Source organism: Ranitomeya imitator, chromosome 5 (assembly GCF_032444005.1).
Source record: "Ranitomeya imitator isolate aRanImi1 chromosome 5, aRanImi1.pri, whole genome shotgun sequence".
NCBI classification, from domain to species: Eukaryota; Metazoa; Chordata; class Amphibia; order Anura; family Dendrobatidae; genus Ranitomeya; species Ranitomeya imitator.
In genome coordinates this window covers 330486831-331063546 of record NC_091286.1, presented here as the reverse complement: position 1 = coordinate 331063546, position 576716 = coordinate 330486831, and the positions used below count along the sequence as shown (strand labels likewise).

The following is a 576716-nucleotide window of genomic DNA, read 5'->3' as shown; positions in this document are numbered from 1 at the left end:
ACCGATTTGCCCAAATTGGCAGACAATATGCATACTTGTAAATTAATGTATATTTGTTTGTGCAAGCAATATCCCTTTAGTGTAAAAAAATCCCAACATTTCAGATATATAGCCACTCCGAGCAATACTTCAAGATCATACCAGAGACACAGGTATGTCTGCTGGCTGCAACCTCAATCCCATCACCCAACTTTCCTGATCTTCCTCACCCTGCTATTCCTGGTATGTCCGCTGGCTGCTATTACTGTTTTTTTTTCCCCTGCATGTTTTCTCATTTTAATTCCTTGATGCCAATACACACAGTTGGCGTTATCTTTCCATTTGGATCTATTTCCCCTTGCATTTTCCCTTCTGACTTCTAATTATTCCCCTTCTGAGTCTGTGACCAGTCTCCCTGCTGCTCCTCCCTCCTGATCACACCTGGCACTTAACTTGTTATAGATTCCGAGACACAGGTCTGTCTAGATTGTGGTCTGTCTCTAGAAGGATAACAGAAGAAATATTCCAGAAATGAGCCAGAAGTGAACAGAAGGTACCACTAACCAGTTAATAAGTGTACTAAACTTCTTCCTCTTCCTCCACACTTACTCATCAATGATCATACTGACATATGCTCTAACACAGTGTTCCCTGTTATGACCTGGTGGTTAGGACAACAATGGACCTGATGGTTAAGAGCACCCGGAAAGACCTGATAGCTACAAAAACACAGGACAAGCTCTGGGAAGTGGAAACTCTGCTGACCGCAATCCCTAATCCTATCACACACACTAGAAAAAGCCGTGGATTGCTCCTAACGCTCCCTATGCAACTCGTCACAGCCTCAGAACTAGCTAGCCCTAAGAAAGGAAAATAAAGCCTACCTTGCCTCAGAGAAATTCCCCAAAGGAAAAAGGCAGCCCCCCACATATATTGACTGTGAGTAAAGATGAAATCACAAACACAGAGATGAAATAGATTTAGCAATGAGAGGCCCGACTTACTGAACAGACAGAGGATAGGAAAGGTAACTTTGCGGTCAGCACAAAAACCTACAAAAAGCCACGCAGAGAGTGCAGGGAAAAAACGATCCAGGAGCAAACTAGACCAATAGTACAACATTGACAGCTGGCATGGGGCAAGATCTAAGTGGAGTTAAATAGAGCAGCCCACTAACGAATTAGCCTCGTCACCTGTGGAAGGAAACTCAGAAACACCCACAGCCACCAGAGGAAGTCCATGGACAGAACCAGACGAAGTACCATTCATGACCACAGGAGGGAGCTCGACAACAGAATTCACAACAGTACCCCATCCTTGAGGAGGGGTTACCGAACCCTCACCAGAGCCCCCAGGCCAACCAGGATGAGCCAAATGAAAGGCATGAACCAGATCGGCCGCATGAACATCAGAGGCAAAAACCCAGGAATTATCCTCCTGACCATAACCCTTCCACTTGACCAGGTACTGGAGTTTCCGTCTCGAAATGCGAGAATCCAAAATCTTCTCCACCACATACTCCAACTCCCCCTCAACCAACACCGGGGCAGGAGGATCAACGGATGGAACCACAGGCGCCACGTATCTCCGCAATAACGACCTATGGAACACATTATAGATGGCAAAAGAAGCTGGAAGGGCCAAACGAAATGACACAGGATTGATAACCTCAGAAATCTTATACGGACCAATGAAATGAGGCTTAAACTTAGGAGAGGAAACCTTCATAGGAACATAACGAGATGACAACCAAACTAAATCCCCAACACGAAGTCGGGGACCACACAGCGTCGGCGGTTAGCGAAACGCTGAGCCTTCTCCTGGGACAATGTCAAATTGTCCACCACATGAGTCCAAATCCGCTGCAACCTATCCACCACAGTATCCACACCAGGACAGTCCGAAGACTCAACCTGCCCTGAAGAGAAACGAGGATGGAAACCAGAATTGCAGAAAAACGGCGAAACCAAAGTAGCCGAGCTGGCCCGATTATTAAAGGCGAACTCAGCCAATGGCAAAAAGGACACCTAATCATCCTGATCAGCAGAAACAAAGCATCTCAGATATGTTTCCAAAGTCTGATTAGTTCGTTCGGTTTGGCCATTTGTCTGAGGATGGAAAGCCGAGGAAAAAGACAAATCAATGCCCATCCTAGCACAGAAGGATCGCCAAAACCTCTAAACAAACTGGGAACCTCTGTTCGAAACGATGTTCTCCGGAATACCATGTAAACGAACCACATGCTGGAAAAACAATGGCACCAAATCAGAGGAGGAAGGCAATTTAGACAAGGGTACCAAATGGACCATCTTAGAAAAGCGATCACAAACCACCCAAATGACCGACATCTTTTGAGAGACGGGGAGATCCGAAATAAAATCCATAGAAATATGCGTCCAGGGCCTCTTCAGGACCGGCAAGGGCAAAAGCAACCCACTGGCACGAGAACAGCAGGGCTTAGCCCGAGCACAAGTCCCACAGGACTGGACAAAAGAACGCACATCCCGTGACAAAGACGGCCACCAAAAGGATCTAGCCACCAAATCTCTGGTACCAAAGATTCCAGGATGCCCAGCCAACACCGAACAATGAACCTCAGAGATAACTCTATTAGTCCATTTATCAGGGACAAACAGTTTCTCCGCTGGGCAACGGTCAGGTCTATCAGCCTGAAATTTTTGCAGCACCCGCCGCAAATCAGGGGAGATGGCAGACAAAATTACCCCCTCTTTGAGAATACCCGCCGGCTCAGAAACACCCGGAGAGTCAGGCACAAAACTCCTTGACAGGGCATCAGCCTTCACATTCTTAGAGCCCGGAAGGTACGAAACCACAAAATCAAAACGGGACAAAAATAACGACCATCGAGCCTGTCTCGGATTCAACCGTTTGGCAGACTCAAGATAAGTCAAATTCTTGTGATCTGTCAAGACCACCACGCGATGCTTGGCTCCTTCAAGCCAATGACGCCACTCCTCGAATGCCCACTTCATGGCCAACAACTCTCGATTACCAACATCATAATTGCGCTCAGCAGGCGAAAACTTTCTAGAAAAGAAAGCACATGGCTTCATCACCGAGCCATCAGAACTTCTTTGCGACAAAACAGCTCCTGCTCCAATCTCAGAAGCATCAACCTCAACCTGAAACGGGAGCGAAACATCTGGCTGGCACAACACAGGGGCAGAAGAAAAACGACGCTTCAATTCCTGAAAAGCTTCCACAGCCGCAGAAGGCCAATTGACCACATCAGCACCCTTCTTGGTCAAATCAGTCAACGGTTTAGCAACACTAGAAAAATTAGCGATGAAGCGACGATAAAAATTAGCAAAGCCCAGGAACTTTTGCAGGCTCTTCACAGATGTCGGCTGAGTCCAATCGTAAATGGCCTGGACTTTAACAGGGTCCATCTCGATAGTAGAAGGGGAAAAAATGAACCCCAAAAATGAAACCTTCTGAACTCCAAAAAGACACTTTGACCCCTTCACAAACAAGGAATTCGCACGAAGGACCTGGAACACCATTCTGACCTGCTTCACATGAGACTCCCAATCATCCGAAAATACTAAAATATCATCCAAATACACAATCAGGAATTTATCCAGGTACTCTCGGAAGATGTCATGCATAAAGGACTGAAATACTGATGGAGCATTGGAAAGCCCGAATGGCATAACCAGGTACTCAAAATGGCCCTCGGGCGTATTAAATGCTGTTTTCCATTCATCGCCCCGTTTAATACGCACAAGATTATACGCCCCTCGAAGATCTATCTTGGTGAACCAACTAGCCCCTTTAATACGAGCAAACAAATCAGACAGCAACGGCAAAGGATACTGAAATTTGACTGTAATTTTATTAAGAAGGCGGTAATCAATTCAAGGTCTCAAAGAACCATCCTTCTTGGCCACAAAAAATAACCCTGCTCCCAACGGTGATGACGACGGGCGAATATGGCCTTTCTCCAAGGATTTCTTTATATAACTCCGCATAGCGGCGTATTCTGGCACAGATAAATTGAACAATCGGCCCTTAGGAAACTTACTACCAGGAATCAAATTAATTGCACAATCGCAATCCCTATGAGGAGGTAGGGCACTGGCTTTGGGCTCATCAAATACATCCCGATAATCCGACAAAAACTCTGGAACTTCAGAAGGAGTGGAAGACGAAATTGACAAAAATGGAACATCACCATGTACCCCCTGACAACCCCAGCTGGACACAGACATAGATTTCCAGTCCAATACCGGATTATGAACCTGTAGCCATGGTAACCCCAAAACGACCACATCATGCAGATTATGCAACACCAAAAAGCGGATATCCTCCTGATGTGCAGGAGCCATGCACATGGTTAATTGGGTCCAGTACTGAGGCTTATTCTTGGCCAAAGGCGTAGCATCAATTCCTCTCAATGGAATAGGATACTGCAAGGGCTCCAAGAAAAAACCACAGCGCCTAGCATACTCCAAGTCCATCAAATTCAGGGCAGCGCCTGAATCCACAAATGCCATAACAGAATAGGATGACAAAGAGCAAATCAGAGTAACGGACAATAGAAATTTAGACTGTACCGTACCAATGGTGGCAGACCTAGCGAACCGCATTTGCGCTTAGGACAATCGGAGATAGCATGAGTGGAATCACCACAGTAAAAACACAGCCCATTCCGACGTCTGTGTTCTTGCCGTTCAGCTCTGGTCAAAGTCCTATCACATTGCATAGGCTCAGGCCCATGCTCAGATAGTACCGCCAAATGGTGCACAGCTTTACGCTCACGCAAGCGTCGATCGATCTGAATGGCCAAAGACATAGACTCATTCAGACCAGCAGGCATGGGAAATCCCACCATGACATCCTTAAGGGCTTCAGAGAGACCCTTTCTGGAGATTGCTGCCAGGGCACATTCATTCCACTGAGTGAGCACAGACCACTTTCTAAACTTCTGACAATATATCTCCGCTTCATCCTGACCCTGACACAGAGCCAGCAAGATTTTCTCTGCCTGATCCACTGAATTAGGTTCGTCATAAAGCAATCCAAGCGCCAGGAAAAACGCATCAACATCTCGCAATGCCGGATCTCCCGGCGCAAGGGAAAATGCCCGGTCTTGAGGGTCACCACGTAACAAAGAAATAATGATCCTTACTTGTTGAACAGGATCACCTGAGGAGCGAGGTTTCAAGGCAAGAAACAATTTACAATTATTTTTGAAATTCAAGAACTTAGATCTATCACCAAAAAAACAAATCAGGAATTGGAATCCTAGGCTCTGACATCGGATTCTGAACCACAAAATCTTGAATGTTTTGTACCCTTGTAGTGAGATTATCCATCCAAGAGGACAGACCTTGAATGTCCATGTCTACACCTGTGTCCTGAACCACCCAAAGGTCTAGGGGAAAAGAGAGACAAAACACAGTGCAAAGAAAAAAAAATGGTCTCAGAACTTCTCTTATCCCTCTATTGAGATGCATTATTACTTTGGGCCAGCTGTACTGTTATGACCTGGTGGTTAGGACAACAATGGACCTGATGGTTAAGAGCACCCGGAAAGACCTGATAGCTACAAAAACACAGGACAAGCTCTGGGAAGTGGAAACTCTGCTGACCGCAATCCCTAATCCTATCACACACAGTAGAAATAGCCGTGGATTGCTCCTAACGCTCCCTATGCAACTCGTCACAGCCTCAGAACTAGCTAGCCCTAAGAAAGGAAAATAAAGCCTACCTTGCCTCAGAGAAATTCCCCAAAGGAAAAAGGCAGCCCCCCACATATATTGACTGTGAGTAAAGATGAAATCACAAACACAGAGATGAAATAGATTTAGCAAAGAGAGGCCCGACTTACTGAACAGACAGAGGATAGGAAAGGTAACTTTGCGGTCAGCACAAAAACCTACAAAAAGCCACACAGAGAGTGCAGGGAAAAAAAACCTTCCGCACCGACTCACGGTGCGGAGGCGCCCCTCTGCGTCCCAGAGCTTCCAGCAAGCAAGGCAATATTCACAATAGCAAGCTGGACAGAAAAAATAGCAAACAAGAAAATAGCAAGAGGAACTTAGCTTCTGCTGGAGTAAAAAGGTAACCAAAACGATCCAGGAGCAAACTAGACCAATAGTACAACATTGATAGCTGGCATGGGGCAAGATCTAAGTGGAGTTAAATAGAGCAGCCCACTAACGAATTAGCCTCGTCACCTGTGGAAGGAAACTCAGAAACACCCACAGCCACCAGAGGAAGTCCATGGACAGAACCAGCCGAAGTACCATTCATGACCACAGGAGAGAGCTCAACAACAAAATTCACAACAGTTCCCCAACTCTGGTCCTCAAGAGCCACCAACGGTTCATGTTTTCAGGATTTCCGTAGTATTGCACAGTTGATAATTGCATCACCTGGACAGGCAAGAATTCAATCACCTGTGCAATACTAAGGAAATCCTGAAAACATGACCTGTTGGTGGCTCTTCAGGACCGGAGTTGGGGAACACTGCTAACAGTTTTTGCTCTATTAATCCTCAGTCTCCTTTACTATTCCCAAACCCCAGCACCCTCTAACCAAGTAATAACCTCTCCTTCCCCCACCTGACCTCTGCTGACCTGCTTCTCAACCTCAGATCTCTCCTAATAAAACACAAAACAAGCCGCCCACTCTCCTCCCACTGTTGTGAATTCTGTGGCTGAGTTCACTTCTGTGGTCACAAGTGGTATTGCAGTCTCTGGGCTTCCTCCCTCAGGTGTTTTGGTGAGCTCGTTGGCTGCCTTGCTATTTAGCTCCACCTGAGTCTGTCTTCCTTGCTCCTTGTCAATGTTCCAGTGTTGGATCTGAGCTACTGCATCTTTCCTTGGGCCTGCTGCTCTGCTAGATAAGTGCTTCTAGTTTGTTTTCTGTTTTTTTCTGTCCAGCTTGCTATTATCTTTTGCTGGAAGCTCTGAGAAGCAAAGGGGTGCACCGCTGTGCTGTTAGTTCGGCACGGTGGGTCTTTTTGCCCCTTTGCGTGGTTTTCGTTTTAGGGTTTTTTGTAGACTGCATAGTTCTCTTTGCTATCCTCGCTCTGTCTAGAATATCGGGCCTCACTTTGCTGAATCTATTTCATTCCTACGTTTGTCTTTTCATCTTGCTAACAGTCATTATATGTGGGGGCTGCCTATTCCTTTGGGGTATTTCTCTGAGGTAAGTCAGGCTTGTATTTCTATCTTCAGGCTAGTCAGCTCCTCAGGCAGTGCCGAGTTGCATAGGTAGTGATAGGCGCAATCCACTGCTGCTTATAGTTGTGTGAGGATAGATCAGGTACTGCAGTCTACAGAGATTCCACGTCTCAGAGCTCGTCCTATTGTTTTTGGTTATTGCCAGATCTCTGTATGTGCGCTGATTACTGCACGCTGTGTTGCCTGATTGCCAGCCATAACAGTACAAGGAGCCACACCAATGATTCCCAATAGAGGGAAAAAAGAAATCCTGACATCATTTTTTTTTCTTAGCCCTGTCTTCAGTCTTTTTTTTCCCCTAGACATTAGAGTGCTTCAGGACACAGCTGTGGACATGGATATTCAGGCTCTGTGCTCCTCAATGGATAATCTCGTTGTAAATGTACAAAAGATTCAAGATACTATTGATCAGAAATCGATGCTAGAACCAAGAATTCCGATTCCTGATTTGTTTTTTGGTGACAGAACTAAGTTCCTGAGCTTCAGAAATAATTGTAAGCTATTTTTGGCCTTGAAACCTCATTCTTCTGGTAATCCTATTCAACAGGTTTTGATTATTATTTCTTTTTTGCGCGGCGACCCACAGGACTGGGCGTTTTCTCTTGCACCAGGAGATTCTGCATTGAGTAATGTTGATGCATTTTTCCAGGCGCTGGGATTGCTTTACGATGAGCCTAATTCAGTGGATCAGGCTGAGAAAAATCTGCTGGCTTTATGCCAGGATCAGGATGATGTAGAAGTATATTGTCAGAAATTTAGGAAGTGGTCAGTACTCACTCTGTGGAATGAATCTGCACTAGCGGCTTTGTTCAGAAAGGGTCTCTCTGAAGCTCTTAAGGATGTAATGGTGGGATTTCCTATGCCTGCTGGTTTGAATGAGTCTATGTCCTTGGCCATTCAGATCGGTCGTCGCTTGCGCGAGCGTAAATCTGTGCACCATCTGGCGGTATTGTCTGAGAGTAAACCTGAGCCTATGCAGTGCGACAGGACTATGACTAAAGTAGAACGGCAAGAACACAGACGTCTGAACAGACTGTGTTTCTATTGTGGTGATTCTACTCATGCTATTTCTAATTGTCCTAAACGCACTAGGCGGTTCGATAGCTCTGCCGTTATTGGTACTGTACAGTCCAAATTCCTTTTGTCCATTACCTTAATGTGCTCTTTGTCATCGTATTCTGTCATGGCGTTTGTGGATTCAGGCGCTGCCCTGAATCTGATGGATTTGGATTATGCTAAACGTTGTGGATTTTTCTTGGAGCCTTTGCGGTGTCCTATTCCGTTGAGAGGAATTGATGCTACACCTTTGGCCAAGAATAAGCCTCAGTACTGGGCCCAGTTGACCATGTGCATGGCTCCTGCACATCAGGAAGTTATTCGCTTTCTGGTACTGCATAATTTGCATGATGTGGTCTTTTGGGGTTGCCATGGCTACAAACCCATAATCCAGTATTGGATTGGAACTCTATGTCGGTAACCAGCTGGGGTTGTCAGGGAGTACATGGTGATGTTCCATTTTTGTCTATTTCGTCATCCATTCCTTCTGACATCCCAGAGTTCTTGTCGGACTTTCAGGATGTATTTGAAGAGTCCAAGTCTGATGCCCTACCTCCGCATAGGAATTGTGATTGTGCTATCGATTTGATTCCTGGTAGTAAATTCCCTAAGGGTCGTTTATTTAATTTGTCCGTACCTGAACACACCGCTATGCGCAGTTATGTGAAGGAGTCCCTGGAGAAGGGACATATTCGCCAATCGTCGTCACCATTGGGAGCAGGGTTCTTTTTTGTAGCCAAGAAGGATGGTTCGCTAAGACCGTGTATTGATTACCGCCTTCTTAATAAGATCACTGTTAAGTTTCAGTATCCCTTGCCATTGATTTCTGACTTGTTTGCTCGGATTAAGGGGGCTAGTTGGTTTACTAAGATTGATCTTCGTGGTGCGTATAATCTGGTGAGAATCAGGCAGGGAGATGAATGGAAAACGGCATTTAATACGCCCGAGGGTCATTTTGAGTATCTGGTGATGCCGTTCGGACTTGCCAATGCTCCATCTGTTTTTCAGTCTTTTATGCATGACATTTTCCGTGAGTATCTGGATAAATTCTTGATTGTTTACTTGGATGACATTTTGATCTTCTCAGATGATTGGGAGTCTCATGTGAAGCAAGTCAGAATGGTTTTCCAGGTACTGCGTGCTAATTCCTTGTTCGTGAAGGGATCAAAGTGTCTCTTCGGTGTGCAGAAAGTTTCATTTTTGGGGTTCATCTTTTCCCCTTCTACTATCGAGATGGATCCGGTTAAGGTTCAGGCCATCCAGGATTGGACTCAGCCGACATCTCTAAAAAGTCTGCAGAAATTCCTGGGCTTTGCTAATTTTTATCGTCGCTTCATCTGTAATTTTTCTAGCATTGCCAGACCATTGACCGATTTGACCAAGAAGGGTGCTGATTTGGTTAATTGGTCTTCTGCTGCCGTGGAAGCTTTTCAGGAGTTGAAGCGTCGTTTTTGCTGTGCCCCTGTGTTGTGTCAACCTGATGTTTCTCTTCCGTTCCAGGTCGAGGTTGATGCTTCTGAGATTGGTGCAGGGGCGGTTTTGTCACAGAGAGGTTCTGGTTGCTCAGTGTTCAAACCATGTGCTTTCTTTTCCAGGAAATTTTCTGCTGCTGAGCGTAATTATGATGTGGGCAACCGAGAGTTGCTGGCCATGAAGTGGGCATTCGAGGAGTGGCGTCATTGGCTTGAGGGTGCTAAGCATCGCGTGGTGGTTTTGACTGATCATAAGAACCTTACTTATCTTGAGTCTGCCAAGCGCTTGAATCCTAGACAGGCCCGTTGGTCGTTATTTTTTGCTCGTTTTGATTTTGTGATTTCATACCTTCCGGGCTCTAAAAATGTGAAGGCGGATGCTCTGTCTAGGAGTTTTGTGCCCGACTCTCCGGGGTTATCTGAGCCGGCGAGTATCCTCAAGGAAGGAGTCATTGTGTCTGCCATCTCCCCTGATTTGCGGAGAGTGTTGCAGAAATTTCAGGCTAATAAACCTGATCGTTGTCCGGCCGAGAAACTGTTCGTCCCTGATAGGTGGACTAGTAAAGTTATCTCTGAACTTCATTGTTCGGTGCTGGCCGGTCATCCAGGAATCTTTGGTACCAGGGAGTTGGTTGCTAGATCCTTCTGGTGGCCATCTCTGTCCCGGGATGTGCGTGCTTTTGTGCAGTCCTGTGGAATTTGTGCTAGGGCTAAGCCCTGCTGTTCACGTGCCAGTGGGTTGCTTTTGCCCTTGCCGGTCCCGAAGAGGCCTTGGACACATATTTCGATGGATTTCATTTCTGACCTTCCCGTTTCTCAAAAAATGTCGGTCATTTGGGTGGTCTGTGATCGCTTTTCTAAAATGGTCCATCTGGTGCCCTTGGTTAAATTGCCTTCCTCCTCTGATTTGGTGCCTTTGTTCTTCCAGCATGTGGTTCGTTTACATGGCATTCCTGAGAATATTGTTTCTGACAGAGGTTCCCAGTTTGTCTCGAGGTTCTGGCGAGCCTTTTGTGGTAGGATGGGCATTGACCTATCTTTCTCCTCGGCCTTCCATCCTCAGACTAATTGCCAGACCGAACGAACCAATCAGACCTTGGAAACATATCTGAGATGTTTTGTTTCCGCTGACCAGGATGATTGGGTGTCATTTTTGCCGTTGGCTGAGTTCGCCCTTAATAATCGGGCCAGCTCGGCTACCTTGGTCTCTCCATTTTTCTGCAATTCTGGGTTCCATCCTCGTTTCTCTTCAGGACAGGTTGAGTCTTCGGACTGTCCTGGTGTGGATTCTGTGGTGGACAGGTTGCAGCAGATCTGGACTCAGGTAGTGGACAATTTGACCTTGTCCCAGGAGAAGGCTCAGCTTTTCGCTAATCGCAGACGCCGTGTGGGACCCCGACTTCGTGTTGGGGATCTGGTTTGGTTATCTTCTCGTCATATTCCTATGAAGGTTTCCTCTCCTAAATTTAAACCTCGTTTTATTGGTCCGTATAGGATTTCTGAGATTCTCAATCCGGTGTCTTTTCGTCTGATCCTCCCAGACTCCTTTTCCATACATAATGTATTCCATAGGTCGTTGTTGAGGAGATACGTGGCACCTATGGTTCCATCTGTGGAGCCTCCTGCCCCTGTTTTGGTGGAGGGGGAATTGGAGTATATTGTGGAGAAGATTTTGGATTCTCGTGTCTCTAGACGGAAACTCCAGTATCTGGTCAAATGGAAGGGTTATGCTCAGGAAGATAATTCCTGGGTTTTTGCCTCTGATGTCCATGCCCCAGATCTTGTTCGTGCCTTTCATGTGGCTCATCCTGGTCGGCCTGGGGGTTCTGGTGAGGGTTCGGTGACCCCTCCTCAAGGGGGGGGGGTACTGTTGTGAATTCTGTGGCTGAGTTCACTTCTGTGGTCACAAGTGGTATTGCAGTCTCTGGGCTTCCTCCCTCAGGTGTTTTGGTGAGCTCGTTGGCTGCCTTGCTATTTAGCTCCACCTGAGTCTGTCTTCCTTGCTCCTTGTCAATGTTCCAGTGTTGGATCTGAGCTACTGCATCTTTCCTTGGGCCTGCTGCTCTGCTAGATAAGTGCTTCTAGTTTGTTTTCTGTTTTTTCTGTCCAGCTTGCTATTATCTTTTGCTGGAAGCTCTGAGAAGCAAAGGGGTGCACCGCCGTGCTGTTAGTTCGGCACGGTGGGTCTTTTTGCCCCTTTGCATGGTTTTCGTTTTAGGGTTTTTTGTAGACTGCATAGTTCTCTTTGCTATCCTCGCTCTGTCTAGAATATCGGGCCTCACTTTGCTGAATCTATTTCATTCCTACGTTTGTCTTTTCATCTTGCTAACAGTCATTATATGTGGGGGGCTGCCTATTCCTTTGGGGTATTTCTCTGAGGTAAGTCAGGCTTGTATTTCTATCTTCAGGCTAGTCAGCTCCTCAGGCAGTGCCGAGTTGCATAGGTAGTGATAGGCGCAATCCACTGCTGCTTATAGTTGTGTGAGGATAGATCAGGTACTGCAGTCTACAGAGATTCCACGTCTCAGAGCTCGTCCTATTGTTTTTGGTTATTGCCAGATCTCTGTATGTGCGCTGATTACTGCACGCTGTGTTGCCTGATTGCCAGCCATAACATCCCACCTGCTCTGCCTCTCTCTGCTTCTCACTGCTGGCGACATATCTCCCAATCCTGGACCCCCACAGCTCATACCTCCCATTACCTCCTATCGCTCCCAACATAATATAAACTCCCGAAAATCTTGCCCACCTCAAATCCGTGCCCTTGACACACACCACCCTGCTCCCTCTCTGGATCACTATGAAATACCCACTCCATCTGCAATAAACACATGATTCACAACCTCTCTACCTCTCCTAATCTTTCCTTTCTGGGCATCACCAAAAAATGGCTGACACCCTCTGACACAGCTTCCTCTGCTGCACTTTGTTACGACGGCCTCCACTTCACTCACACTCCTCGTCCTGACAACAAACATGGTGGAGGAGTGGGCCTTCTTTCTTCCAACTGTACCTTTAATCCAATCCCACCTCTACCCTGCCTTATCCTCCCCTCTTTTGAAGTTCACTCTGTCTGCATCTACTCCCCTTACAACCTCCAATATACCGACCTCCGGGCCCGACCACTGCCTTTATTGACCAATCCCCCACCTGGCTCCTTCACTTTCTGTCTGCTGACATTCCCACCATCATTATGGATGACTTCAACATCCCCATTGACACTCACCAGTCAGCAGCCTCCAAACTCATGTCCCTTACTTCATCTTTTGGACTTACTCAGTGGTCCTCCTCAGCCACCCACACAGACGGAAATACATTAGACCTGGTCTTCACCCATCTCTGCTCCCTATCTAACTTCACAACCTCCCCTTTCCCTCTATCTGACCACTATCTACTCACTTTCACATCCCTGTCCTCCTCCCCTGTCACCCATGTCCAGCAACATGCTCACCACCCGCAGAAACCTCACAAATGTTGACACCCACACGCTCTCTGAACCTATCCTACCACTGGCATCCATATCCTCACTACACGACACAGATACTGCCACTAGTTTCTACAATGCCACTCTTGCATCAGCCATCGACTCGGTCACCCCTGTTATGCACAGCAGAGTGCGACGAATCAATAGACAACCCTGGCACAATAACATCAGTAAAAAACTTTGGCAAGTATCCAGAATTGCAGAAAGGTGTTGGAAGAAAACACATTCGCAAGATAATTTCACTGCACTCAAACAAGCAACACTTGCATTCAAATCAGCTCTCACCTCTGCTAATCAGGCCTATTTTACATCCCTCATATTTTCTTTATCCCACAACCCCAAACAGTTGTTCAACACTTTTAACTCCCTCCTCCACCCACCACTGCCCCCTCTGAGTTCCCTAATTTCTGCCAAGGACTTTGCCACGCACTTATAAATAAGATAGACCAAACAAGGCAAGTCTTTGTTGACAAACCACCACAACCCCTTTGTATACAAGACCAATGCCCTAACCCCATAACTTCCCTCTCTAAAATCAATGAAGGAGAGCTTGCTCATCTTCTCTCCAAATCACACCTCACCACTTGCGCACTTGATCCCATCCCACCTCCTCCCCAAACACACCACCACACTAATCCCATACCTAACCCATCTCTTCAACCTATCACTAACTTCTGGTACCTTCACCTCTGCTTTCAAACATGCCACAATCACACCTATCCTTAAAAAGCCATCCCTTTACCCGAACCCCATGTCCAACTATCGCCCCATATCTTTTTTCCCATTTGCTTCCAAACTCCTTGAGCAGCACATCCACTCTGAACTTTCCTCTCACTTTGCATCTCTCTCTTCGACAACCTACAATCTGGCTTCTGTGCCCACCATTCCACTGAGACTGCCCTGACCAAAATTACGACCTACTTACAGCCAAAGCAAACAGACAATTCTCTATACTCCTCCTTCTAAACTCTCCTCTGCCTTCGATACAGTTGACCACTGCCTCCTACTACAGATCCTCTCTTCCTTTGGTGTCAAAGACCTTGCCCTATCTTGGATTTCCTCATACCTTACCAAATGCACATTTAGCATTTCCCAGCGTATACAGTTTAAACTACTAACACTGACCTACAAATGTAAGCCCGCAAGGGCAAGGTCCTCTTCCCTCTGTACCAGTCTGTCATTGTTAGTTTTGTTTACTGTAAGTGATATTTGTATTTTGATGTAACCCCTTCTCATGTACAGCACCATGGAATTAATGGTGCTATATAAATAATAATAATAATAAATATGTGGAGCGCTTATTCAAATTTTGGTATGAGTTAATGTTCATATTTAAATGTGTAGATGTTCACTTAACTGTTAAACTGTATATATGTTCACTTATATATGCCCCCAAGTAATTGTTTAATATGACTTCATGCATTTCCGTAGAGATTAGTTAATCTTTTAAAATTAGAATTTGATTTGGAGGGAATTAGATTTGATTTCTGGGGAATAAATTTGCATGAATGTCAATACTGGAAAACTTATGATTACTCTGAAAATACACCTGGGGGAGAAGGGAGAAAGAAAGAGCCCTGAGACCATTACAGTTTAAACTCTGCAGGAGAGAGGACCCTGTTGACCATAAGAGTTTATACTGTACAGGAGATAGATAAAGAACACCGCTGACCAAATGAGCTTAAAGAGAGTGTCCACTACTAAGGGTAAAGGTACCGTCACATTTAGCGACGCTCCAGCGATATAGACAATGATCCGGCCTAAACTAGATCGCTGGAGCGTCGCTGTTAGGTCGCTGTAGAGATGTCAAACACAGCAACTCCAGAACGATGCAGGAGCGATCCAGTGACGTACTTATCGTTCTCGCTGGTTGTTAGCTCTGTGAAAAAACATTGCAGGCATCGTTGCTTTTGCTGTCAAACATGAGGATACACGCCGACCTGACGACCAAATAAAGTTCCGGACTTTCAGCTACGACCAGCGATGTCACAGCACGATCCAGATCGCTGCTGCGTGTCAAACACAACGAGATCGCTATCCAGGACGCTGCAACGTCACAGATCGCTGTCGTTCTTGTTGTAAATTGCTCAGTGTGAAGGTACCTTAAGTCATCAATGTCTGATCTGTCAGGGTCTGACACTGAGCACCCATCAATCAGCTGCTCTCAGTCTTCCGGGCCGCCTGCCAGAAATGCTCAATTGCGGATCTGCTCCATCTTCTAATAGTGGCTGTGACCGGGTATTGCACATCTGCCTCCTATTCGAATCTTTTCAAACCTCTTTAAACTCTACTCTACAGGAGAGAGGACAATGCTGATCATAAGATCTGACAATCTACACGAGAGAGCGAGCAACATGACTTGCTTACCATTAGAGCTTACACTCTAAAGGCAAGAAAAATAAAGGCCTCTACTGACCATAAGAGCTTACATTGTACAAGAAAGAGTTACCCAGTGATTCTGTAGATTGAAAACAAATCTACCCTACACAAACGGTGCTGGGAACTGCAGATCTGTGATTTCCCAGGTAATGACCACCACTGTGTATGATATTCCTCTGGTGTAGATACCTTCTAATCCATCAGAATATTGCTGATATTTTCTTTTTTATAAGTCTAAGTTTTTCCTGTGAAGAATTATGTGGCCACACAGCTTTCTGACAGCTGTTCTCTAAATAGCACATGGTGCAGGGAAGCATAAAATCGGACATGCCCGATTGATTACTTTCTATTGACATGACCATTATAAGAACTACACAACAATGCAATATCTCATTCTCTAGCTAAATTATATAAGAAACTTTGCCTTAGGTTAGGCATAAACAACTTCAGTTTTTTATTTATTTTTTAAGAAGACTGGTGATACAAAAATATGCAAAAAAAATAGAAGTTGAAACAAAGCCTCAGGATGGGGGTAACAGCTCACTGCACCAACAATTCATGCTCGCCACAGGCGCTTTTCAGAGACAACATAATCAATTGTTGTTTTTATACTCTGGTTTATCAATATGTAGTTTCTCAGAATTATGCCCTGTTGACTCCCAGCTATATTTAACACAAGAGCCCTCATTTACCAGTGAAAGCAACAACCAACACAGAGGATGTGCCAGTGATGTGCGGCCATATCTCTATATATTAGGTAAGTCTGATACGATAGAGCAAAAACAAGGCTAACAAGTCAAGAAAGACGACCAAAAAGGCCCATATAGATATAAAAGTGAAAATTCTTTATTTATAAATAGTAACAAGGACAAACAGCTATCAGGATGGGAGATAGCATGCAATACAAGTAACCAAAATAACAATGAGGAAGGATAACATCCGAAACGTGCATTGGGGTGTGTGCGCATATCCCAGGAACCCCTACATTAGTGCCATTTGTAATAAGGTATAGTTACCATTGTGCATGCTGTTTATTCCTTATTTATTTCTGACATGTGCGGTTGCTCTAAACTTTTAGAGTGCCATTTACTCCGTAAAATGAGATGTAGATTCATTTAGGCACCTTCTCCTACACCGTCAAGGTTTGACGGGGAGGCTAATATGTATTGATCATCTTGTGTGAGGTGGTTCTGGCATGTGCGCACACCATTCGTTTTTTACCATTGTTATTTACCATTATTATTTTGGTTACTTGTATTGCATGCTATCTCCCATCCTGATAGCTGTTTGTCTTTGTTACTATTTATAAATAAAGAATTTTCACTTTTATATCTATATGGGCTTTTTTGGTCGTCTTGCTTGGCTTGTTAGCCTTGTTTTTGCTCTAGTGTTTGGTTAGCGACCAGTCCACACTGTGTAGTCCTTCTTATGCAGCTGGCTATCTGTTATGGTTGATAGTTGAAACTTTTTACTACCTATATGCTTGTATGTTGCCATGCTGACTGTCTTTGCAAGTATTTTCTTTTGTTAAGTCTGATGTAAATTGAATTGTCTACATCCATGTCACGGAGGATAATGACAGGACTTGTAAAATAGCTTAGATCATGGTAAACTAATACTGCACAATTTCAATTTTGCTCTATTAATTCTGTTAATTTACAGTATATATATATATATATATATATATATATATATATATATATATATATATATACATTGTTTTTTGCTTTTATAAAATAAATGCTTTCATGATCCTTTGACCCCCTAGTCAGAACAACCACCAATGCCTTATCTATGGATCTAGAAGCATTTCTTAAATACAAACATATAGAATCTCAAACTTTTTGTTGGTAATTTATTGGTTAATAGATTCATGTAATTAATGACAATTATCTTGCCTATTTTGAACATTTTGGAAACTATCACAGGTCTTAAACACTGTGTAACAGCATTAGATGTTATTGAAATCTAGTAATTATTACATTTGGTTAAATAGTTGTGTTCAATAAATAAACCTTAGACTATGTATACCCTCCACATATATGCTTGTTAACTAGATAATATGATAATATTTCTCCCATAGGTCAGTCTAATACCCTATACTATTTAGGAAGTGAAATTTTGCAAGTGCAAGTCATTTACACCAGCTACTGAGTAGCATTGTTATGTAGGGAACAGAGTTGTCAATGAGTACTCATCAAGGGTGATAGAGGTTAATACTTCATTGAGTATCCCTGACAAATTCTTGTTGTAGATACTGAAGGCTTCCTAAGATAACATGAAAACATTTTCCTAATTACAACACAAATATTCCAACATCAGATCACTAACAGCCATTTACATTAGTTCTGTGCTGTTGGTGCTGATCAGATCATCAATTAATAGAAAAATGCAATTGAGTGCTGAAATAACTATTAAATCAATAAATTAATTAAAAAGTAAATTACTCAATAGCAATTGTATTATTTTTAGCATGATCACATTTAAGCCCGATACATATTGATATCTAGCTTATAAAGCCGGCCATAAACATCAGCTATTTCCCTCGACTCCACCATAAACATGCAAGTGTACAAGCTCAGGTCAGACAGTAAAGTTTATAAGTGCACAATTGGACTTATGTCATTGTGAAGAGATAGATGGAAGGATAATGGGATAATCAGAAAATATGTTTTTTTTTTTTTTAAATGTTTGATGACCTTTAAAAAAGAACATTCTCAACAAATGAAATGCAATTTTGTTATTATAGGCATGTGAGTGTGAAAATGGGTGACTGGAACTTGCTAGGAAGCATACTTGAAGAAGTTCACATTCATTCAACTATAATTGGGAAAATATGGCTCACTATCCTCTTCATATTTCGGATGTTGGTGCTTGGAGTGGCAGCTGAAGACGTTTGGGATGATGAACAGGAGGAATTTATATGTAACACAGAACAACCAGGTTGCAGGAATGTTTGTTATGACCAAGCATTCCCTATCTCACTTATTCGCTACTGGGTATTACAAATAATCTTTGTGTCTTCTCCATCCCTTGTGTACATGGGACATGCACTTTACAGACTGAGAGCTCTGGAAAAAGAGAGGCAAAGAAAAAAAGCACAGCTCAGGGCAGAGATGGAAGCATTGGAAATCGTTATTGATGAACACAGGAGACTTGAGAAAGAGCTAAGAAAGCTAGAGGAGCAAAAGAAAGTCAACAAGGCCCCCCTTAGAGGATCACTATTACGTACATATGTGCTGCATATCCTAACTAGATCAGTTTTGGAAGTTGGCTTTATGATGGGCCAGTATTTTTTGTATGGATTTGACCTTAACCCTTTGTATAAATGTTACCGTTCTCCTTGTCCAAATGTAGTAGACTGCTTTGTTTCAAGACCAACAGAGAAGACTATATTTATGGTCTTTATGCACAGTATAGCTGCTGTGTCACTGTTTCTGAATATTTTGGAAATCTTTCATTTAGGTATAAAGAAGATCAGAAAAGGACTTTATGGGAAACACATTTCCAATGTGACAGAGGATGAAATAAGCATTTGTAAGTCTAAGAAGAGCTCAGTGCAGCAGGTTTGCATGCTAAGTAATTCTTCACCAAACAAGATTATTCCTGTGTCCTCAAGTGGCTACAAATTGATACCTGACCAGCAATTGGACACAGTTGGATTGCCAGCCTACCTTCCACCAGCACCTGGATTTAAAGATGTACACATGATTTGTGACCAAAATCAGTTTAGTAAAGTTATGGCTACAGAAAAACACAAAAGAAGTGTCGACCAACTTAACACAGATCAACATAGTGGACAGTCTCGTTATGTAGAGCGCCAGAGGACTGGTAATCACATTGACCAACACCATGGACAAGTTCTCAACAAGACTTCCCTTGATCATCAGACAGGAGAGCATAGAGAAGAAGCCCACATTTCTTCCGTACAGAAGAGGAATCTCTCATCTAGCAGTGAGGATTCAAACAGGAAATCTCAACGTAACAGTTGTCTCGGGTCCAAGAGCTGCCTTAAAAGCCATCAATCTTTGGATCAAACAAGGCATAGTGCAGTGCATCCACTCAAATCATGCCTTCATTCAAGTCATATAGAGATTCCAACAGCATTGCGCAAATATAGCAGAGTCAGTAGCTGCAAAGACTTTGCTGAAGATCGAAGTGACTCTCCAGATAGTGGACAACGCAAAGTGAGCTCCACCTCCAGAGGGTTCTCAGAGGGCAGACTGGCCAGTGACCCAGATAGCTCTGATTCAAGAAATGGTTCAGGATCTGAGTCAAGAAGACGAGAGGAAAGCTCCAGCATTACACCACCTCCCCCATCCGGGCGCAGAATGTCAATGGCAAGTAGAGGCCGACTGTCAAAGTCTTCTCCTCTTTACAGGCTATTGGTGTAGTCTTTGGTCCACCATTGTACTATTCTGTAGGTAAATTCCCACCATTTGCTATAAATTCTTGGAATTACTGTAGATCAGAAGAAGATTATCTGGTGGTAAGAAGCAACTGTGTGAGTTTCTCTCAGGCATAATTACTTATATAGTGTACTTGAGAGTATTCAGCTGTGCTCTGCTTTACGGCCGGCCGGCGCTGACACAGTGCAGGGAAGCTGACGCCGGGGGACGCGACAGACACCGGAATGTAAGTATGTAGTGTTGTTTTTTTTTTTTACATTTACAATGGTAACCAGGGTAAATATTGGGTTACTAAGCGCGGCCCTGCGCTTAGTAACCCGATGTTTACCCTGGTTACAAGTGAACACATCGCTGGATCGGCGTCACACACGCCTATTCAGCGATGTCAGCAGGTGATCCAGTGACGAAATAAAGTTCCAGACTTTCAGCTCTGACCAGCGATGTCACAGCAGGACCCTGATCGCTGCTGCGTGTCAAACACAACGATATCGCTATCCAGGACGCTGCAACGTCACGGATCACTATCGTTATCGTTCTAAAGTTGCTCAGTGTGAAGGTACCTTAAGACATAATTTCAGTTGTTTCACACTTTTTTGTTAAGTATATAATTCCACATGTGTTAATTCATAGTTTTGATGCCTTCAGTATGAATGTACAATTTTCATAGTCATGAAAATACAGAAAAATCTTTAAATGAGAAGGTGTGTCCAAACTTTTGGTCTGTACTGTATATATATATATATATATATATATATATATATATATATATATGTAAACAGTTAGGAATAGTTTCTGCTGGTTCCAACGCAGTCATACTTGCAGTCATGTGACAACTAGAGTATCAAATATGTCGGTAAATAGAACATTGCAAGACATGGCTGACACTCTAGTTGGCACATCACAGTGCCAATGAACATCCTTGTGGTTATGTGATAACTACTGGAACCGGCAGAGCCAAACCATGTATATATTATCTTAAATTATATGTCTGGTATCTGTATCATTTGGTATCTGCTTTAATCATTGTCTATGGAGCTGATGGAAATAGCCAAGCGCAGCGCTTCAGCTCTATGGATCATGAATAGAGCAGAGAACAAGAATGCATAACTCTGCTCTATTCAGGACAAGACTGCAGACCCTTGACAGAGACAGCAGCCAGTGAGCGCTCTCATTAGTCTGGTGGGGAAAGCGTTCATTGGCAAGCGCCCTTTCTCCCTACATGACATGGCCTCTTATTAATAATAATTATAATAATAATAATTTTTATTTATATAGCGCCAACATATTCCGCAGCACTTTACAATTAAGCGGGGACATGTACAGACAATAAATTCAGTACAAGTTAAGACAATTTAAACAGTGACATTAGGGGTGAGGTACCTGCTCGCAAGCTTACAATCTACAAGGAAATGGGGGGACACAATAGGTGAAAAGTGCTTGTTATTTCAGGTCTGGCAATTATAATAAATAGGGATTTTCATATAAAGCTGCATGATCCGGTCATCAGCCCGTGTGTTTAAGTGCAATAGTCAAGTATCAAGTGCAGTTATCATGTGCATGAAGGGTGTGGAGACAGATGAATAGTAGGGTGCAGATTCACATGCAGATAATATTTGGAAGGAGGGAACAGGACAAAGTTAGTTTACTGAGTAGTTGATGTGGTATACTTGTTTGAAGAGATGGGTTTTTAAAGTGCGCTTGAATAGGTCGGGGCTAGGTATCAGTCTGATCGTCTTGGGAAGTGCATTCCAGAGAGCTGGCGCAGCACGAGAGAAGTCTTGGAGATGGAGGTGCAAGGTTCGGATTACGGGGGATGTTAGTCTTAGGTCATTTGTAGAAAGGAGGGCACATGTAGGGCGATAGACAGAGATGAGAGAGGAGATAAAAGGCGGTGCAGAACTGTGGAGAGCTTTGTGGGTGAGAGAGATGAGTTTATACTGTACCCTGTAGCAAATGGGTAGCCAGTGTAATGACTGGCACAAGATGGAGGCATCGGTGAAGCGGCTGGACAGAAATATGACCCTGGCTGCCGCATCCAAGATGGATTGGAGAGGAGAAAGTTTGCAAAGAGGGAGACCGATCAGAAGAGAGTTGCAGTAGTCCAGACGAGAATGAATAAGAGCGACAGTAAGAGTCTTAGCAGTTTCAAAGGTGAGAAAAGGTCAGATTCTGGAGATGTTTTTAAGATGCAGGTGACAGGAGCGAGTGAGTGATTGGATATAGAGAGTAAAGGAAAGTTTGGTGTCGAATATGACCCCAAGACAGCGGGCATGCTGCTTGGGAGTTATGGTTGAACCCTCCAGGGTAATTTCGATGTTGGGTAGAGTGAGGTTAGTAGAAGAAAGAAACACAAGTAGTTCAGTTTTGGAGAGATTTAGTTTCAGATAGAGGGAGGACATGTTGTTAGAGATAGCAAACAGACAATCCTTGGTATTTTGAATTAGGGTAGGGGAGATGTCGGGGGAAGCAGTGTATAATTGGGTGTCATCAGCATAGAGATGATACTGGAACCCAAATCTGCTGATTGTTTGTCCAATAGGCGCCGTGTAAAGAGAGAAGAGGAGGGGGCCTAGGACTGAGCCTTGCGGAACTCCGATAGTAAGGGGACGAGGAAAGGAAGAGGAGCCGGCAAAAGATACAGTGAAGGAGTGGTCAGAGAGGTAGGAGGAGAACCAGGAGGGGGCTGTGTCCTTGAGGCCTATGGAGCGGAGCATAGTGAGAAGGAGCTGGTGATCCACTGTATCAAATGCGGCAGATAGATCCAGGAGAATCAGCAGAGAGCAATGACCTTTGGATTTAGCTGTTATTAGATCATTAGAGACTTTAGTGAGGGCAGTTCCAGTGGAGTGTAAAGAGCGGAAACCAGATTGTAAGGGGTCAAGAAGAGAGTTGTCTGAGAGATAGCGGATTAGACAGGAGTGGACCAAGCGTTCCAGGAGTTTAGAGATGAAGGAAAGGTTAGAGACAGGCCTGTAGTTAGCCGTGCAGTTCTGGTCCAGGGATGGCTTTTTAAGTAAAGGGGTAAAGATGGCATGTTTAAATGAGGAGTGAAAGATGCCTGAGGAAAGAGAGAGGTTAAATATTTTAGTCAGGTGAGTGGTGACCACTGGTGAGAGAGACTGCAGGAGAGGTGAAGGAATAGGGTCACTATTGCAGGTTGTAGGCCAAGCAGAAGTGAGGAGCTTGTAAACTTCTTCTGAAACAGGCTCAAAGATGTCTAGTGAGCTTGAGGTGCGGCAGGGAAGGGGATTCAGGCACTGAGGAGATTGGGCTGAGATATCCTGATGGATGTGGTTGATTTTTTCTAGGAAATAAGTGGCCAGATCTTCAGCACTGAGATTGGAGATGGGGGCCTGTACTTTAGGTTTCAGGAGGGAGTTTAAGGTTTCGAAAATTCATTTTGGGTTGTTGGATAGTGAGGTGATGAGGGTGGTGAAGTAGGATTGTTTGGCCAGGTTTTGAGCATGAACTTATAGTGGATGAAGTCTTCTGCTAAGAGAGATTTTCTCCACTGCCGCTCTGCACACCTTGAGCAACGCTGAAGAAAGCGTGTTTGCATAGTGTGCCAGGGCTGCCGTTGTCTGTGTCGGGTCTTTCTGCATGTAGAAGGTGCTGCTTCATCCAGGGCATTCTTCAGTGTAATACTGAAGTGTGACAATGCTAAGTCTGGACAGGGGAGGGAGGAGATGGGGGCTAAAGATGTGTGGAGGTTGTCCATAAGCTGCTGGGTATTAATGGTACGTGTATTCCAATAAGTGTGGTAAGTGGGGGTGTCCTGGGTGAGGAGACAATTCTTGACAGAGAATGAAAGAAGGTTGTGGCCCGAGAGCGGGAGAGTGGAGATGGTAAAGTTGTGCAGCAATCCGGGACGGGAGAAAACCAGGTCCAGACTATTCCCGTCCTCATGCGTAGGAGAATTAGTAAACTGTGAGAGGTTGAATGAAGAAGGTAGAGAGAGAAGATGAGAGGCAGATTGGGAGATGGGATCATTGATGGGGTTGTTAAAGTCTCCCTTTTTCAATTCCTGCACTCTGCGCACCACCCTCTCCCCGACTCTGGGTACCAGAATGATTATGGGTGATGTCATAGGGACCCGATTCTGCGTGACACGTCTCACTCCTGCCCGTAATCTTTACTGAGTGGCGCCATAGCTGCTGTGTGATCTGCTGCTATGTGCAGTATGCCCCTGACCGCAAGGGCCCCCCTCCACCTCCAGGCTGTGGTGCAGTTGTAACGGTCGCACTGGCGGTATGTCCACTAGTAATTACAGATGATTATCACAAAGAAAAATAGATTCCATTTTCTTTCCACTGATATTCATAATTACTATACTGCTCAACATGTATAGTAAGAAAAACAGTTGTTTTTTGTCCAGTAAAAAACAAAATCATTTTTTCAAATACAAAAATAGCAAATTATGTTTCTCTTTTATATCCATTATATTCATTTTTTTCATACTGTGAACTCAGACAGTTGATGAAATCAATATCTTTCATTATCTAATTTTTCGTTGGGGACAAGCAATAATTAAAGTTTAGATGTCATCCTAATTTTGACCCAAAAACTTCTATACTCTATACTGTTTAAATTAAAAATGGTTTTTATTCAGGTAGTGGCCACATAGGTATTTTAAATATAAGTGGACAGTTTTTATATTAAAGTTTGATCTTATTCAGATATTAATTTTTCATGTACTGGTATGTGTTCTCTCCATGATCATCACTGATAGAACATAACTTGTACCCATTAAAAACTATGGAGCTGTCGATTTTTTTGTGGACGTGTTTCTGCAAAATATTGATGGAAACATGTCCGCTTTTTGATCTGTGTGACGGATCCAAACTACCCAAAAGTCTATGGGTCTGTGAAAATCATGGACAGCACATGGAATGAGTAAGAGAAAAGTTTTCATTTTTTTAAATCTATTCTTCAATATATGAAAATCACTGATGAAAAACACATTTTTTTCTCCAGTTTCTCCAAGCTCAGCCAAAATGGGTGTCACTGGGGCGTGACAGAGGCACGATGCTACAGCTCATCCAATTCATGATGAGCTGTGGCATTTCTTGTGAAAGATATTTTACTCCAGAAAGGGACTGGACACGCATGTCGCTTGTCAGATGCTGTTGATTCATGAAGAGGCGTGTATCTCTTCATGAATTAGGAGCATCTGACTACACCATGTCCCTTCATCAAGACCGGTAAGAAAATTCCAGTTTTGATGAATCAGGGCAATAGGTTTTCATTAATTATATCTCGGCTATCATTTTTGAAAAGTGATTGCAGGACTTGTAAGCATATTCATTGTCACTTATGAATTATAAATTTCTAAACTGATGCTAAGCTGTCATTTTGTTCAAAGGGTTTTCCAGGAAATAATAATTATTGATTTAATACCTTAAAATGCAAAAAAAAAACAATACAAAATTATAATAGTTGTAAAAACAGTAATATCAGCACTGCCACCTTGATGTATGCAGTAACCAAATTACTTCTTGACTTGTGTGGGCTGCAGACACATACTCAGCTTCTGTAGATGACAAGGCTACAGACACATCTTTTCTGCTAGACCAAGAAATTGAACTTTCCCCAAGCTTGAACAAATAGCTTACCAATTTATGATCACTTAAATGGGTTTTCCCATGAAAAAGTTAATTTTAATCAATAGATCTTTGAATAATAATGATTTTCACATTTTGATGTGTTTAAATTAAATGTTCCTGTGCTGAGTTAATTTTATAAAAATTAATAATAATAATAATAATAATAATTATTATTATTTATTTAAAAACCTGATCATCTGTATAGTACCTGTATGAACAGGGCTCAATAATAATAATAATAATTTATTTAAAAACCTGATCATCTGTATAGTACCTGTATGAACAGGGCTCAGAGAGAAAATATCCACGTTGAACATGCGAGATGGAACAGCTACAATGCTTTATATAATGGTTTTATAATTGTTCTCTTGTTTCTACAAGACTGAGGAGTTCACCACTCCTCTGTGGGTCATTTGCATTGTAGCTGTTCCATCTCGCATGTTCAACGTGGATATTTTCTCTCTGAGCCCTGTTCACACAGGTACTATACAGATGATCAGGTTTTTAAATACATCAGATAGGGATTATATACATTAGACAGGACTGCTCTATTATGGGTATACCTTGGCAATTGGTGGAGCAGCTTAACATACTTTTTTTGTAAAAAAACCTATTAACTAAATACCCTGCATTTTTTCATTTTTTGACTAGCACTTGCTTATTTACTGTGACTTTTTTACAACAGAGTATTTTTTTACCTCTCTGTGCGCTTTTGTGTTTTCAAGTTCTTTGGTGGTGTGAACAGGTTTCTACAGACTTGTTCGCTATGCAGGTGGCCCATGTGTTTTTGGTTGTGTAATGGCTATGTCTGACCATGCAGGGAACATGGTCTCATCACACCACATCTTTTGGCCAGGATGGGAGAAAAAAAATTGTACAGACATTACAGCAGGGGATCGCAAATGATTCTTTGTTTGAAGTAAAACATTGTTTAAAAACAGGCAGTGAAAAAAGAACCAGCTGTTCTCATGCTGTTCTATCTATATATTCTTTTGCTTCCAGCTACCTGCCCAGGAACTGTGGTAGGTTCAGACCATGTCCTCCCTTCACGGTCAGACACAGCCATTGCACAGCAGACAGCAGGGGCACATTTATAAGATTATCTCAGCAAAGGGACATTTTATTTAAACACATCCAATTGTGGAACTTATTATTATTCAAAGATCTATTGATTAAAATGAACTTTTGCTTATGGGAAAACACTTTTATTTCACCAGTCCAGTCTGCATCCACATAGCCTGTGAGTTTTTGATCTTCTGTAGCAGATATCCTTAAATTTATATCTTGAGTCTCTTTCAAATATCAAAGAACTCTTACGTTATGTTCACATTTGCGTTGTTGGGCGCAGCGTCGTCGACAGATACCGACGCATGCGTCATGCGCCCCTATCTTTAACATGGGGGGCGCTTGGACATGCGCCGGTATGCGTTGTAATGCGTTTTAGGACGCATGCATCATTTTGACGCACCAGACAGGGCGTGGACGACGCTACTTGTAGCGTTTTCCCTGCACCAAAATTCCTGAACTTTACTATTTTATGACAACGCATGCGTCATAATACGCTGCGTTGTGTATTGTATATGCGTTGTGGATTGCGTCGAAGACGCTGCGCCCAACAACGCAAATGTGAACGTAGCATTAACGCATTCCACTCTATCTGCAGAGAATTCCAATTGTTACTGCAATATCCGGTAGAGGTATAGTTGCTATGTATAGAAGTGCCCCAACTGCCTATCTGGATTTCTCATTGCTAGGGAACAGATAATATTCTCATTCCAACTTTAAGTAGTGTGGTTCCATTGTGGTTGATATGCTGTACCTTTGGTTTCTGACATTCTAAACTGATTCAGAATTGAGTTGATTTTTGCACTTTGGGTTCGAAGAAAACTTCCATTTTCTTCTCTTTGGACCTGGATTCATAGAAAACATGTCTCATTTCCAAGGTCTTTAGTTTCAAAAAGCTGATTCAGGATTTTAGTCATCGTTGCAATTTCTGTTTCCTCTTGATGAACCATAATCAGATCTTCCACATATAAGAGAATATACATCCACTTTCCGTCTGTAAATTTTGTGTATAAACACGGATCTTCTTGATCTATTTTAAATCATTCTTCCAATAAGACTTTGCTCATTTTAGTGTTACATGCTCTTGCTGATTCTCTTCACCATCTTTGATCTAACCCTCAGGTTGAGTCATATACAAGTCCTCTTCAATGTCACCATTTCAAAGGCAGTTTAGATGTCTGAAAAACATCTTTTGTACAGCAGCTATAGCCATTAGAGTTTTGAATGTGGTCTGCTTAGAAATTGGAGAAAACGTGGAATCATAACCGTTACCATATTTCTGAGAATATTCTGTTGAAACTAATCTGCTTTAAATCTCTGAATCTTGCCTTCAGAGTCATACTTGTTCTTAAAAATAAATTTTTCATCTGATTGCTTTACCTTGTGGTAGTTTGGTGAGTTTCCAAGTTTGAAGTTGACAAAGATCTTCATTTCCTCACTAGTATCATTTATCTATTTCAGTTTTTCACGGACAGGTAGTTGTTGCATCTCGTCCTATGACTGTGGCTCTGCCTAAGGTAGTGCTTTCTTGTGCTGTCCATGTTTAGAAGTATATACTCTTTCCTTGCATTTAGCTGGTACAACTCATCTTTGATTTTTTTCTCCTGCTAGTGCATGGCCTTCTTTTGAGATGATACAGCTGTCATCTTTAAATATAACTTTATTTCCCTATCTTGTGTTTCATAATAGATTGCTTTAAAGACTAGGGACATAAAGCTTGTCCTTTACTGGAATCTTTCTGCTTTGTGTTGGGGAGACATGACAATTAATGTAACTATATCCTTTTCCCTCTGAATTCATATACTGACTAGTGATGAGTGAGTGTACTCGTTGCTTGGGTTTTCCCGAGCACGCTCGGGTGACCTCTGAGTATTTATAACTGCTCAGAGATTTAGTTTTCACCGCAGCAGCTGAATGATTTACAGCTACTAGCCTGCATGATTACATGTGGGGATTCCCTAGCACCCAGGCAACCCCCACATGTACTTAGGCTGGCTACTAGCTGTAAATCATTCAGCTGCCGCGATGAAAACTAAATCTCTGAGCAGTCATAAATACTCGGAGGTCACCCGAACGTGCTCGGGAAAACCCGAGCAATGAGCACACTCACTCATCACTAATACTGACCATTAGCCAAGATCACTTTCTCTAACTTACTTTGGTAAAGGTTAAAGAAGAAGCTTCTGTCATTAGTCATATGACTTGTTGCCCCAGAGTCTATACACCTTGCATGTTTTGATGTACTTGCATTAACAGTAAACAGAGCTTTAATACTTGAAGTCTCATATTCTTTAATAATGGCACTTTTAACCCTTTGATGATTATTTTGCTTTTTCAGCTGATTCGTTCTAGCTTTCTACACTCTGCAGTCAGCCTTTAGGTGCCCTGATTTCTTGCAGACAAAACACTCACATTTTTTCCTTCAAATGACTTTTATTTTTGAGTAGATCTTGGGGTTTTATAGCAGATTCTGCTTTGGCTAACCAATTGCTGTTTACATTTTCTGTCTTTCACTTATACTCATCTACAAGCTTCCCTCTGACATTCTCCAATGTAAGGGGTATATGGGGTATCTAGATAGAGGTAGCACCTCTGGTGGAGTGCTTGCCGTGTCCTCTTTGGACAGCTCTTCCATCTTTGGTCCTCATCTGATGCTCAACTCTCACCTGTACCTCCAAGTAGCTGCTAGCATGCGGCGGTGGCTACACCCCGGAACACCGCCTCGGCAGGCGGGCCAAACCAGGTGAGGGTAGCTGTTGGGTTTCTTTGAGACCTACAGTGATTTTCAAGGGTTTGCCTACCCTTGCATGTGGAGACTGGATATGGCAGACTGTGCGGAAGAAACCAAGGTTCAACGGACAGACAAACGATTTCCAGCACAGTGTTGTGGTGCACTGAGAGGGCGCAGCGAGGCACATATAGGACACTGCTGGCCATCTGGGGCTCGATAGGTACGGGCGAGAGAGTGAGGTTGACGACTGCGCAACTCCTCCTCACTTTAATACAAGTCAAGCGCAAGTCATGACTTCAACCACAAAAAGTCCTGTGGCGATGGGAGAGTGGCAAAGCAGCAGGTGTGGAGTCACTGGAAGCTGTAGTCACGAACCTGCACACAGGCGGCCCAGGCCATATGGTCGCTCTCTACTGGACCGAAGCAGCAGTGGAGTTCGGCAGCCTCCAGGGTGTCTGAGCAGTCCTGTTCAGGATCACTCTGCTCACCTCAATCGAGGAAGGGGCTAGAAAAGGTGCCTCAAACATAGTCTGCTTCATTTCACCTGGCCAGCCTACCGCAGCTGGCGGGTTTCCCATACAGCGGTCGACACACAATAAAGAAAAAGAAAATGATGGTACTCAACCTTAGCACATGGAATGTGAGAACTCTGCTGGATAATACCAAGGCAGACAGACCAGAGAGAAGAACGGCATTGGTTGCTCGGGAGCTAGCTCGTTACAAGGTTGATATAGCAGCTCTCAGCGAAACACGCCTGGCAGACAAGGGTCAATTGACAGAGCATAGTGGTGGATATACATTCTTCTGGAGTGGTCGAGGCAGCACTGAAAAACGAGAAGCAGGCGTGGGATTTGCTATCAAAACTCATCTTGCTCGTAAACTTACCTGGCTTCCGGAGGGCATCAACGACCGTCTGATGACATTTCAGCTCCCACTTACAAACAAGAAACGCGCGACTCTGATCAGTGCCTATGCTCCCACGATGACTAATCCGGATGACATTAAAGATAAGTTCTATGATGAACTTGACACACTTATTTCAGCAATCCCACAGGCAAATAAGCTCATTATACTTGGAGACTTTAATGCCAGAGTGGGAACAGACCATCAAAACTGGGAAGGGGCCATTGGGAGACACGGCACTGGCAAGTGTAACAGTAATGGCCTGCTGCTCCTCAAGATGTGTGCCACACATGACCTTGTTATCACCAACACTTTATTCCGCTTACCCACCCGCAAGAAGACATCATGGATGCACCCACGCTCGAGGCATTGGCATCTCATTGATTACATCATTGCCAGGAAAAGGGATGAGATAGACTTTAGAGTGACGAAGGCCATGTGTGGTGCAGACTGCTGGACTGACCATCGCCTCATTGTATCTAAGTGCAGGCTCCGCATCCTGCCTGCGAGGAGACCCCAAGGGCAGAAAACGACAAAGAGGCTGAATATCTATAAGCTGCAAAATAAAAGAATTGCAAGGGAATTTGCCAATGACCTTGATGGCAGACTGTTAAATATACTACAGGCAGAGGAGATTGGCGTTGAGGAACAGTGGACAATTCTGAGAGATGCTGTTTATAATACTGCTCTGTAGCATCTTGGATCAGCAACCAGAAATAATCAAGACTGGTTCGATGAAAACGACGAGGAAATAAAGACACTCCTAGAAGAGAAACATCAGCGGTATAAGGTGTACCAAAATGACCCCACGTCGTTAGCTAAGAAAGGTGACTTTACCAACATAAAAAGAAAGGTACAAATCAAGCTACGCGAGATGCAGGATATCTGGTTTTGCAAGAAGGCCGACGAAATTCAGGGCTATGCAGATACCCATGACCAGAAATGCTTCTACGATGCGCTCAAAGCTGTATATGGACCCCAGTCATCAAGCTCTTCATCTCTGCTTAACGCAGATGGAACTAAGCTGCTGACAGAAAGGAAACAAATTCTGGAACGGTGGGCTGAGCACTTTAATAATATTCTTAATCGCCCTGCCAATATCAATGATGAGGCTATTGCTCGCCTGCCCCAGGTAGAAATCAACAAGGAGCTTGATGTTCTTCCAAGTGGAGATGAAGTCAGGAAAGCAGTAAAACAACTTTCTTGTGGAAAAGCACCCGGAAATGATGCTATACCTGCTGAGGTATATAAATCTGGCGGCCCTGTTCTGATGCAAACGGTGACCAAACTATTCCAATATATGTGGACAAAGGAACAGGTTCCACAACAGATGAAAGATGCCAGCATAATCCACATATACAAGAGGAAAGGTAATCGCCAATCTTGTGACAACCATCGAGGCATCTCCCTTCTGTCCACTGCAGGCAAGATATTGGCTCGTGTCTTGCTCAACCGCCTTTTATATCACCTTGAGCAAGGACTATTACCCGAAAGCCAGTGTGGTTTCCGTGCTAAACGTGGAACAGTAGATATGGTCTTTTCAGCACGTCAACTTCAGGAAAAGTGCCAGGAGCAACACCGTGACCTTTATGTAACTTTTGTTGATTTGACCAAGGCTTTTGACACAGTCAGTAGAGATGGCCTGTGGAAGATCATGGCAAAATTTGGCTGCCCGAGCAAGTTCATCTCAGTCATCCGGCAGTTCCATGATGGCATGATGGTGAAGGTTCTGAACGATGGAGACGTATCTGAGGCTTTGCCAGTAACAAATGGCCTTAAACAAGGCTGTGTGCTGGCTCCAACCCTGTTCAGTATGCTGTTCTCTGCAATGTTAAGTGATGCCTTTAACAACTGTGAAGATGGAATCCAGGTTAGGTACAGGACTGATGGCAAGCTATTCAACCCAAAACGCCTGAAGGCGGTTACAAAAGTGCATGAGACTGTTATCCGTGAATTACTATTTGCTGATGACTGTGCACTTAACGCTAGCACGGAACAGCAGATGCAGCATGAAATGGACAGTTTTTCGCAAGCCTGCGACAGTTTTGGTCTCGAGATCAACATTAGAAAAACCGAAGTTATGTATCAACCGGCTCCAGGAAAACTGTACAAGGAGCCACGTATCACGGTGAAGGAGCAAAACCTCAAAGCAGTCGATAACTTCACCTACTTAGGCAGTACACTTTCCCGTGAAGTAACCATAGACGCTGAGGTTAACAACAGAATCGCCAAAGCCAGTGCCGCCTTCGGGAGACTGCGTAAGAACGTCTCGGAACGAAGGGGACTCAGCCTTACCACCAAGCTGAAGGTCTACTGCGCGGTGGTCCTCACCACACTTCTCTATGCTAGCGAGACCTGGACAGTGTACAGCCAGCATGCTAAACAGCTTAATCATTTCCACATGAGTTGCCTCCGCAGACTCCTCCACATCAGGTGGCAAGACAATGTCCCAGACACGGCAATTCTGGAACAAACTGGGCTCTGCAGCATTTACACTCTCCTGCTGAAAGTCCAAGCCAGGTGGGCTGGACATGTGGTCCGAATACCGGACAGCCGACTACCGAAACAACTGCTGTACGGTGAACTGTGCCAAGGAAAGCGAGCAGTTGGGGGCAGAAGAAGCGCTATAAAGACTGCCTTAAGGTGTCTCTCAAAAACCTGGAAGTCAACACCAATGAATGGGAAGAGCTTGCCCTGGATCATCCAGGTTGGCGGGGCAGGATCACCTCAGGAGCACGTGCAGCTGAAGATAGGAAAATCTGTGACGCAAAAAGAAAGCGTGCTGTACGCAAGGCACAAGCAGAATCTGGTGTACTGAGCACATCTACTTTCGCATGTCAAGTATGTGGGCGAACCTTCAGGGCCCGGATTGGACTCATCAGCCACCTCCAGACCCATAACTATTAATTCTCTTCTAACCCTGAAGTCATGGTCATCTTCGAAACGAAGGACGAACATCACATTTTCTGTCTTTCACTTATACTCATCTACAAGCTTCCCTCTGACATTCTCCAATGTAAGCTCATAATCTGGGCATGCATCTAGTGCCATTACAAGTCAGTGTGTCATAGTTTTTTGGTAGACAACTTAGTAGTAGTGAAGCAACACTGAAATCCTTTAGATCTTCCCCAATTCCCCAAGTGCCTTCCACAGGCACTCTACAATTTCTAGAGTATTTTTAATGTAATCCTGCATATCTTGGCCCTTTTTAGCTAATACTGATACTGCTTTCTCATTAAATAGAGTTTATTACTGAGATGTATTCTTTCATGCGCTTTCTGCAGCTGTTCCCACATTTTTTTTTGCAGTTTCACGTTTACATACATGCACAATTTGATCCACATCTATACTTAGGGAGATAGTTCTTTCTGCTTTTTGATCCTTTTCTACCCAGTCCTCTGGTAGTGGGTCAGGTCTAGACTTCTGTGCGTATTTCCATGTACTTTTATCAGTGGCATCTTTACCTTGACTTTCCAGGATTAGTAGTTCTGGTTAGTCAGATTTGACACTGTGGACTTCAGAGTTGCTGCTAGTGTCCATTTTTGCTTCTTCTTCTTAGTACACTATTCTCTCTCCTCTATGCTGTTCTCTGGGTCTGTGGATTTCTGGGTCTCTGGGCACATAACCTGTTGGCAGCAGATTAATCTCTTTACTGTCCAGCCATTCAACAGTGAATATATATTTATTCAGGAACAAAGATAACCGCTAACAACTGGTATTTCTTATAACTTAGGATCTTGGCATCTTGTATGTCAGCTTGCAAAGTGAAAGTAAAACTATGCTCCAGCTACACACACACACGGAATGAACAGTAATTTCCTATTTTTTTTTCTCTTTTTTAACAATGTATTTTTGGCAATATAACACTATTTGGTAAATTGCTCAAACCTAATTTGAGATCAAATGTACTAATACGTTCAATGTATGTGAGCAATTCCAAACACATGGTACAGAAATATGTCAGCATTAAGCATAAGCCGTGCTCATTGAACACACTGTGTAATTAGGACAGGTGCATCTCACAAAATTAGGATAACATCAAAATGTTAATTTAGTTAAATTCTTCAATACAAAAAGTGAAACTCATATATTATACCTTATTATACCATATACCTTAACCCCTATGGGGTATTGTCAAGAAGATGGGAGACACCAGACCCAACAATGCAGACAAGCTGAAGGCTGCTATCAAAGCAACCTGGGCTTCCATAACACCTCAGCCACAGGCTGATTGCCTCCATGCCACACCGCATTAATGCAGTAATTGATGCCAAAGGAGCCCCAACCAAGTATGGAGTGCATTTACTGAACATACATTTCAGTAGGCCAACATTTTGGATTTTAAAATGATTTTTTCAAGCTGGTGTTATAAAGTATTCAAATTTATTGAGATAATGACTTTTATGTTTTCATTGGCTGTAAGGCTGGTTTCACACTTGCGTTTTTAAACGCATGCGTTTGGAAAAAACGCATGGTGAAAAAACGCATGTAAACGCATGCACAAAAAAACGCATGCGTTTTTATATTAAAAAACCAGAAAACACACTGATATGCCACCCTCCACCATAAAGGTGATAAAGGGGATCCTAACCCTAATCCTAATCCTAAAGGGATCCTAACCCTAACCCTAAAGGGATCCTAACCCTAACCCTAAAGGGATCTTAACCTAAACCCTAACCCTAAAGGGATCCTGACCCTAACCCTAACGGGATCCTAACCCTAACCCTAACCCTACCCCTAACCCTAATCCCTTTATGGTTAGGGTTAGGGTTAGGATCCCTTTAGGGTTAGGGTTAGGGGTAGGGTTAGGATCCCTGTAGGGTTAGGGTTAGGATCCCTTTAGGGTTAGGGTTAGGATCCCTTTAGGGTTAGGGTTAGGATCCCTTTAGGGTTTAGTGTTAGGGTTAGGGTTAGGATACCTTTAGGGTTAGGGTTAGGATCCCTTTAGGGTTAGGGTTAGGGGTAGGGTTAGGATCCCTGTAGGGTTAGGGTTAGGATCCCTTTAGGGTTAGGGTTAGGATCCCCTTTATCACCTTTATGGTGGAGGGTGGCATATCAGTGTGTTTTCTGGTTTTTTAATATAAAAACGCATGCATTTTTAATGCAAACAAACGCATGCACAAAAAAACGCATGCGTTTCCATTGACTCCAATGTATTTTTTGGCCCAAAAAAAACGCATGAAAACGCATGCGTTTTTATGTGTCCAAAAAACGCCCCTCAAAAATACTACAAGTTGCATTTTTGAAAATGAACGCATGCAGTAAAAAAACGCATGCGTTCAAAAACGCATGCAAACGCATGCACAGAAAAACGCATGCGTTTTCAATGTTAAATATAGGGAAAAAAACGCATGGGTTTTTTTGTGCAAAAAACGCTGCAGACAAAAACGCAAGTGTGAAACCACCATAAGGCATAATAATCAGCATTAACATAAATAAACACTTGAAATAGATCACTCTGTTTGTAATGACTATCTAATATATGAGTTTCACTTTTTGTATTGAAGAACTGAAATAAATTAACTTTTTGATGACATTCTAACTTTGTGAGATAAGTAGAAGAATGGTGTGCACTCAGGTCAGGGACAATGAGGTGCTGGTAAACTGACCGTATGGTCAAGTCAATAACAGAAAAAAAATTACCGCACACTCGATACTGGTCAAATGCAAAAAAGGTCTATGCCAATGTTTATTCAACACAAAATTAGTAATTGCCACATTTGGAAAAAGATAGACAATGAACCCGACGTTTCGACCCTCCCGGGTCTTATTCATGGGGTTACTGGAAGAACAGAGAAAATGTATAAAAACAGTGTATCATATATACAGGAGAAACGGCATAGTTACATATATATATATATATAAAAATAACATCACCAATGGAAAAAAAGGGGGGAAAAAAACAAAAGAAAATGTACAAAGCAACACACAATTGACACAAACAATCAACACAAAAAAATCACGACAGTCATATAATCAGGAACGGCGAAGCACAATAGTCACTAGAAACTCCTGGTGATAGACTATACGAAAATTACCTCTAGTCTTTTGATATCTACGCATGTAGGTGGCAGTGGTAGAGGAAGAGCAAGCGATCCCTTAAACTTAGGGTATGACCTGTCACAGTGACAAGATGGCAATATTAATATATATACCAAGACAAAGTGTATATAAAGGACCCATAAGTGGTCCACCGTAGAAGAATGGGTACCCGATAGGTGGATCCCTAGTAGTGTATGTGGGACTGAGGTGGTAAGTATATGAGAAGTAAAGGGCCTAAGAATCCTACTATAAAGGACCACACTGATAGTATAAGAAAGTAATTAGATGGCACACTGGTAGATAGTAATAAATATAAATAAGTACATGTACGTATATGGGAATTAGGTCCCATGGAGACACTGGGGAGATATGATGCTGTGTAGAGGTAAGATACTAAGTGGCGTAGTGTAGGTACGGAAGCATATATATATGAATATAGGATATGTCTACCATAGTGGTGCCGGGGTAATACAATGTAATGTGGAGATCTAGATAGGGCAGCCCGTATAAATAAAAGGTGATCCTGAACCCAAAAGAACCCACATAAGTATGTAGGTACAAAGAAGATATATACCTGATAGTGGGGTCAGTGGGGGCTGCTGTCCCAAGTAGAAGGAGGCCTAATATAAGGAAGGGCCGCCTTGTAGCCAGTGGGCCTGCAATTAAAGTAGAGAAAGAAGAATGATAGCTTGGTAGCTGTGATCTGAAACGGACCGGCAGGGCAGGGGGAGGTGGTGCCGAAAAAGTACCTGAGAGTCGTCCTGTGTGGGCTCCTATATGCAGTCAGCGGCGCATCCCGCGCCTTGCTGTATGTTCCAAGCTGGAGGCTAGAGGAATGTGGGTAGGGGAGGAAAACAGCGCCCTGAAGTAGCGCCGGACCGGAAGTACCGGACCGGAAGTGACGCGTAGGGGACCTGCGCATGCGCATACGGCTGTTCGTGCAAGTGTGGGCAAAGAGCTGCCCAGGAGTGGGAGTATATTGGCGCTAGTAAGAGCGCTGGGAGGGAAACACAGGGGAAAAGGCAGTGAACCCTACCATAACTGGCTGGCCGATACCAGCCAGGTGAAGTGTATATAGACCCACTGGAATGGAGTGTGATGTAAATAGGGTTGAATGCTGTGTGCGTGTTAAAGTGAGAAGGATGTAAGAACAACCTATAGGATATAGTCAGGAGTATGTAAGTGGTATAGGGGTGAGGGCGGTATTAAAATTAGGACCAGTATGACTCAGAATGATGGGTGAATGCTATGGAAATGAGAAATGAACTAGAATGAAATATGCATTAGACAGGCAAAAAGGAAAACCATGGGGAAACAGTGAAAATAAAGGGTAAAAAAATAAAGAAAAAAAAATGAAATAAATAAAAGTGATAAGGTAAAGTAGATGATGATAAAAAATGAAAAGATAAATGGATAAAATTGACGAAAAAAAGGAAATAAAACCATGAAAAAAATGAAAAAAAATGAAAAAAATGAAGAAAATGTATGGAAAAAAATAGAAAAAATGTAATAAATTGAAAAAAAATAAAAGAATGAAAAAAATGAAAAGGATGAAAAAAATGAAAAAATGGAGGGTAACCTATGGATGGTAAAATGAAAAACTCACCTAGTGAGAGGAGGACTCAACGTGTCTGGAAGGTAAAAGAATATAAAGGTTAGTAAGGCCTTATAGTAGCCAATCGATATCTCTGTTGAGACCCTTGGGGCTTAGGGTCTCCAATTTGTGGATCCAGAATGCCTCCCTCATTTTGAGTTGTCTAATGTGGTTCCCCCCTCTCCTGGGTCTAGGGACGTGTTCGATGACTTGATATTTAAGCTGCGCCACCGTGTGCCTGTGCTTGATAAAGTGCTCCGGGATGGGTAGCCACGTTTTACCACAACGAATAGTAGACTTGTGGCTTGATATGCGATCTTTCACGTGCTGGGTAGTCTCCCCTACGTATAAAAGGCCACACGGGCATTTTATTACGTAGATCACGAAGTTGGAATTGCATGTGTGGCAGCCACGGATCGGATATGTTTTACCCGTCCTAGGGTGTGTTGCACTGTCCGATTTGATCACATTCGAACAGGAAGCGCAATTGAGACACGGAAATGTCCCTGAGCGATGTGGGGCCAATGTGGTTTGGTTTGTAGTAGGGCGTTGACTACCTATGTCTGCCCGAACCAATTTGTCCCTAATGTTGGGGGCTCTCCTATTGCACATGAGAGGCGGTGCAGAAAAGCTCGTAATGTTAGGGTAGGCCTTCCTTAGGAGGGGCCAATGTTTGTTGATCACTCCCTCAACTTTAGGCATAAAGGGATGAAATGTGTGGACAAATGGGACCCTGTTTTAATTGGAGTTGCGCAAGGTTGTGGATGGTGGTTGAAGGACCCGTGTTCTCTCTCGGTCCAGTAGGCGTTGTGGGTATTGTCTCTCTCGAAATTTTTGGGACATGTCCTCTAGGCGTGTCGGAAGTATATCTCAAAATGAGGGAGGCATTCTGGATCCACAAATTGGAGACCCTAAGCCCCAAGGGTCTCAACAGAGATATCGATTGGCTACTATAAGACCTTACTAACCTTTATATTCTTTTGCCTTCCAGACACGTTGAGTCCTCCTCTCACTAGGTGAGTTTTTCATTTTACCATCCATAGGTTACCCTCCATTTTTTTTCATCCTTTTCATTTTTTTCATTCTTTTATTTTTTTCAATTTATTACATTTTTTCTATTTTTTTCCATACATTTTCTTCATTTTTTTCATTTTTTTCATGGTTTTATTTCCTTTTTTTCGTCAATTTTATCCATTTATCTTTTCATTTTTTATCATCATCTACTTTACCTTATCACTTTTATTTATTTCATTTTTTTTTTCTTTATTTTTTTACCCTTTATTTTCACTGTTTCCCCATGGTTTTCCTTTTTGCCTGTCTAATGCATATTTCATTCTAGTTCATTTCTCATTTCCATAGCATTCACCCATCATTCTGAGTCATACTGGTCCTAATTTTAATACCACCCTCACCCCTATACCACTTACATACTCCTGACTATATCCTATAGGTTGTTCTTACATCCTTCTCACTTTAACACGCACACAGCATTCAACCCTATTTACATCACACTCCATTCCAGTGGGTCTATATACACTTCACCTGGCTGGTATCGGCCAGCCAGTTATGGTAGGGTTCACTGCCTTTTCCCCTGTGTTTCCCTCCCAGCGCTCTTACTAGCGCCAATATACTCCCACTCCTGGGCAGCTCTTTGCCCACACTTGCACGAATAGCCGTATGCGCATGTGCAGGTCCCCTATGCGTCACTTCCGGTCCGGTACTTCCGGTCCGGCGCTACTTCAGGGCGCTGTTTTCCTCCCCTACCCACATTCCTCTAGCCTCCAGCTTGGAACATACAGCAAGGCGCGGGATGCGCCGCTGACTGCATATAGGAGCCCACACAGGACGACTCTCAGGTACTTTTTCGGCACCACCTCCCCCTGCCCTGCCGGTCCGTTTCAGATCACAGCTACCAAGCTACCATTCTTCTTTCTCTACTTTAATTGCAGGCCCACTGGCTACAAGGCGGCCCTTCCTATATTAGGCCTCCTTCTACTTGGGACAGCAGCCCCCACTGACCCCACTATCAGGTATATATCTTCTTTGCACCTACATACTTATGTGGGTTCTTTTGGGTTCAGGATCACCTTTTATTTATACGGGCTGCCCTATCTAGATCTCCACATTACATTGTATTACCCCGGCACCACTATGGTAGACATATCCTATATTCATATATATATGCTTCCATACCTACACTACGCCACTTAGTATCATACCTCTACACAGCATCATATCTCCATGGGACCTAATTCCCATACACGTACGTGTACTTATTTATATTTATTACTATCTACCAGTGTGCCATCTAATTACTTTCTTATACTATCAGTGTGGTCCTTTATAGTAGGATTCTTAGGCCCGTTACTTCTCATATACAGTTAGGGCCAGAAATATTTGGACAGTGACACAAGTTTTGTTATTTTAGCTGTTTACAAAAACATGTTCAGAAATACAATTATATATATAATATGGGCTGAAAGTGCACACTCCCAGCTGCAATATGATAGTTTCCACATCCAAATCGGAGAAAGGGTTTAGGAATCATAGCTCTGTAATGCATATCGTCCTCTTTTTCAAGGGACCAAAAGTAATTGGACAATGGACTCTAAGGGCTGCAATTAACTCTGAAGGCGTCTCCCTCGTTAACCTGTAATCAATGAAGTAGTTAAAAGGTCAGGGGTGGATTCCAGGTGTGTGGTTTTGCATTTGGAAGCTGTTGCTGTGAGCAGACAACATGCGGTCAAAGGAACTCTCAATTGAGGTGAAGCAGAACATCCTGAGGCTGAAAAAAAAGAAAAAATCCATCAGAGAGATAGCAGACATGCTTGGAGTAGCAAAATCAACAGTTGGGTACATTCTGAGAAAAAAGGAATTGACTGGTGAGCTTGGGAACTCAAAAAGGCCTGGGCGTCCACGGATGACAACAGTGGTGGATGATCGCCGCATACTTAATTTGGTGAAGAAGAACCCGTTCACAACATCAACTGAAGTCCAGAACACTCTCAGTGAAGTAGGTGTATCTGTCTCTAAGTCAACAGTAAAGAGAAGACTCCATGACAGTAAATACAAAGGGTTCACATCTAGATGCAAACCATTCATCAATACCAAAAATAGACAGGCCAGAGTTAAATTTGCAGAAAAACACCTCAAGAAGCCAGCTCAGTTCTGGAAAAGTATTCTATGGACAGATGAGACAAAGATCAACCTGTACCAGAATGATGGGAAGAAAAAAGTTTGGAGAAGAAAGGGAACGGCACATGATCCAAGGCACACCACATCCTCTGTAAAACATGGTGGAGGCAACGTGATGGCATGGGCATGCATGGCTTTCAATGGCACTGGGTCACTTGTGTTTATTGATGACATAAGAGCAGACAAGAGTAGCCGGATGAATTCTGAAGTGTACCGGGATATACTTTCAGCCCAGATTCAGCCAAATGCTGCAAAGTTGATTGGACGGCGCTTCATAGTACAGATGGACAATGACCCCAAGCATACAGCCAAAGCTACCCAGGAGTTCATGAGTGCCAAAAAGTGGCACATTCTGCAATGGCCAAGTCAATCTCCAGATCTAAACCCAATTGAGCATGCATTTCACTTGCTCAAATCCAGACTTAAGACGGAAAGACCCACAAACAAGCAAGACCTGAAGGCTGCGGCTGTAAAGGCCTGGCAAAGCATTAAGAAGGAGGAAACCCAGCGTTTGGTGATGTCCATGGGTTCCAGACTTAAGGCAGTGATTGCCTCCAAAGGATTTGCAACAAAATATTGAAAATAAAAATATTTTGTTTGGGTTATGTTTATTTGTCCAATTACTTTTGACCTCCTAAAATGTGGAGTGTTTGTAAAGAAATGTGTACAATTCCTACATTTTCTATCAGATATTTTTGTTCAACCCTTCAAATTAAACGTTACAATCTGCACTTGAATTCTGTTGTAGAGGTTTCATTTCAAATCCAATGTGGTGGCATGCAGAGCCCAACTCGCGAAAATTGTGTCACTGTCCAAATATTTCTGGCCCTAACTGTACTTACCACCTCAGTCCCACATACACTACTAGGGATCCACTTATCGGGTACCCATTTTTCTACGGTGGACCACTTATGGGTCCTTTATATACACTTTGTCTCGGTATATATATTAATATTGCCAGCTTGTCACTGTGACAGGTCATACCCTAAGTTTAAGGGATCGCTTGCTCTTCCTCTACCACTGCCACCTACATGCGTAGATATCAAAAGACTAGAGGTAATTTTCGTATAGTCTATCACCAGGAGTTTCTAGTGACTATTGTGCTTCGCCGTTCCTGATTATATGACTGTCGTGATTTTTTTGTGTTGATTGTTTGTGTCAATTGTGTGTTGCTTTGTACATTTTCCTTTGTTTTTTTCCCCCCTTTTTTTCCATTGGTGATGTTATTTTTATATATATATATATATATATATATATATATATATATATGTATATATATATATATATATATATATATATATATATATATGTAACTATGCTGTTTCTCCTGTATATATGAAATACTGTTTTTTATACATTTTCTCTGTTCTTCCAGTAACCCCATGAATAAGACCCGGGAGGGTCGAAACGTCGGGTTCATTGTCTATCTTTTTCCAAATGTGGCAATTACTAATTTTGTGTTGAATAAACATTGGCATAGACCTTTTTTGCATTTAACTTTGTGAGATGCACTTGTAAATAGTAGTTGATGCAATTTATATAAATTGGAAATCTGGTTTAAGGATATAAACATTTTCAAAGTCTGAATATTGTTAATTTTCTAAAGTTTTCCTCAAACTTCAAGTAATTTTGTCAATGAATGTGAAAATATCTTTCTAAATTTACCACTATCATAAAGTACAATGTGTCGCAAAATGAAAACAAAAAGCAATCTCATAATCACTAGGATGCAACATTCCATAGTTATTATCACATTATGTAATGAATGTCAGTTTTGAAAAAATAGCTTGTCACTAAGGGGTTAATGTTTATTGTGGCAATTTTTTTCAGTAGGAGTCATAACATTTTTATTTCACTGTGAATTAATACATTTCAAATCTTACCTTCTTTTCTGTATTTCTTTCAGAGCATGCTTCTGGAGCTTTCCTCTATCATGAAAAAATAGTGCCTAATGTGGAAGACACTGACTTTGCACAACAGATGCCAGCAGAAAGTGTTGTTTAAGGAGCCATCGTCTATCTTAGCCGGTGAACTGCAACTCTTTGGCTCCATCATTGTTTAAACCAAGAGAAATGGGGTTTACACCAGTAAAGCATCAGCAATATGCATCACCCTTCATGAGTGACAAAAAGGAATTCAGTTATATTTTGGGAATTCTTAACTTATTCTTAAGCTAATATGTCATAAAGGAGGCTGCTAATCATAAGCGAATCTTAAGAGAATGGGAAACGTACATTTTTTTGGTCAGAAAGCAATGAAAAATAAATAAATCTGCCTCAAAGCTACACAGATTTTGTTTTGCAACTTTATAAAAAAATAAATCAGAGTTAAATTGCATTAAGTTGTATGTTTTCTTTTAACTTAACTGGTAGTAGGATATACCGTATATACTCGAGTATAAGCCGACCCGAGTATGAGCCGACCCCCCTAATTGTGCCACAAAAAACTGGTAAAACTTATTGACTCGAGTATAAGCCTAGGGTGGAAAATGCAGCAGCTACCGGTTAATGTCAAAAATAAAAATAGATACCAATAAAAGTAAAATTAATTGAGACATCAGTAGGTTAATTGTTTTTGAATATCCATATTGAATCAGGAGCCCCATATAATGCTCCATACAGTTCATGATGGGCCCCATAAGATGCTCCATATTAAAATATACCCCATATAATGCTGCACAAAGGTTAATAATGGTCCCATAAGATGCTACATAGAAACATTTGCCCCATACAATGCTGCATAAAGGTTGATGGCCCCATAAGATGCTCCACACATTATGGCCCCATAAGATGCTCCACACATTATGGCCCCATAAGATGCTCCACACATTATGGCCCCATGAGATGCTCCACACATTATGGCCCCATGAGATGCTCCACACATTATGGCCCCATAAGATGCTCCACACATTATGGCCCCATGAGATGCTCCACACATTATGGCCCCATACATTGTGGCCCCATGAGATGCTCCACACATTAGGGGCCCCATGAGATGCTCCACACATTATGCCCCATACATTGTGGTCCCATAAGATGCTCCACACATTAGGGGCCCCATGAGATGTTCCACACATTATGCCCCATACGATGCTCCATACATTGTGGCCCCATGAGATGCTCCACACATTAGGGGCCCCATGAGATGCTCCACACATTATGCCCCATAAGATGCTCCTCATATATGCCCCATGAGATGCTCCTCATATATGCCCCATAAGATGCTCCATACATTTGCCCCATTGGCTGTTGCTGCGATTAAAATAAAAAATCACATACCTCTCTTCGCTCAGTCCCCCGGCGCTTGCGATAGTCACTTTCATCGTTCCATTGCTGCGCGCTGCTCTGTCTTCCATCCTCGGCACTGACTGTTCAGGCAGAGGGCGGCTCGCACACTAATCGCGTCATCGCGCCCTCTGACCTGAACAGTCACAGCCAGAGGACGGAAGACAGAGCAGCGCGCAGCGAGGGAACGTGGAAGGTGACTATCGCGCAATGCTCCCCCTCCCGATATACTCACCTGCTCCCGGCACGGTCCCTGGCAGCGTCTCACTGTCAAATGGTCTCCGGGAGCATCTTCCTGTGTTCAGCGGTCTCGTGGTACCGCTCATTAGAGTAATGAATATGCGTGCATATTCATTACTTTAATGAGCGGTACCACGTGACCGCTGAACACAGGAAGCGCTGCCCGGAGACCATGGGACATGCAGGGACAGTGCCAGGAGCAGGTAAGTATATCACAGCCACCGCTCCCCCTCACCCGCCGACCCCACACCGACACTGACTCGAGTATAAGCCGAGATGGTCACTTTCAGCCCAAAAAGAGGGCTGAAGATCTCGGCTAATACTCGAGTATATACGCCATATATACTCGAGTATAAGCCGACCCGAGTATAAGCCGACCCCCCTAATTTTGCCACAAATACTGGGAAAACTTAATGACTCGAGTATAAGCCTAGGTAAATGCAGCAGCTACTGGTAAATGTCAAAAGTAAAAATAGATACCAATAAAAGTAAACTTAATTGAGACATCAGTAGGTTAAGTGATTTTGAATGTCCATATTGAATCAGGAGCCCCATATAATGCTCCATACAGTTCATGATGGGCCCCATAAGATGCTCCATATTAAAATATACCCCATATAATGCTGCACAAAGGTTAATAATGGCCCCATAAGATGCTACATAGAAACATTTTCCCCATACAATGCTGCATAAAGGTTGATGGCCCCATAAGATGCTCCACACATTATGGCCCCATAAGATGCTCCACACATTATGGCCCCATGAGATGCTCCATACATTATGGCCCCATGAGTTGCTCCACACATTATGGCACCATAAGATGCTCCACACATTATTGCCCCATGAGATGCTCCACACATTATGGCCCCATACATTGTGGCCCCATGAGATGCTCCACACATTAGGGGCCCCATGAGATGCTCCACACATTATGCCCCATACATTGTGGCCCCATAAGATGTTCCACACATTAGGGGCCCCATGAGATGCTCCACACATTATGCCCCATACGATGCTCCATACATTGTGGCCCCATGAGATGCTCCACACATTAGGGGCCCCATGAGATACTCCACACATTATGCCCCATAAGATGCTCCTCATATATGCCCCATAAGATGCTCCTCATATATGCCCCATAAGATGCTCCATACATTTGCCCCATTTGCTGTTGCTGCGATTAAAATAAAAAAATCACATACTTACCTCTCTTCGCTCAGTCCCCTAGCGCTTGCGATAGTCACCTTCTTCGTTCCATCGCTGCGCGCTGCTCTGTCTTCCATCCTCGGCACTGACCAGGCGGCGCGCACACTAATCGCGTCATCGCGCCCTCTGACCTGAACAGTCACAGCCAGAGGACGGAAGACAGAGCAGCGCGGGAACGTGGAAGGTGACTATTGCGCAATGCTCCCCCTCCCCTGATATACTCACCTGCTCTCGGCGCGGTCCCTGGCAGCGTGCATATTCATTACTTTAATGAGCGGTACCACGTGACCGCTGAACACAGGAAGCGCTGCCCGGAGACCATTGGACATGCAGGGACAGTGCCAAGAGCAGGTAAGTATATCACAGCTGCCGCTCCCCCTCACCCGCCGACCCCACACCAACACTGACTCAAGTATAAGCCGAGATGGTCACTTTCAGCCCAAAAAGTGGGCTGAAAATCTCGGCTTATACTCGAGTATATACGCCGTATATACTCGAGTATAAGCCGACCGGAGTATAAGCCGACCCCCCTAATTTTGCCACAAAAAACTGGGAAAACTTAATGACTCGAGTATAAGCCTAGGGTGGGAAATGCAGCAGCTACTGGTAAATGTCAAAAGTAAAAATAGACACCAATAAAAGTAAACTTAATTGAGACATCAGTAGGTTAAGTGTTTTTGAATATCCATATTGAATCAGGAGCCCCATATAATGCTCCATAAAGTTTATGATGGCCCCATAAGATGCTCCATATTAAAATATGGCCCATATAATCCTGCATAAAGGTTAATAATGGCCCCATAAGATGCTCCATAGACATATTTGCCCAATATAGTGCATGCTGCACAAATGCTGATTATGGCCCCATAAGATGCTCCATAAAGATATTTGCCCCATATAGTGCTGCACAAACGTTGATTATGGCCCCTTACAGACACTTGCCCCATATAGTGTTGCACAAACGTTATGGCCCCATACAGACACTTGCCCCATATAGTGCTGCACAAACGTTATGGCCCCATATAGTGCTGCACAAATGTTATGGCCCCATATAGTGCTGCACAAACGTTATGGCCCCATATAGTGCTGCACAAACGTTATGGCCCCATATAGTGCTGCACAAACGTTATGGCCCCATACAGTGCTGCACAAACGTTATGGCCCCATACAGTGCTGCACAAACGTTATGGCCCCATGTAGTGCTGCACAAACGTTATGGCCACATATAGTGCTGCACAAACCTTATGGCCCCATACAGTGCTGCACAAACGTTATGGCCCCATATAGTGCTGCACAAATGTTATGGCCCAATATAGTGCTGCACAAACGTTATGGCCCCATATAGTGCTGCAGAAACGTTATGGCCCCATATAGTGCTGCACAAGCGTTATGGCCCCATACCGTGCTGCACAAATGTTATGGCCCCTTATAGTGCTGCACAAACGTTTTGGCCCCATATAGTGCTGCACAAATGTTATGACCCCATATAGTGCTGCACAAACATTATGGCCCCATAGATGCTCCATACTGACACTTGCCCCATTTGCTGTGATAAAAAAAATCACATACTCACCTCTCCATCGCTCAGGCCCCCGGGACTTTCAATATTCACGTGCTCCTCGTTCCGGCGCCGCTCCATCTTCAGCACTGGCGTTCAGGCTGAGGGCGCGCACTAACCACGTCACCACGCCCTCTGACCTGAGCGCTACTGCTGAAGATGGAGCAGCACTGAAACGAGGAGCAGGTGAGTATCACGCAGCGCAGCGCTCCCCGTTATACTTACCTGCTCCTGGAGCTGTGTAGTCCCTGCTTCCCCGGCGCTGCAGCTTCTTTCTGTAGTGAGCGGTTACCGTTACCACTCATTACAGTAATGAATATGCGGCTCCACCTCTATGGGAGGTGGAGCCGCATATTCATTATTGTAATGAGCGGTACCATGTGACCGCTCAGTACAGGAGGAAGCTGCCGGCGCCGGGGCGCCGGGAAGCCAGGGACCTGCAGGGACTGCGCCAGGAGTAGGTAAGTATAATTAGACAGCCCCTGCTCCCCCTCCCCTGCCGACCCCTGGGTATGACTCGAGTATAAGCCGAGAGGGGGACTTTCAGCCCAAAAGAGTGGGCTGAAAATCTCGGCTTATACTCGAGTATTGACAATCGTTTTCTTGTCCACAAAACAGGAGTGAGCATGGGTGCTAAATTCTCTCCCATGTTAACTAATTTGGTAATGGCAAGATGGGAGGAAATTTTTCTTTATAATGATGATAACCCACATAAAAGTCATATCGTCTGGTTTGGTAGATTCATAGACGACCTACTGTTTGTTTGGAAAGGTACACAATCACAAGCAGAAAATGTTGTGGATTATATTAATAACAATAATTTTAATCTTAAATTCACTTATTAGTATGATTGTAGTGCAATAAACTTTTTGGATTTAATATTAACAGCGAACACTAGATGTAGCAAAGTGTGTATTGTTCCGTATTGAAAACCGACTGCTAGTAGCAGTATATTAGCAGCTAGCTCTTGCCATCCACCGCACATCAAACGTAACATACCGTATGGTGAGCTAATAAGAATTAAACTGAATTGTTCAGACTTGGTCAGGTTTGAATCAGAAAAAGAAAAGGTACGCAATAGACTATCTAATAGAGGATATCCTGATTGGACATTAAGTAAAGCGAAGGCACGTATTATATAAAGAGAGAAACAATCCAGATAACAATGCTTCATGTATTACATTTACAACTGATTATAGTCCTCAATGTAAAGACATAGTGGACATAATAAAGAAATATTTACCCATATTAAATCAAGATAGTAAACTAAAAAATATGATTTCCAACAATATTCGGTACACAGCAAGGAAAGCACCCACATTAGGATCCATTCTATCACCCAGCCTATTTAAAAGACAAAACAACACTAAAAACAAAGGTAAAAAAATGGCTAAATTTAATGGTTTTTTTTTTTATGTGGAGCACAACGCTGTCTGGTATGTGGGTTTGTTAACCCCTTAATCCCATAAGACGTACTATCCCGTCCAGGTGACCTGGGACTTAATTCCCAGTGACGGGATAGTACGTCATATGCGATCGGCCGCGCTCACGGGGGGAGCGCGGCCGATCGCGGCCGGGTGTCAGCTGCCTATCGCAGCTGACATCCGGCACTATGTGCCAGGAGCGGTCACTGACCGCTCCCGGCACATTAACCCCCGGCACACCGCGATCAAAGATGATCGCGGTGTGCCGGCGGTGCAGGGAAGCATCGCGCAGGGAGAGGGCTCCCTGCGGGCTTCCCTGAGACGATCGGTACACGGTGATGTGCTCACCGTGTACCGAACGTCTTCTCCCTGCAGTCCCCGGATCCAAAATGGCCACCGGGCTGCATCCGGGTCCTGCAGGGAGCACTTCCGGGTCAGGATCAGGCTGCAGCTGCAGCTCTAATCCTGCCCGGCTGTATGTCAGATCACCGATCTGATAGAGTGCTGTGCACACTGTCAGATCGGTGATCTGTCATGTCCCCCCCTGGGACAAAGTGAAAAAGTAAAAAAAAAAAATTTCCACACGTGTAAAAAAAAAATAAAAAAAAAAAAAATTCCTAAATAAAGAAGAAAAAAATAAATATTATTCCCATAAATACATAGTAACATAGTAACATAGTTAGTAAGGCCGAAAAAAGACATTTGTCCATCCAGTTCAGCCTATATTCCATCATAATAAATACCCAGATCTACGTCCTTCTACAGAACCTAATAATTGTATGATACAATATTGTTCTGCTCCAGGAAGACATCCAGGCCTCTCTTGAACCCCTCGACTGAGTTCGCCATCACCACCTCCTCAGGCAAGCAATTCCAGATTCTCACTGCCCTAACAGTAAAGAATCCTCTTCTATGTTGGTGGAAAAACCTTCTCTCCTCCAGACGCAAAGAATGCCCCCTTGTGCCCGTCACCTTCCTTGGTATAAACAGATCCTCAGCGAGATATTTGTATTGTCCCCTTATATACTTATACATGGTTATTAGATCGCCCCTCAGTCGTCTTTTTTCTAGACTAAATAATCCTAATTTCGCTAATCTATCTGGGTATTGTAGTTCTCCCATCCCCTTTATTAATTTTGTTGCCCTCCTTTGTACTCTCTCTAGTTCCATTATATCCTTCCTGAGCACCGGTGCCCAAAACTGGACACAGTACTCCATGTGCGGTCTAACTAGGGATTTGTACAGAGGCAGTATAATGCTCTCATCATGTGTATCCAGACCTCTTTTAATGCACCCCATGATCCTGTTTGCCTTGGCAGCTGCTGCCTGGCACTGGCTGCTCCAGGTAAGTTTATCATTAACTAGGATCCCCAAGTCCTTCTCCCTGTCAGATTTACCCAGTGGTTTCCCGTTCAGTGTGTAATGGTGATATTGATTCCCTCTTCCCATGTGTATAACCTTACATTTATCATTGTTAAACCTCATCCTAAATACATTTCTTTATCTAAAAAAAACCCCAAAAAACAATAAAAGTACACATATTTAGTATCGCCGCGTCCGTAACGACCCGACCTATAAAACTGGCCCACTAGTTAACCCCTTCATTGAAAAACGTAAGAAAAAAAAAAAAAAACGAGCCAAAAAACAACGCTTTATTATCATAATGCTGAACAAAAAGTGGAATAACACGCGATCAAAAATACGGATATAAATATCCATGGTATCTCTGAAAACGTCATCTTGTCCCGCAAAAAACGAGCTGCCATATAGGATCATAACCAAAAAAATAAAAAAGTTATAGTCCTCAGAATAAAGCGATGCCAAAATAATTATTTTTTCTATAAAATAGCTTTTATCGTATAAAAGCGCCAAAACATAAAAAAAAAGATATAAATGAGGTATCGCTGTAATCGTACTGACCCGAAGAATAAAACTGCTTCATCAATTTTACCAAACGCGGAACGGTATAAACGCCTCCCCCAAAAGAAATTCATGAATAGCTGGTTTTTGGTCATTCTGCCTCACAAAAAATTGGAATAAAAAGCGATCAAAAACTGTCACGTGTCCGAAAATGTAACCGATAAAAACGTCAACTCGTCCCGCAAAAAACAAGACCTCACATGACTCTGTGGACCAAAATATGGAAAAATTATAGGTCTCAAAATGTGGAGATGCAAAAACTTTTTTGCAATAAAAAGCGTCTTTTAGTGTGTGACGGCTGCCAGTCGTAAAAATTCGATATAAAAAACGCTATAAAAGTAAATCAAACCCCCCTTCATCACCCCCTTAGTTAGGCTAGGTTCACACTGCGTTAATGGGTTAACGCTAACGGACAGCGTTGCACGGCGAAAATGTCACAATTAACGCTATGCAACAGGTCCGTTAGCACACCCATTGACAGCAATGTGATTTTCGGGTGTAGCGCATCGCTAGAGCGTGCCATTTTCGGCTCGCGCTAGCAAGGTGCCGTTCTTTTGTGGCGCGCCTCGGACGCTGCTTGCAGCGTCCGCGGCGCGCCCGAGGTCCGATCCCCGATCTTCCAGAGCGGGGATGTTAACGCGACCACTAAACACGACACCTAAAAAGACATTGCGTTAGCGCAATCCGCTAGCGCTAAATGGATTTCCCTAACGCAATGTGAACCTAGCCTTAGGGAAAAATAATAAAATTTAAAAAAATGTATTTATTTCCATTTTCCCATTAGGGTTAGGGCTAGGGTTAGGGTTAGGGTTAGAGCTAGGGTTAGGGTTTGGATTACATTTACGGTTGGGATTAGGGTTGGGATTAGAATTAGGGGTGTGTCAGGGTTAGGTGTGTGGTTAAGGTTACAGTTGGGATTAGGGTTAGGGGTGTGTCTGGGTTAGAGGTGTGGTTAGGGTTACAGTTGGGATTAGGGTTAGGGGTGCGTTTGGATTAGGGTTTCATTTATAATTGGGGGGTTTCCTCTGTTTAGGCACATCAGGGGCTCTCCAAACGCGACATGGCGTCCGATCTCAATTCCAGCCAATTCTGCATTGAAAAAGTAAAACAGTGCTCCTTCACTTCCGAGCTCTCCCGTGCGCCCAAACAGGGGTTTACCCCAACATATGGGGTATCATCGTACTCGAGACAAATTGGACAACAACTTTTTGGGTCCAAGTTCTCTTGTTATCCTTGGGAAAATAAAAATTTGGGGGGCTAAAAATCATTTTTGTGGGAAAAAAAAGGATTTTTTATTTTCACGGCTCTGCGTTGTAAACTGTAGTGAAACACTTGGGGGTTCAAAGTTTTCACAACACATCTAGATAAGTTCCGTGGGAGGTCTAGTTTCCAATATGAGGTCACTTGTGGGGGGTTTGTACTGTTTGGGTACATCAGGGGCTCTGCAAATGCAACGTGACTCCTGCAGACCAATCCATCTAAGTCTGCATTCCAAATGGCGCTCCTTCCCTTCCGAGCTCTGCCATGCGCCCAAACAGTGGTTCCCCCCCACATATTGGGTATCAGCGTACTCAGGACAAATTGGACAACAACTTTTGGGGTCCAATTTATTCTGTTACCCTTGTGAAAATACAAAACTGGGGGCTAAAAAATAATTTTTGCGAAAAAAAAAAAATTATTTTAACAGCTCTGCGTTATAAACTGTAGTGAAACACTTGGAGGTTCAAAGCTCTCAAAACACATCTAGATAAGTTCCTTAGGGGGTCTACTTTCCAAAATGGTGTCACTTGTGGGGATTTCAATGTTTAGGCACATCAGGGGCTCTCCAAACGCAACATGGCATCTCATCTCAATTCCAGTCAATTTTGCATTGAAAAGTAAAATGGCGCTCCTTCCCTTCCGAGCTCTGCCATACGCCCAAACAATGGTTTACACCCATATATGGGGTATCAGCGTACTCAGGACAAATTGGACAACAATTGTTGAGGTCCAATTTCTTCTCTTACTCTTGGGAAAATAAAAAATTGGGGGCGAAAAGATCATTTTTGTGAAAAAATATGATTTTTTATTTTTTCGGCTCTGCATTATAAACTTCTGTGAAGCAATTGGTGGGTCAAAGTGGTCACCACACATCTAGATAAGTTCCTTAGGGTGTCTACTTTCCAAAATGGTGTCACTTGTGGGGGGTTTTAATGTTTAGGCACATGAGGGGCTCTCCAAACGCAACATGGCGTCCCATCTTAATTCCTGTCAATTTTGCTTTGAAAAGTCAAATGGCGCTCCTTTCCTTCCGAGCTCTGCCATGCGCCCAAACAGTGGTTTACCCCCACATATGGGCTATCAGCGTACTCAGTACAGATTGTACAACAATGTTTGGCATCCATTTTATCCTGTTACCCTTGGTAAAATAAAACAAATTGGAGCTGAAATAAATTTTGTGTGAAAAAAGGTTAAATATTCATTTTTATTTAAACATTCCAAAAATTCCTGTGAAACCCCTGAAGGGTTAATAAACTTCTTGAATGTGGTTTTGAGCACCTTGAGGGGTGCAGTTTTTAGAATGGTGTCACACTTGGGTATTTTCTATCATATAGACCCCTCAAAATGACTTCAAATGAGATGTGGTCCCTAAAAAAAAATGGTGTTGTAAAAATGAGAAATTGCTGGTCAACTTTTAATCCTTATAACTCCCTAACAAAAAAAAATTTTGGTTCCAAAATTGTGCTGATGTAAAGTAGACATGTGGGAAATGTTACTTATTAAGTATTTTGCGTGACATATCTCTGTGATTTAAGGGCATAAAAATTTAAAGTTGGAAAATTGCGAAATTTTCTAAATTTTCGCCAAATTTCCGTTTTTTTCACAAATAAACGCAAGTTATATCGAATAAATGTTACCACTAAAATGAAGAACAATATGTCACGAGAAAACAATGTCAGAATCGCCAAGATCCTTTGAAGCGTTCCAGAGTTATAACCTCATAAAGGGACAGTGGTCAGAATTGTAAAAATTGGCCCGGTCATTAACGTGCAAACCACCCTCGGGGCTTAAGGGGTTAATAAAACAAACTCATTTCAGTCATATCAAAATCACAAACATTTTGACATCAGAGACTTCATAAATTGCAATGACACATCTGTCATGTATCTGATAGAATGCACTGTATGCAAGCTGCAGTATGTAGGGTGCACTACATGTACATTGAACAGCAGGATACGCAGGCAGGCACCTGTCAGACGCGAGCAATTCATCAGCACTTTCATCTTCTTCAGTATCCAAACACTTTGCTAGCGTGCACAGGGGTGATACAGCTACATTTTCTTTCTGTGCTATAGAAAAAGTCTATAAACCACCAAAGGGTGGGAATCATAGAAGAAAATTGTTAAATAGAGAATCGTTTTGGATTTTCACTTTAAACTCAAGACAAGACCTAATATTACAATATTAGTAAAAAACTTTTGGGACATGTCTTATTATTTTTTGTAATCATATTTTGCAGTTTTTAATTTTAAGGTATAAATATTATTTTTGCTTTTTATATGTTTTTTTGTTTTCCTTCCTTTTTTGTATGGTTTAAATCTTGTAATACCTAATGTTGCAGCTATTTGCTGGTGTTGTTTGAGAAAAAATAAAATCTGTTTAGTTCCAGTTCAGACATGCCATGATTAAGACTTCGGTCGAAACGCATCGGAATAACGCTGCTATACTTTGAAATTTTGTGTGACATGCTGTGAAATATTCATGTTTCATATTTTGGAGTGGTGTACCATATTTTTAATGAAGAAATAAATAGAGACTGGTTTTAACTTCAATCCTGCTGGATTCAACCTACTTTTTTCGGCCGAACCAATGGGCTCAAATTAATTCTACTCAATATTAATATCAGTAAAATATAATTATTGCTTTATTGATAATTATGTTAATAATATTAATTGTATCCCTTCATATTGAGCAGAATTAAGTATGCTGACACCTCCTATATATCCTTTGAACCCGAGTACAGCCCCTTCTGCATATCGCATGAGCCCCCCACAGCCCCTTATATTCTGAATGAGACCCAGACAGCCTCCTCCATATGCGGCATGGGCCTTACACAGCCCCCTATATACGGCAAGAGCTCCACAGAACCTCCCCATATACAGTGTCAGCATCACACAGCATTCTTATATACTGTATGAGCCCCACACAGCCTCCCTATATATGGCATGAGCCCCACACAGCCTCCCCATATACAGAATCTCCCCATGTACGGCATGAGCCCCACACAGCCTCCCTATATACAGAATCTCCCCATGTACGGTATGAGCCCCACACAGCCTCACTCCATATGTGGCATGAGTCCAACACAGCGTCCTTCATATGCGGCATGAGCCCAACACAGCCTCCCCCATATGCAGCATAAGCCCCACAGCCTCCCCATATTCAGTATGAGTCTCACACAGCCTCCCCATATACTGCATGAGCTCCATATAGCCTCCCTATATACAGAATCTCCCCATGTACGGCATGAGCCCCACTCAGCCTCACTCCATATGCGGCATGAGCCCCACATAGCTTCCCCATATGCGGTATGAGTCCCACAAAGCCACCCATATGCAGCAGTAGCCCCACACAGCCTCCCCACATATAGCAGGAGCCCCACACAGCCTGCCTATACATAGCATGAGCCACAGACAGCCTCGCCATATACAGCATGAACCCCACACAGCCTCCTCATATAATGCATGAGCCCCACACAGCCTCCCTATATACTGCAAGAGCCCCACACAGTCTCCCTATATACTGCAAGAGCCCCACACAGCCTCCCTATATACAGCAAGAGCCCCACACAGCCTCCCTATATACTGCATGAGCCCCACACTGCCTCCCCATATACAGCATGAGACCCCAATAGCCTCCCCATATACTGCATGAGGCCCCAACAGCCACCCCATATAATGTATGAGGCTCCCACAGCCTCTTGATATACTGCATGAGGCCCCCATAGTCTCCCCATATACTGCATGAGGCCCCCATAGCCGTGTTATATACAGAATGAGCCCCACACAGCCTCCCCATATACAGCATAAGCCCCAGACAGCCTCTCCATATAAAGCATGAGCCCCACTCAGCCTCCTCATATAATGCATGAGCCCCACACAGTCTCCCTATATACTGCATGAGCCCCACACTGCATCCCCATATACAGAATGAGACCCCAATAGCCTCCCCATATTCTGCATGAGGCCCCACAGCTACCCCATATACTGTATGAGGCCCCCCACAGCCTCTCCATATACTGCATGAGGCTCTCATAGCCTCCCGATATACTGCATGGGGCCCCCATAGTCTCCCCATATACTACATGAGGCCCCCATAGCCTTCTTATATACAGCATAAGCACCACACAGCCTCCCCATATACAGCATGAGCCCCACACAGCCTCCCAATATACAGCATGAACCACACACAGCCTCTCTATATTCTGCATGAGCCCCACACAGCCTCCCCATAGGCAGCATGAGCCCCACAGAGCCTTCCCATATATTGCATAAGTACCACACAGCCTCCCTATATACAGTATGAGTCCCACACAGCCTCACGATATACTGCATAAGCCCTACACAGCCTCCCTATATACAGCATGATCCCACACAGCCTCACTATATACTGCATGGGCCCCACACAGCCTCACTATATACTGCATGAGCCCCACACAGCCTCCCTATATACTGCATGAGCCCCACACAGCCTCACTATATACAGCATGAGTCCCACACAGCCTCCCTATATACTGCATGAGTCCCACACAGCCTCCCTATATACTGCATGAGTCTGACACAGTGTCCCCATATACTCCATCAGCCTCACAGCCTCCCCCATATAATCCATATATGCTGCATAAGCCCACACAGCCTCTCCCTTATACTGCATGAGCCCCACACAGCCTCCCTATATACAGCATGAGGCCCATGTCCTGGATGAGGCCCCCATAGCCTCACCATGTTCTGGATGAGGCCCCCATCACCTCCCCATGGGCAGCATGACACCCCCAAAGCCTTCCCATATACTGCATGATGCTCCCATAATCTCTCCATATACTGTATGAGGCCCCCATAGCCTCCCCATGAGCAGCATGACACCCCCATAGCCTCCTCATGTGCAGCATGCCACCACCATAGCCACCCCATGTGCAGCATCCCACCCCCATAGCCACCCCATGTGCAGCATGATGCCCCATGGCCTCCCCATGTGCAGCCTGTCACCCCATAGCCTCCCCATGTGTAGAATGTCACCTTCATAGTGCAGCACAACATCCCCATAGCCTTCCCATGTGCAGCATGACACCGCCATAGCCTCACCATGTACTGCATGAGGCCCCATAGACTTCCCATGTGCAGCATATCACCCCATAGCATCCCCATATAAAGCATGACACCCACATAATCTACCCATGTGCAGCACGACATCCACATAGCCTCCCTATGTGCAGCACGACACCCCATAGCCTCCCCATGTGCAGCATATCACCATAGCATCCCCATGTGCAGCATGTCACCCCCATAGCCTTCCCATGTGCAGCATGACACACCCGTAGCCTTCCCATGTGCAGCATGACACACCCATAGCCTCCCCATGTGCAGCATGGCACACCCATAGCCTTCCCATGTGCAGCATGACACACCCATAGCCTCCCCATGTGCAGCATGACACCCCCATAGCCTCCCCATGTGCAGCATGACACACCTGTAGCCTTGCCATGTGCAGCATGACACACCCATAACCTCCCCATGTGCAGCATGACACACCCGTAGCCTTGCCATGTGCAGCATGTCTGTTGTGAATTCTGTAGTCAGGCTCCCTCCTATGGTCATGAGTGGTACTTCGGCTGGTTCTGTCTATGAGCTTCCTCTGGTGGATGTGAGTGGGGCTGCGGCTTCTGAGTTTCCTTCCTCAGGTGACGAGGTTAAGTCGTTAGGTGCTGCTCTATTTAACTCCACCTAGTTCTTTGTTCCTGGCCTCCAGTCAATGTTCCAGTATTGGTCTAGCTTTCTCCTGGATCGTTCTTGTGGCCTGTCTGCCCTGCATAAGCTAAGTTTTGCTTGTGTTACTTTTGTTTGCTATATTTTCTGTCCAGCTTGCTATATTGGTTTTTCTTGCTTGCTGGAAGCTCTGAGACGCAGAGGGAGTACCTCCGTACCGTTAGTCGGTGCGGAGGGTCTTTTTGCCCCCTCTGCGTGGTTGTTTGTAGGTTTTTGTGCTGACCGCAAAGCTATCTTTCCTATCCTCAGTCTATTCAGTAAGTCGGGCCTCACTTTGCTAAAATCTATTTCATCTCTGTGTTTGTATTTTCATCTTAACTCACAGTCATTATATGTGGGGGGCTGCCTTTTCCTTTGGGAAATTTCTCTGAGGCAAGGTAGGCTTATTTTTCTGTCTTCAGGGCTAGCTAGTTTCTCAGGCTGTGCCGAGTTGCATAGGGAGCGTTAGGCGCAATCCACGGCTACCTCTAGTGTGGTATGATAGGATTAGGGATTGCGGTCAGCAGAGTTCCCATGTCTCAGAGCTCATCCTATGTTAGTAACTATCAGGTCACTTTGTGTGCTCTTAACCACTAGGTCCATTGTGGTTCTGAATCACCTGTTCATAACAGTACTGGAGGCCCAAAGTACTAATGCTTCTCAATAGAGGGAAAAGAGAAGTTCTGAGACCATTTTTTTTTCTCTGTACTGTGTTTTGTCTTTCTTTTCCCCTAGACATTTGGGTGGTTCAGGACACAGGTGTAGTGATGGACATTAAAGATCTGTCTTCTTGTGTGGATCATCTCACTGTAAGAGTACAAAATATTCAAGACTTTGTGGTTCAGAATTCTATGTTAGTACCAAGAATTCCTATTCCTGATTTGTTTTCTGGAGATAGAGCTAAGTTTCTGAGCTTTAAGAATAATTGTAAACTGTTTCTGGCTTTGAAACCCTGCTCCTCTGGTGACCCAGTTCAACAAGTTAAGATCATTATTTCTTTTTTACGTGGCGACCCTCAAGACTGGGCATTTTCCCTTGCGCCAGGAGATCCTGCATTATGTAATATTGATGCGTTTTTTCTGGCGCTCGGATTGCTGTATGATGAACCTAATTCAGTGGATCAGGCAGAGAAAAATTTGCTGGCTCTGTGTCAGGGTCAGGATGAGGTAGAGATATATTGTCAGAAGTTTAGGAAGTGGTCTGTGCTCACTCAATGGAATGAATGTGCGCTGGCAGCAATTTTCAGAAAAGGTCTCTCTGAAGCCCTTAAGGATGTCATGGTGGGATTTCCTATGCCTGCTGGTCTGAATGAGTCTATGTATTTGGCCATTCAGATCGGTCGACGCTTGCGTGAGCGTAAAACTGTGCACCATTTGGCGGTATTATCTGAGCATGGACCTGAGCCTATGCAGTGCGATAGGACTTTGACCAGAGCTGAACGGCAAGAACACAGACGTCAGAATGGGCTGTGTTTTTACTGTGGTGATTCCACTCATGCTATCTCCGATTGTCCTAAGCGCACTAAGCGGTTCGCTAGGTCTGCCACCATTGGTACGGTACAGTCGAAATTTCTTTTGTCCGTTACTTTGATCTGCTCTTTGTCATCCTATTCTGTCATGGCATTTGTGGATTCAGGCGCTGCCCTGAATTTGATGGACTTGGAGTATGCTAGGCGCTGTGGGTTTTTCTTGGAGCCCTTGCAGTATCCTATTCCATTGAGAGAAATTGATGCTACGCCTTTGGCCAAGAATAAGCCTCAGTACTGGACCCAGCTGACCATGTGCATGGCTCCTGCGCATCAGGAGGATATTCGCTTTTTGGTGTTGCATAATTTGCATGATGTGGTCGTGTTGGGGTTGCCATGGCTACAAGTCCATAACCCAGTATTGGATTGGAAATCAATGTCTGTGTCCAGCTGGGGTTGTCAGGGGGTACATGGTGATGTTCCATTTCTGTCTATTTCATCATCCACCCCTTTTGAGGTCCCAGAGTTCTTGTCGGATTACCGGGATGTATTTGATGAGCCCAAGTCCAGTGCCCTACCTCCGCATAGGGATTGTGATTGTGCTATCGATCTGATTCCTGGTAGTAAGTTTCCTAAAGGTCGACTGTTTAATTTGTCTGTGCCTGAGCACGCCGCTATGCGGAGTTACGTAAAGGAATCATTGGAGAAGGATCTTATTCGCCCGTCGTCGTCGCCATTGGGAGCAGGGTTCTTTTTTGTGGCCAAGAAGGATGGTTCGCTGAGACCTTGTATTGATTACCGCCTTCTAAATAAAATCACGGTCAAATTTCAGTACCCCTTGCCGCTGCTGTCTGATTTGTTTGCTCGGATTAAGGGGGCTAGTTGGTTCACCAAGATAGATCTTCATGGTGCGTATAATCTTGTGCGTATTAAACAGGGCGATGAATGGAAAACAGCATTTAATACGCCCGAGGGCCATTTTGAGTACCTGGTTATGCCATTCGGGCTTTCTAATGCTCCATCAGTGTTTCAGTCCTTTATGCATGACATCTTCCGAGAGTACCTGGATAAATTTCTGATTGTATACTTGGATGATATTTTGGTCTTCTCGGATGATTGGGAGTCTCATGTGAAGCAGGTCAGAACGGTGTTCCAGGTCCTGCGTGCGAATTCTTTATTTGTGAAGGGGTCAAAGTGTCTCTTTGGTGTTCAGAAGGTTTCATTTTTGGGTTTCATTTTTTCTCCTTCTACTATCGAGATGGACCCTGTTAAAGTTCAGGCCATTTATGATTGGACTCAGCCGACATCTCTGAAGAGTCTGCAAAAGTTCCTGGGCTTTGCTAATTTTTATCGTCGCTTCATCAATAATTTTTCTAGTATTGCTAAACCGTTGACTGATTTAACCAAGAAGGGTGCTGATGTGGTCAATTGGTCTTCTGCTGCTGTGGAAGCTTTTCAAGAGTTGAAGCGTCGTTTTTCTTCTGCCCCTGTGTTGTGCCAACCAGATGTTTCGCTCCCGTTCCAGGTCGAGGTTGATGCTTCTGAGATTGGAGCAGGGGCTGTTTTGTCGCAAAGAAGTTCTGATGGCTCGGTGATGAAACCATGCGCCTTCTTTTCCAGGAAGTTTTCGCCTGCTGAGCGTAATTATGATGATGGCAATCGAGAGTTGCTGGCCATGAAGTGGGCATTCGAGGAGTGGCGTCATTGGCTTGAGGGAGCTAAGCATCGCGTGGTGGTCTTGACTGATCACAAGAACTTGACTTATCTCGAGTCTGCCAAATGGTTGAATCCTAGACAGGCTCGTTGGTCGCTGTTTTTCTCCCATTTTGACTTTGTGGTTTCGTACCTTCCGGACTCTAAAAATGTGAAGGCGGATGCCCTGTCTAGGAGTTTTGTGCCCGACTCTCCGGGTTTGTCTGAGCCGGCGGGTATTCTCAAAGAGGGGGTAATTTTGTCTGCCATCTCCCCTGATTTGCGGCGGATGCTGCAAAAATTTCAGGCTAATAGACCTGACCGTTGCCCAGCGGAGAAACTGTTTGTCCCTGATAAATGGACGAGTAGAGTTATCTCTGAGGTTCATTGTTCGGTGTTGGCTGGTCATCCTGGAATCTTTGGTACCAGAGATTTGGTGGCTAGATCCTTTTGGTGGCCGTCTCTGTCACGGGATGTGCGTTCGTTTGTGCAGTCCTGTGGGATTTGTGCTCGGGCTAAGCCCTGCTGTTCTCGTGCCAGTGGGTTGCTTTTGCCCTTGCCAGTCCCGAAGAGGCCATGGACACATATCTCTATGGATTTTATTTCGGATCTCCCAGTCTCTCAAAAAATGTCAGTCATTTGGGTTGTTTGTGATCGCTTCTCTAAGATGGTCCATTTGGTACCCTTGTCTAAATTGCCTTCCTCCTCTGATTTGGTGCCATTGTTCTTCCAGCATGTGGTTCGTTTACATGGCATTCCGGAGAACATCGTTTTTGACAGAGGTTCCCAGTTTGTTTCGAGGTTTTGGTGAGCCTTTTGTGCTAGGATGGGCATTGATTTGTCTTTTTCCTCGGCTTTCCATCCTCAGACAAATGGCCAGACTGAACGAACCAATCAGACCTTGGAAACATATCTGAGATGTTTTGTTTCTGCCGATCAGGATGATTGGGTGTCCTTTTTGCCTTTGGCTGAGTTCGCCCTTAATAATCGGGCCAGCTCGGCTACTTTGGTTTCGCCGTTTTTCTGCAATTCTGGTTTCCATCCTCGTTTCTCTTCAGGGCAAGTTGAGTCTTCTGACTGTCCTGGTGTGGATACTGTGGTGGATAGGTTGCAGCAGATTTGGACTCATGTGGTGGACAATTTGACATTGTCTCAGGAGAAGGCTCAACGTTTCGCTAACCGCAGGCGCTGTGTGGGTCCCCGACTTCGTGTTGGGGATTTGGTTTGGTTGTCATCTCGTTATATTCCTATGAAAGTTTCCTCTCCTAAGTTTAAACCTCGTTTCATTGGTCCGTATAGGATATCTGAGGTTCTTAATCCTGTCTTTTCGTTTGACCCTTCCAGCTTCTTTTTCCATCCATAACGTATTCCATAGGTCATTGTTGCGGAGATACGTGGCACCTGTGGTTCCATCTGTTGATCCTCCTGCCCCGGTTTTGGTTGAGGGGGAGTTGGAGTATATAGTGGAGAAGATTTTGGATTCTCGTATTTCGAGACGGAAACTCCAGTACCTGGTTAAGTGGAAGGGTTATGGTCAGGAAGATAATTCCTGGGTCTTTACCTCTGATGTTCATGCTGCCGATCTGGTTCGTGCCTTTCAGTTGGCTCATCCTGGTCGGCCTGGGGGCTCTGGTGAGGGTTCGGTGACCCCTCCTCAAGGGGGGGGTACTGTTGTGAATTCTGTAGTCAGGCTCCCTCCTGTGGTCATGAGTGGTACTTCAGCTGGTTCTGTCTATGAGCTTCCTCTGGTGGATGTGAGTGGGGCTGCGGCTTCTGAGTTTCCTTCCTCAGGTGACGAGGTTAATTCGTTAGGTGCTGCTCTATTTAACTCCACCTAGTTCTTTGTTCCTGGCCTCCAGTCAATGTTCCAGTATTGGTCTTGCCTTCTCCTGGATCGTTCTTGTGGCCTGTCTGCCCTGCATAAGCTAAGTTTTGCTTGTGTTACTTTTGTTTGCTATATTTTCTGTCCAGCTTGCTATATTGGTTTTTCTTGCTTGCTGGAAGCTCTGAGACGCAGAGGGAGTACCTCCGTACCGTTAGTCGGTGCGGAGGGTCTTTTTGCCCCCTCTGTGTGGTTGTTTGTAGGTTTTTGTGCTGACCGCAAAGCTATCTTTCCTATCCTCGGTCTATTAAGTAAGTCGGGCCTCACTTTGCTAAAATCTATTTCATCTCTGTGTTTGTATTTTCATCTTAACTCACAGTCATTATATGTGGGGGGCTGCCTTTTCCTTTGGGAAATTTCTCTGAGGCAAGGTAGGCTTATTTTTCTGTCTTCAGGGTTAGCTAGTTTCTCAGGCTGTGCCGAGTTGCATAGGGAGCGTTAGGCGCAATCCACGGCTACCTCTAGTGTGGTATGATAGGATTAGGGATTGCGGTCAGCAGAGTTCCCATGTCTCAGAGCTCGTCCTATGTTAGTAACTATCAGGTCCCTTTGTGTGCTCTTAACCACTAGGTCTATTGTGGTTCTGAATCACCTGTTCATAACACATGTCACCTCCATAGCCTTCCCATGTGCAGCATGACATACCCATAGCCTCCCCAGGTGCAGCATGACACACCCGTAGCCTTGCCATGTGCAGCCTGACACCCCCATAGCCTTCCCATGTGCAGCATGACACACCCATAGCCTCCCCAGGTGCAGCATGACACACCCGTAGCCTTGCCATGTGCAGCATGACACCCCCATAGCCTCACCATGTGCAGCATGACACACCCATAGCCTCCCCATGTGCAGCATGACACCCCCATAGTCTCACCATGTGCAGCATGACACACCCATAGCCTCCCCATGTGCAGCATGACACCCTAATAGCCTTGCCATGTGCAGCATGACAACCCCATAGCCTCACCATGTGCAGCATGACACCCCCATAGCCTCCCCATACCCACCCAAACACATGAAAAATAACACCACATGCTCACCGTTCCCCGACGCTCTGCTTCTGTTCCTGTCTCCGGTGCACTGACTCTCCGCAGTACACAGCTGATGCAATGAAATGATACATACAGTAGACAGAGTGAGGCAGTAGGAGTCAATGACGATTTACGGGGGCTGGGATACGTAAGGAAAGTAGGGAGGTGAGTAGGAGTAATAAATGTGCTAATAGTATTAAATGTCTGCTGGCAAATGCAAAAAGTCTGACACAGAATATGACGTGATGTACAGAAAACTGGCTGGATGAAAGCCATGACTGGGTGAAAAAAAGGGTTACACTGCATTTAGAAAGGACAGGAAAGACAGAAAAGGTGGAGGGGTGTGTATTTTCATTAACCCCTTCATGACCCAGCCTATTTTGACCTTAATGACCTGGCCATTTTTTGCAATTCTGACCAGTGTCCCTTTATGAGGTAATAACTCAGGAACGCTTCAACGAATCTTAGCGATTCTGAGAATGTTTTTTCGTGACATATTGGGCTTCCTGATAGTGGTAAATTTAGGTCAATAATTTTTGTGTTTACTTGTGAAAAAATGGAAATTTTGCTAAAATTTTTAAAATTTCGCGATTTTCAAATTTTGAATTTTTATTCTGTTAAACGAGAGTTATGTGACACAAAATAGATAATAAATAACATTACCCACATATCTACTTTACATCAGCACAATTTTGGAACAAAATTTTTTTTGCTAGGAAGTTATAAGGGTTAAAATTTGACCAGCGATTTCTCATTTTTACAGCGATACATATATGCTAGCCACCTTAGGGAGAGACCCAAGTTGGGCTAAAGCCCGAAACACGTGTCCACAGGTAGGAATTGGTTGGCTGTGTAAATTTAGAAACTAACCTGCAGCATTGCACGCTTGGCGGTTCCAAGCGCTGTGGATTAGACTGGGGTGGAAAGAGATGATTTGCATAGCTCCGCCTACTGCAAAGGATTCTGGGTAAACCTGCTATTCTTTGTATTATGCTGCTTGCAAGTACTTTCCGTTTCAGGAAAGCATCCACTATCATTTTTACAGCAAAATTTACAAAACCATTTTTTTTAAGGACCACCTCACATTTGAAGTCAGTTTGAGGGCTCTATATGGCTGAAAATACCCAAAGTGACACCATTCTAAAAACTGCACCCCTCAAGGTTCTCAAACCACATTCAAAAAGTTTATTAACCCTTCAGGTGCTTCACAGCAGCAGAAGCAACATGGAAGGAAAAAATGAACATTTAACTTTTTAGTCACAAAAATGATCTTTTAGCAACATTTTTTTTATTTTCCCAAGGGTAAAAAGAGAAACTGGACCCCAAAAGTCATTGTATAATTTGTCCTGAGTACGCCAATACCCCATATGTGGGGGGGAAGCACTGTTTGGGCGCATGACAGGGCTCGGAAGGGAAGGAGCGCCACTTGACTTTTTCAATGAAAAATTGGCTCCAATCTTTAGCGGATACCATGTCGCGTTTGGAGAGCACCTGGGTGCCTAAACATTGGAGCTCCCACACAAGTGACTCCATTTTGGAAACTAGACCTCCCCAAGGAACTTATCGAGATGCAAAGTGAGCACTTTGAACCCCCAGGTGCTTCACAAATTGATCCGTAAAAATGAAAAAGTACTTTTTTTTTCACAAAAAATTTCTTTAGCCTCAATTTGTTCATTTCCACATGGGCAACAGGATAAAATGGATCCTAAAATGTGTTGGGCAATTTCTCCTGAGTACACCGATACCTCATATGTGGTCACAAACCACTGTTTGTGCACACGGCAAGACTCGGAAGGGAAGGAGCGCCATTTGACTTTTGAATGAAAAATTTGCTCCAATTGTTAATGGACACCATGTCGCGTTTGGAGAGCCCCTGTGTGCCTAAACATTGGAGCTCCCCCACATGTGACCCTATTTTGGAAACTAGACCTCCCATGAAACTAATCTAGATGTGCGGTGACCACTTTAAACCCCCAAGTGCTTCACAGAAGTTTATAACGCAGAGCCGTGAAAATAAAAAATAATTTTTCTTTCATCAAAAATTATTTTTTAGCCCACAATTTTTTATTTTCACAAGAGTAACAGGAGAAATTGGACCCCAAAAGTTGTTCTCCAGTTTGCCCTGAGTATGCTGATACCCCACAACCCTAACCCCAACACACCGTAACCCTAATCCCAACCGTAATCCTAACCCTAATCCCAACCCTAACCACAACCCTAACCCCAACACACCCCTAACCCTAACCATAACACTAACCACAAGCCTAATCTTAACCCTATTTCCAACCCTGGCCCTAATTCTAACACTAACTCTAATTCCAACCCTAAGGCTATGTGTGCCCACGTTGCGGATTCATGTAAGATTTTTCCGCACCATTTTTGAAAAATCCGCAGGTAAAAGGCACTGCGTTTTACCTGCGGATTTCCAGTGTTTTTTGTGCGGATTTCACCTGCGGATTCCTATTGAGGAACAGGTGTAAAATGCTGCGGAATCCGCACAAAGAATTGACATGCTGCGGAAAATACAACGCAGCATTTCTGCGTGGTACTTTCCGCACCATGGGCACAGCGGATTTGGTTCTGCATAGGTTTACATGGAACTGTAAACCTGATGGAAAACTGCTACGAATCCGCAGCGGCCAATCCGCTGTGGATCCGCAGCCAAATCCGCACCGTGTGCACATAATTCTAAGGGTATGTGCACACGCTGCGGATCCACAGCGTTTTTGCAGCTGCAGGTCTGCAGCAGTTTCCCATGAGTTTACAGTTCAATGTAAACCTATGGGAAACAAAAAACGCTGCGTACATGCTGCGGAAAAAACTGCGCGGAAACACAGCGGTTTACATTTCACTTCTTTCTGAGGATTCTGCAGCAGTTTTACAACTGCTCCAATAGAAAACTGCAGTTGTAAAACCGGTAATTCCGCAGCGGTTTTGCACGGCGGATTTATCAAATCCGCTGTGGAAAAATCCGCAGAGGACCAGAATATGTGTGCACATAGCCTTACCCTAACCCTAGTTCTAACCCTAACCCTAGTTCTAACCCTAGCCCTAACCCTAGTTCTAACCCTACACCTAGTGGAAAAAAAAAAAATATTTTCATTATTTTATTATTGTCCCTACCTATGGGGGTGATAAAGGGGGGGGTCATTTACTATTTTTTTTATTTTGATCACTGTGATAGGTTTTATCCCAGTGATCAAAATGTACCTGGAACGAATCTGCCGGCTGGCAGATTCGGCGGGCGCATTGCGCCCGCCATTTTGGAAGATGGCGGCGCTCATGGAGAAGACGGACGGACACCGGGAGGCTCGGTAAGTATGAGGGGGTGGGGGGGAGCACAGGGAGTGGATCGGAGCATGGGGGTGGTGGATCGGAGCACAGGGGAGGTGGATCAGAGCACGGGTGGAGGTGGATCGGAGCACGGGGGGATGGATCGGAGTACAGGGGGGTGGAACGGAGCACAGGGGGTTTGGATCGGAGCATGGAGGGTGTATCGGAGCACAGGGGGGTGGATCGGAGCACAGGGGTTGGATAGGAGCACGGGGGTGGGATCGGAGCACAGGGGGTGGATCGGAGCACGGGGGGTTGGATTGGAGCACGGGGGGTTGGATTGGAGCACGGGGGGTTGGATCAGAGCACAGGGGGTGGATCGGAGCACGGGGTGGGATCGGAGCACGGGGAGAGCGGACAGGAGGACGGGGGGAGCAGACCACAGAACGGAGGACTGGGGAGATCGGTGGCGGTGGGGGGGTGTTGCACTTTTAACAGCCAATCAGAGCGATCGTAGCCACGTGGGGTCAAAGCCACTCCCCCTGGGCTAACGTACCACTCCCCCTGCTCCTGCAGATCGGGTGAAATTGGAGTTAACACTTTCACCCAATCTGCAGGGACGCGATCATTCTGTGACACAGCATATGCGTCACAGGTGGGATTGGCACCGACTTTCATGACCCATACGCTGTCACAGGTCGGGAAGGGGTTAAATCAAACTTAAGACCTTTGCCAAATGATGATATTGGGGGAACTGCGACCTTGTAGAGTCACTATGGGTAAATGTACATAGGGATGGCAATGATGGAAAGCTGATAATTGAAGTTTGCTACATGCGTGCTAATATAGCTGAACAGGTAGAGGAGGAAATGCTGCCTGCAGCAAATTAAAAAGGCAGCAAATAACAATAGGATCGTTATTATGGGGGATTTTTACTATCCAGACATTCAGTGGGACATAGAATCTTCTAGTTGTGCTAAAAGCTGTAAGTTCTTATCCACAAGACAGGACAATTACCTCTCTCAGTTGGTAGTTTAACCAACCAGGGGAGATAATCTGCTGTATCTGGTTCTGTCAAGTAGACCAGATACAATTTCAAATCTACAGATCAGGGAGCATTTGGGAAGAAGTAATCATAACATGGTAAGTTTCAATGTAATATTCAGCCAAACATTTCAAATGGAAATACCAAAACCTTGTACTTTAGGAAAGCCGATTGCAACAAATTAAGGGAAGAGCTTAATCATGTAGACTGGGACCATTTCATGGTGTCATGATAACATCGTAACCGCTCCTAGTATTCACTTGGTATGTCACTCAGCTTTCCACACAGACTTCTTGCCTCTGCTCCTAGTATTCATTTGGTATGTCACTCAGCTTTCCACACAGACTTCTTACCTCTGCTCCTAGTATTCATTTGGTAAGTCACTCAGCTTTCCACACAGAATTCTTACCTCTGCTCCTAGTATTCACTTGGTACGTAACTAAGCTTTCCACACAGACTACTTACTGTACCTCTGCTTCTAGTATTCACTTGGTACATCACTTAGCTTTCCACACAGACTTCTTACCTCTGCTCCTAGTATTCACTTGGTATGTCACTCAGCTTTCCACACAGACTTCTTACCTTTGCTCCTAGTATTCACTTGGTACGTCACTCAGCTTTCCACACAGACTTCTTACCTCTGCTCCTAATATTCATTTGGTACGTCTGTCAACCAACCCCAGCTTTACCCAAGTGTTATTTATGACCTTGTTTACTTTGGCTTGATCAGATGCATCTGGTCCACTCTTAATTCTCTGACCAAGAGGAGAAAGACCACTATTCTCTGCTTCACACCTGAATGCACTTTGTAGCACAAATATTGCATAGAACAAGTCTGCCAAGACTTTAGTCTGCAGTGTGTATCCTATAAGTGTGAAGATCAGAATTAATTCCAGAATTGAACCAGAAGGGAACTGAAGGTAACTGGCTACAGTCACTGTAAACAATGTTTCTGTTTGTTTTCACTCTCACCCCTATAATCCTTCACTTTCTATTAACCCCCCTAATCCCTACATCAAGTAATTAACTGTTCATCTCTTCTCCAATCCTCCCCATCCATCTCACCTTCTCCTCAGAACTGTTCCTCAACATGCAATCCTCTGTCTCCAAACATAGACATCCCCCTCATGCTCTTTCCTGCTCCCACCTGCTAACACTTTCTCTGCTCCTCCTCACTGCCAGTGATATTGCTCCAAATCCTGGTCCTCCTCACTACATTCCCACAGTCATTTCTATCTGCCATCCACGCTCTATCAGAAATTTCTGTAACCTCTCTAACCTTATACCCATTTGCCCAGCCCCACTTCCCCAGTCCACTAGCAGGAGCTCTATGGAATGCTCGCTCTGTCTGCAACAAACTTTCATACATCCATGATCTTTTAATTACTAACAAACTTTCCTTCCTCGCCATCACTGAAACCTGGTTCACCCCCTATGACACAGCCTTTCCTGCTGCACTCTCGTATGGTGGATTTCACCTTTCCCACACACCCCGCCCCAGCAGCAAGCATGGTGGAGGAGTTGGTTTTCTCCTGTCAGATAACTGCTCCTTCACCCCAATCCCACTGCCACCCTCTGTTACCCTTCCTTCCTTTGAGGTGCACTCTGTGCGCATCTACTCCCCCTCCACCCTCCAACTGGCTGTAATTTACCATCCCCAGGGCCAGCCACCACCTTCTTTGACCACTTCACCACCTGGCTACTTCATTTCCTCTCCGCTGACATCTCCACTTTCGTCTTGCACGACTTAAACATCCCCATTGACTCTTCCCTCTCAGCTGCCACTAAGCATCTATCTCTCACTTCCTCCTTTGGCCTCATTCAATGGTCTTCTGCAGCCACTCACAAAGATGGCCACACACTGGACCTCATCTTCACCCGCCACTGCTCCCTATCCAACCTCTCCAGCTCACCTCTTCCTCATTCTGACCACAACCTTCTTACATTCTCTTCCCTCTCCTCTCCAGGTCTACAATCCCCACTCCACAAACTCGCACACCCTCACAGGAATCTTAAAAACCTCAATCTAGACTCACTGTCTGAATCCCTTCTCCCTCTAACAGACATAAGTTCCTTACACAATGCGGATGCCGCTGCCACTCTATATAATACCACAATAGCTGCAGCTCTGGAATCATTTGCCCCTCTCACACATACCAAAGCTCACAAAATCAATAGGCAGCCCTGGCACAACAGCCTGACCAAAGAACTGTGACAGGCTTCTAGGGCTACTGAGAGATGGAAAAGATCCCACTCCAACAAGGACTTCATCGCATTCAGACAGCCCCTCACTACTTTCAAGGCCACACTTGCCACAGCTAAACAAACCTACTTCTCATCTCATATCCTCCCTGTCTCGCAACCCTAAACAGCTATTCAACACCTTCAATTCTCTCCACCGTCCCCCAGCACCTCCTCCGGCTTCACTCATCTCAGCCGAATACTTTGCCTCATTTTTCAAGCAGAAGGTTAATAACATCAGAGACAGTTTTGGTCGAGAACCCCTAAAGCCCTTCCTCCTAACTGCATAGCCCTTCACCTCCAAATCCAACTTCTCCACCATTACAGAAGATCAACTCTCCACTCTACTCTCAAGATCACATCTCACCATCTGTGCACTTGACCCAATCCCATCCCACTTCATCCAAAACCTCACCACAGTCTTCATCCCAACCCTAACCCATCTCTTCAACCTATCACTAACAACTGGTGTTTTCCCCTCAAGCTTTAAACATGCCTCAATCACACCTTTCCTCAAAAAGCCCTGTCTTCACCCATCCTCTGTATCTAGCTATCGTCCCATATCACTTCTCCCCTATGCCTCAAAACTACTGGAACAACATGTCCATCTTGAACTGTCCACCCGCCTCTCTTCCTGCTCCCTCTTTGACAGCCTGCAAATCTAGCTTCCGGCCACACCACTCCACTGAAACTGCCCTAAGGTCCCCAATGACCTATTAACTGCCACGGCAAAGCAACACTACTCTGTCCTCCTCCTCCTGGACCTGTCCTTGTCCTTTGACACAGTGGACCATTCCCTATTACTACAGACCCTCTCATCTCTTGGCATCACAGACTTGGCACTATCTTGGATTGTGTCATACCTAACAGACCGGACATTCAGCGTCTCCCACTCGCACACCACCTCATCATCGCGCCCCCTATCTGTCGAAGTCCCTCAAGGTTCAGTCCTAGGACCTCTGCTCTTCTCTATCTACACCTTCGGCCTCGGTCAGCTCATAGAATCTCATAGCATTCAGTATCACCTCTATGCTGATGACACACACATCTACATCTCTGGACCAGATATCACCACCGTACTAACCAGAATCCCACAATGTGTCAGCTCTTTCATCCTTCTTCTCCGCTAGATTTCTAAAACTTAATATGGACAAAACAGAACCCATCATCTTTCCCCCATCTCAGTCAATCTCCCAACGGACCTATCCATTAAAGTAAACGGCTGTCCACTCTCCCCAGTCCCAGAAGCTCGCTGCCTCGGGGTTATCCTTGACACTGATCTCTTTTTCAAACCACATATACAAGCTCTTTTCAATTCCTGCTGACTTCAACTCAAAAATATATTACGGATCCGTACATTACTCAACCAAGAATCTGCAAAAACCCTAGTCCATGCCCTCATCATCTCCCGCCTTGACTACTGCAACCTCCTGCTCTGTGGCCTCCACTCTAACACTCTTGAACCCCTCCAATCTATTCTAAACTCTGCTGCCCGACTAATCCACTTTTCCCCCCGCTATTCACAGACCTCTCCCCTTTGTCAATCCCTGCACTGGCTCCTCATTACCCAAAGACTCCAGTTCAAAACCCTAACCATGGCATACAAAGCCATCCACAGCCTGTCTTCACCATACATCTGTGACCTCATCTCCCGGTACTTACCTGCACGCAACCTCTGATCCTCATAAGATCTTCTTCTCTACTCCCCTCTTATCTCCTCTTCCTACAAATTGCATACAAGATTTGTCCCGCGTATCCCTCCTACTCTGGAACTCTCTACCACAACATATTAGACTCTCGCCTACCATCAGAACCTTCAAAAAGAACCTGAAGACCCACCTCTTTCGACAAGCCTACAAACTGAAGTAACCATTGCTTGACCAAGCCACTGCAGTACCAGCTCTACCCTCGCCTATTGTATCCTCACACAACTCTTGTAGATTGTGAGTCCTCACGGGCAGGATCCTCTTTCCTCCTATACCATTGTGACTTGTATTGTACTGTACTTGTTTTTATTATGTATACCTCTCCTCACATGTAAAGCACCATGGAATAAATGGCGCTATAAGAATAAACAATAATAATACCGAACATAAATGGGGCATGTTTAAGGATATACTACTAAAATCCTGTAGAAAACATATACCCTTTGCTCATAAAATGTCCAGGAATAAAGAGAAACCATTATGGACAAATAAGACAGTTCAAAGTTTAATAAGACAAAAACAAAGGGCATTCAAAATCTTGAAGGCTGAGAATACAGAAATAGCATTTCAGGAGTATGAAGATCTCAATAAGAAATGTAAAAAATAAATCAAGCTATCAAAGTAAGCTACTGAAATACAAATTGCCAGTGATATTAAAATAATTAAAATAAATTTCCCCCAAAATTATAAATACATCAATGCCAAAAAGAAAAAAAACAGATGGTATGGGCCCCTTAAAATATGACAATAACAAGATAATTACAGAGGACAAAAAAAGGTCGAGATATTAACCAGGTACTTTTCACTTCTTCATAGTCAACAGTGGGGTACTGCAAGGATCTGTACTAAGACTGATTCTTTTTAACCTCTTTATTAATGACCTAGTGGATGGGATTGAAGTAAACTGTCAGTCTTTGCTGGCGACTTCAAACTATGTCGGATATGCCTGAATGGACAAACACTTGGCATATGAGATTTAATGTTGATAAATGTAGAGAAATGCACCTAGGGCAGAATAATCCTATTGCTGCATATACATTAAATGGGACCATACTCAGGGCTACAGAACAGGAGAAGTACTTGGGTATTCTGGTCACAAGTAAGCTGAGCAGTAATACTCAATGTCAAGCAGCAGCCGCAAAAGCAATCAAGATATTAGTGTGTATAATAGAGAGAAAATTCTGTGATCCCAACATATTGTTAAACCTTTATAAATCACTGGTGAGGCCACAGCAAAAATATAGGATTCAGTTTTGGGCTCCACATTTTAAAAAGGCGATTCAGAAGTTAAAGTCAGCTCAAAGGCGTCAACTACATTATTGCAAGGGATGGGAGGTCTCTCATATGAGGAGAGGTTGGAAAAGTTGAGCTTGTTTGGCTTAGAAAAAAAGACGCCTCAGAGGAGATTATTATTTTTATAGCACCATTAACTCCATGGTGCTGTACATGAGAAAGGGGTTACGAACAGAGTTATAGATATCGTTTACAGTAAAAAAAAATTACAATGACAGACTGGTACAGAGGGGAGAGGAGATCTCATTTACATGTATAAATATTTGTGGTCAATACAAAGGACTGGCACACGACTTATTCCATCCTAACACCATACTAAGGACCAGGGGGCACTCATTAAAGGTGAAAGAAAGGTGATTACGGCAGCTATATAGGAAAGGGTTCTTTACAGTTAGAGCAGTTAGACTGTGGAATGCCCTACCACAAGGGATAGTAATGGCAGATACTAGAACAGCTTTTAAAAAAGACTGGATGATTTCCCATTACAAATAATATTGTGGGTTATAGTTAATTTAGTGACATCGTGAAGCAGGAGGAGCATACAGAGCATACTTTGGAATTGACAACTGGTGCATAAACAATTGATTTGAGAATAGCCCAACCCCTCAAATGAACGACACTGATGATGTCCCATTTTAGAGCGGTGATCGTAGCCATGGGGATTCACTGCAGCCTTAGCCATCTGATGACATTCTGTTTGAGAAACACCAGTGCATGCTGGGTGATTCAAATGGAATATCATCAGCAGTGGAAAAAAAAAATCACAGTAAGTTAAAGCAAACAGGGAAAGATGGGGAATTTTAATTGATGTAAATAAAAGTGGTTAGTTTTTAAAGCAACACTACAGTCTTTTTTTTTATTTCACCTCTGGAGTGGTATCACTAATCTACGTCCTTTGACCATAGTAATATACTTACCAGCCACTGTCTTCTTGTATTCTTGGCATAGTTCCAGTTGTCTTCTGCAGGCTGTGACCTCAGTGATCAGGTGATCACTTCAGTGCTTGCTGGAGGTCACTTCTCAAAACAAGTCTATGATATTCATAACGTGGGTCTCATAGACTTACATTAAGCACGTCTGACCATTACCCTCTGACTTTCGGTCAGTCAGTCAGAAGCTGCAGTCACAAGTTGGCAGAACGGGTCCAGAGCGGTGCCGGGAAAAACAGAGGATGGTGGCTGGTAAGTACAGTTGCGGCCAAAAGTATTGACACCCCTGCAATTCTGTCAGATAATACTGTTTCTTCCTGAAAATGATTGCAAACACAAATTCTTTGTTATTATTATCTTCATTTAATTTGTCTTAAATGAAAAAACAAAAAGAATTGTCCTAAAGCCAAATTGGATATAATTCCACACCAAACATAAAAAAGTATTGGCACTGTTCGAAAAATCATGTGATGCTTCTCTAATTTGTGTAATTAACAGCACCTGTAACTTACCTGTGGCACCTAACAGGTGTTGGCAATAACTAAATCACACTTGCAGCCAGTTGACATGGATTAAAGTTGACTCAACCTCTGTCCTGTGTCCTTGTGTGTACCACATTGAGCATGGAGAAAAGAAAGAAGACCAAAGAACTGTCTGAGAACTTGAGAAACCAAATTGTGAGGAAGCATGAGCAATCTCAAGGCTACAAGTCCATCTCCAAAGACCTGAATGTTCTTGTGTCTACCGTGCACAGTGTCATCAAGAAGTTTAAAGCCCATGGCACTGTGGCTAACCTCCCTAGATGTGGACAGAAAAGAAAAATTGACAAGAGATTTCAACGCAAGATTGTGCGGATGTTGCATAAAGAACCTCGACTAACATCCAAACAAGTTCAAGCTGCCCTGCAGTCCGAGGGTACAACAGTGTCAACCCATACTATCTGTCGGTGTCTGAATGAAAAGGGACTATATGGTAGGAGACCCAGGAAGACCCCACTTCTTGCCCCGAGACATAAAAAAGCCAGGCTGGAGTTTGCCAAAACTTACCTGAAAAAGCCTAAAACGTTTTGGAAGAATGTTCTCTGGTCAGATGAGACAAAAGTAGAGCTTTTTGGGCAAAGGCATCAACATTGAGTTTACAGGAGAAAAAAGAGGCATTCAAAGAAAAGAACACGGTCCCTATAGTCAAACATGGCGGAGGTTCCCTGATGTTTTGGGGTTGCTTTGCTGCCTCTGGCACTGGACTGCTTGACTGTGTGCATGGCATTATGAAGTCTGAAGACTACCAACAAATTTTGCAGCATAATGTAGGGCCCAGTGTGAGAAAGCTGGGTCACCCTCAGAGGTCATGGGTCTTCCAGCAGGACAATGACCCAAAACACACTTCAAAAAGCACTAGAAAATGGTTTGAGAGAAAGCACTGGAGACTTCCAAGGTGGCCAGCAATGAGTCCAGACCTGAATCCCATAGAACACCTGTGGATAGATCTAATAATGGCAGTTTGGAGAAGGCACCCTTCAAATATCAGGGACCTGGAGCAGTTTTCCAAAGAATGGTCTAAAATTCCAGCAGAGCATTGTAAGAAACTCATTGATGGTTACCGGAAGCGGTTGGTCGCAGTTATTTTGGCTAAAGGTTGTGCAACCAAGTATTAGGCTGAGGGTGCCAATACTTTTGTCTGTCCCATTTTTGGAGTTTTGTGTGAAATGATCAATGTTTTGTTTTTTTGTTTCATTCTCTTTTGTGTTTTTTCATTTAAGACAAGTTAAATGAAGATAATAATACCAAAGAATTTGTAATTGCAATCATTTTCAGGAAGAAACTGAGTATTATCTGACAGAATTGCAGGGGTGTCAATACTTTTGGCCACAACTGTATATTACTATTGGCAAGGAACATAGATAAGTGATACCACTCCAGTGGGTAAATAAAAAAAGCTGGAGTGGTGCTTTGAAATTAAAAAGTTGGACTATTTGACTATTAGTTTCAAAGAACTCATTTAATTGTAGGACAAATTCTACTTGCCAAATGGTTTGTCCAAATCTCAAAGGGGTTGTCCGGGGCATAGTTATTTGATGACCTATTTACAGCATAGGTTATCAATAGCAGATTTGGGGGGTCTGACATCAGGCACCCACCCACGCCCATTAGCTGTTTCAGTACGAGTTTTATTCAAAAGAACAGAAGCTGTGTTTCAGTACCTGGAAATGGCCAGCAGTGGGTGCTACGCTTGGAATGGAGCTGTACTTAGCAGCTAGATTCAAAGTGTTTATATCCGTCAGCTACTGCTGTAAAAGGCAGCTGATCGATGGGGGTGCCGGACCTTCCCTGATCTGCTATTGATGACATCCTGTGTCAGGACAACCCCTGTTGTACCCCTTATCTCTGTTGCCTAATATGTCTTTGTATTACATTATTTTATACCTGTGCCAAGTTTCAGTAATGCTATGACTTCCTGGGTGTCATCTGCATATAACAGCATGCATAAAATTGTGGATATCAACATGCATTGGGCTCAAGACTACAAAAAATACAGCATTATTGGTTCTCCAAAACTGGTGATAAATCTGTCACTAGGGCATAATGTCTACAATCTGCAGTAATAACCCTCAGATTCTAATTTTTACCAGTTTCCCTTCTTTCAGTCATAAAACTTCAGTATTCAGAACGAAATTAATTGTTGTCAACATCATTTCATTGGATCTTGACTTAAAAATTGACTGTTAGTATTAGATCTGCTCCTATACTGGATGTGCCAACAATTATGGTGAATTTTTTTGTGTTCATAAAATAATGACATTAAATAATGACATTAAATGAAATTCCATATATTTTTGCTGCTATTTTTTATGTAACAGGATCTATAATCCAAAAACTACTTAATATTGTGAATAACACTTTGTCTATATTGTATTTCTATCCCGCCAAAGTACTTGTTTTTAATTTTTAATATGTACTCACTTTCATGTGTTTTCTTTTGCTCAGCAATTATGTTAATTATTGTATCGGTGTGTTCACCGGATCTAGTAGAAAAATGCAAGACAAGGTACACATTGGATATCATGACTCAGGTCATGTGCACACGTTCAGTATTTTTCGTGTTTTTCGCGTTTTTTCGCTATAAAAACACGAAAAAAAGCGTACATATGCCTCCTATTATTTACAGTGTATTCCGCATTTCTAGTGCAAATGTTGCATTTTTTTTCCCCGAAAAAAATCACATTGCGGGAAAAAAAGCAACATGTTCATTATATTTGCGGAATTGCGGGGATTCCGCACACCTAGGAATGCATTGATCTGCTTACTTTCCGCATGGGGCTGTGCATACCATGCGGGAAGTAAGCAGATTATGTGCGGTTGGTACCCAGGGTGGAGGAGAGGAGATTCTCCTCCACGGACTGGGCACCATATAATTGGTAAAAAAAAAAGAATTAAAATAAAAAAGTGATATACTCACCTTCGATAATAATAATAATAATCTTTATTTTTATATATAGCGCTAACATATTCCGCAGCGCTTTACACACATTATCATTGCTGTCCCCATTGGGGCTCACAATCTAAATTCCCTGTCAGTATGTCTTTGGAGTGTGGGAGGAAACCGGAGTGCCCAGAGGAAACCCACGCAAACACGGAGAGAACATACAAACTCTTTGCAGATGTTGTCCTTAGTGGGGCTTGAACCCAGGACTCCAGCGCTGCAAGGCTGCAGTGCTAACCACTGAGCCACCGTGCTGCCCCGGAGTCTTCCCGCCTCTCATCGGTGCATGCTGCCGCTTCCGTTCCTATAGATGGTGTGTGTGAAGGACCTGCGATGACGTCGCCGTCTTGTGATTGGTCGCGTGACCGCTCATGTGACCGCTCACGTGACCGCGACGTCGAAGGTCCTGCACACACACACCATCTATAGAAACGGACGCCGTTGAGGAGATCGGCTGTTTGCAGGTGAGTATAACCATTTTTTAAATTATTTTTAAACATTCTATCTTTTACTATTGATGCTGCATAGGCAGCATCTATAGTAAAAAGTTGGTCACACTTGTCAAACACTATGTTTGACAAGTGTGAGCAACCTGTCAGTCAGTTTTCCAAGCGATGCTACAGATCGCTTGGAAAACTTTAGCATTCTGCAAGCTAATTTCGCTTGCAAAATGCTAAAAAAAACGGGGAAAAAACAGGAAAAAAATGCAAAAAAAAAATGCGGATTTCTTGCAGAAAATTTCCGGTTTTCTTCAGGAAATTTCTGCAAGAAATCCTGACGTGTGCACATACCCTAAGGGTGCTTGGTCATCAGAAACGCGTTGATATCCCATTTTATTCTCTGTAATTGTAAATTGTTTTTATCCTCCACTGAACACATTTTCCAAGTGAATAAAGAAAAGGTTTTTTTCACAATCTCGTTGAGCTGGATTCCTCATCATTTTCTTTATTCAGATTTCTAACCTTGTATTATAAAGAAAAGGTTTTTTTTTCTTGGATCAAGTCTGGCCGAGCGACATTATAAGTAATCCAGCTACATTGCCTACTTCTAGTTAGGTGATATACTACACTTTTTTCCAAACTAAGTGAACCCCATAATAGTGACTGGGGTGCTTTTTCCTGCGTTTTGTATTAGTTATGCACTTTTTCTGATGTTTTTTTGCTGTAGTTTCTTGCAGGCCTTTTTATGTTCCTATATAGAAACAAGAGAATAGAATTTTGGATGCTAGTAAGTACTTCGTCTTACATGTGCAACACTTCTATAGTGTTTTATAAAGGCATATTTATTAATAGTTTGCATGGCTAATATTTCTGGGGTGTTTCGGTACATTAGTGCAGCTCGATGCTGGGACATCTACCTGTGCTCCCACTTCACCACTGGCTCTGTATTATGTGATATCAGGCCATAATGGATCTATTAATAATTTATATGTTCAGTGTGATAACTTAGTAAACTATAATTGTGAGATTGTAAAATATCAGCTAAAGCTTTTGTGGATCTCAGGTCTGATTTTCTGCCCTAATTGGAATATTCTTAGTAGACCACCAATTGTGGGAGGTGATAGGGGATTTTGGTTTTCTTAACTCTTTCCCAGCATGGACTCTATAAGAACGCTGAAATTTGGGAGTGTATGGAGTTGACTCAAGGCTAAGCATACAGCCAGAATCTGCCTATAACAGCCGGGTGAAGACCACCTCAATCCCCAGCTTTTAACCTGTTAAATGCCGCTGTCAATCTTTCCACGGGGTGCTAATGGGTTGCTTTGACACATGGAGGTTTGCTGAAGACCTCCATGCCTGCCATGATGGCTTACCCTTGAAACCAAGACTCTGGCAAGACTTCAAATGATTTTTACTATATTTTGCAATAACCAAGTATTGCTGCATATAACACAAGCGATCAAATAATCAAAAGTTATATCTATGCAAGTGGATTGCATGTTAAATAATCGGGAATGGGAACCCACCTGCTGCACCTCAGCTCTCTTCCTTCAATTGGAGGGTCGTGGTTCTATTTTCTATTCATGGATAGAATGGACAGCTCACACGTCACATTTCAAATTCATTTTAGCCACTTTTTGCTCATATGAATGACACTAAAGTATATGATGGCTTAGGAGAATGACCTGGATGATTTCACGGATCCAGATTGAGATGGGGAATGTACCGGCAGGGACATCTAAATACTTCTAATATGAACATATAGTAATTAAAGACTTTTTGGCTGGTATCTACTCACAGAGCTAAGAGGACTTGCATAGCCAAGATGTTAATGGTTGTACGGAACTGAAATTTTGATGACCGATCTGTAGTTTAGGTCATCATTATCAGATCATTCGGTGTCTGATTCCAGGTACGCCCATCGATCAAAGGTTACCTGCTCCATTTGTTGCCTAACAATACATTACTTAGTGCCCACTATCTGGATACTACACCATATCTCCTATGTAAGTGAATAGGAGATAAGGACTCCTGATATGTTGGTCAAGCACCTAATAATTAATAATAAAGTTTATAATAACGTAACACATTATAGGAGACATGCTATTCGTGGTCTTGTAGTGAATTTTTTCCAACTCAATGTCATGTTTTGCTGATTGTAAATCAACCTCTTAGTGACAGAGCCACATTTTTTAAATCTGACAAGTGTCACTTTATATGGTAATAACTCTGGAATGCTTCAATAAATCCCAGTGATTTTGAGACTGTTTTTTTCGTGACATATTATACTTTATGATAATGGTAAATTTAGGCCAATATGTTTAGTGTTTATTTATAAAAAATATCAGAAATTTGAGAAAAATGTTAAAAAATTAGCAATTTTCCAACTTTGAATGATTATCCCTTTAATCCAGATAGTTGTATCACGGCAAAACATTAATAAATAACATTTACCTCATGTCTGCTTTACATCAGCACCATTTGTAAAGTGTTCTTTTATTTTGTTAGCATTTTAGGAGGTTTAAAAAAGTAGCAGCAATTTTTCACTTTTTCAAGGAAATGTCCAAAATTTATTTTTTTAGAGACTTATCTAGGTTTTAAGTGCCTTTAGGAGTCCCATATATTGGGAAACCCTGCAAAGTGATACCATTTTAAAACCAGCACCCCCTGACATATTAAAAACTGCTGTCAGGTAGTTTATTAACCCTTCAGGTGGTTTTCAGGAATTAATACAAAGTGGCGTGACAGAAATGAAAATGTGTATTTTTACCAATAAAATGCTGCTAACTTCTGAACAGGTTACAACAGCCGTCAGACTCTAAGGCCGCTATTTGGTTGTGAATTGCCATAGCAAACATCAGGACCACACAATCATGATCTCTGGGTGCTGATGAGGTTAACCATTTATAAGATGAAGTCACTATTGACATGAGCATCTAAGGGGTTAAACAGATTTGGACGGTGCAAATACTGAGCGTGGCTGATGTAGCAAGTTGTCAGCTATAGTGTACAACCGGCAGCTGCTGGATTGCCACCTGTATGGGGATGCTATTGTCTTATATCGAAGGTCAGTTAAAAGACGTATTGGCTGTCATTAAGAGGTTAAAAACACCTCATCTTTTCATTTGGCGCATCTTGGTGTTATGTCAGATGTCATTTCAGTTTATTTGTAGGTATAACACATGACAACAAGAATAGAAAAAAAAAGATTTTAATACATAATGATATGTCTTTATTTCATCAACAGAGATGGTGTCTAGACCAAAAAATGAGTTAACACTAGCAGTAAAATGAAATTTGCACAATACTGTATTTACACATTTTAATTCATTAGTTTATAGCATTGCATTTTATTTCAAAAAGGTAAAAACTTTTAGTAACATATAACAAGCGTAAACAGCTCATTTTTACAAGAAAACCACAAGGAAAACCACAGTTACCTAGAAAAAAAAAAATAATAGAGACGCTTAAGAACTAGTACAATAAAATGCTGCATTGAATTAAGTTACATCGCATAGAATCTGTGTAAAAAGTATGTAGAAAAACACCTGATGTAACCTGTTACAGTCATTGACCAGTTATGAGAGGTACGGAGGATTTTACAGGTAGATGTGTGTGAAAACTGTCCATTCTGTTTGACCTGGGGCGCAGGGAAGAAGGGGAGGTAGAGGCCTCCACTTGCATACACTGAGAAAAACCCTGTTTGATTATGGAGTTTGAAGCTTGTAAGGCAAAATAATGATAGGTGCCACTTGTTTCCTACTAGTTCTACAACCGCTACAACATTTTAAAATTCTGCTAGCAGAAGGTAGGGGTGTTGCTTTGGTCAGTTAAGTCAGAGTCACAATTCTAGGCCTCAACAGAGCAGGAGTGAGAAGAACAAATGAAAGACCAAGCAGCCTGTTCTAAAAGAAATAACCCAAATTTTAAGATGCTTCATGCAGCCAGAAATATCACTAATATTTCAAAGAAAAATGTTACACTGCAGGATTAGAGCTCTAAATTTGCACCTTCATAGAAGTGAATGAGTACAGCCTAGCTTTATAATAAATTGACATTACAGTTGTGAGGATCATAGTCAGCAACATAACAATACCTAGAGTCAATATGCATTTAAGTGTCTAGCTTTATTATACATACAAATGAAAACTTTGATTTCTCTTGGTACCTTGGAGTAACCCTTAAACTTATGAATTGCCAAAGCATCCGTCTCATCTTGGCTGTAGACATAGAACAATAAATTGGTTAGGCCTAAACCTAGTCATGGGAAGGACCATCCTCCCTGTGTCACGCCATCTCATGCTGGGATAATAAAAACCCTCCACCCAATACGTTACAGGTTTAACGTTCTCAATTTTCATTAAAACTTAATTCAACAGGGAAATTCATACAGAAGAACAGTGTCACTTTCAGTCTCAATGAGTTCACAACTGTTTTGTGTTACATACAACCAAAAAAACCCACTTATTCACAATTGCCCAAAAAACCATTGGGCATCAGTTAGGAAGTTAGGAACACCACAAATTAATCACGCTACTGGTACTGGAAAAGTAGCTGTTGGAATCTGGGTGACTGCCATGGGCAAAATCAGAATGGAGGGTCTAAGTAGAGGCTAACCACCCAAGCATGTCAGTCATAATTCCCAGTCTTAGTTACGGTACCATGTATTGAGTGCCCCAGGCACGAGGAATTGTTGTACAGCTCATGAAGTATTATCTATTTCCTACTGTTATGCCAGAATTGAATCAGTTTACAGCAGGGCGAACACAGGCAGAATAGGACCCCTCTGCAAGAACAATATATGGGCCCTTTGCAGTCTAATAGCTTATCATAATGCACATTTCCACCTGCGTTGGAGGTGGAGCCTTTTACCTTATGGGCCCCTTTGAGACTGTGCAGGTTGCACCAATAGTGTGTCTGCCACTGTCGTACAGATAGCTGTACAGAAATGGCAGATATGGCACCCAACATGATTCTAGACACTAAAGTGTCATAATGGAGGTCAACAAATATCTGTCCATGTATTCACAATGATCGCATTTGCCTTTGTGGTTGCGTACACAAGCAAACAATAGCAGAAATACAAGAACCCCATGACACTGTCTAATAATACTACACAAGAAGAGCTAAACATAAGCAGATCGGCATGAAAAGTATCAGTAATTTGCTTACTGCATCATTCTGAAACCATTTAACCTGCAAAGCACTGAAGGGTCTTGCAATAATACATTGTTTTACACTCAAAATGAATTGGTCTCCAAATTCTGAACAGCTAAAAAAAATGGACAGCATGAAATGTTTTTTCAAATGTTTTGCAAGAATAAAAATAATTTCATTCCGCATATTATGTTTTCATAAATCCTCTATTTATAAGCATGTATACTTCCTATGTACACCTATGACAGTGGGTCAATATATACGGTTATACAGCAACCTAGAGGTTGCCAAAGTCATTAAATATTACTGTATTTCTCTGTTATAAATACGTTACTTTACTGCACATATGTATATGGTAAGCAAATCATATCGCACAGCGTTATTTACAAGAAGCAGATGAATGCAGCTACAGTATATCGTTCACAGACACGCACTAAATAAACATCAGGCTTTGATGTGTAATATATCTCAGGGAAAATTTAAGTATTTGGCTTAAATTACTGCATATGGAAAATGAATGGAAATTTTATATTAAGTGAATTCGAGTAAAACATGCAAAATAATTCAGGGTTCTGAAATCGCTCACAAAACAACACAATCATTTTGGTTAAGTGCATTAGTCACCTACATACAGGGAGTATAGTCTTATGCTACAGTCAGAGTCAGTACAATGGGAGGAGGAACTAGTGATGTCACTGATTTCGGATTTCAGAGATCTCTACTGAACGAATTTGCTGGATTCTTCAACGCACAACATAGTTATGTTCTGTGCACTGATGATGCATGCAATTTACCCAAAGTAGGTGGGGGGATCATAATAGATTATAAACGATCTCTGATGCTCAGGATAACCTTTTCATGAAGCCCCATGAGCCCCCTCTCCCCACACATCCAGAGAAAGATTCATGAACATTCGATTTGTTGATGGTATCAAGCTCGAATCTCATGCAAGTATTAATAAATCTAAATGGTTAAAACCTCGATTAAGTCTAAATGATCTGCCATTTCTATTTGAAGAGCCTAATAAACAGTGCAATAATATGAATGGACTGGATCATTATAACCATACATTTAATTTATTCAGCTATTCTCTGTAGATCTTACCAGGGGTGTAACAATCACAGTTGCAGACAATGCGACCCTGACCAGTCCCATGCTGGGTGGGGGAGCCCGCCGACGCCAATGTATTGTGGTGCAGAGACCTGCTTGTTCTCTACAAGTCGATGGTCAAACAGAGCCCGACATCAACTTGCTAGTAGTGAGAGGCACATGGCAGTAACGTCACGTGCTTACCCATGATGGTACCCAGAGTTCAGCAGTCAGCTCCGGAAGAGGACATTGCGTGACATGGGAGTTGAGGAAGGTGAATAGAATTGTTTATTTCTTTTTAATATATGCTGGAGAAGAATGGAAAGGGCCCAGGATATTATACTAAAATAGGGTCATAATACCAGATGGGGCATTATACAAGGATGGGGACATTGTACCTGGGTGGAGGTATTATACCAGGACTGGGGTATTATACCAGGATGGGGACATTATATCAGAATGTGGGACATTATACCAGGATGGGAGCATTATACTAAGATGATGAACATTATACCAGGATGGTACATATAAACTATATGGACAAACTGAAGACTTGCAGTTTGCTATCAAAAGTTTTACCATGACTTCTTTCTCAGTGTACAGATTGCATCTTTTACTGCATTACTTTCTACCCTCTAAACTAATGTTTTTTTTGGGAAGAAGAGAGTTAATTACATACCAATTGAGGGCTATCTAGCTCAAGTATAGTAAAAGCTGCCTGTTTGCTTTTAATTTTATCATTTCCAAAATGGCTAGCTTAGAGGTATTGGTAACCTACCATCTCACTAAATACCCTGCAAATGCCAGTGTCATCTTCTGAAACCTTTCATTATGTGACTAGGTAGGACTGAAATCAAAGCTATGTCCCACCATTTAGAATACAGTCTAATAGAACTTTGTGCATATAATCAGCTAGTGTACACCTGGGTGTCAAAGAGTTGCTAAGAGAGAAGGGGGATCTAAAAGAGCACTAAACATTTTGCTAAAATGTGCAGTATGTGGGTACAGTTACTGCAGTGGAGTAGGTGGGACCTACACAGTGTTTAATTCTAAGGGATTTAGAAGACCCTGAAATACTAAAAAAGAATGATAAGCAAATAGGTAGATGTCTGTTAAACAGCCCAACACATTGATCCTCTGCTCACCGTTTTTAGAGTTTTCTGCTTTACAGAAACTGATAATTTTATAAATATAGAAAGTGAACTCAAAATATACAATGGTTTACATTTTGATCTTCCAGTATTTTGGGAGATATCTTTGAATAAGGGCAACTTTTTGACATTGCAAGTGCTTTATAATATCATTTTAAATAGATGTATTCTCTAACCAATCAATAAATATAGTTAAAGTGCTTACGGTTTAAGCATAGCCACTCCAAAATGACTTTGATAAGAGTAAGCTAATGGCATAAAATATATGTACTCAAGGTAAACTTAATTAGTCTTTTCTTTTAGCTTCTGCATAGAAAATATGAATTCAGTTTTCTCAGTTCAGTCTATTTATTTCAGGATATATTTTAATTACCGTAGTTTACACTTCTTTATAGATAAATCAATCAAAACACATGTATTTTCTGCAATTCATCCAAGGACAGAATGATTACTACATTTTGTCACCTTCTAGGGTGACTAGCTTAGATGAAAATCAACAAGATTTTTCTTAGTCATTAGGAAGTGATCAAACTGCCCAAATTTTATAGGAAGTGATCTAACTGCCCAAATTTTAACTTTAACGAAATGTCTTGTTTCTATCATTATAAGCAATAGTTTAAATCTCTAGTTGCAAAAATTGCATGTGAAAATGCACTGCATGTGCAATTTTCTATTTCTTATTTTCAATTCTTTTCCATTTAAGATGTTTCACAACAACAGTATATATAAGCATTGAGTATTTCAACACCATCACTACTATTTAAGATAAGGATAGTTTGTAGTTTGTCTAGATAGATATCTTTCAGCACAAATCAATTGGCTTTAATACATTTTCTATATTTTTTCTGTGGGTGACTGTTAATTTGCAAATCAGACTTTTTACAAAACTTTCAACCGAAGCAATTTTAGCTTAAAAACCTTTATAAGACAAAAGTAAATTAGGTATATAGCATATTTGTAGTTAGTAAGAGTGTTTTACCCATCATAATGTTTGATAAACTATCAATAGTATAGGTAAAGGGTCTCATCTCTTTAATCCAAAATAGGTGGATTAAAATGATGTACTGAACGGTTTATGATCGCAGGAATATATTAATCATAGAGAGGAAACCCACATTGCTTTTGTGAAATCTCATCTATACTTCCCATAGTCACGTAAATATATACACAATAATATACAGTTTACCATAAGCATTCATCCAAACCCAAGCAAAAATGTTAAATAATTCCTCTTTGTATCAAATTGTGAAAGTGGAAACAAAAGGTGTTTACACTGAGGATAATATATAACTGGAAAAAGCAAAGCACACAACTAACAAAAGTATAATAATTGTAATGCCCAACAAAATGCTAAAACCCTGGTAAAAAAACAAACAAAACTACAGGCTATGCAAGGTCAGGACCTTTTCTCTACCGTACACATTTGGCATGTATAAATGTACTTTATACTGGACATGAAAAAATGGTGAATAGTATTTCATGTAAAATGAGTGCTTTCTGTAAGCTTCATATTTCACTGCACAGCAACATATTAATATTATCTGCTAGCTACGTTAACACTGGTTAACAAATGGCCATGCTGCATTTTTCATATATTTATTTTATACTCCCAATAAATATATTAAAGGGCTTGTATGATCCAAATCGATAAATCTGCAGCCAATCTGTGTGACTGCAGACTTATGAACCCCCCAGGGCACGCACTGTGCACTGCTGGGATTCACTGGTTTCTGAGCTGGAACTGGAGGGTATACATGTGTTATATATATATACTCCTGTCCAGTGTGCATACACTTATACAGGTCGCGCCCTTTACTCAGCCACAACTTCTAGACAGTAGCATCGCTAGATGGGATGCGGCCTTGCTCAATACAAGTGTATGGAGCAAGGCCATGCCCAATATATGGGCACTGGCCAGGAGTATGTATAACTCGTACATACCCTGCAGTCTCGGCTCAGAAACCTGCAAATTCCAGCAGCGCGCATGCTGTGTGCTGGGGGGGATTCATAAGTCTGCAGTCACACAGTGTGACTCCAGACTCATAGATTTTGACAAAAAAAAAACCTTTAATGCTTTAAAATGTACACATTTAAATGCGTTGTCCCAACTAGGAAATGTATTACCTAGTTTCGGCAGTCTCATAGACAATGGATTGAGCTGCTACTCCATTCTAATGCATGTTTTGTGCACCATTTCTTCATGCCTCCTGCTTACTAGACACCAAGACCAAGAAAAGAAGTCATCTGGAAATGACATACAGAACTACTACATACAGCAGAGTATAATAAAGCAGGAGTATTAAATATCAAAATGAATCACACATTCTGCAAAGAGGTCTTATTCAGTTTGAACTATGTGGAAACAACTTACTCTATTAAATGCCCATAGCCTTTAAAGGGTTTAACCAGGACTATTTTATAATACTCCTATGGGCCTAAATTGTAGGCAGGCTGCTAACTACCTGCCTGTTGTGCACGGCACCGATTTCTACTAGCTCAGATCGATCATGGACTATTCCTGCAGCTTCCGGTGACATCACATTGACACAGCAGCTGCTTCTCTTCTGGTACGCTTTGTCAACAGGGCTTGTCTGCTGATGCTATGCTGACTGACAGCTGTGGCATTGCAGCAAAGCTGTGGGGTGTTAGCAGTCATGCCCCATTGATAGAGCAGCCAGGAAGAGGAAAAGCTGCTCTATTGACATGAAGAAGCAGAATCGCTGGCAGGAGCGCTCTGTGATCGCGCTGAGCTGGGGTATCGGGCGAGAACAGGCAGTTATTAACTGCTTGAAGAAAGGGGAGTTTACTCCCTGAAACATCACACATGTGTGCAGGCGTCTTGTTCCTCCTTGCAGAGTCTCAGCATGTAGGAATTTCTCCAGCAATGTCTATTTAAGGTAACAGTATGCACAAGTAAACTACTTTTTGTATATATTCTTTCTGGTCTGTATTTTTTGCACTATATCAGATAAAAATGTTTCTTTTGAAGAAAGGAAAGATAAATGTCTTTGTACCATGTTAGCCAGTAGATAGAAAAATATTTAGAATGAGGACTCCCTGAGGACTCTCAATTCTAAATATTTTTATTTTGAAGAAAACATTTATATCGTATTTTAATTTATGGGTAGTTAACAACTACCTGTCTGTCAGTTCTTAGTCCCATGAGAAATAAAATAGTCCCGGATAACGCCTTTGACCTTGATTTAGCGTTTTGTTAGCAGCAGGACACTGTTACCTGATACAAGGAGATGTTAATGTTTGTACTGGTAAAATGTGAATTTGGTAACATCTAAATAGGTTGTTCTCCCTACTCCTCGATGAATCGCTTGAGGCCCTACAGTACAAGCTGATAGTGCATCTAAATGGGCCTCTATTACTCCACACTTGAATGGTGCATAACCTTTAAAGAGGCTTAACTGAGACAATTTTTTTTTTACTATGGGAACTAACAGGCAGGTAGTTGCTAACTGCCTGCCTGTTCTGCCAAGCGCTGATCTCTCTTGGTTTCCAGTGATGTTACCTCAACAGAGCAGTTGCTTCTTTCCGGCTCTGCTCTACTGATGGGGCTTGACTGCGAATTCATGCTGACAGCCAGCTCCCCACTGCCTAATTGTGGGGAGCCAGTTGACAATCAGCATGATGTTAGCAGTCATGCCTCGTTGACAGAGCAGCCAGGAAAAAGAAGAGCTGCTCTATTGACGTGAAACAACAGAATCGCTAGTAGGAGCAGTGCACGACTGATCCTAGATGGAGCCGGGTAGAACAGGCAGGTAGTTAGCAATTACCAGCCTATTACTGCTTAGGCCCATAGTAAAAATATAAAATAGTTCCGGATAACCACTTTAATAAATCTAATATGGCTTATGTTTATATCATTATCATATCTGACGGTATAATGTACTATATATTAAGTAGAATTGTATAACTGTATATAAGCAAGTAAACTGGTAAACAGTTATAAACAGAGTTTAGCTTAATAAATTTACTTTAACTAAATTCTGACGTCAGTAGATTTAACTGAAATCTAGTTTTTTCTTTCCAAACTGCCCGTTCAGAAAACTCATTAGACATTTAAGATCCATCCAATATAGATGTGCATTGTTCACGTGTTCTCTTATCAAGCAATACTTATTACAAGTTAAATTAATAATAGCTTCAGTTGAGCTCCTATCTACTGCTAGCTACATACAATAGAAAAGTAGGTCTAACTAATGTACTGGCAATAAGTCGTTCTGCATGAGGATTCATTTGCACTCATTTAAATTAAGCGGAAGAAAACATCTTTCTGATCGTAGTTTACTATCGGAGTACATGATACTTTGATAGCTTGATGTTCCTGAGATGAACACCATCTTATCTTTCATGCTTATGTTTTGGGGAGCTCTAAAAGTAGAGATTCCACATAAATCTCAACTTAATACACAGTCAAGGTGAAAAAGAAGCAGCACATACAGTATATAAGATTGGCAGCTAGGCCCCCAGGGATGATGTAAAGGATAGCATCTGCTACTCTGTTATATCAATTGCTATGCTAGTATATAAACTAGCATATACCATTGCTAGCCTTTACAACACAAGTGAAATAGAGTATAGAATCTTATGTGATGTTTGCATGGAAAAGTGAAAGAAGACATGAGCTTCTAACAAAAATAAAATAGCTTTTTAGAAAAAAAAATCGTATATAAAAATGAAAATTGTGAAATGATTGTTCCGAGATACCAATTTAAAAACGAAAATTGTACAATCAGAAATGTACTGTTTATCAAATAAAAGGTAATTTGACAGGTCCCTTTTATGTTCCATTACATTGTATATGATGATTACTGGTCTCTAGTAAGTTCTTATATGTTTGACACAAGGGTAGAGATCATTTAAAAATGAACTAGTAGTATTAGTCCAGCTGGTCATAGTTTCAACAATTAGTCCTAAGATCCTCTATTCAAGCCTTCCTTTAAGTGACTGACATCCTCCATACATATCCTCATCATGGTAGGACTGCTAGAAATCTTGCTCATGTGCCGACCTCTGGGGATTGTATGGAGGATGTCAATCATGTCCAGGGAGGATCCATGGCAGATCTAGTCTGGGGGAAGTGACACACTACCGGACTACTCCTACCTCATTTGCATGTAGTGAGCAGCAGAATAAAAGTTAATTTTTTAAAGATAGCAATGCTTGTGTGAAACATGAAAGACCTTAGTAGAAGTCTATGAGTTTGGTATAGTTAGACAAGTTCTTTTTAAGATAACTACTTGCAATCAAATACAGAGTAGAGAGAAGTCACTGCAGGAAATATGGCAAAGTAAATGAGAACAAGTGCCTGCAGTATCCAGGGTAGGATAGATTAGGATCATGTAGAACAATAATACATGGCCTAAAAATGTTAGCAACAGAGAATGTGAACCTAATGAAGTGAACACAAAGAATGACAAGTTTCATATTAATAAATATAAAAGAACATAAAGTAAAAACACTGCTAAGCTTAATGTAGTATGCAGGCATTTGCTCTTTAGCCACACCACTTAATCTTCAGTCAAGTGTTAGTTACGGTGCAGAAAATCGCATAACCGTTGTACAAGTACAATATATAAACATTATGTGTACTAAAACCCCAATAAATTATATACAAAAATAAATAAAAAAAATTACCTATAACAGGATTCAATCTGTTGCCAGAGTCAGATATTGGCACCACCGCAATAAATTGTTAGGGTATCTTAACAGGCATAACATTTCCATTTTTGTAGCCTCTTGATACTTGTCAATATTTTAGAAAGTAGATCATATAAATGAACTTTCAGGGGTAAATTAAAATACTGGTATACTAATACACATATACACAATTCCAAAGGCAAGATAGTGTACACCACAAATACTACACAATGAGTGAGGATTACACATCGTAATCTAGAATACATAAAAAAACACTTTTTTTATTTGTTTTTACTATATCACATGTGGGATTTTCCATGTGTTGTCCTATTTCTGTAAAGTAAACTTGCTTTGCTTGCCCTAAAATTTACTTTTTTTTGTTAATTAAAGAAAACTACAAATTTAGAGATTTAGTATCCACCAGGTCTCCAGCACAAGTATTGGAAACTTGTGATGTAATACAAAAAATTAAATTTTAAGAAATATTTTCGCTTGTTAACTTTTTATCATTTAATTGACACAAGCTATAGAATTTCTACCACTATCAGTGAAGAGTCATAAGTTAGAAATTATAACATGATGACCCAACCAGAGAAACAGAAGTTTTCTCTATTACCTTTTCTTGGATTGTGTTAAGTTATACAATTCAATAAGGCTGAATAGTAAATATATACTAATTAATTATCGTTCTGCTTTCTGTTGTACCTAAGCTAGAGTCTGAAAAGGATTATATTACAACATTACAATAATTACCATGTTCAACTGCCCAAACCCATTCAGGAAAGGAAGAGCTCCCAACAAAAAGCACAAATAAAACTTTAAATAGTTCCTTAAAGGGAATCTGATAGCAGGTTTTGCTATGCAATCTGAAGATAGCAGGAGATAGGGGCTGAAACAAAAAAGTTCAGTGATATGTCATTTACTAAACTGTGTGCTATTGTTTACTTTCACTGAGGGTTTTATCACTAGGAGATTATGATTGCCAGGTCTGATATGCACCTGACTCCTAGTCTGACTCCACCCTCTCCTGTGATAAACAGTTCACTTGTCAATAGACAATGTACACAGAGAGCCTGGTGTGGGCGGGGTTAGCTTTCTCAGCTCTGCTTCATGTTTCATCTATGAACTCTGATAGTTTACTGGGGGCAGCAGTTGTTAAACTAAGTGATACATCATTGGAATCAGAATCCCTTTTCCTACATCAGGCTGCTCTCAGGTGACGTACCAAAAACCTGCTGACAGATTCCCTTTAACTACAGAAAGATGTTTTGGCCAGTATCTGGAACATTACTATTTTTGATGTATAATGGCTGATGGCAATACACATTTAAATGACAAGGCATGGCTGCATAATGAATGTTCACTTTTTAACTATGTTATCTAGAAATGAAAATACTACAACATTAGATTTTGGGTTTAGAAAGTCCATCAGTCCTCACATAGTTGGAATAGGCTATGGGGAAAATGCATGTTATATATGTGGTATGCTTCAATGTGGAGCACAGCTGAAATCATGCATTGGATTAATACGACATGCTCCCTCTAAACTTACTTTGGTATTATAATTACAGAACTCAATGCCATCAATACGTCAATGAACAGTGTAAAGGGATGTACAAGAGGGGACAACACGCTAACCTACGCATCGGTTTCTTCATAGTCTTTCTTCAGCATAGAAAAGTGAGACTTTACTTGTATGGCTTTAGGCCATCTGATAATACTTCATGGTTTGTGCTAAATATAACACTATCAGATAACTGTGGAAGAAATATTTGGAGAAGTAGTTATAATTCTCATTAATGCAGAGATTTCCAAATATAAGTATGTTAAATATTAATATTAATACAGTATAATCTACAGATAAACATTATTTCATTAACCATTACCCCAATCATTCTCATGTGGTGGAAGCAATTCTGACCGTCTCGATACTTAACATTCTAGAATGGGGCACAGATGGCTGGATAAAAGGCGTTCTTTGACACCTGACAGTATTTGGGGAGAATCTGGAGAACAAAGTCACTACTTATTCAAGCAAAAAACCGCAACTGTGTATTTCGATATACTCAATAGCAATTTCGTTGTCATTTTATGTTACAGGCAAAGCAGGGAAATGAGACAATACACGTTGCCAAGCTTAAAAAACTGACAGACTGCTGCAGCACGTATGTGCATTACATGGTCAATATTTCAATATACATCTGAGCTGCTTTGCGTCACATTTGCATAGCAACAAGTCAAACAAACAGTTAATTCCGCCGTTTTTATGTTTTCGATATCTAAATACCAGCAACAGAGCAAATCCTCATGAGATCCAACATAGGAGTTGTTTGTGGCCGTGTCATTAAGGAAAACACCCAGGGAAACCAGGATCAGATTCTGTCTAAAAACAGAATATAAAACTAATTTTGAAAAAAAAAGTAAGATGTGTTAAAAAAACATGTTCTAGAATTCCTGCATTTGTTAATATGAGGTATGTGATTTTCATTGGTTTGATGGACTGCAAACGCCCTTCAGCATTCTTACTTTTTCATATATTTAACCTACAGAAATCCAGAGATGGCATCAAATCCAAGTTGATTCTTCAGAACAGTTTTAAAGTACCCGGGCCTAGGGAAAATTTGAATAGAAATTTTACACTATATGGAAAATGCAATATTTGGCAAGAAAATGTTCCTAAAATCCTAATATCCTGAGTATTTTCTTTCTTTTTTTTTGTTTTCTTTGTTATACAAACAATGCATATGTAGTCATGTTAAATTTACACACAACAGCAAAACTCAGTGCATGTGGCAAGGAGAAACTCAGTAAGAAAAAAATCGTACAAAAGTACGGCTTGATTGAAATGGAGACTGGCGCCGTGTTGCGCTAAAAGCTCATGTGTAATAATAATAATAATAACAAAAATTCCAATACAGCGGTTTATAAATAATTAAAAACTAAATGATAGTGTCAGACTGAAAAATAAAATATAAGAAGCAGTCTGTGACATCAATGACACAAAAAGGAATGTAGGATATTGTATGAACAGAAATGAAGAGTTGACTTCCAGTTTTAGGTTGTGGACATCGAGGGATGCGTGGACTTTTTGCATATGGACATAGAACTTATATACAGTTCACCTATAAAATCTTGATTAGCGGTCTTTAATGAAAACAAATGAACATTCTGAAGAAATTCCTGAGATAGGTTTTGTGACTGAGTCACTGAGAATATAAGCTGCTGTCGGGTCTTCATGAGTATTAAATCCATCCCTGTTAAGATCTGAAATTAGAATACATTAACAAATATTATAGAACACAAGGAGGACAGTGCAGCCACTGTCTTGTCCCTTGCCTGAGCAAGGTATAGCACCATCGTGAAAGGATCTCCAACTTTCAGAGAGGAGGAAAATACTTATAAAACAGTATTGCTGCTAAGACTGCTGTAGTGTGCACCAATAATGTTTTCTGGAGGCAGTGGCAGCCAAAGGCTGACGGGCGACTTCTGGTTGACCATATGGTTGTAACATCACTAGGAGAAATCTTTCCTTGGTTGTTCATCCGTTGTACATTTCTCGGTCATCTCCTGACAGAAGTCTACTGTCACTGTTTGGCTGTTCTGTTCCAAACACGTCTCCCTCTCTGAGTAAGTACCAAGCTCAGATCCCTCCACACTTCTTGCTATACAATTCTCTGGTATACTGTTAGAAACTGAGTGGCCTCCAAGCTGTACTTGACCTTGCTCATTGCAGCACTGCATGTTTTCTCCAACGTCCTGGGACGTGATAAGTTTTTGCTCTATTCTTGCTGGTAAAGGGTTGAATGCAGCAGCTGTGGGTAGATCCATAGGCCTCAAAACAGGGCAGTACCTGTGTAGAGCTTGGATCTGCTCTGGACTCTGAATATCTCTACATACTTCTTGGGATAGGCAAGAGAAGTTGTCTAGTAGCTCTCCCATGCAGGCCTTTAGCTGGTTCCTTTCAGTTAACAGCTTTTCTTTTTCACATACCTAATGGAAAAAAGAAAGTTAATTTATTGCAAAGCTTTGTCTTAACCCAACTTTAGGCTAAATTTACACATCTTTTTGTTACTACCCGAGAGAAACAAACCCATCATCCTTATTGCGTCAGCTTTTTTCTCATACCTTTTTTTTCACTGAAGTAAGTAGACTGACCTTTTTATTTATTGACTCTTAGCAAAGTACCAGTTAAAACAGGATGAAACTCAGTTGGAACTATGAAGCTGCAAAGCATTAGTTTCACTGATGTCTCACATATCCCCATAGACTTTAATGGCTGTATCTGATCCACAAAATGGATGAGAATAGGACATGCTCAGAGTCTGATGACCGCATACATTGACCAATTGTTAAAACTGACTTATATGATACTCTATGAGTCAGTGCAATGTACGTGAAAACACAGCACTAGAACGTGTCATGTGGATGTATGACTGTAGCCTGAGATTTCAACGTATAATATTTTAAGCCACGCATAAATCAATATACATAGTATATTTGATACATTTTCTATAAATCTTGGTCTTGAAAATATTCTCCTTTCTTTAGACACTGAAAACCAATCATAAGATTTTCATTTTCTAACAATTCAATTAAAGTTCCATCAAGTTCCATGTTCTTATATAGTAACAGTTCACTGTCCATAAAGGTGTTTGAGCTGTGACTGCAGCTCAGTTATAAATAAATGAATGGGACTAAACAGAAGTCTTGCCATCAGGGGTGTAAAGATCGGGGTCTCAGAGGTTACAGGTGAGGGGCCTGCTGTACCCAGTGCAAACTTCAACTGGATGTGTGTCCTCGGGTCCATGCGTTGTAATACACACTGCTGGCCAATGAAAGGCCAGCAGATGACGTTGGCATGTACATGAATGAGCGTGCATAGGAGTGACATCAAGCACTCCCATCACTTGCATGCTGAAGTCATGTGCTGGCTTCAGAAGTGAACACTGTGCTGCGGAGGAGTGGCGGGTGGTGAGAACAATTTTCATGCATTAAAAAACAGCGGTAGAACGGGGGACGTATACCAGGATGGGACGAGATCTGAATCTGAGCATGCGCCGCCCCCAGCGGACATTTTCCCGGAGGCCACCGCATCGCAGGAATGTGGCACAAAGAGGAGCAGCCGCCGCCGCTCCCCACCACAGAGACCCCACGCTGCAGCTACAATGAGGTAATGGGGGATACTCCACTCACACTTTCCTGTGAGACACCCCCTCTTCATGATCGGGACCACTCCCCCCCACCCACCATATACACATTGGTGTCTGCACCCGGCGTACAAGACGACACCCGGCGTATAAGACGACCCCTGACTTTTAAGAAGATTTTCAGGGGTTAAAAAGTCTTATACGCCGGAAAATACGGTAACTTATTAACTCTTAATTGGGAGGAATACATAGAAAACTACAATTCTGTCACTTTTCTGGATTTTAAAATTTATGCTATTTGCAGTGCTGTACAAATAAAGTGTTAAACTTATTCTGTGCGTGAGTAAGAACAACAGCTTAATTTATGTTTCACAATTTTCCGTTAGTTGAGCTTATTCTTTGCATGACAAGCTGCAGTTTTCACTGGTACCATTAAGTGGTATATGCAGCTTTTTGATCACTTTTTATTACACTTTTAATTGAGGCAAAATCAACCAAAAAAGTTTAATTCTGAATTTATTTTTTAAATTGACATGTTATCTTTATTGATTGGGTGTTGTGAATTCCGCTCTTGGGCTCCCTCCGGTGGTTGTAAGTGGCACTTTTGTGAGTTCTGCTCTTGGGCTCCCTCTGGTGGTTTCTAGTGGTATGGCTGCTCCTTGGAGTTAGCTGTCTTCAGCTGCCTCCACTTATCTTCTCTTCTGCTCGGCTATTTAGGTCTGGCTCTGTCTTCTGCCAGTGCCACTTGTAAATGGTTTCTGGTTGGATTCACATCTCTTTGGAGTTCCCTGTGACCAGTTCAGCTAAGCTAAGTTTTTGCTTGCTCTTTTCTGTCCATAGATTGTGGACTTATCCATTCTGTGCTTTCTATGTTTGTCCAGCTTATCAGTGTGAATTTATTCTGTCTTGCTGGAAGCTCTGGGAGGCAGATTTGCCCTCCACACCTTTAGTCAGGTATGGAGTTTTTTTTGTGTAAACTCTGCGTGGATTTTTGTAGTGTTTTATACTGACCGCACAGTATTCCATCCTGTCCTATCTATTTAGCTAGACTGGCCTCCTGTGCTCATCCTGGTTTCATTCTGTGTATGTCTTTTCCCTCTCCACTCACAGTCATTATTTGTGGGGGCTAATCTATCCTTTGAGGATTTTCTCTGAGGCAAGATAGTTTTCCTGCTTCTTTCTTTAGGGGTAGTTAGCTCTTAGGCTGTGACGAGATGCCTAGGGAGAGTTAGGAGCATTCCACGGCTACTTCTAGTGTTGTGTTGAGCTTAGGGACTGCGGTCAGTACAGTTACCACGTCCTTCAGAGCTCGTTCCATGTTGCTCCTAGACCACCGTATCATAACAGTGGGTTGATATGCTTATGACTCACCAAAAATTTATAAAAAGGTTTCTATGTTTTGCTACTATTACAACAAAATGACTTTTTAAACAGAATAACTTTTTTGTTCACCATATTCTAAAACTCATAACTTTTTTCATTTTTCTATAGATGATGTTGTGTGAGGATTTGTTTTTTGTGTGATAAACTGTACTTTTTGCTGTTACTATTTTTCGAATTATATAACTTTATGATCACTATTTCTTTCAATTTTTTGGTAGAAGGCCTGGAAAAAAAATCTGAAATAGCTTTTTAATTTTTTAGATCTCATCATGAAGTATAATTTAAATGTAACTTTATTACATTATTGTTTTTAATTTTTTACTACTTTTCCTGGGTTTAGATACATACTGCTGGATCATACTTGTAAGGCGGGGTCACACTTGCGAGTGCAATGCGAGAAACTCGCACGAGTCTCTCGCATGAATATCTGGCACTGCCTCCAGCACTCGTGACCGAAGTGTGCGGCTGCATGTATTTCTATGCAGCTGAATTCTCCATTCCCGAGAGCCGGCGACAATGCCGGGTATTGATGCGAGAGACTCGTGTGAGTTTCTTGCACTGCACTCCCAAGTCTGACCCTGGCCTTATAGTGCATCTACTTGGGTTTTTTCAATTCCTTCTTAGAATGGGAATTTCTTACTATGTTTAACCCCTTCCTGTCCTCGAACGTACTATACGGTGAGCCCGCATCAAAGCCGGGACATGTCAGCAGCTGCTTTGTACAGCTGACATGGGCCGCAATAGCGGCGGGTGGAATCGCGATCCTTCCGCCGCTATTAACTAGTTAAATGCCACTGTCAAACTCTGACAGCGGCACTTAACTAGCGCTTCAGGCCATCGGGCATCGCTGACCCCAGTCATGTGATTAGGGGTCAGCGATGTGTCGGCATGACAACTAGAGGTCTACTGAAGACCTCTATGGTTGTTGATGCCGGATAGCTGTGAGAGCCACCCTGTGGTTGGCGCTCATAGCAATGCAGCAATTCTGCTACAGAGCAGCGATCTGAGCATCGCTCCTATGTAGCAGAGCCGATCAGGCTATGCCAGCTTCTAGCCTCCCATGGAGGCTATTGAAGCATGGCAAAAGTAAAAAAAAATGTTTTAAAAAACACCTCACCTCATTCAAAATAAAACAATAAAAAAAAAATCAAATATACACATATTTGGTATCACCGCATTCAGAATTGCCCGATCCGATCTATCAATAAAAAAGGATTAACTTGATCGCTAAACTGCGTAGCGAGAAAAAAATTCAAAACGCCAGAATTATGTTTTTTTGGTCGTCGCGACATTGCATTAAAATTCAATAACGAGCGATCAAAAGAACGCATCTGCACAAAATGGTATTATTAAAAACATCAGCTCGGTAAGCAAAAAATAAGCCCTCACCTAACCCCAGATCATGAAAAATGGAGACGCTATGGGTATCGGAAAATTGCACAATTCCTTTTTTTTTTTTAGCAAAGATTGGAATTTTTTTTACCACTTAGATAAAAAAGAACCTAGACATGTTTGGTGTCTATGAACTCGTAATGACCTGGATAATGGCAGGTCAGTTTTAGCATTTAGTGAACCTAGCAAAAAAGCCAAACAAAAAACAAGTGTGGAATTGCACTTTTTTTTGCAATTTCACCGCACGTGGAAATTTTTTCCCGTTTTCTAGTACACGACATGCTAAAACCAATGTTGTCGCTCAAAAGTACAACTCGTCCCGCAAAAAATAAGCCCTCACATGGCGATATTGACGGAAAAATAAAAAAGTTACGGCTCTGGAAAGAAGGGGAGCGAAAAACGAAAATGCAAAAATGAAAAAATCTGAGGTCATTAAGGGGTTAATGCTATCTGCTTTTTTGGCAATAAATATAGTGCTTAGTTATGAGTGAACTGTGCTCGGATAAGGTCTTATCCGAGCATGCTCAGGTGCTAACCGAGTGTTTTTGGAGTGCTTGAAACGTATGTTCGAGACCCTGCTCCCGCAGGTCTTGCGGCTGTTAGACATCCACGATACATGCATGGATTGCTTGTTTGTTAGGCAATCTCTGCATGTGTTGAGGATGTCGAACAGTCGTGAGACATGCAGCAGCGGGTACTTGAACATATTTTTTGAACACGCTGAAGACACTCGGTTAGCACCTGAGCATGTTCGGATAACACCTTAACCGAGCATATTCACTCATCACTAGTGCCGATAAGTCTATTTTATCCAGCAAAGTGCACCCGATCAATAAATCACACTAAATTATTAACTTGTCACAAAATCAGTAAACAGAAAAAAAGTCTGAAACAGTAATTCTGCCCAAATGTGTCCAGATCCATTCCTGCTATTGTGCTTGACTAGCCCCCCCAAAAAATCAGGGTGCTGGAAGTGTTACAGCCTATATCTTAAAAATAATATGCAGTTCACTATACGTGTATTCATATCAATATGTAAATTCATGGTCCGATCTTATTTTACAAGAATGGTATGGAGTGCTCACCAGCTTATGTATTTCACATTCTAAATTCTGTATACAGTCGAGTTTCCTCTTGCGACAGCGCTGTGCAGCTATTCTGTTCTTGCTTCGCCGCCGAACGTCATGAATGAATTCCAACTGTTCTGAGGTCAGCTTGTGCATTTTTATCATCATCTGGAAATCATTGCGTGGAAGATCTGTGATTTGATCAATTGGAAATGGCAGCTTAACCTAAAATACAGAAAAAGAAGAGTGACTAGGAAACTTCTAGAACAAAATAACTTGGATTTCACACTTCACTTACCGTAAACATTTAGTTGTGTTTTTCAAAGCAAGCTAAGAAGGTACATAGACTAGATGAGGTTATAATACCCAATCTAACTATAACATAGATCTACAGAAAAAAAAATTCACTTACAACAACTCATTTGGATAAGTCTTAGGGAAGTACACAGAAATCCTAGGCTAGGCATGAACCTTAAGTAATGTAGAACTTTTCTATTAAAGTCTATAGTTATTATGCAACATATCCTTATACATAGTTTCCATTCACTCTGCAGTCAAAGTTAAATGGTAAAACATTGGCTGTCTGTAGCTACTAGCAAGATAAGTTTAAAGGGACTCTGTCACCTGAATTTGGAGGGAACAATTTTCAGCCATAGAGGCGGGGTTTTCTGGTGTTTGATTCACCCTTTCCTTACCCGCTGGCTGCATGCTGGCCGCAATATTGGATTGAAGTTCATTCTCTGTCCTCCGTAGTACATGCCTGCACAAGGCAATCTTGCCTATGTAGATATACAACCAATACTGAACTCAAAGAAAGGTGTACAAATCTGTTTGCACTGAGCTCATGCCAGCATCTGTAATGACCACCAACCCCCACAGCAAATGTGCTGTCTGAACCAATGAAAAGTATGTAAGAGTATAGAAAGAGAAGCAACACTTTCCTGAAGACTTTATAGTTATGATATGTGTTATATTGCTGAATTTTCCATTTGTTACTATGTGATGCAATTACCGATTTCAATATGTGATTAATGCCCCTCTATGCACTTGTGTAGGGAAAGAGAAAGTACCAGTGTAGATGCAGCATGAGTTAAGCCAGCCCTACAGTGGGGAGGAGTTTTGGGGAGTAGGAAGACAGCTACTTCCTGGTTAGAGTGAATCACTAGTTAGTAGTGAAGGGAAGACGATAGAACTGGCTGCACACTGTGTGTGAGTGCAAGGAAGAGATTTTCTGAGGTATGAAGCACTAACTGTACGAGATAAAATGGCAGGCTGGATATTAATATGGTCAGAACATCATGGATCCTGGGAAGTGGAACAGAGAAGGAAGTCGAGCTCAGCTGCAGTGCGTATGGCCAGGAGCCCAAAGAGGTATACCTCTGGGTAACCCTGAGACAGTACAGGCGAAATTGGGCTAAGGAAGAAATGTGTAGGCCGGACCTGAGTCTTTGTAAAGAAATATTGGACTTGACAGGCCTGGCTTTGGGTAGCGCATGGAAGTGGTCAGTGACGGGCAGAGAGAAAGAATGGAGTAATCAAGTCAATCATGCTGTGTTGCTGAGGTGGTATTTATAATGATGTGCTGTCACATTAAAACAATATGTTTTGAACCTTTGTGTAAAACAGAAGATGTGAACCACAAGCTTTGTTCCTGCCACCTACTGTATATACGTTACACCGGTTCAAACAGTAAAGTTCACTTTATTCTTAGAAAATGGCCTAAATCCTTCCCTACTTGGCCTAAATCCTTCCCTATTAATGCATTAAATCTGGGGTTCATGTGTCTTTTGAGGGTATGTGGCCTGAGTGGGAAACATCAGCTGCAAATTACATCACACACACCCCGAGGAACCCAGAACCAATGTCACTGCTGCCAAGGGTGGTAACAGAACATCCCCACCTGTGCAACCCTTACAAGTACACCAGTGGCCTTCACAGATATTATGTCAAATTATAGCGGCCATTAGTGGATCGTGTCACTGAAAATAGCTACACTGTGCAGTTTCACTGACTGCAGCAATGTTTTTATTGATACCATTTTAGGGAAAATACAATGTTTTGATCACTCCTTATTGTATTTTTTTCTGCTGTTGCAGAAAGCTGCAATTCTGGCATCTTGATTGTTTTTCTTGTTCCACCATTTACCTATTGCATTAATTAATTTGATATTTTGATAGATCAGACTTTTACAAATGTAGAGATATTGCATATGCGTTTTTCTATTTATTAATTGTTAATTGGAGAAAAGGTGGTGATTCAATCTTTTATAATTTTTTTCAGATATTTTTAAATATTTTTTAAAATCTTATTGCATTAGATCACGGAAACCTATTGAATTGTGGGTGTGCTGATGGGCAGTTAGTACAGCACGTACTTCTATCTGTGCTGTTTGTATACATATGAGCGTATTATGCGTTCTGTGTATAGGTACTGTATATGCTCTGTGTATAGTACATACAGTGGGGAAAATTAATATTTGATACACTGCCTGTTTTGCTAGCGAGAGACCGAATCAAATAAAAAATCCAGAAAATCAGATTGTATAATTGTTACATAACTAATTGCAATTTATTGCATTAAATAAGTGTTTGATAAAAACAGAACTTAATATTTGGTACAGAAACCTTTGTTTGCAATTACAATTGTCAGACAGTTCCTGTAGTTTTTGACCAAGGTTGCACACACAGCAGTAGGGATTTTGGCCCACTCTTCGGCCGGCTTCATATTCGCGTTTCCCTGATCTGTGGCGGGCTGCGGACTTCCTCCGTGAAGCCCCACCCTTGGCCGCACCTCCGCCGCTAGCTCTGCCTACTTCTGGATGCGGCCCGCATGCGGCCTGCGTACCTATATTTAACATTAGGTACGCAGGTCGTGCGGCTGTATGCGGATGGTGCCGCATGCGTCGTTTTGACGATGCGGCGACCAGCGTAGACGCAGCCTGTAGCATTTTTTTTTCTGCATCGTCAAAACGACGCATGCAGCTAGTGTGAAACTAGCCTTCCATACAGATCTTCTCCAGATCTTTCAGGTTTCGAGGCCGTCACTGAGCAACATTGAGTTTCAGCTCCCTCTAAAGATTTTCTATTGGGTTTAGGTTTGGAGAATGGCTAGGCCACTCAAGGACCTTGAAATGCTTCTTAAGGAACCACTCTTTGGTTGCCCTGGTAGTGTGTTTTGGGTCATTGTCATGCTGGAAGACTCAGCCAAGACCCATTTTCAATGCTCTTACAGAGGGAAAGAGGTGGTTGGCCAAAATCTTGTGATACATGACTCCATCCATCCTCCCTTCAATACGGTGCAGTCATCCTGTCCCCTTTGCAGAAAAGCACCCCCAAAGTATGATGCTTCCCCCACCGTGCTTCATGGTTGGGACGGTGTTCTTGGGGTTGCACTCATCCCTCTTCCTACAAACTCGGCGAGTGGAGTTGATACTAAAAAAATCCTATTTTGGTCTCATCTGACCACATGACCTCCTCCTATGTCTTCCCTGGATTATCCAGATGGTGATTGGCAAATGTCAAATGGCCCTGGACATGTTCTAGGATCAGCAGGGGGACCTTGTGTGTCCTGCAGGATTTTAATCCATGGCAGAATCGTGTGTTACTAATGGTAATGTTTGAAACTGTGGTCCCAGATCTCTTAACCCCTTAACCCCCAAGGGTGGTTTGCATGTTAATAACCGGGCCAATTTTTACAATTCTGATCACTGTCACTTTATGAGATTATATCTCTGGAACTCTTCAACGGATCCCGGTGATTCTGACACGGTTTTCTCATGACATATTGTACTTAATGTTAGTGGTAAAATTTCCTCGACATTACTTGCATTTATTTGTGAAAAAAATGGAAATTTGGAGAAAATTTTGAAAATTTTGCAATTTTCCAACTTTGAATTTTCATGTCCTTAAATCACAGAGATATGTCACATAAAATACTTAATAACTAACATTTCCCACATGTCTATTTTACATCAGCACAATTTTGGAACCAAATTTTTTTTTGGTTAGGGAGTTATAAGGGTTAAAAGTTGACCAGCAATTTCTCATTTTTACAACACTTTTTTTAGGGACCACATCACATTTGAAGTCAATTTGAGGGGTCTATATGATAGAAAATGCCCAAGTGTGACACCATTCTAAAAACTGCACCCCTCAAGGTGCTTAACCCTTGTCAGGCTGCATAATTTTACAACCTTAACAGGCTGCATAGGTACAATTGTACCTTCACATATACCTCCACTGTGGGAAGACTTTACTTGGTTTCAGAAACTAAAGTTCATTCAGCTACAAATGTTATGCTGATATCTATTGTTCAGTGTTGTTACTGGTCACTTATGTTGCTGTCAATTAAGTTAATTCAAACTGGGAGTGGCTTCTACTTGTCTTCCTGCCTCCCTCCTCTCATTAGCCATTTTGCTGTTCATCTCATTGCTGTGAGCACACATTTCTAGGCTTGTGAAGTCTTCAATTTCTTGGAAACGAAGGTAGGAAAGTCTCACAGCATCTAACAGCCAGTTATACCTTTATTCTCATTATGTGGGGACAGAACAGTCAAATTGTCTTTCAGCCTGGACTTGGCTTACATATATTTTGTATGAAACTTATCACTATAGGTATAATTTTTATACGAAAAATGGATAATAATTAGTATCTACATATTGTTTTACGATGTTTTATTTATATTCAGCACAAAATACGAAGCCAAAATTCATCTAGCAAGTCATCATGAGTGATAGTAATGCTGGATCTAGTTTCCGCCATAATCCAAGAAAACGTGTTTGCAGGTTAGTATAATTTTGTGAAAAGCTAATAATGTAGTATTTCGGAAAATTATTTATTTTACATTTTTTCATATTTACAGATTTACGTCTGACGAAATAATGCGAATGCTAGAAGAATCTGATTCTGAGCATGAGGATGAACCATATGTTCCATCTGATGATGAAAACTATGTACCACAAGTGGATGTTACTGAAGAAGATTCAGACATTGAACAAGAAATGGTCATAGAGCATGAAAATGAATACGAATCAGACGAAAGTGTTGAGGATGATTCTGTGCCTCAAAGTGCAGGCGACATTTGGACTGCTAAGGATGAAACTCAATGGTGCAGTAATCCACTGCCAAATGCACAAACAAAATCTCGTAATGTCCTACGACAAAGAGGTGGCCCTGCAGCAATCAGCAACCTATATACAGCAAAAGAGCTATTCAAGTCCATCATGACTCCCGAGATGTGTGACATCATATTACGGGAAACGAATCGAAAGGCCAAGAGAGTTTGTGATGCTTACAACAACGAACTGGTACAACGTTTTCCTGATTCTTCCAAACGGCCACCACAAAAAACATTCAAGCAATTTACTGAAACTGAACTTCATGCATTTTTGGGCATACTGATTGCTGCTGGTGTGCACAGAGCCAACAAAGAGAATCTGGAGGAAATGTGGAATGTTGCTGCTCTGCCTCTTATACGTGCAGCCATGTCTCGTGACCGCTTCAAGATGATACTCAGATTTATCAGGTTTGACAACGAAAATACACGTGCAGAACGTGTGCAAACAGATAAAGCTGCACCAATACGGGACATCTGGACAATGCTGAACAGTAATCTGGAGAGAGCCTACAAGCCATATCATTGTATCACCGTCGACGAGCAATTATTTCCATTTAGAGGTCATACTAAATTTACCCAGTATATACCTTCAAAACCAGCTAAATATGGCATAAAGATTTTCTGGGCTTGTGACTCATCAAATGCCTACCCTTTACAAGGTCAGCTCTACACTGGGAAACCAACTGATGGTCCTCGACAAGTAAACATTGGAGAACGAACAGTATTGGACCTAGTGAGCTCGTATAAAGGCTCTGGAAGAAATGTCACCACCGATAACTTCTTTACAACCATGGAACTAGCTAAGGTATTGAACTCCTGGAACATGACACTAGTTGGTACAGTGAGAAAAAACAAAAGGTTCCTACCTAACAACATGCAGCCTGCCAAAGAAAGGCCTGTATACTCGACAAATTTTGCCTACAATCATGATGCAACAGTCTGTTCATATGTACCAAAGAAGAACAAATCAGTCGTGCTTCTATCATCTATGCACATGACGGGAGAAGTTGAAGAGACACTAGCAGCCAAGCCAGAGATAATAAAATACTACAACATAACAAAAGGTGGCGTTGATGTTATGGATAAAATGTTGGGAGAGTACACTGTGAAACGACGAACATCACGTTGGACTTTGGCATTTTTCTACAATATGATTGATGTCAGTGGGTTAGCATCCTACATCATCTACAGAGAACACAATCCAAGCTTCAGGGCAAAGGATCAACGAAGAAAGTTCCTGAAAGATCTCGCAAATCAGCTGTGTATGATTGCAATTGAAGATCGTAGTACAAACAAAATGATAATGAGAAACCATTTTCTTCGAGGTGCAGTAGAAATGGTGCTTGGACGATGCATTGTGGTAGCATCGCAGCCAGCAGCTGGCCCCAAAATACCTCATGGTAGTCGTGGACCCTCCCCTGTTGTTGGTAGTTGCTATGTCTGCAGAGACCTGAGGCGAAAACAACGCAAGACTAGAAAGTCTTGTGTGGTTTGTGTGAAACCCATTTGCGATGAACACTCTGTAGCAAAGCCAACATGCATTACTTGCAAAGAAAATCAATAAAAAAAAGTTTCTTACATTTTCTTTTATAATGTAAATGAACAGGTTTTTACTTGTTTATAATAGTTAAATAGCATTATCATTAAAAAAAAATTTATGCTTTTTCCCTTGCATTATCTTCATTCAAAATATATGAGGTACATTTGTACCTATGCAGCTTGTTATGGATGCAAAAAGATCTCGACCCCTTATCTCGGAAGCGGGTGGAGATATTTTATTGAAATTTGGCCAATATATTCTGGACCAAAAATGTAGAGATGTCACGAAATTTCAGCCCTCTACGTCTTTTCAAAAAAAAGTTATTGCAATTTTAAAACGGAATAGTTACAATTGTACCTATTCAGCCGGATAAGGGTTAATACCACATTCAAGAAGTTTATTAACCCTTCAGGTGTTTCACAGGAATTTTTGGAATGTTTAAAAAAAAAAAAAAATGAACGGACGCAAACGCCAGTGTGAAACCGGCCTTAGACATCCTTCTGTACCTATCATTGTTGGTCAGCATGTGTGAAGAGACCAATATACAAACACTGAACGACTGCAATATCATCGAGCTCGCATTTAACCGCCTAAAATCAGCTAGTGAAAATGTAACCTAGATATTTCTGTGTGATGGTGGTAGCATTTGGGGACTTTTAACTTTTTTCCAAGGGCCCCACTTTGTTTAAAACAAGCCTTTGTGCTGGATTAGGATTGTATGCATTTACAGATCTAGCAGCATAGGTCTGGTTCTTCCATATAGACAGTAAAGGCATTTCAGACTGCTGTAAAGTGGTTGGTCAAGAAATTGTGACCACCTGTCAGTTATATAAAATACATAAGCCATACCGTGTAACACATAACAGAACATTATATGCATGCCTGTGTTTCTGTCTTGCTGTGCAGGAGTTAAAAACAGGTAAAAATCGAAGTGAATTGCGGGGGAAGAGACTGACACCTGTCAAAGACGACTAATTACATTGTAATGTTAAAAGAAAAGTTCTGTCTCAAGAATAAAGTTGGGCAGAATACATTACATTCAAATTAATACATGTTTAGAAATTCTTCTATTTTCCAAGTTCTGACCATGGTAATCATCTTAAGGGCTCACACAAGCGTATACCACAGCGGAGTGTCATGTGATAAAACATTGCATAGCACTCGGACCAGTGTTATTCTATGGGGCAGCTCAAATCTGCAATTACTTCTCCAGTCAATTTGGCATACGAGAACAAAGGCAGCATGCACACTCATTCTCACAAGTCTATGGGTGCGTGTGAAATAATAGACTGCACTCGAATGTCATCCGAGTGCAGGACGATTACTACAGACGTTGGCAATGGAGGGAATGTAGATATTACTTTCTCCGTTTCCTCCACATCTGTGCTGCCATTCTCTCATGGGAGAGTATCTGAGCACAGAGTACTGGCACTCAGATCAATCGCTGGCAGAGTAACTCTTCCTAATTATCAGTTTTGTAATATCCTTCTACTACCTTCCCTGCCCCTGTAAGTTCATCTCTGTGTGGTTCACATAGTCCTCTGTGTGATGCAGCATTCACTACTTCTGATCTGAGGACCGGAATCAGACGAACTGAGTAGCGCACATCATTGATGGGGAGGGGCTACGCCTCAGTGAGTGACAGAAGTCTCAGCAGGCATGCTCAGATCAGCCTTCACTCTCGTCTGCCTGGATCCTGCAGATGCTTTGGACTGCTGTCCCTTCAAAGCATCAGCTAAGTCAGTCCGCACTACACATGACCGAGGTCAGATCAGCCTTCACTCTCCTCTGCCTGGATCCTGCAGATGCTTTGGACTGCTGTCCCTTCAGAGCATCAGCTAAGTCAGTCCGCACTACACATGACCGAGCTCAGATCAGCCTTCACTCTCCTCTGCCTGGATCCTGCAGATGCTTTGGACTGCTGTCCCTTCAAAGCATCAGCTAAGTCAGTCCGCACTACACATGACCGAGCTCAGATCAGCCTTCACTCTCCTCTGCCTGGATCCTGCAGATGCTTTGGAGTGCTGTCCCTTCAAAGCATCAGCTAAGTCAGTCCGCACTACACATGACCGAGCTCAGATCAGCCTTCACTCTCCTCTGCCTGGATCCTGCAGATGCTTTGGACTGCTGTCCCTTCAAAGCATCAGCTAAGTCAGTCCGCACTACACATGACCGAGCTCAGATCAGCCTTCACTCTCCTCTGCCTGGATCCTGCAGATGCTCTGGGACTGCTGTCCCTTCAAAGCATCAGCTAAGTCAGTCCGCACTACACATGACCGAGCTCAGATCAGCCTTCACTCTCCTCTGCCTGGATCCTGCAGATGCTTTGGACTGCTGTCCCTTCAAAGCATCAGCTAAGTCAGTCCGCACTACACATGACCGAGCTCAGATCAGCCTTCACTCTCCTCTGCCTGGATCCTGCAGATGCTTTGGAATGCTGTCCCTTCAAAGCATCAGCTAAGTCAGTCCGCACTACACATGACCGAGCTCAGATCAACCTTCACTCTCCTCTGCCTGGATCCTGCAGATGCTTTGGAGTGCTGTCCCTTCAAAGCATCAGCTAAGTCAGTCCGCACTACACGTGACCGAGCTCAGATCAGCCTTCACTCTCCTCTGCCTGGATCCTGCAGATGCTTTGGACTGCTGCCCCTTCAAAGCATCAGCTAAGTCAGTCCGCACTACACATGACCGAGCTCAGATCAGCCTTCACTCTCCTCTGCCTGGATCCTGCAGATGCTTTGGAGTGCTGTCCCTTCAAAGCATCAGCTAAGTCAGTCCGCACTACACATGACCGAGCTCAGATCAGCCTTCACTCTCCTCTGCCTGGATCCTGCAGATGCTTTGGAGTGCTGTCCCTTCAGAGCATCAGCTAAGTCAGTCCGCACTACACATGACCGAGCTCAGATCAGCCTTCACTCTCGTCTGCCTGGATCCTGCAGATGCTTTGGACTGCTGTCCCTTCAAAGCATCAGCTAAGTCAGTCCGCACTACACATGACCGAGCTCAGATCAGCCTTCACTCTCGTCTGCCTGGATCCTGCAGATGCTTTGGACTGCTGTCCCTTCAGAGCATCAGCTAAGTCAGTCCGCACTACACATGACCGAGCTCAGATCAGCCTTCACTCTCGTCTGCCTGGATCCTGCAGATGCTTTGGACTGCTGTCCCTTCAAAGCATCAGCTAAGTCAGTCCGCACTACACATGACCGAGCTCAGATCAGCCTTCACTCTCCTCTGCCTGGATCCTGCAGATGCTTTGGACTGCTGTCCCTTCAGAGCATCAGCTAAGTCAGTCCGCACTACACATGACCGAGCTCAGATCAGCCTTCACTCTCCTCTGCCTGGATTCTGCAGATGCTTTGGACTGCTGTCCCTTCAAAGCATCAGCTAAGTCAGTCCGCACTACACATGACCGAGCTCAGATCAGCCTTCACTCTCGTCTGCCTGGATCCTGCAGATGCTTTGGAATGCTGTCCCTTCAAAGCATCAGCTAAGTCAGTCCGCACTACACATGACCGAGCTCAGATCAGCCTTCACTCTCCTCGGCCTGGATCCTGCAGATGCTTTGGAGTGCTGTCCCTTCAAAGCATCAGCTAAGTCAGTCCGCACTACACATGACCGAGCTCAGATCAGCCTTCACTCTCCTCTGCCTGGATCCTGCAGATGCTTTGGAATGCTGTCCCTTCAAAGCATCAGCTAAGTCAGTCCGCACTACATATGACCGAGCTCAGATCAGCCTTCACTCTCCTCTGCCTGGATCCTGCAGATGCTTTGGAGTGCTGTCCCTTCAAAGCATCAGCTAAGTCAGTCCGCACTACACATGACCGAGCTCAGATCAGCCTTCACTCTCGTCTGCCTGGATCCTGCAGATGCTTTGGACTGCTGTCCCTTCAAAGCATCAGCTAAGTCAGTCCGCACTACACATGACCGAGCTCAGATCAGCCTTCACTCTCCTCTGCCTGGATCCTGCAGATGCTCTGGGACTGCTGTCCCTTCAAAGCATCAGCTAAGTCAGTCCGCACTACACATGACCGAGCTCAGATCAGCCTTCACTCTCCTCGGCCTGGATCCTGCAGATGCTTTGGAGTGCTGTCCCTTCAAAGCATCAGCTAAGTCAGTCCGCACTACACATGACCGAGCTCAGATCAGCCTTCACTCTCCTCTGCCTGGATCCTGCAGATGCTTTGGAGTGCTGTCCCTTCAAAGCATCAGCTAAGTCAGTCCGCACTACACATGACCGAGCTCAGATCAGCCTTCACTCTCCTCTGCCTGGATCCTGCAGATGCTCTGGGACTGCTGTCTCTTCAAAGCATCAGCTAAGTCAGTCCGCACTACACATGACCGAGCTCAGATCAGCCTTCACTCTCCTCTGCCTGGATCCTGCAGATGCTTTGGAGTGCTGTCCCTTCAGAGCATCAGCTAAGTCAGTCCGCACTACACATGACCGAGCTCAGATCAGCCTTCACTCTCCTCTGCCTGGATCCTGCAGATGCTTTGGAATGCTGTCCCTTCAAAGCATCAGCTAAGTCAGTCCGCACTACATATGACCGAGCTCAGATCAGCCTTCACTCTCCTCTGCCTGGATCCTGCAGATGCTTTGGAGTGCTGTCCCTTCAAAGCATCAGCTAAGTCAGTCCGCACTACACATGACCGAGCTCAGATCAGCCTTCACTCTCGTCTGCCTGGATCCTGCAGATGCTTTGGACTGCTGTCCCTTCAAAGCATCAGCTAAGTCAGTCCGCACTACACATGACCGAGCTCAGATCAGCCTTCACTCTCCTCTGCCTGGATCCTGCAGATGCTCTGGGACTGCTGTCCCTTCAAAGCATCAGCTAAGTCAGTCCGCACTACACATGACCGAGCTCAGATCAGCCTTCACTCTCGTCTGCCTGGATCCTGCAGATGCTTTGGACTGCTGTCCCTTCAAAGCATCAGCTAAGTCAGTCCGCACTACACATGACCGAGCTCAGATCAGCCTTCACTCTCCTCTGCCTGGATCCTGCAGATGCTTTGGAATGCTGTCCCTTCAGAGCATCAGCTAAGTCAGTCTGCACTACACATGACCGAGCTCAGATCAGCCTTCACTCTCCTCTGCCTGGATCCTGCAGATGCTTTGGACTGCTGTCCCTTCAAAGCATCAGCTAAGTCAGTCCGCACTACACATGACCGAGCTCAGATCAGCCTTCACTCTCCTCTGCCTGGATCCTGCAGATGCTTTGGACTGCTGTCCCTTCAGAGCATCAGCTAAGTCAGTCTGCACTACACATGACCGAGCTCAGATCAGCCTTCACTCTCCTCTGCCTGGATTCTGCAGATGCTTTGGACTGCTGTCCCTTCAAAGCATCAGCTAAGTCAGTCCGCACTACACATGACCGAGCTCAGATCAGCCTTCACTCTCCTCTGCCTGGATCCTGCAGATGCTTTGGAATGCTGTCCCTTCAAAGCATCAGCTAAGTCAGTCCGCACTACACATGACCGAGCTCAGATCAGCCTTCACTCTCCTCTGCCTGGATCCTGCAGATGCTTTGGAATGCTGTCCCTTCAAAGCATCAGCTAAGTCAGTCCGCACTACACATGACCGAGCTCAGATCAGCCTTCACTCTCCTCTGCCTGGATCCTGCAGATGCTCTGGGACTGCTGTCCCTTCAAAGCATCAGCTAAGTCAGTCCGCACTACACATGACCGAGCTCAGATCAGCCTTCACTCTCCTCTGCCTGGATCCTGCAGATGCTTTGGAGTGCTGTCCCTTCAGAGCATCAGCTAAGTCAGTCCGCACTACACATGACCGAGCTCAGATCAGCCTTCACTCTCCTCTGCCTGGATCCTGCAGATGCTTTGGAATGCTGTCCCTTCAAAGCATCAGCTAAGTCAGTCCGCACTACACATGACCGAGCTCAGATCAGCCTTCACTCTCCTCTGCCTGGATCCTGCAGATGCTTTGGAGTGCTGTCCCTTCAAAGCATCTGCTAAGTCAGTCCGCACTACACATGACCGAGCTCAGATCAGCCTTCACTCTCGTCTGCCTGGATCCTGAAGATGCTTTGGAGTGCTGTCCCTTCAAAGCATCTGCTAAGTCAGTCCGCACTACACATGACCGAGCTCAGATCAGCCTTCACTCTCCTCTGCCTGGATCCTGCAGATGCTTTGGAGTGCTGTCCCTTCAAAGCATCAGCTAAGTCAGTCCGCACTACACATGACCGAGCTCAGATCAGCCTTCACTCTCCTCTGCCTGGATCCTGCAGATGCTTTGGAATGCTGTCCCTTCAAAGCATCAGCTAAGTCAGTCCGCACTACACATGACCGAGCTCAGATCAGCCTTCACTCTCCTCTGCCTGGATCCTGCAGATGCTTTGGACTGCTGTCCCTTCAAAGCATCAGCTAAGTCAGTCCGCACTACACATGACCGAGCTCAGATCAGCCTTCACTCTCGTCTGCCTGGATCCTGAAGATGCTTTGGAGTGCTGTCCCTTCAAAGCATCTGCTAAGTCAGTCCGCACTACACATGACCGAGCTCAGATCAGCCTTCACTCTCCTCTGCCTGGATCCTGAAGATGCTTTGGAATGCTGTCCCTTCAAAGCATCTGCTTTATAAATGTAGATGTAGCTTGGGGATGCATTCGTGCAGGGGTGCATTCGTGCACTGTTATTCGTGTATTTTTTATTCAAAGTACTTTTTTTTCTAAGTACTCGGCAGTTATAACATGGCAGTTAGACAGGGCAGGAGACAGGTAAGAAAAACTAAATCTAATCCATATTCACTTGAAACAGCACAAATACTCACCATATTTATTTGTATAATCTATATTCTGGCTGCTGCATTCACTCACATTCACCGCCCTTGCATTAACTCTCTACACTCCATCCATATCGGCCCCTCTGTCCTTGCCTCTCCTATGTATAGCACTCATGCTCTATTCACATTGCTTAACAGCACAGATCCATTCAGTCCCAACATCCAACACAAGAGACGCTCTCACAAATCACTTAACCATCTGCTCACTCTTTCGATCCTCCTTCTCCTAGTCGCTGGAGACATATCTCCAAACCCCGGCCCCCCATGTTATAGCCAGTCAAACCTCCCAATTGCTACACCCAGAAACCCCTCTAACCTTATTAATATTCCCTGCATGCCTGCTGTCTCTTTCAATTGTGCCCTTTGGAATTCTCGCTCTGTGTGTAATAAACTCTCCTTCATTCATGACTTCTTCCTTTCTAATTCTCTTAATCTCCTGGCTCTTACTGAAACCTGGATCCAGCAGTCAGACACCACCGCTGCTGCTGCTCTTTCATATGGTGGACTACACTTTTCTCATACCCCAAGATCAGACAACAGAGCAGGTGGAGGCGTTGGTCTGCTCCTTTCACCCAAATGTACTTTCCAAGTTATCCCCCAAGTACCCTCACTTGTCTTCCCTTCCTTTGAGGTCCATGTGGTCAGACTCTACGTCCCCTTCTCCATGCGAGTGGCGGTGGTGTATCGTCCTCCCGGCCCCTCTCATCAGTTCCTGGATCACTTTGCCACCTGGCTTCCACACTTTCTCTCCTGTGACACCCCCACCCTTATCATGGGTGATTTCAACATCCCCATTGCCTCTCCCCTCTCCCCATCTGCTTCTCACCTTTTATCTCTATCCTCCTCTTTTGGCCTCTCGCAGCATACTAACTCTCCAACACATGAAGATGGAAACTCCCTTGACTTGGTCTTCTCCCGCCTTTGCTCAGTGGATGACTTCACAAACTCCCCTCTCCCGCTCTCTGACCACAACCTTCTTTCATTCTCTATCAAGAACTGCCATCCCGCTCAGGTCACCCCCACTTTCCACACCTATAGAAACATACAGGCCATTAACACCCAGAGACTTATGATGAACTTGCAGTCCTCATTGGCCCCTATTTCCTCCATCTCATGTCCTGATTCTGCATTGAAGCATTACAATGAAACCCTGCAAAGTGCTCTGGATGAAGCTGCTCCTCCTATACATAAAACAACTCGGCACAGACGGCAACAACCGTGGCACACGCTGCAAACACGTTTCCTGCAGCGGTGCTCCAGGTGCGCAGAACGTCTGTGGAGAAAATCTAATCTACCCGAAGATTTCATCCATTATAAGTTCATGCTAAAGACATACAATTCTGCCCTTCACCTCTCCAAACAAACCTACTTCAACACCCTCATCACCTCCCTGTCCAATAACCCTAAACGTCTCTTTGACACGTTCCAGTCCCTACTCAACCCAAGAGAGCAGGCCCCAACCACGGATCTCCGTGCTGACGATCTGGCCAATTACTTCAAAGAAAAAATTGACCACATTCGACAGGAAATCATCTCCCAATCTCTTCATACCATGCACTGTCCTCCCTCCCCCACTGCATCTAGTTCACTCTCTGACTTTGAAGCAGTTACAGAAGAAGAAGTAAGCAGGCTCCTTGCATCTTCGCGCCCGACCACTTGCACCAGTGACCCCATTCCGTCACATCTCCTCCAGTCCCTTTCCCCGGCTATCACCTCTCACCTAACAAAAATATTCAACCTTTCCCTCACTTCCGGTATTTTTCCCTCCTCATTTAAGCATGCCATCATACATCCATTACTTAAAAAACCATCCCTCGATCAAAACTGTGCCGCTAATTATAGACCTGTCTCTAATCTTCCCTTCATCTCTAAACTCCTCGAACGCCTGGTCCACTCCCGTCTTACCCGCTATCTCTCAGATAACTCTCTTCTCGACCCTCTTCAATCTGGCTTCCGCTCTTTACACTCTACTGAAACTGCCCTCATTAAAGTCTCTAATGACCTACTAACAGCTAAATCTAATGGTCACTACTCCATGCTAATTCTCTTGGATCTCTCTGCAGCATTTGACACTGTGGATCATCAGCTCCTCCTCACTATGCTCCGCTCCATCGGCCTCAAGGACACCGTTCTCTCCTGGTTCTCCTCCTATCTCTCTGACCGATCCTTCACTGTATGTTTTGCTGGTTCCTCCTCCTCTCACCTTCCCCTTACTGTTGGGGTTCCTCAAGGATCAGTCCTAGGCCCCCTACTCTTCTCGTTGTATACTGCCCCTATTGGACAAACAATCAGTAGATTTGGTTTCCAGTACCATCTCTATGCTGACGACACCCAATTATACACTTCTGCTCCCGATATCACACCGACCTTTTTAGAAAACACCAGTGATTGTCTTAACGCTGTCTCTAACATCATGTCCTCCCTCTATCTGAAACTAAACCTGTCAAAAACTGAACTCCTCGTGTTCTCTCCCTCTACTAACCTACCTTTGCCTGACATTGCCATCTCCGTGTGCGGTTCCACCATTACTCCAAAGCAACATGCCCGCTGCCTTGGGGTCATCCTTGATTCTGACCTTTCATTCACCCCCTACATCCGATCACTGGCTCGCTCTTCTTACCTGCATCTCAAAAACATTTTTAGAATTCGCCCTTTTCTTAATTTCGACTCTGCAAAAACTCTGACTGTTTCACTTATTCATTCTCGTCTGGACTATTGTAACTCTCTACTAATCGGTCTCCCTCTTGCAAAACTCTCCCCGCTCCAATCTGTCCTGAATGCTGCAGCCAGGATCATATTCCTCACCAACCGTTACACCAATGCCTCTACCCTGTGCCAGTCATTACACTGGCTACCCATCCACTCCAGAATCCAGTACAAAACTACTACCCTCATCCACAAAGCACTCCATGGCTCAGCACCACCCTACATCTCCTCCCTGGTATCAGTCTACCACCCTACCCGTGCCCTCCGCTCCGCTAATGACCTCAGGTTAGCATCCTCAATAATCAGAACCTCCCACTCCCGTCTCCAAGACTTTACACGTGCTGCGCCGATTCTTTGGAATGCACTACCTAGGTTAATACGATTAATCCCCAATCCCCACAGTTTTAAGCGTGCCCTAAAAACTCATTTGTTCAGACTGGCCTACCGCCTCAATGCATTAACCTAACGATCCCTGTGTGGCCTATTTATAATAAAAAAAAAAAAAAAAAAAAAGGTTCCTCGCATCATGTTCTCATACACTTTATGCAGTATTAGCCCTCTGTGTCTGTACTGCTACATACTTAGGCAGGTAACTGGTTCATGCAGCTTTACATGAACACCTGAGCCTTACACTATAGCTGGTCCGAATAACTAAAGCAATTGTTACCATCCACCTCTCGTGTCTCCCCTTTTCCCCATAGTTTGTAAGCTTGCGAGCAGGGCCCTCACTCCTCCTGGTATCTGTTTTGAACTGTATTTCTGTTATGCTGTAATGTTTACTGTCTGTACAAGTCCCCTCTATAATTTGTAAAGCGCTGCGGAATATGTTGGCGCTATATAAATAAAATTATTATTATTATTATTATCTGCTAAGTCAGTCCGCACTACACATGACCGAGCTCAGATCAGCCTTCACTCTCCTCTGCCTGGATCCTGCAGATGCTTTGGAGTGCTGTCCCTTCAGAGCATCAGCTAAGTCAGTCCGCACTACACATGACCGAGCTCAGATCAGCCTTCACTCTCCTCTGCCTGGATCCTGCAGATGCTTTGGACTGCTGTCCCTTCAAAGCATCAGCTAAGTCAATCCGCACTACACATGACCGAGCTTAGATCAGCCTTCACTCTCCTCTGCCTGGATCCTGCAGATGCTCTGGAGTGCTGTCCCTTCAAAGCATCAGCTAAGTCAGTCCGCACTACACATGACCGAGCTCAGATCAGCCTTCACTCTCCTCTCTGCCTGGATCCTGCTGAAGCTTTGACATTTTTCCACTGATTTCAATGAGGAAACCACAATATGAACCATAATTACCAATGCTACTCAGGTTTTTATTGTTGGGCCACAATTCTGTTTTTACAAAGAAACTCTTGTATGAACCACTTTTGCTATAGCTTATGTGTATGTTCCTAATTTGCTGTAGTGCAGTAATAGTATAGCTTTCCACCACACCTTTACTGTTCTGTGTGAACGTGACCTAAAAACTCACACTCGTTAATAATGAAAGGGAGCATCCAGGGAAAATGTGCAGCAGCATACAGTAACATGATCTAAACTAATCCCATTCACATGCTGGGAAACTTTTACACTTAGATATTGTCTGACAATATGGATTTTTCACTTCGCAGATTTGTTGCAGATTTTTCCCATTAAGTGAAATTAAATTTGTGTGGACTTTGCAATGGAGTACCTGTGGCTTGGCAGCCAAATGTACTGGTGTAATAGGCATGGTGGTATAGTAGTACTCAACTTTTACCACTAGAGGGCAGCAACTGCAAACATTAGAAAAATTGAAGGACTGATTTGAATTAGGATCAGGCAGAAGGAGTGAAACTTTGTCTATAACTTCCCTAACCTGAGTTTGCAGAAAAACAAAGCCTCCTCATTTACTTTAGATAGTTATCGGATGGCAGATATCACTCTTGACTTTTATACACAGGAATAACTTGCTGAGAGAGCACTCCTGTGTTCTCTATGAGAGTTGCTGCCGGACAACCCTTAGAGAACAAAAGGATCGGCAGTCCGATATCGGAAATGCTCAACGCCTCTGCTCTCTGACCTCATCTATCAAGGGACAGTCAGGAAACCCCTAAACATTAGAGACAGTTGCTGAACTCGTCAATATCAGAAGTTTTGTCCAATTTAAGTCTAATGTGTAAGGGGGCTTTAATAAAATAGTCCAATATAGGTAAATAACATGTTTTTTCTTTAGGCAAAGCATTATAGCTCTGCTATGCTTTCCAAAACATACAATATACACCTATAAACACTGGTGAAAACCAAAAACAAAATAATTCAATTAATTCATATAACATCATATGCACAGAATGCATATTCAGACTGGAGTGCAATTTAATGGGAGGTGATGACTTTACACGATAATAAGATGAAAGAGTTTTGTCTAACCCGTATAAAGGATAATGCCTGTAAAGGTTATTTGAGGATAGGCTTTATGGACAACGCGCACAAAGATAGGGTGATAACCTAGTGGGAGACGTGGAGAAATGAGAGGTTTTATCTCACCTGGTTTGTGAAAGGCACAACTCCTGAGCAAACGTGTAGTGTAAGGGTACCGTCACACAGTGCAATTTTGATCGCTACGACGGCACGATTCGTGACGTTCGAGCGATATAGTTACGATATCGCAGTGTCTGACACGCTCCTGCGATCAGGGACCCCGCTGAGAATCGTACGTCGTAGCAGATCGTTTGAAACTTTCTTTCGTCGTCTAGTGTCCCGCTGTGGCGGCATGATTGCATGGTGTAACATATATCGTATACGATGTGCGCATAGTAACCAACGGCTTCTACATCGCACATACGTCATGAAATTATCGCTCCAGCGTCGTAGATTGCAAAGTGTGACAGCAGTCTACGACGCTGGAGCGATATTGTTACGACGCTGGAGCGTCACGGATCGTACCGTCGTAGCGATGAAAATTGCACTGTGTGACGGTACCCTAAAGGTTGCCCCATGGCTGGGGGTTGAGATCCTCCAGGGGATTTAGACCAGAAGGGACAATTCATGTTGTAGGGTTGTGCTGAAGGAAAGTCTTTGGCGGACAGTAGATTAAAAGGTTTTTATTACCGCAACACATTTCAACACCGTACTGGTCCTTTTTTTTTTTTCACTTGAGAAAGATGCCGGTACAATGGTAAAACACGTCCTGGTAATAAATAAAAACTTTTGATCTAGCAGGAACACTCCTGTCAGCGATTCTGTGGCTTTTTCAGTTGACGTTACCTTAACAGAGCAGTTACTTTTCTTTCGCTCTGCTCTGTACACTGGCGCGACTGATGATGTCATGCTGACTGACAGCTGGCTCCATGCTGTCTAACTGCAGAAAGCCGGCTGTCAATCAGCATGACGTTGGCATTCATGCCCAGTTGACAAAGCAGACCCGAAGAGGAAGAACTGCTCTGCTGATGTGAAGCAGCAGAACCGCTGGGGGGAGTGGCCTGTGATCGTCCTGAGCGACTGTGTGCAGAACAGGTAGGTAGTTAGAAACTGGCTCCCTGTCAATTAACCTTGTGAGAAAATAATAAAATCAGCCTGGATTATTCTTTTAAACCAAGTTCATTCTTCAGTTGGTGCTGCTCCACTGATTCTGGGACAGTTTTTCTTTTTCTTATGTGCCCTTGCGTTCCAAAGTTATGTCCCTGATAATAATTAGGTAAATTTGTCCTTCAACCAAAGGGGCGTAGATGATGCTGGCCAAACAAAACACCGCTGAGTCCATTGAAAAAGTTCTTTGATATACGCCCAGTTGGTTAAAGGGAAAACTTGCACCTTTTGTTACTGGGAAAATAACAATAGAATCGTATGGCACACACAAAATCTGTTCCAGAATCATTGTAGCAGCATAAATTGAAATATATACCCAGCTTAAATTAAAAAAATCAAATGAAATGTCCTGTTTAGTGTGACGTGTCCTCTGTATTCATGAGGACAGCACTCCCCTCTCACTGGGGAACGATGCCTGACCGATAAGTACACCGATACCAAGCAACCTGTCAATCACCGTGAGTTCAGTGCTCCTCTACAGTTGCATTCAATAAGTAGCAATCTTACCCTCTCTTTTACATTTGTGTACCTGCCATATAATTACATCTCTTGCCTCTTGAGTAATATCTAAAAAACGCCCATACGAGGTGCGGTATATTGTTTTATTTGTGGCATCCTCAAATATTGAAAAGATGAAAATATAATTAGTGTAAGCATATAGCAATGTGAAAACTCATGGGAAAAGGACATTCTTTGGGAAAATGATGGGTTAATTACAATATTTCGTATAGACCGAAAGTACATTAGAAATGCAGTGAACAATTGCTATTTCATCTTTTCACTTGCCTGGAGCCTTCTGCCATGATGATTATACCAAGCCTATATTGCAGATTGACCTGGATCCCATCCTGTCTTGTAAGGTGAAAGAATATAAGAAAGCACATTTTTCCAAGAAAATTGTGTTGTTTTTTTATTGTTCCTTTCTTACCTACTTTTATTAACCTTAAAATTATACCACGTGGATTGCCACTTTGGAGTTTGCAGTGTGTGCTTAAAGAAGACCTTTCACTGGATTTTTTTCGTAGGCTTAACAGAGTTGTTTCGTTCTATTTTTTTATTCTGTGCCTCTCTGCTCGAAAGTCAAGTCTTCAGTAATAAAGAGAGTCCAATATGCACATTCTCCCTTCAAGCAGTTGGTCATATACCATGGAACTTCTCTCTGGGTGTTTACTTTTTCACCTCTACCATTCTGGCCAAACAAAACATGTTTGAGTCACAAAGGGGAAAAGCAAATGCCCACAGAGAGGTTCACAGCTGCAGCTTGGCTTAGTATGTTCTTGTGAGAATTCCAGTTTTCATGCCCCTTCCCACTTTTGGAGTGCCAGAGCACAGGAGTGCAGCAGCCTTGGAGAGTAAGAGCACAAAAGTGAAGCAGCACTAGCAAGCTAGAGCACAAGCAACCAGCAGTGGTGGAGAGCTACATAACAGCAAAAAAGCAACACAGTGCATCACCTGTAACAGAGTCAAGTTTTAATGCTCTCCTGTGCTTCTGCTCTTCAGCACTGCTGCTCTCTTGTGCTCTTACTTTCCACCATTGCTGCTCTCTTGTGCCCATACTCTCCACCACTGCTGCTCTCCTATGCTCTAGTGCTCCAATAGTAGGAATTGGCACAGTGACTGTGGAGTTCTCAGGGTGGTCACGTAAAACAAATCTCGTCTCATGAGAACATGCTGAGCAAGGATATAGCAGTGATTTTCTGTGTGAGTTTGTTTTTTCCGCTCTATAAAGTGGCTATGTTTTGATTGGCCAGCTCTTTTATAGAGGAGAAAAAGCAAACTCCCACAGAGAAATTTATTGACTGACATACACCCAGTTGTATCAAGCGAAACTTTGCAAATTGGGATCTTCTTACCATTGGAGGGCATAACTTTGGAACAGAAGGGCAGAAAAAAAAAATTCCAGGATCAGCAGAGCCCACAAATTGAAGAAGGCACTTAGTTTAAATTAAAAAAAAATGATGCAGCCCTTATATTTAGCTTTTCAGGACAAGTGGTTTATCCCACTTGGAGATATATTTATACATAAGTATCATCACTCCATAGAATATATGATGTTTAAAAAACGTTTTCAAGTATGTTATAGTGCAAGAACTTTTATGTGGAGAATACACCATTCACATGAAAGCTGTATAGATGTACTGACATTTAGGAGAATAACTCAGCCTAGACACAGCAATTTTACCTTATAAATACTGCGGTATACAGTTGGACGTGGCTCCATAGACTATCATCAGATAAATATTTGGAAACAGGCGATGGAGTAGTGCTGGCAATGGCATCTTGTGCATATAAAATATCACAGGATAGATTTTGGCCTCAGGAGTACTGTGTAAAGTCTACTCTGTGTTCCATTTCACACAACCTGCAGCAGACTTTGGACCTTTGTAACGTGGGATATCAGCTCCATCAGACACCCAAATAAACAATGTGCATTGCACTTTAAACAGCTAAACGTAGGTTTGATGATGTGGACACCCAGTGCATACATAGATAGCAACTGGCTTCCTTTTTTAGCCATAACCTTAACCTTTTAGTTATCCTGCCAACAGATCTGTACGAGAGCTTGTTTATTAGGCTGGAGGACGAGTTGCATTGGCACCATTTTGGGGTATTATATATTTTTTTAAGAACTTTAACCAACACTTCCGCTTTTCTTTTGTTTGCATTCTTGATTTATATCATTTACTGTACATCGTAAATACTGTGTTACTTTAATTCTATGGATCGTTTCAATCATGACAATGCCAAACATGTATAGTTTTCACATTGCGTGGAAACAAATAGTTTTTATGTTGTCATATTGAAAGAGCCATAACATTTGCATGTTACTATTAATATAGCTGTATATTTTCTTGTTTTTTTGAGAAATGAGTTAATTTTTATCAGAATTATTTTGGGAACATATCTGTTATTGAGTTTTTTGAGGGGGAAGGTGAAGGGGAAAGAAAGGCAATTCACCTGTATGTTTTTTTATTAGTGTTTGATGCCGTTAAAATGTGGCCATAATATAAATATATGCTTTGGTATGTCCTTATACGCACATAGCCATGGCAGGACTGATGTATTTTGTCTTTTTTCTACAGCATCTATGGGATTATATGGGCAGGTTCAGAACCACCTAATAATAACCAAAACATTAAGGCTACTTTCCCACAATGAGCTTTTTATGCGGATTTTGTGGTGTCAAAAACGCAGCGTCTTACAGTTCTAGCAATATGGATGGGATTTATAGCAATCTCCTGCCCACACTGCTTCTTTTTAATGCAGCGTAAACTGACCAGCGGTGTGTGTCTCAAATCTGTAACTTGTCAATTTCTCTGGCTGGTACACTGAGTTTTCTGTTCGGAAATTCCCCATAGACTTGCATTAGGTGCGGAAATTTCATAGGTAAAAAACGCACATGCATTTTAAGTGCGTTTCAGTGGCGGAAAGCTTCAAAAACACATGCAATACAAACCTAAGTATATCACTAAAATTTTGTCAAAGCCAAATACCAGGAGGTATCAAAAACAAAGGCGCTTTATATAAAGCAACAGAAACCAATAAGAGACCAAAAACTGCAGCATAAAAAACGAGAGGTAAACGCATGTTAAAAAAACACACACAAAAACGCAATGAAAAAACGCAAGTAACCTAATTTAAATAATAGTTGCAGAAATGGTGCAGAAATTCTGCAACATCAAAAACGCACCAAAAGCTCATTATGGGAAAGCAGCCTAAATGTCCAAGACTGGATTTTTCTCTGATCCTGGCTGTGTGATGGAGGTCTGTTTTAATAATAATAATAATAATAATAATAATCTTTATTTTTATATAGCGCTAACATATTCCGCAGCGCTTTACAGTTTGCACACATTATCATCACTGTCCCCGATGGGGCTCACAATCTAGAATCCCTATCAGTATGTCTTTGGAATGTGGGAGGAAACCGGAGTGCCCGGAGGAAACCCACGCAAACACGGAGAGAACATACAAACTCTTTGCAGATGTTGTCCTGAGTGGGATTAGAACCCAGGACCCCAGCGCTGCAAGGCTGCTGTGCTAACCACTGCGCCACCGTGCTGCCCGTTTTAAGAACAAGAGAAGCTTGCCTTAGAGCAGAGTCACAAAGTCAAGCCCCAAAACTCCTTCACTGCAGTTACCGACTGAGGCCTTGCTCTATTTGCCATCAAAAGATAACGAAAGACTGTTAAGGGGTTAAAATTTGAATTCAATATAGCAATATTCAGTCATCTTTTCAGACTCCGCCTTAGGCTACTTTCACACATCAGGTTTTTTGCATCAGGCACAATCTGGCGAATTTAAAAAAAAAACGATCGTTTTTTTTTCCGCTGGATCCATTTTTTCCCATATAGTTACATTAGCACTGGATTGTGCCTGATGTCCCAAGGTTTCATCCGTTTTTTGCCGGATCCGTCCAAAATTTATTTTCCGGCGGACGGAGAAAACGTCCAGAGTAACTATTTTCAGTCCGGTGGAAAACCGAACAGCGACTGAACCGGTCAAAAAAGCATGAAACGCAAGAAGAAATTGCCGAATCCAGCCAACAGATCCAGTCTTTGTACAGAAATCATGCATTTTCCATTCTGAACGGATCCAGTTTTTGTACAGAAATCATGCATTTTCCATTGTGAAAAAAATCTCTCTCCAAATTGTATGCCCGATAAACAACGGATCCAGCCCAAAAAAAAGAAAACCGAACCAGCTAATCATGATCCGCTAATCTAATGTCTTGTGATTTAAAAGTGAAAAATGCTATTATCCTGCAGATAAGGGGTTAATAGTGTTCTGAACCTGCTCGGCACAGGCCCTCAGACCTGCCAATGTCGGGAGGAAATTAATTTTATTCCTTTCAACAGCGTTCGGATATCAGTCACGGGGGTGGCGCCAGCCTGGGTCTTGTCACCCCTCTGTATAAGCAGCTCAGGACTAGAGTCCGCTGTCAGTGCCGTGGCAGTGGCTACAGCTGTCGCTATCACTATACAGAGCCACCCCCATGACTAAAACTCGAACACTAGCGGGAGGAATAAAGTTCATTTCCTCTTGGCAGTGGGGTCTAAATACGGGTATCGGGTAGGTTCAGAACGCTATTAACCAAATAGCTGCAGGTTGAGCGTGTTTTTTCACGTGACAGGTTCCCTTTAAAGTACCAACGCAAACATACAATCTATAAACAAACAACCATGAAATTATTCATTGCATCACTTGACAGCAGCTTGGATTGCATTGTGTAATGTGCTTTTAATGCAAAAGTTTTTAGGAAATACAGTATATAGCTTTTTCTTATGTTCACCCCAAGAAAATAATGTATTTTTTTTAAAGGAAAGCACATGTTCTGAGCTCATGTGGCTGAGGCTCAGAAATGGTAGACTAGACTTTAATTTAATGGCCCATAAAAAAGACAGTATTTGGCCCATGTCTAACAAACCAAATAATTAATTGTGAACAGTTGCACTTCCCAGTCTGTTCACTTCAGTTTTGGCTTGTTTTTTTCTTATGTGGGGGCAGCAAAAGCTGCTATTCTTTTGGCTGCCAGAGCGTATTGTGTCTGAACACTGAGCGTAAAGACAAAAATATTACTTTAAGTACAAGTAGCCAATAGTCAATCATCAGAAACACGTATAATAGATTTGTAGAAGGGAGTTTTAACCTTAAGATTGAATTTTAAGTGTTGGCTTGTTGATAAACGCCTTCGAAAAATATGTTGTTACTTCCCTCTGTGCTTATAAGGAAAGTGAGCTGTTAAAGTGATTTTATGCAATAAAATTTCACACAAACTTATGGCACATATACCTATCTGCGAAGAAGAAACTATAAGGGTACAACCCTATTCAGATGGGCCATGGTGCAGACAAAAAACCTAATGGTCATTAACAAAAAATAAATCAATTTTCAACAATCAATTTAAATAACATAGCAACTAGCATTCCCACGTGGTTTTCGGACACATTACAGCTGTGCTGTGTGTCTGTGCCCTAGGAATAAAACAAATGAGGCTAACAAAAGTGCATCTGCAACTATTGAGCTAATTAGAACCAAGTCTATTCTTTGTATGATACAAACTACCTTTAAAGGCATCAACTGACAAGAGCAGCACAATACTGCACTATATTCTTTCATACAGTTGTAAGAAAACATATAGTTCAACCACTTTCTGTGTTTCTTACCTCGTGGCCTCTGTCTTGCACTGGACATGACTCACTATCTGCTTCTGAAAATGATCCAGATTCGTCACTTGAGTTTGTTCCATAAGACTGCTCACACTTTATCTGTGGCCGTACTTGATTATAGATAGAGTCAGCCATTGAACAAGCTTCTTGATGATCAGTGGATGGAAATCGTGGGCCTTGTGAACAGGGAGATGATGAAAATTCAAGAAGAGGAAGGCTACAAGGAGATCCACCACTTCCATCTTCTGCATATGAATATGAGGAGCATGAGCTGGATGTCCTTGTTCTAGTTTCCAAAGGTGGAGAACGAGGGCACACTTTAATTGGCACAGGACAACTAGTGTTTGGCCGCAGCCTTCCTGGTAATGGATCGGTTATAAGCCCACTATGGGAGAAGGTGTGCGAGCTAGGTAGAGATTGGCTAGCTCCTGCCCAAAGACCCTTTGGCACATGCTCAGAAAACTCTTTGTCCAAACAGCTGACACCAGAATATGATTGCACCGGGGTGCTTATTTGGTCACAAGCACTTGAAGAGAATATGACACTTCTCCTGTCCAATTCCATTTCATGCTTAGAGGCAAGGTCTGAACCTGACCCCCGAAGAGGCGAAGCCATGAGGAAGTTAGAGGAATCTTCATGAGGTTCACAGGACAGTTCATAATTCCCAGTGAAAGGGTTGTATTCAGTTTTATGGTCACCCTGAGTTGCTCCCTTTTCCACAGGGCATGAAGGACTTCTGACAAAGCGTTGTTGGGAAGTACCAGGCAAGTCAGGAAATTCCCCCCCTTTCGTTCTACTGAAAAAAGTTCTTAGATTGGAAGGAGATGACACACTTTTGGGGGTGTCAATGCTCACAGGGCTTGGCTGTTTCCTGACCATCTCAACATCTCCTTCTTTATCCCTGATGTCATTTTCATCCCCAGACAAGCAAAGTGTAACGCTCTCTTCATCATTATCATCATCCCGAGGCTCACTTTTTATCTGGTTTAAAGGAAGTCCTGATTTTAGGCCGATTTCAGAGTTATGTTCATTGAATGTGCTTGTAAAACCTGAGGTACTGTGTGATGTATTGTAGACATTCTTAGTACAAGCCAACTGGTATTTTTTATATCGTGGGTAGCGGATTATAGGATCCTTGTCTAAACTTTCTTTGTTTTCCCTTTGCATATTGGAATTGGCCAACATAACTTCATTTATATCAGCAGCTTTCTCACCTGAACCAAAGTTAAAAGGCTCGTGGTGCATTCTTTCCTTAGGGCAAGATATTTTTGAGGTTTCAGATTCCATGGTTTCCTCTTCACAATCAAAAGTCTCATTGTGTACACTCTGGCATGAGGTGTCTTTCTTACACAGAAACAAGCCATCCTCATTGTTTAGAAGCTGTGACTGAAGGAAGCGGAAGCAGGAGTCCTCCAGGTTATGCATACGTAGGAATTCAGCACATTGGATGACCTCTTGGATGTTTTCTCTGCTCAGTAATAGCTTAGCAGTGTAGGCAAACTGCAACAATGGACCAAATCCTCTAGCAGTGACCTGCAAAAAAAGAAAAAGAAGGGAAATTGCCAACATTACTATCAGCACAGCAATTGTCCAGAGTCCCTCAAGTGTAGTGAGAACTTGACAGCTACAATGTCAATATATAAACACAGTAAAGTAGCAGTTAATCTCCCATCAGGTCAGCAGTGACTCCACATTTAATAATTAATTCCACTTGCTTCTACACATCATGCCATGGCTGAAAAAGAAAGCTAGACTGGAACACAGGCAGGAAAACTTCAAACAGCATCCCTGATGAGTGATAAAAATGTGCTAGCTCAACACAAGCAACCACATCTGCCTCTACTGGTGAATGAGGAATCCCATTTTGCTAGGACTTCATGGCTAGAATCCTATCATTCTACATGTTTAGACAGAAAAAGACAAATTGCATTTTTTAGTCAAGATGACTGCTGGGTCTTTACATCTGGCAACTGGCTGACTATATCAGTATGTCTCAGAAGAAACAGTATAAAAAGTATGGAATTTCTTCTAAATGTAAAATAAATAAAAATAGGTTACATCAGCAATTTTACATTGTCATTTCTAAAAAGTATAAATTGGTAAAAGAAAAATAATACCATCTGGAACAAAACAAAAAATGAACTATATTTCTTAAACTCTCCTTCTAAACCATAATTCTAATAAAGGTTTCTTAATTTTTTAATGTGATGGTAAATACTTTTATGTTCAAAAATCACAATTTGCAAGTGATGCCCAGAATGGCTTACCATTGGTTGGTTATTGGCTGGTTAGCTAATAAAAGTATAATTTATATAATACTCTTCTCTTTTTTTTTTTTACATAAAAGTACTTGGTAACATCCGCTTCTAAACCAATCTAGTATTACAAGGATCCACTACAAAAGGAGCAAAAAACGGATGCAAAATAGGTATTATCCTTTATGATTAAGAGATGAGCAAACATACTCGAAACCCCACCTCGCATTGCCTACGAGTCACAGTAATGCTGTAGCCATCTTGGTAGTGGCATTACTGTGATTGACCGTGTGACATCATTAGGTGATGTCACTGACGCCACTGCACAGCTCTGTGATAGTTGTTATTGGAGGGAGAGACTGTTTGTTCAGGCGTGTGCATGCATAGTTTCACCAGGATCCTCTAATGTTGATTCTGGTGCTGAAGCTGAACCATCATGCTAAGGCTAAGTTCACACTGCGTTAGTGCAGTCCGTTCAACACATCCGTTAAACGGACTGCACTAACGCAAGTGCCAACGTTTGCACAGCGCCAGCACAGATGGAGCATCTGCTAGCTCCATCTGCGCTAGCAGTGCGCTAGCAGTGACAAACCCGTAAACGCTGCAGCCCGCGTCTCGGGTCCGTCACTCAATGACGGCACATCGCTAGCGCTCGCCCATTGTGGGCTTCTCTGTAGTCATGGATTGTTAGTTTACTGTGTATAGGCACCTTATAATAATAATAATAATTTTTCTTTATATAGCGCCAACATATTCCGCAGCACTTTACAAATTAAAACAAAACCTTGGGGTTTTTCCCATGAATTATGAACATTTTAATTAATAGATCTTAAAATAAGTCCCACAACTGATCGTGCTAAAAAAATGTTCCTGTGCTGCGATAATCTCATGAATGTGCCCTTGCTGGCTGTGTACTGTGTAATGGCTGTGTCTGACCGTACCACATCTCCTGGGCAGGGGAGGAAGGAAAAGAGTATACAGACAGGGCAGCAGCTGCTGATTTTTTTAGGTAAAACATTAGACTGTCTTTTTATTTTATCTGTAACCCTCGTGCCCAAACAACAAGGGGTGCTCCAGAGACACCTCTAGTAAAAATAGATCTGCTAAATATTGAACAGAAATTGATGCAAAATGGAGACCAGTGTGTGCCTCCAATTTTTGCTTCATTTGTAAAAAATGTATTTTTAAACCTGAACTTTTACAAATGGATGACATCGAGACACGTGAAGTTATCTGTTATGGCTGGCAATCAGGCAACACAGCGTGCAGTAATCAGCGCACATACAGAGATCTGGCAATAACCCAAAACAATAGGACGAGCTCTGAGACGTGGAATCTCTGTAGACTGCAGTACCTGATCTATCCTCACACAACTGGAAGCAGCAGTGGATTGCGCCTATCAACTACCTATGCAACTCGGCACTGCCTGAGGAGCTGACTAGCCTGAAGATAGAAATACAAGCCTGACTTACCTCAGAGAAATACCCCAAAGGAATAGGCAGCCCCCACATATAATGACTGTTAGCAAGATGAAAAGACAAACGTAGGAATGAAATAGATTCAGCAAAGTGAGGCCCGATATTCTAGACAGAGCGAGGATAGCAAAGAGAACTATGCAGTCTACAAAAAACCCTAAAACGAAAACCACGCAAAGGGGCAAAAAGACCCACCGTGCCGAACTAACAGCACGGCGGTGCACCCCTTTGCTTCTCAGAGCTTCCAGCAAAAGATAAAAACAAGCTGGACAGAAAAAACAGAAAACAAACTAGAAGCACTTATCTAGCAGAGCAGCAGGCCCAAGGAAAGATGCAGTAGCTCAGATCCAACACTGGAACATTGACAAGGAGCAAGGAAGACAGACTCAGGTGGAGCTAAATAGCAAGGCAGCCAACGAGCTCACCAAAACACCTGAGGGAGGAAGCCCAGAGACTGCAATACCACTTGTGACCACAGAAGTGAACTCAGCCACAGAATTCACAACAGTTATCCTAACCTAGGTGCTGAGATTGGCCATTTTTTGTGTGTTCATTTCACAAGAGAGTGGGAATAAGCTGAAGATAGACACTACCCATGGGTGTATAAAGCGTAGAGCTGCCCCCAACACTTTAGATTGTTGGCTGCTGCCTACCATATTAACACTTTAGTGTGCTTAGTGGCAGGCTAAAATTATACATTCAGATTTGCTACCTCTTCAACCCAAATCAAAGAAAAATAAACTTCCTTATATGAAAAGAACTGAACTGTTAAATCGCCCTACATGATAATCACAATTCTTTGAATAAGCAGTGTTCTGCAGGACGACACCTAATTACTCTTCCTGACAGGTATGAGGAGGGATTTTCCTGTCCTAGCACATATACACAATAAACAGTCCTGTAAGTGATTCATAACATTCCGTAGTAGAGCGATTTCAGCAGAGAACATGGCTGAGAGCTATAGAAAAAGAACAAAAGCCGCATTCATTAACTCCTGGATGTGGTGCTCCAAGTTTCTTTAATGGACTACACAGCATTTCACCACCTGGTTACTTAGTAAGAGCATACATACAATACATCACTCTACATCCCTGCTTTGGCTACAACGTGGAACTTCACAACGGTCACTCAAGACTCTTGGCGTGATACCAACATTAATCTTATTGCACCGCTGCAAGCATTCAATAGCAACGTTCACATGTATAGTGTGGCGCACAAAGACTTCTACCCTAGTGACCCATTCCCACAAAGTGTGACATCTATGAGGCAACACTGCATGTCCCACAACAGCGGCAGGAACGGCCATGCAGACACATAACTCTACAGTGACTTTTGGACTTCGTGCTAATCTGTATCATTCATTCAGAAATATACACAGCAAAAAGATAACAAACTGATGTCAGGAGGCCAAAAGTCAAATGGAGTCACAAAGTGTCTACAGTTATGTGTTACCTGCACATAAATAGTGTCACACTAGGATAAAGCATTTAAAGGGAAGCTATCATTTCCAAAAAATAATATTTACCTGTAGATATAGGTTTAATCTGCAGTTAAATAGCATTAAAATGCTGTCTAGCCGTCTTATTGAAAGCGCGGCTAAAGGGTTGAATGAATGGTTATCTTCCCAGCAGCCACTGGCTTTCAGTCATAGAGGTGTGCAGAGAGCGACTAGTGTCTGTGCTCACTATACTGTAAACGGCGGCTGTAATAATCTCCCGGCACAATGATTGACAGCTGTATGTGCACAAATATGTTGTCAATGTATGCAAGAGGCAAACCGAGCAGAAACAGTGGACTTTGATTCTCTGCCACTGCACCTAGTGGCGGTTATTGTCTGCAGTGCTTCTCTCACATTGATAGCGCTACAGCCAATCACTGAGCTCAGCAGCTCTGGGCAGACAGTGCCATGAATTTGGGCAGAGCTTAGTTATCGCCTGCAGCACTATCAACGTGATGTTAGTGCTGCAGACACTAAAAGACACCAGGAGCAGTGACAGAGACTCAGTGATGGAAACAAAGAGGGCAAGTAAAGCACAGTGAGTTTTTTAAAACAAGCGGCAGCTAAAGGAGAGGTGATTTTTGAAACTGGAAATCCCCTTTAAAGACCATATCTAAGTTAAAACGTTACTCTTGAAAGTTGTCATCTCCATCTGTGAAGTGAAAACGTAGGCTATGTTACAAAGGGACTGGCCTCTGGGAATATTGCAGGTGTGAATGGCTCCCAAGGTACAAAGTACGTAATGTCAGTGCAAGTAGTCCAACAGATAGGTGAGGTATTCTGCAGTAGAAAATGGCCTACCTTAGACCTACAGCAGCATATGGGTTAGGGCAGCAATCTTAACGCTTTACCCCCAAGGGTGATTTGCACACTAATGACCAGGCCAATTTTTACAATTCTGACCACTGTCCCTTTATGAGGTTATAACTCAGGAACGCTTCAACGGATCCCGCTCATTCTGACATTGTTTTCTCGTGTCATATCATACTTCATAATAGTGGTAAAATTTCTTTGGTATTACCTGCGTTTATTTGTGAAAAAAATGGAAATTTGGCGAAAATTTTGAAAATTTTGCAATTTTCCAAATTTGAATTTTTATGCAATTAAATCACAGAGATATGTCACACAAAATACTTAATAAGTAACATTTCCCACATGTCTACTTTACATCAGCACAATTTTGGAGACAAATTTTTTTTGTTGTTAGGGAGTTATCAGGGTTAAAATTTGACCAGCAATTTCTCATTTTTACAACACCCTTTTTTTAGGGACCACATCACATTTGAAGTCATTTTGAGGGGTCTATATGATAGAAAATAACCAAGTGTGACACCATTCTAAAAACTGCACCCCTCAAGGTGCTCAAAACCACATTCAAGAAGTTTATTAACCCTTCAGGTGTTTCAGAGGAATTTTTGGAAAGTTTAAAAAAATGAAAATTTAACTTTTTTCACAAAAAATTTACTTCAGCTCCAATTTGTTTTATTTTATCAAGGGTAACAGGAGAAATTGGACCCCAAAAGTTGTTATACAATTTGTCCTGAGTACGCCGATACCCCATATGTGGGGGTAAACCACTGTTTGGGCGCATGGCAGAGCTCGGAAGGGAAGGAGCGGCATTTTTTCAATGCAAAATTGACTGGAATTGAGATGGGACGCCATGTTGCATTTGGAAAGCCCCTGATGTGCCTAAACATTGAAACCCCCCATTAGTGACATCATTTTGGAAACTAGACTCCCTAGGGAACTTATCTAGATGTGTGGTGAGCACTTTGACCCACCAAGTGCTTCACAGAAGTTTATAATACAGAGCTGTAAAAATAAAAAATCATATTTTTTCACAAAAATGATATTTTCGCCCCCAATTTTTTTATTTTCCCAAGGGTAAGAGAAGAAATTGGACCCCAAAAGCTGGTGTGCAATTTGTTCTGAGTACGCTGATACCCCATATGTGGGGGTAAACCACTGTTTGGGCGCATGGCAGAGCTTGGAAGGGAAGGAGCGCCGTTGCTTTTGTAGAGCCCCTAATGTGCCTAAACAGTGGAAACCCCCAATTCTAACTGAGCCCCTAACCTAAACACACCTCTAACCCTAATCCCAACCACACCCCTAACCCCAACCACACCCCTAACCCCTACACATCCCTAACCCTAATCTCAACCCTAACCACACCCCTAACCCTAATCCCAACCACACCCCTAACCCTGACACACCCCTAACCCTAATCCCAACCCTAGCCCCAACCCCAACCCTAAAACTAATGGGAAAATGGAAATAAATACATTTTTAAAATTTTTTTAGTTTTCCCTAACGAAGGGGGTGATGAAAGGGGGTTTGATTTACTTTTATAGCGGGTTTTCTAGCGGATTATTATGATTGGCAGCCGTCACACACTAAAAGATGCTTTTTATTGCAAAAAATATTTTTTGCGTTACCACATTTTGAGAGCTATAATTTTTCCATATTTTGGTCCACAGAGTCATTTGAGGTCTTGTTTCTTTGCGGGATGAGTTGACGCTTTTATTGGTAACATTTTCGGGCACGTGACATTTTTTGATTGCTTTCTATTCAGATTTTTGTGAGGCAGAATGACCAAAAACCAGCTATTCATGAATTTCTTTTGGGGGGGGGACGTTTATACCGTTCCGTGTTTAGTAAAATTATTAAAGCAGTTTTATTCTTCGGGTCAGTACGATTACAGCGATACCTCATTTATATCATTTTTTTATGTTTTGGCGCTTTAATACGATAAAAACTATTTTATAGAAAAAAAAATTATTTTTGCATTGCTTTATTCTGAGGACTATAACTTTTTTATTTTTTCGCTGATGATGCTGTATGGCAGCTCGTTTTTTGCGGGACAAGATGACGTTTTCAGCGGTACCATGGTTATTTACGAGTCTTTTTGATCGCGTGTTATTCCACTTTTTGTTCGGCGGTATGATAATAAAGCGTTGTTTATTGCCTCGTTTTTTTTTTACGGTGTTCACTGAAGGGGTTAACTAGTGGGACAGTTTTATAAGTCGGGTCGTTACGGACGTGGCGATACTAAATATGTGTACTTTTATTGTTTTTTTAATTTAGATAAAGAAATGTATTTATGGGAACAATGTATATATTTTTTTCTAGGAATTTTTTTTTTATTTTTTATTTTTTACACATGTGAATATATATATATTTTTTACACTATAACATTGCCCCAGGGGGGGACATCATGTTATAGTGTATGATCGCTGATCTGACACTTTGCTGTGCACTGTGTCAGATCAGCGATCTGACGTGTACTCGTGGAGGCTTCCCGACGCCTACTCTGAGCAGGCGCTGGTGAGCCACCTCCCTGCAGGACCCGGATGCAGCCCCGCGGCCATTTTGGAACCGGGACCTGCAGGGAGAAGGTAGGAGACCCTTGGAGCAACACGATCACATCGCGTTGCTCCGAGGGTCTCAGGGAAGCACGCAGGGAGCCCACTCCCTGCACGATGCTTCCCTATACCGCCGGAACACTGCGATCATGTTTTATCGCAGTGTGTCGGGGGTTAATGTGCCGGCAAATAGTGCCGGATGTCAGCTGTGATAGTTAGCTGACACCCAGCCGCGATCGGCCTTGCTCCCCCCGTGAGCGTGGACAATCGCTATGACGTACTATCCCGTCGGTGGGCATATGGGCCCACCCAACCTCGACGGGATAGTACGTCTAATGTCAGAAAGGGGTTAATTGGCAGCCTGGCCACTGTCCACTAGATCTCAACTTATTACTGTCAACTAATTACTTTGCAACTTGCATAAATTATTTTTTTATTCTGTTCCAGAGTCTGCACCCACAAAATGTGAGAGTAACTGACAAACATTGTAAGACAGCAAAATCTGTAACCATTGAATGGTCACTGTCGTTTCAAAAAGTTTTACACAAATAAATAGTAGCAACAAATATAAGATGCACATGTGGAAAAAAGGGAATCCAACTCCAAGAGATAAAATCATTTAGCTTTAGTAGTATTAATTTAAAATAAAAATAGGCTATAAGACACACAAGAACCGGGTATACTGGAAGGAGAGTGCCTGTATAAACTGTATGCTTTTCGAACACACAAGTGCTCTTAGTCTCAGTATATATAACAAATCTATATAATTGTCTAAGGGTTTTTCCGTCTGTCTGTCTGTCTTTCTGTCTGTCTGTCCTGGAAATCCTGCGTCTCTGATTGGTCGAGGCTGCCAGGCCTCGACCAATCAGCAACGGGCACAGCGACGATGATGTCATAAAGGACGTAGAAATCCCACGTTTCTGATTCAGCGACAGGCACAGTATCGACGTAGATGTCATAATGGTTGCCATGGCGACGATGATGTCATAAAGGTTGCCTCGACCAATCAGCGACGGGCACAGTCTGCCGCGAATTCTGGAATCATCATTGTCCATATACTACGGGGACATACATATTCTAGAATACCCGATGCGTTAGAATCGGGCCACAATCTAGTATATATATATATACTAGATTGTGGCCCGATTCTAACGCATCGGGTAATCTAGAATATGCATGTCCACATAGTATAGTATATTGCCCAGCCACGTAATATATTGCCCAGTCACGTAGTATATTGCCCAGCCATGTAGTATATTGCCCAGCCACATAGTATATTGCCCAGCTACGTAGTATATTGCCCAGCTACGTAGTATATTGTCCAGCCACGTAGTATATTGCCCAGCCACGTAGTATATTGCCCTATCACGTAGTATATTGCCCAGCCACATTGTATATTGCCCTATCACGTAGTATATTGCCCAGCCACGTAGTATATTGCCCAATCACGTAGTATATTGCCCAGTCACGTAGTATATTGCCCAGCCACGTAGTATATTGCCCAGCCACGTAGTATATTGCCCAGTCACGTAGTATATTGCCCAGCCACGTAGTATATTGCCGAGCCACGAAGTATATTGCCCAGTCACGTAGTATATTGCCCAGCCATGTAGTATATTGCCCAGTCACGTACTCTATTGCTCAGCCACGTAGTATATTGCCCAGCCACGTAGTATATTTCCCAGCTACGTAGTATATTGCCCAGCTACGTAGTATATTGCCCAGCCACGTAGTATATTGCCCAGCTACGTAGTATATTGCCCAGCCACGTAGTATATTGCCCAGCCACGTAGTATATTGCCCAGCCACGTAGTATATTGCCCAGCCACGTAGTATATTGCCCAGCCACGTAGTATATTGCCCAGCCACGTGGTATATTGCCCAGTGACGTAGTATATCGCCCAGCCACGTAGTATATTGCACAGCGACAGAGTATACAGCACAGAGCCATGTAGTATACAGACTTAAAATAAAAAATAAACATATACTCACCTTCCGTTGAAGTCCTGGCCCTGCGTGCGGTGCACCCGGCAGCTTCCGGTCCCAGGGTTGGTATGGGCGCAGGACCTGTGATGACGTCGCGGTCACATGACCGTGACGTCATGGCAGGTCTTTCTCGCAGGACCTGTGATGACGTCGCGGTCACATTACCGTGACGTCATGGCAGGTCCTTGTCACATACCATCTTTGCCACAGGAACCTGCCGCTTGCATGGACCGGTCACCAGAGTGTCGCGAGGAGTGGGAAAGGCGGCGGAATGTGAGTATATGATGATTTTTTTTTTTTTTTAATTATTTTTAACATTAGATCATTTTACTATTGAGGCTGCATAGGCAGCATCAATAGTAAAAAAGTTGGTCACACAGGGTTAATAGCAGCGTTAATGGAGTGCGTTACACCATGGCATAACGTGGTCCATTAGCACTGCCATTAACCCTGTGTGAGCGCTGACTGGAGGGGAGTACGGAGCGGGAACTGACTGCGGGGAGGAAGGAGCGGCCATGTTGCTGCCGGACTGCGCAGGTCGCTGATTGGTCGTGGCAATGGTCGTGGGCGTTTTGCCACGACCAATCAGCGACTTGGATTCCATGACAGACAGAGGCCGCGACCAATGAATATCCATGACAGACAGAAGGACAGACAGAAAGACGGAAGTGACCCTTCGACAATTATATAGTAGATATAACAAATATAAGATACCTTATAATATATTTCTATCATAGTTACATGCTTCTTTATTCACTTATCAGCCCCTTACCCCACTGAAATACAGTTAAAATTTGTCTTGCTCAAGACAAGACAGACTGCCAGCTCACTGAATAATCAGCTGCCATTGAAGTCTATAGAGAGGACAGGGGAGAAGCAGAGTGTGAGAGGCTCAGACATATACAGAGCTTAATCTAACCCCAGAGATGGCTGGATTCACAGCTACACTGCTGTACATTGATCTTCGTGCTGCTGCTTCTTAACAAGTGCTGCAAAGAGCAGGAATCCCTCATTCCTCTTTGTAATGTGCCTTACTGAAATTAAGAGTGCATGAAAAGAGGAAAAAATGTAGGATACAAGTCAAATAATGGCTATAAATAGCTAATCCTCATATGCATAGACATGACAGACTATTATGAAATGACACCTGAAACTATAGGTACGCTTTGAGGCTGTAACACTTAAGATTCCCGCACCCATTTCACTCTGTCTCTGACTTAGGAATGAATATTCTTGTTGTTTTACAGCACAAAGTGTTTATTGGACCATAGTGTTCCATTTCATATGCATTATTTTGTTTAGAACTGCAAAAAAAAAATCTTTCAGTGAGTGTGGGACGACTTCTCATGGTGTGCTACTTATTTCTATCTACCCCTACCTGAGGTAATTTCCAGAAATGTCTATTCATTGTTGTTACATTGTTCACATTTATATTTGTTACATTGAAATAGAACACAAATTCCTGATTTTTTTTTATGCACAAGGGCCATTAAAAGACTACTGACGCCGCAGGAAATACTTTGAAAGCTACTCTACATGCAAGCTACTGATCATTAAAATTCAAATGCTGAGATTCAGAATTCACTTGCCATTGTTCTTTAACCTCCGTAGCCCCAAAGGAATTCTACACTGAGGAGATAGAACTTCACCATCTGAATGAAAGCCAGCACACTTAATAAATGTGAGATGGATTCTTGCTGGCTGGCTATAGATTTCAATCTCAAACTACTTCTTCCTAGTGAACATCAGAATATCATAGTTTGTAGACTGATAAATAGCCTCAGTCTTTGCAATAACGCTATGCTCACTCTTCCCATCATATTGTAACAGATATTGTTCTCGGTGCTCTGCGGAGTGTGGAATGCACCATGGCCTTTGTGAGCACCATGCTTAAGACCGGTTTCAAAGCATTTGCTTGCTTCCTATATGCTGCACTTAGCTTTTACACCCTTCACTAGGTCTCAGGAAATTGCCTCTGTAGCAATTTCCAACGAAAATGTAATTACATTAGGTATACATTTTTTATAGTTATAAATGCTGCATGTAAACAACGAGAGCTGCCACAAATGAGTCCGACCCTACCATTTCTTTTATTGTGTTACGCTATTCAATTGGTCACGAAAAAAATACCATTCATTTTTAACATATTTAGATACATGTATAAATAAAAAAAAATTATATATACAGTGGGTACTTAAAGTATTCAGACCCCTTTAAATTTTTCACTCTTTGTTTTATTGCAGCCATTTGGTAAATTCAAAAAAGTTCATTTATTTTCTCATTAATGTACACTCGGCACCCCATCTTGACTGAAAAAAATGAACCAAAGTAGAAATTTTTGCAAATTTATTAAAAAAAGAAAAACTGAAATATCACATGGCCATAAGTATTCAGATCCTTCATTTATTATAAACTAATGTTTCCCTCCAGATTACTATCTATATGACAATAAAATCTTAAGGTATTTATTTTTTTACACTGGCCACTTGATGCTTGCAATAGGTTAACATCTGCTTGTGCTGTGTACACTGGAATATGGCTCTGCAATCATCTTATTATGATCAGAAAGCAAAAGATTCAAAGCTAACACCCAAAAAAGAAATTCAGATATGTCACCTGATATATCCATCTCCATCACTGAGGATGAATGTTTGGACTCCATTAATCTTCCTTTTCATGGGTGTCCCTTTTTTTGGGGAATGTTTCTCCTTGTGAAATGTGCCAAGCCAGCGTAAAAAGATTTATAGGCCATGCAATGCTCCTCTGGGAAGTTTAATATGCAAATAGCCTGTACAGGGAGAAAGAGGACTTGAACTCTAGCAGCACCAGCTATCTGCATATTTATACTCACAGAGGAGCAATGGATGGCCTACAAGTCTCCTTAGCCAGTTAAGGCTATGTGCACACGTTGCGGATTTTGTTGCGGATCCGCAGCGTTTTTTACGTGCAGATTTGCACCAAATCCGCAAAGAGTGCTCAGGCAATGTTAATCAATAGGAATCCAGAATTGGTGTGCACTTGCTGTGGAAAATTCTGCACTGATTCTCAACATTTCATTTTCCGAAGCATGTTCATTCTTTTTTGCGGATCTGCAGCATTTCTGCAATCATTGACTTACACTGAGTCAGTCAAATCCGCAGCTAAACCGCGGGTGTAAAAAGCTCTGCGGGTTAGCTGTGGATTTGCGTGCCAAAAATGCTGCAGAAAGGAAGGAGGAAGAGTGTGTGGGCAGAGAATATGTGTGTGGGCGGAGACTATGTGTGAGCAGAGAATATGTGCGGGTCTGTCTGCGGGTGTCTGTGTGTGTGTGTGCAGGTGTCTGTGTGTGTCTGTGTGTGTGTGGGTGTCTGCACGGCTGTGTGTGGGTGTCTGTTGCCAGGCTTTGTCTGATGGGACTACTGCTCCCACATGGCTATGTCTGCTGTCACATATAACAGTGTCCCATCATCCGGCGACTGTGTTCCAGTGTTTAAAAAAAACAAACCACATACTCACATACAACATTCATACTCACCAAACAGCTACACTCTCGATCTCCTGCAATAAAAATAAAATAATAAACCACCATAGACTTACCTTTCCGCCACAGTCCATTTAATATCGAGTGTCCCACGGCGATCTCACGTGTAGAACAGTCGCATCGGGAGATGTGACCGCTCTACACGGCTCCAGCGATACACTGATGGGAGTTATCCTCCTGCAGTGTATCACTGCGCTGTCATGAGAGAGTTTACCGGAGTTCGTGCTGTCACTTGCGGCACCGCTGCGTGAGAAAATTCTCACGCAGCAGTTGCCGTGACAGCACGCACTCCAGTGAACTCTCAGTGTATCGCCAGAGGCCATGTAGAGCAGTCATGTCTCCTGATGGGAGATCGCTGTGGGACACTCGCTATTAAATGGATTACGGCGGACAGGGAGTATTTGTGTTGGTTTATTATTTTACTTTTGCTGCAGGAGATCCAGAGATTCAGGAATTAGGCGATGCAGTGAGTATGGTTAATTAAGATTCATAAAGGACTTTATTCTGGCTGTCTTTATTTACCATACAATTATATGATTAGTAATGGATAGGTGTCCTATAGACGCTTCTCCATTACTAATCCGTGGGCTTGATGTCACCTGACAATACAAAGGTGACATCAACCCCACAAATATTACCCACTTGCCATCTATAAGATGCGCCATTTCTGGGGCGGCTGAGAGCTGATGTTTTTAGCCTGTGGAGGTGTCAATATACCTGGCCCCTTCCCAGGCTATTAATATCAGACCGCAGCTGTCTGCCTAGCCTTTGCTGGTTTGATTTTATAGGGGGACCTCATGTCCATTTTTTTCTGGGGTAAACTAGCCAGTAAAGGCTAAGCAAACATCTGTGAGCTGATATTAATAGCCTGGGAACCTTTATGGCTATTGGCTCCTTCCCAGAATATTAACATCAGCCCTCAGCCATTGGCTTTTTCTCTGCTGGTTAAGAAAATTACGCGGGAGCCCGCGCATTTTTTTTAGGGTATGTTCCCACGGTCAGGAACCAGCACATGTCCGTTCTGTCGAAAGAGCTGCCGGCTTTTGAACGCAGGTGATTCAGCATGTGTTTATTGAACCATGCGGAATCACTGCGCCCAATACATTGTACGGGGACGTTTATCTTGCGGAGCCAGAGCCTCTCTGCAAGACAAATTGACATGCTGAGGTCTGGAAAAATGCACCGCATGTCCATGTCTGCAGGGAATTTCTTCAAATCCCATCCACTATGCTGTAACATCTGGCCACTGCGGGTTGGATGCTGCAGATGTACACAGCGTCCAACCAGCAGTGTTTACTGACCGTGGGAACATACCCTTATAAAGTTTTTGAAAATTAAACAGATATTGCGTTTCACGCAGATTTCATGTGTGTGTGTCTTTTATTTAACTCTTTATTTACCATTTTATTAATGATGGTATCTGGCTGACACCTGGTCATTACTAAACCTCGGGCTTCACTTATATTTGTTTTGTGTGGTGTGACAAAACACTCTGGGATCGCCTTTGCTGGGGTCAAAGGACACGTGGTTTGTGCATTGAATCTGAGGCGTACAGCAGGTTTCTGAGCAGGCTGACCTCAGGTCAGATTTATTAACGTGAAAGCAACACAAAAAACAAAACATAAAAATAAACCCTAGCCTGTCCGGCACTGACTAAACAAATACGTTGCTATCTCAACAACTGGGGGGGCTTCTCCCACCCAGCTAACATCATACAGATCTTGAGCAGAGCTCTTCACTCACGTTTGTCTCACACAGGCAGGCAATCTGTGTGCCCCAGGCAGACACTGGAACCACCCAGCTGGTCATCTTTTATTCCTGCAATCATTAACCCATTAGCACCCTGAAGATACTGAGTGGCCTAATTCACATAGGACAAACACCTGGGTGAGATATACCTGCCTCCATCTACCACACCAGCATGAGTCTTACATATCCCCCCCCTTGCTCAGACCACTCCGGTCGAGCAAGAACACTTTTGAAACAGTGCACTCGGGATAGGGCATCGGCGTTCCCCATCTGCACCCCAGGTCGGTGCTCCACCGTAAAAGAGTAAGCCTGCAGGGCAAGGAACCACCTGGTTACCCGACTATTACGGTCCTTGTGGAGGTGCATCCACTTGAGAGGGGCATGGTCTGTGACCAGCCTAAACTTCCTACCAGCCAGGTAATACTTGAGGGAGTCGAGAGCCCATTTAATGGCTAGGCACTCTTTTTCAACCACGGCATACCTCTGCTCATGTACATTCAGTTTCCGACTGAGATAGAGGACCGGGTGTTCGACTCCGTCCCTCACCTGGGAAAGTACAGCTCCGACACCAGTATCAGAGGCATCAGTTTGTACCACAAACTCGCTGCTGAAATCAGGAGTCACTAGTACGGGCTGAGAGCACAAAGCCCGTTTCAGGCTGTGGAAGGCCTCTTCAGCAGCTGAGGTCCATTTTACCATGACGGAACCCTTCCCCTTGGTAAGATCCGTCAAGGGAGTAGCCATGGCTGCAAAATTGGGTATGAACCGGCGATAATAGCCGGCAATCCCCAGGAAAGCCTGCACTTGTTTCTTGTTCACTGGTTGTGGCCAGCCCTGAATTGCCTGTATTTTGTCGATCTGGGGTTTAACCACTCCTCGGCCAATCACGTAGCCCAAGTATCGGGCTTCTTCAAGCCCGATGTGGCATTTCTTGGGGTTTGCCGTTAAACCTGCATCTCGCAGGTCATCAATCACGGCTTGTACCTTCTGGAGATGAGTTTCCCAGTCCATGCTGTAAATTACGATGTCATCCAGGTAGGCAGAAGCGTACTGTCTGTGAGGCCTCAAGACTCGATCCATCAATCTCTGGAACGTTGCGGGAGCTCCGTGAAGTCCAAACGGCATATAGACATACTGGAACAGACCTTCCGGTGTAGCAAATGCCGTCTTCTCTCTGGCCGCCTCGGCCAGAGGAATCTGCCAGTACCCCTTTGTTAAATCCAGGGTCGTAATGTATCGGGCTTTACCAAGCCGGTCGATCAACTCATCGACCCGGGGCATAGGGTACGCATCAAATTTAGAAACTGCATTCAGTTTCCTAAAGTCATTACAAAACCGGATGGAGCCATCCGGTTTAGGTATCAACACAATTGGACTGGACCAGGCGCTGTGTGACTCCTCAATGACTCCTAAGTCCAACATTGCCATCACTTCCCGGGAGACGGCTTCACGGCGGGCTTCCGGAATCCGGTAGGGCTTCACATGAACAGTGACGCCAGGCTCTGTGACAATCTCATGTTTCACCAACTTCGTCCGGCCAGGTTTTTCGGAGAAAAACTGTCGGTTCTGTAACAAAAATTGCTTAACCTCAGATTTTTGTCGTTCTGAGAGAGTCTCAGCAACCTGCACCTCTGGTACAGTAGGTGAACAAACCGGACGGGGCAGATCCGCCGTTAGGGCAGAGCGGTCTTTCCAGGATTTTATCAGATTCACATGATAAATCTGTTCCGGTTTTCTCTTACCCGGCTGGTACACTTTATAGTTCACTTCACCAACTCTTTCTCGGACCTCAAATGGGCCCTGCCATTTCGCCAGGAATTTACTATCCACCGTAGGGATTAGGACCAACACCCTATCGCCGGGTGCAAATGTACGGACCTTAGCGCCTCTATCATAACTTTGCCTCTGGGCTCCCTGGGCCTGTAACATATGGTCCCTAACAATGGGCATGACAGCGGCAATACGATCCTGCATTTGTGTTACATGGTCGATCACCGTTTTAAAGGGAGTGACTTGACCTTCCCAGGTTTCTTTTGCGACGTCCAGCAGTCCCCGGGGACGACGGGCGTACAACAGTTCGAAAGGCGAAAATCCTGTGGAAGACTGGGGAACTTCCCTAATGGCAAACAGCAAATAGGGTAACAAGTAATCCCAGTTCTTCCCATCTTTGTCTATCACCTTCCGGAGCATCTGTTTTAAGGTTTTGTTGAAGCGCTCAACCAGGCCATCTGTTTGAGGGTGATAGACAGACGTACGCAACGGGTCTATTTGTAAGAGCCTGCAGAGCTCCTTCATTACCCTCGACATAAAGGGAGTCCCCTGGTCGGTGAGTATCTGTTTTGGAATTCCCACCCGACTAAACACTTGTACCAATTCCTTGGCGATCGTCTTGGTAGCTGTGTTACGCAAAGGGACGGCTTCCGGGTAACGAGTGGCATAGTCCACGATGACGAGGATATGTTGGTGCCCACGTGCGGATCGGGGAAGGGGCCCAACCAAATCCATCCCAATTCTCTCAAAAGGGACCCCGATGATAGGAAGGGGTACCAAAGGGCTACGGAACTGAGATTTAGGGGCCGCGATTTGGCACTCTGGACAGGACTCACAATAGTTACGCACATCACAATGTATTCCAGGCCACACAAAACAATGCAATATCCTTTCTGTGGTTTTCTGTACCCCCAGATGTCCCCCCATTATATGTCCGTGGGCCAAATCCAGTACCTTCCGCCGATAAGGTTTGGGTACCACTAACCGTTGCACTGTGTCTTCCCCTTTTTTTTCCACCTGGTAGAGCAAATCATTTTCAAGAACCATATACGGGTACGCTAGCCTAGTGTCAGGTTCTACGGGTACCCCATCTATCATTTTTACATTTTTCCTAGCCGGAGTCAGGGTAGGATCTTTCATTTGCTCGCTGTGGAAGTCATCCACCTGGACTCCCAAATCTGGCAGGCAGGGTGCCGGATGGCTGTCTGCCTCCGCCTCTCGCTGAGGTTCCTCAGTTTCCTCTGTTTCCCCCGCCATGACGGAGAAGGGGTACTGAAGGTTAGATTCACTAACCTCCCCAGCAACATCTTCCTGTGGGGTCTCCTCTAGGGACTCGGGACCTCCAGATGGCATGGGAGAAGATTCACGGGTACAGCTACCGTGAAGGAGTAACTGATTCTCCCACAACTGCCAGAAATAGGGAAAATCCCTGCCCAGGATTACATCATGTAACAATGCGGGAACGAGTCCCACTTTGTGCTGCACTGACCCATAGGGAGTAGAAATCCATATGACCGCTGTTAAGTACGAGCGGGTGTCATCATGCACACACGTCACAGAAAACTTGTCAGACGGACCAGACGGAAGTGCCACCAGACTAGCTTTCACCAGAGTCACCACACTTCCAGAGTCTAGTAATGCCACAACATTTTTCCCATCAACAGATAATTCACACAGGTGTTTCACTGTATCATTTTGACCCGCATTCACACTCACTAGCTGTGTAACCAAAGACATGCGTTTTCTAGAGTCTATAACGTCGCACTGCATGGGTTCAGCGGTAACAGGACAGTTCGCAGAAACATGACCCGTCTCATGGCAGCGGAAACACCTAACAGGTCCCCTACTGAGACCACCGTCCAATACTCTTGGTCTCGGAGTGCGAGCAGTCCCGGACTCCTCCCCCACAGTTTTAAGCGATTTTCCTTCACCCGTGGTCCCTGGAACAGTCTTACCGGTTCCACGAGGAGGAGGCACAGTCCGGGGTTTGGCGGTGTCGTCGGGAAGTCCTTCTGCCACGGAATAACGCTCGACCAACTCCACAAGTTGATCCGCTGTCGTGGGATTTCCTTGGCTTACCCACCTTTTCAGCGCTGGGGGTAGTACTCTCAGGTACTTGTCCAGGACAACCCGCTGGATTATTTCGGGTATTGTCAGTACCTCGGGTTGCAGCCATTTCTTTGTCAAGTAGATCAGGTCGAACATCTGAGACCGCGCTGGTTTATCTTGCTGGTATGTCCACTGATGTACCCTCTGTGCACGGACAGCCGTTGTCACACCCAGCCGGGCCAGGATCTCAGCTTTCAGCTTCTCAAAGTCCTGAGCGACCTCCGGGTCCAAATCATGGTAAGCTTTTTGGGCCTCGCCGGAGAGAAACGGGGCAATCAAATCGGCCCATCGTGCCTTCGGCCACTTCTCTCTCAATGCCGTCCGCTCAAAAGTTGTCAGATATGCCTCGACGTCATCTTCTGCAGTCAGCTTTTGCCAGTATCGACTCACATGGATCCTTCTGGACTCTGCTTCCGGGTCAGCGTCAGGCATGCTCACCAGGCGCTGCGCCACCTGTTGGAGAAGTTGGCGGTCTGCAACCGTCATGTCCAGTAACTCCTTCAGCTGTGCGGCCATCAAGCGATTAGCTTCGTGCTGTGCGGCAGTGGCCTGCTGCTGTACGGCAGTGGACTGTACTAAGGCTTTCACCACGTCTTCCATGCTGTCGCCTGTGCCACGGTATGCCCGCGTTCTCCACCACAATGTGACAAAACACTCTGGGATCGCCTTTGCTGGGGTCAAAGGACACGTGGTTTGTGCATTGAATCTGAGGCGTACAGCAGGTTTCTGAGCAGGCTGACCTCAGGTCAGATTTATTAACGTGAAAGCAACACAAAAAACAAAACATAAAAATAAACCCTAGCCTGTCCGGCACTAACTAAACAAATACGTTGCTATCTCAACAACTGGGGGGGCTTCTCCCACCCAGCTAACATCATACAGATCTTGAGCAGAGCTCTTCACTCACGTTTGTCTCACACAGGCAGGCAATCTGTGTGCCCCAGGCAGACACTGGAACCACCCAGCTGGTCATCTTTTATTCCTGCAATCATTAACCCATTAGCACCCTGAAGATACTGAGTGGCCTAATTCACATAGGACAAACACCTGGGCGAGATATACCTGCCTCCATCTACCACACCAGCATGAGTCTTACAGTGGGTAAACATTATATTTGAACATGGTATGTAATGATATTATGGTCTTCAATGGAGAATGTAAAAGAAGAGGTTGGACTAGGAAATTACATCACAATTTACTTTTTTTTGCTAAATAATATATCTTTATTTAGCTTACAAAGAAGCAGACAAATCTGCATAGAAATCCGCATCAAAAACGCACGGATTTTCAACTGCGTTTTCTGCCAAGAGAGGAAGAATCTGCGCAGATTTTTACAAGAGGAATTCCGCAATATGTGCACATAGCCTACGCATTCTCCCCTAAACTACCTGTCAGAGATCTCTAATCTAGCCAAATCAGATCTGTTGTTTTGGAATGATGAGGGAGCAACACCATAAAGTGTGTGTCAGCAAATGGACTGTCTGGTTTGGCTTCTTATCCTAAGGGTACCGTCACACTATACCATTTCGATCGCTACGACGGTACGATTCGTGACGTTCCAGCGATATCGTTACGATATCGCTGTGTCTGACACGCAGCAGCGATCAGGGATTCTGCTGAGAATCGTACGTCGTAGCAGATCGTTTAGAACTTTCTTTCATCGCTGGATCTCCCGCTGTCATCGCTAGATCAGTGTGTGTGACACCGATCTAGCGATCTAGCGATGCGATCCAGCGATGCGTTCGCTTGTAACCAGGGTAAACATCGGGTAACTAAGCGCAGGACCGCGCTTAGTAACCCGATGTTTACCCTGGTTACAAGCGTAAAACTAAAAACAAACAAACAGCACATACTTACATTCTGGTGTCCGTCAGGTCCCTTGCCGTCTGCTTCCCGCACTGTGACTGCCGGCCGTAAAGTGAAAGCAGAGCACAGCGGCTGTGCTTTCACTTTCACTTTACGGCCGGCAGTCAGTGAGTGCGGGAAGCAGACGGCAAAGGACCTGACGGACACCAGAATGTAAGTATGTGCTGTTTGTTTTTTTTTAGTTTTACGCTTGTAACCAGGGTAAACATCGGGTTACTAAGCGCGGTCCTGCGCTTAGTAACCCGATGTTTACCCTGGTTACCCGGGGACCTAGGCATCGTTGGTCGCTGGAGAGCTGTCTGTATGACAGCTCCCCAGCGACCACACTACGATTTACCTACGATCACGGCCAGGTCATATCGCTGGTCGTGATCGTAGGTAAATCGTATAGTGTGACGGTACCCTAAGTCAAGTGGCAACTCTTATTGACTTTTAGGATTGCTACGTCCAATAGGTGGCACTAGAATTCAAGTCCTCTTACTGTCTGAAGAGGATATTTGCCTCTTTCTTTGCATGACACAAAAGCGTTTAATTTGCAACATACTGCGTATGGACTTTGCTGCTGTGCGGCTGAAATGTGTAAATCTAGCTTATGACTAATGTTTTTTTTAATGTAATTGTGTGAGTTGGTTGAAACACTCTAACTATGCTGCCATCTTGCAGACACGGGCAGACTGAAAATAAGAATGATGTAATGTCTAAGTCATGCTCCAGAACCAGAATTTAAATAACCTCTGCAGCATCCATTTTCAAGAGCTTGATTGCTTGGCATACCAAACATACATGAAGGAATGAAGAACAGCATGCCAAAAGTTTGGAATTAATTTAGCTTCTGTCAACAACTTATGCTTGCGCAAAATGCAAGCTTGCAGCAGGTAGCCAGAAGAGGACTTATACGGTAACACAGACAACGTCCAGAGACTTTCATTACAAACTCGCACACTCTGCCCAGACACCTGCTTTTTGCCTCTCGAGCTGCTGGTTGTGATTACTATGTGGTGAACCATACGATACACTCCCTGGGACGCTCAATGAGTTAAAAGGCATACTGGAGCTATGCCTACAATGCAACATCAAAATAGCATCCCTTCTGATGGGAGACTCACACGTGTACAAGCATGTTATGGATCATCTTAACATGTACTGGATAAAGTGTCATTTCCTGGGAAATGTCACAAGGTGCTGAAAAAAGTGTTGGGCCACGATGGCTTTTCAACTCAAAAGACATACTGATAGGGAATTTAAATGGTGAGACCCATTGGGGACAGCAATGATAATATATGTAAAGCATTGCGGAACAAAATAGCGCTATATAAGCAAAGCATAATAAATAACAAAAACGACTGTAAAAACAATTTTTTAGAATATCGGTGTTCTAGGAATATGCAACTTGCCTGTAACTTCTCATCCACACCCTTCAAGTTCCTGAGCAAAATAAGGTTACACATAAAAACTAATTTACAAGTTGAGTCAGTGTTAGCAGGATATATTATCACCATCATAAAATAAAAGCACTGTCATACACTATCCGCTGTGCCCTTTGAATGTTTGCACCATAATTTATGATGATATGCTTAATAGGTTTTGTCAGAGGCATATATCCAAATGAGAAATAATACTGAAGTGGCTACAAAGTGGAAGAGTTATGAAAAGCTATTAGTGATATTTTATGGAATAAAAAAAATATACAGATACAAGGTCACCCTGGCCGAGATGGCTGAGAAGAAGGGCTCAGCAGTTAACAGTGCACCAAAAATGGGAATCTGTCTTATAAAACATTTTTCTCTGGGGAAGAAACCTCTTACATTGATCATGGTGTCTGATCTGCAGGTAGCATCTTACACCATGTTCCAAATTATTATGCAAATTACATTTTTCTCGGCTTTTCCTAAATGGTCGGTGCAAATAACAGTCAGTCTAATAAAAGTCATCACCCGTTAGATTATACATCGAATTTTATTGAAGGAACCTCCCAATGATAACAGTATAATCTCCAAAATGAATAAAAACTCAAAATGCACTGTTCCAAATTATTAGGCACAGTAGAATTTCTATACATTTGATATGTTTTAAAGAACTTAAAATGACATTTGTAGAATTTGCAGCATTAGGAGGTCACATTCACTGAACAAAAAAGCTATTTAACTCCAAAACATCCTAACAGGCTAAGTTACATGCTAACATAGGACCCCTTCTTTGATATCACCTTCACATGTCTTGCATCCATTGAACTTGTGAGCTTTTGGAGTTTTTGCTTGTATTTCTTTGGATGAAGTCAGAATAGCCTCCCAGAGCTGCTGTTTTGATGTGAACTGCCTCCCACCCTCATAGATCTTTTGCTTGATGATACTCCAAAGGTTCTCTATAGGGTTGAGGTCAGGGGAACATGGTGGCCACACCATGAGTTTATCTCCTTTTATGCCCATAGCAGCCAATGACTCAGATGTATTCTTTGCAGCATGAGATGGTGCATTGTCATGCATGAAGATGATTTTGCTCCTGAAGGCACGTTTCTGCTTTTTAGGCCACGGAAGAAAGTTGTCAGTCAGAAACTCTATTTACTTTGCAGAGGTAGTTTTCACACCTTCAGGAACCTTAAAGGGCCCTACCACCTGTTTCCCCATGATTCCGGACCAAAACATGACTCCCCCACCTCCTTGCTGACGTCGCAGCCTTGTTGGGACATGGTGGCCATCCACCAACCATCCACTACTCCATCCATCTGGACCATCCAGGGTTGCTCGACACTCATCAGTAAACAAGACTGTTATAAATCAGTCTTCATGTATGTCTGGGCCCACTGCAACCGTTTCTGCTTGTGAACACTGTTTAGGGGTGGCCTAATAGTAGGTTAATGCACCACAGCAAGCCTTTGAAGGGTTCTACACCTTGAGGTTCGAGGGACTCCAGAGGCACCAGCAGCTTCAAATAACTCTTTGCTGCTTTGTAATGGCTTTTTAGCAGCTTCTCTCTTAATCCAATGAATTTGTCTTGCAGAAACCTTCCACATTATGCCTGTATCAGCACAAACTCTGTCTGTGCTCTAGAAGAAAAAAATGAAGATGGAGCGCACTCACCCAGGTAAAAACGTCACAGTTTATTCGGACATACAGCAAAACCAACAGGGAGGGGTGTGGATCAAAGACGGACGACGGCCGTTTTGTGCCCACGGCACTTCAACGGGTCCTAACAACCCGTCTTTGATCCACACCCCTCCCTGTTGGTTTTGCTGTATGTCCGAATAAACTGTGACGTTTTTACCTGGGTAAGTGCGCTCCATCTTCATTTTTTTCTTCTGGATGATCTGTCACGTATACCTTTTTGGATGCAGCACCCCATTGGGTTAAGGGGATAAACATTACGGCTATAACTTAAAAGGTTTTAAATCAGAGTCTCACGTATTGCAGCAGTGCGGAGGTGTTTCTTCCTTTTTCCTTGGATGTTTGTCAAAATCTGTCTGTGCTCTGTTTTAGTCACAAATCTCTTCACAGTATGATAATCAATCTTAATTTTAGATGAAATATCTAATGTTTTCATATCTTGTCCAAGGCATTGCACTACAGTATTTAACGCTTTTCAGCAGCAGAGAGATCCTTTTTATTTCCCATATTGCTTGAAACCTGTGGCCTGCTTAATAATGTGGAACATAATTTTTAAGTAGTTTTCCTTTAATTAGAATCACCTGGAAAACTAATTATCACATGTGTTTAAGATTGATTTCAGTGATCCATTGAGCCCTGAGATGCAATACCATCCACGAGTTTAGTTGAAAAACAAAACAATTAAATCCTTATGACACTTAAATCCAATTTGCATAATAATTTGGAACATGGTGTAGAGAGAAGTGTGAGGACTGGCGGAACGCACCGAGTTAATATGGATATTATAATTGGTGTGTTCACAGCCTGGGGTCCACCGTGCAGGACACAACCTGCTGGTAGAAAATGATGGCACTATATGGCGGTATAAGTGAACTCAGTTACTTCACTGAGTCACACAGAAAAGAACACGTTGTGCCCTGTTAGCGTTACAGGGGAACACAGCTAACTGCTGAGCTGATGGCAGTCAGTGGTCGCGCACACAGAGAAGCACACAAAAACTCCTCACCGGAGGTGCCGGTATTCTAGGGGCTTATTTCAGCCGGGTCTCTGAATACAATCATACAAACTCCTCACTGGAGGTGCCGGTATTCTAGGGGCTTAATTCAGCCAGCTCCCTGAATACAATCATACCGGCGCGACCACAATTAGCAAGATCATAACATGAAGTGACACTAGCGCATAGCCGTGTGGCCATGCAAACCTTTTATAGCTGCAGCAGCTTCAGGACCTTCCTAGAGGACCAATGGAAGCTGCTACAATACCAGAGCAACTTCAGGACCTTCCTAGAGGACCAATGGGAGCTGCAGCAGTACCTGAGAATGTGACCCCTGACCTCCAATGAGAGGTCTTACCCTAGGCATGCTCAGAAGGGAAAAAGCAGGACTTAGTCCCAGAGACGTCTGCTCGCCGCTGACCAATACTGGCTACAATGGCTGAGCCTGGGAAAGCAGCAGAAACCATCCGCACAGTATCAGGCTGAGCCAGACGCTGGGACCGACGTGTCTGCTGAGCAGACTCCACTGCGGCTGGAGAGGAATGGGAGACCACAGTGAAGATGGCTCGAGAATCCCCCTGTGCAGAGGCGGGAACTCGACCCCTAACAGAAGTATGAGCTGAACAGAATGATATAGAGTTTTGTGGAAAAAGATTCAGTATAGCTTGAATTTATTGATCTACGTTCCTGCTCTTTCTATGCTTAGGAGTCCAGTAGGTGGTTGTCAGTGATTGCCATCTTCTCTGGTCCACTGTACAGTCATAGTTAGCTGCCCATCACTAGGATGGACCTTTATCCACAGAAAAAGCATCTGCCAGCAGGATCAACCCTTCTAAGCCTTCTATATGGGCATGTTGGCTCTTAGGAAGCTGAATAAAATGATACCTTGATATATGAGATTCAATATCTTATTCTAGAGGTATCCACATTTTTCTTAATATCTAAATGAGCTGTTAATATCTATGAGCCAGAGACCTCCTTGAGAATCTGCCTCCAGAGCTTATTTTACATGAAAGGGGGCATATAGATCAGGTGAGCAGAATGTAAGTCATTACATGTCTCACACTGGCATCATCCCCTTTAGTTTAAAATAACCTCTGTAGGCAGATTCTCAGGGAGAGCAGAGCTTGGCCTAGAGTTCTTAACAGCTCATTTACATATTTAAAAAAATATGCAGTTCTCTGGAATAAGACATGGGTTCAGGTGAATATAGGAAACTCTGAAATATACAGTATATTATGAGAGATTTCTATTCATTCTCCAATTATGAGCCACTTCTTCTCCTTTCCTCCTAAACTCACCATCTACTCCGAAAAATAGCTCAAATCGATCTTGATCATAGCAAGATGAAATTCCAGTTCACTAAGGTTTCAGGTTACACTACCTATTAAACTCTGCCCCAGACTTGCCCAGCAGCTTAAATCAATTATTTTCCTCTCTACAGAGCTGAACTCACAGCCACAAAGCTTACTACTGGTGTACATTATCCTCCATGCTGCTGTATATGGTCTTCCATGAAAAGTGAAAATTTGTCACAAGTCATATGATAGCAAGGAAGGTACACAAGTGTCAGCTTACTTTGAAAAGACACCTGAGTTGACAAGTATGATTTAAATATTTTCTACCATTTGTTGTCTGCAGCAGCTATGCAAACTCAATGAGAACAGACAACCAACAAATGCTGTATTGTGATTCTGCAGTCATACTCCCTTCCATCTGCTCCCCATCTTCTTAAAAAAACATATACACAGTCATGGATGAAAGCGTAGGCACCCTTGAAATTATTCAAGAACAATTCAAGAAGCACTCAGAAATGCATGGAAACCAAGCACTGGAGAGTTCTAAAGTCCACATCTACAGTGGGTATGGAAAATATTCAGACCCCTTTAAGGATTATGGAGTCCACTGTGCTCTTAGGAACCTTGAGTACTGCAGAAATTCTGTTGTAACTTTGGCCAGATCTGTACCTTGCCACAATTCTGTCTCTGAGCTCATTGGCCAGTTCCTTTGACCTCATGATTCTCATTTGTCCTGACATGCACTGTGAGCTGTGAGGTTTTATATAGACAGATGTGTTCCTTTCCAAATCAAGTCCTATTAGTCTAATTAAACAAAGCTGGATTCCAATGAAGAAGTAGAACCATCTCAAGGAGGATCACAAGGAAATGGACAGCATGTGACTTTAATATGAGTGTCTGAGCAAAAGGTCTGAATACTTATGACCATGTGATATTTCAGTTTTTCTTTTTTAATAAATTTGCAAAAATTACCACATTTCTGTTTTTTTCAGTCAAGATGGTGTGCACAGGGTACATTAGTGAGAAAAAAAATGAACTTTTTGAATTTACGAAATGGCTGCAATGAAACAGAGTGAAAAATTTAAAGGGGTCTAAATACTTTCTGTACCCACTGTAAATCCCATTGAACACCTGTGGCGAGATCTTAAAATTGCTATTGGGAAAAGGCTTGTTGATGGTTATAGGAAGCGATCGACTGCAGTGATTTCTTCCAAAGGGTGTGCAGCGAAATATTAGGTTGAGGGTGTCAACAATTTTGTCCTCCCCATTTTTGTGATTTGCCTTTTTTTTCTTTTTTTTGTTCTGCTATATGCAAAGGAAATAAATGTGTATAACAAAACATGTGTAATTGCATTAATTTTCTGGGAGAAATACTTACGGTAATATTTTCTTCAACTATTTCAAGGGAGCCAACACTTTCAGCCATGACTGTATGAAGAGTATTTTAGCTGAAAATGGGTGATAGAATGAAGAGACTATATAGTGTTTTTAATCTGTTACTATAAAGACACAAATTCACCTAACGACTAAAAAAAATATAGTTGTGAGGATTTAAACTTAAAGGGTGTATCCTGGACTTTACAAGAAACAAAAAATGCATCTATGCACTAACAGGCAGGCAATTGCAACTGACCTGCCTGTTATGCACGGTGCCGTTCTCCTCCGACATAGAGCGGTCCTGCTGGAGATTCAGCTGCCACTGCCGACGTGACAGGGCGGGACTTCCGAGGTCATTCTGATTGGCAGTCAAGATCCGGTTGTCATCAGAATGACCTCGGAAATCTTTCCCTGTCTACAGAGCGGACCAGAGAAGAAGCCTCCTCTCTGAAGACCTGACATCAGCAGAGGCCTCTGAATTCCCGGCAGGAGTGGTCTGTGACCGCTGTGGGCTGGGGAAGAACGGCGCTGGGCACGACAGGTAAGTTGCAATTACCCTCCTGTTAGTACTTAGGTACATTTTTTGTTGTTTGTAAAGTTCCAGATATACCCTGTACGGTTTACTGACAACTCTACTTTAAAAATCCGTACACACAGTCCTGTACTGCAAAACAAACATTTTCTGGTATTAACCCTTTCTATGCTATGATATTACATTATCTAATATCAACCACGAATGACCATAACATGCAGCTCATGGTTGATTTATCTGTATACTATAAAATTAGGTAAGTAGAATCTTTGAATATAGATGCAAAAAAATTACAACTTTGTCTAGTGCCCAAGTGAAAACAAAAATAACATGAAATTTGTGAAAAAAAGGAATGGTTCAGCATTAGAGATGGTGTAAAAGTCACACATGATAAATCCTGCGCATTAGGAGAGAATAGAAATAACTTATCATCATATCACAGCAGAGCAGCAGAAGCAAAGAGGAATAAGGCCATACAATTTGCCTTAAATTAATAGGATGAGTCAACACAACCAGTGATGACAATGAGGAGATATGCACGCTGCATAACCGACTTTGTCTCAATCATTTTCAGATTGGATTTCTCCCCAGGAGATGTGGAGTCAGACGGGTGAGAAGCTGCTAGGAAGCAAGTTGCTAAGCTACTTGTCCTTCCCTCGTTGTCACTGTCACCTTCAAGGTTGTTTACTACCAGTGAACACTATCAGGAGATTGAAGAACTGAAGAAGCCTCTTTGTCTCAGGCGACCAGAAAAGTGTAGAAGTTGTTTATCTTAATGAAAATTGTCATTTTTCTCAGTACAACATGCATGGCTTTTGTTCTGTCAAGGATGGCTGCAAAAGCTGGGACTGAAGATGTTTTATGGCATAAAATAGGTTATAATAGGACTGCATGATTCCACAATTAGGATAAAGGTGATGTATTCAATTGTATTTTAAATATAGAAAAACAGATTTTAAATATTTGGAAGTGGACGCACACAGAGTATAGTACATGGAATATATCCCTTTCTTATTTTTACAGTTTCTATGCAGAACTGTGTTTCTATAGTAACAGACTACAAACCAAATTTGTGTTGTCTGATCCCATCGCCAGGTGTTATTCTAACATTTATTTTTACACAGTAAAGATTATTTGCATTGTCAAAATGAAGAAAAATGTTGGGCACTCAGAAGTATATTAGGCATACTTATATTTGAACCTCTTAACAATTCAAATGCATATGAAAAATACATAAACCATGGGCAGCCTGATGGCTCAGTGGTTACCACTGTTGCTCTTGGGGTCCTGGGGTTCTACCAAGGACAACATCTGCAAGGAGTTTGTATGTTCCCCCGTGATTGTGTAGTTTCCTCCCACACTCCAAATGGGGACAATGATGATAATATGTCTTTAAAGTCCTGTGGAATATATTCACTATGATAGCATGCATAATAAATAATACTTTTATAGCCTGTCATATAACGAATTGCTCCTCATATTCTACATCATGTTCGGGTTAGTGCTAGAAGTTTACTCTGGTCTTTTATAATCTGAGAGTTGTAATCTTTACACCAAACATTAAAAGGAACCAGACCGGTTCCCTGACTACGTATGTCCAACCACTACTTTAGCAGCATACAGGTCATTTCCTTTATTCTATTTAGGCATTTGATGCACCTTACTGACTCTGCAGTGTTTCAAGAATTACATTTTTTATTGCACTAAACGGAGGAATGACAGACAGCACTGAATATAGGTGATAGCTGATCAAAGCAATATTTATTCTGCCATATGAGCACAAAGCGACGTTTCGAACTATTACAGGACTTTGTCAAGTAGTAGGGCGAAACATCGCTTTCTCTGTATGTGGCAGAATAAACCTTCTTTGGTCAGATAACACCTGCACTTGACCCAATCTGTCATGCCTGCTTTTGTATAGTTTCCAAGTGGGTCCCTTGGCTTTCCGGCCTTTGATTGCTTGTGAAGGAGAGTACTGTGGGCCGCAGGTCTTCCCTTTTACACCGCAATATTGCTCGTGCTAAAGAGGCAGGACTAGTCCGGCAGGGAATCTTGTCTCAGATTTTCAAATCGTGCCTCCCTAGGAATGATTGACAGCCTGCATACAATCCCCATCATATGATGCAGGGTATTTTATAAGGGTTAATAGAAGCAACACTTTAACTAATCTCCACTGTTAACCCTCTATAAACCGAGATAAAAGTTGATCAGTGAGTACCAAATCCGAGGTAGGGATGGTACTAATTTGTTTCGTTGGCCGACAAATGATTTAACTTCTCAAACGATTTAACTTCTAATTAGACTTAAAGGGGTATTCCCATCCTCAAGATCTTATCCCAATAAGTAGTAGGTGTAATAATAATAACATTAGCAAATACCTCCAATTATAAATGTCTTATAGTTTTTCTGATTCACTATGTCTCTTTCCATATGTGCAGGCATTGCAGGACAGTAGGTATCCATGGTTACGACCACTAGCAATTAGCTAACTGTCACTATCAGTGGACGTAGCCATGGATACCAAAGGTCCTGCAATGTCTGCACATGAGGAAAGAGACATAGCAAATCAGAATCTATCGGATCTTGGAGATGGGAATACCCCTTTAATTCTCAACTTGGACCTGTATCAGGCCCAATTAGGACGAGTCCTTCATGTATATTTTTAGAAATACTACAAATTAAATCACCTAGCTATAAAGGCAGACAACGTTTCTAGACTTTTTATCAGCATATATTTTCAGCATGACTTAACGGTCTTCAAAGAAGGTGACTTTTATTAATCTGTCAAAACACCACTCTCTAAGCTAAAGCAATAAGAGATATTTTTAAGGTCAGCAGAATTTGAAGAGCAATGTAACAAAAAATGGAACTAATTTGAAATCAATCGATCATGCCATAAAGCTCCCTCAGAAATAGGATTATTTCATTTAAGCCTCAGATCTGTCAAGCTTTATTGCTTCAAATGGACCTGTCATTTCCTGAGTTCATTATAAATTAGACTGAAATCACGATTTATGCTTGGTGAAGTCACTGCCTGGATGTACGAAATAAAAAAAAATTACACAGCAGTTCGTAATTGAGCAAAGTCACTGTGCTGCACTGAGAAGCAAGGAGTCATCTTGCTAAATGAGGACTCAAGCTGTCCTATACCATGCCTCCACCTAATAAATAGGAGACCTCTGGGAAAAGTGCTGAGCGTAGGCTGGATCTATTTTCAGCTTACATCAGCAGCCGCTGCCTCTGGGATCGTGCATACCCTATACCATATGCAATCACTCCTATGCTGCAACCTGTCTGATAATGAAAGAGCATGGCAGGAATCTATACTCCAGTGGAATCCTAAATGAGAGAAATAATGCAGAGGAGAAGGAAATAAACCACGTTTTGAAGTCATTAGAAAGAAATACCTTGACACACGAAGTGTTGTACCCATTAATAGCACTTATCACATGGTGGAAAGACAAAGGGACAAATTAATCAAACTGACAGAATTGGGCCATTTTATGCTAATATGGGCTGCTGTGCTAGAGATTATACTCCTTGGCGTCTGGTAAATGGATGCTATTAAAAGGACAGAAACTACACGGTCAACATGCTAAGAAACATACAGCTGACATATGTTCTGTAGGATAACCTACAAGAAGTATACACGTACAACTGCAGATGGCATATGCTCTATACGTGTATACCAGAAGGACAGGACATATGGCCGTATGCATTTGTCACTACTGGAAAAAAGGGTATAGGGAAATAAACAAATGACAGTTATGACTTGTATTGTTTAAGATTATTGTACTTGTTTTTATTATGTATACCCCTCCTCACATGTAAAGTGCCATGGAATAAATGGCGCTATAACAATAAATAATAATAATAATTCCAGAAATCATGTAGTAGAGTGGTTAAATGTGCGAAAAAGCTAAGTTACTGACGTACTAGTGGAAAAAATGAATGTCTCAAACTATTAGTAAATGGATAGCAGTGACAAGTTGTATGAAAAAGTAGCTACATAACAAATCATCGCAACTAATACTTCCTATTTACATCTGCCATGTCAGATGGTGTGCAATATTATGAGGCATTGGAAGGTTAATACTTGATTCTGCACAGTACGGCTTGTTTCTTCCACTATCCACCTTCCACAGCTCCACCTTCCACTATCCACCTTTCAGGTCCAACATTCCAGCTTCATCTTCCAGCTCCAACATTCCAGCTTCACCTTCCAGGTCCAACATTCCAGCTTCACCTTCCAGGTCCAAAATTCCAGCTTCACCTTCCAGGTCCAATATTCCATGACAGTTTTTATTTCACAACAGTTGGGGCTCCAGTTTTCTATTAAAAATCTCCAAACCCCCTGCTTCTTTTCACAAATTGGAAGATCAATGACAGAGAGAGGGTAGAGGCTTATTACATACTGAATTATCTTTGACTTCGTGTTGAGTGCTTTTAAAGAGGCACTTCCATAATTTATTAATTACATGTGTGTGTATATATGAATGTATGGTAGTGTGAGTGTATTTATATACTCCACTACCCCAGCTTTCTCTGGGATCCAGCAATGTTCTGCTCTTCTTCTCAGTGTTGTCACCGCACCTCAGACTATGTGGCTCACTTTATAATCTATGTGTGAGACAGAAGTCTCTTTTACAATGTGAGCCTATGGAGCCTTGTTCTGATGCTCTATAGACTTACAATGTAAAAGCCACTTCCAGGTCATGCAGAGCACAGTGTGGCCCGGACAGGCTGCAGAGCGGTGATGTAATGGAGAAGAGGAGCAGAACAACGCTGGATTCCACAGAGAGCATTATATTAATACACTCCCACAACACACTATGTACATATACACACATTTAAAGAAGACAAATATTCATGGGAGTGCTTCTTTAACCCCTTTACCCCCAAGGGTGGTTTGCCCGTTATGGACCGGGCCAATTTTTACAATTCTGACCACTGTCCCTTTATGAGGTTATAACTCTGGAACGCTTCAACGGATCCCGGTGATCCTGACAATGTTTTCTCGTGACATATTGTACTTCATGGTAGTGGTAAAATTTCTTTGATATTACCTGCGTTTATTTGTGAAAAAAATGGAAATATGGCGAAAATTTTGAAAATTTTGCAATTTTCCAACTTTGAATTTTTATGCAATTAAATCACAGAGATATATCACACAAAATACTTAATAAGTAACATTTCCCACATGTCTACTTTACATCAGCACAATTTTGGAACCAAAATTTTTTTTTGTTAGGGAATTATAAGGGTTAAAAGTTGACCAGCAATTTCTCATTTTTATAACACCATTTTATTTTAGGGACCACATCTCATTTGAAGTCATTTTGAGGGGTCTATATGATACAAAAATACCCAAGTGTGACACCATTCTAAAAACTGCACCCCTCAAGGTTCTCAAAACCACATTCAAGAAGTTTATTAACCCTTCAGGTGTTTCACAGGAATTTTTGGAATGTTTAAATAAAAATTAACATTTAACTTTTTTCACAAAAAATTTACTTCAGCTCCAATTTGTTTTATTTTACCAAGGGTTACAGGAGAAAATGGACCCCAAACCTTGTTGTACAATTTGTCCTGAGTACGCCGATACCCCATATGTGGAGGTAAACCACTGTTTGGGCGCATGACAGAGCTTGGAAGCGAAGGAGTGCCATTTGATTTTTCAATGCAAAATTGACTGGAATTGAGATGGGACGCCATGTTGCGTTTGAAGAGCCTCAGAGTAACATGGAGGGTGGCAGGTTCCTTTGTCCTCTATCATAGCACTCGTGCACTTTAGCTCCCAGGCAGGCAAGTCCCCTGATGATACGGCCTGCGAAGAAACGCGTCGGGACATTCTTACAGGGAGAGTGCAGGGCATGATTTTTGCTCAGGGGTAGCTGTGGACTGCCCTTGTAAGGGCGGGAGTTTGGGGATATAGGCTTTTGGTTAGCCCTCTTAGGGATCGACAGGGTATTGTCTCCTTACATCGCTGCTTCATGGATTTTTCCTTCTCAGCGAACCATGGGCTACACTGACCTGAGTCACGGCAATTGGTGAGATCATTCCTGTTTTAAATATTGGTACTGTATATGATTTCTACCGTATTTGTCTTACCCCCCTCCCGCGCATTTATTTTTCTGATACCTGCCAATACCTATACACACAAGGTTACCTGGCTGAACATTTTTTGCATTTACGTGCTTTTGTCATTCACTAGAGGTATCTTGAGAATGTGGGGCAGTATATTTTACAATTTATTATGACTGTCCTCACTATTAGTCTATATTGGTATCACCCATAAGTGATGTCTTACCTGACAGGTTACATCATTTAATACCATTATATTTTCGTTTGTTTTGGGGTGACATTATTTGTTGTTTTTGAGTATTTTACTTCGTACCTAATAAAGGTTATGTTTTAATTCCTACTATAGCTGTGTTCCTATTACATTGGTGGGATTCTGTCGGATTTTTCCAAATAGACTGATTTAGTTTTGCTTTTTTCACAAGAGCCACTGATGTGCCTAAACATTGAAACCCCCCACAAGTGACACCATTTTGGAAAGTAGACCCCCTAAGGAACTTATCTAGATGTGTGGTGAGCACTTTGACCCACCAAGAGCTTCACAGAAGTTTATAATGCAGAGCCGTAAAAATAAAACAAAAATTTTTTCCCACAAAAATTATTTTTTAGCCCCCAGTTTTGTATTTTCCCGAGGGTAACAGGAGAAATTGGACCCCAAAAGTGGTTGTGCAATTTGTCCTGAGTGCGCTGATACCCCATATGTGGGGGGGAACCACCGTTTGGGTGCATGGGAGGGCTCGAAAGGGAAGGAGCGCCATTTGGAATATAGACTTAGATGGAATGGTTTGCAGGCGTCACATTGCGTTTGCAGAGCCCCTAATGTACCTAAACAGTAGAAACCCCCCACAAGTGACCCCAGATTGGAAACTAGACCCCCCAAGGAACTTATCTAGATGTGTTGTGAGAACTTTGAGCCCCCAAGTGTTTCACTACAGTTTCTAACGCAGAGCCGTGAAAATAAAAAAAAAATTCCCCCCAAAATTATTTTTTAGCCCCCAGTTTTGTATTTTCTCGAGGGTAACAGGAGAAATTGGACCCCAAAAGTTGTTGTCCAATTTGTCCTGAGTGCGCTGATGCCCCATATGTGGGGGGGAACCACCGTTTGGGCGTATGGGAGGGCTCGGAAGGGAAGGAGCGCCATTTGGAATACAGACTTAGATGGAATGGTCTGCAGGCGTCACATTGCGTTTGCAGAACCTCTAATGTACCTAAACAGTAGAAACCCCCCACAAGTGACCCCATATTGGAAACTAGACCCCCAAGGGAACTTATCTAGATGTGTTGTGAGAACTTTGAGCCCCCAAGTGTTTCACTACAGTTTATAACGCAGAGCTGTGAAAATAAAAAATCTTTTTTTCCCACAAAAATTATTTTTTAGCCCCCAGTTTTGTATTTTCCCAAGGATAACAGGAGAAATTGGACCCCAAAAGTTGTTGTCCAATTTGTCCTGAGTACGCTGATACCCCATATGTTGGGGTAAACTCCTGTTTGGGCACACGGGAGAGCTCGGAAGGGAAGGAGCACTGTTTTACTTTTTCAACGCAGAATTGGCTGGAATTGATATCGGACGCCATGTCGCGTTTGGAGAGCCCCTGATGTGTCTAAACAGTGGACACCACCCAATTATAACTGAAACCCTAATCCAAACACACCCCTAACCCCAATTCCAACGGTAACCCAAACCACACCTCTAACCCAGACACACCCCTAACCCTAATCCCAACCCTATTCCCAACCGCAAATGTAATCCAAACCCTAACCCTAACTTTAGCCCCAACCCTAACTGTAGCCTTAACCCTAACTGTAGCCTTAACCCTAGCCCTAACCATAACCCTAGCCCTAACCCTAGCCCCAACCCTAGCCCTAACCCTAGCCCTAACCCTAGCCCTAACCCTAATGGGAAAATGGAAATAAATACATTTTTTTATATTTCCCTAACTAAGGGGGTGATGAAGGGGGGTTTGATTTACTTTTATAGCGAGTTTTTTAGCGGATTTTTATGATTGGCAGCCGTCACACACTGAAAGACGCTTTCTATTGCAAAAAATATTTTTTGCGTTACCACATTTTGAGAGCTATAATTTTTCCATATTTTGGTCCACAGAGTCATGTGAGGTCTTGTTTTTTGCGGGACGAGTTGACGTTTTTATTGGTAACATTTTCGGGCACGTGACATTTTTTGATCGCTTTTTATTCCGATTTTTGTGAGGCAGAATGACCAAAAACGAGCTATTCATGAATTTCTTTTGGGGGAGGCGTTTATTTCGTTCCGCGTTTGGTAAAATTGATAAAGCAGTTTTATTCTTCGGGTCAGTACGATTACAGCGACACCTCATTTATATCATTTTTTTAATGTTTTGGCGCTTTTATATGATAAAAACTATTTTATAGAAAAAATAATTATTTTTGCATCGCTTTATTCTGAGGACTATAACTTTGTTATTTTTTTGCTGATGTTGCTGTATGGCGGCTCGTTTTTTGCGGGACAAGATGACGCTTTTAGCGGTACCATGGTTATTTATATCTGTCTTTTTGATCGCGTGTTATTCCACTTTTTGTTCGGCGGTATGATAATAAAGCGTTGTTTTTTGCCTCGTTTTTTTTTTTTCTTACGGTGTTAACTGAAGGGGTTAACTAGTGGGACAGTTTTATAGGTCGGGTCGTTACGGACGCGGCGATACTAAATATGTGCACTTTTATTGTTTGTTTTTTTTATTTAGATAAAGAAATGTATTTATGGGAATAATAATTTTTTTTTTCATTATTTAGGATTTTTTTTTTTATTTCTTTTTTACACACTTGTAAAAAATTTTTTAAACTTTTTTACTTTGTCCCAGGGGGGACAATACAGATCGGTGATCTGACAGTTTGCACAGCACTCTGTCAGATCACTGATCTGTCTCAGAGCGCTGCAGCGTTACCAAGTGCCTGCTCTGAGCAGGCACTTGGTAAGCCACCTCCCTCCCTGCAGGACCCGGATACGCGGCCATCTTGGATCCGGGATTTGCTGCAGGAAGGAAGGTAGGAGACCCCCGGAGCAACGCGATCACATCGCGTTGCTGCGGGGGGCTCAGGGAAGCCCGCAGGGAACCCCCTCCCTGCGCGATGCTTCCCTGTACCGCCGGCACATCGCGATCATGTTTGATCGCGGTGTGCCGGGGGTTAATGTGCTGGGGGCGGTCCGTGACCGCTCCTGGCACATAGTGCCGGATGTCAGCTGCGATAAGCAGCTGACACCCGGCCGCGATCGGCCACGCTCCCCCCGTGAGCGCGGCCCATCGCCTATGACGTACTATTCCATCCTTGGGAAGTAAGGCAAACCCCACATGGACGGAATAGTACATCTAATGGCAGAAAGGGGTTAAAGGACTCTGATAGAATAGAATGACTGTTCAAACCAAGCACAGGGTGCACCCTTGTTGTGGCCAAACATTTAAGTGCACATTCCCATCTATCTCTGCCCTTCTCTGGCTCCATAAAGCCAGAACTGTAAATCAAAGAAGAGGGGGGGAAAGGGCTAGATATAGAGAGAAAACAAGTAGGTGGCAAGGTGCACTTAAATGTTTGGCCACGCGAAGGAGGCACAGAGTGATGTATTTGGTTTTGAACAGTCATTATATGCTAATAGACTCCCTTTAAGTTCCTTGGCTACCACTAGTGGAAATAACAATCAGATTTATATCATTTATTTAGCACCATCATATTCCACAGCTCTTTATAGACATCAATCCCTGTCACCAGTGGGGCACCCAATCTAAACTCCCTATTAGTACTGTATGTCTTTTGAATGTTGGAGGAAACCAGAGTATCCAGAGGAAACCCATACAAACATGGGGAGAATGTACAAACTCCTTCATAGAATTTGAACCCAGGCTCCCAGAGCTGCAAAACAACAGTGTTAACTACTGAACCATCATTATTTCCATTCCAATCACATTTTATGTAAAACAGAGTAATGAAAATAGCTAAAAGAACAAAGAGACACACCTATAAATCTATATGGTGAGGAATAGTGCCTGACTGTACAGCTCTGGCAAAAATTGGGGAATTTTAAACACTGCCTTCTTTTCAAAGGTCGTAGTCATAGAGGTGAAGGAAATATAGGTGAAGGAAATATATAATTGTATGGGACTATTATATTAGTAAAATAACTAGTTAAGGCTGCACCCACATATTGTCTCTACCCAAAGGAGATATCATCTGTGCACTGTAATTGCAGGAATGTAGAACCACAGGAGGGTCTCCTGGGAAAATATTGGGAGGTGTCAAACATGGCAGCTCAGCATGTATCCTTAATGTCAAAGAGCTAGCAGATGGTTTGTAACAAATTAGAATATTTCCTACTGACCCCATATACAGAAAGGGGGTGGGGGGAACACTGGATATCTGACATGCCACAACTAAGTCCATCATCCATTCAGAAACAGCAACTTTTAAATTGGCCAATCCAGGTCATCCTGGAATTATGAGCCTATGGTAAGGACATTAAAAAGATGGGTGACATAAAAAAAAGTTGTTCACATGTGAGGGCTGCCTAGGAGGATGATGCAATCCATAATTCGCTTTTCGTTCTCTCAAGGTGACAGAATATAACAGAATTTTTACCTATTTGTATCTTTTAGTGTAAGCACTGTATATTTTTAGATTAAAGGTTAAAATCTTTAATAAGGTTGATCCTAGTATGCTCAAAAAGAACCATAGCCTTTGAGAGAATGTGTGATCTTTTGATTGTTGGACAGTAACATATTTTTTGGACACATAACTCTGTTTGATGAGTGGTGACAGCACGTTAAGCATTTGAGGTGTGGGAAATGTGTGTGAACTATACTCACTTTATAACAAAAATGGAGGTTGAGTGTTGATTGAGAGCGAGGAGATAAATTAACCCTTGCAGGAGCACCCCACGTCACATGATGAGAAGTGTGTACGTGACAGGTAGGCTTTGCAAAAATTCTACAAATGAGATTTGCAGCTTTGAATAAGAAAAAAAAGAAGATTCAATCATTATAAAGCATTAATAATAATAATCATCTTTATTTTTATATAGCGCAAACATATTCCGCAGCGCTTTACAGGTTGCACACATTATCGTTGCTGTCCCTGTTGAGGCTCACAATCTAAATTCCCTATCAGTATGTCTTTTGGAATGTGGGAGGAAACCAGAGTACCCGGAGGAAACCCACGCAAACACAGAGAGAACATACAAACTCTTTGCAGATGTCGTCTTTAGTGGGCCTTGAACCCAGGACTCCAGTGCTGCAGGGCTGCTATGCTATCCACTAAGCCACCGTGCTGCCCCACTTCAGCCCCAAGCCTGTGTTCACCTTCCTGACCACACCAAATTTTGCAATTCGGACCAGTGTCACTTTATGAGGTAATAACTCTGGAACATTTCAACATGTCCCAGTAATTCTGAGAATGTTTTTTTCATGATATGTTGTACTTCAAATTAGTGGTAAATTTTGGTTAATATTTGTTGCATTCATTTATGAAAGTATCGAAAATTTTAAGGTGACCGCTTTTGATCACAGCATTTAGAGGGTTAAACAGCAGGGGGCGGCTATCAATTAAGCCAAGCTCCCAGGGACTCATATGCATCCCACATTGGGAAGTCACTGCAAAACAGGAAGTATCAGTATGTCCAATGTTGGTAAGTGGGTCAAGATTGAGTATACCTTCATACACAGAATATTATTTATTGCTTATTTGCTTCATAAATGCTAAGTTAAGCAACTTTCTAAATTAAAAAAATCTGCCATTTTGCTCCTGTACACAGTCTGTTAGTACTTTACCTATAGAGTGCTTTACAAATATGTTACAAATTCATTTGAGCTTCTCTTCCGGATGCCTTTTTTGTCTTTTACCTGTACCTTTTTCTGTGTTAGAGATAACCACAGAAAGCATGAGGAGGATGAAGATAGATTTGCAGAGGGGAGAAAATATCTACAGTCTCAGAGGGACCGACTATAAAAACAGGGAAAGCAGATGAGGTGGAAATAACTGCTGCATAGAAGCAGTGGTTATACATGTGTGTGAGGGACAAGGGAGAATCCATTTTGGATTTTAAATTCAGGACATCTCCTTCCACTCCTGAAATGTGCCCCCACCTTTGGGATTCCACAGGCTCATTGTTTTCTTTTAATTAAAAGAGCTAGGACAAGCTCTTTTGAAGCTGTTAACACAAGGGTGTGAACTCTCCTGCAGCTATAGCAACCTGAACCTCTTTGTGGGACCAAGCACATGGCACAGCAAGGCTATGAGGTATGGAATCTGGAAAATGACCTATAATAACACAATGCAATATCTCTGTGATGAGCCGAGCCCATATTCCAAATCGGCGTTCATTTCTCCACATGCCCATATTATTTAGCCACCTGTAGCACTCTGGATTATGGAGCTATAAAGCATAGCTAGCAGTAATTACATACGGTAGTCATATTTAGTCTCTATGCACAGATAAAATCCAGCGGAATCCAGTGGCAGTACAACCAACCCATTCAGAGCTTCAGGCGCAAAGTTATGGGCCAGCCACAGTTCTAGGCAGAAAATCATATTCTCAGACATGGGAGGAGAGAGGCTGCACCACCCAGGGGTGGGAGCAGATGTGTGAGGTAGCAGCCTGGAGATATAAGGCAGCCCCTCATTTTGGACTGAGTCTTCTGATGGCCGGAGGATACGTTTGCTGACGCAGCCAGAAAGCCTGTAACTAAGATTTTTACCTGTGATCGATCAGCGCCTCCCAGTGGTCACATGCTACATAACATGGTAATTGCAACCCTATACCCTATCCTTGTACTACACTCCTGACTGGATATATTTGCTCTAGTATGTATAGCTGTATTTTCTAGTGCACCTCCTCGGCGATTAAATATAAAATTAATCTTGGGCTGCTCTTTTATCTCAATCCACGAATCCCCACGTCCGCACGCTCCGTTGGTTATTATACGCTACCCCAAGGTGAGTTCCTGACCCGATCTAAGCCTGCTGTTGGATGGGGCTTATTTTAAATGAGAAACTGGTGGCAGAATACCATACTTTTTCAGTGAGGAACTCTGTTAGTGACAGCCGGGATGTTTAGATATATATCCCCAGGCTGTACTGGTGATATATTTCCCGCCTCACTGGGAGCACATCACAAACTCGTACCTATAAGGGAAGTCTTTCTGGCGACTATTTGCCCTCGGTGTAGTTCCGTGACTGACCTGAGGCAAGTTGTGGTACCAGAGAGCCGACCCCTGCGGAGTCCTTCTCTCCCCTCCCCTGTGAGATCCCTTACAATGTGCTACTGAAGAAAGCAGTGCCATGAATACACAAAGACTTCACATCCAGCCTATATTACGGAGAGAGAGTGCCAAAAGAGAAAAAGCTAAAACTTAGATCAGATTTCAAGTTTCATATCAGGGTGTCTGAAAATAAATGAAAGAATGAAGATTGCAGACTGGATCTTGATGGACTTTTATTAATTAAAAGTAACTACTAATATATTCAAAAATATTTGTTATAATATCAATGGGTTATAAGAGGTTATACAGAAGATCAAAAAACAAACCTTCTGTCAATCAAAACCACAAAGGCAAACACCAATGTGTTTGGAGACTACGTACCATTGCTAAAGCTTGCTGTATGGAAGGCAGAGTGGCCGTGCCTAGCTGAAGAGTGAGAAAGCTTTGTTTACATGCAAGCCTGAATACATGCAGGGATGGCTTGTTTGTTAGGGAATCCCCACATATATTCAGGCTGATTAGCAGCCGCAAATCATGCACCTGCGGCGACACAAACATAATCTACGAGCATGCCCTTTAATACTCGGAGACCACCCAATCATGCTCGGAAATCTCGAGTAACGAGCACACTCACTCATCACTACTTAGCACACATTATTTGTGGAACTGCAGAACCACTATAACAGGATAGCATAATATTGCTCAACCACAAGGGTAATATTCCCTGGAAGCTCACAAAATTGTGATAACTAAGTAGCAAATTGGAAGTGTATGGTTTAGAGGTGTATTTATGGACAGAATGTTCTCCATCTTCTATACCATCAAGTCCACTTGCCAGTAGTCCTGTAGGTTATGATTTACGGATTATAACTGGACACTAAATTGGCAGGAATCAATGATGGGGGCCATGTCACGCTTGCAGACCCCCTGATGTAACTAAACAGTGGAAAACTCCCAATTCTAACTCCAACCCTAACCCCAATCCTAACCCCAACACAGCCCTAACTGTAATCCCAACCCTAACCACAACAATAATCTCAAGACCACCCTAACCTCAACACAACTGTAAAACAACACAACCATAGCCTCAACACAATTGTAACCCAAAACATAAGCCTAACACAACCCTAACCCCAACACAACCCTAACCACAACCCTAACCCCAGCCTCAACCCTAACCCTAGCTTTAACCCCAAGCATAACTATAGCCCCAACCCTAACACTAGCCCAACCTTATCCCTAGCTCTAACCCCAGCCCTAACTGCAAAGAATGGAAAAAATACATATTTTGTATTATTATTTTAACCTATCTAAGGGGGGTTTGATTTACTATTGTTTTCATTTTGATCACTGTGATAGGGTCTATCACAGTGATCAAAATGAACCAATAGGAAAAATCTATTGTTGCTAGGTTTAACGGCCAGCAGATCTCGACGGGCACACTGCGCATGTGCCTGCCATTTTCTTCCAGGAAGACCATGCGGAAGGCCGGGGGACAGAGTCGGAGGGCCCAGGAATGGCAGAGGTTCCGGGGGTGGGCTTTTTTGCAACCGCCATTATTAGGTGAATAACGGTGATGACGAGACTGGGGATGGTAAAAACCGACCCGAATCTTGTTATCTATTGTCTCAGCTACCACCAGTAGCTGAGACCCTGGAGATTTTCCAAAGCTGGAGGACGCTATACACTTATTTTTCAGCGCTGTTAAAAAGCAGCGCTGAAGAATAAGGCCCCGATGAAAGACGTATTGGCGGTCATTATGGAGTTAAACAAAGCTGCTTAGGTTTTGATACTTCCTGGTGGTATTTGTCTTTGGCAAAACTATATTGACACAGTAATGTGTGGATCACATGCGCTTTTGATGTGTTTCTGCTGCAGAAACAAATGTGCATTTTTTTAACTGTGGATTTTCCACATCTAATGGGTACAATCTGCACCTAAAATTGAGCATACTTACAAGACAAATTGACATGTTGCACATTTCAAACACGCACCACAGGTAAGCTTACGCCAAGTTAAAAGAAAAAAAGCACATAGGGCATGACATTTCTATAAATCCCATCCACTTTTGCTGGAACTGTAAGAGAATACACAGAATCAAAAACTCACCAAAAACTTAATTTGGGCAGATAGCCTTAGTAAACCAATATCCAGATGATACATTCCTTATAGGGTAAGTTCCACGATGATGAGTTTTTGACTCTGCGTACTTTTGCTGCGTAACATGTAATTTTATCTTGCATGTATGCTGGTTTTTCCTATAGAATTGCATTAGACATTTAAAATCGGTAGGTAAAAAACACATACGTGTTCGCTTCAGAAAAACGCATGTAACCCGCACATGACTATATCAATAAAGATTTGTCAAAGTCAAATATCTGGAAGTATCAAAAACAAATCAGCTTTATTAATAACTTGACATTCCAAACAGACAAAAAATGCTAAGTGAAACCCGCAATAAAAAGCATGTAAAAAAAGCACTCAAAAATACAATAAAAAAATGCAAAACCAAATTTACCTATTAAATGCAGATGGGAATATCTACCTTTTTGCAAAGGAGTGAGAAGATGTGTGACACCCTCCATAAAGACTCTCGGGGTAAGTTCACAGAGGGCGTTTTTTGCTGCTTTTCTTTTCTGCAGCAAAACATGATCTTCTTGGCAGGAAAGAAGCTGCGTCAAAAACGCATTTTGTATTTGGTGCATTTTTTTGCTGCATTTTTTTTCTCTTTGTCGATGCTAATGTCCTTGAATTTTCAGCAGCAAAAATGCAGCTAATAATGATACCTGCGTTTTTTCCACACCCATTCAAGTCAATGGGTGAAAAACACTGAAAAAATGCAGCAAAAACGCTGAAAGAAGTGACATGCTCTATGTCCAAATAACACAGCAAAGCACAAAATACTGATCACACAAAAAACTAATGTGTGTGCATAAGATTTCTGAAATCTCATAGGCTTTGCTGGTACTGTAGAAAGCAGCTGAAAATTAGCATTAAAAAAAAAAAAGCTGAAAAAAAAAACACAGCAAAAACGCCCTGTGTGAACTTGTGTTATATTTTCACATGGATGACTTTGTATCTCAGGTTATTTGTGATCACTTTTGCAATATTAGATTAGTTTAAAAATCCATAAAAATTGGGGGCATCTATAACAAGGCAATCCATTTTCACAGCACTGAATATTGTAGTAGAATTAGATTTTCTTAATGATGGCAGAATTTTTCTTCATAAAAATGGAAGTATGAGGGTTGAAGTTCTTGTAAGATGTGCACAGGTCACATACTCCACACAAAAATGAATCTGCTCCACTGAATAAAAAATACAGAATTTTTTTCTTTGATATAGCATTTTCACTTGAATGATTCGTTGAATATTTAATGTGTGTTCTCTTTCCTAACAACACCCACGAGACTACTAAAATGTTCTACTTGGAGAAATGTTCTCAGCAGAAAGGACTTCCATCAGACAGTACATCTGTTGGGAGACATAGTTTTTGATACAAGAGTTGTATTAACATTGCCAATACCAGAGAGCATAAAGCATGTACGTCCTGCTACTATTTTATCATTATAGTCAATTAATCCAGAGTAAAGCAAGTACAAGTTTGATCACAGCCTTCTTTGGCTGATACTTTCACATATTAGGATTCCTAAAAGAAATACCATAGATATTTTCCTTTTATGCAATCACTGCATTTTGATAAACTGACCCAATCATACACGGTAGACACAAACAGATATAGAAATAAATGCCATTGACAAGCGGTCATCACATGAATTTTTGTGACTATCACATGGATTGCTGTTGCCCAACCCAAAGGGTAGTAGTAATGTTCTGCTCTTAAGTTTCATGGTCAGCTGTATTTGTAGAGATCATCTTTGACTCATCTTGAAAGATACAGACATTGACATGCAATGTGGCAGATTTGCTAAGGCCACGTTCACACATCCGTTATTCAAACTCCAAAAATGAACGACAATGTTCAGACCAGCAAAGGAGCTATGATCTGGACTTAACTACCTAAGGCCGGTTTCACACGTCAGTGGCTCCGGTACGTGAGGTGACAGTTTCCTCACGTACCGGAGACACTGACTCACGTAGACACATTAAAATCAATGCATCTGTGCAGATGTCATTGATTTTTTGCAGACCGTGTCTCCGTGTGCCAAATACGGAGACATGTCAGTGTTCGTGGGAGCGCACGGATTACACGGACCCATTAAAGTCAATGGGTCCGTGTAAAACACGTACCGCACACGGACGTTGTCCGTGTGCAGTCCGTGTGCCGTGCAGGAGACAGCGCTACTGTAAGCGCTGTCCCCCCCACTGGTGCTGAAGCCGCGATTCATATTTCCCTGCAGCCGCTCATACAGTAGAAGGTGCGGCCAGGACAGGAAGCAGCGCCAGCCAGTGAGGGAGCCGGGTGAGTATTTTAATAACAGCGGGGGGGGGGGGGGGGGTTCATGGATCTTTATTTTAAACACGATTATTCATATCTTCTCTACAGCAAACGCTGCTGCAGGGAAGATATGAATGGCGGCTTCAGCACCAGATGCAGGGGACAGAGCTAAACTTTAGCGCTGTCTCCTGCACGGTGCGTGTGGTACCCAGTGGGCACACGGGCGGCACACGTATGCCGCACGTATGCCACACTGATGTGCCACAGAAACGCACCGGCACACGGACACGGATAATTCCGGTACCGATTTTTCCGATACCGGAATTATCTGGACGTGTGAGACTGCCCTAATAGGCATATATGAAAGTGTTGATTTCTGGTCAGTGGGCCCACAGTTGATCTGGACCTTGAATATTGAATTTATGAGACCAGATTAATCCTGGCTATTTTCTACACAGGATAATCTTACATTGGAGAGTCTTAAAATGCATCAGTAGCTCATGCATGATGATATATTTTATGTGTCTTTAGACACTCCTGTCTATATTTATAACACCTCTAAGTTGACCTAAGTTTTGCACTGAAAAAACTGGTATACATAATTAATAACTTTAATAAAAAATAGATTACTATTTTCACCATATGAACAAGTGTTTTGCTCATTCACTGGGTGATCGTCAGCCTATTCAGACTACACGTATATCAAACGATCATCCCTAAGAACGCTCATCCACCATTATCATGCAGTTTAAATGGAGCTTGAAGAAAACTGACAAGTCTTAGTGTGAAGATCACAATTTTAAAGCGGCATATACACAGATCTTGATCAGCAGATCATTATTATCAATCTATTGTACATGGAGAAGCTCCATATTCCATTGAAAGCAGATGTTTAAACAGAATCAAGCATGATTTCATCACACTTGAAGTAAGGATGTATGTCCGTCAGTCAGTCACCTAATCCCGTAGTTAATTAGCAGACTTAGTGGTCAGATAACTGAATGGATTAGACATCATAAATTCTCTTCTGGTCCTGCCATAGACCATCAATTCTGTTACATGATAACACTTCATTTTTTTACGACCACGTCTCTGTATGTTTTTGAAAGAGTCTAGAAAAATGCCTTGGATATTGAAGGCAACTGCCATGTTACACTTCTGTTGATACTTTAATGATGGCAAAATAAAATTTTTATTCCAATTTGTGCAAACATTTATGGTTTGTGATCAAGCTGAGAGTTAATATGAGGAAGTACCCCCAAAAAATGAGAATTACTTATCTTGAATAACAAAAAAATAAGTAACATCTTAAAACACATTAATCCTCTTCAAAATACTGTGCACTTGTCGCAACAGTTTTTCCACTGTTGGAAAATATTATATTCTTCTGAATTAATGCTGTTAAGTGCCTCCAGATATTTTTTCTGAACCTCATCTACGTCTTGAAAACGCTTTACCTTTAGGTTTTCTTCATTCTTGGTAATAAGAAGTTGCAGGGCGCTAACTTTTTCTCCAATAACTGGTTGATTTTAAACGCTGTGTGGGCAGGTGCATTGTTATGATGAAGCAGCTCCCTGGTTCCCACAATTCAGGTCGTTTTTTATTCACTGCCTCACACAATTGCTTCAGGACCTGCAGAAAGTAATGTTGGTTCACTCTGGTGCCTGAGGAACAAATTCAATGTGAACAACTCCTTTGCTGCTGAAAAAACAAACCATCATGGACTTTAAATTTGATGTCACTTGCCGTGCTTTTTTGGTCTGGGCGATGAAGCCATCTTCCACTGGCTGGACTGTTGCTTTGTTTCAGGATAACGAAGATTCATCCTGTGATGACTTTTGACAAAAAATCAGGGTCAATTTCGACCTGTTCTTTAAATTTCTGACACATCGGAAAGCAGTCATGGAACAATCTCTGCAATGACGAGTCTCATGTTCAAATCTTCAGTTAGGATTCTTTGCATGAACACCAGGAAATTCCAGTTAATTCTTCCAATTATTTTGCGACGATCAAACATGATGGCATTGCACACTTTTTGTCAGAGGGGAGTTCCAATAAAGGAAGTGTTTGGTGACCTACATGGAACATGCAGTGAGTTTGCAGGAGGAATCTTTCACTGGCTCAGCGTAAAGTAAACCTGATTTTACTCACTGTGCCGTAGGTTTAAAAGTAGAGGAATGATTGACTGTGAGCTTGAATAGAAACTATGCAGTAGGTCTTTGATGAAGACCAAGAGAGGAGCCATAGCTGGCTCAGATTAGGCTGTGCGGCTATTGTCCTGAGAGTTAGAGAGAAAGCAGGGCCAGACTGGCCATCTGGCAAATGCTAGAAGGGTGTGTCTGGTTGTGGGTTGTACTGTCTGCTATGTTGTTAGCAGAATTAGTGTTCTCAAGACACCCATACTGTTAGGAGTTGTGACAGAGCACAAAGTCGTTGATTCCATCAAAACAACTTGCTTTCCTCCATCCAGGGTAATATTAGTAGTAATAGATCCCATCTGGTGCTTGGGGATGGGTACAGCATGGGCTGTGTGATTTCAAATGCCAGGGCTGAATTTCAGCCCAGTCCGTACCTGTGAGTAAGAGAATAACAAAGGTGGAGTTGGCTGACTTTTGATCTGTAAAGTGGCCTGTTAATTTCTATCCTGTGAAGCTAGTAGACTGATAGCATTCATTCTCCTATGTAGAATGAAAAGTTAAAATGTATCACTACATATTGCAAGTTGAAATTAATCATTGGCAATTTAATCTGGCTTGTGTGAAGATAGCGATCACCTGTTTGAGGATAAATTAAACCCATGTGGATTATTGTTACAATTATACTACTATATTGTTGCTGTTGCAATCTAAAGGTGAGCCGTCATTGATAAAAAGGACAGAGTTTTTATTTATTTTACTCACTTATATAGCGCCATTAATTCCACAGCGATTTACAGACACTATTGGCACTGTCCCCATTGGGGCTCACCATCTAGATTCCCTATCAGTATAGCTTTGGAGTGTGGGAGGAAAGCGGAGAGACCGCAGGAAACCCACACAAATACGGGGAAAAAATACAACCTCCTTGCAGTTGTTGTCCTTTGTGGTATTTGAACCCAGGACCCCAGCGCTGCAGTGCTAAACACTGAGCCACCATGCTGTCCATGAGTTTGAGACTGTGGTGACCAATGACAGGTGGTCTGAGGACTGCTTGTTGCACAGCACAAAGAGTGATGCACACTGCCATGAGTAGCTGGGAGTGAACTCAATCAAAGGAAGTGTCCTAGTGGTCATGAAAACCCATAAAGATGCTAGAATGACCTATGAAGGTTATGGTGAGACCCAGCATGTAACACTTGTGGCAGGCGAGAGCCTTCAAGTATTGACATAGGATGATTAAAGGGAATATTTCATTAGATTCATACTGCATGCACCACAGACAGTATGAATCATAACTTGGCTGCATAAATGTTTCAGAAGTGTTTCAGACTAAACATAATTTGAACAGCTGGCAATAGGGAGAGACGTCACTAGTCCAATGTGGTCCCTGGCTGATCTCTCCCCACCCATACTAGTTGATTGACAGGTCCCTCCCACTGAACTGCTGTGCTTTAAAGTTATGTTTACATAGCATGAGGCTTATCTTCTCTGTTCCCCTCCCTTTAGCACACAATTTGCTTCTCTTACTGATCTCCATCTTCCTCAATTTCTCTGGATGTATTTTGTTGTGCATGCTGGGCAGCAGAGTCAGAGAGCAAAAAAGAGCAGAGAGAGTGTGAAAGAAAGAGAGAGAGAGTAATTACAGCACTATAGAAATTCTACATACGGTATATAGTGTCTGTGAGCGGAGAGAGGAATTATAGGGACTGTAGTATTTCACAATGTAAATCTCACAGCAACAGCTGGCAGCATCAAAACAAAGTTGCTCTCTAAAGCTGGACAAGAGATAGAAAAAGGGTAAATTATTCTTTCTGAACTTTGGTGGCATCACTTGGTGAGAATGTAGGCACATAGAGGAACTTTTCTGTATTTTTATATTTTTATAATCTTTGAAAACCCTTAAATTAAATTATAAAAAAACACAGTTATTTCATATGAACAGGAATTTGGTAATCACATCGTGTAAGCACAGCATTCTTAGTACAGAACACGAGTTGTCTAAATAATGAATGACAACATGTAAATAGCTCTGCGTAATTTAATTAAAAATTGTCACTTCTCACACTACTGTGCCCTCACATGCAGCTAAGCAGGTTTCCGCAGGCTGTATGACTCTCATGCACAGCAATCACATCTGCAGACATGTCTAATGTTTGTAGGAGGGATTTATGCTGTGAGCAGCTATCTCATAGTCATTAGCACAGAGAGGAATTATAGAAAGCTGCAGCTCACCGTTTGCTTAATCACCATTTAAGATGTGAATGTTTTACAATACTTACTTGTGTCCTCATTCAACACAACATGGAGAAGCTGGAAATATCGAATCATTCTATCAATACTTATATTTCTCTCCTTGTGTTTTACCCAAAACTATAAAATGTACAGTTCCATTGTGCTTAATGGCTCAAAGTATAACATAGAAGGTAAGCGAGAAAGCCAAGAGCCACACCAATACCTCTTAATACCAACTTAGGCGAATAATTGAGAAATGAGAGTTCGTAGGTAGCCTAAACAGATGGCAAACACCACATTTTTATCATCATGACTGGTAGCACACTGTCCTATGTCAACAGTTGGTGTGCTGGCGATAACATGATATTTTATGCAAAAAGAAAAATTGTAGTAACGGTCATTCTGTGCACAATAAAAGGCGGTCTCCGTGTCTTAACAGGCAATTACACAACCGCCAATCATCTTGGATGATTGTAAACCCAGCCTTACAGAGAAGATTTCCAAGGCACAAAAAAAAAATCTATAAAAAATATGTAAATACAAGGTTCTATCAGTGACTAATAAGAACTGGTCATTGTAAGACACGTTGTAATTACAGCATTCCCATATTTCACAGACAAAGCTTTGTGCTTTGACATATAATATTGGGCTTTTCAACCATAAGAGACCTGGTCTTTAGCATACCAGGACTGCGAGGGTTTGAAAACGGAATAGTGATAGGATCAGCTGCACATATATTGCCATTATTCTTATGCACACAGGTTCTTAAAGAGGACTTATCAAAAGTACCCAGTGTTTATTCTGATTATATTCACATTGCTTTCCAGAGTATTTTGCTTTTTTATGAAAAAGACAACGTAGTTAAGCCTGTGTATCACAAAAAAGAGGCAAAAATTATTTGAATAACAAAATAAGAAAATATACATTTCGGTTCCTAGAACCACATCTATAAATAAAAAATATATATATGTCTGGTCATGAACAGGGGAAATTTGTCCAGCCTTGAACTGGTTAAGAAGAGAATGCATAATAAAAAGTCAACAAGTATCTAAAAAGGAGAATGTTAGATATGTGTACATTGTTTGGACTGCCTCAAATGTATGACAGACTGCACAAGTAAAATCTAAAGAAGAGGCAAAGCTTCTCACATATTCAGTGTCGTACAATTTCAGTATTGGCAGCAAACAGTCCTTGAACTGATTGTTTTTCCCTCAGTCTACAATGCAGGCCAGAGCAAGCATGTAATTCAGAAAGTCAGTCTACCAAATTCCTTTTACATGTAGTAATACATTATTTAGGCTTGTCTGTCTCAACTGGTTTCCCCACAGACATTTTGAAACTTGAATGAATCAAAAGTGCCACTGTGTGATGAAGCAAAGCAATGGTCATAAGGATCATCAAGGGGAGAGGGTGAAGTGCAAGGCTAATTAAAGGGAACCTGTCAGCAGGATTGTGCACAGTAACCTATAGACATGCAGGTCGGTGCCGTTATACTGATTAAAATGATACCTTGGTTGATGAAATCCGTCTTGTGGTGGTTGTTTAATCTTTATTTTTAGTTTTTAGTTAACGATATGCCCGTGCCCTGGGGCGGCCTGTTGGAAGGAAGGGGGGTCTTTAGGGGGTGCTCTGATTTGGTTTTTATAATGAAGACTGCTGACAGGTTACTGATCCCTCATTGACCTGCCCCCTAGTTTACATACTATTATTTATATTAAAAAAAATCACAAAAACATTGTGTCTCAAAATGGCGCTGGCCACCCCTGTGCAGTAGCATCTATAGGAGATCCGATAGATGCTACTGCACAGGCGCCATCTTCTTAGAGAAAAATTGTCTCCACCAAGATGGCACCGCCGGTGAATCAACAGTAGCATCTATGGAGTTGCAGGTAGATGCTACTGCACAGGCATGGTCGGTGCCATTTTGAGACAGAATTTTTTACAAAATTTATTTATACAAGCAAATAAAATAATGAAATGCACATTATACATGCGATCATGCTGCAGTGCAGGCACCGCCGCCTGCCTACTGAAGGTGATTTATTTTTCAATATAAATAATATTCAGTACGTAGAATAGGGAGGGGGCAGGTCACTGAGGGTGACAAAGGTGCAGCAAAAATCAACCTAAAAGAGCTAAAAAAAGATACTTCAGGGAAAACATATCCAGCATTTTCCTGAAGTATGTTCCTCTTGCAAAACTTGACAGGTACACTGGCATCTAAAAAGTGTTGTGTGCACATACCCTGACAGGATCTCTGATGCAATATTTGACTTAAGCCCCCCATACATCGTCAATGGTTCTAAACCATCTCTCATACACAGCAGTGTATGCTCTATAAAGCGGTCCTGGGTTCTCCTATGAGACATCACTAGCAGTGGCTTATCTCACATGAAACAAAAGGATCAACAATGCAAAATTGGACATGCTGGATCCTTAATTCCCCAAACATCTGTTCAGGGCTGTGCATTAGGTTGTCAAACAAACCTGTCGATATCAGTGGATTTGGTCGATGTTAGTCTAATGTGTATGCTGACTTAAGTCTGGACTTCCACAGATTTGTAATTTTGACATGAGAGATCTTTCAACCAATGCCCAAAAATTAATGCAAAATGCAACACGTAGATGTTGCAATTGTTTTGGCATATGTGAAGCTCATCCATATCACAAGGCGTCAATGGTGGCTAAACAATGTAGTGTATGGATATTTGCCACTTTTGGAGAGTAATTTAAACTGGGCTGGTAAAAAAATCTTAGGATATGTTCATACACGGTGTAGGCATGATGGTCATATATAACTTCTCAAATTATATGCCAATCATGTGGGGGGGGTTTTGAATCACAATATGGGCCTGAGACCAGGGGAGGTTATGCCAGTATTGCAAATGCTGTCCATGTTGCACATAATTCTCCAGCATTAGGGGAATAAGCCAAGTTTTTAAGCATCATTTTTTGTGCTGAAAACACCCCCCTCGGCTTATACACGAGTCATTATTATTTTAGTGCCATTTATTCCATGGCGTTTTACATGTGAGGAGGGGTATACATAATAAAAACAAGTACAATAATCTTAAACGATACAAGTCACAACTGGTACAGGAGGAGACAGAACCCTGCCAGCGAGGGCTCACAATCTACAAGGGATGGGTGAGGATACAGTAGGCGAGGGTAGAGCTGGTCGTGCAGCGGTTTGGTCGATCGGTGGTTACTGCAGGTTGTAGGCTTGTAAGAAGAGGTAGGTCTTCAGGTTCTTTTTGAAGGTTTCCATGGTAGGCGAGAGTCTGATATATTGGGGTAGAAAGTTCCAGAGTAGGGGTGATGCGCGGGAGAAATGTTGTATGCAATTGTGGGAAGAGGAGATAAGAGGGGAGTAAAGAAGGAGATCTTGTGAGGATCGAAGGTTGCGTGCAGTTAAGTACCGTGAGACGAGGTCACAGATGTATGGAGGAGACAGGTTGTAAATGGCTTTGTATGTCATGGTTAGGGTTTTGAACTGAAGTCTTTGATTAATGGGGAAAAATTGCAGGGATTGACATAGGGGAGTGGCCAGGGAATAGCGGGGGACAGGTGGATTAGTCGGGCAGCAGAGTTTAGAATAGATTGGAGGGGTGCGAGAGTGTTAGAGGGGAGGCCACAGAGCAGGAGGTTGCAGTAGTCAAAGCGGAAGGTGATGAGAGCATGGACTAAGGTTTTTGCAGATTCTTAGTTTAGGAATGTACGTGTTAGGGGTCGAGTTCCCACCTCTGCACAGGGGGAATCTTGGGCCATCTCCGCTGCGGTCTCCCATTCTTCTCCTGCCGCAGTGGAGTCTGCTCAGCGGAGACGTCGGTCCCAGCATCTTGCTCAGTCTGACTCTGTGCAAAGGGTTACTGCTGCCTTTCCAGCTTCTGCCATTGTAGCCAGTACTGGGGGCGAGCAGACGTTTTTGGGACTAAGTCCTGCTTTTCCCCTTCTGAGCATGCCCAGGGTAAGATCTCTTGTTGGAGTTCAAGGGTCGCATGCTTAGATACTGCAGCTGATCCCATTGGTCCTCTAGGAAGGTCCTGAAGGTGTTCAACTTCTGTGGCAGCTTCCCATTGGTCCTTCTAGGAAGGTCCTGTACTTGCTGCAGATATAAAAGGTTCACATGACTGCACGACCATGCGCTAGTATCAATACAAGTTATGTGCTTTGCGCCAGTGTGGTTATGTGTGATTGTATTCAGGGACCTAGCTGCAGTAAGCCGCTAGAACACTGGCACCTCTGGTGCGGAGATTGTGTGATTGTATTCAGGGACCTGGCTGAAATAAGCCACTAGAACACTGGCACCTCCGGTGAGGAGATTTTTATGCTTGCATGACCACTGACTGCTATCAGTTCGGCAGTTAGCTTGTGCTCCTGTGAGTCTAACAGGGCGCAGTGCTTTCCTTTCACGGCTATTCTGTGAAGTAACAGAGCTAGCCTTTACTGCCAAATAGTGCCACCATTCACTAGCAGCAGGTTCCTCCTGCACGGTGGACCCCGGGCTGCGAACGCACCAATAATAATAACCATCTATATGTATTCGGTGCGTTCCGCTACCCCTAAGGCTGCCGTCACACTAGCAGTATTTGGTCAGTATTTTACATCAGTATTTGTAAGCCAAAACCAGGAGTGGGTGATAAATGCAGAAGTGGTGCATATGTTTCTATTATACTTTTCCTCTGCTTGTTCCACTCCTGGTTTTGGCTTACAAATACTGATATCAAATACTGACCAAATACTGCTAGTGTGACGGCAGCCTAACAGTACGGACATGGGAAACATTTTTGCGTTAAAGTCGTCAGGAAGTGGAAAGGGCTTGAATATGTGGTTTGAAGGAGAGATCAGTGTCAAGGATTCCCCCAAGGCAGCAAGCTTGTGGGACTGGAGAGAGTGAGCAGCCATTTACTTTAATGGATAGGTCTGATGGGGGAGTCGAGTGAGATGGGGGAAAGATGATGAATTCTGTTTTGTCCATGTTAGGTTTTAGAAATCTAGCGGAGAAGAAGGATGAAATAGCAGACAGACATTTTGGGATTCTGGTTAGTAGGGAGGTGATATCTGGTCCAGAGATGTAGATCTGTGTGTTATCAGAATAGAGGTGATACTGAAAGCTGTGAGATTCTATGAGCTGTACGAGGCTGAAGGTGTAGATGGAGAAGAGCATAGGTCCTAGGACTGAACCTTGAGGGACTCCGACAGGGGGCGAGGTGATGTGCGAGTGGGAGACGCTGAATGTCCGGTTTGTTAGGTATGACGAGATACAAGATAGGGCCAATTCAGTGATGCCAAGAGATGAGAGGGTCTGTAATAACAGGGAATGGTCCACTGTGTCAAAGGCAGAGGAGTGGTCTAGGAGGAGGAGGACAGAGTAGTGTTGCTTGGCTTTGGCGGTTAATAGGTCATTGTTTTTCTTTTTGTAAACACTGCCTATCTTTTCTGAAGTAAACTTATAAATTTACTAGAAGAAAAGAAAGGGAATTTCCAGCACGTCCATCCAGTGCAAGTAAAATATCCAAAATTTATTAGAACATATTAAAAAAACAGTTTAAAAAAAAAGAGAGAGAGACCCTCTCTCTCTCTTTTTTTTTTAAAACTGTTTTTTAATATGTTCTAATAAATTTTGGATATTTTACTTATACTGGATGGGCGTGCTGGAAATTACCTTTCTTTTCTTCTACTTTAGCTGAAATCACCAGCAGGTATGGCACCCACCAGCTACATTTATTTGCAACGGCTTACAGATGCATGTCTTGGCGTGTCAAGCTCCAACCCTTCCCTCTCCCCCCTCCTCTCTTTCTTGAATGTATAAATTTACTAGTTCATTCTTTTGGCTCTATGATTGAACCAACACGTCCTCCACACTAAATTACGCTACCAGGAGGGTGGGTTCCGGACCCGATATAGTTTTTAGTATCAAACAGAAACTGGTGGCAGCATAGCGTCCCTGGTGGTACTAGGAAACCCTGGCAGTGACAGATCAGAGGTTTATGTGTGTATTTCGTGCCTGAGACTGGTGATATACATACCACCCTCACTGCATAGTGACCGGTAGCCAGGACCGACCAGGCAGCCTTTCCAGTGACTACCTAACTTAGATGCAATTTCCTCACTGACCTGAGGGTAAGGGGAGCGCCAGAGAGCTGCAAGTTCCGAACTGGAAATGGAAAATAGTAACACATGTTGTGGGGATTTATATATCACCCGACCATATATACAAATAAATTCCTGAAATATTGGAGTCATTGTCCCAGAAAGACAGCAGGGGAGGGGTAGCGGCGAAGCAGCGGATCACAGAGGCAGGAGCCGGCGGCAGCGGCTGTAATTGTGCCCGCTGCTAAAAAGAAATGAATATTCACTGCGCTGGCAGTGAATATTTATTTCTCTTATAGCACGCACAACACGTGCACACGTTACAGCTGCAGCAGCCAGCTTCCAGCACACATCCTACTACCTTCACTGCATGCCCTCGCTGCATCTAACTCCTATGCCAGTCTTCTGGTTGAGCGATCACGTGTCCCCGCTCATTAACCCCTTCCCGACCTGTGACACACCGTATGCGTCATGAAAGTCGGTGCCAATCCGACCTGTGACGCATATGCTGCATCACAGAAGGGTCGTGTTACTGCAGGTCGGGTGAAAGAGTTAACTGTAATTTCACCGGACCTGCAGGGACAGAGTAGTGGTACTTCAGCCCAGGTGGGAAGGCTTCGCCCCTTCCCCCCCCCCCCGTGGCTACGATCGCTCTGATTGGCTGTTGAAAGGGACTGTTTCACTTTCAATCAGAGCAATCGTAATATTTCACCAATGAAAATTGGTGAAATATTACAATCCAGCCATGACTGATGCTTCAATATCATCGGCCATGGCTAGAGACCACGATCTGCTCCAGCCGCCACCACCACCGATCTCCTCCCCTCCGTCCTGTCCTCTGCTGTCCTCCGCTCCCCTCCGTCCTCCCGTCCACTCCCACATGGTCCGATCCCACCCTCCATACTTACCGAGCTCCGGTGTCCCGGTGTCCATCCATCTTCTCCATGGGCACGTAGCGTATGCGCAGTGCGCCCCCCGAATCTGCCAGCCAGCAGATTTATTCAAGGTACATTTTGATCACTGTGATAGAACCTATCACAGTGATCCAAATAAAAAAAAATATTAAATAACACCCCCCTTTATCACCCCCATAGGTAGGGGAAATAATGAAATAAAGAAAATGTACTTTTATTTTTCCACTAGGGTTAGGGTTAGAACTAGGGTTAGGGTTGAAATTAGGGTTAGGGTTGCAATTAGGGTTAGGGTTGCAATTAGGATTAGGGTTAGAATTAGGGTTGCAATTAGGGTTAGGGTTGCAATTAGGGTTAGAATTAGGGTTGCAATAAGGGTTAGGGTTGCAATTAGGGTTAGGGTTAGAATTAGGGTTGCAATTGGGGTTAGGGTTAGAATTAGGGTTAGAAAAAGGCTATGTGCACACGGTGCGGATTTGGCTGCGGATGCTGCGGAATCGAAGCAGGTTTCCATCACATTTACAGTACCATGTAAACCTATGGAAAACCAAATCCACTGTGCCCATGGTGCGGAAAATACCGTGTGGAAACGCTGCATTGTATTTTCCGCAGCATGTCAATTCTTTGTGCAGGTTCTGCAGCGTTTTACACCTGTTCCAAAAATAGGAATCCACACAAAAAATCCTGGAAATCCGAGGTAAATCTGCAAATAAAACGCAGTGCCAGTGTAATGCCTGCAAATTTTTCAAAAACTGTGCGAAAAATCCTCACACAAATCCGCAAAGTAGGCACATAGCCTTAGGGTTAGTGTTGGGATTAAAGTTAGGGTTGGAATTAGGGTTAGGGTTGGAAATAGGGTTAAGATTAGGGTTAGGGGTGTGTTGGGGTTAGGGCTAGGCTTGTGGTAAGGGTTGGGATTAGGGTTAGGGGTGTGTTGGGGTTAGTGTTGGAGTTAGAATTGAGGGGTTTCCACTGTTTAGGCACATCAGGGGTCTGCAAACGCGACATCGCGCCACCATTGATTCCAGCCAATCTTGCGTTCAAAAAGTCAAATGGTGCTCCCTCCCTTCCGAGCCGAAACAGTGGTTTACCCAAACATATAGGGCATAAGCGTACTCAGGAAAAATTGCACAACTTTGGGGGTCTAATTTCTCCTGTTACCCTTGAGAAAATAAAAAAATGGGGGCTAAAAAATTATTTTTTGCATTAACTCTTTACACTCCATTCATATCGGCCCCTTTGTGCTTTCCACTCCTATGTATAGCACTCATGCTCTTCACATTGCTTAACAGTGCAGATCCATTCAGTCCCACCATCCAACACAAGAGACACTCTTACAAATCACTTAACCATCTGCTCACTTTCTATCCTCCTTCTCCTAGTCGCAGGAGATATCTCTCCCAACCCCAGCCCCCACATGTTATAGCAAGTCTAACCTCCCAACTGCTACACTCAGAAACCCCTCTATCCTTATTAATATCCCATGCATGCCTTCTGCCTCTTTCAATTGTGCCCTTTGGAATTCTCGCTCTGTGTGTAAAAAACTCCCTTTCATCCATGATTTCTTCCTTTCTAATTCTCTTAACCTCCTGGCTCTTACTGAAACCTGGATCCGGCAGTCAGACACCACTGCTGCTGCTGCTGCTCTTTCATATGGTGGACTACACTTTTCTCATACCCCAAGATCGGCAACAGAGCAGGTGGAGGCGTTGGTCTGCTCCTTTCACCCAAATGTACCTTTCAGGTTATCCCCCAAGTACCCTCACTTGTCTTCCCTTCTTTTGAGGTCCATGCGGTCAGACTCTACATCCCCTTCTCCATGCGAGTGGCAGTGGTGTATCGTCCTCCTGGCCCTTCTCATCAGTTCCTGGATCACTTTGCCACCTGGCTTCCTCACTTTCTTTCCTGTGACATCCCCACCCTCATCATGGGTGATTTCAACATCCCCATTGCTTTTCCCCTCTCCCCATCTGCTTCTCACCTTTTATCTCTAACCTCCTCTTTCGGCCTCTCGCAGCATACTAACTCTCCAACGCATGACGACGGAAACTCCCTCAACTTGGTCTTCTCCTGGCTTTGCTCAGTGGACGATTTCACAAACTCCCCCTCCCGCTCTCTGACCACAACCTTATTTCATTCTCTATCAAGAACTGCCATCCCACCCAGGTCACCCCCACTTTCCACACTTATAAAAACATACAGGCTATTAACACCCAGAAACTTATGAAGAACTTGCAGTCCTCATTGGCCCAAATCTCCTCCATCTCATGTCCTGATTCTGCTCTGAAGCATTACAATAAAACCCTGCAAAGTGCCCTGGATGAAACTGCACCTCCTATACATAGAACAATTCGGCACAGATGGCGACAACCGTGGCAAGCGCTGAAAACACGTTTCCTGCAGCGGTGCTCCAGGTGCGCCGAACGTCTGTGGAGAAAATCTAATCTACCCGAAGATTTCATCCATTATTAGTTCATGCTAGTTCATGCTTAAAACATAGAACTCTGCCCTTCACCTCTCCAAACAAACCTATTTCAACACCCTCATCACCTCCCTGTCCAATAACCCTAAACGTCTCTTTGACACTTTCCAGTCCCTACTCAACCCAAGAGTGCAGGCCCCTACCACGGATCTCCACGCTGATGATCTGGCCAATTACTTCAAAGAAAAAATTGACCACATTTGACAGGAGATTATCTCCTAATCCCCTCAGACCATGCACTGTCCTCCCTCCCCCACAGCATCTAGCAAACTCTCTGACTTTGAACCAGTTACAGAAGATGAAGTAATCAGGCTCCTTGCATCTTCTCGCCCAACCACTTGCACCAGTGACCCCATTCCGTCACATCTCCTCCAGTCCCTTTCCCCGGCTATCACCTCTCACCTAACAAAAATATTCAACCTTTCTCTCTTCCGCTATCTTTCCCTCCTCATTTAAGCATGCCATCATACATCCACTACTTAAAAAAACATCCCTTGATCAAAACTGTGCCGCTAATTATAGACCTTTTAAAGGTAAAGCGCATGTTTCAGCGCTGCAGTGTGCTGCCTTATTTACTTAACTATATACGAGTTGGCGACTCTAGGTTCAGCACCTGTTCACACTTAGTCTATGTTTGGATGTGCCGGTCAGGTTTTTGAAATGTATTCTTTAGCCCTCTGATCGTGCACTCCGCCTCCTAGCCACAGGTGTTTTAATTACAGCAGGTCCAATACCCCTCAACAGAGAGACAGAATTTTAGTCTAGGAAGAGGTTTCACATGTACCCATTCAGATGGAGACGTTTATTCTCAGCGAGGTAAGGCAAGTGTAGGACCTGGTATAAGAGAGATGCCGTCAAGGGGCTACCAGGTACACATAAAATTGGCCATTTTTATGCGCTAAACGCTCTCATTTTTCATATTTCTAGTGCAGTAATGCAGTTCAAATTTCGTGTTTCAAGTTTGCATGTTTCAGCGCTGCAGTGTGCAGCCTTATTTACTTAGCTAATTATAGACCTGTCTCTAATCTTCCCTTCATCTCTAAACTCCTCAAACGCCTGGTCCACTCCCTTCTTACCCGCTATCTCTCAGATAACTCGCTTCTCAACCCTCTTCAATCTGGTTTCTGCTCTTTACACTCTAATGAAACTGCCTTCAGTAAAGTCTCTAATGATCTACTAACAGCTAAATGTATTGGTCACTACTCCATGTTAATTGTCTTGGATTTCTCCGCAGCATTCGATACTGTGGATCATCAGCTCCTCCTCACTATGCTTCGCTCCATCGGCCTCAAGGACACCATTCTCTTCTGGTTCTCCTCCTATCTCTCTGATTGCTCCTTCACTGTATCTTTTGTTGGTTCCTCCTCCACTCACCTTCCCCTTACTGTTGGGGTTCCTCAAGGATCAGTCCTAGGCCCCCTCCTCTTCGTATACTGCCCCTATTGGACAAACAATCAGTAGATTTGGGTTCCAGTACCATCTCTATGCTGATGACACCCAATTATGCACTTCTCCTGATCTCATGCCTGCCTTTTTAGAAAACACCAGTGATTGTCTTACCGCTGTCTCCAACATCATGTCCTCCCTCTATCTGAAACTGAACCTGTCAAAAACTGAACTCGTGTTCTCTCCCTCTACTAACCTATCTTTGCTTGACATTGCCATCTCCATGTGTGGTTCCACCATTCCTCCCAAGCAACATGGCCGCTGCCTTGGGGTCATACTTGATTCCGAGCTTTCCTTCACCCCCCACATCTGATCATTGGCTCTCCCTTCTTATCTGCATCTCAAAAACATTTCTAGACCTCACCCTTTTCTTACTTTCGACTCTGCAAAAACTCATACTGTTTCACTCATTCATTCTCGTCTGGACTATTGTAACTCTCTCCTAAACGGCCTCCCGCTTACCAAACTCTTCCCTCTCCAATCTGTCCTGAATGCTGCAGCCAGGATCATATTCCTCACCAACCGTTACACCGATGCCTCTACCCTGTGCCACTCATTACAATGGCTACCCATCTACTCCAGAATCCAGTACAAAACTATTTCCCTCATTCACAAAGCCCTCCATGGCTCAGCACCACCCTACATCTCCTCCCTAGTCTCAGCGTACCACCCTACCCGTGTTCTCCGTTCTGCTAATGACCTGAGGTTAGCATCCTCAATAATCAGAACCTCCCACTCCCATCTCCAAGACTTTTCACGTGCTTCAATAATTCTTTGGAATGCACTACCCAGGTTAATCCCCAATCGACACAGTTTTAAGCGTGCCCTAAAAACGCATTTGTTCAGACTGGCCTACCGCCTCAACACATTAACCTAATTATCCCTGTGTGGCCCATTCATATAAGTTAAACCAAAATCAGGTTCCTCTCATCATGTTCTCATATACTTTCTGCAGTTAATAGCCCTCTGTGTCTATACTGCTACATACTTAGGCTGTTAACTGGTTCATGCAGCTTTACATGAACACCCGATTCTTACACTATGGCTGGTCCGAACAATGGAAGCAATTGTTACCATCCACCTCTCGTGTCTCCCCTTTTTACTCATAGTTTGTAAGCTTGTGAGCAGGGCCCTCACTCCTCTTGGTAGGGATGGGGAGCCATGCATATAAGGACAGTGACGGGGAGCCATGCATACAAGGATGGAGAGCCATGCATACAAGGACAGGAATGGGGAGCCATGCATACCAGGATAGGGATGACAGGACAATGCATACCCGGCTTATACTAGAGTCAATATTTTTTCACAGTTTTGCGTGGCAAAATTAGGTGCCTCGGCTTATACTCGGGTCGACTACTACTCGAGTATATACAGTAATTTTTAGCAGTTTTCACTTCTTTGCGTTAGATATTCACATAATTAGTCTTCATTTCTTTGACAAGACTTAGGCCTCATTCCGACATCCATTTTTTTTCTCGTAGATGAAAAACATGGAACAATTTTCATCAGTATGCTAGATCAGATCTTCATGAGTGTTTTGGATCAGATTGTCATCAGTGTTTGGCCTGAGCGTCAAATTTTACCATCAATGATTTTCTTGCATGCCAAATGGGAAAAAAAACCATTGCAAAGCTTCTCCTACCAATTACAATTATAAATGGATAACATTTGTATTGCATTCGGATAGCATTTGTGTGTTGCCAATGAATTTCATGGACCAAAAAGATTGTAAGTGTGATTTGGAACCGTGAAAAAAAAAGACATGTGAACGGCACCATAGACTGTAATAGGTACATATTCTTTCCATGAAAAACACAGGTAGAACAAGTATGTGAAAGACAGATTACTAAAAGAGGCCTAAAAAGGAAAATTTCTCTTATCTAGTCTTCTGTATTTGTGTTCTCTTATTATTAAAAATAAATGCTATTGCTATTTTACTACTTGCATTAAATATGGTGTACAAAAATATTTTACTACTAGATGGTGGCCCGATTCTAACGCATCGGGTATTCTAGAATATGTATTTATGTATGTGTATAGCAGCCACATAGTATATAGCACAGGCCACAAAGTATATAGGAGCCATATACAGGTCCTTCTCAAAAAATTAGCATATAGTGTTAAATTTTATTATTTACCATAATGTAATGATTACAATTAAACTTTCATATATTATAGATTCATTATCCACCAACTGAAATTTGTCAGGTCTTTTATTGTTTTAATACTGATGATTTTGGCATACAACTCCTGATAACCCAAAAAACCTCTCTCAATAAATTAGCATATCAAGAAAAGGTTCTCTAAACGACCTATTACCCTAATCTTCTGAATCAACTAATTAACTCTAAACACATGCAAAAGATACCTGAGGCTTTTATAAACTCCCTGCCTGGTTCATTACTCAAAACCCCCATCATGGGTAAGACTAGCGACCTGACAGATGTCAAGAAGGCCATCATTGACACCCTCAAGCAAGAGGGTAAGACCCAGAAAGAAATTTCTCAACAAATAGGCTGTTCCCAGAGTGCTGTATCAAGGCACCTCAATGGTAAGTCTGTTGGAAGGAAACAATGTGGCAGAAAACGCTGTACAACGAGAAGAGGAGACCGGACCCTGAGGAAGATTGTGGAGAAGGACCGATTCCAGACCTTGGGGAACCTGAGGAAGCAGTGGACTGAGTCTGGTGTGGAAACATCCAGAGCCACCGTGCACAGGCGTGTGCAGGAAATGGGCTACAGGTGCCGCATTCCCCAGGTAAAGCCACTTTTGAGCTATAGAGAAGCAGCACTGGACTGTTGCTAAGTGGTCCCAAGTACTTTTTTCTGATGAAAGCAAATTTTGCATGTCATTCGGAAATCAAGGTGCCAGAGTCTGGAGGAAGACTGGGGAGAAGGAAATGCCAAAATGCCTGAAGTCCAGTGTCAAGTACCGACAGTCAGTGATGGTGTGGGGTGCCATGTCAGCTGCTGGTGTTGGTCCACTGTGTTTCATCAAGGGCAGGGTCAATGCAGCTAGCTATCAGGAGATTTTGGAGCACTTCATGCTTCCATCGGCTGAAATGCTTTATGGAGATGAAGATTTCATTTTTCAGCACGACCTGGCACCTGCTCACAGTGCCAAAACCACTGGTAAATGGTTTACTGACCATGGTATTACTGTGCTCAATTGGCCTGCCAACTCTCCTGACCTGAACCCCATAGAGAATCTGTGGGATATTGTGAAGAGAAAGTTGAGAGACGCAAGACCCAACACTCTGGATGAGCTTAAGGTCGCTATTGAAGCATCCTGGGCCTCCATAACATCTCAGCAGTGTCACAGGCTGATTGCCTCCATGCCACGCCGCATTGAAGCAGTCATTTCTGCCAAAGGATTCCCGACCAAGTATTGAGTGCATAACTGAACATTATTATTTGATGGTTTTTTTGTTTGTTATTAAAAAACACTTTTATTTGATTGGATGGGTGAAATATGCTAATTTATTGAGACAGGTTTTTTGGGTTATCAGGAGTTGTATGCCAAAATCATCAGTATTAAAACAATAAAAGACCTGACAAATTTCAGTTGGTGGATAATGAATCTATAATATATGAAAGTTTGATTGTAATCATTACATTATGGTAAATAATGAAATTTAACACTATATGCTAATTTTTTGAGAAGGACCTGTAGTATATAGCAGACAAATACTACGTGACCTGTGCTATATACTATGTGGCTGCTATATACATACATATTGTAGAATACCCGATGCGTTAATACAGGCCACGCAATACATAACAGTGGCCACGCAGTATATAACACAGCCACGTACTATATAACTCAGCCCACGCAGTATATAGCAGCAACGCAGTATATAACACAGGCAACGTAGTATATAACACAGGCCATGCAGTATATAGTACTGGCCATGTAATATATATCACAGCCCACGCAGTATATAGCAGCCACGTAGTATATAACACTGCCCACGCAGTATATAGCAGCCACGTAGTATATAACACTGCGCACGCAGTATATAACAGTGGCCACGTAGTATATAGCACGCAGTGTAGAACATAGCCCACGTAGTATATAGCACAGCCACGTAGTATATAACACTGCCCACATAGTATATAACACTGCCTATGCAGTATATAGCAGCCACACGGTATCTAACACAGCCCACGTAGTATACAGTCATGGACAAAAATTTTGAGAATAAGACAAATATTAATTTTTCCAAAGTCTACTGCTTCATTTTTTCTAATGGCAATTTGCATATACTCCTGAAAGTCAGAGTGATCAGCTTAACAGCAATTACTGTACTTGCAAAGTCAATATTTGCCCAGAAAATGAACTTTAACCCCCAAAACACATTTGAACATCATTGCAGTCCTGCCTTAAAAGGAGCAGCTAACATCGTTTTAGTGATTGATCCATTAACACAGGTGTGGGTGTTGATGAGGACAGGGCTGGCGATCAATCAGTCATGATTAAGAAAGAATGACATCACTGGACACTTTAAAAGGAGGCTGGTGCTTGGTATCATTGTTTCTCTTCAGTTAACCATGGTTATCTCTAAAGAAACACGTGCAGCCATCAGTGCACTGCACAAAAATGGCCTAACAGGGAAGAGTATCGCAGCTACAAAGATTGCACCTCAGTCAACAATCTATCGCATAATCAAGAACTTCAAGGAGAGAGCTTCCATTGTTGTCAAAAAGGCTCCAGGGCGCCCAAGAAAGACCAGCAAGTGCCAGGACCATATCTTAAAACTGTTTCAGCTGCGGGAACGGACTACCAGCAGTGCCGAGCTTGCTCAGGAATGGCAGCAGGCTGGTGTGAGTGCTTCTGCACGCACTGTGAGGCGGAGACTCTTTGAGCAAGGCCTGGTTTCAAAGAGGGCAGCAAAGAAGCCACTTCTTTCCAGAAAAAACATCAGGGACCGACTGATATTCTGCAAAAGGTACAGGGAGTGGACTGCTGAGGACTGGGGCAAAGTCATTTTCTCTGATGAATCCCCTTTTCGATTGTTTGGGACATCTGGAAAACAGCTTATTCGGAGAAGAAGAGGTGAGCGCTACCACCAGTCTTGTCTCATGCCAACTGTAAAGCATCCTGAAACCATTCATGTGTGGGGTTGCTTGTCAGCCAAGGGAATCGTCTCACTCACAGTCTTGCCTAAAAACACAGCCATGAATAAAGAATGATACCAGAATGTCCTCCAAGAGCAACTTCTCCCAACCGTCCAAGAGCAATTTGGCGCCCAACAATGCCTTTTCCAGCATGATGGAGCACCTTGCCATAAAGCAAAGGTGATAACTAAATGGCTCATGGAACAAAACATAGAGATTTTGGGTCCATGGCCTGGAAACTCCCCAGATCTTAATCCCATTGAGAACTTGTGGTCAATCATCAAGAGACGGGTGGACAAAAAAAAATCCAACAAATTCTGGCAAAATGCAAGCATTGATTATGCAAGAATGGACTGCTATCAGTCAGGATTTGGTCCAGAAGTTGATTGAGAGCATGCCAGGGAGAATTGCAGAGGTCTTGAAGGGTCAACACTGCAAATATTGACTTGCTGCATTAACTCATTCTAACTGTCAATATAACCTATTGGTACTCATAATATGATTGCAATTATATTTCTGTATGTGATATAAACATCAGACAAACACTAATAAAAACCAGAGGGCAGCAGATCATGTGAAAATATAATTTTGGTGTCATTCTCAGAAATTTTGGCCATGACTGTACAGCAGTGTGGGCACCATATCCCTGTTAAAAAAATAATTAAAATAAAAAATAGTTATATACTCACCCCTGGGATCCAGGGAAGCTCCGGCGATACGTGCACAGCTGCCGTCATCTTCCGTTCACAGGATGCATTGTGAAATTACGCAGATGACTTAGCGGTCTCGTGAGACCGCTAAGTCTTCTGGGTAATTTCGCAATGCATCGCCGGGAACGGAAGATGGCGGCAGGCGCGTGAGGCTCAGCGGACTACGGAGGATGAGAATAGAAGGTTTTTGGTTTTTATTATTTTTAACATTACATTTTTTTACTATTGATGCCGCATAGGCAGTATCAATAGTAAAAAGCTGGGGACACACAGGGTTAATAGCAGCGGTTACGGAGTGCGTTACCCGCAGCATAACGCGGTCTGTTACCGCCGGCATTAACCCTGTGTGAGCGGTGACTGGAGGGGAGTATGCGGGCGCCGGGCACTGACTGCGGGGAGTAAGGAGCGGCCGTTATCTTCCGGACTGTGCCTGTCGCTGATTGGTCGTGGCTGTTTTGCTGCAACCAATCAGCGACTTGGATTTCCATGATAGACAGAGGCCACGACCAATGAATATCTGTGACAGACAGACAGAAGGACAGACGGAAGTGACCCTTAGACAATTATATAGTAGATGGATCATTCAATACGTTCAGCTGGAAAAGTAAGAATCCTGTCTTCACAAGCATTTGTACTTTCTAGGGTAGGGTTCCAGTGGAATGACTTAACCATCCACTCAAGCGCTATTAGTAACAATGATGAAGTAATGTTAATTGAATAATGGCTTCTCGCCCAGAACATTGGCATGACCTACAGTACCCTTGCTTGACAGCACTTTATAGCTTTATTTTTCACATACTTTAAAAGAAAAAAAAAAACAACATGGAGAAGTGGATGACTAAGAAACCTATAACCAGATGGTATTAAAAAAACGCAGGTTTGTAGTCACGAGTAATGCTTTATTCATGTAAGTGGTAGTTATAGTACATTACCCAGTATATTGTGTTATTTAAAGGGTCTTCTCCCTCTAGAGATATTCATGGTATAACAATAGGACCTTGGGATTCTCTTCTATTAGAACCACTGGTGCATTCGCATACCGTAATCTATCAACATTTACCGTAATTCATAAGAGAAGCTACAACTATTTAAAAAAACGATTGTCTTCATTGTGTAAGCTATTTGAAAGCTATTGAAACTGTATTGTAAAACTTGGTCAACCCTTTAAATTCAGTAATACATTGTCTTCAGCAAAAGGGTTTTTCTAACAAATGCTCCCATGGAGCTCCCCTAAATAGAAAAACTCTGTACTATATACACAGTTTAAATTCTGTGATGTCCCGAAGCAGATAGATCATGTAAAATATACATTTTTTTTCGGTTTCAATGACTGTCAGAAAACCCATTTCCAGTACAGCATAATTCTTCCTGACATTTTTCTCGCTACCTTCTTGATATAGGTGAGCAGTTCACTTTTCCTGTAGCCAGGTAGAAATATCTTACTAATACCAACATTCTTTGCTGAATGCAATTTGCCACAGCCACTAATCAGTAATCTCATATTCTAGGCAGCAGTCGTGTTAAATCCAGATTAAAAAAGCAAACATCAGATAAGGTTATCTATAATGTGAAAGGTCACTGGTAAACCAATTGTGTTTCCTCTACATACTTCTAAATGTATTAGACTACAGGCTCAGTTTATTAAGAACTGGACATAAAGACAAGAAGTCTGAGTATAAACCCTAATGCACTTGTCAACGTCAACGGACTATTTCCCAATACCAAAGAACAAGAAGATAACAAGATCGTGCTGTGAGAAGGAACTATAATAGTATGTGCACATTATTTCTTTTTTAGGTGGATTCTGGAACCCACTTGAAAAGGCAGTAAAAAAAATGACCATATGCGCAGCAATGTCAAAATGACATGTTGTGCATGTGTTCCATCTTCTGTAACTTCTTTTACCTGTATTTATGCTTAAACAGCTGTGAAATAGCTAAAGGAAGTCACCGATCCATTCTTCTTCTCGGCTTCTGCTTAGAAGCTGACCCTATATTGTATATAAATTTAAAGAGGAAACGCCAGTGGCCAAGTCCCCACAATAGATATACAAAGACACATTAGAAACGTTGCTTCATGGAAAACACTGCCGGCGTTTTCGGCTTAAAAAATTATACAGTGGGGTAAATAAGTGTTTGATCCCTTGCTGATTTTGTAAGTTTGCCCACTGACAAAGACATGAACAGTATATAATTTTAAGGGTAGGTTAATTTTAACATTGAGAGATAGAATATCAAAAATAAAATCCAGAAAATCACATTGTATAAATTATATACATTTATTCGCATTTTGCAGTGAGAAATAAGTATTTGTTCTCTCTGGCAAAAAAAGACTTAATACTTTGTGACAAAACCCTTGTTGGCAAGCACAGCAGTCGGATTTTGTTTGTGTTGATGATGAGGTTTGCGCCCATATCAGGAGGAATTTTGGTCCACTCCTCTTTGCAGATCATCTCTAAATCATTAAGATTTTGAGGCTGTCATTTGGCAACTCGGAGCTACAACTCCCTCCATGAGTTTTCTATGGGATTAAGGTCTAGAGACTGGCTAGGCTACTCCCTGACCTTAATGTGCTTCTTTTTGAGCCACTCCTTTGTTGCTTTGACTGTATGTTTTGGGCCATTGTATTGCTGGAAGACCCAGCCACGACCCATTTTTAATGTCGTGGCGAAGGGAAGGAGGTTGTCAGGATTTTACGGTACATGCCTCCATCCATTCTCCCATTGATGAGGTGAAGTAGTCCTGTGCCCTTAGCAGAGAAACACCACCACAATATAATGTTTCCACCTCCATGTTTGATAGTGGGGATGGTGTTCTTTGGGTCATATGCAGCATCTCTCTTACTCCAAACACGGCGAGTTGAGTTAATGTCAAAGACCTCAATTTTTGTCTCATCTGACCACAACACCTTCTCCCAATCACTCACAGAATGATCCAGGTGTTCATTGGCAAACTTCAGACAGGCCTGCACATGTGCTTTCTTGAGCTGGGGGACTTTGCAGGCACTGCAGGATTTTAAACTTTTACGGCATAATGTGTTACCAATGGTTTTCCTGGTGACTGTGGTCCAAGCTGCTTTAAGATCATTGACAAGTTCCCCCGTGTAGTTTTAGGCTGATCTCTCACCTTCCTGATCAAGGATAACCCACGAGGTGAGATTATGCATGGTGCCCCAGATTGATGTCCACTGACAGTCATTTTGCATTTCTTCCATTTTTATTTCTATTGTACCAAAAGTTGTCTCCTTCCCACCTAGTGTCTTATTTATGGTTTTATAGTCCATTCCAGCTTTGTGCAGGTTTATGATCTTGTCCCTGACATCCTTATAAAGATCTTTGGTCTTGCCCATGTTGTAGAGGTTAGAGTCTGGCTGATTAATTGAGTCTGTGGACAGGAGTCTTTCATAAAGATGACTATGTAAGACAGCGGTCTTTAATGCAAGTAACGTGCTAAGGGTGTCTAATTGGTCTGTAGCAGCAAGAACGCTTAATGGTTGGTAGGGGATCAAATACTTATTTCTCACTGCAAAATGCAAATAAATTTAAATAATTTATACAATGTGATTTTCTGGATTTTAATGTTGATATTCTATCTCTCAATATTAAAATTAACCTACTCATAAAATTATAGTGGGCAAACGAACAAAATCAAAAGATGCCATGTGCAAATACCCTAGGACTGCCAAGGCTGATCAGACAACATCAATGCTAAAGATGACCAGATCTAATGAGATTCAAACTTCCCAAATCAAATCGCACAGATTTTATTGGGAAATTAGATTTGCAGCAAATTTATTCTCCGCGACTTGAACTTCCCTTTTTATGCCATCAGGTATGGAGAGACCCAAGGGAATAACAAAAATGAGATGTAGAAGAAAACCCCAACTAATACTCACCTCACCTCCATTGCTCACTCCACGCTTTCCGATAAAGTCTTAGACGCCTTTTCTTATTTCCAAGACACTCTGCAATCCTGAGCATCCTCAGACTAGGCCAGGCCTTTCAGCTACTATTAGGCCCGGGATGTCACTGCGTCGAAAACCCAGCCTAATGGGCGTGTTGTATATGTGTCATAACCTTATGACGATCACTCTATGCAGGGAATTCTGGCTGTGGCTAGGCCCGGGAGGATCCTGCACATGCACAGGAATGTGCCAGACATAGCGTGAAGATGCTCGGGAGTTTCATTGTGAGACAGCAGGAAATAGAGGTGTGAAGGATGATTTGGGGGAGAGCAAGTAGAGAAGGGGGCTGGAGAGGTGAGTGGTGAGTTCGTAGGTTTTATTTTTTTTACCATTTTACGGTCCCTTTATGGTTCAGCTGGTGTGCATTCATGCCTGGACCAAGATTGTTTTTATTCAATAAAGGTCTTTTTTTACAATCATCAAACTAGGGGGCTCACTACAATTTCTTTTCTTATATATTTCTTATATATTTTCATTCTATAATAGAAGGGGTGTAGAGTACCCCAACCACCCTGGAAGTGAGAATGGTACAATCACACATACATCATTTCACTGCAAATTGGATAGTCACTAGTGATGAGCGAATGTACTCGTTACTCAAGATTTATCAAGCATGCTCGGGGGTCCTCTGAGTATTTTTTTACTGGTCGGAGATTTAGTTTTTCTTGCCGCAGCTGAATGATTTACATCTGTTAGGCTAGGGTCACATTGCGTTAGGGCAGTCCTTTTAGCGCATAGCGCTACGGACTGCGCTAACGCAATGTCCCAAAAGGGATCGTGTTTGCTGATCCCACTAGCGCAGATGCGCTAGCGAGGAACGGACCGCGAATGCTGCTTGCAGCATTCGCGGTCCGTCACTCAAATGACGGCACATCGCTAGCGTTCTCCATTACAGGCAATGGCGGCATTAACGGACTACGTTACACTGCGTTATGCCGCGGTGTAACGTAATCCGTTAAACGGGTTCACATAACGCAATGTGACCCTAGCCTTAGCCAGCATAAGTACATGTGGGGATTCCCTAGCAACCAGGCAACCCCCACATGTACTTATGCTGGCTAACAGATGTAAATCATTCAGCTGCGGCAAGAAAAACTAAATCTCTTAGCACTAAAAAATACTCGGAGGACCCCCGACCATGCTCGAGAAATCTTGAGTAACGAGTATATTCGCTCATCACTAATATCCACCATAGCAGAATATTAGTTATGTAATGAGCATGTACGACCTATCATGAAAGACCTACAGGATGCATGTACAGGTAACCATGTAGGCAAAAGCCTTTGTTATGCGTGTTTTCAGGTAGTAAGCAGTGAGCATCTCACTCTCTCTCAGCATCCAAACTCCGAACACTAAACGGACTTGAGGAAGAAGTCAGTGTTCGGAATTCAGCACCATGCACTATATGTACTTCCGGTACGAACACCAAACTTAACAGTTCAGGTTTGCTCACCTCTAATGAACAGCGATTAATTTTTACAAAGAAGTGCATATGATCACTCATTGGAAAGTTTTCAGGGTGCTTCTTCAGGTGGGATTCATAGCGAGCCCTCCTGAAAAAGACTTTGTGTGAACTTACGCTAACAGCAGATTTCTCCTCTCTCCTTGTTAAAAATGCATAAATGCTTAGTGAAGTGTTAATATGTATGGGAGAGTAGGGAGAGCTAGTTGGAAAGAACGTTTAACGAATAAAGGTCTCCTGCATATGACCAGCCTATAGCCAAATTTATAAAGATTTATTTGCAAAACCAAACTAAATAAGCAGTCCCATTTATATATTTTTTATTAAATGCCTGAATTATTATTTATATGCACATTTAATGTAGTGTGAATGTATTAATATACTTACCTACTGCTACTCCCTCCGGTATTTAGCGCCATTCTGTTCTGCTTCTCAGTGACATCATCGCTTTGCAGAGGCTATCCAGGTCACGTTTTGCTCTGTGTGACCTGAAAGTGACTTTTACAATGTAAGTCTGTGTAGTGTCAGAATGAGGCTCAGGATCACATTGTAAGAGAGACTTCCGACTCACATGTAGAGCATTGACTGAGCTGTCATGTCTGAATCGTGGTGATGTAAAGGAGAATGGACGCAGAATGGCACCAGATCCTGGAGGGGCTGTAGGTGAGTACATTAACACACTCATACATACACTTTTAATAAAAAAATATAGATGGGATTGCTTCTTTAAGGATATTCTATAAACACATTATAACTTTAGACAAGTACATCAAACATAATACCAGGTCCCTTACTTTACACAGAGCCTAGTATATTAGGATGAAGGGAGAAATTCTTCTGCTACCCAAAGGTCACATTTTGTTGTTGATGTCTCACAATATGTCTTTAAAGAAATCTAATATGTTGGTTGGGTTGCAAGTATTGGGGGTTTAATTGGTTTCAGACTCTGTGGAAACCATACACCTCATTATGTATTCTCATAATTTTTGCAGTGTAATATAAGAAGACATTCCCATTTCATGTTTAAAACAAGTATACAGAGTCCAGTTGATGGCTAGAGGAGGTGGGACAGCAAAACTGCTGAGTGTGGCTGCACTATGCGCTTTCATTAACTTCCATATAAATTATTGGGTGTGGCTATTTAATGACCGAGATGTGTATAACCCTTTAATTGTGTTTTATAAAATCTGATTTTATTAGAAAAGTACTACATCTAAAAATGGGAGGTAAATAAAAGGGTTTGTCTCACCTTTATTCTTCATAATCACAGGTGTCCCTTTCCTCTTGGCTTTCTTTTTCTCAAGGGGGCGGTGTGCTCTGGAGATTAGCAGTTTGGACAAGCGGCATCACAGGGTAACCGCGACAGTGTGAAGCCAGAAGACCGCAGCATCTGATTGCTCCTACTCCGGTGCTAAGAAGAAACACGTCTCCTTCATTTTAACTGTGTTTATTCTTTCTGGCAGAACAGGGGTTAATCGGCCATGTTGGAAATCTCTGTGGTTGCAGCTGAGCTTAGTTAGCCACTCCGTTCCCCCTTTGTAATTTGGGTATGTTGCAAATCCTTGTCAGAGCTAGCATTTGCTAAATGGCTTCTGGAGAGAGAAGTGTTCATATGAAAAGGAGTGTTGGAGGAGTCCTGTGACTGTTGCTTGGTTTGTATGTGTGGTAATTCCCTATCTTTCTCTACTTTAGTTTATTCCCCTACTTCCACACCCCGATGCATTCCTCTGTTATATGTGAGTGAATATTTTATATGCCTTGAGTTTTCTGTTAACCCTTGTTTGTGTTGCCTTGTTTGTCAGGTTGGTGTACTACGGTGCACAGTAGCACCCCTCTTCCCTGGGTGTGGGAAGAGAAAAGACAGAGGTCTGACTCAAAAGATAAGGCAAGAGTGGAGGCCCCAGCATCTTCACCTTCAGAAGTACCTCGGGGAAAAGAACGAGCTAGTGCGCCCCCTAAAGTTAGGGACAGGGAAGGAGCCCCTGGTCCCGGGTCACCCGACAACTGTGTTGTGACAAGCGGTATGAGTGCTTTACCTTTGTAGCATGGGAAAAGTGCAGGGACATCTGGTGATCCGGCCAGCTTCAAAGTGGCGTTTACAGGCTGTATACCGCATGCGCTTTTTGCCTAGGTAACCTAGGTAAATTAAAAATCCCTCTGTTCTTGAGAACAAAAAGGATTTTTATTAAAATGGCAAAGTTGCTTGTTTTTGTTAGCACTTTGCAATTTTCTGCATTAGTGAAGATTATACAACATTTTCAACTCCAATTGACTTTTAATTACATAAATTTATGAAATATTACTGACTGTATAAAGAAATACCATTGGACTCAACACAGATGCCCCATCTCAGTTGCATCTCGCTCTGTATTTCTTTGATTGATTCCAAGGAGAGGCTTAAGGGAGCTCAATTAATTGGATTTTTTGCACACTACAAAAACTGATTGATGGCAAAATAGGATGAAACACTGATCCAGCACACTAGACAACCCAAAAAAGTGCCATGTGAATTTGTCCTGACTGCAAGGTAAAAAATGACTTTATAACATACCTCTTCTGGCAAGCTGACTACCAATCCATGTTCCGTTGGCCCAACCAGCACTTGCAGGAAGTACTCACTGCATGCAGCCAGCACTGCCCGGTGGGCTCGAAACTCCTTTCCTTCCACAACTAAAGTAACATCACAGAGAATGTCTTGTTTCCACTGGTCATTGAGGCACTGAAGAATATTGGTACAATGTACAGTTGACTCATACACGTACATGGGAGATTCAGTCTTGTCATCTGCAGACATTCCGTTCAAACCCTGAAAAATAAATCAAGATGGTAAACAAAGACTATGACTAATCATGAATATATTATCTTACATTGCATTACATTTATTATGACATCTGTAAACCTATCTTATATTCCAAATATTGGACGATTAAGTCTTTGGGCCGTTCTACGGTTACTCTTGTTTTTCAGCTTTTCATTAGGTGCGATACCCTACTGATAGCATGCTTTATGGCACTGCTTACTGCTCATTATACTCTGTTCAAGTGATGAATATAAATTAAAGTCAATGATGTAACTAAGAAATAAATAGCTTAGTGGAACAATAGTTACATCTAAGTAAAGAATATTCCCACAGGTCTAGTTACAAAATAATTAGGTGATATGACTTTGCAATACAGTCTGAGTGTCCCCATTACACTCCTTGCACAACACTACCTACCAGTATGGTGTTTGTATGTTTAACTCTATACACAGCAATTTAGAAAAAAGGGCTGTTTTTCACCCACAACTATAAAAATAGCAGAAGAGTTAATATTTTTTACAGAGAGCACACAAGTAATGGTTGATTAACTAATATGAGCAGGAAGAAAAATTGTATTTTTAGAAGAAGGCAACTGAATGGCTATTATCAGCTCTGTAAGCTGGAATCAGACAAAAAACAGCATACGAAAGTTGCTACTCTAGACTGCTTACTGGTTACAATATGATCTACAACATGCATGCATGATGACTTAAATTATATTATATGGTTATTTACAAAATCACTACTTATTCGCTACCTATAAGTTAGTGGATAACGTGCTAGTCAAAGGGTGTCCAAACACTAGGTCCTCCAGAAATCCCGAAATTGGGGCTCTGGAACCCCAAGAAAACCCTTTCTTGAATAGAGCAAAGGAGCTCATTCTTGTCTTAAAAAAAACTTAAAACTATCTATGGGACTTCCAAAAATAGCCAAGTACAGCGCTCATCGTAATCCAGCAGTGACTCAGACAATGAGTAGAGGCCAAGCATGTTTTCCTACACTCCATTTAAGAAAGTGCTGCAGACCCCTGATCTGGGATCACTAGAGATCAGCAAGTTATCCCCTATATAATGCATTGGGAATAATCTGATTTTGGGAAAATCGCTTTATGATTATTTATGATCACAGCTTCAGAGAGTGGTCATTGATAATAGAAGATGGCTTGAAAGTAGATAGCAGCCATCAGAACATGTAAAGTTTTATGGTGTTTTTCTATCTGCTGAATAGCAACATATTGTAAAGCAAAAATTGTATAAGTAAGATTCAATGTGTTTTACCAGTACCAGCTGTTATTGGGCATTGCTCATATTAGTATCAAATACAGGCCTGATAACTTCCATAGGGAAACCACTGGTAAAGCTTTCAATCCCAATATGTATAGTTGTGCTCAAAGTTTACATACTCTGGCGAGTCGACTTGTCATTGGCTACAGCAGGGCAAAGTGAAGGCTCTGGAGTGGCCATCTCAGTCACCTGACCTCAATATCATTGAGCCACTCTGGGGAGATCTCAGGCGCGCAGTTCATGTTCATACCCTTAGACAGCCCAGGAATTTACACCAAGAATTTTCGCCAAGAAGAGTAGCTTACCATCTGAGAAAATAATGAACCTCATCGACAACTACCACAAAAGACTTCAAGCTGTCACTGATGTTAGAGGGGGCAATACACGGTATTAAGAAATGGGGTATGTAAACTTTTGATCAGGGTCATTTGGATGTTTTGGGTTGTCATTATGGCAACCACTAACCATGAGTGAAGAAAAAGTTTTGGTGTTATCATTCATATTCTCTGGAAAAAGGCCAAGAAAGTAAAAATTCTGCCGGGGTATATAAACTTTTGAGCACAACTTATGTAGAGTTGTAAGATTACTGTAATTTATTCATTCAAAATGAGAATGCAAGCCTAATCAAGTAAGTTAACCTTCACACGTTTTGAGAAAAAGTTGCTTCCATTTATTTTTATATTATCAGGGCATGGGCACCTTTTTTATGAGGTTTAATGGTAACCTGTTTTATCTGCATAACTAAATAAAAGTTATATTTTAGCTCTCTGCTATTTTATAACCTTTTTTGGGTTATACATGCTAGCTAAAGTACCAATGACACTAAATCAAAGCCAGGCGATTACTAGCTGATCGATGGGGGTCAACTGTTGGGATCTCCACTGATCCTGAGAACAAGGCTCTGAAACGCCATTGTCATATAGCAATAGCTGTGCATACAGTTGTCTTTAGCTGTTGCTTTCTGCTTTCCATTTTGTCTTCAGAAAAAGGGTGCTGAATCAAGTAGAGGTCAGTCTTCTGAGTCAGCCACTGAAGAATAATAATGTATTACTTTATCTTAAGAATCTATTGGGTAGGTTTGGTGGTATGTGTTGGTCATTATCCATCTTCACAATGAAGCAGGGTCTCTTCAGTTTTACAACATTTGACTAATTGTTAGAAAAATGTACAGCTTTATAGACATCAAAACTGATCGCGCTACTACTACTTGCAGTCAGGTTCTCAGTAAACAGCGAGAACCCAGCCAGACATCTGATAGATGATGCACTTTGGATCATGGGTCCTTTCTTTCTTCCAATATTGTTGACTTTCCATAATTTTGATACAAGTTATTCTTGATTTCAGCTATCCATAGACTCCACAGAACTGGACAAGCTTTTCATGACATATTTATTATGTGCTGCTTATATTTAGCTCCATCATATTCTGCAGTGCCTTAGAGACATCATTATCACTGTCCCCATTGGGGCTCAAAATCAAAATTCCCTTTCTTTGGAATGCGGGAGGAAAACTGAGAACTCGGAGGAAACCCAGATAAACATAGAGAGAACATCCAAACTCCTTGCTGATGTTGTCCTTGGTGGGATTTGAACCCAAGACCCCAAAGTAGCAAAGCAACAGTGCTAACCACTCAGCCACCGTGTATGCCACAAATGGCTTAGCTGGGAATATGCCATTTGAAGACATAAAAAAGGTATAGAATGCTGCATCATAAGATAAATATATAAAAGAATTGAGTTGCAGCCACTGAAAAAGAATGGAGAACATTTTAAATAGACCTTGTAGTGGACAGATACAACTGAAACAATAATGGACCTAACAAATGACACAAAGATTTTAATTCCTTCTTGTGAATACAGAGAAAACTGTCTGCAAACCAAGTCTTTTTTTTTTTTTTAAAACCAGTGTCCACTACTATAAATCTTGCCCCCTTTTAGTCCATTATAAAAATTAAAAAAAAAGAAACCGCAATTCACGTACCCTCTCCAGTTTCAGAGCTGTATGTCCACACTGCTCCAGTATGTGTTGATTGGCTGCAGCAGTGACATTGCATCAACAGCGCTGTAGCCTATGTACAATCCCCGGGACCGTGGCGGGAATACAATGCTAGACCCGGGTTGAGTAACTAAAGTGCATTTTTTATGTGTATATTTTTTTTTACAATGAACTGGGGCAGCAGGAAAAACGTTTTCTGAAATGGGACAACCACTTTAAATTTCATTCTCGAAACTCACAAATGACTGCTTAACTTGAGATTTGGCTTTCTATTGTTATTGAGCATTACTTGTGTCAGCTCAAAAATATGCATTCAGTAATTATGAAGTAAATTAGATACATATTTTAGCTTTTTGTGTGGATAAAAGAAAAGGAGAAACAGGATATTTCAAAATTTAGCTACATAACCCAAATAGTAAAGCTTAAAAGCTGCCATTTAGGGAATAGTCAGCAAATATATTTTATTGAATATCTCAGTCAGACATAACACAGTTGGCATGCAATTAGACAAAAAGTACATTTGCGATTTAATTTATTGCTAAATTGCCTGAAGTTCCAACTGTTTCATCATGTTTTACAGCAAAACAGCTTTCATTTTATTTGATAAAATTAAATTCATATACATGATTTATGCGCTTAATATGCATATTTAACCCAATCTATATTACAATGGCATGCAAGCACATAGCACAACTGTGTAATTTGTCCCTACAGCTGCGTAGAAGCTCATCAAATTGCATCCTGTCAACATGTGGTTTAATACAGGACATACTAATACTAGTTATATCATGTCTTGGATTGTTGGAAAGAGGGACATTTTAGACTGGGGGTCCTTTGTAGCAGAGTAAGAAAAAAATCCAGCTCCGGAGAATAAGTCATCAATTTTATTTCCACAAACTTAAAATTCGGAAAAAGCTGCTTACAAGTAGCTGCACAACTATTCCAGAAAAGAAGCCATAAGTTAGCTGAACGCGTTTCGAGCACGCATGGTGCTCTTTGTCCACAGCATAAGCTTGAATAGCCCAACAAGACATATAAAAACAGATTTAACAGTTGAATAGCCATGAGAATAATTAACTCCACCCCGACAAATCCCATTGGACATCCAGAATATGCAGTCATTAAGACAGGTACAAAAGGAAAAAAAAAAAAATCATTGAGCACATATTATATACATATACCATGAATACTGCACAGGCAGGTGTCCTTTGTAGCAGGTTGGCCCAAAGCTGCGAAACCAAGTAGTGCTTGTTGCATGAGGGTTAGGTTAAAGGGTTTGTCTGGTCGAAATCAATAAGTATGTAGTCTCTTTGTGTGACTGCAGACTTATGAATCCACAGTGGAGGGTATGTATGTGTTATACACACTCATGGCAAGGGGAAAATCTAGTAGGTGTTGTCTCGCTCCATACACTTGCATAGAGCAAGGCCTGCCCCGACTAGTGACGTGCCATCTAGTGGATGTGGCCGACTAGAGGGCGCGAACTTGCTTCATACAAATGTATGGAGCAAGGCCGCGCCCACTGGCATGGAGTCTGTATAACGCAAACGTACCCTCCAGTCATGCCTCAGAAAGCAGCGAATGCCTGCAGTGCACAGTGCGTGCATTGTGGGGATTCATAAGTCTGCAGTAGCACGTAGTGACTGCAGACTTATCAATTTGGACTGGACAACTCTTTTAGTCAAAATAAGATGTAAGGAATTTGAGGATATAAAGTATGTGTAATACTTTTAAAACTAACCATTCTCCCATTAAGGACGCATCTCATATGTCATTGTAGAGAGGCAACTCTGTAGCAAAGGATATACGCGATACATCCTGGATACTTCTGACCAATATCGCAGCGATTCATGGCTCATTTTCAGGGCACAGTCACAAAGCTGTGTAACACGAAACAACAATCGAATTGCAATACTTGGACTGGCTGAGCGTCACAGCATGTATTTCTATGCCGCGGTCAGGAGAGCCACCGGCTAGTCTGTGCATTTTGATGCGATTGTCGTCTGTGTTATATGGCTGTCTCACTGTGCCCTGTAGTGGAGATTCTTATCTTTTATATTCATAACCCAGTCCAATATATCATGGTTTAAAGTAAAAACTGCAGATGTGTGATGGTATGCACACCTAACTCTCACTTTAATCAGTTTTCTGATCTCATTTTAAGGCCAAGTGCACACGTTCAGTATTTGGTCAGTATTTTACCTCGGTATTTCTAAGCCAAAACCAACAGTGGAACAATCAGAGGAAAGTATAAGGCTAGGTTCACATTGCGTTAGTGCAGTCCGTTTAGCACATATGCTAACGGACTGCGTTAACGCAATGTCCAAAAAGGATCGCGTTTAGCGATCGCGCTAGCGCAGATGCCCGATCTGCGCTAGCGAGAACGGACCCAAAAACGCTGCAGACAGCTTTCGAGGTCCGTCACAAAATAACGGAGCATCGCAAACGCATGCCAAAAATGGCATGCGTTAGGATGCATTACATACATTGCAGTCAATGCGTGCGCTAACAGATCCATTACATTGCATTAGTGGCGCTATGTAACGGATTCCGTTAGCGGATACCCACTAACACAATGTGAACCTAGCCTAACAGAAATGGGATCAGATGAGAAGAAAAGGATAGGCTGGGGAAAAAGTATTGTGAGACAGTAGCCCAACATTTCCACGCATTTGGCGAAAAGGTGCTTGGTGCAGTTCTCTTCCATGACATCATTTGGAGAGGGAGAGTGGGGAGGTCATACACCTCATATGGTCTGCAAATCCCGCTAAAATTGGTGGGTTTGGCCAATTTTAATCTAATCTGCATGTGGGTGTTCAATTTCTGTGATTACAAGAGGTAGTTTAAAAAGAGAGTACTGAAAATTTCCCATGCCCTGAAAGTATGTCGTAACCTATAAATATTTTTATACTTCCAAAGCGTGTAAAGTGATGACAGCCCGATTACCGGTGAATTACGACCGGACAGTAGGATGTGCTTGTTACAATGAAGTTGCACCGTGATTGCAAGTGGGGGAAGACGAAAGATGTATTAGCAGATTGTATGTACTAAGATATATAAAGCATAATACTAACGCTTTATAAAGCATAATACTAATAATAGTTACAAGTAACTCCTTTTACACCTTTTGGTACTTTCACTATGACTCTTGCCTGACCGCAGTAAACAACCCCAAGTTCATGTGTAATATGTTTGAAGGAATTTAAACATTGCTTTGTACAAGATCAATAGTAGCATCCATTATTCTTTCATGTCCATCCACACTACACTTTTATTGCCAGTCAATATCTAACCATCACTAACACTTTTTAATATTGCTTCTAGTCCCTTAGGATAGAATGAACATGGCTCACATACATTTCACCTGCAACATATTTAAATTACCAAAAATGGGCAAAATAATGTTACACCTAGTGAATTAATGGATGCACAGCAATCGGAGGTTTGGTGCATTAGCAGAATCCAAAACCCAAGTTGTCGACAGCATGAATAAGAACATGCTCCTCATCATTTTTTAAGGGGCAAACTACATGTACCGAACACAACATCTTTATTAAACAAATAAGATTGCTGTAAAAAGTAAAGGCATGGGGCCACATAGTGGCTCAGTGGTTAGTAGTTTAACCTTGAAACACTGGGGTACTGGGTTCAAATCCCACCAAATCCAAAAACTGCAAGGAGTTTGTATGTTCTCCCTGTATTTGTGGGGGTTTATTTCAGGTACAGTTAGGTCCATATATATTTGGACAGAGACAACATTTTTCTAATTTTGGTTACAGACATTACCACAATGAATTTTAAACAAAACAATTCAGATGCAGTTGAAGTTCAGACTTTCAGCTTTCATTTGAGGGTATCCACATTAAAATTGGATGAAGGGTTTAGGAGTTTCAGCTCCTTAACATGTGCCACCCTGTTTTTAAAGGGACCAAAAGTAATTGGACAATTGACTCCAGGGCTATTTCATGGACAGGTGTGGGCAATCCCTTCGTTATGTCATTCTCAATTAAGCAGATAAAAGGCCTGGAGTTGATTTGAGGTGTGGTGCTTGCATTTGGAAGGTTTTGCTGTGAAGTAAACATGCGGTTAAAGGAGCTCTCCATGCAGGTGAAACAAGCCATCCTTAAGCTGCGAAAACAGAAAAAACCCATCCGAGAAATTGCTACAATATTAGGAGTGGCAAAATCTACAGTTTGGTACATCCTGAGAAAGAAAGAAAGCACTGGTGAACTCATCAATGCAAAAAAACCTGGGCGCCCACGGAATACAACAGAGGTGGATGATCGCAGAATAATCTCCATGGTGAAGAGAAACCCCTTCACAACAGCCAACCAAGTGAACAACACTCTCCAGGAGGTCGGCGTATCAATATCCAAATCTACCATAAAGAGAAGACTGCAGAAAAGTAAATACAGAGGGTTCACTGCACGGTGCAAGCCACTCATAAGCATCAAGAATAAAAAGGCTCGACTGGACTTTGCTAAAAAAACATCTAAAAAAGCCAGCACAGTTCTGGAAGAACATTCTTTGGACAGATGAAACCAAGATCAACCTCTACCAGAATGATGTAAAGAGAAAAGTATGGCGAAGGCGTGGTACAGCTCATGATCCAAAGCATACCACATCATCTGTAAAACATGGCAGAGGCAGTGTGATGGCTTGGGCATGCATGGCTGCCAGTGGCAGTGGGTCACTAGTGTTTATTGATGATGTGACACAGGACAGAAGCAGCCAAATGAATTCTGAGGTATTCAGAGCCATACTGTGTGCTCAGATCCAGCCAAATGCAGCAAAACTGATTGGTCGTCATTTCCAGACAGTACAGGAGGAGAGCAGAGAAGCAGTGCTGGAGGACAGACAGCTGTAGGTAAGTATGTACTGTTTGTTTTTTTTTACTTTTAGCATGGTAACCAGGGTAAACATCGGGTTACTAAGCGCGGCCCTGCGCTTAGTTGCCCGATGTTTACCCTGGTTACCGCCATCGTTGGTCGCTGGAAAGCGGTCTGTGTGACAGCTCTCCAGCGACCAAACAGCGACGCTGCAGCGATTCGGATCGTTGTCGGTATCGCTGCAGCGTCGCTAAATGTGAAGGGGCCTTAACACATTCAGTTATCAGTGGTTTGTTCTGAGTCTACAATGCTATCAAAATATTTACACAAAGATAAAAGTGAACAAGCATGCACAGCACAGGACAATGATAGTCTGATGACGGGAACTGCTCTGGGAGCAGCTGAGGAGGGGGCTGGTGATTTTGCAAAATCTGTAACAGCAGCTTGTCAGGAGCTGAGAGGGAGGTGAGCGTCAGATGATGTTTCAAAATCAATGGGCTAGAGAGAGCTAACTAGAATGTTAAGAGTTAACTCCTCTTCTAGAATGTAGCTACTGTGCAAATTCAGCCACAGCCTGGGCAGGCACTAGTGGCTGAGCCTCATGAAAACCAGCTGTACACTATATGTAAGATAAAACCTCTCATTGCACAGAATGACAGCAGTTAGAAGAAGGGAGTGAATTGCAAATTTGCCTATTTTCATGCTGTCTGACTAATTAAAGCAATTTAAAAACTTGATAATAACCCTTTAAGATTCAAAAAAAATCAAAGAACATCAAAGACAGGATTCCTGAGTCATGCACTTTCCTCATAAGGCCTAGTGCTAGGCATAGAACAGTTTTAGTATTGCCATGAGTATTCTCCTCCCAACTCTCACACTACTACTTCATTTGTTCACACCGACTGTTGACGTTTGCAAGAACTCAGTTAATCGAGAAATGTTTTCAGTCACAGGAAGGACATAATTAGGATATACTACATGCTAATAAAAAAAATTTGTGTTGTTATAAATCTCAGGTTATTACTTAACCCCTTAATCCCATATGACGTACTATCCCGTCCAGGTGACCTGGGACTTAATTCCCATGGACGGGATAGTACGTCATATGCGATCGGCCGCGCTCACGGGGGGAGCGCGGCCGATCGCGGCCGGGTGTCAGCTGCCTATCGCAGCTGACATCCGGCACTATGTGCCAGGAGCGGTCACGGACCGCTCCCGGCACATTAACCCCAGGCACACCGCGATCAAAGATGATCGCGGTGTGCCGGCGGTGCAGGGAAGCATCGCGCAGGGAGGGGGCTCCCTGCGGGCTTCCCTGAGACGATCGGTACACGGTGATGTGCTCACCGTGTACCGAGCGTCTTCTCCCTGCAGTCCCCGGATCCAAAATGGCCGCCGGGCTGCATCCGGGTCCTGCAGGGAGCACTTCCGGGTCAGGATCAGGCTGCAGCTGCAGCTCTAATCCTGCCCGGCTGTATGTCAGATCACCGATCTAACAGAGTGCTGTGCACACTGTCAGATCGGTGATCTGTGATGTCCCCCCCTGGGACAAAGTGAAAAAGTAAAAAAAAAAATTTCCACACTTGTAAAAAAAAATAAAAAAAAAATTCCTAAATAAAGCAGAAAAAAAAAAATATTATTCCCATAAATACATTTCTTTACATAAAAAAAAACAAAAAAAACAATAAAAGTACACATATTTAGTATCGCCGCGTCCGTAACGACCCGACCTATAAAACTGGCCCACTAGTTAACCCCTTCAGTGAACACCGTAAGAAAAAAAAAAAAAAAAAAACGAGCCAAAAAACAACGCTTTATTATCATAACGCTGAACAAAAAGTGGAATAACACGCGATCAAAAAGACGGATATAAATAACCATGGTACCTCTGAAAACGTCATCTTGTCCCGCAAAAAACGAGCCGCCATATAGCATCATAACCAAAAAAATAAAAAAGTTATAGTCCTGAGAATAAAGCGATGCCAAAATAATTATTTTTTCTATAAAATAGCTTTTATCGTATAAAAGCGCCAAAACATAAAAAAAATGATATAAATGAGGTATCGCTGTAATCGTACTGACCCGAAGAATAAAACTGCTTCATCAATTTTACCAAACGCGGAACGGTATAAACGCCTCCCCCAAAAGAAATTCATGAATAGCTGGTTTTTGGTCATTCTGCCTCACAAAAAATCGGAATAAAAAGCGATCAAAAACTGTCACATGTCCGAAAATGTAACCGATAAAAACGTCAACTCGTCCCGCAAAAAACAAGACCTCACATGACTCTGTGGACCAAAATATGGAAAAATTATAGGTCTCAAAATGTGGAGACGCAAAAACTTTTTTGCTATAAAAAGCGTCTTTTAGTGTGTGACGGCTGCCAATCATAAAAATCCGATATAAAAAACTCGCTATAAAAGTAAATCAAACCCCCCTTCATCACCCCCTTAGTTAGGCTAGGTTCACATTGCGTTAATGGGTTAACGCTAACGGACAGCGTTGCACGGCGAAAATGTCACAATTAACGCCGTGCAACGGGTCCGTTAGCACAACCATTGACAGCAATGTGATTTTCGGGTGTAGCGCATCGCTAGAGCGTGCCATTTTCGGCTCGCGCTAGCAAGGTGCCGTTCTTTTGTGGCGCGCCTCAGACGCTGCTTGCAGCGTCCGCGGCGCGCCCGAGGTCCGATCCCCGATCTTCCAGAGCGGGGACGTTAACGCGACCACTAAACACGACACCTAAAAAGACATTGTGTTAGCGCAATCCGCTAGTGCTAAACGGATTTCCCTAATGCAATGTGAACCTAGCCTTAGGGAAAAATAATAAAATTAAAAAAAATGTATTTATTTCCATTTTCCCATTAGGGTTAGGGTTAGGGCTAGGGGTGCGTTTGGATTAGGGTTTCAGTTATAATTGGGGGGTTTCTACTGTTTCGGCACATCAGGGGCTCTCCAAACGCGACATGGCGTCCGATCTCAATTCCAGCCAATTCTGCATTGAAAAAGTAAAACAGTGCTCCTTCACTTCTGAGCTCTCCCGTGCGCCCAAACAGGGGTTTACCCCAACATATGGGGTATCATCGTACTCGAGACAAATTGGACAACAACTTTTTGGGTCCAAGTTCTCTTGTTATCCTTGGGAAAATAAAAATTTGGGGGGCTAAAAATCATTTTTGTGGGAAAAAAAAGGATTTTTTATTTTCACGGCTCTGCGTTGTAAACTGTAGTGAAACACTTGGGGGTTCAAAGTTTTCACAACACATCTAGATAAGTTCCATGGGAGGTCTAGTTTCAATATGGGGTCACTTGTGGGTGGTTTCTACTGTTTGGGTACATCAGGGGCTCTGCAAATGCAACGTGACGCCTGCAGACCAATCCATCTAAATCTGCATTCCAAATGGCGCTCCTTCCCTTCCGAGCTCTGCCATGCGCCCAAACAGTGGTTCCCCCCCACATACGGGGTATCAGCGTACTCAGGACAAATTGAACAACAACTTTTGGGGTCCAATTTATTCTGTTACCCTTGTAAAAATACAAAGCTGGGGGCTAAAAAAATCATTTTTGTGAAAAAAAAAAGAATTTTTATTTTCACGGCTCTGCGTTATAAACTGTAGTGAAACACTTAGGGGTTCAAAGTTCTCACAACACATCTAGATAAGTTCCTTGGGAGGTCTAGTTTCTAATATGGGGTCACTTGTGGGGGGTTTGTACTGTTTGGGTACATCAGGGGCTCTGCAAATGCAACGTGACTCCTGCAGACCAATCCATCTAAGTCTGCATTCCAAATGGCGCTCCTTCCCTTCCGAGCTCTGCCATGCGCCCAAACAGTGGTTCCCCCCCACATATGGGGTATCAGCGTACTCAGGACAAATTGGACAACAACTTTTGGGGTCCAATTTATTATGTTACCCTTGTGAAAATACAAAACTGGGGGCTAAAAAATAATTTTTGCGAAAAAAAAAAATTATTTTAACGGCTCTGCGTTATAAACTGTAGTGAAACATTTGGGGGTTCAAAGCTCTCAAAACACATCTAGATAAGTTCCTTATGGGGTCTAGTTTCCAAAATGGTGTCACTTGTGGGGGGTTTTAATGTTTAGGCACATCAGGGGCTCTCCAAACCAACATGGCGTCCCAACTTAATTCCAGTCAATTTTGCATTGAAAAGTCAAATGGCGCTCCTTCCCTTCCGAGCTCTGCTATGCACCCAAAAAGTGGTTTACCCCCACATATGGGGTATCGTCGCACTCAGGACAAATTGCACAACAACTTTTGTGGTCTAATTTCTTCTCTTACCCTTGGGAAAATAAAAAATTGGGGGCGAAAAGATCATTTTTGTGAAAAAATAAGATTTTTTATTTTTACGGCTCTGCATTATAAACTTCTGTGAAGCACTTGTTGGGTCAAAGTGCTCACCACACATCTAGATAAGTTCCTTAAGGGGTCTACTTTTCAAAATGGTGTCACTTGTGAGGGGTTCCAATGTTTAGGCACATCAGGGGCTCTCCAAACGCAACATGGCGTCCCATCTCAATTCCAGTCAATTTTGCATTGAAAAGTCAAATGGCGCTCCTTCCCTTCCGAGCTCTGCCATACGCCCAAACAATGGTTTACACCCATATATGGGGTATCAGCGTACTCAGGACAAATTGGCCAACAATTTTTGAGGTCCAATTTCTTCTCTTACTCTTGGGAAAATAAAAAATTGGGGGCGAAAAGATCATTTTTGTGAAAAAATATGATTTTTTATTTTTACGGCTCTGCATTATAAACTTCTGTGAAGCAATTGGTGGGTCAAAGTGGTCACCACACATCTAGATAAGTTCCTTAGGGTGTCTACTTTCCAAAATGGTGTCACTTGTGGGGGGGTTTCAATGTTTAGGCACATCAGTGGCTCTCCAAACGCAACATGGTGTCCCATCTCAATTCCTGTCAATTTTGCATTTAAAAGTCAAATGGCGCTCCTTCCCTTCCGAGCTCTGCCATGCGCCCAAACAGTGGTTTACTCCCACATATGGGCTATCAGCGTACTCAGTACAGATTGTACAACAATGTTTGGCATCCATTTTATCCTGTTACCCTTGGTAAAATAAAACAAATTGGAGCTGAAATAAATTTTGTGTGAAAAAAAGTTAAATATTCATTCTTATTTAAACATTCCAAAAATTCCTGTGAAACCCCTGAAGGGTTAATAAACTTCTTGAATGTGGTTTTGAGCACCTTGAGGGGTGCAGTTTTTAGAATGGTCTCACACTTGGGTATTTTCTATCATATAGACCCCTCAAAATGACATCAAATGAGATGTGGTCCCTAAAAAAAAATGGTGTTGTAAAAATGAGAAATTGCTGGTCAACTTTTAACCCTTATAACTCCCTAACAAAAACAAAATTTTGGTTCCAAAATTGTGCTGATGTAAAGTAGACATGTGGGAAATGTTACTTATTAAGTATTTTGTGTGAGATATCTCTGTGATTTAAGGGCATAAAAATTTAAAGTTGGAAAATTGCGAAACTTTCTAAATTTTCGCCAAATTTCCGTTTTTTTCACAAAAACGCAAGTTATATCGAATAAATGTTACTACTAAAATGAAGTACAATATGTCACGAGAAAACAATGTCAGAATCGCCAAGATCCGTTGAAGCGTTCCAGAGTTATAACCTCATAAAGGGACAGTGGTCAGAATTGTAAAAATTGGCCCGGTCATTAACGTGCAAACCACCCTCGGGGCTTAAGGGGTTAAAACAGTATGTAAGTAGGAGGTTTGGATATTTGCTTGAACTTTCCAGTATGTATTTCAAGCGAACCTGTTAATTGCTTAAAAAAGGGAGTTAAGTACATTCTAAAAATCCCTGAGCTAGCCGGATAGTATGGTTCTTTTGCCTTTTTGCTCTGCATCACTCCATTGCAGTGATATTCAAATTTTTTGCTTTTGGAGCGAAATATGTGAAGTCTCTGACTGCATTTCAACTCGGTTTTTCTTCAGAGTCTTCTCTGGAGGAGTGTGCTCTCACGCCTCTTTCCAAATGCTGCCAATCACAACTGATCTAGCAGTCTAGGAGACTGACGAGTTGTAATTGGCAGCATCTGTGAGGGAGAGGTGTAAACGCATGCCCCCAAGAGAAGACCCAGAAACAACCAGTTGAACTGCACACATAGATTTCACATATTGCACTCCAAAAGTAGCAAATGTGAATATCTCTGCAATGGAGTGATGCAGAGAGGGGAGCTCAGGATTATTTACATGGTATGTGACACAATTTTTTGGAACAAGTGACAGGTCCTCATTAAGACTATATAAGTAAACATCATCAACCTGAGATCCCTAGTAATAATTTACTCCAAAGTTTTAGTGAAGACAAAAAAATCTAATGTTGTGCTTTGTCAGTAGGAACTATGCTTTTAGAAATGCCTTTTTATTGCTGGAAACCAGTAACTCTGAATTGGCCATCTTCTCTGTTTTCCATCTTTGACAGATAACCAGTGTTACATATGAGTAGCAGAAGGCAATCGGGTCTCATGACATAAATAAGCAGCAGTAGGGCCATAATGGGTACGTTAAGATGCCAAGCAATGGCAAAAAACAAAGCTATTTACACTGTTCTGATTGGAAAGCATGAAGAACCTGCAGATGCCACCCACCTGAAACTCCTACACACTTTTACCAATTAATTATCAATTACAGCACAGTAAAACAAGAGCACAAAAATAAAACCGATGCGATTTAATTATAGACTATTTTCTTTGTTCCTGGAAATTCTATACAACACTGATTTGGATTAATAATTCATTCAGCAATAAAGTTTCAGGAAAAGATAATTATACAGTGCAACAATTCTCACACTGATTTCTGTAATTACACATTACGCCCGTGTTAGCATTTTAAAGGTTACAGGGCTGCCGCAAATTGCTATGTCATGCTTTTCTCTGTCACTGCCTGTCTCTTAGAATCCAGAAAAAGTATGTCCCTGGAGCTTTCATATGTATTATGTTTTTGTCATTTGTATGAATGCCAGGGTAGCAGTGATAATAAAACTGATCAAATATTATAATAAAAGGAAGATTCAATAGATATATCTCCAGAATTGCCCAAATAACAAGTATCCAAACAGATCAAAGTGCTGAACTGTTCTACATCATGGTACCAATGAAATTTACTTCTATGTCCTGTGTAAATAAACTCAAATACGTGTTATTGGGGGCAGTTATCAAAGCTTTCTTGACAGTTTTTTTTTCGTCAAAACGCCATCGCTTTGGCCCACTCTTGAAAAATGGGTGGGGAAATATAAAAAAGTTGCAATTCTTACTCTAGTATGAGGGATGGCATAAATATTGGAGAACAATATCTAGACAGAAGTCCTAAATATACCAATCTAGCAACTCAGCCACAAGCTAAACTGACTTCCGAAACGCCTCTACCCTACATGCTTACTCATACATGTAAGGCTCTTGGGGAAAAATGTGACTATCTGCCAATAGGAGAAAACAGCACCCTGGTAAATAATATATGGCGGATGCCTTCAAGATTGACCTTGGCTCCAATACAAACAGAAATTAAGGTATAATCTGAATCCATTGAACTTTATTAATCCATGTGAGATGCAACGTTCAGTCCCCTTGCAGGAAAAAGTTTGAAAAAGGTCCTGTGAGGGGACTAAACTGTTTCATATGACATGGGTGAATAAATCTCACATATTCACTAAGGAACTAGAGTGCTGGGAGTCCTTTCTTTATTCAATCTTTCCCATCATCAACCTATTTTTCTTCTACAGTCACACAAATGCCAAAAAGTCAGAGGTGACAACCAATCACTTCCCAGACAATAATCAAACGTACAAAAAATCTAGCAGCGTACATAATAATCAGTAAATAATTTAAAGGTACCAATATATAAACGCGATGATATTCACATCCCTGGTTATAAAATTTCCTTGCAGAATTTAGCCATTCCTTTCTCACATATTACCTACTAAAATTGTTGTCAAGCTCATTGACACTAGAAGAATGGGGTTACATTACTTGGTTTGCCTATATATTTCTGAGACAACATGTACAAAGGTGACCCCAGTCACTATGAACAGCCAAGTATCGGTATGCTATTGTTATCTGTTTCTGTACTAAACAGATGGACACAATCTCCATATGTAGTATTACATTTATGGGATTGTCCGGTCTTGTGCAGAAAGTCTGCAATCACTCTTTGTGACTTCTGAATGATCACAGTGTGAGCACCACATGTTAGCTTTCTCTGGTGTTGCAGAAAAGCCTGAACGGTCATGTGACCCCAAGTTTGTGACTTTTTACTTTCGGCCACATTACGACTAAACGTGCTTGGCCTCAATTCATTTGTAAAGAGCAAGATCGAGCACGTTTAGTTGACATGTGACCAGATGTATTAATATCACATAATTGTCACCATGTGATCGCCCATTTTCTGCCTGCAAGACCAGAGAATCCTGACAGGGTACAGTGTACATGCTATGAGAATTCAGGAGTCTGCAGTTACATATAGTTTTTGACATTAAGCTTTAGGTTCCAACAGTTACAGCAGAGAAGAGAAATCTTAGCGATTTTCAAAGTCAAATAACCAAACACGTAAAACAACCAAAATCTCAAAACAGTGCATCGTATTTAGTCACCATAGATTTAAAATTTAAATGCTATTTCTGAATGCAATAGAAGATGATTTATCCAATGTTGACTTCAGCGCTATGTCCGGCCACCCCTGCATGGTGTCCCTTTCTCCCTCTTTGCATGGATGCCGTGCTTCCTGGTTGTGTGTGCGTCACAGCTTCTGGCGGTGTGCCTAGCAAGCACATGCGCGTACTCCCCTGCTCTTACATGGGCATTGAGCATTTTGTTAAATGCCCTCAGCCTGCTGCTGAGAGGCATTTAGCATAACATGTACACCTGCAAGATGGCTCCCAGCCAATAGCTGGTCAATAGCATCTTATATAAAAGACTCCCTTTCTCTTAGTCATTAGGTAGTTGGTGTTCTACCAGTGTAGTTGTGAAGTCCCCTGGTTCCGGTGACCAGTGTACTGAACCCGAATCCATGGTCCCGGTGTGGCCAGCGTCATGAATGTTGTCCCCTGGTCCCAATGCGGCCCGTGCCTGAATGTTGTCCCATGGTCCTGGAGTGGCCTGTCCTGAATCTGAAGTCCCCTGGTCCTGGAGCGGCCAGTCCTGTTCCCGAAGTCCTCTGATCCCAGTGCCTGCACATTGTTCCCTGGGCCATGAGAGGCCACTCCCTGACTCAGTATCCTAGACCAGTGTCTCTGAACATAGTCCTAATAAGTGTCAGCGAACCTGACCCCTGGAGTAAGCAGCTACAGTATCAGTGCATGCCTAGGAGTGGCACCTGGTGGATGCCTGCAGCCCAGTTGGCTTCATCATCTGTAGCTCCAGCGAATACCTGGTAGCTGCTTAGCTACGCCCCTTCCTAGGCAGGCACAGCCCTGTGGCACAGAGGCTCCACAAATCCAGTTGCGTCACTGCTGGGCGTAACATTGACACAGTTGAGTGGTCAACTCCTAACTCCTGCTTTGATGAATAGAAATGACAGGAGAACATTTTGCTGGAAAGACAGTTACATTTCAGACAATAAGATGAGAATGATAATGTGTCTATACTTCAGCTAAAAACAAGAACAATCCTTTGAGGGCATCCTACCAAGAATAATGTAATTACTAACCCCTACAATGCTGCATATTCTAAAACAGATGTGAAATAAGATGCTAATATACAGTACATCTATACAGAATAAAAACATCACTAACAAATTCCTACTGCTTATGGCTTGCTTCAATGAAAGGAAACCTATTAATAATTAAATACAAGCTGCAAAACAGAATAACATTGACCATATCTAAAATACCACGTAAACACAAGATACTTCAATCCACGCAAAATGGAGAAAAAGTAAAAATGGATTATACACAAGCCGTCGACACTGCCCTACTAAACATGCGTGCAACACCCATCGGCTCATCTACATTTTTACCCGTGAACATATTTCCTATTGTATGGAAATCATAGAGTAGACTGTCATAGAGTGTAGCAAACCTAGACCCCGATTCACCAAGATGAGGAGGCGTGTTGGAGTCAGACGGTCCGGAGTCTTGTGCCTGGTAATGAATCACAAGCGGTGTGCACCTGGTCACTAATCTATCTCCAGAGACTGGGGTAAGGAACGCCACTAGTGTTGAGCATTCCGATACCGCAAGTATCGGGTATCGGCCGATATTTGCGGTATCGGAATTCCGATACCGAATTCCGATACTTCCCGCGTATCGGATACCGGAATCGGAAGTTCCCAGAATTCAAACTGAACGCAGCAGCCAATGAGGAATGATTGGAAGTGTGGGCACATCCTGTTTAGCATGGTGGGCATGTAAGTACTGGCAAGGCTTGGATTGGCTGCTGAAATGATGTCACTCTGCACTATAAAAAACGCTGCCGCCATTTTGCGCTCACTCTGCTGTGATTTCAGTTAGGGACAGGACGCTGTGTTCTAACTGAGGGCCAGTCGAGCTAGCTAATTGCTTTATTTTCCTTTCCAAAGACTAATTTAGCAAAACGCTGTGTGTTCTTCACTGTTCACCTTGCTCTTGCCTTGCAGCGCTGTTTTAACAGCGTTCTGCAAGGTCTCTGTGTGTGTGTGTGTGTGTGCAGCTCACTCTGTAGTCTGTGTGCAGCCATATACCCGGTTGTATTCAGCTCAGGGGGGGTTCACACTGCCTCACACAGTTGTCCTTTTTTGCTCTTAGTGCAGCCTGCTGCACATTTTTTCTCAAATTTCCTATTAGTGTTTTTCCACCAGTCTTCAGCTCTATTGTGGAAAAACACTACATAGGATAACCTAGAGGGGTTTTTTTGGGCCTTGAAGCGCCGTTTACGGCTGTCTGCACGGTCTCCGTGTGAGCCCAGCTCACCCTGTAGTCTGTGTGCAGCCATAGCCGGTTGGATTCAGCTCAGGGTTCGTTACTGGCTCATACCTAGAGAAAAATTTTACTTTTTTTCAAATAGTGCAGCCTGTTTAAAATTTGAAAAACAAAAATTCCTATTAGTGTCTTTCCACTCGTATCCAGCTAAATAGTGGAAAAACACTATATAGGATAACCTAGAGGAGGGTTTTTTGGCCTTGCAGCGCCGTTTACGGCTGTCTGCACGGTCTCTGTGTGAGCGCAGCTCGCCCTGTAGTCTGTGTGCAGCCATAGCCGGTTGGATTCAGCTCAGGGTGCGTTACTGCCTCATACCTTGAGAAAAATTTTACTTTTTTTCAAATAGTGCAGCCTGTTTAAAATTTGAAAAAAAAAATTCCTATTAGTGTCTTTCCACTCGTATCCAGCTAAATAGTGGAAAAACACTATATAGGATAACCGAGAGGAGGGTTTTTTGGCCTTGCAGCGCCGTTTACGGCTGTCTGCACGGTCTCTGTGTGAGCGCAGCTCGCCCTGTAGTCTGTGTGCAGCCATAGCCGGTTGGATTCAGCTCAGGGTACGTTACTGCCTCATACCTTGAAAAACAATTTCCTTTTTTTCAAATAGTGCAGCCAGTTTAAAATTTGAAAAAAAAAATTCCTATTAGTGTCTTTCCACTCGTATCCAGCTAAATAGTGGAAAAACACTATATAGGATAACCGAGAGGAGGGTTTTTTGGCCTTGCAGCGCCGTTTACGGCTGTCTGCACGGTCTCCGTGTGATTTAAACTAGCTCTGTAGCCCGATCTGCACAAAAAAAAAAGTTAAGTTCACCAAACACAACTTAACACTTGTGTAGGCCACATTTGAAAAATAATAAAGTTTAGTCCACAATTTACAACATTAGTGTTTCTTACACCTGTTAGGAGGAGCATTTCAGGAATAAGCACACTAAGGCCTTAGTACTTTTCTGCTTATCTTTATCTGTCAACCAAGATGAAGAGGGCAGGGAGTAAGGCACGTGGGCGTGGGCGCGGAGCAGGGAGAGGAGCAGGGAGAGGACGTGGTGATTCTGTGCCTGCTGCGGGCACCGGTGACTCGTCGTCACTCAGTTTCAGCAGGGAACAGTCCTTCATGCGCAGCTTTGTCGGAGAGCGCCGTGCACCGCTGCTACGTGAAGACCAAATTGAAGCCGTTGTCGGGTGGATGGCAGCTAACGCCTCGGCATCGACTTCAGTTAGTGCCACATCCTCTCAGGCACAGAGCACTGGAGAGCAGCCATCTGTCTCTTCACCACCTGCCAAATTGGCCAGGCAGTCAGAGAGCCCAGGACAGGAGCCGTCTCTACTTCTGTTCTCTGAATCTCTTGGCTTGGAAACAGGGGGCCAGCCAAGCAGCATTGGAGAAATGGAAGAAGAGGCAGTGTGCAGTGATGCCCAAAAGCTTTATCTCTCTGACTCTGAAGAGGCAGGTGGGCCAGTGCCTCCGGTGACCACAGCGCAGTACGCATCTGATGATGAAACTCAGGTGCCGCTTTCTGATGCGTACTGTGATGCCGAGACTACCCAGGAGGAGCAGTTGGTGGCAGAGGGTAGTGGAGATGATGAGGTCCTTGACCCATCGTGGCGTGAGGAACAGGAAGGTGGTGGGAGCAGCTCTGAGGAAGAGCTTCCCCTTACGGGCCAAAGAGGGAGAGGGAGGGGGAAGACTGCGGAGCCTGTAGCCTCCACTTTGGCACCCGTTAGGAGCCTGTCTCTTTCCAAAGCCAAAAAGGGCGCTCCCAAGACTTGCAGTGCCTGGTCCTTTTTTGACACAGTTGCAGATGACATTTGTTTTGTCAAATGCAAGCTGTGTCATCAGAAAGTAAAAAGAGGTAAAAGTGTCAGCAACCTCAATACCACAAATATGTGGAAACATGTGCGGAACAGGCACGCGGTGGAGTTACAGAAACACAGTGAAGACGTAGGCCAACCAACAGCGGCCGCTACCACCTCTTCATCTCGTGTTGCCTCTTCCTCCACTGTTGTCCAGAGACCTAGTGTAATTCCACCCACAGCACCACCTTCCCAGTCATCCTCACACTCCCAGTCTACTCTACAGCCATCGGTAGTCCAGGCATGGGAGAAAAGGCGGGCATTCTCGCCCAACCACCCCCGAGCACAGGCTCTGAATGCAGGCATTGCCAAACTGTTGTCCCTGGAAATGCTCTCGTTCAGGCTGGTGGAGACTGACAGCTTCCGTGACTTGATGGCATTGGCAGTCCCACAGTACAAGGTGCCCAGCCGCTTTTACTTCAGCAGGCAGGCTGTCCCTGCCCTGCACAGGCATGTTGAGGCAAACATAAAACATGCGCTACTGAACGCCGTCAGTAGCAAGGTCCACCTCACCACCGATGCGTGGACCAGTCAGCATGGACAGGGGCGATATGTTTCCCTCACTGCCCATTGGGTTAATGTTGTTGAGCCAGGTACAGATCGTGCGAGTGGCGCAGGACGTGTCCTGCCCACTCCAAGGATTGCAGGAATCCAGTCTGTACGCATCGACTCCTCCTCTTACACCAGTTCCTCTGATTCCTCTCTGCAGGATCCGTCACAGTCCACCTCCACATGGACCCGTGAACGTTTACCTATGACCGACATGAGCACAGCCGTGGCCAAACGTCAGCAGGCCGTCTTGAAACTAGTTTCATTGGGGCATCGAAGCCACACAGCGCAGGAGCTCTGGAATGCCATCAAGCAGGAGAGCGATGTGTGGTTACTGCCAGCGAATCTCCAGCCAGGCATGGTAGTGTGTGACAATGGCCGAAATCTGGTGGCAGCTTTGGCCCTTGGCAACCTCACTCACATCCCATGTCTGGCACATGTGCTCAATTTGGTTGTGCAGAGTTTTCTGAGGGACTATCCGGATCTTGATGCCCTGCTGCACAAGGTCCGCCTAGAGTGTGCTCACTTGCGGCGTTCCAGCTTGGCCAGATCCCGCATTGCTGCTCTGCAGCGCCGATTCCGCCTTCCGGAACACCGCATCATATGTGACCTACCTACCCGGTGGAATTCCACGTTACATATGTTGGAGCGGTTGTGTGAGCAGCAGCAAGCAGTTATGGAGTACCAGCTGCATCAGGCGCAAAGAAGTCGCAGTCAGCGCCGATCAGACTTCACAACCACAGAGTGGGCCACTATGAAGGACGTCTGCCAGGTTTTGCGTCCTTTTGATTATTCCACGCGGATGGCAAGTGCAGATGATGCACTAGTCAGCATGACTGTCCCCCTTATCTGCCTGCTTCAGCAAACTTTGCAAGGGTTAAGGGATGATGTGGTGGAAGAGGTGGAGGATGAGGAGTCACCTTTTCCATCAGCTTCTGGAGAGTCAGCGCCACGTGGTTCCTCACAAAGGGGTACGCAGGGGCCAATTTGTGAGGAGGATGAGGAGGAGTCAATGGAGGAGGAAGAGCTCCGTCCAGAGGAGGGAGCGACACAATTGTCCAGTGGTCAGTGTGTACAGCGAGGGTGGGGTGATGACGAGCGGGCAGAGATCATGTCTCAAGCAGGGGACAGCGTTTCTGGGCCAGTTGGCACTCTGCAGCACATGGTGGATTTCATGCTGCAGTGCCTGAGAAACGACCGCCGCATCGACCACATTCTCAACATGCCTGATTATTGGGTGTTCACCCTCCTCGATCCTCGCTACCGGGACAACGTCCAAAACCTCATCCCTGCGTTGACCCGGGAGCGTAAATTGCGGGAGTACCACGACACACTGGTGAATTCCATCATCTTCTCCTGTCCAACTGAGAGGAGTGCTGCTAGTGCTTTACAAAGCAGCTCAGTGCGTCGAGGCAGTGGGGGAGGCTCTGCCCAAAGAGGGAGCAGAAGCAGTGCCTCTGCCCAAGGCAAGCCCAGTATGGCACAACTCTGGCACACTTTTGTGTGCCCGCCCCAAATGTCTACACCATCACCGGCGGCTCCAGTCAGCAAGAGGCAACGGTTCCGTCAGATGGTGACAGACTACATGGCTTGCCCTCTTACTGTACTCCCAGACGGCTCTTCCCCATTCAAGTTTTGGGTCTCTAAGCTGGATACATGGCCAGAGCTAAGCCAGTATGCATTGGAGGTGCTGGCTTGCCCTGCGGCTAGTGTCTTATCGGAACGTGTCTTTAGTGCCGCAGGTGGTGTACTAACAGACCGTCGCATGCGACTATCCTCCGATAACGTTGACCGGCTTACTTTCCTGAAAATGAACCAGGCCTGGATCTCGCAGGAATTTGCCACTCCTCTGCCTGATTAAGTAATTGGGTGTCATCCAGGTCTCCTGCTGTGTTCATCATTCTACCACCTGAACTGCTATTCCTGGGCTCCAACACCGCCAGTTGCGGCTCAGAAGTGCAGGCTGCACAGTAAAAACATACGACCCAGTGTTATTGGGTTTCAGTAACGTCAGCTGATCCCCAGCTGTGTAGCCGGCAATGTGTCCTGCGACCGCCACGCTGGCACAACAACCTAAATGTAAGGGAACCTGTCCCCCCCCCCCCCGTCGTTTGTTACTGAAAGAGCCATCTTGTGCAGCAGTAATGCTGCACAAGGAAAAGGTAGCTCTTTTTTTTTAGCTCTTTGCACACGCAGAACTTAACACTTATAAAATGTGTTCACTGATACCGTTATACCGTCCCGGAGCTGGGACTTTCCTTCGTAATGTGACGCAGCACAGCCGTCATTCCTACCCCCTTGGTGCCATGCGCTGCCTCCTCAGCGTTGTTTTAAGCTGTCACGGAGCCTGCGCTGTTCTGTTATCCCTTGGGCATGCCCTATTTGCGCTGCCTGTCTTCTGACATAATTTGGTGTCAGGCTGGCTGCGCCTGTGTGGCCGCGCTGCCCGAGATCCCGCCTCGCAGTGTCTTCTGATTGAGTCACACTGCGGGCCTGGGATCCATGGGCATGCGCAGTGCATATCTTCCCCTCGGGCTCTCGCTCATTTCCCTCCGCCTTCTTTAGACTGTGCGCCGTCAGCTGATCCCTAGCATGCCACGGCCGTGACACCGCACAGTCTGAAGAAGAGGGAAGGAGGGGAGTGAGAGTCGAGGTTATGCACTGTGCATGCCCATGGTTCCAAGGCCCGCAGTGGGATTACGTTAGACGAGACTGCGAGGTGGGATCTGGAGCAGCGTGGACGCACAGGCACTGACAGCCTGACACCAAATTATGTCAGAAGACAGGCAGCGCTAATTGGGCATGGCCAAGGGCTAACAGAACAGCGCAGGCTCCGTGACAGCTTAAAACAACGCTGAGGAGGCAGCGCACGGCATCAAGGGGATAGGAATGACAGCTGTGCTGTGTCCCATTACGAAGGAAATTCGCACCTCCGGAACGGTTTAACGGTATAAAGGGACACATTTTTAGTGTTTACTTCGGTGTTTGCAAGGAGCATAATTAAAAGAGCAACCTTTTCCTTTTGCATCCTTAGTGCTGCACAAGATGGCTCTTTCAGCTACAAACGTCTTGGGGGGGGGGGGTTAAAGGTTCCCTTTCAACTTGCTCCAATCAGGCTTCGGCCTACACTCTGTTCCTCTGCTCCTCCTGCTGTCCCTGGGCTCTAACACCGCCAGTTGGTGCCTGGAAGTGCTGTGTGCACAGTCAACAGTCGCTCCTCTGTTATTGGGGTTCAGTAACGTCAGCTGATCCCCAGCTGTGTGTGCGGCAATACCTCCAATCTGCTCCTCCTGCTGTCCCTGGGCTCTAACACCGCCAGTTGGTGCCTGGAAGTGCTGTGTGCACAGTCAACAGTCGCTCCTCTGTTATTGGGGTTCAGTAACGTCAGCTGATCCCCAGCTGTGTGTGCGGCAATACCTCCAATCTGCTCCTCCTGCTGTCCCTGGGCTCTAACACCGCCAGTTGGTGCCTGGAAGTGCTGTGTGCACAGTCAACAGTCGCTCCTCTGTTATTGGGGTTCAGTAACGTCAGCTGATCCCCAGCTGTGTGTGCGGCAATACCTCCAATCTGCTCCTCCTGCTGTCCCTGGGCTCTAACACCGCCAGTTGGTGCCTGGAAGTGCTGTGTGCACAGTCAACAGTCGCTCCTCTGTTATTGGGGTTCAGTAACGTCAGCTGATCCCCAGCTGTGTATCCGGCAACGTGTCATGCGACCGCCACGCTGGCACAACTAAAATGTAAGGGGACCTGTCCCCCCCTCTAGGCGTTTGTTACTGAAAGAGCCACCATGTGCAGCACTAATACTGCACAAGGGAAAGGTCGCTCTTGAAATTATGCTCCTTGCAAACGCTGAACTACACACTCATGTAATGTGTCCCCTCACACCGTCCAACCGTCCCGGAGGTGGGACTTTCCTTTGTAATGTGACGCAGCACAGCCGTCATTGCTACCCCCTTGGCACCGTGCGCTGCCTCCTTAGCGTTGTTTGATTCCGTCATGGACCCTGCGCTGTTATGTTATCCCTTGGCCATGCACAGTTTGCGCTGCCCGTCCTCTGACATCATTTGTTGTCGTCCTGGCTGCGCCTGTGCGTCCACGCTGCCCGAAATCACACCTCGCAGTGTCGTCTAATGTGATCCCACAGTGGGCCTGGTATCCATGGCCATGCGCAGTGCATATACTAGCCTCTCACTCCCCTTCTTCACGCTTCTTCAGACTAGGCGGCGTCAGCTGATCCCTAATAGCATGCCACGGCCGTGACGCCGCACAGTCTGAAGAAGCAGGAAGGAGGTGAGTGAGAGGCGATGATATGCACTGCGCATGCCCATGGATCCCTGGCCCGCAGTGGGACTACATTAGATGACACTGCAAGGTTGGATCTCAGGCAGCTTGGACGCACAGGCACTGCCAGCCTGACACCTACATGATGTCAGAAGATGGGCACCGCTAACTGTGCATGGCCAAGGGATAACATTACAGCGCGGGCTCCGTGACAGAACCAAACAACGTTGAGGAGGTGGCGCCCGGCACCAAGGGGGTTGGAATGACGGCTGTGCTGTGTCACATTACAAAGGAAAGTCCCACTTCCGGGATGGTTTGACGGTGTGAGGGGACACATTATATGAGTGTGTACTTCAGCGTTTGCAAGGAGCATAATTTTCGGAGCCACCATTTTCCATGTGCAGTATTACTGCTGTACAAGATGGCTCTTTCAGCAACAAATGCCTGGGGGGGGGGGTTAAAGGTTCCCTTTCAACTTGCTCCACTGCAGGCTTCGGCCTACACTCTGCTCCTCTTTGATTCCCTGGGTTTCAACACTGTCAGTTGCCACCTGGAAGTGTTGTCTACACAGAAAAAACACTAGGTGATGCGTCAGTGGGGTTCAGCACCGCCAGCTGTTCCCCTGCTGTGTAGTCGGCAACGTGTCCAGCACAAGCCACGCTGGCACAACAGAACAAAAGCTGCCACCAGTGCAGGCTTCGGCCTACACTCTGCTCCTCTCCTCCTCCTGCTGACCCTGGGCTCAAACACCGCTAGTTTTTGCCCGGAAGTGCTAGCTGCACAGAGAAAAACACCAGCCAATGTGTTAGTGGGGTTCAGCAACGCCAGCTGTTCCCCTGCTGTGTAGCCGGCAACGTGACCTGCAAACGCCACGCAGGCACATGAACTGAAATTAAAGGGAACCTGGCCCCACCCCCCCAGGTGTTTCTATGTATAACAGCCACCTAGTACAGCAGTACTGCTGCATTTGTACAAGGTGGCTGACTTTATCTCCTTGCCCACGTGGAACTCAACACGTACAAAATGTGTCTCATTGAGACCATTCCACTGTCCCTGAGGTGTGACTTTCCTTTCTAATGATACGCAGCACCCCCCTTGGTAGCGTTTCCCGTCTTTTGTCATCATGGTTAGCTGGCTGCGCCTGTGCATCCGCCCTGCTAGAAACAACGCCCCTCGTTGTCATATTTATTTTGTCAGCGAGGGTGTGGTTTATGGGCACGAGCAGTGCATATGTTCCCCTGTCTTAACTCATCTCCTTCCGCCTTCTTCAGACTGTGCGGCCTCCTGGCCGTGGTAGGCGATAAGGGATCAGCTGAGGCCGCCCTGTCTGGAGCAGGTGTAAGGACATGTGTAAGCGGCAAACCTATTTACTGCACAAGGCCACGAATCCCAGCCACGCAGTGTGATTTTTTGAAAACACACTGTGGGTCTGGGATTCATGTCCATCGCTAACCGCAACGGCCGACATGAAATGAGGTCAGAAGACAGGAAGCGCTCACAGCGCATGGCCAAGGGATCACAATAGCGCAGACTCCTGTACAGCAAATAACAACGCTCAGGAATCTGCGCCCAGTACCTAGGTGCAAATTTTGACACCTGTGCTGCGTCTCCTTAAAAAGACAAGTCACGCCTCCACAACTGTTTGACAGTATAATGGGCTAAATAGTGTACGTGTTTTATTCAGCGTGTGCAAGGAGCAAAATTAAATAGAGCAACCTTTGACTTGTGCATCATTAATGCTGTTCAAGGTGTGGCTCTTGTACCTTGCAACACCTGAGGGGGGGGTTAAAGGTAACCTTTGAAATTGGTTCAACTAGGCTTCGGCCTACACTCTGCTCCTCTACTCCTCCTGCTGACCCTGGGCTCAAACACCGCTAGTTTCTGCCCGGAACTGCTAGCTGCACAGAGAAAAACACCAGTCAATGTGTTAGTGGGGTTCAGCAACGCCAGCTGTTCCCCTGCTGTGTAGTCGGCAACGTGTCCAGCACAAGCCACGCTGGCACAACAGAACAAAAGCTGCCACCAGTGCAGGCTTCGGCCTACACTTTGCTCCTCTCCTCCTCCTGCTGACCCTGGGCTCAAACAACGCCTGTTTCTGCCCGGACATGCTAGCTGCACAGAGAAAAATACCAGCCAATGTGTTAGTGGGGTTCAGCACCGCCAGCTGTTCCCCTGCTGTGTAGTCGGCAACGTGTCCTGCAAACGCCACGCAGGCACATGAACTGAAATTGAAGGGAGCCTGCCCCCCACCCCCCCAGGTGTTTCTATGTATAACAGCCACCTTGTACAGCAGTACTGCTGCATTTGTACAAGGTGGCTGACTTTTTGTCCTTGCCCACGTGGAACTCAAAACGTACAAAATATGTCTCATTGAGACCATTCCACTGTCCCTGAGGTGTGACTTTCCTGGTGTGACTTTCCTTTCTAATGATACGCAGCACCCCCCTTGGTAGCGCTTCCCGTCTTCTGACATCATTGGTTGGCTTGTTGCGCCTGTGCGTCCGCCCTGCCTGAAACAATGCTCCTCGTTGTCTTATTTTGACTGCGAGGGTGTGATTGATGGGTACGAGCAGTGCATATCTTCACCTGTCTTAACTCATCTCCTTCCGCCTTCTTCAGACTGTGCAGCCTCATGGCCGCGGCATGCGAGAAGGGATCAGCAGAGGCCGCCCAGTCTGAAGCAGGTGTAAGGACGTGTGTGAGCGGCCAAAATATTTACTGCTCAAGGCCACGAATCACAGCACCGCAGTGTGACTTTATGAAAAGGCACTGTGGGTCTGGGATTTATGGCCATCGTTAACCGCACCGGACAAAATGAAATGAGGTCATAAGACGGGCAGCTCTAACAGGGCATTGCCAAGGGATAACACAAGAGCGCAGACTCCTGTACAGCAAATAACAACGCTCAGGAAGCTGCGCCAAGCACCAAGGCGTTATTTGGGACACCTGTGCTGCGTCTCCTTAAAAAGCCAAGTCACGCATCCACTACAGTTTGACTGTAGAATGGGCTAAATTGTGTACGTCTTTCATTCAGCGTGTGCAAGTAGACAAATTAATAGAGCAACCTTTCACTTGTGCAGCATTAATACTGCACAAGGTGTGTCTCTTGTACTTTGTAACACCTGAGGGGGGGGTTAAAGGTTTCCTTTAAAATTGGTTCAAATAGGCTTCGGCCTACACTCTGCTCCTCTCCTCCTCCTCCTGCTTCAACACGGGCTCTAACATCGCTAGTTTTTGACCGCAAGTGCTAGCTGCACAGAGAAAAACACACGCCATTGTGTTAGTGGGGTTCAGCAACGCCAGCTGTTCCCCCACTGTGTAGCCGGCAAAGTGTCCTGCAAACGCAACGCAGACACAAAGCTGCCTCCAGTGCAGGCTTCGGCCTACACTCTGCTCCCCCTGCTTACCCTTAGCTCCAACACCACTAGTTGGGGCTCTAGGAAGACAATCTTTAATAGGCAACGCATCTGGGTTCCAGCACCGCCAGCTGGTTCTCGGCAGTGTTTTTGTCACAGGTACTCCCTCGTGCCAAACCTGGTTTCAGCACCGTCAGCTGTTTCCGGGGTGTGTCAAACTCGCTGAGACGCCTATGTTTGCCCCGTCGTGTTGCAGTCGGGTTAGCCAACTCCAGGGTGCCTCCAGTTTAGGAGCTTCCTATGTGGGCTGCGTGAACTGGTAGTCAAGGCTGGTTCTGTAGTGCCAGTAGGCCCAGCTCCCCCTGTAGGACTGTTGGGGTTCGGTAACTGCGGCTGCCTCGCGGCCTAGCTGTTCTCTCCTCTCCTGTGGGCCTTGGGGTCCACCACCTGGTTCCAGCACCGTCAGCTGGTTCCGGGCCGAGCCTTTAACTTAGGTGCCTCCTCCTGGGTATCCTAGTTCCGCCAACGTCAGGCGGTCCTTGGTAGTGCTTTTAAGCGCGGGCACCTACAGCTTAGTAACCGGGTTCCAGCACCGCCAGCTGGTCCTCGGTCGTGCCATTGGCTCTTGCACACTGGGGCAACGCATCTGGGTTCCAGCACCGCCAGCTGGTTCTCGGCAGTATTCTTGTCACAGGTACTCCCTCGTGCCAAGCCTGGTTTCAGCACCGTCAGCTGTTTCCGGGTTGTGTCAAGCTCACTGAGACGCCTATGCTTGCCCCGTCGTGGTGCGGTCGGGTTAGCCAACTCCAGGGTGCCTCCAGTTTAGGAGCTTCCTATGTGGGCTGCGTGAACTGGTAGTCAAGGCTGGTTCTGTAGTGCCAGTAGGCCCAGCTCCCCCTGTAGGACTGTTGGGGTTCGGTAACTGCGGCTGCCTCGTGGCCTAGCTGTTCTCTCCTCTCCTGTGGGCCTTGGGGTCCACCACCTGGTTCCAGCACCGTCAGCTGGTTCCGGGCCGAGCCTTTGGCTTAGGTGCCTCCTCCTGGGTATCCGAGTTCCGCCAACGTCAGGCGGTCCTTGGTAGTGCTTTCAGGCACGGGTACCTCCTGCTTAGTAACCGGGTTCCAGTAACGTCAGCTGGTTCTCGGCAGTGTCTTTTGCTCTTGTACCTTCTGCTCCCCATCCTGGTTCCAGTACCGTCAGCTGGTTCCGGGCAGAGCCTTTGGCTTAGGTGCCTCCTTCTGGGTATCCAAGTTCCACCAACGTCAGGTGGTCCTTGGTAGTGCTTTCAGGCACGGGTACCTCCTGCTTAGTAACCGGGTTCCAGTAACGTCAGCTGGTCCTCGGTAGTTCCATTGGCTCTTGGACCTTCGGCTACCCATCCGGGTTCCAGTACCGTCAGCTGGTTCTCGGCAGTGTCTTTTGCTCTTGTACCTTCTACTCCCCATCCTGGTTCCAGTAACGTCAGCTGGTTCCGGGCAGAGCCTTTGGCTTAGGTGCCTCCTTCTGGGTATCTGAGTTCCGCCAACGCCAGGCGGTCCTTGGTAGTGCGTTTTAGCACGGGTACCTCCTGCTTAGTAACCGGGTTCCAGTAACGTCAGCTGGTCCTCGGTAGTTCCATAGGCTCTTGAACCTTCGGGTAGCCATCCGAGTTCCAGTTCCATCAGCTGGTTCTTGGCATTTTCTCAGCCTTCTTGTACCTTCTGCTACATTTCCAAGTTTAAGACCCTAAAGTCGACGACCCGGAAGACCACCCCGACGACGACGACCCGGAAGACCACCCCGATGACGACGGCGGAGACGACGACGGCGGAGACGACGATGGCTGAGACGACGACGGCGGAGATGACGACACTGGAGACGACGACCCTGGAGACGACGACATGGAAGACCGAGAAGCAGAAGAACAAGAGGCTGCAGAACAAAGAGCAGAAGAACATTAAGCATAAGACTTAATATCAGAGCAAAAGATATTATCTAAATTATATGCAGAAGAAGACTAAGCAGTGTATGGGGGTGAGTCCGTTCCTCCTCGTGGTGCCCCTGGATAAAGCCTGATGCTGCAGGCCAAACTGAACGCGGACAAATGTAACTTTTGTGACTGGCAGAAAGGAAGGTGTAATCTTCCAACTTTTATAGATAACAACTACGGGAATGCCTGTCACAAATGAGAATATGATGAAGAAGTAGAATAGGAAGAATAATAACAGTGGAATAAAAAGAATATGTAGAATAGGAAGAATAATAATAGTTGAATAAAATGAATATGAAGAATGTAATAAAAAAAAAATAGGTAGAAGATGAAGAAGAAGATGAATAAGGTGAAGAAGAAGTTGATGTCAAAGATGCTGATGATGATGAAGATGAAAGTGTGGGAAAAGTAAAAAAAAAAAAAGAAAAAAAAGAAGGGGAAGGGCGTGGAATAGTGAAACATCAATATCTGACAAAATAAAAAAAAATTTACATACTCAATATCTTTTTCACTGCGAACGTCTTTAAAAAAAAAAAACCATGCTATTCTATTTGATTGGGCTAAACCTCATTGCCTTTAATGTCTCCGCCACCTCTCACAATACATCCTACATTATTCTTAGTTGTTTTCCTTGATGTAGAATGAACCTACAAGGAAAGAAAGGGTTTATTTTAATTCCGATATTTTGGTCCCATTGACTTGCATTGGGATCGGGTATCGGTATCGGCGATATCCGATATTTTTTGAATATCGGCCGATCCCAACCGATACCGATACTTTCCGATATCGGAAGGTATCGCTCAACACTAAACGCCACACCTCATTACAAATTAGGCGAGCTGTGGTATCACATCACTGTTGTGTCCCTGTCCTGTCCCAGCTAAATCATTGCACAACTCAGCATTGCACATAAGTTTTACAACTATTCAAAGCAATTTACACCACTATTCAAAGCGGTTTATGTTGGACACAGCCGAGGAATAAATGTTCAAACATATCACTGAAATTTTCCCCAAAATGACTGATTCATGTCTGCGTTCATTTCACTGCTATCATAATCAAGATAAGACATGAAGCACCATTGGTGCAACCTGTGCAGTCCCACAGAGCACCAAGAGTTAAGGGGGCCCACATCCACCTTCAAAGCAGAAAGCAGCTTCTGTCACAGATAAGGGGGACATCATAATGAGCTACTGACTGCAAAGGACCCATGTACCGTTGTTGCACAGGGGTGCTCTTTTGTCTGTGTTCACGCCTGACCATTATCCTTACTTGCAGTCATAGAGCACAATTGCCTTTAGTTTTATTAATTACTTGTAGTCATTAACATTTAAGTCACTGTGAAAGTTCAAAGTACATAGAAAAGGCTCAGATACTGCTGTTATTCATTACTTAAAAACAGAACTGCAAGTTGTAAACCTCAATATGTATGGAGTCTCTTATGCATTCAAAGCATACGGTATGTTCAGTAGTGAGCAAAAGATTTCCAAACATTTAAGTTAAAGGAGCCTGAGGCCAATAGTAAAAGGATAAAATGTCAAATAAAAAACAACACAAAAAATCTGTAAGTAGAGTACACAAACATGGTGGGATCTTCATCGTAACAGAAACGTATAAACAGCAAACAAAATTGATCAGAACATGACAATTTTGCAAGTCTATAAGAAAATCACTTCTTGACCACCAGATGGCATTGTAGTATCCTATCAATTATAAAAAATGCACTGCACAGAGAGATACAGTGGGGGAAATAAGTATTTGATACACTGACAATTTTGAAAGTTTTTCCACCTACAAAGAATGGAGAGGTCTAGAATTTTTATTGTAGGTACACTTCAATTGTTAGAGACAGAATCTTAAAAAAATCCAGAGAATCACATTGTATGATTTTTACATAATTAAATTACATTTTATTGCTTGAAGTATTTGCTCACCTAGCAACCAGCAAGAATTCTGTCTCTCACAGACCTGTTAAATTTTCTTTAAGAAGCCCTCCTACTCTGCACTCGTTACCTGCAGTAATTGTACCTGTTTGAACTTGTTACTCTATCCCATCCCAGTCTTGTGCAGGTCTACAATTTTGGCACTGGTGCCCTAAGACTGCTCTTAGGTCTTGGCCATGGTGGAGAAGTTGGAGTTTGATTGAGTGTGTGGATAGGTGTCTTTTATGCAGGTAATGAGTTCAAACAGGTAATAGCAAAGAAGAAAAAAAGCCAGCTCACCAAGTAGCCACCGCAGGAGCACGGAACCCAACGCTGATCCACGCGGTCATCTCATGAAGAAAAGAAAAAATCGTTCCAGCTCCAAATAGTAAAATCCAAATTCCAACTTTATTAAGCCAATATAAAAACAACGGTGGACATATGCTCTACATGTGCATATCAGGACACGAGCGACGCGTTTCGATCCAACACGGATCTTTATCAAAGCTACATATGAAATGGTCATCAAACAATATATAGACTGTAACAACTCTGCTGGCATCACGTCATGGCCTCACATCTCTCACACAATCTTACCCACTGCTCCAGGTCATGATGTGGTTTCTGTTTCATGCCAGCTCCATGTTCTGTGTCTCTGCTCTGTACATGCCTCATGGCTATGTGTATAGGGGGCCGGCGCCTGAACTCTCTGGTTCTTATAGGAATCAGGTGCATCTGTCCAATCAGTTCCTGACCAATTACCGAGAGGCCTCCTGTATATAGTGCAGCTCCACCCTGTGCTCTGGGCCTGTGCAATGTGTTTGCTCAGTTAGTGTTTTGCTTCTGAGTTTGCCAGGTCTAGCTCTGTGTTGCTCCCTCTCTGGAGGCTTTTCTCTGTGCATTTGCCTTTATCTTTGTCCGCCCTCCAGGAGGTAGAATATCCTGGTCCCTGTGTCTTTGTCTCTGTGTCTTTGTCCTTGTGTCTTGTTCCATTGCCTTGTCTGTACTTAGTCTTGTCTCGGTCTCCTTGTGTGTGCCTTCCTTCCCTGCTGAGTCTTTCCTTGTGTTCTCGGTCTGCTTGCACTCCGCACTCTTGCGGCTCTGCCTGCTCTGCATCTTGGTGGCTTTGCCGCTGCTCCGCACTTCTGCGGTTCTGCTCCGTCTTGCTCTGCTCCGCTCCCGTTGCTGCAGAAACCTCTTGCTGCAGTTCCCCTCTGCAATCCTTGCGGTTCCACTTTGCTTAGCTTCTGCAGTATCTCTTGCTGCAGCTTCTCTCCACATTCTTTGTGGCTCTGCTCAGCTTTTGTCGCTACGCTACCGCTTGCTGCTTTTCCATTCCTATCTGCAGTTTTTCACTCCTCTCCTGTGTGAACAGGTCCCTACCTGTTCCTCCAAACTATATATCCCTACCTGTTCCTCCAAACTATATATCCCTACCTGTTCCTTCATCTCACTCACAATTGGACTGCACTCGGGTGTCATCTGAGTGCAGCCTGATTCTAATATCTCATCAGCTAGTCCTGTGTTTCCTGCCGTCCTAGCCAGTCCTGTCTCCTGCCGTCCTAAGTCAGTTCTGTGTCTCCTGCCGTCCTAGCAAGCCCTGTGTTCTCTGCCGTGTCTCTGCCAGCCCTGTGTTCCAAACTACAAATTTGTACCTGCACGTCCAGTGTGAACAGGCCCTTACCTGTTCCTTCATATACCACATCAACCAGTCCTGTGTTCTCTGCCGTGCCTCCCAATCCTGTGTTCCTGCCAGTCCTGCCGTTCTTGCCCTGCCTTCCAGTCCTGTGTTCCTGCTGTCCTAGCCAGTCCTGTTTCCTGCCGTGTCTCTGCCAGCCCTGTGTTCTCTGCCGTGTCTCTGCCAGCCCTGTCTCAGCCGTGCCAGCCTACTCGTCTGTGTTCCAGCCGTGCTCTTCTGCCAGTCCTGCCTAATGCCCGCACCAATCCTGGTCTTCCTGTCTCCCAAGTGGGATCAGCAGCCACAGCAGGACACCACCCTGGAGTAGCACCTGGCAGCTGCCTGCTGCACAAGCCTGTCTTCACCATCAGAGGCTCCAGTGAAAACCCAGGCAGCTGTCATAGTCACGCCCCTTCCAGGGTAGTCTGGTTTGTGGCACAGTGGGGCCACAAAACCCCCGAGCTCACGCCCACCAGTCAGGGCGTGAGCGTAACAGTTTGCACAGGCCATGGCCTCAGCTGTATCCCATGTCCTACCGCTCTCAGAGCATGATGAACTTTCTGTCTACTGGTATGAGCAAGCTGAAGAATTTGTTCCGCCCTGTGTCGTTCCAATTGAGGAGACCTCGGGCCCAATCATAATTTCTAACGCTCTCTACGATCAACTCCGGGCCTATGAGGAAGAGCACAACCCAGCAGACCCACCTAGGTTCTATGGGAATCCTGAGGAATGCCAAAGCTTCCTGGAACAGTGCTTGCGCTACATCCTGCAGAATGCAGCTTGTTTTCCCTCTGACCGGATTAAGGTGGCCTACATCATGTCCTACCTAGCAGGAGATGCTTTATTATGGATTTGTCCCCTCTGGGAAGCAGGGGATCCTATCGTCATGAGTCTTGGGGCCTTCCTGGTGGCCTTCCGTAAAGTCTTTGACAAGCCTCGTCCTGCTGCTCCTGTGAAGTCTTCCCCCTCTAGATCCGAGAGGCTCTCCAGACGGGCGAAACCTGTGAAGAAACCTCCATGTCAAGCCATGACCGTCTGTGATCCTCCAGTTCCTCTACCCGTTAAAGCAGCTACTCTAATAGAACCCAAAAAGACTGTCAAGAGTGGACTGGCAAAGCATCAGTCTAAGAGCAGTCGTAAGAAGGGCTTACTATGTCGCTGCTGTTGTGAGGAACACCTGGAAGACCTCTGTCCAGGGGATCTAAAGCTCCAAAACCTCGGGCCAGTAGGAGAGACTGCCCTTGGTGAGAATAACTCCCTTCCGCTAAAGTCTGAGTCTGTTCCAGTGCCTTGTGGGAGCTTCGGTCCTGCAGATGTGTTAAAGCTGCTAACCAGACGGAGTCTAAGTGTGATTCCTGTTCCACTGCTCCAGAATCCTGTGAAGGTGTTTGGTGATTGCCGAGTCCTACTTATGAACAGTCCAGTGTTGAAGGGACAACTACAGCTCCAAATCGGAGCATTGTATGCGGAGAGATTTGTTTTCCACTGGTTGACCAGTCCGCCCGTCGGTCGTTCTGAACCGGATACTCTGCTGCCCGTTCCGGTCCAAAGACCCAGCGTGGTTCTGCGTTTGGAACTATCAAGTCTCCAGAAGTTTCTTGTTCCTAAACTGCTAGGTCAATCTACAGTGTTGATACCTTCGCCACCTAATCAGCTGGCTATTGAGTCACGGTGTGCTGACCTCACTGAAGTAAAGAAAGCAGTGGCATCCTCTCCGCACACCTCCAGTGACAATACCAGTGACAAGTTCCCAGGAACATCCCTGTCACTTAAAAATTTTTCCCTGAACTTTGGGAAGAAGATGCTTCCTGTAATGATGCCTTCAGATTCCATGTGGCAGGTGGATGAAGAAGTTGAAGCTGAAGCTCTTGCATCTCTGTTCTTCACCAGTCCGGAGGAAGAGATGGTCCAGTTTTGTCTGAGTAACAAGCTGATGGGGCTTCCTGAATGTATGCCTTCTGCTTCCAAGTGGCTACTTGATACTAAGACAGAGACTTACTCATCCTCTAATCTAGAAGAGGAGGTCCAGTTTTTTCAGAGTACCAGGCTGAAGATGTTTCCTGTATGTATGCCTCCAGTTTCCATCTGGCTATTTGGTGAAGATCCCAAGACAGAAGTATTCTCATCTCTGCTTTCCACCGGTCTAAAGGAGAAGGTCCAATATTCTTGTAATGATGGGCTTAAGTTGGATCCAGTGAACGTGTCTTCAGTTTCCAAGGAATCACATTATGTTGTGGTCAAATCGCAAGCTTCCAAGTCCCTGCTTTCAATTAACCAGGTGAAAGAAGTCCTGGCCCTTGCATCTTCTGTGTGGGAAGCGGATCGTACTGGACTCAAAGAGACTGAGCATCCTGAGATCTATAATGTCTCAAATACCTCATTCTACGAGAGGAATGTTGTGATGGCTATGACTATGTGTGCTCCTATCCTTCTTCTACAGGTTGTTCTGGCGGGCTTGAAGAGGAGGGGCCGTAAAGGGGGGGGGTACTGTAACAACTCTGCTGGCATCACGTCATGGCCTCACATCTCTCACACAATCTTACCCACTGCTCCAGGCCATGATGTGGTTTCTGTTTCATGCCAGCTCCATAGTCTGTTCCTCTGCTCTCTGCATGCCTCATGGCTATGTGTATAGGGGGCCGGCGCCTGAACTCTCTGGTTCTTATAGGAATCAGGTGCACCTGTCCAATCAGTTCCTGACCAATTACCGAGAGGCCTCCTGTATATAGTGCAGCTCCACCCTGTGGTCTGGGCCTGTGCAATGTGTTTGCTCAGTTAGTGTTTTGCTTCTGAGTTTGCCAGGTCTAGCTCTGTGTTGCTCCCTCTCTGGAGGCTTTTCTCTGTGCATTTGCCTTTATCTTTGTTCGCCCTCCAGGAGGCAGAATATCCTGGTCCCTGTGTCTTTGTCCCTGTGTCTTTGTCCTTGTGTCTTGTTCCATTGCCTTGTCTGTACTTAGTCTTGTCTCGGTCTCCTTGTGTGTGCCTTCCTTCCCTGCTGTGTCTTTCCTTGTGTTCTCGGTCTGCTTGCACTCCGCACTCTTGCGGCTCTGCCTGCTCTGCATCTTGGTGGCTTAGCCGCTGCTCCGCACTTCTGCGGTTCTGCTCCGTCTTGCTCTGCTCCGCTCCCGTTGCTGCAGAAACCTCTTGCTGCAGTTCCCCTCTGCAATCCTTGCGGTTCCACTTTGCTTAGCTTCTGCAGTATCTCTTGCTGCAGCTTCTCTCCACATTCTTTGTGGCTCTGCTCAGCTTTTGTCGCTACGCTACCGCTTGCTGCTTTTCCATTCCTATCTGCAGTTTTTCACTCCTCTCCTGTGTGAACAGGTCCCTACCTGTTCCTCCAAACTATATATCCCTACCTGTTCCTCCAAACTATATATCCCTACCTGTTCCTTCATCTCACTCACAATTGGACTGCACTCGGGTGTCATCTGAGTGCAGCCTGATTCTAATATCTCATCAGCTAGTCCTGTGTTTCCTGCCGTCCTAGCCAGTCCTGTCTCCTGCCGTCCTAAGTCAGTTCTGTGTCTCCTGCCGTCCTAGCAAGCCCTGTGTTCTCTGCCGTGTCTCTGCCAGCCCTGTGTTCCAAACTACAAATCTGTACCTGCACGTCCAGTGTGAACAGGCCCTTACCTGTTCCTTCATATACCACATCAACCAGTCCTGTGTTCTCTGCCGTGCCTCCCAATCCTGTGTTCCTGCCAGTCCTGCCGTTCTTGCCCTGCCTTCCAGTCCTGTGTTCCTGCTGTCCTAGCCAGTCCTGTTTCCTGCCGTGTCTCTGCCAGCCCTGTGTTCTCTGCCGTGCCAGCCTACTCGTCTGTGTTCCAGCCGTGCTCTTCTGCCAGTCCTGCCTAATGCCCACACCAATCCTGGTCTTCCTGTCTCCCAAGTGGGATCAGCAGCCACAGCCAGACACCACCCTGGAGTAGCACCTGGCAGCTGCCTGCTGCACAAGCCTGTCCTCACCATCAGAGGCTCCAGTGAAAACCCAGGCAGCTGTCATAGTCACGCCCCTTCCAGGGTAGTCTGGTTTGTGGCACAGTGGGGCCACAAAACCCCCGAGCTCACGCCCACCAGTCAGGGCGTGAGCGTAACATAGACCCTATACACCAATGGCATTCAAATGAACTGTCACATGATCGTATGGGCGGTCCTTCATGAATACACATAGTAATGAAAAAAAAGAGAGAGAAAAAAAAAGAAAAAAAAGGAGAAAGAAAAAAAAAAAAAAAAGAAGAAAAAAAACGAAAACACACTATGATAAAACAAATCTGTGATAAACCACATAGCAACGACATATATAAACACATTCTAATAATGAAACATTAATTCGTTACGTCTATTCAAACCTGTGGGAGATCGAGTGCTGAGATGGTAAATCCAAAAGGCCTCACGGGTATGGAGGCAACGAATAGTGTCTCCACCCCGTAGAGGTTTATTAACACGTTCAATCCCGTATGCCCGAAAGAATTTGGTGCTGCGAGCATGAGCAGTTACAAAGTGTCTGGAAGCCGCTGATAAGGTACGTGTAGATTCACCTGTATAACCTATATCATAAAGATGTTCATTGATACGAATTTTCAACTTTCGTGACGTACATCCAACATAGGACAACTGACATGAAGTACAATCAATTTTTTCTTTTTCTTTTTTTTCTTTCTCCTTTTTTTTTTTTTTTCCTCTTTTTTTAATTACTATGTGTATTCATGAAGGACCGCCCATACGATCATGTGACCGTTCATTTGAAAGCCATTGGTGTATAGGGTCTATATATTGTTTGATGACCATTTCATATGTAGCTTTGATAAAGATCCGTGTAGGATCGAAACGCGTCGCTCGTGTCCTGATATTAACATGTAGAGCATATGTCCACCGTTGTTTTTATATTGGCTTAATAAAGTTGGAATTTGGATTTTACTATTTGGAGTTCAAACAGGTGTCTACACACTCAATCAATTACACTTCAACCTCTCCATCATAGCCAAGACCAAAGAGCAGACTAAGGACACCATGGACAAAATTGTAGACCTGAACATGACTGAGATGACGTACAGGTAACAAGTTCAAACAGGTGCAATTAATACAGGTAACGAGTGCAGAGTAGGAGGGCTTCTTACACAAAAACTAACAGGTCTGTGAGAGCCAAAATTCTTGCTGGTTGGCAGGTGATCAAATACTTATTTCAAGCAATAAAATGTAATTTAAGTATTTACAAATCATACAATGTGATTTTCTGTATTTTTATTTTTAGATTCTGTCTCTCACAGTTGAAGTATACCTACGATAAAAATTACACACCTCTCTATTCTTTGCAGGTGGAAAAACTGGCAAAATCAGCAGTGTATCAAGTACTTATTTCCCCACTGTACATGAGTATTGCAGTTGTGGATAGAGGCCAGTCCGCACACAACAATTGGGACATTTCGGAGACATAATGATTATTTCCTATTGTAATTATACAAAATGATTAAAACTAAGCCATCCAAAAATATTGCTGACATGTTCATACTGCTACAAAAAATGTTCTTATAAGGGATCATACTCATCAGTGTTAAAAAAAAAGTAGTCCAATGTTGTTCCTGAAAAGTAGGATGAGTTTCATGGGAGTACAATGTGATTTTTCTTACCTAGAATTTGTATGCAATTCGTATGCAATGTGCTTTTAACATCATCTTTGAATTGTTTGACAAGCCCAGGTCCGGCAGACCTCGCAAGACAACTGCTCAGGAGGAACATTTGCTGGTTAGAAAATCCAAAGCAAGCCCCTCTTCCACTGCTGCAGAGCTCCAACAGGCCTGGTCTCCTCAAGTCCCTGTGTCAACTAGAAGAGTTTGTAGGATTCTGTCTCGAAATGGCCTCCATGGTCGAATCAGTGCCCAGAAGCCAGCACTAAGCAAAAGGCAAATAAAAAACCACGTGGCATTTGCAAAGTCCCACAGCCTGCTGAACAGACGCTGGAAAAGTGGCAGAAGGTAGATTTCTATGATGACTCTTCAGTAGAATTACCCCACAGCCACTGCAAATATTGCAGGAGACCTACTGGAGCCCGTATGGATCCAAAATACTCCCAGAAAACAGTTAAATTTGGTGGTGGAAAGATCATGGTCTGGGGTTATATTCAGTATGGGGGTGTGCGAAACATTTGCAAGGTGGAAGGCAATATCAATAGCCTAAAATATCAAGAAGTATTAGCTACCTCTTATATTCCAAATCATAAAAGGGGTCAAATTCTGCAGCAGAATGGTGCTCCATCTCATGCATCCATCTCTACAACAAAGTTCCTCCAGGCAAAAAAGATCAAGGTGCTCAAGGACTGGCCAGCCCAGTCACCAGACATGAACATCATTGAGCATGTTTGGGGTAGGATGAAAGAGGAAGCTTGGAAGACAAAACCAAAGAATCTAGATGAACTCTGGGAGGCATGTAAGACTGCATTCTTTGCTATTCCTGATGACTTCATTAATAAATTGTATGAATCATTGTTAAACCGCATGGACGCAGTCCTTCAAGCTCATGGAAGTCACACAAAATATTAAATATGACTCTAATAGCACCACAACTTCATTCACCAATGTTATGCAACATATATTTGTATTTTAAGTTAATTATTTGTTTGCATATCACATTACTTTCTGTGGGCGACAAAACTTTTGTCTTGCCAAAATCTGACCATTCTGTGTCCATTAAGTGATCAATATTTCTGCATTAATGCCAATTTATTTTCTTAACCTAAATCACATTTCGGAGGGGTTCAGCTTTCAAAAGAATAATTTATACAACCAATGGATGAATTTAACGTCAGGTTATAAGCTTTTATTTACATAACATGGATAAGCGACATAACTTCTGTCAGGGAGTGTACATACATAGATGTAATGGAGATATACAGCTGTGTGAAAAAGTGTTTACCCCCTTCCTGATTTCCTATTTTTTTGCATGTTTGTCACACTTAAATGTTTAAGATCACCAAACAAATTTAAATATTAGACAAAGATAACACAAGTAATCATACAATGCAGTTTTTAAATTAAGGTCTTTACTATTAAGGGAAAAATAAATCCAAATATAAAGGGCACTGAGTGAAAAAGTAATTTCACCCTAGACCTAAAGGGGCTATTAATATCAGCTCACAGCTGTCTACTGGTTATTAAAATAGGGTATCCCAAAAAAATGATGTAAGGTCACCCCTATAATAACTAGCAAAGGCTAGGCAGACAGCTGGGAGCTGATATTAATAGGCTAGGAAGGGGCCATGGATATTAGCCACCTCCCAGACTAAGAACTTTTTCATGCAGAGAGTGGTGACGTCAGTATGGTGTGAGATTCATTGGTAATGAACTCCGGTGACCTTACATCAGCGCTAGACATTGCAAGAGAGTAATCACGCTCCTGTGTCCGTATGTTCCGGCTGACTTGTTGAGTGGTCAGCCCATCGCTCAACAAACCATCAGGATATTGAGCTGGAGTTCTTTGTGGGACAGCATCACATACAGATTCTCGGCAGACCGGTGAGGAATATTGTGTTTTTGTTATTTGTTATTTTGCTGGCTTTCCCTCAGCTGGTTATTAAAAATTAGGAGGCCCACACGCCATTTTTTTTTAGTCTATATATATATCCCTTCTATTGTATGCCAATGGTTCACACTGTGAATTTACTGTACTTGGCTAATGAAATGTAGGGTTTCCTGTGAGATGGGTGTGTAAAAATTGTGGTAAAAAGTAAAAATTGTCTGTGTGCTGTGTGATTTTTTTCTCGTGCCCATTTGTTTGCATTGGCGAGTCTCGTCCGATAAAGGCGGACAGTCGCAGCATGCTGAGATTTTTTTTCTCTGTCCAATCTGAGAAAAAAAATTGCAGATGAACACGGATGCATTGAATAACATTAGTCAGAGTGCAATCTGATTTTTTTTATCGGATTGCACTCGTCAATTTTGAACGCATACGAGTATGAGCCCTAAATGAAACTATTGCGGGAGTGATTAAGTTAAGAGTTAAAAAAAAAACGTAGTACACATATAAAATTGTTCTGATGTAGTTTCCTAACGTAATTTAGTGCTAAGACTCATGAGATAACCATAAGTATTAAAATAATGTCAGCCAACTAATGACAGACTGTCATCAGAAAATAAGTCATCTGGTAGTCGCTTGTTAGTAAAAGAACATTCCTAGAATATTTCCTGAGAGATTGTTCTTCCTTCTCATAGTGTCCTTCAACAGGCATGGTCAGTATCAACAAACAGCCAGCATGGCTCAAAATGTGTATGGTTGCATCAGGGTCTCCACTTCCAAGTAAAATGGCCCGAATATTCTGATCAGACGACGTTGATCAGAGTGGCATTAGTTTTTCTCGTAAAGAGGAAAAGAAAAAGAAAAAAAGTTTTCCATCTTCATCATGCTGTCAATCCATGAAAATTGTACCACACTCGGATGTCACTTGAATACAGAACAATTTTTTTCACTGTCTCATAGTTTTGCATTGCGGATTTTGAACCAACACTCGGATTAAATTTGGACAGGTCACCGAGTTTTTTACGTCAACCACTCTCCGAGGAAAAAAACTAGACATGTGCACAGGTTTTGCTTCATTTTTTTGCGGCGCTTTTGCCAAGTGTTTACATGTGATTTGCCTAAAGCAGCAAAATCTGTTGGTTGCATTTTCTTTTTCACTCTTTCATTGCTTTGTGTGGGTGAAAAAAGCTGTAAAAATCGATGAAAGATTTGACTTCAAATTCAGTCAGGAAAAAAACAAGCATGGGTATGAGATTTCTGAAATCTGGAAGATCAAGATTTACTCAGTATTGTAGATCCACACCTTTCCTAGTATTCAGGTATCTAAGCTCATACAGATTATTTTAACTTTTTTTTTATATATACGATTGACTATAATGACTAAACATAAGACATCACAGGACCACAGTTGGGAACTTTTTAGGTCAGCAATAAAGATCTCTTTATTAGAAATTCTTTGCTATGTATGTCATGAAGACATAAATGAAGTAATTGTTCTGATGTGGGACATACCCCACTACGGAGCTTCATGCTGTCTGGGCTTTTCTTTTTTTTTTTCATTCCCTCCCGCTAGTAAAAACAAAAGTTTCTTTTTATCCAATTCTGAAAGCTTTATGTAAATGCCGTAGACATCACTGCAACTACGGGTTTCAGCAAAAAGGTACAAAAAGTAATTTCTGCAAAAAAAAATAAAATAATAATAATTGTATGTCTTCATTCTCCAAAGTAATAAAAAAAAGTTTCAGATCAGCAAACTGAATAGTGCATCATAAGGAAATTTACAATCAGATTGCTTAAAGGAAAGCAGAAATTCCTCTCAGCCCTGAGCAGCTTCAGACGTTCACATTTGCATTTGTTCAAAGAAGCACAAGCGTCTGCTGTGTAGGGTAAAAACAGAACTATGTATAGATTATTAAAAAAAATGTATAAATGACCTCAAGGGAACTTCCAGTCTCCAAAAGGATCATTTTTTTCACCTTTAATATGTATAAATTCTGTTTTAATATTATGGAGCAGAATAAGCTCAAAAAGTTTCTAACCAGTGCCATACTATTTATCAACATTTTTGTAAATTATTTGGAGAGCGATCTCATATATATTATGCTGATGAAGAAACTTTGGTTAAGAAGTGTAGAAATATTTTAAGCTTGTTCCTTTATTACCCAGGTTCTATTTGTTTAATACAGTTTTTATGATACCATTACAAATATGGAAACACTAGACAACATTTTGATAGGGGAAATGCCTTTTCTTAGCACTGTACCATAACATATATAAAAACTGTGGTACTGAAAGGGAAATCCGCTGGTTCATCATTTGACATATTATTATTATTTATTTATATAGCACCATTAATTCCATGGTGCTGTACATGAGAAAGGGGTTGCTTACAGAGTTATAGATATTGTTTACAGTAAACACATTTACAATGACAGACTAGTACAGAGGGGAGAGGACACTGCGGACTTACATTCTATTGGATAATAGGGAAGAGACAGAAGGTCGGGGGTGCGGCAGCTCTGGTGGTGGTGAGGTGGCAGCTCGGGTGGTGGTGAGGCGGCAGAATGGTTATTGCAGGCTGTAGGCTTTCCTGAAGAGATGAGTTTTTAGGTTCCGTCTGAAGGATCCGAGGGTGGTGGATAATCGGAAATGTTGAGGTATGGAAGTCCAGAGGATGGGGTATATTCGGGAGAAATCTTGGATGCAGTTGTGTGAGGAACGAATAAGTGTGGAGGAGAGTAGGAGGTCTTAGGAAGATCGGAGATTACGTGAGGGAAGATATTGGAAGATTAGTTCAGAGATATAGGGAGGGGACAGGTTGTGGATGGCTTTGTAGATCAGTATTAGTAGTTTGAACTGGACTTGTTGGGGAATTGGGAGCCAGTGAAGGGATTTGCAGAGGGGTGAAGCAGGGGAGTAGCGAGGAGGATTAAACTGGCAACAGAGTTCAGGACAGACTGGAGCGGTGCAAGAGAGTTAGCGGGGACGCCACAGAGGAGGGTGCTGCAGTAATTGAGGCGGGAGATGACGTGGGCATGCACAAGAGTTTTGGTAGATTGTGGGCTGAGGAAGGGATGGATTCTGGCAATGTTTTTGAGATGGAGGCGACAGGAGGTTGCAAGAGTTTGGACGTGTGATTTGAGAGACAGGGCAGAGTTGACAGTTACCCCGAGGCAGCGGATTTCAGGTTCGGGAGTGATGCCGTTTACCATAATAGATAGATCAGGTAGGGGGGATACGTGAGATGGGGGAAAGATGATGAGTTCGGATTTGTCTACATTGAGTTTTAGGAAGCGAGAGGTGAAGAAGGAGGATATGGCTGACAGACACTCCAGGATTCTGGACAGCAGAGAGGTCAAATCTGGGCCAGAGACGTAGATCTGTGTGTCGTCCGCATACAGGTGGTACTGGATGCATGGGACTATAAGAGTTGTCCTAGGCCAAGGGTATAGATGGAAAAAAGTAGGGGCCCTAGGACAGAGCCTTGAGGGACTCCAACAGAGAGAGGGCGGGATGGGATAAGGAGGTAGTGTGGGAGTGGGAAACGCTAAATGTGGGGTCGGAAAGGTATGAGGAAATCCAGGACAGGGCAAGGTCTTTGATGCCAAGGGAAGAAAGAATCTATAGCAGTAGGCAGTGGTCGACTGTGTCGAAGGCAGAGGACAGGTCGAGAAGGAATAGGATGGAGAACTGTCTGTTAGCTTTGGCTGTGAGTAAGTCATTAGTAATTTTTGTCAGGGCAGTTTCAGTGGAGTGGTGGGGGCAGAAGCCAGATTAGAGGTTGTCAAGGTGAGAGTTAGATGAGAGGTGTGAGGAAAGTTGAGCATGGACATGCTGCTCAAGGAGTTTTGAAGCAAACGGGAGCAGTGATATGGGGCGATAGCTGGGCATAGCAGGTGGGTCAATGTTAGTTTTTTTGAGGATGGGTGTGATGGTGGCATGTTTGAAGGCAGAGGGGAAGGTACCAGACCAGAAGATAGCGATAGGTTGAAGAGATGGGTTAGGGCTGGAATGAACATGTTAGTGAGGTTGGGGAGCAGGTGGGAAGGGATAGGGTCAAGTGGACAGGTGTGATTTGGAAAGGAGGTGAGTAAGCTCTCCTTCAATGATGTTGGAGAGGGAGGTTATTAGGGAAGGGCAGAGGTCTGGTATATGGACTGGTTGGGGTGGTGGAACAGTAAAGGTTTGCCTTGTTTGGTCGATCTTGCTTTTGAAGTAGGTGGCAAAGTCTTCGGAAGAGATGAGGGGAGTTGGAGGTGGAAGTGAGGGGCGGAGGAGAGAGTTAAATGTGCTGAACAGTTGTTTTGGGTTGTAGGATAATGAAGATACAAGTTTTGTGAAATAGGTCTGGTTAGCAGAGGTGAGGGCTAATTTGAAGGCAAGTGTAGTTTATTTGAAAGCAGTGAAGTCGTCTGGCAGGCGTGTTTTCTTCCAACACCGCTCCACGACCCTGGATGCTTGTCGAAGTTTTTTGGTGAGATTGTTATGCCAGGGTTGCCTATTGATTTGTCGCACTTTGCCAACTATGAGAGGGGCAACAGTCTATGGCTGATGTGAGGGTGGTGTTATAGAAAGCGGTGGCGCTGTTCATGTCATGGAGTGAAGATATGGAGCACAGGGGTAGAAAAGAGTCTGTGAATGTCTAGGTGTGCGAGGTTTCTGCGAGGATGTGGTAATGGCTGGACATGGAAGGTGGGTGAGGATGACAAGGATGAGAAGGTGAGTAGATGGTGGTCAGATAGGGGGAAGGGAGAGGTTGTGAGATTAGATAAGGAACAGAGGCGGGTGAAGATGAGTTCTAGTGTATGTTCGTCTGTGTGGGTGGCTGCGAAGGACCACTGAGTGAGTCCAAAGGATGAAGTCAGGGCCATCATCAGATCATTATCATGAGATAAGTATCATCAGAATAGTAAAGGTTCATTAGCGCTGACCATCCAAATGAAACATAAAACTTCTAACTCACTAACTGGAAATATGCAGGTAAAGCCCAAAGAATTGTGTAATTACTTATTTTTCACTAATGCTCATGTTCTTTATTATACTATGGCCGACATTAAAGATCCACACCAGTGGTTTTCCTTTTTATTGCAGCATCGGAGTGGTACTACTAACCTAAGATCCCTCGACTTAGCCTCATACTTACCATACTTTCCAGTCAGTCAGAAGTTGCGGTCTCAAGAGCGTCACAGGGAAGATCTCAAGACAGCGGGTGGTAAGTACTAGTTTTTAACATACAACTGAAAGAGTATTATTCAAAAAGTTGTCAAGTTATTCTTTAACACGATGATGGAGAATACATTTAGTGGGTAAAGTAACAGAAACTTAAAGCATTTTTGAAACTGGGGATCTATCTATCTTTATTATGATAGGCCATCAATGTGAGAGAACTGTGACGGTTTGACTGCATTCCCATTGAAGAGCTGATCAGCTAAAGAAGCCGCTTTGTACCTTGACTTATGGTAATGAATGGTACTGTAAATACCTACCTTTAAGACCTCTGATGGGCTGCAAATGATAGTTGGGGGTGTTTGGTGATGGACCCCACCAATCTGACATTGATGACGTATCCAAAGAATCTCTCACAAATAATAAGTTCCAGGAAAAAAACCCATAAAAAATGAACTGTATTTCAGTTCAATTTAATATAGGTCACTTTGGTTGCTCATATAATTATTTTTGTCTGTCATCTAATATGTTCATTACTTGACTGATTCAGTGATTACTGGCAGTGCTCTTTCATCTAGATCAAGTGTTTCCAGTATTTCTGTAGGTAAAAAGTACTATATAAATGTCAAATAACGTTGAAAGATTACTATTTTAAACTTAATTTTGGTTATATATGGACATTCATTTATTTATCTCAGTCATTATCCACAAAAAGTACATTATACTGTTTCCCAAAGGACCAAGTCATCTTCTCGAGTGCACCACACATTGCAGACGTTCTTGAAGAGTTGGATTTTTAAGTTGCGGCTGAAGGTTTTAAGGGTGGGAGAGTGACCAAATTCCAGAATATGATGGATGCATAGTAGAGACAGTTATGTGTGGAACGCTGAAGAGGAAAAAATGTCTACATTTTCAATATATTCTACAGGCGATGAATATTTATGGAAGGCACATAATTGTAGTCTTACTTTCTTATAAATTGGCGTTATTCCTAAAATTGAAGTTATCCACTTACAGGAGATTGCATATGTGTGCCATGGCAACAAATGTTAGTCAGGGATTGACCTATAAGTAGATCTATGTAGTGATGAGCAAGTGTTCTCGTTGCTCGGGTTTTCCCGAGCAGGCTCGGGTGACCTCCGAGTATTTGTTTGTTAGTGTTCGGAGATTAAGTTTTCATCGCTGCAGCTGAATGATTTACAGCTGCCAGCTTGATTACATGTGGGGATTCCCTAGCAACCAGGCAACCCCCACATGTACATATGCTGGCTAATAGCTGTAAATCATTCAGCTGAGGCGATGAAAACTTAATCTCCGAACACTAACAAATACTTGGAGGTCACCCGAGCGTGCCCGGGAAAACCCGAGCAATGAGTATATTCGCTCATCACTAGATGAGTGTATTAACCTAACGATCCCTGTGTGGCCTATTTATAAAAAAACAAAATAAAACAAAAAAACAATCAGGTTCCTCGCATCATGTTCTCATTCACTTTATGCAGTTAATAGCCCTCTGCGTCTGTACTGCTACATACTTAGGCTGATAACTGGTTCATGCAGCTTTACATGAACACCCGAGCCTTACACTATGGCTGGTCCGAACAACTAAAGCAATTGTTACCATCCACCTCTCGTGTCTCCCCTTTTCCTCATAGTTTGTAAGCTTGCGAGCAGGGCCCTCATTCCTCCTGGTATCTGTTTTGAACTGTATTTCTGTTATGCTGTAATGTCTATTGTCTGTTCAAGTCCCCTCTATAATTTGTAAAGCGCTGCGGAATATGTTGGCGCTATATAAATAAAAATTATTATTATTAGATCTACGAGATAGGTGCAGCAAATAGTTACAGCTAACCCAATCACAGGACACAAATTCCAAACTCCATCCTATAATTACGGCTTCAGAACAAAACACAGAATGTAAAATCTATCTAAACTTCTTACCGCCACTGTATGGAGAATGAAGAATTGCAAGATCTTGTTAAAATAAAAAATAAAAAATCAGTGGTGGTAGTTGAGTTTAATTCTGGGGCTCTTACTATACGTTTCACCTACCTTAGTACACAATATGAGAATAGTTTTTGAAAACAAGACACCTTGAAAGATGTCCATCAAAATTTTTATTTCATAATCTTTTCTAATTACCTATGTAATAATATGTAAGTGCATTAAAATACTTACGGATACCTATCTACCCTTTTTTCTATTACTGTTGCGGTCCTCTTCAAGACCCAGTGACCTACAAACAGACTAACCAGCCTTCAAACAGACTAACGAGCCTTCAAACAGACTAACCAGCCTACAAACAGACTAACCAGCCTTCAAACAGACTAACCAGCTTGTGCAAACTGGGAGTCATTTTCTCAATGGAGTCTCATTCTGAGGCTCCATCCACTTATACTGAAGGAAGTAGGTTCGCTTAATACAATGGTCCTGATGTGAGCTGGCAAAAAAAAAAGAGTGGTCCAGCAATATTGCTGGAAGAAGACAATGATCGGTAAGTATTTGAATGAACTTACACATCATTACATAGGTAAGGAGGACGGTTTGGAGCTTTAACTAAGCTCATCGAACAGGTAACAGATAAATAATTGCATTATTTTCAGAGGCGTTATGCTTTTCTTCCTTCTAACCATCCTATTGTTTACTGTTTGAATGACAGACGTGATATAGCCACCATCACTTGTGCCCAAACAATGCTGTCACACATATAGAAGCACGCACAAACTGTGTGCCATAAAACATATGGATTTTTCCAAACCAGAATAAAAACACAGAGCGATCTAAGCCTGGAGCCAGTTGTTCTGTAATGTCTCCAGCTTTATGCTGACAACCTTTTCTTTCCTGTGCTCATTCTGATACAATGCCGTTGGGTCTGTCTCCGTAATGTAATTTACTGAAGTGGAATTCCCGGGCTACCTTCTGCAGCACTCAGTGACACTATCATTTATACTCTCTGCTCTGTCAAGTCATGGCACTGATAGATATGCTCTCCTTCATCGCTGCTGATTGCGCTTCTTTACCTTCTATTGTGTCAGGCATTAAATATTACCCAATCATATCCAACATTAACCAGGAGGGCTGACATGCCAGTCAGGACACTGCTTTACATTTCAGGGGATTCGTTCTAGCTCTATACTGTGTGTATTCACGTGGTTACCTACCAAAAATAGCTTTTCCATATCTCTGAGCACATTAGATGTTTTTAACATTTGCAAACATGAGACTGCAGACATTGTGCATCTCCAGCCATCAGCCCCGCAGTGCAGTGAATATGCTGTCTTAGCATCTTCAAGACAAGGAGATGAGTAATGACGATGACATCACTGGAGGCTTGCTAGTAAGCATTACCAGTATGAGCTGGTGGGTTTCAATCCCCTAGCATATAAAATCTATATTAATATTAACTACGTTTATTCAAATAAAGAACAAGACAATGCTACTCAGAGAAATTCTTTCTTAATTTGACACTGACTGGAAAAAAAAAGGGTAAAAAAAAGGTTTGCTCAGTTTAAGTGGTAAAGAATAGAAATATCAATGGAACATGTTTCCATAGCAACATGCACTACCCCTATACATCGCCCTCATTGCTCTACATAGATACAAATATTGACTAATGAATTTCTCTCTCTTAATTGCTTTTATTGAGAATAAGAATGACAGAAGGTTACAAACCTTAACATAAAATCCCCCTTATGCGCGTACCATTTAAGATTGTGCTGCAAAACAAGAGTATATATATATCTATATATATCTATATAGATATATATACACACATACATATACATGCTTATGCACACATTATATATATATATATATATATATATATATATATATACATACACACACAGTACAGAGCAAAAGTTTGGACACACCCTCTCATTTAGAGATTTTTCTGTATTTTCATGACTATGAAAAATGTATATTCACACTGAAGGCATCAAAACTATGAATTAACACATGTGGAATTATATACTTAACAAAAAAGTGTGAAACAACTGAAATTATGTCTTATATTCTAGGTTCTTCAAAGTAGCCACCTTTTGCTTTGATGACGGCTTTGCACACTCTTGGCATTCTCTTGATGAGCTTCAAGAGGTAGTCACCGGGAATGATCTCCCAACAATCTTGAAGGAGTTCCCAGAGATGTTTAGCACTTGTTAGCCCTTTTGTTTTCACTCTGCGGTCCAGCTCACCCCAAACCATCTCAATTGGGTTCAGGTCTGGTGACTGTGGAGGCCAGGTCATCTGACGTAGCACCCCATCACTCAAATAGCCCTTACACAGCCTGGAGGTGTGTTTGGGGTCATTGTCCTGTTGAAAAATAAATGATGGTCCAACTAAACGCAAACCGGATGGAATAGCATGCCGCTGCAAGATGCTGTGGTAGCCATGCTGGTTCAGTATGCCTTCAATTTTGAATAAATCCCCAACAGTGTCACCAGCAAAGCTCCCCCACACATCACACCTCCTCCTCCATGCTTCATGGTGGGAACCAGGCATGTAGAGTCTATCCGTTCACCTCTTCTGCGTCGCACAAAGACACGGTGGTTGGAACCAAAGATCTCAAATTTGGACTCAACAGACCAAAGCACAGATTTCCACTCGTCTTATTGACATTTCTTGTGTTCTTTAGCCCAAACTAGTCTCTTCTGCTTGTTGCCTGTCCTTAGCAATGGATTGTGAAGAGCAGAACAAAAATGATTACCTCAATGAACAAAAATAAAAAAAAAGAATTTGTGATAAATATTGACCTGTCCATTCAAGGACATTTTAGCTATAGTATGAAATCCTGTTTTTCTTGTCTGTGGAATTGCCTTTGTACTGTTTGTTGTGAAACTGCCGCCCACGAAACTGTTTTCTTTTCTTTTCTTTCTTTCCTGTTTTGTCTCTTTGTTTAAACATGCAAAACTTGTATAACCACTAAACCTACTGAAACCACTATATAAAGAAGGGATAGCACTTTGAAGGCAGGCATGCTTCAGAGACTTCCCAGTGATACACTATACAAGACGTGTCTTGTGTATTATTTCTGGTGATTCCCCACTTCCAAAGGCTGCTCTGACTGAGTGTGATCCCGACATTTCCTGGCGCCTGAACAGGGACCCGAGGTCTGTGTATTCCTTCAAGAACACCGGCAGAATACGAACGAAAAGAGAATCTGGGATAATGGACGGCAGATGAACAAAAACCTGGCCAGGTAAGAGACACTGTTAGATCTCTTATATCTGCCCTGCACTGTCCGTAAGATTTTCTGTGTCGTGTTCTTTAGCGGGTAGTTCTAGTAGAGGAGGATACCTATAGCTCGGGTTCTTGAACTATTTAGGAATTGATCACCTCACGGAGTACGGCATTGAATGAGAGTGAATGTGAATAGAAGGTGTGTGGAAGTTGGGAATAGCCCTATAAGCCGCCCAGGGGGTTGAAACAGAAGAAGTGACTGTCCCACTGGGCAACATGGTTGCGTCCTTTCGGGGAGACCTCCGCGCCTATGTTCAATCTCTGATCCTGTCTTTGACAAAAACCTGGTGACGGATAAGTGTATGATAGTATGAGCCCAGGACAGATAAATTAGCCTGGGACAAGAATACGTTGTATGTGATAGTATAAGCCCAGGACAGATAAATTAGCCTGGGACAAGATACGTTGTATGTTCTTTTTCTTTTTCTGTCTGGTTGCATTTGTGTTGTTTGCTATAGGTGTAGGAATCAGGATTTTCTTACATCAACACAGTTTAAACACCCTAGCTCCTTAGGAAGAAGGTAACGAGGTATTCTCATACCCAAACGCCACCTAGGGCAAGAAAAAGACATCCTAGCTCCTTAGGAAGAAGGTAACGAGGTATTCTCATACCCAAACGCCACCTAGGGCAAGAAAGCTCAGGATAAGAAAATGGGGAATAAGCAAACAAAGTCGGAACCAGAAGAATTAGATATCTATACTATCATAAAGGAGAGAAGTGGTGAAGATGCCACTAAGGGGCTGAAAAAGATTTTTAGTAAGTTTGGAGTTACTAGGGCAGAAGCTTTTAGTAGAAAACTATGGGAAGGAATTCAGGAAAGGAAAAAAGGCATAATCAGAGACAAGAAATGGATAGATCAGATCCAAGCATTGATTGATGTCTCTAGGGTAGCAGAAAATGAGGGATGGACATATAATCAACAGAGTAAAAAGTGGTGTATTAGACCCACAGGCTGTGGAGAAAAACAAAATGTGGAATCTAAAAATACCCCACCCCCATACCTTAACCCACATGCCCCATCTTTTCTCCAAACACCACCTCAAAGTTTAGCCGGACCAGGAGGATGGGTATGTCCGCACTGTGGACAACAAAATCCAGACTGGGGAAATGATTGCCTAGCCTGTGGTACACCTAGACATGGCGCTGTACTTGCCCCTGTTAGGGTAGTACCAAGACCCTTTAGGGAACCTGGTGCTGACGGAGTAATGGGAACTAGATATCACCAAACTCGACAATATTTCTCTTGGTCCCCCGCTGAAGGCATGTCTCTCTTGCATAACGCACCAGATCCCACCCAGTGTCCAGTTAGATTTGCACAATATATACAGCAAATTATGCAGACTCACGCTGGAGTTTGGGCAGATGGAGAAGAATTATGTAGAATGAAAATGACTCCTGGACTCTTCCAGGAGCTATTAGCAAATCTACAGGTACATAGGCCCCAAGCAGGAGATGGTGCCTTACAAACGATAGAATCAGGTACACAATTTGTAGATCACTTAATGGTTTTCATGAGGGAGAGACAGAGGCAGAGAGGAACAACGGGAGTGGTGGCTCAGAAATCTGGACAATCAGTAGACGAATATTATCTAAGTGTAGAAAATAATTTCAGAGATGAAGGCATGGATCTAACCGCTCCAGGAATGATGAGGTTAGTTACAAAAACCTTTATAGATGGATTGCCTCCAAAAGTGAAGGAAAAGCTTAAGGCCGCAACCCCTGATTGGAGAACCTTGGAAGACCCACACCTGGCTAGACAGAAAGCTGTAGGGATAGAAATGGACTTAAGAGAAAATTCTAAGCCAGTAAGAATTGCACAGGCTAATACTGGCTCTGCTAATCAAAAGTTTACTTGTCATTACTGTAAGAAGCCAGGACATTTCCAAAGGGAATGTAGGAAGAGAAAAGCAGATATAGATTCAGGAACCTTTCTACCCAAAAATAGGATAAATAACCCAGTGCCTGATCAAACAGACAGCTCAGAATGACTGAAAGTTATGCAGGTCTCTCTTCCTTCTAGAAGACCAATAATACAAGTTGAAGTTGAGGGTAAAAATGTACCTTTTCTGATAGATACGGGAGCAACATCCTCCATTTTAAATCAGGACTTTTTACCATATCCTGACAACATATCCTCAAAGGTTACATATGCAGAAGGGTATGATGGTAAAATTCAGGCGTTGCCCTTTACAAAACCTTTAAATGTGAGCTTTGGCCCTAAAACTTTTGTATCCAAATTTTTATTTGCTAAAGGTGCTATATCTTAACCAGGTCCAACCTAAACATATTTCAATGGCCAGACACCTCCGTCTCCAATGTTCCCTACTACTGCCGCCCAACATTTCCTTTGCCAGGATTCAGACTCTTAATCTCGCGTCTTTGCTCCCTTTAGAGTCTGAGGGGGGTACCATACCTGAGGAAACTGCACTCTCCAACTCCTTTGAAACTGCACTCTCCAACTCCTTTGACCCATCAAAGTCAATGCATGATTGTGTACAATTAATGGAACAAGAGACTCAGGGCTTATGTAATGTACGTGACAAGCCACTCTGTAATGCTACATTTGAACTTTTCATAGATGGCAGTAGATATGCAGATATGAATGGACAATTTCATACAGGTTATGCGGTAGTAACTCAGCATGAGGTGCTGAAAGCAGAACCTCTCCCTGCTAATCAGTCTGCACAAGAAGCAGAACTTACGGCATTAGTTGAAGCTCTAAAAATAGCCAAAGATCAGACAGCAAACATATACACTGATTCTAGATATGCACATGGCATTATTTTCGATTTTGGCGTAATATGGAGAGCCAGAGGTTATATGACTGCTTCAGGCCAACCTGTTAAACATGCCTCCCTCATTAGACAGATTCTGGAGGCAGCACAAGAAACTAAAGAAATAGCGGTGATAAAGGTAGCTGCACATGTGAGACTCGACACCGAGGAAGCCAGGGGTAACGATAAAGCCAATAAGGCAGCAAAACAGGCAGCACGTAAACCCTTACATCATGCCCACACACTAGATAGCTCTGAAGATGATGAGGAAAGATTGAAGGAAGCTCAGAAACAGGTAGACGACGAAGAACGAGGGCAGTGGCAGAAAAAAGGGGCAGAAGATCAGCAAGGATTATGGAAAAAAGGAACTTTGTTGTGTTTACCCAGAGCCTGGTACCCCGCAGTGGCAAGTGACCTCCACCTACCCACGCATGTGTCGGCAAATGGTATGACGCTCAAGGTAAAAGAAAGGTGGTTGGCTCCAGGCTTTGGTAATTTTGCTCGGAACATGTGTGCTGCATGCGCTATATGCCTGGCACACAATCCAGGTCAGGCCATTAAAACCCCAACCAAGCATCATGTAAGACCACTGTATCCCTTTCAAAGACTCCAGATCGACTACATCCAACTTCCTAGGTACAATGGATACGAATATGTGCTTGTGTGTGTGGACATGTTCTCAGGGTGGCCAGAGGCTTATCCAGTTCGTAAAGCCTCAGCAAAAACTACTGCCATTAAAATAGCACATGAACTGATACCCCGTTACGGCATGCCTGAGGTGATCGAGTCAGATAGGGGTACCCATTTTACTGGGGAAATATTCCAGAATGTTATGAAAATGTTGGGAGTAGAAAACCAGTTTCACACTCCATATCATCCACAGAGTTCAGGTAAAGTGGAAAGATTAAATGGGACAATAAAATTAAAAATCCAGAAGGCCATGGCAGAAACAGGAAAGCCTTGGACCGAGTGTCTACCACTTGCCCTGTATTCCATCCGAAACACCCCAAGGGGGAAGGCTAAGCTGTCACCACATGAGATTCTTTTTGGTAGAGCAGCAAATTTGGGTTGTTATTTTCCACAACAACTGATGTTGAATACTGAGACTTTAACTGCTTATGTACAAGAATTACAAAAACGTTTAACTAAAGTGCATTCGCAAGTTTTTGCTTCCCTTCCAGATCCAGAAAATCTCGAAGGAGGCCACAAGTTGGAACCTGGTGATCAAGTCTACGTGAAAAGACACACCAGAAAGACTCTGGAACCGAGATTTGACGGACCTTTCCAAGTCCTGTTAACAACTCCAACAGCAGTCAAGCTTGAAGGAAAGGCATCATGGATACATGCAAGCCATTGCAAAAAAGCAGTATAAGACTCATGATATTGATGTTAATAATGTTAACCTCAACGGAGGCATGGGAAAGACTGAATTCTCTAGCCCCTTTGAACAATAGATTCGTACAACATCATAGAAAATTAGTGCATGACTTGTTAAATAATACGCAACCCCTGGCAGATTGTTGGATCTGTACCCATTCACCAGTATCAGCCACAAGTATACCTTTTCTAGCAGTTCCCGTGTCAGCTGAAGAAATATTCGCTTGGCCTAATTGTTCAGACAACCTGGCCAACAACCAACCTGGCAATACTAGACTATGGAATACTACAATCGCCATACCAATTGTGGGATGGGTAGAATTTCCTTGGTGGCAGGGCAATCTTACAGGAAAAATAGACAACTTACAATATTTAGCATTCAAGGGAGGAAAATGGGTACCTAGGAATAAGACTGGATTAACTGATTTAGGACAGGTCCCCACTGAAAATCTACAGCTCAGTTTCAGTACAACCACCCCTTCCTCTGATGCTTTCAAACCTACAGTATTGGAAAGATACATACATAATAGAAAATGGGAACATTCTGAGTTGTTCCCCCAAGGTGATGCAAACAGTTGTACAAGTAAGCCGGGGAACCTGGTTTGTAATGAATCCAATGAGTATGTCAACGGAATGCATGTATGTGGGAATCCCGCAGCCGGGTACTGTAGCCCCTTGGGACAAAAACCCTCTTGGTGTATGCTTCAGAATGTATCTAGTTTTGTGGATTTGGCTCACAGATTGGTATCGCAGCACTCAGCTTTGTGGGATCTGCCTGAGGGTACATTTTGGATATGCGGAGAAGGAGCATATAAATGGCTTCCCGTAGGTATAAAGGGTACTTGTACATTAGGACGCCTAACCCCGGCTACTTTCATAATTTCAAATAAACAAGTGAATATGCAAGCCGTGCCCAAGCACACACTGTATAAAAGAGCTGCAGATAACTCACCACGTCCCTCGGGGAGGCCGCATATAGTACAAATGGGAATTCCCAACAAAATTGCTAGTACCATTTTTATTTATCCTATGTTAACACAAATGTGGGATAAATTAGTTAGAGCCACGGATTATCTAGATGATCAGATTTGGGATATATTGGACATATTAAATACTAGTATAGCTGTACAGAATCAGCTTATAATAGTCACTAACCAACATACCCTGGTATTGGATTACCTAACTGCCTCACAAGGGGGTATGTGTCAAATCATCGGACCCACCTGCTGTCATTATATAGACCCGAATAGTACTATGAGTATGAGATTTAAATTAAAAGACGTACAACGACTCAGGGATCAGTATGACAAAGACAATGACCAAAATAAGGATAGCTGGTGGTCAGATACCTTTTCTTTTCTTAACCCGGCCAATTGGTTCAGAGGGATCGGTGGGTGGGTTACCGGGATTATGCAAAGCCTAATACATACAGTTATGGTTATTGTAATTATATATGTATTATTCAAGGTTGTACTCAAGGGTATCTCGGTATGAACAAATAAATTTTGTGTAATGGATGCGAGAATATATAGTTTTTTTTTTTGTAATATCACAAAAAGAATGACTAAAATGATCGACAAGGTTTTGAATGGAATATGTCAAAGGGGGGATTGTGAAGAGCAGAACAAAAATGATTACCTCAATGAACAAAAATAAAAAAAAAGAATTTGTGATAAATATTGACCTGTCCATTCAAGGACATTTTAGCTATAGTATGAAATCCTGTTTTTCTTGTCTGTGGAATTGCCTTTGTACTGTTTGTTGTGAAACTGCCGCCCACGAAACTGTTTTCTTTTCTTTTCTTTCTTTCCTGTTTTGTCTCTTTGTTTAAACATGCAAAACTTGTATAACCACTAAACCTACTGAAACCACTATATAAAGAAGGGATAGCACTTTGAAGGCAGGCGTGCTTCAGAGACTTCCCAGTGATACACTATACAAGACGTGTCTTGTGTATTATTTCTGGTGATTCCCCACTTCCAAAGGCTGCTCCGACTGAGTGTGATCCCGACAGTTTCATAGGAGCTATTTCACCATGAAGGCCTGCTGCACAAAGTCTCCTCTTAACAGTTGATGTAGAGATGTGTCTGCTGCTAGAACTCAGTGTGGCATTGACTTGGTCTCTAATCGGAGCTGCTGTTAACCTGCGATTTCTGAGGCTGGTGACTCGGATAAACTTATCCTCAGAAGCAGAGGTGACTCTTGGTCTTCCTTTCCTGGGGCGGTCCTCATGTGAGCCAGTTTCTTTGTAGCGCTTTATGGTTTTTGCCACTGCACTTGGGGACACTTTCAAAGTTTTCCCAATTTTTCAGACTGACTGACCTTCATTTGTTAAAGTAATGATGGCCACTCGTTTTTGTTTACTTAGAATTTGTATTATGGCAAGAAAAAAGCAGCTAACAGTCTAATCAGTAGGCCTATCAGCTGTGTATCCAACAGACTTCTGCACAACACCACTGATGGTCCCAACATCATTTATAAGGCAAGAAATCCCATTTATTAAACCTGACAGGGCACACCTGTGAAGTGAAAACCATTTCCGGTGACTACCTCTTGAAGCTCATCAAGAGAATGTCAAGAGTGTGCAAAGCAGTCATAGTAACATACATAGTAACATAGTTAGTAAGGCCGAAAAAAGACATTTGTCCATCCAGTTCAGCCTATATTCCATCATAATAAATACCCAGATCTACGTCCTTCTACAGAACCTAATAATTGTATGATACAATATTGTTCTGCTCCAGGAAGACATCCAGGCCTCTCTTGAACCCCTCGACTGAGTTCGCCATCACCACCTCCTCAGGCAAGCAATTCCAGATTCTCACTGCCCTAACAGTAAAGAATCCTCTTCTATGTTGGTGGAAAAACCTTCTCTCCTCCAGACGCAAAGAATGCCCCCTTGTGCCCGTCACCTTCCTTGGTATAAACAGATCCTCAGCGAGATATTTGTATTGTCCCCTTATATACTTATACATGGTTATTAGATCGCCCCTCAGTCGTCTTTTTTCTAGACTAAATAATCCTAATTTCGCTAATCTATCTGGGTATTGTAGTTCTCCCATCCCCTTTATTAATTTTGTTGCCCTCCTTTGTACTCTCTCTAGTTCCATTATATCCTTCCTGAGCACCGGTGCCCAAAACTGGACACAGTACTCCATGTGCGGTCTAACTAGGGATTTGTACAGAGGCAGTATAATGCTCTCATCATGTGTATCCAGACCTCTTTTAATGCACCCCATGATCCTGTTTGCCTTGGCAGCTGCTGCCTGGCACTGGCTGCTCCAGGTAAGTTTATCATTAACTAGGATCCCCAAGTCCTTCTCCCTGTCAGATTTACCCAGTGGTTTCCCGTTCAGTGTGTAATGGTGATATTGATTCCCTCTTCCCATGTGTATAACCTTACATTTATCATTGTTAAACCTCATCTGCCACCTTTCAGCCCAAGTTTCCAACTTATCCAGATCCATCTGTAGCAGAATACTATCTTCTCTTGTATTAACTGCTTTACATAGTTTTGTATCATCTGCAAATATCGATATTTTACTGTGTAAACCTTCTACCAGATCATTAATGAATATGTTGAAGAGAACAGGTCCCAATACTGACCCCTGCGGTCATCAAAGCAGTCATCAAAGCAAAAGGTGGCTACTTTGAAGAACCTAGAATATAAGACATAATTTCAGTTGTTTCACACTTTTTTGTTAAGTATATAATTCCACATGTGTTAATTCATAGTTTTGATGCCTTCAGTGTGAATGTACAATTTTCATAGTCATGAAAATGCAGAAAAATCTTTAAAGGGAACCTGTCACCCCCCCAGGTGTTTGTAACTAAAAGAGCCATCTTGTGCAGCACTAATGCTGCATTCTGACAAAGTGGCTCTTTTAGTTATTGTTCATTGCACTGCAGAAATAATCACTTTTGAATTTGGTCCCTCATACCTGTGAAATCGCCAGGGAGGCAGGTCTTTCCCCCCTTATCCAAACGCCTCCCAGCCATCACTCTGTGAGAAGGGCGCCGCCTCCTCGACGTTAATGAGTTGTACAGACACCTGCCCAGTCATATTCTGCCTTGGGCATGCGCAGTTCGCGCTGCCCGACAACTGACATCACTTGATGTCTTGTTTACTGTGCCTGTGTGCACACGCGGCCCGAGATCACCAATCAGCGACTCGGGATTTCCGTGACAGACAGACAGAAAGAGAGACAGACGGAAGTGCCCCTTAGACGATTATATATATAATGTAGATATACAGTGGGGCAAAAAAGTATTTAGTCAGTCAGCAATAGTGCAAGTTCCACCACTTAAAAAGATGAGAGGCGTCTGTAATTTACATCATAGGTAGACCTCAACTATGGGAGACAAACTGAGAAAAAAAATCCAGAAAATCACATTGTCTGTTTTTTTAACATTTTATTTGCATATTATGGTGGAAAATAAGTATTTGGTCAGAAACAAAATTTCATCTCAATACTTTGTAATATATCCTTTGTTGGCAATGACAGAGGTCAAACGTTTTCTGTAAGTCTTCACAAGGTTGCCACACACTGTTGTTGGTATGTTGGCCCATTCCTCCATGCAGATCTCCTCTAGAGCAGTGATGTTTTTGGCTTTTCGCTTGGCAACACGGACTTTCAACTCCCTCCAAAGGTTTTCTATAGGGTTGAGATCTGGAGACTGGCTAGGCCACTCCAGGACCTTGAAATGCTTCTTACGTAGCCACGCCTTCGTTGCCCTGGTGGTGTGCTTTGGATCATTGTCATGTTGAATCCAGGATCTGAGTCCATGGTGGCGTAGTGTGTTACTTATGGTAGGCCTTGTTACATTGGTCCCAGCTCTCTGCAGTTCATTCACTAGGTCCCCCCGTGTGGTTCTGGGATTTTTGCTCACCGTTCTTGTGATCATTCTGACCCCACAGGGTGGGATTTTGCGTGGAGCCCCAGATCGAGGGAGATTATCAGTGGTCTTGTATGTCTTCCATTTTCTAATTATTGCTCCCACTGTTGATTTCTTCACTCCAAGCTGGTTGGCTATTGCAGATTCAGTCTTCCCAGCCTGGTGCAGGGCTACAATTTTGTTTCTGGTGTCCTTTGACAGCTCTTTGGTCTTCACCATAGTGGAGTTTGGAGTCAGACTGTTTGGGGGTGTGCACAGGTGTCTTTTTATACTGATAACAAGTTTAAACAGGTGCCATTACTACAGGTAATGAGTGGAGGAAAGAGGAGACTCTTAAAGAAGAAGTTACAGGTCTGTGAGAGCCAGAAATCTTGATTGTTTGTTTCTGACCAAATACTTATTTTCCACCATAATATGCAAAAAAATGATAAAAAAAAACAGACAATGTGATTTTCTGGATTTTTTTTTTCTCAGTTTGTCTCCCATAGTTGAGGTCTACCTATGATGTAAATTACAGACGCCTCTCATATTTTTAAGTGGTGGAACTTGCACTATTGCTGACTGACTAAATACTTTTTTGCCCCACTGTATATAATTGTGACGCCCGAGAGACCGGGGTACCCAGCACCGGACCAATGGGGTCTGTCTCTTGAGGGGAATGTCACAGGTGGCTTGACCCGGTGCTGTGGCCTCAGGCAATGCACAGTGTAAGGGGTATCGTGAGGGGACAGGCACTTACTTGATCAGCAGCAGGTTCTCCCAGCGGTGATGATCCCAATCCTGGATAGATGGCTATTGTCCAAATGAAAGACTGAGGCACTGAAACGTTTAACCAGTTTACTTTAACATAAAAGGATTTACAACCAGTCCTGTCACCGGCGTCTGTATGGGAACTCTGAGTTACTTTGACCCTGCCGGGGTCTTCGCCTCTTATTGTGCGCAATTTCTGTGTGGCCCTGCTGCTGTATGTGAACTGGCTGCCGGCCCAATCTGTCCCCTCCGGGTCCTGGTTCGACGGGCAACCCGAGTCCTTTTATCGGCTTACCCCCTCCGGGAGTACCGCTGAACTCTGTGTCTGTTGCTGCGTCCGACCCTAGTGAAGCTGATATCACCTCACGTTTTTCCGGTTGCTGTATTATATATAATGAATACAGCCACGGATCCGGTATCCGTCTTTGCGCCTGTTCTGGGTAGTGATTAATGCTACCCGGTTCTCACAATGTCCCTTTTCTCTGTCCCTCTTCTCCTCAGGCTGGTGATTTGGGCCTGGAAACCGTCATAGGGCTGTTAGAAATTCAGCTGTATGACCTCTCACTATCAGCTCCTTAGCCCAACTGCCATTTCTTCTCTCAGACAAGAATGGATTAAGGGGAGTCTCTGGAGCTCCCCCTTCTGGCCGGAGGTGGTAGTGCAGTTTTGCTATCTTAATATTTGTGTTTAGTGTCAGTAACTATTTTTGTGGCAAATACCCCTAGGGGTGCCACATTCCCCCTTAGTTAAGAACAGTACTCCGGGACTGTGGGACGATAACATTTTGAAATAACAATTAATATGTACAGAGTCTTAAAAATGAAAAGTTACAAAAACCACTCAAGGAAACAAAAATAGAGTTCTGTAAAAAGTCACTTCAAATAGCGTCCATTAATACAGTTCTACCCTTGAAGGTACTAGGAAAGGCACTGCACTTTGTGTCCAGGAATTTAGTTCCATTTTTCCAACGGAGTTACCAATAGAAAGTCTAAAGAAAGTTCAAAAAGAGCAAAAAGGAAAGTTCAAAAAGCAGTCTTTCCGGAGCTTTGATTTAGTGCCTCCGGGCTGATAACAAGTTCAAGAATATGCAAGAAGTTCATACAGACAAGTCTCTGTAGGTACTGGGCTTAAACGTTGCAGACTGATAACAATGACTATACTACATTTTCTGTTTAACTATATATGGCATAACATATATACAATTCACATTATGAGCTTTATAGTTGGTAATCTGCATACCTGGCCGGTAATTGGCCCTGGGTACTACGCTGTGATCTACGTAATAGCGGTATCTCTTCATGTGGTGTACTACTGTCTACTGCGGATGTAGTATCTGCCCGCTCTGCTAAAGATAATTCCATGACTATGGAGTTGGCAAGTCCACCGTGAATGAGATTACTCTGATCAGGAATCTGTTCTTCCTGGCCTGGAACCTCCTGTAGTACGGGGTCAGCCTCTTCCTGTCTTGGGACTTCTGGTATTGGGTTCGGTGTTGGGTAAAAGGCCACCATGGGAACCACTACTGCACCATGGTATGTTAGTAGGGTTTTGGGAAAGTCTCCTATACAGGTGTGATACATTTTCTCTTCTTTTTCCTTTACTGGTTGGACCAGTATGGGTTGAATAACTTCTGGTTCTGGCTGGACAACTTCTGGCTCTTTCAATGCTTCCGGACACAATTTAAGATTGTCTCTTGACACTAGTACAGATGTTAAGCCTCCGTTTTTGCTAATGAGACACATTTTAGGATTATCCATTCTTGTTGGTAAAACTGTGTAGGGTACGGCTTCCCACTGATTGTCTAGTTTATTGGTTCGACGATTTCTCTTGAGCACTTGGTCACCTGGTCTTAATGGGGTCGCTAGAGCATTCTGGTTGAAAGTTCGCTCTTGTCTTTCTCTAGTTTGCTGAAGGCTTCTTTCCACACTCTCTTGCACTTGGCGATACTGCTTTTGCCGTATGATATCCCAATTGGAGTCTTGAACTTCTGCGTCTGGTTTCAGAATTCCCATTTCTAGATCGATTGGTAATTGGCCGGGTCTTGCACGCATAAGGTAAGCTGGGGTGCAGTTGGTGGAGCTTACCGGGACATGATTATATAGATCTACCAAGTCAGGCAATTTCTCTGGCCATTGATTCCTTTCTGTCTCAGGTAAAGTCTTTAGTAGGTCTATTATAATATGGTTCATCTTCTCGCATAAGCCGTTTGTTTGTGGATGATAGGCCGTCGTCCGGATCTTTTTGCAACCATACATATTACAGAATTCTCTGAAGATCTCTGATTCAAAGGCTGTACCTTGGTCGGTGAGAACCTGTTCCGGATATCCATGGGGTCTACAAAAGTACGTTTGGAACGCTTTGGCTGCTGTTTTTGCTGTCAGATCTTTTACGGGTACTACTACCAAGAAGCGTGAATAATGGTCCACGATGGTCAAGGCATAGACATAGCCGGACCGGCTTGGTGTCAACTTCACGTGGTCCATGGCTACAAGTTCAAGTGGTTGTTTGGTGATTATGGGCTGCAGTGGTGCTCTTTGGTTCTTTTGATCGTTTCTTCTGAGGTTGCACGGGCCACAATTTCTGCACCACTGTTCGATTGATTTTCTCATCCCGACCCAATAAAATCTTTCTCTTAGAAGTACTTCTAACTTTTTCCAACCGAAGTGACCAGCACCATTATGGTAAGCTTCGAGGACCATCTTGACATCTTGTTTAGGCACGATAATCTGCCAAACCAATTCATGTGTTTTCGGATTGGTGTACCTTCTACAGAGCTTCCCTTGATACAGGAACATTTTGCCTCTCTCTTTCCAGAGTTGATGCGTCTCTTCTGGGGCATCCTCATCGGGATATGCACTTTGCTCAGTCAGCAGTTCCTTCACCAACTTCACAGCCGGATTGCTGTCTTGAGTGTCAGCCCATCTATGGTGTGCTAACGGATTAAAATTCACCTCTTGTTGTTTCTGATAGGTACTTGACTGATGATGTTTTGCCTTGGGATGATGGAAGGCTGGTAGTTCAATTTCTTCAAGCTCCCCCGTTTCTTCTTCTACATCTCTCAAGTGTGGCATCCGGGATAGGGCATCGGCATTTCCATTCTTGCGACCTGCTCGATACTTGATCTTGAAGTTGTAATTAGATAACCGGGCTATCCATCGCTGTTCTAACGCACCTAATTTGGCTGTGTCCAGGTGGGTCAACGGATTGTTGTCAGTATAGACAATAAATTCTGCAGCAGCCAGATAGTGTTTGAAACGTTCAGTCACAGCCCAAACTACTGCCAGTAGTTCCAATTTGAAGGAGCTATAATTTTCTGGATTTCTTTCAGTAGGCCGGAGCTTTCTACTTGCAAAGGCGATGACTTTCTCCCGACCTTCTTGCTTTTGTGACAGCACCGCTCCTAGTCCCACATTACTGGCATCGGTGTAGAGGATGAAAGGTTGATGGTAATCTGGGTATGCCAGAACCTCTTCTCCGGTTAGTGCCTTCTTTAGTTGTTCAAAGGAGTCTTCCCTTTCAAGGTTCCACTGAAAAGGAGGGTTTCGGTTTGAAGGTTTCTTCGTCTGCCCTACCAAGGCGTCTTGCAAGGGTGCTGCCAATTTGGTAAATCCTTTTATAAATCTGCGATAGTAACCCACCAATCCCAGGAATTGCCTCACTTCTTTTGCGTTGGTAGGTCTTGGCCAATCCCTTATGGCGCTTATTTTCTCGGGATCCGGTGCTACTCCCTCCGAACTCACGATGTGTCCCAGGTACTGTACCTTTGGCTTGAGAAGGTGACATTTGGATGGCTTGATTTTCATGCCATACCTGGATAAGGCTTCGAACACTTCTGCCAGGTCTATTAAGTGTTGTTCGTAAGTCTTTGAGTAGACGATCACATCATCTAGGTACAGGAGGACGGTCTCGAAGTTCTTGTGTCCGAGGCAGCATTCCATCAGCCGCTGGAAGGTACCGGATGCGTTGCAGAGTCCGAATGGCATGCGATTAAATTCACTTAGACCCATTGGTGTGGTGAATGCTGTCTTTTCCTTATCTCTCTCAGCCACAGGGACTTGCCAATACCCGCTTGTTAAGTCTAAGGTGGAAAAATAATTAGCAGATTTCAAAGCAGTCAAGGACTCTTCTATCCTAGGCAAGGGGTAGGCGTCTTTATGGGTGATGTTATTAATCCGCCGGTAGTCTACGCACATTCTCATGGTTCCGTCCTTTTTTTTGACAAGCACTAGAGGGGCCGCCCAGGGGCTACAGCTGTCTCTTATTACCCCGGCCTGTTTCATTTCCCTCAGCATATCTTTTGCACATTGATAGTGAGCGGGCGGTATGGGTCTATATCTTTCTTTTATTGGGGGATGGTCACCTGTGGGGATTGTGTGTTCTACCCCTTCTATCCGTCCGAAGTCCAATGGGTGTTTACTGAAGACTTGTTCATATTCCGTCACTAGCCTATACACCCCTTGTTTTTGATGGGTAGGTGTTGAATTTATGCCCACGTGTAGCTGTTGGCACCAATCCTCCATTTCTCCATCTGAGCCATTGCCTTCCACCTGACAGGTTGGTTCTAAGGGCTCAATGGTTGTGATGGCATTGTTGTCAACAGTATATAGCTTTGCCATTGTAGCATACCTTGGCAAAGTGACCTCTTCCTCTCCACAGTTCAAAAGTCGTACCAGCACTCGTCCCCGGTGTACCTCGACTATACCTCGTGCTGTGAATATAGTGGGCCTGCTGTCGGTGTACACTGGTTCTATTAAGGCTTGATAATCTCGTCCCTTAGTACCAATGGCTGCTCTACACCATACCAGCATTTCTGTTTTTGGTGGGATTACAATAGACGTTGGATCACTTACCCTCACACTGCCGATTTCTCCACCTGCAACTTCTACCTGTTGCCTTAACATCAATACTTTTATTTCCCTTTGGAGAACTCTCTGCTGGCAGGATTGGGCAGTTTCAGCAATTTGCTGTAAGACAGAAATGACTTCGGAAAAGCAGTTCTCTAACACATTCATTCCTATCAATACAGTTGGTTCACAGTTCCGCCGGTCAACATCAACAACAATTATACCCTGTTTCTTCAATTCTACTTTACCAATCTTTATGGTCATCTCCCTGAATCCTAGTTTCGGTACCAACTTACCATTACTGGCCCATATATCTAGTTCAACATCAGAGGGCCCTTTATCAATATCTGCATCAGCCCAGTACCTCTTATAAAGGATATACGGTATAGATGAAATCTGGGAACCTGTGTCCAGCAAAGCGTAGAGGGGCATTCCGTCCAGCACGATAGGGATAATGGGTCGTCCTCCGATGTACCTGTCGTGCCAGGGTGTTGGGCCTTGAAAGTTCATTCCTGGGAAGCGGCCCGCATTCCCAGGGGATTCCCGTTTAAATCACAATCTCGTGCAAAGTGGCCTGGCTGCTGGCAACGGCGGCAAATGGGCTGTCCAGCCGGTTGGTAGCGGTCGCGGGGTCGTCCTCTCCATGTCGGGTATTTCCGGGGTCTCATCCATGGAACATCCTCTCTACGGTTTGCCAACTCCATCTTGGGTCCTCTCATCTCCTGCATGGTTTTAGCCATTGAAGCAACAACATCAGTTAAAGAGTCAAGCTTTTGTTGAAAAGCCTCATTAGTACTGGGCCCCAGGGGCTTAGCAATGGCCCCGGACATAGCTGATGTCACTGGTACTCCATGTTGTTGAGGAGCCTCTGCCATGAGTTGCGCAGGCTCCTGATCCCGAGGTGCCTCTGCCAGCTGGAGACGTATAACGCTCTCCTTTAATTGAGCAAATGTCAATTCAGGGTTCTTAAAAACAAGCATGCTCACATGCCCCCGGTGAGAAGGGGTGTAGAGTCCCTCAATAAATTGATCTCTTAGCAGTTTATCCGCTCCGGTATTAAAAATGGGTTCAGCCAGTGTAAGTGATTTAAGGGCTTCCTGCAGGTTTAAGGCAAAGTCTCTCACGCCCTCATTAACTTTTTGTTTGCAATTAAAGAATCGTACTTTAGCTTTGCTGCTGGCAGTGGTTTCAAATGTAGCTTTTAATCCAGCAAATATGCGTTCAACAGTGCCTTTTAGATCAGCTGCCCATGCTGTGACTTCTCGCTTAGCATGGCCACTTAACTGCATCATCAGGAGACTAACACGCTGAACTTCACCCACGGGGAACATGTCAAAATGAGCCAGCATCTTTTCTCTGAAATCGTCAAGGGTATTAGGCTCACCTTCATACATTGGAAGCCATGGGCGACCCGGGGTATATGGCATCAGCACCGGTATGATGGGCGCCACTCCTTGCACCGCTGCGCTACCGGACTCTCTATCGACACTCTGTCTTTCAGCTGCATTAGCGTCGCCGGATGCTGCGGCGTCTCCGTGCTGCGACATACTGTGCCCCCTTAGTTAATCCGGACCCTTCCGGTCCTCCGCTTCCGTCGGGATAGTGTAGATTCGTTCCGCTGTGCAGCAGGATCGATTTTCCCCTTGCTCTGATGTCAGAGCGCTCAGCTTGGTGCCGCCCACAATGACACGCCCCCTGCTGCTCCTGACGGCCGCGCGCTCTGTAATGGCGGATTCTGAAGTTTTTCAGTTAGACTGGGGCTCAGGTGATGGCGTAGCTCAATTAACAGTCTCGTGCCTAACGGTTATGAGGTGATTACCTCAGGGGATGGCGGCCATCTTTACTCCATTATAACCAATGGGGAAAAGTCACTTTCAATAGTTTTCAATGGGGAATGGATTTTTCTTTAATAAAGTCAATTTTCAAGATTTTTCATCCAAGTTTTCACAGTTTTGGGCTCCAATCACGGCACACAATACCCGGTATATGGGCTGGCTCTATCCTGTTCGTGACGCCAATTGTGACGCCCGAGAGACCGGGGTACCCAGCACCGGACCAATGGGGTCTGTCTCTTGAGGGGAATGTCACAGGTGGCTTGACCCGGTGCTGTGGCCTCAGGCAATGCACAGTGTAAGGGGTATCGTGAGGGGACAGGCACTTACTTGATCAGCAGCAGGTTCTCCCAGCGGTGATGATCCCAATCCTGGATAGATGGCTATTGTCCAAATGAAAGACTGAGGCACTGAAACGTTTAACCAGTTTACTTTAACATAAAAGGATTTACAACCAGTCCTGTCACCGGCGTCTGTATGGGAACTCTGAGTTACTTTGACCCTGCCGGGGTCTTCGCCTCTTATTGTGCGCAATTTCTGTGTGGCCCTGCTGCTGTATGTGAACTGGCTGCCGGCCCAATCTGTCCCCTCCGGGTCCTGGTTCGACGGGCAACCCGAGTCCTTTTATCGGCTTACCCCCTCCGGGAGTACCGCTGAACTCTGTGTCTGTTGCTGCGTCCGACCCTAGTGAAGCTGATATCACCTCACGTTTTTCCGGTTGCTGTATTATATATAATGAATACAGCCACGGATCCGGTATCCGTCTTTGCGCCTGTTCTGGGTAGTGATTAATGCTACCCGGTTCTCACAATGTCCCTTTTCTCTGTCCCTCTTCTCCTCAGGCTGGTGATTTGGGCCCGGAAACCGTCATAGGGCTGTTAGAAATTCAGCTGTATGACCTCTCACTATCAGCTCCTTAGCCCAACTGCCATTTCTTCTCTCAGACCAGAATGGATTAAGGGGAGTCTCTGGAGCTCCCCCTTCTGGCCGGAGGTGGTAGTGCAGTTTTGCTATCTTAATATTTGTGTTTAGTGTCAGTAACTATTTTTGTGGCAAATACCCCTAGGGGTGCCACATATATATATATATATACTAGATGGTGGCCTAATTCTAACGCATCGGGTATTCTAGAATATGTATGTATGTATATAGCAGCCACATAGTATATAGCACAGCCCACGTAACACAGACAGCCACATAGTATATAGCTCAGCCACATAGTATATAGGAGCCATGTAGTATATAGCAGCTACGTAGTATATGACACAGCCCACGTAGTATGTAGCATAGCCACGTAGTATATAGCACAGCCACTTGGTATATAACACAGCCCACGTAGTATATAACACAGCCCACGTAGTATATAACACAGCCACGTAGAATACAGCACAGCCACGTAGTATATAGCACAGCCACATAGTATATAGCACAGCCATGTAGTATATAGCAGCCACGTAGTATATAACACAGCCACGTAGTATATAACACAGCCCATGTAATATATAGCAGCCACATAGTATATAACACAGCCCACATAATATGTAGCAGCCACGTAGTATATAAACAGTCCATGTAATATATAGCAGCCACGTAGCATATAGCACAGCCACGTAGTATATAACACAGCCCATGCAGTATATAGCACAGCCCACACAGTATATAGCACAGCCCACACAGTATATAGCACAGCCCACGTAACACAGACAGCCACGTAGTATATAGCACAGCTATGTAGTATATAGCATAGCCACGTAATATATAGTAGCCACTTAGTATATAGCAGCCACTTAGTATATAACACTGTCCACGTAGTATATAGCACAGCCGCGTAGTATATAACACAGCCCACGTAACATATAGCACAGCCCACGTAATATATAATACAGCCCACGTAGTATATAACACAGCCCATGTAGTATATAACACAGCCCACGTAATATATAGCACAGCCCACGTAATATATAACACAGCCCACATAGTATATAAGATAGCCACGTAGTATATAACACAGCCACGTAGTATATAGCACAGCCCATGTAGTATATAGCACAGTTCACACAGTATATAACACAGCCCATGTAGTATGTAGCACAGCCACGTAGTATATAGCACAGCCACATAGTATATAGCACAGCCACGTAGTATATAGCAGCCACGTAGTATATAACACAGCAAAGTAGTATATAACACAGCCCACGTAATATATAGCAGCCACGTAGTATATTACACAGCCCACGTAATACATAGCAGCCACGTAGTATATAACACAGCTATGTAGTATATAGGAGCTACGTAGTATGTAGCACAGCCACGTAGTATATAACACAGCCCACACAGTATATAGCACAGCCCACGCAGTATATAGCACAGCCCATGTAACACAGACAGCCACGTAGTATATAGCACAGCTACGTAGTATATAGCATAGCCATGTAGTATATAGCAGCCACTTAGTATATAGCAGCCACTTAGTATATAACACTGCCCACGTAGTATATAGCACAGCCACGTAGCATATAACACAGCCCATGTAAAATATAGCACAGCCCACGTAATATATAGCACAGCCAACGTAATATATAACACAGCCCACGTAGTATATAACACAGCCCACGTAGTATATAACACAGACACGTAGTATATAACACAGCCCTCACAGTATATAACACTGCCCACATAATATATAGCAGAGCCCACGTAGTATATAACACTGCCCATGTAGTATATACCAGCCACGCAGTATATAACACAGCCCAAGTACTATATAGCAGTGTGACCATATCCCCGTAAAAAATAAATAAATAAATAGTTATATTCTCACCCTCCGGCGGCCCCCGGATCCAGGCGAGGCATTTAGCGACGCTCCTCGCGATGCTCCAGTCCCTAGAATGCATTGCGGTCTTGCGAGATGATGACGTAGCAGTCTCGCGATTTCCGTGACAGATTTCCGTGACAGAAAGACACAAAGACAGACAGAAAGACGGAAGTGACCCTTAGACAATTATATCGTACTAGACTGTGGCCCGATTCTAACGCATCGGGTATTCTAGAATATGCATGTCCCTGTAGTATATGGACAATGATGATTCCAGAATTCGCGGCAGACTGTGCCCGTCGCTGATTGGTCGAGGCAACCTTTATGACATCATCGTCGCCATGCGGCCTCGACCAATCAGAGACGCGGGATTTCCAGGACAGACAGAAAAACCCTTAGACAATTATATATATAGATAAGATATATATACATATATACTAGATTGTGGCCCGATTCTAACGCATCGGGTATTCTAGAATATGCATGTCCCCGTAGTATATGGACAATGATGATTCCAGAATTCGTGGCAGACTGTGCCCGTCGCTGATTGGTCGACGCAACCTTTATGACATCATCGTCGCCATGGCAACCATTATGACATCTACGTCGATACTGTGCCCGTCGCTGATTGGTCGAGGCCTGGCGGCCTCGACCAATCAGAGACGCGGGATGTCTACGTCCTTTATGACATCATCGTCGCTGATTGGTCGAGGCCTGGCGGCCTCGACCAATCAGAGACGCGGGATTTCCAGAACAGACAGACAGACGGACAGACAGACGGAAAAACCCTTAGACAAATAATCTAGCATATACTTAGAGTCTGGTGATGTATAACATGACCACCTCACTATTTGAAGCACATTGCCGTAAACTAATTTAGAACAAAAAACATATATATGGCGTACTACATAAATCACAAAATGGATTTTATTGTTCATTATGGTGGAGTGTCAAGGCTTCCAGCAAAACTTTGCATGTTTTGACAAGCATAAAAGAGGATGAAATCTAGACATGAAATGTATGGTTTACAGGAAACATGCTCGTAGCAGTGCAGAAACATATACAATGGGAGGTATTATACCAGTCTTTATTTCCTTACATGCATAAATCATTCATGAAGAGGCAAAGATTACTATTTACATCAGATTCAGTGGTCTGTCCATATGCTGCCCCCTTTTGTTACAAGACAATTCTCCTGTGCAAAAGAAATAACCTGCGCCATACAATAGGACATCAGCAAAACTATATAATGACCACTCAATTTTACAGAAAGAATACTTACAAACTAGAATAAATAATATCGTCATATCACCATCCAAGGAATTAAAGTGGTTTGCCAGGACTCCCATCCCTAGTAGTTATGCAGCTCATCTTCCATTCACCTCAATGTGTAGTACCCACTACTTTTCACTATACTGAGCTCCGGTAGTCTGTGCACTTTTGGTAGCCGCAGAGGATAGGTGTTGGTTTCCCACCAATCTCAGAATCATTAACTATCCTAAGAATGAGTCACTCATATTGTAGTCCTGGACAACTTCTTTAACCCCTTTACCCCCAAGGGTGGTTTGCACGTTATGGACCGGGCCAATTTTTACAATTCTGACCACTGTCCCTTTATGAGGTTATAACTCTGGAACGCTTCAACGGATCCCGGTGATTCTGACATTGTTTTCTCGTGACATATTGTACTTCATGATAGTGGTAAAATTTCTTTGATATTACCTGCGTTTATTTGTGAAAAAAATGGAAATTTGGCGAAAATTTTGAAAATTTCGCAATTTTCCAACTTTGAATTTTTATGCAATTAAATCACAGAGATATGTCATACAAAATACTTAATAAGTAACATTTCCCACATGTCTACTTTCCATCAGCACAATTTTGGAACCAAAATTTTTTTTTGTTAGGGAGTTATAAGGGTTAAAAGTTGACCAGCAATTTCTCATTTTTACAACACCATTTTAATTTAGGGACCACATCTCATTTGAAGTCATTTTGAGGGGTCTATATGATAGAAAATACCCAAGTGTGACACCATTCTAAAAACTGCACCCCTCAAGGTTCTCAAAACCACATTCAAGAAGTTTATTAACCCTTCAGGTGCTTCACAGGAATTTTTGGAATGTTTAAATAAAAATTAACATTTAACTTTTTTCACAAAAAATTTACTTCAGCTCCAATTTGTTTTATTTTACCAAGGGTAACAGGAGAAAATGGACCCCAAAAGTTGTTGTACAATTTGTCCTGAGTACGCCGATACCCCATATGTGGGGGTTAACCACAGTTTGGGCGCATGGCAGAGCTCGGAAGGGAAGGAGCGCCATTTGACTTTTCAATGCAAAATTGACTGGAATTGAGATGTGACGCCATGTTGCGTTTGGAGAGCCACTGATGTGATTAAACATTGAAACCCCCCACAAGTGACACCATTTTGGAAAGTAGACCCCCTAAGGAACTTATCTAGAGGTGTGGTGAGCAGTTTGACCCACCAAGTGCTTCACAGAAGTTTATAATGCAGAACCGTAAAAATAAAAAATCATTTTTTTCACAAAAATTATCTTTTTGCCCCCAATTTTTTATTTTTCCAATGGTAAGAGAAGAAATTGGACCACAAAAGTTGTGGCACAATTTGTCCTGAGTACTCTGATACCCCATATGTGGGGGTAAACCATTGTTTGGGCGCATGGGAGAGCTCGGAAGGGAAGGAGAACCGTTTGACCTTTCAATGCAAAATTGACAGGAATTGAGATGGGACGCCATGTTGCGTTTGGAGAGCCACTGATGTGCCTAAACATTGAAACCCCCAACAAGTGACACCATTTTGAAAAGTAGACCCCCTAAGGAACTTATCTAGATGTGTGGTGAGCACTTTGACCCAATAAGAGCTTCACAGAAGTTTATAATGCAGAGCAGTAAAAATAAAACAAAAATTTTTTCCCACAAAAATAATTTTTTAGCTCCCAGTTTTGTATTTTCCTGAGGGTAACAGGAGAAATTGGACCCCAAAAGTTGTTGTGCAATTTGTCCTGAGTGCGCTGATACCCTATATGTGGGGGAGAACCAGCGTTTGGGCGCATGGGAGGGCTCAGAAGGGAAGGAGCGCCATTTGGAATACAGACTTAGATGGAATGGTCTGCAGGCGTCACATTGTGTTTGTAGAGCCCCTAATGTACCTAAACAGTAGAAACCCCCCACAAGTGACCCCATATTGGAAACTAGACCCCCCAAGGAACTTATCTAGATGTGTTGTGAGAACTTTGAGCCCCCAAGTATTTCACTACAGTTTATAACGCAGAGCCGTGAAAATAAAAAAAAATTTCCCCTCAAAATTATTTTTTAGCCCCCAGTTTTGTATTTTCTCGAGGGTAAAAGGAGAAATTGGACCCCAAAAGTTGTTGTCCAATTTGTCCTGAGTGCGTTGATACCCCATATGTTGGGGGGAACCAGCGTTTGGGCGCACGGGAGGGCTCGGAAGGGAAGGAGCGCCATTTGGAATGCAGACTTAGATGGAATGGTCTGCAGGCGTCACATTGCGTTTGCAGAGCCCCTAATATACCTAAACAGTAGAAACCCCCCACAAGTGACCCCATATTGGAAACTAGACCCCCCCACGAACTTATCTAGATGTGTTCTGAGAACTTTGAGCCCCCAAGTGTTTCACTACAGTTTATAACGCAGAGCCGTGAAAATAAAAAATCTTTTTTCCCACAAAAATTATTTTTAAGCCCCCAGTTTTGTATTTTCCCAAGGGTAACAGGAGAAATTGGACCCCAAAAGTTGTTGTCCAATTTGTCCTGAGTACGCTGATACCCCATATGTTGGGGTAAACTCCTGTTTGGGCACACGGGAGAGCTCGGAAGGGAAGGAGCACTGTTTTACTTTTTCAATGCAGAATTGGATGGAATTGAGATCGGTCGCCATGTCGCGTTTGGAGAGCCCCTGATGTGCCTAAACAGTGGAAACCCCCCAATTATAACTGAAACCCTAATCCAAACACACCCCTAACCCTAATCCCAACGGTAACCCTAACCACACCTCTAACCCAGACACACCCCTAATCCTAATCCCAATCGCAAATGTAATCCAAACCCTAACCCTAACTTTAGCCCCAACCCTAACTGTAGCCTTAACCCTAACCCTAGCCCCAACCCTAGCCCTAACCCTAGCCCCAACCCTAACCCTAACCGCAGCCCTAACCCTAACCCTAGCCCTAACCCTAGCCCTAACCCTAGCCCTAACCCTAACCCTAGCCCTAACCCTAATGGCAAAATGGAAATAAATACATTTTTTTAATTGTTTAATTTTTCCCTAACTAAGGGGGTGATGAAGGGGGGTTTGATTTACTTTTATAGCGGGTTTTTAGCGGATTTTTATGATTAGCAGCCGTCACACACTGAAAGACGCTTTTTATTGCAAAAAATATTTTTTGCGTTACCACATTTTGAGAGCTATAATTTTTCCATATTTTGGTCCACAGAGTCATGTGAGGTCTTGTTTTTTGCGGGACGAGTTGACGTTTTTATTGGTAACATATTCGGGCACGTGACATTTTTTGATCGCTTTTTATTCTGATTTTTGTGAGGCAGAATGACCAAAAACCAGCTATTCATGAATTTCTTTTGGGGGAGGCGTTTATACCGTTCCGCGTTTTATTCTTCGGGTCAGTACGATTACAGCGACACCTCATTTATATCATTTTTTTTATGTTTTGGCGCTTTTATACGATAAAAACTATTTTATAGAAAAAATAATTATTTTTGCATCGCTTTATTCTGAGGACTATAACTTTTTTATTTTTTTGCTGATGTTGCTGTATGGCGGCTCGTTTTTTGGGGGACAAGATGACGCTTTCAGCGGTACCATGCTTATTTATATCTGTCTTTTTGATCGCGTGTTATTCCACTTTTTGTTTGGCGGTACGATAATAAAGCGTTGTTTTTTGCCTCGTTTTTTTTCTTACGGTGTTTACTGAAGGGGTTAACTAGTGGGACAGCTTTATAGGACGGGTTGTTACGGACGCGACGATACTAAATATGTGTACTTTTATTGTTTTTTTTTTATTTAGATAAAGAAATGTATGTATATATATATTTTTTCATTATTTAGGATTTTTTTTACTTTTTTACTTTGTCCCAGGGGGGGACAATACAGATCGGTGATCTGCCAGTTTGCACAGCACTCTGACAGATCACCGATCTGTCTGAGAGCAGTGCAGCGTTACCAAGTGCCTGCTCTGAGCAGGCACTTGGTAAGCCACCTCCCTCCCTGCAGGACCCGGATCCGCGGCCATTTTGGATCCGGGACTTGCTGCAGGAAGGAGGTGGGAGACCCCCGGAGCAATGCGATCACATCGCGTTGCTGCGGGGGTCTCAGGGAAGCCCGCAGGGAGCCCCCTCCCTGCGCGGTGCTTCCCTGCACCGCCGGCACATCGCGATCATCTTTGATCGCGGTGTGCCGGGGGTTAATGTGTCGGGGGCGGTCCGTGACCGCTTCTGGCACATAGTGCCGGATGTCAGCTGCGATAAGCAGCTGACACGCGGCCGCGATCGGCGGCGCTCCCCCCGTGAGCGCGGCCGATCGCGCTGGACGTAATATTCCGTCCTTGGGAATTAAGGCCCACCCCACATGGACGGAATATTACGTCCAATGGCAGAAAGGGGTTAAGATCCATGGTCCAAATACATCTTGTATAAGTAATTTTATGAGAAGACTGCCTTGTGAGTCTGACACTATAATCTTTATTTATTTTTATATAGCGTTAACATATTCCGCAGCGCTTTACATTTTGCACACATTATCATCACTGTCCCCGATGGGGCTCACAATCTAAATTCCCTATGTCTTTGGAATGTGGGAGGAAACCGGAGTGCCCGGAGGAAACCCACGCAAACACGGAGAGAACATACAAACTCTCTGCAGATGTTGTCCTTGGTGGGGTTTGAACCCAGGACTCCAGCGCTGCAAGGCTGCTGTGCTAACCACTGTGCCACCGTGCTGCCCCAATGCACTATCATCGACTCTTATTGTAAGCAGTCCTGCTCTTAGCTAAGCAATCATGCCCAAAAAACTAAATAAACCAAAAAAGTGAGATAAACCACATGATGTTCGCATGATTGTACCACATACTAAGTCTGCACCAACCCTAAGAAATTAGCAAAAAATGCAATACTATTTACCAATCTTTTATATTTTTACCTAGATCAATAAATTACTTACATGTGGATATTATTGCTCAAGAATGATGTTTCTGGTATAACTCAACTGCTCACATGAGTGGTTAAGGACCAGCAGGCCCATGTTTGTAAAGACCCGAACCTGTGAACCCCTGCACACACACGGCTAGAAAACTTTGCAGACTTGATGGAAGTAGTTGGCAGTCATGAGGTGAATGTAGCCAGATTGCTGCTCTACTGTCTCAATTCACAGGCTTTCCCTTGACTATCTACCATTGAGGAAGAAAACATGCAAAATATTCACACAACCCCTGGCAAAAATTATGGGATCACCGGCCTTGGAGGATGTATATTCAGTTGTTTAATTTTGTAGAAAAAAAGCAAATCACAGACATGGCACAAAACTAAAGTCATTTCAAATGGCAACTTTATGGCTTGATGTATGTGTGACATCAGAAATCTTCATATTAAAGGGGCACTGTCACCTGAATTTGGAGGGAACAATCTTCAGCCATGGAGGCGGGGTTTTTGATTCACCCTTTCCTTACCCGCTGGCTGCATGCTGGCTGCAATATTGGATTGAAGTTCATTCTTTGTCCTCCATAGTACACGCCTGCGCTGTGCAAGATTGTCTTGTGCAGGCATGTACTACGGAGGACAGAGAATGAACTTCAATCCAATATTGCAGCCATCATGCAGCCAGCGGATAAGGAAAGGGTGAATCAAAGACCCAAAAACCCCGCCTCCATGGCTGAAGATTGTTCCCTCCAAATTCAGGTGACAGTGTCCCTTTAACGTATTGGGGGCCTTTTAGGCCCCCATGCAAATCATATGGAAAAACACACTTATATAACTTTTACAAGTTTATTTTAAAACTGCTAAATAAAATATGATTAGTAAACAAAATTTTTATAATTTTTCACTGAAAACACCCAAAATTTTTTTCAAAATTTCACACAAATATATGAAAAAACGCACAAAAACGCATAGAAATCTATACCAAACTAGCTGCAGCTACATTTCTATAATGTTTCTTTTCTATTATATTAGTCTTCCAAACAATTTTGACAAGTTATTTTTTTCGGAAGAATGTTCTTTGCAGACATTTTCCTTACAAATTGAACAAAATCTCTCAGTTTTCCTTTCTATGTTTCTTGGACACATGAAACAGCGCTTTCTTTTTCTTTCTCCTGGCCCTGGAATCATCTGAAACTGTACGCCACACTGTTTCATTGCTTCTTTAGTTTGCTTTAGCAAGCCTTTCATGTCACTTCGCTGTATCATGTGAGGCATTACACGTTCACGACAAAGGTCCTTCAAAAATAGCCGTCTCCTTTCCTTCCTCCGTGCATGGAATTCTGGATGAGTTTCTGTATAAATGATGAATGAATTTAGGGCTGCTACATTAAGCATATTTGAAAAAAGTTCTACAGGCTATCGTTTTGTTTGCCTCTTGCATGAATATTCTCCCACCATCTCATCCATTTTGTCTACACCTCCTTTTGTTTTATTGTAATGCAGGATGATTTCTGTTTTAATTTTCTGTTATTGCTGTCAATACTGCAATTGTGATGCATGGTACTGAGTAAAATCACTGATTTCTCCTTCTTCGCTTTGTAAGATACCAAAGTCGGTTTGTTATTGAATCCAAAGACACTCTCATAAAGTGCTCGCTGACGATTGTGTTTCAGTGCTTCTGGAATTTCTCGTCGGTTTGGCTTGATAGTACCAACAAGTGTAATAGCTTTTTGAAGCAGAAAATGTTTCTACCTTAATTGAATATTGGAACAGCAAGAGTTTTGACAATTTCAGACCCTAGATCCTTCTGTACTGGTGCACCAACCTTTGCCACAGTAGATGACGCCATTTATGCCATAATAATTTGCAGAATCCATGTCAGCCATGGCTTTGACAAAGATCATCTAGATCGAAACGCGTTGCCTGATAGCCTCTGTCATCTATGGGCACATACCTCAGGGAGCTTGTACACCTTGTACAATTGGTTTTTAGAATTATATGAATAAACAGTTTATTTTAAGGAGCTGGAACTCAACCCCCCTTCTTTGTCTTCTATTGTAAGAACTTGCAGCGTCATTACTGTGTTCAGAAGGACTTGAGATGTTGTCATGACCTTATCTCTCCCTCCAAAATCACATGACATCCTCATATGGCATTATCCACACGCTGGCCCCTCCACCAGCATTACTGAGTACAAATAAAGTAACTTGAGACACAAACACTACTGAGAATATGATAAAAAATACATGGGGGCCTAAAAGGCCCCCAATCCGTACAGATGTGGTTTTCACCAAAAAAGTATTGTTACACCGAAATGCCTATGAAAAAAATTAAAAATTATATGAACAACTGGATATTACCAACAACGACATACTAGAGTTTCAAAATTCTAACTTAAGTAAGTTTGCAGATAATAGCAAAAAAATAAGCATGGGGGCCTAAAAGGCCCCCAATACGCATGCTAGGGATAAGAAACACTAAAAGAAATCAAGAACAAAAAATGTGGTAGTCAGTAATGGTTACTTTTTTTAACCAAGCCTAGGGGAAAAATTATGGAGTCACTCAATTCTGAGGAAAAAATTATGGAATCACCTTGTAAATTTTCATAACCAAAACTAACACCTGCATCAAATTAGATCTGCTCATTAGTCTGCATCTAAAAAGGAGTGATCACACCTTGGAGAGCTGTTGCACCAAGTGGACGGACATGAATCATGGCTCCAACATGAGAGATGTCAACTGAAACAAAGGAGAGGATTATCAAACTCTTAAAAGAGGGTAAATCATCACGCAATGTTGCAAGAGATGTTGGTTGTTCACAGTCAGCTGTGTCTAAAATCTGGACCAAATACAAACAACATGGGAAGGTTGTTAAAGGCAAACATACTGGTAGACCAAGGAAGACATCAAAGCGTCAAGACTGGAAACTTAAAGCAATATGTCCCCAAAACAGGAAATGCACAACAAAACAAATGAGGAATGAATGGGTGGAAACTGGAGTCGACGTCTGTGACCGAACTGTAACAAAACCGCCTAAAGGAAATGGGATTTACATACAGAAAAGCTAAACGAAAGCCATCATTAGCACCTACACAGAAAAAACAAGGTTACAATGGGCTAAGGAAAAGCAATCATGGACTGTGGATGACTGGATGAAAGTCATATTCACTGATGAATCACGAATCTGCATGGGGCAAGGTGACGATGCTGGAACTTTTGTTTCGTGCCGTACCAATGAGATTTATAAAGATGACTTCCTGAAGAGAACCTGCAAATTTCCACAGTCATTGATGATATGGGGCTGCATGTCAGGTAAAGGCAATGGGGAGATGGCTGTCATTACATCTTTAATAAATGCACAAGTTTATGTTGGTATTTTGGACACTTTTCTTATCCCATCAATTGAAAGAATGTTTGATTTAGAGAGCTGATGTGGACATCATTGATACAAGGTAAGCAAAGACCACAAGCGATAGATTTATCAGGTGGTTATAAGATATACTATATATTTTATTGAATTAATTTTCGCCCATTTGGGCAATTTTCTTCAGATCGTGAAAAACTCCTACAATCGTCGATTAATCGAGAATTAAGTATCCTCGTTGGAAGGCAATTTAGTGAAGAATAATAAGGTGACTATCCTGTGTCCCTTTCATTTGGGAAGAGGTATATATTTTAGGTAGTAAAAAAATTATGTCATCCCCAAATTGTTATGAGATGTATTGCCCGATACATTAGATTTGGTTTTCTCAAAAGTGTTGTATAACCTCCCTATCCAACCTCTAATAACAAGAGCTTATCTTTGGTTTGAGGAACGGATAAATTAGCAATCCAACGTTTTATGACAGGATTCTGGTTTATGTAGTTTCCACTTAGTAGTAAGAAGTGTCAAAATGCTGCCCACATTCCCTCTATTCACAACTAACAGGGTTAATAAAATGTTGCCGCCTGTATTTCATTACTGGAAGATTGATGTCAATCTATTTAGTCTTTGTCCCACCATCTCATGAAATCTTCAATGGCACGAATCCAGTGGAAGACTGGACAAACTCAATGCACAGGGCAGCAATCGGAGAATGGGTGAAGCTGGATGACTGCCAGCCTTCTTGACTCATCCCTTTTATGAATTACAGCAAGTGTAAATCTGCATACACACAAAAGACGCTTCATTTTATAGATCTGTCTCAGCTGTTCACTCAACGGAACATGGATGGTACCAAAGAGGTTTAGGCTGTGAATTTCCTCAACATAAAGCAGACACCAGTTCTCTTTAGCATGCCTCTTGGCATTGAGTTGACATGCTATCAATTAAATCAGAGTCACAGTAGATTGGTCATCCCAGTAAAAAGGCAAATTTTCAGTAGCTGTAACAGACCCTAGAGCAGATGTAAGTATCTGGGAAAAACCTGCTGACACAGAAATGAACAGCACTTTGAGTAGCACAGTGGTTAATGTGCGCTGCATACTGATGAGCAACATTAAAGAGATACGTACCCTCGCTAAGCGGCATATGACCATACTACCGAAGACTGAACGCTAAGAGAACGCATTTTCAATTAATACAATTCACGCGCGGGGTGTGAGATATTCTATGTCATGTATCTTTCTATATACACATATGTCTGGAACAACATATAATAGTCAAGCTGCGATCCTGTGTGTCTTTGGCAACAACAGAAGACATTACAATTGATGGAAATCTGATCCATACGTTGCGGCATTTTCACCATTTTTCTTCATTTTCAATTTTTTGCTGTCTTACAATAAACTCCTTCATTTGAAACGTACTTATTTCTATGTCAGAAAAAAACGAGTTGTTGAAATCAAAACTGGGAAGGGCATCGATTCCCAAAGACTAGTACGGCCTCGGATCTTGTAAGCACACCGCCTGGGCATGACTGACGTCAAGGACAGCTGCAACATCACCGTCAGGGCCCATGCCCGTGACAGTCTGCTTCCCTAGTCATGCACATCACACTCATGAAGCCGAAGCGCATACACCCAGCTTCATTATGTATGACCTCGGAGGCTGAATATGGCAGGCATACCCTGATTTCCAGGAGCCCATGGTGACACATATTGCACATGAAGGAGTTTATGGTAAGGCAGCAACAGGCTTGTATAAAGTCATGACAATGGTTTAGGATGGGTAAGGAAGCTTTCATGTTTCCTCTAAATAGTTGGTGTGATTTAAAAAATCTCCATAAATCAATAGTTCAATATAATTAAAAATAGGAAACTTGATAAATCTTAAAACAATTAGGCTTTCTTAACTTATCTGCCATTTCTTCACCCCCTTCCCGCTGTCTAAACTGACTAGGGAAACTGCTAAAATACATAGGAGGGGAAAGAAGGACAGAGGATCAGAGTGAGAAAATCAGAGGGATACACAGACTGTACTTGTGCTTTCTAGTAAGTGTGTTATCTCACCTCAGTGTTGGATTCACTGCTAAATTGTTCTATACTGCTAAAATGCCATCTACCTGCTGCTTATAAACACTTGTTACATATAGACGAGAGGAGGAATTCCTTAACTCAAACTCGACAATCTGAGATGGAGCATGTACAGGTGGAAACTCGTAAACTAAGCAAAAATCAAGTGATATAACAGCCAGAAATAGTGTTGAATCTCATGTACAAAGATGAAAGATTTTTTATGAAAGAACAGGGTCAAATTAAGTTAATAACCATTGGATAAAAGACAACCAGACCTAGCTAGTTTGATGGCATCAGATTATTTGCTTCTAGCCATTGATGATATATGCTTACAGTGGAATTGGGTCATGGTGTAGAATGGAGGATGAAATGAAAAGGGGGCATAGGGGTGGTTTCTCCGGGGAAGGAGCAAAATTTCACCCCACGACCCACTGTCACTTCTTCTTTGATGAGTGTAGGGGTTTAATGAATGCCTGTCGCTGATGAACTAGACAATGAACACAGAGGTAGCTTTAGGTTGACACCACAGATTCCTATGCACAGCGCAGCAGTTGAGATGAATTTGTCATTGGCTATTGTTCCCTGTATAGACAGCAACCAAGAGCACAGATCTCACTTCATCATACTGAGAAAATTGTCCTCTCCTTCGCTGACTATATACTGTGCAGCAGCTGATGACAAACTCACTTTGAGTGTAGTGTACTGCATAGGCAGCAACTGAGATAACAAAGCCCTCAGTATGATGAAAGGAGCTTTGTTATCTCAGTTGCTACATATGCAGAGTGCAGCAGCCATTGACAAACTCATCTCAACTGTAGTGCACTATATAAGCAGGAATTGGGATGACAAAAGCTGCGCTGTGTCATTTAGTGTGACGAGAGATATGGATATGCTGGGGGAACAACACCAAATATAAAAAGCATCCACTGTGTAAAAAAGTATTTTTTTTAAAATCCTACCTACATTTAGGATTAGGACTAGGGTTAGGGTTAGAACTAGGTTTAGGTCTAGGATAAAAAACTAAAGTTACGGCTAGGACTAAGGTTAAGGATAGTGATAACATTAGAAATAGGGTTAAATTTAAGGTAATAAAGTAGTTCCATAAAAAAAAAAAAATATTTAATGAAAGAACAAAGGGTAAAAAATATATCAATGCATAATGTGTCAATTTTATGTCTAACACGGGATGCAAAATACATGAGTGACAACCAACCCTACACCACTGGATTTGGTTGAAGCAAATTTGCAGTCTATGACGTGTGTGCTACCTGCTGTACTCTAGCCTGTAATCACATACATTAGTTAAATTACTTATGCAACCCTATGGTTGGAGGGAGATGGCAACCACATCGATAGAGTAATCAGTATTTAGGTACTGTATATATGTGCTAAGTGGGTGAAGAAGAAAATAGATGGCACTGACCAATAGTTAAAATCCATCTTCTTTATTTTGTAAAGGCACTTTTGTAGATGTAAGGCCAGGGAGGCTTGTAGGTGGCATGATCAGCAAAGGCAGTTTTGCGTTAAAACCAGGGCTGTGGAGTCAGAGTCAGTGTCAATTTTAGTGGAGTCTGAGTTGGTATAAAATGTACAGCTCATGACTCCTAAAATGTATAATACATTGGGTCCAGTAGTCCAATGCAGGATGTTCTGTAAATGTTTTCGTAAGAATTTGGTAAAGTTATGAAATGTCCTATAAATGTCTGTTCTATTCCTGATCTAGTTAAGATGAATCTGTGCTGCACTTTATGCACATGCTCAGTAGTGAGGCAGTGCGTGGAGTCGGGAGTCAGGGAAATGTTCTATAAACATCTGATCTGTTCCTGATCTCGGCTTTTAGCTGAGATGAATCTGTGCTGCACTTTATGTACATGCTCAGTAGTGAGGCAGTCGTGGAGTCAAAGTCAGGGAAGTTGAGGCGACAGTGGTTTGGCTTAATGACTTCACAGTACTGGTTAAAATACGCTTCTACATGCCCCGATGGTTACGAAGCCTTCTAATGGCCTTTAGGAGTGTGTGTTAATGTGAAATGGCCATCACCACGAGCCCCACTGGCCTTTTTTTTCTTTTAAAGTGTCTTTAAGATACAAACAAGATGGATTTTATGTATTGGTGAGTAGTATCTATTTTCTTCTTCATCCATGAATTACATTAACTGTTGACAGTAAACAATAGAGCATTACGGCATAGTATATACAGGGCTACACAGAATTTTTTTTTCCATCCTGTGTCCCGTTAACTGATGTTTGGATGATGCCAAAGCTGAGATGTTGCCATTGGACAATGCTAGTTTTTTGGAATATCTGTATTTTTTTAAGAATGAGATGCATATACCTGCTCTATCACCCTATGATGGTATTATCAACTTTAGCAGAGGAGGAGGAAATTTCCTTCATTACACTCTTTCGGCAATTTACTAATGTTTAAATAAAAATAGGACCAAACGTACAAAGCTAGAATCATCACTTGTACAGTCTTGATTTTAAAGAAAGGTAAAACAAACCAAATTGTAATTTGATGTCCAATAGTTGCATCATTTATGGCAGGGTAGTACATTATTATAGGCATACAATGAGAATACATCATAAAATAAAACATTTGGGACAAGTTTGCTGTTCTATATACATACACACAAATACCCCTTCCTGACAACAAAAATGTTGGCAAGTATTTACTAGCAATAACACTGTAATAAGGGAGTCATGAAGCAGGTTGCCCTGGTACATTAAAATGAACTGATTTTTATATGTGACATTAAAACTGTGTTTCTGGTTCTCTGGCTGATTATTAAAGCTTGAGGGGCAGATCTTTGTCCATGGTCTGATAAACACTATGATCTCTATACAAAATACATAGACAGCACAAGGATGAAAGCAACTAAATCAATTTAATGTTCTGCCACTGTATATTTATATGTCAAAATGCTCACTGCATATCGGTAAATGATCTTTATTTCTCCTATAACTGGGAATGCTATTTAGACATATTTCAGTCAGACGAATCAGAAAAATAGCCTACTAGTAAGGAAAAGCCCAACAGGGAAACACTTCAACTATATTCAGTGACTTGCGAAAGTATTCATGCCCTTGGCATTTTAATCTTTATTTTTTATAATAATCTTTATTTTTATATAGCGCTAACATATTCCGCAGCGCTTTACAGTTTGCACACATTATCATCACTGTCCCCGATTGGGCTCACAATCTAGAATTCCTATCAGTATGTCTTTGGAATGTGGGAGGAAACCGGAGTGCCCGGAGGAAACCCACGCAAACACGGAGAGAACATACAAACTCTTTGCAGATGTTGTCCTGGGTGGGATTAGAACCCAGGACCCCAGCGCTGCAAGGCTGTAGTGCTAACCACTGCGCCACCGTGCTGCCCAATTTTACCTATTTTGTTACAATCTTTTAATCTTTGTTAGTGAAAGGAAGTTCACCTGTTTGCAATCAAAGTGCCACACGGTCTGTCAGTATATACACACCTTTTCTGAAAGACCACAGAGGCAGCAACACCATTAAGAGGCACCACTAACCAAACACCACCATGAAGACCAAGTAAATGTCCAAACAAGTCAGGGACAAAGTTGTTGAGAGGTATAAGTCAAGGTTGGGTTATAAAAAAAAATCCCAATCTCATCAAATGGAAAGAACATGGTTCTACAACAAACTTTCCAAGAGAGAGACACCCACCATATCTCTCAGCCCGGGCAAGGAGGTATTACTCAAAGAGGCAGCACAGAGACCAAAGGCAACCCTGAAGGAATTGTACAATAAGTTGTACACTCCATAGTGGTGACCTTTATAGAAGAGTGGGCAAAAAAGGCCTTTACTTACACAGAAAAATTGTAAGGCTCGTTATTAGTTTGCCAAAAGACTTTTGAGAGGACCCCAAATATTTGGAGGAAGGTGCTGTAGTCAGATGAGACCAAAATTGAACTTTTTGGCCACCGAGGTAAACACTATGTGTGGCACCAAACCACCACAGCTCATCACCCCAAGAACCAAAAACAGCATCCAAACAGTGAAACATAGTGGTGGCAGCATAATGCTGTGGGGATGTTTTTTGGGCAGCAGGGACAAGAAAAATGGTCTTAATCGTGGGGGAAGATGAATGGTGCGAAATACAGGGATATTTTTGAGCAAAACGTGTTTCAGTCTGTCAGTTATTTGAGACTGGGACGGCGGTTCATCATCCAACAAGACAATGGCCCAAATCATATTGCTAAAGAAACACTCGAGTGGTTTACAGGGAAACGTGTAAATGTTTTGGAGTGACCTAGTCAAATCCCAGACTTTAATCCAATTGAAAATCTCTGGTCAGATATGAAAATTGCTGTGGTCAGATATGAAAACCATCTAACTTGAAGGAACTGGAGCAGTTTTGCCTTGAGGAATTGGCAAAAAGCCTAGTGGCAAGATGTGGAAAGCTCATAGACTTATCCAAAGCGACTTGCAGCTGTAATTGCCAGGAAAAGGAGGCTCTACAAAGTACTGACTTTAGGAGAAAGTGGAGAAGGGTGGGTTGAATAGTTATTCATGCTGAAGTTTCCAGTTCTTTTGTCATATTTATCATTTGCTGCACAGTAAAAAGAAGTGAGGTAACAAAACACGAAAAATGCCAAGGGGATGAATACTTTTGAAAACCATTGTAGTTCACTCAGCCTGAGATAGGTCATATCCAGGGCAAAAGAAGTGAACAGGACTAGAAATAAAATGAATTCTTTATTAAGCAACATAAGAATAAAAACAATTAAAATCAGAAAATATACTTACAAAACAAAGCACATGGTAATGTGCCCATTAACAAACTGGAATAACGAAACTACAATAGAGGTGTAAATATAGGAAGATTAATGCAAGTCAAACAGTGGACAGCCATAAACACTATTAGCCAGCAAAAAAATATAATATAGGTACAGGGTATTACGTGCTGGTCAAAGTAAACTGTAAGCCTGGCAGACAACTATCATACCGCGTCCCTCTACCCCTTTTTGGGTGGAGGGAAGCGAGATGTTTCAGTCAGAGCAGACATGAGAAAATCAAGAACTGATTTCCTAAAAATTAATTTAGTGTAGAAAAATTATTTAGATTATATTAAGGAAATCTTGATTTGTTCACACTAGAACTCCGCTCCATTCCATTCTAGTTTTTCTCCGCGAGAATTGTGCAGGGCAGCTTGCTATACTTGAAAAATGTCAGAAACCTCAGGATCCAGGAACTTTTTCGGCATTACTATTTGGGAGAGCCAAGTTCTTTTTCCATAGGATCAAAGTCAACAGAGACATTCCAGAGTCATTAAAAGGATGAACGATCGATTGCTTGAAAATGGATCCTTCATACATGTCATGCCGTGATGGTGCCATGACGGAGCAAAAATTGAAGGCTTCATTATTGCGTATTCCAGTAACTCATCTTGGCACATACCAAATACCAATTTGCGAGAGCCATTAGTCATTTGGAAGGATCTGCACATTGATTGCTTTTTAGACGTCCTACCCAACCTTACTCTGACATCAACCCGCATTTGTCCCTCATTTTCCTACTTTATTTTTCACAAAAAGAAACAAAAGAAATGTGCTAAAGCTTGGATGTTTTGTCACACGTACCCATGGTGTAAAATGCATGCCAAGATTATCAAATCTTATAGGAATCCCATCTAAGATACAGATGACAAAACCTGTCCAAAAACACCATAAGTGGTGACTACACATGTACTTAAGAGCAACATAGGACTTCAGTAATTATCGGTCTACACATAGATATACTGTATGTGTCTCTACGAATGTGCCACGAAGAGGCTCAAGAGAAAAGCATTCCACACCCCAGGTGTTCCCCTACTCCTACCTGGAGCTCACTGGCAGACGTTCATCCTAAATTAGCGCAGACATGGAGGAAACTATACCAACTTCTTAAAGTAGCCTTCTGTCCTCCGTGCTCCGGCATCACAAGCACTAAAGGAGAAGTGTCTCATACGCGGGTGCATTAGTCCGCCTTCAGACACTGAATGACTGTTTTATTCTGAATCTCTGCTACACTGGAAGTAAAACTCATGTGGTTAGGGGAAATGAAGGTGTTTCCATGAGGCTGTATTGTACCAAACACATACAAAATCAATTAAAAAAAAAGTGCCTAAAAAAACTCCCCGTTTGAACATCATTTCAGACAAACTACTAAAAAGGTGAATAACTTTGAAAATATTTTTTTTTCTTATTACTTATTTGGAATTATTTTAACTTTCTGTTAAAACTCCAACACAAAGAGAAAGTAAAAAAATGATGTATTCTTCGAATCTATAAGCAGGTTATTTACACTTTGCCAAAGTTCATGTTATTTCAAGGGGTTGACCAAGTGTAGGACATTGATGACCTTTACTTAGGGTCAGGTTCTGACACTTAGAGCCATCACTGATCAGCTGTTTTCAGGTTCGCTGACCGGCCAAAGTACATAGTGTATGGATAGGGAGCAACACAGCACTGGGCGCCATGTAGTGGCCGGTCTGGGGTACTGCAGTTCTGCTCCTATTGAAGTTAATAGGTGTGCAGGAAAGAAACAGTGAACGGTGACAGAACAACACAAGCTCTACATCTCTGTCATTTATGGACAAAAGGCACTTGGATAGAGTAACACATGCAAAAATGTTCAACTCTTGTTAAGGTACATAGGGACTATAGCGAACCAGTTATTTTGAAGTCCAGCCACAAAGTCTTAATAGTAAAGAGATCTGGGTATAAACTGACCACTGCTGATCAACGTAAAAAAAAAGTTTAGTTAAGCCCGCTGTGATTTAACGTAATTACAACGAAACACAAGATGTCCTTTTTCACAACATTTTCTCATCCAGGCAGCTTTTCTTTCTGCTTAGTAAGTTACATAGTAAAATTTAAATTCACCGCACTCTCTTAGGATAATGATGAAAAAGGTTGTACACCAGCACCTCGCTCTATTCAGGCTGAGTGCACGCCAAAAACCTCCTTCTATAGTAAGTTACATAGGCAGAGAATTGAACTTGCACTGCCTCTCTGCCATTACTTCAGATACCATGTTACCAGGTTTTTGCAACCTAATCTGACAGCATAATGTAGAGACAGAGCCCCGGATTCCAGTGATGTGTCCCTTACTGGGCTGCTTGCTGTACTCTAGAGAAAATCACTATTATCAGCAGGAGATTATCACTAGAGATCTAGTAAATCTGCTGTCACGTAGTCCTCCATATTCATGAACTCTGTGCATCCTCACCCTCACTACTGATTGGCCACTTTTTGCCTACACACAGTGTACCAGAAAGCTGCCAATGAGTCGTGTTGGCGGGGTTATACAAAGTGATACATTGGTGGAATCTGGTTCTCTGCCTCAACAATTTTCTGCTTTCAGATGGGGTTGCACAAACCTTGGGACAGATTAATATAATCTACAATGGAACATTCTCCCAAGACTTCTTACTTGTTAGAGCTAATTTAAAATTGCCCATAGGGGTGTCAGGTCTGTTTAAAGGTACCTTAATTTTTCCAGACAGTATGTGCAAATGACTGCAAAACACTAATAATAAGGCATGTGACAGGATAAAAGAAGCTATAAAACCTATAAAAAGACACATATCCACTAGTAATAATTAAACAAAATGGTTTTATTGAGCAATATATCATAAAAATACTTCATATACACATAGGTATGATAAAAACAAACAAAAGTGGAGCCACATAGTCCATATTGTGAGAGTAGCATCTACTAAAATATGTAAAAATTAAGTATATATGTTCAGTGAAGTTGTAAAGGTAAAAAGATTATTATGCAGTGGGGCAAAAAAGTATTTAGTCAGTCAGCAATAGTGCAAGTTCCACCACTTAAAAAGATGAGAGGCGTCTGTAATTTACATCATAGGTAGACCTCAACTATGGGAGACAAACTGAGAAAAAAAAATCCAGAAAATCACATTGTCTGTTTTTTTAACATTTTATTTGCATATTATGGTGGAAAATAAGTATTTGGTCAGAAACAAAATTTCATCTCAATACTTTGTAATATATCCTTTGTTGGCAATGACAGAGGTCAAACGTTTTCTGTAAGTCTTCACAAGGTTGCCACACACTGTTGTTGGTATGTTGGCCCATTCCTCCATGCAGATCTCCTCTAGAGCAGTGATGTTTTTGGCTTTTCGCTTGGTAACACGGACTTTCAACTCCCTCCAAAGGTTTTCTATAGGGTTGAGATCTGGAGACTGGCTAGGCCACTCCAGGACCTTGAAATGCTTCTTACGAAGCCCCTCCTTCGTTGCCCTGGCAGTGTGCTTTGGATCATTGTCATGTTGAAAGACCCAGCCACGTTTCATCTTCAATGCCCTTGCTGATGGAAGGAGGTTTGCACTCAAAATCTCACGATACATGGCCCCATTCATTCTTTCATGTACCCGGATCAGTCGTCCTGGCCCCTTTGCAGAGAAACAGCCCCAAAGCATGATGTTTCCACCACCATGCTTTACAGTAGGTATGGTGTTTGATGGATGCAACTCAGTATTCTTTTTCCTCCAAACACGACAAGTTGTGTTTCTACCAAACAGTTCCAGTTTGGTTTCATCAGACCATAGGACATTCTCCCAAAACTCCTCTGGATCATCCAAATGCTCTCTAGCAAACTTCAGACGGGCCCGGACATGTACTGGCTTAAGCAGTGGGACACGTCTGGCACTGCAGGATCTGAGTCCATGGTGGCATAGTGTGTTACTTATGGTAGGCCTTGTTACATTGGTCCCAGCTCTCTGCAGTTCATTCACTAGGTCCCCCCGCGTGGTTCTGGGATTTTTGCTCACCGTTCTTGTGATCATTCTGACCCCACGGGGTGGGATTTTGCGTGGAGCCCCAGATCGAGGGAGATTATCAGTGGTCTTGTATGTCTTCCATTTTCTAATTATTGCTCCCACTGTTGATTTCTTCACTCCAAGCTGGTTGGCTATTGCAGATTCAGTCTTCCCAGCCTGGTGCAGGGCTACAATTTTGTTTCTGGTGTCCTTTGACAGCTCTTTGGTCTTCACCATAGTGGAGTTTGGAGTCAGACTGTTTGAGGGTGTGCACAGGTGTCTTTTTATACTGATAACAAGTTTAAACAGGTGCCATTACTACAGGTAATGAGTGGAGGAAAGAGGAGACTCTTAAAGAAGAAGTTACAGGTCTGTGAGAGCCAGAAATCTTGATTGTTTGTTTCTGACCAAATACTTATTTTCCACCATAATATGCAAAAAAAAAATGATAAAAAAACAGACAATGTGATTTTCTGGATTTTTTTTTCTCAGTTTGTCTCCCATAGTTGAGGTCTACCTATGATGTAAATTACAGACGCCTCTCATCTTTTTAAGTGGTGGAACTTGCACTATTGCTGACTGACTAAATACTTTTTTGCCCCACTGTAGATAATAGTAAAGTGTAACCAAGGTGCTTGCTTATAAAGAAAAAGTGTGTATTAATATCTCATGAATTTAATCAGAACACCAGTTATACAAGTAAAGGAGATTAAAAGAGATTCAAGATAGAATATCACAGACATAATGCAACAGAATGAGGCATATGGAATAGCAGAGACCCCACTTTCTTATATGGGGGCTTTCCTATAGGGGACTCTGGGCTAAGCTAAATTCGGACTATAAAACAGACCCTCATTATCACAATAAAAATATTTTCTCCCTGTTTTCCTCCTCTAAATGTGGGATGAGTCTTATGGCCCGCTGCATTTTATAGTCTGAAAAATACAATATGTATACTTTTTTTTTACATATTGTAGTAGTTTTTTGCCCCATATCTGATGTTACTCTCACAATATGTAATATGTGAATCAACATTTGTTTCTGTTTTTTTTATCATATCTATATGTAAAATATTTTTATGATATATTGCTCAATATAATTACGGTATTTTGTTCAATTTCAAGTAGTGTATATAAGTCTCTTTTTAGGTTTTAACAGTACAAACATGTAAATGCATGTGAAACTAATGGCTATTCACGAATTAAACCAAATGACAACATGTAATATGTAATGAGGGTAAGCGAAGCCAAGCGCCGGGGCTAAGATGCAATAATGTGTTAAAAATGACTTTTCAATGAACGCTGAAAAAAAAAAAAAAGATACAAAAGAAATGACATTAAGAGGCTTTGACTGGCAGATCTTTAATTGAAGTGAAGTAACCTAGTAACCAAGTAGAAAGACCTTTAAATGTTTTCCCCAAGATCCTATTAAGTGCATAGCCCTATATGTCCTAATGACGGCTATCACAGGGCTGTGCAGTGTAGGCTTTCATGCTACTGATGAAGTAACCTGCAGAGATTGACTTACTATGACACTTTCTTTCTTCATTATTTCATGTTCGTCATAATAACATTATATACAATGTATATTTTTCTTTTACCTTTTTTTTGACTAATACCTATAAAATTGCATTTGAAAAAAATTGCTAGTGTCCAATGCCACAATTAGCATTCCATCAGAACTGGAAACATGATAATTTCCAAATATTTGTATTACTAGTAATAGCAACTGTATGTTATACAGAAACTAACTGGGGAGAGTTGGGCAAATAACTGGTTTCCAAATAATTTTCCTAGCTCACAGATTACGGCACTCTATAAATGTCAGCCATTAAAGGGAATCTGTCATCAGGTTTTTTGCTACTTCAATGAAGGCACCATAATGTAGAGAAAGAGACCCTGATTCCAGCGATGTATCACTTAGATTACTGGGTGCAGCAGCTGTGATAGAGTTTTTAGATGTAGCAGAGCTGAGAAAGCTGACCCCGCTTACACCACTGATTCGCAGCTGTCTGCGTACATCTAATATACTGACAGTAAGCTGCTAATCAGTGGGGGCGGAGTTGGAGAAGAATGCATATGAGCTGTAATCTGGCAGTGATAATCTCCTGCTGATAAAACACTTGAATTGAAACAACAGCACACAGCATAATGAGTGACACATTGCTGAATATGGAAAAAAAGCGAAAAGCACTTGGGGAGGACCCAGGCTAAATGAAACTCTCTTGATCCAAGCCTAATGTAAATGCTGCATACTTTTGTTGTGTTTGGTCCCTATTCAAAGAATGCTTCTTCACCTAACTATAAACTCACCAAGAAATTCTACACAGTTGAGTAGGAAATACAGAATATGAGGGTTTCTTTGGGGTTAAGGGCCAAGCAACGGATGTTTAAGTAAGCTTACATGACTTGTCACCATTTTTGATGAGAAGCAAAGTAAGATTGATTGTTTAGATGTAATGTGACAACTGAAGGTAAAGATGGAAAACCAGGGAGTAACAATGAGTGCTAGTGGTGTAAGATTACCAGTTGGTGTATCTGGATTGTTGATTTTGGGCACAAAAAGCAGGTGCAAGTGTATCATTCGGAAACTATTTCTGAAGAATTCTTTTTAGATCATTTGGTGGACAAAGAAGAGAATTGACAAAAGACCGTTATTTGCGTGGCAGGTATGCCTTGAGATTGTAGAAGCGAGGAAGCGGCATGGAAATCACATGCTGTCATAGTAACAACACCAACCCCGTCCTCTACATCTGAGTACGGAAATACAGACCGATGAGCTTGGAGTGAAGAAGAATGGAAGAAACGGATCTCAGGAATCGTGTTCTAACTTTCCTACCATTCTAAAAGATGCCATTCAGCAAGCAGAGATGGTGATGGCCCTTGATATAGAAAAACATTTTCATGATTCTCCTCCAACTGAGCTCTATGGCCACCAACCTAACCCTACTGCCAGGATACGTGGTAATCAGAGATTTGCTGATCCACACAAAATCACCCATCTTTAGTAAAGTCAGAAAATTGAAAGAGGACAGATTAATGATAAGATCGTCTGAAGAGTTCATTGACAAATCACTCACATCTCTGGTGAGCTTTAGATCATCATGCCAAAAGGGGAGACAATACAATATGAATCTTTGTGACCTTCTCTACTGGAAGTCAAAGAAATTCTTGTATCCTTTAACCAGGAAGCATATTCCCAAAAATATATACAAAAATGTGCTTAAAATGATATACAAACAAAGCCCATGCTTCCGTATACTGTATATCACCTGAAATGAATGCTTGCAGCGCTTTCTATCCTACATCTGCCCTAAATGTTGTCTTATCTCCATATAATATACTATAAGAGACAAGTATCGATGACAATGACAGAACACTAGGCAGTGAACCGTGGCTGTCACACTTCAGATTTATTGGTCAGGAGACAGCAGAACACATAGTGTAGCGTAACAATGCGAGAAAGAACAGTCATCATAATCTGGACTTATTGAACTTAGCTACGCTCTGAATGATGATCTGCATGGAAGTAATGGATATAAATATGCTGTCACGTGTTTAGTGCAACAGAGAGAGGCCAGGAGATCGCAGCGTCTGATTTCCCGTACTCCTGCACTGATTAGAAGCAAGTCTCCTCCATATTAAGTTATGAAGGTTTCTGGTAGCAGTGTAGGGGTTAATCTGTTCAACTTAGACGCTATGAACCCTCGCTGCTTGCAGTATTGGCCACTCTCCTCTGCTATATATACTCGCCTCTGGCAATTTGGATTGTCAGTGTTAAGTCTTGTACTGCCTGTTGAGGAGTGGAAGAGGCAAATCCTCTTCCTCTCCTATTTGGTTTACATTACTTTTCTCTCCGATGTTCGTCTCTGTTGTCTGTGAGTGCATATATGTGTATTTTTCCTTTATCACTGTACGTCCTTTGTGTATATTTTTACACTATTACTCTCCACTTCCCTGTGTGGGGAGGGGGACAGATACAGGGCTGATGCAGGAGTTCAGCATGGTACGTGGCCCTGGCATCTTCACCATCAGAAGTAATCCAGGGCGAGGGATAGTTAGGAATAGGGACAGGGAAGGAACCCCTGGCCCCGGGCAATCTGACAACAGAGTTGTGACATATGCATATTAGTTCTAAATAAGTACATTTCTAAACAGAGCAAAAAACCTTTATCATGGCTTCCCACATAATATTTTTTTTTAAACAAAAAAGAATGATCAAAGCTTATTCTTGGCCATCATCGGCTGGACAGCAGGTCAACAGTTTACAGTTATAGGATTTATGTATTAGTAATTTTTCCAAACTAACAGGTACAAAGTACAAAATAATAATGATTAGGAGAGTTGGGATGTATGACACTCTAAAAACACTTCGAAGAGTCAAATTAGCATGTCTATTATGGAGGTGTTCAGTATTATCAGGTAAATCCAATGGCCAGCATAGGAGTGAAAAAGATGCGGCACATTTTCATACTTAAAGGGCACACTACAACAGGGTGAAGAAAGTAATGGAGGCTTTGCCAGAACTTTTACCAATATTTCATGGGACATAAGATGTTCAAGTTTTTCGTTATCACTGTAGTCATACATGGATCCTTTACAGTGACTGCTTTGAATGTCCCGAATACTGAAGCAATATTCATCCTGTTGTACAAGTTCAAACATGAATCGTACTGGTACTATAATATTTTGATCCATATTTAATGGCCAGTTATTACAGCTTCTATTTGCTGCTGGGCATCAAACATACTGATAGAATTGACAGAAGATGCATTTTTCATATTTGTGTTTTTTTCTGCAGTTCATCAGTAATCAGTACACTGATGTGACTAAAGATGTAAGATCTCACCATCACAGTGCTCACTTCTCTTCATTCAAAATCAGGTCATGTTGTTGTCAATATCGGTTTTCTCAACTTTATCACCTCTATGTGTACTCTTTTACCTGACTGTAAAGCACTGGTGAAAATGGTAGTGTTATTCATATTCTGCTGCATTGGTCTATACAGTGAAAAGAAAACCACATTACTGTATACAATAATTATAAGGTCTATGTAAGAAAGTCTGTGCAGTGGTACTGATACATACACTAACCCATAGAGCGTTGTATGATGGAAATAAAAAGGTCCTCTAAACAGCCATATTGAAAAACGTTGGTCCGAACACCGACAGTTTTTTCTAAGGATAAATGTTTTTATTAATGTAACTGACATTTGGGACCTTCGTGGAAAGCACCACAGTGACTCGTTGTCAATTGTCATGGCCAGTTGCAATTTTTTTCCCATAACGGAAAGATTCTAGGGGTGGATTTTAGTGCAGAATTCCATTGGTTCTTCAATATATGGTACAGTCCTGTGTTTGCCCAATCTGTGTCCTTGCGGAACCCACTTAGTGATTAGCGCGGTTGTTCTGCAGCACTTAAGTCCTGGGTTCAAATCCCACTGTGGGCAACATCTGCAAGGAGTTTGTATGTTCTCCCAGTGTTTGAGTGGGTTTCGTCAGGTTTCCTCCGGTTTCTTGCATCACTCCAAAGACATAACGATAGTGAGTTTAGATTGTGAGCCCAATGGGGATAGTGATGACAATATCTGTAAACTACTGTGGAATATGATGGAGCTACACAAGTTATCACAATAAATAAACCCAGGAAGAAGGAGAAGAATAAGTTGTATATGCATTTCTTCACATTGAAATTTCAATACCAAGAAATAAAGTTGTAGAATTATGGAAATCACAGGATTTATAGACATGTTACTGATATGCAATTGATGAAGAATAGGAAGAAAAACTTTCTAAATATCTCGATTAATTCAGCATCAATTATGAGCGTCATGCGCAAAATACCTTGGAATGCTATCATTGAAGTTATTAATGGTTATCTGAGAAACGTTCTGCCATGCTGAATGCACTTGGGCATGAAAATCAACGAGATTTACATGTCTACTGATCCTGTGATTTCCATACTCCATGACTTTTTCCTCTTGGTGTTGCCATTTCAATGATGAGGAGCGTATATTTGTTGTTATACTATTTCGTGGATCGTGGTGGAACCACTGATGCCCTCTAACAATTTGGACATTGTGACAAACTACAGTTCTATTAGAAGGTCCACCTAATAATGCTATTTAATAAACCTATATGATCATTTCTTTTGACAATATTTGTTGGATACCAAAAGGGGATAAATGGTTTATGCTCTTTTTAGTGGAAATTATTCAAGGTCACTAGATTACACTGCCCTAAAATCTAACATATCAATTACATTTTGATCTATTTTATGCAATTTATGTTATCTTTGCATAATAGGATAAATTTACTAAACGACACACTTTATTCTGGAATATCACAGATTGAACATGTGTTACATTGCAAAGCAGGAAAGGCAGTGTGAAAAAGTCACTGAGATGAATTTGCATTTTCTTTTAACAAATTTGTCAGCCAAATCTATTGTGTTGGTTTCATTAGGAATCCTCCATTGAGGAAAATAATGTAATAAAAGCAGGAAGGCTTCAGCGTTACATACAATATCTAATGTACCTACACCTCCTCTTACTACATGCAGGAATTCATGTTTGCATGCTAACTAACAAAAGAAAAGGATTGAAATTCTCCCTACTGAAAAAAAAAATCTCAATAGACTGTAGGAGCATCAGTATTCCTGGCACGTTCTCATCATGCTACATTTGTATACTGGCTATACATATGGGGGTGGGGACACTGTCGTATAGTTCGTCTCTTCTTATCCTTCAAAGAGAATGGCAATAAAGCTATGAGATGTCAACATATTTAATTGAAGCTTCTTTGATTCTGTACCCCATAAGTCAAGAGTTAATACATATTACATAAGTGACATTTATAAAAATGAATAAACACATATGATAAAACATTGTGGCCTTCACAGGTATGATGCCAACTGAATGCATCTGTCTTCAAATACAGATTATGATAGATCAGTTGACAACATTTTCTTTTCCATTTTGCAGCCTCTGTACAATTTAACCATAGCTATAAATACAAAGTAAAAGTAAAACGCCCCTTAATGCATTTACCGCTGCTATTGGAAAGTGATAACGCCTCATTAAACAGAAAAATTATCTGGGCAGAAAGGTAAAATGAGCGATTGTAATTACACAGTGCCATATAATGTGATGACTGCAATATCTTAACCTCTTTGCCACCTTAAACGTATAGTTACGTCTAAGGCAGGCTCCCCCTTTGCTGAAGGCTTCGGCGGTGATCCCTCAACTTTTCCGGCACATGTCAGCTGATTTGAACAGCTGAAATGTGCCATCGCGATCCACCTACGGCTGTTAATATGTTTAAATGCCGCTGTCAATCTTTAACAGCAGCATTTAACATGCTCGTGGTGGAAGCACGTCACTAATCCCGCCCATTAGTGCCCATGCTACATGACCGAGTATGGGTTGTCAATGTCGGATTGCTATGAGCGCCGCCAAGTGATTGGATGATCGCAGCTTCTATAATCTCATGGAGACTATTGAAGCAGGTGTAAAGAGAAAAAAAAATAGAGAAAAAATAGAAAAGTTCAAGACACCCGCCATATGCCCCATTCAAAATAAAACAAAGAAAAAAATACACTATCTATCAATATATAAAAATAATTAATCCGATCGGTAAACGGATTAACAAGAAAAAAAGTCAAAACACCAGAATTACGTTTTATGGTCGCCACAACATTGCATTAAAATGCAATAACGGATGATCAAAAGATCGTATCTGCACCAAATTGGTATCATTTAAAACGTCAGCTCGTCGCGCAAAAAATAAGCCCTCACCCAGTCCCAGATCATGAAAAATGGAGACGACACAGGTATCAGGAAATGTTGTTTTTCTTTTAATAGAAACTATGGATTTTTTTTTCACCCGGTAAATAAAAAAAGAACCTAGACATGTTTGATATCTATGAACTCATAATGACCTGGCGAATCATAATTGCAGGTCAGTTTTAGCATTTAGAGAACATGGTAAAATAGTAAAACAAAAAAGTATTGTGCAATTGCACTTTTTTTGCAATTTCACCGCACTTTGAATTTTTTTCCTGTTTTCCAGTACACTATGTGGCAAAATTAATGCTGTCGTTCAAAAGTACAACGTGTCCTGCAAAAAACAAGCCATCACATGGCAATATTGATGGAAAAATAAAAAAGTTATGGCTCTAAGAAGAATGGGAGCGAAAAACGAAAATGCAAAAACCCAAGGCGGTGAAGGGGTTAAGAGGATAAAAATTTTGATGAGAGTGCTCCTTTAAGAAAAACGCAAAATAAAGGTTAAGCGGGAAGAATTTAAACAACATCTTAAAGACAAATAAAGTCAGCATTTAGCCTTCCAGTTGTCAAAGATTACCCAAAGTGTAAGGCTATTTGCAGAAATGCTGCGAAATGTCCGTAGCATTTCCGCAACTCCCTGCCGCGGGTAAAACGCATGCGGAATTCGCATGCGTTTTCCCGCAAAACACAAATGTCTTGCAAGCATTTTTAGGTTTAAAAAGGAAAAACATTGGAGTTTTTGCCCACTGGGCTATATTGATTAATGTCCTCCCTCCATTAACCTTTGGGAGCAGGTGGATGGACATTGTGGGTGATGGGGTCCTTAAAATATTATGTTGATTGAAGCCCTTTAGTATTACATTTAGTACTGAGTGCGGCCAGTGTTGGTGTCATGTTTAATCACATCTTTTACATCTTGCTTGTTAATATAGATTTGATGGTCTGTTTCAATAAAGGTTGTTATAGAAATTTTGCCAAAAACTCCAATGTTTCTCCTTTTTGAATATAATTATCATGGAGAGGTATGTAAGTAGCTAGGCATTAATTGCTCGGCATGCTGAACAATATGAAATTGGGTATTTTTGCATTGAAGCATTTTTAGCTTGCAGAATCCTTGCATAGTGCTTGACAAGTGTGACCAACTTTTTACTATTGATGCTGCCTATGCAGCATCAATAGTAAAAGACAGAATGTTAAAAATAAAAAAATAAAAAATATGATTATTCTCATCTTCTGACGGCCCCGATCTCATCAGCGGCGCTCCCGGTACGTTCCGTTCCCAGGGATGCTTTGCGCCAAGGACCTTTGTGACGTCACGGTCACGTAACCGTGACATCATCCCAGGTGATTCGCGCAATGCATCCCTGGGAACGGAAGCCGCCCTGTGCACCGCTGAGCGGCGGGAGGACTCCGGGGGCCATCAGAAGGTAAGTACCGTATTTTTCAGGTTATAAGACGCACTTTTTTCCCCCAAACTTGGGGGGGAAATGGGAGTGCATCTTATAATGCGGATATACCTTACCCAGTAGTGTTGCTGCAGGCCACAGGATGGATGAGGGAGTGTCCGGTGCAGCTTGCGGTGCCAAGGGGGTGTCCGGCGGTGCTGCTTGGTGGTGCTCATGCTGGTCTCCGTTCGAGCCCCCGGCAGTTTAATGGGTTTCCTCCTGTGTGGTGGACTCTCGGAAAATCAGGAGATGAGATTTCAGCGCTGAGATCTCATCTCCCAAGATCTCACTGCCGAGATCTCCATCTGTGCATGCGCAGCCCCGGGCACCCATTTTCCCGGAGTCCACCGCACAGGGTGAAATCCATGCAACTGTCTGGGGGCTGCACCCGACCCCAGCATGAGCACCACCGGGCAGCACTGCCCGACACCCCCCAGCGCCGGACACCCCGTGGCACCGCCGGGCACCGCCAGCAGCGCCGGACACCCCCCTAGCACCGGAGACACCCGCAGCTAATGCCACAGCAGGTACCTGGATCAAAGTGCATCTTTCTATTTGGAGGACCCAGTACTTTTTTTTACTATTTGACATGGATAGGTTACCATTTTCAGTGAGAACTGTGGTGACTCTTTAGAGTAATAAACAGTTGCCTGGATTCCATCACAGATTGCAGCTAACAACAGGGGGCAGCCTCTGGGTATATGTATCACAGTAAATAAGTTTTAGGCAGGTGTTGAAAAAAGCTGTAACATAACAGTGTTTGTTACTGGGAAGCCACAGCGGCGCGCCACACATTGGAACATCCCTCATCCCATCCTGCGCCTCCAGCAGCGACCCTGGGACCCCGCTTCACCGCAGCCACCACTCCCAGTAAGCAATGGATTATAAGAAGCACCACCATTGTATTAAAAAAAACAAAAATTCCTATTTTTTTCCTCAAAATTTGGGGTGTGTCTTATAATCCGAAAAATACGGTATATTCCTATTTTTCATTTTAATGCTTTTTTTTTACATGAATATGGATCCCAAGGCCTGAAGGATAGTCTCCTCTCCTCTAGATCCTGGGTACCATCCGCAAATGGAGTACTCACTTTACATGTGGTGGGCATAGCCACATGCGTAAAGTGAGCGTTTCAATGCAACCCTATGGCTGCAGAATCGCTGCGATTCCACAGAAATAACGAACATGCTGCAGATTTTACCACTATGCGATTCCGCAGTGGGAAAATCCGCAGCATGGGCACAGCAACTGCAGAATCCCATAGGATTGCATGGGAATGCGGTTTTTAAGCGTTTTTAAGAGTTTCAGCTGCGGCAAAAAAACGCTGCAGAAACGCATAAAAAAACGCAACATGGGCACAGCCTAAAGCTTTCTTTCTCAGCTGTATATACTGTATTTCAGGCTAACATATGTGGCAGCCACAGTGTGTCCAGATGTGAACACTAGCCAAAAATTCCCCTCAAAGTCCTTAATTTCTGGTCACAATTTCTCTTGTGTATGGCAATAAGAGCCATCATCAACACATTTCCCATCTCTCCCCAAGTCGTTTTGCTTCATGTACCATCATTACCTCCCTTTCAGCAGAATAACCTGTAGTAAATGGCTTTTGCTAGGAAGCGTGAGCACATGATGTATGTAGTGGTGCTCACACCTGTAGGATTTGCCTAATCTAGGTTTATTTACTAAGATCTAATAATTATGACAATTACCGTAAATTCTAACGCATTATCAACATCACATTAAAAATCATAGACAGCGTATTAAAATAGAATGGCTAATCATTTCTTGGCAAAGCAGTGTACTACATTCACAAAGTACGAGAACAGCAGGATGAAATTACACCAGGGACGTCAGCACTGGGATGACAGAAGAAAATGATAGGCAAGAGTTCCTTTTGCAATGTCACTGGTTTCTTGGAAGGAGTGACTGACAGCCCCATGTGTGAGCTTTAGAGCATGTTTACGTCACCCTTTCACACTCTCTTCCATACATAGACATAGGAATACAATTCTGTGATGTTGTAACCACCAAGCCAATATTAGGGCTTGGTAGGGCTCAATGAGAAATGTTCTAGTGCTTCGAAGTAAAAATTCATGATTACATCTTGCAAGAAACAATTTTTGTTACCCATCACCAAACCAATTTTTAGCTTAGTGGTCCGTGGCCTCATGACAGAGATCATCTTGCCTATACAGTTCAACTTTCCAGAGACGCTGCACCGTATCTCAAGCTTATAAGCTATGAGACTTCTAAAGATACTCTTCTTTCTAAGTATACGTCTACTTTTTGTGTATTGGTTACGGTATTATTTCACCATATGCTAATAAATGTCTTTTAATCGAGACAGTTAAAACAATGTAACAAAGAATATTTGCTGTTTTTACACAAAACCACTTGTTTGCCATGTTACATATCTGGAAAAAAGAAGATGACTGTTCTGTTATGCTGTAGAACATGTGTCACAAAGAATAACGGGATATAATACTCAGCTCTCTCTGACTCATTCCACCCCGAAGGCCAAGTAAGGTCAAAAGCTGTTTGGCATTTAGCTAAAGGGTGCAATGAGATTTATATGATAAAAAAAACACCACACCGTGTTCTAAGTCGCAAGAAAAAAGTTGAGTAACGTGTGTAGTTATGGAAGCATTTTATCATTATAGATATTCTTTTTAAATTCCTACTTCCAATGTTAAAAGTTAGATCATTCTTGATATATATGTTTATGTTGCAAATACAGTACATGGCTAACAACTTTCCTATCTTCTCATTTGATGGGAAAACTATCACACTGACTTGGCATTAGGCGGGGTCCTAAAACTTCTAAGTGCTGGAAAGAAGCACAGATGTTATGAGTATTATTACAGAGGACTGCCCCGTGTGAACATTTCAGCAGCACTTAAAGGTTTGGAATAATTGTCGGTCTTCAAGAGCGCAAAACTCCCCAGTCTCCCAATTTCTTGTTTGCTGGGGAGGTGCGCTCCTGAATATTGATAGGCAAGATCAGTGGCATGGTTGTGCCGGGGATCTGAATTGTGCACTGATCCGTGCAGCAAGCAGAGGCAGCATCAGCTGGGTGAAGGGGCACAGAAGCAGGCCAGCTACAGAGCAGTGTTGGAGGGTTGTATAGCAAACAGCGCACTCATTGTCTAGGAAATCGGCCACTCAAAGACTGTGAAGGTGGCCGATACCATGGAATTAAAATATGCACCCATTCTTGAGAACAGAGAACATTTTACTAATAATGAAATTGCTAAGTTTCTTGGTTTTGCAAGAACTTTGCAATATTAACAACTTGTAGTAGTTGAGAAAATCCCTTTAACCTTCGTCCGGCTGAGTAGGTGCAATTGTACCTATTCCGTTTTAAAATTGCAATGACTTTTTTTTTTTCGAAAAGCCGTAGAGGGCTGAAATTTCGTGACATCTCTGCAGTTTTGGTCCAGAATATATTGGCCAAATTTCAATAAAATATATATGAAGGTACAATTGTACCTCTGCAGCCTGTTAACGTTGTAAAATTATGCAGCCTGACGAAGGTTAAAGCCACGCCCACACATTCAGTATTTGGTCAGTCAGCATTTGTAAACCAAAACCAGGAGTGGAACAAGGAAAGGTATAACAGAAACACGTCACCACTTCTGGATTTCTCATCCACTCCTGGTTTTGGTTATAAATACTGAGGTAAAATCCTGACCAAATACTGAATGTGTCAACGTAGCCTAGCATTTTTTGCGCGTAACATAGCTTTTTTTGGCGCGTTTTTAATGCGTTTTGGTGCAGATTTTTTTTGCGGACTTTTCCGGACATTTCCCAATGCATTATATAGTGGGAAATCCGCAAAAAAACGCAAAATTAATGAACATGCTGCGTTTTTTACCGCGATGCGTTTTTTTCACGGAAAAAACGCATCATGGGCACAAAAATTGCGGAATTCATTCTAAATGATGGGATGCATAACGTATGCTTTTTTTCTGGTTTTATAGCATTTTTAAAGCGAAAAAACGTGAAAAAAACGCGAAAAATCAGCAACGTGTGCACACAGCCTTAGACTCAATTACAAAAAGTGATGATCACACTATTGACTGTTTATATGATGACTGCCCCACAAAAACATCCAGCAATAAAGTGACAAAAACACTCATTTGATGTTGCCTCTTCATCATTGAACAAACTGCTTTGACTGCAAAGCAATTTGGTCAGACCACCACAGAATTGAACATTGATGACCGTTGAACCTTATGAGAGCCATAATCATACCTCCCAACTTTTGAAGAACAGAAAGAGGGACAAATTATGAATAGGGCCAGCAGCAAATCTTGGCCACGCCACTGGTTACACCCCAATCCACTCCCATTTACTATTTCTTTCTCCCCTGGCAGGAGATGTTAGAGGCGCGCTGGCAGTGAGGGACATTCAGCAGACGTATGAGACTGCATGGTGTAGACCCAAATCCAGGAGAGTTCGCTATATATAGCGGAGTATGGTCCAGCGACCAGGTCAGTTGTATACGGCAGCTGGACGGGAGGCTGAGAAACTCTAACCTTCTGACGTCCCCAGCGCGGCTTTTGATTAGCCCAGGCTAGTGCGCCATCAGCTGCGCATCCTACTCATCTCTAGCTGAAACCTACAGATTTAATGTTTGTTTTTTCTTTCACAGATGGAACCTCCAGAACTTTCTCATCTTCATGTAGCTTCACTGTACGACATCTGGCTTTTTTTTGTGTCAATAGGCCATGTTCACACATTGCAGAAATACTGCATTAAACTACTAAAAAACAATCTTCTCCCCCTTTTTTGATGCGTTTCTGGTGCAGATGTGAAGCCGCATTTTTATTGTGTTTTTTATGGTACAGAAAAGTTTTAATACTGCACTTAGAGTAACTGCAGTTTTTATATGTCTTTTTTTACTCATTAAATCACATCCACTTTGCTTGGACAGTTAAACAGCAGAATTTCTATGCAAATCAGCAGCAGAAAATATGCAACACTTATGCTACATGTGAACAAGGTCTAAATTGTTAAGCAATGTGTTTGCATGAAATCTCCGCCCACGGTGCGTCCAAAGACACTGATAAATTCTACAGTTTTGGTGCATTTTTTCTCTAAAGGCTTCTTCTGAAAAACAAAACGCTGCTGCATTTTTCCGCGCAGAATCAAAGCTTTTTTGTACTATTAAAAAAGCATTAAAAACTCTACTTCATATCTGCACCAAAATAGCATCACATAAGTGGGAAAATGCATAAAATAAGCACAGCAAACATGCAATAATGGGTGGGAGAAAATTGTTATTGTGTTGTGCGGTGCAGTGTGGTGTGGGTTTAACAGAGAAATATCAAATCACGCCATTTTTTTACATCATTTACTGATTCCCGTAAATAATAATCTTATTGATGTGTTGTGCATGTCATTACGATTATAAGGACACCAAATATATCTGTGTTATTTGCGGATTTGTGATGCTTATTATTTAAAAAAAGCATTAAAATTAGATTTGATTTTCATTATCAAATGTGCTTCATTATAATTTTTAATCAGTTTTATAGGCTGAAAAAAACATTTCTTATTCTCCCTCTAGAATAAAAATACATAAAAATGCACTGCTGTGCAAAATGTATCACTATAATGCCGGCCTCACACTCAGCGTATAAAAATACGGTCCGTAATTTACGGCCGTAATACGCAGAAAAGTCCCCAAAATAGTGATCCGCATCCCATCCGTAGGCAGGGTGTGTCAGCGTATTTTGCGCATGGCATCCTCCGTATGTAATCCGTATGGCATCCGTACTGCGAGATTTTCTCGCAGGCTTGCAAAACCGACATATGGACATACAATGTATCCATGTTCTCAAAAAATTGTAAAAATATAAATACTGTATATATATATATATGTATATATGTATATATATATATATATATATATATATATATATATATATATATATACAGTTAGGTCCATATATATTTGGACAGAGACAACATTTTTCTAATTTTAGTTATGGACATTACCACAATGAATTTTAAACAAAACAATTCAGATGCAGTTGAAGTTCAGACTTTCAGCTTTCATTTGAGGGTATCCACATTAAAATTGGATGAAGGGTTTAGGAGTTTCAGCTCCTTAACATGTGCCACCCTGTTTTTGAAGGGACCAAAAGTAATTGGACAGATTCAATAATTTTAGATAAAATGTTCATTTTTAGTACTTGGTTGAAAACCCTTTGTTGGCAATGACTGCCTGAAGTCTTGAACTCATGGACATCACCAGACGCTGTGTTTCCTCCTTTCTGATGCTCTGCCAGGCCTTCACTGCGGTGGTTTTCAGTTGCTGTTTGTTTTGGGGCCTTTCTGTCTGGTTTAGTCTTTAACAAGTGAAATGCTGCTCAATTGGGTTGAGATCAGGTGACTTACTTGGCCATTCAAGAATATTCCACTTCTTTGCTTTAATAAACTCCTGGGTTGCTTTGGCTTTATGTTTTGGGTCATTGTCCATCTGTAGTATGAAACGACGACCAATCAGTTTTGCTGCATTTGGCTGGATCTGAGCACACAGTATGTCTCTGAATACCTCAGAATTCATTCGGCTGCTTCTGTCCTGTGTCACATCATCAATAAACACTAGTGACCCAGTTCCACTGGCAGCCATGCATGCCCAAGCCATCACACTGCCTCCGCCGTGTTTTACAGGTGATGTGGTATGCATTGGATCATGAGCTGTACCACGCCTTTGCCATACTTTTCTCTTTCCATCATTCTGGTAGAGGTTGATCTTGGTTTCATCTGTCCAAAGAAAGTTCTTCCAGAACTTTGCTGACTTTTTTAGATGTTTTTTAGCATAGTCCAGTCTAGCCTTTTTATTCTTGAATCTTGTGAGTGGCTTGCACTGTGCAGTGAACCCTCTGTATTTACTTTCATGCAGTCTTCTCTTTATGGTAGATTAGAATATTGATACACCGACCTGCTGGAGAGTGTTGTTCACTTGGTTGGTTGTTGTGAAGGGGTTTCTCTTGACCATGGAGATTATTCTGCGATCATCCACCACTGTTGTCTTCCGTGGGCGCCCAGGTCTTTTTGCATTGATGAGTTCACCAGTGCTTTCTTTCTTTCTCAGGATGTACCAAATTGTAGATTTTGCCACTCCTAATATTGTAGCAATTTCTCGGATGGGTTTTTTCTGTTTTCGCAGCTTAAGGATGGCTTGTTTCACCTGCATGGAGAGCTCCTTTGACCGCATGTTTACTTCACAGCAAAATCTTCCAAATGCAAGCACCACACCTCAAATCAACTCCAGGCCTTTTATCTGCTTAATTGAGAATGACATAATGAAGGGATTGCCCACACCTTTCCATGAAATAGCTTTGGATTCAATTGTCCAATTACTTTTGGTCCCTTTAAAAACAGGGTGGCACATGTTAAGGAGCTGAAACTCCTAAACCCTTCATCCAATTTTAGTGTGGATACCCTCAAATGAAAGCTGAAAGTCTGAACTTCAACTGCATCTGAATTGTTTTGTTTAAAATCCATTGTGGTAATGTCTATAACCAAAAATAGAAAAATGCTGTCTCTGTCCAAATATATATGGACCTAACTGTATATGTGTATATATATATATATATATATATATATATATATATATATATATAGACAGTATTTATATTTTTACAATTTTTTGATTGTAGCTTAACCCCTTCCCGACCTTTGACGCCACGTAGGCGTCATGAAAGTCGGTGCCATTCCGACCCATGACGCCTATGCGGCGTCATGGAAAGATCGCGTCCCTGCAGATCGGGTGAAAGGGTTAACTCCCATTTCACCCGATCTGCAGGGACAGGGGGAGTGGTAGTTTAGCCCAGGGGGGGTGGCTTCACCCCCTCGTGGCTACGATCGCTCTGATTGGCTGTTGAAAGTGAAACTGCCAATCAGAGCGATTTGTAATATTTCACCCATTATAACGGGTGAAATATTACAATCCAGCCATGGCCGATGCTGCAATATCATCGGCCATGGCTGGAAATACTAGTGTGCCCCCACCCCACCCCTCCGATCGCCCCCCCAGCCCTCCGATCTGGCCGGTACACTGCTCCGGCTCCCCTCCGTCCAGTGCTCCGCTCCCCCCCCCGTGCTCGTGTCCGCTCCCCCCGTGCTCCAATCACCCCCCCGTGCTCCAATCACCCCCCCCGTGCTCCGTTCCACCCCCCCGTGCTCCATTCCAGCCCCCCCGTGCTCCGTTCCACGCCCCCCGCGCTCCGTTCCACCCCTCCCGCGCTCCGATTCCCCCCCCCGTGCTCCGATCCCCCCCCCCCGTGGTCCCCCCCCACCCTATCATACTTACCGATCCAGCCGTGGTCCCGTCCATCTTCTCCCGGGCGCCGCCATCTTCCAAAATGGCGGGCGCATGCGCAGTGCGCCCGCCGAATCTGCCGGCCGGCAGATTCGTTCCAAAGTGCATTTTGATCACTGAGATATAATCTATCTCAGTGATCAAAATAAAAAAAATAATAAATGACCCCCCCCCTTTGTCACCCCCATAGGTAGGGACAATAAAAAAATAAAGAAATTTTTTTTTTTCCACTAATGTTAGAATAGGGTTAGGGTTAGGGGTAGGGTTAGGGTTAGGGGTAGGGTTAGGGTTAGGGGTAGGGTTAGGGTTAGGGGTAGGGTTAGGGGTAGGGTTAGGGGTAGGGGTAGGGGTAGGGTTAGGGGTAGGGTTAGGGTTAGGGGTAGGGTTAGGGTTAGGGTTAGGAATGTGCACACGTATTCTGGTCCTCTGCGGATTTTTCCGCTGCGGATTTGATAAATCCGCAGTGCTAAACCGCTGCGGATTTATGGCGGATTTACCGCGTTTTTTTCTGCGCATTTCACTGCGGTTTTACAATTGCGATTTTCTATTGGAGCAGTTGTAAAACCGCTGCGGAATCCGCACAAAGAAGTGACATGCTGCGGAATGTAAACCGCTGCGTTTCCGTGCAGTTTTTCCGCAGCATGTGTACAGCGATTTTTGTTTCCCATAGGTTTACATTGAACTGTACACTCATGGGAAACTGCTGCGGATCCGCAGCGTGTGCACATACCTTTAGAATTAGGCTATGTGCACACGGTGCGGATTTGGCTGCGGATTCGCAGCAGTGTTCCATCAGGTTTACAGTACCATGTAAACATATGAAAAACCAAATCCGCTGTGCCCATGGTGCGGAAAATACCGCGCGGGAACGCTGCGTTGTATTTTCCGCAGCATGTCAATTCTTTGTGCGGATTCCGCAGCGTTTTACACCTGTTCCTCAATAGGAATCCGCAGGTGAAATCCGCACAAAAAACACTGGAAATCCGCGGAAAATCCGCAGGTAAAACACAGTGCCTTTTACCCGCAGATTTTTCAAAAATGGTGCGGAAATATCTCACACGAATCAGCAACGTGGGCACATGGCCTTAGGGTTAGGGCTGGAATTAGGGTTGTGGTTAGGGTTAGGGGTGTGTTGGGGTTAGGGGTGTGTTGGGGTTAGGGTTGTGATTAGGATTATGGCTACAGTTGGGATTAGGGTTAGGGGTGTGTTGGGGTTAGTGTTGGAGTTAGAATTGAGGGGTTACCACTGTTTAGGCACATCAGGGGTCTCCAAACGCAACATGGCGCCACCATTGATTCCAGCCAATCTCGTATTCAAAAAGTCAAATGGTGCTCCCTCACTTCCGAGCCCTGACGTGTGCCCAAACAGTGGTTTACCCCCACATATGGGGTACCAGCATACTCAGGACAAACTGCGCAACAATTACTGGGGTCCAATTTCTCCTGTTACCCTTGTGAATCTAAAAAAATGCTTGCTAAAACATAATTTTTGAGGAAAGAAAAATGATTTTTTATTTTCACGGCTCTGCGTTGTAAACGTCTGTGAAGCACTTGGGGGTTCAAAGTGCTCACCACATATCTAGATAAGTTCCTTGGGGGGTCTAGTTTCTAAAATGGGGTCACTTGTGGGGGGTCTCTACTGTTTAGGCACACCAGGGGCTCTGCAAACGCAACGTGACACCCGCAGACCATTCCATCAAAGTCTGCATTTCAAAAGTCACTACTTCCCTTCTGAGCCCCGACGTGTGCCCAAACAGTGGTTTACCCCCACATATGGGGTATCAGCGTACTCAGGAGAAACTGGACAACAACTTTTGGGGTCCAATTTCTCCTGTAACCCTTGGGAAAATAAAAAATTCTGGGCTAAATAATTATTTTTGAGGAAAGAAAACGTATTTATTATTTTCACGGCTCTGCATTATAAACTTCTATGAAGCACTTGGGGGTTCAAAGTGCTCACCACACATCTAGATAAGTTCCTTTCAGGGTCTAGTTTCCAAAATGGGGTCACTTGTGGGGGGTTTCTACTGTTTAGGCACATCAGGGGCTCTGCAAACGCAACGTGACGCCCGCAGAGCATTCCATCAAAGTCTGCATTTCAAAACGTCACTACTTCAATTCCAAGCCCCGGCATGTGCCCAAACAGTAGTTTACCCCCACATATGGGGTATCACCGTACTCAGGAGAAACTGGACAACAACTTTTGGGGTCAAATTTCTCCTGTTACCCTTGGGAAAATTAAAAAATTCTGGGCTAAATAATTATTTTTGAGGAAAGAAAACGTATTTATTATTTTCACGGCTCTGCATTATAAACTTCTATGAAGCACTTGGGGGTTCAAAGTGCTCACCACACATCTAGATAAGTTCCTTTGGGGGTCTAGTTTCCAAAATGGGTCACTTGTGGGGGGTTTCTACTGTTAAGCCACATCAGGGGCTCTGCAAACGCAACATGACGCCCACAGAGCATTCCATCAAAGTCTGCATTTCAAAACGTCACTACTTCACTTCCGAGCCCCGGCATGTGCCCAAACAGTGATTTACCCCCACATATGGGGTATCAGCGTACTCAGGAGAAACTGGACAACAACTTTTGGGGTCAAATTTCTCCTGTTACCCTTGGGAAAATAAAAAATTGCAGGCTAAAAGATCATTTTTGAGAAAATAATTTTTTTTTTTATTTTCATGGCTCTGCGTTATAAACTTCTGTGAAGCACTTGGGGGTTCAAAGTCCTCACCACACATCTAGATTAGTTCCTTTGGGGGTCTAGTTTCCAAAATGGTGTCATTTCTGGGGGATCTCCAATGTTTAAGCACACAGGGGCTCTCCAAACGTGACATGGTGTCCGCTAATGATTGGAGCTAATTTTCCATTTAAAAAGCCAAATGGCGTGCCATCCCTTCCGAGCCCTGCCATGCGCCCAAACAGTGGTTTACCCCCACATATGGGGTATCAGCGTACTCAGGACAAACTGGACAACAATATTTGGGGTCCAATTTCTCCCATTATCCTTGGCAAAATAGGAAATTCCAGGCTAAAAAATCATTTTTGAGGAAAGAAAAATTATTTTTTATTTTCATGGCTCTGCGTTATAAACTTCTGTGAAGCACCTGGGGGTTTAAAGTGCTCAATATGCATCTAGATAAGTTCCTTGGGGGGTCTAGTTTCCAAAATGGGGTCACTTGTGGGGGAGCTCCAATGTTTAGGCACACAGGGGCTCTCCAAACGCGACATGGTGTCCGCTAACAATTGGAGCTAATTTTCCATTCAAAAAGTCAAATGGCGCGCCTTCCCTTCCGAGCCCTGCCGTGTGCCCAAACAGTGGTTTACCCCCACATATGAGGTATCGGCGTACTCGGGAGAAATTGCCCAACAAATTTTATGATCCATTTTATCCTACTGCCCATGTGAAAATGAAAAAATTGAGGCGAAAATAATTTTTTTGTGAAAAAAAAGTACTTTTTCATTTTTACAGATCAATTTGTGAAGCACCTGAGGGTTTAAAGTGCTCACTAGGCATCTAAATAAGTTCCTTGGGGGGTCTAGTTTCCAAAATGGGGTCACTTGTGGGGGAGCGCCAATGTTTAGGCACACAGGAGCTATCCAAACGCGACATGGTGTCCGCTAACGATGGAAATAATTTTTCATTCAAAAAGTCAAATGGCGCTCCTTCCCTTCCGAGCCTTACCATGTGCCCAAACAGTGGTTTACCCCCACATGTGAGGTATTGGTGTACTCAGGAGAAATTGCCCAACACATTTTAGGATCCATTTTATCCTGTTGCCCATGTGAAAATGAAAAAATTGAGGCTAAAAGAATTTTTTTGTGAAAAAAAAGTACTTTTTCATTTTTACGGATCAATTTGTGAAGCACCTGGGGGTTCAAAGTGCTCACTATGCATCTAGATAAGTTCCTTGGGGCGTCTAGTTTCCAAAATGGGGTCATTTGTGGGGGAGCTCCAATTTTTAGGCACACGGGGGCTCTCCAAACGTGACATGGTGTCCGCTAAAGAGTGGAGCCAATTTTTGATTCAAAAAGTCAAATGGCGCTCCTTCCCTTCCAAGCCCTGCCGTGCGCCCAAACAGTGGTTTACCCCCACATATGAGGTATCAGCGTACTCAGGACAAATTGGACAACAACTTTCGTGGTTCAGTTTCTCCTTTTACCATTGGGAAAATAAAAAAATTGTTGCTAAAAGATAATTTTTGTGACTAAAAAGTTAAATGTTCATTTTTTCCTTCCATGTTGCTTCTGCTGCTGTGAAGCACCTGAAGGGTTAATAAACTTCTTGAATGTGGTTTTGAGTACCTTGAGGGGTGCAGTTTTTAGAATGGTGTCACTTTTGGGTATTTTCAGCCATATAGACCCCTCAAACTGACTTCAAATGTGAGGTGGTCCCTAAAAAAAATGGTTTTGTAAATTTCGTTGTAAAAATGACAAATCGCTGGTCAAATTTTAACCCTTATAACTTCCTAACAAAAAAAAATTTTGTTTCCAAAATTGTGCTGATGTAAAGTAAACATGTGGGAAATGTTATTTATTAACTATTTTGTGTCACATATCTCTCTGGTTTAACAGAATAAAAATTCAAAATGTGAAAATTGCGAAATTTTCAAAATTTTCGCCAAATTTCCGTGTTTATCACAAATAAATGCAGAATTTATTGACCTAAATTTACCACTAACATGAAGCCCAATATGTCACGAAAAAACAATCTCAGAACCGCTAGGATCCGTTGAAGCGTTCCTGAGTTATTACCTCATAAAGGGACACTGGTCAGAATTGCAAAAAACGGCAAGGTCTTTAAGGTCAAAATAGGCTGGGTCATGAAGGGGTTAAAAGCCGGTAATTCAATTGCCGGCTTTTCCTATCTCCTTCTCAGACTCGACATGATATGAGACATTGTTTACATACAGTAAACCATCTCATATCCCTTTTTTTTTACATATTCCACACTACTAATGTTAGTAGTGTGTATGTGCAAAATTTGGGCGCTCTAGCTATTAACTTAAAGGGTTAAATCGCGGAAAAAATCGGCGTGGGCTCCCGCGCAATTTTCTACAATAGCAAGGTTAAGCCCAGGTTGCCTTCAGCTCGTCTGAATTGCTTGGTCTCTCATCTTCCTCTTGGCAATACCCCATAGATTCTTGAGTTTGCTGGCCAATCAAGCACAGTGATACTGTTGTTTTTAAACCAGCAATTGGTACTTTTGGCAGTGTGGACAGGTGTCAGTTCCTGCTGGAGAATAAAATTTCCATCTTCAATAAGCTTTTTGGGAGAGGGAAGCATGAAGTGCTCCAGAATTTCCTGGTAGATCGCTGCGCTGACTTTGGTCTTGATAAAACACAGTGGACCTACACCAGCAGATGACATGGCTCCCGAATCCATCATTGATTGTGGATACTTCACACTAGACCTTGGAAATCAAGGTCCCAGAGTCTGGAGGAAGAGTGGAGAGAAACACAATCCAAGCTGCTTGAGGTCTAGTGTGAAGTTTCAACAATCAGTGACGGTTTCAGGAGCGATGTTATCTGCTGGTATAGGTACACTGTGTTTTATCAAGACAAAAGTCAGCCATTTACTAGGAAATTTTACAGCACTTCATGTTTCCCTCTTCCGAAAAACTTTTTGGATTTGAAAATGTCATTCTCCAGCAGGACTTGGCACTTGTCCACACTGCCAAAAGTATCAATACCTGGTTTAAAAACAACAGTATCACTGTACTTGAGTGGCCAGCACACTCGCCTGACCTTAACCCTATACAAAATCTATGGGGTATGTGAAGAGGAAGGTGAGAGACAACAGACCCAACAATGCAGACAAGCTGAAGACTGCTATCAAAGCAACCTGGGCTTCCGTAACACCTCAGCAGTGCCACAGGCTGATCGCCTCCATGCCACATCGTACTTATGCACTAATTGATGTCAAAGGAGCCACAACCAAGTATTGAGTGCAGTTACTGAACATACATTTCAGTAGGCCAACGTTTTGGATTTTAAAATAATTTTTTCAAGCTGGTGTTCTAAAGTAATCTAATTTACTGAGATAATGAATTTTAAGTTTTTATTGGCTATAAGCCATAATCATCAACATTAACAGAAATAAACACTTGAAATAGATCACTATGTTTGTAATATGTCTATATAATATATGAGATTCACTTTTTGTATTGAAGAACTGAAATACATTAACTTTTTGATGATATTCTAATTTTGTGAGATGCGCCTGTACCTCCTAAGATAGCCCTTTATCTGTCCCCTTCCCTCAGGGAAATGGGGTGCTAATGGCACCACAGTACAGCAACAAAGACAAGGGTAAACTGAAAACTCCACATACACAAAATATTCACTCACATATAACATAGGAATGCACCAGGGTGTGCAGGAAGGGGAAGAAAGCAAATTGGGAAGGATAAGGGATTATCAAGCCTACAAATCAAACAACAGTCACTTATACCTCCTCCAGCACTCCTTCTCAAACCAACTTCTTTCCCTCCTTTTGTCATGCAGCAAGTGCTAACTCTGACAAGGACTAGGTAATAGAGCCCAGATTTTATAGGGAAAAGGAGTAGCTACTTACAGGATTGGGGCTATGACGGAGTACATTATTACGGTGGCCCATAGCTCTGACCAACATGGAGGTAGCAGTCCCGATCCAAATTTTTCACCTGGGCCTACAGGACTCTAGTTACACCACTGGTCCTACCACATTTTTCTGTAAAAACTAATTGTAAGAATGAAAATCTGTGGTCTGCCTTTAAGTAGGTTTCAAAACTCTCACTTCCTGCCAGTGTTCAGCAATCGCATTTACATTTCTCCAACTGAGTCACTAAGTAAACTGCAAGCCAACAGTGACTAATAAAAGTCCTAATGATTGAAATAGCAAATTATCAATGAGTCAGAATTCATTTTTAGTGGTGCAAGTTGGTAGAAATGCTTTTAATACGTGTGTTAATTTATTATTTGTGCACAGATGTAGAACGAGCGGACATTTTGCGGTTTTTACTAGCCATTTTTTTACTCCATAGACTGCATCCAAGAAAAGTGATCATAATATACCGTACCATACGCAAGTCTTTCAACCGCTTGTGTCAAAAAGAAACCAGCTTTTCAATAAAATCGGATGTTCTTTCAAGAAAAAAAGAAAACGCTGCTAATACTATTCATGAGAGTACGAAACCGAAAAACATTTGATCGCCATGGCACTGTGCATTCAGTTGACTTAAAAGACTTGCAGGCACAAGGTTCATGTGTGGCTTATTTTTCATTTTAATGAGGTGTACAAACGATACCTATAAATTAATTAATTAAGATTTATGCCCCTTGCTTTTAGAATGTATTCTTTAACATTTAGGAGGAAGCAATATTTAAGATCTGTGGAACACAGAAAATCTATGCATGTTCAGGAAATTATCAAGCTACTAATGAATTTTATCAATTGGGTCTCACCTTCCCCTGTAAGCAAAAATGTCAGTCTACTAAATGGATAAATGTCCAAATATATATATTTTGGACATTTATCCAGTTCTATACATATACACACACAAAACACGCATATGTATATATAAAAATATAAGCATAAAAGGTTGCATATTTTAGGGATAGGATGCGTAGAAGCTGGTCTGGTAATCGGCTGATCACTGAATAAATACCGTAACTAGCCATCTACAGCAACATGCACGGCAACATGGCATTACCTGGCTAAACAAGAAATGTCAATGACTAGCAATTATTATGTCTATATTCCCTAGAAAGAATTGTGAAAAAAGGTTGTCGTTTTGACACCATATAACAGATAGCAATTTAACAGTGTTGGTAAATGAAGACAAAAATGAAAAAAAAAAAGAAAGAAAGAAAGAAGCATCATTTTATTAACAAAAAGCAAATCCAAAATGCTGAAAGCAAAAAGAAACACTACCTTTAAATGATGCCTCTCTCTATTAATATACATTTTCCAGAAATCACAGAAGAGTTATTCGTGTGACACTCTGTCTTCATGCTGATAAACACATGCGAAGGTCATTGTGGGAACATGGAAGACTGGGTTTTGTAGTCCAGATACGACACTCCAGGCTCTAGAAGAGAATAAATAGATTTGTGGCATGTTGGAAACGTGGATTCATTAACATCAAATTAACATCATTGCAAATCTGTTCAAATTCTCTATCTTTTGGGACAGTAGTATTTTTTTCTTTATATACAGTATATGCATGCCATCCCTTAGTTCAAGTATGACATTGTTCCTGTATTCAATACTACAAGGTGGGTTATATGGATACACCTGGGTGGGCCATTTAAAAAGTTGCATTCAAAAATGGCCAACTTCAAAATGGCCGCCATGGTCACCACCCATCTTGAAAAGTTTTCCCCCTCCCATATACTAATGTGCCACAAACAGGAAGTTGATATCACCAACCATTCCCATTTTATTTAGATGTATCCATATAAATGGCCCACCCTGTACATCAGTACTTGAAAGACTTGGTCATTGAGGTACAGGGGATGTGCACTATTGGACAACTCATTTTAGGTATCAAGATTGTGCATGCTTCTCTCCTGGACGGGCATTGCTCCTGTGCGCCAAGTGCTGTGAGTCCCCCCACACATCAGTCTATGGACCAAAGCCTTCACAATTACATCAAGCAGAACGGTTTTGTCAGATGGAACTGTGGAGGCTGCTGCCCATCAGATGCTGCTGATAGTCACCTTAGGAACAATGAAAAAGGGGTTTTCCAATAGTATACAAAGTGAGAAAGAAGAAAAACCTATTAAGGAGTGCCTTGTGGGTGGGGGAAGATAAGTCTTTTGACACACCTCAACCCCAAGGGATCTTCAATGATAGCAAGTTGGACCTTCTGGAAAATAATAGGCAATCTGATTACTTTTCTTTGTTGAGCCTTTGAAAACAGAGCCAGTACACCTTTCATTACGGTGTTGGACATACAACGGACACCAGTAGGTGCGTAAGACTTTATGACCTGAAGAGCACCACCCATTTGATTATTGAGGGCCAACTATCATGTAGCCAATGTACGTTAAGAACTTCATTTTCAACACAACAATTTATACAGGGACACATTGATGAACCTACAGCAAGGCACTAGAATATTATAGAATGGATTTAGTTTATGAAAATCAAAGTGACAGGTTTTCTTTGATGGAAAATCACTGGGTGAACATCACAGGTGTTGAAATGCCCAGAAAGTCACATTAAACAGCAGCTAAAGAACTTGTGTTTCAGGTTTACAACGCATGATAAAACCATTGACTTCTCTTATGGAAACTCAAGAAAATTTACATGAATCTATTTTGGACCCTCTTTTAGATATAAACCTAATATTTTCCACTGATTTTATTTCTTTTTATCAGTCAGTTGACTGAATCATGATGGCAAAAACTACTGAAAATGTGTTCATGCAGAAAGAAAGAGAAGAGACACAAACTATTTATTGTAGAAAACAAGTCACCGAGGGTGGGGGAAATACGAACACCAAAAGAGCTTTTCTATGATGTCTACGTGAAAATATCACAGGCAAAATAGTTCAAATGATCTATGAACTCACATGGGAGGGAATTTTGGTCGTGGAACGCAACACACTTCTGGAATAAAGAATTAACATTGGAAAAGAAAAATACTGTTTAAATATTGCATATTGTGTTCTCTTTAAATGTTTTTATGTTTGCGCCTTTACAGAAACCCAGGTCAATGATGTTTGTAAATGAAGAGTTTTTGATGTTTCTACTAGCGAACATATAAATTAGTGGCCAACCACAGGATGGACAAAGTGTTGCTAGGAACTAAGCAATTAACCAGATGCTGTGATCATAAAACTTAAAAAAAAAGTAAAAATAGTTTATAACGTTTATTCCTTTTTTTAGAGAGTTGAAAATGTTATTCAAGAACCCGTCAGACCCATGTCTTTATCATTTCCTGATCTCTCACACAAGGAGTAATTTCAGAAAAAGCCAAAATTTCATAGTTAAAGGGAATCCGTCAGCAGGATTTTGCTATGTAATATGACAGCAGCATGATATAGGGACAGAGACCAGGGACAGATTTCAGCAATGTGACAATTGCTTGTCTAAATGCTGTCATTTTGACACAATCACTTTTTCTTGGCCGCAGATATAGGAGTACACAGAATGCTGAGTTCTGTATAACCTTGCCCACACCACTTATTGGAAACGTTCTGTGTACTTTGTATGTTATCAGAAAGCTGCAGGCTGACTAGGAGGCACAAGACACCTAGTCCCATAGTGATAATCTCCTGCTGATAAAACACTGACTTTGCTGACTCAATACGCAGCCCAGCAAGTGACACATAGCTGGAATCAAAGTCTCTGCCCTTGCATCTTGCTGCACTCGGATTACATACCAGAGACCCACTGAAATACAATGGAATAAACATACTTTTTGCCGATGATAACTCAGGATCCAAACCCAGGTAGTCATGTGATCCAAACCTAGTTCTCCAAATAAGCTTTGATACTGGTAATTAGTAGACCATGTAATGCAGTGTTCCTGCTAACCTACATTTTGTAAAATTTAAATTTTATCAATAAAGACATAAAAATTCAAATAATTGGTTTAAGTATTTCATTCCTAATAGTTATCCGTACAAAATAAATAACACAATATTCCTTAAGGAGCTATCAGATTGTTAGTGATGCAGCTTGAATATCTGCTCTTTTTTCCCCTTTCCATGGATTCTGCTTGTGCGTTAGAAGTATAACAACATTTTTGTTTGAATGATGTTTAAAGTGGTGATCCGAAGGCAAAGTAAATTTCATTGTAAATTCCCTGTCTATTTGATGTCAGAATTTAAGCTTATTTCTAATATACTTGCTTTAAAAGTTCCCTACCGTTCCCTAGCTGCACTAACTGCTATTGTATTTTGTTTCCCTATGTCCTGCGTGATGACGCTTCATTTTAGAATCCCAGTGCATGATGGGATACGCAAATGAATCGTCATCAGGGGGGGTAGAGGAAGTGGTCACTGTTGCAACCTCTGCTCTTCCCTGAATTGAAGAGTCATCAGGGGCAGAGGAAGCGATCACTATTGCAGCTTCTGCTCCTTCCCTGAAAGGAAGAGTCATCAGGGGCAGAGGAAGCAGTCACTGTTGCAGCTTCTGCTCCTTCCCTGAAAGGAAGAGTCATCAGGGGCAGAGGAAGCAGTCACTATTGCAGCCTCTGCTCCTTCCCTGAAAGGAAGAGTCATCAGGGGCAGAGGAAGCAGTCACTGTTGCAGCTTCTGCTCCTTCCCTGAAAGGAAGAGTCATCAGGGGCAGAGGAAGCAGTCACTGTTGCAGCTTCTGCTCCTTCCCTGAAAGGAAGAGTCATCAGGGGCAGAGGAAGCAGTCACTGTTGCAGCTTCTGCTCCTTCCCTGAAAGGAAGAGTCATCAGGGGCAGAGGAAGCGGTCACTATTGCAGCCTCTGCTCCTTCCCTGAAAGGAAGAGTCATCAGGGGCAGAGGAAGCAGTCACTATTGCAGCCTCTGCTCCTTCCCTGAAATTAAGAGTCATCAGGGGCAGAGGAAGCGGTCACTGTTGCAGCTTCTGCTCCTTCCCTGAAATGAAGAGTCATCAGGGGCAGAGGAAGCGGTCACTATTGCAGCCTCTGCTCCTTCCCTGAAAGGAAGAGTCATCAGGGGCAGAGGAAGCGATCACTGTTGCAGCTTTTGCTCCTTCCAAGAAATGAAGAGTCATCAGGGGCAGAGGAAGCAGTCACTATTGCAGCCTCTGCTCCTTCCCTGAAAGGAAGAGTCATCAGGGGCAGATGAAGCGGTCACTGTTGCAGCTTCTGCTCCTTCCCTGAAATGAAGAGTCATCAGGGGCAGAGGAAGCGGTCACTATTGCAGCCTCTGCTCCTTCCTTGAAAGGAAGAGTCATCAGAGGCAGAGGAAGCGGTCACTATTGCAGCCTCTGCTCCTTCCCTGAAAGGAAGAGTCATCAGAGGCAGAGGAAGCAGTCACTGTTGCAGCCTCTGCTCCTTCCCTGAAATGAAGAGTCATCTGGGGCAGAGGAAGCAGTCACTATTGCAGCCTCTGCTCCTTCCCTGAAAGGAAGAGTCATCAGGGGCAGAGGAAGCAGTCGCTATTGCAGCCTCTGCTCCTTCCCTGAAAGGAAGAGTCATCAGGGGCAGAGGAAGCGGTCACTATTGCAGCCTCTGCTCCTTCCCTGAAAGGAAGAGTCATCAGAGGCAGAGGAAGCAGTCACTGTTGCAGCCTCTGCTCCTTCCCTGAAATGAAGAGTCATCTGGGGCAGAGGAAGCAGTCACTATTGCAGCCTCTGCTCCTTCCCTGAAAGGAAGAGTCATCAGAGGCAGAGGAAGCGGTCACTGTTGCAGCCTCTGCTCCTTCCCTGAAATGAAGAGTCATCAGGGGCAGAGGAAGCGATCACTGGTGCAGCCTCTGCTCCTTCCCTGAAATGAAGAGTCATCAGGGGCAGAGGACGCGGTCACTGTTGCAGCCTCTGCTCCTTCCCTGAAGTGAAGAGTCATCAGGGGCAGAGGAAACGATCACTGTTGCAGCCTCTGCTCCTTCCCTGAAATTAAGAGTCATCAGGGGCAGAGGAAGCGATCACTGTTGCAGCCTCTGCTCCTTCCCTGAAATGAAGAGTCATCAGGGGCAGAGGAAGCGGTCACTGGTGCAGCCTCTGCTCCTTCCCTGAAACGAAGAGCCATCAGGGGCAGATGAAGCGGTCACTATTGCAGTCTCTGCTCCTTCCCTGAAATGAAGAGTCATCAGGGGCAGAGGAAGCGGTCACTGTTGCAGCTTCTGCTCCTTCCCTGAAAGGAAGAGTCATCAGGGGCAGAGGAAGCGGTCACTATTGCAGCCTCTGCTCCTTCCCTGAAAGGAAGAGTCATCAGGGGCAGAGGAAGCAGTCACTATTGCAGCCTCTGCTCCTTCCCTGAAATTAAGAGTCATCAGGGGCAGAGGAAGCGGTCACTGTTGCAGCTTCTGCTCCTTCCCTGAAATGAAGAGTCATCAGGGGCAGAGGAAGCGGTCACTATTGCAGCCTCTGCTCCTTCCCTGAAAGGAAGAGTCATCAGGGGCAGAGGAAGCGGTCACTGTTGCAGCTTTTGCTCCTTCCAAGAAATGAAGAGTCATCAGGGGCAGAGGAAGCAGTCACTATTGCAGCTTCTGCTCCTTCCCTGAAATGAAGAGTCATCAGGGGCAGAGGAAGCGGTCACTATTGCAGCCTCTGCTCCTTCCTTGAAAGGAAGAGTCATCAGAGGCAGAGGAAGCGGTCACTATTGCAGCCTCTGCTCCTTCCCTGAAAGGAAGAGTCATCAGAGGCAGAGGAAGCAGTCACTGTTGCAGCCTCTGCTCCTTCCCTGAAATGAAGAGTCATCTGGGGCAGAGGAAGCAGTCACTATTGCAGCCTCTGCTCCTTCCCTGAAAGGAAGAGTCATCAGAGGCAGAGGAAGCGGTCACTGTTGCAGCCTCTGCTCCTTCCCTGAAGTGAAGAGTCATCAGGGGCAGAGGAAGCGATTACTGGTGCAGCCTCTGCTCCTTCCCTGAAATGAAGAGTCATCAGGGGCAGAGGAAGCGATCACTGGTGCAGCCTCTGCTCCTTCCCTGAAATGAAGAGTCATCAGGGGCAGAGGACGCGGTCACTGTTGCAGCCTCTGCTCCTTCCCTGAAGTGAAGAGTCATCAGGGGCAGAGGAAGCAGTCACTGTTGCAGCCTCTGCTCCTTCCCTGAAATTAAGAGTCATCAGGGGCAGAGGAAGCGATCACTGTTGCAGCCTCTGCTCCTTCCCTGAAATGAAGAGTCATCAGGGGCAGAGGAAGCGGTCACTGGTGCAGCCTCTGCTCCTTCCCTGAAACGAAGAGCCATCAGGGGCAGATGAAGCGGTCACTATTGCAGTCTCTGCTCCTTCCCTGAAATGAAGAGTCATCAGGGGCAGAGGAAGCGGTCACTGTTGCAGCCTCTGGTCCTTCCCTGAAACGAAGAGTCATCAGTGACTCTCGTTTCAGAGGCTGGGCTAGATTTCTTCAGAAAAGTTACTACGCAAGTCAAAAGTCTGATCATTGACTGCACAGAATTATTTACAGTTCTGGCAGTTGGACGCAGGGACATACCAATAGTTCATCGTGTATAACAAGTCACTGGCCCACTACCCAAACGGCAGCTCAAAGAAATTTTATGACTTGATGCTATTTACCATCACCTGTGTACTATGAGATGAGCACAACCACAGAGTGCGTCCTGTGGACGGTTTAGATCTTCAGTAATAAGCCGACAACAGAGCGGGGTCAGAATATCAAGCGTGCAGGAAATCAGCGTCACCCCTGCAAGTGACGTCACTGGTGTCCTGCAGTGTAGTTATGGAACGGTAGGGAATTTTTAAGCCAGCATATTGGAAAATAGCTTAAATGGCATCAAATAGATAGGGATTTGGAATTAAATTTACTTTTCTTTCAAACTACCCCTTTAAGATTGGTGATGTTTCATAATTTTCCCAAACTTCCGAGCCATTTCATTGTTTCCCTTTTCCTTGTGTTTTACCCAGACCATTACTGTAGATGGATTTTGTAACGACGCATAAGACTTTTGAACTTTACTGTAAAGTGAGAAAGATTCCACCATATTCCATTAGATAAAAAGAAAATGTTCACATATTAACAAAAAACAAAAAAATGAAATTATAAAATACAGATAAAGTGCTACAGTACATATGGTACATAGTAAACTTTTTTTCATATATATAAAGTTGGCATTACTTGACATTTTGCTCTAAAGGTCACTAAACTTAGATGGGATCATGGACATTCCATTCATCACCTCTCAAATATTTTACATTTATAAATTCATTCTTTTCATGGAGTAGAAAAAGTCAACACAGTAATCCAAAAAGCAAACAAGCCACATCCTTATGAAATCTGAGCACACCACTGCAGAACAAAGGAGCTTTTTCCTTTAGTATTCACACTCCAAAATGTGTAGCAAAATATCAACACGGTCACATGTTTGGGTCGCTCTATAGCGGCCAGTCATGCTACTTCAGGAGAGAACGCGTTTATTGGGAAGGTAGAAGCAACAAAAACAAACATGAAATGACATTTAAAAAGTTCTAGGCACTCTATTTTGGAGTTTGTGACAACAGAATGCTGCTATTTCAGCGATGGTGTCCATAGCTAATGTATCAAGTCTCCTACAGTATATGTCTCTGATACCATACACTGAGAATGAAGGTTAATGGCAGATATTACTGTTTAGCCTCAGGTTTTTACTTTATAAAAAAGTAAAGTAGATTTAATCAACATATAGCTATATAATATGCAGCCCACAGATTGGATTGTGTATTTAATATGACAGGTTAAAGGGTTATTCCCAGAATCATATCACTTTTTACAAAGCACAGTAAATGTGTACTATGGTTAATATATAGACTAAGCCCAACATAAAGGTTTTTTTTTTGCCCTTAGTGCATACAGATTCACTTAGCAGAATGGTTTGACTATTCTTATCTGCTCAAACTCCATTTCCCAGCAACACTTGCTTCTCTTCAATGCTTCAGACTCCTCCCTTTCCTGTGTGCTTCTCACCAGCCCAATATCTGAGTTATCATTAAGCTAATCTAAAAGTAGATTTCATCTTATGCTGTTGTACACGGTATGATAATGTACAGTGACTGATTATATCTTCTGTTATCTATATTAGTAAAGTGGCATTAGGGTCCCCTACTGCAGAACAAATCTTAGCCCCTCTATACAACCCCATCCTGCAATACATTTTCTAAGCCCCTGTATACAGAGCCCCATTCTGCAGTAAATCACTCTTTTCAGCCCCTTCCTGCAGTATATCTCTCCTCTCGGCCTCCTAGATACAGCCCTTTTCTGTAGTAAATCACTATTTTCAGCTACTTTCTGCAGTATATCTCACCTCAGCCTTCTAGATACAGCCCCATCCTACAGTATATCTCTCCTCTCAGTCTCCTAGATACAGCTCACCCTACAATACATGTCTCTTCTTACCAGAACACATGCACAACTTATTCCTAGTATGGCCTCTAGATGGCAATGAAGGTGGCTCCGCCGTTTACCATGACATCATTCATCACAGTAGACGCTCCATTCTACACGTCCCAGAACACAGCTGCATGATCGATCATTGGCTGGAACTACTGAAGGACTGAAGGACAGCTCCAATGGCAACTGAAGTGTAAATGGGGCATGGCTGGTGATCCTCAAAGCGTGATATGTGCAAAACGGGGCATATTTAAAATTTAGATATATTGGCGCAAATTAGTAAATATAAGTGTACATTATTAGAAGACCATATTGTGATTTTGGGAGTCTATTTTAGTTCACTGTGTTGCTTAACACTGACACCTAACACCTGTCAGAAACAACTTAAATAAGGCCCCCTTTAAAGTTTATCTATGATATGGATCAATTAGCAAATAAGGTCATCTACTGCTTTCTTCACATTACTGATCCCATTTTTTCAGTAAGGGGTTGTTCAGTGTAAGCAACCTGCCAGCACACAGGCCAGCCTACTGACACTTCTGTTCCCTGACTACCGGCCAATGAGAAGTCTGGCGTTCTGAAACCCCACCGCTCTGCTATTACTCTTGGTATTTTGATAGCGTGCAGAGTAAGAGAAAGATAGCAGTGTGCATCATCACAGACAGAACACGGAAATGTGATAAAGTGTATGCAAAGTCATTTTTGTGTCTTCCACCACTAAAAATGCCTCATTTGTGCTTCCCACAAGTAATAGTGCATCCTCTGGGGCTCCAACCAGTAATAATGCCTTATCTTTGTCTCACATCAGTACCAATGCATCCCATATTAATACTTCCTCTGTGCCCCAAAACTTTAATAATATATCTTCTGCGCCTCCAACCAATAACAATGCCTTCTCTGTACCTCCCACCAGTAATAGAACCAAAAACACATGGGCCACCTGCATAGCGAACAAGTCTGTAGAAACCTGTTCACACCACCAAAGAACTTGAAAACACAAAAGCGCACAGAGAGGTAAAAAAATACTCTGTTGTAAAAAAGTCACAGTAAATAAGCAAGTGCTAGTCAAAAAATGAAAAAATACAGGGTATTTAGTTAATACGTTTTTTTGCAAAAAAAGTATGTTAAGCTGCTCCACCAATCGCCAAGGTATACATATAATAGAGCAGTCCTGTCTAATGTATATAATCCCTATCTGATGTATTTAAAAACCTGATCATCTGTTTAGTACCTGTATGAACAGGGTTCAGAGAGAAAATATCCACGTTGAACATGCGAGATGGAACAGCTACAATGCAAATGACCCACAGAGGAGTGGTGAACTCCCCAGTCTTGTAGAAACAAGAGAACAATTATAGAACCAAAAACACATGGGCCACCTACATAGCGAACAAGTCTGTAGGAACCTGTTCACACCACCAAAGAACTTGAAAACACAAAAGCGCACAGAGAGTGTTCCCACCAGTAATGCCTCCAACCTGTAAAAAATGTCTCCTTGTCTGCCCAACCTGGAATAATGCCTCATTTAATTAATTTGAAATTAAAGGGAATCTATCACTTTCAAAAACGCTATTTATATGGGTAATCTGCAGGTAAATAACACATAAATCATGTCTAGTGGTAACTGGAAGCGAGGCTACAAGGAAAACAAAGTTTTATTCTCCCGGAAGCCCTTTGTCTCCAGCCATCGGAATGTTGCAGCGGGCTGTGACAATCACCAATCACTAGTGAGTGAGCACGCTATAATCACTCCCCCTGCAACTTGAGTGACAGCCTGCTATCCAGCATGTGTGTTCAGAGCATTAGACTTTTCTTCTGATTGTTCCTCTCCTGATTCTATCTTATACAGCTCTGGCAAAAAAACTAAGAGACCACTGCAAAATGTTCAGTTTGTCTGATTCTTCTCTTTATAGGTATATTTTTGAGTAAAATGTAAATTGTTCTTTTATTCTATAAACTTAGGACAACATGTCTCTGAATTTCCAAGCAATACATTTTGTATTTATTTTCTGACAAGGAAAAATGGTCAAAATTGTGACGCCCAGGAGACCGGGATACCCAGCACCGGACCAATGGAGTCTGTCTCTTGAGGGGGATGTCACGGGTGGCTTGACCCGGTGCTGTGGCCTCAGCAATGCACAATGTAAGGGGTATCATGAGGGGACAGGCACTTACTTGATCAGCAGCAGGTTCTCCCAGCGGTGACGATCCTGATCCTGGATAGATGGCTATTGTCCAAATGAAAGACTGAGGCACTGAAACGTTTAACCAGTTTACTTTAACATAAAAGGATTTACAACCAGTCCTGTCACCGGAGTCTGTATGGGAACTCTGAGTTACTTTGACCCTGCCGGGGTCTTCGCCTCTTATTGTGCGCAATTTCTGTGTGGCCCTGCTGCTGTATGTGAACTGGCTGCCGGCCCAATCTGTCCCCTCCGGGTCCTGGTTCGACGGGCAACCCGAGTCCTTTTATCGGTTTACCCCCTCTGGGAGTACCGCTGAACTCTGTGTCTGTTGCTGCATCCGACCCTAGTGAAGCTGATATCACCTCACGTTTTTCCGGTTGCTGTATTATATATAATGAATACAGCCACGGATCCGGTATCCGTCTTTGCGCCTGTTCTGGGTAGTGATTAATGCTACCCGGTTCTCACAATGTCCTTTTTCTCTATCCCTCTTCTCCTCAGGCCGGTGATTTAGGCCTGGTAACAGTCACAGGGCTGTTAGAGATTCAACTGTATGACCTCTCACCATCAGCTCCTTGGCCCAACTGCCATTTCTTCTCTCAGACCAGAATGGATCAAGGGGAGTCTCTGGAGCTCCCCCTTCTGGCCGGAGGTGGTAGTGCAGTCTTGCTATTTTAGTATTTGTACTTACTGTCAGTAACTATTTTTGTGGCAAATACCCCTAGGGGTGCCACATTCCCCCTTAGTTAAGAACAGTACTCCGGGACTGTGGGACAATAACATTTTGAAATAACAATTAATATGTACAGAGTCTTAAAAATGAAAAGTTACAAAAACCACTCAAGGAAACAAAAATAGAGTTCTGTAAAAAGTCACTTCAAATAGCGTCCATTAATACAGTTCTATCCTTGAAGGTATTAGGAACGGCACTGTACTTAGTGTCCAGGAATTTAGTTCCATTTTTCCAACGGAGTTATCAATATAAAGTCTAAAGAAAGTTCAAAAAGAGCAAAAAGCAAAGTTCAAAAAGCAGTCTTTCCGGAGCTTTGATTTAGTGCCTCCGGGCTGATAAAAAGTTCAAGAATATGCAATAAGTTCATACAGACAAGTCTCTGTAGGCACTGGGCTTAAACGTTGCAGACTGATAGCAATGACTATACTACATTTTCTGTTTAACTATATACGGCATAACATATATACAATTCACATTATGAGCTTTATAGTTGGTAATCTGCATACCTGGCCGGTAATTGACCCTGGGTACTACGCTGTGATCTACGTAATAGCGGTGTCTCTTCATGTGGTGTACTACTGTCTACTGCGGATGTAGTATCTGCCCGCTCTGCTAAAGATAATTCCACGACTATGGAGTTGGCAAGTCCACCGTGAATGGGATTACTCTGACCAGGAATCTGTTCTTCCTGGCCTGGAACCTCCTGTAGTACGGGGTCAGCCTCTTCCTGTCTTGGGACTTCTGGTATTGGGTTCGGTGTTGGGTAAAAGGCCACCATGGGAACCACTACTGCACCATGGTATGTTAGTAGGGTTTTGGGAAAGTCTCCTATACAGGTGTGATACACTTCCTCTTCTTTTTCCTTTACTGGTTGAACCTGTATGGGTTGAATAACTTCTGGTTCTGGCTGGACAACGTCTGGCTCTTTCAATGCTTCCGGACATAATTTAAGATTGTCTCGTGACACTAGTACAGATGTTAAGCCTCCGTTTTTGCTAATGAGACACATTTTAGGATTATCCACTCTTGTTGGTAAAACTGTGTAGGGTACGGCTTCCCACTGATTGTCCAGTTTATTGGTTCGACGATTTCTCTTGAGCACTTGGTCACCCGGTCTTAATGGGGTCGCTAGAGCATTCTGGTTGAAAGTTCGCTCTTGTCTTTCTCTAGTTTGCTGAAGGCTTCTTTCCACACTCTCTTGCACTTGGCGATACTGCTTTTGCCGTATGATATCCCAATTGGAGTCTTGAACTTCTGCGTCTGGTTTCAGAATTCCCATTTCTAGATCGATTGGTAATTGGCCGGGTCTTGCACGCATAAGGTAAGCTGGGGTGCAGTTGGTGGAGCTCACCGGGACATGATTATACAGATCCACCAAGTCAGGCAATTTCTCTGGCCATTGATTCCTTTCTGTCTCAGGTAAAGTCTTTAGTAGGTCTATTACAATATGGTTCATCTTCTCGCATAAGCCGTTTGTTTGTGGATGATAGGCCGTCGTCCGGATCTTTTTGCAACCATACATATTACAGAATTCTCTGAAGATCTCTGATTCAAAGGCTGTACCTTGGTCGGTGAGAACCTGTTCCGGATATCCATGGGGTCTACAAAAGTACGTTTGGAATGCTTTGGCTGCTGTTTTTGCTGTCAGATCTTTTACGGGTACTACTACCAAGAAACGTGAATAATGGTCCACGATGGTCAAGGCATAGACATAGCCGGACCGGCTTGGTGTCAACTTCACGTGGTCCATGGCTACAAGTTCAAGTGGTTGTTTGGTGATTATGGGCTGCAGTGGTGCTCTTTGGTTCTTTTGATCGTTTCTTCTGAGGTTACACGGGCCACAATTTCTGCACCACTGTTCGATTGATTTTCTCATCCCGACCCAATAAAATCTTTCTCTTAGAAGTACTTCTAACTTTTTCCAACCGAAGTGACCAGCACCATTATGGTAAGCTTCGAGGACCATCTTCACATCTTGTTTAGGCACAATAATCTGCCAAACCAATTCATGTGTTTTCGGATTGGTGTATCTTCTACAGAGCTTCCCTTGATACAGGAACATTTTGCCTCTCTCTTTCCAGAGTTGATGCGTCTCTTCTGGGGCATCCTCATAGGGATATGCACTTTGCTCAGTCAACAGTTCCTTCACCAACTTCACAGCCGGATTGCTGTCTTGGGTGTCAGCCCATCTATGGTGTGCTAACGGATTAAAATTCACCTCTTGTTGTTTCTGATAGGTACTTGACTGATGATGTTTTGCCTTGGGACGATGGAAGGCTGGTAGTTCAATTTCTTCAAGCTCCCCCGTTTCCTCTTCTACATCTCTCAAGTGTGGCATCCGGGATAGGGCATCGGCATTTCCATTCTTGCGACCTGCTCGATACTTGATTATGAAGTTGTAATTAGATAACCGGGCTATCCATCGCTGTTCTAACGCACCTAATTTGGCTGTGTCCAGGTGGGTCAACGGATTGTTGTCAGTATAGACAATAAATTCTGCAGCGGCCAGATAGTGTTTGAAACGCTCCGTCACAGCCCAAACTACTGCCAGTAGTTCCAATTTGAAGGAGCTGTAATTTTCTGAATTTCTTTCAGTAGGCCGGAGCTTTCTACTTGCAAAGGCGATGACTTTCTCCCGACCTTCTTGCTTTTGTGACAGCACCGCTCCTAGTCCCACATTACTGGCATCGGTGTAGAGGATGAAAGGTTTATGGTAATCTGGGTATGCCAGAACCTCTTCTCCGGTTAGTGCCTTCTTTAGTTGTTCAAAGGAGTCTTCCCTTTCGTCGTTCCACTGAAAAGGAGGGTTTCGGTTTGAAGGTTTCTTCGTCTGCCCTACCAAGGTGTCTTGCAAGGGTGCTGCCAACTTGGTAAATCCTTTTATAAATCTGCGATAGTAACCCACCAATCCCAGGAATTGTCTCACTTCTTTTGCGCTGGTAGGTCTTGGCCAATCCCTTATGGCGCTTATTTTCTCGGGATCTGGTGCTACTCCCTCCGAACTCACGATGTGTCCCAGGTACTGTACCTTTGGCTTGAGAAGGTGACATTTGGATGGCTTGACTTTCATGCCATACCTGGATAAGGCTTCGAACACTTCTGCCAGGTCTATTAAGTGTTGTTCGTAAGTCTTTGAGTAGACGATCACATCATCTAGGTACAGGAGGACGGTCTCGAAGTTCTTGTGTCCGAGGCAGCATTCCATCAGCCGCTGGAAGGTACCGGATGCGTTGCAGAGTCCGAACGGCATGCGATTAAATTCACATAGACCCATTGGTGTGGTGAATTCCGTCTTTTCCTTATCTCTCTCAGCCACAGGGACTTGCCAATACCCGCTTGTTAAGTCTAAGGTGGAAAAATAATTAGCAGATTTCAAAGCAGTTAAGGACTCTTCTATCCTAGGCAAGGGGTAGGCGTCTTTATGGGTGATGTTATTAATCTTCCGGTAGTCTACGCACATTCTCATGGTTCCGTCCTTTTTTTTGACAATCACTAGAGGGGCCGCCCAGGGGCTACAGCTGTCTCTTATTACCCCGGCCTGTTTCATTTCCTTCAGCATATCTTTTGCACATTGATAGTGAGCGGGCGGTATGGGTCTATATCTTTCTTTTATTGGGGGATGGTCACCTGTGGGGATTGTGTGTTCTACCCCTTCTATCCGTCCGAAGTCCAATGGGTGTTTACTGAAGACTTGTTCATATTCCGTCACTAGCCTATACACCCCTTGTTTTTGATGGGTAGGTGTTGAATTTATGCCCACGTGTAGCTGTTGGCACCAATCCTCCATTTCTCCATCTGAGCCATTGCCTTCCACCTGACAGGTTGGTTCTAAGGGCTCAATGGTTGTGATGGCATTGTTGTCAACAGTATATAGCTTTGCCATTGTAGCATACCTTGGCAAAGTGACCTCTTCCTCTCCACAGTTCAAAAGTCGTACCGGCACTCGTCCCCGATGTACCTCGACTATCCCTCGTGCTGTGAGTATAGTGGGCCTGCTGTCGGTGTACACTGGTTCTATTAAGGCTTGATAATCTCGTCCCTTAGTACCAATGGCTGCTCTACACCATACCAGCATTTCTGTTTTTGGTGGGATTACAATAGACGTTGGATCACTTACCCTCACACTGCCGATTTCTCCACCTGCAACTTCTACCTGTTGCCTTAACATCAATACTTTTATTTCCCTCCGGAGAACTCTCTGCTGGCAGGATTGGGCAGTTTCAACAATTTGCTGTAAGACAGAAATGACTTCGGAAAAGCAGTTCTCTAACACATTCATTCCTATCAATACAGTTGGTTCACAGTTCCGCCGGTCAACATGAACAACAATTATACCCTGTTTCTTCAGTTCTACTTTACCAATCTTTATGGTCATCTCCCTGAATCCTAGTTTCGGTACCAACTTACCATTACTGGCCCATATATCTAGTTCAACATCAGAGGGCCCTTTATCAATATCTGCATCAGCCCAGTACCTCTTATAAAGGATATACGGTATAGATGAAATCTGGGAACCTGTGTCCAGCAAAGCGTTGAGGGGAATTCCGTCCAGCACGATAGGGATAATGGGTCGTCCTCCGATGTACCTGTCGTGCCAGGGTGTTGGGCCTTGAAAGTTCATTCCTGCGAAGCGGCCCGCATTCCCAGGGGATTCCCGTTTAAATCACAATCTCGTGCAAAGTGGCCCGGCTGCTGGCAACGGCGGCAAATGGGCTGTCCATCCGGTTGGTAGCGGTCGCGGGGTCGTCCTCTCCATGTCGGGTATCTCCGGGGTCTCATCCATGGAACATCCTCTCTACAGTTTGCCAACTCCATCTTGTGTCCTCTCATCTCCTGCATGGTTTTAGCCATTGAAGCAACAACATCAGCTAAAGAGTCAAGCTTTTGTTGAAGAGCCTCATTAGTACTGGGCCCCAGGGGCTTAGCAATGGCCCCAGACATAGCTGATGTCACTGGCACTCCCTGTTGTTGAGGTGCCTCTGCCATGGGTTGCGCAGGATCCTGATCCCGAGGTGCCTCTGCCAGCTGGAGACGTATAGCGCTCTCCTTTAATTGGGCAAATGTCAATTCAGGGTTCTTAAAAACAAGCATGCTCACATGCCCCCGGTGAGAAGGGGTGTAGAGTCCCTCAATAAATTGATCTCTTAGCAGTTTATCCGCTCCGGTTGTAAGTGATTTAAGGGCTTCCTGCAGGTTTAAGGCAAAGTATCTCACGCCCTCATTAGCTTTTTGTTTGCAACTAAAGAATCGTATTTTAGCTTTGCTGCTGGCCGTGGTTTCAAATGTAGCTTTTAATCCAGCAAATATGCGTTCAACAGTGCCTTTTAGATCAGCTGCCCATGCTGTGACTTCTCGCTTAGCATGGCCACTTAACTGCATCATCAGGAGACTAACACGCTGAACTTCACCCACAGGGAACATGTCAAAATGGGCCAGCATCTTTTCTCTGAAATCGTCAAGGGTATTAGGCTCACCTTCATACATTGGAAGCCATGGGCCACCCGGGGTATATGGCATCAGCACCGGCATGATGGGCGCCACTCCTTGCACCGCTGCGCTGCCGGACTCTCTATCGACACTCTGTCTTTCAGCTGCATTAGCGTTGCCGAGTGCTGCGGCGTCTCCGTGCTGCGACATACTGTGCCCCCTTAGTTAATCCGGACCCTTCCGGTCCTCCGCTTCCGTCGGGATAGTGTAGATTCGTTCCGCTGTGCAGCAGGATCGATTTTCCCCTTGCTCTGATGTCAGAGCGCTCAGCTTGGTGCCGCCCACAATGACACGCCCCCTGCTGCTCCCACCCACCGCGCTCTGTAATGGCGGATTCTGAAGTTTTTCAGTTAGACTGGGGCTCAGGTGATGGCGTAGCTCAATTAACAGTCTCGTGCCTAACGGTTATGAAGTGATTACCTCAGGGGATGGCGGCCATCTTTACTCCATTATAACCAATGGGGAAAAGTCACTTTCAATAGTTTTCAATGGGGAATGGATTTTTCTTTAATAAAGTCAATTTTCAAGATTTTTCATCCCAGTTTTCACAGTTTTGGGCTCCAATCACGGCACACAATACCCGGTATACGGGCTGGCTAGATCCTGTTCGTGACGCCAATTGTGACGCCCAGGAGACCGGGATACCCAGCACCGGACCAATGGAGTCTGTCTCTTGAGGGGGATGTCACGGGTGGCTTGACCCGGTGCTGTGGCCTCAGGCAATGCACAATGTAAGGGGTATCATGAGGGGACAGGCACTTACTTGATCAGCAGCAGGTTCTCCCAGCGGTGACGATCCTGATCCTGGATAGATGGCTATTGTCCAAATGAAAGACTGAGGCACTGAAACGTTTAACCAGTTTACTTTAACATAAAAGGATTTACAACCAGTCCTGTCACCGGAGTCTGTATGGGAACTCTGAGTTACTTTGACCCTGCCGGGGTCTTCGCCTCTTATTGTGCGCAATTTCTGTGTGGCCCTGCTGCTGTATGTGAACTGGCTGCCGGCCCAATCTGTCCCCTCCGGGTCCTGGTTCGACGGGCAACCCGAGTCCTTTTATCGGTTTACCCCCTCTGGGAGTACCGCTGAACTCTGTGTCTGTTGCTGCATCCGACCCTAGTGAAGCTGATATCACCTCACGTTTTTTCCGGTTGCTGTATTATATATAATGAATACAGCCACGGATCCGGTATCCGTCTTTGCGCCTGTTCTGGGTAGTGATTAATGCTACCCGGTTCTCACAATGTCCTTTTTCTCTATCCCTCTTCTCCTCAGGCCGGTGATTTAGGCCTGGTAACAGTCACAGGGCTGTTAGAGATTCAACTGTATGACCTCTCACCATCAGCTCCTTGGCCCAACTGCCATTTCTTCTCTCAGACCAGAATGGATCAAGGGGAGTCTCTGGAGCTCCCCCTTCTGGCCGGAGGTGGTAGTGCAGTCTTGCTATTTTAGTATTTGTACTTACTGTCAGTAACTATTTTTGTGGCAAATACCCCTAGGGGTGCCACAAAATAAAAAAACAGGCCTTTCATACCTCAAATAATGCAAAGAAAACAAGTTCATGATCATTTAGAAACAACAATACTAATGTTTTAACTCAGGAAGAGTTCAGAAATCAATATTTTGTGGAATAACCATGATTTTTAATCACAGCTTTCCTGCGTCTTGGCATGCTTTCCACCAGTTTTTCACACTGCTTCTGGCGCAAAAATGTAAGCAGTTCTTCTTTGTTTGATGGCTTGTGACTTATCCATCATCCTCCTGATTACATTCCAGAGGTTTTCAATGGGGTTCAGGTCTGGAGATTGGGCTGCCCATGACAGGGTTTTGATGTGGTGGTCTCTTAATTTTTGCCTGAGCTGTACATGCTGACCAAATACTGCACATGTGAGTGTGGTCTTACAGGCCCTGCAGTGCTCTGATGACTGAAAGTGTGCGGCGGGAGGGAGAAAATAACTTGATTTTCTCCCAGTAGTTGCACTTCCAGTTAGACTGCCAGACATGATTTAAACACTATTTAGTTGCGGATTACCACTGTATCTCCAGGTAAATAGCAATTTTGAAGCTCACAGGTTTCCTTTAATAATCCTCTCAGAAGAAATGCTGTTAACGTGCGGCAAACCTGGTTGAGCAGTTTATGAACACCGAACAGTCTGCATCCTTAAATCTGTCAAACAATGCTACTAACCTACAGCTATCTGAAGGTTAATAGCTTTACTACCTTAACTGGCGCCTGCACATAGTTGAACGCTGCGATGAAAATGAAAAATGACTTTTATTCCCCCGGCAGCATTCCAGTTTCAGTCCCAGGGGCGGTGCCAGCGCTGGTTTTGTTACCACTGTGAGAATGCAGAGCGGCGGCTGTAACCGGGGCGCAGTACAGCGGTGACTGACCCAGCGCTGGAGCAGCGCCACGACTGGAACTAGACTGTTGCCGGGGAGAATAAAGTTCATTCTCTCCCTGCAGTGTTCGGGTAACTGCAGGTGCTGGGCAGCTTAGTAACGCTATTAACCTGCAGATTAAGCCCATATCAGCAAGTTATTAGCATTTTTTCTGGTGACAGGTTCCCTTTAAAGCTCTGTCAAGAAAAGAATCAGCATCTAAAATTCTCTTTAAATAGTCTGTATTTCAAAGTATTATTTTAGAGAATGTTTTAATTTTATGTTAATGATAATAAGCCTGATCAAATTCATTTGGGTCAAGTATGTAATAAATGTATTGCTTCCATACATCCATTTAGTACAGCAAAAAAGTAAAATTATTGTTTACACAGTAAATACATTGATCCGGACATAAACTGTAGTACAATGAAAAGAAAGAAAAAAGCAAAATGTTTCTCAAATCACATTGGAAATCTATAATCGCTAATCTATCATGTGGTGCTCTATTATATGGACTGTGACCTGAACACAGCTATAGAAACAAATAAAATACCTCCGGATAATGGGCTGATAAGACGTGTAGTATGACACCGGCTTCAAAGCCGTGTTATCACGCTAGTTATAAATGCCCTAATAAAGATGAACTCGGCAGTCAATTATCTTCCAATGACTAGAGTACATAGTGCTAATCCTGGCTGATAAAGTAAGTGGTGTACCTTACTGAAAAGCGCTCCACGTGGCTCCCTATGAACATGACGGAGAAGAAAAGCAATAAGGAACGGGGTTACATGAGATTCTGATACAGCGATATTACATTTCCCTAAAGGGCCCCATACATAATAGATATCTGGTGGCCAAACAATGGTTTGGTCGATTGACTGGCCAGGAGCTCTCTACTGACTCCTCCATACACAGGAGCGCTTCCCCTGTCGAGCTCTTGGCTCTCTATGAGAATGCCATTAGCAGATTCATCTGGCGGCCGCTTATGTTGGAAAGAGAGAAAGGATCTGCAGTGCCAAATTGAACGTCATGTCATTATCTCTCCTGACATCATCTGTTGAGGAAGAGTCGGGACGCCCCTTACAGATTGAGAATCTCTCGAGCCCACCAACATCGGTGGTTTTGGCTGATATTAGCCTATTGTGTATTGCGGCTTTTATGCAAGTTGTCAACCTAGGACATGTGTGCTATATCTGCCAGGAACTGTACAGTCTGCGCAAACCAAGTACATCTCAGAGACATTATTCTGCCAATATCAGTGGTGAACACAACCTGGCAGATGAAGTGGACAGGTCAGTGGGCAGGTGAAGTGGATGGGTTACTTCGGTCAGAGCTTCTTTTTTTCCCACTGTGTAAATAAAATGAACCAAAGTTCAGGCTGTAACAGGTGGATAGAGAGAAAGGTGTTTGGGATGTGTGGATAGAGAGTAGAAGAGGTTCATGACACTAGACAACAGTTGAAAATAACAGAACTGAGCATTAGACACAAGAGCCATCTGTAATTTGTCCCCCGTATACGAAAGAGATTTCATTAATTCTCAGCCACTTTTCTGCAACTATTATATACAGCTGCAATTTTGCAGCGAACATCCGCTGAACATATGGACTATGGTAATCTACCATTAGTATAAGTCCACACGCGACTTTTGTGTAGATGCAGTGTACGCAAATCGCGATGGAAGATTTGCTGCAGATTTTATTACATCAAATTAGATTTTTTTAACAGCACATCAAACAGTCCAGAATAACTCTTAGTAGTTTTCATCCAATCTAAGCATGTTATACTAGTCAATACACAATCACCATGATTCTTGTAATAGTGTTTTATGAAATAATAACAAGTCACACTACATTAAAAGGAAAAGCACAAGTTTACTGGGGTCTAACATCCAGCATCATCACTCATCAACAGTTCATGGTGGCAACGGCCACTAGCTGAAAAAACGCTCAATTGTAGAGCTTCTCCGTCTTCTGATAGTGGCCACAGCAAGGTACTACACAAAAATGATACTGTCTAAAGGTACCGTCACATTAAGCGACGCTGCAGCGATATAGACAACGATGCCGATCGCTGCAGTGTCGCTTAGTCGTTGTGTGGTCGCTGGAGAGCTGTCACACAGACAGCTCTCCAGCGACCAACAATGCCGAAGTCCCCGGGTAACGATGCCGAAGTCCCCGCAGGGCCGCGCTTAGTAACCCGATGTTTACCCTGGTTACCATTGTAAATGTAAAAAAAAAAAACCACTACATACTTACATTCCGGTGTCTGTCGCGTCCCCCGGCATCAGCTTCCCTGTACTGTGTAAGTGCCGGCCGTAAAGCAGAGCAGTGACGTCACCGCTGTGCTCTGCTTTACGGCCGGCCGGCGCTGACACAGTGCAGGGAAGCCAACGCCGGGGGACGCGACAGACACCGGAATGTAAGTATGTAGTGGTTTTTTTGTTTTTTTACATTTACAATGGTAACCAGGGTAAACATCGGGTTACTAAGCACGGCCCTGCGCTTAGTAACCCGATGTTTACCCTGGTTACAAGTGAAGACATCACTGGATCGGCATCACACACGCCGATTCAGCGATGTCAGCGGGTGATCCAGCGACGAAATAAAGTTCTGGACTTTCTGCTCCGACCAGCGATGTCACAGCAGGATCCTGATCGCTGCTGCGTATCAAACACAACGATATCGCTATCCAGGACGCTGCAACGTCACGGATCGCTATCGTTATCGTTCTAAAGTTGCTCAGTGTGAAGGTACCTTAACAGTAGAAGTTATGAAACATTCTGCTAGAAGTTATGAAACATTCCTTAGCTTCTTAAAGCTTTACCCCTTTAGTCACCAACCCCATTTTGACCTTAATGACAAGGCCAATTTTGACAATTCTGACAACTATCACTTTGAGGTTATAGCTCTGGATTGCTTCAACAGATTCCACAGATTCTGAGAAAGTTTTTTCGTGACATATTGTACTTCATTTTAGTAGTAAAATTTATTTGATACGACTTGCGTTTATGAAAAAAATGGAAATTTGGAAAACATTTTGGAAATGTTCAAACTTTTAATTTTTATGCCCTTAAATCAGACAGTTGTGTCACAAAAAATAGTTATTAAATAACATTTCCCACATGTCGACTTTATATCAGCACAATTTGGAAAACTATTTTTTTTATGTTGGGACCTTAAAAAGGTTTAAAAGTTGACCAGTGATTTTTATTTTTTCAACAAAACTTACAAAACTATTTTTTTAGGGACCACCTCACATTTGAAGTGACTTTGGGGGGTCAATATGACGGAAAATACCCAAAAGTGACACCACTCTAAAAACTTCACCCCTAAAGGTGTGCAAAACCATATTCAAGAAGTATATTTACCTTTCAGGTGCTTCACGAGAATTAAAGCAATGTGGAAGGAAAAAATTAAGATCTTTTTTTTTTTTTTTTTTTTTAAATGTACATTAGACCCAAAACTTTTTTATTTTTAAAAGGGTATAAGAAGAAAATGGACCACAAAATTTGTTGTGCTTTTTCTCCTATGTACGCCGATAGCCCCGATATGGGGGAAAGCCACAGTTTGGGTGCATGACAGGGCTCAGAAGGGAGGGACCACTGATTGACTTTTTGAATGCAAAATTGTCTGGAATCGATGGTGGGCACCATATTGCGTTTGGAGACCCCCTGATCTGCCTAAACAGTGGAAACACTCAATTCTAACTCCAACCCTAACACAGCCCTAACCCCAACACACTACTAACTTTAATCCCAATCCTAACCACAACCATAACCCCAATACAACCCTAAACCTAACACCAAAACCGTAACCCCAACACAACCGTAACCCCAACACAACCGTAACCCCAACACAACCGTAACCCCAATACAACTCTAACCCTAGCCCCATCCCTACCCCTACTTCTAACCCAAACCCTAACTGCAAAGAATTGAAAAAAAAATATTATTTTATCTTACTAATGGGGTGACAAAGGGGGGTTTGATTTACTATTTTTTTTATCACTGTGATAGGGTTTATCACAGTGAGCAAAATGAATCAATAGGAAAAAGGAGTTAAAATAAATCAGCTTTGAATAACATTGGCTGTATAGATAGTTAATGTAAAATCTATCATATATGAAATACATCCTTGCTTACGATTGTCTTTTCACCAAGAAAAATATGCAAAAATAAATCCTGCTTGCCATCTAATACTCATTGATAATTTGCTGTTGATGAATCTCTATCTGATACTATTATTTTTCAGTAATATACTTTTGTGATTAGGCCACGGTTCTGATGGGTACACAAATACACTATTAGCCCTGTGGCTACGGGGGAGTCACAGCAAACACAGAAAAAGTACCCCGTGTTAGTTATATTTCATATCATCACACTTACTCATTTCAGGACAGAAGGGCAAACAGCTTGCAGCTCCCACCACCTTCTCATCCATTGGAAGAGAGTAGGGCGGCATAAATTTCTGACTGTTTCTCCCACATTTGTGTCTGAAAGCCGTGCCCTTTGTAATGCTGCATGAACGGCCTTTATGGTTTATGCACCCTAGTTTGCAGTACTGATCATTGACATGTGGACTCCCAATGCAAGTAATAAGTATTCATATTTTAAATTGGACTATTCTGATGCGCAAGTGTTAATAATACCATACCATAGTAAGGTCTATCAGTGGGACTGAAAACATCAAAGTAGGTAAAGGGGTATATTATAAAGATACCTGAGCTAACATTTACAGACTATATGGCTAATGATAATCCTAAGTGAAGCTCTGCAATATAATGCATCGGGATATTCATTGCGAATTTTCAAATCTGTAATAAGCCAATGTTTTCTGTGGATTTCTCCTGCCTGAAAGCAGAATAGATTAATCAGAGGTCAGATTTGCAGAAAAATACATGTTATACATGTGGGTGGTATGGTGGCTCAGTGGCTAGCACTGTTGCTTTGCAGAGCTGGGGTCTTGGGTTCATTCATCTCCCACCAAGGACAACATCCCCAAGCAGTCTGTATGTTCTCCCTGTGTAGCGTAGGTTTCTTCTAGGTTCTCCCGTTTCCTCCCACACGCCAAAGACATACTGATAGGGAATTTATAGTGATGATGATGTCTGTAAAGCGCTGTGTAATTAATGGTGCTATAAAAGTGAGTCAAATCAAATAATACATGAGGATGTTTCAACTGATCTGCTATAAAATGCTCAGCAAAATTTGCGGAGAATGAATCTACTCCGTGGGCTGGCAGACTTCTCAAGTTTACGCTGTTTTCTTGGGATGGAACGCACTTCACCAAGAAGCTCTCAGCACAAACCTCAGCGTTGTCTACCTCAGACATTTCTTGGATTGAAGGGATAGAATATTGACTTTCACTTCACCGATAAAGAGAATATCTCCATCATCTCCATCCACGGCATGGGGAAAACTGTTAAGTGTCTCATCAGACAACAGTAAATGGCATCAATATTTAACTGCATAGCAGGTGAAAGCAACGCTGTGGGGGCGAAAAATGCAAGTGCTCTTTGGAAAGAATGACTTCACACAAACACATCTCACTATCAGATTAGAAGCTCCAGTGACTCATTCTTTGTTATGAGAGACAGCAGTTAACACCCACAGCACAAAGACTAGCTTCCCCTGGTGACAGCCATTAGGCTCACACTGCAAGCAAGGCTTGAGATGGAATTCACAGCACTAATTCCAGCCCTAGCTCTGGCTCCCGCTCGCCTCCTGACACAGCAATACTGTGCTGCGCAGAGACAACCTTTCCCACTACTCCGTTATTTAGCATTCCTTTACTTTATCGGCAGATTGCACTACATAACTACATAGTGTAAAACTTAAAGACTATTCCACCTTTTCTAAAGTGTTCTAATGTCTATAAAATGACAAACAACTTTGCAACCTGTGTCTATTAAAAAATACATAGATATTTGTTTGCCTCTACAGTTTCTATACAGACTTGCGTCTCTAGAGTGATAAGCAAACAATAGTTGTCATTAAGGTACCTTCACACATAACGATATTGTTAACGATATTGTTGCATTTTGTGACGTAGCAACGATATCGTTAATGAAATCGTTATGTGTGACAGCGACCAACGATCAGGCCCCTGCTGGGAGATCGTTGGTCGCTGAACAAAGTCCAGAACTTTATTTCGTCGCTGGATCTCCCGCGGACATCGCTGGATCGGCGTGTGTGACACCGATCCAGCGATGTCTTCACTGGTAACCAGGGTAAATATCGGGTAACTAAGCGCAGGGCCGCGCTTAGTAACCCGATGTTTACCCTGGTTACCATCCTAAAAGTAAAAAAACAAACAGTACATACTTACTTACCGCTGTCTGTCCCCGGCGCTGTGCTCTGCTCTCCTCCTGCACTGGCTGTGAGCGGTGGTCAGCCGGAAAGCAGAGCGGTGACATCACCGCTCTGCTTTCCTGCCGCTGTGCTCACACAGACAGTACAGGAGGAGTGCAGAGAAGCACAGCGCTGGGGACAGACAGCGGTAGGTAAGTATGTACTGTTTGTTTTTTTTACTTTTAGGATGGTAACCAGGGTAAACATCGGGCTACTAAGCGCGGCCCTGCGCTTAGTTACCCGATGTTTACCCTGGTTACCGGCATCGTTGGTCGCTGGAGAGCGGTCTGTGTGACAGCTCTCCAGCGACCAAGCAGCAATGCTGCAGCGATCCGGATCGTTGTCGGTATCGCTGCAGCGTCGCTTAATGTGAAGGGGCCTTTAGGGTTGAGCGACTTTTACTTTTTTAGGGTCGAGTCGGGTTTCGCGAAACCCGACAATCTCAAAAGTCGAGTCGAGTGAAATCGGCCGATTATGGCGAAAAGTCGGGGATCGACCGAAACACGAAACCCAATGCAAAGTCAATGGGAAATCTTTTTTTTTTTTTCTTCTCTCTCTCTCTCTCTCTCTCTCTCTCTCCTCCGTCCCTGAACAGAAAAGCTGGTGTTACACATTGCAAATCGCTACAGCGCACAAGCGACAAGATGGCGATAGGCGTCCACGCCCCTAAGACCTATGTCATCACTCTGCCCACGCTCCTTCTTTGGCTGAAAAAATGGCGCCAAACGCGTCATACGAAACGTGTGGCCGATCCCACACTAGGAGCGGGTCGGGTTTCATGAAACCCGACTTTGCCAAAAGTCGGCGACTTTTGAATTTGTCCGATCCGTTTCGCTCAAGCCTAGTTGTCATACCTCTGTACATTTATCCCCTAGAACAGTGTTTTTCAATTCCAGGCCTAAAGGCCACCCAACAGGTCATGATTTGCGGACATCCTATAGAGAGAACTTGTGGCAATTAAGGAAAGTAATTAATTCCTGAAAACATGACTGGTTAAGGGGTCTTTCCAACCTGCCCTAGAAGGTATGGGCATGATGACAGAAACATCTGACATGTATGAGGGGCTTGGGATTAATAAGAATGGCTTGATTAAGAATCTGCTGGAATAGGATGTACCAAATTCAAGAAGAGGTAAGCATTTCGAATTTGTCCGCAGTTTTTTGCTATGTAACCTTAAGATATCATAAGGTAGGGGTTAAAACATAGATTTCAGTGATGTCTTTCATATCAAGCTCTGTGGTTTTGTTTTCTGACAATGATTGTTTTAGCACCATTACTTTACCATTGCAGGTCTGTGAGCCCTGGTCCAACACGTCCCTTCCTGTCATAAGCAGCTCATTGTCTATAGACATTGTATATACAGAGCCTGGTGAGGTCGGGGGCAGGGCCTCGGCTTTTCTTCATTGCTAAATCTAAAAACTGATTGTGTGAGAACGGCTTCCCCCCAGTAATCTAAGTGATACATCATTGGATTCAGCTTCGCTTTGCCTACATCAGGCTGCTGTAAGATGAAGTAGCAGTAACCTGCTGACAGATTCCCTTTAATAAATTTGGCACATTTTTCTGCTTCCTGTGTCAGAAAATGTATTTCAGTGGTAGCCTGGAGGACATTTCTGCTATAATATACAAGTTTGCACAAATTGCAGTGAATCTGTTGGTAGGGTTTCCAGATGTCGGACATCTGTTGATGAGTAGATTTTCACCAACCTCATGGTTAAGTGATAACTTTAAATACCTGATACAAAACTTTTAAAAAGAACCTTTCAGCATAATTTTGTAATGCAAAGTAAATACCTGGCTGTAATGGCACTGTAATCGCCTTCAGTCTGTGAATGACAGGTCACTGCTGAGATTTCACACAGACAGGTCATTCACAGACTAGAGGCCGGAGACTAACAGGGAGGAGAAGACCCAGTGTACAGTCCAGCCCCAGTGCACCAAAATCGAATTAGCAGAACACTTCTCATGAGAACCAGACTGGCCATTTGGCAATTCTGGCAAGTGCTAGAAGGGCCTGTCTGGTCATGGGCTGCCTTGTCTGCTATGCTGTTAACAGAATCGGCGTTCTCAACACACCCATACTGTTAAGAGTTGTGATAGAGCACAAAGTTGCTGATTCCGTCACTTACCCCAGCAGGCCACATGTATCATTAGAAATATTGGTCTTGTAGAAAATCTTCCTTTCCTCCATCCAGGGTAATATTACTAATATATCCCATCTGGTCCATGGGGATGGGGACAACATGGGCCTGTGTGATTTCAAATGTCAGGACTGAATTTCAGCCCCAGTCCGTACTTGCTTCTCATGTTTATTAAAGAAGAAACACAAAGTGGATTTCTTAGCCAAAGATATCTAGCACCATTATTACTGCCATGTACTTTACTGTACATTATAAAATCGTGCCGACAGGTTCTCTTTAATTATTTTACAATGCTCATATAAATCGCTGGATGGATCACTTCTCAAGAGCACAGAGTTGGGAGCTGACGTCTACATATGAAAACGTGTTGTCTAAATCAAAGGAATCAATGATCAATGGACTGATCATATTGATGACAAATAACGAGGTGGGAGGCCTATATACCCTTGCATATGCAATGCTATAAGAATTTTCACAAAGGGTTTGGATCTACAGAAGGTGAATAAAGCTCTCTTGGTGACATTTCCCTTCTCACTGAAGTGACTAGTGAAGGTGGCTTCTAGACTGGTGCTCTACTGCAGAAATATGTTATTTCCTCTTAATATACCCACAATATTGAATTTGTATGGTAAGATGTTCTGTACATGTGCATAGATACTGTTGCCATGGAAATGTCACTTGATTATTAGAATCATTATAAGCATATATTTAGGATGTAAGGTTCTTGTTACATTGATGAAACAGAATTGTGCCTGTAAGCAAATTTATGGTGTTTTGTCAGCAGGATATTGACATGGGTGTTGAAGAAATTAACTCCAGATCAATAGCATATTTATAAACCATAACAAGCTGACCTGACTGCAGGTACTAAATTGTGCTAAAAATCAACAGCATTTTCAGAAATGTTTCATGTAATACAGATGGTTTCCCTTTCTTGTAGTGGGCTGTCACATAAAGGCTAAAAACATTTTTGTTATATTGAGGCTACTGAACAATTAAATGACCTAAAGCTTCAACAGAATGGTAATCTGGTAGCAGAAATATTATATTTGTAAGTTCCAGGCATTCCACTAGCTATCTACAAGCTCAGAAGAGGTCAGCATAGCAAGACAAGAAATGCCTTTGAATAAATACATAAGGCTTTAGCGCTCTAAGTACCGCAATACATCATGAAAAATTCATCTGCTCTTCACTTGAGACCCTCAATATTTCTCAGATATACCAATGATTAGTCTCCTAAATCACAATGAAAATGAAGACCAAGACATCGAGACTGCTTCTTAACGATCGTTATACCCTTACGTCAAGCAGAGGAACTGGACATTACTGGCACTGCAGACTGCAATGAGATCATCCCTACTCAATTAGCGTACAATCATCAAAAGAGGAAAAAAGCAAACACTTGGCATTATTAAGGAAGGCATTACATAGATACTCTCCTCTTGGACCAAGTCCAGGAGACAGTCTGAAGTTGTACTGAAGATGACATTGCAAGTCTGGCCAAAGCCACTTTATCAGGTTTCAAATGTAAGTCCAGCCTTGCTTTACATGGCTTTAAATAACTATTGATTTATCTGTCTTCTAATGAAAATTCCAGACAAAAGACATGCGGTCAAACTATGGCGATTCTGCTTTTCATCTGAAGTGGCGCCATTCTCACCACCTTTGCATAATAAACTTGCAACAAAATATTTATTTTATGTTCATTTTTTATTGCTTAAACCAATTATAGTACAAACCTGCTCGATATCAAGATGATGATGGTTTTAATGGTAGCAAAGCAGGAAAACACCTAACTATCTCAATTATGTATTAAAAATGCATAGAAACATTGTAATTAAAACCATGCGCTAACTCTAATTTAATAGCATACCATCTGACAATATAAGATAAAGCCTTTTGTCAATGTTGCCATTAATAAAGGATACATCCAGTTTAGCAACCATTTGCTTTATTTGTTTTACAAATCTAAAATGTAAACTAAGCAGCTTTACAATAGGTCTTGCGTAAAGATGTCTTAAAATGTTGGCAGCCCCTTTGCAAATATATGCACCTCCATGTTAAAAGAGTAGAAACGCTGTGTAGCCAAATCCTGTAACCATGCTCCCTACTATTTGTCGCCAACTCTGTGCTAATGTATATGTAGCATAACAGTCTAGTATGGAAATGAGAAGAACCACTCGCGGATCTAATTACAAAGTGTTTCATGTCTTGTTAATGTAGAGATGCCTAGGCTCCAGAGTAGGATATTTACAGCAAAGAGCTTTTGCAAAGTTGCTTTATTTATAAATTTATATCTTTACTGAAATATGGAGATAGGCAAGTAATCATGCATTTAGGATGACCCAGGCCAATTATCGAGTGCCAATCAACTAATACAAGCCGATCCTTGCTTATTTAATGGACAGTTAACCTACATCAATGAAAACTGATGGGAACAGGATGATCCTTAAAGTGAACCTGTCAGCAGGATTTTTCTAAGTAAACTATAGGGGCTGTCTCGTTGGCGCTGTTACACTGATTAAAATGATACCTGGGGTGAAGAAATCCGTCTTGTGGTTCTTGTGTAATCAGTAGTAGAAGCTTTCAGTTAATGATATGCCCGTGATCCAGGGCAGGACTGTAGGCAGAGTCTTATCTTCCTGCTCTAAGCCAGAGAAACCAAGGAAAAACCTGCCCACAAACTGCTCCAAAGCACAAACAGTCTATTTCTATGATGAAGATGTTTGTGCTTCGGGACGGCCTGTTGGCAGGTTTTTTCCTTGGTTTCTTTGGCTTAGGGCAGGAAGATAAGACTCTGCCTACAGTCCTGCCCTGGATCACGGGCATATCATTAACTGAAAGCTTCTACCACTGATTACACAAGAACCACAAGACGGATTTCTTCACTCCAGGTATCATTTTAATCAGTGTAACAGTTGAAACATGATACTGCCTGTAGTTTAGCAAAATCTTGCTGACAGGTTGGCTTTAATAAGATCATTGTGTCCTCATGTTTACATGACGCAAAAGTCTTATTAATGCTCATTATCAGCTTATTCAAATGCACCTTAAGATTGAGTGTTGTTTAGATAGGGGAAAAACAGTGGATCAGTGGCTAGCACTGTTCCTGTGAAACAGATTCCTGGGTACAAATCCCACCAAGAAGTTTGTATGTTCTCCCATTGTTTGTGTGGGTTTCCTCTGGGTACTTCGGTTTCCTCCCACATTCCAAAGACATACTGATAGGGAATTTAGATTGTGAGCCCAATGGGGACAGTGATGACAATATCTGTAAAATGCTGTGGAAGTAATCGCTCTATATAAGCAAAGTATAATAATAAGATAGATTGGACTCATCAATCATTTGTGTCCTTATCACAATCATACAGGATATATAATATACAAAATGGATTTGTTAGCTATTTATCTGCTTTTCCCAATAGGACATGTCATAAAGCTCTTAGCAGTTAGGCTCCAATGACTAGAGTCTCCATTGATTTGGAGAAGGAGTCAGTATTATTCCCAGATTTCACTGGAATGATGGCCACCAGTGCTCTTTTGCTCTCTATGGAGACATAGCGTTAAATGATAAATTTCAACCGGTTTTAAACTAAATCCAGGAAAAGTTTTAGAGCTTAGCGTTCACAAATTATTGTAACCCCTTAATGACCGCCAATACATCTTTTAACTAACCTGAGATATAAGAGAATAGCCTCCCCATACAGGTGACAATCCAGCAGCTGTGGGCTGTACACTATAGCTGACAACTTGCTGCATTAGCCACGATCAGTGTTGGCACCGTCCAAATCTGTTTAACCCCTTAGATGCTGCTGTCAATAGTGACTACATCATATAAATGGTTAACATAGTATGGGTGCTTCCTCTTTATCCCAATTGGTGCCCTCAGATCATGATTGTGTGGTCCTGATGTTTGCGATGGCAATTCATTACCAAATAGTGGCCTTAGAGCCTGACGCCTGTAGTAACCTGTTCAGAAGTTAGCGACATTTAGGTGGTAAAAATTCACATTTTCATTTCTGTCATGCCACTTTGCATTAATTCCTGAAAATCACCTGAAGGGTTAATAAACTACCTGACAGCAGTTTTCAATATGTCAGGGGGTGCTGTTTTTAAAATGGTATAACTTTTAAGGGTATCTCTATATATGGGACCCCTAAAGTCACTTCAAACCTGGATAGGTCCCTAAAAAAATTAATTTTGTAAATTTCCTTGAAAAAATTTAAAATTACTGCTACATTTTTAAACCTCCTAAAATGCTAATGTAATGTAATTTGTTAATGTTTTGCTGTGGTGTGAATATCTGGATTAAAGGGATAATCATTCAAAGTTTGAAAATTACTAATTTTTCATCATTTTTTAAAATTTCTGATATTTTTTATAAATAAACACAAAACATATCGACCTAAATTTACCATTATCATAAAGTATAATGTGCCACGAAAAAACAGTCTAAAAATCACTGGTATTTGTTGAAACATTCCAGAGTTATTACCCCATAACGTGACACTGATCAGATTTCAAAAATTTGGCTCCGTCACTAAGGTTATGTATCCACAGGCCGGATTACTTCGGGATTAGCTGCGGATAGAGTGCTGCGTACAACCGGAGCGTTCAACCCGCAGCGTCCAGATGTTACAGCATACAGCGGGTTTTCCGCTCCATCCACAGCGCCGACAATCCGGACCGTAAACATGCACCCTTAGGGGTTAAAAGCAGCTTAGAATGCTCAAAAAACAACAAATGAAGCAACTGTGGCTCAGCTGCATGACTGATATACCCCATTCATCTCTACTACCTACTCCAGCACAGATGTTCCAAAGAAGATATGTAACAGATACAGCAAATCAATGGCCTCAAAGACAACTTGCTGCAGCCAACGACTGGAACACCATGGTTGGAGAAGCAAGTGGAGACCTGATTATAAAGAAAAATAAAGGCTGATCAGTAACGACATTATGAGATTATATTTTACTGAATAAACGGTTTTCCAAATTAATTGCTTTAATTTACCCCTGTAAGGTCAAATGCCGCCTATGCAGAAGAACTAATATAGGCTACTGGGCTTCAAACTCTAAAACTGTGATCTTAATCCATACAGAATTTTGTACTGTAAAAGGAGAAATGAAACTAATTCTTAAGGAATGATGGCTAACTAGGAATATGATTTTGTTTTTAACATTAACGCTAGGCATTCATGTTCAGAACTATTTCTTACTAATATCAAGATAGTGGATTGACAGCAATAATCAAAACTTTTAATAAAAGCTAACAAGTCTTATACGTCTACTGTGTACACATGTAATGGCAGCATTCTTCTAAAGTGGCTTAGACATCCTAGAACCACGCTCAAGTTTCACTTTTTCTAAGAAATGAGATAAACAGCACTGAATACCTGCGTAATTCTGAGTTCCTGTGGTTTTGTCACTTCACCTATGAATCTTTTGTTATTGCTATGAGTAATTGTCAGTGAAGGTGCTTTGCTTGATCTTGTCTCAACAAGAAAGTGTGTCCTCACACAAGACACATGGAACATACCCGACGTGCTTTATTTTTGCAGGTACAAAATATGCAGAAGGAACGTGCACGTAGGAATAGAGGGAGTGAGAAAAGAAAGACCTCATTCTATTCTTGCTACACTGACAAGGTAATATTTTAGAAATAGGTGGATAAGATAATGCTGGAAGCAAATATATGCAGGAGACAGAAGGTAAGATTATGCCACCCACACCAACACAGGAAGCTTTGGGGTCATACAGATAGTATGCATTACGCCAACTTCTGATCTTCTTCAAAGAAACAAGTGAAGCATAAGTGAATAAAAACATATAGCGTTCTTTGCACCACTCCCTTTCTAAATCCGGAAACCCTCAACCACATGAGTGCGCTTAAAAAAAAAAGAAAAGAAAAGCTCTATCACATTGACAAAGAGCACTGCCTAGACATAGTACAGTGGGAATTCAGAGCTGTGATGTGGTCTCACACGGGATATCGGATCAGAAGTATTAGCAGTATTTGCCGATCATACGGAGCGTTGTGTTAAAATACATTGTGGGTTTTTCTTCTCCTCGGCACTGTCAGCTGTAAGTCACAATAACAAAGCAAGGATAAGTCCGTTACATTGAGAAAACATTCCTTTTACCTGTGTGTTGTATAAAGGTGAACAACGCTCAGTTGTGGGGATACGGTGTTTGTCACCGTAAATGACAAATGCATTTTTTGTTGCACGTTATTCTTTTTGCAAACGGAGAATGGTAAATGATTCCTTCAATTAGTATAACTGCCGGTGGCACATAAAACTGCTGGCGAAAGATGCCATGTAACAGACTTCAAAGAAAAGGCAGAATAATATACACGTCTATCCTTAGCATATGGGAATGACAAGCTGCAGTGAGCAGTATTATACACAGGGCTGCGGAGTCGGTAAGCTAAACCTCCGACTCCTCAATTTCCAGGACACCGACTCCACCAAAATGGGCTCCGACTCCACAGCCCTGTTGTCACGCCGTAAGCGGCGTTAAAGGGGCAGGACGGCGTACTGGGAGCCGCACCTGTCCCTATCACTTTAATGGGGCCCTGGCTTTCCCTTATCTCTGGGGTACCTATGATGGTTAGGAGGCCCGAGCCACCAGCGTATCCCTGTCTCCTGTGCAGGCCCTATCAGTGGCTCCCTCTCCCCCCAAAGGAGGTGGACTGCACCAGTGTAATAATACAACAAATAACAGGGTATACAGACAAGGTAACTAAAAGTCTCAAACTCACCAAATGCTCACACAACCACAGAGGAAACACAGAGAAGGGAAGAGAAGGAATAAACTAGGAAGGAAAACAGGTTAAACATGCAACCAAAACAGCAGACACCAATCTCTGTAAATAAACCTCCAACACCAACACTACGCTCCTTCAACCTCCAAGCCAGGCAGTAGAACTGATCACTGACAATAGCTGAAGTCAGGACTGGGTCTATATAGAGGATCAGATTACAAAATCCACTTCAGCTGAGAGAGACCCAGCTCTCAGCAACTCAGCAATAAGGATAACTCCTGCACTGCTGGCACAAAGCAGCCAGGTCAGAATATAGGTGAAGAGCTTCTGTTCACTGTGTGTGAACAAGGCCCAGAGCGCTGCGGTTCTCTGGAACCTCTCTGTCGCGGTAGCCCCGTGACACCTGTATAGGGATATATACATCCAGCACTGCTGTGCTATATCGATAAGCACAGTAGTAGTAGGAGCCTTTATTTAGTGGCTTTTTTACTTTCACTAACAGGTGTATTTATGTCATTTAATTACCATCACCATTGTATCCCATAGCCTTTTACAGATATGATCATCGCTGACTCCATTGGAACTCACAATCTAAATCCCCCATCACTATGTCATTGGAGTGTAGTAGGAAACCCACACTAACACGGGGAGAACATACAAACTCCTTGCGATGTTGTCCTTGGTGGGATTTTAATCCAGTACCCCAGTGCTGCAATGCAACAGTGCTAGCCACTGAGCCACATGTTGCTATTTAACCCCTTTCTGCCATTGGATGTACTATTCCGTCCATGTGGGGTGGGCCCTACTTCCCAAGGACGGAACAGGAAGTCCAGCGCGATCAGCCACGCTAACGGGGGGAGTGCGGCCGATTGCGGCCGGGTGTCAGCTGTCTATTGCAGCTGACATCCGGCACTATGTGCCAGGAGCGGTCACGGACTGCCCCCGGCACCTTAACCCCCGGCGGTATAGGGAAGCATCGCGCAGGGAGGGGGCTCCCAGCGTGCTTCCCTGAGATCCTCGGAGCAACGCGATGTGATCGCGTTGCTGCGAGGGTCTCTTACCTCCTCCTCTCTGCAGGCCCGGATCCAAAATGGCCACGGGGCTGCATCCGGGTCCTGCAGGGAGGTGGCTTACCAGCACCTGCTCAGAGCAAGCGCTGGCAAGCGTCCCTGCGTGATCGCTGATCTGACACAGTGCACAGCAAAGTGTCAGATCAGCGATCTGTCAATAAAATGTGATTCCCCCCCCCCCCCCCCCCCCCCTTCCGGGGCAAAGAAAAAAAAAAAAATTTTTTACATGTGTGAAAATTTTTTTTTTCCTAAATAAATAACAATAAAAAAAATATTGTTCCAATAAATACATTCCTTTATGTAAATAAAAAAAAAAAAACAATAAAAGTTAAAAGTACACATTTAGTATCGCCACATCCGTAACGACCCATCCTACAAAACTGTCCAACTAGTTAACCCCTTCAGTGGACACCGTATAAAAAAAAACGCTTTATTATCATACCACCGAACAAAAAGTGGAATAACACGCGATCAAAAAGATGGATATAAATATCCATGGCACCGCTGAAAACGTCATCTTGTCCCGCAAAAAACGAGCTGCCATACAACATCATCAGCGAAAAAATTAAAAAGTTATAGTCCTTAGAATAAAGCGATGCAAAAATAATTATTTTTTCTATAAAATAGTTTTTATCGTATAAAAGCGCCAAAATATAAAAAAATTATATAAATGAGGTATCGCTGTAATCGTACTGACCCGAAGAATAAACTGCTTTATGAATTTTACCAAACGAGGAATGGTATAAATGCCCACACCCCCACCCCAAAGAAATTCATGAATAACTGGTTTTTGGTCATAATGCCTCACAAAAATCGGAATAAAAAGCGATCAAAAAATGTCACGTGCCCGAAAATGTTACCAATAAAAACGTCAACTCGTCCCGCAAAAACAAGACCTCACACGAGTCTGTGGACCAAAATATGGAAAAATTATAGCTCTCAAAATGTGGTAACGCAAAAAATATTTTTTGCAATAAAAAGCGTCTTTTAGGGTGTGACGACAGTCATAAAAATCCGATAAAAAACCCCGCTATAAAAGTAAATCAAACCCCTCTTCATCAACCCCTTAGTTATGGATAAATATAAAAAATAAAAAAATGTATTTATTTCCATTTTCTCATTAGGGTTAGGGCTAGGGTTAGGGATAAGTAGGCTTAGGGCTAGGGTTGGGGCTAGGGTCAGGGCTACAGTTAGGGTTGGGGCTAGGGTCAGGGCTAGAGTTGGGGCTAAAGTTAGGGTTAGGGTTAAAGTTAGGGTTTGGATTACATTTACGGTTGGGAATAGGGCTGGGATTGGGGTAGGGGTGTGTCTGGGTTAGAGGTATGGTTAGGGTTACTCGTGCGAGTTTCTCGCATTGAACTTCCAAGTGTGACCCCAGACTTAGGCTATGTGCACACGTTGCGGATTAGGCTTAGGAATTTCTGGTGCGGATTCTGCCTCTCCTGGCAGAAAACGCACCTGCGGATTTGTCGCGTTTTTTGTGTAGTTCCGCAGCATTTTTTGTGCGTTTTTGCTGCGTTTTTCTTCCGGATTTGCTGCGGTTTTTACCCCTGCAGTTTTCTATAATGGAATGGGTACAAAAACGCTGCAGATTCACAAAAAAGAAGTGACATGCTACTTCTTTTAAACCGCAGCGTTTCCGCAGCAGATTTTCCGCAAAGTGTGCACAGCACATTGTACTGTAAATCAATTGCGGATCTGCAGCGTTTCTGCACTGCAAAAAACGCTGCGGATCCGCAGAGAATCCGTAACGTGTGCACATAGCCTCAGAGTAACTGTGGGAAGGATTTCGTAACTGAACCTATGTTATGGAGAAGATGTGCATCATTTTTGGCTGACAACTCTTCAGGAGGAAAACAGTGGTGAAAAGCTGAAATGTGACGCCACTACGAGCATAATGTTACCCTGGTGTACGGACAGTCAGCTGTCAGCAAAAGGTGGGGTGTCATGCATCTATACAACCATAACAGAGCCTCCTAAGTCTGGTATATGCAATTCTAGCTTAAGGTATTAAACATAAATAAAACATGCAATGCATGGAGGATGCAATGACTATCCAGTATCATCTTTTGTTTGATCTGGGGAAATGGATGTTTCATTCAGCAGTTATAATGATGTAAGTTAGCTTGTACGGTTATTAGAGTTTGTATTGTGTATGACCAGCAAAACCTATGTTCTCAGTATTGGTGGTAACCTAGCAACAATCTACGTATCTAAAGCTGCATTGAAAAACATAAAGAAAATAGAAAAAGCTCCCCACAACAGCAGGATGTACATACTTCCTGATTACCATCCGCTTACAGAGAGTAACCCTGTAAACTGCTGCCTCATACTACTCCAAGGTCACTGTTTGTCCTACTTTCATCTGCTGAATCAAAACAAAAAACCTAAAGAACATGTATCACCATCTCCAGAGCAGCAACTGCTGAAGAAACATTCATCAGCACTCAACTGCCACGTCAAGCACGATACAAGCTCCAGTCTGGAATATATTATATATAGATACAGACATAAACATAAGTACATGTGTACACTCCTACATAACATGGATTTATATTCATCAAGTAGGCATACGATTTACGGTAGGTTTTCTTTGAATAACTGCACCTAGGACTAAAATCTCCCTGAAATATGTGTATATATATATATATATATATATATATATATATATATATATATATATATATATATATATATATATATATATATATATATATATATATATATATATATATATATATATATATATGTTATAAAGAAAAACTATTTAAAGGAGTTGTCCCCTTTCAGAAAAACTGTATCTACAGCTGCAGCTTTTTACAAAAATTTCATATCATTGCTTACTTACTGTCCCTGGATCCAGCGCGGAGTCTCTTGCGCTGCTTTCTGTGTTCGATACCAGCTGTGGCATTGATGCCATATCAATCAGTGAACTTAACGGCGTTGCTTGTGTAGACGGAATGCCCCTTTCAGAGCTACTAGTCTCACTGATCAGCTACCGCACTCTCAATGGTGACATCAGTGCTGCAGCCAATACTGAACCCCAGGTGTAGCTTTGGAGACTTAGCGGTGGTTACGGGGACAGTGAGTAAAGAGCAGTTTGTTTTTTTAAGAACACACAAAAAGGAAAAAATGTAGCTATATAAATTGAGTTTTTCAAATAGAATAACAATTAATAGAGATTATTTGGTGAATCAGTACAAATAATCTAAGTGGCAAAAATTTGAATTACAAACATTTAATAAGTACATACCAACACAAAACTAAATGCCAGACCCACCAAAACACCATCATAAGTATTAGGATCAAAAATACTCCCTATTACATCATATAAGATGGCAAAGTCACTAGCATAGAAGATACAGCATACGATATACTTTGTAAAGTGCTGAGTGTTAAGAAAATCTATGCAATATATGAAGATAATAGATAAACGAAATAAAATCTACCAATGAATATTATAACAATGAATGGATAAATTATCATATTTGTAACCATATATGCCATCACACTTATTTGCCAGCCCCCCTTTTTTAATTCATTTTGATAATATTTACAATTGATTTAAACGGAACCTGTCACCCCCAAAATCGAAGGTGAGCTAAGCCCACCGGCATCAGGGGCTTATCTACAGCATTCTGGAATACTGTAGATAAGCCCCCGATGTATCCTGAAAGATGAAAAAAAAAAGAGGTTAGATTATACTCCCCCAGGGGCGTTCCCGCTGCGGTCCGATGGGTTTCGCGGTCCGGTCCAGCGCCTCCCATCTTCTTACGATGACGTCCTCTTCTTGTCTTCACGCTGCGACTCCAGCGCAGGCGTACTTTGTCTGCCCTGTTGAGGGCAGAGCAAAGTACTGCAGAGCGCAGGCGCCGGGCTTCTCTGACCTTTCCTGGTGCCTGCGCACTGCAGTACTTTGCTCTGCTCTCAACAGGGCAGACAAAGTACGCCTGCGCCGAAGCCGCAGCCTGAAGACAAGAAGAGGACGTCATCGTAAGAAGATGGGAGGCCCCGGACCGGACCACGACGCCCATCGGATCGGACTGCCCGCTCAGGTGAGTATAATCTAACCTCTTTTTCTCATCTTTCAGGATACATCGGGGGCTTATCTACAGCATTCCAGAATGCTGTAGATAAGCCCCTGATGCTGGTGGGCTTAGTTCACCTTCGATTTTGGGGGTGACAGGTTTCCTTTAACTATAAATACACTGGAGACTTTGTAGACTTTGTAGTTAAGTACACACACATATATATATATATATATATATATATATATATATATATATATATATATATATATATATATATATATATATATATATATATATATATACATATACACACTGCTCAAAAAAATAAAGGGAACAATAAAATCCCACATCCTAGATATCATTGAATAATATTCCAGTTTTAAATCTTTATTCATTACATAGTGGAATGTGTTGAGAACAATAAAACCTAAAAATTATCAACGTAAATGACAACTAATATCCCACAGAGGTCTGGAGTTGGAATGGTGCTCAAAATCAAAGTGGAAAATGAAATTACAGGCTGATCCAACTTCAGTGGAAATGCTTCAAGACAAGTAAATTATGCTCAGTAGTGTGTGTGGCCTCCACGTGCCTGTATGACCTCCCTACAACGCTTGGGCATGCTCCTGATGATCCGGCAGATGGTCTCCTGGGGATCTCCTCCCAGACCTGGACTAAAGCATCCGTCAACTCCTGCATAGTCTGTGGTGCAACGTGACGTTGGTGGATGGTGCGAGACATGATGTCCCAGATGTGTTCAATCGGATTCAGGTCTGTGGAACAGGCGGGCCAGTCCATAGCTTCAATGCCTTCATCTTGCAGGAACTGTTGACACACTCCAGCCACATGAGGTCTGGCATTGTCCTGCATTAGGAGGACCCCAGGGCCACCCGCACCAGCATATGGTCTCACAAGGGGTCTGAGGATCTCATGTCGGTACCTAATGGCAGTCAGGCTATCTCTAGCGAGCACATGGAGGGCTGTGCTGTCTTCCAAAGAAATGCCACCCCACACCATTACTGACCCACTGCCAAACGGGTCATGCTGAAGGATGTTGCAGCCAGTAGATCGCTCTCCACGGCATCTCCAGACTCTGTCACGTCTGTCACATGTGCTCAGTGTGAACCTGCTTTCATCTGTGAAGAGTACAGGGCGCCAGTGGCGAATTTGCCAATCCTGGTGTTCTGTAGCAAACACCAAGCGTCCTGCACGGTGTTGGGATGTGAGCACAACCCCCATCTGTGGACTTCGGGCACTCAGACCATCCTCATGGAGTCGGTGTTTCTAACCGTTTGTGCAAACACATGCACATTTGTGGCCTGATGGAGGTCATTTTCCAGGGCTCTGGCAGTGCTCCTCCTGTTCCTCCTTGCACAAAGGCTGAGGTAGTGGTCCTGCTGCTGGGTTGTTGCCCTCCTACTGCCCCTCCACGTCTCCTGGTGTACTGGCCTGTCTCCTAGTAGCGCCTCCAGCCTCTGGACACTATGCTGACAGACACAGCAAACCTCCTTGCTAAAGTTCGCAATGATGTGCCATCCTGAATGAGCTACAATACCTGAGCCACTTGTTTGCATTGTAGAGTCTGTCTAAAGCTACCACGAGTGTGAAAGCACAACCAACATTCAAAAGTGACCAAAACATGAGCCACAAAGAGATGTGGTCTGTAGTCCCCACCTGCAGAACCACTCCTTTATTGAGTGTGTCTTGATAATTGCCAATAAATTCAATCTGATGTCTATTCCATTTGCACAACAGCATGTGAAATTGATTGTCAAACTGTTGCTTCCTAAGTGGACAGTTTGATTTCACAGAAGTTTGATTTACTTAGAGTTATATTCTGTTGTTTAAGTGTTCCCTTTATTTGTTTGAGGAGTGTATATACAGTATATATGTATGTATGTATATATATATATATATATATATATGTATATATATATATATATATATATATATATATATATACAGTTAGGGCCAGAAATATTTGGACAGTGACACAAGTTTTGTTATTTTAGCTGTTTACAAAAACATGTTCAGAAATACAATTATATATATAATATGGGCTGAAAGTGCACACTCCCAGATGCAATATGATAGTTTCCACATCCAAATCGGAGAAAGGGTTTAGGAATCATAGCTCTGTAATGCATAGCGTCCTCTTTTTCAAGGGACCAAAAGTAATTGGACAATGGACTCTAAGGGCTGCAATTAACTCTGAAGGCGTCTCCCTCGTTAACCTGTAATCAATAAAGTAGTTAAAAGGTCAGGGGTGGATTCCAGGTGTGTGGTTTTGCATTTGGAAGCTGTTGCTGTGAGCAGACAACATGCGGTCAAAGGAACTCTCAATTGAGGTGAAGCAGAACATCCTGAGGCTGAAAAAAAAGAAAAAATCCATCAGAGAGATAGCAGACATGCTTGGAGTAGCAAAATCAACAGTTGGGTACATTCTGAGAAAAAAGGAATTGACTGGTGAGCTTGGGAACTCAAAAAGGCCTGGGCGTCCACGGATGACAACAGTGGTGGATGATCGCCGCATACTTAATTTGGTGAAGAAGAACCCGTTCACAACATCAACTGAAGTCCAGAACACTCTCAGTGAAGTAGGTGTATCTGTCTCTAAGTCAATAGTAAAGAGAAAACTCCATGACAGTAAATACAAAGGGTTCACATCTAGATGCAAACCATTCATCAATAACAAAAATAGACAGGCCAGAGTTAAATTTGCAGAAAAACACCTCAAGAAGCCAGCTCAGTTCTGGAAAAGTTTTCTATGGACAGATGAGACAAAGATCAACCTGTACCAGAATGATGGGAAGAAAAAAGTTTGGAGAAGAAAGGGAACGGCACATGATCCAAGGCACACCACATCCTCTGTAAAACATGGTGGAGGCAACGTGATGGCATGGGCATACATGGCTTTCAATGGCACTGGGTCACTTGTGTTTATTGATGACATAAGAGCAGACAAGAGTAGCCGGATGAATTCTGAAGTGTACCGGGATATACTTTCAGCCCAGATTCAGCCAAATGCTGCAAAGTTGATTCGACGGCGCTTCATAGTACAGATGGACAATGACCCCAAGCATACAGCCAAAGCTACCCAGGAGTTCATGAGTGCCAAAAAGTGGAACATTCTGCAATGGCCAAGTCAATCTCCAGATCTAAACCCAATTGAGCATGCATTTCACTTGCTCAAATCCAGACTTAAGACGGAAAGACCCACAAACAAGCAAGACCTGAAGGCTGCGGCTGTAAAGACCTGGCAAAGCATTAAGAAGGAGGAAACCCAGCGTTTGGTGATGTCCATGGGTTCCAGACTTAAGGCAGTGATTGCCTCCAAAGGATTTGCAACAAAATTTTGAAAATAAAAATATTTTGTTTGGGTTATGTTTATTTGTCCAATTACTTTTGACCTCCTAAAATGTGGAGTGTTTGTAAAGAAATGTGTACAATTCCTACATTTTCTATCAGATATTTTTGTTCAACCCTTCAAATTAAACGTTACAATCTGCACTTGAATTCTGTTGTAGAGGTTTCATTTCAAATCCAATGTGGTGGCATGCAGAGCCCAACTCGCGAAAATTGTGTCACTGTCCAAATATTTCTGGCCCTAACTGTATATATATATATATATATATATATATATATATATATATATATATATATATATATATATATATATACATACACACACACATACACACACACGTATACACACATACACATACATAACTCGTATATAAACTACTGTTACTACCAGAAAACTAAGAATCATGTGCTGTTTTGTTCATCTTGAATATTGCTTTATAGGAAACAATGTTTGCACCTATATATTTTCAAACTCATTTATGTGGTACATATTAATATACAATTTTACTACATAATATTATTGCAACAAAAGCAGGACTTCCTTTCCCTCTTAACCTCTCCCCATTCCTATGAGCCACACAACTTCCTTCTTCCTTCCCTCTTTTCCAAGTCTTGTTTGATTAGTGTTACCAACTTTGGTAATGTAGCATTCCTTGATGTTAAAAATTAAATGAATATATATATACTAGATGGTGGCCCGATTCTAACGCATCGGGTATTCTAGAATATGCATGTCCACGTAGTATTTTGCACAGCCCACGTAGTATATTGCCCAGCCACGTAGTATATTGCCCAGCCACGTAGTATATTGCCCAGTCACATAGTATATTGCCCAGCCACGTAGTATATTGCCCAGTCACATAGTATATTGCCCAGCTACGTAGTATATTGCCCAGTGACGTAGTATATTGCCCAGCCACATAGTATATTGCCCAGCCAGGTAGTATATTGCCCAGCTACGTAGTATATGACCCAGCCACATAGTATATTGCCCAGTCACATAGTATATTGCCCAGTTACGTAGTATATTGCCCAGTCACGTAGTATATTGCCCAGTCACGTACTATATTACCCAGTCACGTACTATATTACCCAGTCACGTACTATATTGCCCAGTCACGTAGTATATTGCCCAGTCATGTAGTATATTGCCCATTCACGTAGTATATTGCCCAGTCACGTAGTATATTGCCCAGCCACGTAGTATATTGCCCAGTCATGTAGTATATTGCCCAGTCATGTAGTATATTGCCCAGTCATGTAGTATATTGCCCAGTCACGTAGTATATTGCCCAGCCACGTAGTATATTGCCCAGCCATGTAGTATATTGCCCAGTCACGTAGTATATTGCCCAGCCACGAAGTATATTGGCCAGTCACGTAGTATATTGCCCAGCCACGTATGTCACAGGTTAAAAAATAAAAAAAACATATACTCACCTTCCGAGGGAGCCCTTGTAGTCATGTCACCTGTGTGCGGTGCACTCGTCAGCTTCCGGTCCCAGGGTTGGTAGTGCAGGACCAGTGATGACGTCACGGTCACATGACCGTGATGTCATGGCAGGTCCTTCTCGCGCAGGACCTGTGATGAGATCGCGGTCACATGACCGTGACGTCATGGCAGGTCCTTGTCGCATACCATATTTGCACCGGAACCTGCCGCTGGCATGAAGCAGTTACCGGAGCGTTGCGAGGAGCGGGAAAGGAGGCGGAAGGTGAGTATATAACGATTTTTTATTTTTTATATTATTTTTAACATTAGATCCTTTTACTATTGACGCTGCATAGGCAGCATCAATAGTAAAAACTTGGTCGCACAGCGTTAATAGCGGCGGTAACGGAGTGAGCTACCCGCGGCATAACGCGGTCCGTTACCGCCGGCATTAACCCCTTTACCCCCAAGGGTGGTTTGCACGTCAATGACCAGGCCAATTTTTACAATTCTGACCACTGTCCCTTTATGAGGTTATAACTCCGAAACGCTTCAACGGATCCTGGTGATTCTGACATTGTTTTCTCGTGACATATTGTACTTCATGATAGTGGTAAAATTTCTTTGATAGTACCTGCGTTTATTTGTGAAAAATACGGAAATTTGGCGCAATTAAATCACAGAGATATGTCACACAAAATACTTAATAAGTAACATTTCCCACATGTCTCCTTTACATCAGCATAATTTTGGAACCAATTTTTTTTTTTGTTAGGGAGTTATAAGGGTTAAAAGTTGACCAGCAATTTCTCATTTTTACAACACCATTTTTTTTAGGGACCACGTCTCATTTGAAGTCATTTTGAGGGGTCTATATGATAGAAAATGCCCAAGTGTGACACCATTCTAAAAACTGCACCCCTCAAGGTGCTCAAAACCACATTCAAGAAGTTTATTAACCCTTCAGGTGTTTAATAGGAATTTTTGGAATGTTTAAATAAAAATGAACATTTAACTTTTTTACACAAAAAATTTACTTCAGCTCCAATTTGTTTTATTTTACCAAGGGTAACAGCAGAAATTGGACCCAGAAAGTTGTTGTGCAATTTGTCCTGAGTACGCTGATACCCCATATGTGGCAGTAAACCACTGTTTGGGCGCATGGGAGAGCTCGGAAGGGAAGGAGCGCTATTTGACTTTTCAATGCAAAATTGACAGGAATTGAGATGGGACGCCATGTTGCGTTTGGAGAGCCACTGATGTGCCTAAACATTGAAACCCCCCACAAGTGACACCATTTTGGAAAGTAGACCCCCTAAGGAACTTATCTGGATGTGTATAAGAAAACCCCCTTGTAGGTTTATTGATCTAATTTTTGTGTGTTGCAGCACTTTCTTTTTCTGGGCTATATGCCCCCCTTGTAGGTTTATTTATCTGGATGTGTGGTGAGCACTTTGACCCACCAAGTGCTTCACAGAAGTTTATAATGCAGAACCGTAAAAATAAAAAATCATATTTTTTCACAAAAATTATATTTTTGCCCCCAATTTTTTATTTTTCCAAGGGTAAGAGAAGAAATTGGACCTCAAAAGTTGTTGTACAATTTGTCCTGAGTACGCTGATACCCCATATGTGGCAGTAAACCACTGTTTGGGCGCATGGGAGAGCTCGGAAGGGAAGGAGCGCCGTTTGACTTTTCAATGCAAAATTGACAGGAATTGAGATGGGACGCCATGTTGCGTTTGGAGAGCCACTGATGTGCCTAAACATTGAAACCCCCCACAAGTGACACCATTTTGGAAAGTAGACCCCCTAAGGAACTTATCTGGATGTGTGGTGAGCACTTTGACCCACCAAGGGCTTCACAGAAGTTTATAATGCAGAGCCATAAAAATAAAACAAAATTTTTTTCCCACAAAAATTATTTTTTAGCCCCCAGTTTTGTATTTTCCCTAGGGTAACAGGAGAAATTGGACCCCAAAAGTTGTTGTCCAATTTGTCCTGAGTACGCTGATACCCCATATGTGGGGGGGAACCACCGTTTGGGCGCATGGGAGGGCTCGGAAGGGAAGGAGCGCCATTTGGAATGCAGACTTAGATGGAATGGTCTGCAGGCGTCACATTGCGTTTGCAGAGCCCCTAATGTACCTAAACAGTAGAAACCCCCCACAAGTGACACCATTTTGGAAAGTAGACCCCCTAAGGAACTCATCTTGATGTGTTGTGAGAGCTTTGAACCCCCAAGTATTTCACTACAGTTTATAACGCAGAGCCATGCAAATAAAAAATATTTTTTTTTCCACAAAAATTATATTTTAGCCCCCAGTTTTGTATTTTTCCAAGGTTAGCAGGAGAAATTGGACCCTAAATGTTGTTGTCCAATTTGTCCTGAGTACGCTGATACCCGATATGTGGGGGGGAACCACCGTTTGGGCGCATGGGAGGGCTCGGAAGGGAAGGAGCATCATTTGGAATGCAGACTTAGATGGATTGGTCTGCAGGCGTCACATTGCGTTTGCAGAGCCCCTAATGTACCTAAACAGTAGAAACCCCCCACAAGTGACCCCATATTGGAAACTAGACCCCTCAATGAACTTATCTAGATGTGTTGTGAGAACTTTGAACCCCCAAGTGTTTCACTACAGTTTATAACGCAGAGCCGTGAAAATAAAAAATCTTTTTGTTTTCCCACAAAAATTATTTTTTAGCCCCCAGTTTTGTATTTTCCCAAGGGTAACAGGAGAAATTGGTCCACAAAAGTTGTTGTCCAATTTGTCCTGAGTACGCTGATACCCCATATGTTGGGGTAAACTCCTGTTTGGGCACACAGGAGAGCTCGGAAGGGAAGGAGCACTGTTTTACTTTTTCAACACAGAATTGGCTGGAATTGAGATCGGACGCCATGTCGTGTTTGGAGAGCCCCTGATGTGCCGAAACAGTGGAAACCCCCCAATTATAACTGAAACCCTAATCTAAACACACCCCTAACCCTAATTCCAACGGTAACCCTAACCACACCTCTAACCCTGACACACCCCTAACCCTAATCCCAACCCTATTCCCAACTGTAAATGTAATCTAAACCCTAACCCTAACTTTAGCCCCAACCCTAACTGTAGCCCTAACCCTAGCCCTAACCCTAGCCCTAACCCTAGCCCTAACCCTAGCCCTAACCCTAGCCCTAACCCTAGCCCTAGCCCTAACCCTAGCCCTAGCCCTAACCCTAGCCCTAATGGGAAAATGGAAATAAATACATTTTTTTTTTATTTTTCCCTAACTAAGGGGGTGATGAAGGGGGGTTTGATTTACTTTTATAGCGAGTTTTTTAGCGGATTTTTATGATTGGCAGCCGTCACACACTGAAAGACCCTTTTTATTGCAAAAAATATTTTTTGCAATACCACATTTTGAGAGCTATAATTTTTCCATATTTTGGTCCACAGAGTCATGTGAGGTCTTGTTTTTTGCGGGACGAGTTGACGTTTTTATTGAAACCATTTTTGGGCACGTGACATTTTTTGATCGCTTTTTATTCCGATTTTTGTGAGGAAGAATGACCAAAAGCCAGCTATTCATGAATTTCTATTGGGGGAGGCGTTTATACCGTTCCGCGTTTGGTAAAATTGATAAATCAGTTTTATTCTTCGGGTCAGTGCGATTACAGCGATACCTCATTTATATCATTTTTTTATGGTTTGGCGCTTTTATACGATAAAAACTATTTTACAGAAAAAATAATTATTTTTGCATCGCTTTATTCTCAGGACTATAACTTTTTTATTTTTTTGCTGATGATGCTGTATGGCGGCTCTTTTTTTGCGGGACAATATGACGCTTTCAGCGGTACCATGGGTATTTATATCTGTCTTTTTGATCGCGTGTTATTCCACTTTTTGTTCGGCGGTATGATAATAAAGCGATGTTTTTTGCCTCGTTTTTTTTTTTTTTTTCTTACGGTGTTTACTGAAGGGGTTAACTAGTGGGACAGTTTTATAGGTCGGGTCGTTACGGACGCGGCGATACTAAATATGTGTACTTTTATTGTTTTGTTTTTTTATTTAGATGAAGAAATGTATTTATGGGAATAATATTTTTTTTTTTTTTTCATTATTTTGGAATATTTTTTTTTATTTTTTTTACACATTTGGAAATTTTTTTTTTACTTTTTTACTTTGTCCCAGTGGGGGACATCCCTGATCAGTGATCTGACAGTTTGCACAGCACTCTGTCAGATCACTGATCTGACATGCAGCGCTGCAGGCTTCACAGTGCCTGCTCTGAGCAGGCTCTGTGAAGCCACCTCCCTCCCTGCAGGACCCGGATCCGCGGCCATCTTGGATCCGGGGCTGGAGGGAGCAGGGAGGGAGGTGAGACCCTCGCAGCAACGCGATCATATCGCGTTGCTCCGGGGGTCTCAGGGAAGCCCGCAGGGAGCCCCCTCCCTGCGCGGTGCTTCCCTGCACCGCCGGCACATCGCGATCATCTTTGATCGCGGTGTGCCAGGGGTTAATGTGCCGGGGGCGGTCCGTGACCGCTCCTGGCACATAGTGCCGGATGTCAGCTGCGATAAGCAGCTGACACCCGGCCGCGATCGGCCGCGCTCCCCCCATGAGCGCGGCCGATCGGCTATGACGTACTATCCCGTCCAGGGTCAGATAAGCCCAGGGCACCTCGACGGGATAGTACGTCTAAGGTCACAGAGGGGTTAACCCTGTGTGAGCGGTGACCAGAGGGGAGTATGCGGGCGCCAGGCACTGACTGCAGGGAGTATGGAGCGGCCATTTTCTTCCGGACTGTGCCCGTCGCTGATTGGTCGTGGCTGTTTTGCCACAACCAATCAGCGACTTCGATTACCTTGACAGACAGAGGCCGCAACCAATGAATATCCGTGACAGACAGACAGACAGACGGTAGTGACGCTTAGACAATTATATAGTAGATATATATATATATATATACAGTGGGGCAAAAAAGTATTTAGTCAGTCAGCAATATTGCAAGTTCCACCACTTAAAAAGATGAGAGGCGTCTGTAATTTACATCATAGGTAGACCTCAACTATGGGAGACAAACTGAGAAAAAAAAATCCAGAAAATCACATTGTCTGTTTTTTTATCATTTTATTTGCATATTATGGTGGAAAATAAGTATTTGGTCAGAAACAAACAATCAAGCTTTCTGGCTCTCACAGACCTGTATCTTCTTCTTTAAGAGTCTCCTCTTTCCTCCACTCATTACCTGTAGTAATGGCACCTGTTTAAACTTGTTATCAGTATAAAAAGACACCTGTGCACACCCTCAAACAGTCTGACTCCAAACTCCACTATGGTGAAGACCAAAGAGCTGTCAAAGGACACCAGAAACAAAATTGTAGCCCTGCACCAGGCTGGGAAGACTGAATCTGCAATAGCCAACCAGCTTGGAGTGAAGAAATCAACAGTGGGAGCAATAATTAGAAAATGGAAGACATACAAGACCACTGATAATCTCCCTCGATCTGGGGCTGCACGCAAAATCCCAACCCGTGGGGTCAGAATGATCACAAGAACGGTGAGCAAAAATCCCAGAACCACGCGAGGGGACCTAATGAATGAACTGCAGAGAGCTGGGACCAATGTAACAAGGCCTACCATAAATAACACACTACGCCACCATGGACTCAGATCCTGCAGTGCCAGACGTGTCCCACTGCTTAAGCTAGTACATGTCCGGGCCCGTCTGAAGTTTGCTAGAGAGCATTTGGATGATCCAGAGGAGTTTTGGGAGAATGTCCTATGGTCTGATGAAACTAAACTGGAACTGTTTGGTAGAAACACAACTTGTCGTGTTTGGAGGAAAAAGAATACTGAGTTGCATCCATCAAACACCATACCTACTGTAAAGCATGGTGGTGGAAACATCATGCTTTGGGGCTGTTTCTCTGCAAAGGGGCCAGGACGACTGATCCGGGTACATGAAAGAATGAATGGGGCCATGTATCGTGAGATTTTGAGTGCAAACCTCCTTCCATCAGCAAGGGCATTGAAGATGAAACGTGGCTGGGTCTTTCAACATGACAATGATCCAAAGCACACCGCCAGGGCAACGAAGGAGTGGCTTCGTAAGAAGTATTTCAAGGTCCTGGAGTGGCCTAGCCAGTCTCCAGATCTCAACCTTATAGAAAATTTTTGGAGGGAGTTGAAAGCCCGTGTTGCCAAGCGAAAAGCCAAAAACATCACTGCTCAAGAGGAGATCTGCATGGAGGAATGGGCCAACATACCAACAACAGTGTGTGGCAACCTTGTGAAGACTTACAGAAAACGTTTGACCTCTGTCATTGCCAACAAAGGATATATTACAAAGTATTGAGATGAAATTTTGTTTCTGACCAAATACTTATTTTCCACCATAATATGCAAATAAAATGTAAAAAAAACAGACAATGTGATTTTCTGGATTTTTTTTCTCAGTTTGTCTCCCATAGTTGAGGTCTACCTATGATGTAAATTACAGACGCCTCTCATCTTTTTAAGTGGTGGAACTTGCACTATTGCTGACTGACTAAATACTTTTTTGCCCCACTGTATATATATATATATATATATATATATATATATATATATATATATATATATATATATATTTGAATTATGAGTATTTATATATATTTTACTCATGTATACAGCGCCATTAATTCAGCATTACAAACATTTTTATATATATATATATATATATATATATATATATATATATATATATATATATATATGTATGTATGTATGTATATATATATATATATATATATATATATATATATATATATATATATATATATATATATATATATAAACACCTCTAGCATAAACTCATTGCATATAATAAATGTAATGCCCCTTTATTGCAGCCCTTGAGATTGGTTCAGTGTCACAATGTGGCCCTTGGACCAGGAAAGATTGTGCATCCTGCTATAGTGATATCAAAACATACGGAAGGGCAGCCCCAGCTGTATTTGAACTACATAATAAGCTGTCAATCTCTCAGATCCAACCCTCAGCAAGTCTAGCTTTATTATCCCTATGTGACTTATCGATATCTAGGTTCAAGAAGGGCCTGCTCAGACACTTCCTTACTGCTGTTAGGAACTTAATCCCTCGTTTTTGGAAATTTCCCTCACGTGCTGAGTTTGTCGCAGAACTCATTGATATTTACAGAATGGAACAAATGATTAGTCAGATCTCAGGAAACACCGATAAAACATACAATACATGGGCCCCCTGGATCGTATTTAGGGAGACACCTGAATTAGACCTTTGGCTTCTAAGAACCTGATGATTCATGTATTCGCACGTTTCTGGACCGCTTTGTCAATATATCTCCTAGACGTTGGGGAGGTATGACAGCTACATTCCCTCCCACGCATATCCCATCCTTCCTCCCAAACCTTTTTCCCCCTTTCTTCCCTTTTCTCTATCCTTTCTTCTTCCCTACTCCCTCTACCTGTCCTCTTTCTTATTTAGATTCAATTACTTATATCTCTTTTGAATGATTATGGCAACACTGATAGAAAGTGTTATTAAATATCTTTATTGTTTTTACAGAATACAAATTCATACAGTTTGTTGAGATGTTATATTATGATACCTGATCAACCTGCAAACATTATCTAATATTTAACTGATTTATCTGATTGTACTCTTGTACGTTATGTTTCGGAAGGGCAGCCCCATGGAACACAATTTCCCAATGGCTGCCCTGGAGTGTGTCTACAAACCATAGACTATAGCAGAGTCAAAGACTCAACTACAGTGGGGAAAAAAAAATTGACATGCTGACGATTTTGCAAGTTTCCCATCTACAAAAAATGGAAAGGTCTGTAATTTTTTTCGTAGGTACACTTCAACTGTGACAGAATCTAAAAAAAAAAAACACAGAAAATCACATTGTATAACTTCTAAATAATTAAATAGCATTTTACTGCATGAAATAAGTTTGATCACCTACCAAGCAGCAAGAATTCTGGCTCTCACAGACCTGTTAGTCTTTCTTTAAGAAGCCCTCCTACACTGAACTCATTACCTGTATTAATTGCACCTGTTTGAATTTGTTCCCTGTATAAAAGACACCTGTCCACACACTTAATTAGTCACACTCCAACCTCTCCACCATGGACAAGACCAAAGAGCTGTTTAAAGTCACCAGAAAGAAAAGTGTAGACCTGCACGTGGCTGGGATGGGCTACAGGAGAATAGGCAAGCAGCTTGGTGAGAAGGCAACAACTGTTGGCGCAATTATTAGAAAATGAAAGATGACTGTCAATCTTCCTCGGACTGATGCTCCATGCAAGATCTTGCTTCGTGGGATAAGGATGATTGTGAGAAAGGTCAGGAATCAACCAAGAACTACATAGGAGGACCTAGGCAATGACCTGAAAAGAGCTGGGACCACAGTCTCAAATATTACCGTTAGTAACACACAATGTCGTCATGGATTAAAATCTTGAAGGGCAAGCAAGGTCCCAGTTCTCATGCTAGCATATATCCAGGCCAGTTTGAAGTTCGCCAATGACTGGATGATCCACAGGAGTCATTGGAGAAGGTCATTTGGTCAGATGAGACCGTATTTGGAGGAAGAAGGATGCATACAACCACAAAAACACCATCCAAACCTTGAAGCTTGTTGGGGAAATGCCATAATTTGGGGGTTCTTTTCTGCAAAGGGGACAGGATGACTGCACCGTATTGAAGGGATGATGGATGGGGTCATGTATCGTGAGAGTTTTGCCTAACAACCTGCTTACCTCAGTAAGAGCATTGAAGATGGGTCATGGCTGAGTCTTCCAGCATGACAATGACCTGAAACACACAGCCAGGGCAGCTAAGGAGTGGCTCCATAAGAAGCATTTCAAGGTCTTGGAGTGGCCTAGCCAGTCTCCAGACCTTAACACAAAAGAAAATCTATGGAGGAAGATGAAAGTCAATGAAACCCAGTGAAAGCTCTGAAATCTAAAACATCTGGAAAAGATCTGTATGGAGGAGAGGGCCAAAAACTCCTGCTGCAGGGTGTGCAAACTTGGTCAAAAACTACAGGAAACGTATGATCTCTGTAATTGCAAACAAAGTTTTCTGTGCCACTACTAGGACAACCCCTTCCTAAACTAAATGTTCAGCCCCGATAAAATAATAAAGCATTTACTCACCTCCCGTGTCGGCTCAGTTCCAGTAGTTTCAGTACTCCCTTTCCCCGTGGCTGTGATGCGGTGGAATGACACATGATGCCCGGCACCCAATCAGCACTTTTGTCACTGTCGCCGCTTCTGACAAACTGAACATGAAGAGTAAGTCTGGGATAAAGCTGCATCTCGGACATCCTGTTCATGTTCAGTGTGTCTGAAGGCGGAGACAGTGACGCCAGCGCTGATTGGGCACCGGGGTCACGAGTAATTACACTGCATCACAGCCACGAGTGCGGAAAGCGCGGGTACTTCACAGGTACGGGAGGTGAATATAGGCTTTATTATTTTATCAGGCCGAACATTTTGTTTAAGAAGGGGTTGTCCTAGTAGTGGAACACCCCTTTAAGTTTTTTTTTTATTGTATCAAATACTTATTTCATGCAATAAAATGCAAATTATGTAAAAATTATATGTGATTTTCTGAATTTTTTTTTTAGAGATTCTCTCTCTCACAGTTGAAGTGAACCTACCATAAAAATTACAGACCTCTCCATTCTTTGTAGGTGGGAAAACTTGCAAAATCGTCAGTGCTTTAAATACTTTTTTTCCCAACTATATATTTCAGTGACTGGACTGCCAATCTCGTACGTAGGTAACATTTTTCCAATGCATCGTTTATATTTCTCTTTAAAACTGACCATAACTGAAAAAATGAGGACAGATATAAAATAACTTTCCCTTGTAATCATCATCACAGAAAAATTCATCATAACAAAGGATCATGTTGATTTGCAGGACAAACACTTGAAGAAAAAAAATAAATTGTCTCCTCTACATCATAATGCTGCAAATGTTAGTGGAAGAAGGGAGAGCATTGCAAATATTCCTCAGAGCACTGCCTGTGGCGCACTGCTGCCTGATTATAGCAGCACTGCCGAGATACCGATTATCTTCACCTTCCCATTCATATGCCCAAAGCTGGAGCTATGCTCTGGTCAGCAGCATCCAATTAGCACAACTGCCTGCAGTTATCCTACTGGACTTATGAGCTAAAATGCTAATTGCTCCAAATTGACTCATTATACATCTAAAACATATGCCCAGCTCACAATTACATAGCAAAGCAAAAATTACTGAAAACTGCTTCCTAATAAAAATTGTAAAACTGTATGTTAGACCTATACCTAATGATAACTTTACGGATTTTTCCAACAATTACCACACTTCCCAAATGAAGTTGGTTCCATTTTATAGTGTGTAAGGAGCTACTTGAAGCACTTTTTGGATAGTTTTTAGGGGCAGGATACATACATTGACTTTTCTCTACATACAGTCATGGCAAAAGTATTGACACCCCTGCAATTCTGTCAGATAATACTCATTTTCTTCCTGAAAATGATTTCAAACACAAATTCTTTGGTATTATCTTCATTTAAATTTGTCTTAAATGAAAAAACACAAAAGAGAATGAAGCAAAAAGCAAAACATTGATCATTTCACACAAAACTCCAAAATGGGCCAGACAAAAGTATTGGCACCCTCAGCCTAATACTTGGTTGCACAACCTTTAGCCAAAATAAATTCGACCAACCGCTTCCAGTAACCATCAATGAGTTTCTTACAATGCTCTGCTGGAATTTTAGACCATTCTTCTTTGGCAAACTGCTTCAGGTCCCTGATAATTGAAGGGTGCCTTCTCCAAACTGTCATTTTTAGATCTCTCCACAGGTGTTCTATGGAATTCAGGTCTGGACTCATTGCTGGCCACCTTAGAAGTCTCCAGTGCTTTCTCTCAAACCATTTTCTAGTGCTTTTTAAAGTGTGTTTTGGGTCATTGTCCTGCTGGAAGACCCATGACCTCTGAGGGAGACCCAGCTTTCTCACACTGGGCCCTACATTATGCTGCAAAATTTGTTGGTAGTCTTCAGACTTCATAATGCCATGCACACGGTCAAGCAGTCCAGTGCCAGAGGCAGCAAAGCAACCCCAAAACATCAGGGAACCTCCGCCATCTTTGACTATAGGGACTGTGTTCTTTTCTTTGAATGCCTCTTTTTTTCTCCTGTAAACTCTATGTTGATGCCTTTGCCCAAAAAGCTCTACTTTTGTCTCATCTGACCAAAGAACATTCTTCCAAAACGTTTTAGGCTTTTTCAGGTAAGTTTTGGCAAACTCCAGCCAAACTTTTTTATGTCTCGGGGTAAGAAGTGGGGTCTTCCTGGGTCTCCTACCATACAGTCTCTTTTCATTCAGACGCCAACGGATAGTACGGGTTGACACTGTTGTACCCTCGGACTGCAGGGCAGCTTGAACTTGTTTGGATGTTAGTCGAGGTTCTTTATCTAACATCCGCACAATCTTGCGTTGAAATCTCTTGTAAATTTTTCTTTTCCGTCCACATCTAGGGAGGTTAGCCACAGTGCCATGGGCTTTAAACTTCTTGATGACACTGCGCACAGTAGACACAGGAACATTCAGGTCTTTGGAGATGGACTTGTAGCCTTGAGATTGCTCATGCTTCCTCACAATTTGGTTTCTCAAGTCCTCAGACAGTTCTTTGGTCTTCTTTCTTTTCTCCATGCTCAATGTGGTACACACAAGGACACAGGACAGAGGTTGAGTCAACTTTAATCCATGTCAACTGGCTCCAGTGTGATTTAGTTATTGCCAACGCCTGTTAGGTGCCACAGGTAAGTTACAGGTGCTGTTAATGACACAAATAGAGAAGCATCATATGATTTTTCGAACAGTGCCAATACTTTTGTCCACTCCTTTTTTATGTTTGGTGTGGAATTATATCCAATTTGGCTTTAAGGCTACGTTCACACTAGCGTTGCGCCGCCCTGCGTCGGCGACGCAACGCGCGACGCACGGAAAAACGCGCGCAAACGCGCTCAAAAACGCGCGCGTTTTGCGACGCGTGCGTCGTTTTTTGACGAAATCGGACGCAAGAAAAATGCAACTTGTAGCGTTTTCTTGCGTCCGACGCTAGCGTCTAAAACGACGCACGTGTCGGAAAACGCGTGCAAAAAGACGCACGCGTCCCCTATGTTAAACATAGGGGAGCGTCGCCGCTGCGTCGCCGCTGCGTCGCCGACGCAACAGCGACGCGACGCTAATGTGAACGTAGCCTAAGACAATTCTTTTTGTGTTTTTTCATTTAACCCTGCTGTTTTGTTCGCATTTACTATACACTTGTAGTGTTCCGGGTCACTATGACCCGGCTTATTAAACCTTGATTTTAGACACTCTAACTCCATTTTGTTTATACTTTTTGCTTACTAGACTGTTTGTGAACATGTTTGGTAGTAAAAAAAAAAAAAGAAAAATGAACTAGAAATCTTTTTTTTTGTTTTTATTCTGAAAAAACAGATCCATCCAATGAGCAAAACGAAAATGGAAAACTACACATATTTTGTAAAAAAAAAAAAACAATCAAATCAAACATTTTGTGATAAAAAATTAAGGATAATAAACATTACAATGTGAATATATTTACATGATCATATAAATTTATGGATTCTTGCATGAAAAACAATACACATGATTTTTGCATAGAAATGTTTTACAGCCAGAACATGTTATACTTGTCTTGTTGTCACAAGTAGAAGGGCAATAGCTGTATCTTTTTCTTTTGATGCCGGAAGAGGCCATGGGGGTAGAAGCACACAGCTGCTCTCCAAAGAAACTGAAAGGTAACATGTCTGGGCTAGCATATGTGTACTGATAAGAGCAGAGAAGATAAGAACCCTTCTGAAAACAAGCAGATAAGCCAGGAAGACAGACTTACTTAGCAAAAAAAAATTATTTGCAAGACTTTACAGCTCAGCTTTACAAAAAAAAAGTCTTAGACAGCGCGTTCTGAGCAGTCCGTTCTGCGCATAATATACACGTATAGTGCACACCTAGTGATCTCTCCGGATGCACTCTACATTTTAGAATAGACTGCGCACCAAAAATAATCAATATAAAGCCATTTTTATGGTGCGCAGATCTCAATGCATACCCCGGGTAGAGCGCGTGTACGACCCCATTGAAATAATTTAGGAAATAAATCAATTGATATACAATAGTAGATGCAATAAATAGACCCAACTGAGGTTATAACTCCTTTATTTCACTGAAAATGTGGCCTCACAGCTGTAAAAAACGATGTCGGGTCACTATGACCCGAACACAACAAGTGTAACTTTTTGCGTGTAGCAAAAAGTAACCAAAAAAACAAACAAAAAAAAAACTCACAGGTAGGTCCCCCCAAATGAGGAAAAGTCAAGGAGTCTCAAGTTTTATAGACTTACAGAAAAAAATCTACAGGGCCGCAAAAAGTCTGTTCGGGTCACTATGACCCGAACAGAACAACAGGGTTAAGACAAATTAAATGAAGATAATAATACCAAATAATTTGTGTTTGCAATCATTTTCAGGAAGAAGCTGAGTATTATCTGACAGAATTGCAGGGGTGTCAATACTTTTGGCCATGACTGTAGAGCCTCATGGATACATTTAGAATAACCCCGTCTACCGAATAATGTCTGAGAATTTAGCAAGCTATGAAAGATAGTTGCGAAAGTCAGAAATAGGTGTCACGAGCCTTCATAAAGAAATGCTTCAATTATTCAATTTAGTCCAGAGCATTTATAAAGAAATGCTTCAATTATTCAATTTTGTCCAGAAAAATGTCATGGGTACACTGCTAAATTTCCCTCAGTCCAAATTCCCTTCTCTTTACATTTTTCAAGAGCAGAAAGCTGTGCCTTGATTTACTATGGGCAACAAAGGTAATTTCATAAATCTGCTCTATGTGCTCTATGTCACGGTTCCACCTCTCAGTGTGTCTGGGATGCACCTACTGAAAGCTCAGCCGTCAAATCTGATACAGGGACGTGCTGAAGCTGTCAGTACTTAGATTCACAGCTCAGTCATGCAGTCTGGTGCAGGTGCATGCTGAGCTGTCAGTGTGTTGATTGACAGCTAGGACATTGAATCTGAGACTTGTAGGTTCTGGCTGTCTCCAGGTGTGCATTATACTAGGTGATTGCCCGGCTACTTAACTGAGCTGTTTCTCCAAGACCTCTGCCAGGCGTACATTCAGCTACTGTGTGGTTTGTTTATCTGTGCCTTGTGTTCCATTTCTAGATCTTTTGTTGCCTGACCTTGGACCTTGTTATGACCTTCCGTCTGTTTAACACCTTCTGCTCTGATCCATTATCCTCCTGGTATTCTGACCTCGGATTGTTACCTGACTACTGCTTTGTATCTTACTTCTGATAATGACATACCTGCCTGGCTTCTGACCTTGGACAGCTTGACCATGAGAAGTAACTCAGTGTCACATTGTATATATTACAGTTTAATATTCCAGTTAAAAACTACAATTTTTTTTCATTCATTTTTTACTTGATTAATCTAGTATTTGGCTTTGAGGTTTGCCATGCATAATATATGATTCTTGGCAAGACAATGTAATGTATTCCTCCCATACAAGCATACCAGACAGTCAAGCCCCTGGACAAAGACAAGAGCAATATATTCTGAGACATGGAAAAAATTAAGTTTCAGCACCTACAGGGAGAGCCGAATGCTAACAAAAAAAACCATCCACTGACAAAAGGCTGAATGGCAAGATACATAGTTGGAAAATCGGGATAGGTCCTAGATTCATTGAACAAGTACGTGGGAGAGGTTGGCAGTAAGACTGTGTTTTTCCTCTAGGTTTTGTTTGAAAGGACACGTACCTTTAAAGGGTATGTGCATACGTTCAGTATTTGAAGTAGAAAAAAAGAAAAAAGGTGCTACAAGGACATTCTAGAGCCAAGAAATTCATCTAAAAATTATCTAAGAGACCAGCAGAGAAAATAATTCTCTTTTTTTTTTAAATGTCTAGCACAGTAAGCTATTCCACATCAGATCAATACAGCAATTAAACTCCAAGTGTCAGACAACAGAGAACCAGAAGGTTAATATCCTTTAGGAATCATAAAAAGACACAAGGTTTCTATCGCCCTCACACCCAAGCATCCTCATAATGTCAGAATTAACAGGCAGGACAATAAATGGAACCTGTCATCTGTTTTCAATGTAGATGTAGATGCATGTTCAGAAACACTATAAATCACTGCCACTAACAGGACTGTGTAAGAATGTATACAGTTAGAGTGGATTTCCTATCAAGATGGATTGTAAATGTCTGACCTCCACATGGACCATCAACCATCACAAGACCTGGGTTCTCATGTCCCCTCGTTGGAGAAGCAATAATGTAGGAAGGAGGAATGATAAGCAATGGTCTTTATGTGGGAAAACCTGTTAAAGAGTCTCTCTTGCGCCTAATCTAGATGAAGAAAAAATGTGTATACTCCAGCTTCTAAAATCTTGAAGTGCTTTATTGGTGCATATAAATATAGCGTGATTAAAATCCTTGCTCAAAGGTGGATGCAGTCATGAGGATAGACAACGCGTTTCGATCTATGCGATCTTAATCTAGATGTGTGGATTTTAATCAGTGTGTCAGTTTCTACCATTGTTTTATCAAATCTGTGAAAAACATACTTCAGTGTGCTGTTCAAGTTTTTCATAGACCAATAGGCTTGCATTGGCATCTTTGATCTATGAGCAAAAAGAGAAGTATCTATCTTTTTTATTTTTTCATGCAGACACTCAGTCCTCAAGAATTTTGATACAGGAAAGATATATATCTTGGTAACATGTTAGCCAATGGATAGAAAAATATTTAGGATTGAGAGTCCTCAGTGGTTGATACCTTTTAATGGCTAACTGAAAAGATGGTAACAAATTGCAAGCTTTTGAGACTACTCAGGTCCCTTCATCAGGCAAAGACTAAAAGAAATTCTGAAGAATTGAGAGTTCATACTTGTTCTCAGTTTCTGCCCTGTCTCCCCTACATACAGACCCCCAGTTGTCAGAAGCTCCCTGTCCTCTTAAACAGCTGCATGAACTCTTCCTTGCAACCAGACAAAAATGTAAAACCTGTCCATTTATAATGACCACAGACAAGATGAAGATCCCCAATTCACATCAGGACTACTAGATGCCAGAAACGTTCAGCTGCATCACATCTAATGTGGTGTACCTACCGTATATACTCGAGCATAAGCCGACCCGAGTATAAGCCGACCCCCCTAATTTTGCCACAAAAAACTGGGAAAACTTATTGACTTGAGTATAAGCCTAGGGTAGGAAATGCAGCAGCTACTGGTAAATTTCAAAAATAAAAATAGATGCTCTATACCGTTCATTATTGCCCCATAAGATGCTCCATATAAAGCTGTGCCATATATAATGCTCCATACTGTTCATTATTGCCCCATAGATGTGCCATAGAAAGCTCTGCCCTATAGTGCTCTGCACCTCTCATTATTGCCCCATAGCTGCCATATAGTGCTGTGTGCCATTCAGTACTGCCCCATAGCTGCCATATAGTGCTGTGTGCCGTTCAGTACTGCCCCATAGCTGCCATATAGTGCTGTGTGCCGTTCAGTACTGCCCCATAGCTGCCATATATTGCTGTGTGCCGTTCAGTACTGCCCCATAGCTGCCATATACTGCTGTGTGCCGTTCAGTACTGCCCCATAGCTGCCATATAGTGCTGTGTGCCATTCAGTACTGCCCCATAGCTGCCATATACTGCTGTGTGCCGTTCAGTACTGCCCCATAGCTGTGCCATAGAAAGCTCTGCCATTGCTGCTGCTGCTGCAATAAAAAAAAAAATGCCATACTCACCTTTCTTGCTTGCAGCTCCTCTGCGTCTGGTCCCGGCGTCTCTGCGCACTGAGCTCAGGCAGAGGGCGCCGCGCACACTATATGCATCATCGCGCCCTCTGACCTGAACAGTCAGAGCGGAGCGACGCCGGGAAGATGGAGCGACGCCCGGCGGCTGGAACGCGGACAGGTGAATATTACATACTTACCTAGTCCCAGCGATCCTGACGCTCCCTCTGCCTGTCCCACGGTCTTCGGTGCCGCAGCCTCTTTGTCTATCAGCGGTCACCGGCACCGCTGATTAGAGAAATGAATACGCGGCTCCACCCCTATGGGAGGTGGAGCCGCCTATTCATTTTTCTAATGAGCGGTCCCACGTGACCGCTGAAGAGGGGAAGAAGCTGCAGCACAGAAGACCGTGGGACGGCAGGGGGAGCGTCAGGATCGCTGGGACTAGGTAAGTATACCTCAGCGCCCTCACCCCCTCACCCGCCGACCCCACCGCTACCATGACTCGAGTATAAGCTGAGAGGGGCACTTTCAGCCCAAAATTTTGGGCTGAAAATCTCGGCTTATACTCGAGTATATACGGTAATTATTTGTACTAAATGTCCAACTGGGGGTCGGTATGTAGGGGAGACAGGGCAGAAACTGAGAACAAGGATGAACTCTCATCGCCATGCAATAAGAGAAAAAAGAATGGATCTCCCTGTGGCAATACATTTTTGTCTCCCTGATCATAGCATTATGGACATGAAATTACTTGGATTAAAAGGTAACTTCAAATCTCAGAGAGACAGAAGAGTCTGCAAGGATGAACTCTCATCGCCATGCAATAAGAGAAAAAAGAATGGATCTCCCTGTGGCAATACATTTTTGTCTCCCTGATCATAGCATTATGGACATGAAATTACTTGGATTAAAAGGTAACTTCAAATCTCAGAGAGACAGAAGAGTCTGGGAAAATAAACTGATGATGACCTTTGACACACTCAATGCAGGAATGAATGTGTCACATGGATTTATGTCTTTTTACATCAATTAAGGAATTTGCTCCTCAGACCGTGTGAGGGCATCATAACATAGAACCAGACCCATATCAGAGGACAATAAAACATTCACACTCCTTATCTATGAACTGTTCCAATATTTATGGACATAACTGTTTACCACTCACATAATGCTGGTTCTGCTTCATGACACCTGTCTTATCTATGGCATTTTTCTGTGCTGTGTTGTGCATAAATATGTGATTCTTCAGAATTTGTATTAGTCTATGCCTGATAGTAGTCTCAAAAGCTTGCAATTTGTTACCATCTTTTCAGTTAGCCATTAACCCCTTCATGACCCAGCCTATTTTGACCTTAACCCCTTTCTGACATCGGACGTACTATCCCGTCCATGTGGGGTGGGCCCCTATGACCATGGACGGGATAGTACGTCCAGCGCGATCGGCGGCGCTCACGGGGGGAGCGCCGCCGATCGCGGCCGGGTGTCAGCTGCCTATCGCAGCTGACATCCGGCACTATGTGCCAGGAGCGGTCACGGACCGCCCCCGACACATTAACCCCTGGCACACCGCGATCAAAGATGATCGCGATGTGCCGGCGGTGCAGGGAAGCACCGCGCAGGGAGGGGGCTCCCTGCGGGCTTCCCTGAGCCCCCCGCAGCAACGCGATGTGATCGCGTTGCTGCGAGGGTCTTACCTCCCTCCCTCCCTGCTCGAGCCCCGGATCCAAGATGGCCGCGGATCCGGGTCCTGCAGGGAGGGAGGTGGCTTCACAGAGCCTGCTCAGAGCAGGCACTGTGAAGGCTGCAGCGCTGCATGTCAGATCAGTGATCTGACAGAGTGCTGTGCAAACTGTCAGATCACTGATCTGTGATGTCCCCCCCTGGGACAAAGTAAAAAAAAAAATTTTCAAATGTGTAAAAAAAAAATAAAAAAAAAATTCCAAAATAATGAAAAAAAAAAAAAATATTATTCCCATAAATACATTTCTTTATCTAAATAAAAAAAAAAAACAATAAAAGTACACATATTTAGTATCGCCGCGTCCGTAACGGCCCAACCTATAAAACTGGCCCACTAGTTAACCCCTTCATTAAACACCGTAAGAAAAAAAAAAAAAAAACGAGGCAAAAAACAAAGCTTTATTATCATACCGCCGAACAAAAAGTGGAATAACACGCGATCAAAAAGACAAATATAAATAACCATGGTACCGCTGAAAACGTCATCTTGTCCCGCAAAAAACAAGCCGCCATACAGCATCATCAGCAAAAAAATAAAAAGTTATAGTCCTGAGAATAAAGCGATGCCAAAATAATTATTTTTTCTATAAAATAGTTTTTATCGTATAAAAGCGCCAAAACATAAAAAAATGAAATAAATGAGGTGTCGCTGTAATCGTACTGACCCGAAGAATAAAACTGATTTATCAATTTTACCAAACGCGGAACGGTATAAACGCCTCCCCCAAAAGAAATTCATGAATAGCTGGTTTTTGGTCATTCTGCCTCACAAAAATCGGAATAAAAAGCGATCAAAAAATGTCACCTGCCCGAAAATGTTACCAATAAAAACGTCAACTCGTCCCGCAAAAAACAAGACCTCACATGACTCTGTGGACCAAAATATAGAAAAATTATAGCTCTCAAAATGTGGTAACGCAAAAAATATTTTTTGCAATAAAAAGCGTCTTTCAGTGTGTGACGGCTGCCAATCATAAAAATCCGCTAAAAAACCTGCTATAAAAGTAAATCAAACCCCCCTTCATCACCCCCTTAGTTAGGGAAAAATTAAAAAAATGTATTTATTTCCATTTTCCCATTAGGGCTAGGGTTAGAGTTAGGGCTAGGGTTAGGGCTAGGGTTAGGGCTAGGGTTAGGGCTAGGGTTAGGGCTAGGGTTAGGGTTAGGGCTAGGGTTAGGGTTAGGGATAGGGTTAGGGTTAGGGCTAGGGTTAGGGCTAGGGTTAGGGCTAGGGTTAGGGCTAGGGTTAGGGTTAGGGCTAGGGTTAGGGCTAGGGCTACAGTTTGGGTTGGGGCTAAAGTTACAGTTAGGGTTTAGATTACATTTACGGTTGGGAATAGGGTTGGGATTAGGGTTAGGGGTGTGTCAGGGTTAGAGGTGTGGTTAGGGTTACCGTTGGAATTAGGGTTAGGGGTGTGTTTGGATTAGGGTTTCAGTTATAATTGGGAGGTTTCCACTGTTTAGGCACATCAGGGGCTCTCCAAACGCGACATGGCGTCCGATCTCAATTCCAGCCAATTCTGTGTTGAAAAAGTAAAACAGTGCTTCTTCCCTTCCGAGCTCTCCCGTGTGCCCAAACAGGGGTTTACCCCAACATATGGGGTATCAGCGTACTCAGTACAAATTGGACAACAACTTTTGGGGTCCAATTTCTCCTGTTACCCTTGGGAAAATACAAAACTTGAGGCTAAAACATATTTTTTGTGGGAAAAAAAAAGATTTTTTATTTTCACGGCTCTGCGTTATAAACTGTAGTGAAACACTTGGGGGTTCAAAGTTCTCACAACACATCTAGATGAGTTCCTTAGGGGGTCTAGTTTCCAAAATGGTGTCACTTGTGGGAGGTTTCTACTGTTTAGGTACATTAGGGGCTCTGCAAATGCAATGTGACACCTGCCATCTAAGTCCTCATTCCAAATGGAGCTCCTTCCCTTCCGAGCCCTCCCATGCGCCCAAACAGTGGTTCCCCCCCACATATGGGGTATCAGCGCACTCAGGACAAATTGGACAACAAATTGTGGGGTCGAATTTCTCCTGTTACCCTCGGGAAAATACAAAACTGGGGGCTAAAAAATAATTTTTGTGGGAAAAAAATTTTGTTTTATTTTTACGGCTCTGCATTCTAAACTTCTGTGAAGCACTTGGTGGGTCAAAGTGCTCACCACACCTCTAGATAAGTTCCTTAGGGGGTCTACTTTCCAAAATGGTGTCACTTGTGGGGGGTTTCAATGTTTAGGCACATCAGTGGCTCTTCAAACGCAACATGGCGTCCCATCTCAATTCCTGTCAATTTTGCATTGAAAAGTCAAACGGCGCTCCTTCCCTTCCGAGCTCTCCCATCCGCCCAAACAGTGGTTTACCCCCACATATGGGCTATCAGCGTACTCAGGACAAATTGTAAAACAACTTTTGGGGTCCAATTTCTTCTCTTACCCTTGGGAAAATAAAAAATTGGGGGCGAAAAGATAATTTTTGTGAAAAAATATGATTTTTTATTTTTACGGTTCTACATTATAAACTTCTGTGAAGCACTTGGTGGGTCAAAGTGCTCACCACACCTCTAGATAAGTTCCTTAGGGGGTCTACTTTCCAAAATGGTGTCACTTGTGGGGGGTTTCAATGTTTAGCCACATCAGGGGCTCTCCAAACGAAACATGGCGTCCCATCTCAATTCCAGTCAATTTTGCATTGAAAAGTCAAATGGCACTCCTTCGCTTCCAAGCTCTGCCATGCGCCCAAACAGTGGTTTACCCCCACATGTGGGGTATTGGCATACTCAGGACAAATTGTACAACAATGTTTGGGGTCCATTTTCTCCTGTTACCCTTGGTAAAATAAAACAAATTGGAGCTGAATTAAATTTTTTGTGAAAAAAAGTTAAATGTTCATTTTTATTTAAACATTCAAAAAATTCCTGTGAAGCACCAGAAGGGTTAATAAACTTCTTGAATATGGTTTTGAGCACCTTGAGGGGTGTAGTTTTTAGAATGGTGTCACACTTGGGTATTTTCAATCATATAGACCCCTCAAAATGACTTCAAATGAGATGTGGTCCCTAAAATAAAATGGTGTTGTAGAAATGAGAAATTGCTGGTCAACTTTTAACCCTTATAACTCCCTAACAAAAAAAAATTTTGGTTCCAAAATTGTGCTGATGTAAAGTAGACATGTGGGAAATGTTAATTATTAAGTATTTTGTGTGACATATCTCTGTGATTTAATTGCATAAAAATTAAAAGTTGGAAAATTGCGAAATTTTCATAATTTTCGCAAAATTTCCGTTTTTTTCACAAATAAACGCAGGTACTATCAAAGAATTTTTACCATTGTCATGAAGTACAATATGTCATGAGAAAACAATGTCAGAATCACCAGGATCCATTCAAGCGTTCCAGAGTTATAACCTCATAAAGGGACAGTGGTCAGAATTGTAAAAATTGGCCCGGTCATTAACGTGCAAACCACCCTTGGGGGTAAAGTGGTTAAAGACCTTGCCGTTTTTTGCAATTCTGATCAGTGTCCCTTTATGAGGTAATAACTCAGGAACGCTTCAACGGATCCTAGCGGTTCTGAGATTGTTTTTTCGTAACATATTGGGCTTCATGTTAGTGGTAAATTTAGGTCCATAAATTCTGCGTTTATTTGTGATAAAAACGGAAATTTGGCGAAAATTTTGAAAATTTCGCAATTTTCACATTTTGAATTTTTATTCTGTTAAATTAGAGAGTTATGTGACACAAAATAGTTAATAAATAACATTTCCCACATGTATACTTTACATCAGCACAATTTTGGAAACAAAATTTTTTTTGCCAGGAAGTTATAAGGGTTAAAATTTGACCAGCGATTTCTCATTTTTACAACGAAATTTACAAAACCATTTTTTTAGGGACCACCTCATATTTGAAGTCAGTTTGAGGGGTCTATATGGCTGAAAATACCCAAAAGTGACACCATTCTAAAAACTGCACCCCTCAAGGTACTCAAAACCACATTCAAGAAGTTTATTAACCCTTCAGGTGCTTCACAGCAGCAGAAGCAACATGGAAGGAAAAAATGAACATTTAACTTTTTAGTCACAAAAATTATCTTTTAGCAACAATTTTTTTATTTTCCCAATGGTAAAAGGAGAAACTGAACCACGAATGTTGTTGTCCAATTTGTCCTGAGTACGCTGATACCTCATATGTGGGGGTAAACCACTGTTTGGGCGCACGGCAGGGCTTGGAAGGGAAGGAGCGCCATTTGACTTTTTGAATAAAAAATTGGCTCCACTCTTTAGCGGACACCATGTCACGTTTGGAGAGCCCCCGTGTGCCTAAAAATTGGAGCTCCCCCACAAGTGACCCCATTTTGGAAACTAGACGCCCCAAGGAACTTATCTAGATGCATAGTGAGCACTTTGAACCCCCAGGTGCTTCACAAATTGATCCGTAAAAAAGAAAAAGTACTTTTTTTCACAAAAAAATTCTTTTAGCCTCAATTTTTTCATTTTCACGTGGGTAACAGGATAAAATGGATCCTAAAATTTGTTGGGCAATTTCTCCTGAGTACACCAATACCTCACATGTGGGGGTAAACCACTGTTTGGGCACATGGTAAGGCTCGGAAGGGAAGGAGCGCCATTTGACTTTTTGAATGAAAAATTATCTCCATCGTTAGCGGACACCATGTCGCGTTTGGAGAGACCCTGTGTGCCTAAACATTGGCGCTCCCCCACAAGTGACCCCATTTTGGAAACTAGACCCCCCAAGGAACTTATCTAGATGCCTAGTGAGCACTTTAAACCCTCAGGTGCTTCACAAATTGATCTGTAAAAATGAAAAAGTACTTTTTTTTCACACAAAATTATTTTCGCCTCAATTTTTTCATTTTCACATGGGCAATAGGATAAAATGGATCATAAAATTTGTTGGGCAATTTCTCCCGAGTACGCCGATACCTCATATGTGGGGGTAAACCACTGTTTGGACACACGGCAGGGCTCGGAAGGGAAGGCGTGCCATTTCACTTTTTGAATGGAAAATTAGCTCCAATTGTTAGGGGACACCATGTCGCGTTTGGAGAGCCCCTGTGTGCCTAAACATTGGAGATCCCCCACAAGTGACCCCATTTTGGAAACTAGACCCCCCAAGGAACTTATCTAGATGCATATTGAGCACTTTAAACCCCCAGGTGCTTCACAGAAGTTAATAACGCAGAGCCATGAAAATAAAAAATAATTTTTCTTTCCTCAAAAATGATTTTTTAGCCTGGAATTTCCTATTTTGCCAAGGGTAATAGGAGAAATTGGACCCCAAATGTTGTTGTCCAGTTTGTCCCGAGTACGCTGATACCCCATATGTGGGGGTAAACCACTGTTTAAGCGCACGGTAGGGCTCGGAAGGGAAGGCACGCCATTTGGCTTTTTAAATGGAAAATTAGCTCCAATCATTAGCGGACACCATGTCACGTTTGGAGAGCCCCTGTGTGCCTAAACATTGGAGATCCCCCAGAATTGACCCCATTTTGGAAACTAGACCCCCAAAGAAACTAATCTAGATGTGTGGTGAGGACTTTGAACCCCCAAGTGCTTCACAGAAGTTTATAACGCAGAGCTATGAAAATAAAATAAAAAAATTATTTTCTCAAAAATGATCTTTTAGCCTGCAATTTTTTATTTTCCCAAGGGTAACAGGAGAAATTTGACCCCAAAAGTTGTTGTCCAGTTTCTCCTGAGTACGCTGATACCCCATATGTGGGGGTAAACCACTGTTTGGGCACATGCCGGGGCTCGGAAGTGAAGTAGTGACGTTTTGAAATGCAGACTTTGATGGAATGCTCTGTGGGCGTCACGTTGCGTTTGCAGAGCCCCTGATGTGGCTTAACAGTAGAAACCCCCCACAAGTGACCCCATTTTGGAAACTAGACCCCGAAAGGAACTTATCTAGATGTGTGGTGAGCACTTTGAACCCCCAAGTGCCTCACAGACGTTTATAATGCAGAGCCGTGAAAATAATAAATATGTTTTCTTTCCTCAAAAATAATTATTTAGCCCAGAATTTTTTAATTTTCCCAAGGGTAACAGGAGAAATTTGACCCCAAAAGTTGTTGTCCAGTTTCTCCTGAGTACGGTGATACCCCATATGTGGGGGTAAACTACTGTTTGGGCACATGCCGGGGCTCGGAATTGAAGTAGTGACGTTTTGAAATGCAGACTTTGATGGAATGCTCTGCGGGCGTCACGTTGCGTTTGCAGAGCCCCTGATGTGGCTAAACAGTAGAAACCCCCCACAAGTGACCCCATTTTAGAAACTAGACCCCCCAAGGAACTTATCTAGATATGTGGTGAGCACTTTGAACCCCCAAGTGCTTCACAGACGTTTACAACGCGGAGCCGTGAAAATAAAAAATCATTTTTCTTTCCTCAAAAATGATGTTTTAGCAAGCATTTTTTTATTTTCACAAGGGTAACAGGATAAATTGGACCCCAGTAATTGTTGCGCAGTTTATCCTGAGTATGCTGGCACCCCATATGTGGGGGTAAACCACTGTTTGGGCACACGTCGGGGCTCGGAATTGAGGGAGCACCATTTGACTTTTTGAATACGAGATTGGCTGGAATCAATGGTGGCGCCATGTTGCGTTTGGAGACCCCTGATGTGCCTAAACAGTGGAAACCCCTCAATTCTACCTCCAACACTAACCCCAACACACCCCTAACCCTAATCCCAACTGTAGCCACAACCCTAATTCCAACCCTAACCCTAAGGCTATGTGCCCACGTTGCGGATTTGTGTGAGATTTTTCAGCATCATTTTTGAAAAATCCGCGGGTAAAAGGCACTGTGTTTTACCGGCGGATTTTCCGCGGATTTTTAGTGTTTTTTGTGCGAATTTCACCTGCGGATTCCTATTGAGGAACAGGTGTAAAACGCTGCGGAATCCGCACAAAGAATTGACATGCTGCGGAAAATACAACGCAGCGTTTCAGCGCGGTATTTTCCGCACCATGGGCACAGCGGATTTGGTTTTCCATAGGTTTACATGGTACTGTAAACCTGATGGAACTCTGCTGCGAATCCGCAGCGGCCAATCCGCAGTGTGGGCACATAGCCTAATTCTAAAGGTATGTGCACACGCTGCGGAAAACGCTGCGGATCCGCAGCAGTTTCCCATGAGTTTACAGTTCAATGCAAACCCATGGGAAACAAAAATCGCTGTACACATGCTGCGGAAAAACTGCACGGAAACGCAGCGGTTTACATTCCGCAGCATGTCACTTCTTTGTGCGGATTCCGCAGCGGTTTTACAACTGCTCCAATAGAAAATCGCAGTTGTAAAACTGCAGTGAAATGCGCACAAAAAACGCGGTAAATCCGCCATAAATCCGCAGCGATATAGCACTGCGGATTTATCAAATCCGCAGCGGAAAAATCCGCAGAGGACCAGAATACGTGTGCACATACCGAAACCCTAACCCTAGCCCTAACCCTAGCCCTACCCCTAACCCTACCCCTAACCCTAGCCCTAGCCCTAACCCTACCCCTAACCCTATTCTAACATTAGTGGGAAAAAAATTCTTTATTTTTTTATTTTCCCTACCTATGGGGGTGACAAAGGGGGGGGGGGGGGTCATTTATTATTTTTTTATTTTGATCACTGAGATAGATTATATCTCAGTGATCAAAATGCACTTTGGAACGAATCTGCCGGCTGGCAGATTCGGCGGGCGCACTGCGTATGCGCCCGCCATTTTGGAAGATGGCGGCGCCCGGGGAGAAGACGGACGGACCCCGGCAGGATCGGTAAGTATGATGGGGTGGGGGGGGAGCACGGGGGGGGGGGTAATCGGAGCATGGGGGGGTGAATCGGAGCGCGGGAGGGGTGGAACGGAGCACGGGGAGGGTGGAACGGAGCACGGGGGGGTGGAACGGAGCACGGGGGTGGATCGGAGTGCAGGGGGGGTGATTGGAGCACGGGGGGGTGATTGGAGCACGGGGGTGAGCGGACAAGAGCACGGGGGGGAGCGGAGCACAGGGCGGAGGGGAGCGGGGCAGTGTATCGGGCAGATCGGAGGGCTGGGGGGGCGATCGGTGGGGTGGGGTGGGGGCACATTAGTATTTCCAGCCATGGCCGATGATATTTCAGCATCGGCCATGACTGGATTGTAATATTTCACCCGTTATAATAGGTGAAATATTACAAATCGCTCTGATTGGCTGTTGAAAGTGAAACTGCCAATCAGAGCGATCGTAGCCACGGGGGGGTGAAGCCACCCCCCCTGGGCTAAACTACCACTCCCCCTGTCCCTGCAGATCGGGTGAAATGGGAGTTAACCCTTTCACCCGATCTGCAGGGACGCGATCTTTCCATGACGCCACATAGGCGTCATGGGTCGGATTGGCACCGACTTTCATGACGCCTACGTGGCGTCATGGGTCGGGAAGGGGTTAAAAGGTATCAACCACTGAGGACTCTCAATTCTAAATATTTTTCTAGTCCCCAAGTATACACTGACATGTGAACATACCCACCCACTATAATAGATAATAGAATATATGTAAAATACCTCGGATTCAACAGGTAAATAGAAAACTAATAAAAGAGGGAGGTCCTATATTGACACTGATATGACTACAAAAATATGGCTGGTGCTATGTTATGCCAGGGACAGAACACTGATGAGTCATGTACATACTGTAAATGTAACACCAGAAGGCAAATAGCAAATGTGCCCCTTATAAATTAGCTCTACATCTCTATATATAGCTCTATATATCTCGCTGAGGATCTATATATATCTCGCTGAGGATCTGTATATATCTCGCTGAGGATCTGTTTATACCAAGGAAGGTGACGGGCACAAGGGGGCATTCTTTGCGTCTGGAGGAGAGAAGGTTTTTCCACCAACATAGAAGAGGATTCTTTACTGTTAGGGCAGTGAGAATCTGGAATTGCTTGCCTGAGGAGGTGGTGATGGCGAACTCAGTCGAGGGGTTCAAGAGAGGCCTGGATGTCTTCCTGGAGCAGAACAATATTGTATCATACAATTAGGTTCTGTAGAAGGACGTAGATCTGGGGATTTATTATGATGGAATATAGGCTGAACTGGATGGACAAATGTCTTTTTTCGGCCTTACTAACTATGTTACTATGTTACTATTTTAGTGGGTAGCAGCATTAGTATGAACAGTGTGCTTTTCTGCTCTGCTGTGAGATGTCCCCACCGTTAACACTGCATGCAGGACAAAAAGTAAATGGTTTAAATTTTTATTTTAAACTTTAAATATACAATGGTTTTCTATAAATTGATGTGGAAAATTCAAGATTTAAAGCAAAATGAGTTTACCAGGATTGTATGAAATACACAGCTTTACAATGCACTGGCACTGGAATAGAAGAGACGGGCCAAGGGTAAACATGGCACTTGAAAATAATGCTGTAAGCTATATCTGTCCTCTGCAGGTAGCATACACTCTCATTGTGCATGAAAAATCTAAAAATACCACTTTTATAATGAGAGCTGTATATTTCACGGTCATTTTGAATTTGAGCAAGATGATTGGGTAAAATGACACACACATTACCTCTCTGGACTCATTATCACCTTCTTACTAACCAGAATACCACAATGTCTGTCTGCTATTTCATCTTTCTTCTCTGCTAGATTTCTACAAATTAACATGGATAAAACAGAATTCATCTCAACCTCACCAACAGACCTATCCATCAAAGTTAATAGCTGCCTATTCTCCCCAGTACCTCAAGCTCGCTGGATCGGGGGTAACCCTTGATTCTGATCTCTTTTTCAAACCACACATACAAACCCTTTCTACTTCCTGCCGACTCCAACTCAAAAATATTTCCCCTGATAAGAACATTCCTTAATCAAGAATCTGAAAAAACACTAGTGCATGTCATCATCTTCTGTCTCGACTACTGCAACCTCCTGATTTGTAGCGTCACCTCAAACACTACTGCATTTCTCCAACCTATCCTAAACTCTGCTGCCTGACTAAACCACCTGTCCCCCAATGTTCCCCCGGCCTTTGCGCTCTATCCCCTCACTGGTTCACCATTACCCAGAGACTCCAGTTCAAAATCCTAACCATGACATACAAAGGCATCCACAACCTGTCCCCTCCATACATCTGTGACCTCGTCTCCCGGTACTTACCTGCACGCAACCTCCGATCCTCATAACATCTCCTTCTCTTCTCTCCTCTTATCTCCTCTTCCCACAATCACATACAAGATTTCTTTCAGGCATCCCCCTACTCTCGGTGACTCTTTTTCCTCAAGATTACTGTACTTGCGCCATGGAATAAATGGTGCTATAATGATAAATAATAATATCATCCATACAAATGTAATATGTTAATGTCTGTTTAGTGCTGTCATTCTTTGCCTCAAATACTATCAGGTTTCTCAAGTAAGGTCTAGTTGTAAGATGACAGACGTTTTGACAATATAAAATACTAGCTATTGAACCTGTTCTACGCCCGGGTGGCGAGCATATATATTGGTATATGGTCTCCATCCTGGTATGTGCTGCTCCATCCTGCATCCCCATCCTGTCATGTGCTGCTCCATCTTGCGTCCCCATCCTGTCATGTGCTGCTCTATTCTGCGTCCCCATCTTGTCATAAGCTGCTCCATCCTGCGCCCCCATCCTGTCATGTGCTGCTCCATCCTGCGCCCCCATCCTGTCATGTGCTGCACCCATCCTGCGCCCCTATTCTGTCATGTGCTGCTCCCATCCTGCGCCGCCATTCTGACATGTGCTGCTCCCATCCTGCGCCCCCATTCTGACATGTGCTGCACCCATCCTGCACCTCCATTCTGACATGTGCTGCACCCATCCTGCGCCTCCATTCTGTCATTTGCTGCTCCCATCCTGTGCCCCCATTCTGTCATGTGCTGCTCCCATCCTGCGCCCCCATTCTGTCATGTGCTGCTTCCATCCTGCACCCCCGTTCTGTCATGTGCTGCTGCCATCCTGCACCCCCGTTCTGTCATGTTCTGCCCTATTCTGTCATGTGCTGCTCCCATCCTGCACCCACGTTCTGTCATGTGCTGCTCCCATCCTGCGCCATCGTTCTGTAATTTGCTGTTCCCATCCACATGCCCCATACGCTGCTCCATAAAGGTTGATGGCCCCATAAGATGATCCATAGTATATGCCTCATATGCTGCTCCATTATGGTTGATGGCCCCCATAAGATGCTCCATAGTATATGCCTCATATGCTGCTGCATTATGGTTGATGGCCCCCATAAGATGCTCCATAGTATATGCCTCATATGCTGCTGCATTATGGTTGATGGCCCCCATAAGATGCTCCATAGTATATGCCTCATATGCTGCTGCATTATGGTTGATGGCCCCCATAAGATGCTCCATAGTATATGCCCCGTATGCTGCTCCATTATGGTTGATAGCCCCCATAAGATGCTCCATAGTATATGCCCCGTATGCTGCTCCATTATGGTTGATGGCCCCCATAAGATGCTCCATAGTATATGCCCCGTATGCTGCTGCATTATGGTTGATGGCCCCCATGAGATGCTCCATAGTATATGCCCCGTATGCTGCTCCATAAAGGTTTATGGCCCCCATAAGATGCTCCATAGTATATGCCCCGTATGCTGCTCCATAAAGGTTTATGGCCCCCATAAGATGCTCCATAGTATATGCCCCATATGCTGCTGCGATATATAAAAAAAAATAAAACAACTCACCTATCGTCGCTGGGCGCCGAGTGCTGGGGGGCCTGAGCAGGCGGGGACACCGGCGCGCTGTGTGGGTCAGGTGCCGGAGTTGCCGCTAGCTCAGGCCCCCGACACTTGCTATATTCACCTGTCCCGTTCCAGCGCTGCGTGCTGCTCCGTGTTCCGGGTCCTCTGGCTGTGACTGTTCAGTCAGAGGGTGGCGCGCATTAAGCGCGTCATCGCGCCCTCTGAACTGTGAACGTCACAGGCAGAGGACCCGAAAGACGGAGCGGCACGCAGCGCTGGAACGGGACAGGTGAATATAGCATACTCATCCTCCTGGCACGTCCCTGCTTCTCTGTTGGAGATCGCGGTGTGCGTTCAGTGCTTACGCATACCGCGATCTCCTGGGCTGCGTCACTCTGTGGGGTCCAGACTGCGCCTGCGCTTGCGCAGTCTCTAAAGGCTTTGGACAGAGTGACGCACCCAGCGTTATATTACAGATATAGCAATGAAGAAAAAAAAAGCAGTTTAATTGTTTGCCTTTATGCGTTATTTATACTGCACAAAAACGAAGTTGTTCTTTAACGGGCTGTAAACCGCATGTATTTAGTGACGGTATATGCTGTCGGTTTGGCAGCATAGCGGCGGTTTGTGATCTCCTGTATAGAGCATGCAAGTTCTCCACAATATTTGATTCAATTGAATATGAACCATCTGATATCAGGTGATGTTTTGTCATACCGGTCTGTTTTTATGTATACGTCTCTTACAACGTAAAGGAATTTTCTTTTTAAAGGGAACCTGTCACCCCGAAAATCGCGGTTGAGGTAAGCCCACCGGCATCAGGGGCTTATCTACGGCATTCTGTAATGCTGTAGATAAGCCCCCGATGTTACCTGAAAGAGGAGAAAAAGACGTTATATTATACTCACCCAGGGGCGGTCCCGCTGCTGGTCAGGTCGGATGGGTGTCTCCGGTCCGCTGTGGCGCCTCCCATCTTCATTACAAGACGTCCTCTTCTGATCTTCAGCCACGGCCTCTGACCTTTCCGGCGCCTGCGCACTGCAGTACTATCCTCTGCCCTCAAGAGGGCAGAGCAAAGTACGCCTGCACCGGAGCCGTGGCTGAAGACCAGAAGAGGACGTCATGTAATGAAGATGGGAGGCGCCGCAGCGGACCGGAGACACCCATCCGACCTGACCAGCAGCGGGACCGCCCCTGGGTGAGTATAACGTCTTTTTCTCCTCTTTCAGGTAACATCGGGGGCTTATCTACAGCATTACAGAATGCTGTAGATAAGCCCCTGATGCCGGTGGGCTTACCTCACCCGCGATTTTCGGGGTGACAGGTTCCCTTTAAAGAATGACCGGAATGCAGGTAAGATGATAAAATAACAAAAAATGATATTTGCTTAATAAAATCACCTGTCACTTCTGTGATGCTGATGATCAGTGGTGAGGTCTTGACTGAAGGACAGGTCACACATACAGTAGGACCATGTTTAGAGGAGGCACTGGAGTGGTGGGGGATTTACCAGGGAATGCAAACCTTATTTTGTTATTTACATTGTCTACCCTGGTTTGTCGCCATTTTTAAAATATCCTGGACAAACCATTCAATGACAATACAATGGTAAAATAATGAATATTTAATGGGATTCTAATAAATGGAAGGTGCATTCTCAATACTTTGACACTTGGCTTGGCAAAGGTTTATGTAGAGCTGACATATTGTCCGTTTGTGCTACCTTAAAACAAATCATGGCACAAGTTTCCTTTTGACTAACTTACATATGTTAAACGGTATTTGAAAATTAAGCAAAATTAAGGGAAAAGTCAATTTTAGAAGCATTTATAACATATATGGTATAGAACATCATCTCAAGAGGACACTTATCACAAGTGCTTCCTTTCTCCTAGACAGATAAATGAATGTTTTCAGTACTATGCGATATAGACTGAAAATGTATTGCTAGGCCTTGAGCACAAAGAAATGATCAATGAGTGAACACTTGTAGTACCGTAAAGTGTGTGCATAAATAATAAAAAAAAAGCATCTTTAGACCTGCCATTTTGCTGTTTTATTTGTAGTGTGTTTGCGTTCTAGTCATAATAATTTTAGGCTAAAAAATAAAGTGCTAGTTCATAGGGTACAGATTAATTACAGGAATTCACTGATGTAAGTTACTCAGCTCTTTTTAATGGCATGCAACATTCAATACTGGTCTACTTGGAGAAACTCTATTTATAGCAGAAGGAGCAATTAGAAATTCAAGACGATTGTGAAGAACAACGTTATTTTTTCTGTTTTTCCAAATGTAGTTCACCTGCAGAGCTTCTCTTTATTACATATGGAATATTATATAAGAGAGAGAAAAGGTTATAGTCCTAGTTGTTGAATTTGAGTATAGCAAAATCATTCACATGACCATTGTCCAGTGGCTACGTCAAATGTCTGTGGCTACTGCACCATAACACTGCAAATCTCCTTCTATTTGTCGGCATATACACCTGTTCTGATAAGTAGGCCCAACGTGACATTGTGCATGCATCACATCACAACAATGGACGGAAGGACATACACAGGGCTTGGGTCTGGCAGCCACATATTTTTTGGCTCAAAAAATGGTTTACCTTAATATCCAGAAATCCCATGCAAATTCTATTTTCTACAAAAAGCAAATAATTCAATAACATAGCAAAGTATATGAAACAAAGAAACAATTTCCTGTACAGCCAAGTATATTGTGCATTAGGCCTTAGCTTTAGGGTACTCTTAATGATTCATTGCCCTATAGTGTGACAATGTTTGATTGTCCATTATCATGCAGATCTTTTAGAACATAACCTGCTTATTAGCAAAGAGTAGAGATGGTCGAATCTTTACAAATTCGAATTCGCCATGTTTGGTGAATTTTTCTATTGCAGATACTCCAATTGCCCTAAAAATATGTGCATAACACTCTGAAATCTCTCAGGACTGTATCCAACTCCTTTCAATCTGTTTAACACAAACACAGTCTTAGGCTATGTGCACACCACGTTCAGGATTTCTCGCAGAAAATTCCTGAGAAAAACATGAAATTTTCTGCAAGAAATCTGCATGCGTTTTTGCCGCGTTTTTTTTCGGACATTTCCCAATGCATTTTATAGTGGGAAATCCGCAAAAAAAAAATGCAAAATTAATGAACATGCTGCATTTTTTTACCACAATGCGTTTTTTTCGCAGAAAAAAAAACGCATCATGTGCACAAAACATGCGGAATTCATTCTAAATGATGGGATGCTTATTGTATGCGTTTTTTTGCGGTTTTATCAGGAAAAAACGCGAAAAAAACGCAAAAAAAAAAACGTGTGCACACAGCCTTAGAAATATCATAGAAACGGATGGTAACCTAGCAGTAACCAACTGTCCAATTAATAACATAATGCACTGACTGACTTTCCTTTTTATTTTTAAATGATCCCTTGTAGTCATTTGTTGTGATCAGGCAGACTGTTCTGTGGAGAAAACTGACTGTGTTGCTGTTGGAGGTAACATCATCCTGCTATGATTGAGGTGAGGGATGTGCCAAATATTCCGCAACACACTCCACTTTCTTCCCTCTAACATGTTTGCTGGAGGCCTGAATTATGGCCTGAACTTAGTTCTAGAACTGCTTGGCCAGCTTCTGCCTGTGGTGGTGGGCGCGCTTCTGCTGCTGCTAGCAGCACCCATATTCATAGCTGTGGTATAGCTGGGGATTTCATCTTTCACACTGCCCCATCCATTTCCAATGCCACTTTTTATTTAACCATTTTGAACAACATTATAATTAACTATTGACAATCTTTTCAATCTCACTTATTAAACTCTTGTCAAAAAGGAAGTAACAAGAAATACTAGGTAGGTAGATACTAGTAAAACAGGTATGCAAAAAGACATGTACAGCTAAGTGTCTACATTTATTTTATTTTTTCAGTTTTTTTTTACCAAATTCAACTTTATTACAAAAATGACATAGCAAAAAATGATAGGTACGTGCACAATCAAAAAGCCAACACCTACAAATTTGACTAGTAAAACAGATTAATATGCTGATAAGCAAACACACTGTCTGACATGGATATCAATTTTTTTCTGCAAAAACTATTGTGCTGTCTTGTTGCTGCCTTCTGGTGCATTAAGAATGAAGAAATAAAGTGTTTAATTGTAATTCAAATGCAATAGGACAGATGCTGGCACCTCCCCAATCTCTCCCATCCTTATCAACTGAATCCCTGTTTTCATCTCTGGCTACCACACTTATCCTCTTCACTGTTCAACATACTACTGTCTGGAGTATTTGTCCATCGTTCTAGTACATTCCGCTTTCATTCCGTTTCTGTTTATGACATGTGAGTGCTGATGTCACCTCACTATTCTAAATTATAATAAAATGGATGTACCAAGTTCAGAGAAGAGCTACCAGAATGGTGAGGGGACTACAAACTATTTCCTACAAGGAATGGTTAAAGGATCCAAGATTGTTTAGCTTGCAAAAAAGAAGGCTAAGAGAAAACATAATAGCTGCCTACAAATATCAAAAGGGATGTCACATTGTAGAGGGATCATCCTTATTCTCATTTGGAAATGGAAACACGTGAAGCAATAGGATGAAACTGTAAGGGAGATGATACAGATTACATATTAGAAAAACACTTTGATCAATGAGTGGATCAGGCTGACACGAGAGGTGGTGAGTTCTCCATCAAGAATTCAAACAGAGACTGGACAGAAATTGAAAATCGCAAATTGTTTGAATTCGTTGGCACCTGCACATTTCTTAAAATAAATTGTACATTCACACTGAAGGCAGCAAAACTATGAATTAACACATGTGGAATTATATACTTAACCGATTATCTACCAATGTCCTTTTTTTGGGACGTCTAATCTTTAGCTTCTAGCAACTAAGATTTTATAATTTTTATAATTAGGTCCAATTTTTTGTGTTGTGTTTGTAAAATGAATGTTTTCAAAATAGGAAATCATGTCATTGTCATTTTTAATTGAATATTGGGACGCCCTTTTCTGAAAAATCAGTACTTGTAAAAAATTTATTTTGGCAAGTAATGGGTTAACAAAAAAGTGTGAAACAACTGAAATTATGTCTTATATTCCAGGTTCTTCAAAAGAACCCCGTTTTGCTTGATGACTGCTTTGCACACTCTTGGCATTCTATTGATGAGCTTCAAGAGGTAGTCACCGGGAATGGTTTTCAATTCACAGGTGTGCCCTGTCAGGTTTAATATATGGGATTTCTTGCCTTATAAATTGGGTTAATACCATCAGTTGTGTTGTGCAGAAGTCTGTTGGATACACAGCTGATAGTCCTACTGAATAGACTGTTAGAATTTGTATTATGGCAAGAAAAAAGCAGCTAAGTAAAGAAAAACGAGTGGCCATCATTACTTTAAGAAATGAAGGTCAGTCAGTCCGAAAAATTGGGAAAACTTTGAAAGTGTCCCAAAGTGCAGTGTCAAAAACCATCAAGCGCTACAAAGAAACTGGCTCACATGAGGACCGCCCCAGGAAAGGAAGACCAAGAGTCACCTCTGCTTCTGAGGATAAGTTTATCCGAGTCACCAACCTCAGAAATCACAGGTTAACAGTAGCTCAGATTAGAGACCAGGTCAATGCCACACAGAGTTCTAGCAGCAGACACATCTCTACAACAACTGTTAAGAGCAGACTTTGTGCAGGAGGCCTTCATGGTAAAATAGCTGCTAGGAAACCACTGCTAAGGACAGGCAACAAGCAGAAGAGACTTGTTTGGGCTAAAGAACACAAGAAATGGACATTAGACCAGTGGAAATCTGCGCTTTGGTTTGATGGGTCCAAATTTGAGATCTTTGGTTACAACCACCGTGTCTTTGTGTGACACAGGAAAGGAGAACGGATGGACTCTACATGCCTGGTTCCCACCGTGAAGCATGGAGGAGGAGGTGTGATGGTGTGTGGGTGCTTTGCTGGTGACACCATTGGGGATTTATTCAAAATTGAAGGCATACTGAACCAGCATGGCTACCACAGCATCTTGCAGCGGCATGCTATTCCATCCGGTTTGCGTTTAGTTGGACCATCATTTATTTTTCAACAGGACAATGACCCCAAACACACCTCCAGGCTGTGTAAGGGCTATTTGACCAAGAAGGAGAGTGATGGGGTGCTACACCAGATGACCTGGCCTCCACAGTCACCAGACCTGAACCCAATCGAGATGGTTTGGGGTGAGGTGGACCACAGAGTGAAGGGAAAAGGGCCAACAAGTGCTAAGCATTTCTGGGAATTCCTTCAAGATTGTTGGAAGACGATTCCCGGTGACTACCTCTTGAAACTCATCAAGAGAATGCCAAGAGTGTGCAAAGCAGTCATCAAATCAAAAGGTTGCTACTTTGAAGAACCTAGAATATAAGACATAATTTCAGTTGCTTCACACTGTTTTGTTAGGTATATAATTCCACATGTGTTAATTTATCGTTTTGATGCCTTCAGTGTGAATGTACTATTTTCATAGTCATGAAAATACAGAAAAATCTTTAAATGAGAAGGTATGTCCAAACTTTTGGTCTGTACTGTATATACTAGATGGAGGCCCGATGCTATCGTATCAGGAGGCTGGGGACTGTGCTGTTGCCATCCTGTGCCCTCATCCTGTCATGTGCTGCTGCCATTCTGCGCCCCCATTCTGTAATGTGCTGCTCCCATCCTGCGCCCTAATTCTGTAATGTGCTCCTCCCATCAATTTGACCCGTATGCTGCTTCATAAAGGCTGATGGCCCCCATAAGATGCTCCATAGCACAATATGCCACGTATGCTGCTGCTGCTGCGATTAAAAAAAATGATATACTCACCTCTCGTCGCTGGGCGCTCAGTGCCGAGGGCCTGATCAGGCGGGGACACCGGCGTGCTATGTGGGTCAGGTGCCAAAGTAGCCGCTGGCTCAGGCCCCCATCACTTGTGCCGCTCTGTGTTCCGGGTCTCAGTCTCTGACTGTTGAGGCAGAGGGCGCGCACTAACCACGTCATCGCGCCCTCTGACCTGAACATCACAGCCAAACAACACAGAAGACAGAGCGGCGCGCAGTGGTGGATCGGGGACAGGTGAATATAGCCTTGCTCACCCTCTCCGGTCAAACTCACCTCATCCTGGCACGGCCCCTGCTTCTCCGTCGGACATTGCGGTATGCGTTCAGTGCTTACACATACCGCGATCTAAGGCGGCCTGGATCCAAGCAGTGGGGATGGGTCCTTGCATTGTGGAGTTCATGCGGCGGGGGAGTCCCAGCAGCAGGGGGTCCAGCGATGACCCGCTGGTGGTACTGCGCAAGGGCCTGGTACCACCAGCGGGTGCCATATTGGAATAACCATCACTTGGGTATTCCAATGTGGCGGACGGCGGACTTCCGGTGTGGTGCGGTGGATTGTGGGATTCGAGGACGTCCAGACGGAAGTGGATGACAGACAATTTAAGGTAGTTATATAAATAGATATGTTAAAAACAGTATTATATACTTTTCCAGATAGCTACATACACTATTATAATACTGAAATTTATACATTTTACTAATCTTTCACAATTTGTAAAAAATGCTAAATATGTTTGAAGACCAAAAAAAATTCTAACCTTGTTACTGTCATGATACATTATATATCTATATGATATATTAGATCCACAATCTAACATAAATAATATCATGTGATATTTGTAACACATTACATTTCAGACAGTTTATTCAAACCTGCACATAGTGGCAGTAGAAAAAAGCATAGTAGTATGCTTTTACAGAGAATGGTATAAGGGTATTCTGCCTTTTCTTCCCATATAACCTTTTGTAGTTTTTAAATAAAAAAAAAACGTAAAAACAATTAACTACAAAATTAGTCCTATAAACATGTGTTATAATGGCTTTTTATAAAAGCTCTTAGCTTGGTTTTTATGATGTGGCTCAGTGCTGCTGCACAACAACCACTACAATGTGAACATAACCCACAAGATGTTCTTTTTATTAAATTGCTACCATTAGCAGTAATATTTAGAAAACAGAGTAAGGCTAGGTGTATACTGCGCCTGTGCACTCAACCTACAGTAACCTCGTCATAGACGATACTCACCAGAAGGAAATCCAGAAGCGAGTTCTTTCTATCTGACCAGTATATGACTGCTACCATTTCACTGCGTGGGAAAGTGCAACAGACTACGCTTTCTATACAGAGGTTCACTACAAAAAAACATAGAAGTGTCATGCATGACACGATTTTGGGTCCTAGCACCAGGTCCCCCTCGGCTTATGAGCACCATAGCAGTCGTATGGCCTGCTGCCTCTGTCTAATCTACTAAGAATAAGTAACAAGACCGAGACACCACAACCAACAGTTTCCTGTTATCCCATTTTCTATTTTTTACTATCATCTTCATTATATGTGTATTAGCGGATTTGTGGACATGTGATACTCCATATGAGATGAGGTACACACTTTGTCAACTTATTTGGCTAAAGTATAAACTGAAACTTGTATTCACGCTATGAATTGATCATTGAAAAAGGTGAACATTTTTGGGAACATTTATTCATTGAAGGTCATAGTTACAAAAGAGTTAAAAAAGTAATTCAAACATACAGAGCTGAAAATCTAAGAAACAAAAAAATGCACTTTTGCATACTACCATATGGTGCTACAGATCTTCTATAGAAAAGCCAAGAACGTTAATAAGATTTAAATAATTATTCTAATAGGCTCTGAGTCACCACAATCAGTTCAGTTTTATGAAAAAAAAAATTGCATCAACATGAATCATTTACCAACAGAACTGTAATTTTCAAAGTTATAATATAATAATAATAAATCTGAATGCTTCCACTTAGTCACATAGGAGACAGCACACCTCCTCTGGTGACCAGTGAGCAGAAGAAAAGAGGTGCTTGCTTATGATCATCGAGCCCCATACGCCAGTAAGGGCAGTAATACCCTGATGGAGGCCCTGAATCCACCATTAATACATTTTTAAGTACAGTTAATGTAAATGCTATACATACAGTACGCTGTCTATGCCAGCACTGTAAGTGCCATGTAGCTGTGACAATGTTTCTTCTGCTAAACAGTCTGTCAGTGATGCCATGGGGAGTTTTGCGCGGATCGCAATCAATATCATTACTTTAACCTATTTTTTGGCATAATTTCTTACATTCTTTTTATTATGAACGTCAATAATTTTTTTATCCACCTATGACTTAGGCTTCCTAGACAAGTAGCCGTATGATGCTGATTTACCCAAGGGTACTCGCAGCATATTGTCAGAATGGTATATGGGGATTTTGTCAAACATTTTGATGTGCTTTTAATCCCTACATTGCAAAGAGAGAATCTGCTGTAGGTTCTAAAAATCTGCACTGAAGGCTGAGTGTGAAATATTTGCAATATGTAGCCGATAATTTTTAAAATCTCAGCCACTTAACTCGTTCTTTTTTACGCTGGATTTTCAGCATACAAAAAAGTGCAGAATATCTGAATTGTTTGCATTCATCCTTTCTTTACCATTTATTTGTACTTTTATTAGTTCTTGTTGGTACATTTTTAGACCTTAATATGGACTATTATAGAAAACCAAGTTCCTTCCAAAATCGCTTAAAGAAACATACGGTAAGTGTAGGTGGTCAAAACTAGAGTTGAGCCACCCCCCTAGTGTTCGAGTTCGGTTTGTCGAACTGGGGCGTGTTCGACGAACACTGTTGAACCCCATTGAACCAATGGCAGGCAAACACAAACACACACATAGAAAACACCTTAAAAGGTGTCCAAAAGCTGACAAACTGCTCAGAAGACACAACAAACACATGGAAAAGTCACAACTACATACTGTATAGTCATGCGAAAAGAAAAGAGGTGGAGGAGTAAAAGGAGGAGGAGACACAGATATAGGCATGTCATGCCCTTCTAAAATCAAGAAAAGCTGGAGTAAAAATCTAAAATCACCCTACCAACACCCAGACGTCGTGACAAAAAAATTAAAAAAGAAATATCTTTAGGTAGAATGGCGGCGGGTCCATTCAGAATACTTTACTTAGAAGACGTAGTGGTGCCCCCGTTGGGAGTTGTGCCAAAAAAGGAACCCAAAACATTCAGACTAATCCATCATTTGTCATATCCAAGGGGCAGGTCAGTAAACGGCGACTTCCCCTGACGAAGCTGTCCTAGAACAGCGACACACGTTGGGCTTCTCCTCCGGTCGCATTTGCCCTGTGACTATTCAGCCTCACAGCCTCCTGCAGCAGGATTTATCCTATGGTGCTTTCTCCAGCACTATTTTCACCTTTTGACCACTCCTAGGATCAGACTATGCAGGGTATTTCAGGGTATATATTTGGACATCTTCCCCTGTCCCTTTCTTTGGATATCTAGGGCAGTTTATTTTATCTGCTCCTCTGGGTCCATAGGTTTTTTTGCTGGAAGCTGCATATTGTGGTGAGGTGTTGCATGCTATTTGCATGCTGTGTGGCTTGTATTATACTTGACTGTGTGCATAATTGTTGTTATATGGTTGTATACAGCGTGTTCATTCCAAATTTTGACTATATATAGTTACATTAATAATATTAAGTGCAGAGGGCAGGGACACGTCTGTAAGATTTCATACGTTTATATATCTATGTATATTTTGGCATACAGTGTTCACAGGGGTATCTGCACGGAGGTTATGTGTGATTTTAGATGTTTTTAATTATGTTCCCAATAAAGCTTATATTATTTTTATCATAACTTTGGTGGTGTGCAGATATTTTGATGGCTCTTGTTTCTTGTGCTTTTGTCAGTTAAACGGCAACATCGACGCGGAACCAAGTACAGTACTATGTACTGTACCTCCTTTGACGAGGCAATCAGGCAGGTCAAGAAGTTGGGAAGGGGCACCCTAATGGCCAAAACAGACATTGAGGGGGCGTTCCGGTTACTCTTTGTGCCTCCGAATAGTGTCCTCCCATTGGGCTGCTTCTGTGAAGGAGCATACTACATAGATCGCTGTTTGCCCAAGGGGTGCTCCATATCCTGCTCACTATTTGAGGCGTTTAGTTGCTTCCTTGAATGGGTCGTCATGGCCGTTTCTAAGGCGGCACATATTATCAATTACCTCAACGACTTCTTATACCTGGTGCCAAAAGAGTCACCACAGTGTGAATACACGCGGTAGTCCACCTGTGAGGAGAGAACCGGAGGGAGAGTGGACACCCCAGAGCTGAGGGGTTAGATTGAGAAATGAAGAATGCGGTGTAGCTTGCTTCATGGGTGGGGTACTCTGCTGAGTAGCAGAAATTGCTACTAGGCCCAAAGTATTGCTTGGGCTAGATGCAGTTAAAAATTAGTAATTAGATAAACAGGCGGTGTAGCTTGCTTCATGGGTGGGGTACTCTGCTGAGTAGCACAAAATTCTACTAGGCCCAAAAGGATTTCCTGGGCTAGATGCAGTTAAAAAATAGTACTTAGGTAAACAGGCGGTGTAGCTTGCTTCATGGGTGGGGTACTCTGCTGAGTAGCAAAAATTGCTACTAGGCCCAAAAGGATTTCCTGGGCCAGATGCCATTACAAAATAGTACTTAGGTAAACAGGCGGTGTAGTTAGCTTTACAGGTGGGCTACTCCGCTGACGTGCAGATACTGCTCCTAGGCCCAAAACTATTTACTGGGTTAGATGCAGTAAAAATTTAGATACACAGGCGGTGTAGCTAGCTTCACAGGCGGGCTATTCCGCTGACGTGCAGACACTGCTACTAAGCCCAAAACGATTTCCTGGGTTAGATGCAGTAAAAATTTAGATATACAGGCGGTGTAGCTAGCTTCACGGGCGGGCTGCTCCGCTGACGTGCAGCCACTGCTACTAAGTCCAAAAAGATTTACTGGGTTAGATGCAGTAAAAATTTACATACACAGGCGTGCAGACACTGCTCCTAGGCCCAAAACTATTTACTGGGTTAGATGCAGTAAAAATTTAGATACATAAAAGAAGGTAGAAAGCAGCACAGCCCGATAAAGAGTAACCATATGGAGTCACCGCAGGAACCACTGAGCCCAGCATGTACAGCGAGGTGCTCACGTTCAAGGCACAGCAAACATGTAGATCAGAAATGAAGAGAGACGTGGCAACACTCACCGATCCTGTGAAGCAGGCTTTACCTTTTATTAAAGCAAACGTGAGACCATCTTCACGGCACGGGGGAAGACAAAATAGAGGAGGTGAGCGGGGGAGAGGACAACAGCCGTTTCGCGCCTACACCGGCGCTTCTACGGGTCCACACTGGAAGGGAACAACGTCAGGTGAGATAAGCACAAAGGCTCCGCCCCCTGCAACGTGTATCCCGTCCAGAGCAGGCAGAAAAACAGGTGCATATCAAGGGAACAATCAAAACAGTGAGTATTAAAATCAGTTACAAAAATATAAATATAAAGATATTGAATATGCACATATAAGATCACAAAATCTCTATGGAAAAATAAGTCACAAATACATAGATCGTACGCAGTGTGGAAACTGTGCGCAAAATTTAGATACACAGGCGGTGTAGTTAGCTTCACAGGTGGGCTACTCCGCTGACGTGTCCTGCACTGCTCCTAGGCCCAAAACTATTTACTGGGTTAGATGCAGTAAAAATTTAGATACACAGACGGTGTAGTTAGCTTCACAGGCAGGCTACTCAGATGACTATCAGACAATGCTACCAGCTCAAAAGGATTAGCTGAGCTAGATTACACCAAATGCTGTGACAAACACTTGGGCAGCACTGGCACAAACCTGCCTGGCAAAAAGTGCTAGGAACTGCTGTAGCCTACCCTGAAAAGGGCTGATATTACAACTAGTCCCGACTCCCCAAACCTATCTCTCTGAAAATTCGCACCCAAAAAAGACTTTTAGACTGTATAGCGCCCACAGCAGCAGCGCTGCCGTCTAACACTAAGCTGCAGCAGTGAGGAAATGGTGGCGATGGGGAAAATGGCTGGTTCTTATAGGGCAAGGACATGTGACATACACAGCCAATGACACATGCCCTTGCTTGTGTGCATCACATGCACATTGCTGTGTGTGTGCGCACTGCTGATAGGCTGAGAGACTGCACCACCCCACTGTAAATGCGGGAAAGAAAAAAAAAATGGAGATCGCCATTATTTCAGCACAGATCTATCCCCCGCCCACTATACACTGAAACAGTCTATTAATAATGATAAAAAGTTTTAATGTGCAAATCAAGATAGGCTTTTGGTGAACGAAGTTATCGAGCAGAAACTCGAACAGCCGAATTTTAAGCAAATTGTTCGAGTTCGATGAACGACTCGAAAACCGCCCAAAACAGCTTGAATTCGAGATTGGCGAACAGTTCGACTCGAACACCGCTCATCTCTAGTCAAAACCGATGAAGTAGGTATCTGTGCTCTAAAACTGGCTCGTAAAGCCAAGACTTAATAATGAACTGGTGTAATAATGGCATGTCTATAAGTATTTCAGTATGATGATAACTACACACTTGAGATACTATGGCCTGCAAGTGTCACTGCTATAGCTATTTCCTGGATGTTTAACTGGCTGTTATATCTGATTCACATCTAACATTCAATTCAGATCAGATTTATTGTTTTATTTCAATGATGTGAAATTCACCAAAGTGCATTACAACATGTTACGGTAAGTTTCTTTCAATTGTTCCTGACTTGCCTATAGTTCTCTTAGACAGTGACATATTGAACAGGGGGAGGTGTGGGTGTTGAGAGCAGCTCACAATCTGCAGACAAATGAATTCATAAAATACTCATTCAAAATTCTTCTACTGAGGCAGAATAAATTAAATCTTAATAAACATGCACAGCCTTGAAGAGCAGCTATTTATAACTGCACGTTACTTCATTCTATATGCCTGGATGATGTAAATAAATTAAATCAATTGATCAGCTGATTTACAGGCTGAAGACAACATACTAATAAACCCTTGCCATGAATAAAGCCTTCAAGAATGGCCAGAGACACGAGCATCACAGGTAAATGACTGAGCTACAGAACAGCCAAGCATGTGTAATGATCACCAAAGCAACATTGCTTATCTGCTTTGCTTGAAAACACTTTGGCGTCATCGAAAATTCTCCCACTTTGCAAAAACGGTGCGAGCTAGTGGTCACAAAACAGCAGAGTATTACAGAAGCAGTACTGTAGATGAGATTTTACTAAATGTCATTCATGTACTATGCAAAAAATGCCATTGCAAATTGACCTGAGAAATAAAAGGTGAAATCTGTGGCGAATCTGCAGCAAAAGTTTTGCTTCAGATTTCCGGTCAAGAACTTGTAGCACATTAGTTCCATAAGGATGCATCTTCAGATCATCCCTTTCATTTTGCTACAAAGATCTAAGGTAAAAAAAAGTTGTCTCTTGAGCAGCACATAGTTCTCCAGTACTGTAGTATTAGTAAAACTGTAAAGCTTAGCATAAGTTCTGCTATAACTAGTGATGAGCGATCATGCTTGGAGAAGGTGATAGTCTGAGTCTACAATGTTATCACTATATTTGCACATAAAGAGAACAGGGCATTTGAACAAGTACACTGCTCTAGACAGTGAGAACAACAAATAGCAGACCTGCTATGAAAGCTACAGGCTGGCAATTTATAACTGCATTTCTTCAGAGGATGTGGGGGAGAAGAGGGAGAAGAAGGAAGGTGAGCAGACAACTGCTGTATAGAGATCAAAACTTTGTATATAAATTAATGGTCTGGAGACAGCTGACTGGAATGTTAAGAGTTAACTCCTCTCCTGCAATGAAGCTACTGTGTTCCCTCTTTGAGGGTGTGGAGACTGATCACAAATGAAACCAGCTCTGCACTATAAAATACAAAAGCTCTTATTGCAGAAGAATGACTGCAAATGGAAAAAGCAAGTCAACTGCAAACTTGTTTATTTTCATGCTGTCTAATTCAAGCTTTTAAAACTTGAGAATAACCCTTTAAAAATTAAGCCAAATGAGCATGGCGATTTGTAGTACTGTTGGCGCCTTCACACTGTTGAGTGGTTAGGGTTGCTCTTTGCATAAACTCACTGATGCTATCTTGTGACTTGACTCAACCATAGGTCGAATGAGGTTTCTGGTGCACACACTTTTTAGGTTACCATGATCATCATGATTCTGCCTTACGAAGAACACCGGGAAGCCTCCACATGAACACACTAAACATGTCCATAAGTGGACAATTTGCCCTGGTACTATTCAGGACATACAGTATAGCTTGCATCTAGCAAACAAATACACATCGGTTGCTAGCCTAGCTATATCGGTATTGATCTGCACTGTCAGCAGTATCAAAGTCTCATAATGAGAGATAAATTAGCTACTGTCTTATCAAAGGAATTTGCTTCTCTTTTCATTCCCCACTCTCAGCAGAAGGACTCTAAACAGAAGCACATTAAAAATCAAATTGAAATCAATGGAAAAGAACATGCTTGTCAAGCTCCTGCTTTACAAAGATGACTCTTGAAAGCTGGAACACTTGAGTTTTCTGTAATGTATAGTAACGGTGCTCTCTCAATAGGACGACTAATTGGTGTTTGTCTCTGTTGTGTAATAATTAATGTTAAGGCATTTACAAACACAACAGACATTTGTATTGTAGTTAGCTAAAATATTTATATCCTTAGGGTCATATAACGTCAATAATAATGTATAGAACACGCTGGATTAATGAGATGAGCAATACCTGGAGACCTCAAATATTTTTTATGAATTGAATAATGGAGCAAAATTCTCTTCCCTTCATCTTAAAGCAGAATCATCAGATTATAATTTGCTGTTTATGGTGGTCTACAGTCATGAACATGCATGATGCAGCGTTTTTAAGTTTAATTTTCTGATAGATCACTTAGAAATTGAGTTAAAGGATTCCAATAGTTCAGTATTCTGGATTGGTTACTTATGACATCCAGGGGCTAATTCACACAAACCAGAGAATCACAATTGAGAGTCACATGCCTATTGAAAAGTTACAAAAAAATATGCTAGAAAAACTAAACTGAACAATTTACTGTCGGTGCATAACCAAAATACTACAATCATTTATAATTCAGTCTTTCTAGACATCTAGGTCTATATTTCAAAACAGCTGATTAAACTTAAGCTGTTCTATAGGACTTATTGTATTGCAGGTGTGGAAATATCATTAAGGCTATGTGCACACGTTGCGGATTAGGCTTAAGAATTTCTGGTGCGGATTCTGCCTCTCCTGGCAGAAAACGCACCTGCTGTTCCGCAGCGTTTTTTTGCGGTTCCGCAGCCTTTTTTGTGCATTTTTGCTGCGGTTTTCTTGCGGATTTGCTGCGTTTTTTACCCCTGCTGATTTCTATAATGGAATGGGTCCAAAAATGCTGCAGATTCACAAAAAAAGAAGTGACATGCTACTTCTTTTAAACCGCAGCGTTTCCGCAGCGGATTTTCCGCAAAGAGTACACAACATTTTTTTTTTCTCATTGATTTACATTGCACTGTAAATCAATTGCGGATCTGCAGCGTTTCTGCACCTCAAAAAATGCTGCGGATCCGCAGAGAATCCGCAACGTGTTAACATACCCTCAGGGTACTTTCTGTCCATCCAGACTAGACGTTCAGTACATAACCAGTTTGTTCACCAAATGCCACGTTTTCTGATTGTGCTGCTTTAAGGGCCAAAATAATACTGTGGATGCTCAAAATGCTCAACAATTACAGACCTGTAGATGGTGTGTGCACAAAGTAACTTGCTTTTGTGGCTGACTATATTAGTGGGGACATCTCTACGTGCTTATGTAGCCATGAGACTGATGTCCCCTCTTCTACAAAGCACAATGAGAGAGAAATTGCATGCCGTAATTTATGAGGCAAATTAGACTACCTAGGTTCATATTTAGAATTGAGAGTCCTCAGTGGTTGATACCTTTTAACGGCTAACTGAGAAGATGGTAACAAATTGCAAGCTTTCAAGACTACACAGGTCTCTTCATCAGGCAAAGACTAAAAGAAATTCTGAAGAATCACATATTTATGCACAACATAGCACAGAAAAAAAAAAAAAACATGGATAAGACAGGTGACATGAAGCATAATTACCATGAGTGATAAACTGTTATGTCCATAAATATTGGACCAGTTCTTACATAAGGAATGTTTTATTGTCCTCTGATTGGGGTCTGGTTCTGTTGTGATGACCCCTCATAGTCTGAGGGGCAAGTTCCTTAGTTGATGTAAACAGACATAAATCCATGCGACACATTCATGAATTCTCACCGCCACACAATAAGAGAAAAAAAAATGGATCTACCTGTGGCAATACATTTTTGTCTCCCAAATCATAACATTATGGACATGAAATAACTTGTGTTAAAAGGTAGCTTCAAATCTAAGAGAGACAGAAGAGTTTGGGAATATAAACTGATGACGATCTTTGACAGTCTTAGTGCAGGAATGAATGTGTCGCATGGATTTATGTCTTTTTACATCAACTAAGGAACTTATTGGCTAACACGGTACCAAGATATGTATCTTTCCTGTACCTAGGTTCAAATATTTTCGTAATGTATGCGTATGGTAGTCACATCATTCTCCATGGCTGAGAGAAACTCCACATACACAAGCACATAAAGTGGTAGCCAAATCTTGATCTTTTCTCCACATACATTATTTAGCAGATGCATAATAGCTACTGTCAGGAAACTTGATGCACTTCTTTCAGTCTTTGGCCATTACCCATCCAATTACAAAATGGAACAAATTAGGGGTGAGCTAAACATGATCAACTGGCTCAACTTTTGGATTTAGTGTAGCACCTTGTTTCCGCGGCACTTCACTTCTATGCCTGGCTGACGTGATTTATAAAGGCTGGAAATCCAGGAGGGATAAAAATCTCTCACTGTACATGGTCATCATGTAATTGCAGGTAGTAGGGTTCACATAAATCAAGCAGTGCATGGTTTATATTGGTAGTGAATAGGTGCTAATAGGCTGGAGGATGTGGAGTTACCACTAATATAAACAATGCTTAGATATGAGGGGAGAGTGTCCATGGATCAGTTCTACGCAATCCCGGTTTTCTTATTTGATGTCTGGCATAGCGTTCTAAGTCTGCACTGATTGTGCGTTCTTGCCTTGTGTCATTTGCAAACATGTATGCTCTCTCTGGAAGCAGCAGTCCCTGCCTTCTACCAGGTGACAATGTCTCACCCTACACTTTCTCTGTTGAACTGAGTGGACAGAGACAAACTTCTGACTCCAGGTCTTTACTTAAAGGCAAGTAGGCCATGAACCCTGTGTAGCCCACCATGGATAAACGTGCTGGCACAGGCATCAGTGATGTCTATGTTTACAAATAAAAGGCCACAACTGGGGGCAGCACAAACTGCAGGTTTTCCATCCCTGGATTAAATCTTGCAAAAGTGGGACTTGCAGCAACAGATTGTAAGATGAGGAAACACTTTTGACTTTATATTTAACAAAGCTACATAAAAAAATAAAAAAACAACATACTGTGTTTGAGCATGAAGCATGACCCAGAAAGCCAGATTTTCCTTTACCTAAACTTTGATGTTTTGTTCCTTTTATTATTCCTCAATCAAAAAAGTCAATAAAAATATTTTCCATTGGTGACTGAAGATGCCAAACCTTAGAAAGAATAATTTAAAATGTATTAAAATGTAATGACTTTTTATTTAAAAAGTGCGTCCACTGAAAGGAAAAGTTGGGCCTCACATCACATCTCTGTCTTCAGTCCTAAAGGCTGTGACTGGTCAGCCCACTCATGATGGGTTGCCTTATGAACAACATGCTGTCAAGCAAGAGCATAAACACCCCCCCCCTCAAAAATCCTTTAAGAATGACATGGACCCATAAAATGCATGAACACAAGAGTTCTGAGTAGTAGGGCTTATGGAAGGGATTATTCAACGCAGAACACCTCTTTAATGTGTAGATAATGAGAGAAATATGACTTACCGTATAAGCCGAGACCCCTAATTTTGCCACAAAAAACTGAGAAAACTTATTGACTCGAGTATAAGCCTAGGGTGGGAAATGCAGCAGCTACTGGTAAATTTCAAAACTAAAAATAGATACCAATAAAAGTAAAATTAATGCCCCATATAATGCCACACAAAGGTTAATAATGTCCCCATAAGATGCTCCATACAAAAAATATGCCCCATATAATGCTGCACAAAGGTTAATAATGGCCCCATAAGATGTCCATATTAAAATATGTCCCATATAATGCTGCATAAAAGGTTAATGATGACCCCATAAGATGCGCCATAGAAAAATATGCCCTATATAATGCTCCATAATGGTTGATAGCCCAATAAGATGCTCCTTAGAATAATATTCCCCATATAATGCTCCATAAAGTTTGATGGCCCCATAAGATGCTCCAATAAACAATATGCCCCATATGCTGCTGCTGCGATAAAAAAAATGACATACTCACGTCTTGTCACTGGGGGAGAGGTGCCGGTGTCCTGAGCAGGTGGGGACACCGGTGTGCTATGGGGGCCGGGCGCGGGAGTCGCTGCTGGCTCAGGCCCCCGGCACTTCCGATTTTCACCTGTCCCTGTTCCACTGCCGAGCGCCACTGTGCCTTCCAGGCCTTTGCAGTGACCGTTCTTGCAGAGGACACTAAACAGGTCATTGTGCCCTCTGACCTGAATGTCACAGCCAGAGGACGGGGAAGACCCGGTGGTGGAACAGGGACAGGTGAATATCGCATGGCTCACCCTCCCCCGTCATACTCACCCCGTCCAGGTGCGTTCTCTGATTCTCAGATGGTCTCTGGCGCCTGCATCTTTTCCTGTGTTTAGAGGTCACATGGTACCGCTCATTAAAGTAATGGATATGCACTCCACGCCTATGGGAGTGGAGTCGCGTCCATGTTTATTACTTTAATGAGCAGTACCACGTGACCGTTGAACACAGGAAGAGCTGCCAGAGACCATCTGAGAAGCAGGGAAAATAACTTGAATGTGTTATCATTACCAGTACTAAAATTAGAAGTTCCATGATTCAACACATATCTGGATTGTGTACATGAAGTTTTTCATTACTGGGTAGATTCATGCAATTTATCTCTTCAGAGAGGAAGAGGACTAGAACTGTAGCACCAACTATTGGAAGTAGCAATCCTAAAAGTCAAAATTGACCAACTAAAAAGCCTTGCCACATGACTTAGGATAAAAGCCAAAGCCAGAATCTCAATTTGAAGACACTGTATTTCGGGGTATTGCCCCTCGTCAGTCCAAAGTGTGAGATCTGGCTTGGCTGGGTGAGAGACCAAGCATGCTTTTACATAACAATGGTCTGCATCATTGAGGGCCATCTGGAAACCCTTCATGAAGTCTTCTGCACCCAAATTTTTAGACTAGAGGCATACATCATACCACCTAGATAGGTAAGAAAGTTTCCACTTAAGTTTTTTTTTAATGCAGGATATTGTGGCTGCGGTTTATTGCTCTATGAAGTATTCTGCCTCTTAGTTTTGGCATTTTTGTGTTTCTCCTGGCATCTGAGAGGAATAACTATGCAATAAAGTTGACCAATAAGAACTCGAGTCTTTCTTAAAATCATTGCAGCTAAAAAACAAAGCAGCGGACACACTTTTCTACCAGCACATAAAGACCCCTGTGACAAAGCTTACAGAAAGTAAAAGCACTCCATTTTAGTTATAAGGTTATGGGTCTCCACCGAATGAGTGTGCAAAGGTCTCCTAAGTCCACGCTCTAAAAAATCTGGAGAAGTCTTTATTTAGGCATTTTATTGATGTGTCTTCTAGGAAAATGCTACAGACATACCAGCCGTTTGGATTCCTATTGTTTTACATTCTTTTCTTTGTGTGCAATCCACACAGCTATTTTTAGCTTCAGTCAGACCACTTCCAGCATGGCGTAATCCTTTCCTACGGCTGTCAAGATGGGAATATTGCTGTGTGGTTTGTGGAAAATTAAGCTGAAGTAACATCAAGATGCTATTAAATACTGAGCAGTGCTCATTTCTCTTTCTTTACACTGAAAGCATTAGCAGAATAAATAACAGAATAGGAATGCTTAATGTCTTCTGCATTTTTTGTTTTTACACTGGATCACACTTATTTAAGGGAGGAATCTGCAACAATTAAACTATATTGCTACTTTTCAAATTGCAATAATTGTACAGTTTATTGTAATTAACAGAGAACACATCCTAGCGTTTCAGGACTGCAATAATTGTACAGTTTATTGCCATTAACAAAGAACATATCTTAGGCCGGGTTCACATTTGCATTCGGCTGAGCTGCTGTTATTATTATTATTATTATTATACATTTTTATAGCGCCATTTATTCCATGGCGCTTTACCTGTTAAGCTCTGTCTACTTCCGCGTAGCTCCACCTACTTCTACATGAATCCTGCGCCCCTATCTTTAACATTGGGTACGCAGGATATGCGGATGTATGCGGATGCGTTGTTTTGACGTGCCCGCTGACAGCACGGTGATGCAACAATGTTAAAGATAGGTACGCAGCATGCATGCAGAAGTAGGCGGAGCTAAGCAGAAGTGTGGAAGTGGGCGGAGCTTATTGGAGGAAGTACGAAGCCCTCCGCAGCTCAGCCGAATGCTAATGTGAAACCAGCCTTAGCCCCTTAAAGATCCTGCAGACAGCAGTAGAATATAAAAAGCATTTGGACAAATCAAAAAGATCAGGTATGTAGGTGTGTGCACTCAGCTGCTGTCTTTTACCCAACATAAGACAGGGTCTTATATTATGGTTTGCTCCGAAAGATGGGAATGCATAGCTGACACTGAATAAAATGATATTTTTAGCTGGTGGATGGAAAAGTGGCGACAGGTGCTATACATTTCCCCACAGACAAAAAAATTTGCAAGAAATTGGAGCATTTACACTCTATAGGAATATGGCCTGAGTCATGAAATACTGTGTTTACCTGAAAATAACACCTGACACTTAAATAAGCCATAGCATGATTTATCAGGATTTTTGGAGTATCCTTCAAATATAAGCCTGCGCAGTCAAATGGTTTCTCGCGTGTGCACACTTCTGCTTTTCAGCTTTGCCCGCAGTTGGGCATAGCATATTGTGCACCTGCGAGAAACCATTTGACTGCGCAGGCGTGATATCTCACACCGATCTGCCTCATCCACGTTAATGACTGCGTGCAGCAGCTGAGAAGGGTGGAGTGAGTGAACCGAAGCCACGCCCATCGGATCAGACGGACCCTATTAGCATACATCACGGGAGAAATATAAAAGGTTTTTATGGGTGATACATGGGGAGTCAGGGGGTTACATAAGTATTTAAGGAATGCATAGCTGACACTGAATAAAATATTTTTAGCTGGTAGGACAGAAAAGTGGTGACAGGTTCCCTTTAATTTAAGTTCAAGAAAATTAGACTATATTTCGTGAAATCTCAAGCCCACTATGTGCTGAAAGATACTGTGGAATTGTGCCTTTTTATACATATTTTTTAAGTCTACGAGGAGGATCAAAAAAAGTATGTAAAATTGCAACTGTTTCTTTAAGAGTAATACAGCAACATTTCTGCACAAAAAACAACATAACAAATAATTGTGTTAAATCTGTATGAAAGCCACACCAAAAAATTGCAGCCCTACCGCAAGTGGGAACAGGTCCAACACTTATTACCTACAACTTCTAGCGCCAATTCCTTCAAAGGTGATGCCCATAATTAGAAAACTGGACACTTGCTTCCAAGAAAATAGCACCACATGTCTAAGGCTATGTGCACACATTGCAGATTAGGCTTAGGAATTTCTGGTGGGGATTGTGCCTCTCCTGGCAAAAAACGCACCTGCGAATTTGTCGCGTTTTTTGTGCAGTTCCGCAGCATTTTTTGTGCGTTTTTGCTGCGGTTTTCTTGCGGATTTGCTGCGTTTTTTACCCCTGCGGTTTTCTATAATGGAATGGATACACAAACGCTGCAGATTCGCAAAAAAGAAGTGACATGCTCCTTCTTTTGAACTGCAGCGTTTCCGCAGCAGATTTTCCGCAAAGTGTGCACAGCATTTTTTTCTCTCATTGATTTACATTGTACTGTAAATCAATTGCGGATCTGTAGCGTTTCTGCACCTCAAAAAATGCTGCGGATCCGCAGAGAATCCGCAACGTGTGCACATACCCTAAGAGTATGTTCACATTAAGGCCGGGGTCACACTTGCAACTGCAATGCGAGAAACTCACGCGAGTCTCTCGCCTACATTCCCGACACTGCCGCTGGAGGTTCCCACAATCGCATACAAGATTTCTCTTGCGCATCACCCCTACTCTGGAACTCTCTACCACAACATATCAGACTCTCGCCTACCGTGGAAACCTTCAAAAAGAACCTGAAGACGCACCTCTTCCGACAAGCCTACAACCTGCAGTAACCACCTATCAACCAAACCGCTGCATGACCAGCTCTATCCTTACCTACTGTATCCTCACCCATCCCTTGAAGATTGTGAGCCCTCGCGGGCAGGGTCCTCTCTCCTCCTGTACCAGTTGTGACTTGTATTGTTCAAGATTATTGTACTTGTTTTCATTATGTATACCCCTTCTCACATGTACAGAACCATTGGAATAAATGGCGCTATAATAATAAATAATAATAATAATACTGGAACCAGATAGACATTACAGCTCAGGCTGAGTGTGCCGAAATTAAAAACCTATTAAAACATCAGAATACAGGAATTGTCTAAAGTCACAGGTACTGGGTGAACACCAGTCACTGAAGAAACCAGGAACTGCCGCAGGCAGTCCATGGATAATGCAGAACAACCTGAAGCAAAATATTGTATGAACACACCAACGGATATTTTAACCCTTAAAATTAAGTTGTGCTGCCCTCCAGCACAGACACTTAAAGGGAATCTGTCAGCAGGTTTTTATTATGTAATCTGAAGACAGCAGGAGAGAGGGGCCGAGACACAGATTTTAACATTGTGTCACTTATTAGGCTGTTTGGATGTTTACTTACAATGAAGGTTTTATCACCTGGAAATGATCACTGTCTAAACTACAGCCCTTGCACCTACTAGACTGACCACACCCCCTCCTTTAAATAGGATACCTACTTATGATTTTTCTTTTGAAAGTAGCCTGAAATACATGAAAATAAAAACAAAAAACAAAACGAATGAAAGCATTCTCGTTTTAGCAATCTCCTTCCACTCCAAATCCAGCACTACTCGGATCTCTTACAGGTCTTTTCTGCCGACTGTCTGGCTAGACATGGGAACAATGCAGCCAATTGCTGGTCACAGCAGTGACCAACATGTCACTGCTGCAGCTAGGATATACAGAGACTGACTCTGCACTTCCTGTTCTGGTCATACACACTTAACTGCTGAATCCAAATGCTTAAATAAACATACACCATACAAGGTACAAAAGATGAAATGGTGCTATCAGGACAAACTACAGTATTCCAAATGCATCGGTGGGGGCGGCCATCTTCCTGGGGCCGCGCGTGCGCAGATGGAGTGCTCTGCTGCACGGGGCTTCAGGAAAATGGCCGCGGGATGCCGCGCATGCGCATTAGAGATCGCGGCGGCCATTTTCCCAAAGCCGAATTTGCATTTCGGCTTTGGGAAAATGGCCGCCGCGATCTCTAATGCGCACGCGCGGCATCCCGCGGCCATTTTCCTGAAGCCCCATGCAGCAGAGCACTCCATCTGCGCACGCGCGGCCCCAGGAAGATGGCCGCCCCCACCGATGCATGGGATTACAGCGCAGATCGCGCGCTGTGTCTTCACGTGGGCGCAGGGAAGTCGGAACTCTGGACATGCGCACACCACTACGCCACCAACGGAAAGCTGGGGAAGAAAAGAGCGCTGTGAACACGCCCACCTGACCAGACCAGCCTGATTGACAGGCGAAAACGGCGACTTTGGTAATGTATTTCTCAGCATACATGGGGAATCAGGGTACACTACATACACTATAGTAACGCACAGCTCAGGCCCTATTTAACAGTATTTATAGCTCAATCTCAAAAAACGGGGTGACAGGTTCCCTTTAATTATGTCAACTAATATATAACTTTATTTAAATGTTTGAACTATCCTTTATCTATACAGTCTGTTATTTAGATTTAAAAAAAAAAAAATCAGTGAATAAAATTGGTGTTTTACTAAAACATTTGATGTACTCTGTTCCTTGGCATATCTTTCTCTTTGTTCACTATACACTTTTTCTTCTGCCATATAGGGATGCAAATAAAAACTACATAGGCTAGTTGTGATTTATTTGTCACACCACCAGATGACAGAAGTACATAAAGTGTTTTTAAAGTTCAATATTCGAATGAGGCCCTCCAGTTGTTGCCTTCAAGGGTGTATGGCTGACCCGCCTTATATTTTTTTCTTTATGTGTGCAGGAGTACATCAACTACACTTTGTTCATTTTTTTATGAGGCATTACACTTGGTGCCTTCATAGGTATATGGATGACCCTCCTTATAATATGTTTCAGGCTTTGTACTGTGTGCAGAGGCTTTATGAGTGTAAGAGTACCACAACTACACTTTGTTCACAATATTTGAATTAAGCACTGGCTTTGAGTCTAGGAGAACCAATACATGACAATTTGAACATAATGTGTCCTTTATGTCTAATACAGGGTTTATCTGAGCGCCTCTTCTATCTAATTTTTAGCAGTTCTTGATTCCTTCATAAATTACACTGAAATTTCTCAATTGTTTTATAAAAAAATAAAAATGTAATAAAAATTAATTAATTAAAAAAAAAAATCAATTTTGGCTTGCTTAATTACCGTATATACTCGAGTATAAGCCGACCCGAGTATAAGCCGAGACCCCTAATTTTGCCACAAAAAACTGAGAAAACTTAATGACTCGAGTATAAGCCTAGGGTGGAAAATGCAGCAGCTACCGGTAAATGTCAAAAATAAAAATAGATACCAATACAAGTAAAATTAATTGAGACATCAGTAGGTTAAGTGTTTTTGAATATCCACAAGAAATCAGGAGCCCCATATAATGCTCCATACAGTTCATGATGGGCCCCATAAGATGCTCCATACAAAATATTTCCCATATAATGCTCCATACAGTTTATGATGGGCCCCATAAGATGCTCCATACAGACATTTGCTCCATATAATGCTGCACAAATGCGGATTATGGTCCCATAAGATGCTCCATAGACACATTTGCCCTGTATAATGCTCCATAAATGCTGATTATGGCCCCATAAGATGCTCCATAAACACATTTGCCCCATATAATGCTGCACAAATGCTGATTATGGCCCCATAAGATGCTCCATAGAGATATTTGCCCCATATAGTGCTGCACAAATGCTGATTATGGCGCCATAAGATGCTCCATAGACCCATTTGCCCCATATAATGCTGCACAAATGCTGATTATGGCCCCATAAGATGCTCCATAGACACATTTGCCTCGTATAATGCTCCACAAATGCTGATTATGGCCCCATAAGATGCTCCATAGACACATTTGCCTCGTATAATGCTCCACAAATGCTGATTATGGCCCCATAAGATGCTCCATAGAGATATTTGTCCCATATAATGCTGCACAAATGCTGATTATGGCCCCATAAGATGCTCCATAGAAATATTTGCCCCGTATAATGCTACACAAATGCTGATTATGGCCCCATAAGATGCTCCATAGAGATATTTGCCCCATATAGTGCTGCACAAATGCTGATTATGGCCCCATAAGATGCTCCATAGACACATTTGCCTCGTATAATGCTCCACAAATGCTGATTATGGCCCCATAAGATGCTCCATAGAGATATTTGTCCCATATAATGCTGCACAAATGCTGATTATGGCCCCATAAGATGCTCCATAGAAATATTTGCCCCGTATAATGCTACACAAATGCTGATTATGGCCCCATAAGATGCTCCATAGAGATATTTGCCCCATATAGTGCTGCACAAATGCTGATTATGGCCCCATAAGATGCTCCATAGACCCATTTGCCCCATATAATGCTGCACAAATGCTGATTATGGCCCCGTAAGATGCTCCATAGACACATTTGCCTCGTATAATGCTCCACAAATGCTGATTATGGCCCCATAAGATGCTCCATAGACACATTTGCCTCGTATAATGCTCCACAAATGCTGATTATGGCCCCATAAGATGCTCCATAGAAATATTTGCCCCGTATAATGCTACACAAATGCAGATTATGGCCCCATAAGATGCTCCATATAGATATTTGCCCCATATAATGCTGCCCAAATAATAATAATAATCTTTATTTTTATATAGCGCTAACATATTCCGCAGCGCTTTACAGTTTTGCACACATTATCATCACTGTCCCCGATTGGGCTCACAATCTAGAATTCCTATCAGTATGTCTTTGGAATGTGGGAGGAAACCGGAGTGCCCGGAGGAAACCCACGCAAACACGGAGAGAACATACAAACTCTTTGCAGATGTTGTCCTGGGTGGGATTAGAACCCAGGACCCCAGCGCTGCAAGGCTGCTGTGCTAACCACTGCGCCACCGTGCTGCCCACATGCTGATTATGGCCCCAGAAGAGGCTCCATAGAAATATTTGCCTCGTATAATGCTGCACAAATGCTGATTATGGCCCCATAAGATGCTCCATAGACACATTTGCCTCGTATAATGATCCACAAATGCTGATTATGGCCCCATAAGATGCTCCATAGAAATATTTGCCCCGTATAATGCTACACAAATGCCGATTATGGCCCCATAAGATGCTCCATATAGATATTTGCCCCATATAATGCTGCCCAAATGCTGATTATGGCCCCAGAAGAGGCTCCATAGAAATATTTGCCTCGTATAATGCTGCACAAATGCTGATTATGGCCCCATAAGATGCTCCATACGGATATTTGCCCCATATAATGCTGCACAAAAATGCAGATTATGGCCCATAAGATGCTCCATATAGATATTTGCCCCATGTAATGATGCACAAATGCTGATTATGGCCCCAGAAGATGCTTAATAGAAATATTTGCCTCGTATAATGCTGTGCAAATGCTGATTATGGCCCCATAAGATGCTCCATACGGATATTTGCCCCATATAATGCTGCACAAATGCAGATTATGGCCCCACAAGATGCTCCATAGACTGTAATACCCCATATGCTATTGCTGCGATTAAGAAAAAAAAAATCACATATTCTCCTCTCGTCGGTCAGGCCCCCGACACTTGCTATATTCACCTGTCCGCGTTCCACCGTCGGCGCCGATGTGTCTTCCGTGTTCTCTGCACCAGTGGCGTATTTAGGTGGGGGCAGCCGGGGCATGTGCCCCGGGCGCAGCCGGCAGGGGGGCGCAGTCGGGCCGCCTAATGTAGCGGTCAGTAATGTCTCCCCCGGCGGCTGCATTCTGCCGCCCCCAGTCTGGGAGTCAGCTGTTTTCTGTGCCGACTGTCAAGCTGACAGCCGGCATAGAGAAGCTGCAGCGCCGGCTCCCAACATGTGCGGAGGTGGAGGGGTGCCCCTGCAGGGTGGCTGTGGTGGGCAGGGAGAAATCCCTGCAGCTCCGCTGCCTACAAAAGAAAATAGCAGCGGAGCTGCAGCAATCTGTCTTCCTGCCCGCGCTTCCTCTCACACAGATGCGCCGCTGGATGACGTCATCATTCAGCGGCCGGCTGTGTCAGAGGAAGGCGATGGAGATGCTGCGGCAGAGTGCGAGGAGAGGTGAGAGGGGCATGTGTGTGTGGCGCACTGCAGGGGAATGTGCAGAGAAGTAAATGGGGTGTGTGTGTGTGTAGGGGGAGGAGAGGGCAATGATGGGGCTGACGGGGAGAGGGCAATGATGGGGATGGTAGGAGAGGAGAGGGCAATGATGAGGCTGACGGGGAGAGGGCAATGATGGGGATGGTGGGGAGGAGGGGGCACTGATGAGGCTGATGGGGAGAGGGCAATGATGGGGATGGTGGGGAGGAGAGAGCAATGATGGGGCTGACAGGGAGAGAGCAATGATGGGGATGGTGGTGGAGGAAATTATGGAAGTGGTGGAATGGGCAAGGATGGGGATGGTGGAGGAGGAGGAAATGATGGAAGTGGCGGAATGGGCAAGGATGGGGATGGTAGGGGAGGAGGAAATGATGTAAGTGGTGGAATGGGCAAGGATGGGGATGGTGGGGGAGGAGGAATGGATGTGGTGGAAAGGGCAATGATGGCATTGGGGGGAGGAAATGCTGGAGGTGGTGAAGAGATCAATGATGGGGTGGGGTAGAGCACAATAATATGTGTGTGGACAATTTGAGTGAGGATAGGAGGATTTATTATGTGCGGGGAGAATTTGGGGATGGGGGAATTTATTATGTGTGGGGTGAGATTTGGAGTGGGATGGGGGATTTAATGTGTGGGGGAGATTTGAGGACACAAAATGAAGAGCAAAAGGGGAGATGGGGGCATATTAGAAGGAAACTACAGGGGAATGGGGGCATGTATGAGGAAACAGTATGGGAAAATGGGGGCATGTATGACGAAACAGTATGGGGGAATTGGGGGCATGTTTGAGGAAACAGTATGGGGGAATTGGGAGCATCTATGAGGAAACAGTATGAGGGAATGGGGGCATGTATGAGGAAACAATATGGGAGAATGAGGGCACAGTATGAGGAGCGATGTGAAAAATGTATGTGGACAGAGTCTGGGGATTGAGGTTGATGGGATGTGTGCAGACATAGTATGGGGAGTTAGGTGAGCAGGTAGTATAGAACGTGAGGAGGTGAATATATGAGGAGACAGTATGGTGAACAAGGGGATGTGATAGGAGACGATATGAGGAGGGAGGGGAATAGTGTGAGGAGACAGTATGGAGTGACAAAAGTGAGTGGGCACAGAATAGAAACTGTATAGTGGGGGTGTAGCATGGAGGGACAGTGTGAGGGCACAGCCAGGAGGGGACAGTATACCAAGGAGGGGGAGTGTGATGATAGAGTACAGTATAAATACTGGGCCCTATAAGGGGACACAGTATGAGAAGACAGTGTGAAGAGGGGGCCGGTATGGAAAGGAGAGGTCAGTGTGAAGAGCATGTACCATAAGAGGGACAGTGTGGGGGTCATATTTTGTGCAGACAATATAGTGAGGGGCAATTTTTTATTCAGGAGCATTTTAATGACACTTGTATCTTTAAGGGCATCATGTGGAGATTTTCTGCAAAAGAGCGGAGAAGATGGAATTCTGCAGAGACGGCTGTGGATGAGAAAACTCATCATGGGGTCTGGACAAGATGAAGAAAAGAAGGAGAACGGCTCCAGAGACGACGTCATCTATAAGGTACCTCAATGTAAATGTTATGTGTGATGCTAACTAACTCTCATGTTTTTATTTATGCTGGGAGCTTTAAAGGGGATGTACAGGTCTGTAATGAGTCTGCAGTTATTCTTTGTGACTGCAGACTTCTGACTTCTCACAGTGCGCCCTGCACGCTATCAGGATTCTCTCCTGCTGGCAAGTTAGATACATGTGGTCACATGCTGACTAGACATGTGTGGCCTCACTCAATGAAAATAAACTGAGAGAGACCAGGCACATCTAGTCAGAATGTGGCCAGAGGTATACAAATCGCATGCTTGTGCTGACATGACTGCCCACAGGCAAGGGAGAATCCTAAAAGTGTGCAATGCATTAGTTGTGAGAATTCAGAAGTCTGCAATGTCAGGATTCAGCTCTGCAGGTTCCAGTAGTCGTCACATGGACACTTCACTCATATGCGACTTTCATACTTGTGGTCCTGTGACAATGAGCTTCTCTTCCTGCTTCTTTCAGTTTTTCACAGATCATTAAGAGCATTAGGGAGAGGAGCTCATCGGTACATGACTAAGTGTGAAAATCACATATGTCCTTGGTGGGTGGGGGGGCACCAAAATGAATTCTTGCCCCGGTTGCCAGAAACCCTAGATACACCTCTGCTCTGCACTGACTGTTCAGGCAGAGGGCGCCGCTCACACTAATCGCGTCACTGCTCCCTCTGACCTGAGCGTCACTGCAGAGGACGCAGAAGACACAGCGGCGCCGGCGGTGGAATGGGGACAGGTGAATATCACGCACTGCCCCGTCATACTCACCTGCTCCTGGCACGGTTCCTGCACATCCCTGGTTCTCCGAGCGCCGGCAGCTTCTTCCTGTATTGAGCGGTCAGATGGTACCGATCATTACAGTAATGAATATGCGGCTCCACCCCTATGGGAGTGGCGTCTGGTCCATATTCATTACTGTAATGAGCGGTACCACGTGACAGCACAATACAGGAAGAAGCTGTCAGTGTCCAGAGAACCAGGGACGTGCAGGGACCGCGCCAGGAGCAGGTGAGTATTATTAGACACCTGCCGCTCCCCCTCCCCTGCCGACCTCTGAGAATGACTCGAGTATAAGCCGAGAGGGGCAATTTCAGCCTAAAAAAATGGGCTGAAATTCTCGGCTTATACTCGAGTATATACGGTATTTTGTTTAAATCCTTTTTTAAATATTGGCTTATATACAAGTCAGTATACAGGAAAAACATATCTAACATTTTTTTTCCTGCAAACTTCAATTTCAAATGTTTTATTGTCACTCCTTAAAGTGGAGTGAAAGTGCGACACAATTGTTCTCAGCAGCGATCTGGGAGTCAGAGATGCTTTCAGGAATCTTCCCCATGCTGTTCTCCTTGCAATCAGCACTTTTTTCCATCCATTTCAACATTTTCCCTGCCCCCCAGACCTCCTTGTAGGCTCTGTGAGAAAAATGCTCAGCTTTCCTATTGACTCTCATTATGCTTGTTACTTGAAATGGTTTGAATAACGAGCAACCGATTTAGTGCTCACTCATATCTATAGTTAGCCTTCCCGTTTTTCGATTCTAAGCTTCTAATGTCCAATTAACCCCTTTACCCCCAAGGGTGGTTTGAACGTCAATGACCAGGCCAATTTTTACAATTCTGACCACTGTCCCTTTATGAGGTTATAACTCTGGAACGCTTCAACGGATCCTGGTGATTCTGACACTGTTTTCTCGTGACATATTGTACTTCATGATAGTGGTAAAATTTCTTTGATAGTACCTGCGTTTATTTGTGAAAAAAACGGAAATTTGGCAAAAATTTTGAAAATTTCGCAATTTTTAAACTTTGAATTTTTATGCAATTAAATCACAGAGATATGTCACACAAAATACTTAATAAGTAACATTTCCCACATGTCTCCTTTACATCAGCATAATTTTGAAACCACATTTTTTTTTTGTTAGGGAGTTATAAGGGTTAAAAGTTGACCAGCAATTTCTCATTTTTACAACACCATTTTTTTTTTAGGGACCACATCTCATTTGAAGTCATTTTGAGGGGTCTATATGATAGAAAATACCCAAGTGTGACACCATTCTAAAAACTGCACCCCTCAAGGTGCTCAAAACCACATTCAAGAAGTTTATTAACCCTTCAGGTGTTTAATAGGAATTTTTGGAATGTTTAAATAAAAATGAACATTTAACTTTTTTACACAAAAAATTAACTTCAGCTCCAATTTGTCTTATTTTACCAAGGGTAACAGGAGAAAATGGACCCCAAAAGTTGTTGTCCAATTTGTCCTGAGTACGCTGATACCCCATATGTGGCAGTAAACCACTGTTTGGGCGCATGGGAGAGCTCGGAAGGGAAGGAGCGCAGTTTGACTTTTCAATGCAAAATTGACAGAAATTGAGATGGGACGCCATGTTGCGTTTGGAGAGCCACTGATGTGCCTAAACATTGAAACCCCCCACAAGTGACACCATTTTGGAAAGTAGACCCCCTAAGGAACTTATCTAGAGGTGTGGTGAGCACTTTGACCCACCAAGTGCTTCACAGAAGTTTATAATGCAGAACCGTAAAAATAAAAAATCATATTTTTTCACAAAAATTATATTTTTGCCCCCAATTTTTTATTTTTCCAAGGGTAAGAGAAGAAATTGGACCTCAAAAGTTGTTGTCCAATTTGTTCTGAGTATGCTGATACCCCATATGTGGCAGTAAACCACTGTTTGGGCGCATGGGAGAGCTCGGAAGGGAAGGAGCGCCGTTTGACTTTTCAATGCAAATTTGACAGGAATTGAGATGGGACGCCATGTTGCGTTTGGAGAGCCACTGATGTGCCTAAACATTGAAACCCCCCACAAGTGACACCATTTTGGAAAGTAGACCCCCTAAGGAACTTATCTGGATGTGTGGTGAGCACTTTGACCCACCAAGGGCTTCACAGAAGTTTATAATGCAGAGCCATAAAAATAAAACAAAATTTTTTTTCCCACAAAAATTATTTTTTAGCCCCCAGTTTTGTATTTTCCCTAGGGTAACAGGAGAAATTGGACCCCAAAAGTTGTTGTCCAATTTGTCCTGAGTACGCTGATACCCCATATGTGGGGGGGGAACCACCGTTTGGGCGCATGGGAGGGCTCGGAAGGGAAGGAGCGCCATTTGGAATGCAGACTTAGATGGAATGGTCTGCAGGCGTCACATTGCGTTTGCAGAGCCCCTAATGTACCTAAACAGTAGAAACCCCCCACAAGTGACACCATTTTGGAAAGTAGACCCCCTACGGAACTCATCTTGATGTGTTGTGAGAGCTTTGAACCCCCAAGTATTTCACTACAGTTTATAACGCAGAGCTGTGCAAATAAAAAATATTTTTTTTCCACAAAAATTATATTTTAGCCCCCAGTTTTGTATTTTTCCAAGGTTAGCAGGAGAAATTGGACCCTAAATGTTGTTGTCCAATTTGTCCTGAGTACGCTGATACCCGATATGTGGGGGGGAACCACCGTCTGGGCGCATGGGAGGGCTCGGAAGGGAAGGAGCATCATTTGGAATGCAGACTTAGATGGATTGGTCTGCAGGCGTCACATTGTGTTTGCAGAGCCCCCAATGTACCTAAACAGTAGAAACCCCCCACAAGTGACCCCATATTGGAAACTAGACCCCTCAATTAACTTATCTAGATTTGTTGTGAGAGCTTTGAACCCCCAAGTGTTTCACTACAGTTTATAACGCAGAGCCGTGAAAATAAAAAATCTTTTTGGTTTCCCACAAAAATTATTTTTTAGCCCCCAGTTTTGTATTTTCCCAAGGGTAACAGGAGAAATTGGACCACAAAAGTTGTTGTCCTATTTGTCCTGAGTACGCTGATACCCCATATGTTGGGGAAAACCCCTGTTTGGGCACACGGGAGAGCTCGGAAGGGAAGGAGCACTGTTTTACTTTTTCAACGCAGAATTGGCTGGAATTGAGATCGGACGCCATGTCGTGTTTGGAGAGCCCCTGATGTGCCGAAACAGTGGAAACCCCCCAATTATAACTGAAACCCTAATCTAAACACACCCCTAACCCTAATTCCAACGGTAACCCTAACCACACCTCTAACCCTGACACACCCCTAACCCTAATCCCAACCCTATTCCCAACCGCAAATGTAATCTAAACCCTAACCCTAACTTTAGCCCCAACCCGAACCCTAACTGTAGCCCCAACCCTAACCCTAGCCCTAACCCTAGCCCTAGCCCTAACCCTAGCCCTAACCCTAGCCCTAGCCCTAACCCTAGCCCTAACCCTAGCCCTAACCCTAGCCCTAACTCTAGCCCTAACCCTAACCCTAGCCCTAATCCTAGCCCTAACCCTAGCCCTAATGGGAAAATGGAAATAAATACATTTTTTTTATTTTTCCCTAACTAAGGGGGTGATGAAGGGGGGTTTGATTTACTTTTATAGCGAGTTTTTTAGCGGGTTTTTATGATTAGCAGCCGTCACACACTGAAAGACGCTTTTTATTGCAAAAAATATTTTTAGCGTTACCACATTTTGAGAGCTATAATTTTTCCATATTTTGGTCCACAGAGTCATGTGAGGTCTTGTTTTTTGCGGGACGAGTTGACGTTTTTATTGAAAACATTTTCGGGCACGTGACATTTTTTGATCGCTTTTTATTCCGATTTTTGTGAGGAAGAATGACCAAAAACCAGCTATTCATGAATTTCTATTGGGGAAGGCGTTTATACCGTTCCGCGTGTTAGGGTTAGCGGAACGCACCAAATAATAAGACAGATAGAGTATGGTGCGTTCGCAGCCCGGGGTCCACCGTGCAGAGATGGAACCTGCTGCCAAGTAATGACGGACTATATGGCGGTACTCATAAGTATACACACGTGGGTTAAACTTCACCCAGCGTGAAGGAAGTGATCCTGTTGCGTCACAGGACCGCGGTACCGCATATAGAGCGCGAGCAAGTAGTCAGCGAACTCAACCCCAACTAGGATTGAAGTCCGATTAGACCCTTGCTGGCACAACACCGCAACTGGGTGTGTAAGGAAACTATATAACAATATTAAGGCACAAGAGTGCGTGCGGTGCCGCACTGACGAACGCCACTAACCACCCAGGCTTGGGTAAGGAAAGCACAGAGGAAGTGCACGGCGCCGTACTGGCGGTCACAGCAACTGGACGCTGTAATGTGTGATTCGTGCTGTAGGATAAGTCGGGCGCTAGATAGCAACCATACACCTTCCGCGAACAGACATTCAATAGGGTAGGGGTATCCAAGGACGACTTGCACTCACAACATACACACATTAACAATTGTACACAAGCGCATGGCCGTGCGGTCATGCGCAGTTTATATAGTTGCAGCACAGGAAGTGGCCACAGAAACTTTGCCCTTCCAAGACCTGCCAAGAGGACCAATGGAATGTGCTGCAGAGCCTGAGCACATGACCCTCGATCTCCAACGGGAGATCTTGCCCTGGGCATGCTCAGTGTGTGCAGACAAGGACTTAGTCCCAGAGAAGTCCGCTCGCTGCTGACCAGCACTGGCTTTAATGGCAGAAGCTGAAGAAGCAGCAGTAACTCTCTGTACAGAGTGAGACTGAGCAAGACGCTGGGACCGACGTCCCTGCTGAGCAGACTCCACTGCGGCTGGATAAGAATGGGAGACCGCAGCGGAGATGGCTCGAAATTCCCCCTGTGCAGAAGCGGGAACTCGAGACCTAACACCGCGTTTGGTAAAATTGATAAAGCAGTTTTATTCTTCGGGTCAGTACGATTACAGCGATACCTCATTTATATCATTTTTTTATGTTTTGGCGCTTTTATACGATAAAAACTATTTTACAGAAAAAATAATTATTTTGGCATCGCTTTATTCTCAGGACTATAACTTTTTTATTTTTTTGCTGATGATGCTGTATGGCGGCTCGTTTTTTGTGGGACTAGATGACGTTTTCAGCGGTACCATGGTTATTTATATCTGTCTTTTTGATCGCGTGTTATTCCACTTTTTGTTCGGTGGTATGATAATAAAGCGTTGTTTTTTGCCTCTTTTTTTTTTTTTTTCTTACAGTGTTTACTGAAGGGGTTAACTAGTGGGACAGTTTTATAGGTCGGGTCGTTACGGACGCGGCGATACTAAATATGTGCACTTTTATTGGTTTTTTTTTATTTAGATGAAGAAATGTATTTATGGGAATAATATTTTTTTTTTTTTCTTTTTTTTTTTTACACATTTGGAAAATTTTTTTTTAACTTTTTTACTTTGTCCCGGGGGGGGGGGGGACATCACAGATCAGTGATCTGACAGTTTGCACAGCACTTTGTCAGATCACTGATCTGACTAGCAGCGCTGCAGGCTTCACAGTGCCTGCTCTGAGCAGGCTCTGTGAAGCCACCTCCCTCCCTGCAGGACTCGGATCCGCGGCCATCTTGGATCCGGGGCTAGAGCAGGGAGGGAGGGAGGTAAGACCCCCGCAGCAACGCGATCACATAGCGTTGCTGCGGGGGGCTCAGGGAATCCCGCAGGGAGCCCCCTCCCTGCGCGGTGCTTCCCTGCACCGCCGGCACATCGCGATCATGGTTGATCGCGGTGTGCCAGGGGTTAATGTGCCGGGGGCGGTCCGTGACCGCTCCTGGCACATAGTGCCGGATGTCAGCTGCGATAAGCAGCTGACACCCGGCCGCGATCGGCGGCGCTCCCCCCGTGAGCGCTGCCGATCGCTATGACGTACTATCCCGTCCAGGGTCAGATAAGCCCAGGGCACCTCGACGGGATAGTACGAGTCACAGAGGGGTTAAAGGGTGGGTTCCGAAGTCCAACTAAATTTAATTCTAAATCCCTATCTATTTAGTGCCATAATCTAAGCTATTTTGTAATATACTTCTATTGAAAATGTACTATCCTTCCCTCACTACACTACCAAACTGCTATTCTATTTTTTGCCCCTATTGCCTGTGTGATGACACTTCATTTGAGAACCCCATTGCATGCTGGGACACGCAAGACGAAATGTCCTCATAGCAAAGAACTGCTGCAGCCTCTGCACCCTCCCTGAAATGATGAGTCATCAGTGATGCTCATTTCACAGGCTGTGCTATGTCGCTCCCTGCAAACTGTGCACTGTGCGAACTGATCAGTGACCATGTTCGCTCTGTTGTCAGCTCAGACCAGTAATAATCAGCCGGCAACAGAGTGGTGTCAGAAAACATGGCATACAGGAGACCAATGACGTCACATGAGGGGGCGACGCTTTAGAATTTGGATTTAAAACTTATTGCTGTAGATAAGCCCCTGATGGTGGTGGCCGCAGTTTATAGGGCCAAAATGAGGTGACAGATTCCCTTTAACAGAACAGAATTTGCAGTTTTGCATCACTGATCTATCAGCAGCAGACAGACATCAAAATCAGCTCTGTTTCTCTCAGCCCTCCTGTTTCTATGTACCTAGTTTAAGCTGTGTAGTGAAATCTGAGCAGAGTGGAGTACAGTGCACAGATAGTGTGTATCTATATGTAAAATACACTACTTAGCGCTACAGGCACAGCAAAGTTATGCTGCAAGAAAGCTAGCTGAGAGACACTTTACTGTACATGTTCAACTATCAGCAGTTCAACCATAGTAGGAAAGAACCAATAGCAACTGATGAGTAAATAGAGCATTGAGGGGCATCTCAAATAGGGGTGATATGTGCATCACTGCAAGGTACCTCCATTAATCACTATGAGATGGTTGTTCCTAGCTGAATGGAGAGATGGTCACACGTGCACTTCCACTCTATTCAAAGTCTATGGGACTAATGGAGTCAAGCTGAGTATTGAATGAAAGGGTAGACTTGCAGCCCTTTACCAAGCATTTAGACAGGGGACATATAACTTTCAGTCACAAAATCCTATGAGTCCCAGTGGAGGAGTCTCAGAGATCATAAATGTCTTATGAATAGATGATAAATGTTTTTAATGAGTCAACGACTTTAGCTCATTTTGAATGCTACAAAGGCTGGAAACCAGACAAGATTGCACTGTAAGCAGGTTGCAGTGACACAAGAAAGGCAGAGCAAGGGTTAACAATTTAATGTAACAGTAAAGATACTCCTCTCAGGGAGATGAACAGTTAAAGAGGCAAATGATAGGCAAATAGACAAGCACAATGTGACAACAGTCCACGCAATCAACTTATCGTGTTCGTGGCTTCCTCGGCCACGGATGATCTGATGAGGGCTGCAGTCCCAACAGCGGCCGATGCAATGTCCTCAAAGGAGATTCCACAGCTCACGGTATATCTTCTGGCGGCAACGGCGGTCTCCGGTTTTTACCCGTTGAGCGAATTAGTCCATAAACTTGTGAAGCCAAAGGCAAGGGAATTGCGTACAGTCTTTTAACAGGGAGGGTCTGCGGAGTGCTATCAGGCAAAGAGGGCCACAAAGAACAGTCCTGACACGGCCCTCGTTCCTATGTCCGCGCATGGCACTGGATCTAATGGAGCCCACTGCTCTTCCTCTACTGCTGTGCTCAGCAGCGTGCTCGTGTACAGCCGACATCGGTACGTTGCGGGACTGTTGCACACCCAGCGGAGCACGCTATGCAGACACTTACTCAGTCAGCGTCGGCGGGAAACTGCTGTCGCTGCGTGCTCTTTTTCATTTGCCACGCCCCCCTGCTTCTGGGTGACCAGGTCTGTCCTGTCTCCTATCCATTCCCCTGGACAACCTGAGACGAAGCCTCGGCAGTTCGGACCCGATGCAGTAATGGTGCCCGCAGCCCAGTTTTCCTCCTTACAGCACAAATAAAGAAACACTCCCCAATTTCTGCATGAGGGGCATAGCATACTGTATATAAATATGTGGGTGGATGCCAAAGTGACTTGTCCAGTAGGTGACTTGTCTATTTTACAATTATTGTTTGCCTCTTTACTGCTGGACGAGTGAGTGGGCACCTGGCACTGGATGTCCAAGTGGCATATCAAAGTGGACTAACCTGTGCAAACTGTAAACTAAAGTTTACAGTAAAGCAAAATACTGTACAATCAGGTCCGATTCTAGTTTTTCTGCTGCATGAGGCAAAAATTGAAATGACACCCCTCCCTACAGTGAAATATAAACCTGCAATGAATAAATGCAAATCCATCATTGTTTTTTGGGTTTTGCTTTTCAGGTATTCATTGTATGGTGAATGGTAAAAGTAATATGATTTGTAAAAAATAAAAATGCTTGGTTCGTGATGCCACTATTAGTACATGAATATATAATCATAACCACCATCAGTAGAAAAATACATCACAATAACCATCATCAGTACATGAATACAGCATTACAACCATCACCAGTACATGAATAGAGCAAGAGAACCAACAACACTGCAGGAATGCATCACAAGAACCACTATTAGGGTATGTTTCCACGTGCAGGAAACGCTGCGTGTCTGACGCTGCATAGAGCCGCAGCGTCAGACACGCAGCGTCCAGATGTTACAGCATAGTGGAGGGGATTCAATGAAATTCCGTCTCCACTATGCGTGGTAACACGCAGGCGGCGGCCCTGCGACTCCGGACATGCTGCGCGTCTTTTCAGATCGCAGCATGTCCGTATATCTTGCGGCGACGCTGCGTCGCCGCAAGATATAGCACAGGGCCCTGTGGTGGGGAGCTATGATGCCGGATGTGTGCTGTGAACACATCCGGCATCATCGCGTCCCAGAAAGGGGGCGGGGCTTACCGCAGAGCGGCTAAGCCGCTCCGGCGATACCGCCGGCCATCCTGAAAGTGGACACATGCCCTTAGTGAACACAAGTTATATGGCGTGGATGCCATCCCCATGACCTGATGACACAGACCCCATTGATGCTACCAGCAACCCACTACCACCAATAAATTACTTACGCACTCACAGTGGGGAAAAAAAGTATTTAGTCAGCCACCAATTGTGCAAGTTCTCCCACTTAAAAAGATGAGAGAGGCCAGCTCTTTGGTCTTCATCATAGTGAAGTTTGGAGTGTGACTGTTTGTGGTTGTGGATAGGTGTCCTTTATACTGATAACAAGTTCAAACACGTGCCATTACTATAGGTAATGAATGGAGGACAGAGGAGCCTCTTAAATAAGAAGTTACAGGTCTGTGAGAACCAGAAATCTTGCATGTTTTAGGTGACCAAATACTTACCGTATTTTCCACCATAATTTGCAAAATAAGTCTTGCCAAATCAGACAAGGTGATTTTCTGGATTTATTTTCTCGTGTTGACTCTCATAGTTCTGGTCTACATATGATGTCAATTACAGGCCTCTCTCATCTTTTTAAGTGGGAGAACTTGCACAATTGGTGGCTGACTAAATACTTTTATTCCCCACTGTATCTTTTCATCTGAAGCCCATTGCCTTATACGAGGTACCAGCTCATCTTCAGCTGTATTACAACGCAAATCTGTGAATTTGAGAAAGGCCCATGCTCGGGCCGAAACATTGAAATCACTTAGAAAATAATTTTTCATTCTTAGTCATTTATCACTGTGGTGAACTCTTTTGCAAAATAATAAACAAAATATGACTCCCACAAGATTCCATTTAAGGTACATGACCTCCACACTGTCCTGTCCCAAAAAAATTGCTTCCACACTATCCACCCTTATGAACTATAACCACAATACAGTCCTCTTATGAACTATGGCCTCCACACCATACGTCCTCAAGAGCTATGAACGCTACACAGCCCACCTTATGAACTGTAACCACCACACGGTTTACCCTTATTAGCTATAACCACCAGACTTTCAGCTCTTATTGCCTATAACCTCCACAATATCGGTCCTTAAGAACTATAATTGCCAAACTGCACCCTTATTATCTCTGTCCTCCACACTATTCCCATTTCTCACTGTCTACCATCCACTGCTTAACCTTACGTTGTACAGATCCTCCACACTGCCCTAACCTTCAGCATTCTCCTCTATTGCACCCTGTTTCTCCTTACTGCCACCTCACACTAACACCACTCACCTCTCACCTAACTACAATAACAGTCTTCTGTCTTTGGCTCCTAAAGAACGCTTACCATCTAGCTGTCTGCAGCACCACTGCGGCATGGCTGAGATATCAGCAGCATGATGAGGTGACATCATTATGCCCCTGCATGGTGGCACATTGGGACAAAGTGCTGATATGCGCTTCTCCTTCGCTGTGACAGGGTCACTCAAATTTTCGATTGTATTCATATGTGCAGGACGCAAATACCATTGAATGCAGACAGTAGGAACGGGCGTTCCATCTGTTCTCCTAATGGGCTGTCAGTGCAACAGTTGTCTAGGTGGAGAATCAAGAGTTCCATCCATGGCGCGTGACACTGGGAGGCAACTCAGACTTCAGCTTGTGGCAAGATGCTCATCTTGCCTAATGACAGAAGCTGGCCTGTGTACTATATATATCTCATGATGTGCAATATATGTTTATAACTTTCCTTCTATTTGTAGCATTCACTTATGAAGAGACTTTACATTTTTAGATTTATTCTCCTAAAAATAGCATATTGCACTTATGGCTCAGAATGAGATGAAGAACAATACATTATAAGTGTTCATATATTATTATTATTATTATTATAATAATAATAGCGCTTTACATGTTAAATGTTGTTTCTGATTGTTTCTGCAGAGTTCTAGTAGTAATTAGCAGGTTTTATTAAACTTTTCAGAAGTGCATGTAGCATGTAAAATTAAATTTAGAGAAGGAACTATGCTAAGCTAAATGAAAAACAAGGCTCTACCGGTGGGAAGATTTTTTCGTTTTTGCTGCATCTTTTCTTTAACTGCATCTTGAACAGAATGCAAGGCAAAATACACTTTCCATATGTATCTGTAGAATACAGGCTCCATGTTTGTCGGCTGCCTGCAGCACAGGCAGACACGAAATCCGCCAGCTTCATTGTACACATCATCATGCTTTCTCTCTTTCCCTTTTATAGATGTGTAGAGTTAGCTCTCTATAGTGGTCCCACCTCTTTCTGTGAAATAGACATTACCTTATTCAAGAAAGAATCTGCACCGCATTCTTCTGTCTGGTTCTTGAAGGGATAATTTTCAACGTAAGTTTAATTATGTTTTAAGTCGGCCTCGGAGCTGCAGAAGCGAACACTGCTGGCCATCTGATCTGCACAGCAAAGAAATCTAATCAGACAGCAAGCCACCAAAGCATGGGGCCCATGGATCGCAGAGGGGATTCAATCTCTCCAAACTGTTTTCAGGATCAAGAGATTAAACTAAACCAAACTGTACATTTATTATAAAAATAAGGTTCAGTGATGCAGAATGAGGAAAAAAACAAAACAAAAAAACACTATAATGTTTCTATTGCTTATGGTTCAATCTTTAGACCGAGCATTTTGTATTTGCTGCGGTCAGACGTGTAGAACAGGACATTTTGTGTTTTAGAGAACGTTATGTTTGTGATGTGATCCTTTTTCATCTTTACGCTGTCCTTGAATACAAAAGTGTACTTTTGTTTGCTTTTTTTGTTGCTTTCCTACTGTTGATCAAATCATTAGGCAGAAAGGTAAAACATTCCATATAGTCGGTTGCCATCTATTTATTAATGTAGTGGTCGACGCTCACTTAACTGTGCACTCACTATATATTTTTGTGTAAATGATCTCACATGACTCAACAAATCCATCTGCATAAAACAGGCCAAGTTCAGAGCCTTCCCAGGAGGGGAGGAGAAAAATTGCTTTGTGGAAAGGACCTGGAGCTCTGCCCTTTCTCTGGCTCAAATTACTCGCCTGTCAGGCTTGACAGATTTGGCTGAAAATAAAAGGAAACGGCCGTGAAAAAGAGATGAATGAGCTCAGCAGTTCTGCAGATAACAGAGGCCTTAGGGCAGCCCAGATCTCCCAAAACAACATCTCCTAGTGCCACGTACATCGGTTGTACCCCATCCTAGAACCTAAAGGGAACAGAGCAGGAACTAATGTAAATAAAACACAATAGGATAATTAACTACCTCTCCTCCCGCCTGCTGCAGCGCAGAAAAGAAAGGAGATGATTTAGAAAAACGAACCGATGATGTCAACTTACTCGGTGCCAACAAAGAGCTAAGTCATTTGTGTAAGTGTATGCCTGGTGACCACAGTGGGTATTAAGCACTTAGCTTGGCAATGACATAACAGTCTGTAATGTGAAGCACTAAGAAATGTTCTGGCTTTGAAATGCCTCTCTCGACCATCAGCCATATGTTTGGCTTCTCCATTTTCAGAGCGGGTGTTCCAGCAGGCCATCTGGTTTCTATGGAGTAAAATAGATGTAAAGCACAGAGTATTTCCCTGTGTGGATGAAACGCTCTCCCTCCCTTCCTTCTTTTAAACTACTTTCCCAGACAGAGTTCCTTTTCATTCACCAACTTTCAAAGCAAACTTTACCTCATATAGCATCCTGTCCTCCCGTCCCCCTTTTCCCTCTGGTTCCATTACTATAATTACGGAAGAATGCAGAGCGCAGCAGTGTAAACAAGGCAAGTAGAGGCATTCCCATTTGTAGACTACACAGAGGAGGGCTTCCTCATACACACAGATAAGGATTTGCAACCAGCATTGCTGATATTTGATCCCCAGTGTTTAAAAATAGGCACATTCTTGGCAGATACAAGAGTTGCCGAGGCGCCCTTGACACTTGTTTCACATTGAGAAAAAAAAAACCTCGAACCCTCCCATGGAAAGTGGAAAAAGCACATTCACTATAAATTACATCAGCTTCATAGCTAAACATGGATAGAATTTCAACAATGAAGCAAATACAAAGAAAAGAAAAACAGCAGCCTGGAATATATTGTATCCTACCAGAGATCGATGTATTACACGTGCACAATACATGCCATTGAATGTGGACGTTATGGAAATCATCGTCTATAGGTATTCACCTATATATGCATCATTGTTGGTATACAAGAAATGTTCTGCTCCACTAACGCCTATTTGCCAAAATTGAGAAAATTACGTTAGGCGTTCTGCACAGCAGGAAATGAGGAGCCTTGGCATTCCAAATAAGCTTTTTATTGATACCAAGCCGTATTCTCATTTCCCATGGTGCAGCCCGCCGAACGTGATTTGCTCCACTTTGGCAAACACATCTGGAAGATATCTCCTTCAGTCATGGGGCAGCAGCAGAGGATATCCACACTTAAACAGGTGTTGTGCCTTGCCAAAACACCTCCAGGTGAGCACAACCACCCACTCTGTGGCCTCTCTCCCACACGATACTGCCCTATTGTAAGCGCTTTTGTCTACGTCACTTTTACAGTCAGCACCATTGACACCAGTGGCCAGATGACACCCACCCACAGAGGCTTTACTGTACAGAAATCTTGAAGTGTCACACTCCGTTTAATAGTAGGTTGGATAACTAGCTTTGCCTACAAGATGCCAGACTGCTTGTTACATCACTATACTATGTACTCTAATTGACTGAGCGAAAAGTTACATTTAATTTTTGAGTTATTTGTACACTAATTAATGAGATCAAGATTGGTGTAAAGTACTTTACTGTAAAACTCCTTCAGTCTGACATCTATAGATCCAAATACGGTAATAAATTCATTCAAATCAATCCAAAACTTTCAATAATCTAACACAAATCTCAGATTATCTCAGATTATAAAACCTTCATTTACAGTTCAGCAGAGTACCACCTTACTTGAAGCCAGCACTTTATATTGAACTGTCTTTTGTAGGTTCTGTATCATTAGAAGAAAATGTTATATATTTTTCAATGCCTGTCCATGCAGAACATTTTATAAAGTAGCACATCTCGTTTCCCCTACTTCCAGGTAAGAAATTGGCATTAATATTGTTAGCAAAATTTCTCCAGGCAAATTGTCACCTTCTGGAAGAGAGAAGTCATTGTTCTCTGATCACTCCATGCTTCATACTCTGCATATGACAACTCAGGTCTATATTTTAATCTTTAAAGAAGAGCTTTCACCTGCATTTAAGGAGTTAAAGTGTAAATATCACCAGTCTGTAGCTGCTTTCTTTTAATTAAGGCTACTTTCACACTAGCGTTAACTGCAATCCGTCACAATGCGTCGTTTTGCAGAAAAAACGCATCCTGCAAAAGTGCTTGCAGGATGCATTTTTTCCCCATAGACTTGTATTGACGACGCATTGCGACGGATTGCCACACGTCGCATCCGTCGTGCGACGGATGCGTTGCTTTGGCGGACCGTCGGGAGCAAAAAACGCTACATGTAACGTTTTTTGCTCCTGACAGACCGCTTTTTCCGACCGCGCATGCTCGGCCGGAACTCCGCCCCCACCTCCCCGCACCTCACAATGGGGCAGCGGATGCGCCGGAGAAATGCATCCGCTGCCTCCGTTGTGCAGTGCATTAAACGCTAGCGTCGGAATCTCTGCCCAACGCATTGCGACGGGGAGATTCCGACGCTAGTGTGAAAGTAGCCTAAGAAAACAATGGATAGCCACACCACAGACTGATGAATTTACTAAATGTAATTTATAAACATTAGGTCCCTTAGTCTGGTATTAGGGATACTTTTTGCTATTTGTGTTCAATTATATTTATTAAAATCACTCTGTGGCTGCCCGTTGTTTTTTTTAATTAAAAGGCCATCCATAGAAAGGTGATCAGTACTATTTAACTTCTTAAGGATGCAGCTAATTTTAATTTTTGCGATTTATTTTTTTTTTGCTAAATTCCAGATTTTTATCTTGCCATTATCGTAGCCATGTCAGGGCTTGTTATTTATGGGTAGTTGTAGCTTAAGGTTAGGGCTACAATTCGACATGTGTTGGACTCACACTAAAATTGCATCGGCACACTGCAACGACGGATGGAATGGTTGCATTGCAACCTGAGACATAGTGTGATTGAAACAAGAGTTGGAAATGTTTATAAATGTGTTGGACTATCTGATGCAAGTCACACGTAACATAATGGCCATAGGCTTCAATGCAAATCTCACTTGACATGCGACTTGTGTGCAACTTACCTGCAACTTGGCCGTTTTATTTACAAGATCAGAGATATAAATTCGTTGAGTGGCAACAAGTCAAAGACAAGTTACACAAATGTTTTTGTCGCACAACTTTTCACACATGGTCGCCCTATTACCTTGTCCTAGACTTAATGACACCACTCATTTTACAATGTTTCATTTTTATGGTGTTAAATCCAAAGAAAAAAAGACCTAACAAACATGATTTTTCAGGTCAGTATTATTATGGTAATACCAAAACATGGATGTGTTTTTTGTTTTTTTTTACTAATTCAGTAGATTAAAAAAATATTCAGAACTTTTTAAAGAAAAAAAAAATTCATTTGTGTCACCATTTTCCAAAATGTATATTGATCTCTATTGATGGTGCCATACAAAGGCTTGACTTTTTGAAGATATCATAGTACCATTTTGGGTTACATATTATAATTCCCCTCTCCAGTCCATCCTTATTGCGGCAGCCAGGGTTGTCCACTGGCTAATCGGTACTCGGACGCGTCTGCTCTTCGCCAATCGTTACATTGGCTGCATTCATTATAGGGTCCAATTCAAAGTACTTGTTCTCACCCACAAAGCTCTCCACAGTGCAGCACCCCCCTACATCTCCTCCCTTATTTCCTGTCTATCGGCCTAATCGACCACAGCACTCTGCAAACGACTTTCGACTAACCTCTGCACTTATCCGTACCTCCCACTCCCAACTCCAAGACTTCTCCCGTGCTGCGCCAATCCTCTGGAATGCTCTACCCCAAGATATTAGGACCATCCACAATTTGCATAATTTTAGGCACTCCCTCAAAACACATTTGCTCAGAGCGGCCTATCACAGTCACTAATCAAACTCATTTTATGTGGACGTGTGCATGTGTAGCCCATTCACTATCCCCCACCCCCTGCAGATGGCTGGACCATCATAGTAAATACATCATTGTAAGTACACACCTGTACTTGTATCTCCCCCACCTCATTGTAGATTGTAAGCTCTCACGAGCAGGGTCGTCTAGTTTTGCTTTAATTATTGTATTGTTAACGTTGTTACTTATGACTTGTGTTTTGAAACTGTTAAACTGTAAAGCGCAGCGGAATATGTTAAAGATTATTATTATTATATCATTTACGGTAAACTGATTTTTTTTCTGGATGTTGTGGTGACAAAAAAAAACCATTTTGAGTTTCAATGTTTTTTTCTTTACAACATTTATCATATAGACTAAACAATTATATATTTTCATACAACGGATTTTAACAGAAATGGTAGCACCAAAAATTTCTTTATTTTTTACATTTATTCTTACCTAAGAAAAAGTGAAGTGATTCAAATTTGAGGGTTTTTTTAACAAAACTTTTTTTTATTTTCTCCCTTTTTTAGTCCTTATAGGGGACTTGAATCTGCGATTGTTTGACCTCTCTACTATACTGCAATTCTTCAGTATTACAATATATAGTTCTAATCACAATCTCCTATGAAGCCTGGCCACGCAGAAATCCGTCGGCACCACGCAATTGCGCTGCGTGATTAAGAGAAGCATTTCATGACTTAACCACTGCGATTTGAACCTCTGTTTTCACAGGAAGACACTGGTGTAGATAATGACATCCGAGTGCTGGATGAATTTTTCACGGACTTGCATTGGGTGGTGTAATCCAACACTCGGATTAAATATTGGAAAAGTCTACAAGCTTTTATGTGCTCACTATGTCTGAAGAAAAACAAAAAATCAGACATGTGAAGTATGTCATAAACTATTATAGGTATGATTGCTATCCATGAAAAATGCGGGTAATAATTAATAATAATAATAATTTTAATTTATATAGCGCCAACATATTCCGCAGCGCTTTACAAATTATAGAGGGGACTTGTACAGACAATAGACATTACAGCATAACAGAAATACAGTTCAAAACAGATACCAGGAGGAATGAGGGCCCTGCTCGCAAGCTTACAAACTATGAGGAAAAAGGGGAGACACGAGAGGTGGATGGTAACAATTGCTTTAGTTATTCGGACCAGCCATAGTGTAAGGCTCGGGTGTTCATGCAAAGCTGCATGAACCAGTTAACTGCCTAAGTATGTAGCAGTACAGACACAGAGGGCTACTAACTGCATAAAGTGAACGAGAACATGATGCGAGGAACCTGATTTTTTTTTTTTTTTTAAATAGGCCACACAGGGATCGTTAGGTTAATGCATTGAGGCGGTAGGCCAGTCTGAACAAATGAGTTTTTAGGGTACGCTTAAAACTGTGGGGATTGGGGATTAATCGTATTAACCTAGGTAGTGCATTCTAAAGAATCGGCGCAGCACGTGTAAAGTCTTGGAGACGGGAGTGGGAGGTTCTGATTATTGAGGATGCTAACCTGAGGTCATTCGCGGGTAGCATTGATACGAGAAAAAAGCTGAAAGAGCTGTGATACAGCCAGAATCTGTCTTGTCGAGCGGGTTCAGCTCCTGAGCCTGCTCCATATACCCCCACCAATAATAGTACATCATGTGGTGGGAAGGGGTTAAGGTACACCTTCTTTGCAGCATAACCAGTATTGTTCAGAGCCGCACCAGATGTGGCAAGCCAGAAAAACAATGTGGCGTTTACAGAGCATAGCACACCTCAGTAATTAAACTGGAGCAGACAGCGGGCACAAAGCATTTTCTTTTATGCCCCATAGCAACTGAAACTGATCCTAATAAAAGCAATTGCAAATAATTAACAAAACAAAAACTCACAGCCCTCATGAGAAAAGCTGCTTTCCCCCTGTGCCTGCGAGTATTTAATGGGAGGCTATGGCAGGGAAAAAGAATGCAGTTTGAGTTTCACGCGGCAGCATACAGTACATTGTTGTAGCCTGAGTCACAGCAGTAGTTTAATATCTTGAGTCACCAACCACTGAGCCACCAGCAGCAGAGGGGAATCCTAGACTTTAAAACCCATCAATCTGTAGCAGCTCATTGACAGCTGGACTAATGTGGCCATTCCTAAGTTTAGCCTGATGTCATGTGAACACTAGACCTACCATGATACGATCTGCTGTGCCTGAATGCTCTCTACCGATATCCCTTCTATTTACACATAATAACGACATGTTATCTTGACTACAATTAGTAAAAACAAAATGTGCGTAATTCTAATGACTTCTTTCTATGCCTCGTGAACATATTGAAATTAGAAAATGAGCCTACTTAAAAATCTGTGCTGAGATCAGCCAAGATAACTGCAAAATAGCAACAGCTCATTTTATGTAGCTGGGACACTTAATCCAAAAAGGCAGGACGAGAAAGGTATCTTCTTACAGAACCCTGGGACGCTTGCAGAAAATGAGATAATGATATAATTACTTTGCGTCACAGAGATGTGCCCAGTACGGACACCGTGTGCAGTGCTAGAAGATGAAGTTAGCCGTGTCTGGTGTGAAAGCCATCTGTAGTGATATTTGCCCATTTTACTGTCCTGAACGTGTTAAGAAGCAAAGCCTAATTAGTAAGAAGCTGCCCCTTTTCCAAATCTATGAGGCCATGTATTTGTGCTGCCATGTCTTGAATACGACAACAGTAAGCTTAAGAAAATAAAGAGTGTTATTAGTGTTTTTGTATTACAAATTGCATTGGATAGTAGCTTTGGTTTACACGTGTACTGTACAAGTCTACCCAGTGCACTGAACGGGCCCCCCCCTCCCTGATGTAGCCACTGTACGCCTATACGTACGCCTGCTACTGACTTCAGCTGTGAAAAGATAAGTGTAGGCACCTGCTGTATGCTTCTTAATGTGCTTCATACAACTGCATTTTTTTTCTTTTTCAGATTAGAAAAAAGCTTTGATACGTGACAGCTTAATTATTGTAGTGGTTTCTGGATAAATTACTCCTGGAAACTGCAGAAGCACCAGTGGATAAGGCCCAATGAATTGTGCTAATCCACAGGCATACCTGCAACGGTTAACACACCTCCTGTGAACGTACTTTGCTCGTCTACATTGACAAAACAGAACAAAAATATATAGTTCCACATCTCTAAATAAACTCAGATAAAGAATAGAATGGTGACAGCACTCAAGCCGGGAGTGCTGCCCCGCCTGCCCTTTCTCACAGACTCTTTAGGCAAAGTTCACATGAGCATATCAAACAATCATTGACATTTTTTCATCTGTATTGTCATCCATGTGCTATCCATATGGAAACCATTTTTATACATCAGCAGGGAATAAAATGTACAAATCCAGTTTCTGATGTTGGCAATGTATCCATAAAAATCGGATGTGATGCAGATAATCCATATGAGATCAGATTTTTTTGAGCACCCGTAGACGTACAGTATATGTCTATATATACACGTCTCATCCGAAATATGGAAGAGACTAGAGTGCTTGCTGCAATACTTTTTCACACCGACATTCGGTACATGTAAAAAAAGTAATCTAAATAACATTGGCCCTAGTGATGTTCAAGTGATGTCTGTTTTTTAACCCCTTAGTGACAGAGCCAATTTGGTACTTAATGACCAGGCCAATTTTTGCAATTCTGACCACTGTCACTTTATGAGGTTATAACTCTGGAACGCTTCAACGGATCCCACTGATTCTGAGATTGTTTTTCGTGACATATTGTACTTCATGTTAGTTGTAACATTTCTTCGATATTACTTGCGATTATTTATGAAAAAAACGGAAATATGGCGAAAATTTTTAAAATTTTGCAATTTTCAAACTTTGTATTTTTATGCCCTTAAGGGTATGTTCACACGTTCAGGATTTCCATCCTTTTTTTTTCCTGACTGTTTTTTAAAAAACTGCAGCTCTTGGCAGAAAACGCAGGTCCTTTTTTTGGTCCTTTTTTGGTCCGTTTTTGATGCGTTTTTTGATGCGTTTTTTGATGCGTTTTTTTGATGCAGTTTTCTAGCCAGAGTCTGTGTGTTTTCTAGGAATTTTTTTAGGGTTAAAATGGCTGAAAATACCCTAACCCTACCCCTACCCCTAACCCTACCCCTAACCCTACCCCTAACCCTACCCCTAACCCTAACCCTACCCCTAACCCTAACCCTACCCCTAACCCTACCCCTAACCCTACCCCTAACCCTACCCCCACCCCTATTCTAACCTTAGTGAAAAAAAAAAAAAAAAAATTCTTTATTTTTTTTTATTGTCCCTACCTATGGGGGTGACAAAGTGGGGGGGGTGTCATTTACTATTTTTTTATTTTGATCACTGAGATAGGTTATATCTCAGTGATCAAAATGCACTTTGGAACGAATCTGCCGGCCGGCAGATTCGGCGGGCGCACTGCGCATGCGCCCGCCATTTTGCAAGATGGCGGCGCCCAGGGAGAAGACGGCCGGACGGACACCGGGACGCCGGGTGAGTATAAGGGGGGGAGATTAGGGCACGGGGGGGGCATCGGAGCACTGGGGGGGGGCATCGGAGCACTGGGGGGGGGCATCGGAGCACGGGGGGGCGGGATCGGAACACGGGGGGGGCAGCCACACTCCGCCCACGCACTTCCGCCCGCTCCCCGCACTTCCTGCTGCAGCGGTTCTGCACATCAAACCGCAGTAAAACCCGCAGATATATTTTTGATCTGCGGGTTTTACTGCGGTTTGGACCTCACAATGGAGGTCTATGGGTGCAGAACCGCTGCGGCTCCGGAAAAAGAATTGACATGCTCCTTCTTTTTTCCGGGAGCTATTCAGCGCGTCTTTTTTTTTACAATTTCCGGACCATGTGCACAGTGTGTCCTGTTTTCCATAGGGTACAGTGTACTGTACCCTGCATGGAAAACAGCTGCGGAACCGCAGCGGCAAAACCGCCGCGGTTCCGCGGTAAAAAACGCACTGTGTGAACATGGCCTAAATCAGAGAGATATGTCACGAAAAATAGTTAATAAATAACATTTCCCACATGTCTACTTTACATCAGCACAATTTTGGAAACAAAATTTTTTTTTGTTAGGGAGTTATAAGGGTTAAAAGTTGACCAGCAATTTCTCATTTTTACAACACCATTTTTTTTTAGGGACCACATCACATTTGAAGTCATTTTGAGGGGTCTATATGATAGAAAATAATGAAGTGTGACACCATTCTAAAAACTACACCCCTCAAGGTTTTCAAAACCACATTCAAGAAGTTTATTAACCCTTTACGTGCTTCACAGGAACTGAAACAATGTGGAAGGAAAAAATGAACATTTAACTTTTTTTTGCAAACATCTTAATTCAGAACCATTTTTTTTATTTTCACAAGTGTAAAAACAGAAATGTAACCATAAATTTTGTTATGCAATTTCTCCTGAATACGCCAATACCCCATATGTGGGGGTAAACCACTGTTAGGGCGCACCGCAGAACTTAGAAGTGAAGGAGCGCCGTTTGACTTTTTCAATGCAGAATTGGCTGGAATTGAGATCGGACGCCATGTCACGTTTAGAGAGCCCCTGATGTGCCTAAACAGTGGAAACTCCCCACAAGTGACACCATTTTGGAAACTAGACCCCTTAAGGAACTTATCTAGATGTGTGGTGAGCACTTTGAACCCCCAAGTGCTTCACAGAGGTTTATAACGTTGAGCCGTGAAAATAAAAAATCGCTTTTGTTTACACAAAAATGATCTTTTCGCCCACAAATTCTTATTTTCACAAGGGTAACAGGAGAAATTAGACCACAAAAGTTGTTGTGCGATTTCTCCTGAATACGTCGATACCCCATATGTGAGGGTAAACCACTTTTTGTGCGCACCGCAGAGCTTGGAAGAGAAGGAGCGCCGTTTTACTTTTTCAATGTAGAATTGGCTGGAATTGAGATTGGACGCCATGTCGCGTTTGGAGAGCCCCTGATGTGCCTAAACAGTGGAAACCCCCCACAAGTGACACCATTTTGGAAACTAGACCCCTTAAGGAACTTATCTAGATGTGTGGCGAGCACTTTGAACCCCCATGTGCTTCACAGAAGTTTATAACGTAGAGCCGTGAAAAAAAAAATTGCATTTTTTCTACAAAAATGATCTTTTTGCCCACAAATTTTTATTTTCACAAGGGTAACAGGAGAAATTAGACCACTATAGTTGTTTTGCAATTTCTCCTGAGTACGTCGATACCCAATATGTGGGGGTAAACCTCTGTTTGGGCGCACCGCAGAGCTTGGAAGAGAAAGAGTGCCGTTTTACTTTTTCAATGTAGAATTGGCTGGAATTGAGATCGGACGCCATGTCGCGTTTGGAGAGCCCCTGATGTGCCTAAACAGTAGAAATCCCCCACAAGTGACTCCATTTTGGAAACTAGACCCCCCATGGAACTTATCTAGATGCGTGGTGAGAACCTTGAATGCCCAAGTGCTTCACAGAAGTTTATAATGGAGAGCCGTGAAAATAAAAAATATTTTTTTTTTCCACAAAAAAGATTTTTTAGCCCCCAAGTTTTTATTTTCACAAGGGTAACAAGAGAAATTGGACCCCAAAAGTTGTTGTCCAATTTGTCCTGAGTATGCTGGTACCCCATATGTGGGGGTAAACCACTGTTTGGGCGCACGGCAGAGCTCGGAAGGAAGGAGCACCGTTTTGGAATGCAGACTTTGATAGAATGGTCTGCGGGTATTATGTTGCGTTTGCAGAGCCCCTGATGTACCTAACCAGTAGAAACCCTCCACAAGTGACCCCATTTTGGAAACTAGACCCCCCAAGGAACTTATCTAGATGTGTGGTGAGAACTTTGAATGCCCAAGTGCTTCACAGAAGTTTAGAATGCAGAGTCATGAAAATAAAAAATATTTTTTTTTCCACAAAAAATAGATTGTAGCCCCCAAGTTTTTATTTTCACAAGGGTAACAGGAGAAATTGGACTGCAATAGTTGTTGTCCAATTTATCCCGAGTACGCTGATGCGCCATATGTGGGGGTAAACCACTGTTTGGGCGCACGGCAGAGCTCGGAAGGGAAGGAGCGCCTTTTTGGAATGCAGACTTTGATAGAATGGTCTGTGGGCATTATGTTGGGATTGCAGAGCCCCTGATGTACCTAAACTGTAGTAACCCCCCACAAGTGACCCCATTTTGGAAACTAGACCCCCCAAGGAACTTATCTAGATGTGTGGTGAGAACTTTGAATGCCCAAGTGCTTCACAGAAGTTTAGAATGCAGAGTCGTGAAAATAAAAAATATTTTTTTTTTCACAAAAAAGATTTTGTAGACCCCAAGTTTTTATTTTCACAAGGGTAACAAGAGAAATTGGACCCCAGAAGTTGTTGTCCAATTTATCCCGAGTACGCTGATGCCCCATATGTGGGGGTAACCCACTGTTTGGGCGCACGGCAGAGCTCAGAAGGGAGGGAGCACCATTTGACTTTTTGAGCGCAAAATTGGCTGTCGTGTTTGGAGACCCCCTGATGTACCTAAACAGTGGAAACCCCCCAATTCTAGCTCCAACCCTAACCCCAACACACCCCTAACCCTAATCCCAACCTGATCCATAATCCTAATCACTAACCCTAACCATAATCACAACCCTTACCCCAAAACAACCCTAATGTCAACCCTAACCATAACCCTAATCAAAACCCTAAATCCAACACACCCCTAATCTCAACCCTAACCTCAAACCTAACCCTAATCCCAATACACCCCTAATCACAACCCTAACCTTAACCCTAATCCCAAACCTAACCCTAATCCCAAGCGTAACCCTAATGCCAACCCTAACCCTAATACCAACCCTAATCCAAACCCTAACCCTAATCCCAGCTCTAACCCTAACTTTAGCCCCAACCCTAGCCCTAACTTTAGCCCCAACCCTAACCCTTAGGCTACTTTCACACTTGCGTCGTTTGGCATTCCGTCGCAGTCCGTTTTGGACAAGAAACGGATCCTGCAAATGTGCCCGCAGGATGCGTTTTTTGCCCATAGACTTGTATTGCCGACGGATCGTGACGGATGGCCACACGTCGCGTCCGTCGTGCACTGGATCAGTTGTGTGTTGGCGGAGCGTCGGCACAAAAAACCGTTCAATGAAACTTTTTTTGTACGCCGCATCCGCCATTTCTGACCGCGCATGCGTGGCCGTAACTCCGCCCCCTCCTCCCCAGGACATAGATTGGGCAGCGGATGCGTTGAAAAACTACAGCTGCTGCCCACGTTGTGCACAATTTTCACAACGTGCGTCAGTATGTAGGGCCGACGCATTGCGACGGCCCCGTACCGACGTAAGTGTGAAAGAAGCCTAACCCTAAGTTTAGCCTCAACCCTAACCCTAAATTTAGCCCCAACCCTAACCCTAAATTTAGCCCCAACCCTAGCCCTAACCCTAACCCTAGCCCTACCCCTAACCCTACCCCTAACCCTACCCCTACCCCTAACCCTAGCCCTAACCCTAACCCTACCCCTAACCCTAACCCTAACCCTACCCCTAACCCTAATTTTAGCCCCAACTGCTGTTCTCCTGCCGGCCGGCAGATGGAGACAGATGGTGGGCGCACTGGGCATGCGTCCGCCATGTTCTTCTGCCGGCGGCCAGGAGGAGCAGCAAGATGATCCAGGGACCTAGGTGAGTATTGTAGGGTCCCCGAATCCCCCTATTTCTCTGTCCTCTGATGTGCGATCACATCAGAGGACAGAGAATTACACTTTACTTTTTTTTTTTTTGCGGTCGCCGGTAAACAGTTAATTACCGGCGATCGCAAAACAGGGGTCGGTAATACCGACCCCGATCATGCTCATTGGGGTCTCGGCTACCCCCGGCAGCCGAGACCCCAAAGATTCTCCCGGTGCCGGCCGGCGGGCGCACTGCGCATGCGCCCGCCATTTTGAAGATGGCGGCGCCCACCGGGAGACACGAGGAGCATCGGGGGAGCTAGGTGAGTATTGGGGGGCCACCTGGGACCCCTTTTCTCTGTCCTCCGATGTGCGATCACATCGGAGGACAGAGAAATTAAAAAGAGATCGCTTTTTTTTTTTTTTTTTTTTTTTTTTTTTTTTTGGCGATCGCCGGTAAACGGTTAATTACCGGCGATCGCAAATGCGGGGTGGGTTAAAAAAAACCCGAATCATGTTCTCTGGGGTCTCGGCTACCCTCGGCAGCCGAGACCCCGGAGAAAATCGGCCTCTGGGGGGCGCTATGGACTTTTTCCACAGCGCCGTTAATTAACGGCGCTGTGGTTTAAGTACCCTTAGCGGCCGCCGTTAAAAGGCGTATCGGCGGTCGCTAAGGGGTTAAAAGGACAGCACCTGGACCAAAAATACGGTCTTGTGAATGTTATCTTACAGAAAGTCATTCACTGTTATGTTAGCTTGTATGCCATAGCTTTCATCACTAAACAGGACGAACGATCATTAATTGGAAGCACTTTGGACACAGTACATGTCCGCTGCATCCAAAGCTCTGCTGGCTATTGAACAAAGGTGAATCCGCATGTGTTCACTGAACTCTACGGATTCACCACGTCCAATACATTGTATGGGTGAAATTTAGAAATTTATCTTGCGGAAACTCGCATCTCCGAAAGAGAAATTGACATGCTGCAGTCTGGAGAGACGTGCTGCATGTCTTGAAATACCATCCACTATGCTGCAACATCTGGATGCTGCGGATTGGACGCTGAACAAGTAAACATCATCCAACTCGCAGCGTTTACTGATTGTGTGCACATACCCTTAAGCCTTCTAAAGAGGAGAATTTTCTTGCTGTGGGATTTTAAAAGGGTTGTCCACCTTTGGAGACAATGTTTTGGGACAAGGCATTTTGTTACAGTTTTTTGTTGATTCTTGTTAAGGTTTCTTAGAAGTTTACTTTTTGGGGGTGATTTTTGAAGCATTTCTTGAAGTTCATTAAGCAATGGTTAAAAAGCTATGGTAAAAGCACTTAAACAAAATACTTAAAGACATCTAGGCATCTTCCGGGTGTTTTTTAGCCTTCCCAATTACTTCTTTGACATAAAGTATGGAACGGCTTCATAGCGGAACACACCTGAAGAATGGTCCCCTCACTTCTGTTAACCACTTGGAAACCTGAAGCAGTTAAAAGAAGCTCAAAAACCTCAAGGTATGAACAACACAGTCATTTTTCAATACAAATGAATATGAAGAATCGTTCAAGTGTATTTCTGAGATCTTTTTCAAGAGTTCTTCAGAGTGGACCCACTCAAAAATGCTAAAAAAGTTGTATACACAACCCTTCAATACACAACCCAATTATATTTCTCTACTGGTTGCCCCAGTGATCTTGGATCCAGACTTATAACATTTAACAATTGTTTATTTGCTTTCAAAAGGAAAATAATGCACGTGAAGCATGTAGATTTTGCTGTATTGTTGTGCTGTATTTAGAACCTGAAAACTATCTACTATGTGTGAAAAAGCCCTAGGAGTGCTGTTTACCTTGCATTAAAAAATGCTTCATTTGTGTCACACCTCAGATTTGAATGGTCAGCAGTGCCATGTGAGCCCAATATATCACACAGACACAAGAGCTAGACAATTTTCTAGTGGTCTGTAGTAAAAAAAAAAAGAGCAACACATTGAGAGAAATTGTCTCACCACAATTTGTAGATCACATTGCATATTGGGGGGGATGTTTGCATAGACCAGGACTACTGGTGAAACAGTGTCAAGTGAGGGTTTGTAATCTCATTTCACTGCTGACATTCCAGATTCGATAGGTCCTACATTAGGAAGGAATCCGTTATGTATATTTGGGTAACTAAATCTGCATCACAAGTTTTGGCCCACTTCTAATACATTGGACATAAGCTGTTCATATATTACAGCTGCCAAAGTCAGCAATCCACCAGAAAGATGCAGGACCATAACACTAGAAAATAAGTAAAGTACGTCGACAAGTATTACATCAGAAAAAAAACATTTCTACAAGATAGAAGGGTCTACATTTCCTTACCTGAAGCTGGTCCAAAAGCAGTCATTTAATAGTACACTATTTCAGTAGTGCTTGTCGAATGTGATCTTATTGTTTCCTGGAGAAATCCGTCTCATCCAGATGTCAGTTTAACTATTAGCATGACCTGAGAGTAGAAAAAAAAAAAAATAGTTTTTAAACATCTAAACCAATAGGTTTTTAAAGGTTTTTATTTTTTAACCTGTGACATATGTGGCTTGGCAATATACTACGTAGCTGGGCAATATACTATGTGGCTGGGCAATATACTACTTCGCTGGGCAATATACTACATGGCTGGGCAATATACTACGTGGACATGCATATTCTAGAATACCCGATGCGTAAGAATCGGGCCACCATCTAGTTGTGGATAAGTTACCTATATCACTGTACTGATCGTTTAATATTGATTTTGGGCCGAGGGTTGAAAGACTCTCTTTGTTATCATGGTGCACTGTGCAGTTAATACTTCCCACTTACTATACACACACACCTATTTACTTTTCTCTGTCTGATGATCCTCTCTGGAATGTTTTCTTTAATTAAGTTATTAGTTTTAAATTAACCAAAATATTATCTTTTCTTACAAATCAGTTTATGCTACAAAAAAGAGAAGACAGAAACAATCATGTTGCAAAAACAATATTGGTGATCTAACTTTGATATTGACAGTGTTCAAAGATATTACGACCAATTTTTAGCACCAAGTAGGAGAGAACTTAAAAGCATCTATATCTATTACAATATTAATTTCCAATAGCAGGCAATTGTTTTAGGTGGATGCAAATGTCAATGGGCATCCTGGTTCCTATAATGTGCCTCTGTTTAAGACTGCGTTCACTCAACCGTATTTTCGGTCCGTGGGCTGTCCATACAAAAAACTCACATCACACGAACATTGCCATTATTTTAATAATAAATGAGGTAGAAAACAGCTGACTGCACCACCGCTTCAGCAGACCGTGAACATGCCAGACTTTTAAACCACAGCCAGCCCGCAGACCTCGGGTGCTTCAGCCAGAAAAACAACCATCATCGATACTGCAGCCCACCTGCGCCCACCTGGCGCTTCAACGGGTTCCTAGTTTTGAACCCGTTGAAGCGCCAGGTGGGCGCGAAACGGCCGTCGTTCAGCTGCCACATTCTTATGTATATACACCCCCATGCCGTGAAGATTTGCTACAATAAAGTAACCTGTTTGCGAAGATCGGTGAGTGCTGCCGTTTTTCTTCACTTCAGTATTGCCATTATTTTCCATAGACCAAATGTCAGCATGAAAAAAAAATCGCAGCATGCACTTCTCTATTCTGGATTTTGGATAAAACTTGCCTATTCAAGTGTACGGATGAGCTAAAAAAAAAAATCAGATACCATGCTGATCAAGTCTATATGATTTTTATGGATACATTGTCATTATTTAACATGGGCAAATATTTTTGGGCTTATAAATTCCATTCACCTCTGATGTGTAATAAATGATGAATGGCAAAACAGATGACAAATTGTCTGTGTTTTCAGCGTGAAAATTTGAATGATTTTTCAAATAACCATGGTAGCCTATTGCTGCATTGACACATCCACAAAACCTGTCCTAGTGATGTCCATTTTTTCTCAGACAGCACACTAACCCACATAGATTCAGGTCTCCTGTCTGGGAGTGCAGATGCACATGACCGATTTTCTCGGATAACATTTGTACCCATAATGTTCTATGGGGCTATGAACATGTCCAATTCGTTCCTCAGACGGACTGGTCCGTGGGAAAAAATTGTCCAATTTAGATCAGAGTGTTGGATCAAAATTGGCATTCCAAGTCTAAGGGTCCGTGAAAAAAATCAGACCAAACTCGGATGACAACTGAGAAAGGTCTGACTTTCATGGACTGACAAAACAGGGAAGGTGGAGAACCTTCTTTTTTCTCTCTCCACATCCAAGAAAAACTGATGCCACTCTGATCAGAGCCTGATCAGAATAACAGGACCTTTTATCTAAGATAGGGAAAAAAAACAGTCCTGTCCATCTATCCTGAAACTCAGAGCATGACCTATTCTTTTCCGGTTTGCAAATCAGACCGGGCCATCAAAATCTATGGGGATCCATATAAAATGGAGGACACAATGAAGACATACTTTATACTTCAGTTTTCCATCCGCTTTTCTAACAGAGCCACTGCTGTTAAAAGTGTTAATAGATAAAGAAAGCATAGACAGTCTTTCTGTTTCATTGAAACAAGCAGATGCAAGAAGGAGGACACCTGACACAAAAATAAAAAAAAATGGTCTGTTTCACTAAATACAATCCTCATAAGTTCACAAAAACATGCATGAACTGTTTTTTTACTTTTTTAAATATTTTATGACACAAAAAGTAATATATTAGCTGTATTACCCTTAAGATGTTATTTTTGTTTTCTTAAAAGAAATACATAGCCCAATGTAGTAGCCACGGCCTTTGTGAAGGCAAAATTCAGCTCGGCAATATCTACTCCTGTGTACAGAGCAGGTAGCAGTTGCCATGGAATCCAGCATATTAACACACATATCCAACACTTAGAAAAATTCTGAAAATTGCTGTGCGTAGGTGGTTGTGCAAAGATAAACGTTTCAAGTTTCTCCAATTAGGACCAATAATACTAAATAGTATGTAGAAATTATTTTCATGCTGCCGTTTTATGTTTTACAATTTCCCAAAAGACAACTTTACTAGAGGTGTCAAGAAACTTTATCTTCAATGAATAGAAAACAAATGGAAGAGAATGTAATTGAAGGTCATAAGGGGATAAGATAAGTTCATGTAATACATAGTAAATACGTCTATAGTGTACAGAGAGTGGTAGTCAAAAATATTGGGACACTCGTTATTAACTGGACTACGGCGCAAAGGTAAGTATAGGTTGGTTTAATATGTTATTTTTATTACAGGTGATCGAGGGCTTCGGGGAATAGGTGATTGGTGAGTATGTACTGTATGTTATACGTTGTATGTACTGTCTGTAATGTATGGTTGCATTGTCTGATGGGACTTCTTTCCCATCATCGGCAATGCTGTCACTGTGAGCATTCATAGCCGTAGACAATGGCTGCCTACACAGAGCCGCACACACACAGGGACACACACACACACACAGGGACACACACACACACAGACACACACATACACGCAGACCCCCGCACAAAGACACGCACATATTCTCCGTCCACACACTTCACACCTCCTGATCTGCAGCGTTTCTCGCACCCACATCCGAAGCAAATCCACAGATCTTTTATACACCTGCGGTTTGTCTGCGGATGTGCTTGACTCAATGGAAGTCAATGTGTGCAGAAACGCTGCAGATCTGCAAAAAGAATTGACATGCTGCAGAAAATAAAATGCTACAAATCTGCGCAGATTTTTCTGCAGCTTGTGCACAACAATTTTTCATTTCACATAGAATAACACTGATAGTGCACTACACTGTGGATTTGATTCAATTCTGAGCATTAAAAAATGCTGCAGATCTGCATCAAAATCCGCAACGTGTGCACATAGCCTAAAGGTACCGTTACACTAAACGATTTACCAACGATCACGACCAGCGATACGACCTGGCCATGATCGTTGGTAAGTCGTTGTGTGGTCGCTGGGGAGCTGTCACGCAGACAGCTCTCTCCAGCGACCAACGATCCGGGGAAAGACTTCGGCATCGTTGAAACTATCTTCAACGATGTCGAAGTCCCCGGGTAACCAGCGTAAACATCGGGTTACTAAGTGCAGGGCTGCGCTTAGTAACCCGATATTTACCCTGGTTACCATTGTAAAAGTAAAAAAAAAACAGTACATACTTACATTCTGATGCCTGTCACGTCCCCCGGCGTCAGCTTCCCTGCACTGTGTCAGCGCCGGCCGTAAAGCAGAGCACAGCGGTGACGTCACCGCTCTGCTTTACGGCCGGCGCTTACACAGTGCAGGGAAGCTGACGCCGGGGGACCTGACAGACATCAGAATGTAAGTATGTACTGTTTTTTTTTTTTACTTTTACAATGGTAACCAGGGTAAATATCGGGTTACTAAGCGCAGCCCTGCACTTAGTAACCCGATGTTTACCCTGGTTACAGGTGAACACATCGCTAGATCGGCGTCACACACGCCGATCTAGCGATGACAGCGGGGTGATCAGCGACCAAAAAAAGGTCCTGATCATTCCCCACGACCAACGATCACCCAGCAGGGGCCTGACCGTTGGTCGCTGTCACACATAAAAATATCGTTAGCGGGATCGTTGCTACGTCACAAAAAAGCGTGACGTTGCAACGATATCCTTAACGATATCGTTATGTGTGAAGGTACCTTAACAGTGCTGTAACCTGCAAAACAATGAATGCCATATCTTAGCATCTTTTTTGACAACTGTAGTTTGTTTGCTATTCAGCAAAACAACACCTGCAGCTGACAGACGCTGAGCACACATTTACATACCGACACACGGTTCCTTAGAAGGCTCCTTCCCTCACTTATAATGCTTCATTACACAATTGTATGCTTCAGTAACATTCTCAGCAATGTACAGTTTTAGGGGAGGTGTTTGCAAGAGAAGCTGAAGATGAGATAAGAATGTGTAATTTCCTTTTACTCTTTACAGAGAAAATTAATTGCTGGACTGGGACATACAAACATGTCAAAAGGAAAACCTGAATTAAACAACTCATTCAAATGCGTAGGACTCTGTTCACACACTGTAAAATGTACTATGCATATGACGAAAACAAATCTGTTAGTGGATTAAATGAATATATAGACACCTTACAGATATAACTGTATGCCATGAGAGCCATAGCACCCATTGTAAAAGAAAAATATGGTGCAGGAGGATTTCTTCATGTTAAAAGTGCTGTCATCTACATTTTTTAATACAGAAAATGGGAGAATGCACAACATAGTGTCTAAATATATGCAAAGAGAACACTCCTTTTGGCACAGATTGGATTCTTATACGCAATGGCTTCATACAATGCATATATTGTGAGATCTCTTGGTGCATACAGTGAGCATACACATATGGAACCTGGACATATAATCGTTGATGATTAAAAGTTGGTGTAGCTCGAAACGTGTCGAGTCGACCGTTGACTAACATGTTTTTTAAACTTTACTTTTTAATGCACAAAAATATGATGTTTTAATGAATTTTGCAGTTGATGGATGTTCCGTGTTTTTTTTCAGATAATCGCTACATTAGTGGGGATCAGACTCTTGTGACCACCAATGATGCCTAACAGGGAGAAAGGGACTTACTTGTCTTCGTGACTGATTGCATTACAGTAAATGGGAATCCCTTGTACCAATCCTAAAAGGAGTTGTCCACTCCTAGGATAACCCCTACTCAATCTGAATGTTTGCCTGTTAAAATAAAAACAAACACTTATACTCGTCTCCCCTGTGGTAGCCAGCCACACCTCTCACTTCCTTGTGATTACTTATACATCTGAAGGAGGAGACAGTGACACCAGCGTTGATTGGGTGGAGGACTCACATGAGATAACTGCACGTGAGCCCCGAAAACACGAGTGCCATCAAGGCTGGAATGGCACTAACACAGCAGGTGAATATACTGTAGGTGCTTTTATTTTAATGAGGGCAAACATTCAGAGTGAGAAGGGGTTGCCTTATTAGTGGACAACTCCTTTAAGAATTGGAGAGGTGAACCACAAAAATACAGTATTTAGAGGAAACTTCTTCAAATTGCGTAAATATGTAAATTTTAACTAATCTGTTGGCTTGAATATGTGGATGACACATCTGTGTTAAGCTATGGACATCAGTTGTTGGGTTAGAAGCATATATCTAATATATAATTGCCTAGAATACTACTTCCTGCAATTTGTGCCAACTTCCTGTCCGGAGCTAATGTCCGGAGATAATGTCCGGAGATAATGTCCGGAGATAATGTCCGGAGATAAGTGACGTCAACAGTGTCCAGTGTCTGATTGGTTGCCGCCTGCTGCGAGCGACCAATCAGAAACGTGCCGTACTGTGACACACTCTGCCCGCCATTTTGGTGTGATTTTTGAATTTTTACCTCACAGCAAGTTTCTACTGCGTGGAGGCGGGCCCAGTGACGTTGCTCTTCAAGCTCCTGCCGAATTTCGTCAAAAAAATGATAATACCATTTACCAAAACTATATATATTTAGTTGTGAAGTGGTTCAGTGACATTTTCACACCAATTTTGAACTTTTGTTTGGTGTTTTCTCCATATACTGCCTATTATTCACTGACTGTTATACTGAGAGACTGCCGTTTATTAACCTCTTCTTTGCCACATTGGGTATATTGCTCTATTATTTGCCACATAAGGACATTGTCCATTATTGCCCAGCAATTTCTCTGCAATATAAACTGCCTATTTATTAATATCTGCATTCCTGCAAAGAACTATTGCCTATTATTAACTGGCTATTTTCCTACTACCTGACATTGTTCTTAAGCAAAGAACCGTTGTTGTGGCATTTGCCACAACACGCAAAGTTGTCGTCTGATGTCTTTCATCCCTCCCCTCATAAGCATGTTCATGGATCCTGTGTAACTGTACCTTAAATAACAAGAATTGTCAAGAGCTGGTGAGTGCAGCCATTTTTTGTTCTTTCTTACTATTATTTATTAATTGTATTATTTTTACATTTGAATAAATAAAGTATATATGGATTCTAGACTCCCGATTCTTTAGAATCGGGCTGCCATCTAGTCTAATATATAATTGCCTAGAATACTACTTCCTGCAATTTGTGCCAACTTCCGTGGCTTTGTCCGGAGCTAATGTCCGGAGCTAATGTCCGGAGATTAATTGCCTAGAATACTACTTCCTGCAATTTGTGCCAACTTCCGTGGCTTTGTCCGGCGCTAATGTCCGGAGATAATGTCCGGAGCTAATGTCCGGAGATAAGTGACGTCAACAGTGTCCAGTGTCTGATTGGTTGCCGCCTGCTGCGAGCGACCAATCAGAAACGTGCCGTACTGTGACACACTCCGCCCGCCATTTTGGTGTGATTTTTGAATTTTTACCTCACAGCAAGTTTCTACTGCGTGGAGGCGGGCCCAGTGACGTTGCTCTTCAAGCTCCTGCCGAATTTCGTCAAAAAAATGATAATACCATTTACCAAAACTATATATATTCAGTTGTGAAGTGGTTCAGTGACATTTTCACACCAATTTTGAACTTTTGTTTGGTGTTTTCTCCATATACTGCCTATTATTTTTGTTCTTTCTTACTATTATTTATTAATTGTATTATTCTTACATTTGAATAAATAAAGTATATATGGATTCTAGACTCCCGATTCTTTAGAATCGGGCTGCCATCTAGTGTATATATATATATATATATATATATATATATATATATATATATATATATATATATATATATATATATATATATATATATATATATACACACAGTATATATACATATATTATATATACACGGTATATATCACTAACAACAGAGACCCACAAAATGGCTGGCAATCCCTCGTCTAGGGGCACATACTGTATAACAACTCCCCATTTTCAGATTACGCTAATTAGACATTATAGCTGTCAGGAAAGGAAAAAGTGATTAAGTATGAGAGCCCTCAAAAGAGAAAGAGGTGGTATTTTTAAAAAAAATTGCTTTTTTTTCACAAACAACTTCATTGTTATGAGTTGTGACTAGTGTTGAGCATTCCGATACTGCAAATATCGTGTATCGGCCGATATTTGCTGTATCGGAATTCCGATACCGAGTTCCGATATTTTTGCGATATCGGAAATCGGAATCGGCGTGTGTGGTGCGTATGGTTCCCAGGGTCTGGAGGAGAGGAAACTCTCCTTCAGGCCCTGGGATCCATATTCATGTAAAAAATAAAGAATAAAAATAAAAAATATGGATATACTCACCCCTCCGGCGAACCCTGGCTGTCAACGCTGCGAGCGTCTGCCTCCGTTACTAAGAATGCAGTGAGTGAAGGACCTTCGATGACGTCACGGTCACCTGACCGCAACGTCATCGAAGGTAATTCACTCACTGCATTCTTAGGGACGGAGGCAGACGCTTGCAGCAGTGACAGTCAGGGTTCGTCGGAGGGGTGAGTATATCCATATTTTTTATTTTTATTCTTTATTTTTTACATGAATATGGATCCCAGGGCCTGAAGGAGAGTTTCCTCTCCTCCAGACCCTGGGAACCATCCAGGATCACTTCCGATATTTGTGTCCCATTGACTTGCATTGGTATCGGGTATCGGCGATATCCGATATTTTTTGGATATCGGCCGATACCATCCGATACCTTTGAATATCGGAAGGTATCGCTCAACACTAGTTGTGACTAGTAAATAATCTGATGGCATGAACATCACTAAAAATATATACCCAAAGTGGTTTTTTTCAGCTGATAGCAAGGAGACTGTTTCGTGATTCTTTAACCCACGAAAAACTGAGCTGCTTTATTTAGATGTTTCCATTTTCGCACACCAAAAGACACTGATATTTTCAGTTCATCATGGACATACCCAGGGCTTTTTTTTTTCAGCCAGACAAGCTAGTTTTTATTTTTACCAATAAGTAGTACATGTATCTTATTGATTCACTTTTTTAATTTAGAAAAAAAAAGTTTAAACAAAATTTCCATTTTTCCAGTCTTCATCTTGCACGTAAAAATATTTATTTCTGTAACTTCACTTTGAGAAGCATAACTTTGTCCTTTAACCTACTTGTATGAAGGACAAGTTTTTGTATGACAACCTGTAGCTGTATTCTTCTTTAGCACATATAATTTATTGGTTAACATTAACTGGAAAAAAAAAACAGTAATTCCACAATTATTTTTTTAAGCCACGTGTTATCTTTTACCAATGAGTTGTTACAATTTTAATACTGTACTATATAAAAGTATGGGTAAAATATATCTATCTAATATAAACAGACATATCTAGCAAGCTATCTATAGTTATAGATATGTAGGATTTAAGGCACAATAATATAACAGAAGTGAGGAAGTAAAAGAACCATCTCTACGCTGACGACACGCAGATCTACCTCTCCGGACCTGACCTCTCCTCCTTGCTTACCAAAATCCCGCACTGTCTGTCTGCCATTTCAGCCTTCTTTTCTGCTCGCTTTCTACAACTGAACATGGACAAAACAGAATTCATCATCTTTCCCCCATCTCACTCTACCCCTCCACCAGACCTATCCATCAATGTCAATGGCTGCTCACTATCCCCAGTCCCACTCGCCCGGTGCCTCGGGGTGATCCTCGACTCTGCCCTCTCTTTCAAGCCACATATCCAAGCCCTTGCCTCCTCCTGTCGTCTCAAACTCAAAAATATTTCCCGGATCCGTGCTTTCCTTGACCGCAACACTGCAAAAACGCTAGTGCATGCCCTTATCATCTCCCGCCTCGACTACTGCAACCTCCTACTCTCTGGACTCCCCTCTAGCACTCTGGCACCACTCCAATCCATCCTACACTCTGCTGCCCGACTAATCCACCTGTCCCCCCGCTATTCCCCAGCCTCTCCCCTGTGTCAAGCCCTTCACTGGCTTCCTATCGCCCAGAGACTCCAGTTCAAAACCCTCACACTGACATACAAAGCCATCCACAACCTGTCTCCTCCATACATCTGTGACATGGTCTCCCGGTACCTACCTACACGCGACCTCCGATCCTCCCAAGACCTCCTTCTCTACTCCCCTCTCATCTCTTCTTCCCATAACCGCATCCAAGACTTCTCCCGTGCTTCCCCCATACTCTGGAACTCTCTACCCCAACACATCAGACTTGCGCCTACCATAGAAGCCTTCAAAAAGAACCTGAAGACTCATCTCTTCCGACAAGCCTACAGCCTGCAGTGATCCTCAACCTACTAAACAGCCGCACAGCCAGCTCTTCCCTCTCCTAGTGTATCCTCACCCACCCCCTGCAGACTGTGAGCCCTCGCGGGCAGGGTCTTCCCTCCTTATGTACTCGTGTGCCTTGTTATCTGCTCATGTTTAATGTATTTGTCTATATTTGCCCCGTATTCACATGTAAAGCGCCATGGAATAAATGGCGCTATAAAAATGTATAATAATAATAATAATAAAAAAAAAAAAAGAATATCTTTATACAGAATCTTCTTACAGAAATGTTAATTATTTAAAGTTATTTTCAGTTAGCCATTAAAAAGGTATCAACCACTGAGGACTCTCAATTCTAAATATTTTTCTATCTACTGGCTAACACAGTACAAAGATATACATCTTTCCTGTATCAATTATTTCAAGAGATATTTATCTTCAAAGTTAGGAAACAAATCTGAAACTCAGGGAAAGGTTGCCCACGAAAAGCAGAGGTGTATGTTCATCTATTCTGACTTGTTTTTGCACCAATCTCTCTGAATGATACTTCAATTCTATAAAGTCCTGCTACATGTGTTACTCACCTCTGTTTCCTAAAAGCCACAAACAAGGTTACCACACATTACAAAAGGTGCTCAGTTCACACATGGCAGAATATGAAGAGCATTACTAATTCTTCTACTAAACAATAGAAGCCCACTTGGAGCACCAACATGCCAACATTCTCCGGTTTCAGTTAGAATTTTATTTGAACAAATAGAAACATTTTGGAACACTTGAAGATAAAAACATTAGCTTTTTACAAGTCATCTTCATATACTCTAATCTTGCCACAATAAAAACTTGCAGTAGGGCAATTCTGCATGTGAAAATTATAGACATTATACATAACAGGATTTCTTATCCTAAGAGCATGTCCTAGCACATTAGGTTATCACTTCTTTTTTTTTTTTTTTATCTCGCTAATCACCGAGACTGAAATATTTAGTTGTCAATTAAAGGGAACCTGTCACCCCCAAAATCGATGGTGAGGTAAGCTCACCGTCATCAGGGGCTTATCTACAGTGCTTACCTCACCATCGATTTTGGGGGTGACAGGTTCCCTTTAACAACACTTAGTGACTCTGAATTGGTTCTAAGTCACAAAGGGCAGTCTTTTCAATACTTTCTTCAGCACACAGAATGGATTATAGATCTTTAATTACTAAGAATTTATTTGACGGAAGTCATTTTATTTCTGCATTTACAAGTTTATTTCTGATAAATTACTCTCAATGGTAAACAGACTATTCTACATTTGCACAAATATTCACTATTGTGAATATCTGATCATCAGTACATTTTATATCTTCTGTAATCCATATTATGGTAAAAGCAGCCAAACACCTACAAGATTACGGTATATCAAATTATAACTATTTAGGATATTACATCTTAAAAAACTTATCAGCAAAGTTTACAGTTTATATTCTTCTTAGCTGGGTATAATAAAATCTTAACAGATTTCTGTTGAGAAATAATACATTAGTCTTAAATTTGTGTTGAATATACAGGTAAAGAAAAAATAAATATATTACTTCTATGTAGTTTTATATTTTTATTATTTAAATTTTGTAGAAGAACTAAAAAATACTTGTAATTAAGCATTTCTTGACATGTTTTTACATAGTAAGCATATAGTACATACTTTTTTAATATTTTCTTTAAGGCTGCAGAAAAAGGTAAAACCTGCTTTCTCTGCAACAACAATGCATGATCTTGATGTTATGATTGGTATTCTGTAGTAAAAGCTACACTAACTAAAGTAACTGTTTCACATGGTATTTGCATTTTTACTAAGTGCAGAATATTGTCTCTTCTTCCTTAACCTGCACCTGGATTAAATCATGGGTGTCTTAAAAAAAATAAAAATAAATAAAATATATATATATATATATATATATATATATATATATATATATATATATATATATATATATATATATATATATATACACACGGTATATATATATATATATATATATATATATATATATATATATATACACATATATATATATATATATATACGGTATATATATATGTATATATATACACACAAGCATAAAAGCATAGTAGAAGGATTGTAAAAACACTATGAACATCAGACATTTTAAATGTCAATTATTACAAACTTTTGTTAAGGTGTCCCATTTTTTTAAAATTTTTAAATTTTTTTTGCCATTTTCAAAGTCCTTTTGAGAAGCATATTCAGAAAGTGCTAGTGATCCCAAAAATGCAACTGTGACACAAACTTAAACTGTTTGTATTAAAGTACCGTATATACTCGAGTATAAGCCGAGATTTTCAGCCCAAATTTTTGGGCTGAAAGTGCCCCCCTCGGCTTATACTCGAGTCACGGTAGCGGTGGGGTCGGCGGGTGAGGGGGTGAGGGCGCTGAGGTATACTTACCTAGTCCCAGCGATCCTCGCGCTGTCCCTGCCGTCCCACGGGCTTCGGCGCTGCAGCTTCTTCCTCTCTTCAGCGGTCACGTGGGACCGCTCATTACAGAAATGAATAAGCGGCTCCACCTCCCATAGGGGCGGAGCCGCTTATTCATTTCTCTATCAGCGGTGCCGGTGACCGCTGATAGAGAAAGAAGCTGCGGCACCGAAGACAGGAGGGGACAGCGCGAGGATCGCCAGGACTAGGTGAGTATGTTATATTCACCTGTCCTCGTTCCAGCCGCCGGGCGCCGATCCATCTTCCCGGCCGGCGCCTCCATCTTCCCGGCGTCTCTGCTCTCTGACTGATCAGGCAGAGGGCGCGATGACGCATACAGTGTGCGCGGCGCCCTCTGCCTGATCAGTCAGAGCAGAGACGCCGGGAAGATGGAGGCGCCGGAACGAGACGCCGGGAGCTGCAATCAAGGGAGGTGAGTATGTGTTTTTTTTTCTTTATTGCGGCAGCGGCGGCACAAATTTATGTGGAACATCTATGGGGCACAGTGAACGGTGCAGAGCACCGTATATGGCACAGCACAGCTATGGGGCACAATGAACGGTGCAGAGCACCGTATATGGCACAGCACAGCTATGGGGCACAGTGAACGGTGCAGAGCACCGTATATGGCACAGCTAGGGGGGGCACAGTGAACGGTGCAGAGCACCGTATATGGCACAGCACAGCTATGGGGCACAGTGAACGGTGCAGAGCACCGTATATGGCACAGCACAGCTATGGGGCACAGTGAACGGTGCAGAGCACCGTATATGGCACAGCTAGGGGGCACAATGAACGGTGCAGAGCACCGTATATGGCACAGCACAGCTATAGGGCACAGTGAACGGTGCAGAGCACCGTATATGGCACAGCTATGGGGCACAATGAACGGTGCAGAGCACCGTATATGGCACAGCTAGGGGGCATAATGAACGGTGCAGAGCACTATATGGTTCACACCTATGGGGAAATATGAACGGTGCAGAGCACTATATGGCACAGCTATGGGGAAATAATGATCTATTTTTATTTTTGAAATTCACCGGTAAATGCTGCATTTCCACCCTAGGCTTATACTCGAGTCAATAAGTTTTCCCAGTTTTTTGTGGCAAAATTAGGGGGGTCGGCTTATACTCGGGTCGGCTTATACTCGAGTATATACGGTATTTACAATTCAGTCAACTGTATAATAATAAAATGAATAAGATCATTAACTCTTCCTACAAAAAAACAAGCTCCCATAAGGCTATGAAGACAAAAAGAAAGTTATGACTCAGAGGAAGGGAAGAAAAAACAAACAAATGCAAAAGTGAAAACTGCCCATGTCACGAAGGGGCTAAAAGAATTTTCCAAAAATTGCAAGTTATCCCCTATCCCCTGGAAAACTTGCTGATCACTGTGGATCCAACTGCTGGGGTCTCCAAGTATCCTGTAAGCAATAAAAGTTTCCTTATCACTTGTACTGCATGAAGAATGGCGTAAATAATAAAACCAATTCTTCACCTACTGTTGATTTGTTCATTCTGCTTCCTAAAGAGCGCAGTAAGGCTCGGCCCACATTTATCTTGCGCTCTACTCAGAGCACTTACACCGTGGTTTCTGTGAAAATCTCTGAAAAACGTGATTTTGACTGAACCCCCAGCGGAAAATTCCCTATATTAAGGCAGATGGAGGCACTGTGGACGCCATCTAGCTTTCGATCCATCTTTATAGGTGTGCGTAAAAGCACAGTCCACCAGTTTTGTGCACTTCTGAAAAGAAGGAAACAGCTGAACAGAGGCCAAATGGAGTCCAGAGTAACTCTGCGTCTTCATTATAGAGAATGGATCCCTCGGGGGTTTCATCTGAATCACGTCACTTTAAGATTGAGATGGAAATCCTAAAGTGCTCAAAAAAAATTATAAATGTGATCTCAAATGTTATATAAAATGTTCCCAATAAAAGCTTCAACTCAATCCACAAAACAAAGCAAGTCCCTTCTCAGGTTTATCATCTGTGAACGGAAATATAGGGGGCTTCCACGTTACTGGTAACACAAAGGCTCTGGAAAAGCACTATAGATGATCATCGCACCCCAAAAGAAATGCAGCAAATTCTGCGCTCCGAAGTCCAAATTCCCCCCTTCCTTCTGAGTCACAGTGTGCATAAACCACCTTTAACATCCACATGTTTGGCATTTCTGTAGTGATGAGAGCCTGCCTAATTTACAGGTGCATGTCTACAGAAGCACAAGCTGGACACAACGTACTAGGCACTACAATGAACCGAACCACCTAACCACCACAGGATAGGAAATCGCCAGAGAGTACCACAGTGTTATGATCAATAATATGCCTTTATTAAATATATTGGCAATTCATACATTAAAAGAGTTTTTGTAAAAAAATTTATACATATATATATATATATATAGTATATGAATAAAAATATATAATACAAAAAACGCAGGTACTATTGTATGGTACCCAGAGGTCCCTAATAATGAAGGTAGCAACCCACCAAGGAAAAATTACCTTTACGCTGTACTAACAAAAAACCAAAATTTTTTTGTTATATATAACACAAAAAAATAAAAAGAGGTCAATAATAGACCAAAAAAATTTATTTTGTGAAATACAAAAAGGAAAATATTGTATTTAGAGTGACACCCGACAAAATAAGACTATATATCCACTGAAGAGGATTATTATACAAAAATCTAAAAAACAGTGCAAAAACCTCATAAAATTTACATATATAATTTTCCTAGATAATAATAGTGCTAAAAAATTAATACACCACAAATGTATATATAGCAGCAACATGTATATCAAACAAAGTGACAAAAGTGCATAAGAAGATTAAGACACAGCGAGGTGGAAAATGAGGTAATTTGAGAATATATTCACTCAATGTATATAAAGTGACAAAGTGCAAAAAAGTGATTGTAGTACAGCGGGGTAGATGGGAATGATGTCAGCTCACCGCATAAAATATGTGTCCCGTTGCAGTGGAAAACCATGGGTTAAAAACCTGCATTTTATTGATTTGCTATATAAGCAGGTACCCACATGCAATATATGATAGCTCGTTAATAATTTCAGCGGTCAAACCATCGCTGCAGATAAGCTTACATAGACACTAGCTGGTTAATAATTACCGCAGGTGAGCTGCCTTCAGGGGGAGACTGAGTCCTGCGTGCGCCCGACGCGCGTTTCGAATATGTTTCTTCGTATATTTAATAAAGGCATATTATTGATCATAACACTGTGGTACTCTCTGGCAATTTCCTATCCTGTGGTGGTTAGGTGGTTCGGTTCCCTTTTCTCAGTGTTTATTCACTGTAACCCTCACAGTGCACCCTAACCTCATGAGACACATTACGATTTTTATTCTTAATTTAGGTTTGATTTATGGTTCTTAGTGGTGTTCATTGTGTTTTTTAATAGGCACTACAATGGCAGTTTGCAATTTACTCAGTAACATCCACTGCTTCTGCTTCTTGTTTCTGGAAAACACGCAATGTAATTAAAATAGTCACTACACCTTCAGATAAATTCCCAAAGGGATTTAATTTCCAAAATGGGGTCACTTGAGGGGAAATGATGCTCTTCCAGCACTTAGGGGCTCTGTATATGGAGTTCGCAAACTATTCTAGGAAAATATTAGCTTTTAATGGTAAAAATGTAAATTATTCTTTCTTCACTGCCCAGTAATATAAAAATCTGTGAGGCATATGTGGTGTCAATTTGATCAGTGCACCCCTATATGAATTCATTGGGGAGTGCAGTTTGTAAAATGAGGTAATGGAAGGGAAGGAGCATCGTTTGACATTTTGAAAGCAATATTTGCTGGAATAATTAGTGGACGCCAACAAATTTTGGGGTCCATTTTTCCTGTTACTCCTGTGATAAACATTTTTCTTTAGACCCAAATTTTTTCTCTTTTTTATGAAAAAAAAGTTTAAGGGAATCTGTCACCTACTTTTTCGCATATAAGATGCCCGATTTAACCTGAAAGATAAGAAAAATATGTTAGATTATACTCACCTGGGGGGGCGGTCCGGTCTGATGGGCGTCGCGGTCCGGCGCCTCCCATCTTCATGCGATGACGTCCTCTTCCTTGCTTCCTGTCGCGGCTCCTGCGCAGGTGTACTTTATCTGCCCTGTTGAGGGCAGACCAAAGTACTGCAGTGCGCAGGGCCTCTCTGACCTTTTCCGGCACCTGCGCACTGCAGTACTTTGCTCTGCCCTCAACAGGGCAGATAAAGTACGCCAGCACAGGAGCCGGGACAGGAAGCAAGGAAGAGGATGTCATCGCATGAAGATGGGAGGTGCCGGACCCAGACCAAGATGCCCATCGGACCGGACTGCGCCCCCAGGTGAGTTTAATCTAACTTGTTTTTCTTATCTTTCAGGTTACATCGGGGCTTATCTACAGCATTACAGAATGCTGTAGATAAGCCCCTGATGGCGGTTGCCGAAGCTTATATATGAAAAAGTAGGTGACAGATTCCCTTTAAATGTTATTTTTTTCCTTCCACATTCCAAAGTTTTTAGAATGGGTCATTCTTGGGCATTTTCTGTCATAAAGACCCCTCAAAGCCACTCCAAATGTAATGTGGTCCCTAAAAAAATTGTTTTGTAAATTTGGTTGAAAAAATGAAAAATCACTGGTCAACTTTTAACACTTCTAATTTCCCAACAAAAAAAAATATGTTTCAAAAACTGTGCTAATGTGAAGTAGACATGTGGGAAAGGTTATTTATTAACTATAATTAACTATTTTTATTCAACATTTTTGCCAAATTTCACTAATATGAAGTACAATATCTCACGAAAAAACAATCTCAGAAACAGTGGGATCCGTTGAAGCGAACCAGAGTTATTACCTCAGAGGTTACACTGGTCATGAAGGTGCAAACAGCCTTGGGGGGTAAAGGGGTTAATTTGTATCTTTTACAATATTGCAGGTCTGTTGTTTGAGCACAAACACATATATTTCTGTATGCTGACTATGCTTTGTGAAATGCTAAAGTGGTTAAAACCACTGCAGCTTAAAGACTCCTACATACTTTCACAACATTTCCCACAAACAAACATTAGGTGTAGTAGATGTAGGCTTTAATGTCACAAAAAATATGTTGGCAAAAACTTCATCATAATTTAGATTGAAACAAATATGATATACAGATATACAGGTGTCTAAATGTCCAGAACACAGAGATTAACATTAAATTTGCAATAATGCTTTGTGACTTGTTTTTCTCTATAACCAAACATTTTTTTACAATAATTGTACAATAAAACTACCGTACTCTTTTTTTAGTCCCTTGGTTTTTCCTTGGCAGATCCAAATGTGTCCTGTCTTCATAGACAGTATATAGGTAGGTTTACACTATAGGTTGGTCACTCTTGTCATTTTCTTTATGGGATTAGAAACATTAACCTCTTTGCCTCTGCAGCCAATTTTTGTTTTTTTCACCGCTTTGTCCAAGAGCCATAATTTTTTTATTTCTGTGTTGACATAGAGATGTATGAGGGAGAGTTGTAGTTTTTAATGGAACTATCCATTTTACTATGCAATGTATTGAAAAATTAAAAATGAATTCCAAGTGGAATCTACATAATGGGGAAAAAGTGAAAGGAAAAGTGTTGGAGGCAAATTGACAGCTGCCAGATGTGAACAAGGGGGACTTAAAGAATGAGAGCGATGGCGCCAAAGAGTATATACACCGTACAGTTGCTAAGGTGGGGCCCCGACATGGGATACTCACCACACACAGGGATATGAACACACACACAAAATGCGCCACACACTATCACGTGCTTGAACACATATACCACCCTCAGCACACATTTCACCACACATACACCAACCTCGCCACATAAAAGTCGAAACACAAAAGTCGCCGCTCAAAACTCGCCACGCGCAAAACACGCCACATTCAAAACTAGTCTCACGCAAAACTCGCCACACGCGCAAAACTCACCTCATGGAAAACTCGCCACACGCGGAAAAATTGCCACATGCACAAAAGTTGCAACACATGCAAAAGTTGCCTCACACAAAACTTGCACATACTCAAAACGCACCACACATAAAACTCGCCATGCGCAAAACTTGCTGCACACAACTTGCTACACTAACCTGTCACATGCAACTCGACACAAAAAGTTGCTACACGCATGTCGCCACACAAAACTCATCTCACAAAAGTCGCTACATGCATGTCGCCACATGCAACTCAACACACACAACTTGACACATGAAACTCGCCCTAAAACACACACAAGTCTGGTATTATCCTTCAAAAATAAAAATCTGATAAATAAGCAGACAAACTACAAGAGCAACAAATGTACCATATAGGAAATACGGCAGCTGTCGGTCACATGACCTGTCTATTATGTGTATGGGTGAGCTAATATATACTGCCAGGGGGAGGGCTTCCTGTTGACGGGGGATTTATCAGGCTGCCAATTTAGCTTACAAATACTGAGGTAAAAATACTGAGCAAATAACGTGTGAACGAGGTCTAATACAGGAGGAGATGACACACAGATATATACTATATACAGGAGGGGATGTGTGACGCCCAGGAGACCGGGATACCCAGCACCGGACCAATGGAGTCTGTCTCTTGAGGGGGATGTCACGGGTGGCTTGACCCGGTGCTGTGGCCTCAGGCAATGCACAGTGTAAGGGGTATCATGAGGGGACAGGCACTTACTTGATCAGCAGCAGGTTCTCCCAGCGGTGACGATCCTGATCCTGGATAGATGGCTATTGTCCAAATGAAAGACTGAGGCACTGAAACGTTTAACCAGTTTACTTTAACATAAAAGGATTTACAACCAGTCCTGTCACCGGAGTCTGTATGGGAACTCTGAGTTACTTTGACCCTGCCGGGGTCTTCGGCTCTTATTGTGCGCAATTTCTCTGTGGCCCTGCTGCTGTATGTGAACTGGCTGCCGGCCCAATCTGTCCCCTCCGGGTCCTGGTTCGACGGGCAACCCGAGTCCTTTTATCGGTTTACCCCCTCTGGGAGTACCGCTGAACTCTGTGTCTGTTGCTGCATCCGACCCTAGTGAAGCTGATATCACCTCACGTTTTTCCGGTTGCTGTATTATATATAATGAATACAGCCACGGATCCGGTATCCGTCTTTGCGCCTGTTCTGGGTAGTGATTAATGCTACCCGGTTCTCACAATGTCCTTTTTCTCTATCCCTCTTCTCCTCAGGCCGGTGATTTAGGCCTGGTAACAGTCACAGGGCTGTTAGAGATTCAACTGTATGACCTCTCACTATCAGCTCCTTGGCCCAACTGCCATTTCTTCTCTCAGACCAGAATGGATCAAGGGGAGTCTCTGGAGCTCCCCCTTCTGGCCGGAGGTGGTAGTGCAGTCTTGCTATTTTAGTATTTGTACTTACTGTCAGCAACTATTTTTGTGGCAAATACCCCTAGGGGTGCCACAGATGACACACAGGTATATACTATATACAGGGGAGATGACACACAGATATATACTATATACAGGGGAGATTACACAGGTATATACTATATACAGGAGGAGATGACATACAGGTATATACTATATACAGGAGGAGATGACACACATATATACTATATACAGGAGATGACACATGTATATACTATATACAGGGGAGATTGTTGTGAATTCTCTGGCTGAATTCACTCCTGTGGTCACAAGTGGTACTGCAGCTTCTGAGCTTCCTCCCTCAGGTGTTCTGGTGAGCTCGTTAACTGCTTCATTACTTAACTCCGCCTGATGCTGCTATCCTTGCTCCTTGTCAATGTTTCAGTGTTGGATCTGAGCTTCTCCTGATTGTTCCTGTGACCTGCTGCTCTGTATAGCTAAGTGCCTTTTGCTTTTTTGTTGCTTTTTTTTCTGTCCAGCTTGTCTTTTGTTTTGCTGGAAGCTCTGAGACGCAAAGGGTGTACCGCCATGCCGTTAGTTCGGCACGGTGGGTTTTTTTTGCCCCCTTTGCGTGGTTTTGCTTTAGGGTTTTTTTGTAGACTGCAAAGTTCGCTTTACTGTCCTCGCTCTGTCCTAGAATATCGGGCCCCACTTTGCTGAATCTATTTCATCCCTACGTTTTGTCTTTTCATCTTACTCACAGTCATTATATGTGGGGGGCTGCCTTTTCCTTTGGGGAATTTCTCTGGGGCAAGTCAGGCCTATTTTTCTATCTTCAGGCTAGCTAGTTTCTTAGGCTGTGCCGAGTTGCCTAGGTAGTTGTTAGGCTCAATCCACAGCCGCTTTTAGTTGTGTTTAGGATAGGATCAGGTGTGCAGTCTACAGAGTTTCCACGTCTCAGAGCTCGTTCTTGTATTTTTGGGTATTTGTCAGATCACTGTGTGTGCTCTGATCGCTAAGCACACTGTTTCTGGATTGCCTTCATAACACCTGTCGTTAGCAAACATAACAGTACAAGGAGCCAACTAATGATTCTCAATAGAGGGAAAGAAAAAGTTCTGACATCATTTTTTTTTTTTTTTTTTTCTGCTCTGTGTTCATTTTTTTTTCCCCCTAGACATTTGGGTGATTCTGGACACAGGTGTGGACATGGATATTCAGGGTCTGTGCTCTTCAATGGATAATCTCGTTATAAATGTACAAAAAATTCAAGATACTATTGATCAGAAATCTATGTTAGAACCAAGAATTCCTATTCCTGATTTGTTTTTTGGAGATAGAACTAAGTTTCTAAGTTTCAAAAATAATTGTAAGCTATTTCTGGCCTTGAAACCTCATTCTTCTGGTAATCCTATTCAACAGGTTTTGATTATTATTTCTTTTTTGCGCGGCGACCCTCAAGACTGGGCATTTTCTCTTGCGCCAGGAGACCCTGCATTGAGTAGTATCGATGCGTTTTTCCTGGCGCTCGGATTGCTGTACGATGAGCCTAATTCAGTGGATCAGGCTGAGAAAAATTTGCTGGCTTTGTGCCAGGGTCAGGATGATATAGAAGTATATTGTCAGAAATTTAGGAAATGGTCAGTACTCACTCAGTGGAATGAATCTGCGCTGGCAGCTTTGTTCAGAAAGGGTCTCTCTGAGGCTCTTAAGGATGTCATGGTGGGATTTCCTATGCCTGCTGGTTTGAATGAGTCTTTGTCTTTGGCCATTCAGATCGGTCGACGCTTGCGCGAGCGTAAATCTGTGCACCATTTGGCGGTACTGCCTGAGGTTAAACCTGAGCCTATGCAGTGCGATAGGACTATGACTAGAGTTGAACGGCAGGAATACAGACGTCTGAATGGTCTGTGTTTCTACTGTGGTGATTCCACTCATGCTATTTCTGATTGTCCTAAGCGCACTAAGCGGTCCGCTAGGTCTGCCGTCATTGGTACTGTACAGTCCAAATTCCTTCTGTCCATTACCTTGATATGCTCTTTGTCGTCGTTTTCTGTCATGGCGTTTGTGGATTCGGGCGCTGCCCTGAATCTGATGGATTTGGATTATGCTAAACGTTGTGGGTTTTTCTTGGAGCCTTTGCGGTGTCCTATTCCATTGAGAGGAATTGATGCTACACCTTTGGCCAAGAATAAACCTCAATACTGGGCCCAGCTGACCATGTGCATGGCTCCTGCACATCAGGAAGTTATTCGCTTTCTGGTGTTGCATAATCTGCATGATGTGGTCGTGTTGGGGTTGCCATGGCTACAAACCCATAATCCAGTATTGGATTGGAATTCCATGTCGGTATCCAGCTGGGGTTGTCAGGGGGTACATGGTGATGTTCCATTTTTGTCGATTTCGTCATCCACCCCTTCTGAGGTCCCAGAGTTCTTGTCTGATTATCAGGATGTATTTGAAGAGCCCAAGTCCGATGCTCTACCTCCGCATAGGGATTGTGATTGTGCTATCAATTTGATTCCTGGTAGTAAATTCCCTAAAGGTCGATTATTTAATTTATCCGTGCCCGAACACGCCGCTATGCGCAGTTATGTGAAGGAATCCCTGGAGAAGGGACATATTCGCCCATCGTCATCACCACTGGGAGCAGGGTTCTTCTTTGTAGCCAAGAAGGATGGTTCGCTGAGACCGTGTATTGATTACCGCCTTCTTAATAAGATCACTGTTAAATTTCAGTATCCCTTGCCATTGTTATCTGACTTGTTTGCTCGGATTAAGGGGGCTAGTTGGTTCACTAAGATAGATCTTCGTGGTGCGTATAATCTGGTGAGAATCAGGGAAGGAGATGAATGGAAAACTGCATTCAATACGCCCGAGGGTCATTTTGAGTATCTAGTGATGCCGTTCGGACTTGCCAATGCTCCATCTGTGTTTCAGTCTTTTATGCATGACATCTTCCGTGAGTATCTGGATAAATTCCTGATTGTTTACTTGGATGACATTTTGATCTTCTCAGATGATTGGGAGTCTCATGTGAAGCAGGTCAGAATGGTTTTTCAGGTCCTGCGTGCTAACTCTTTGTTTGTGAAGGGATCAAAGTGTCTCTTCGGTGTGCAGAAAGTTTCATTTTTGGGGTTCATCTTTACCCCTTCTACTATCGAGATGGATCCAGTTAAGGTCCAAGCCATCCAGGATTGGATTCAGCCGACATCTCTGAAAAGTCTGCAAAAGTTCCTGGGCTTTGCTAATTTTTATCGTCGCTTCATCTGTAATTTTTCTAGCATTGCCAAACCATTGACCGATTTGACCAAGAAGGGTGCTGATTTGGTTAATTGGTCTTCTGCTGCTGTGGAAGCTTTTCAGGAGTTGAAGCGTCGTTTTTGTTCTGCCCCTGTGTTGTGTCAGCCAGATGTTTCTCTTCCGTTCCAGGTCGAGGTTAATGCTTCTGAGATTGGAGCAGGGGCGGTTTTGTCACAGAGAGGTTCTGGTTGCTCAGTGATGAAACCATGTGCTTTCTTTTCCAGGAAGTTTTCGCCCGCTGAGCGTAATTATGATGTGGGCAATCGAGAGTTGCTGGCCATGAAGTGGGCATTCGAGGAGTGGCGTCATTGGCTTGAAGGAGCTAAGCATCGCGTGGTGGTATTGACTGATCATAAGAACTTGACTTATCTCGAGTCTGCCAAGCGCTTGAATCCTAGACAGGCCCGTTGGTCGTTATTTTTTGCCCGCTTCGACTTTGTGATTTCGTACCTTCCGGGCTCTAAAAATGTGAAGGCGGATGCTCTGTCTAGGAGTTTTGTGCCCGACTCTCCGGGTTTATCTGAGCCAGCGGGTATCCTCAAGGAAGGAGTCATTGTGTCTGCCATCTCCCCTGATTTGCGGCGGGTGCTGCAAAAATTTCAGGCGAATAAACCTGATCGTTGTCCAGCAGAGAAACTGTTCGTCCCTGATAGGTGGACTAATAAACTTATCTCTGAACTTCATTGTTCGGTGTTGGCTGGTCATCCTGGAATCTTTGGTACCAGAGAGTTAGTGGCTAGATCCTTCTGGTGGCCATCTCTGTCACGGGATGTACGTACTTTTGTGCAGTCCTGTGGGATTTGTGCTAGGGCTAAGCCCTGCTGTTCTCGTGCCAGTGGGTTGCTTTTGCCCTTGCCGGTCCCAAAGAGGCCTTGGACACATATTTCGATGGATTTCATTTCTGACCTTCCCGTTTCTCAAAAGATGTCAATCATTTGGGTGGTCTGTGATCGCTTTTCTAAAATGGTCCATCTGGTGCCCTTGGCTAAATTGCCTTCCTCCTCTGATTTGGTACCTTTGTTCTTTCAGCATGTGGTTCGGTTGCATGGCATTCCTGAGAATATTGTTTCTGACAGAGGTTCCCAGTTTGTTTCAAGGTTTTGGCGAGCCTTTTGTGGTAGGATGGGCATTGACCTATCCTTTTCCTCGGCTTTCCATCCTCAGACTAATGGCCAGACCGAACGAACCAATCAGACCTTGGAAACATATCTGAGATGTTTTGTTTCTGCAGACCAGGATGATTGGGTGTCCTTTTTGCCGTTGGCTGAGTTCGCCCTTAATAATCGGGCCAGCTCGGCTACCTTGGTTTCTCCATTTTTTTGCAATTCTGGGTTCCATCCTCGTTTCTCTTCAGGACAGGTTGAGTCTTCGGACTGTCCTGGTGTGGATTCTGTGGTGGATAGGTTGCAGCAGATCTGGACTCAGGTAGTGGACAATTTGATCTTGTCCCAGGAGAAAGCTCAACTTTTGGCTAATCGCAGACGCCGTGTGGGTCCCCGACTTCGTGTTGGGGATCTGGTTTGGTTATCTTCTCGTCATATTCCTATGAAGGTTTCCTCTCCTAAATTTAAACCTCGTTTTATTGGTCCGTATAGGATTTCTGAGGTTCTCAATCCTGTGTCTTTTCGTTTGACCCTCCCAGACTCCTTTTCCATACATAATGTATTCCATAGGTCGTTGTTGCGAAGATACGTGGCACCTATGGTTCCATCTGTTGAGCCTCCTGCCCCGGTTTTGGTGGAGGGGGAATTGGAGTATATTGTGGAGAAGATTTTGGATTCTCGTGTTTCTAGACGGAAACTCCAGTATCTGGTTAAATGGAAGGGTTATGCTCAGGAAGATAATTCCTGGGTTTTTGCCTCTGATGTTCATGCTTCCGATCTTGTTCGTGCCTTTCATGCGGCTCATCCTGGTCGGCCTGGGGGCTCTGGTGAGGGTTCGGTGACTCCTCCTCAAGGGGGGGGGGGGGGTACTGTTGTGAATTCTGTGGCTGAATTCACTCCTGTGGTCACAAGTGGTACTGCAGCTTCTGAGCTTCCTCCCTCAGGTGTTCTGGTGAGCTCGTTAACTGCTTCATTACTTAACTCCGCCTGATGCTGCTATCCTTGCTCCTTGTCAATGTTTCAGTGTTGGATCTGAGCTTCTCCTGATTGTTCCTGTGACCTGCTGCTCTGTATAGCTAAGTGCTTTTTTGTTGCTTTTTTTCTGTCCAGCTTGTCTTTTGTTTTGCTGGAAGCTCTGAGACGCAAAGGGTGTACCGCCGTGCCGTTAGTTCGGCACGGTGGGGTTTTTTTGCCCCCTTTGCGTGGTTTTGCTTTAGGGTTTTTTGTAGACTGCAAAGTTCGCTTTACTGTCCTCGCTCTGTCCTAGAATATCGGGCCCCACTTTGCTGAATCTATTTCATCCCTACGTTTTGTCTTTTCATCTTACTCACAGTCATTATATGTGGGGGGCTGCCTTTTCCTTTGGGGAATTTCTCTGGGGCAAGTCAGGCCTATTTTTCTATCTTCAGGCTAGCTAGTTTCTTAGGCTGTGCCGAGTTGCCTAGGTAGTTGTTAGGCTCAATCCACAGCCGCTTTTAGTTGTGTTTAGGATAGGATCAGGTGTGCAGTCTACAGAGTTTCCACGTCTCAGAGCTCGTTCTTGTATTTTTGGGTATTTGTCAGATCACTGTGTGTGCTCTGATCGCTAAGCACACTGTGTTTCTGGATTGCCTTCATAACACCTGTCATTAGCAAACATAACAGGAGATGACACACACAGGTATATACTATATACAGGAGGAGATGACACACAGGTATATACTATATACAGGAGCAGATGACACACAGGTATATACTATATACAGGAGAACATGACTTACAGATATATACTATATACAGGAGATGACACGTATATACTATATACAGGAGGAGATGACATACAGGTATATACTATATAAAAAGAGGATATGACACATGTATATAGAGGAGATGACATACAGCAGGTATATACTATATACAGGGGAGATGACATACAGGTATATACTATATACAGGAGATGACATACAGGTATATACTATATATAGGAGATGACATACAGGTATATAGTATATACAGAAGAGATGACATACAGGTATATACTTTATACAGGAGATGACACATAGGTATATACAATATACAGGAGGAGATGACATACAGCAGGTACAGGGGCTGACTGGCAAATTTTGGCCTGGGGGGCAAGCACACAGCAGTGGCCCATGAGTAGTGGCTCATCCTTAAAGGGGTTGTCGAATCTTATGCTACATGTCTACAGACACTATGTGTGAATCCTCATATCATGCAATATGAAGATTCTCTGGTGCCGGCAACAGGTGGTCTTGTGACTGCAAGCATGCGATATATATATTCCCAGCCACATTTCGACTAGACTGTTTTGGGCCTTGTTCAATACAGTTGCATTAGGCCATGCAAGTCTAGTCGGCATGTGACCGCATGTATGCAAATCACAAACTTACAGCCACACACCCGCCAAATGACCACAGCACTGCCAGCAATGTGAGAAGCACAAGTCTGCAGTCACATAGAATGACAGAGTGAATGCACCAATGACACACACACACACACGCACAGCCCCACTGTATAATGACAGACACACGCACAGCCACACTGTATAATGACACACACACAGCCCCACTGTATGACACACACGCACGCACAGCCCCACTGTATGACACACACACGCACAGCTCCACTGTGTAATGACACACACAGCCCCACTGTATAATGACACCCACACAGCCCCACTGTATGACACACACTCAGCCCCACTGTATAATGACACACACACGCACAGCCACACTGTATAATGACACACACACAGCCCCACTGTATAATGACAGGCACATGCACAGCCCCACTGTATAATAACAGGCACACACAGCCACACTGTATAATGACAGGCACACGCACAGCCCCACTGTATAATGACACACACACACGCACAGCCCCACTGTATAATGACCCACACACACAGCCCCACTGTATGACACACACACATAGCCCCACTGTATAATGACACACACACGCACAGCCACACTGTATAATGACACACACACAGCCCCACTGTATGACACACACGCACGCACAGCCCCACTGTATGACACACACACGCACAGCTCCACTGTGTAATGACACACACAGCTCCACTGTATAATGACACACACAGCCCCACTGTATAATGACACCCACACAGCCCCACTGTATGACACACACTCAGCCCCACTGTATAATGACACACACACGCACAGCCACACTGTATAATGACACACACACAGCCCCACTGTATAATGACAGGCACATGCACAGCCCCACTGTATAATAACAGGCACACACAGCCCCACTGTATAATGACACACACACGCACAGCCCCACTGTATAATGACACACACACACGCACAGCCCCACTGTATAATGACCCACACACACATAGCCCCACTGTATAATGACACACACATGCACAGCCCCACTGTATAATGACACACACGAACAGCCCCACTGTATAATGACACACACGCACAGCCCCACTGTATAATGACACACACGTACAGCCCCACTGTATAATGACACACACGCACAACCCCACTGTGTAATGACACACACGTACAGCCCCACTGTATAATGACACACACACGCACAGCCCCACTGTATAATGACAGGCACACGCACAGCCCCACTGTATAATGTCAGGCACACGCATGGCCCCACTGTATGACAGGCACACACACGGCCCCACTGTATAATGACACACGCACGCAGCTCACACACGCATGCAGCTCACACACACACGCAGCTCACACACACACGCAGCTCACACACACACGCACAGCCCCACTGTATAATGACATACCCACACAGCCCCACTGTATGACGCACATGTACAGCCCCACTGTATAATGACACACACACGCACAGCCCCACTGTATAATGACACACACACGCACAGCCCCACTGTATAATGACACACATACACAGCCCCACTGTATAATGACACACACACGCACAGCCCCACTGTATAATGACACACACGCACAGCCCCACTGTATAATGACACACACACACAGCCCCACTGTATAATGACACACATAGCCCCACTGTATAATGACACCCACACAGCCCCACTGTATAATGACACGCACAGCCCTACTGTATAATGACAGGCACACGCACGGCCCCACTGTATAATGACAGGCACACGCACGGCCCCACTGTATAATGACACACGCACGCAGCTCACACACGCACGCAGCTCACACACACACGCAGCTCACACACACACGCAGCTCACACACACACGCAGCTCACACACACGCACAGCCCCACTGTATGACATACCTATAAAGCCCCACTGTATGACGCACATGTACAGCCCCACTATATAATGACACACACACGCACAGCCCCACTGTATAATGACACACACAGCCCCACTGTATAATGACACCGACACAGCCCCACTGTATGACACACACACACAGCCCCACTGTATAATGACACGCACACACACAGCCCCACTGTATAATGACAGGCACACGCAAAGCCCCACTGTATAATGCCGCTCTTTACACTCTACTGAAACTGCCCTCACTAAAGTCTCTAATGACCTACTAACAGCTAAATCTAATGGTCACTACTCCATGCTAATTCTCTTGGATCTCTCTGCAGCATTTGATACTGTGGATCATCAGCTCCTCCTCACTATGCTCCGCTCCATCGGCCTCAAGGACACCGTTCTCTCCTGGTTCTCCTCCTATCTCTCTGACCGATCCTTCACTGTATGTTTCGCTGGTTCCTCCTCCTCTCACCTTCCCCTTACTGTTGGGGTTCCTCAAGGATCAGTCCTAGGCCCCCTCCTCTTCTCTTTGTATACTGCCCCTATTGGACAAACAATCAGTAGATTTGGCTTCCAGTACCATCTCTATGCTGACGACACCCAACTATACACTTCTTCTCCTGATCTCACGCCTGCCTTATTAGAAAACACCAGTGATTGTCTTACCGCTGTCTCTAGCATCATGTCCTCCCTCTATCTGAAACTAAACCTGTCAAAAACTGAACTCCTCGTGTTTTCTCCCTCTACTAACCTACCTTTGCCTGACATTGCCATCTCCGTTTGCGGTTCCACCATTACTCCAAAGCAACATGCCCGCTGCCTTGGGGTCATCCTTGATTCTGACCTTTCATTCACCCCCCACATCCGATCACTGGCTCGCTCTTCTTACCTGCATCTCAAAAACATTTCTAGAATTCGCCCTTTTCTTACTTTCGACTCTGCAAAAACTCTTACTGTTTCACTTATTCATTCTCGTCTGGACTATTGTAACTCTCTACTAATCGGCCTCCCTCTTACCAAACTCTCCCCGCTCCAATCTGTCCTGAATGCTGCTGCCAGGATCATATTCCTCACCAACCGTTACACCGATGCCTCTACCTTGTGCCAGTCATTACACTGGTTACCCATCCACTCAAGAATCCAGTACAAAACTACTACCCTCATCCACAAAGCACTCCATGGCTCAGCACCACCCTACATCTCCTCTCTGGTCTCAGTCTACCACCCTACCCGTGCCCTCCGCTCCGCTGATGACCTCAGGTTAGCATCCTCAATAATCAGAACCTCCCACTCCCGTCTCCAAGACTTTACACGTGCTGCGCCGATTCTTTGGAATGCACTACCTAGGATAATACGATTAATCCCCAATCCCCACAGTTTTAAGCGTGCCCTAAAAACTCATTTGTTCAGACTGGCCTACCGCCTCAATGCATTAACCTAACGATCCCTGTGTGGCCTATATTAAAAAAAAAAAAAAAAAAAATTAATTAACTGGTTCATGCAGCTTTACATGAACACCCAAGCCTTACACTATGGCTGGTCCGAATAACTATAGCAATTGTTACCATCCACCTCTCGTGTCTCCCCTTTTCCTCATAGTTTGTAAGCTTACGAGCAGGGCCCTCACTCCTCTTGGTATCTGTTTTGAACTGTATTTCTGTTATGCTGTAATGTCTATTGTATGTACAAGTCCCCTCTATAATTTGTAAAGCGCTGCGGAATATGTTGGCGCTATATAAATAAAAATTATTATTATTATTATTATAATGACAGGCAGACGCACGGCCCCACTGTATAATGACACACACACGCATGGCCCCACTGTATAATGACAGGCACACGCACGGCCCCACTGTATAATGACTCACAAACGCACGCAGCTCACACACGCACGCAGCTCACACACGCACGCAGCTCACACACGCACGCAGCTCACACACGCACGCAGCTCACACACACACGCAGCTCACACACACACGCAGCTCACACACACACGCAGCTCACACACACACGCAGCTCACACACACAGCTCACACACACGCACAGCCCCACTGTATAATGACATACCAATAAAGCCCCACTGTATGACACACATGTACAGCCCCACTGCATGACACACACACACACGCACAGCCCCACTGTATAATGACACACACGCACAGCCCCACTGTATAATGACACACACACGCACAGCCCCACGGTATAATGACACGCACACAGCCCCACTGTATAATGACACGCACACAGCCCCACTGTATAATGACAGGCACACGCACAGCCCCACTGTATAATGACAGGCACACGCACAACCCCACTGTATAATGACACGCACACGCACAACCCCACTGTATAATGACACGCACACGCACAACCCCACTGTATAATGACACGCACACGCACGGCCCCACTGTATAATGATGGGCACATGCAGCTCACACGCACATGCAGCTCACACGCACACGCAGCTCACGCACACGCAGCTCACACGCACACACAGCTCACACACAGACGCAGCTCACACACAGACAGCTCACACACACGCAGCTCACACACACACAGCTCACACACACACGCAGCTCACACACACACGCACAGCCCCACTGTATAATGACACACCCACACAGTCCCACTGTATAATGACACGCACAGCCCCACTGTATAATGACACGCACACACACACAGCCCCACTGTATAATGACACGCACAACCCCACTGTATAATGACACGCACACGCACGGCCCCACTGTATAATGACAGGCACACGCAGCTCACGCGCACGCAGCTCACACGCACGCAGTTCGCACGCACACAGCTCACACACATGCAGCTCACACACACACACGCACGCAGCTCACAAACACACGCATGCAGCTCACACACACACGCACGCAGCTCACACACACTCTCCTCACACACACACACACTCTCCTCATACACACACACTCTCCTCATACACACACTCTCCTCATACACACATACACACTCTCCTCATACACACACACACACACACTCTCCTCATACACACATACACACTCTCCTCATACACACACACACGCACTCTCCTCATACACACACTCTCCTCATACACACACACACACACACTCTCCTCATACACACATCACACACTCTCCTCTGTGGTGCAGGGGCGGCTGATGTCCATGTGCAGCTCTTCAGTTTCTCCTGCTCAGAGCTCTGCACTGTCCCGGCACTTCCCCCGTCTCTCCTTCTCTGCCGGGATGGCAGATGAGAGCAGGAGAAGCTGAAGCTCCGTGCACACACAGGCCGGTATGCTGACCTTTCATCTTGGCTGCTGGCTCTCTCCCTCAGAGACAGTGGCAGTGACGCTTAGGAGCTTGCTCATCGCATACCCCTGCAGCCTGCATGTCAGGGCTGCTAGCGGGATGACACCACCGCGCACTACAGGTGCGCTATGTATTAGTCACTGCCAGTCCTCCAGCAGCCCTGTGCAGCTGCTTAGACACCGGCCCGGGGGGCATATGCATTTCTGCCACCCGGCCCAGCCCGCGCCTGAGCAGGTATATACTATTTACAGGGGAGATGACATATAGGTATATACTATATACAGGAGATGACATACAGGTGTATACTATATATAAGGGAGATGACAAACATGTATATACTGAGGGGAAAATGAGGGGTGTGAGGTGAAAATGAAAAGGTGTGAGTGCACAATGAGAGGAGTGAGGGAAAGTAGTGGAGTGATCGGAAAATGACAGATGTGAGGTCGAAATGACAAGTGTTAGGGGGGAATGAGAGGAGTGAGGGGGAAAATAAGAGATGTGACGGGGAAAATGAGAGGTGTAAGGGAGAAAATGAGAGATGTGAGGGGGAAAATGAGAGGCGTGATGGGAAAATAAGAGAAGTGAGGTGCTATAACCAACCACAGATATTAACTATGCCCAGGCAACGCCGGGCTCTTCAGCTAGTTGCATAATAAAAATGATCTGGAAACATGATTCCCCAAGACAGTGGAAATATGGTAATAACAAACTTGCATAATTTTTTTAACCCTGCTGTTCTGTTCGGGTCATAGTGACCCGAACAGACTTTTTGCGGCCCTGTAGATTTTTTTCTGTAAGTCTCTAAAACTTGAGACTCCTTGACTTTTCCTCATTTGGGGGGACCTACCTATGAGTATTTTTTTTTTTTTTTCGTTTACTTTTTGCTACACGCAAAAAGTTACACTTGTTGTGTTCGGGTCATAGTGACCCGACATTGTTTTTTACAGCTGTGAGGCCATATTTTCAGTGAAATAAAGGAGTTATAACCTCAGTTGGGTCTATTTATTGCATCTACTATTGTATATCAATTGATTTATTTCCTAAATTATTTCAATGGGGTCGTACACGTGCTCTACCGGGGGTATGCATTGAGATCTGCAGTCTATTCTAAAATGTAGAGTGCATCCGGAGAGATCACTAGGTGTGCACTACACGTGTATATTATGCGCAGAACGGACTGCTCAGAACGTGCTGTCTAAGACGTTTTTTTTGTAAAGCTGAGCTGTAAAGTCTTGCAAATAATTTTTTTTTGCTAAGTAAGGGTACCGTTACACTATACGATTTACCAACGATCACGACCAGCGATACGACCTGGCCGTGATCGTTGGTAAGTCGTTGTGTGGTCGCTGGAGAGCTGTCACACAGACAGCTCTCCAGCGACCAACGATGCCGAGGTCCCCGGGTAACCAGGGTAAACATCGGGTTACTAAGCGCAGGGCCGCGCTTAGTAACCCGATGTTTACCCTGGTTACCAGCGTAAAAAAAACCAAACACAACATACTTACATTCCGGTGTCTGTCCCTTGCCGTCTGCTTCATGCACTGACTGACTGCCAGCCGTAAAGTGAAAGCACAGCACAGCGCGCTGTGCTCTGCTTTCACTTTACGGCCAGCAGTTAGTCAGTGCGGGAAGCAGACGGCAAGGGACCTGACGGACACCGGAATGTAAGTATGTAGTGTTTGGTTTTTTTTACATTTACGATGGTAACCAGGATAAACATCGGGTTACTAAGCGCGGCCCTGCGCTTAGTAACCCGATGTTTCCCCTGGTTACAAGCGAACGCATCGCTGGATCGGTGTCACACACACCGATCCAGCGATGATAGCGGGAGATCCAGCGACGAAAGAATGTTCCAAACGATCTGCTACGACGTACGATTCTCAGCAGGGTCCCTGATTGCTGCTGCGTGTCAGACACAGCGATATCGTATGGATATCGCTGGAACGTCACAAATCGTACCGTTGTAGCGATCAAAATGGCACTGTGTGACGGTACCCTAAGTCTGTCTTCCTGGCTTATCTGCTTGTTTTCAGAAGGGTTCTCATCTTCTCTGCTCTTATCAGTACACATATGCTAGCCCAGACATGTTACCTTTCAGTTTCTTTGGAGAGCAGCTGTGTGCTTCTACCCCCATGGCTTCTTCTGGCATCAAAAGAAAAAGATGCAGCTATTGCCCTTCTACTTGTGACAACAAGACGAGTATAACATGTTCTGGCTGTAAAACATTTCTATGCAAAAATCATGTGTATTGTTTTTCATGCAAGAATCCATAAACTTATATGATCATGTAAATATATTCACATTGTAATGTTTATTATCCTTAATTTTTTATCACAAAATGTTTGATTTGATTGTTTTTTTTTTTTTTTACAAAATATGTGTAGTTTTCCATTTTCGTTTTGCTCATTGGATGGATCTGTTTTTTCAGAATAAAAACAAAAAAAAAAAGATTTCTAGTTCATTTTTCTTTTTTTTTTACTACCAAACATGTTCACAAACAGTCTAGTAAGCAAAAAGTATGAAAAAAATGGAGTTAGAGTGTCTAAAATCAAGGTTTAATAAGCCGGGTCATAGTGACCCGGAACACTACAAGTGTATAGTAAATGCGAACAAAACAGCAGGGTTAATGAAATGTTAAAAGAAAATTCTGAAGTTTGTAAAAAAAATAAATTGAGGGTTCAATACACCATTTTCCAACACCTGTAATGTATATTTTTTATTTTTCCATTGCTAGAGATATGTGTCATAAGTGGGTCATGTCCTCTTCTGGGGTTAGAAGATCACTGCGTATTGTAAATCGCAGATCTTCCATTTACCTTGTGTGTTTTTGTCCCATGTTTAAATGGACTTGGTTTCCTTTGGTTCTGAAGAGGTTAACAACCCTTTCTATGCTTGTCAAAAACATGCAGCTCCATTTCAGCTGATTCTGAACTGGTCATTACTTCTCCCTTTAAAACCTGGTCAGACTTTCTCTTCCTTGCTAGTGGAGACTCTGCGCTGAATAGGAGACTGTTGGAGATTGTTGCGTGCGTTTTTTGGTGTATACTTTCGTCATTGCCCTATTCCCATTTGGTTGATACATTCCTACCCTTCCCTATATACCTCTCTACCTTTGGTGAGTATTTGTTGTTTCTTGCTTTCTGTAATCTCTGTCTGCCTTTTGTGTTGATACACTAGCATTTCTCTCCTGGGTCTCCTGGGGGAGGGGGATTGGACGGCTTAGGGAATAATGAGAGAACAGTAAGGCTGGTGGCCCAAACCTCCTCAGCCTTAGGCTGCCATCACACTAGCAGTATTTGGTCAGTATTTTACATCAGTATTTGTAAGCCAAAACCAGGAGTGGGTGATAAATGCAGAAGTGGTGCATATGTTTCTATTATACTTTTCCTCTAATTGTTCCACTCCTGGTTTTGGCTTACACATACTGATGTAAAATACTGACCAAATACTGATAGTGTGACGGCAGCCTTAGAGGTACCTTTGGGAGCAGGGATAGTTAGGGCACAAGTCCTAGGGACAATTCTGGTCTCCTTTCCCTAATCACAAACAGTCACAGCATGACAATAAGTGAAGAATTGTATTTTGTGTGATAAGCTGCCAAATTTTACTGATTCCTATTTTACATATCACATTTTGATCCATTTTTGCCTTTGTTAGGGAAGTGGGATGGCCAAAAATAATACAATTCTGGCATATTGATTCATTCTCTTTTTACAGAGTTTACCATATTGGTTAATTAATTTTATATTTTAATAAACCGGACTTATAGATGTGGCAATACCAAGTATGTTTATTTTTTAATGGTGGAAAACCATGGGGTGATTCAAATTTTTGTATTTTCTTTTTTTTTTAGTAACTTTGGGAGACTTGAAACTTCAATCATTGGTGTTGTATATATTGAAAAAGACTGTTTATGAGAGAGTTTCATATGAGTGCCAAGATGGCAACGATGGGAGCCTTCAGCAGCCCCTAAACCCTGCCATAGTAGGCCACTGGTGCTCTGAAAGTGCGCCGTGGAGAGGCTGATGGGGATCATCTCCCTCACAATTGACAACGTCATCGAAATGTCTTAAAACAGCATTCGGAGTTTAGCTCTGATCGCAGCAGTTAGACACAGATGCCAGCTATATAACATAGATAAAATACATAACATCTACCGAATGTGAAGAGAGTTCTGCTCTCGTGCGTCGTTCACAATCGGTGACCTCAGAGCTCATGTATATGCATTTAATTTTGTACTAAGGGGCTAAAGCACCATCTGATTGGTTGCCAAGGGCATTACTGAATTTGTTTGCATATGTTTTATGTACAAATATATAAAAAGAAGAGCCCTCACTTCTCTTGTTTTTCTGCACATGCATTAGCTAGATCATATGTCATATACCAAAAACTCATGCCGATTTTATAATTCATCCTGGGCATGCCAGCCGACTACGAGTGCAGCATCAATCGTTGCATCTTTGGGCAACAAACTTCTAAACACATGGAAAAAATCCCTTAAGTTTCTAGAGAAAAAATGGCAGCTCTTGCTTGTCTGGTCTAAACCTTTCCACAATTGTGTAATGTGACCTTTCAATAGAAGTTTATCTAAAAGGTCATCGTACAGAGTGAGTAAAGTGTGTGGTTTATATTATGTGCTTGCCAAACTTTTAAATGCTGTTCATTTTCCACTCACTGGCAGGGTTCTCATTTGAAAAACGGGTAGGAGAACAAAAAAAATGGATCCCAAGTGTATCTTGACTACAGACCAGTCTCATGTAAGTAGGGATAAGATAGCCTTAAACTAAAGTCCTAAAATGGGACCTAAGCAACTGAAGTGTGGACAGTATGTGAAATTCAATCAAGCTTTACAACGTAGTGGGGTGAATAAGGGTACCGTCACACTGTACGATTTACCTACGATCACGACCAGCGATATGACCTGGCCGTGATCGTAGGTAAATCGTAGTGTGGTCGCTGGGGAGCTGTCACACAGACAGCTCTCCAGCGACCAACGATCCCGAGGTCCCTGGGTAACCAGGGTAAACATCGGGTAACTAAGCGCAGGACCGCGCTTAGTTACCCGATGTTTACCCTGGTTACAAGCGTTAAACTAAAAAAAAACAAACAGCACATACTTACATTCTGGTGTCCGTCAGGTCCCTTGCAGTCTGGTTCCCGCACTCAGTGATTGCCGGCCGTAAAGTGAAAGTGAAAGCACAGCCGCTGTGCTCTGCTTTCACTTTACGGCCGGCTGTCACAGTGCGGGAAGCAGACGGCAAGGGACCTGACGGACACCAGAATGTAAGTATGTGCTGTTTGTTTTTTTTTAGTTTAACGCTTGTAACCAGGGTAAACATCGGGTAACTAAGCGCGGTCCTGCGCTTAGTTACCCGATGTTTACCCTGGTTACAAGCGAACGCATCGCTGGATCGCATCGCTAGATCGGTGTCACACACACCGATCTAGCGATGACAGCGGGAGATCCAGCGATGAAAGAAAGTTCTAAACGATCTGCTACGACGTACGATTCTCAGCAGGATCCCTGATCGCTGCTGCGTGTCAGACACAGCGATATCGTAACGATATCGCTGGAACGTCACGAATCGTACCGTCGTAGCGATCGAAATGTTATAGTGTGACGGTACCCTTAGAACAGAAATGTACACCAGCCTCTGGATGATGTACACCAGCCCCTGGATGATGTACACCAGCCCCTGGATGATGTACAATTCTGGCAAAGGTTCACAACAGTTCAAAGATGCGCCAAATTAAGTAAAGAGACGCATGCCTCTTAATTAATTCAGCGCATCTTACTGCAGCGCTCTTTTCATTCTGACTGGCTGACAAAAAAACAATTTTGATCGGTTCTTTTAACTTAATATATTAATCGATATAGAGAGTGATCATCACTGTCCATATCTCCACCAAGTACAGGTACCAAGCTCCTCTGAATTTCAAAATCACGAGTCAAGTCACAGGAGCCGGAGCTCAACCAAGCAAGTTTTCTAGATTGTATTACGTGCATATCAACTAGCAGACCTCAAGAACCCATAAATAATTTACTCTATTGCTCTATAGGTATATCAAACGTTTGCGACCATGCAGGCAGGAAGGAAAAAAATGATTTCAGTATCATGTTTTAATCTGTATAACATTTGAACCTCAATAACAGTGTCACAAGAAACCACTGATTTCCTGTGACTACATAAAAGAGTCAGCCGAATACTAAAACACTGTCATTGTAAATAAAAAATGTGCCAGTTCTTAAATGCTTGGGAGGACAATATATTCAAGAAACTTTTGAGAACTTGGCTTCATGCAATAGCTTCTAGTTATTTATGCACAGACTTGTGTGAGGCATACTTTTTAGCAGAAACAAGTATCCTAAAGATGGTATTTTCTACATGATAAACAAGTCAGCACAAGCATGTGCTCATTAATGTGCTTTCCTTCGCTAAAGAACTTCAGGATCTGCATTTCAAGAATAGATGATTGTACATACCTTTAAATATGTGAATTTTCAACAAGAAAGGTTAGGCTACAAAAAACACCTTGGCCTCGATTAATCAAGACAATGCGTATGCCTCTTATTGAATCACAAGTGTCGGACAACTTTTTGGCGCCTTTGTGTACCACATCAGAAATCTTACTTTGGTCCATGCTAAGGTAAAATTTGTGGCATAACGAATGCTGCCACTCGTCATAAATAGGGTGAAAATGGCGTAAGAACACCAAAAGTCGCAAAGTTTTAGTGAAACCTCAAGGTTGAGCCGAAATATTGCAACTTTTCAAAGCTTTTTACATCAGAATGCTGCTGTAAAAGCTTTGATGAATTGTGCCCCTCTTTTCCAACTGCTAAGAAAGTACCAGTCATATTTTTAGTAACATTTATAGGAATCTTTTCATATCAGATGTTTCATGACTGACATTTTAATTTTTATTTAATAAATCTATAGTAAAGATGACAATAATCAACTTTGTATATCTTATCAGAGAAATCTGCTTTTTTTCTCCTCCTAAATTGATTTTTCATTCTCAATTCATAATAATAATAATAATAATTTTATTTATATAGCGCCAACATATTCCGCAGCGCTTTACAAATTATAGAGGGGACTTGTACAGACAATAGACATTACAGCATAACAGAAATACAGTTCAAAACAGATACCAGGAGGAGTGAGGGCCCTGCTCGCAAGCTTACAAACTATGAGGAAAAGGGGAGACACGAGAGGTGGATGGTAACAATTGCTTTAGTTATTCGGACCAGCTATAGTGTAAGGCTCAGGTGTTCATGTAAAGCTGCATGAACCAGTTACCTGCCTAAGTATGTAGCAGTACAGACACAGAGGGCTAATACTGCATAAAGTGTATGAGAACATGATGCGAGGAACCTTTTTTTTTTTTTTTTTTTTTTATTATAAATAGGCCACACAGGGATCGTTAGGTTAATGCATTGAGGCGGTAGGCCAGTCTGAACAAATGAGTTTTTAGGGCACGCTTAAAACTGTGGGGATTGGGGATTAATCGTATTAACCTAGGTAGTGCATTCCAAAGAATCGGCGCAGCACGTGTAAAGTCTTGGAGACGGGAGTGGGAGGTTCTGATTATTGAGGATGCTAACCTGAGGTCATTAGCGGAGCGGAGGGCACGGGTAGGGTGGTAGACTGATACCAGGGAGGAGATGTAGGGTGGTGCTGAGCCATGGAGTGCTTTGTGGATGAGGGTAGTAGTTTTGTACTGGATTCTGGAGTGGATGGGTAGCCAGTGTAATGACTGGCACAGGGTAGAGGCATCGGTGTAACGGTTGGTGAGGAATATGATCCTGGCAGCAGCATTCAGGACAGATTGGAGCGGGGAGAGTTTTGCAAGAGGGAGACCGATTAGTAGAGAGTTACAATAGTCCAGACGAGAATGAATAAGTGAAACAGTCAGAGTTTTTGCAGAGTCGAAATTAAGAAAAGGGCGAATTCTAGAAATGTTTTTGAGATGCAGGTAAGAAGAGCGAGCCAGTGATCGGATGTAGGGGGTGAATGAAAGGTCAGAATCAAGGATGACCCCAAGGCAGCGGGCATGTTGCTTTGGAGTAATGGTGGAACCGCACACGGAGATGGCAATGTCAGGCAAAGGTAGGTTAGTAGAGGGAGAGAACACGAGGAGTTCAGTTTTTGACAGGTTTAGTTTCAGATAGAGGGAGGACATGATGTTAGAGACAGCGGTAAGACAATCACTGGTGTTTTCTAAAAAGGTCGGTGTGATATCGGGAGCAGAAGTGTATAATTGGGTGTCGTCAGCATAGAGATGGTACTGGAAACCAAATCTACTGATTGTTTGTCCAATAGGGGCAGTATACAACGAGAAGAGTAGGGGGCCTAGGACTGATCCTTGAGGAACCCCAACAGTAAGGGGAAGGTGAGAGGAGGAGGAACCAGCAAAACATACAGTGAAGGATCGGTCAGAGAGATAGGAGGAGAACCAGGAGAGAACGGTGTCCTTGAGGCCGATGGAGCGGAGCATAGTGAGGAGTAGCTGATGATCCACAGTGTCGAATGCTGCAGAGAGATCCAAGAGAATTAGCATGGAGTAGTGACCATTAGATTTAGCTGTTAGTAGGTCATTAGAGACTTTAATGAGGGCAGTTTCAGTAGAGTGTAAAGAGCGGAAGCCAGATTGAAGAGGGTCGAGAAGAGAGTTATCTGAGAGATAGCGGGTAAGACGGGAGTGGACCAGGCGTTCGAGGATTCATGATGAAAATCTGAAAAATCTGTATTCAGTGAAAACAGATATTAACATAACTGAGCTAGGGAATGACAATTGGTGCTTGAAAAATTATATGGAGAAGGGAGAAGCTAGAGGTAAATTCTACTGCTTGTTCCATAGAACTTTATGAGTATCAACCTTCATGTCCTATGTCAGCAATGGGAAAATCTGTATTCACTGAAGATTGATTTTGCCTGTGAGCTGAGAATTTTGATATTGAATGATCAGTCCAGGAGGAGAAGGTGGCTCAGTGTTTAGCGCTGCTGCCTTGTGGCACTGGGGTCCTGGGTTCAAATCCCCACATCAAGGAATATCAAACAACATCAAGGGACATCAAAGGACAACAACTGCACGGAGTTTGTAGGCTCTACCCACATTTGCATGGGTTTCCTTTCCAGGTACTCCGGTTTCCTCCCACACTCCAAATTTCTATACCATCTTGATTCTTTTCAATACATATCGGTTTTGGAAATATACTCAGCATTGCCATTAGTGATTATTACAGATCTGGTAATATTACAATATCAAAATATCATTCTGCTGAAGAAGACACTAAGTAACACTTGGCTACTGCTGTCATCAATTTAACACTGTACTGTAACTCCTGAAATGAGATTTTTTTTTTAATGAAAAATATCTCTGATGTTAATTGGTTATATTACAGCACAAATTGATGCAGAATTAATTAACAAAATACAATTAATAGATGACAAACTCTAGAAGGCATAAAAAGAGTAAGTGAAATATATAAAATGTAATACATAAAATCTAGTGCAAATGAGAAAAAGCTGATTAAAAGATTAGTAGGAATAATTAGAAAGAATTAAATAATAAAATATGTCTGTATATTTTAGATCCTGCTGTCCTAATGGAATAAAAAATGTGCCATAACATATTCTATGGCGATTCCATGGTGGACGATTTCAGGCTACAACAGAAATGTAAACAGCTAGCTTTGCAAGTCAGATAGTTGGGTTTTCATCAAGCTATCTTTCGTTAATGTTTGCAGTTAGCAGAAAACCACCCTTCCAAGAGTGACCCTCAAAACCTATAAAACCGTACCTCTAGCATTGCTATAAATCTTTGTATACCTTATCTACATCTAGGTGCTACGCTAAACTTCTTAATTTCAAAGTCCAAACCACACTGGGGTTGATTTTTAATCCCCCTCAGTCTGCAGCAGAGGACCGGTACGTAGATCTGGCGTCAGGCGTTTGTGGATACCAAATACCCTTTTTGCATTGGGTAGGATGCTATATTATCATCAAGACCATTCCTATGCGAATCCAAAGAGATGGCTGGCTCTTTTTGGTGGTAAACCTGTCATTATGTAGTTTTATTCGTGATGACATAGTTTGATCCTAATTTATTCCTACTGAATGTCTGGATCCTTATTCTGATAAGGTACCAAGGATCAAGGACCATCAGTCATTTAGTCGCTATCTTGTTTCTGACTGTGCTGGATGATTGCGCAGTGGAAGTCCTCCACATAAACTACCATATACTCTAACCAACATCATAAGATTGGGTAACAATAGGACTATAATTTAAAAAAGACATTAAATTTTACAGTATCAAAGATCCTATAGCCCCTTATGATATCAGGCCCACTGAAGTCAAAGACAGTGTACAAGGACATGATTAGAAAAGCAAAAATGATGAAAAGGTTCTGCATCCTCCAGATATCACATTGGAGAAATTATGTCAGTGCACTGGCATTCCGCCTCCTCAACACCAACATCCTTTTATTACCTATTTTCCATTATGCCCATGGAAAAGGTAAATCTATAGAAAGTATGTCCACATAATGAATTACCGTAATTACGAATCTAAGTACAAGAAAATTCATACATATTGCTCAACATTTCATACTCGTAATCTGCTACTCTCGTTCTGTGACAATTTAAAAGCAAAAAAAACTGTACAAATAACTTCATATTTATGGTCATTTTAGGCATTGTTCACATCTGTGTTGGAGTCTCCATTAGGTGGTTCCATCACAGATTCATGAACTTTTACAGGATGCTTTTTTTTCCAATTACAACGATAGACATCATGACCGAAAACTTGAAACCTAAACCCCCCCAAAAAAAGTCCATATAGTAACAATCATTAGACGACTTACAAAAGGAATGCCTAATGCACACATGAACCCAGGTTTTAGACCTCTGCTAGTGTGATATTTAGGCTATGTGCACACGTTCAGGATTTCTCGCAAAAAATTCCTGAGAATTCCAGACATTTTCTGCAGGAAATCCGCAAGAAAACCGCATGCGTTTTTGCCGCGATTTTGACGTGTTTTTTTGCCGCGGTTTTTTTCCGGACACTTCCCAATGCATTTTGGAGTGGGAAATTCGCAAAAAAAACGGAAAATTAATGAACATGCTGCGGTTTTTACCACGATGCGTTTTTTTCGCGGAAAAAAAACGCATCATGTGCACAAAACATGCAGAATTCATTCTAAATGATGGGATGCTTATTGTATGCGTTTTTTTGCGGTTTTATAGCATTTTTATCGGAAAAAAACGCGAAAAAAACCGCAACGTGTGCACACAGTCTTAGAGGACTTAAATTTTGCAAGGCAGCATAGCTTAAAGACCATTTTTACTAGTATCTTGAAGACCAACTTTAGCAGTACCACAGCTTTTAAGTATAGAACTAGATAATCATTATTAGGCTTGCCTATATACCACCATCATATTCAACAGCCATTTACAGACATCATCCCTGTCCCCATTGGGGCTCACAATCTAAATTCCCTATCAGTATGTCATTGGAGTGTGGTAGGAAACCCATGCAAACACAGGGAGAACATACAAACTCCTTGTAGATTTTGTCCTTGGTGGGATTTAAACACGGCACCCCAGCGCTGCAAGGCTACAGTGCTAACCACTGAGCCATCATAATGTGGAAATAACTGCATGATAACTTGTGTAATCATCATCAGTAACAGTCATTGTAGTTTATGTACTACCAGGAGGGCACAGATTATAAAATTAAACCATGTGGCAAATTCTGGTTCATGCGTGACTATCACAGGCTTTTCTCCTTTGACTGAAGTAGAAAAAGCATGTCACCAAAGCTGAAATTCAGACTGTCAAACAGCCCCTGTGTGGTAAATCGGTGTGCACCATGGACCACACACACACCCAGTGCACATGGCAGACATTCCACACGGACCAACGGTCTGCATGGAAATAATTGCAGTACGCACTATTCAGGTGCGATTTACATACCAGACTATTACATGTGATGAGCACACAGAGCTGCACACAGAGCCAGCCATGTCCGCAATTTGCGGATGTGATTGTCTCAAGCTTTCATACAGCCATCTGAACCCAGCCTTAGGCAATCAGGAAACTTTGCTTTTAGGTACAGTTTCTCAACAAAGGAGAAAATTATTTCAGATTGGTCAGTCGGGAGATTAATGTTATTGATACAAAAGAAAATAATAATTTAACCACACAAAGTGGTTACTGTACAGGTAGCACACATACAGGTATGAGCAGATTGTAAAAGAACACAACCCCAGGTTAGATTTAAGTTACAGGAATTAGAACTATGTTAACTTTCTAAAACCAATTTTCTTGTCAAAGCACCTACTCAGTGATTATTTCCTCCAACAGCCACAGCACCTACTCACTTAGTCAACCTGGAATATAGAGGGGGAGAAATTTCAGCATGAAGCATTGTGGCCTGCCACATTTTTCCGTTCTCTGATGAAAGTGGTGCACTATGCTACACATTCGAATGTCAGTGTTGTGGCATGTGTGTACAAGGAAGGAACGTCAGCACTTATCCGTTCACACACTAAAAATGCAAAGTCTAAAAGGCTGGAGATAGCTGCTAATTTGTAAAGTACAATAAAAACTTTTTATTTTTCCCATTTGCTTTTGTATATACAGTACAGACCAAAAGTTTGGACACACCTTCTCATTTAAAGATTTTTCTGTATTTTCATGACTATGAAAATTATACATTCACACCGAAGGCATCAAAACTATGAATTAACACGTGTGGAATTACCGTATATACTCGACTATAAGCCGAGATTTTCAGCCCACTTTTTTGGGCTGAAAGTCCACCTCTCGGCTTATACTCGAGTCATACCCAAGGATTGGCAGGGGAGGGGGAGCGGGGGCTGTGAAATTATACTCACCTGCTCCTTGCGCGGTCCCTGCACGTCCCTGGCTTCCCGGCGCCGCAGTTTCTTCCTGTACTGAGCGGTCACATGGTACCGCTCATTACAGCAATGAATATGTGGCTCCACCTCTACTGTAATGAGCGATAACTGTGACCGCTCACTACAGGAAGAAAATGTGGCGCCGGGGAACAGACCTGCAGCGACGGCGCCAGGAGCAGGTAACTATGAAGGGGGGCAGTGCGCAATATTCACCTGCTCCTCATGCCATCGGCTGCAGCGCCGCTGTGTCTTCCGCGTCCTCTACAGTGACGCTCAGGTCAGAGGGCGCGGTGACGCAATTAGTGTGCGCCGCCCTCTTCCTGAACGTCGGTGCAGAGGATGCGAAGACACAGCGGCGGTCAGCGGTGGAACGGGAAAGGTGAGTATGTAATTTTTTTTTAATCGCAGCAACAGCTTTTGGGCCAAATATCTGTATGGAGCATGTTATGTAGCCATGTGTAACATTATATGGGGGCAAATGTCTGTATGGAGCATCTTATCCGGCCATATGCAGCATTATATGGGGGCAAATGTCTGTAAGGGGCATCTTATCCGGCCATATGCAGCATTATATGGAGGCAAATGTCTGTATGGGGCATCTTATCCGGCCATGTGCAGCATTATATGGGGGCAAATGTCTGTATGGGGCATCTTATCCGGCCATATGCAGCATAATATGGGGCATCTTATCCGGCCATGTGCAGCATTATATGGGGCAAATATCTGTATGGGGCATCTTATCCGGCCATGTGCAGCATTATATGAAAGCAAATGTCTGTATGGGGCATCTTATCCGGCCATGTGCAACATTATATGGGGCAAATATCTGTAGACTGGCCTACCGCCTCAATGCATTAACCTAACGATCCCTGTGTGGCCTATTTATAAAAAAAAAAAAAAAGGTTCCTCGCATCATGTTCTCATACACTTTATGCAGTATTAGCCCTCTGTGTCTGTACTGCTACATACTTAGGCAGATAACTGGTTCATGCAGCTTTACATGAACACCCGAGCCTTACACTATGGCTGGTCCGAATAACTAAAGCAATTGTTATCATCCACCTCTCGTGTCTCCCCTTTTCCTCATAGTTTGTAAGCTTGCGAGCAGGGCCCTCACTCCTCCTGGTATCTGTATTGAACTACGGTATATTTCTGTTATGCTGTAATGTCTATTGTCTGTACAATTCCCGTCTATAATTTGTAAAGCGCTGCGGAATATGTTGGCGCTATATAAATAAAAATTATTATTATTATTATTATTATATGGGGACAAATGTCTGTATGGGGCATCCTATCCGGCCATGTGCAGCATTATATGGGGCAAATATCTGTATAGGGCATCTTATCCGGCCATATGCAGCATTATATGAAGGCAAATGTCTGTATGGGGAATCTTATCCGGCCATGTGCAACATTATGTGGGGCAAATATCTGTATGGGGCATCTTATCCGGCCATCTGCAGCATTATATGGGGGCAAATGTCTGTATGGGGCATCTTATCCGGCCATCTGCAGCATTATATGGGGGCAAATGTCTGTATGGGGCATCTTATCCGGCCATATGCAGCATAATATGGGGCAAATGTCTGCATGGGGCATCTTATCCGGCCATGTGCAGCATTATATGGAGGCAAATGTCTGTATGGGGCATCTTATCCGGCCATCTGCAGCATTATATGGGGGCAAATGTCTGTATGGGGCATCTTATCCGGCCATATGCAGCATAATATGGGGCAAATGTCTGTATGGGGCATCTTATCCGGCCATGTGCAGCATTATATGAAAGCAAATGTCTGTATGGAGCATCTTATCCGGCCATATGCAGCATTATATGGAGGCAAATGTCTGTATGGGGCATCTTATCCGGCCATCTGCAGCATTATATGGGGGCAAATGTCTGTATGGGGCATCTTATCCGGCCATGTGCAGCATTATATGGGGGCAAATGTCTGTATGGGGCATCTTATCCGGCCATGTGCAGCATTATATGGGGGCAAATGTCTGTATGGGGCATCTTATCCGGCCATGTGCAGCATTATATGGAGGCAAATATCTGTATGGGGCATCTTATCCGGCCATCTGCAGCATTATATGGGGGCAAATGTCTGTATGGGGCATCTTATCCGGCCATGTGCAGCATTATATGGGGGCAAATGTCTGTATGGGGCATCTTATCCGGCCATGTGCAGCATTATATGGGGGCAAATGTCTGTATGGGGCATCTTATCCGGCCATGTGCAGCATTATATGGAGGCAAATATCTGTATGGGGCATCTTATCCGGCCATGTGCAGCATTATATGGGGGCAAATGTCTGTATGGGGCATCTTATCCGGCCATGTGCAGCATTATATGGGGGCAAATGTCTGTATGGGGCATCTTATCCGGCATTGTGCAGCATTATATGGGGCAAATATCTGTATGGGGCATCTTATCCGGCCATGTGCAGCATTATATGGGGGCAAATGTCTGTATGGGGCATCTTATCCGGCCATATGCAGCATTATATGAAGGCAAATGTCTGTATGGGGCATCTTATGTGGCCATGTGCAGCATTATATGGGGGCAAATGTCTGTATGGAGCATCTTATGTGGCCATGTGCAGCATTATATAGGGCAGTTATCTGTATGGAGCATCTTATGTGGCCATGTGCAGCATTATATGGGGGCAAATGTCTGTATGGGGCATCTTATCCGGCCATGTGCAGCATTATATGGGGGCAAATGTCTGTATGGGGCATCTTATCTGACCATGTGCAGCATTATATGGGGGCAAATGTTTGTATGGGGCATCTTATGTGGCCATGTGCAGCATGATATGGGGCAAATATCTGTATGGAGCATCTTATGTGGCCATGTGCAGCCTTATATGGGGCAGTTATCTGTATGGAGCATCTTATGGGGCCATAATCCACATTTGTGGAGCATTATACAGGGCAAATGTCTGTATGGAGCATCTTATGGGGTCATAATCAACATTTGTGCAGCATTATATGGGGCATATGTTAATATGGAGCATCTTATGGAGCCCATCATAAACTGTATGGAGCATTATATGGGGCTCCTGATTAAATATTGATATTCAAAAACACTTAACCTACTGATGGCTCAATTAATTTTACTTTTATTGGTATCTCTTTTTATTTTTAAAATTTACCGGTAACTGCTGCATTTTCCACCCTAGGCTTATACTCGAGACATTAAGTTTTCCCAGTTTTCTGTGGCAAAATTAGGGGGGGCAGCTTATACTCGGGTCGGCTTATACTCGAGTATATACGGTATATACTTAACAAAAAAGTGTGAAACAACTAAAATTATGCATTTTATTCTAGGTTCTTCAAAGTAGCCACCTTTTGCTTTGATGACTCCTTTGCACACTCTTGGCATTCTCTTGATGAGCTTCAAGAGGTAATCACCGGGAATGGTCTTCCAACAATCTTGAAGGAGTTCCCAGAGATGCTAAGCACTAGACCTGGTCTCTAATCTGAGCTGCTGTTAACCTGCGATTTCTGAGGCTGGTGACTTGGATTAACTTATCCTCAGAAGCAGAGGTGACTCTTGGTCTTCCTTTCCTGGGGCGGTCCTCATGTGAGCCAGTTTCTTTGTAGCGCTTGATGGTTTTTGCCATTGCACTTGGGAACACTTTCAAAGTTTTCCCAATTTTTCGGACTGACTGACCTTCATTTCTGAAAGTATTGATGGCCACTCGTTTTTCTTTAATTAGCTGCTTTTTTGTTGCCAAATTACAAATTCTAACAGTCTATTCAGTAAGACTATCAGCTGTGTATCTACCAGACTTCTGCACAACACAACTGATGGTGCCAACCCCATTTATAAGGCAAGAAATCCCACTTATTAAACCTGACAGGGCACACCTGTGAAGTGAAAACCATTCGGTGACTACGTCTTGAAGCTCATCAAGAGAATGCCAAGAGTGTGCAAAGCAGTCATCAAAGCAAAAGGTGGCTACTTTGAAGAGCCTAGAATAGAATACATATTTTCAGTTGTTTCACACTTTTTTGTTAAGTATATAATTCCACATGTGTTAATTCAGTTTTATTGCCTTCAGTGTGAATGTACAATTTTCATAGTCATGAAAATACAGAAAAATCTTTAAATGAGAAGGTGTGTCCAAACTTTTGGTCTGTACTGTATATTATTATAGTCCGGTATGTTTTTCTGAACTCATTACTATTTATTTCTTTGCTTACCTAATTCAACCTGTATATGTGAGTGTCATAATAAAATGTCATAATCTAATCTCTTTTCTAATACACTTTGATTAAAAAGTGCCAACCGTTCCTTTTCAACTGTTTTATTTTTTTATGACATTGATGATGCTTCATTTGAGAATCCCAGTAAATTGCAGGAGGTGGCATTGGGCTCTCCTTTTTCTGCATGTTGAGCAATCTTCTTACGTGCACTGTCAGTTGACAGTGCGCTCTCTTGCCAGCTCATCACTAATCAGAGTAGGGGAGGGAGCGCACTGTCACTGTGCATATTGCATAGTGATAATAATCTACTGAGCATAAAGGTACCGTCACACTCAGCGACGCTGCAGCGATATACACAACGAGCTGATCGCTGGAACGTCGCTGTTTAGGTTGCTGTAGAGACGTCAAACACAATTACTCCAGAACGATACAGGAGCGATCCAGTGACGTAACGGCGACTCACTTATCGTTCTCGCTGGTTGTTAGCTCCATGTAAAAACATTGTTGGCATCGTTGCTATTCATGTCAAACATGACGATACACGCCGACCTGACGACGAAATAAAGTTCTGGACTTCTAGCTCCGACCAGCGATGGCACAGCGGGATCCAGATCGCTGCTGCGTGTCAAACACATCAAGATCGCTATCCAGGACGCTGCAGCGTCACGGATCGTTGTCGTTCTCGCTGTAAAGTTGCTGAGTGTGACGGTACCTTAAGTCGGAATTGACAACCGACGCAAGCTTAGTAGAGCAGTGACTAGCCAAGTCCCTGAAACAGACGTCACTGGTGTTTCATTGAGGGTGCAGAGGCTGCACCAGTGATTGCAGCCTATGACCCCATGATGACAACTCATTTGACTATCCCAGCATGGGATTCTCAAACAAATCATTAAAGTGGAAGTAGTAAAAAAATAAAAGAGAGGAAACGGTAGGAACTTTTTAATTGAGGCATTTTAGAAAAGAGAATAGATTCTGACATTAAATAGACAGGCATTTAGGATTAAAATACATTTTAGTATTGGACCACCCCTTTAAATCTAATGCTTTTCAGTGTCAGACAGGAAAACGGCAAGAATAGAAAAGATAAATAAGTGATTTGAAATAAGATATATAAATATTACTTGCTATCTCACACTTTGAACTATGTATGCTGACTTAGTTTGTATGGTTGATTCACACTTGATATATTTGATATAAAAGCACTTTTGTTATTCATTCAAAACAACTTGCCATTTGGCTGAGAAGACTGTGGAAAGAACACAAGATCATATACATGATATACTGCAATGTTTACCAAACTGTAAGGTTAAAATCAAAGAGCAATATTTTCCAACCTTTTACTGAGACTTACTAACTAAAACCACATGTTTTATTATTAGAAGTAACCAACTCACTGATACTAATGAGTCACTTGCATTGGCGGAAACCAAGAATCACTATCTTTGGCACAGCACCTTTGGTTGAACACGGTTTCATGTCCACTCTTGTTACAAATACAAGCCTTCTGTGTAAGGTGCACTGAAACAACGCGTGTTACTTTCTATAAAACCTATAGCGGCACTTATAATGTGTCTTATTAAACTCAATGTTCCCTACAAATGTCACATGCCCAACATCGTTTGAGGTTAGATGGGTTCTTGTTGGCATTTTGAAGAACAGTCAAATGTTTACAATGAAAATGCCACCAAATACTTGTCTTACCTAACTGTTTCGCTACCAAGTACGGTATAAATTCCAGGTAATTATCTGAACTATGCAGCCAGGGGCCAAGGGTAGAGACTATTTTTAAGAATCAAGGCCCCAACCAACATGGTGACTGGCTCAATTAACATCTCTCAATTAAAGATTACTATGTGTAGCGGCTACATCGCTGCGGAAAAACGAATGGGGTAGCCCTACACTATGGGCCGACATTTGACCCCATTCACTTTTACTGTGATGCGATGAAGCAGCTACACAACAAGCTTTGCTTGTGAGACCTGTATTGCAGGCAAAGTCAGCCCCAACTGAAATCACATGATCAGTAAAGTATAAAAACTTGTGTTAAGGTACCTTCACACATAACGATATTGTTAACGATATCGTTGCTTTTTGTGACGTAGCAACGATATCGTTAATGAAATCGTTCTGTGTGACAGCGACCAACAATCAGGCCCCTGCTGGGAGATCGTTGGTCGCTGAATAAAGTCCAGAACTTTATTTCGTCGCTGGACTCCCTGCTGACATCGCTGGATCGGCGTGTGTGACACCGATCCAGCGATGTCTTCACTGGTAACCAGGGTAAACATCGGGTAACTAAGCGCAGGGCCGCGCTTAGTAACCCGATGTTTACCCTGGTTACCATGCTAAAAGTAAAAAAAAAAACAAACACTACATACTTACCTACCGCTGTCTGTCCTCCAGCGCTGTGCTCTGCACTCCTCCTGTACTGGCTGTGAGCCGGAAAGCAGAGCGGTGACGTCACCGCTCTGCTTTCCGTCTCCCAGCCAGTACAGGAGGAGAGCAGAGAAGCAGAGCGCAGCGCTGGAGGACAGACAGCGGTAGGTAAGTATCTAGTGTTTGTTTTTTTTTATTTTTATCATGGTAACCAGGGTAAACATCGGGTTACTAAGCGCGGCCCTGCGCTTAGTAACCCGATGTTTACCCTGGTTACCGGCATCGTTGGTCGCTGGAGAGCGGTCTGTGTGACAGCTCTCCAGCGACCAAACAGCGACGCTGCAGCGATCCGGATCGTTGTCGGTATCGCTGCAGCGTCGCTAAGTGTGAAGGGGCCTTTAGTGACTATTTTTAGGTTTGCCTTAGATAAAGAACAAAAAACACTGACCACATTAAAAATACTGATAGGTAAAATAAATAATAGACTATACATTTTCAATAACCTAGGTGAGGGTACATTAGGAAGAAAGTGAACATTTTGTTCTGTAACCTTTTAAAAGGACCTTTCACCAAATTTTTCATGTTGAACTTTCCACATTATGTAATAGTAGCTGCAGAGCAGAACAAATATTCTATTTTGACTATTAGTTGTGAAGCTACAGTGCCTTGAAAAAGTGTTCATACCCCATGAACTTTCCCACATTTTTCACGTTAGACCCACAAACTTACATATTATTTTGTTTTGATTTTGTGATATGCCAACACAAAGTAACAAGTATTTATGAAGCATAAAGGAAATGATACTTGGCTTTCTACATATTTTATAAATATAAACCTGAAAATTGTGACGTGCATTTGTAATCAACCCCCCTAAGTCAACACTTTGTAGGACCACCTTTTCGCTGCAATTAAAGCTGCAACTCGTTTGAGGCATGTCTCTACCTTCTTTGCACATCTAGAGGTTGAAATTTTTTGCCCATTCTTCAATGCAAACTAGTTCTAGCTTAGTGAGTTTGGATGGAGAATGTATGTGAACAGAAATTTTCAAGTCTTGCCACAGATTCTCAATGGAATTTACCATATTTTCCGGAACATAAGACGCACTTTTTTCCCAAAATTTTTTGGGGGAAAATGGGGGTGCATTTTATGGTAGGAATATACTTACAAATCTTGTGGCGGCAGCAGTCCGGATGCGGCCTCCCGTCCAAAGCTCATGTGGCGGTGCTCTGTAGTGTGGTGGTGGCAGGGCTCTGTGGTGGTGGCGGGGCTCCACTCTGCCGGCATTTTGCCAAAGCCCGGGAGCCCCCGCAGCTCTACTGCTGCGATGCAGTGGTCTTAAGCAAAATGGCCGCCGAGATCTCGGGACGAGCTCTCATTGCTGAGATCTGAATCTGATCATGTGCTGCCCCCCGGTGGTCATTTTCCCAGAGCCACCGCATTGCAGCAACAGAGCTACGGGGGCTTCCAGGTTTTGACAAAATGCCAGTGGAGTGGAGCCCCACCACCACCACAGAGCTCCATGACCACCACAGAGAGCTGTCGCCCCACAGAGTGCTGCCGCCCTGCCACCCCACAGAGTGCTGCAGCCCCGCCACCCCACAGAGCCCAGCCACCCCACAGAGCACCACCACCACACAGAGCACCGCCACCACAGAGCACCGCCACAGCACCAGCCTGGGATGGGATTTCCCGGAGGCCACCACACAAGCTTGGATCACCAAACAACTCCTGCGACCACTCCTCCACCTGTGTCAATCCCTTCCCTGGTAAGCTGAATTCGTACTGTAAGACCGACCCCCATTTGACATATTTTTTTTTTCCCCTACTTTTCTTTTGAAAATTTGGGGTGCGTTTTATGGCCCGGTGAGTCTTACAGTCCGAAAAATACAGTAGGTATGGACTTTGACTGGGCCATTTAAACACACGAATATGTTTTGATCTATACCATCCCGTTGTAACTCTGGCAGTATGTTTAGGGTCGTTGTCCTGCTGGAATTTGAACCTAGGCCCAATTCTCAAGCCTTTACAGCTTCTAACATCTCTTCCTCCAGGATTGCCCTGTAGTTAGCTCTTTCTTCTTATAAACTCTGACAAGCTTTCCTGTCCCTATCCCACAGTACGATTATGCTACCACTATGTTTGACGGTGAGATGGTATTTTAGGGTGATGTTCAGTGTTAGTTTTCACCTACACATAACATTTTGTATTTACCCCAAAACTTATTTGATCTCATCTGACAAGAGCACCTTCTTTCACATGATAACCATGTCCGCTAGATGGCTTTTTGCAAACAGCAAAAGGGACTTCTTATGGGTTGCGTTATAAAAAAATGGCTTTTTTCTTGCTACTTCCATAAAGCCAGATTTGTGGAGTGTAATACGACTAATACTTGTCCTGTGGACAGATTCTTCCACCTGGGCTGTGAATCTCTTCAGCTCCTCCAGAGTGACCATGGACATCTTGGCTGCTTCTTTAATTAATGCTCTCCTTGCTTGAGATGTCAGTTTAGGTGGAAGGCTATGACTTAGTAGTTTTGCATTTAAGATTGAACAGTGCTCTGAGATGTTGGGCTATTTTTTTCATAACTTAACTCTGCTTTTCTCTTGTCGATAATTTTATCCCTGACCTGTCTGCTGTTTTCTTAGTTTTTCATGATGCCGTTTGATTTTCTCAAACAAACCTCCAAGGTCTTCACAGGTAGTTATTATTATTATTTATCTATATAGCATCATTAATTCCATAGTGCTGTACATGAGAAAGGGGTTACATACAGAGTTATGGATATCGTTTATAATAAACAAATTTACAATGACAGACTGGTACAGAGGGGAGAGAACAAATTACACACAGGTGGACTCAATTTACTAATTATGTGACTTGTGGGGGAAATTGATTTTATGTTATTTGTAACATGAAAAAATGTGAATAAGCTCACGGGGTATTGATTAGCACCATCCAGGGGTGAAGTACACATCCCTAGTTAAAACTGTCCAAGCCCATTTGGACTTAACAAAACTTAACTGATAATAAACAAATTTAAAAAAAAGTATTTAACAACAAAATACACCATGTTACCTACACATTTGTATCCATTATTGTTGAACATAATATAAAGTACATATAATTATATGCATTGTTAACCCCTTCCCGACCTGTGACACAGCGTATGCGTCATGAAAGTCGGTGCCAATCCGACCTGTGACGCATGTGCTGTGTCACAGAATGATCGCTTCCCTGCAGATCGGGTGAAAGGGATAACTCCAATTTCACCCGATCTGCAGGGACAGGGGGAGTGGTACTTCAGCCCAGGGGGGGTGGCTTCGCCCTCCCATCCCCCCGTGGCTACGATCGCTCTGATTGGCTGTTTCACTTTCAACAGTCAATCAAAGAAATTTGTCCCGGATCTGAACATCATTGAAAATCTGTGGCTAGACCTCAAAATAGCAGTGCATGCAACACAGCGTCTGGTGATGTCCATGAGTTCAAGACTTCAGGCAGTCATTGCCAACAAAGAGTTTTCAACCAAGTACTAGAAATGAACATTTTATTTAAAATTATTTCATCTGTTCAATTACTTTTGGTCCCTTTAAAAACAGGGTGGCACATGTTAAGGAGATGAAACTCCTAAACCCTTGATCCAATTTTAATGTGGATACCCTCAAATGAAAGCTGAAAGTCTGAACTTCAACTGCATCTGAATTGTTTTTTTTTTATTCATTGTGGTAATGTCTATAACCAAAATTAGAAAAATGTTGTCTCTGTTTAAATATATATGGACTTAACTGTAGGACTTGTGAATCCTCACATTGTGCATGGTGCTTGCTGTCAAGAATCTCTCGTTCTATGCTCTGATTAGACGTTCATGGTCTTTTTCATTTTCCTTGTATTGAGGGAGATCGCGCACATCTCGTTGAAATATGGCAGGGAGTATGCACATGACTGCCCGCTCCCGGCACCTGAGAATCCTGGCAGCACGCACTTTGCACAACGAGAGGATTCATAAGTCTGCAGTCACAGAGTGACTGCAGACTTTTGTTCCAAACAAACCCTTTAATGTTATTCAAACACAGGACCCGGGTGCTGTAAAGCAACAATGCTGACCACTGAGCTATCATGCTGCCCAATAAAGCTATCAATGAGCAGCCAAATTAGTCTAGAAGAGCATTGGGTAAGTGCTGGTACTTACCTATTCGCTGAGGGTACCAGCAAAGAAATGTTATTTACTGTATAATGAAAAGGTATTCATTTTATTATTATTATTATTATTTATTGTTATAGCGCCATTTATTCCATGGCGCTTTACATGTGAGGAGGGGTATACATCATAAAAACAAGTACAATAATCTTAAACAACACAAGTCATAACTGGTACAGGAGGAGTGAGGACCCTGCCCGCGAAGGCTCACAATCTACAAGGGATGGGTGAGAATACAGTAGGTGAGGATAGAGCTGGTCATGCAGCGGTTTGGTCGATCGGTGATTAATGCAGGTTGTAGGCTTGTCGGAAGAGGTGGGTCTTCAGGTTCTTTTTGAAGGTTTCAATCGTAGGCGAGAGTCTGATGTGTTGTGGTAGAGGGTTCCAGAGTAGGGGTGATACGCGAGAGAAATCTTGTATACGATTGTGGGAAGAGGAGATAAGAGGGGGTAGAGAAGGAGATCTTGTGAGAATCGGAGGTTGCGTGTAGGTAAGTATCGGGAGACGAGGTCACAGATGTATGGAGGAGACAGGTTGTGGATGGCTTTGTACGTCATGGTTAGGGTTTTGTAGTGGAGTCTCTGGGCAATGGGGAGCCAGTGAAGGGATTGACAGAGGGGAGAGGCCGGGGAATAGCGGGGGGACAGGTGGATTAGTCGGGCAGCAGAGTTTAGAATAGATTGGAGGGGTGCGAGAGTGTTAGAGGGGAGGCCACAGAGCAGGAGGTTGCAGTAGTCAAGGCGAGAGATGATGAGGGCATGGACTAGGGTTTTTGCAGATTCATGGTTGAGGAATGAACGGATTCGTGAAATATTTTTGAGTTGAAGTCGGCAGGAAGTGGAAAGGGCTTGGATATGTGGTTTGAAGGAGAGATCAGCGTCAAGGATTACCCCGAGGCAGCGAGCTTGTGGGACTGGAGAGAGTGGGCAGCCATTTACTGTAATGGATAGGTTCGTTGGGGGTGGGGGGGGTCGCATGAGATGGGGGAAAGATGATGAATTCTGTTTTGTCCATGTTAAGTTTCAGAAATCTAGCGTAGAAGAAGGATGAAATAGTGGACAGACATGGATTCTGGTTAGTAGGGAGGTGATATCTGGTCCAGAGAAGTAGATCTGTGTGTCATCAGCATAAAGGTGATACTGAAAGCCATGAGATTCTATGAGCTGTCCCAGGCCAAAGGTGTAAATGGAGAAGAGCAGGGGCCCAAGGACTGAACCTTGTGGGACTCCGACAGATAGGGGGCGAGGTGGTGTGTGAGTGGGAGACGTTGAATGTCCGGTCTGTTAGGTATGATGAGATCCAGGATAGGGCCAAGTCTGTGATGCCAAGGGATGAGAGGGTCTGTAATAATAGGGAATGGTCAACTGTGTCAAAGGCAGCCGACAGGTCGAGGAGGAGGAGGACAGAGTAGTGTCGCTTGCTCTTGGCGGTTAAAGGTACCTTCACACTGAACAACATTACAACGATAACGATAGCGATCCGTGACGTCGCAGCGTCCTGGATAACGATACCGTTGTGTTTGACACGCAGCAACGATCTGGATCCTGCTGTGACATCTCTGGTCGGAGCTAGAAGGCCAGAACTTTATTTTGTCGCTGGATCACCCGCTGACATCGCTGAATCGGCGTGTGTGACGCCGATCCAGCGATGTGTTCACTGGTAACCAGGGTAAATATCGGGTTACTAAGCGCAGGGCCACGCTTAGTAACCCGATGTTTACCCTGGTTACCATTGTAAATGTAAAAAAAAAAAAAACACATACTCACATTCCGGTGCCTGTCACGTCCCCGGCGTCCGCTTCCCTGCACTCCTCCTGCATCCTGTGTCAGCGCCGGCCGGCCGTAAAGCAGAGGACAGCCGTGACGTCACCGCTCTGCTTTACGGCCGGCGCTTACACAGGATGCAGGAGGAGTGCAGGGAAGCGGACGCCGGGGACGTGACAGGCACCGGAATGTAAGTATGTAGTGGTTTTTTTTTTTACATTTACAATGGTAACCAGGGTAAACATCGGGTTACTAAGCGCGGCCCTGCGGTTAGTAACCCGATGTTTACCCTGGTTACCCGGGGACTTCGGCATCGTTGGTCGCTGGAGAACTGTCTGTGTGACAGCTCTCCAGCGACCACACAAGGACTTTCCAACGATCACGGCCAGGTCGTATCGCTGGTCGTGATCTTTGGAAAGTTGCTGAGTGTGACGGTACCTTTAGAGGTCATTGGTGACCTTAGTTAGGGCAGTTTCAGTGGAATGGTGTGACCGGAAGCCTGATTGTAAGCGGTCAAAGAGGGAGCAAGAAGAGAGATGGGAGGACAGTTCAAGGTAAACGTGTTGTTCCAGTAGTTTGGAGGCATAAGGGAGAAGTGATATAGGGCGATAGCTAGATACAGAGGATGGGTCAAGAGAGGGCTTTTTGAGGATAGGTGTGATGGTTGTGTGACCGTAACGTCATCGCAGGTCCTACGCTCAATGCATTCTTAGGAACGGAGGCTGCCGCTTGCAACGCTGAGAGCCAGGGGCCGTCAGAGGGTGAGTATATCCATATTTTGTATTTTTCTTCTTTATTTTTTACATGAATATGGATCCCAGGGCCTGAAGGAGAGTCTCCTCTCCTCCAGACCCTGGGAACCATACGCACCGCACATGCCGTATAAGATGACTGGGCGTATAAGATGACCCCTGTCTTATACGGCGGGTATATCCCAAATTCCATATTTTATATGGAAAAGTTGGGGGGTTGTCTTATACGCCCAGTCGTCTTAAACACCAGAAAATACAGTACTGTAACAATGTATTATGGTCAGAGCACATACATCCTAGTTCTATATTTTACATGACTTTATAACATCATCAGAACTTGAGATGCCACAAATCTGGTTTTACAATAAAAAAAAATTCATACCTGCATATGAGTAAGGACATAAAGTCCGAAATGCGTCAGATGTGCGGGGGCTGTTTGCCCCTTGACACTCTATGATATGTATGTTTTTAACTTTTTACAAACAGTGGATTACCGTAAATAAAAGACAAAACTTGAATTTTTATAGAAATCACCTGGTGCTGGTTTTTCCTTTTTTTGCCTGCATGTGTCAATGTACGTAGCAATACCTTTAGAATGCTTTTTACATATCCCCTTAGTTTTGAGAATGAATTTTATGACACAATTTAGAATTAAAAGAAAGGAATAACCTCCGGCACTCAACAAGTCCACACTCAAATGTCTTTAATGAAGATAAATTTATTCATGGATAGCCAGCAAAAAATGGATGACAGACAAAAAAACTCCAACGCGTCGCCTCTGAGCCGCGGGACACACGCTGGCTTCCCCGATATGTTGGTCCTTCCACACTAGCTGTTACTGACACGTGACTTACTCATAATTCTATACAGACTTCCTTGAAAAAGGCGATACGCCGAAACGTTGGAGTTTTTTTGTCTGTCATCCATTTTTTGCTGGATATCCATGAATAAATTTATCTTCATTAAGGACATTTGAGTGTGGACTTGTTGAGTGCCGGAGGTTATTCCTTTCTTATAGTGCTATTTTTTCCTTCGAGCACCATTCTCTTTATAGAGAGCACCAATCTTGACCTGTTTATACAATTTAGAATTAAGGTAAATTTAGGTTTATAAGACCTGAGTTTATTAAAGAAATTTTTTTTATATATTAGAAAAAAAAATAATTCACTTTTCAAAATGTTGATGCTTTTAAAACAGATAGTCATACCATAGAAAATAGTTAACAGCTGACATTTCTTACCTGTTTACTTTATGTCTGCATAATTTTTATATATTTTTCTGGAATATTAGATGACTAAAAGTAAAGTTGGTATGAAACGATTCGCACGACCTGGTCCATTGTCCATAACAGTAATCTCTGTCAACTGGATGTTAAGGTACCGTCACACTAAGCGACGCTGCAGCGATACCGACAACGATCCGGATCGCTGCAGCGTCGCTGTTTGGTCGCTGGAGAGCTGTCACACAGACAGCTCTCCAGCTACCAACGATGTCGGTAACCAGGGTAAACATCGGGTTACTAAGCGCAGGGCCGCGCTTAGTAACCCGATGTTTACCCTGGTTACCATCGTTAAAGTAAAAAAACAACCACTACATACTTCATACTTACCTACCGCTGTCTGTCCTCGGCGCTCTGCTTCTCTGGTCTGGCTGTGAGCACAGCAGCCGGAAAGCAGAGCAGTGACGTCACCGCTCTGCTTTCCGGCTGCCCGGCGCTCACAGCCAGACCAGAGAAGCAGAGCGCCGAGGACAGACAGCGGTAGGTAAGTATGAAGTATGTAGTGGTTGTTTTTTTACTTTAACGATGGTAACCAGGGTAAACATCGGGTTACTAAGCGCTGCCCTGCGCTTAGTAACCCGATGTTTACCCTGGTTACCAGCGAAGACATCGCTAAATCGGTGTCACACACGCCGATTCAGCGATGTCAGCGGGAGAGCCAGCGACGAAATAAAGTTCTGGCCTTTCTTCCCCGACCAACGACAGCACAGCAGGGGCCTGATCGCTGCTGCCTATCACACTGGACGATATCGCTAGCGAGGACGCTGCAACGTCACGGATCGCTAGCGATATCGTCTAGTGTGACGGTACCTTTAGACGTGAGTAGAGCATTTTACCTGATGGCAACTGCAGATCTTCTTTTGTTTACCTGGCCTGATGAAGAGTCATCTTTAAACGATGACATTGCACTGGGCTGGCTAATCAAAAGAGAAGTTGCATATTCCATCAAGAAAGAATTAGTTCCCATGGCTCCCATCCAGTGACCAGGGATTACTGTTCTGGCTGATGGTGCTTGTTGATTTACACAAATTACACTTTGAAAGTTTGACAATTTTAAAAACATTGATAAACTTATGACATTGTTTATAGGCAGAACAATTTATCAAGTGCCTTTGAGGGGCTTATATAAACCTGCTCCCCACAAATCATTCCATTTATAAAAGGATCCTTAGACTATGTTCCCATGATGATCTTTTGATGAGTTTTGATGCTGCATATTTTTGCTGTGTCAAAAACACAGCGTCTTAGGCTATGTACACACGTTGCGGATTAGGGTTAGGAATTTCTGGTGCGGATTCTGCCTCTCCTGGCAGAAAACGCACCTGCGGATTTGTCGCGTTTTTTGTGCGTTTCCGCAGCGTTTTTTGTGCGTTTTTGCTGCGGTTTTCTTGCGGATTTGCTGCGGTTTTCACCCCTGCGCTTTTCTATAATGGAATGGGTACAAAAACGCTGCAGATTCACAAAAAAGAAGTGACATGCTACTTCTTTTAAACCGCAGCGTTTTCGCAGCGGATTTTCCGCAAAGTGTGCACAGCATTTTTTTTTCTCATTGATTTACATTGTACTGTAAATCAATTGTGGATCTGCAGCATTTCTGCACCTCAAATAACGCTGTGGATCCGCAGAGAATCCGCAAAATGTGCACATACCCTTACAGTTCTAGCAAGCTAGATGGGATTTACAGAAGTCTCAAGCCAAAACACTGCTTCATTTTAACATAGGATAATCTGACCTGCGCTACGTGTTTCAAATCAGCAACATGTCAATTTCTCTTGCGGGTACACTGAGTATTCTATGCAGATTTTCCCCATAGACTTGCATTAGATGTATAAAATCCACAGGTAAAAACGCATGAGTTTTCAGTGCGTTTCTGCATCAAAAACACATGTGATCTGCACCCAAGTTCATCAATAAAGTTTTGTCAAAGCCAAATACCAGGAAGTATCAAAAACAAAGTACCGTATATACTCGAGTATAAGCCGAAATTTTCAGCCCAAATTTTTGGGCTGAAAGTGCCCCTCTCGGCTTATACTCGAGTCACGGTCGGCGGTGGGGTCGGCGGGTGAGGGGGAGAGGGCGCTGAGGAATACTTACCTGCTTCCGGGGCTCCTGGCGCTGTCCCTGCAGTCCCACGGTCTTCGGGTGCCGCAGCTCTTCCCCTGTTCAGCGGTCACGTAGGACCGCTCATTAGAGAAATGAATATGGACTCCACTCCCATAAGTTTTCCCAGTTTTTTGTGGCAAAATTAGGGGGGGTCGGCTTATACTCGGGTCGGCTGTTACTCGAGTATATACGGTAGCTTTATTTAAAAGCATGACACACAGAACAGAAAACAAAAAATGCAGCATCAAAATCACGATAAAAACCCATGTTAATAAACACACACAAAAACGCAATGAAAAAACACAAACAACCAAATTGAAATAATAGGTGCAGAAGTTTTTCAACATTAAAACCTCATCAAAAGCCTTATAGTATTCAAAATGTTATTTAGTAAGTCTGCTTCAGGTACTTCACAGGATCTAAAGCAAAGTGAAATAAATACATTAAAAATTACATTTATTTCCATTAAAAAGGAGCGTCAGCCTCAAATTTTTGATTTTCAAAAGTTGAAATTGAAGAAATTATGTAGAAATGCATGGATGTTTTTTTCTCCAGCGCATGAAACACCCTGTACATGGCCGAATACTACTGTTTGGGCACAAAGCACAGCTCAGAAAGTAACGAGCACCATTTGGAGGGCAAATTTTATTGGAATGGTTTCCTGTCTCTGTATTGCATTTACAGACCCCTGGAAGTAATAGTACACAGGAAACCCTCCCCAGACTCATCCCATTTTTTTGGAAACTCTACCGCTCAATGCATTTATCATGGGTGTAGTGACTATTTTGACCCAAGGGTGTCTTCAAAAATATTAATGTGCAGCTAACTGGAAAAAATAGAAAAATCTGTATTTTTTCACAATTCAGGTTTTTTTTTGTTTTTTTTTTTTTGGGGGGGGGAGTTGACTGTGTGGTATAAGTGATATATTACAGTAACTTCATTTTTGCATTAAAAATACATTGTAAAAAAAACATAACCTATTATATTTCTGTTGACAGAGCTGGATGAGAGTTTATTTTTTGATGGACAAGTTGTAGTTTTTAGTGAAACCATTTTGGAATATGTGTGAATTTTTGAAGGCTTTTTATTCCATCTTTTATGAGAATGTGACATAAAAATAGTAATTCTAGTACAGTTTATTATTTGTATGTTCACTGGGTTGGATAAATAGCATGCTAATTTTATAGTCTGGATCACTAGAGACTTGATACCAAATGCAATAGTTCATTTGTATGATATAATTTTTTTTATAATAAAAATCGAAATTAAAATAAAAAATATATATTGCTATGTTGTCAACTTAAAAATTTTCCATACTTTTTAATTAACTGCTATGTTGGATATTTTTTCCCCAAGACAAACTGTAGTATTCATTGCTACATTTTAGGATGTATGAAACTTTGATAGTTTCATATGTATATTTTTTTTCTTAAATGATCATAAAGATGCAATTCTGGCTATGTTTATTCTTTCTTTGATTTTTGCTTTTTTTATGGTGTACGGGGTGGGATAAATGACATGCTTATATAATAGTTTTGGACATGGACATGCCAAATATGTATAATTTATTTACACTTTCTCAAAATAAAATCTAATTAAAAAAAAGTAAAAATGCGTATCACTATAAGAGCCAGAACTTGATTATTTTTTCCACTGACTGTGCTATATGATGAACTGTAGTTTTAATTGGTATCATTTTGGGGCTTGTGACATTTTCACTGCACTTTATTCAACTTGTTAAAACATGAGAAATCAAAGCATTTTCTTTTTAAGAACAGCAAAATGACAAGCTACGGTAGTTTTATAGTTCAGTTTGCACAATTCTAAATGGGTATTTTCTTTCAATAAAGTGGTAGACCTTTCACTTTTTTATACATGTATGTCTTTTTTTTAAACGCTGTAAATACAACAGTTCTTCTGAATCTGCTTTGTCCCTCCGTCTCTCCATTGCAGAGATATGGCCTTCTCCTCCCAGTGTGGGAATCTAATTTTTTTTTTTAAGATAAATGGGCGTAATCCTCAAATCCTCACTGGAATACTAATCTAGTCTTGTTAGCTATGGGAGGTGTGATCATCAACTCTTCTCTGTGGCCATCTTCATGAGGATAACCTTCTTGGATAACAGGACTATATTTACAAGGAAGAGAAGACCATATTTCAGGACCGGACAAATGCAGAAACAAAAAACCAATAAAAAATGACATATTCAGGGAAAATGATAAGTCCTCTTTAGACTTAAAGCTCACTATTTTAATTTGTTTGCATAAGTTTTTGTTTCTGATATTTTGTAAAACAAAAATCTGTTTAAAATGGGAACAAATGCTATTGTGAACCTAACCTAACAGTTATGACTAGATATAAGAAAATATACTCGTTACTCGAGATTTCCCGAGCACGCTTAGGTGTCCTCCCGAGTATTTTTTAGTGCTCTGAGATTTAGTTTTCATCGCCTCAGCTGAATGATTTACAGCTATTAGCCAGCATAAGTACATGTGGGGGTTGCCTGATTGCTAGGGAATCCCCACAGGTAATCAAGCAGGCTAGTAGCTGTAAATCATCCAGCTGCGGCAAAAAAAACAATCTCCGAGCACTAAAAAATACTCGGATTACACCCAAGCGTGCTCGGGAAATCTCGAGTAACGAGTTTATTCGCTCATCACTAGTTATGATATCTATATATATATATAACGTCTAAGGGGCACTTCCGTCTGTTTGTCTGTCTGTCACGGAAATCCCAAGTCGCTGATTGGTCGCGGGCCAGCCGGCTGTGACCAATCAGCGACGCGCACAGTCCGGCCGTGAAAAGGCCGCTCCCTACTCCCCTGCAGTCAGTGCCCCCTCCATACTCCCCCCAGTCAGCGCCCACCGCCCACATAGCATTTTAGCAGTCCGTTAAACCGACTGCGTTACACCGCGGCATAACGCGGTGTAACGCAGTCTGTTAACGCTGCTAATAACACTGTGTGACGAACTTTTTACTATTGATGTTGCCTATGCAGCATCAATAGTAAAAAGATATGTTAAAAATAATTTTAAAAAAAAACGGTGCTATTCTCACCTTCTGCCGTCCACCGATGGACCCGAGCGGCGAGGCTGCCGCCAGCTTCCGTTCCCAGTGATGCATTGCGAAATTACTCAGATGACTTAGTGGTCTCACGAGACCGCTAAGTCATCCGTGTAAGTTCGCAATGCATCACTGGGAACGGAAGCTGGCGGCAGCCTCGCACGCATCGGGACAACTTCAGTGGACGCCGGAGGGTGAGTATATAACTATTTTTTATTTTAAGTATTTGTTTTAACAGAGATATGGTGCCCACAATGCTGTATACTACGTAGGCTGTGTTATATACTGCGTGACTGATATATACTATGTGGGCAGTGTTATATACTGCGTAGGCTGTGTTATATACTACGTGGCTGCTATATACAACATGGCTGCTATATACTACGTGGCTGCTATGTACCACGTGGCTGTGCTATATACCATGTGGCTGTTACATACTATGCGGCTGCTACATACTACATGGCTGTGCTATGTACTGCGTGGCTGTGCTATATACTGCGTGGCTGTGCTATATACTGCGTGGCTGTGCTATATACTGCGTGGCTGTGCTATATACTGCGTGGCTGTGCTATATACTACGTGGCTGTGCTATATACTACGTGGCTGTGCTATATACTACGTGGCTCTGCTATATACTACGTGGCTCTGCTATATACTACGTGGCTCTGCTATATACTATGTGGCTGTCTGGTTTATAGTACGTGGGCTGTGTTATATACTATGTGGCTGTGCTATATACTACGTGGCTCTGCTATATACTACATGGCTGTCTGTGGTTTATAGTACGTGGGCTGTGTTATATACTATGTGGCTGTGCTATATACTACGTGGCTGTGCTATATACTACGTGGCTTTTATATACTACATGGCTGCCATATACTACGTGGCTGTGCTATATACTACGTGGCTTTTATATACTACGTGGCTGTGCTATATACTACGTGGCTGCCATATACTACGTGGCTGTGCTATATACTACGTGGCTGTGCTATATACTACAGGCTGTGTTATATACTACGTGGCTGTGCTATATACTACATGGTTGTGCTATATACTACATACTACGTGGCTGTGCTATATACTACGTGGCTGTACTATATCCTGCACCCCGAACCCCCGACATCCTGCGACCAATCAGCGACAAACGCAGTCCAGCCGCGAATTGACGCGGGATTTAAACCACGCTTCGCTGATTGGTTGCGCACGGCCGTCCGCGACAAATCAGCGATATTGGCGGGGTATTTAAACACCGATTCAGTCATTGGTCGTGCCCGGCCGACCGCGACCAATCAGCGATATTGGCGTGGGATTTAAACATCGCTTCAGTGATTGGTAGCTCACGGCCGGCTGCGACCAATCAGCGATATTGGCGCAGTGTTTAAACACCGCTTCGGCCATTGGTCGTGCCCGGCCGGCCGCGATAAATCAGTGCCAGGTACAGTCCGGCCGCGAATTGGCACCAGATTTGAACCATGCTTAGCTGATCGGTCAGCCGGGCGCGACCAATCAGCGATATTGGCGCGGAATTTAAACCCCACTCACAGCGCGACGTAGATACATACATACATATTCTAGAATACCCGATGCGTTAGAATCGGGCCACCATCTAGTGGATCATAATGATGTAATGCTAACTCCCCAGCAATATTATAGCTGCAGCTCAATTCTATCTATATAATTTGGACCCTTGCATTATGGACAGCTATGTAATGCATCCCCAGTCTGACCATTAATCCAGAACTTGCTCTTCTGTGCGGGCAGGAAGTCAGTTTCTTCTGAATTGAGGACTTCCTATGAACTACAGCATTACATCAGCATCTATTAAATCCATACTGATAGCTCAATCAAAGCTCCTCCTTTCTTGTTCCTTTCATACGGCTCTATATAAGAGATGTATAAAGAATATAATTTCTATTGAAGTGAGCAGGAGTACAGTTATATACTGTACAGTTATATACTGTACTAAGTAAATCCCTATATTGACAAACTGCAGAGATAGAACCCCCTTTCATCTCCACTCCGATTTATACTGCCTGAGTATATTATCTATGTGGGTAGAATTCCTTAAGTATCCAATGATATACACTTTCACACTGATCTCTCTGCCTACTGCTTGTAAAGTACAAGGTAGAAGCCTATCACAAGCAGGAGGCAGTATAAACATTATTCATTGCACTGATACTAGTGTGAGATACTGGAGAGCACTTGCTAGATATGGGACAGAGGAGAGAAAATGCAGTGGTGGCTAGATGCATTTATGTGAATGGCTTGTTTAATAAAGGTTAAAAATCAAAGACAAGGAATTAAGATGGAAGTTGCCACATACATAATACATTAAAGAGGTTTACACAAGGCATACAAAATAATTTCTACATTCTCCATTATTATTGTCTGTGTGCGCTATATAGGCAAGAAAAAAAAAATGTTGCCAATGCTTTTTTAATTTTGTAGCAATTTTGAGCGTCAGAAGTCTTTGGGGGGTTTATTTAAAAGATTTAAACACGCCATGAAGTTTTTATTTGCGTGGAATAATTACAGTTGTTTTTTATTTTTAAACAAATGAATGAGGTGAGCAAAAATACGGTAGATAGAATCTGGGCCAAGGAGGCTAGATCTAATTTTACAGAATAAGGTCTTGGTGATCATCCCTTTTTTAAAATTTAGTACAAATTTCAGTAGTGAAAGTCAAATATGTGAAATTAAGCACATATAAAATAAAATTAACTTATCTGAATCTCTAATTCTGTAACAATTTTGGTGCAAAAACACGGGATTTTGTTTTAATGTGAAGATGAAAAAAAGATTATTTCATACACGAGACATTCTGCTGGTGATGTTCCTTTTACTCAATGCTATACACAAGGAAAAAACACAGCAAATTCGATTAGCTGTTGATTCAAAAAGTCAAAGCCTTGGATTCAGTCTGCAGTGAATGAATAACAGGCAAAGCATGTGAAATAGATCAATGCTCTACTCAATGGAGTCTAAAAATACGGACCGGCAATAAAACTCTCATGACTTCGTTGTGCAGAATAAGGATCCAAATATGTGCTTCTAAACTGTATTGCCTTCTATGGGGAGAATACATATTGAAAATCTATAATGTTGTACCCTAGTGCCTTTTTTTTGAAAATACAAATATGTAATATAAAGCTATAGTATCTTCACAAAAGCCAAAACAGTCTCAAATACAGAATATGGTTTTTTAGAGTAGACTGACTAAAACGTCCATCGTAAAATCTATATATTTAGATTTATTTGACTTCTATAGGGGGCGTATAAATCTTTTTTCTCTTTTTGTTGGCTGTGAAAACTGAATTATTTGGCATCTGAATACCTCTACTTAAAGGGGTTTCCGCTACTGGACAACCCAATATAAATATCCCAAATATATTGCATAAAATAAAAAAAAAATGGCGTTCCTCAGATCTGACTTCTATATTTCTCGGTGATCTCATAACAAAAGATCACGTGAGCACTGCAGCCTATCAGTGGTCTGTAACTTTGTGCAGCCTTCGCAATTCTTCCAAAAAAGTGGAAGAAAAATATTTCCTCCGATTGTTGACAAACCCTTTAATACCAAACGTTCTTAAAATAAACAAAATAATAGTACTTTTTTTCTAGCTTTCAACCCCCTTCGTACAAGATAATTTTCAGTATGTTATGTGTATAAAAGGGAACATTATTAAAATATTTCCGATAAACAAGCAGAAAATGTTCCTTACTTTGTTACAAACACATAAAAGCAGACAAATAGCCGTTCATCACTCAGAATCTATCAGCTCACGTGTGAAGACAGGAAAGAAGAAATGAAGCAGTTTAAGGTCAGCTGGTGATGGCGGCGGAGGTGTCCTCAGCATTAGGCGCTACCCTTAGTTTCTATATACAAACACTACAATAAGCAGTTTGCTGGGGATGATCCACTTCTGCATGACTGTACAGATTCTTTCCAGGTCATTCACCCTGATTTCCTGAAAAACCACCGCAAACTTTAACAACTAAGGACAGGCTCTTTCCTACCTCCTAGGCATGTGTCCCCAGACTCTGCTACAATTAAACAATTACTTGCATAGGGAAATCACAAGAAGCGACGTGTAACATTAAAAATGGTATCATTCAATAAGAAGTAGGACTCCGTTTACTAATTGGTGCAAAAATAAGTACTAATGACTATATGAGGGTTTCAAAGATGGAACGTCTGAACTGAAAAGTCAACATTTTCTAAAGCTGCCTAATATAAAACACGGTTAGAGAGCAAGTACAGCATAAATCCACACATCTAATAACATGATCAAGAAAATAAAATCAGAAAGTGGAACCGAAGTACTGGAGGAGTCTTATTTACATCTCAGGGAGGGGAAGGGCTGTGGAAGAAATCCCAGAAAAATAGCATGATGCATGCAACAGAGAGGAGAACAATACTCTCTTTGTTACAATGAAAATGATGCAATTGTTCTGTACTCCATGCTGGAAGGAGCCAAGTGCAATCAAGGTAAAGTCTGGCCAGTGTAGTAGTATACAGAGTAAACAGCCACTGCTTTTATTTCTGGCTTTCCTTCCTTAAAGGGGCCTGCCCAAGTGAGATGAGCAGATAACTGACAGTTGCACATTCTTCCATTCACACTGTGGATGATTTAGAGGGCAGCTCAGGGCTGAAGCAGACATGTGAGTCAGCAGCAGCTGCCTGGAGGAAACTGCTGACAAGCCCTATTGTTCTCATAGACACAAACCACTACACACACCTACCTGATAAATAAAAGATGGCTGCATGTAAATTGGACATCAGGAACACCTCCACACTCACAGTTCCTGTTTTCCAACTCAAGGTCAAAATTAACCCCACGTTTGACATGCAGAGAATAACAAATCTATCGCACAATACGCTTATTGTTCCTTCATATTCCGCATTGCTATACATCACAAAAGAAAAAGTAACAATATAGTTACACGATCACATTAATTGTACATTCTATAAAGCAATTATTGTTTAACAAAACAAACATTTGCTTTCAGTAATTGCACACAAATAACACATTACACGTACAGACTATACTGGCAGTGATACATTTGGCACCGTACAACCAACACACAATGAAATCAGTCTTTTCTAGCGTGAGCTACGCGTGAACTGGTATTCTGGAACAATCACAACACTGCTCTGGATTGTTGTCTTTAGTAACCTCAACACGTCAGAATCACAAAACACAGAACTTCCTCTTTCTATTACCATGGGTTTCGGAAAGTGATACTCCGCAAAGCGGAAAAAGCTGCATCTCTGCTAAGTGTGTAAACGGTACTGCAGGGATTGTTTTTAACGAAGACACGATATGACCTGACTCATGACTGAAAGGTTTAGTCTTTGTATTTATATTGTGGGTAGACAAAAAAGATGCTATTTCACTTAATACCATTCGCGATTTCCCACAGTATTCACCACATCACTATGTGCATGAAGCTTTAAGATTATTAATGATCCTCAGGATATTATCTTAGGCTATGTACACACGTTGCGGATTTTGCTGCGGGTCCGCCGCAGCTTTCCATGTCTTTACAGTACAATGTAAACCTATGGAAAATGCAATCCGCAGTGCCCATGCTGCGGAAAAAAATGCGCAGAAATGCTGCAGGTTACATTCCGCAGCATGTCAATTCTTTGTGCGGATTCTGCAGCGGTTTACACCTGCTCCTCAATAGAAATCCACTGGTGTAAAACCACAGGTGGAATCCGCACAAATTCCGCATAAAAACCGAGGTAAATCGGCAGGTAAAACGCAGTGCCTTTTACCTGCAGATTTATGAAATCCGCTGGGGAAAAATCTGCAGCCCTCAAAAATACGTGTGCACATACCCTTAAAGTCCTAGGAGCCATACAGTGAAACAAACTAATTGCATGGAGACATGTAATCAATGCACAAAGACATTAACATTTTTATAGTTTTTAGGAGTTGTTTTATGCAGAAGTATTGTCAGGTTACTAAAAAGATTGGCTCCTGGCTTGTTCTAGTCCAGTAGTGATGAGCCAACGTGATGGGATAAGATGTTTCCGAGCATGTTCCAGTTCCCTCATCTGCATGTCTCGCGGCTGTCCAACAATCGGAACACATGCAGATATTGACTAACAAGCAGGCAATCTCTACCTGTGTTGTGGCTATCGAATAACCGAGAGATATACAGCCACAGGGACTCAAAGACATTATTTGAGCACACGCTCGGATATCACCTTATCCCAGCAGGTTCCCTCATCACTAATCTCTACCACTGCAGATATGTTAAATTGGACCTGTCACCATGAAAATGCAGTCCTATCTGCAGCATCATGTTACAGATTAAAGGGAGTGGAGAAGATTGAGGTGTCATTTTGTGTTTGAATCCTCTGTTCTTTCTGTGGCTTTCAGTCCAGTAGGTGGTCCTATCAGTGATAGCCTCTGGCTGAAGCTCTAGGTCTAGCATCTACCTGTAAATAATGGCATGTAAAATAAGTGAAATGACATCTGTGTACTCTGATAGGATCCTCCTGCATTAGTAAGAGACCTTGCTTCTATGAATAACTAATATCCAGTTGCTAACATCAGCATATATTATTTATTATGCATATAGTTATCTCACTTATAAACTTCAAGGAACAACAGAGCAAACATTCATTTTCATTACATGGATAAACCAAAACAAACAGACCAAATTCACACCTGGGTGTTCTATTTCTTCTGGTAAAAAGGACAGAATCTGCAGAGGTACCTAAAAGGGTCTCGGACGCAAAAGCGAGCAGTCAACAGGCAAAAACAAGTGTAAATTGAGGTAGAAGTCTCAGCTAAAAAGCATAAGGAACATGACAACCAGAAATCTTGCAACGCAACACAAATAGTATCGTGTGAACATGATTCTCCGCAGTCAATGTGTTTGGGAGATCGTATCTCATGTCTTTCTTCTACAAAAATGGTCACAGATCCCAGCATGAGCGAGACGGGAAACAGTCCCTAACATTCTCTTTAGCAATGCTTCCCCTTCTTCGTGCTGGAATCAATACCAGTTTTTGATGAAAGGACATGTTTAAGTGTCTAATGGCATATCTACGTCACTGATCTCTGTAAACATGAGTTACTAAAGGCCCCTTCACATTAAGCGACGCTGCAGCGATACCGACAACGATCCGGATCGCTGTTTGGTCGCTGGAGAGCTGTCACACAGTCGGCTCTCCAGCGACCAACGATGCCGGTAACCAGGGTAAACATCGGGTAACTAAGCGCAGGGCCGCGCTTAGTAACCCGATGTTTACCCTGGTTACCATGCTAAAAGTAAAAAAAACAAACACTAGATACTTACCTACCGCTGTCTGTCCTCCAGCGCTGCGAGTGTGAACGCATACCAAGTGGAAAAACAAAACATTACATTTTAAGGAAGATTCCACTGTCATCGGCGATGCAAATAATACAGAGTATAAGCAACAGTGTGTGCATACATGAGAGAAATCCATTATATATGAGTATTTACAATAAGCTATTAGTCACACAATAAATGAGTAAAGGCCGCACCATATAAAAAATAACAAACACCAAATTAGTTGTTCACTTGTGCAGAACCATGAAAACCCATTAAGTGAGTTAAACATACCTAAAACCTCAACTATTGCACACAATAGATATCACAGTTCCAAAAAAATGCATGAAGAAATGTAGCAAAACCTGTGTTTTGCCGCAGCTTCTTTCCTGCCAACCCAGTGTGAACTTACACTAAGAATTTTAGACGAACACGACTGTAGTGTAATAATTATTTCAAGATGATCTAACATGAAAGCAGATTATAAAAAATGTTCTCTTTTATTTCTAATTAAATGGAAAACAAGGCAAAAAGAGTTTGAGCTAATACAGCCGTGCATTATTTTTCCTATAAAAATTGATTATCGTGAAGTAATTCATAGATGGATGAAAAAAAAAAAATGATGGTAAAAGGTCATATTGCCATGTTTTGTAGAAGGACCTCTAGGATGAAAGGCACTCCAGGTTAAAGCAGTTTGCACATAGAATTTCCTTTCTCTTTGTGATCTCCAGGCTTAGCATGATGACAAGGAAGAAGGAAGACCAATTTAGCTCCAAAGCTTAGTCAGGCTTCTCAGCTGTGACCCGGCAACTATTACTGGGTTGAAGGTCAGCGTTCATTTAGCCAGCAGTTCAGCCCTCAGTATGGTACACATCATGCCCTTACATGAGATCACTTATAGGACTGCTCGGATTTGATGAACTGGGTTAAGTGACTGGTCAAATCTCATGTGAGAGCAATGAATGAGCCAGCACAAAGCCATAGCTGTTACCTTATAACACTTGTCATGTAAATATAATCAGCCTGGTACAAACACACAACTACACAGTAAGCTCACATTCACACAGGCTGCGAGGAACGAAACAAAACAACGCGATGAAAGATTTGGGATAATCTACAATAGAAATAGATCCACTGTATCGTTCGGTGAAAATCGATTCTATTGTTCCTACTTGTATTAATTTCTCAAATAATATTTAACTATTGGAACACAACGTGAGCAGAAATCAAGTACAGGGGTTGTGGGCAGTAACAATAGTCTACATCGTACCATGGCGATACTATGTATACAAAAACAAACTGATCTATGAAAAACTCAGATGCATAGAAAACTATATAAATTTTCTTTTTAGAAAAGATACTAAACGTTAAATTAAATCTGAAGCAAAATGCATCATCGGATTGTAAAAAAAAAATACCAGAATTAATAAATGTAACAATTTTTTACATGCAACAAAACCTATATCGTCAGGAGTGGTTTATAAAGGAAAAATAATCCAAAATGAAGAATTTATAGTCATGCTTTTTCTTTTACGCTGACACCAGTAATACATCACAAACTGCATGGTGTGAATCCAGCCTTATATTGCCATGTCATGGTGGGTGCATTGTGCAAATCAGTATGTACTGAATAAGTGTGGAAAAAAATAAAAATGAAACTGTATTTCACATAGATTTTGAACACAGATTTCGTGTGTTGAAGCTATGCATCTTCTTTACAGACACGATGTAAGACACTTTCTAGGTCATGGCATTAACCTGCAACCTAGGAGGCTTCTTTTTTTATGAATGAAAGTGACGTGTTTTTTTGTTAACTAAACGTAGGAGAAAAGAAAAGTGGAGAATAATCTATATCAGAGCCGAGAAGGCATATTTTGCTGATGAGGTTGTCACTGAGAGATGGATTCAATTTTTCCATCATGAATTCAACAAAAAAAAAAAGGTTTTCCCTATGGCACTGCTGAAAATGAGACTGCGGGCCAGATTTCTCAAAAAACAACTCTAGCGTTCAATAAAAACTGTAAATATTTAGTGCGACATATTGTAAGAAATGTAACGCTGCTCACGACCAATGTATCGTAAAGAGTAGTACCAGCCCCGACCTGCCACACTTGCACTCCTCTTTCTTAAGACTTTGATAAATATGTCTGACAGACGTGACTAACAAGCCGGGCCCCCACCACACCCCTTAAAACGCCCCTTTTGAAGGGCAAAATTCAAAAGTGTATTAGGTGTCGTAATTGCTACAAAAATATCACAGTCATTTCATAAATATGACTCAGGTCCCCTAAGACAGCGCCCAAAACCCTCTTATTTTACAGCCAGAACGCATCAATCACCCAGCCTCACTCTATGACTGACATATAAATAGACAGCGTGAATTTCGATGGCATCTTAGGCGTCCTACGTCCCATTTGTAGGGTACAGTAATGGGATCTGGTGAGGAGCCAGTTCAGCATCAGTGTATACGTGACACATGTATGTAGAGATGCTGCATCAGTGCGCACCGGCATGACGTGTTTATTTGTGGCTGCGGTGCCCGTCACTCTCTGACCGACATCTGTCAAGTCACCGCTTTCTCACGTAGAGGTCTAGCTCGATGTTTCCCAGCTCCCTCCAGGCTTAGGCAACAAACATAAGGTGACCCTGAAAACGCTGAATAATGTACACAGCCAGCGCCAGCAAATACGACACGTAACCCTGTGGAGTGAAATATTAACCCGTGGAGGGAAGACGAACCCAATCGGCAGGCTGCACTTCCAACAGCACAAGACGGCACTAGGGCACACTTCTACGTAAATAGCTGTACTAGAAACCGCGCAATTATGTCTGCATAACGCTTATGAATGGAGGCGAACGCGGAAAAGCTTCCTAGCCCGCTCCTCGGTCACGGGGTGCGTTCTTCAACGTTCTGATGACACTTTACGATAAGTGCCACAGAGACACCGGCGCACATGGGACGCGACAAAAAAAAAAAATCACACCGTTTTACGGCGCAAATTCATTTTTTCGGGACCCAACTTTTGCAGAAACAATGCCGCCCCCCCCTGTTCTGGCAAAACCTGTTGTTTTCGACAGCGTCAGCCTGGATGAGCGGCTTTGGCCATGTGGGGGTTAACGGCAACACAAGAGGCCTCCAAATGTGACAGCTGTTTCCCCCTCCAAGCACAACAACAAGAGCCATGCTGGAGTCCAGCACACAGTACACCATGACAGCAACTTTCCCTCCGTCCATGGCCTTTGTTGTGACCCTGGCCACACTCACCTTGCTGGCACTTTCACTTCCTCCTGTTGTCCTTGCTGTTCCCAGGCTCACCCCTCAGGGACACATCACATGGCCGTCAGCAGGCTGCTCCTTGTTGTTGTTGTTGTTGTTCCCAGGGCTAGCTTGCCTCAGTCAGGATCCACCCCCGACCGTGGACGTGGGGCTCGTGCAGGAAGGAGTGTGAGTGCAGCCTGTCAGTCCTCGCACACTGGGTGCACCGTCACGGCTGTGTAGTGTGTGTGTGTGTGACCGGCTCTCCCCTCATCCTGCTGCTGCTGGCAGCGTGTGTGAGCGCGGTGTGTTTGTTGCTCTCCGCCTGGCCCTCCTCCTCCTCCCCGGCCGCAGCCTCCTTCTCCCGCGCCTATTGGTGCTGCCGACTCGTTACTGACATCTGCTGCTGTGTCACATAGTGCTCCCCATTGTCACAGGCACACACTGGCCGCATTGTTTATTACAACCATTGATTCATGCTTCCATACAGCCCAGCTGCTGGCTGAATTCCTCCATGGCTGTGCTCCTGGACACAAAACGCATGGGGCTATTCACATAGTCACTACGCCGCTTTTCTGACGTAAGTGCAACAAATGGCGTCATCTCGAACAGTCGTGATTTTTTACACCGGTAGCCTGTGTATTTAGGTAACCCGCTGAGAACATGTTTTCTGCAAAACAAAAGATCATTTCACCCGACGAACAAACATTCTGATGATTCGGCAGCCTGTTAATACTGCAAGACTAAACGAGTGTTCGTTCATGATCATTTTTCAGTGCTAAATGTACCTTATTTCCGTTTTTTTCGCTCCCCTTCTTCCCAGAGCCATAACCTTTTTTATTTTTCCGTCAATATGGCCATGTGAGGGCTTATTTTTTGCTTGACAAGTTGCACTTTTGAGCAACACCATTGGTATTAACATGTCGTGTACTAGAAAAAGGGAAAAAAAATTCAAAGATTGCAAAAAAAATTCTCACCCGGCTCCCTTGCTGGCGCTGCTTCCTGTCCTGGCCGCACCTTCTACTGTATGAGCGGTCACGTGAGGCCGCCCATTACAATCATGAATATGCGGCTCCACCTCCCATAGGGGTGGAGTCACATATTCATCACTGTAAATGAGCGGCTCCACGTGACCGCTCATACAGTAGAAGGTGCAGCCAGGACAGGAAGCAGCGCCAGCGAGCGAGAGAGCCGGGTGAGTATTTTAATAACAGCGGGTGGGCGCACGGGGTGGGAGGGGGGTGGGGACATGGATCTTTATGTTAAACACAAGAAACAAACAAAAAAAAAGGATTATTCATATCTTCTCTACAGCAAACGCTGCTGCAGAGAAGATATGAATCGCGGCTTCAGCACCATGTGGGGGGGACAGCGCTTACTGTAGCGCTGTCTCCTGCACGGCACACGGACTGCACACGGACAACGTCCATGTGCGGTACGTGTTTTACACGGACCCATTGACTTTAATGGGTCCGTGTAATCCGTGCGCTCCCACGAACACTGACATGTCTCCGTGTTTGGCACACGGAGACACGATCCACTATAAATCAATGACATCTGCACAGATGCATTGATTTGAATGTGTTTACGTGTGTCAGTGGCTCCGGTACGTGAGGAAACTGTCACCTCACGTACCGGAGCCACCTACGTGTGAAACCGGCCTTACCGTGACAGGATGTAACAGGCAGGATATCATGTGCTGGTGCGGGTTGCTGTGAGGATGCTCATGGTAAGGGCACTGGAGGTAATAGTCTGGACCTCACTTGTATTGATTGCAGGTAGGGGGACGTTGTTATCCCCTGGATAGTAACGTCCTGGTGGGCGCACGCCTGCTAGTGCTAGCTGCTACTGGCAGAGGATGCTGCTAGTCAGTGGAGAGCCAGGGACGTCCCGGCCGGAGGCGTCCCTGGTTACACAGAGGAAAGATGGCTGACGCTGACAAGCAGAGTGTGACGTCACAGGCCTACGTAGCCTTGCTGGGACAAGAAGCTAACCAATTCTACAATTGTTTTTTTATTTTTTTTTACAATGTTCACTAAATACTAAAACTGACCTGCCATTGTGCATTATGATTCTCCAGGTTGTTACAAGTTCGTAGACACCAAACATGTCTAGGTTCTTTTTTATTTAAGTGGTGAAAAAAATCAAAAATTTGTCAACAAAAAAATGGCACCGTTTTTCAAGACCCAGAGCATCTCTGTTTTTTGGGATCTGGGGCCGGGTGAGGACTTATTTTTAACTCACCGAACTGATGTTTTTATTGATACCATTTTAGGATAGATTTCATTGCAGTGTTGCAGAGACCAAAAAACCATAATTCTGGCATTTTGATTTTTTTCTCGTTACACCGTTTACCATTCGGATGAAATTTTTGAATATCTTGCTAGATCAGATGTTTCTGAACGCAGCGATACCTAATATGTGTAATTTTTTTATTGTTTTGTTTTGAATGGGGCAAAAGGGGGGTGATTTGAACTTTTATTTTATTGTTTTGTAATATTTTTTAAAACTTTTTTTCTACTTGCTTTAATAGTCTTCATGGAAGACTAGAAGCTGCGATCATCTGATCGCTTGTGTTACACATAGCAGGGCTGACGGGTACCGATGGTCGGAGCTAAGACTTGTATCTGGCTGGCGCTGTCAGAGACTGACAGACGCATTTCACTAGTGAAAAGTAGCGGGTGGATCGCGATTCCACCCACAGATATTAGGGGCACATGACAGCTGATCAGATGTTGCCAGAGACCACACCAAAGAGAGTGAGGCGAACTATGACGAATATACATGTCATAGGTCGTTAAGGGGTTAAAGGTGCATTTTAAAAAAAATTTTGTTAAATGAACGCAATTGGGGCTAAAAATCATTTTTGCAGTTCGGTTTCATTAACAGTTATGCCCCATTTGCCTCTTACAGCCTCTGTATAAGGGCTCATGCCCATCACCGTAAAATAACTGTCCGATATTCAGGGGCTGACTGGCAAATTTTGGCCTGGGGGGCAAGCACACAGCAGTGGTCCATGAGTAGCGGCTCATCCTTAAAGGGGTTGTCGGATCTTATGCTACATGTCTACAGACACTATGTGTGAATCCTCATATTGTGCGCTGTGAAGATTCTCTGGTGCCGGCAACAGGTGGTTTTGTGACTGCAAGCATGCAATATATATATATTCCCAGCCACATTTCGACTAGAATGTTTTGGGCCTTGTTCAATACAGTTGCATTAGGCCATGCAAGTCTAGTCGGCATGTGACCGCATGTATGCAAATCACAAACTTACAGCCACACACCCGCCAAATGACCACAGCACTGCCAGCAATGTGAGAAGCACAAGTCTGCAGTCCAAAGAATGACAGAGTGAATGCACCAATGACACACACACACACACACACGCACAGCCCCACTGTATAATGACACACACGCACAGCCCCACTGTATAATGAGACACACACAGCCCCACTGTATAATGACACACACACACAGCCACTGTATTATGACACACACACACAGCCCCACTGTATAATGACACACACACACACACAGCCACTGTATAATGACACACACACACAGCCCCACTGTATAATGACACACACACACACACGCACAGCCCCACTGTATAATTACAGGCACATGCACAGCCCCACTGTATGACAGGCACACGCACAGCCCCACTGTATAATGACACACACACACACAGCCACTGTATAATGACACACACACACACAGCCCCACTGTATAATGACACACACACACACGCACAGCCCCACTGAATAATGACAGGCACATGCACAGCCCCACTGTATGACAGGCACACGCACAGCCCCACTGTATGACACACACACAGCCCCACTGTATAATGACACACACACGAACAGCCCCACTGTATAATGACACACACACACAGCCCCACTGTATAATGACACACACAGCCACTGTATAATGACACACATGCACAGCCCCACTGTATAATGACACACACGCACAGCCCCACTGTATAATGACAGGCACATGCACAGCCCCACTGTATGACAGGCACACGCAGAGCCCCACTGTATGACACACACACAGCCCCACTGTATAATGACTCACACACGCACAGCCCCTATGTATAATGACACACACACGCACAGCCACTGTATAATAACACACACACGCACAGCCCCACTGTATAATGACACACACACGCACGGCCCCACTGTATGACACGCACACGCACGCAGCTCACACACACGCAGCTCACACACACACGCAGCTCACACACACACATCCCCACTGTATAATGACACACACGCACAGCCCCACTGTATAATGACACACACGTACAGCCCCACTGTATAATGACACACACACACGCACGGCCCCACTGTATGACACGCACGCAGCTCACACACACACACGCAGCTCACACACACGCTGCTCACACACACACGCACAGCCCCACTGTATAATGACATACCCACACAGCCCCACTGTATAATGACAGGTACGCGCACAACCCCACTGTATAATGACAGGCACACGCACAAGCCCACTGTATAATGACATACAAATGCAGCTCACACACACACACACACACGCACGCAGCTCTCACACACACACGCACGCAGCTCACACACACACACGCAGCTCACACACACACGCACATAGCTCACACACAAACACGCCCGCAGCTCACACACACACGCACACGCAGCTCTCACACACACGCACGCAGCTCTCACACGCACGCAGCTCACACATACACGCACGCAGCTCACACACACACGCACACAGCTCACACACACACGCAGCTCACACACAGGCACGCAGCTCACACATATGCACGCATGCAGCTCACACACGCACGCAGCTCACACACACACGCACGCAGCTCACACACACACGCACGCAGCTCACACACGCACGCAGCTCACACACACGCTCACGCAGCTCACACACGCGCTCACGCAGCTCAAACACACGCACGCAGCTCACACACACACACGCAGCTCACACACACACGCACGCAGCTCACACACACGCACGCAGCTCACACACACGCACAGCCCCACTGTATAATGACATACCCACACAGCCCCACTGTATAATGACAGGCACACGCACAACCCCACTGTATGACACACACATGCAGCTCACACACACACGCACGCAGCTCTCACACACACACGCACGCAGCTCACACTCACACGCACGCAGCTCACACACACACGCGTTACCTCATACACACATCACACACCAGTTACCTCATACACACATCACACACTCTCCTCATACACACATCACACACTCTCCTCTGTGGTGCAGGGTCGGCTGATGTCCATGTGCAGCTCTTCAGTTTCTCCTGCTCATAGCTCTGCACTGTCCCGGCACCTCCCCCGTCTCTCCTTCTCTGCCGGGATAGCAGATAAGAGCAGGAGAAGCCGGAGCTCCGTACACACACAGGCCGGTATGCTGACCTTTCATATTGGCTGCTGGCTCTCTCCATCTGAGTGGCAGTGGCGCATAGGAGCTTGCTCATCACATACCCCTGCAGCCTGCATGTCAGGGCTGCTGGTGGGATGACACCACCGTGCACTACAGGTGCGCTATGTATTAGTCACTGCCAGTCCTCCAGTGGCCCTGTGCAGCTGCTTAGACACTGGCCCGGGGGGCACATGCATTTCTGCCACCCGGCCCAGCCCGCCCCTGCCGATATTGTTCCTGAAAAGTCGGATGAGTATCATGCAAGTGTCATGCGATTTTCATGTGAGTACAATATGATTTTTCTAACCTAGCATCCGATTTACATTCAAATGACATGAGAATGTAATTTGTATGCAGCGCGATTTTAACATGAGCTTTTACGTAGAGTAATTATGTATGTCATTTAAACATAGTTTTCCAGCTGTCTACTAAGCCTTTACTGGATATTAAAATGGGGAACCACAAAATAAAAATGACGCAGGATCTCCCTATAATTAATAACCAGCAAAGGCTAGGATGACAGCTGCAGGCTGATTTTTATTTATATACAGTCGGTACGGAAAGTATTCAGACCCCTTTAAATTTTTCACTCTTTGTTTTATTGCAGCCATTTGGTAAATTCAAAAAAGTTCATTTTTTTCTCATTAATGTACATTCTGCACCCCATCTTGACTGAAAAAAACAAAACAAAATGAAGACATTTTTGCAAATTTAATAAAAAAGAAAAAGTGAAATATCACACGGTCATAAGTATTCAGATCCTTTGCTCAGACACTCATACTTAAGTCACACGCTGTCCATTTCCTTGTGATCCTCCTTGAGATCGTTCTACTCCCTCCTTGGAGTCCAGCTGTATTTAATTAAACTGATAGGACTTGATTTGAAAAGGCACACATCTGTCTACATAAGACCTCACAGTGCATGTCAGACCAATTGAGAATCATGAGGTCAAAGGAACGGGCCAAGGAGCTCAGAGACAGAATTGTGGCAAGGCACAGATCTGGCCAAGATTACAACAGAATTTCTGCAGTACTCAAGATTCCTAAGAGCACAGTGGCCTCTATAATGCTTAATTGGAAGAAGCTTGAGACCACCAGAAGTCTTCCTAGACCTGGCTGTCCAGCCAAACTGAGCCATCGTGGGAGAAGAGCCTTGGTGAGAGAGATAAAGAAGAACCCCAAGATCACTGTGGCTGATATCCAGAGATGCAGTAGGGAGATGGGAGAAAGTTCCACAAAGTCAACTATCACTGCAGCCCTCCACCAGTCAGGCCTTTATGGCAGAGTGGCCCGACGGAAGCCCCTCCTCAGTGCAAGACATATGAAAGCCCTCATAGAGTTTGCTAAAAAAAAACACATGAAGGACTCCCAGACTATGAGAAATAAGATTCTCTGGTCTGATGAGAGGAAGAGAGACCTTTTTTGGTGATAATTCTAAGCGGTATGTGTGGAGAAAACCAGGCACTGCTCATAACCTGCCCAATACAATCCCAACAGTGAAACATGGTGGTGGCGGCATCATGCTATGGGGGTGTTTTTCAGCTGCAGGGACAGGATGACTGGGTGTCATTGAAGAAAATATGAATGCGGCCAAGTACAGAGATATCCTGGATGAAAACCTCTTCCAGAGTGCTCTAGACCGCAGACTTGGCCAAAGGTTCACCTTCCAACAAGACAACTAAGCACACAGCTAAAATAACAAAGGAATGGCTTCAGAACAATTCTGTGACCATTCTTCACTGGCTCAGCCAGAGCCCTGACCTAAACCCAATTGCGCATCTCTGGAGAAACCTGAAAATGACTGCCCAGTGCCCACCAATGTTCACCATCCAACCTGATGGAACTGGAGAGGAGCTGCAAGGAAGAATGGCAGAGGATCCCCAAATCCTGGTGTGAAAAACTTGTTGCATCATTCCCAAGAATACTCATCAAAAGGGTGTTTGTACTCAATACTGAGTAAAGGGTCCGAATACTGTCGACCATGTGATATTTCAGTTTTCTCTTTTTTAATAAATTTGCAAAAATTACTATATTTCTGTTTTTTTCAGTCAAGATGGGGTGCAAAGTGTACATTAATGAGAAAAAAATGAACTTTTTTGAATTTACCAAATGGCTGCAGTGAAGCAAGGAGTTAAAAATTTTAAAGTGGCATATACTGTATATATATATATATATATATATATATATATATATATTTATATAGTATAGACCAAAAGTTTGGACACACCTTCTCATTTAAAGATTCTTCTGTATTTTCATGACTATGAAAATTGTACATTCACACTGAAGGCATCAAAACTATGAATTAACACATGTGGAATTATATACTTAACAAAAAAGTGTGAAACTAAGGAAATTATGTCTTATATTCTAGGTTCTTCAAAGTACCCACCTTTTGCTTTGATGACTGCTTTGCACACTCTTGGCATTCTCTTGATGAGCGTCAAGAGGTAGTCATCGGGAATGGTCTTCCAACAATCTTGAAGGACTTCCCAGAGTTGCTTAGCACTTGTTGGCCCTTTTGCCTTCACTCTGCAGTCCCATAGTTTTTAACATCTCATGTACATTTAAAGGGAACCTGTCTTCGGAAATAACGCTATTAACCTTCAGATGTGTGGTTAATCTGCAGGTCAACAGCACTATTATGCTGTCCTGCACCTGCACATTGCCGAATGCAGTAGGGAGAAAATGCACTTTATTCTTCACGCCAGCATTTGGTTTTCAGTCATGGAGATGAGGGTGCCACTGGTTCAGTAACCACTCTCTGAATACAGAACGGCCGCTGTAACCGCGTCCCCTACCTTGACTGACAGCTGAGCCCCAATGCAGAGGGAATGTCCATCAGGGCCGGGGGCGCGGTAACAGTGGCCGCTCTGTATACTCAGAGCTATGACAACCAGCGGCGCCCCCGCCCCTATGACTGAAAACAAATGCTGGAAGGGAGAGTAAAGTTAATTTTCTCCCCGCTGCATTCAACTGCATGCATGCATTCGCCGGAAAGCATAATAAAGCTGTTAACTAGTACATTAACTAAATATGTACAGGTTAAAAGCATTATTTCTGGTGACAGGTTCCCTATATGAAAAACTTGGATTTCTATGTAATAATAATAATCTTTCTATAACCTGCATGCCTATGTACATGCCGTAGGAGAGTTGATCCTTTCAATAGATTCCATTTAAGTTCTGTTGTGTATAAATACGTATATTATAGTAAACTACCTGCTAAAAAGGCTTAAAGGGAACTTGACATCTGCGACATGCTGCCTGATCCTCGACAGGGAGCGATGAGAAGTCACTTTTAAACTATGTTTTTCTCTGAAACACCTTGGCATTTCAGAGTTAAACATACAGTATATGGCTGGAATCCTGCGGCCACTGTCTGATACATGCTGTTCTTGGATCGGGCAACATGTATCAGCTGTCAGGTTCACTTTATATAGTCTAAAAAACTAAAGACTCAATTTTTTTATCATGAGAGTCTGGCAGTGACTGTATGACACAACGCTTACATGGACAGCATAATAACTCAATGTACACTCTTCACCATTTAAATTGCAACATCAAAAAGGATAATTTGCATAATTACAAAAATCAAGGACTAAAAAGATGTGCTAATCACATGCGAATGGTGGGAAAAGGGAAAACAAAATTATGAAAACATCTTCGGTATTGAGTATGAGTGCATAGAAATCATCAAAATGAGCTGCTCGGAGCAACCTTTAAAGTGGCCAAACAATGTTGTCATTAGCTATTACAAAAGGAGCTGTCAGCAGCAGATCTTGATGATTTGTGTGCACCAGTATATGGCAGGACATTCCTCAGCATGCCATCATTGAGGTTAATAATGGTTGTCTAAGGCTGGTTTCACATTTGCGTTTTTTGCCGCTGCGTTTGTAACGCATATAAATGCATGCATTCAATTTTCCTATATTTATCATTAAAAACGCATGCGTTTTTTTTGTACGCATTTTGCTGCGTTTGACAACGCATGCGTCGTTTCGATGCTTGCGTCTTGGCGCAGAAACGCAACATGTAGTAATTTCTAGAGGCGTTGTCTTGCCGCAAAAAACGCATGCATTCGATTGCGTCAAAAAACGTATTGCTGTCTATGTAAACGCATGCGTTTTTAACACATGCGTTTGGTTGCGTTTTTTAACGCATGCGTTTCCATAGAGAAAATCAAGTCTAGACACTGATAAGCCACCCCCCACCATCAAGGTGATAAAGGGATCCAAACCCTAGCCCTAACCCTAACCCTAAGCCACCATCAAGATGAAAAAGGGTCCAAACCCTAACCCCAAAGGGATCCAAACCCTAACCCTAGCCCTAACCCTAGCCCTAACCCTAACCCCAAAGGGATCCTAACCCTAACCCTAACCCTAATGGGAAAATGGAAATAAAAACATTTTTTTAATTTTTTAATTTTTCCCTAACTAAGGAGTTGATGAAGGGGGTTTGATTTCTATTTATAAGGGGTTTTCTAGTGGATTTTTATGATTGGCAGCTGTCACACACTGAAATGCGCTTTTTATTCCAAAAAATAATTTTTGCGTTACCACATTTTGAGAGCTACAATGTTTCCATATTTTGGTTCACAGAGTCATGTGAGGTCTTGTTTTTTGCGGGACATTTTTATTGGTAACATTTTCAGGCACGTGACATTTTTGATTGCTTTTTATTCCGATTTTTGTAAAGCAGAATGAACAAAAACCAGCTTGTGAAATTTCTCATCATGCGTACCAAAAGTGCAAACACAGGAAAAAACGCATGTAAACGCGTACAAACGTGGCGTTTTTTTAACCGCATGCAAAAACGCATGAGTCTAAAAAACGCAGCATTTGTACGCGTTTACATGCGGATTTAAACGCAAATGTGAAACCAGCCTAAGGCATGTAAGTGCTTGTATTTCTGCATGTGGTGCTCAGACTTGATGCTGAATACATTTAGATACTTTGGAAATCTTGTTTGTTTTTTTACTATTTGCATATTTCTAGAATTGCTAAATATCACCTAATACCAAAAGTACGAGTGTCACAAATGGCCCCTTACGGGACCCAATTTTATAGAAAAAAAAACTGAACTTTTGAGTTGTGGGATCTCTGCATACACACAACCCTCCACGGCCCCTATTGAAGTAAAATAACACTGAGATCTTGTGCTTTGAGCTAATCCAGAGCTGCTACATCCTTCACTGAGCAGTTACTGATTGATAACTGCCCTAATGAGGTTACTCGTCGGTAAACGTCTTAGTAAAGGATGTAATAGCGCTAGCAAAACCCAAAGTGCGAGACCTCTCGATGACAAGTAAGATCTTGCACTTATACTGCCAGGGGTAAATCAAAGAGGTGTAGGATCATCCTCTGCTTGCTAGAATCCCCCAACCCTGAAGTTCAGACGGACTGGAGTGTTGCTAGAAAGTCAGGTCCTGCTATTTAGGACACTTGTCAACATTTTGGTAATAGGAACTTTTTGCTAAAATCATAAGTATTGTACTGTTTTCTTAAATGGAAAGTGCATTCACTGACTGGTGATAGGTGCTCTTTAACCCCTTCAAGACCCAGCCTATTTTGACCTTAAAGACCTTGCCGTTTTTTGCAATTCTGACCAGTGTCCCTTTATGAGGTAATAACTCAGGAACGCTTCAACGGATCCTAGCGGTTCTGAGATTGTTTTTTCGTGACATATTGGGCTTCATGTTAGTGGTAAATTTAGGTCAATAAATTCTGCATTTATTTGTGATAAACACGGAAATTTGGCGAAAATTTTGAAAATTTCGCAATTTTCACATTTTGAATTTTTATTCTGTTAAACCAGAGAGATATGTGACACAAAATAGTTAATAAATAACATTTCCCACATGTTTACTTTACATCAGCACAATTTTGGAAACAAAATTTTTTTTTGTTAGGAAGTTATAAGGGTTAAAATTCGACCAGCGATTTGTCATTTTTACAACGAAATTTACAAAACCATTTTTTTTAGGGACCAGCTCACATTTGAAGTCAGTTTGAGGGGTCTATATGGCTGAAAATACCCAAAAGTGACACCATTCTAAAAACTGCACCCCTCAAGGTACTCAAAACCACATTCAAGAAGTTTATTAACCCTTCAGGTGCTTCACAGCAGCAGAAGCAACATGGAAGGAAAAAATGAACATTTAACTTTTTAGTCACAAAAATTATCTTTTAGCAACAATTTTTTTATTTTCCCAATGGTAAAAGGAGAAACTGAACCACGAAAGTTGTTGTCCAATTTGTCCTGAGTATGCTGATACCTCATATGTGGGGGTAAACCACTGTTTTGGCGCACGGCAGGGCTTGGAAGGGAAGGAGCGCCATTTGACTTTTTGAATCAAAAATTGGCTCCACTCTTTAGCGGACACCATGTCACGTTTGGAGAGCCCCCGTGTGCCTAAAAATTGGAGCTCCCCCACAAGTGACCCCATTTTGGAAACTAGACGCCCCAAGGAACTTATCTAGATGCATATTGAGCACTTTAAACCCCCAGGTGCTTCACAGAAGTTTATAACGCAGAGCCATGAAAATAAAAAATAATTTTTCTTTCCTCAAAAATGATTTTTTAGCCTGGAATTTCCTATTTTGCCAAGGATAATAGGAGAAATTGGACCCCAAATATTGTTGTCCAGTTTGTCCTGAGTACGCTGATACCCCATATGTGGGGGTAAACCACTGTTTGGGCGCACGGCAGGGCTCGGAAGGGATGGCACGCCATTTGGCTTTTTAAATGGAAAATTAGCTCCAATCATTAGCGGACACCATGTCACGTTTGGAGAGCCCCTGTGTGCCTAAACATTGGAGATCCCCCAGAAATGACACCATTTTAGAAACTAGACCCCCAAAGAACTAATCTAGATGTGTGGTGAGGACTTTGAACCCCCAAGTGCTTCACAGAAGTTTATAACTAAGAGCCATGAAAATAAAAAAAAAAATTATTTTCTCAAAAATGATCTTTTAGCCTGCAATTTTTTATTTTCCCAAGGGTAACAGGAGAAATTTTACCCCAAAAGTTGTTGTCCAGTTTCTCCTGAGTACGCTGACACCCCATATGTGGGGGTAAATCACTGTTTGGGCACATGCCGGGGCTCGGAAGTGAAGTAGTGACGTTTTGAAATGCAGACTTTGATGGAATGCTCTGTGGGCGTCACGTTGCGTTTGCAGAGCCCCTGATGTGGCTTAACAGTAGAAACCCCCCACAAGTGACCCCATTTTGGAAACTAGACCCCCAAAGGAACTTATCTAGATGTGTGGTGAGCACTTTGAACCCCCAAGTGCTTCATAGAAGTTTATAATGCAGAGCCGTGAAAATAATAAATACGTTTTCTTTCCTCAAAAATAATTATTTAGCCCAGAATTTTTTAATTTTCCCAAGGGTAACAGGAGAAATTTGACCCCAATATTTGTTGTCCAGTTTCTCCTGAGTACGGTGATACCCCATATGTGGGGGTAAACTACTGTTTGGGCACATGCCGGGGCTTGGAATTGAAGTAGTGACGTTTTGAAATGCAGACTTTGATGGAATGGTCTGCGGGTGTCACGTTGCGTTTGCAGAGCCCCTGGTGTGCCTAAACAGTAGAAACCCCCCACAAGTGACCCCATTTTAGAAACTAGACCCCCCAAGGAACTTATCTAGATATGTGGTGAGCACTTTGAACCCCCAAGTGCTTCACAGACGTTTACAACGCAGCGCCGTGAAAATAAAAAATCATTTTTCTTTCCTCAAAAATTATGTTTTAGCAAGCATTTTTTTAGATTCACAAGGGTAACAGGAGAAATTGGACCCCAGTAATTGTTGCGCAGTTTGTCCTGAGTATGCTGGTACCCCATATGTGGGGGTAAACCACTGTTTGGGCACACGTCAGGGCTCGGAAGTGAGGGAGCACCATTTGACTTTTTGAATACGAGATTGGCTGGAATCAATGGTGGCGCCATGTTGCGTTTGGAGACCCCTGATGTGCCTAAACAGTGGTAACCCCTCAATTCTAACTCCAACACTAACCCCAACACACCCCTAACCCTAATCCCAACTGTAGCCATAATCCTAATCACAACCCTAACCCCAACACACCCCTAACCATAACACTAACCCCAACACACCCCTAACCCTAACCACAACCCTAATTCCAACCCTAACCCTAAGGCTATGTGCCCACGTTGCGGATTCGTGTGAGATATTTCCGCACCATTTTTGAAAAATCTGCGGGTAAAAGGCACTGTGTTTTACCTGCGGATTTTCCGCGGATTTCCAGTGTTTTTTGTGCGGATTTCACCTGCGGATTCCTATTGAGGAACAGGTGTAAAACGCTGCGGAATCCGCACAAAGAATTGACATGCTGCGGAAAATACAACGCAGCGTTCCCGCGCGGTATTTTCCGCACCACGGGCACAGCGGATTTGGTTTTTCATATGTTTACATGGTACTGTAAACCTGATGGAACACTGCTGCGAATCCGCAGCCAAATCCGCACCGTGTGCACATAGCCTAATTCTAAAGGTATGTGCACACGCTTCGGAAAACGCTGCGGATCCGCAGCAGTTTCCCATGAGTGTACAGTTCAATGTAAACCTATGGGAAACAAAAATCGCTGTACACATGCTGCGGAAAAACTGCACGGAAACGCAGCGGTTTACATTCCGCAGCATGTCACTTCTTTGTGCGGATTCCGCAGCGGTTTTACAACTGCTCCAATAGAAAATCGCAATTGTAAAACCGCAGTGAAATGCGCAGAAAAAAACGCGGTAAATCCGCCATAAATCCGCAGCGGTTTAGCACTGCGGATTTATCAAATCCGCAGCGGAAAAATCCGCAGAGGACCAGAATACGTGTGCACATTCCTAACCCTAACCCTAGCCCTAACCCTAGCCCTAACCCTAGCCCTAACCCTACCCCTACCCCTAACCCTACCCCTAGCCCTACCCCTAACCCTACCCCTAACCCTACCCCTAACCCTAACCCTACCCCTAACCCTAACCCTACCCCTAACCCTAACCCTATTCTAACATTAGTGGAAAAAAAAAATTTCTTTATTTTTTTATTGTCCCTACCTATGGGGGTGACAAAGGGGGGGGGGGGGGTCATTTATTATTTTTTTTATTTTGATCACTGAGATAGATTATATCTCAGTGATCAAAATGCACTTTGGAACGAATCTGGCGGCCGGCAGATTCGGCGGGCGCACTGCGCATGCGCCCGCCATTTTGAAAGATGGCGGCGCCCGGGAGAAGACGGACGGGACCACGGCTGGATCGGTAAGTATGATAGGGTGGGGGGAACCACGGGGGGGGGATCGGAGCACGGGGGGGGGGAATCGGAGCGCGGGAGGGGTGGAACGGAGCGCGGGGGGCGTGGAACGGAGCACGGGGGGGCTGGAACGGAGCACGGGGGGGTGGAACGGAGCACGGGGGGGTGGATCGGAGTGCAGGGGGGGTGATTGGAGCACGGGGGGGTGATTGGAGCACGGGGGGAGCGGACACGAGCACGGGGGGGAGCGGAGCACAGGGCGGAGGGGAGCCGGAGCAGTGTACCGGCCAGATCGGGGGGGTGGGGGGGCGATCGGAGGGGTGGGGTGGGGGCACACTAGTATTTCCAGCCATGGCCGATGGTATTTCAGCATCGGCCATGGCTGGATTGTAATATTTCACCCGTTATAATGGGTGAAATATTACAAATCGCTCTGATTGGCAGTTTCACTTTCAACAGCCAATCAGAGCGATCGTAGCCACGAGGGGGTGAAGCCAACCCCCCTGGGCTAAACTACCACTCCCCCTGTCCCTGCAGATCGGGTGAAATGGGAGTTAACCCTTTCACCCGATCTGCAGGGACGCGATCTTTCCATGACGCCGCATAGGCGTCATGGGTCGGATTGGCACCGACTTTCATGACGCCTACGTGGCGTCAAAGGTCGGGAAGGGGTTAAAGGGAACCTGTCACCCCCAAAATCGATGGTGAGGTAAGCTCACCATCATCAGGGGCTTATCTACAGCATTCTGTAATGCTGTTGATAAGCCGCCGATGTTACCTGAAAGAGGAGAAAAAGAGGTTAGATTATACTCACCCAGGGGTGGTCCTGCTCCGATGGGTGTCTCAGGTCCGGAACAGCACCTCCCATCTTCATTCCATGACGTCCTCTTCTGGTCTTCACGCCGCGGCTCCGGCACAGGCGTACTTTGTCTGCCTTGTTGAGGGCAGAGCAAAGTACTGCAGTGCGCAGGCGCCGGAAAGGTCAGAGAGGTCCGGCGCCTGCGCACTGCAGTACTTTGCTCTGCCCTCAACAGGGCAGACAAAGTACGCCTGCGCCGGAGCCACGGCGTGAAGACCAGAAGAGGACGTCATGGAAAAAAGATGGGAGGCGCTGGAGCGGACCTGAGACACCCATTTGACCGGACCGCAGCGGGACCGCCCCTGGGTGAGTATAATCTAACTGCTTTTTCTCCTCTTTCAGAAAACATCGGGGGCTTATCTACAGCATTACAGAATGCTGTAGATAAGCCCCTGATGACAGTGATCTTACCTCACCATCGATTTTGGGGGTTACAGGTTCCCTTTAACTGTATCATCTCTGCTTTATTAGAATTTTACTTGTCTTTTTAGTGATTATCTTAATTTAAAATTCTATATTGATCTTTGTTTCTATGAATAATGATATTATTATTAGAACAGTGACAGTTTAGCATTTGATGTATTTCAATAACCAATATTTGCTTTTCCCTTTTTTCCATCAAGTTAATATTATTATTCTTTTTAAAGAGTTTTTATTATTATTTAGTATTTCCACTAATAGACCTACTTTTACCTTACTTTTACTGAGGATTTTGTTTTCTTTTTTAGATTTTGAGTGACATATAGTTGTAATTTTTTTTCCTTGGTGGTTGAAGCGGCTCAGAATCAATAAGGAAAGTATTAAAATTAATATTTGTAAATTGAAGAAGACTCTTTAAATTCCGATCAATTATGTTAGCATCTTCTGGGCAGAAACATTGTAGCAATGTAGGGCATCAATGCATGATATTACATTAAATGGGTTTTCCCACAAACAAAGTACATTTTAATTAATCTTGGAATAACTATTGGATGTGTTAGAAAATGTTCCTGTGAGGAGATGACCTGGAAAATGTGCCCCTACTGTGTACTGTGTAATGGCTGTGACTGACCGTGCAGAGCTGCTCCAGTTCATGGTCTGAACATACCTCAGCCCCATGGCCAGGTGGGGGTAGCAAAAGAGTATACAGTCAGGATAACATGGGATCACTGTTGATTCTTTCAATAAGGTAAAACATTTCCCTGCCTATTCAAAAACAGGCAGGGAAATGTTTTACATCAAAGAAAGCAGTATCTGCTTCCTCTGCTGCGAAGGAGCTGTAATATGATCAGACCATGTTGCTGTATGGTGAGACACGGCCATTACACAGTACACTTACTTGTAAAATTCATGCCATAATGGCTGAATAATTTGTTTTTTGATGTTAAAGTTAAATAATTTACTTTGTATTTTGAATGAACACATTTCTACTAAATTCAATATGATTATTTTATTATGTCTATGTATTTAATTTTGTGTGTGTATGTATCTCGGGCCGCGCGTGCACACAGGCACAGTAAACAAGACATCAAGTGATGTCAGTTGTCAGGCAGCGCGAACTGCGCATGCCCAAGGCAGAATATGACCGCGCAGGCGCCTGGACAACTGAATAACGCCGAGGAGGTGGCGCCCTTCTCGCAGAGTGACGGCTGGGAGGTGTTTGGATGAGGGGGAAAGACCTGCCTCCCTGACGATTTCACAGGTATGAGGGACCAAATTCAAAAGTGATTATTTCTGCAGTGCAACGAACAATAACTAAAAGAGCCACTTTGTCAGAATGCAGCATTAGTGCTGCACAAGCTGGCTCTTTTAGTTACAAACACCTGGGGGGGGGGGGGGTGAGGGTGACAGGTTCCTTTTAAAGATTTTCCTGTGGTTTCATGACTATGAAAATTGTACATTCACACTGAAGGCATAAAAACTATGAATTAACACATGGAATTATATGCTTAATAAAAAAGTGTGAAACAACTGAAATTATGTCTTATATTCTAGGTTCTTCAAAGTGGCCACCCTTTGCTTTGATGACTGCTTTGCACACCCTTGGCATTCTCTTGATCAGCTTCAAGAGGTAGTCACCAGGAATGGTCTTCCAACAATCTTGGAGAAGTTCCCAGAGTTGCTTAGCACTTGTTGGCTCTTTTGCCTTCACTCTGCGGTCCAGCTCACCCCAAACCAGCTCGATTAGGTTCAGGTCTGGTGACTGTGGAGGCCAGGTCATCTGGCGTAGCACCCCATCACTCTCCTCCTTGGTCAGATAGCCCTTACACAGCTTGGAGGTGTGTTTGGAGTCATTGACCTGTTGAAAAATAAATGATAGTTCAACTAAACGCAAACCGGATGGAATAGCATGCCGCTGCAAGATGCTGTGGTAGCCATGCTGGTTCAGTATGCCTTCAATTTTGAATAAATCCCCAACAGTGTCACCAGCAAAGCACCCCCACACCATCACACCTCCTCCTCCATGCTTCACAGTGGGAACCAGGCATGTAGAGTCAATCCGTTCAAAGTCTCCTCTTAACAGTTGTTGTAGAGATGTGTCTGCTGCTAGAACTCTGTGTGGCATTGACCTGGTCTCTAATCTGAGCTGCTGTTAACCTGCGATTTCTGAGGCTGTTGATTCGGGTAAACTTATCCTCAGAAGCAGAGGTGACTCTTGTCTTCCTTTCCTGGGGTGGTCCTCATGTGAGCCAGTTTCTTTGTAGCACTTGATGGTTTTTGCAACTGCACTTGGGGACACTTTCAAAGTTTTCCCAATTTTTCGGACTGACTGACCTTCATTTCTCAAAGTAATGATGGCCACTCGTTTTTCTTTACTTAGCGGCTTTTTTCTTGCCATAATACAAATTCTAACAGTCTATTCAGTAGGACTATCAGTTGGGTATCCACCAGACTTCTGCTCAACACAACTAATGGTCCCAACCCCATTTATAAGGCAAGAAATCCCATTTATTAAACCTGACTGACAGGGCACACCTGTGAAGTGAAAACCATTTCCGGTGACTACCTCTTGAAGCTGATCAAGAGAATGCCAAGAGTGTGCAAAGCAGTCATCAAAGCAAAAGCTGGCTACTTTGAAGAACCTGGAATATAAGACATATTTTCTTTTTTTTCACACTGTTTTATTAAGTATATAATTCCACATGTGTTAATTCATAGTTTTGATGTCTTCAGTGTGAATGTACAATTTTCATAGTCATGAAAATACAGAAAAATCTTTAAATGAGATGAGTGTCCAAACTTTTGCTCTGTACTGTATATAGACAAAAAACAACAACCATCACTCCTAATGTGGACACGTGCACGCTGCAAAACTGTATTATATAGACAAAAAAGAACACAGCAGCACATGTGCATGAATCTAGGCCATGTGAAAACACAGAAAAACATTAAAAACATTCAAAATAGATTATTCTTCTCAAAAACATTTAAACCCTCTCTGACTTTAGATGTACTATCCCGTCGAGGTGACCTGGGCCTATCTGACCCTCGACGGGATAGTACGTCATAGCGATCGGCCGCGCTCACGGGGGGAGCGCTGCCAATCGAGGCTGGGTGTCAGCTGCCTATCGCAGCTGACATCCGGCACTATGTGCCAGGAGCAGTCACGGACCGCCCCCGGCACACCGCGATCAAACATGACCGCGGTGTGCCGACGGTATATGGAAGCATCGCGCAGGGAGGGGGCTCCCTGCGGGCTTCCCTGAGAGCCCCGCAGCAACGCGATGTGATCGCGTTGCTGCGAGGGTCTCTTACCTCTCCTCCCTGCAGCAGGCCCGGATCCAAGATGGCCGCGGCATCCGCGTCCTGCAGGGAGGGAGGTGGCTTACCAAGTGCCTGCTCAGAGCAGGCGCTTGGTATGCCTGCAGCACTGTAAGTCAGATCTGAGTGCTGTGCAAACTGTCAGATCAGCGATCTGTGATGTCCCCCCCGGGACAAAGTAAAAAAGTTTAAAAAAAAAAGTTGCCACATGTGTTAAAAAAAAAAAAAATTCCAGATAAAGAAAAAAAGAGAAATTTTATTCCCATAAATACATTTCTTTATCTAAATAAAAAAAAAACAATAAAAGTACACATATTTAGTATTGCCACGTCCGTAACGACCCCACCTATAAAGCTATATCACTAGTTAACCTCTACAGTGAACACCGTAAAAAAAAAAAAAAAGAGGCACAAAACGACGCTTTATTCTCATACCGCCAAACAAAAAGTGGGATAACACGCAATCAAAAAGACGGATATAAATAACCATGGTGCAGCTGAAAGCGGCATCTTGTCCCGCAAAAAAACGAGCTGCACAGCATCATCAGCGAAAAAATAAAAAAGTTATAGTCCTCAGAATAAAGCGATGCAAAAATAATTATTTTTTAAATAAAATAGTTTTTATCGTATAAAAGCGCCAAAACATAAAAAAATGATATAAATGAGGTATCGCTGTAATCGTACTGACCCGAAGAATAAAACTGTTTTAGCAATTTTACCAATCGCGGACCGGTATAAACGCCTCCCCCAAAAGAAATTCATGAATAGCTGTTTTTTTGTCATTCTGCCTCACAAAAATTGGAATAAAAAGCGATCAAAAAATGTCACGTGCCCGAAAATGTTACCAATAAAAACGTCAACTCGTCCCACAAAAAAACAAGACCTAACATGACTCTGTGGACTCAAATATGGAAAAATTATAGCTCTCAAAATGTGACAAAAAAGAACACAGCAGCACATGTGCATAAATCTAGGCCATGTGAAAACACAGAAAAACATTAAAAACATTCAAAATAGATTATTCTTCTCAAAAACATTTAAACCCTCTCTGACTTTAGATGTACTATCCCGTCGAGGTGACCTGGGCCTATCTGACCCTCGACGGGATAGTACGTCATAGCGATCGGCCGCGTTCACGGGGGGAGCGCTGCCGATCGAGGCCGGGTGTCAGCTGCCTATCGCAGCTGACATCCGGCACTATGTGCCAGGAGCAGTCACGGACCGCCCCCGGCACACCGCGATCAAACATGACCGCGGTGTGCCGACGGTATATGGAAGCATCGCGCAGGGAGGGGGCTCCCTGCGGGCTTCCCTGAGACCCCCGCAGCAACGCGATGTGATCGCGTTGCTGCGAGGGTCTCTTACCTCTCCTCCCTGCAGCAGGCCCGGATCCAAGATGGCCGCGGCATCCGCGTCCTGCAGGGAGGGAGGTGGCTTACCAAGTGCCTGCTCAGAGCAGGCGCTTGGTATGCCTGCAGCACTGTAAGTCAGATCTGAGTGCTGTGCAAACTGTCAGATCAGCGATCTGTGATGTCCCCCCCCCGGGACAAAGTAAAAACGTTTAAAAAAAAAACTTTCCACATGTGTTAAAAAAAAAAAAAAATTCCAGATAAAGAAAAAAAAAGAAATTTTATTCCCATAAATACATTTCTTTATCTAAATTAAAAAAAACAATAAAAGTACACATATTTAGTATTGCCACGTCCGTAACGACCCCACCTATAAAGCTATATCACTAGTTAACCTCTACAGTGAACACCGTAAAAAAAAAAAAAAGAGGCACAAAACGACGCTTTATTCTCATACCGCCAAACAAAAAGTGGGATAACACGCAATCAAAAAGACGGATATAAATAACCATGTTACCGCTGAAAACGTCATCTTGTCCCGTAAAAAAACGAGCTGCACAGCATCATCAGCGAAAAAATAAAAAAGTTATAGTCCTCAGAATAAAGCGATGCAAAAATAATTATTTTTTCTATAAAATAGTTTTTATCGTATAAAAGCGCCAAAACATAAAAAAATGATATAAATGAGGTATCGCTGTAATCGTACTGACCCGAAGAATAAAACTGTTTTAGCAATTTTACCAATCGCGGACCGGTATAAACGCCTCCCCCAAAAGAAATTCATGAATAGCTGTTTTTTTGTCATTCTGCCTCACAAAAATTGGAATAAAAAGCGATCAAAAAATGTCACGTGCCCGAAAATGTTACCAATAAAAACGTCAACTCGTCCCACAAAAAAACAAGACCTAACATGACTCTGTGGACTCAAATATGGAAAAATTATAGCTCTCAAAATGTGACAAAAAAGAACACAGCAGCACATGTGCATAAATCTAGGCCATGTGAAAACACAGAAAAACATTAAAAACATTCAAAATAGATTATTCTTCTCAAAAACATTTAAACCCTCTCTGACTTTAGATGTACTATCCCGTCGAGGTGACCTGGGCCTATCTGACCCTCGACGGGATAGTACGTCACAGCGATCGGCCGCGTTCACGGGGGGAGCGCTGCCGATCGAGGCCGGGTGTCAGCTGCCTATCGCAGCTGACATCCGGCACTATGTGCCAGGAGCAGTCACGGACCGCCCCCGGCACACCGCGATCAAACATGACCGCGGTGTGCCGACGGTATATGGAAGCATCGCGCAGGGAGGGGGCTCCCTGCGGGCTTCCCTGAGACCCCCGCAGCAACGCGATGTGATCGCGTTGCTGCGAGGGTCTCTTACCTCTCCTCCCTGCAGCAGGCCCGGATCCAAGATGGCCGCGGCATCCGCGTCCTGCAGGGAGGGAGGTGGCTTACCAAGTGCCTGCTCAGAGCAGGCGCTTGGTATGCCTGCAGCACTGTAAGTCAGATCTGAGTGCTGTGCAAACTGTCAGATCAGCGATCTGTGATGTCCCCCCCCGGGACAAAGTAAAAACGTTTAAAAAAAAAACTTTCCACATGTGTTAAAAAAAAAAAAAAATTCCAGATAAAGAAAAAAAAAGAAATTTTATTCCCATAAATACATTTCTTTATCTAAATTAAAAAAAACAATAAAAGTACACATATTTAGTATTGCCACGTCCGTAACGACCCCACCTATAAAGCTATATCACTAGTTAACCTCTACAGTGAACACCGTAAAAAAAAAAAAAAGAGGCACAAAACGACGCTTTATTCTCATACCGCCAAACAAAAAGTGGGATAACACGCAATCAAAAAGACGGATATAAATAACCATGTTACCGCTGAAAACGTCATCTTGTCCCGTAAAAAAACGAGCTGCACAGCATCATCAGCGAAAAAATAAAAAAGTTATAGTCCTCAGAATAAAGCGATGCAAAAATAATTATTTTTTCTATAAAATAGTTTTTATCGTATAAAAGCGCCAAAACATAAAAAAATGATATAAATGAGGTATCGCTGTAATCGTACTGACCCGAAGAATAAAACTGTTTTAGCAATTTTACCAATCGCGGACCGGTATAAACGCCTCCCCCAAAAGAAATTCATGAATAGCTGTTTTTTTGTCATTCTGCCTCACAAAAATTGGAATAAAAAGCGATCAAAAAATGTCACGTGCCCGAAAATGTTACCAATAAAAACGTCAACTCGTCCCACAAAAAACAAGACCTAACATGACTCTGTGGACTCAAATATGGAAAAATTATAGCTCTCAAAATGTGGTAACGCAAAAAATATTTTTGTAATAAAAAGCGTCTTTCAGTGTGTGACGGCTGCCAATCATAAAAATCCGCTAAATAACCCGTTATAAAAGTAAATCAAACCCCCATTCATCACCCCCTTAGTTAGGGAAAAATTTAAAAAATGTATTTATTTCCATTTTCCCATTAGGGTTAGGGCTAGTGTAAAGGTTAGGGCTAGGGTTAGGGCTAGGGTTAGGGCTAGGGTTGGGCTAGGGTTAGGGCTAGGGTTAGGGCTAGTTTTAGGGTTAGGGCCAGTGTTTGGGTTAGGGCTAGGGTTAGGGCTATGGTTAGGGCTAGGGTTAGGGCTAGGGTTAAGGCTACAGTTAGGGTTGGGGCTAAAGTTAGGGTTAGGGTTGGGGCTAAAGTTAGGGTTAGGGTTTGGATTACATTTACGGTTGGGAATAGGGTTGGGATTAGGGCTAGGGGTGTGTCAGGGTTAGGGGTGTGGTTAAGGTTACCATTGGGATTAGGGTTAGGGATGTGTTTGGATTAGGGTTTCAGTTATAATTGGGGGTTTCCACTGTTTAGGCACATCAGGGGCTCTCCAAATTCGACATGGCGTCCGATCTCAATTCCTGCCAATTCTGCGTTGAAAAAGTAAAACAGTGCTCCTTCCCTTCCGAGCTCTTCCGTGTGCCCAAACAGGGATTTATCCCAACATATGGGGTATCAGCGTACTCAGGACAAATTGTACAACAACTTTTGGGGTCCAATTTCTCCTGTTACCCTTGGGAAAATACAAAACTGGGGGCTAAAAAAATAATTTTTGTGGGAAAAAAATATTTTTTATTTTCAAGGATCTACGTTATAAACTGTAGTGAAACACTTGGGGGTTCAAAGTTCTCACGACACATGTAGATAAGTTCCATGGGGGGTCTAGTTTCCAATATGGGGTCTCTTGTGGGGGGTTTCTACTGTTTAGGTACATTAGGGGCTCTGCAAACGCAATGTGACGCCTGCAGACCAATCCATCTAAGTCTGCATTCCAAATTATGCTCCTTCCCTTCCGAGCTCTGCCATGCGCTCAAACGGTGGTTCCCCCCCACATGTTGGGTATCAGCGTACTCAGGACAAATTGGACAACAAAATTCAGGGTCCAATTTCTCCTGTTACCCTTGGAAATATACAAAACTGGGGGCTAAAAAATAATTTTTGTGAAAAAAAATATATTTTTATTTGCACGCTCTGCGTTATAAACTGTAGTGAAACATTTTGGGGTTCAAAGCTCTCAGACATCTAGATGAGTTCCTTAGGGGGTCTACTTTCCAAAATGGTGTCACTTGTGGGGGGTTTCTACTGTTTAGGTACATTAGGGGCTCTGCAAATGCAATGTGACGCCTGCAGACCATTCCATCTAAGTCTGCATTCCAAATGGCGCTCCTTCCCTTCCGAGCCCTCCCATGCGCCCAAACGATGGTTCCCCCCCACATATGGCATATCAACGTACTCAGGACAAATTGGACAACAACTTTTGGGGTCCAATTTCTCCTGTTACCCTCGAGAAAATACAAAACTGGGGGCTAAAAATAATTTTTGTGGGAAAAATTTTTTGTTTTATTTTTACGGCTCTACATTATAAACTTCTGTGAAGCCCTTGGTGGGTCAAAGTGCTCACCACACATCCAGATAAGTTCCTTAGGGGGTCTACTTTCCAAAATGGTGTCAATTGTGGGGGGTTTCAATGTTTAGGCACATCAGTGGCTCTCCAAATGCAACATGGCGTCCCATCTCAATTCCTGTCAATTTTGCATTGAAAAGTCAAACGGCGCTCCTTCCCTTCTGAGCTCTCCCATGCGCCCAAACAGTGGTTTACCCCCACATATGGGGTATCAGCGTCAATAAAGAGATGAAAAGAGGAACGACACCATAGAAGTACAAACTCTAATGGACTTGGACTCTTATGAAAGACCCATCTGCAGGTGTCACAAAGTCTATGGGTATATGGTGCTTAGCACTTATGGCATATAGCTGAATGATATTCCAGGCAAAAAAGATAAAAATATGCAGCACTCTGTTGTGAATTCTGTTGTCGGGCTCCCTCCTGTGGTCATGAATGGTACTTCGGCTGGTTCTGTCCATGGACTTTCTCTGGTGGCTGTGGGTGTTTCTGAGTTTCCTTCCACAGGTGACGAGGTTAATTCGTTAGCTGGCTGCTCTATTTAACTCCACTTAGATCTTTGCTCCATGCCACCTGTCAATGTTCCAGTATTGGTCTAGTTCACTCCTGGATCGTTCTTGTGACCTGTCTTCCCAGCAGAAGCTAAGTGACTGCTTGTTTTTCTCTGGTTTGCTATTTTTCTGTCCAGCTTGCTATTTGGATTGTTGTCTTGCTTGCTGGAAGCTCTGGGACGCAGAGGGAGCGCCTCCGCACCGTGAGTCGATGCGGAGGGTCTTTTTGCGCCCTCTGCGTGGTCTTTTTGTAGGTTTTTGTGCTGACCGCAAAGCTACCTTTCCTATCCTCAGTCTGTTCAGTAAGTCGGGCCTCACTTTGCTTAATCTATTTCATCTCTGTGTTTGTATTTTCATCTTTACTCACAGTCATTATATGTGGGGGGCTGCCTTTTCCTTTGGGGAATTTCTTTGAGGCAAGGTAGGCTTTATTTTTCTATCTTTAGGGCTAGCTAGTTCCTTAGGCTGTGCCGAGTTGCATAGGGAGCGTTAGGAGCAATCCACGGCTATTTCTAGTGTGGTTGATAGGATTGGGGATTGCGGTCAGCAGAGTTCCCACGTCCCAGAGCTCGTCCTATATTATCAGTAACTATCAGGTCATTCCGTGTACTCTTAACCACCAGGTCCATTATTGTCCTGACCACCAGGTCATAACAGCACTCACCCTTCTTTTGCTGTGCATTCGTGTTCTTTATTAGGATAAAATAGTTGAATGCTCATACATCCACTAAGACAACAGGTGTACAGGAGGGTGCGGTATTGGAGAGAGGACGACGGCTGTTTCGCACAGTGAGTGCTTCGACGGGTCCAGGTGATTGATTACCACTACGTCATTTCCTTTTAAAGGATTTCTGACGTACATGTAACTATATACATACAACAAAATTCAGTGAAAACATACGTGAATTGTGCATTAATAACAAGTAATCATCTCTAAAATGCAGACTTATAACTCTAAATGTTGTTACAGACCTTTTTTATATATCTAACCTTTTTAGCCATTAACCTTTTCATCCTTTTTTCTTTTATTACAAAAATACCGACATATCAAGCCTATCATTTAGGCCAATAGGACCTTGCGTACTCAGGACAAATTGTACAACAACTTTTGGGGTCCAATTTCTTCTCTTACCCTTGGGAAAATAAAAAATTGGGGGCAAAAATATAATTTTTGTGAAAAAATATGATTTTTTATTTTACGGTTCTGCATTATAAACGTCTGTGAAGCACTTGGTGGGTCAAAGTGCTCACCACACCTCTAGATAAGTTCCTTAGGGGGTCTACTTTCCAAAATGGTGTCACTTGTGGGGGGTTTCAATGTTTAGGCACATCAGTGGCTCTCCAAACGCAACGTGGCGTCCCATCTCAATTCCTGTCAATTTTGCATTGAAACGTCAAACGGCACTCCATCACCTCCGAGCGCTCCCATGCACCCAAACAGTGGTTTGCCCCCACATATGGGGTATCAGCGTACTCAGGACAAATTGTACAACAACTTTTGGTGTCCAATTTCTTCTCTTACCCTTGGGAAAATAAAAAATTGGGGGTGAAATATAATTTTTGTGAAAAAATATGATTTTTTATTTTTACGGTTCTACATTATAAACTTCTGTGAAGCACTTGGTGGGTCAAAGTGCTCACCACACCTCTAGATAAGTTACTTAGGGGGTCTACTTTCCAAAATGGTGTCACTTGTGGGGGGTTTCAATGTTTAGGCACATCAGTGGCTCTCCAAACGCAACATGGCGTCTCATCTCAATTCCTGTCAATTTTGCATTGAAAAGTCAAATTTCCCTCCTTCGCTTCCGAGCTCTGTCATGCGCCCAAACAGTGGTTTACCCCCACATATGGGGTATCGGCGTACTCAGGACAAATTGTACAACAACTTTTGGGGTCCATTTTCAACTGTTACCCTTGGTAAAATAAAACAAATTGGAGCTGAAGTCAATTTTTTGTGAAAAAAAGTTAAATGTTAATTTTGATTTAAACATTCCAAAAATTCCTGTGAAACACCTGAAGGGTTAATAAACTTCTTGAATGTGGTTTTGAGCACCTTGAGGGGTGCAGTTTTTAGAATGGTGTCACACTTGGGTATTTTCTATCATATAGACCCCTCAGAATGACTTCAAATGAGATGTGGTCCCTAAAAAAAATGGTGTTGTAAAAATGAGAAATTGCTGGTCAACTTTTAACCCTTATAACTCCCTAACAAAAAACAATTTTGGTTCCAAAATTGTGCTGATGTAAAGTAGACATGTGAGAAATGTTACTTATTAAGTATTTTGTGTGACATATCTCTGTGATTAAATTGCATAAAAATTCAAATTTAGAAAATTGCAAAATTTTCAATATTTTCGCCAAATTTCCATTTTTTTCACAAATAAACACAAGTAATATCAAAGAAATGTTACCACTATTATGAAGTACAATATGTCATGAGAAAACAGTGTCAGAATCACTGGGATCCGTTGAAGCATTCCAGAGTTATAACCTCATAAAGGGACAGTGGTCAGAATTGTAAAAATTGGCCTAGTCATTGACGTGCAAACCACCCCTGGGGGTAAAGGGGTTAAAAAATAAAAAAATATATATTTTTTAATAAACATACAGTAATAGATGAAAATGAAGCTTCTTAGGGCATAAACTGGCCAGTTCATGTATGCCCATCCACCACAGCAAGGTGACCTCCCTCTGATGGGTCCTACTCTACTGTACATGTCACTTTTAGGCCACCAGCCTACCACTATGGACAAAACATGTCACTCTCAAGCTAAGCCTACAATTTATGGGCAGGTAGAGCTGATTACGGCCACCTGCAAGGTCAATGGGATTTCAAAATGTTCAAATGACGGATCCTGTGCAGATTGTAAAAAATGGGTGCACTGGGCCCATTTTTCTGACGGACTCGTCGAGTCTATGTGCACCTGTTGTGTATGCGTCTGTGCGAAAACACATACACAACCCAGGTTAAAAATAATTTTTAAAAAAATCGCAATATTCTCACCTTCCGGCGTCCCGCGCAGCATTACCGATGCTCCTGTCAGCTAGCGTTCCAAGTAATGCCTTGCGTGCAATGACCTCTGATGATGTCGCAGTCTCATGGGTTTTTTTGCAATGCATCCATGGGAACGCTATCTGCCGGGAGCATCGGTAATGCTGCGCGGGACGCTGGAAGGTGAGAATATTGCGATTTTTCTTTATTTTTAACATTATATCTTGTTACTATTGATGCTGCATAGGCAGCATCAGTAGTAAAAAGAGAGAGAGAGCAAGCGAGAGAGAATTTCCCTGACTGGAAATTCTTCCACGCATGCTCAGTTTCAAAAGACGGAACGCGTTGCTGGATTCCTGCTTTTGACAGTCAGTGACAGATCCTGTGCCCATAGGCTTCCATTATAGCCAACGACGGGCATCGCAGGTCCCGTCACTGAGCGATTTTCCAACTTGCAGAAAAAACGTTCCTCTGAACATTTTCTCCGCCTGACGGACAGCGATTTTCCGACAGATCCAGTGCACGACGGATGAAATGGATGGCCATCCGTCACAATCCGTCGCTAATACAAGTCTATGGGAAAAAACAGGATCCAGCAGAAAAATTTGCTGGATCCTGTTTTTTAAAAAATCAACGGATTTCGACGGGAGCTAAAAGACGGAAATGTGAAAGAGGCCTAAATCGGACGAATTCAATCGGATTAAAAATCAGATTGCATTCGTACCAGTTTAATCTTATGGTTCTGTTCTCAATTGCGGTTTTTTCATGCTGCAATTGGATCACAATACGTCAGGAAAAAAATCGCTCCATGCTGCTATTACATGCTGACTTTGGATTGCACACACCCATGCAAGTCTATGGGTGTGTGTGAAACATCCGAGTGCAGTGCGATCCGAGTGCAGTGCAATTCCCGCCGACGCCAACTCTGCTAATACCACATTCATTTGCTTGAGAATGGTGATTGATTACCAGGCTTTTTATGTGGACTTAACCTCTTTACCCTGAGTGTGGTGTACAGTAAAATCACACTGACAGCTTACAGTAGAATAGGTAGAATAAATGTGTTCACATAGAATAGGTATATATATATATATATGTCATTGAGACACATATATATATATTAATATTTCATCCAGTGCGAGATAGCTTTAAAGCCGGTAATTCAATTGCCGGCTTTTGCTATCTTCTTCCTAAACCCGACATGATATGAGACATGGTTTACATACAGTAAACCATCTCATAACCCCATTTTTTTTGCATTTTCCACACTACTAATGTTCGTAGTGTGTATATGCAAAATTTGGCTGTTCTAGCTATTAAATTAAGGGGTTAAATGGCGGAATAAATTGGCGTGGGCTCCCGCACAATTTTCTCCACCAGAGTAGTAAAGCCAGTGACTGAGGGCAGATATTAATAGCCTGGAGAGGGTCCATGGTTATTGCCCCCCCCCCACCCCCTGGCTAAAAACATCTGCCCCCAGCCAACCCAGAAAAGGCACATCTGGAAGATGCGCCTATTCTAGCACTTGGCCACTCTCTTCCCATTCCCGTGTAGCGGTGGGATAGGGGTAATGAAGGGTTAATGTCACCTTGCTATTGTAAGGTGACATTAAGTCAAATTAATAATGGAGAGGCGTCAATTATGACACCTATCCATTATTAATTCAATAGTAGTAAAGGGTTAAAAAAAAACACAAACACATTATTTAAAAGTATTTTAATGAAATAAACACAAAGGTTGTTGTAATATTTTATTCTACGCTCAATCCATCTGAAGACCCTAGCTCTGTAACAAAGAAAAAATATTAAACCAACAATATACATATCTTCCGAAAATCTGTAACGTCCCACGATGTAAATCCATCTGAAGGGGTTAAATTATTTTACAGCCAGGAGCTCTGCTAATGCAGCGGTGCTCGTGGCTGCGAAACCCCGGGGAATGAAGGTAAAGTAGGTCAATGACCTATATTTACCTTCATTCGCGGTGAGGCGCCCTCTGCTGGTTGTCCTCATATGAACTCGAGCCTGGGAGCTTTCTAGGAAAGTTCCCACGCTCGAGGGACAACCAGCAGAGGTCTATATATATATAGACAGTATATATGTTTTTATGTTTTTTTTTAACACATGGATCCCTTGTATATCCGTATGTCGGTTTTGCAAGCCTGCGAGAAAAACACGCAGTACGGATGCCATACGGATTACATACGGAGGATGCCATGCGCAAAATACGCTGACACACCCTGCCTACGGAGGAGCTACGGACCACTATTTTGGGGACTTTTCTGCGTATTACAGCCTTAATATACGGACCGTATTGTCTTACGCCGAGTGTGACGCCGGCCTGAAAGTGATTTTCATCTTCATGACTAGACCAAATTTTAAAATTATGACATTTGTCACTTTATGAGGTAATAACTCTGGAATGCTTCAGCGGATCCCGGTGATTCTGAGACTGTATTTTCATGACATATTGTACTTCATGATAATGATAACATTTCTTTGATATGACTTGCGTTTGTTTGAAAAAAAACTTTGAATGCCATTAATTCAGAGAGTTATGTCACACAAAATTGATAATAAATAACATTTCCCACATGTCTACTTTACAAAAGCAACATTTTTGAACAACATTTTTTCTAGTCAGGAAGTTATAAGGGAAAAATGTTTACCAGCAATTTCTTATTTTTCCAACAACATTTACAAAACCATTTTTTTATGGACCGCATCACATTTGAAGTCACTTTGAGGGGTCTATTTGACAGAAAATACCCAAAAGTGACACCATTCTAAAAACTGCCCCCCTCAAAATGCTCAAAACTAGGGTTGAGCGAAACGGATCGTTCATTTTCAAAAGTCGCCGACTTTTGGCAAAGTCGGGTTTCATGAAACCCGACCCGATCCCTGTGTGGGGTCGGCCATGCGGTACGCGACTTTCACGCCAAAGTCGCGTGTCGTATGACGCGCTTGGCGCCATTTTTTCAGCCAATGAAGGAGCGTGGGCAGAGTGATGACATAGGTCTTAGGGGCGTGGACGCCTATCGTCATCTTGTCGCTTGTGCGCTGTAGCGATTTGCAATGTGTAACACCAGCTTTTCTGTTCAGGGACGGAGGGGGGAGAGAGAGAGAGAGAGAGAGAAAAAAAAAAAAAATTCCCATTGACTTTGCATTGGGTTTCGTGTTTCGGTCGATCCTCGACTTTTTGCCATAATCGGCCGATTTCACTCGACTCGACTTTTGAGATAGTCGGGTTTCGCGAAACCCGACTCGACCCTAAAAAAGTAAAAGTCGCTCAACCCTACTCAAAACCACATTCAAGGAGTTTATTAACTCTTCAGGTGCTTCACAGGAACTGAAGCAATGTGAAAGAAAAAAATGAACAGTTAACTTTTTTTCACTAAAATATTACTTTAGAACCATTTTTTTTTGCAAGGGTAACAGGAAGAAATGGACCCCAAAATGTGTAGTGCAATTTCTCCTGAACATGCCGATACTCCATATGTGGGTGAAAACCACTGTTTGGGCACAAGGCAGGGTTCGGAAAGGAAGGTGGGTCATTTGACTTTTTAAATGCAAAATTTGCGGACGCCATGTCGTGTTTGGAGAGCCCCTGATGTGCCTAAACAGTGGAAATCCCCCATAAGTGACTCCATTTTGGAAACTAGAAGACCTCCCAAGGAAATAAAGGAATTTATTTAGATATGTAGTGAGCACCGTGAACCCCCAAGTGTCTCACAGAAAATTATAACTTTACGTTGTGAAGATAAAAAAATAAAGTTTTTTTTCCCCAAAAAGATCTTTTAACACAATTTTTTTTATTTTTACAAGCTTAACAGGAGAAAATGGACATCAAAATCTGTTGGGCAATTTCTTCTATGTGTTTGGATATACCATATGTGGGAGAAAACCTCTTTGGGCGCACGTCAGGGTTCAGAAGGGAAGGAGTGATGTTTTGGGATTTGGACTTTGATGGGAATAGTCTGCCGGCATCATGTCACTTTTGCAGAGTCCCTGATGTGCCTAAAAAGTAGAAACCCCCCCAAAAGTGACCCTATATTGGAATTCATGAACTGTTTTCCTGGTATGTGAATTTTATGTGGTGGCATATAGGTAAACTGTGTAGAGTGCAGCAGATTGGCATACATAAGTTGTGTAGTGTACTGCAGGTTGGCATATGTAAGTTGCATAGTGTATGTCAGGTTGTCATATGCAAGTTGTCTTAGTCGGTGTAACAACCCTGCCGGCATCATTACATGGCCGTCCATTCCCCACCTGCCTATTACATCTACTCACTCACCCTGTGCCATGCTGTGAGATCTGTCTGCCGCCGGCTCCATGCCATGTGCTCCATGGCCGCTTGCTCTGTGTACACTTCCTGGCTGTGTGCATAGGGGGGCGGCGCCAGCAACTCCGGATTCTTATTGAGACTGTGCACCTCCCTAAGGTGCTCCTGGCCAATAGCCTTGAGGCCTCTGATACTTAAGACATCCTCGCCCATTGGAGGATGCCGGAGCAAACTATTTCCCTCAGTTAGCATTTGCTACTGAGCTGCCAGGTCATGTCTGTTTCCTGTCTCTGAGGGCTGCAATTGCAGGCCTTAATCTGTGTTCTGTTTCTATGTCCGTTCCTGTCTGAACTCTGGTCTATGTCCATTCCTGCTCCTCCTTTGTCATTAGTCATTTCCCACACTGCTGTATGTACCTCCGCCTTATCTTTCTGCTCTGTTCGCCACTGTCTGTGGCTCTGCTTCTCTCTGCTCAGTTCTACCACAACCTGTGGTTCTGTATCTCTCGGCTTTTCTCTCTGTAACCTTGCTCTGCACTCTGTGGCTTTGCTCTGCGGCTCTGCTCAGCTCTCGCTCTGCGGTTCCGCTCCTTGCGGTTCTACGTCTCTTGTTCTTGGCTCCGCCTCCTGCGTTTCTGCATGTGGCTCCGCCTCCTGCATTTCTGCACATGGCTCCGCCTCCAGCTCTTAGCTCTGCCTTCTCCTTCTCTGCTCTTAGCTCTGCCTTCTCTTTCTCTGCTCTTAGCTCTGCCTTCTCCTTCTCTGCTCTTAGCTCTGCCTTCTCCTTCTCTGCTCTTAGCTCTGCCTTCTCCTTCTCTGCTCTTAGCTCTGCCTTCTCCTTCTCTGCTCTTAGCTCTGCCTTCTCCTTCTCTGCTCTTAGCTCTGCCTTCTCCTTCTCTGCTCTTCGCTCTGCCCTCTCTTTCTCTGCTCTTAGCTCTGCCTTCTCCTTCTCTGGTCTTAGCTCTGCCTTCTTCCCTGCGCTTAGCTCTGCCTTCTCCTTCCTGCTCTTTCTCCGCTTCCTGTGGTTCTGCTTTGTATCCGCTCTCGCTCTATCTCTGTTCAGCAACTTGCCGTACAGGTCTCTACCTGTTTCCATATACTCTCCAGTCTGAACAGGTTCTTACCTGTTTTCATACACCCGCCTGTATACCAGTTCCTACCAGAGTTTCAACCCTGTCTGTCTGAGTGCCAGCCATGCCCGCCTGTGTGCTTGAGTGCCAGCCGTGCCCGTCTGTCTGCCTTTATCTCCGTCAAGCCAGTCTGCCCGTCAGGGCCTCTGCCGTACCCATCCATCAGCTAGTGTCACAGTGGTGCCTGCCTGCCTGTATCTCGTCCCCGGTGGGATCAGCATCCACAGTCAGACTCCACCCTGGAGTGGCACCTGGTAGCTTCCTATTGCACAAGTCTGACCTCACCATCAGAGGCTCCAGCGAACACTTAGGAAGCTACTTCTAGTCTCGGCGCAAGCGTTACAGATTGCTCAGGACATGGTCCCCGCTGAGTCCCATGAGCCGTCGCTCTTGGAGCAAGATGAATATTTTCCTAGCCAGTATTGGCCCCCGGAAGGTTTTTATACTCAGTTGAAAGACCTGCCTACACCTACTCCAGTTGGTCAATTCGTAGTCTCTGATGAGTTGTATAATTACCTTGCTTATAAAGAACTCCTTCCGAAGCTTCCGCCAAGATACTATGGGGATCCGGAGGAGTGCATGGACTTTCTGAAGCATGGTTTGTTGTATATTGAATCGAATGCTTCTGAATTTCCCTCCGATCGGTGCAAGGTGGGATTCCTGATGTCCTACCTAGCAGGAGATGCATTGAATTGGTTTAACCCTCTCTGGGAAGCAAGGGATCCTATCCTCTCAAACCTTGACGCCTTTCTGATGGCCTTCCTTAAAGCCTTCAAAGCGCCTGAGCCAGCTCCTCCTGCAAAGTCTTCCCTCACCAGATCCCAGAGGCGGTATAGACGAGCGAATCCTCCAAAGAAACTGCCACGTCTGACTAAGTCTGTCCAAAACCCGCCTGTTCCTCTACCTGTCCCAGCAGCTACCCAAGCAAAACCCCAGAAGGCTGATAAAAGTGGGCTGGCAAAGCAGCAGCCCAAATCCAGCCGCAAGAAGGGAACGCGGTATCGCTACGGTTGCAAGGAACATCCAGACGGTCTTTGCCGTGTAGATCTAAAACTCCAAAACCCTGGGCCGGCAGGAGAGGCTGCCCTAGGTGAGAGTACTTCCTCTCCATCAAAATCAAAGACTGTGTCTCTGTTTTCCGGGAGCTTTGGTGTGGTAAAGTCGCCTGCCAGATGGAGTCGGGGTATGGTCTCTGTTCTACAGCTCCAGAACCCGGTGAGGGCGTTGTCTGATAATGGCCAAGCCCTGCTAAAGAGCAGTCTAGTCCTGGAAGGACAACTACAACTCCAAGTTGGAGACTTATACACGAAGAAGTTTGTCTTCCGTATGCTGTCTGTTATGCCCATGGGTCATTCTGAGCCTAGGACTCTACCACCCGCTGAGGTCAAGAGTTCCTGCAAAATGCTTCGTTTGAATTTACCCAGCCATGAGAGGTGTCTGGTCCCCATGCGTCAAAGACAGTCAATTATGTTGTCTTCTTCTTCTGCTGGTCTGCTAGTCGTCGAGTCAAGGTGTGCTGACATCACCAAAAATGGAGAAGCGGTGACTATCTCTCCACACGTCTCTAATGACTATACCTGTAACCTGTTCATGGAAGCATCCCCGCCTTTTGGACGTTTTCTTCTGGATAACAGGCAGAAGTTGGTTCCTATGTGGGTACCTTCATCGTCCATATGGCCGGTTGGTGAAGATTCCGAAACAGAAGTTTTTTCCTCTCAGATTTTTCCTGATTTGGTGGAGTTGTTGTTCTCCACCCTCAGCTCCAATGATTTTTCCTGTGTTCAGTACTCTAGAACATCTCTGCTACCTGAAAGTTTGTCTCTGGATATCGGGCGGAAGATGTATCCTGTGAGTGTTCCTTCGGCTTCCATGTGGCCGGCTGGTGAAGATATCAAGTCAGTAGCATCCAAGTCCCTGCTTCTTGTCTACCCGGAGGAAATGGTCCAGTCCATTGAGGAAGCCAACCCCACTGGGTACAAAGAGACTTCGCTTTCTGAGATTCCTGGTGAAGCTAACCCTGTTGAGCACAAATAGACTTTGATTTCTGAGATTCCTGGTGACCCGTTTGCCTTATCCTACTTTGAAGATGTTCTGATGGCTTGGACTGTGAGTGGTCTCTTTCTTCTTCTACAGATCATTCTGGTGGGTTTGAAGAAGAGGGGGCGTAAAGGAGGGGGTACTGTAACAACCCTGCCGGCATCATTGCATGGCCTTCCATTCCCCACCTGCCTATTACATCTACTCAGTCACTCTGTGCCATGCTGTGAGATCTGTTATGATCCGGTGACCTTGGAGCAGCATGAAAACTTTCACTGGAGTAGGTGGTAACTATACTGACCGCAAATCCTGATCTTAACACCGCAACTAGAAGTAGCCGTGGGGTGTACCTAACAAGCCCCAGACACCTCGTCACAGCCGGAGGACTAAATACCCCTAAAGATGGAAATAGGAATTCTACCTTGCCTCAGAGCAGAACCCCAAAGGATAGGCAGCCCCCCACAAATATTGGCTGTGAGTAGAAGAGGAAAGACACACACAGTCTGAAAACAGGATTTAGCACAAGAGGCCGCTCTAGCTAAAATAGGAAAGGATAGGACAGAGTTCTGTGCGGTCAGTATTAAAACCCTTCCAAAAATATCCACAGCACCTTATACAAAAATTCCTCCATCTAACTAAAGACGTGGAATGTATATCTGCAACTCCAGAGACTACTAAACTCAGAGCAGGAATACAATCAAAAACAAGCACACAGCTTGCGTGCCATAGAAAAAGAAACAGACACTTATCTTTGCTGAATTGGCAGCTAAGCAGGAGAAGCCAGAAAGAGATCAAATCCTTCCCAAGAAACATTGACAACTGGCAAGGACTAATGAGTCCTGCAAACCTAAATACTCCAGTCAGAACTGCAATCAGTAGATACACCTGTCCAGGACTGCAGTCCAGAGACAACTGCATTACCACCTACAACCACCAGAGGGAGCCCAAAAGCAGAATTCACAACAGTACCCCCCTTGAGGAGGGGTCACCGAACCCTCACCAGAGCCCCCAGGCCGATCAGGATGAGCCAGATGAAAGGCACGAACCAAATCAGCGGCATGGACATAAAGGGAAAAACCCAAGAATTATCCTCCTGGCCATAGCCCTTCCATTTGACAAGGTACTGAAGCTTCCGCCTCGAAAAACGAGAACAAAAATCTTCTCAACAACATTTTCCAACTCCCCATCAACCAACACAGGGGCCGGAGGATCAACAGAGGGAACAACGTGCTCCACATATTTCCGCAATAAATATCTATGGAAGACATTATGGATAGCAAAAGAGGCTGGAAGCACCAGTCGAAAAGACACCGGATTAATAATCTCAGAAATCCTATAAGGACCAATAAACCGAGGCTTAAACTTAGGAGAAGAAACCTTCATAGGAACATGACGGGAAGACAACCAGACCAGATCCCCAACCCGAAGCCGGGAACCAACATACCGACGACGGTTAGCAAAACGTTGAGCCTCCTCCTGAGACAACACCAAATTGTCCACCACATGAGCCCAAATCTGCTGCAACCTGTCAACCACAGAATCCACACCAGGACAGTCAGAAGGCTCAACCTGCCCAGAAGAAAAACGAGGATGAAAACCAAAATTACAAAAGAAAGGCGAAACCAAAGTAGCCGAACTAGCACGATTATTAAGGGCAAACTCGGCCAATGGCAAGAAAGCCACCCAATCATCCTGATCAGCAGACACAAAGCATCTCAAATAAGTCTCCAAAGTCTGATTAGTTCGCTCGGTCTGACCATTTGTCTGAGGATGAAACGCAGAAGAAAAAGACAAATCAATGCCCGGCCTAGCACAAAAGGCCCGCCAAAATCTAGAAACAAACTGGGAAACTCTGTCGGACACAATATTCTCCGGAATACCATGCAAACGGACCACATGTGTTATGATCAGGTGGCCTTTGAGCAGCATGAAATGACCTTCGCTGGAGCAGTGGTAACTATACTGACCGCAAACCCTGATCCTATCACCGCAACTAGAAGTAGCCGTGGGGTGTGCCTAACCAGACCTAGACACCTCGACACAGCCAGAGAACTAAATATCCCTAAAGATGGAAATAGGAAAACTCTCTTGCCTCAGAGTAGACCCCCAAAGGATAGACAGCCCCCCACAAATAATGACTGTGAGTAGGAGAGGAAAAGACACACGCAGACTGAAAACAGGGATAAGCAAAGGAGGCCACTTCTACCTAGAAAGGAAAGGAAAGTACAGGATACTATGCGGTTAGCATAAAACACTGCAAAATATCCACAGCAGAAAAATACAAAAACTCCACCACCTAACTAAAGATGTGGAGAGTATATCTGCTACTCCAGCGAATCCAACTAGACTGAGAAAAACATCAGGCACAGTCTAGCAAGAACAAAATAGAAACAAGATAGCACAGAAAATAAACACACAGCAGTGTGTCTAAAACAAAATGAAGCAAAACTTAACTTTGCTGAATTGGCAGCAAGCAGGAGAGGCCAGGCAGGACCAACACTTCCAAAGGAACAATGGACAACTGGCAGGGACTAAAGAGTCCTTCAAAGCTATATACCCCTGTTAGCTTTGCAATTAGCAGATACACCTGTCCAATCCTGCAGTCCAGGCACAACTGCATTACCCTCTACAACCACCGGAGGGAGCCCAAAAGCAGAATTCACAACACACATGCTGAAAAAACAACGGAACCAAATCCGAAGAGGAAGGCAATTTAGGCAAAGGCACCAAATGAACCATCTTAGAGAACCGATCACAAACAACCCAGATAACCGACATCCTCTGGGAAACCGGAAGATCGGAAATAAAATCCATAGAAATATGCGTCCAGGGCCTCTCAGGGACCGGCAATGGCAAAAGCAACCCACTAGCACGGGAACAAAAAGGCTTGGCCCGCGCACAAGTCCCACAGGACTGCACAAAAGAACGAACATCACGCGACAAAGAAGGCCACCAAAAGGACCTACCAACCAAGTCTCTGGTACCAAAAATGCCAGGATGACCAGCCAACACGGAACAGTGAACCTCAGAAATCACTCTACTAGTCCATCTGTCAGGAACAAACAGTTTCCCCACAGGACAGCGGTCAGGTTTGTCAGCCTAAAATTCCTGAAGAACCCGTTGTAAATCAGGGGAAATGGCAGAAAGGACCACCCAATCTTTCAGAATACCGACCGGTTCTAAGACCTCAGGAGAATCAGGCGAAAAACTCCTAGAGAGGGCATCAGCCTTAATGTTCTTAGAACCCGGAAGGTACGAGACCACAAAATCAAAACGGGAAAAAAACAAGGACCATCGAGCCTGTCTAGGATTCAGCCTTTTGGCAGACTCGAGGTAAATCAAATTCTTATGATCGGTCAAGACCACAATACGGTGCTTAGCTCCCTCAAGCCAATGTCGCCACTCCTCAAACGCCCACTTCATAGCCAACAACTCCCGATTGCCGACATCATAATTGCGTTCAGCAGGCGAAAACCTACGGGAAAAGAAGGCACACGGTTTCATTAAGGAACCAACAGGATCCCTCTGAGACAAAACGGCCCCTGCCCCAATCTCATAAGCGTCAACCTCAACCTGAAACGGAAGAGAAACATCCGGTTGGCGCAACACCGGAGCAGAAGTAAATCGACGTTTAAGCTCCTGAATTGCAGAGACAACCGCAGAGGACCAATTCGCCACATCAGCGCCTTTCTTCGTCAAATCGGTCAAGGGTTTAACCACGCTGGAAAAATTAGCAATGAAACGGCGATAAAAATTTGCAAAACCGCAAAATTTCTGAAGGCTCTTCACGGATGTGGGCTGAATCCAATCATGAATGTCCTGAACCTTAACCGGATCCATCTCTATAGACGAGGGAGAAAAAATAAAGCCCAAAAAAGAAACCTTCTGCACCCCAAAGAGACACTTAGACCCTTTCACAAACAGGGCATTGTCACAAAGGATCTGAAATACCATCCTGACCTGTTCCACATGAGACTCCCAATCATTGGAAAAAAATCAAAATATCGTCCAAATATACAATCAAGAACTTATCAATATAAGTCCGGAAAATATCATGCATGAAGGACTGAAAAACAGATGGAGCATTAGTGAGCCCGAATGGCATCACAAGGTATTCAAAATGGCCTTCGGGCGTATTAAATGCAGTTTTCCATTCATCACCCTGCTTAATACGAACAAGATTATATGCCCCTCGAAGGTCAATCTTCGTAAACCAACTAGCTCCCTTAATCCTAGCAAACAAATCGGTAAGCAAAGGTAAAGGGTATTGAAACTTGACCGTGATTTTATTCAAGAGGCGATAATCAATACAGGGTCTCAAGGAATCATCTTTTTTAGCAACATAAAAGAACCCCGCTCCCAACGGTGAAGAAGATGGCCAAATATGCCCTTTCTCCAAAGACTCCTTAATATAGCTCCGCATGGCGGTATGTTCAGGCACAGACAGGTTGAAAAGTCGACCCTTAGGAAACTTACAGCCTGGAATCAAGTCAATAGCACAATCGCAGTCCCTGTGCAGTGGAAGGAAACTGGACTTGGGCTCATCGAATACATCCTGAAAATCAGACAAAAACTCTGGAATTTCAGAAGAGGAAGAAGAGGAGATTGACATCAAAGGAACATCATTATGAACCCCCTGACAAGCCCAACTAGTCACAGACATGGACTTCGAATCCAACACAGGATTATGTACCTGCAACCACGGAAAACCCAGCACGATAGCATCATGCAAATTATGCAACACCAGAAATCGACAATCTTCCTGATGGGCTGGCGCCATGCGCATGCTCACCTGTGTCCAAAACTGGGGCTTATTTTTAGCCAAGGGTGTAGCATCAATGCCCCTTAAAGGAATAAGGTTCTGCAAAGGCTGCAAGGGAAAACCACAACGCCTGGCAAACTCAAAGTCCATTAAGTTCAAGGCGGCGCCTGAATCCACAAACGCCATGACAGAAAATGATGACAATGAGCAGATCAAGGACACAGATAACAGAAATTTAGGTTGTACAGTACTGATGGTAAATGAACTAGCGATCCTCTTTGTCCACTTAGGGCAGACTGAAATGACATGAGAAGCGTTGCCACAATAATAACACAACCTATTCTGACGTCTGAATCCTTGTCCTTCCATTTTAGACAGAATCCTATCACACTGCATTGGCTCAGGAGTCTGCTCTGAGAACAACGCCACAGCGCGCACAGTTCTGCGCTCCCACAAGCGCCGGTCAATCTGAATGGCCAGAGACATAGAATCACTCAGACCGGAAGGCATGGGAAACCCCACCATAACATCTTTAACGGATTCAGAAAGACCCTTTCTGAAAATTGCCGCCAAAGCATCATTATTCCATTTAGTCAACACAGACCATTTTCTGAATTTCTGACAATACAATTCTGCCGCCTCTTGACCCTGAGACAGGGCCAACGAGGTCTTCTCAGCTTGATCCACAGAATTAGGTTCATCATATAATAATCCTAAAGCCTGAAAAAAGGAGTCTACATTAAGCAAAGCCGGATTCCCAGATTCGAGGGAAAACGCCCAATCCTGCGGGTCGCCACGCAGCAGGGAGATAACGATTTTAACCTGCTGAATGGAATCACCAGAGGATCGAGGTCTCAGAGCAAAAAATAGTTTACAGTTGTTTTTAAAACTCAAAAATTTGGACCTGTCTCCAAAAAACAAATCAGGAGTAGGAATCTTCGGCTCTAAAACAGGAGTTTGAACAATATAATCAGAAATACCCTGTACCCTAGCAGCAAGCTGGTCTACACGAGAAACTAATTCCTGAATATCCATGCTTGCACAAGGCTCCTCAGCCACCCAGAGATAAAGAGGGAAGAGAATATAAAGCAGACTGAAGAAAAAAAAAATGGCTCAACACCATTCTTCCCTTCTTCTGAGATGCATTTAACTCATTATTGGCCAGTTGTACTGTTATGATCCGGTGATCTTGGAGCAGCATGAAAACTTTCACTGGAGTAGGTGGTAACTATACTGACTGCAAATCCTGATCTTAACACCGCAACTAGAAGTAGCCGTGGGGTGTACCTAACAAGCGCTAGACACCTTGTCACAGCCGGAGGACTAAATACCCCTAAAGATGGAAATAGGAATTCTACCTTGCCTCAGAGCAGAACCCCAAAGGATAGGCAGCCCCCTACAAATATTGGCTGTGAGTAGAAGAGGAAAGACACACACAGTCAGAAAACAGGATTTAGCACAAGAGGCCGCTCTAGCTAAAATAGGAAAGGATAGGACAGAGTTCTGTGCGTTCAGTATTAAAACCCTACCAAAAATATCCATAGCAGATTATACAAAAATTCCTCCATCTAACTAAAGACGTGGAATGTATATCTGCAACTCCAGAGACTACTAACCTCAGAGCAGGAATACAATCAAAAACAAGCACACAGCTTGTGTGCCATAGAAAAAGAAACATACACTTATCTTTGCTGAATTGGCAGCTAAGCAGGAGAAGCCAGAAAGAGATCAAATCCTTCCCAAGAAACATTGACAACTGGCAAGGACTAATGAGTCCTGCAAACCTAAATACTCCAGTCAGAACTGCAATCAGTAGATACACCTGTCCAGGACTGCAGCCCAGAGACAACTGCATTACCACCTACAACCACCTGAGGGAGCCCAAAAGCAGAATTCACAACAGAGATCTGTCTGCCACCGGCTCCATGCCATGTGCTCCATGGCCTCTTGCTCTGTGTACACTTCCTGGCTGTGTGCATAGGGGGGCGGCACCAGCAACTCCGGATTCTTATTGAGACTGTGTGCACCTCCCTAAGGTGCTCCTGGCTAATAGCCTTGAGGCCTCATACTTAAGGCATCCTCGCCCATTGGAGGATGCCTGAGCAAACTATTTCCCTCAGTTAGCATTTGCTACTGAGCTGCCAGGTCGTGTCTGTTTCCTGTCTCTGAGGGCTGCAATTGCAGGCCTTAATCTGTGTTCTGTTTCTATGTCCGTTCCTGTCTGAACTCTGGTCTATGTCCGTTCCTGCTCCTCCTTTGTCATTAGTCATTTCCCACTCTGCTGTGTGTACCTCTGCCTTATCTTTCTGCTCTGTTCGCCACTGTCTGTGGCTCTGCTTCTCTCTGCTCAGTTCTACCACAACCTGTGGTTCTGTATCTCTCGGCTTTTCTCTCTGTAACCTTGCTCTGCACTCTGTGGCTTTGCTCTGCGGCTCTGCTCAGCTCTCGCTCTGCGGTTCCGCTCCTTGCGGTTCTACGTCTCTTGTTCTTGGCTCCGCCTCCTGCGTTTCTGCATGTGGCTCCTCCTCCTGCATTTCTGCATGTGGCTCCGCCTCCAGCTCTTAGCTCTGCCTTCTCCTTCTCTGCTCTTAGCTCTGCCTTCTCCTTCTCTGCTCTTAGCTCTGCCTTCTCTTTCTCTGCTCTTAGCTCTGCCTTCTCCTTCTCTGCTCTTAGCTCTGCCTTCTCCTTCTCTGCTCTTAGCTCTGCCTTCTCCTTCTCTGCTCTTAGCTCTGCCCTCTCTTTCTCTGCTCTTAGCTCTGCCCTCTCTTTCTCTGCTCTTAGCTCTGCATTCTCCTTCTCTGCTCTCAGCTCTGCCTTCTCCTTCTCTGCTCTTAGCTCTGCCTTCTCCTTCTCTGCTCTTAGCTCTGCCTTCTCCTTCTTTGCTCTTAGCTCTGCCTTCTCCTTCTCTGCTCTTAGCTCTGCCTTCTCCTTCTCTGCTCTTAGCTCTGCCTTCTCCTTCTCTGCTCTTAGCTCTGCCTTCTCCTTCTTTGCTCTGCTTTGTATCCGCTCTCGCTCTATCTCTGTTCAGCAACTTGCCGTACAGGTCTCTACCTGTTTCCATATACTCTCCAGTCTGAACAGGTTCTTACCTGTTTTCATACACCCACCTGTATACCAGTTCCTACCAGAGTTTAAACCCTGTCTGCCTGAGTGCCAGCCGTGCCTGCCTGCCTGTCTGCCTGAGTGCCAGCCGTGCACATCTGTCTGCCTGTATCTCCGTCAAGCCAGTCTGCCCATCAGGGCCTCTGCCGTACCCATCCATCAGCCAGTGTCACAGTTGTGCTTGCCTGCCTGTGTCTCGTCCCCGGTGGGATCAGCATCCACAGTCAGACTCCACCCTGGAGTGGCACCTGGTAGCTTCCTATTACACAAGTCTGACCTCACCATCAGAGGCTCCAGCGAACACTTAGGAAGCTACTTCTAGTCTCAGCGCAAGCATTACAGATTGCTCAGGACATGGTCCCCGCTGAGTCCCATGAGCCGTCGCTCTTGGAGCAAGATGAATATTTTCCTAGCCAGTATTGGCCCCCGGAAGGTTTTTATACTCAGTTGAAAGACCTGCCTACACCTACTCCAGGTGGTCAATTCGTAGTCTCTGATGAGTTGTATAATTACCTTATAAAGAACTCCTTCCGAAGCTTCCGCCAAGATACTATGGGGATCCGGAGGAGTGCATGGACTTTCTGAAGCATGGTTTGTTGTATATTGAATCGAATGCTTCTGAATTTCCCTCCGATCGGTGCAAGGTGGGATTCCTGATGTCCTACCTAGCAGGAGATGCATTGAATTGGTTTAACCCTCTCTGGGAAGCAAGGGATCCTATCCTCTCAAACCTTGACGCCTTTCTGATGGCCTTCCTTAAAGCCTTCAAAGCGCCTGAGCCAGCTCCTCCTGCAAAGTCTTCCCTCACCAGATCCCAGAGGAGCGCGAGCGTTACAATCGGAAATTAACTTAGTAGTCCATTGATGTCTGGTACAGTCTGAAGCATTCTTTTATACCCAGGACAGGTTTGTTGGGGCAGGTGTCACATTTCCAAATGGCGTCCTTGCGAATTCCCCTTTTGTAACAGACTGGGCACCTTTTTTGCGACCTTCCTTTTTTTGCGGTTTGAGGGACCTCACTGACAAAATATTAGCCTGTTATGATGCAAGCACCTTCTGTATCGGAAGTACCGGGGCCCGGTCCTTCCTCACTGACAAATATCAGGGTCTTAATCACGACCTCCTAGAACTGAAGGTACGTCGTGATAGCAAGAAAGTGTTGTACATTGTCATCTGTATGATGTGCACGGCCAGCTTCTTGTACCACACCTTGGCTTTTCTCATAGCATTGTATGAGAGTATTGTATCAAAGAGATCAACTACCCCCATGTTCTTGTTGTACCCTAGTACACAGTTTGGGTTGTGGACCTGTGTACAGGTACCTTGTACAATGGTGGGGGTGCTGCCATCACGATCCCTCTTGCCTTTGTACTTGACCACCAGCTTGTTGTCGCTACATTGGGCTCTGCTTTAGCCATTTCTGAGAAGCTGCCCAATTAGCATCTAGGAAGTCCTCTCTGATTTTTGCGGACAGTACCGTAACCTGCGGCACCTCTCACAGGGAATGACTTGAAGAGTAGGATCATGGTATAAAAGATATCTGCGTAAAGATGATAACCATGATCCAGCAGTGAGTGCACCAAATCCCACACAATTTTCCTACTCACTCTCAGGACAAGGGAGCATTCAGGGGTTTAATTTGGGAGTTCATCCCTTCAAAAACCCTCAAATCATTTACGGGTCATGCCCGTAGGGAACATTGGAGTGTTATACAAAACGTCAACACTACAATATTGCCGAAATTCTGTCTTCCTCACTAACCCCATGTGAAGAACCAGGCCCGAAAACATCATTATTTCTACTGTGTCTACAGGAGGGCAGTTAAAAAAACTATAAAGGGCTGTTCGGTGACCGAAAATGCTGGGCATACCAATTTGTTTGAGCCACCATGAGGTTTACAAAATCCTCAGAGAAAAAGACTTTGAAAAAGTCTATTTCTGTGAGTCCGGATGTGTCCAATTTGATTCCTGATTGCACTACAAAATCAGGAATCTGTGGCTCATAGCCTTCATGGGGTGAGATCCATATGGGGTCAGCAACAATGGCTGCTGGTTCATTTTCTGCCCTGGGGTGTCTACGTGACGGTTTGATATAACTTGAGCAAGCGAATGAGACGGAAAAATAAAGGAAGGTGGGATCCTCTCCCTCACTGTCATTGCAGTACCCGTTTTACATTATTATACTTAATAAGTCTATTCATATAAATGTTGTTTTTTTTGCTCACTGATGGTCTGCATAAAGACTTGTCCTACTTTGAGCCAATTTAGGGACCAAACTCAGCCATTCAGGCCACATGGGGTCAGTGGGAAAAAAGGACAGCACACTTATGCCACCTGAGTTGTATCCATGTGTTGTCCAATTTTAATTGACTGGCTGCTAGAAGAAACTTACGAGAACAATATCTTTTTTTTTGCTATACAAAAAAAAACATGACACATGGCTGGCTAAAATGGGCACAAACATTAAAAACAATGAAAATTGGATTCAGCACATTGTTGTTACGTCTGTCAGAGGCCAGTAGCTCAAAAAAGGCTATCTTTTCCAGGTGAAACACCGCTCTTCACCTGTAAATCTCTATAAAGGACTCTGATATGCAAATTGCCTCTTCAGCGAAAAAGAGGACTTGAACTCTATAGCGCTGCCATTTGGAAGTAGCGATCCTACAAGTCACAATCAACCCTTTAACGAGTCTTGCAATATGACTTAGGATAAAAGCCAAATCAGTATCTCAATTTGCAGACACGGTGTTTCGGGCTCTTGGCCCTTGTCAGTGCAAATATCGGGTATCGGCCGATATTCACTGTATCAGAATTCCGATACTGAGTTCCGATACTTTTGCGATATTGGATACTGGAATCGGAAGTTCCTATAGTGCAATGATGCACTATAATGGTGTGTGGGCGGTGCGTGGGCGGAGACTGCGTGTGTGTGTGCGGTCAGGGTCTGTGCGTGACCATGGGGGACTGTGTGTGCCTGCCGGGGCTCTGTGCGGCGTGCCAGGGCTCTGTGTGGCGTGCCGGGGCTCTGCATGCATGCCGAGGCTCTGTGCGGGCATGCTGGGGCTCTGTGTGTGTGTGCCGGGGCTCTGTGCGTGTGTGCCGGGGCTCTGTGCGTGTGTGCCGGGGCTCTGTGCGTGTGTGCCGGGGCTCTGTGTGGGCCTGCCAGGGCTCTGTGCGGCGTGCCGGGGCTCTGTGCGGCGTGCGGGGGCTCTGTGCGTGTGTGCCGGGGCTCTGTGTGACGTGCAGGGCTCTGTGCACCGTGGCAGGGCTCTGTGCAGCATGTCGGGGCTCTGTGCGGTGTGCGGGGCTCTGTGTGGCGTGCCGGGGCTCTGTGCGGCCTGCCGGGGCTCTGTGCGGCCTGCTGGGGCTCTGTGCGGTGTGCCAGGGCTCTGTGCGGCCTGCCGGGGCTCTGTGCGGCCTGCCGGGGCTCTGTGCTGCGCTCTGTGCGTGTGTGCAGGGGCTCTGTGCGGTGTGCGGGGCTCTATGCCTGTGTGCAGGGGATCTGTGCGGCGTATCGGGGCTCTGTGCTGTGTGCCGGGGCTCTGTGCGGCATGCGGGGCTCTGTGCCTGTGTGCAGGCATCATCCGATGGGACTTGTAGTAGTTGGAGGCATGTGATGGAGCATTGTCCTGCATGAAAATCATGTTTTTCTTGAACGATACCGACTTCTTCCTGTACCACTGCTTGAAGAAGTTGTCTTCCAAAAACTGGCAGTTGGTCTGGTAGTTGAGCTTCACTCCAACCTCAACCCGAAAAAGTCCCACAAGTTCATCTTTGATGATGCCAGCCCATACCAGTACCCCACCTCCACCTTGCTGGCGTCTGAGTCAGAGTGGAGCCCCAAATGATGTGGAGTCCCCCTATATTTTATAGCCAGAAAGGCTACGCAGACAGCTGCGGTCTGATATGTTTATAGCCTAGAGAGGGGCCATGGATATTGGCCTCCCCCGGCTACAAATACCAGTCCGCAGCCGCCCCAGAAATGGCGCATCTATAAGATGCGCCAATTCCGGCACTTAGCCCCTCTCTTCCCACTCCCATGTAGTGGTGGGATATGGGGTAATAAGGGGTTAATGTCACCTTGCTATTGTAAGGTGACATTAAGCCGGGTTAATAACGGAGAGGCGTCAATAAGATGCTTATCCATTATTAATCCAATAGTAATAAAGGGTTAATAAAACACACACACACATTAGGAAAAAAAGTACTTTAATATTCTTCATTTAACCATACTTACCATGCTTCAGCGCCTGCAAAAAGCATAAAATAATACATCGTATACTACCTGTCCGCCGTAGTCCAATTAATAGCGAGTGTCCCATGACGATCTCCCCTATAGAACAGTGACATCGGGTGATATCACTGCTCTATAGGGTCCTTAGTGACACACTGACAGGAGACAATGGCTCCTGCAGTGCATCACTGAGGTTACCTTAGGACATGCGCTTCTACCTTAGGACAAAGTCTCACTTTATGGCAATTGCTGCATGGGAAAATTTCTCATACAGCAATGCCAAAAGTGAGACTAAGGACTATTTTTTTTTACAGCGGCGGAGGAATACAGGGCGGAAGGATACCTTCCTCCCGTCATTATGTTCCTGGAGCCCCTAGAGAGCGGTCGCATCAGCTGGTGCTGCCGTTCTCTACGGGAGATCGTCGTGGGACACTCGTGGATTTTTGCGGACAGGGAGTATATTGGTTGTTTGTTATTTTCATTTTTTTTTACAGATGACACTGGCTTCGGGGAACAAAGTGACAAGTAATGGTGAGTATGAACTCTATGTTTAATGTACTGTATGTCTGTATGTATGTAATTGTATGTGATGTATGAATGTACTGTATGTACACCGCACAGAGCCCCGCACGCCGCATAGAGCCCCGGCACGCCACACAGAGCCTCGGCACACACGCACAGAGCCCCACACGCCGCACAGAGCCCAGGCATGCTGCACAGAGCCCCGGCACACACGCACAGAACCACGCACAGAACCACGCACGCCACACGGAGCCCCGCACGCCGCACAGAGCCCCGGCATGCTGCACAGAGCCCCAGCAGGCCTGCACAGACCCCCGGCAGGCCTGCACAGACCCCCGGCAGGCCCGCACAGACCCCTGACAGGCACGCACAGACCCCCGAGAGGCCCATACAGATCCCCGGCCGGCCCGCACAGACCCTGCCCACACACACAGACATGCACAGTGTCCGCCCACGCACCACCCACACTCTTCCCCCCTCCGGAACAGAATATAGAAGGAAAGAAAGGTCTTATTTACATTCCGATATTTGTGTCCCATTGACTTGCATTGGTATCGATATCGGCGATATCCGATATTTTTGGGATATCGGCCGATCCAATCTGATACCGATACTTCTGGATATCGGAAGGTATCGCTCAACACTAATGAGAACTGATTTGGCTAGGTGAGGGGCTCTGGACTGAGGTCTAAGAAGGTAAGGTTTCTCCTTGTGGGGAGTTACATACCAGCTCTGGCTTGTCAAGGTAAGGAGGTTTATTCGCCGTGTAATGCTCCTCTGAGAAATTTAATATGCAAATTGCCTCTTCAGAGAAATCTGAACTTACATCGGAGTCACCTTGGTTGTTTCCAAGGATTGGCTGCTGAATGGAGGAACAAGTCTGAGTCAAGAATAGTCAAACAAAGCTGGGTCGATATCAATACAGACAAAACAAGAAACAGAGCAGCAGACAAAAGTCAGAGGTGAAGTAAGGGTCAGATACTAGAAGGTCAGTCCAGAGAAAAGTCAGACAAGCTGAGGTTAGAACCACTAGGTAACACAGAATGAACCAAAGTCAGTGGGCAAGGCAGGTCTAGATCTGTAGTAGCAAATAAGCAAATTGCTCATTTCTAGGGAGCTTTATTGCACAGAATCTGGAAACTAAAGTAGAAAACTTAGAGGCTATATACGGTGTGCTAGACTGCTGGA

The 576716-nt window shown here is 43.1% G+C and overlaps 2 protein-coding genes across 3 annotated transcripts; one reads left to right on the top strand and one right to left on the bottom strand.

The window, feature by feature from the left end:
• The first annotated feature begins 18349 nt into the window (after positions 1–18349).
• Positions 18350–19978, top strand: GJA10 (gap junction protein alpha 10). The gene has a single exon (XM_069768021.1). It carries the CDS (start codon positions 18350–18352, stop codon positions 19976–19978), a length of 1629 nt encoding a protein of 542 aa, XP_069624122.1.
• A 74036-nt stretch (positions 19979–94014) lies between these two features.
• Positions 94015–527628, bottom strand: BACH2 (BTB domain and CNC homolog 2). 2 transcript variants are annotated; one of them, XM_069726357.1, is made up of 7 exons: positions 527298–527597; positions 452371–452494; positions 319861–320017; positions 201855–202109; positions 126152–127687; positions 100293–100499; positions 94015–95275 (listed from the first exon to the last, which is right to left on the bottom strand). In XM_069726357.1, the coding sequence occupies exons 3-7, from the start codon at positions 319891–319893 to the stop codon at positions 94799–94801; spliced, it is 2508 nt and encodes an 835-aa protein (XP_069582458.1). In that variant the 5' UTR covers positions 319894–320017; positions 452371–452494; positions 527298–527597; the 3' UTR covers positions 94015–94798. The 2 variants fall into 2 exon arrangements, with proteins under 2 accessions (XP_069582458.1, XP_069582459.1); XM_069726358.1 differs by lacking the exon at positions 319861–320017 and having other exon boundaries at positions 527298–527628.
• Between the last annotated feature and the right edge of the window lie 49088 nt (positions 527629–576716).

Excerpts from the sequence above, each read along its gene's own strand:
- GJA10 (XM_069768021.1), top strand. The coding sequence starts at position 18,350 with ATGGGTGACTGGAACTTGCTAGGAAGCATACTTGAAGAAGTTCACATT.
- BACH2 (XM_069726357.1), bottom strand. The coding sequence starts at position 319,893 with ATGTATATTAATAGAGAGAGGCATCATTTAAAG. Across the intron at positions 202,110-319,860 it reads GAGAGAGGCATCATTTAAAG|GGTTTGAACGGAATGTCTGC; the intron begins GTAGTGTTTCTT and ends TTTATTTTTCAG. Across the intron at positions 100,500-126,151 it reads TGCAAGACAGAGGCCACGAG|GTTAAGCTGCCATTTCCAAT; the intron begins GTAAGAAACACA and ends TCTGTATTTTAG.